Consider the following 576,716-nt stretch of genomic DNA (forward strand, 5'->3'; position numbering starts at 1 on the left):
AAAGTGGAATAGCATAGAGGACAGTGGCGTAGAGCGGAGTGGTATAGAGAGGAGAGGCAGACAGTCAAATACTGTGGAGAGGCTTAAAAAAGAGTGGCGTACATCAGAGTGCTTAAAAGTGGAGTGGTGATGAGAGGAGTAGCATGGAGTGAATTGGTGTAGAGTAGGGTAGGTTAGAGTGGAGCAGCATAGAGTGGAGTGATGGAGAGTGTAGTGGCGGAAAGTGGAGTGGCATAGAGTGAAGTGGCATAAATTTGAAAGGCATAAAGTGGAGTGGCATATAATGGAGTGTTGTAGAGTGGAATAGCATAGCATGGAGTGGCGAGGAGTAGAATGGTATAGAGTGGAGGGGCTAGAGTTGATTAACATACAGTGAAGTCGTGTACAGTGGATTGTTCTACTGTGACATGACATAGAGTGTTGGGGTGTAGAGTGGAGTGGGATACAGTGGAGTGGGTAGAATGGCATAGAGGCAGTGCCATAGAATGGAGTGGCATAGAATGGAATAGCCTACAGTGTTATGGAGTGCAGTGGAGTTGCATGTAGTGAGTGGAGTAGAATAGAGTGAAGTGGCTTAGAGTGGAGTGGTGTAGAGTAAAGTGGCGTAGAACGTGAAGAGCGTACTGTGTCATCGTATAGAATGGAGCAGCATAGTCTGGATTGTTATAGAGAGGAATAGCATAGAGTGGAGTGGGGTAGAGTGTAGTGGCGTAGAGTGGAGTGACATAGGGTGTAATGTCATAAAGTGGAGTAGCGTACAGTGGATTGTTGAACAGTGGACTGGTGTAGAGATAAGTGCTAGAGCTTGGAGTGGTGTAATAGTGTAGAGTGGAGTGGCATAGAATGGTGCAGGGTCGAGTGCATTAGTGTGGAATAGGGCAGAGTGGAGTGGCGTACAGTAGAGTGCCATAGAATGGAGTGGCATTGAGTGGAGTGGCTTAGAGTGGAATAGCATAGTGTGTTGTGGCGTACAGTGGAGTGGTGTAGAGTTGAACAGCGTAGTATGGAGTGACATAAAGTGAAGTGGCATAGAGTTGAGTGGCTTAGAGAGAAATAGCATGCAATGGACTGGCATAGAGTGAAATAGCAAACAGTGTTGTGGCGTACAGTGGAGTGGTGTAGAGTGGAATAGCGATGCGTGGCATGGCATAGAGTGAAGTGTAAGAGTTGAGAGACTTAGAGTGGAATAGCATACAGTGGAGTGGCGTACAGTGGCATGGCATACAGTGGAGGGGTGTGCAGTGGAGTGGCATAGAGTGAAGTGGTGCAGAGTAGAGTGGGGTAGAGTGAAGTGACGTGGAGTTCCATAGAGAGAAGTGTCACAGAGTGAGATAGCATACAGTATTGTGACATACAGTGGAGTGACAAAGAGTGGCGAGGCCTCAGGGTAGTTACGCGCTATATAAGTTTAATTTTCATTTAATTTCATTCATACTGTGGCGTACAGTGGAATAATGTACCATGGGGTGGCATAGAGTGAAGTAGCATAGAGTGGAATAGTATGTAGTGGAGTGGTGCACAGTGTAGAGGCATACAGTGCCATGGCATGGAGTGGGGGGTGTACAGTGGAATGGCATAGAATCAAGTGGAATAAAGTAGAGTGGTGTAAAGTGGAGTGGCACTGAGTGGAATAGCATACAGTGGAGTGCCAAAGGAGTGGCATACAGTGGAATAGCGTAGCGTGGGTTTGCGTATAACTGAGTGGAGTGGAGCACTATACAGTGGAGTGGTGTAGAGTGGAGTGGAATACAGTTGAGTGGCATAGACTGGATTGGTGTACAGTGGAGTACTGTACAGTGGAGTGGCGTAGAGTGGAAAGCATACAGTGTAGTTGAGCAGAATGGGATAGAGTTCAGTGGCATAGAGTGGAGTACTGCAGAGTGCAGAGCCATACTGCAGAGTGACAGAGAGTGAAGAGGCAGAGAGTTGAGTGCCTGAGAGTGGAGTGGCGTAGAGAGGAGTGGCGTGGAGTGGACTGGCATAGAGTAAAGTGCATTAGAGTGGAGTTAAGTAAAGTACAGTACTCAATAGTAGAATTGCAGAGATTGGAGTGGCATAATGTGGAGTGGAGTTGCATAGATTGGAGTGTAGAGTGGAATAGCATACAGTAGCGATACATAATCGTGCCACCGTCATAGAAAACAAAATAAAGTGGCGATAAGAATATAACCTCTCCAAGGAGTTATCCCTAGGAATTTTCCCCAAGAGCATCATAGCAGGAGTAATGGTTACAGAGGTATTAAGAACTAAAGAAATTAGCTTTTCAATCCCGCCTATAAAATCATATAGCCTAGGGCAAGAAAAAAAAATATGAATACTATCCGCATGGTCCGCCTTACATCGAAAGCATTTACCATCAAATCGCTCACCCCACTTAGCCATGCGTTCAGGAGTATAATACAGATCAAACACCGTTTTAAAAAATTGGGCTTTTAAATTTGCAGACATTAATGCCTCTTTGGACAACAAAATAAGATCTTCCACCACTATTCCAGAATCACTTAAAGTATTAGCCCACTTTGCCCTTATTTTCTCAAGATCGTCTGTTTTACCCCCTAATAGTATCCGATACAAATACCCTATTTTACCCTGTTTGATAATTACTTCTATTACAGGATTGCTTTGCAAAGCTAACTTCTGTCTTATAAAGAAATCCCTTATTTGCAAAAAATTTAAAAAAATAAGCTCTTGGGAAAGAAAACTGTGCTCTTAACTCCTCAAAAGATTTACATGAACCATCATCGGAACAGATATCACCCAACCACCTCACCCCTTTTTTCTGCCAATTTTGTGACATTCCATCCGAAAATATCATATGTAGTATCCTCGAAGCTTTAAAAGGTGTATAATACGAATATTTCCCAATAGCCAATTTTTCATGTTTTCCTTTCTCCAATGTTGAGCTTTACTGTACTATTGAATACTCTGTCTTTGTCCGTACATACCTTTCCCACTAGATAGGCCTGCTTCCACCCTTACAGCGTTGGGTGCGGGCAGAGTGACCTTGGCGCTAAGATAGCATGTGCCCGGTCTCAGGATCGAAACGCATCCTTCTGTATCTCCTTTGTTCACCAGCTACAAACTGGAAATTTCCAGACAGGGCCGATCTTTATTGGTTTTGAGTTATACTTATTGAAACATCATGCTTGAGAAGTCAGTCCCTCTGCAGCAATCCAAGGAGGCTGGTCAGACCGGACTCCAATCAAGTGTATCCTGACTAAAGCTTACTTGGCCTGTATTCTATACTGTCTGACCAACTCTTAATTGGTATGGAAGGCTGAGAGGTGGTTGCGAGTAACCCGGGTGACTCTAATCAGGCCACTTCCTTCACAGTGGAATGTTGTACAGTGGAATGGCATAGAGTGGAGGGGCATAGAGTAAAGAGGCGTAGAGCGGAGTGGGGTAGAGCAGAGTGTGGCAGAGGAGCAGAGTGGGGTAGAGCAGAGTGGGGTAGAGCAGAGTGGAGTAGAGCAGAGTGGGGTAGAGCTGAGTCGGGTAGAGCAGAGTTGGGTAGAGCAGAGTTGGGTAGAGCAGAGTTGGGTAGAGTGGTGTGGAGTATAGTGCCATAGAGTGCAGTGGAGTGGCATACAGTGGAATAGCATACAGTGTTGTGGCGTACAGTGGAGTGGCACAGAGTGGAGTGGTGTGCAGTGGAATAGCATAGTATGAAGTCGCATAGAATGGAGTGGTATGGAGTGTAATAGTGTAAAGTAAAATAGCATACTGTGGAGTAGCATGGAGTGGAGTGGCATATAGTGGAGTTTCGTACAATGGAGTGCAGTAGAGTTAAGTGGTGCAGAATGGAATAACAGAGCGCAGTGGCATGGCATAGTGAGGAATAGTGTAGAGTGGAGTTGCGTACAACAGAGTGGCATAGAGCAGAGTGGTGTAGAGTCAAATATCATAGAGTGAGTGGCGTAAAGTAGATTGGCGTAGAGTGGAGTGTTATAGAGTGGAGTCACCTATACATCATAGAGTGAGTGGCGTAAAGAAGATTGGCGTAGAGTGGAGTGTCATACAGTGGAATACCCTAGGGTGGAATAGCGTAGAGTGGAGTGGCATTGAGTGGAGTAGTACAGAGTGGAGTCCCACAGAGCAGAGTGGCACAGAGCAGAGTGATGTAGAGTGGGGTGGCATAAAGTGGAGTGGTGTACAGAGGAATAGCATACAGTGTTGTGCAGAGTGGAGTGGCGTAGAGTGGAGTGGAGAGGATAGAGTGGAATAGTGTAGAGTAGAGTGGTGTTCAGTGGAGTGTCGTAGAGTGGACTGGCATAGAGTGGAGTGCCACAGCATGGCATAGTGTAGAGTTGAGTTCTATAGAGTGGAATAGAGTAGAACTGAGTGGTATAGAATGGCATATAGTTAAGTGGTGTAGAGTGGAATAGCGTGGAGTGGCATAAAGTGGAGTGGTGTACAGTAGAGTGGCATTAAGTACAGTTTTGTAGAGTTGAATAGTGCAGAGTTAAGTGAAGTGCAGTGAAGTTGTGTATAGTAGAGTGGAGTGGTGGAGAGTAAGTGGCATTGAGTGGAATAGCATAGAGTGGACTGGCGTGGAGTGGAGTAGGGTAGAATGGCAGAGTGGAGTAGCACAGAGTGGAGTGGCACAGAGTGGAGTGTCGTGAAGTGGAATACGATACAGTGTCATGGTGTAGAATGGAATGGGATAGAGTGGAGTGGAGTGGTATAGAGTGGAGTGGAGTGGCGTAGAGTGGAGTATCGTTGAATACTGTAGAGGGGAGTGGCATAGAGAATAAAGACATAGTGGAGTGCATAGAGTAGAGTACCCTCGAGTGGAATAGTGTTGAGTGGAGTGGCATAGAGTGGATTGGCATAGAGCAGAGTGGCATAGAATGGGGTGGCATAGAGTGGTGGCATAGAGTGGAGTGGTGTACAGAGGAGTGGCACATAATGGAGTGGCATAGAGTGGAATGGTGTAGAGGGGAGTTCAATAGATTGGAATAGCGTAGAGTGGAGTGGCATAGTGCCTTAGAGTAGGGTTGCATACTATGGAATGGCATACAGTGGAGTCGCATAGAATTGAGTGTCAGAGTGAAGTGGAGTACACTGGAATCGGGTAGCATGAAGTGGCATAGAGTGGAATAGGGTACTTTGTCATGGTGCAAAGTGTAGTGGCATAGAATGGAGTGCCATAGAGTATAATAGTGTAGTATGGACTGGCAAAGAAGGGAGTGATATGGAGTGGCTCAGAGTGGAATGGCATACAGTCCAGTGGCATACTGTGGAGTGTCATAGAGTGGAGTGGCGTCCAGTAAAATACCGTAGATGGAGCGGAGTAGAGTGGAGTGCTGTTAAGTGGTATTGAGTGGGGTGATGTAGACTGAAGTGGCATAGAGGAGAGTGGTGTACAGTGTAGAGGTGTGTGGTTTATTAGAGTGTAGTTTAAACAGACGCAGCGTAAAGATTGCTTTATTGGATGTAGATGAAATTTGGCAGGAATTTGATTGTGAGTGTTTGGCACAGTTTCATGTTTTGGGATAGACAACATACTAAGAAAGTAGGTGCGGCGTTTTGAAAGGAGTTGAGCTAACAATGATGGGTAAATAAGGTTTGGAACTGAATATGTTACTCCCTCTACTTTCCTCTGTTAGTAAATGAAACCATCCTTAATCTATGGTCATCCACAGTGGTGGCAATGCTACAGGACACTTAACTGAAGTAAGATTGGAAATTCAGAGGAAGGAAACATTTTCCATATTAATATCTACAATTCCTAACACTCATTTTGAGTTCTCAAATATTTATCAGAGACCAAAGTGGAAGTGGTCTGCTGAAAATGCAACTAACTTTGAAAAGACTTGAAAAAATTTAAACAAGGCAGTGTGAGCATTCCTTCATGAGCATAACAAGTCTTAAGTTTTTTATTTAAATATAACATATGGCAATGCTGCACAGTATCATTCTGGTGGTGTACATTTTGTAACCGTTGAATACCATATTTTCCTGTCAAACGTAAAATATTGACTTGACAAACATATATAAATATGTCTACTAAAAAAGCAAAGGCTCTTTTGTATTGTAAGCCTGGATCCCGCGTAAAGTGTTTTTCCGTAGTCAAGTCAGCTGGAGACAAGGGTGAGTGACTGTTTTTCTGATGATGGAGGGGTTACATCTGAAGATCTTTTGGAGCATGTGGAGGGTTTGGAAACAGTAAGAGCAGGGCTCGAGTCGGGGTACCACGGCGTCCCCCCACTTATTTTACCGGGAGCTCGATAACTGGAGCAAATGGAGCCACACATTCACTCTTTGGCCTCTCTGGGACGAGATCGGAGCTCATTCATAATGCTGCTCACGTGCTGGCTTCTCTGATGCAATCGCATCTAAGGGGTGAGCGAGGGGAGGCAATGAGTCTGATGGTGCAAGCCACCTTTCGTGATGTCACTTCCTATTGTGTCGTCTGCGTCCCCCACTTCTTTTCTTAGGACTTGTGCCCTGAGTAAGAGGAGAGTACATTGACCTGTCACTTCATGGTGAGATGGCTGTCAAGGATGATGCTGAGGTTGCGGGCATTGTCTGTGGGGGTCAGCGTTGATCCGAGTGCGGTGGGCCACCGTGGTTGCCCCAGGGTGAGCTGTTATTTCTGAAGATGAACGCTTCCGCCTGGGACGTTTACTGTTACCTATTAATAAGTGCATCTGTTTAGGTAAGCTAAGATTGTGTGCTGCATCGGACTGTGTATGATTCTCGCCTGTAATTAAGCATTAAACTGTCAGTGCGTAGTGGTGTCGGTTGAAATGAGGAGTATCTCTGGCGTTCTGTCAGTGTCTATGCCCCCGGGCTGTAAAGGCAGAGTAGCTCGTGCATGCTTGCTGTCAGTGACGTATGCACCTGCTGTAGTAGCGCGTGCGATCTCATGCCTGGGACAGTGCTTAATTAGAGCCGAGAGTAGGAGGTGGGGCGTTCACTTTGTGAACCAGCAGGTTTCCTCATCAGACTTTGACTGTGGGTAAGAGGAGAGAAGTGCAAAAGGGGGAAGAGAAAGACTGAAACACAGCGGCAAAGAAAGTAGAGATGAGAAGAACCTGAAAAGGGGAGAAAAGGTGAGATAAATTGTAAGGGAGAGTGTGTGGTGGGGGTAATGGAGGCACGAGGTAGAATAAAGATTGTGATGCATCAGCAACAATGGAAGGGTGATTCTTCTGAGCTGCTGTCAGTGTCTGACTCCCTGAGACCGACTGCCCCTACCCAGCACATCCTGCGCCCCCCACCCCCCCCACCCCCCTGAGTAAGTGGGACTTGCTATCATCATCCCTGCGTGCCGCCGTAACATCACCCGGTCCCCCTGTGATCTGCCGCCCTGCCCTTCAGAGATCACCCGCACAGCCTGGTATCAGGCTGGCAGAATGCGCCTCCTTCCTCGTGGTGAGGGCATGAGATGTTAGCCGGAAGGAGTGTCCTCGGTCTGAGTCCTGGCACCAGGTTGGCGAGGGCAGAGCCGCCCCTCACAGCCCGGCCCCAGGCTGAGTCTCTCTTTTCCTAAGTGTCTGTCTGTCTGTCTGTCTGTGGAGGAGCTGCTCAGCCTATGTTTGGCTCGGCTGCCATCCACGTGGCCCGGCTGGACCCCACAACACACACACTCGGCAAAGCCTCGGCTGGAGAATCCGATTAAGGCAGGAGGAGGAGGGGGGCGAGCCCAACTCTCGCTGCCGCTGATCCCCCCAGCACGGAGCTGTGAGGGCTTTCCCTGCTCCGGGAGGGAGGGAGGGTCTGCCGGGAGGACACCCACGCCCGCTGCTGCGCCTGAGCGAGTCGGGGTAGAAAGGCTCCTCCGTCCCGTTAGCGGGCTCATTCCGCCCGTGCCAGGGCTGCTGGCAGCTGGGGACGCGGATATTGGACTGGGAGGAGTGAGGCACCAGAGCAGCCCGGACACCTCGCGGGAGAGGAGCAGAGGTACGTGTCAGCCGGGGTACTTCGTAAACACCCCTCGGTGGGCTGGGGCTTCTGTGGGACATCTCTAACTACCCTGTGTGTGCCTGGGGTCTGGAAGGTGCCTCATAACTGTTCGTGTGGATGTGAAGGTAGTGGGTTCTGTGAAAACCTCATAACTACCTCTCAATGGGCAGGGTAGGTCGGTGGAGTGCCGCATAACTGTTCGGGTGGATGTGAATGCTGAGGGTTCTGTGGAAACCTCATAACTACCCTCTCAACATGCAGGGTGAGTCGGTGGAGTGCCGCATAACTGTTCGTGTAGATCTGAATGCTGAGGGTTCTGTGGAAACCTCTTAACTACCCACTCAACGGGCAAGGTGGGTCGCTGGCGTGCAGCATAACTGTTTGTGTAGATCTGAATGCTGAGGGTTCTGTGGAAACCTCTTAACTACCCCCTCAACGGGCAGGGTGAGTCGGTGGAGTGCCGCATAACTGTTCGGGTGGATGTGAAGGTAGGGGGTCCTGTGGAAACCTCATAACTACCCTCTCAATGCGCAGGGTGGGTCGGTGGAGTGCCGCATAACTGTTTGTGTACATCTGAATGCTGAGGGTTCTGTGGAAACCTCTTAACTACCCACTCAACGGGCAAGGTGGGTCGGTGGAGTGCCGCATAACTGTTCATGTAGATCTGAATGCTGAGGGTTCTGTGGGAACCTCATAACTACCCCTCAGTGGGCCGGGTGGGTCGGTGGAGTGTCGCATAACTGTTCGTGTAGATCTAAATGCTGAGGGTTCTGTGGAAACCTCTTAACTACCCCCTCAATGGGCAGGGTGGGTCTGTGGAGTGCCGCATAACTGTTCGTGTAGATGTGAATGCTGAGGGTTCTGTGGAAATCTCATAACTACCCTTCAATGGACAGGGTGTGTCGGTGGAGTGCCGCACAACTGGCCCTGTAAAGTGAGAACTGGGGCTTCTATTGAATACCTCATAATGGACTGTGCATGGGGGAGCTACTTCAGAATACCCCATAAGTTTTGTCCTTTTGCGTGAGTGCTTCAGAAGATCCTCTCCCACTGAGGCGAATGGCGTCTGGATTGCCTTAGAACTGGACCTATCTCGAGTGGAGTTTATGTTTAGTGGGTCATAAGTCATAACTATCCCTTTGGCTTCCGTGTGATACCATGTACCCGGTCTTTTAAGTCGCGCTTGTGCTGCAGCCTGCACCTCTCAAACCTATACATCTGTGTACGAGGGGCGGGTGCCCTTTGTGGGGGGTTGAGGGAACTTTCCGATTTTTTCCTATGATGTTTTCTTCTGTGTTACTCATGGAAAAGCACCCTCTCCACCGTACTGCGAGAGAGAAAGTTGGGCCAGCGCCACCTTCGATCCGAAATGAGGCTCTTTAGAACTTTCTTTCTGGTCCCTGAGGTACATAGCGGGCTGTTGCCAATTGAAATACGCAACCTCTGGACGTAAAAAAAAACGGCTTTATTCCCTGGGGGTCTGCCGTGGAACGAGAGGGGGGAACAGACCGAGGCTTCTCGTTTTGAGGGACTTCCCTGTCACTGCCTTCACCCTGCAGCGAACCCTCCACATGAACCTTTATTTAAAGGGTCGATCTGGCACCCCAATCTCGTTATTTCACAAAGAGACCTCGCGCCCGTCTAAGCCTTTCACTCAGATGAGTTCAATTAACGTGGTGAATGCGGGCAGCGATAGCGCCTCGATGCCAGCAGCCCCTCGTTAAACCGCAGGAATAATGAACGCGAGAGTCTGCTCCACACGAGCAAAGAATCGTGGGCACATAACAGCGCCACTCTGAGGGGGGATGTGCGACTTGGGTATTTTAAGAGCGGTGTTTATGAGAGAGGAAGTGAAACGGTGCAGATGCCGTAGACGGAACAGCGGAATCCCCGCTGCTGAGTAAAGGCGGGTGAACTCCTGTCTTTGTCCTTATCAGCCTAATGCTCTTTTGGACTGGCTCTCCCCTCCCCGAGGCTCACTTGAGCCCCACTAAGGGGGCCCGCCCCCCAGTTTCAAGATACCTGCTTGTAGGCTCTCACCCTCGCCTCCCCGGATCCCGCTGCCCGCTGAGAGTTTTGCCAGTGGTGTCTGGGTGAGGCGCCCCCTCCCAGCTGAGCACAATCTGCCATCTTCCTTTGCGGGGGCTTCGTGCCCTGACCTTCGCTTTGCATTCCCTGCTTCTTAGCTCTGTCCATGGAATGATGACTTCCGCTGGCACTGAACTTGGGGCACTAGTGGAAATTCCAGTTGTCCAGTCATAGATTGTTTCTGCTGATCTCATTTGAGACATATAATTTCATTAACTGCCAAACAGGGAATTTAGTTTGTTTGCAGTTGCATGTTTGAAACTTGACAATTGTATTAGTTGGATGCAGTCGGTATTTTTATTTAATCACGTAAATTTTTCTTTTATTTCTACAATTCAATATTCAGCAGTTATCTTATAGGTCACACTTGGCCGCAGGATAATCAATTTGAACTTGTTAGCAGATAAGTCAAGGCGTGCCCCTCCTGTCAAGATTCACGCATTGAGCATCAGGCTCAAAAAATAAAATGCATTCGTTTCATAGTAGTGTGTGTGGATGAGTGTGTTAATAAGTATACTTTAAAATGCGTAAACAGGCAGTTTAAATAATTATCCCTAAAATGAAATACAACTAAGCACGGTTTACATCTCAAAGTACATTGGGGCACACCAGTAGGTGTGGGGGGGAAGCACTGACACAGACACCAAAATAGTGTGATAAAGGCCGCTTTATTGGAATCAGGTGCACCTACAACAATGTCCCACCTGGCCTGTGCCAAACAAAACTAGTGCTCACTAAATAACAACTGCCTGACAGCCCCCCACCTCCACCCCTAAAGTTAACCCCAACATTGCAACTGAAAATACAACACAACCGCTCAGCAACCTACCCCCCGACTGAATGCCACCGTGACCTCCATGACCTCACCCCCGCCTACCATACAGTCCCATGCCTCCAGCAAATCCACCCTATCTCCTTAGGAAAGCGCCCCCAGTAACCGCACCTGTTCCAGCGACACCACAACCCTAAACACCCTAAATCAGTGCACCATCGACCAACAAAACCCCTCCTAAACAGGACCACCCCGCCATACAAAAACCCCAAGGAAAATTTTCAGGGTGGGAGGGACAAAAAGCCGCCTGCGGACCCCTGGCTGCTGTGTCACTGCACCACGAAACAGTGTGCAGTGACACAAAATGGCCGCCTATATAGGCCAACCAGCCCAAAACAAGCCCAAGGAGCCCAAGAAGCCCAAACCAGCCCAAGCTACGGAGAGCCCCAGGTGACAAAGCTTCCAACCCCCCCCTCCCCTGGTGCCCCAAACTTCCCCGAGGGGGAGAGCCTCCCGCTGGTCGGCCACCCCCCCAAATCCCCATTGGGGCACACCAGTAGGTGAGGGGGGGAAGCACTGACACAGACACCAAAATAGTGTGATAAAGGCCGCTTTTATTGGAATCAGGTGCACCTACAACAATGTCCCACCTGGCCTGTGCCGAACAAAACTAGTGCTCACTAAATAACAACTGCCTGACAGCCTCCCACCCCCACCCCTAAAGTTAACCCCAACATTGCAACTGAAAATACAACACAACCGCTCAGCAACCCACCCCCCGACTGAATGCCACCGTGACCTCCATGACCTCACCCCCGCCTACCATACAGTCCCAGGCCTCCAGCAAATCCACCCTATCTCCTTAGGAAAGCGCCACTCGAAAGTCGCTTACGACTTTCGACCCCCCCCTAGGACTCCTGCCTTCTGGGATACCTGATCACCCCCAGCGCCCCATCCAAAGCCTCCTTCAACTGGATGGCGTACAATTCCATGCCATACCTGGACAGGTGAACCCTATCCTCCCTGAAAAAATAAACAGCGCCATAGCGCAACTCCGGGTGCTCCATCCTCCCCACCACCTCCCTGGCACAAAATTCCCTCATCTCCCTATTAATCTTCCTCCGTGCCCTGTCTATGGCTCCCGGGCGCTCAGCTCCCCTCCAAACCCGCCTGGTGATAAACTCGGACCAGATAACATGACAGCCAGCCCATTACTTCTTAATTTCCCTCAGACCCCTCTTCATTTGCTTAAGCAACGCCAGCCCCTTGCACTGCACCAGATCGTTCTCGCCCAGATGAATCACCACCACATCTGGGCACACCCCCCTCTCACCACCATGTTCAACAATGCCAACAACTCATGCCAACGCCTACCCCCTTTTCCCCTCCAATGACAACGGTACAGCCCCGCATCCAATCCCAAATTGAGTGTCCGCAGCCTGTCCCACTCCGCCTGTTCCGCCCTCTTGACGAATGAGTGTCCCACAATATACATATTCAACACAGCCACCTCCGGCCCGCCACAGCACCTGAAAAGACACACAGATCAAAATCGGGAAACACAGTTACAACACCCCTTCCGCCTCCCTCAATCGCACATACGACCGGTAACAATCCGACTTCCACCGTCCCAGCCTCTGAATCTCCTCCTTAGCCCAACCCCTCCGTGCCGCCTCCGTTGCCGCCCCGATCCGGAAGGAATGCGTCCCGAAAGCCAGCGGGTCCTCTCCCATGAACCGCAAGGCGCGCCGCAGAACCCACAACGCCTGAGCCGCTGTCACTCCATCACCCCCCTCTCGACCAAAAACCTCCCCCACCACCTCGCCGCGGCCTGCCATCAACCCCCTCCCCCACGCCGCCGGGCACACCCCCTCCCCGCCTCCTGGGCCCAGTACCACCCAGGTCCCGACCCCCCGCTGGTCCGTCTTCGAGCAACGCAAACGCACCGCCACCTCCTGTGCTCGCAACTCCACATCCTCCCACAACACCCCCCACCGCCCCTTTGCGCCCAGCAACTCCGACACCCGAAACGCTCCAAAGAACAGCCAGGACATCAAGGTAGAAAAACCCTCATCCCTGCACACCTCCGGGAGCGCGCCACTGACTCCTGCCAGCAACCCGACCGTGATGGGACGTCGCGTCCGCACGGCCCCACCCCTCTCTCTCGCCCACCCCTCCAGCAGCCGGGTCCCCAATTCCCCCGCCGACGGAGGGTAACCCCACCACAACTTTACCATGAAAGCCACCGCTGACAACTTGCCCGCAATCGACACCCGCGACAAACCTCTGTCCATGAGAGCCAGCATGAACCTTACCACCTGTTCCTCGCGCCGCCACCGGTCCCCACTCCTCACCGCACCGGACTGCAGAAACTCCTCCCACGCTTGCTCGTATGCCGTCCACGTGGACACCGCTACCGACGTCTTCACCAACTGAAAGGCCCGGCCTCGCCCACCGACCACAGGTCCTCCGGAACCGGCGTCCTGACTTCCTCCGCCGCTGTGGCTAGCCCATGGAACCTCTCCCACTGTGAACGAGACAAAGCATGCACAATGTCATTGTCCACCCCCGGAACGTGGCGCGCCTGAAAAAGGATGTCATTCTCTAAGCCACGCAAAACAAACACCCTCATCAATTTCAGCACCTGCGGGTCCCGGGCCGACTGCCTGTTCACCACCTGCACGACGGCCATGTTGTCCACTCGAAACAGCACGCGCTTGTGCGCCAGCGCCCCGCCCACACCGTGACCGCCACCACCAACGGGAACAACTCCAAAAACGCAATGCTTCTCCCGCCTGCCTGCCAGCGCTCCGGCCACTGCTCCGCACACCACTTCCCCTCCCAATACAGGCCAAAACCGCCGACACCCGCCGCATCCGAGTACAAGGTGACGTCCCACTCCCAGTCCTCCGCCGGCGCCATGGGTACTCCATTGAACCGTTCCAAGAACGCCCGCCACATGCGGAGATCCTCCTTCATTCCCGCCGAAAGGCGCACATGGTGATGAGGCAAGGTCAAACCGGACAACGCCAAACCCAAACGCCGGCAAAACGTTCGGCCTGCCCGCACCATGCGGCACGCAAAATTCAAATGCCCCAACAGCACCTGCACCTCTCTCACCATCACCTTTCTCTTTGCCAACATCCCATCCACCAGAACCAGCATCGCCAACCTCTTGTCGTCCGGTAGGCGTGCTTCCATGGCGACTGAGTCGAGCTCGATACCGAGAAAGGACAACACCGTACTGGGACCGCACGTCTTCTCTGGCGCCAGAGGAACCCCAAATTCCCCCATCAACCCGGCCAAACCATCCAGCTGCCGCTGACAGTCCGCCGCTCCGGGCCACCCCACCAGGAAGAAATCATCCAGATAGTGCGTCACTGACTCCGAGCCTGTGCGCCTGGAAAAAACCCACTGTAGGAATGAACTGAAACGCTCAAATAGCGCACACGAAATGGAGCACCCCATCGGCAGTGCCTTGTCCACAAATATGAGTCCCTGGAACTGGATCCCCAACAACTGGTGATCCTCTGGGTTCACCGAAAGGAGACGGAAAGCCGAGTTGACATCGCATTTTGCCATCAGCGCACCCCATCCCGCCGCCGAGACGAGCCTCTGCGCCACGTCCACCGACGAGTAAGTCACCGACGCCAAGTCTTCCGAAATGTAGGCATTGACCGACGCCCCTTCTGGCCAAGACAAGTGCTGTATCAGTCGGAACTGCCCATCCTCCTTCTTGGGCACCACCCCGATGGGGGAGATGATCAAGCCCGGCAACGGCGGTTCCGTGAAAGGACCCGCCATCCGACCCTCTCTGACCTCCTTGAACAGTTTCTCTCGCACAATGCCCTTGTGCGCGTTCACGGACTTCAGATTGTCCGCCCAGCGAGCAATCCAAGGGCCCTCATAGCCCAGCCCAAACCCCTCCCGAAAACCACGACGCAGCACCGCAGCATCCTCCGCCCGCGGATATGCCGCCAGCCAGGGCTCCATCCGCTCGATCCTAACCGGCGTACGAGCCTTTGCCCAGAGCTCCGGCTCCCCCCCTCTGCCTCCCCCCCTCCCACCACCCTGTCCCCCTCTGACTGGGGCACCTCCCTGCACCGGCTGCTGCCCCGGGGGGCCCCCGAGCCCCCAACAACGCACCACTGGGTGCCGTTGTCCGCATGTCGAGCACTCGTGCCGGAATCGGCATGCCGCCCGCCCGCAGGCTCCTCTATTGAAGTCCCAACAGGCCCCGACAGCGGCCTGGCCGCCAGAGTTTCCCTGCCCCACCCCCCCACGGGTGGGGCGGGCTGCAAAGGGGGGCGGCACCAGCGGCAAACCGCTGGCCGTGTAAACAGTGCGGCCAAACTTGGCCCCGCCCATCGTCTGTTGATACAGGTCCGAATCCAGCTGCCCCCATTGCGCCTCCGGGTCCGCCGCCATGCGCGCCTGGAATTCCTCGTCGTAGTGTGACGACGCAAACCCGCCGTAAGTCACCTGTGCCCTCCGCACCCCATCCATGTATTTGAACAGCGCGACGGACCGGTCCGGAAACTTCTCGCAATACACGCTCGCGTATATGAGGAAAGCCGCTGACCAGTTGTCCAGCGCCAGGGGCACCTTTGGGCGCCTAGCCAAGTCCTGCTCTTCCCCTTCTACCCTTCCTTGGACGTCAACTCCCTGTGGAGAAGCTTCAAAATGTCAATGTACTCCCCCTTCCATATCTTTTCTTTTGTCGCCACCGACAGGTTCGCCCCCAGCGGCTTGGTCAGCCCCATGTACGGCAACATACGCACCGGCACCACGCAACTCTCCTTCCCCCCGCCCACTGGCTCTTTCTCCCCACCCGCCGCCGGTCCGCTGCCCGCGCTTGACCCGTCTCAGCCGGTCGCCGCGCCGTCCGTGCCCACTCCAACGTCCTGCACGTACGGTCCTTGCACCAACCGCCATCCATCTTCCCCTTCGCCCCCTGTCCCCACCGCAACATGCACGCAGCGCCGCTTGCCACTCCCCGCTCCGTCTCCCGCCTTACCTGGCGTCAAGGTCGGCGTCCTAGCCGGATCCCGCCGCCTAACCAGTGGAGCTGAGGGGGCCGTCACCCCGGGCACTGCTCGCCTTGCCGGCACCTGTAATACACTGCTAACAACATTACCAGACCCCCCGTCCTCCCGAATCTCCCCGTCCTCCTCCAACTCTCCATCAGCCGGCTCCACACCACCCCGGCCCCCCACTTGGGGTTCCAGCCGCCCCCTCCCCCGCACCCCCCGCGGCGCCTCCCTTCGCCCTCGCACGCGGTGCTGCCTCTGTGCACGGTCCCCCGCCCCTCACCCCTCCTCCCCCCCCCACCTCACTGAGCCGGCCGCGGCCGGGACCGCGGCGGCTCACACGCCACTACAGATGCAGCGGCGCCGTTGGCAGCGCGCCGCAGCGGCCTTACCTGGAGGTCGGGCCGCACGATGTCCATGCGGCCCGCCTCGCCCAACAGCCTTAACGACTCAGCCACCCATTGATCAGACATCGCCGTCATCCCGAAACAGCGACCACCTCAGGGCACCAAACACCGCACGACCACGCAGCCAGACAACGCCCCCCAACGACACCTCGCCTCGCCACAAGTTCGACAAAAAGACGCCTGCGGACCCCTGGCTGCTGTGCCATTGCACCACGAAACAGTGTGCAGTGACACAAAATGGCCGCCTATATAGGCAAACCAGCCCAAAACAAGCCCAAGGAGCCCAAGAAGCCCAAAGCAGCCCAAGCTACTGAGAGCCCCAGGTGACAAAGCTTCCAACCCCACCCCCTCCCCTGGTGCCCCAAACTTTCCCGGGGGGGTGAGCCTTCCGCTGGTCGGCCACCCCCCCAAATCCCCATTCTGATGGCAGCAATGTAAAATGCCCCCTCTTCACATCTACATACGGTGATTTCTGTAGATCCGATATGTTGAATTAAGGCCGTTTCGGCCTCAGGGCGCTCGCTGAGCGCCATTTGTTGGGCGTTAGTTGTGATAGAGGCAGTTGCGACAGAGTCAGACAGGCAACGTGTAATTAACAGATACAAGGCAGGGTGTAAGCCTGCTGCTTCTCTGTTTATGCATACCGGGTGCTGTCCTCGCCCTTGAGGTTTAATTTGATGACGAATGTAACATATGGGTCTCGTCCCGGGATGACGCACAGCTTTATTCACTTTTTCTTGTGAAATATTTCCCGTCAGTCATAGGTGGCGAGCGAGGTGATGAGGTAGTTGGTCAAGAGGGGAGGGGTGCGAAGTAGCTGGCAGGTCAGGCAGGCCCGGTTCTAGCGGGTGGGCCAGGCCCACCCAAACATGAGCCTGGCCCACCCAAACAGGATCTTTGGCCCTCCCAATGAGGGCTTGAAGGCAGGCGTCTTTGGGATCTAAGTGCTTCAACCCTACCCCGTCGCGTGTGTCAGCCCGGGCCGAGGGGCGGGCACACACAGACAGTTTTAGAGATGATCGCAGCCGCCCGAGTACTTTACAGGTCTTTAAAGACCATGTATATGTTAACGAGGCTTTGTTTATTTTTTCACCCATTCATCACTGCATGGCGAAAGGCGACAAATCCTTTCTTTGACAAGGGTAACCTTTGGTAACCTTTGCTTACTGTCCTGCTGCGTTGATATTTATTTTTATATGCAGCACAGGAGAAATACGTTTCCTTATTTCTATTCACCTTTCCTGACCCCTGCAGTGGCTTATCACATAAGGCTGTGACACAAAGTTTGACTAATGTGTGTGCTTCATTTAAGCAGTTTTTATCATTATCATGGCCGATGCAGGACAACAATAAGAATACAAAATGCCCAGATAACGCTGGTAATTAATAATCCTGCTGGAGAGCAATCATTTGTCTGTTAGCTTTCAAATGCAGATGAACTGTATTTCATGTGGATAGCTCCAGGGCTTTGAGTGGGATGAAAAAACTGGGGGGTCTCTCAAAGGGGCGTGGCCAATGTAATTGAGGACGTGGCTTAAAAACAGTACGTTAAAAATCTGTGTTTAGCAGTGTGCGTCCGGACTTGTATTTTGCTGTTTCTGTCATTGCATCCAGGTATTTTATACAAATAACATCATACCCACAAATCAGGACTATTGGCTTTGTCAATGGTTGTTAGTTGCACAAGATAAATAAAGCAACTATGACTTGTATATAATTGCAAAAGATTCCACTTAAAGCACTTGTGACATCAAAACAATGTTGCTGCTCCTGAGTTTCAAAAAGAGAAGGGAAATCCAGAGAGAAAATGACTCTCTTTAAAGGATTTCCCTCCCCCCCTACAAAGCTCACCTGGCATGACGTCATGCCGTAACATTCCACTTGTGAGTAGTGTGAGCAGGGTACACCGATGGGCCTGCTGTCGCGAAACGGGCCTCAATCGGGCTCTGTTTTGTGCCCTGGCACTTCTTTTCCGGACTGCACTGACAGCAGACTGCTGTCACTGTAGTTCGGAAAAAACTGACTACCTGTGACCAGCGCACAAAACAGAGCCCGATAGAGACCCGCTTCGAGGCCCCTTTAAACAAGCATTTACAATGCAATGGTTTCGCCTTTGGAAAAGTTAGAGCTATTGGCAATGTAAATGACAACATTTGTATTTATGTGTTGGTTTTGAAAACAGATAAATAAATGGCATTGTCATTTATATTGCCACTAGCTTAATCTCTGTAGTCACTCTGCAGTCCCTAGCACTCCATAGCAATCCCTAGTCACTCTGCACTCCCTAGCCCTCCCTAGTCACTCTGCACTCACTAGTCACTCTGCACCCCCTAGCACTCTGCACTCCCTAGTCACTCTGCACTCCCTAGTCATTCTACACTCCCTAGCACTCTGCACTCCCTAGCACTCTGCACTCCCTAGCACTCTGCACTCCCTAGCACTCCCTAGCACTCCCTAGCACTCTGCACTCCCTAGCACTCTGCACACCCTAGCACTCTGCACTCCCTAGCACTCTGCACTCCCTAGCACTCTGCACTCCCTAGCACTCCCTAGCACTCCCTAGCACTCTGCACTCCCTAGCACTCTGCACTCCCTGGCACTCTGCACTCCCCAGCACTCCCTAGCACTCCCTAGCACTCTGCACTCCCTAGCACTCTGCACTCCCTAGCACTCTGCACTCCCTAGCACTCCCTAGCACTCTGCACTCCCTAGCACTCTGCACTCCCTAGCACTCTGCAGTCACTCTGCACTCCCTAGCACTCTGCACTCCCTACCACTCTGCACTCCCTAGCACTCTGCACCCCCTAGCACCCTGCACACCATAGCACTCTGCACTCCATAGCACTCTGCACTCCCTAGCACTCTGCACTCCCTAGCACTCTGCACTCCCTAGAACTCCCTAGCACTCTGCACTCCCTAGCACTCCCTAGCACTCTGCACTCCCTAGCACTCTGCACTCCCTAGCACTCCCTAGCACTCCCTAGCACTCTGCACTCCCTAGCACTCTGCACTCCCTAGCACTCTGCACTCTCTAGCACTCTGCACTCCCTAGCACTCTGCACTCCCTAGCACTCTGCACTCCCTAGCACTCTGCAGTCACTCTGCACTCTGCAGTCACTCTGCACTCCCTAGCACTCTGCACTCCCTTTCTCACCCACTTTCCTTCTTGTAGCATTCGCTTGCAATATATAAATGTACTAGTGTAAAGATTGCCAGAGCACTGCATATGGATGTTGCCAATGCTTGTTTTCAAAGGGCGTAACAGATCCCCCCCCAAAAAAAAACTTTGAATCAAAGGTAAATTCCTCGCCCACCGCAAAATAGAACAGATTGAACCCCACGCAACGAGCGCCCCAATATGTCTCCCACAGAACTGAGGCATTATGGCAGTACGGTGCTATTTACACACAAGTACTATTTTTTTTCTTCTTCCTAATAATGGCATGGAGTACATGGATGGAGAGAAAGTAAAGGGTGTTGTAAACGACTTGACAGGATGCCAAATGTAGCTTGATGCAGAATACAAAAGCAGATGGACAGAAAATTGCAGGCAGAGGGTAAAGAAAAAAAAGTGTATGGAGGGCATCGATTGGATAAGATGCATGGTCGTAACCGGGTGTAGATGGTGACGGGCAGCACGAGTAAGCAGAATCAGTGTAGCTCACACTAAAGCAAGACTGGGGGTGGCGGCAAGAGACAGTAGATTGCAGCAAGACGGAACAAGGAGAAAGTTACGCGCAATAGGATTGGCGGGGGAGAGAAACGCCCTGTCGGTGCACAGTAATCGGAACTACAACAACCCGAATGAGTAGAGTACAGAAGAGACCAAGGCAGAAATGCGGGAAGCATGCTTAAACCAAAGGGGGTGGTGGGGGTGCGGGCGGCGTGCCTAAAACGGGGTGAGGATGGGGGGGGGAGAGAAAATGTGACAGGAATAAACGATACTGCAGAAAAGGGTATGTCGAGAAAGCAATTTAAGGTGCTTTTTAGAGTGAAGCAAATACTATCTCATGAGGGAAGGGGGGGCACGTAAAATGTATAAAGGCGCGATAGTAGGTTATGACAAGTATGCAATATAAGGAAAGATGCCCCCAAAAATAATACGGCAGCGTTGGGCAGAACGAAGAGAAAATCAGAACGTGAAACAGGCAAACAAAACCAGAATGGTCAGGGTACAACAAAGGTATCTGGTGAAAAAAGTGTTGGAATGTAACGGCGACAAGCGAAACATGGTGGTAGAAAAGAAACCGATTGCAGCGAAAATGAGCTACAAAAGAAAATTGCCATACCATACAATGCGTGTCTGATAAAATACAGAAGAGGAACTTGCATATTAAAAAACATGTCACAAAAGTTTGCGGGAGGGGGGCGGGCTGGCACACGGACAGCGGGAGGGTGGTCAGGAAACAGCCAGCGGGACAGGGACAAGACGAACAATAAACACAAACATCGTTGTAAAAAAAAAAAAAAAGTACACGCCCACAGTGGCCACGTCTTCATGACGTTGCGGAGAGGGAAAGAATTGTCGGAACGCCCACCAATCGCCTCGGGAAATGACGGACAGTTCTCTCTTCCAATGGCTAGCCTCCATTTATGGAGGTAGCCAATGGAAGAGGGAGGCGGAACGAAGGCCACACTGTTCTTACATTAGATTTCGCCTGCGCCGAAAAGCTGCGCGGCGCAGCTTTCGAGGAGGCAAAACCTAAAAAACTGCCGGTGCTCAGACCCAGTGAGACCCGGCCCACTTAAATCCCTGGATAGCTCAGTGGGCTACTGCCTTTGTCACAGAGGTCCTTGTGTTACTTGCAGTTCAGAAGTTACAATCCTAACATAGGACAGTAACCAATGAACTGTCATCTATGAGCTGCATACAAAACATGAATGATATAGTTAGAACTTCACTTTTTTGGTTTTGTGATATAGTTAGAACTTCCTCATTCTTTCATTATTCTAATATGTTGTTAAAATGAGTATGTTTGGGCAGATATACATTTTTATCAGTAAAGCTGACCCCCATGGAATACTCTTTAAATCCTAAGGTTGTGTTTCCCCAGACCAAACCCTCTTAAAATATCCCGCCCACCGTTATGGATGACATGTGATTCATACACCTTGTAATCCTCATTGGTTTATGTGACATTCCCTATAGACTGATTTACATACTTGTATGATTCATTGTATCTGTATAATGTGTGCATTGTGTAAAGTACTGACACACACTACACTGATATGAGTAGCGCTATGCGACAAATGAAATGCATATGAGAGAGGGGCTATGTAAAGATAAGGGGCACTGTTGGAGGGTGGCAGTGAGGGAATCTGAGGAGGAGATAGTGGGAGGGGCTATGGAGCGATGATGGGCACTGGTGGAGGGTGGCATTGAAGGAATCCGAGGAGGTCAATAGGGGGAGGGGCTATGGGGAGATGAGGGGCACTTGTGGCGTGTGGCTTTGAGGGAATCCGAGTAGGAGGTCAATAGAGGGGGCATTGGGAGATATGGGGCACTGTTGGAAGGTGGGAGTAAAGGTATTTACGGAGAACGAGGTTATTGGCGCAGCGCCAAAAAAGACTTTTGCATCAGCGCTGAAGCCGACCTTTCTGTTTTTGTTTATTTAATTAGCAGTCGGGTCATAAGGGCTACTGTGGAAAATACTTTAAAGTGTGTGCTAATTATATTATTGATATATTCAATGTTTTAAGTTTGAAGATGATTTTCCTAATGTTTTTACGGGAAAAATTAAAGTGGAGCCTGATGGTGCCTGATATGGGGCTGGGACCCAAGGTCATCAGTGAGATAAGGTGCACTGGAGAGGAGTAGTGGATAATCAAGCCTGTAAGGGAGTGCGTTGCAGAGTCCGTGGTCAGGTGGAGGTAGTAATGAAGAGGGATTCTCCCTGAAGGCTCGCACAGAGAGAGCCCAAGAAGTGTCACTTGTCTGAGACTCCCACCTCAGAAACCTCCTCTTCCCATCAAAGGGACATTACGTGGAAAAAACACTTTTTGAGAGTGATCACATTTAGAAAGAGATTTGGGAAAGAGTGCGTTTTATTGGGCCTTGTAGGACTAAGAAGAGATAAAGGAGGGCCCTGAAGCAGACCTGCCCAGACATATATGCGAAAAATCGAGCTCGCAGTGGCCCACCCAAATGCAACCTTGGCCCACCCAAATAAAAATTCCTGGAACCAGGCCTGAGGTCAGGGTGAGTCGCCTCAAACATTTCCTAACTTACGTTTCAAACCCTTTTGACACAGCCCTCCGGGACCCGATTTGCCCTTCACGGCTCAGCGCACTTCTGTTGCATTTAACACCTACCTGTGAACGTTCATAAAACGCCAACTCCAAGCTGCCCCGGGGCACTGGTACCGTGGAGGAACACCGTGAGTTCCTGCCTGCTCTCCCTCCCCGGTTATTAATTTCCCATTTCCACAGCCCCCCTTCCCACGGAGGAGCGGTGCAGGGGGGCTCACGTGGCCCCTTTCCGTGCGCGCGCATACTGCCCAGGTCCGCATCGAGTGACCCCCCCAGAGGCGGTCCGAACAGGCAGCCTCCCGGGCATCGTTTTTGTGTGTGTCCAACAATCTCGCTATTGTCAGGAATGTAACGGGGGCCTTGTTCCCAGACAGAGCCTGGAGGTTCTCAGACCAACTACTGGCCCCCTGCCTCCCCCGCCCCAGTGCGCACAGAAGCCTGCAGCTCGGACATTGAGGGGTCGGGTTACTTCAGAGGCACCTGCCTCGCACTGCACAGACGACGCCTGTGCCAGGCTTACAGGTCCCTGTGCATAGTACCAATATTGGCCACACTCACCAGCCCTCCAGTAGCAACATACATGTAGCATAAATAGGCAGACAAGACAACTTTTTGTTGGAGAAAATTGCTGCAGGTTTATTAGCATACAAATATGCCAACATGTTGAGTTATCTTACAGGCGGATCCAAAGGCAAGCCGCCCCTCGCGGCCAACCACCTGATGGGCCAACTTGCCTCGTGGCCTTAGGCAATCGGTGCTTAGAGGTTGTGGTGAGGGGATAGCCACTCCCATTTCCGGTGAACAATCGGTCCTCCCTCTTACTCATGCCCCCCCCTACGAGGGGCGGAGCATTCAAGCGACCCCTGGTTGTACAGGTTTCCAACTGCCCGTAGGACAGACGGGGCGTCGTCGCACCCCAGGGTCCACCGCACAGACTTCCTGGGGATTTTAGGCCCCAGTACCCTTTGTGCTCCGGAAGAGGGTACCCCTGAGTACCTTTCCGCCTCTGGATTGTGTCGACCATCGCAGCCAGGGCCCTCCACCAAGGCCGGCATTCCTACTTACATCCTGCTATTTCTTGGGCCTCTCCTCTATCCAGCAAGAACAGGTCCATGCTTATACTGGACAGATGTAACCCATCGTCCTCGAAAACACCCTGTGAATCTGGCGTGTAGTACCCATGTCTAATAAAGCTGAATCCCCTCTGCTCAGTGAATTTACGCATAGCGCAGATGACCCTCCAGGGCGCAGGCTCCATCGCCTCCCCCCATCGAGCTCCATGCCACGGGAGCTGGTGGGTAATTTCAGACCACAAAAGTTCACCTGTCCTCAATAGGTTGCTAATTTGCACATTATGTTCTTCATGGTCTTCTTCTGGGGCACATTACTTCACCCCATTGACCAGACAATTTTACCGTTCTTTTAGAGTGCTCCCTGGCAAACATAGTAATGGTGTCAAATCAGGTTTGAGCGAGTATGTGAATGGTGCCCGTTATTAGACACTGCACTCTTTCGTGGACTGACAACTTACTCAGCCCATCCTGCTTGCTGAACCTTCAACTGGTCACAGATGCCCAGTCCTTGCTATCCACCCATGACCCTTGATACTTACACCAGTACAGGTGTTGGACTACTTGATTCTGTGTCAAATGTTTCGCTGCAGTCCCTTTGGGGGATACACTGGGACCCATCTACATCCCTGCAAATGCCCAGTCACGAACTACAGCCCTACGATGCCCTTGCCCATCCCTCACTGACACCTGACAGCATGATGCCCCCCACAACTTTGGTGAGGGGTTTTTGGGCCCAGAGCACCCCAGTCTTTGTTTCCAACATAAATCCTCCCTAGAGGCTCCAGGTAGAGTGAGTGGCTATTACTGTCTTGGCATGGCATGTCAATGGCCTGTCCCCCCCTTGGTGACTATCCTGCCATGGGATATGAGACATTAAGCACGGGTATCCTTGTGTACCTGACGTATAAGAGGGGGAACGACATGTACGAATACCTGCCCTTTCTTGAGCAGTGTGCACGCCAAAACAATCATTCTTCAATTAATGTAGCCAAATAATGCTCTGATCCCATGTTCTCCACAGCTTATTGCACTGCAACCCAATAGTTGGATGGCAACTTCTGCAAATGCCTGACTCACTGGCTATAGGGCGGGTGTTTATGTCTCACTTCAGCAACTGGTAGCCTGCCCTAGAATAGAGGCATCTACTCTGCTGCATCGACCCAACATTTGCGCAGGCAATTCTATTGTTGAATTGTGTCGAACAAATGAATGGTGTCCCTCTGGATTGTGTGCTGTACGTCTATCTTGCATCTTCAACTGTGTGCCCTGCTATGATTTGTATGTCAAGCCACACCGCTGTCAGACTACTCTGCACCCTATCCGTGCTACTTTATCAGATCAAGAAGTGTCATAAAATTAAATATATGCCTTCATTGGATGAGGGCTTCAAAGAATGCCTGCTCTCCTGATGGAGAATGATGCACAGTTGAGCTGGTGGCCATTGTCCAGCTGTATCCACAAAATACCTATACCATTGAGCTAGTACTACTGGCCTTGATGCTTCTGGTTGCTTGCCCAAGACCACAAAGGCTCCATAGGGCATTGTTGCCTGGCATCTCAGGTGTAACTTTGTCCACTACTTTGACAGAGTATGAATTAAGTGAGGGATCCTAAAGGAATGGTCTTGGGATGTCGTGGGGAGCTCTCTCTCACCGCTCACTCTCTTGTTACATGGTTACTCATCCTGTCTTCCCGGAGCTGTGGCCAGCCAGGACTATTAGCTTTGTCGCTCTTTGGTAATTGCATAAGGTAATTAAACAACAACTGTGGCTATCGAGTAAGACTATCAATATTCCACCATCCTGAAATGATCAGACTGAGCCAAGGAAGTAGTACCTTCCTGGGATTTTTAAGTACACTACAATTATCTGTGCATCTACCCTTCGCTCAGTGGATGGAGCCTCATTCTTTCATAAATGCAATTGAAATTAGAGAGAACAAACAACACAGTCCCAACAGTACCTATTCCACACTGAATCTTGCACCGGTCCCACCTGTCCACGTGTGGGAGCGTGAGTGTACAAATTTTTGTTTTTAGTTATCAGTGGCAAGGGCAAAGTGTGTTGTGAGCTACAGGCCTCCCACCCGGATCCCCTGTGGGCAAAGAGGGGGGGGGGGTCAGCCTTCCCATGTTAAGACGTAAATGACCCGACTCTGTGCCGTACCCCTTTCCCTAGGGGGACCCATTGCCCCCCATGCATCCCTATCTCCCTTCAAGTTCCTTAATTTGGTTTGGCTTAGTTAATCTTGTGCTCGCACCACACTTCTGCATATGGGAATATCAAATCCCTCACCTACTACCCTGCTGAGAGATCCCACACAGCCAAATAATCCTTCCTTCAAGGCCTACGGCCTGTGTTTGCCCTCTGTGGTGAGAATGTACTGCAAGGACAAAGCTCACACATACGCTGTGAAACTAATATGTTCCCTATCCGTGGTCCCTCTGTTGACAGGGTTTGGGCATAAGTAACTGTTACACAATAAGATGTTGTTGACCCATGTGAAACTGAAAGTTCAACTTACTCTCCTACTATTGAACATGACACGGAGCAGTTCCGCCCGGTGGCAGGAACACCTTCTGGAGGTAGACCGCAGCATCTGTTTGGGTCCTTCCTGCCTGCATGTCAAGCACAAAACCACCAACTAAGAAGGAGCTGTCCGCCATCTAGCAGTTTCCTGCTCAGAGCTCCCCCATTGCCTTGTAGCCCCATAGACACCACTAGCCTGGGAAAATTGTTAGGGCCCCTCCACCTGCCGTGTACAAAACCAATTGATGTCACATAACTGGTCTGACGATAACTTCATGCACCTAGGAGGGGCAGAGTTGAGGTTTTAGCAAACCTCTTTGCGACCTGGCCGCGATCTAGATAGTCATCGACTCGCTACTTCCCCGACTGCTGCTCCACGTGAGGGCCACTCCGTTCAGCCCCTACAAAATGCACCAAGCCATTGGTCGCTCACTGGGAATCGAAGTAAACTGAAGATAATGCCAGACTCACTCACCCAAACATGCATCAACTGGTTTGTGCAATCTCAAGGGGTGAAATGCGGCAGAGGACAACGCTCCTCCAACCATAATTCACCCTCCTACACTGCAATGACTGCCCAAGACCTCAGCTTCATGCTGACATCCCCAAGTTTCGGGTAGAAGGGCCCTGCTGTCTGCGCGAACCCTCCGTGTGGCGATACACTGGCGCTAGCATGTCTAAAATACATCTCCTCCCCAGAGGACTTTCTGGTCGCTCCCGGGCTGAAATATGTTTGAAATATTTGACTTGCGTATGTACCCTGCTGCGGCCAGACCAGGCCCTGTTCGATGAGACATCAATCCCTGCCACCTTAGGATGGAAACTTGTTAAGGAAACTCCATCTCCTTAACAAATACTTTCCTCACCAACGTCAACTAACCTAGTCTTCAAATTCTGAGTTTACTCCTCTCTCTCAACATTAAAGGATACCAGACTGTGTTAACCACCTAATTTTCCATGCTGTATTTTTTTTTGCTCCTTGGTTTGCTTCCTTACTTCCTTACTGCCTGCCTACTATGTAATGCAATTTCTGCCTGTTCTTTTTACAGGAGTATGTAAAGTGCTCTGATACCTACGGGTCAAACTAGCGCTATATAAAACTTAAAAAAATAAATAAATAAAAATGCTTCCCTAGCGCTCCGCCGACAGAAATACATGGTAACCGCCTTTAAATAAATTACCGCCTTAACAAAACATGCATTGAGATTCCCAGGCTCAATCTAGCCATAACCCCCCCTCCTACTTCTTACTGCATTCTGCCTTCCCCCTTAGCTAAACCGAAGTGCCGCCTTCCAGGAATGGTGAAGCAGTATAGCCCCTGGCGCTGATACTACCAGCTGCTGTATATCTCGGCGGGAATGTGGAGGATATGATAGGCGACAGATACTTCAATATCCGGAGGGACGCTGGCAAAATAACTGCTATAAAACTGCCCAGTCCAGTAGCCTGTTCTACCACCTTGCACACATAACCCTGCACACGTTAATCTACAAAATTCCGCTGCTCAAATGAGTGTAATTTTTCATATTTGCAGGACACCCTCCTCTTTATTGCTTGCCCTCGCTCGCAGGAAAAGTCCTACATATACCGAATTGTCACGCACAACAGCAAAATCATGACAAGTGACTCAACGCAGTCTAACTTCAGTCTGTGGTGAAGGGAATCTACCCCGAGGCACGAACCCAGGTCCCCAGAATAAAACTCGACATCTCATCTCCGGTATGCCCCGTCAAAAAAACCCATGCATAGACCAGAGCCAAGACAACATACGCAGGTTCTACATCATCAGTACCTAGTCTGTAAGGAAGCTGTAGGCCTCGAAGGGTAGAAGCCTGTAGCACGCCTTCCATTCACTTCCATTCGTAACGTGCGGCTGCACACACTAAGCGCGATGTACCCACAGACTTTAATTCAAACTGACTACTTACCATGTAAATTTTAATGTTCCAGGGGGTTACCGGGTGAGACGCCTAATGAATATTAATAGTGTCCGACAGTGACTGGCTTCCGACCGAAGGATAATCGCCCCCCAAGACACAGTTAACCTTAATGGGGTTTATTTTTTATTTTATTTACTTATTTATTTTGTACTGCTCTTATGTTCCTTAAACAAACAAACATTCATGTCATTATTGTTGTGTCCTGCAGCGTGGTCAGAACAGTCTGGGTAATTGCCACTAGGCCTAACACGTGGCTCTAGAAATAAAGGAGTCAGACACTGGGAATAACTTGCTGGCTCTCCGTGCGCCCGTCTCAGAATAGCCTACGTGCGTGCGGAGCCTCTCTTTATTATACTAGGTCACATGACTTCAACACTGCACGCCCCTTGCGCCAGGGGCGGATCGTGGGCCCAGAACATAACATTCCTCCTAAAACAAGAAAAACTCAAACAGCTTCAACACTGCAGTCTCGATGGACAGTCTATTGCAATAATCTTCATAGACCTCGAGTCCGCTTTCCAAAACCACTACCAACGAGTAGGACACATTACTGAACATTGTACTCAATACTGATACATAAAACAGTCTTACGTGAGGTAATCGCGTAGCCGGCAGGAAGGCGTCGGGTTTCTTCTCAGCCTTTGATGCACGCCCCTCTGGCTTGAACATCCTGTTTCTGGGGCGGTGTTGGTCTCAGGCGCCTCCATGTCGGCCTCCTCCGGATCTGACACCCCTTCCTGGGCCTCCGCTCCCCTCCGTCTCCTTGATCACCGCCCTCGGAGTGCTACTCTGGGTGACCTCGAGACTAGGCGTCGGCTCCCAGCCTGGCAAGTCCTGAGCAGTTTCGGTTTCTGTCGACAGAGTTGGTGGATCAGATGCTCTAGAGCCCCCATGGAAATGTTTAAAGTGCGACACATTCCTGGTGACAGTCTCTCGTCCTCGGACCACAGTGATACGGGTTCCTTTCACGCCAATCACGCGCCACGGTCTTCTTTCATAGTTCAACCGGAACTTTCCACTGGTCACCCTGTTGCGGAGAAGTACCACATCTCCTCTGCTGAATTGTGTCACCACGGCTCTTCGCTTTTGGCTGATCTTAGCAAAGGCAGTCTTTCATTTGCGTGCAATTAGTTCTTCACTCACAGTTGCTGGGGCCCATTGGGGATGGTGAGGAATGGAATCGGGTATGATCCGTCCCATCAGGATATGCGCCGGGGCTATCCCCGTAGTTGAATGTGGGGTTTGCCGGTAGCTGCGGAGAAAAGTGAAAATGGCCATTTCCACCGACTGTCCTTTATCATGGGCAATGCGAATCACTTTATTCAGGGTCCTCATGAAGCGTTCAGCTTCCCCATTCGCTTGTGGCCAGCGGGGGGTGATGCGTCGATGCCGAATGCCCAGGGATGATAGATAGGTGGCCAACTCCTGTCCTTGAAATGGGGGCCCATTGTCCGTGCGGATCTCACACATGGCCCCATGTGTGGCAATGATCTTCTCTATTTTCGGGATGACACACTCGGCACTGGTGCTGGTTATTATTTCTACTTCCGGATACTTAGAGTGGTCATCAATCATGACCAGCGTATACTTTCTATCCGGAAGACTGCCAAAATCCATGCTGACCCTCTCCCATGGCTGTTGTGGGCGAGGTTCCACGGCAATCGGGGCTTCACGAGGAGCTTCCCCGGTCACTTGACACGCAGCGCATGTCCTCACCACCTGCTCCACCATATCGTCCATCAGGGGAAACCACACCTTTGTCCGTAAGCGTGCCTTGGTTTTGACTATACCTTGGTGACCTATATGTGCTAACTGTATTACTTGATCAGTTAGGGCTGAAGGTATCACTAGTCGATGCCCCCGCAGAAGGCATCCTGCTTCATCCTCATTGAGCTCCTCCCGGACATGATACAGGCTTTCCATTATTTTCTGAGCCTCGGAGGTGAGCACCTTCCACCCCTCCTTGGCCCGATGCCAGTTGGTCGTGTGAATGAGTTCTTTGGCCCTCTGGAGGCATGCATCCTGTGCTGTGGCATTCACAATGTCACTGATAGAGATGGGACGAGGGCAAGACCGCGCCACCACCCACTTGACATAGGCCTCCGTTTCTTCAGCCTCCTCCATCTCCTCGGGCGTGGCTGGTCTGGGATGTCGTGAAAGATAGTCTGCCGGGTTCCTTGCTCCGGGCTGATACTCAATTGTACAGTTGTACTCCTGCAGTTGGAGCAGCCACTTCTCTATGCGAGGCGGGGGTTTAGATGAGGTTCCCGCAAACAGAGACAGCAAGGGTTTATGGTCGGTCACCACTGTGAATGGTTTGCCGTAGATGTATAGGTGAAAATGTCGGCACCCCCAATGAATAGCGATTGCTTCTTTCTCAATCTGCGAGTACCGTTGTTCCGTGTCCGTGAGAGATCTGCTCGCAAAAGCAACAGGCGTCCAGTCGATGTCGTCCCTCTTCCTCTGCATGAGAACCGCTCCCAGTCCAGCAGGCCCGGCATCCACTGCAAGGAGCGTGAAGTTTCGTGGGTCAAAGAAGGCGAGAGTGGTGTTGTTGGATAGAGAGTCTTTGATATCTCGGAAAGCTTTTTCTTGCTCAGGTCCCCAGTGCCAGGGAGTGGAGTCTTTGGTGAGGTCCCGTAGGGGGAGCGTGAGATTAGCCAAGTCTCTGATGAACCGGCCACAATAGTTGACCATGCCCAGGAAGCTCCGGACTTCAGTGACGGTCTGCGGGGGTGGCGCATCTTTGATGTCTTTCACTTTGTCCGGGTCCGGATTGACACCATCGGCTGAGAAGATGTATCCAAAAAACCCTATCCGGTCCCGCAGGAATTCACACTTTTCTCGGTGGAGCGTTAGTCCTGCGTCTTTGAGTTTTCGAAATACTTGGGCCAGCCTTTGATTGTGCTCAGGGATGGTGCGGGCATGTATCATTATGTCATCACTGACATTTATCACTCCAGGTATTCCGGCAATTAGCTCCTGGATGACGTTCTGGAATACCTCCGCTGCGCTGGAAATTCCGAAACTGAGCCGAGTGTACCGTCGAAGGCCGATGTGGGTGGAGAAAGTGGTGATGTTGCGCGACTCCATGTCCAACACCAACTGGTGATATCCTGACCGTAAGTCCAGCTTCGAAAACCAGCGGGCACCTGCCATCTCTCCGATGAGGTCATCGATAGTGGGCGTAATGTGACGCTCCCGCTTTATGGCGGCATTCGGGAGGCGCATGTCCACGCAGATCCTGACCGCTCCGGGTTGCTTCGGTTTCCGGGTGACCACGATGGGCGAGACCCAGGGGGTGGGACCCGAGACCTTTTCGATTATGCCCGCCGCTTCCAGTTTGTGGAGTTCCTCTTCCACCAGCGGCCGTAGATGGAACGCAATGCGGCGGTGTCGCAGAGCCACCGGCTGCACCGTTGGATCAATGTGTAGATGAATCTCTCGACCTTTGAACTTGCCGATGCCCTCAAAAAGGTCCAGCTATTCCATGAGGAGATGTTGAACGGATTCCTCATGGACCCCGAAGGCAAATGTCACCACGCCCAGGTCTTCGGCTGCTCTGCAACTCAGCAGCATACCTTGGCCTTCTTCCGACACAAAGATGTTGGTCTTGATGGTCTTGTTCCCATGGCGGATGACCGCTTTGAATTTCCCTCGAATCTTGAGAGGGGTGTCTTGCCCATACGCAAAGACGGTGATGGGGGTGGGACGCAGCGCCGGAGGCGTGGTCATGGTCCTGTAGAGGGAGACACTCATAAGGTTTATGGATGCGCCCGTGTCCACTACTGCTATTAGATCTTGGTCCGCCACCTGTATGGCACATTGGGGCAGTGGCCTGGTGCGGCGGGCAGCGGTGCCGATCATGTGCACCTTGTGCACCGACCGTTCTTCTTCTTCATCGTCATCCATATCACTGGGACTCTGTTCCCCCTCCGTTATGGCCTGCACAGCGGGGCGTGGTTTGCGGAATTTCTTCGAACGGCACACCTTTTCAAAGTGATTTTGTCTGCCACATCCTGAACACCGCTTACCACGTGCTGGGCATTCTGCCATCTGGTGTCGCGGACCTCCACAATAGCCACATGACTGTCCCGACGCTCCACCCTGAGTGGGCGGTCTCTTGTGCCACTTGGTGGGTGTGTGTGTCTGTATCTTGTTAACCGGTTCCACTTTGACAGATGCCTGCAGGGCAGCTTCCATGTGCGCAGCCCTGGCTTTGGAGAGTTCTTTCGTGCGACCAAGAGTTAGGATGTCCGTCAGCGGCTTGCCAGACTCCTCCAGAATCCGTTCCCTCAGTTTGGCCGACGCACATCCCTGTATAATTTGCCCCCGAATCTCCTCAGTGGTGTCTTGAAAACCACACGTGAGCGCCAACCTTTTGAGTCTGGTGTGATACGTGTCCAGCGATTCCTCGGGCAGCTGGCGCGCTTGTCTGAACACAAATCGTTCATAATCTTGATTGGCCATGGGCTCAAAATGGGCATTGAGGGCATTAATCAGCCTGTGATGAGTTCTGGGGGTCGCCTCCGGGAGGGTCCGAGCAATGGAATGGATGTCCTTGCCGCCGAGATGTAACACCATGGCCCGTTTCTGTTCCTTGTGCGTTTTCGTAGCTTCGAAGAATACTAGGAGTCTATCCACCCACTCCTTCCACTTGGGAGCGAGCGCTGAGGGCGCACCCTCCACCACAAAGGGTTCAATGGGCGGAATCGTAGCCATCCTCCCGGTCGTGCCGGATCAGGCACCCAGCGCGACCACAGAAGCGTGTGCTGAAACAGGGCACCGCCCGGATCGACGGGCTGAGATGTGCAGTGCGGCGCTAGGATTGGAAGCACCTACTCGACATCCATGCGCCAGTCCGCTCCTCCAAGCGTTCCGTGTGGGGGTGGGGTACGCCGCACGGCACGAGCACCACGAGCCGAGGGACAGGCTCGCGGCCGCCACACGGGGCAGGAGGCAGATACCCACACCCAGCGAGGATTCAGCAACCACCCTCGTCGCCAATTGTTGTGTCCTGCAGCGTGGTCAGAACAGTCTGGGTAATTGCCACTAGGCCTAACACGTGGCTCTAGAAATAAAGGAGTCAGACACTGGGAATAACTTGCTGGCTCTCCGTGCGCCCGTCTCAGAATAGCGTACGTGCGTGCGGAGCCTCTCTTTATTATACTAGGTCACATGACTTCAACACTGCACGCCCCTTGCGCCAGGGGCGGATCGTGGGCCCAGAACATAACAATTATCAGTGTAGGAAAAGATTGTGATGCGGAGGCCAATACAACTCGGTACTGTTACTGTTTATGTAAAACGGTAGTCGGGCTAGTGGAGCTGCCTTCCAACTACAAAGCTATACATTTCTGCCTCTACTTCGACAAGTGCGTGCCAACTTCACAGTAACATTCCGCATGTGCTGCTGCTGCGCTTCAGTTTAACGACCAGCAGCATGGCAATGCTAAGGCACGTCCTTCCGCAGATGGAGGCATCCTACAACCATCAACGCCGCTGCGGATGAGTGCCACTCGGTTTTCATTGACCACATGGTGTAAACTATTGCTCCCCATTCATGTAGGGCTGCTCACCCGCACGAATGCATCCCTGGTTTTAGCTGGTTTACCCCTGCCACAGCCAAGCAGACTAGTTGGCCACCCGCACCCAAGTCCTGCTGCACTGGGGGCAAGATTGCCCTGGAGCTGGTTTTGATGGGGGCGTAGTGAACGATGGTGCTGAACCCCACCGGGCTCGACCACGAGGAGAGCATCCGTGGGCGATATGAGGATCCCGCAGTTCACCCACCAATTTGCATAAGCTAGGACACAGTCGAAGTCTAACCGTTAATCGCTAGTGCTAGACATAAAAGATTTACAGCTGCCACTTCTTCGTATCATTGGTTTCTGTCCCGCAGACCTTACAATTATTCCTTCGGATCTTCCTACTGTCACCACTGTGCACACGCACACTCTATAACCATTAACTACGATGAAAACTGTAATGAATTGAGAGACTTGGGCCGAATATATCCATGCGGCAGTGCCACCCGGTGGGCAACCGCAGGAGTCATGAGATAAGAGTTTGCTTTCCAAAACACACGCTATGAGTCAACACATCCATTTCAAAAGACAACTGCAACTCGGAGCTCAGTGCTTGACTTGACCTTCCAGCGATGGCACGGTTTTAGCCATGTTAAGACTAGCTTGGAAATAGTACAGTACATGCGTGAAAATATGCCAAGGCTGTTTCAAAACAGAAAACAAACAGAATTTTTGCAAAGACTGCTTGCTGTTCTACCTGTAGGTGTTGACAAATCTGAATTCTGCCATTCACACAGGAGATGCCTTATGTCTCTAGATTCACAGTAAAGGGCATGGAAAGTAGTCAAGTTCCCTAATGTCAACATTACTTTAGAGCAAGATGTACAATGTTGTCGACAGAATCCGTCCGTTTGCCACCCGGTGGCTTCAAACATTCCTCCATGTCTCCCCGAAAGAGCCGCACCACTGGCTCCAGAACTCGAGCCCTTATCGAGAGTAAAAGGCAGAGCTTCTGGGAATGATGGCAAAATTAAACTTGGGTGCTTTTGGAAAGGGGGGCACCGAATACTATGCTGTTGGTCTGTGTGTATGCAGCCGCGCTGTCGGGCGCCTCAGCACTATGGAGTGTAAACATACTCAGCCTTCCGGTCAGGCTAACCTAAACCTGTCCTCTCAGTGGCACTACAGGAATTGTCCTCGGACTTCCCGCCTACCACCAGCGCTGCCTGCCGAGCAGAGCGCTCAAGTAGGCAGAAGAAGCACGCGACACTGCGTGCTGCTAGCGGATTAAAGATATAGCTGCAGCCGTGCTTCTTCTGCCTTCTCGCCGAAAATAGATCGCAGTGCGGGGAATCCAAGCGGGCTGGGCTCATCCGTGGTCCCGCATCCAAGTGAGGGTCTGACTCGGCTCACCCTGCCCTGCCGGAGCCCTCGAGAAAGGGGAAGCCGAGACGGGAATCCTTGACCAATGCTGCAGTAAAAATGAAAAGGAGATGGGAACAGCGCGGATCCGGGGTCTCCCCCGCAACACATGAGCTCTCCATTGTGCCACACGCCGTGAGCACCCACACGAGCCCGCCTCTAAACACCCCGATACCGCAAGCCCGTCCTCCCCCCACATGTGCAGGATACTTTGCACCCAGGAGGTGCTGCACCCCCTCCTCGACCGACCGCATCCCCGGGCAGTGGCCGGGCGATCGATGCCCGACACACTGAGGCATAGCTGGGGGAGGGCTGACTTTAATTTAAAGAAGGCCCAGGATAGCCGCGGGCGAGCCTTTCTGCAGTTTCTGCTGTCACCCCGTCCCCACGCGACAGGCCCCCTTGGGCCTTGGCACCATAACCCACGTGGGCAGAGGCCCCGTAGCTGCGCCAGCTACGGGGCCTACCTAGTCCCCCTTCACCAATGAGGGTTGGAGCGTCTCTAATGCAACCACACATCTACGGGTGAACGGAAGGTAGGGGTGCCCGCTCCAACAGCTGTCTACCCCCCTCCAGACTAGCACCTGGAGCTATCCTGCCCCCAAGGTGGCCGCAGCCACAGCAGCCTTGCCCCCATAGGGGTACAGAGGAGGAATGCACTCACTGCACAGCTCAGAACAGCTCCAGGAGGTCGACGTCCAAACAGTGTCAGGGTGAGGGGACAAAGAGGCCACCAGGTGGGCGGGGGAGGAACTTATACCTCTCCCCGCCCCCCACCGCGGCTGGAAGTGACGAGCGGGACCCTAAAGGGGTCTCGGAACACTAGGCTGCCCAGTGTGCCATCCTGTGGCACTAAGGGGGCCGCCTTCTTATGAGGGTCCCCTGCTGGGACGTGTCGGTCAGCCCGCAAAGAATCTTGAACCAAATACACCCTAACGTCTTCGCTGGTTTTTGAAGTTACAAATATTTGTATGGTGTTCGTGCTGCCATGAGCTTAGCCTTCAGCGACATTCTTTTTACATAGCGCCTTCTATTAATCATGGAGCTTGCAGCTACTCCAGAGCGTTATTGCGCATCAGGAAAAGTATGAAAGAATGGTGGGGTGCGAAGTTTCAGCCAGAGAAGGGGAGGTCTGAAACTGACATTTTACATGGCAGTCCCCAGCACAAAAGTTTTGGCCTAAAATCTTTCTGAGCAGATGAAGTTTGGGAAGCGCCTCGGACTCGCAGTCAGGGCATTCCTCGACCCTTGACCCAGGACTCTTTAAGGGTTCTTCCTTCTTGGTTCAGCCGCTTGAAGGTCTTTGCGGATCTTGTGCGTCATAGCGGGGGAGTAGCTATAAATAGTTGTCCAGGTGCTGTGGCACCAAGTCTCAGGGCTGTGAGGGGGCTCACTGCACCAACTTGACAGATACCAAAGACGTGTTCCTGGGTGACCTCAATATCCACTGGAACAACCCTAAAGACTCCACTGTCCTGAATCTATCCAACCTTCTGGAAATACATAACCATAAACAACTATGCAATAAGCCAACTCACATCAATTGTGCAACACTAGATGCGATCATTACCAACAACGAACGGGTCTCTCCAAGAGCGATTTCTCCCATTGACGGGTCCGACCACCACCTCATTCTGTTCAAGGTTGACACACCTGTCAGCCACCAACCTATTTGTGACGTCAAACCTAAACTCTTGACCAGAAACATAAAAAAAGTCCCATTATCCGAACTTGAATCCATGATTCATCCACATCTTCAACTTCATCCCTCATCATGGACGGCTGATGACCTCACTACACACTTTAACTCAAAAATGACAGAGGTTTTAGACCAAGTAGCTCCACTCAAACAACAGAGGCAAAACAAATCGAAACCCTGGTTTAACGTGGAGTTAAACGATGAACGGCGCCAACTCAGACAAGCGGAAAGGGCTTGGAGACTTAACCCCTCGACCTTACACCTAACACAACTTAGATCTGCTCGGCAGGTATACAAAAAACACATTTTCAGTGAAAAGACGTCCTTTTTCCGCAGCCAACAAGATCTGGCGAAAAAAAGACCGCGAGAACTCTTCAGCATTGTCAAAAGCCGAACTACCGGCACCCCCTCTCAAGATATCAAAGCCACAAATGAGCGATGTGAAGAAATTGCCACCTTCTTCACAAATAAAGTCTCTAAAATTGATCAATCCTTCATACGAACCGCAAACACTCCTTCCCTCATAACTTGCCCCCCTTATACTTCCCTTGACCACGCAGAAAGAGCTCTGTATAAGGACAATCAGACCAGCCTCCAGCTAAAAAACAATGCGCACTGGTCCAACTTTGAGCTAATGGCGGAAATCGAGGTCTTCAACATCATTTCTAATCTAAAACCTTCCTACCACACCATGGACCCCCTCCCTTCCACAATCATAAAAGAACTCAAACACACCCTCTCCGCTTTCTGGACAAAAATCATCAACGCCTCTCTCACCTCAGGCTGTGTCCCAGACTCCCTTCAACTAGGAAAAATCATGCCCATTCTCAAGAAACCAGGGCCCGACCCGAATGATCTGAACAACCTCAGACCTATCTCAAACCTCCCGTTCCTTGCAAAAACATTGGAGTCATGTGTTCTCCACCAACTCAATAAACACATTGATGAGTTCAACCTCCTCGACACCTTTCAATCGGGATTCAGGAAAGGCTGTAGCACTGAAACAGCCATACTCAACGTCTCGGACGACATTCTTAAAGCCTTAGATGATGGTGATGCCTGCCTACTCATCCTTATTGACCTATCTGCGGCATTTAACACAGTTAATCATCCAGCTCTTCTTGGGACCTTGTTGAAGCGCTCAGACCATGAGACCTTGTTGATGCTGGAGGTTCACCTCTTTCCTCCAGCTAAGCTCGCAACAAATTAAAATCAACTCCTGTCTCTCGAAGCCAACAAAAGTGACACTTGGGGTACCACAAGGTTCGATCCTCTCCCCGTCCCTCTTCAATCTCTTCATGGAGCCCCTCACAATCATCTTGAAAAAAGCTGGCGTGAATTATCACCTTTACGCGGATGACACCAAAATCTATTTCAAAATCAAGTCCCCCGATGACATCCAACACCTCAATACCACTCTAACGGAGATCCAAACTTGGTTCAACGTCAATCACTTAAAGCTCAACCCAGATAAAAGGGAACTGAACCTACTCTCTCCGAAAAGCAACCATCGTCCTATCCAAGAGTCGCTCAAGAATCTGGTTGCACTAATCTGCCCCCTCGTTTTATCCGACTCAGTTAAGTCTCTAGGCATCACCCATGACAAGAACCTATCAATGGAGGCCCACATCAAAAACTCTGCAAAAAGTGCTCTTTTCTCTCGTAAACACCTCAAGAAATTGAAACCTTTTCTTCCCCATGATGACCTCAAGACAGTAGTTCAATCCCTGGTTCTCTCTAAAATCGACTATGGGAACGCCATCCTTACAGGGACTCCTAAAGCTCACCTAGCCCCTCTAAGGACAGTGCTGTACATGGCCATATGACTTGTATCTGGAGTAAAAAGATTTGAACACATCACTCCAGCTCTCAACTCCCTGAAATGGCTTCCCATGGAAGGGAGATGTATTTACAAGCTGGCCTGCATCACACACAAAACCCTCCACTCTCCGGCTCCCAACTACCTGAACAACAAACTTGTTAGAGCAGGTCAAGCCAGAACACTGAGAAGCTCCAACTCACTCCTTCTCATTCCGCCAAAAATGAAAAAGAAAACCACCCAATACCGATCGTTTTCTGGCAACGCTCCCAGGATGTGGAATGCTCTCCCAGGAGTCCTCAGATACAACCCCTTCTCCTGTTTCAAAAGGGACCTCAAACTCCATCTCCTTAACAAATACTTTCCTGAACAACGTCTACTAACCTAGACCTCAATACTCTGAGTTGACTCCCATTCAAGGAGCTAATCACCTTGTTTTTTTTCCTTTTTTTCTCCCCCTACGTTGCACAGTTCTTTATTGTTCATCCTGTTCATCCTGTATTCTTTATCCGTGGTTTGCTTACTTACTGTCAGCCTCCTAGGTAATGTAAGGCCCTTCTGTTTTTCACAATGTGTATGTGAAGCACTCTGATACCTACGGGTCTAGCTAGCGCTATACAAAACTTTTCAAATAAAATAAATAAACTGTGGATGTTTGTCCTACCCAAGCAATCAAGCCACATCACTACGTCATAACGGACAACAAGTTTCTGTAAGTACAGCCCCCTCTTTCCGAATGCCCTGTGTATGGTTCTGCGCTATAGATATAATTCCATTTATTGACACCCTTAAGTAAAAGGTGCTCCCAGGAGCCACTGTAATGCTGGCAAATTCAATGTTTTAGGAAAGATGAAAAGCGGAGTCAGTGCCCTGGGAATATCTAGACTCATATCAGAAGCAAGCGCTAATGCACTTTTTACGTATGTGTATGATGGTAAGCACATAGTTGTACATAAAGTGTTTCTTTCTAGTACGAATTACTATACTTAGACATAATTTAAACTTTTCTCACATTATTGTGTGCTGTCATGGGCAACACACATGCAAAGTGTGAACAATTAGGAGAAATAAAAACATCCTTGTTAGCACCTGCTTTGAGGAGGCATACATTTTTGGCACAAAGCATTATCTAACATTGTTAGTAGATAGAGCTTTGTATCAAGACCATGGTTGGTAGCCTGGGAATACCCAAGTACCACCCATGGGACATCTCATTGGTCCAAAATCTTTAGGCAAGTTTCTAGTGCTACTGAACTTCTTTGCATCACTTTTAGGCCTTTTTCCAGCGTAAACCAATTTGTCAGGAGGTAGGTTCTGAACTCTGGAAAGATGCAGAGATTTTAATGCTCATAGCCTATATGCTATGAGCAGTAACAGCTTATGCGCCCCTCAGACCGCTGCCAGGCCACATGAAGTGCCTATGAGTCATAGGCACTTCATGTGGCCTGGCAGGAGTCTGAGGGTACTTGGAAAAGAGCTAGCATGTGCAGGCATCTTCTCCAGAACTGGTTGTACCTGCCTTTAGGAAGGGACGGCTGGGTCAGAGACTCTAACCTCAAGCGTCTGTCAGCCTCCCTGGACCTAGGGTGCCTCGTAAAACAAGGGGCGAACAAACCAGGCAGGTGTAGGAATTCAAGGACTCAGGCAGCACCAGTTTCAGAGTTGAGCATATGTTCGAGAGCACCTTTTAATTAATTCATTTCAGACTACGCCCCACAGCGCTCAGCAGTTTGAAGTGAGAACATGTTGCGTAGGTGAAAGTATTGCAAAAGATCGTTTACTTTAGCCAGTGAAAGGGCGAGATTTTGATCGATACCTTATATCTATTGATCCAAACCTCGATCTGGTCGACTGAACCTTTATTGCCTGTCTTGGAAGGAAACAGTACACCTATCTGCAAATTAGTTCACCCAAGAAAGGACTCTACTCTCAAAGATCACGGACAACTTCTAGGTTTCAAAAGTTTATTGTAAAGATATAATGAGCTGCAAATACAAGCATCTCAGAATGAGATTCACGAGATACACAGGTCCAATTACATACATGTGCTCTCGAAAAGCCCTCAGACGAGCAACAGAAATCACTAACACAAGTTCTAAAAATAGCAAAGCTATCAGCATAGACGCATATCTCTCCTTCATTTAGGTTGGAGGAAAACAAACACAGGTTAGGCGTCCCTACCCTGTTCTAGATGGTATCCCTACTTAACCAAATCCCAACCTAACAAAGGTGTCAGCAATGAATGACCCCCAAGGGAAGTCACCCACTCTAAGTCTCTTGGTGAAAACCTAAAGTTCTCCAGTCATGACCCCTCACTGCCTACCCATCCGCTCTCTAAAGGGTCCTCAGGTCTCTGCTCTAACTCCACCCAGGGGTGCTGTCCCTAATACAAAACAGTCAACAACATTTGAGACGCCCCTTGCGAAACGCCTCTCACGTGGTGCAACTTCAGGCTTTTTCCATGATGCTTTGTATTGGGCCTCAGACGTTAGAGTTGACCTTGCTTCTCAGTCTCTTCTCCGGCCCGCTGATACCCCTTAAACATTCCAGAACCCTCCTCCATGTCTGGGCCGTCTACTGAACAGACCTCTATTCATTCACTTATAATTGGATCCCCCCTTCCCTGTTGCAGACAGATATCTGCCGCCAAGAACCCAACTCTCATAGACTTCTAAAAAAGGCTTGCAACATTTCTCAGCCCAGACATGTACGTGTAAATCAATGCTAAAACATTTCAGGCCTACAATATTTCACATTATGATTATAGCATTCAATTTCTTCATTTAATTAAAGCATGTTAAAACTCTTATTCTATTATTTAGAAAACATTACTCTAAATCATGGCCCATTAATGCAATGACCAAAAACGTTAAACAATCTGTGTCGTGAAAAGAAACACCTTCCCTTTTAGCTCCAGCTCTGGCCCTGAGGCCTACCACGTTCTGCGTTTTACCACAGACCATCTTATATGTTAACAGCTACACGACATAGATTCAAAATAATCACGTCTAATAAAATCATATAATGTCACACATTTCTGTATTAGTTCCACTTCTACTTAAATCTCTATATTAGCTATACATTTAGAATATAATTTCAGATACTATTAGCACTCATGGCATTTCTCTTCATGAATTATGCTCTCTATAGGTAAGTGTGATGTACTCATATATTTATATCAGTTTGCGCTCTCTCAGTTCCCCCCTTTGATGACCTCTCGGGGTCATCACTAACATTTAAACTGCAGTTATTGCTGGCATTCTCTGCGCTTCCAGAGCTCTCAGGCTCCTGTACTGATTATCTTGTATGGCAGCCAATCTCTGCAACTGTTCTCTTTGGGCCCTTTCTGACCTTCTTGCTCTGTACCATTTGAATACCCTCACCAATCCCCACAATATTATCCCACAGATCAATATTATGATGATAGGCTTTAGGATATACCAAATAAAGCTTTTGCCTAAGGTGGAAAACCACCCTCCAACTGTACTCATTCCGTGGCCCACCTTTTCCCAGACATTTTCTCTACTCAAGTCTTCGATCTCTTTGTGTATATTAGTTATGTTCTTAATAACTTTCTCAAGGGGTTTTGAAAGGTCTGGAATGTAAGTGCAACATTCCTGAACCTTCAAAGCCTTACAGACTCCGCCCTCTTTTGCTAATAAGACATCTAATGCAAGCCGATTTTGAAGAACCATAGCCCTTATCGATTGCATCTCTCCTTCTACCAGCATTAAGGACTGAGCAGTGCTGGCAGACAACCTGTCGACAACTGTTGCCAGTCGTCTAATTTTAACATCATTAAGGATTATTCCCAAAAGAGGGAACATAGCTCCAAAGACATCTCCAACCATTTCTGCATCGCCTAAATCTCTCCTTCCCCTCGATGATGTCTGGCCCTCAATGATCAATAAGTCTTGTGCATGATATATTTTGGGGAAGACAATTGCCAAGTAACATGATCCATACCAGTTGTCAGGTAGTCTCACGTAAGCATTTCTTCCACATACAAAATACACATTTGGAATCACTTGCATTCCCTTCAGGAAATCCTTCGTGTAGTACTCTAAATTAAAAGCATGTTCACAGTCAACTTCACCCACGTATACATTTTCATAATACGTTTTGGCTCGGTGAAGACATAACTTTCCTCTTTGCGCTTTATCTAAAGCTATTGGACCACTACTACCCTTTCTCTTGTGTGACTTCTCTTCCTCGGTCCAATCTAATTTCCCTTGTCCTGATTTTTTCAAAATCTTTTGTCTCCTGTAACGATCATCCACCTGCCCTATGAACTTTTTCTCGACTTCTGACACCTTGCATGTCAGATTATTTCTACGGGCATGTGAAGTATCTAAGGTAATCCAAGGAATGAAGAACTTGGCCAATCTGTCTTCACTCTTCCAGTAATCCCATTTATTCATCTGCTTATAATTCGGGACTTCTGGCAACACAGAATCATAATTGGAGAAATAGTATTCAAAACTATCTCTCTCATAAAATATACTAAGCAATAAGCTACATGTAATGCCATATGTCAGAGGGAGGTGATGATATCGAATTCCTTCATCTACAGACGCAGGCAACTGCATGCAGACGTAGCAATCCTTAACCTCCATGGCATCCACGTATTCATACAAAAGTTTAGCATAAGCATTTGACCTAAAGTCTCCTTGGGACTCGTCTACATGTAACCTGCGGGCTTCTGCAGCCAATAACGCTTTCTCTTGAGTGTTTTCCCTTTTCTCACCTGCAACAGTGGGTGTAAGTGTTACTACAGAATTCGCATCAGTTACCTTTACCTCTTCCTCATGTCCCTTTACATAAGAAATTGTTACCACTAAAGCTATTAATATTATCACTCCTACTATTAGTGTACCTATTATACATTTAGCTCTGCGGTTCGGGGTGCCGGCCTCCATTTCGTCAGACAATCTAGCTTTTCCCTTTCTCTTGCAAAAAAAGTTCTTTTCCTCTCGTTCCTTTACAGTCTCTTTCAATCCTTTTTTGTCTTTAGAATCCACACAGCTGGAGGCTGACAGCCTTTTTCGCAAAAAGTCCTTTCACAGTTCAAAAAGACAACCCTAGCCCTTCTCCATCCACTCAAGGGGTTCCCTAAAATTCTCTGCTTCCTGGGCGCTAGGTAATCTTCTTTTCTTCTGCTTGCTTTATTTACAAAGTCCTTTAACAATCGACTATTAGATTTGTGGTTGCAGCTTCAATAGCATAGTTCAATATTTCCATGCGAAGAGTATGCTCTTCATGTGCTGTTATCGTGGTACCAAAGTCGGGGAATTTCAATTCTGTAAGAAACATGTGTTTTAACTTGCTGAGGCGGGGAGGTCTGGGGAGCACGAATGTTAGTGACCCTTCTTGTTCGACACCGGGTACCAACAGTTGTATTTCCACGGTGATAATGGGCTCAGAACTGGACACCACCACCGCTCGGATCCTCCCTGTCTCCGGTTTCACAGACATTTGTCGCCAGATATGTCCACTCAGGTGTGGAGTATCTTCTGTTAGGCACACGCACTCTTCTTGACCTCCTTCGGTTCGGTGCCTCAGCGCCCTGAGCACCTTCTTCTGGGTCTGAGTCTTCTGATATCGGAGGAAGGGTTGCTTCTGGAGTTGACCTCAGGCTAGAACTTCTTCTTTGCGGCCAATTTGCTTCTCCACGTGCCCTTCTACTCCTTCTCCTTCTGGTCTGTTCTCGCTCTCTTTCAGACCTGTCAGGGTCAGACTCGTACTCCCAGCTGTCTTCTCCTTCTGTAGCGTCTTCTGTTTCGCTGTTGTACTGACCGTCCTCAGCTTGGTCAGACTCGTTCCCTGCTTCCACTGGCACCTCTACAGCTTGGCTAGCCCCCTCTATGGCTTCTTGGTCCTCAGCTGGACGTCCATCCGAGAGAGGAGCTGTTTCCAGAGGTGCTGGAACCCTTTTCGTATGCGACGCGTGTATCCAGTTGGGCAGGCCTCCCACCTTTACAGCTGTACTTGTGATCAGGATGACCTGGTAGGGCCCACGCCAACGAATATCCAAGCAGCTTCTTCTCACATGTTTCTTCACCAGGACCCAGTCCCCAGGATACAGGTCATGGCAAGGGCCCTGGCACGCTGGAACCTCTGCAGCCTGCACCTGAAGGGACACAGAACGCATGGCGTCAGACAGCCCCTTACAATAGTCCAGGATCATATCATCTGTGATATTTAACAGTGCAGTAGCTGGAATAGATGGCAGTCTCATTGCTCTCCCCATTAACACCTCATGTGGTGACAACCCTGTTCTTCTGTCTGGGGTACTACGAAGGCTCATGAGTACTAATGGCAGGGCATCAGGCCAACTCAGGGTCGTTGAGGAGCAAACTTTCGCTATTCTGGACTTGATCGTGCCATTAATTTGTTCCACAATTCCTGAGGCTTCTGGTCGGTAACTGCAATGGAGCTTTTGGTCTATATTCAGTGCAACACAAATCATCTTCACAAGCTCGCTGTTAAAATGTGTTCCCCTATCTGATTCCAAAAAGGCCGGCACCCCGAAACGAGGGATAAGTTCTCTAAGCAGTAACTTAGCCACTGTGAGGGTGTCGCACCTACGTGTAGGGTATGCCTCAACCCATCTGGAGAACACACAAACAACCACCAGGACATAGCGGAGGCGGTTGCATCTTGGCATTTCAATGAAATCTATCTGCATTCTGTTGAATGGACCTCCAGACCTTCCTATGTGACTTAGTGCAACTGGTGTTCTTTTCCCTACATTCAGCTGCTGGCAGGTCACACAACGCTGGCACACTGCTTCTGCTGCTATTCTAAACTTAGGATTGTACCAAGTCTGTCTAAACACTCTCAGCATAGCATCTCTCCCTAAGTGTACGGGACCATGTATGAGTCTAGCCATTGGACTCACCATCTCATTGGGCAACACTGCTCTGCCGTCTGCTGAGACCCAAAAATGAGTCTCACCCCTTACACATCCTGCCTTTACCCATGTTTCCTTTTCTGAATCAGGAGCATTTTCTTGCATGGTTGACAATTCATCCCAAGTATCAACAGTTTCCAGTATCATGGCTAATTCAGTTCTTACATTTATTCCACCCACATCCACCTCTGTGAAAGAGTAACCTTGTTCTGCGCAATACCGCGCAACTTCATCAGCATATCTATTGCCTTTCGAAACAAAGTCCTCATTTTTGGTATGTGCGATGCACTTTACAACTGCGATACTTGCTGGACATTGCAATGCTTCTAACAACAAGCGCACAAACTCTCCATTGCGAATGGGAGAGCCTGAAGAAGTCATGAACCCTCTTTGAGACCATAACTGCCCGTAATCATGAACTACCCCAAACCCGTATTGGCTGTCGGTGTAGATGGTGACTCGAATTTGATTGCCTGCTAAGCAAGCACGTGTTAGGGCAATAATCTCGGCTACCTGAGCGGAGTTTACTCCTTCCAGGCACCCTGCTTCCACAACTCCTTCAATTGTACAAACAGCATAAGCTGCTCTCAACTGCCCAACTTCGTCTCTTACACATGAGCCATCGACAAAGAAAACTTCGTCTGGGTCGGTCAGTGGCTCATCTACGATGTCGGGTCTGGGTTTGGTGCATAGTTCAGTCACATCGAGACAGTCATGGTCTGTATATTCATCATCATCATCAATATCATTTGGAAGTGGCATTAAGGTAGCAGGGTTCAAAACAGAGCATCTCTTGAGGGTCACGTTCTCTGCAGCAAGAATAACTTGCTCATAGCGCGTGAGCCTGCTATTGGTCAGATGCTGTGTTTTGGTCCTGGTCATCAACAGTTCAACAGAATGTGGCACGCACACCTCTAACGGGTGCCCCATGACGATATTTTCACATCTCTCAATGCTGACACCCGTTGCAGCAACGGATTTGAGACATCCGGGCAACGCTGCGGCTACTGGGTCTAAAGTAGCTGAGAAATAAGCAACTGGTCTACGGGCATTCCCATGGATTTGGACCAACACAGACAACGCACAACCTTCTCTCTCACAACAGTAAAGAAAGAATTGTTTATTGTAATCAGGCATTCCCAATGCCGGAGCACGACACAGGTCCTCTCTCAGCTGTAAGAATGCCATCAAACAGTCTTTGTCCCATGGTACCGGATCACTCACCTCCTTGTGCGTCAGTTTTTGCAAAGGTTTTGCTTTCAGTGAAAAGTTCACGATCCACTGTCGGCAATAGCCCACCATCCCTAGGAACATCCTGACCTCTCTCTGGGTCTGAGGCGCATTCATTTTCATGATCGCCTCTATCCTATCTGGTGACACTTTTCGTTTGCCTTTCTCAATTCTGTGTCCCAAGTACTGCACTTCTGTCAGGCAGTACTGCAATTTTCCCGGGGATACCTTATGCCCATTGGCAGCTAGGTGATTTAACAAAGCAATGGAGTCTTCCCTGCAAGCTTCTTCTGTGTCTGACGCCACAAGGAGGTCGTCTATGTACTGGACCAGAACTGACTTCTGGGGCAGCACTAGACTTTCAAGATTTTTCTTCAGAAGCTGGTTAAAGATCGATGGACTCTCTGTATACCCCTGAGGGATACGACACCATGTTAGGACGCGATTTTCCAGCTTAAATGCGAAAAGAAAATGGCTATCTTCGTCCAAAGGGATCGAAAAGAAAGCCTGACAAAGATCTATCACAGTGAACCACTCAGCTTGGAATGGAATCTGAAACAGTATCACTGATGGATTCGGTACCACTGGACAACATGAAACGACTATGTTATTAATCTTTCGAAGGTCCTGCACTATCCGAAATTTCCCATTTGGTTTCTGCAGACCCATAATCGGGGAGTTACATGGACTACCCACGATTTCTTTCAGTATTCCCTGTTTAATCATGGACTCGATCACGGGTTTTATGCCTGCAATCGTTTCTGGAGTCAATTTATACTGGGGTGTTCTTGGGAACTCAGCATGCGGTTTCACTACAATTTTCACTGGGTCCACCCCTTTGACCAATCCAATCTCTTCCCCAGTGAAATCCCATACCTCTGATGCCACTGTCTCTCTCAAATCCCAGGGAAGCTCGTCTACTGTCAAAGTAGGGTACAGCTCCACACATATTCTTGAGTTTGCAACTTTGAAATCTGCATCATCATCATTAGTCAATACCTCCACTCCCTGGGGTGTACAATATATAGTACAATTCAATTTGCACAACAGGTCTCTTCCTAGCAGACACACAGGGCTTGAATCGCAAACCACAAATTGGTGCTCATCGCTGTACTTCCCTATTTTCACCTGTACCGGTTCTGTCAATTGGCTGGTTATTCTCCTGTTTGCGACCCCTACCACCTGTATGGTCTCTCCAGACATGGGCAGGTCTGGAACTGCAGCTGATCTGATCGTGGATCTAGTGGCTCCTGTGTCCACCAGAAATGTCGTAGGGCACCCTGCTACTTCTGCTTCCACATAGGGTCCCCTCTGATCTACCTCTAAGGCTGCCCCAAGGGTGCAGTCTTCTCTTTCCACTCTCTGTCCGGTTAATGGGTCCACATAATAGCATTCTTCCCCTTCCATAAACAGGGGCATTTGTCTATAGGTCTTACCCATACTCCCTACTCGAGGAGGTTGCGGGAACTGGGCTCGGGGAGGAGCCCCCCCCCTTTTGAGCACCTTTCCTTGGTATGGCGTCGCCCCTCTCATAGGTGCGCTCTGGACCTCTTCCTCCTCTATCTCTTGCTCTCCGATCTCTACATTGTAAGGGCACTCGCGTTTCCAATGCCCCAACTCGTTGCACTGGTGGCACCTAGTCGTTTTCTTCAAGGTAGCTATGTCTACTCTGGGTCTAAAGGTAGTACTCTCCTCATTACCCTTGTTCTGACTGTACTGCTTCTTACCTCCTGTACCTGTCCCTTGCTGCTGTTGTTGCGGTCCCCCCTTTCCTGCTGTCTGCAATTGTACCACCATCAGCTTCTCTTTTAGTTTCTTAGCCTTGGAGTCTACCTCATCACAGCAGTACCTGGCATATCTCAGTATTTCATCTAGGGGTTTACTTTGCCAACAAATCGAGTGTTGCTGAATCATTAAACTAATATCCGGTCTCAGTCCCAGGACGAACTTGGACACGAATTGCCCTATGTCCTTTGGATCCATTACATCCAAGCCGCTATACTGTTTAAACGCCTTCAGCAATCTCTCGTAATATTCATGGACTGTCTCTTTGGGTTCCTGTCTCGTTCTGTCTATTCTGACCCAATCTATGTCTTGCATTGGCACTTTTTCTTTCAGCCAAGTCATCACTCTCTCGAATTTTGCCATCACGATCTCGGACGGCCCATTAGTCCTAGCATCTCTCTCTGGCTCCGTTGTGGGCCACTCAGCGCTAACCTTGCATGCTGTCCACAGATCTCCTGGTACTACAATGTCAAACAGCGTGTTCAGATCTATCCATAGGACTTTTGAGATCTTTACAAACCTCTCGACTTGCTTGTACCACTCCACGGGGCTCTCTCGTAACTTGGGGAAAGATGTGGTAAAAGCAGCTAAATCTCCCCTACTCCAAGGGACATGTACATAGCTCCCATTGGCAACTTCACGCAAAGGGTAAGCTTCTATTCCCTGCTGTCCTGGTGTTATACCAATCATGCTTCTTCTGCCGGTCCCTTTCTTGGACCACCTCTCTTCCCATTTATCTAGTGCCCTCCATGTCCTTATTCCAGTAATCAGTTCCCTTATGTGTGTTTTCAGCCCAATCGTTCTCCTCTCATCTAGATCTCGATCTGAGTAATGTAGCCTGTGGTTACCCTGTAATGCTTTGGTTCTTGACAAGTCCACCATATATTTGCCTGCTAGTTCGACTAACTTCTCATGGACTGCTCTCGCCTTTCGTGTGATGTCCTTTGCCATATACAGTATTTCATCCTGTTCATACATTTCCATTCTTTCTAAAGGCAGGGTACCATCTACCATGTCATCCAGATCTGACCTTAAGCTGGAGACATCAAGTCTCTTGGCTTTTATCTCAGCTCGCAATATGTCTTTTGAAGGGGGCTCACTGGTCTCCCTACCATCCCAACTTCGAGCTCTGCGTTTGGGCTCAGGAGAATTAATGGGTGGCCTCCCTTGCTCCCATCTCTCCAGGTCCCATGCTCGGCCATCCGATCTTGGAAGGTGATGGAACACGGGCCTTTTATCCCTACTCTCTCTCTGCCCACTCTCGTCTTCTTCTCTCCTCTCACCGCACATCTCTCTGTTATTTTCCCTCTGGTCTCTACACTCCCTTTGCCTCGTATCGCTCAGTATCCGATACGATCCTTCCTGGTTCCCCATATTCCCTGGGCTGCGCTCATTTCTGTCATCACAGGGACTATGGTGCGACCTCTCACAACTCCCATTCTGTTCTCTGGTGGCAGGCACACAGTGTGGACACTTAAAGCTGTTCCTGTACTCTTGCGCTCTCCTCTCCCCTTCACTGAGTATTGGGCACGCCACCCCTCCACTCCCGGGGCCCCCGTTTTCCAGGTCTGTTCTACCTCCATTCCGGGCCCAATGGGTGACTCCCCTACTCCCTCTACAGTCCCACTCCGGGCTACTCTCCCCAGCCCCGCAGTGAGTTCGTGCTCTGCTGTCCTGACTTTCCCTTTCTGCTTCTGCAGCATTGATGCACTTTTGAGCCTTCACTGCCTCATCCCACTGCTTCATGTACTCATTTAGCTCTTGAAAGGATTTTCGTCCAGATCCCCTCAGATCCATTGGCCATCTAGGGCCCCCAGGATCTCCTCCTGGGTCCCCTGCTGTGTGCATCGGGGTGCTCCACTCTCTGGGTATCGGCATCTGACTTGGGGAATTAGTGGTATCGTTCCTCCTTGCCTGCTCTGCTCTTTCTCTGTCTTTCCGTTTCCGTTCTTCCCCTTTTGCTCTCTCTTGGTCATATATCGATATTATAGGACCTATGGTAACAGGTACCTGTAGTGCATCTGGTAATGGGTAGGATGTGGCGCTTTCCGTTTCCGGCGCTCTTTGTACCACAAACCTACCGACTACCTGTTGCACCTGACTAGGCTGGAGCAACTCTTTCTTTGGCTCAGGATCCCACTCTGAACTGGGAAGCGGTCTATGCTCTCCTGCATTGCCCCCCTTTTCTCCTTCAGTATTCTCGACCTCTCCCCCTGCTCTATTATACGGGGGTGGCCTATCTGTCAGTAATCTGTTTATCAGGCTGTCCTCTGTTTCGCTCTCATCATCTTCTTCTAGGGGGCTTTTATTTACTGGCGCCTCTAACACTGGGTACAGTTTATTTATTTCCAAATTATGCACTCTCCATCTTTTAGCATCCGCATCCCACCTGGCATCCTGTACTGCCCTTACCGAGCGTTTCACCCTTTCTTGTCGTCTGTTCATATTCCTTTCATGCGCTGCCCTAAGCCATGCATCAAGGGCTTCAAACTGGGTTGGTCTAGGCAAGGGTCTCTTTGAGGTCATGACTGATTTCAATCGATGTAACACCTCTAATCTGAACGTCCCGTACTTCGGGAACGTCAGTTCCTCGTTTCCTTCAGTAATCTTACTCCACTCTGATATCCAAAGGATCGTATGCAACCCAACATTTACTGCCATATAACGAGCTGGCGTACCCTCCGGCGGGGCTTCTTCCCCTTCATACGATCCTCGCCTCTCTTTCTTAAACAGCGCTTTCAACCATTTAAAACACTTCATAATTATGCGCACAAAATTCAGCCTCGCTACTCTGTTTACTTCCTGATGACAATCCACCAATCCTGTCGCGGCTTTGCTAGCTTGGCCTATCACAGCGCGGTCTTTCTCCTGTTGGCCAATCACGTCGCGACCCTGTATGACGTGTTCGCTAGCTGGCCTATCACAGCGCGGTCTTTCTCCGGTCAGCCAATCACTGCGCGACACCACCTGACGTCTCTTTTCTCCGCTTCGCAGCAGCACCCCTCCTTTCTCAACTCGTCTCCCGGTTATGCATGCGTCCCATTCATACACTGAAAAATGACTACTTCCGACCAAGCGGTCACTTCTCTCGACTGTACGTCCACAGTCTATCTGTAATTGTCAACACAACTGACGAGATGTCTATCGTCTCTCTGATAGGTTACTTACACACACAGTAACTTCCGACCAGCGTCCGTTACTCACGCACTCACTCTTACGTTCCCCCTATCTCGGTCTCTCGGGTGATCAATGGTACCTCATGACCCCCTTCACACTAGTTGACAATTACTCTGGGTGTCCGATACACCCGAACCACTTAAGCTCTCCTTGAACTTAAGATTTCCACCGGTTGCGCGCGCTCACAACCTGTTCCACAGTCACTCTACAGACATTCAACTCCGCCAGACATTACAACATAGATACAATACAAAAACACCGCAATCTAACACGCATAACCCTTTATACTCACTCTCGACCGATACTGCTGCTTTTTCTGTCTCACGTCATCCGGATCTTCATCTGCGGGCTGTTCTTCCGATCATCGATTTCTAGGGGCCTTGGGGTAAGCTAACCTGGCCTAGGTCACCGTCCTCAAGAAGGCAACCATCCTCTATAGCTACCAACTGAAAGGGCGAGATTTTGATCGATACCTTATATCTATTGATCCAAACCTCGATCTGGTCGACTGAACCTTTATTGCCTGTCTTGGAAGGAAACAGTACACCTATCTGCAAATTAGTTCACCCAAGAAAGGACTCTACTCTCAAAGATCACGGACAACTTCTAGGTTTCAAAAGTTTATTGTAAAGATATAATGAGCTGCAAATACAAGCATCTCAGAATGAGATTCACGAGATACACAGGTCCAATTACATACATGTGCTCTCGAAAAGCCCTCAGACGAGCAACAGAAATCACTAACACAAGTTCTAAAAATAGCAAAGCTATCAGCATAGACGCATATCTCTCCTTCATTTAGGTTGGAGGAAAACAAACACAGGTTAGGCGTCCCTACCCTGTTCTAGATGGTATCCCTACTTAACCAAATCCCAACCTAACAAAGGTGTCAGCAATGAATGACCCCCAAGGGAAGTCACCCACTCTAAGTCTCTTGGTGAAAACCTAAAGTTCTCCAGTCATGACCCCTCACTGCCTACCCATCCGCTCTCTAAAGGGTCCTCAGGTCTCTGCTCTAACTCCACCCAGGGGTGCTGTCCCTAATACAAAACAGTCAACAACATTTGAGACGCCCCTTGCGAAACGCCTCTCACGTGGTGCAACTTCAGGCTTTTTCCATGATGCTTTGTATTGGGCCTCAGACGTTAGAGTTGACCTTGCTTCTCAGTCTCTTCTCCGGCCCGCTGATACCCCTTAAACATTCCAGAACCCTCCTCCATGTCTGGGCCGTCTACTGAACAGACCTCTATTCATTCACTTATAATTGGATCCCCCCTTCCCTGTTGCAGACAGATATCTGCCGCCAAGAACCCAACTCTCATAGACTTCTAAAAAAGGCTTGCAACATTTCTCAGCCCAGACATGTACGTGTAAATCAATGCTAAAACATTTCAGGCCTACAATATTTCACATTATGATTATAGCATTCAATTTCTTCATTTAATTAAAGCATGTTAAAACTCTTATTCTATTATTTAGAAAACATTACTCTAAATCATGGCCCATTAATGCAATGACCAAAAACGTTAAACAATCTGTGTCGTGAAAAGAAACACCTTCCCTTTTAGCTCCAGCTCTGGCCCTGAGGCCTACCACGTTCTGCGTTTTACCACAGACCATCTTATATGTTAACAGCTACACGACATAGATTCAAAATAATCACGTCTAATAAAATCATATAATGTCACACATTTCTGTATTAGTTCCACTTCTACTTAAATCTCTATATTAGCTATACATTTAGAATATAATTTCAGATACTATTAGCACTCATGGCATTTCTCTTCATGAATTATGCTCTCTATAGGTAAGTGTGATGTACTCATATATTTATATCAGTTTGCGCTCTCTCACCAGGTTTGGCAGAAAATGCAACTGCCCTAGACATTCTCCCATGCATTCATTGGGCAACACCCCTGACGTCACTAGAGTGCTTTACATTTCCATCCATGTCTGTTTTAGGGGAACCGAGTACTTATTCTCTTCCCTAAAAGAGGCAGCAGCAAAGGACTGGAAGTTGATTTCATTTTGTTTCGATCTAGCTAATGTGTTGTTTGCTGCTGTGTGTGATGCTGTGTTGTGTCCTTTGGGTCCTGTGAGTTTTCTCTGCTTAGGTTATCTTGCGTTCCGTACCTATGTATGTGTCCATGTCTGCAGTTGCAGCTCCTCGCTCACTAAGGCGGAGTGTCGCCACACTGCTTTTAAGCAGTGCAAAGTAAAGGAAACATAAAATGATAATAACTTTGAGTTGTCATTTGGTTTCCAACAGTACTGGTTTCCCTGCTGCTCGGCAGGCAGGCTTGGCTTGGCTGCTCTGATCTCAGAGCAGGGCAGGAGAGGAGTGATTTGCCCACTCCTAAGTGCACATGACTATTTGGCCGGCCCTCTTGGGCTGCCCCAAACGGTCATGCGCACCTCCTTATTCTCCAATCAGGCTGCATTACAACCTGCGTGGAGAACATGCCCAGGCCCCCATTCCCTTCCTAAGCATCGAACCAGGACGCTCAGACCATTCACAATGCTGCTTTGCAGCATTGTGATTGGTCAGGGAGCCTGGGTGCTTACCAATCACAAAGCTGCATTACCGCATTGTGATTAGTCAGGGGAGCCTGGCTGTGCTCCCTGTCCCTCAAGTCCGACGATGAGAGAAGGAGCAGAGACGCGGGACACGGCGGCAAGGCAAGTCTTTTTACATTTTGCAACCCCCCTCTTGCTCGCCCTCCACCACGCCCACACTGCCACCCATGAGACATTCTGGTCACAACTGCGTGGCTGCTCTGGTGAATGATCACTGCTGTGTGGGCGCTGCTTTGGTCTATGTGCACTTTGGTGTGTTGTTGCGTCTGTTGCGTTTGTCAGTCGCAGTGTGGGTGTTGCATTGTTTTGTGGATACTTGTGCGCCTTTTGGTACTGTCTTTGATCTGTGACCACAGTTGTTTCCAGTGAGTACGCCTGTGTCCTGTGGTTGCTTTCTTGGGCTGTTGCCCCTGCTATGTGGACAATCTGGTTTTGGTGAGTACTACTGTGGGTACTCGTGCGCCTTTTTTGGCAGCGCCTATGAAATGTGACCACTGTTGTTTCCAGCGAGTACGCCTGTCTCGTCTGGTTGCTTTCTTGGCCTGTTGCCCCTGCTATGAGGGTGATCTGGGTTCAGTAAGTACAACTGTGGGGACTTGTGCGCCTTTTTTGGTAGCGCTTATGACCACTGTTGGTTCCAGTGAGTACGGCCGTAGCTTGTGGTTGCTTTCTGGGCTGTTGCCCTTGTTATGTGGGTGATCTGGTTACAGTGGGTACTTGTGCCGCCTTATGGCAGTGCCTATGATTGTGACCACTGTTGTTTGCAGTGAGTACGGCTGTGGCTTGTGGCTGCTTTCTGGGCTGTTGCACTTGTTATGTGGGCAATCTGGTTACTGGTCCAGAGACAGCTCTAACGCATCCAGAACGCCTCTACATGCCTGATCCTCGACATCCCTCGCCGCAGTCACATCACACCCCACATGAAAGACCTCCACTGGCTCCCGGTCAACAAGAGGATAACCTTCAAGCTACTCACCCACGCACACAAGGCACTCCAAAACACCGGACCAACGTACCTCAACAGACGACTCAGCTTCTACACCCCCAACCGCCAGCTCCGCTCCGCCGACCTTGCCCTCGCTACACTCCCCCGCTTCTGAAGAGCGACCTCAGGCTGCAGATTGTTCTCCCACCTCGCCGCCAAGAACTGGAACACCCTCCCCATCCACTTATGGCAGACCCAAGACCTGCTGACCTTTAGAAAACTCCTCAAGACCTGGCTTTTCGAGAAGTAGTAGCATTCCCCACCCCAGCGCCTTGAGAACCTCACGGGTGAGTAGTGCGCTTTACAAATGATATGATTGACTGTGGGTACTTGTGCCGCCTTATGGCAGTGCCTATGATTTTGACCACTGTTGTTTGCAGTGAGTACGCCTGTGTCCTGTGGTTGCTTTCTGGGCTGTTGCCCTTGTTAGGTGGCAGATCTGGTTACTGTGGGTACTTGTGCCGCCTTATGGCTGTGCCTATGATTGTGACCACTGCTGTTTCCAGTGAGTAATGTCTCCTGTGGTCGCTTTCTATGGCTGTTGCCCCTGCTTTGTGTGTGATCTGGGTTTGGTAAGTACTACTGTGGGTTTGGTCGCTGCAGTGTTTTCTTGGATGCTGTTGATTTCTGTGGGTGCTGCTGTGGTCTCTGGGTGCTTCTGTGGTCCTTGGGGTTGTTATATTGGGAGACGCTGCTGTAGGTGATGATGTCGCTGTGGTCAGTGGATTGTGTTCTTTTATGGTCTGTTACTTCTGAAACACATATAGTTGAGACAAACAAAGGGAGATTTGGGGACTGCACATGCACCGGTCTCTTCGATCCAAGAAGCTCACCTCCATGCTCTTCTTCAGAGACCCCTCAGTAGCAGTAGTATCACTGCTATGCATATGGTGAAGTATAGTAAAGCCGCATTCAATATGTGCTGGAGTATGTACAGCACGCAGGATAGCACTGGCAGACGACAGAACTTGCTGGCAGACATATGTCCTGGATCAGCGTAGACATTGAATATATTGTCAAGCAGGTCTGTCCAATTATATTCATGTTTAAGGGTGAACTTTTGTGTTAAACTGAAAATGTGATGTACCGACCTTTCTGCTGTGTCCTTTAGTTTTACAGAAGGCGATAACTTTGGCGTCAATGGCGTCCTTGCCATGCAAATAAAGCCAACTTGAATGAAACTATTACAGTATTTGTAGTTCTGTTTTTTTATGCTTACAAACTCCATAACTCACTGAAATGGCATCACTGCAGTGAACCGTGGCCCATCATTCATATGAACTATGGAAGAGTTGGGATTGGTGAGTTTGAAATGAGATACACACGGTTTGGCATCAGGAGTAGTTCTGCTAGCGGTAGTACCAGGAGGTTTACTACTCCTAGCAAGAAGAGTAACTGGATTAAAGCACTTATTATCATGGTACTAGCTGCATAAGGGCTCGTAGTATTGGTAGGCGTATTAGCAAAGCTGGTGGAAGTACTTGGAGTAGAACCACTAGCCATGTTTTTACAAGTAGTTGTACTTGTAGTACTTCTAGGAGCTGCAGTAGTTCTACTATTTTATTAGTAGTAGACGTAGCATTACTGTCAGTAATATCTCTAATAATAGTTACAGCACCAGCAATACTTTCATTACAAGAAGCAGTCCTGTAGGTGGCAATGGCACTACGAGTAGTACTTTTACTGTCACTAGTACAAGAAGAAATAGTAAATACAGCTTGAGGAGTTGTAGAAATGCAAGTGCAGAAGTAGCATCATTACTAGCAGCTGTAATAACACGAATGCGCAATTAGTAGTAGAATTACTAACGCGGGTGGTAATATTACTAGTAGTAAGGGACTTTATACCATCCATTAAAGTGTTTTAATATTCAGGGTAAGCAGTATCACTAAAATCGAAGTCACAGAGATCAGAGTGCCACCAGTACAACCACTAGTAGCAGACACTGCTAGTACCACCATTACTCACAGCAGTACTAGCAGTAAAAATAACTGCACTGGAGTTGTAGTTTATTTAGTGAACACCTCTCTGCTCTACATGTTCAAACAAGTGGCGCTAAGAACTGTTACTGAAACTCAGACAACCAAAGAAAAAAAAACACAGCAGAACAGACACACCCACGTTTTAATTACAAGCTAAAACTATCAAAGAGTGAGCATGAATAACATACTTTGAACATATGCCATGTTTCTGGTGGCTGCTGCACGTGAGATGAGCCAAGTCTAAATCATGATTGATTCTGCAGCGCGAGGACACCCGCAAGGAGAGCAGGGTTAAGAATACAGGGGCATATTACCAAGGGCCTTATCGCCGCTTTAGCGGGAATTGATCCCGCTAAAGCTGCGATAATTTTATCGCCCTATTACCTAGCTGCTGCTAACACCAGTTAGCGACAGCTAGTAGGAGATAGTGATCATCTTGGGGCCCACTTTGCATGGCAGCAATATTTATCGCTAATGACATGCAAAGTGGGCGTGCCAAGATGTTAGCGACTGGAAACAGTCGCTAACATCGCTATCTCCTATTACCTACTTTTGAAAAAAATAGCACTATTATCTCCAAAAGCTAATGCCTGCCCAGAGCAGTTCTTAGCCATGTTATCCAATGGTAGGTGGATAACATGGCTAAGAGCATTTGCTCGGGGTGCACAGACATAATATCGACTCCAAAATATCGTTTGGACATAATATCGACTCCAAAATATCGTTTGGAGAAAATATCGACAGGACAGAATATAGACAGCCAAAATATCGTTTTTAAGGTAAGTGAAGTAATATCGTTTTTAAGGTAAGTGAAGTAATATCGTTTTTATTTTTAGGGTTCAGGGTCAGTTTTGGGTTTTTGGGTAAAGGGGTATTTTTAGGGTTCAGGGTCAGTTTTGGGTTTTTGGGTAAAGGGGTATTTTTAGGGTTCAGGGTCAGTTTTCAGTTTTTGGGCAAAGGGGTATTTTTAGGGTTCAGGGTCAGTTTTCAGTTTTTGGGAAAAGGGGTATTTTTAGGGTTCAGGGTCAGTTTTCAGTTTTTGGGTAAAGGGATATTTTTAGGGTTCAGGGTCAGTTTTCAGTTTTTGGGTAAAGGGGTATTTTTAGGGTTCAGGGTCAGTTTTCAGTTTTTGGGTAAAGGGGTATTTTTAGGGTTCAGGGTCAGTTTTCAGTTTTTGGGTAAAGGGGTATTTTTAGGGTTCAGGGTCAGTTTTCAGTTTTTGGGTATTATTTTATTATATTTTATTACTATATATATATGTTTAATAAATATGAAATAAAAAAATATTTATTTAACTTTCATTAATTATTTAATTATTATAAGTTAATTTAAGTAATTTTAAGTATATTTTAGTAATTAATTATTAATATTAATTTACTTTAACACTGTTTTTAGTAAATACGATATTTTTTACAACTATATTTTTGTAAACGATATTTTTAACTCGATATTTTTGTACTTACCTGTTTGTAGATAGAAACTCGATATTTTGACTGTCGATATTTTCTCAACGATATTTTTGATGGTCGATATTCTGTCCGTCGATATTCTTTCAGTGATCCTTTGCTCGGTAATGCATGAATATCGACGACTTTACAGCGATATTCATGCATTTCGGCCGATTTTTATCGCTTAGGAGATAAACCTTGATAATTGCAAGGTTTCTAAGCGATAAAAATAGGCGAAGCACGGCGATAAAATTATTGCCTCTAACCAAGCTTAGCGATAATTATCGCTTATTCTTGGTAATATGCCCCACAGTTCCTCACGCACTGCACAATACCAGTTACTCACACGCTGCACAATACCAGTTACTCGCACACTGCACAATAGTCTGCATTTGCTGATTAGGGTCAGTTTTGATTTCATTTTATTATATACAACTAACACTAGAAATGTAAACATAGTCACCTCCTGAATAGCTCTGCCCTCTAATGTGTGATTGACAGTTCCTACGAGCTGTGATTAAAAGAGCGGTGTGAGCAGATCTTTGAGAGCGGTACATGCACACTCTCCCAAGTTGTGACAGCAGTATGTGTCACAACACCCTTATGTGCTGGGATTGGTGGCAGTGGCGTCACTAGGGTTGGTGTCACTTTTACTGTCACTAGTACAAGAAGAAATAGTAAATACAGCTTGAGGAGTTGTAGAAATGCAAGTGCAGAAGTAGCATCATTACTAGCAGCTGTAATAACACGAATGCGCAATTAGTAGTAGAATTACTAACGCGGGTGGTAATATTACTAGTAGTAATATTACTACTCATGGTGTCACCCCCCCACGACTTACCGCATGGACCTCCTCTGCTGTAATAACTGTCATAAAAAAGCTGGAAGCAAACTGAAAGGTACAGATTAGGGCGCTATATTCCCCCCACCCCCAGTCTTTCATTATTATAATGTTGCAAAAAGGGGTCATTTTGATAAAAAAACAAACAGTTATTAAAGAGAACCCCCCAACCACGGAATAAGATGTTGAATTCTGAGTTTGTTGCTTCTCCAGACCAAGTACTCCTAAACTGTACTGTCTATCAGTATGGATGACCTGTCACTCACTACACCTTGTAGTTCTCTGTCTTAAGTAACATTCCTATACACTGAATTACACATTTTGAATGAGTGTATGTGTGTGATGTAAAGTGCTCTAACACATGGTATGAGTGGCGCTATAAACCTAGTTAAATGCATCCGAGCTAATGTGGTTATGGAGAATTGAGGGGACTGTTAAAGGGGTGGTAGTAAGGGAATCCGCAGCAAAGGTGGTCATTGGGGGTCCAGCAAACAAACAAGCCGGCCCTGGATATAATAATATATGTACAGCTGACAAGGTGAGTGTTCTTCTGCAATGGCCAAAGACATACAACTGAATTGAATTACCACCTGTCTTAGTGACTCCACTGTTGATTGAGCGTTCGTCCAGTATTAACAGGCATGAGAGCAGCACTGAGCCTGGCTGACTGTAACTTATGTGTGCCTCAGTCTCACTCTCCTGAGGCTTGCCTGAGGCGGAGAGTCTTTGACCGCTGACCGAACAGGTTACAAGGGCACTAGGTTGTGCCCTTCAATTTCTTGTGCTTTGCAGATATATTTTAACAAGGTTTTAGGAATTTTGTCGTTGCTCAAATGGGTGTCATTTCTAATAATTGTATGTTTCCCTCGTCTTCATTGCTTGATTTTGCTTGTGAGAAAGTGTCACTCATAGTTGTTTAAATGTCACTCACAATTACACTGAATGAAATTATGAAAATGTAAATGTAAAATGTATATGTAGGTGTACTTGTAAAGCGCACTGCGACTCCATGGAGTATCCTGGCGCTGAAGACCGCTGGGGAACCCGTCCTGGTTTTTCCCTGTGAGATGGTCCCTTTCTGGGTATCGATTTTGGAAAAGGGGGGTGGTGATGGACAGAGTTTCTGAATGATGCAGAATACTCTTACCAAGTCAAGAGATCATGGTTTTAATCCATCACCGTTTTTTAGCTCAATGCACCATCCCAGCTCAGAACCTGGCTATATGCAAATTAGTCTGTTCCTGTCCCAGTGCATGCTGGGAACAGGGCAAACCAAACTACCAAGCCAATTCTTATACTGGGAAGGAAACAAGCTTCCGGGGACCGGTTTCTGGCATCACAGCCTTCTTCGGCCCGGCTTGCTTGAATCCTGATGGTGCAATGAGCAAGGGACTCATGTCTGAGCTTAATGCCCAGATTTGCCGAGTGTGTTACCTGGTTAGAGTAGGCAGTAGGCACCGAGGCGAGAATTATCGAGTCCGGTTTGACCCTGGTCCACGACCCTGCCGCGTCGGGAATTGAACCCTGGTCCCGGGCCGTTCTCTGCTTACGGGTCTGCCGCCTCTAACCAGTGAGCCACACCACTCCACAAAATGTTACACATAGCAATCTGAAACCTTGGCAGCTATGCACATTTCTAACTTAGTTCATACTGTTCATTTATATTTATGATATTTAATTTATAAATACATTATATTTTTCTCTCTCCGGACCCAAGAAGTCAGTCCCAAATTTGAAGGGGTCGGGGAGACGACGACGCTCGCGATATCAAAGAAGATGGTGGTGTCATAATTCTTTTATTCTAGCACGCACTCCCCAGCGCTGCCGTCTCGTCTCCTCCCTGGCGCATGACCGCCGGCCGCTGCGATGCATCAGTGGAGAGGAGCACAGCGTGCGGGGGCTGTCCAAGGGCCGTTATTTGTAGCGCTAAAGATTGACGACCCTGGGATCCACAAACTGGCTGGGCATGGTTACGCCGCGCATCCGCATCGCACCAGCACCAGCACCAGCATCATCACATCGGTGCGTGCGTGCATGCGTGGCGACATGCTGCAGTGCTGTGCACACTCACTGCACTGACTGCAGTAGCAGTATTTTAATTTGTAAGCAGGTGCGCAACTGCGCACCGTGGTGGCGTGCGCTTGCGGCTTGCACGCACTATAAATAAATAAAGCAGAGCAGAGGTGAGGGCGAGGCTGAGGTGAGGGCTGCACTCCACTGTGCAGTGCGGTCCGCACCCCCCCTAGTGACGCTACTGATTGGTGGCTCTGTAGTCTCGAGCATCCAAGGTTGAGGCCAGTGCACCTGCACACACCGCCACGCTGTGATTGCCGCCAGTACTGTACACTCTCCTGACGCCTGCATATTTCTTAAAGTTGTGATTGACAGACTAAGCATCCCATCCCCATTGCTGTAATTGATACCATTGTACTCATCCGTATGTCATACATGTATGCTGTCATTGTCAGTACTGCGCTTCACATGCCCATGTGCTGCGCATGTCAGTAAAAAGCCTGTGCATACATGTATGCTGTGATTGCCAGTGCAATGATTCCCATCTCTATGTGCTGCATGTGTCAGCAGCATGCCTGTACATACATGTATGCTTTGATTGTCAGTGCCATGATTCCCATCCCTATGTGGGACAAGGGGGGGTAATGGGTCGGTAGTGGGTGTTGACATAAAGGGAAAAGAAGCACATGATGATGTATATGCATGTGTTTTTATGTATCTTTTATGGTACTAACGTACCAAAATAAAGATTATGATTGATTGATTGAATATGGAGTGTGCATACAGAAGAGCCGCGTGTGCTTAACTTACTCCCACTTTACCTCCAAGCGAGGGTGTGAACGAGTATTCAAGTTTCGGTCGATGGCATGCAATGCAAATGTTGGGAGGCGTCCTCAAGGGAGAAACGCCAAAGCAGATTCCATGACATAAGGCAGTGACATTGCATTTGCTCCTGTTTTTCCTGCTGGGTCTCCCATGTCAGCGTGAATGATTTACTCGTATTCATGACGAAGTTAATTAGCATTTTGTAATGAGTGGGTGCAGAAATAATAACACGTCTTTAAACGATCCACAGTGGTAACAGCAAATAGTATTGTGCTCTTTTCACTTTCCACTTGACCAAAACCCAAACCATGTTTTCTGCACATACACAAGTGACCATTTTACAACGATGGGCGATTAAGGGGTATCATTCCCTTTAATGGAAATCTAATAAAATAATCCATATTAGCTTCTATATCTTTCTTTATACATGTTCCCTGCTGTATGGCGTGCTTCTACACAGCTTCTGACTTGTGTTAATCACATATATTTGAGTGAGCACTTCACACCATCCACAATTTATTCACATGATGCAAGGGAGGAGAGACATATTTACAATGAACATTTAAAATACAATATATTTTGCCTTGCTCAATCCCCTCTCTAAAGGCCATGCTTAGGCCAAGAAATCTATCCTCGTGTACATGTTACGTGAGTTCAGTTGCATGATAGTTCTTTTCTCTGAGCTTAAACTTCAATGTATTAAAACCTATGTAAAAATGGGTTATTAGTTGATAAGGGTAAGTTCTCACCTCAAGTAATAATCACCGTCTTTGTCAGGGTGTACAACTAAAGTATCTAATTGAATATGTACTCAACACCCTCGTAGCTATGACACAGAGCAGACAGGCTTAAAGATGTCACTATTGTCGCGCTCTAAAGGGTATCCGTGCCAGTTTTGGTATAGAGGCTACTATCGACTGAAAGCAGATCGCACTTTCTCCTGTTGGTACATAGGCACTTAGCAGCGTTGCACTGGTGTGACTGCTTGCACAACAAAATAAGACATGGAGTATTAACACAATAAAACTTCACAAAGTTCTAGAGGAAGCTTTGCAAAATTGAGAAAGTTGCAAAGTCTTACACTTTCCAGATTTGAGAGGAAAATCACGAATGTTGTGACAATTTATGCAGTAAAAGGTAATCCTCAGAATCTTCACACATTTGCCAATGTGCATAACCAACTCTGCAAAACTGCAGTGAAAAGGCTTGCATGTGTTTTCCATCATGGCTGTTTGATTTGAGTGAAAATTGTGTTGCAGCATGATCAAAATGGTCTTGCAATGCACAGAAAAGCTGTATATGGTGTGGAAGCAAACAACCGGGAGACTGCAGTATTATATTACATTGACATTTGTGACACCCTACAGTCATGCCACGCCCTTCCATAGAGCACAGTGATCAATTTAATAAAAAATTAAAAAAAATCAGTGCAGGGGATCAAAGGTTCTCCATGGAGCCCATACCTAGTTCTCATGAATGCTGTGGTTGGGAAACACCAAGAATGGCTATCTTGATTCCAACTCATGCCTCTTCCTTCCGCTACCCTACACTTCCTGACTCCTTACCCCACTCTTTTGCAATTACATTTCCCCTCTTTCCTTTCTTTGTTACTGTTTTCCTGTCCTCTCATTCCTTCTGTCTGCTTTTTCTACCGTTCTCAAACTTGTTCTCTCTGAGGATGAAAAATAAGTTCTGGTCCCCAAAAATGAGAACTGATGACCACCACTGGCAACTACTGGCACAAATTCTGCACTTCTTGTATAGCAAAACAACAAAAATTAATAACAAGCATTGGAAATGCAATAGGGCTCGCATTAGGAAAGTTTGAGCTATTGGTCTTATAAATGATTTTTTTTTTTATTTATGTGTTATTTTTTAAAATAGTTAAATTAATAGCTTTGTCATTTACAATGCCAATAGTTATAACTTTCGCAAATGTGACACCTATAGCATTTGTAATGCAACATGCTTTGTATTTACGTGACTTAGATGTATTGATATTACAAATAACAATGGCTTTTAATTTTTTTAAATAATTAATACTTAAATATTTTATTTAATTTGAAATGGCAATAGCTTAAACTTTTGTAAGTAACTTTTGCGAAGATTATGTTCAGTGTTTTTTATTGTGACGAAAATCCAAGAACAGAAGTGAAATATTAACATCTTTTTGTGATTTGTAATAAAGCGTGAAAGCTTGACAACAGCTTGAAACATTGAAAGAACATATTTGAACCAGTGATGCTATGGTTGCGCTGAGTGATGCTGTGGTTGCGCTGAGTGATGCTGTGTTGGTGCTGAGTGATGCTGTGGTTGCGCTGAGTGATGCTGTGGTTGCGCTGAGTGGTGTGTGCATTGGTGGAGCTTAGTTGGAGCATCGGTGGAGCTGTGTGGTGGGTGCATACGGTGGAGCTGTGTGGTGGATGCATCGGCGGAGCTGTGTGGTGGGTGCATCGGCGGAGCTGTGTGGTGGGTGCATTGGCAGAGCTGTGTGGTGGGTGCTTCGGTGGAGCTGTGTGGTGGGTGCATCTGTGGAGCAGTGTAATGGGTGCATCTGTGGAGCTGTGTGGTGGGTGCATCTGTGGAGCTGTGTGGTGGGTGCCTCGGTGGAGCTGTGTGGTGGGTGCATCGGTGGAATTGTGTGGTGGGTGCCTTGGTGGAGCTGTGTGGTGGGTGCATCGGTGGAGCTGTGTGGTGGGTGCATCGGTTGAGCTGTGTCGGTGGAGCTGTGTGGTGGGTGCATCGGTGGAGCTTGGTGGTGGGTGCATCGGTGGAGCTGTGTCGGTGGAGCTGTGTGGTGGCTGCATCGGTGGAGCTATGTATTGGGTGCATTGGTGGAGCTGTGTGGTGGGTATATTGTTGGAGCTTAGTTGGAGCATCGGTGGAGCTGTGTGGTGGGTGCATCGGTGGAATTGCGTGGTGGGTGCCTCGGCGGAGCTGTGTGGTGGGTGCATCGACGGAGCTGTGTGGTGGGTGCATCGGCGGAGCTGTGTGGTGGGTGCATCGGTGGAGCTGTGTGGTGGGTGCTTCGGTGGAGCTGTGTGGTGGGTGCATCTGTGGAGCTGTGTAATGGGTGCATCTGTGGAGCTGTGTGGTGGGTGCATCTGTGGAGCTCTGTGGTGGGTGCCTCGGTGGAGCTGTGTGGTGGGTGCATCGGTGGAGCTGTGTGGTGGGTGCCTTGGTGGAGCTGTATGGTGGGTGCCTCAGTGGAGCTGTGTGGTGGGTGCATCGGTGGAGCTGTGTGGTGGGTGCATTGGTTGAGCTGTGTCGGTGGAGCTGTGTGGTGGGTGCATCGGTGGAGCTGGGTGGTGGGTGCATCGGTGGAGCTGTGTCTGTGGAGCTGTGTGGTGGCTGCATCGGTGGAGCTGTGTATTGGGTGCATCGCTGGAGCTGTGTGGTGGGTGCATTGGTGGAGCTGTGTGGTGGGTGCCTCGGTGGAGCTGTGTGGTGAGTGCATCAGTGGAGCTGTGTGGTGGGTGCATCGGTGGAGCTGTGTTGGTGGAGCTGTGTGGTGGGTGCATCAGTGGAGCTGTGTGGTGGGTGCATCGGTGGAGCTGTGTGATGGGTGCCTCGGTGGAGCTCTGTGGTGGGTGCATCGGTGAAGCTGTGTGGAGGGTGCATCGGTGGAGCTTAGTGGGTGCATTGGTGGAGCTGTGTGGTGGGTGCATTGGTGGAGCTTAGTTGGAGCATCGGTGGAGCTGTGTGGTGGGTGCATCGGTGGAGCTGTGTGGTGGGTGCATCGGTGGAGCTGTGTGGTGGGTGCCTCGGTGGAGCTCTGTGGTGGGTGCATCGGTGAAGCTGTGTGGTGGGTGCATCAGTGGAGATTAGTGGGTGCATTGGTGGAGCTGTGTGGTGGGTGCATTGGTGGAGCTTAGTTGGAGCATCGGTGGAGCTGTGTGGTGTGTGCATCGGTGGAGCTGTGTGGTGGGTGCATCAGTGGAGCTATGTGGTGGGTGCATTGGTGGAGCTGTGTCGGTGGAGCTGTGTGGTGGGTGCATCGGTGGATCTGGGTGCATCGGTGGAGCTGTGTAGGTGGAGCTGTGTGGTGGGTGCATCGATGGAGCTGGGTGGTGGGTGCATCAGTGGAGCTGTGTGGGTGGAGCTGTGTGGTGGGTGCATCGGTGGAGCTGGGTAGTGGGTGCATCAGTGGAGCTGTGTGGGAGGAGCTGTGTGGTGGGTGCCTCGGCGGAGCTGTGTGGTGGGTGCATCGGCGGAGCAGTGTGGTAGGTGCCTCGGTGGAGCTGTGTGGTGGGTGCTTCTGTGGTGCTGTGTAATGGGTGCATCTGTGGAGCTGTGTGGTGGGTGCATCTGTGGAGCTGTGTCGTGGGTGCCTCAGTGGAGCTGTGTGGTGGGTGCATCGGTGGAGCTGTGTGGTGGGTGCCTTGGTGGAGCTGTATAGGGGTGCCTCAGTGGAGCTTTGTGGTGGGTGCATCGGTGGAGCTGTGTGGTGGGTGCATCAGTGGAGATTAGTGGGTGCATTGGTGGAGCTGTGTGGTGGGTGCATTGGTGGAGCTTAGTTGGAGCATCGGTGGAGCTGTGTGGTGTGTGCATCGGTGGAGCTGTGTGGTGGGTGCATCAGTGGAGCTATGTGGTGGGTGCATTGGTGGAGCTGTGTCGGTGGAGCTGTGTGGTGGGTGCATCGGTGGATCTGGGTGCATCGGTGGAGCTGTGTAGGTGGAGCTGTGTGGTGGGTGCATCGGTGGAGCTGGGTGGTGGGTGCATCAGTGGAGCTGTGTGGGTGGAGCTGTGTGGTGGTTGCATCGGTTAGCTGGGTGGTGGGTGCATCAGTGGAGCTGTGTGGGAGGAGCTGTGTGGTGGGTGCCTCGGCGGAGCTGTGTGGTGGGTGCATCGGCGGAGCAGTGTGGTAGGTGCCTCGGTGGAGCTGTGTGGTGGGTGCTTCGGTGGAGCTGTGTGGTGGGTGCATCTGTGGAGCTGTGCAATGGGTGCATCTGTGGAGCTGTGTCGTGGGTGCATCTGTGGAGCTGTGTGGTGGGTGCCTCAGTGGAGCTGTGTGGTGGGTGCATTGGTGGAGCTGTGTGGTGGGTGCCTTGATGGAGCTGTATAGGGGTGCCTCAGTGGAGCTTTGTGGTGGGTGCATCGGTGGAGCTGTGTGGTGGGTGCATCGGTGGAGCTGTGTCGGTGGAGCTGTGTGGTGGGTGCATTGGTGGAGCTGTGTCGGTGGAGCTGTGTGGTGGCTGCATCGGTGGAGCTGTGCGGTGGGTGCATTGGTGGAGCTGTGTGGTGGGTGCATCGGTGGTGCTGTGTGGTGGGTGCCTCGGTGGAGCTGTGTGGTGGGTGCATCAGTGGAGCTGTGTAGGTGGAGCTGTGTGGTGGGTGCATCGGTGGAGCTGTGTGGTGGGTGCATTGGTGGAGCTGTGTGGTGGGTGCATCGGTGGAGCTGTGTGGTGGGTGCCTCAGTGGAGCTCTGTGGTGGGTGCAGCGGTGAAGCTGTGTGGTGGGTGCATCGGTGGAGCTTAGTGGGTGCATTGGTGGAGCTGTGTGGTGGGTGCATTGGTGGAGCTTAGTTGGAGCATCAGTAGAGCTGTGTGGTGGGTGCATCGGTGGAGCTGTGTGGTGGGTGCATCAGTGGAGCTGTGTGGTGGATGCATCGGTGGAGCTGTGTCGGTGGAGCTGTGTAGTGGGTGCATCGGTGGAGCTGGGTGGTGGGTTCATCGGTGGAGCTGTGTAGGTGGAGCTGTGTGGTGGGTGCATCGGTGGAGCTGGGTGGTGCGTGCATCAGTGGAGCTGTGTGGTGGGTGCATCGGTGGAGCTGTGTGGTGGGTGCATTGGTGGAGCTGTGTGGTGGGTGCATCGGTGGAGCTGTGTGGTGGGTGCCTCAGTGGAGCTCTGTGGTGGGTGCAGCGGTGAAGCTGTGTGGTGGGTGCATCGGTGGAGCTTAGTGGGTGCATTGGTGGAGCTGTGTGGTGGGTGCATTGGTGGAGCTTAGTTGGAGCATCAGTAGAGCTGTGTGGTGGGTGCATCAGTGGAGCTGTGTGGTGAGTGCATCAGTGGAGCTGTGTGGTGGATGCATCGGTGGAGCTGTGTCGGTGGAGCTGTGTAGTGGGTGCATCGGTGGAGCTGGGTGGTGGGTTCATCGGTGGAGCTGTATAGGTGGAGCTGTGTGGTGGGTGCATCGGTGGAGCTGGGTGGTGCGTGCATCAGTGGAGCTGTGTGGGTGGAGCTGTGTGGTGGGTGCATCGGTGGAGCTGGGTGGTGGGTGCATCAGTGGAGCTGTGTGGTGGGTGCATTGGTGGAGCTGTGTGGTGGGTGCATCGGTGGAGCTTAGTTGGTGCATCGGTGGAGCTGTGTGGTGGGTGCATCAGTGGAGCTGTGTGGTGGGTGCATCAGTGGAGCTGTGTGGTGGGCACATCGGTGGAGCTGGGTGGTGGGTGCATCCGTGGAGCTGTGTAGGTGGAGCTGTGTGGTGGGTGCATCGGTGGAGCTGGGTGGTGGGTGCATCAGTGGAGCTGTGTGGGTGGAGCTGTGTGGTGGGTGCATCGGTGGAGCTGGGTGGTTGGTGCATCAGTGGAGCTGTGTGGGTGGAGCTGTGTGGTGGGTGCCTCGGCGGAGCTGTGTGGTGGGTGCATCGGAGGAGCTGTGTGGTGGGTGCATCGGTGGAGCTGTGTGGTGGGTGCATCGGTGGAGCTGGGTGGTGGGAGCATCTGTGGAGCTGTGCAATGGGTGCATCTGTGAAGCTGTGTGGTGGGTGCATCTGTGGAGCTGTGTGGTGGGTGCCTCGGTGGAGCTGTGTGGTGGGTGCATCGGTGAAGCTGTGTGGTGGGTGCCTTGGTGGAGCTGGATGGTGGGTGCCTCGGTGGAGCTGTGTTGGGGGTGCATCGGTGGAGCTGTGTGGTGGGTGCATCGGTGGAGCTGTGTCAGTGGAGCTGTGTGGTGGGTGCATCGGTGGAGCTGTATCGGTGGAGCTGTGTGGTGGCTGAATCGGTGGAGCTGTGTGGTGGGTGCATCGGTGGAGCTGTGTGGTGGGTGCATCGGTGGATCTGTGTGGTGGGTGCCTCGGTGGAGCTGTGTGGTGGGTGCATCAGTGGAGCTGTGTGGTGGGTACATCAGTGGAGCTGTGTGGTGGGTGCATCGGTGGAGCTGTGTAGGTGGAGCTGTGTGGTGGGTGCATCGGTGGAGCTGTGTGGTGGGTGCATTGGTGAAGCTGTGTGGTGGATGCATCTGTGGAGCTGTGTGGTGGGTGCATCGGTGGAGCTGTGTGGTGGGTGCCTTGCTGGAGCTGTATGGTGGGTGCCTCGGTGGAGCTGTGTTGTGGGTTTATCGGTGGAGCTGTGTGGTGGGTGCATCGGTGGAGCTGTGTCGGTGGAGCTGTGTTGTGGGTGCATCGGTGGAGCTGGGTGGTGGGTGCATCGGTGGAGCTGTGTAGGTGGAGCTGTGTGGTGGGTGCATCGGTGGAGCTGGGTGTGAGTGCATCAGTGGAGCTGTGTGGGTGGAGCTGTGTGGTGGGTGCATCGGTGGAGCTGGGTGGTGGGTGCATCAGTGGAGGTGTGTGGTGGGTGCATTGGTGGAGCTGTGTGGTGGGTGCATCGGTGGAGCTTAGTTGGTGCATCAGTGGAGCTGTGTGGTGGGTGCATCAGTGGAGCTGTGTGGTGGGTGCATCGGTGGAGCTGTGTCGGTGGAGCTGTGTGGTGGGTGCATCGGTGGAGCTGGGTGGTGGGTGCATCCGTGGAGCTGTGTAGGTGGAGCTGTGTGGTGGGTGCATTGGTGGAGCTGGGTGGTGGGTGCATCAGTGGAGCTGTGTGGGTGGAGCTGTGTGGTGGGTGCATCGGTGGAGCTGGGTGGTGGGTGCATCAGTGGAGCTGTGTAGGTGGAGCTGTGTGGTGGGTGCCTCGGCGGAGCTGTGTGGGGGTGCATCGGAGGAGCTGTGTGGTGGGTGCATCAGTGGAGCTGTGTGGTGGGTGCATCGGTGGAGCTGGGTGGTGGGTGCATCTGTGGAGCTGTGCAATGGGTGCATCTGTGAAGCTGTGTGGTGGGTGCATCTGTGGAGCTGTGTGGTGGGTGCCTCGGTGGAGCTGTGTGGTGGGTGCATCAGTGGAGCTGTGTGGTGGGTGCCTTGGTGGAGCTGTATGGTGGGTGCCTCGGTGGAGCTGTGTTGTGGGTGCATCGGTGGAGCTGTGTGGTGGGTGCATCGGTGGAGCTGTGTGGTGGGTGCATCAGTGGAGCTGTGTCGGTGGATCTGTGTGGTGGCTGAATCGGTGGAGCTGTGTGGTGGGTGCATCGGTGGAGCTGTGTGGTGGGTGCCTCGGTGGAGCTGTGTGGTGGGTGCATCAGTGGAGCTGTGTGGTGGGTGCATCAGTGGAGCTGTGTGGTGGGTGCATCGGTGGAGCTGTGTAGGTGGAGCTGTGTGGTGGGTGCATTGGTGGAGCTGTGTGGTGGGTGCATTGGTGGAGCTGTGTGGTGGGTGCATCGGTGAAGCTATGTGGTGGGTGCCTCGGTGGAGCTCTGTGGTGGGTGCATCGGTGAAGCTGTGTGGTGGGTGCATCAGTGGAGCTTAGTGGGTGCATTGGTGGAGCTGTGTCGTGGGTGCATTGGTGGAGCTTAGTTAGAGCATTGGTGGAGCTGTGTGGTGGGTGCATTGGTGGAGCTGTGAGGTGGGTGCATCAGTGGAACTGTGTGGTGGGTGCATCGGTGGAGCTGTGTCGGTGGAGCTGTGTGGTGGGTGCATCGGTGGAGCTGGGTGGTGGGTGCATCGGTGGAGCTGTGTAGGTGGAGCTGTGTGGTGGGTGCATCGGTGGAGCTGGGTGGTGGGTGCATCAGTGGAGCTGTGTGGGTGGAGCTGTGTAGTGGGTGCATCGGTGGAGCTGTGTGGTGGGTGCATCGGTGAAGCTTAGTGGGTGCATTGGTGGAGCTGTGTGGTGGGTGCATCGGTGGAGCTTAGTTGGTGCATCGGTGGAGCTGGGTGGTGGGTGCATCGGTTGAGCTGTGTGGTGTGTGCCTCGGCAGAGCTGTGTGGTGGGTGCATCGGTGGAGCTGTGCGGATAACATGCATTGGTTGAAACTTCTTTTTTTTTAATTGAGAGCGCAGTAAATACAAAGGTAGTTTACTGTTTTGTGATGGGGGAAGTGCAGTAGATTAATATAAGCCTGCAAGCTTTATTTTCAGATACAATGAACTTAAATATTTTCCTATTTGGTTTCAAACACAATTCAAGCAAATAACATTTGTGTAACAATCTCGCACTTTTTATAAATCGTTAGTAAAAAAGATCAATGAAATTCAACTAAAACCCATATATAGCAGAAGAGGATAAAGCTCTAGTAACGGGATTCAGGATGAATGTATTCCTTTGAAGCAAATCGCCAGCATGTGAAAGGTGTAAAATAGCAATCAGCATAAAACTAAAATGCCAGGAAAAGACTTTATAAAATTCTGTGTGGCCCTGACAAAATAATTACAGCGTTTAATTATATCATGACCAACAACGGTTATTGTTTCAAGAGCAGCGTGCGAGAAGGTTAGGCTGCAATATAAAAAAAAAAAATCCTCTGCATTGCTGTGGTGGGGAGGGGGGGCGGGGAGAGGCAAGAAGGGAAGAATAGGGGAGAGTAAGGGTGAGGAGACGCACGAGGAGAAGCAGCCTTTGATGTGCCGGCCGGCCGTGAGCAGTGAATAATTAGGAGAGGAGAAATTCCAGAGCACACGCTGGGGAAAGCTTGTGGGAGGGAGGCTGGTGGCTTTGATGCTGTGCACGCGCTTTTTCACGGGCACAGCATCAAATCGCCACTTTAGTTAAGCTCTGGATAAGCCCCAATATGTCTCGACCTCTCCAGAGGTCGAGCCCTAAAAATGATTACTGGTTGAAGACGAGCACGCTTTGCAATAGAGGAGGTGTGTTTATGTGTCCCTTGGATAGGGTGTTTTGAGAGGGAGCTAGGAATGCGGTACTGAGATCTGTGCCTGTTTATCACACATTGTCACTGTCCTGTATCTATCTCCTAGCTATACCTGAGCCAGTACCTGCTCCAGTGCTCAAGAGCTTTGATACCTTCTGAGTTTTAGTGCTTTATAGACATCTATCGGTAAGGACCAAGACTCTGTAAGTCTCGGGATCAGTTTTCCAGTTGTTTTTTGAGATCCCAACAGCCCATTAAACACATCTCTGCAGCCAAGAAGGCTGTGTTAGCCTCTCAATTCTACATAAATTAAAGGTTTTAAGTGTACATTGCATTAGACAATGGCATAATCCAGAGGGGGATTGGACACCAAAAGCAGCCCTGGGAAAAAACGTTTCAACCAAGGCCCACATTGCACAATATCAGTGAGTGTAGCAAGCAAAGTCAACCCTCACCAAGGAGTTATGGGGTGCCTTTTTCTGCACCCAAATATTTAAAACACAGGAACAAATGGTGCACTCCCCCCATTGGCCCAAACTCAGCCCAGGGATGGGGGTGATGCAGCTCCCTCACCCATCAAGTCATGACCGGACCTCAGGGAATTGGGTCCCTAGGGCCGTTCTGTCCCTGATGTCTATTTCACAGAAATGTAACCTCCACAGAAGGTACTTAAAAATATAAACATAGCAGGTGCCCCTATTGAAGTTCCACTTCTTTGACAGACAAATGATCCTAACTCCTGGGCGTGTCAAAGGCAAAGAAAGTGTGTTTTCTCAGCAATTCCATATCGAAAAATTATCTGAAATCCTTCTTGGAGGGGATTGTATCGTTGGTCTATTGAAGCGCAATCAGTATGTGACCTTGAAGGGTGGGTTCTTTTTTGTCCTCTCCTGGGAGAGCAGAGTCCATGGTGCTCCCTTTAAATTGCTAGGAGTATCCAAATGTGCACATCACTTGGATGCTTCCCCCATTTGGCCCAGCCCACCTTAGCAGTATCGAAAGTCTTCCCATCTTTTGCCAGATTGATGGACAGCTTAACAAGTGCCCCCACAGCACATTTTCCTGCTGATTTTGGTGAGTTCTTTTTTTTTTTTTTTGTCCTCATCTGCCATTACCCCCGTGTGAGGAAAAACCACCGACCACCATTGTGTGTCTATGTATCCGTGGCCAAAGATCGACAGGTTGGCACTCAGACCGAGACACAGATGTCTTTCTGGCGGAAGAGGGAAAAACCAGCACAAGATGGGCGTCCTACTATACTCCATCAAGGTATATTGCAACCAATAGGACATCAATTTCGCCAGGGAGAACCATTGCTTTAGGTCCTTGGAGCAGAAAGTAGGCATAATCATAGGACCCGGGGGGGGGAAAAAAAAAAAACGGAAATCCTAGCTCCATTTTACCAATAAGTCCCAAAAGGCACGCTTTTTGTTACTGCCGGATCTAGCCAGGTCAGTCCTTGAAACTTCGTATAGGGACGTCAACCACCCAGAGTACGTACGGGGTGTAGTGTCTGCCCAGAACCTGCATATCTGTCTTCTTGCCAAGAGGATTGCAAAAAAGAGGAAAGATCTGTCTTGCCCAGAGATTTTTTCGTTAATCCCAAAAATAATTAAAGGGAGTGTAATACGCAGTGGGGTCTTAAGTATGGAAACAGGGCATCTTTCACTTCTTCCCAAAACTGACTGATAGCAGGGCAGTCCTTAAACATGTGCACATCTGATGCCTCTAACAGGTCACATTTGTTACATTTTTTCCCAGGAAGAAACTTTGCCAGTTTTTGTGGGGATAAATATGCCCGATGAAAAGTGAAAAGATGGTTTCGCCTCAGCCATGCTGGCTTCACAATCTGGTATAAAAGGCTGAAGGAATCCAACCACATCTGTTCACAATTAACACTAACCTCTTCTCCCCACAATTCCTCGGCAAGTTTAAAATCTCCGTCTATCTCTTCCAGGATCGCCCAGTACCAGCAGGAAACCTCCTTGCCTCCCCCTGGTCTTGTCATCAATTGAACTTCCAGATTACTAGAAGTTCCCAAGCTGCCCTTCCTAACCTTTGCCTGAGCCCAACTAGTCAGTTGCATATGTTTGAATCTTGAAAGCGCCGGCCCGACTCTCTCCCGCAATTCTTCCCATGACACCATAGAGCCGCTAGTCAGCAAATCCCCCCAATGCAAATTTTCAGCCTCCTTTATTGGGCTAGCCAGACTATCTTTAAGACAAGGTGGGGTACCTGGCGAGTCCCACATGGGTGCTAGGTTTGAGAAATAGCTGAGCCCTGTGCATTTTCTCAATTTAGCCCAGCTTCTAGCCAAACTTAAAGAGGAAGCCGTCCGGTGGAAGATCGGCACCTTGTAGCATGGCTCTAAACATCTCTCCTCTGGAAGAAGTTGATGGTGATTTGAAGAGCATTCTAGAAAAAGATAGCTGGAACGCCCATGCGTAGTACTGCAGGTCTGGTAGTGTTAACCCTCCTTTTTCCCTCCTCCTCCTCAGCTTCTTCCAAGCCAGTCTGGTCGCTCCATATTTCCAGACAAAGGAATTTAGCTCACGTTGGCATTTGTCTATTTGAATGGAGTCAAAAGCCAGGGGGATGGAATTAAACAGAAAAGTGTATTTAGGCAGGATAGACATCTTAATTAGGTTTGTCCTCCCGTATTGTGATCGATTGTAACCTAGGTCCGTAGCTGCTTCATGACCGAGCTTCGCCGGCCATACGGACCTAGGTTAAGAGGTATCTTCCACGTGCGATCGAGATCACAATACGATTACGCAGGTCCCATTCAAGCTGCCTGGGAAGACCTCCAACAGCGACTGAGGGGCGTACATCGATACAGGAACTCCTCCTGTTCCAGATCCTGACCCCCAAGGTTGTATTTACTTAACCCTGTAGCCCACTATGGTCTCCTTTCTAAGTTTATGAGCACTTTTTTGGTCCTGATGAATTGCCGTGATGGCATGAAACATGTCGACCAGATCACTTATGAGGGTTGAACAGGCTTCCCACACATAGTTTGGTTGAAACCCCATACCCCTCTGAATTTTAACAAAGTAGGTAGCTACAGGAATAAAATACCCAGAGTAGACTACACTAACTTTTTTTAGAATCACCACACGTCACGCTCACTACTTCACTATTAGGGCCCCTCACACCCACCCAAACATCGGCTTTGGAATAAAAGATCTCCAACAAAGTGTAGCACTATGTGCTACCCGTCAGGCATTTCAGCGCCGGCTTGACGCAGGAGCAGGAAGCCGATGATGACACGAAGCAATCGATTGGTAGTGTGACAGTAGCCGCAGAACCAACCTGTTGTGTGAGGTTTCCTTAATTCCGACAAGGGACACCCGCCCCTATTTTTCACATCCAACCACTTTTTCAGATAGAGGAAGATAGTCCACTCTACATAACGTGTATGTTACCCCCAGGGGAACTTTGTGCAATTGGTTGAAATATGATTGATTTGATTGACTTATATGGTTCCGAGCTTGGTCGGCTTTGGTTTTCCAGGCAAGAATCTTTTCTGCCGCCTCACCAAGCTCAAAGTGAGAGTTCTTACTCGCTTCCTACCTTCTCGCGACCCTAGCCTGTAAAAGGCTATCCAGTTCAGATTTAAATACAACAAGTCTGTTTTGCTCCTCCCCTGAGCCAATACGGGCGCCTAAGTTGTTCTCGATGTCTTTCATTTCTGCCTCAAGCTTCTCAATGCTTTCTCTATATGTTTTACTTCTATAAGAGGATTGACTAGTAATACAGCCCCTCCATACCGCTTTTAGAGCGTCCCAAACGATCGGAGCATCGGCTGAACCTAGATTTACCTCCAGAAAGTGCTTGGTCTCTAATCGAAGAAAGGTAATTTCTTCTTCTTCAAGTAAAATAGTACGGTCAAAGGACCAAGAGGCATGGGTGTGAAGCTGGCCTGTTTTTAAAGTGAATAAGATGGCCGAATGGTCAGAAAGATGTGACGGGAGGTAACTGATGTCTATTACTAGGTCTTTAAGGCTATAACTAAATAACACATAATCGATCCTAGATAAGTGTTTGTACTTAAAGTTACGGAAAGAGACACCCAACTTATCTCCCGCCCTTTCCCTCCAAACATCTGCCAGGCCTATTTGTGACATTATTGTTGAAAGTACCTGCCTAGATTTGGAAAGAACACAGGCTCTAGAGCCTGCAGACTTGTCCAATTTTGGGTTTAAGACAATGTTAAAATCGCCAGCCCAAATTATGGGGTCATGGAAGGCAAGCAGGTGGCCACAGATAGTGTTCATGTAGGATGGGTCGTCCTGGTTTGGGCCTTAATACCCGACCAAGGTATATGGAGAGCCATCCAGCACGACCCTTACCAAAAGCCACATGCCGCTCTTATCCTCCCTATACTCTACTGTATGAGCTTTGGTCTGCTTTTTAAAAATGACCATAACAATGGCCCCCTTTAAAACTGCGCTAATTATGGTACTTGATCCTGGCGTAATACTACATGAACTACAATTGGCCTTTCTTCTTTTTTATTAATCCTACGTATGCTCTGATTTGTATGTTATTGTAAATGGTTTGTATGTTATCGTAAATAGTTTGTATATATTTTAAAGTGTATGAAATGTTTTTATCTCTTTGTATGATTTTTAACTAAATCGAATAAAGATATTTTGACTGACTGACTGACTGACTAGTACTCCCCTACTATTCGCCGATTGATCTGTGCCCAGAAAGATGTCTATCCACTTTTCTTTTCTTAAAAACTCTATTGTTTCTACTTTGAGAAGATGTGACTCCTGAATGACAATGACCTGCGCCGGGGAATCTCTTAGATATTGAAAGATCTTCGTTCTTCTACCCCTCGTGCGCAGGCCATTGACATTCCAGGATAAAAAACGTAGCTGTGTCATCCCATCACATCCCACCTCACTAGCCCATCTAAACACCCTAAAATTCTATTATCCTGATTTCCATTGACAAAAAATACACTGGTCTTATTAGTACTCTTTAAAATAAAACAAGGATTTTAGCCTACGAGGAATTTTTTCAATGTTAACCCTATCACCCTGCGTGATACCCCCCCCCCCCCCCCCACCCCCTGGAAAACCCAGCCCTACTTACACTGGCCTGATGAATTGCCAGTTTTCTGCACCCTCAACCAGCCCTACCTCCTCATCCCCCACCCCCCGCTGCCGAGCTGTGTCATAAGTAGTGCATGACGTTTTCACTCTCCCTGTATTATAGTATAAAACACCATCAGTGTCCTTAAGCCCTATTACCTTTTATTTCTGCCTACTCTAATTCTAGACTCTGTTTTTTTTTATTTTTTTTATTTATAAGTGCTTGTTTGTGCCTTTTTAGCTCCTTAGTTTTTTACTTTCAGAGGAGAGTATATTAATGCTTCGTTTTCAAAATGATTTTGTTTTTATTTATATATTTTTTATTATTATTTTTTTTTTTATTATCTTCCCCCTTTTTTTTTAGCTCTAAATTCTCATCTGGTGAGGAAAAGGACAACTAATTCAGCTTACAACCCCGTCGAATATCCTGCCCCTCGTGTGAGGTCCCTCATCTGCCTCAGAGGTGATCTAAGATTATGCATCTTGTTGTTGATCATGACTCTAAGGAAAGCGGGAAACCTCATTTGTACCGTCGCACCCAAGGCTCTGAATTTTTCCATCCTTTGCCCCAGCTCCCACTGCCGATCTAACGTGGTCTTTGATAGGTCTGAGCGGATGTCAAACCGGAAGTCCGGGCCTTTTAGCGATTTAGCCTTTAGGGCAAGATTTAGGATTTTTTCCTTAAGTGTGTATGTAATGAAGTTTACCAAAATTTTTCGGGGCTTGATCCTGCCAGGTTTTAGGCGGAAAGGGTCCCTATATATCCTTTGGATGTCCTTATCCAGTATGTCCGCCGTCTCCTCCAGATTTAATGCGTCTTTTAGAAGGCTCACCACATAGGTTTTAATATCACTCCCCTCTTTCCCTTCTGGAACCTTCAAGAGCCGGAGGTTGTTTCTCCTTGAGTGGTTCTCCAAGGACTCAACCCTCTCGCGGAACTCATCTCCCTCTTTTCGAAGAGATTGTATTTTTAATTCTGATGATCCCAAATTCGCCTTAAGTTCCTCGACGGATCCTTCCAATGACTCAGTCCTTTCATTTAGCCGATCCACCTTTTTTTCCAAGACGTCACAGGCAGCCCTAATCTTATTTTGGTTTTCAGCCGAGACCGAAAATCCCTTCCTTATGTCTGCTCTCAAGGAGACTAGTAAGGACTCTATTGAGGAGCAGGCTGCACCGGTGTCACCCCTGCTCCTAGAGCCACCAGCTTCTGGTACAGAATTAGCTAATGTATGAGCCATAGATACATTGGGTATCTCGTCTATCTCAGTTCGATCAAGAGCGAGAACATTTGTGGAAGCCTCGACTAGAGCTGGGGATGTTATAACATCAGGCGCACGATTCTCCTGTGGCTGCTGAAGGCAGGTTAATTCAGCTGCCTCTGCCATTTGGGCAGCGATACCAAATCTATCTGCAGGCGAACCTACTCAGAACAAAGATGGCACCACCGTATTGGAGGTCTTCTTAGTAGGTGACTGACAGCTCGAATCTAGAAGCCCAGAGGGAGCTATGTCAGAGGGGGGCTCTTGATAGTTTGATTGAATGTTTAAAACCTGAGGCAGTACTATGAAAAATGAGCGCAGGGAGGGAGTAATGTGCAGTGGCCTTATTTCTCTGTGAGTTTTTTTAGAGCCTGCTCCCTGCCTTAAACTCCCCTTTTCAACTGCCTCAACTGACTCAGCCCTGCTATCTGCACCCCTTGCAGGAACCCCCTTATGGGTCTCACTGTCACCTTCTATTGATGGAACTTAGGAAGAGTAGCTGATCTTACCTCCTCTGCCCCTGGTTGTATGACGATCCATCGCCCACACTGATATCGCGGGAGTTTACATTGCGGCACTAACATCGCAACGGACATCACAGAGGCAATTTTTTGATCGCACGATGTCGCGACGCAAATGCGGCCATGTCCTTGGGTAGCGTGTCACATCTGTGACTTTACATCGCGCGACATGGCAACGCGATGTTTGAGCCCTACCACACGTTAAATATTTATCATCAGCAGCTGCTTGCAATCCAGCAAAAATCATGCAACTCCTGATTTCCGTGGGCAACAGGTGTTATTGTTTCTTAAAGAAATGCACGTCTTCCGTCTTTCTTCTTTTGCTGGCGGCAGTAGGAGGAGCGAGGTCATACTAATATACTAGCATATACACGTTACATCTGTAACTGTGCATGTGTGAGTTTTTTAAATAACCGCTCTTGCTTATTTTATATGACTAGGCGCTAGTTGTTTGTCACTAGGTCTCGTGATGTCTTCAACACCGATTTACACAGGGCTTCATACGCCCGACAGGGTCCCGAAGCACTTATGGCAATGTGTCCTCTGACCTTTCTGCCACAGAGTGACTCACATGTCTGGGCCTCTGAGCAGCCAGAGAGGTATCTGAAAAGAGCAGTAAAAATTCAAACAAGATAATGCGGATTTTAAGAGGTAGGAGTGTAAACATCCCTGGTTTGTTTGTGCGCGCGTTCCTAATTCCCCAACATCTGCGGGAGGCCCGCGGTCCCTGCAGGGGACCCCATAGGAGGGCAAACCCCGTAGTAGTGCCCAGGAAACCGCAGGCCCGCCAAGGGGGGAGGGACGGGGGGGGGCGGGGTTAGACTAAGGGAGGCCACCCCCTTTTCTCCCCAGGCTGATAAGGGGAGCACTTCCGTTCGGGCGCCCTCTTTGCTGCTGCCCCCTTCGCCGACGGTCGCCCCAGGCTGCCCTCGCCAGCCTTAACACAGGCCCATAGCCCCCTCCTTTCCCTCTCACTTCCCCCCACGACGACGGACGCGAGGCCCGCACTTTCTCTTTCAGCGGAGGTAAGGGATCATTTAAGCGCTCCCCCCCGAGCCCCGTCCTCGGTAGTATCCGAGTTGACAGGGCTCCGTGGGAGTCCTGTGATCCAAAGTTGTTATCGAAGGGTCTCGAGGCGTTTGTTCGTGTGATAGGGAAAGGCGGCGAGGAATGGCGCAATTGGGAGTGGAGGGTTGTGTTTCTGGCGCGACCAGTGGAAAGGCGAGTGCAGTGGCGGGGATCGTCGTGTGGGTCCGCCGCCACTGTCTACGGTAACACATATATGAACAGACAGGGTATTACGTTTTTGGGCGGAACGTAAGCGATAAAATGGCCGGGGTCGGCGGGCAGCACTCATACGAGTGTTTAATTAGTTAGGCGATGTTTCATTGGCGGGGATCGTCTTGTGGGTCCGCCGCCAGTGGAAAGGCGAGTGCAGTAGCGGGGATCGTCGTGTGGGTCCACCGCCCTGTCTACGGAAACACAGATATGAACAGACAGGGTGTTGCTTCTTTGAGGCGGAACGTAAGCGATAAAATGGCCGGGATCGGCGGGCAGCACTCATACGAGTGTTTAATTAGTCAGGCGATGTTCCAATGGCGGGGATCGTCTTGTGGGTCCGCCGCCAGTGGAAAGGCGAGTGCAGTGGCGGGGATCGTCTTGTGGGTCCGCCGCCACTGTCTACGGTAACACATATATGAATAGACAGGGTATTACGTTTTTGGGCGGAACGTAAGCGATAAAATGGCTGGGATCGGCGGGCAGCACTCATACGAGTGTTTAATTAGCAGGCGATGTTTCAATGGCGGGGATCGTCATGTGGGTCCGCCGCCATGGGCCTTTAAATTTATGTTGTTCAATGGCGGGGATCGTCGTGTGGGTCCGCCGCCTTTGGCCTTTACATTTAGGATGTTTCAATGGAATGGTTCGACGTGCTGATCAACGGGGGGTCTGCCGCAAAGGGTTTCAAATTTAGTCCGCCGACACTGTCTACGGTAAAATAGAGGTAACATCAGGGGTTGCGCGTATGGCGGCACTCGTACACGTGGGTAAGTTGTTAGGATCGCGTGTGGGACGCCGTTGGCTTTTACAATCACTGATGCTGATCACTGCCTTAAATATATATTATGCTGGCAATGGAGGCGCCAGCTGGCGGGCCAGGAGTATGCATCAAGAATGTAGTGCAACGCTATCGAAATTTAATATTCGGGGGCAGTATCGTTAACGTGTTTCTCAAATGACAGTGGGATGTCTTGCGCAACACCGCCCCCCAGTGTCCTGAGGTAAGCCGTGTGGTCGGGGCTCACAGTAACGCTATAATGCGTTTTAGAAGTAAAGTAGAAGCGAAAGGAAGCATGGTGCTAGCACGTCTTGTCTTCAGGCCAGCTTGCTCGACTATCGGTTGAGGGAACAGGCTTTTACCGGTTAGCGGTATAACAGACGCAGCCCTCAGTAGGAGGAGGATTATCACCCGGCGAGGAGGGGAAAACAATTACGCTAGGCATTATAATGGTTTTGCCTCGGGATAAGCAGCACCCAGGGCAGGCTGGGTGTAAAGGCATCGGTTGGCGGGATGCAGGGCGGGGTGTGTGAGCCACCATGTATTATGTGCCCCCCCCCTTGTGAACTTACATCTTGCACGTACATTAGCAAGGAACATTGTGCACGGGAACAAGCCAATGCCACTACATATGATGCGCTCAAGAGGATTGGGATGCATTGAACAAGGGGTTGTATTCCTGTTTCATGTCATAATTGCGTGTTCCCCAATTTTAGGCACCTAAGGATTGCGACATACCCTGAAGGGAGGACAGGCACCCCCGCCCCCATCAAGTGGAAGGTAAGAGCTATAGGTGGGGGTTGGCCATTGAAGGGGTAGGGGTTATACCTCCAATAGGGCCGGTGTTCATGGTCCGGTCCTTTTGGTTAGGGGTGACGGGGGTCTCTGCCGGGGACCAGTTTTAGGCTGTTCCCACAGGCGCCAGCTACTGGGAAAAGGGGTAGGGCTAATGAGATGGTGTTTATATCAACATATACAGGGCCGTGGTACCCGCAGGCATCGCGGCGACGTATTCAAAGGACAGCATGGAAACGTCTGTGTTTTAAACAGTTCAAAATTTAAAGTCAAGTAAGTATTGAGAGGATGACGAGAATGCAACTTAGAGTGAGGTGGAGGATACATAGGTGGAATAGGTCCAGTAGTCACGACGTTTTTTCTTGCAGGAAGCGACACTAACGATGTCAGAAATAAGAGCAGATGGGGCAGGAGCAGGCATGGCCGTGACAGAAGCTCAAGCGGCGCACGCGGCGATCTTACTGCAATTGGTCGAGACGAACGGTGTAGCTTGGGCTACCAATTTACTGAAGGGCAGCACGGCGAACCCATGCGTGAACAATGACATTATTGCAGTCGAAAACGATGACACTAGTGGTACGGGACACGTTAGAGCGTCCAAACGAGCTGAGGTGCCCACGAACAAAGAATTTCCGCCACCTCCTAGAAAGAAGGTCACTGTTAATACCGCTGTCGCAGTGGTGCATGACCTCCCACTCACTTCGGACCTGTCTCCCAGGGTCCAGGAGTTTTCTGGCCCATCAATAGCACCTGCTAACAGGACCCCGGCAGTGGAATACGCTACCAGAACTGATCTGGGTAAGATGATGTCCACATTGGAAATATTCATGAAAGAGATGAGGGAAAGTGTGATGCCTGGGCCCAGCGATGGGGTACGGCCATCCAATGTGTGGGGAGCTGGAGCCGTTGACCATGGCACATCGGGAGATACTGGGGGAGGACAAGAGGGCACCGACATATCCAGCATACCACACGCACTTTCGGGGACCGGTTCAGCATCTCCTGGGTACCCCCCGGGAGCGCACATTACGCCAGCGACCCCTGCAGTCCACGCGCCCCCGGCACCGCAGCCTCCAAGCCCGATAGCCCCAGCCGCGCCAGCGCCGATAGCCCCAGCCCCAGATGCGCCAGCGCCCTCGTCCAGCATAGCGAAGCCTGCTCCCACGCTACCTGTACCTCCCACAACGACGCCAGGCGAGGAAGATATGCAATTCGATGCCCCCTTACTTTCAGGCCGCTCTTGCTTATCTTGGGAGGTCCCGCAGGCAGCAAAAGAATTAATTTGGAGGCGAGAATTTATAGATATTTTCTCTTTACTGATGCTGGGTCAGCAAGGGGCAGATGCACGCAAGGCGGGTTTGAAGGAAGACGAAAAGAAAGTGAGATTCCAGCCATGGCCAGAGAAGAGCATCGATAATTGGTTGCATGCCTTTGCTATACTGTCCTCGGTCATTATGGAGAAGTTTAGCGACCAAGGACCAGGGCTGGTACTGTATGGGAGGCTCATCCATAACGAAGCAAAAAAGTGGGGAGGTGTAGGCTGGTTAGAATACGATAGAGAGTTCAGGAAGAAAATGTCCAGATCTCCCAAGATGCGTTGGGACCATAAAGAGGTGCCGCTATGGATGGACCATATGGGGTCCAGGGCACTCCAAGGGGTTACGTCAACCAGCAAGGTGCAGGATTCCTTAACAGCGCATAGTGACAAAGGCAGCTCCACGGCACAGCCGGAACAGAGGTCGCCGCCCTTTAGAGGGGGCTACAAGGGGAGAGGTCAAAAGAGGAGAAGAGGGAAGCCTTCGCAAGGGTCATCTCCAGGGTCATGCAGGTTATTCAACGGGGGACACTGCCACTGGGGGAGTTCCTGCAGATTCACGCATATGTGCAGCAACTGCGGAGGGCAGCACCAGGTGGGAGCATGTAGGTCTAACAAGGCACAAAGGCAAGGTAGCTATCACGGGGGTAGGGGTGGGTCTTGGCAGAACAAGTAACTCACCTGCATTCCTATCGCACTCAAGTAATCCCCCCCTGACCCCCCCCTTCCCCTACCATCCTGCGCCTTAACAAAGCGTTCCCCGCTTGTACCCCCCCTGTGTTGCTGCCACATCTGCCAGAGCTAGGCGCAGCGAAAGGTCCCTCGCCGATTAAACTCGAGCGATTGGTGCCATTGTTGAACAAATACCCAAACAAAATTGATGGGAGACTGCTCCTAGGGGGCTTTTCTGAAGGTTTCGTTATCCCATACATAGGAGCTCCGGCAGCCAGAGATGCAGACAATTTGAAATCGGCTAGGGACAAGGCTGAGGTAGTAAGAGCCAAAGTGGGTAAGGAACTCGAACTGGGGAGGGTTGCAGGCCCATTCCCGAACCCCCCATTAGACAATTTTGTGGTATCACCACTGGGGATAGTACCTAAGAAAGAGCCTGGATCATTCAGGCTGATCCACCACTTGTCATACCCGGAGGGAGAGTCGATTAATCACAATCTGGAAGATGGGGTATGCTCTGTCTCGTATTGTTCATTTGATGTGGCCATTGATCTCGTGCGTAGAGCCGGAAAAGGGGCCTGGTTAGCAAAAGCGGATATTGAGTCTGCCTTCCGACTCCTGCCAGTGCACCCCAGCAGCCAGAACTTACTGGGCTTCAGGCTGGACAATGAGTACTATTACGACAGATGCATGCCCATGGGTTCCTCCATTTCCTGCGCCTTCTTTGAAGCCTTCAGCACATTTCTACAATGGGTACTACAAGGCGTGGAAGGTGTCCTAGGCGTCACCCATTACCTGGATGACTTCCTGTTTGTAGGCAAGGCAGAGTCAGCTGAGTGTGCTGAGGCATTGTCAAAATTTCAAAGTATGACTGAGTATCTGGGAGTGCCACTGGCTCCTGGGAAGACCGTGGGTCCAGCGCAGGCTTTAGTTTTCTTAGGGATAGAAATTGACACGTTAACAGGTGAGGCAAGGCTCCCAGCAGATAAGGTCAGTGAACTAGCGGCCCAGATCAAACAGGTGCTAGGGCAGGACAAGGTATCATTAGACGACATACAAAGCCTACATGGGAGGTTAAGCTTCGCCACAAAAGTTATTCCAGCGGGCAGGGCCTTCGCGCGCAGGTTGGCCAGGACAGCAGCGAAGATCAGGCGCAAACACCACAAAGTGAGGTTGAGTTTTGGGGTTAAAGAAGACCTTAAGGTGTGGGGGGACTTCCTAGAGCACTTCAATGGATCAGTGATATGGAGGGAACCCTGGACTAGCAGCCAGGAACTGACGTTGTTTACTGACGCGTCAGGTAGGGATGGCTTTGGGGCAATTCTAGACAAAGAGTGGTGCGCGGCAGGGTGGGCCAATGCTTGGAGGAAGAAGAAGATCACCGCCAACATAACAGTTTTAGAACTATTCCCGATTGTGGTGGCTTTCCACCTTTGGCCTGCTTTACTGTCTGCGAAAAGAGTGGTCCTATGGTCGGACAACATGGCGGTAGTTCAGACCATTAATACCCAGTCGGCCTCTTGTGCACTTGTGTTATGTTTACTAAGGGAATTGGTTAAAGTGTGTTTATACAACAATGTGGAATGCAAAGCTAAGCATATCCCAGGAGCTCTAAACACGGCTGCTGACGCACTTTCACGTTTCCATTGGCAGCGGTTCCGAGAGGCGTGGCCGAGGGCAAGGGAAGAGATGACGCCTTTCCCGGCGCGGCTATGGCACCTGCTGCAGTGGCGTTGCGCATCAGAGAACTAGGCGAGATGTCAGTGGCACCTAGAACGATGAGGAGATACCAAACTTGTGTGAAGACATTCTGCGAGGTCATGGGCCCTTGGGAGCGGGAGGATTCAAGACAGGCCGAAAAAGTGCAGGCATTCATGGTCTGGGCAAGGGATGAAGGGAAGAGCCACTCTTGGATGGCGGGGCATCTGTCCGCCATCGGTCACCATGCGCGTCTGGCAGGTCAGAATGACCCCACGACAGCATTCACAACTAGGGCGGCTCTCAAAGGATGGGCGAGAGTGATGCCCAGAGTGGCAGATCAGAGGGCCCCCATTGATTATGACACCCTGAAGAACATGATAGACGCCTTGCCCACAGTCACACACTCCGCCTATGAGTCAGCCCTCTTTGCGTCAACGTTTAGCTTAGCATTCTTTGGAGCCTTTAGGATTGGAGAGCTAGTGGCACGGTCCAAAAAAGAGTCCAACACTAGGGCCATCACGGTTAGGGACGTCCGCGCAACTGCGGAGTCAGTTGAGATCTTCCTTCATTCATCTAAGACAGACCAGTCAGGCAAGGGTAGGAACATCACATTACAGCGTTTGGGGAATGACAGTTACTCTCCGGTGTCTTTGTTGGCCACCTTCCTGCATCGCCGCCCTCAGACAGACGGCCTGCTACATATCCACTCTGATTGCTCCCCGGTCACCAAGTACCAAGTGGAGCATGTGATGCAGGGGTGCTTATTCTTGGCAGGATACACCATAGAAGGGGCCAAGTTTAGCACACACTCATTTAGGATAGGCGCAGCCACAACGGCTTTTAGGGCAGGCCTCCCTGCAGAAACAATAAAGAAAGTGGGTCGTTGGGAATCCAACTGCTACAGGAGGTACGTCAGACCTTTGGGCGTTATACTCCCGGTGAGCACTCAAGGGACAAATACGAGTAAATAATGTATATAACTAACAGTCATGACATGAGTAAACATGTGGTTCACGTTCAGTAACCACGCGGTGTGTGTTGTTTGCAGTGCTTTTAAGTGTGACAATAAAATACATTTGCCAACATACTGTGTTTTATTGCAGGGACAGAGGTATGGGTGATGGGGCACTCCTATGTCACGAGACTGGCGAGATGGGTGAATGCCAACTCATGGAAGCACGGGTTTTACAACACCAAGATATCATGGTTCGGCTTCCCTGGGATGCACTGGGCTGCACTGATAGGGACACTGCGCAGATTACTGAAGGAACACAGGCAGAAGCCACGCATCCTGGTGGTGCACCTGGGGGGGAACGACCTGGTGGCATTAGGCAAAAGGCGTCTGTTAGATACAATGAGGAAAGATCTAAGCATCCTGAGCAGCGAACTGGGACATTGCAACATATACTGGTCAGAAATTTCGCCTAGACCAGTTTGGCACGGCGCAATATCACAGGAGGCGTTAGAAGTCACCCGCAGGCGCGTCAATGCAGCAATGCGCAAATTCAGCGAACAGAGAGGCATAGGTTTCATCAGGCATGGTTTGCTGCACGCCAAATCTATTGGATGCTGGGAAACCGATGGGGTGCACCTGTCCAAAGTGGGGATGGCAATTTTCCTATTGGACTTAGGGGAGGCCCTAGAAACAGCCGGATGTAGATAGGAAGAGGACTAGAGGCTAGGTAGTGGGGGCTCTGGGCGCAGCGGGTGCCACGCCCAGGGCTGTGGAAAAAAGTATAAGGCGACCCCCATGCAGGACAGGCGCAGGAACAGGACCTGAAGCCACAGTGCGAGAGGCACAATACTGAGTCATACATAAGCCGAGGGGCCCTTCTTGGGGACTTGGTTCAACGGCACCCCGTTAGTCCTTGGGCGGTTGTAAGCCTGAGCCACTGGGGGTTTGCTAATAATGCCCCTCCTGGCTGGGCAAGGTGTGAGTTGACTCTCCCTGGTTCAGAGAGTGGGGGGGGCAGGTGGACGATAGGTCCATCGGTGGGAGGCTTGCCTCCCAGGTTCGACACGTGGCCAGGGCCACTAGTGTCTGCTACATTGGCTCTACTTCAGGCGCCCTGCAACAAGGGGTTGCGGGGTGTGAGGGGTCGCCTGTCAGTTAACCCGCTCTGTTATTTGTATGACAAATAAACCTGCAACTTTTTATTCCCAACATACTTGTCTGTGTATCATTTGGGCGGTGAGGGATGTGGGACAAGGGTACCGATGCAACTACTATGCGGGAGGCCCGCGGTCCCTGCAGGGGACCCCATAGGAGGGCAAACCCCGTAGTAGTGCCCAGGAAACCGCAGGCCCGCCAAGGGGGGAGGGACGGGGGGGCGGGGTTAGACTAAGGGAGGCCACCCCCTTTTCTCCCCGGGCTGATAAGGGGAGCACTTCCGTTCGGGCGCCCTCTTTGCTGCTGCCCCCTTCGCCGACGGTCGCCCCAGGCTGCCCTCGCCAGCCTTAACACAGGCCCATAGCCCCCTCCTTTCCCTCTCACTTCCCCCCACGACGAAGGACGCGAGGCCCGCACTTTCTCTTCCCTCCCCACCGCTCACCCGCGAAAGGGGGGAAGTGTGGAGGGGGGTATATTAATGATGTTGTTGTCTTCCAGGTTGCAGGAGGAGTTACAAGGCGACCCCCATGCAGGACAGGCGCAGGAACAGGACCTGAAGCCACAGTGCGAGAGGCACAATACTGAGTCATACATAAGCCGAGGGGCCCTTCTTGGGGACTTGGTTCAACGGCACCCCGTTAGTCCTTGGGCGGTTGTAAGCCTGAGCAACCGGGGGTTTGCTAATAACGCCCCTCCTGGCTGGGCAAGGTGTGAGTTGACTCTCCCTGGTTCAGAGAGTGGGGGGGGCAGGTGGACGATAGGTCCATCGGTGGGAGGCTTGCCTCCCAGGTTCGACACGTTGCCAGGGCCACTAGTGTCTGCTACATTGGCTCTACTTCAGGCGCCCTGCAACAAGGGGTTGCGGGGTGTGAGGGGTCGCCTGTCAGTTAACCCACTCTGTTATTTGTATCACAAATAAACCTGCAACTTTTTATTCCCAACATACTTGTCTGTGTATCATTTGGGCGGTGAGGGTTGTGGGACAAGGGTACCGATGCAACTACTATGCCAAAGAACCATACAAATGTATTGTTTTTTTAAATGCAGCTTCTCCTCAGGCCTGGTAAATGGCCTGGCAAATGTATTGCTTTATTGGGGTCTCTGGTATCTTTAGCGTGCACGTGCTATTCGTAAGGACCTGTCCCCCATTGTGCACCCGAGGAGCCGCCATTATTAATTGGCCCATACAGATTAATCAAAGGCAGCTAAAGTTCATGAACTGTTAGTGTCACAGGAAACAACCACCTATTAAACGTGATTTACATCCATCATTCATGCCTCCATCCATCCACCATCCATCCACCAATCCATCCCTACATCATTCATCATGCATCCACCATCCATACATCATTCATGCATCCAGCCATCATTCATTGCTGCATGCATCCACCATTCAGTCCTCATTAACATCTGCGAGCCTGAGCGATGTTTATCTGCACATGAAATCACACGTTGTTTCCATGTTTATTAAATATTATTGTTTATTAATCCATTCAGCAATGTTTTTGAAATCACGTTGGCATTGTTTATTAATCCATTCAGCAATGTTTTTTAAATCACGTTGGCATCGCATGGAGGCTCGAACATTGGTTGCCTGCACCAAAGTCGGCAGAGCTAGTGAAGGACTGGACTTTTAACAGTACCAGCGGTGCCAGGGAACAACACCTATAACCTTCATGGGAAACCTGTTTCGGCGCACAAACTACAGAGACACGGGACACTTCCTTCGGCGTCAAAGATCAGCATTTATTACTGCAGGGAAACAAGAGTCATAAGAAGTACATAGGCATGTAGGTTCTGCGAGTCTGCTTCAAATTGCATATGTAGGTCGCTCTCTTTTATACAAAAATGTTGCCATTGCACAACATGTGGACAAAAGGTTACAATTCAGTTCCCACAGTAAAACTTCAAAAAGGGTCGCTTTCATGTGTTCAGAATCCCGCAACATAATTACAGTAGCAATGCCGGTTCCCAACTGTAAAAGTACATCTTCCCACCATTAGGCACACCCATTAGAGTTGTAAATGACCAGGAGAAAAGACAAGAGCAGCTGCAAGGAAGACAGACATGTGTAGAGAAAAGAGTGTGGGGGTAATATCGGAAGCATGATCGTAGGATCAAAGAGCTGGATCCATCGCCTGCACGGCTGTCACAATAGGCCGGCACGACCAGATTACCCTCAAGCTGGGCCATCTGCCTTTGCTGTGTCATTCCTCCGGCCATAAAGACGCATGAAAGGAATATGCGTCTTCCGCAAGGCTTGGGAACTAGAGGGTCAAGGAGCGAACAGTTACCTGCTCGCTGACTACGTGAGGGCAAGAAACAAAATGGATGCCGTATCTAAAATGGAACCCGAGGGTTCAGATGAAGAACACGTAATTTTAGACGAACCCTGGCAGGTAGCGTAGCGAAAATATACACACTTGCCGAACTCGTCATTTACGGTTCGTAGATACCAAACTCGTCCATATTCGGTAATACCCAGAACGTCGTAATAATTTTTACGGAACCTCAGACGGTCCTTTTGCCCTCATGTAGGCAAGCACTAGTCGGAATCATAATCAATTTCGATACTCATCAGATCATTCAGATGTTGCTGATGCATTATTCTATCCTTCAATGCCTCTTTGGTGACAACGGGCTGTCTTATACACGTCGTAGCACAAAGGCCACATAAGGCAGGACCACATTGCACACAAAGACAACATGAGAACAGAAATGTCACAACAACCCCTATGATCATCAGAATCTTCCAACCCCAAGTCGATATCAGACCCCAAAACCATCCCAGAAGCGTCCAATTTCCTTCGTCCACGTGTATGGACTCCGAAATTTTGTGCAACTTAGAGATGGCTTGATAAACCGTTGGAGCGTTATCAGGTATGAATACGCAGCAGCTCGAATGGATGACTTTACAAACCCCACCTCTATCTGCTAGAACGATATCTAGAACCATACGGTTCTGCAACGTCATTAGTCTATCCGCCTGGAGTTCGGCTGTCAAATTACCAAGGGCATTTGCAGTTATGTTGGCAGTTGATTCTACTACACGAGTTAACTGCCTCAGGTTCCTGCTATTAACCATCGGTCCCCAGAACGGTAGGAAACCCTTAAAGAAGTCTCCCGCTTCTTGTCCGGAAGTATCTTCTTTGCTAACCACACCTCTCACAATTCTAGTTCTGTGGTAATCAGAGGCCACAGTGAAAGTCGGAGGCAAAAGATTTGCAATATAGCAGGTACCCGAGAAGTCATGAGGTAACCACGTATAGGCTCGATCATAACATACAAAGTAGGTACCCTTGGCAGGCAGGAAGACAGGGGAGGAGAGCGTCGGTAATACATACGTCTCGGTACAAGCACTCTCCCCAAACTGAGCTCTCGGATTTCGACCAAGACCTTTCAAGCAGAAATTACCAAGGTGAGGTACAATCCATATCGGTGACGAGCTTTTAAGCTGCCTCTCACCCACTGATAAGCTGTATTCAGCCTCACTTAGTTGCTTATATGTTCGCACCTCTTCCTCTGGGATGCGCGATGCGTCAAAAATATCTCTATCTAAGTCTGCAATAGCTCTCGCCAGAGTCTTGTGGTACGGGCCAGGACCAAAGTTTGCTGAGCGTGGTTCTCGATGGGGGTAGGAATCTAGTGCGCTACGGAACATAGGGGCATATTACCAACAACTAGCGATAATTTTTGTCTCTAAATTGTTTAGAGACAAAAATTATCGCCGCACATCGGCGATTTTTATCGCAGATAAACCTTGCTATTAGCAAGGTTTATCGCAAATGCGATAAAAAACGGCCGCAATGCATGAATATCGCTGAAAAGTCAGCGATATTCATGCATTATCGAGCAAATGCTCTTAGCCATGTTATCCACCTCCCATTGGATAACATGGTGAAGAACTGCTCAGGGCAGGTGTTAGCTTTTGGAGATATTCGCGCTTAGCGCGAATATCTCCAAAAGTTGGTAATAGGAGATAGCGATGTTAGCGACTGTTTCCAGTCGCTAACATCTTGGCACGCCCACTTTGCATGTCATTAGTGATAAATATCACTGACATGCAAAGCGGGGCCCAAGATGGTCGCTATCTCCTATTAGCTGTCACTAACTGGTGTTAGCGACAGCTTGGTAATAGGGAGATCATTTTATCTCCGCTTTCTTGGCTTTTAAAGCCAAAAAAGCGGAGATAAACCCCCTTGATAATATACCCCATAGTTTGTAATGCTCGAGCTGACCCTTGCGCACTATAAGGCAGAACTAAGTACGGAATACCTTTATCCATGGTATGTGGCATTAACCCACACACCCAACAATTGGTAGTGTTTACCACTAACTGATGCTGATGCAAGAGTTGAATAAAAGAGTTGTTTCTGAATTCCGCACGTCTGATTTGTTCGTGTTGAGGCAGAAGATAAAAGGAATGCGGAGAGACAGTAGAAACGAAATATAGATCATAGGATGGAAGAGTAGGTGTAGCAGAAGACAATAAGAACTGGGACCCATAATATACTCCCCCTACCAGTAACATAGATATGGTGAGGAACAGTATGATCACCTGTGAGAAAAACCATTTCGTATGAAACATTTTATGCAATGCAGATCTTTGTGCCAACATTTCCTCTCTTTTCGACAGCTCAGACAATGATGATTCCATCCCCTAACGACCGTCCGCGACGTTCTTGACGCACTTCGTTCTGAGTAGCGATTATCAATTCCCAGGAGTTCCCAGAAATCGATAAAAGAAACCGACCTTGTGTCGATAGCTGCTAAACAGAAGGAAGTACCCGCACGGCCTTACGGTCAACCTGGATGGTAGGTTCTAGCTAAATAATGTTCTTGGCTGTACGAAAAAAGGAAAAAGATACACAATATATAATGTCCACTGTTTTCAGAGCAAATGTAGAACCTAGAAACAAAAAAATCTTTTTATTTGTGGCTCGTTCGTGAACGAAGAAAGTATCGGCTGCTTCCAGGGCGAGTCTGATCTTCGAACAGTGGATTGGATGGCAAATGAGTGTTCAATTGTTCAGGCAATTTTTCAGAGTTCTCCAATGGTGATGGCAAAGAAATTGTTCGAGGGGTGTCAGCTATGGACTGAGCTTCGCTGAACGGAACAAAGTGTTGTGGAGTGTCTGTTTCACAAGAAGAAAAACCTCTTTTCATCCAGGTGTCCGACGGCAAAGGAAGCGGGACTCTTTTGGTGTGGGTAGCGTGTACCCAGTTTTTCCAGCCTTCCAGCCGAACTGCCGTTCTCGTTGCTAGCTGTACCTGGAACGGTCCCACGAATCTCGGCTCAAGATTCCGCTTTCGTCCGAAGTTTCGGACAAGAATCCAATCTCCTGGTTGGAGCCGATGACCAGGACCTTCTGTTTGTGACGGCAGAGCCTCAAAGACCTGTTGGTGAATCAAACTCAATTTAGCAGTCAGATCATAGAGATAATCGATCAACATAGGGTATTCGACTCTATCAAATTCTTTAGGTCTTGGGACTCCCCATACATTAGCAGGGCGGCCGAACACAATCTCGTATGGGCTGAGCCCTACTCGAGAGTGTACAGTTGCCCTGGTTGACAGGAGAGCTAGAGGCAAAGCGTCGGGCCATGATAAACTAGTCGTTGCCTGAATTTTAGCCAATTTCAGTTTTAGGGTGCCATTATATCCTTCCACCAAGCCTGCTGATTGTGGATGGTTTGCACTATGAAATTTTTGCACGATCCCTAAGCCGCGACACACACTCTTCATCACACTCCCAACAAACTCACTTCCATTGTCCGACCATACGACCCGAGGCATTCCGTAACGAGGAAAATATTCTTTGAGCAAAATTTTTGCCGTGGATAAAGCCGTATTATCCTTAAGGGGGTAGGCCTCAATCCACCTAGAGAATGCACAAACCACAACCAAAACGTACTTCAAGTTGTTACATCGGTCCATGTGGATAAAGTCCAACTGGATGACTTCGAAAGGGTATGTAGGAGGGGCAAAATGGCCAGGAGGAGTGGGGGTGCCCTTGCCAGGATTGTGCATCAAACACACCATACAATTCTTAACCACTCTCGCGGCACACTTAGTAATCCCATCATTCTTCCATACATGAGACAACAACTTGCATATGCCTTTCGTGTTGATGTGCGCCATACCATGAGCCATTGTAACAACAGCGAGCACATACGCATCCGGTAACATCCATCTCTGCTTCTCTGATAAATCAACCCAGCATCCATTCTCATCCAATCTTCCCGTGCTCTCTTTCCATTTAGTCCTTTCCGTCTCAGTGGCTTCATTCTGTATTCCTTTCACACTTTCAAATGTGTCTTCACACATACCAGTCTCTGTTGGCCATCTCACTGAGTTCGTAACATACATTCTGTTCGTCAAATCTTTAGCCGTCTCTTTAGCCGTTTCATCCGCAAACGCATTACCACGACCCACATCATCCGTTACTTTCTGATGTGCGCTACATTTGACTATGGCCACCTGTTTAGGCAATGTGAGTGCATCTAAAAGATCATTTACAAGCTGACCATGTTGAATCTTCGTGCCATGCGACGTAAGGAATCCTCTCTCTCTCCACAGTCGTCCAAAACTATGTGCCACACCAAACGCATACTGACTATCTGTAAACACATTCACCCGTTTATCTTTAGACAACACACACGCTCTCGTCAATGCGATCAGTTCAGCAGCCTGAGCCGAATTCTGACTTAATCTTGCGCTTTCCACAATCGTTCTCAATGTTACTACAGCATACGCAGTCGTCACATCACCATTTGGCAACTTGAAACAGGAACCATCTACATACAAAGTACCATCGGGATCTGTCAATGGAGTATCTTTTAGGTCAATACGACCCTTGGTCTCCTCCTCAGTTCTGAGATAGCAGTCATGTACTGTTTCACCACTTGACTCTGTGTCGATCGGCAGCAATGTTGCTGGATTCAACACATTACATCGTTTTATCCGTATATGACTGGCCAGCAACGTCAACTCATATCCAGACAACCTTGCGCTCGTCAGATGTTGAGTTTTCGTTCGATTCAATAGAGTGTCAACTGCATGCGGAACCATCACCGTAAGCATATTATCCATGACTAGACCTGCGGACTGTCGAATGGACGCCGCAGCTGCCGCTGTTGCCCTTAAACAACTCGGCAAGGCTCTGGCTACTGGGTCTAAAGTCGAAGAAAAATAGGCGCATGGGCGTTGCTTGCCGCCAAAAGGTTGTGGCAGAACACTCAACGCGCAACCATCCCTCTCGTGAACGTATAGTGTAAACGGCTTACTGTAGTCAGGAGTGCCCAACACAGGAGCCGAACACAACGTATCACGTAATTCAGAAAAACTTTTCTGACACTCTTCAGACCAAGGCAATGGGGATGGAACATCCTTGCACGTAAGAGCTATCAATGGTTTCGCCAACAATGAAAAATTTGGAATCCATTGTCTACAATAGGACGTAATACCTAAAAAGGCACGAACATCTCTCTGGGTTTGTGGCACAGTCATTCGGGAAATCGCTGCAATTCTCTCTGGGGTCAACCTTCTCCCTTCTCTTGACAATAAGTGACCTAGATAGGTGACTTCTTGACAACAATACTGTAGCTTTGAAGGCGATACCTTGTGATGTAAGTCATGTAGATAGTGCAATAATGATACCGTAGCCGTTTTGCAAATAGCTTCTGTATCAGCTGCCACTAAAAGATCATCAACGTATTGAATCAAAGCCGCACCCGTTGGTAAAACAAAGGCATCAAGTTGACCTTTAAGTGCTTGGCTGTAGATTGACGGACTCTCACAGTAGCCCTGTGGAGCGCGTTTTAGCCTAAAACTGCGACCACCTAATGAGAATCCGAATAGGTCTCTGCTTTCCTCTGCAATCGGGATGCTAAAGAAAGCATTCTTTAGATCGATCACTGTGAACCAGGAGGCAGATGCCGGAATCATTGTTAGTAAGGCCGTAATGTCGGGAACCACAGGAAATTGTGGAACCACTATTTTGTTCACCTCTCTTAAATCTATTACGAAACGATACACAGGAGGTTTAGTTGGGTCAGTTCGTTTCAGAATTGGCAATACAGGGCTATTACACACGTTTCCACGAGTTTCTTCAACAACACCTTTTCCAATGAGATCATGAACGATTGCTAACAGCGCTCGTTCGCCCTCAAAAGAAATACGATATTGAGGTAAACGTGGTAACCGCGCATTTGGTTTCAATTGAATCACATAGGGTGGAATGTCTAACAGGCCCACATCATTGGGACCTGTGGCCCATAAGGACGCAGGGAGGGAATTCAATTCCGGTGGGAATTTATCGACCGACAGATACATGGGAGAGATCACTCTCCGTCCCAATGTAAGCTCCACTCCTTCGGGGGAACAATACAAATTTGCATATAATCGTTTTAATAAATCCAGGCCCAAAAGATTCTCACCACAACCTGTAGATAGAATCAGTGGAGCCGTTAGCTCACGAGGTCCAATCATAAGAGGCAAAGGACTAGAGACTGGGTTGCTAACAGGGGCGCCAGAGAATCCAACGGAAACGTTCGTTAAGCCAGACAAAGGTGCGCCAGGGAGTTTCGAATGCATGATGGAACTTTTCGTCGCACCAGTGTCTAACAGAAAAGGCTCAACTACGCCCGATGTAGCCACTGCAACGTAAGGCCCACTCTGATCGACCGGAACTGACACTACTCTCTCTCTTTGTCGTTGGCTGTCCTAGTAATGGTCATTTGCAACTGTCTCATGCTCTACGTAATAATCATCCACATTATACTGTGTAGATCGAACTGACCCCGCGTTTCGCTGGTCAAAACAATTATTCGCATCTGATTGATTTTGATGACGATCAATCTGATTGTGGGATGAACCACGACCTCTACCTCGTGATGCCTGTTGAGGACCACTACCACGGTTTCCTCGTGTCGACACACCATTCAGACGGTCCCGTAAGGCAAGACAATCATATTTTAGGTGTCCCTCTTTCCTACAATATGCGCACTGATTATACCCAAGTGAGGATCTATAATCAAAGTTGTCAGAGCGCGGCTGCATTCTATCGGGCTGTGCTCGTGGTCGATACTGCTGTTGTGAATCATTTTGGTTTGATCGTGGAGGATATGCTTGCTGCAACAAAACCTTCGTTTTGAGCTCCTTCGTTTTCTTTTCTACACGATCACTTTCTTCCTTTTCCCTATTCTCATAGTATTGAGCCGTTGCTAGTATTTGCGCAGGGGTTGAAACCGCCCATGCACTCTCTGAATTCTTCAATTTGTTGCTTAGCTCAGGCAACAAATTCGACACGAACTTGTCAACAAATAACCGCTGGCCTCCCTCAGCGCCCATGTCCTGGCCGCTGTGGTCGACAAACGCGTCCTCAAACCTCGTGAAGAAATCCGAGACACGCTCGTCTTTCTTTTGCTTACAGGCAGATAACTTATCCCAGTTCACCTTCATCGCTGGCATGAGAGTTTTCATGAGCGTAATTATTTTCTGAGGCAAATCCAAGATCAGCTGGTCAGGCTTAGCCCCACCAACTTGTAATCCATCAGCCGTTATCAATGCAGCCCAATCACCCCCTAGTTCAACTGCGTGGTCGGCTTGACGAATTTTAGCCCAAACTGGTTGCGGTACAACATTACCGAACAACATGTCGATGTCGGCAAGGTTCATAATAGAAGCTTCCACCAGTTGTGATAACTCCTTATAATAACCAGCCGGATTTTTACGCGGATCGGGCAAGGATTGCTTCACTTGCAAAACTTCCGATCGTTTCCATGGAAGGTGTATTCATACCCTCCGAAAATGCGGTAGAACCACAGGGTTAGCTTGCGGATCTCCAGGCACCCAAAGTGGCGGAACCTCTCTCATAGGATACTGACCAGGAACCGCTTTCCAATTCTCAGTGGTATCATCTAATGACACCCGAGAATGTGCTGTGGATCTGAACGCTAATAAGCGTTCCACGGCACGTCGTACATCTTCACCTATAATCATACCGTTCGAAAAGTGATTCTGAAGTTCAATTATGTCGGACGGTACATTATCTACATCATCATTATACCATTCTTCCCTCAAAAAGTTACACATCTCTTCAAACACGAATCTCTGCGTAGGCTCATTAAACTGAAAAAACGTGTCGAAGACCACACGTGGAGTGTAATTAGCAGGATGTCTTATCCACCTATGTGCCATGGTTACTAACGTCTCTTTCTCCCTACCACTAGGGATCTGACTCCGTCTCTGAGGAGTTTTAGATAAATCAGACGAAAATAACGGACCAGAAAGAGGTGAATAAAGGGTAGCAACAGAGTTAGGAACACGCTTACGAACAGAAGGGGAAAGAAAAACAGGAGCAACAACACTGGAGGTGAAGGAAGGCATAGTAGGAACGGACAAGATAGTCGGAGTAGCAGAAGCAACAGTCTGCGATGGTACAGGTACAGGAGCAGTAGGAACAAGGACAGGTGGTAGAACATACGTAGGGTTAACAGCGGGCTGACCCGCAGCCGCTGGAGCAACAGGAGGAGCTACAGGAGCAGTAGCACCCTGTACATAAGGAGGTGGCGATTTCATCAAATACGATAACAAGGAATCCTCCTTCGAATCTTCTTCTTTCTTCTCTATACTATTCGGTAAAACCGGGTAACATTTATCTATTTTCATGTGATGCAATCTAGTAGAGATTTCCATTTCCTTTTCTTCTTTTTCCTGTTTACATTCTCGTATAGTTTGCATTATCGGAACGAACCCTTGCTTTTGATCCTTTTTAAGTTGTTTGATTTCTTTCTGCTTGGCCTCTTTACGCCATATCCGAAAGGAATCAAACATAGCTGGCCTAGCTTTCTTTAAAAATAATTTAGCCTCAAGATTATCTAAAATTGAAAGTTCAAAAGTTCCATGTGGTGGCCATCTAAGGTCACCGTCTTTCTTTGTATAGCGGATCCAGTAATCATTATATATTATAGGACCCACCCCATGTCGACTATAAAGATCATGTATCGGAGTTCCAACTGGAGGTATCGGACACGAGTCCTCCAACCGGGAATCCATTGCGCAACATTTGAAAATACGAAACAAACCACTATGGCTAGGCATCGTGCACACTAACCTAGTATCAAACTTCAAGGATTACCGAAGCAATTAAACCTCGTGTAAGTCAAAACCCTCGGTTTTTGGCAATTGCAACTGTCAAATAATACTAAGAACCAATACTAAGAACCACAAATGCAATGGAACCATGCAATACAACAAAGCCTTAAGGCTACCACAAAGCTCGGAGAGCTAACCACAAAGCCTGAGGAGGCTATTACAAAGCTCGGTGAGCTATTACAACAAAGCCTTAAAGGCTACAACAAAGCTTTCAAAAAGCTAGAACAACCACTAAGGACTGGGAGCGACCCACAAATACTTAACTCAGAACTTCAATGGCATCACCAGGAAGGCCCGTCTATCGTCTCGCTTGTACGTAAGGTCTGCACCGGGCGTCGAAGTCAGGTCGACAGTCAGGGCATCGGTCCGTCGCAGCCGTCAGGAGGCGGGAATCTTCGCAGGGAAAATCGTCGGGCCACTTATTTCGACAACAGGATCGATGAAGCGGGGTGCACCTTCCCTCGGAGATTTCACACGAAGTTCCTCACGATCATCAGGCTTTGGACCGGTACCGCTGAAGTCGCCCCACGTTGGGCGCCAACTGAAGGACTGGACTTTTAACAGTACCAGCGGTGCCAGGGAACAACACCTATAACCTTCATGGGATACCTGTTTCGGCGCACAAACTACAGAGACACGGGACACTTCCTTCGGCGTCAAAGATCAGCATTTATTACTGCAGGGAAACAAGAGTCATAAGAAGTACATAGGCATGTAGGTTCTGCGAGTCTGCTTCAAATTGCATATGTAGGTCGCTCTCTTTTATACAAAAATGTTGCCATTGCACAACATGTGGACAAAAGGTTACAATTCAGTTCCCACAGTAAAACTTCAAAAAGGGTCGCTTTCATGTGTTCAGAATCCTGCAACATAATTACAGTAGCAATGCCGGTTCCCAACTGTAAAAGTACATCTTCCCACCATTAGGCACACCCATTAGAGTTGTAAATGACCAGGAGAAAAGACAAGAGCAGCTGCAAGGAAGACAGACATGTGTAGAGAAAAGAGTGTGGGGGTAATATCGGAAGCATGATCGTAGGATGAAAGAGCTGGATCCATCGCCTGCACGGCTGTCACAATAGGCCGGCACGACCAGATTACCCTCAAGCTGGGCCATCTGCCTTTGCTGTGTCATTCCTCCGGCCATAAAGACGCATGAAAGGAATATGCGTCTTCCGCAAGGCTTGGGAACTAGAGGGTCAAGGAGCGAACAGTTACCTGCTCGCTGACTACGTGAGGGCAAGAAACAAAATGGATGCCGTATCTAAAATGGAACCCGAGGGTTCAGATGAAGAACACGTAATTTTAGACGAACCCTGGCAGGTAGCGTAGCGAAAATATACACACTTGTCGAACTCTTCATTTACGGTTCGTAGATACCAAACTCGTCCATATTCGGTAATACCCAGAACGTCGTAATAATTTTTACGGAACCTCACTAGCCGTAAGACCGCATCCTCTCCCTTTACCTTGTGTGGCGATTTCACATACAAAAACACGTTCCTTTGACACCCGTTTGTCCTGCTCTCTACTCTGCTATTCCCTGCCAGACTTAAAGTGATGTCAACAATAGGATGTACTTCTTTACAGAGCCAGGTTATGCCTGGGAATGGGTGGAGCAGCGTTGCTATGAGGTTTCTGCCACCACAGCGCAACCACGATGCCATCCACCAACAGGTTCCTTGAAATACCATAACAGTAGGGCCTGTGGCTCCAGAACCTCAAACCTTACAGGGTCCCTACCCCAGAACAGGCCAGGGAAGAATGGGCTCAGGCCTTGTCTGTGGCAGTTGCCCTGTGGGTGGATCATAGTTACATGCAAATAAGAGTAGCAGGAATATTCTAAATATTTTTTTTAATGTTTTATTTAATGCGATTTTATATAGCGCGAACTTTACCCGAAGGTGTCAGAGCGCTTTACATAAGAACCAGTTGCAAAACATAAGGACTTAGGATTAGATGCGTTACAGAAGAGATACACACACACACACATAAACATACACGCACGCACACCTCCCCTATATATTCACATGTGTACACACATATTTACATCGTGCTTGTGTTAACACCTCGTGCTTGTGTTATGTTCAGATCCACCCATCCAGCCATCCATCCACCATTCATCCATCCATCATGCATCCATTCATCCATCCCCCATCCATCCACCACCCACACATCATGCCTCCATCCATCCCCCAATCATCCACCACCCACACATCATGCATCCATCCATCCACCCACCCATCCATCATTCATCCATCCATCCATCCATCATGCATCCATCCATCCATCCATCCCCCATACATCCACCACCCACACATCATGCATCCATCCATCCACCCACCCACCCATCATTCATCCATCCATCCATCATGCATCCATCCATCCCCCCATACATCCACCACCCACACATCATGCATCCATGTATCCAATCAGAAGTTCCTCAAGGGACGCTTGGGCCACGGTGGCATTTTTCTGATTTAATGCTCCAGAGAATCTCGGATGCTCTAACCCAAATGGGAGCAGTGGCTGAGCGATCTGGAGGACACTGGTTGGCCCGAGGCCTGCATGGCCCCTTGCTGAGGGGCCTAGCTACAATGGTTGCTTAAAGGGACTTTGCATGCAAGTGGAAATGTCAACGTCCTCCGGCGCTCTCAGAATGGAGGGCTGGGATGGACTGGTGTAATATATATGGCAAATGGGGGAATACTACGGTCTGTCGATTATGTCTGAGAGGCCAAGCTCCTACTTGGTGACTCAGTTCAACCTGTTTGAGCATCTGGATATGAGCGATGTAGTGTGAAGTTTTTGAACCTTATCCATCCATCCCCCCATACATCCACCACCCACACATCATGCATCCATATATCCCATCATGCATCCATATATCCCATCATGCATCCATCCATCCATTATGCATCCATCCATCCATCCATCATTCATCCATCCACCCATCATGCATCCATGCACCCATACATCCACCACAAACCTCTTGACACACAATAATTTGACGCAGAACCCATGTTATTTCAGCTTTTTCTTTAATTGTGTTTTCAATAATTAATTTGGCACCTCTCGTGCTTGTGTGACACCGCATTTTAAAGCCTCCGGCTTAGGTTTACAAAAATAAATAATCGTGCTTAATTTGACGCAGAATCCATGTTATTTCAGCTTTTTCTTTAATTCACTTATTTTACCTTGTGTTTTCAATAATTAATTTGACACCGCTCGTGCTTGTGTGACACCGCATGCTTAGGTTTACAAAAATAAATTATCGTGCTTAATTTGACGCAGAATCCATGTTATTTCAGCTTTATCCGCTCGTGCTTGTGTGACACCGCATTTTAAAGCCTCATGCTTAGGTTTACAAAAATAAATAATCGTGCTTGCTCGTGCGTGTGACACCGCATTTTAAAGCCTCATGCTTAAAAATAAATAATCGTGCTTGTGTGACACCGTGTAGCCTCGTGCTTGTGTTTTCAATAATTAATTTGACACCGCTCGTGCTTGTGTGACACAGCATTTTAGTTTGGTTCGTTGTAATCGCATGCGATGTTAATGGCATCGCGCCTTTGTCGCATGCGTAGTGAATGCATGCGATGTAAATGAGCCGGCGATGTATAAGTGGCGGTGCGATGGATCCGCGATGTGTGGACATCGATGTAATGGGTGTTTCCCTCTGCCCCTACCTCGTTTGTGCTTGCCCTTAGCTTGTTTAGCTTGTTTCTTCCAGCTTGGCAGTTTTGGGCTTTTGCTTTTCTCTTCTCCTGCCACAGCCACTGAGCCGGACCAGCGTCTGTCCCCCTTGTTACTGCTTGCGGGCTCTGCAGTACCTCCGTCACTTTCCTCTTCTATGGCTCCAACACCGGCAGCTACACACCCCCCGTCAGCCGGGAGCTCAGCTGCAGCGAAAACGACTTCAGGAATGGCCGCAGAAGTGAAGAAGACACCTATACCCGGCACACCAACCGCCGCCTTGCCTTGAATCGGGCCGCTCCCGCTTGTGCTGACTCTGCCGGCGCTTCCTCGCAGGAGACCGCGGGCAGCCGCACTGCGGCCCCGCCTCAGCTCCACGGCTGCGAACTCCCAGGGCTGCGGCCGTGAGAGACCAGGAGGTAGAGCCGGAGCTGGAGCCTGCACCACGACTATATGGCACATCCAGGGACCATCAAGCACTCTACAGTGCCAGGGAAGGTAAGCGTAGATTCTCCCCACGTTCCGGCACCGAATCCCCGCGCTAATAATCAAAGAGGCAGCATTGCGGGGGCGAAGGATGGCGATTACTGGAGAGGGTGCGCGCTACCGCTCAACACGCGGGCGCCATGTTCTCCTTGGTGAGGAGCAGGGTTGGATTGGGAATGAAAATCGGCCCGGGCACACAAAAAAAATCGGCCCACATTTGCATAAGCACTCCTCATATCACTGCGTTGGTGTAATCTTATAAAAAAAATGCACTTGTTAGTTTACACTGCTGAAACAAGTGAGGCCACTTCTACTCAGGCCCCCTGCCCCCGCTCAGTATGTGCACACATTAACGGGCCGGCCCGAGAGACAAAAGGAGTGACACCTCTGCCTGGTGCTAAACGGAGGTAATGAGCGCCCATCCGCCTCTAGAGAGGCCTCTCAGACTCCCACTGAGCCGCTGACTGTATCAGAAGAACAGAGACAGCGCCCAATTAACCCCCCAGACTGCTCCCAAAAACAGCCGACAGCAGCCCTCGGACACCGGCCCCTCGGGCATTGCCCGAATGCCCGCGTTACCAATCCGACGCTGGTGAGGAGTTCTTGATGCAGAGGAATCTGAAGACATCTCCACGCTGTCTTTTCTATGGTATTATTCAGGTTATCACATATTTCTGGATAAACATGCACCAGGACAATCACATTGCCAAAATGCCCCAAGGTCCCTGGTGAATTTCCTCACTCGTGTTCCATTATGCAGCTGTTGTGTAGAATACATACATTTATCCAAGGAGGTAGCACTTAGTCATTGCCCAGTAGAAAGAACTCCACTTTTGCAGTTTTTTTGTGCAAAACTGTGGACTCTTGTTGGATAAAGGGGCAAGTGTGGTTCCTTTGTGGCCGAGTCACTCACACAGTTGCTGACACACCCACACAGACACTTAGACATCCACTCACACACGCACTGGCAGACCAACTCAGGCATTCACACACCAACTGTGACACATACAGCCACTCACAGACCTACCCAGATACTCATGCACTGACTCTCAGACCCACTCAGACAAATACAGCCAATCACAGACCTACTCAGACACACACACCCACCCACTCACAGACCCATTCAGACACTCATGTACTCATTCACAGACTAACTCTCACACTCATGGAAGCATTCACAAACCCACTCAGACAAATACAGCCCCTCACAGACCCACTGAGATACTCACTCATTCACCCACTCACAGACCCACCCAGACACTCAAACATCCTCTCACACACCCATTGAGACACTCCTGCACTTCATCACACACCCACTGAGACACGCAGGCACTCACTCACTCTCAAACGTTACAGGTTACTGATAAGGAATAAAATGTAAAACAAGTAGAATTTCACAGAAAAAAACAAAGGTTACAGGGATGTTATAATTAGGCAATAGAATAAAAAAACATTAAAATTCACTGGAAAAAAACAAAGCTTACAGGAACATTATAGTTAGGCGCAGATTTCACTCATACAGAACCAGTGAAATTTACCAGTTATAGTTAACTTAGTGAATTAAACGTTCTACCCCTGCTATGCACTGCTTATGACCTCCCATATTACATCACTCATGACATGGTCAGTGATATCACTGATGGCATCTGAAATGACATCACTTATGACATCTAAAATGACTTCACTGATGACATCATCCACAGTACGGCTCACAACCCCATACAACCTCTTCTATGCCCATTCACACACCCCCTCACCTACCCATTCACAGACCCATACCAGTAGTCACACACCCACTCACTCCTCCATAGAGTCACACACACACTCACTCACTCAGCTACTCACACAAACATTTGCTCATCCATACAGCTACTAACGCAAACACTCACTCAGCCACACAGCTACTCACACAACCACTTATTCTCCTACACAGTCACTCATACACCCACTCACCCATATAGGCTTTCAACACAACCACTCACTCACCCACACCAGTACTCACTCACACACCCACACAATCACTTACATACCCTTTCATACATCCATACAAGCACTCACTCACCCATACAGCCATTTACAGACACTCACTGTCCAATACAGCTACTCAAACACAAGCTCACTTAACCAAACACACACTCAACCATCCAAAATGTTATACACCCATGGGATTTATACTCACTACTCAAGGGTAACTAATAGCATAATGCAGTACTTCAGGGTCTGACGTTACCCAGGAGCAATACTTTCCAAAGCATAAAGTCATATATGTGCTCAAGCAGAAATGATGTACAAAACAACTATTTGCACGAGAAAGATATTTTGTACAACAGAGATCAGTGCATGATACAGCGTGCCCCACAGAATAAATACTGATACAAAATATTATGCCAAGGAAGTAACACTGGTTTAATAAAATGTTGTTTAGAATGAATTAAAAAAGACTCTGACCGAAGTGTTTAGGAATGCAGGCAAGGTGGAAATGTTCTGGGTACTTTCAAAATGTTTACATGTAACAAACGACAAGCCAAGGAGTAGCCAGAAAATTTCACCACCCTCCACTTACCATAATGGCACCCTGCAAGTGAAGCCCAACCCTCCCTTGAAGTGTTCCTTTCACCGTTCCATTCTCCATCCATCTATTTACCTATCCTTTCACCCTCCATTCATTCACCCATCAACCCCTCTATTCACCCACCCAATCATGTTTCCAACCATCCTTTCACCCATCATTCCTTTCATCTTATTGATGCGTTCACCTGTCCATCAATTTTGCCATCAATTGATTCATCCACCCATTTTTTACCCCACCACCATTTCATCTTTCCATTAGTGCCTTTCACTTGTCCTCCTTTTATCCTTTCCATCAAACAATCAATCAATCAAGACATTTATATAGCGCACTACTCACCCGTAGGGTCTCAAGGCGCTAGGTGGGGGGGTGCCGTTACTGCTCGAACAGCCAGGTCTTGAGCTTCTTCCTGAAGGCGAGGTGGTCTTGGGTCAGGTGCAGGTCGGTCGGGAGGGAGTTCCAGGTCTTGGCGGCCAGGTAGGAGAAGGACCTTCCTCCTGTTGTCGCTCTTCGGATGCGTGGGACATCGGCGAGGGCGTGGCTGGTTGATCTGAGGTGGCACTTGGGAGCGTAGAAGTTGATTCGGTTGTTGAGGTAGCTCGGGCCTTGGTCGTGTAGGGCTTTGTGTGCGTGGGTGAGGAGACGGAAGGTGATTCTTTTCCTGACGGGGAGCCAGTGCAGGTCTCTCAGGTGTCCGGAGATGTGGCTGTTTCGTGGGAGGTCGAGGATGAGTCTGGCTGAGGCGTTCTGTATCCGCTGGAGTCTCTTCTGGAGCTTGGCGGTGGTTCCGGCGTAGAGGGCGTTGCCGTAGTCCAGGCGGCTGGTGACGAGGGCCTGGGTGACCGTCTTCCTGGTCTCGGTGGGGATCCACCAGAAGATCTTCCGTAGCATGCGTAGGATGTTGAAGCATGATGAGGAGACGGCGTTGACTTGTCTGGTCATGGAGAGGGAGGAGTCCAGGATGAAGCCCAGGTTGCGTGCGTGGTCCGTTGGTTTGGGTGCGGTGCCCAGGGCGGGGGGCCACCAGGAGTCGTCCCAGGCGGAGGGCCATCCATCCATCAATCCTTCCATCCAGCCTTCTTCTCTTAAATCCAACCATCCTTTAATCCATCCAAACTTTAAGCCATCCGTTGTTTAATCTACCCATTCATTGATCCGTCCACCCCACTAAGGATGATGGTTCATCCTTCCATCATCCATACTCCCATCAACCTCGTTACATATTGTCATCCTTTCACTTTTCGGCCCATCTTTTCACGCTTTATTCAATCCTTTTATCTTTTGTTCCATCATCCATCTATTCAATCACCCATCCCCTTATTCTTCCTTCGAACTTTCCTTGCATCCATTCTTTCACCACTCCATTGCTCCAAGCAGCCCTTTCACCCATTCATCCATTACCTCCTCGTAAGTCTTCCTCGCCACATGAATAACGAAGTGAGCTTCAGCTCAACACCAGAACCCTCCAAAGCAAAAAATGTTATGCCTCCCATCCCTTACCAATATGGCCAACCCAGGTCACCCTTGACCTCTATAAGAGGCGGGCCGGTCCAACCCTTCAGCCTGTTTTGTTGGTTCTGCGCTGCAGATTCTCCAGAGCGTGTTTCAAGTAAGTGGTTCCTGCTATAGCTGGGACTGGGGTCCCTGGTTGGTTGCCTTGCTCTAGCAGGCCCTAGGACCCTGGGACTATCCTCCTTTCCCCCGGTGTCTGGCCCGGGCCGGTTAGGTTCCATCTCTTCACAATTCATCTTTCATCCTTCCACTCATACGCAATTGCATCTCTCCCTCCATCATTCATGCATCCAGCCTTTCATCAATCCATCCACCCTTTCATCCATGTATTTTCCCTTCCATCATTCTCAGTCTCCCCCTCCAAGCTGTCAGTAAACCTTCTATCCATCCTCCACCCATCTGCTCTTCGACTCATCTTTCATTTCACCCTCCCATCCATGGATGGTTTCACCATTCATCCTGCTAGAGGGGAGGGTTGACAACCTCACCGGCAACTAATACAGACTCGCTACTGAGGGTGCATTATAATTAAACATCGCTATATCAAGGGCAGCAAGAATACTTTGACTGGATCACTTTGTGAAACTCATATTTAGGACCACCTATCAAAGCGTGTGTAAAAGCATGGATGCAGATGACACAGCTGCTCTGGATATTTATATGTTCCCATTTACCATAACTCGACAGCATTTTACTTTTTCATTTTTTCACACTTTTCCATTTTTTTGACCGTTGGGCGTTTATTTGCCCTTTTCAGTTCTCTTTCTCTGCTCCCCTTCCTCCTAGGTTATATTTTCCTTTCCTTTTACCATTCCCGGTCCTTGCTGTCCATGTCTGCCCTTTCCTCTTTCAATTTTCCAATGACCTTTCCCAATTCCTTTCATGTGCATTTTAATTTTTCTTCCGACTTTATTTTCCATTTGCCTTTACCTTTTCCCGTTTGCTCTCCTTTTGCCTTTCTTTTAATTTGCATTTGCAGTTTCCTTCCCTTTCTCTCTCAATTTAATTCTCACTTTGCTATGATCTATTCTCGTCCGTTCTATATTTCAAGTTATCTTTTACCCTCCCTCCTTTTTAGGTCTCGACCTCTGCCAATGACTATGGCATTGCAGATGTTGAGAGTATCGAGTTGAAACCAGGAAAGCTAAACCAGGCGGATTGCGCCGAGGCATGTGCCCGTGCACGCGCTTTCCATTTGGTCTCCGAGCCGCCTGCCTCCCATCATTGCATCAGACCCGCCAGAGCAATGCTAGCAATGCCGAGAGCTTCACTTCAAAGGGATCCGCTCCCCCGCCCCCTGCTTCACACTTCAAAGGAATGCGCCCCCCGCCCCGCAATGCCGAGAGCATTTCCCGGCCGCATTTAATTTCATTTCACTGCCTTTTCCACGCATATCTGTGATAAAGGCATATGCGTGGTAAAGGCAAGCAACTTACTGAACTTTATTATCAGAGTAAACTGAATAACTCCCTTGATGTTGGCGCCAGTGCAGTAACCTCTTTCATTGTAGGTGGTGGCCAGCCATTGAAAATAACCGAATAAAACCCCATTGCAGACCCAATTTAATCAAAACAGTTTGAATTCAAGAGGTCGTTGCCAGTAGGTACTTGAGGTAGCTTGGGACTCTTGCCGTGTCTTTCCTGCTCCGAGCAAAGCAAGCTTGCAAAAACATCGTGGGGTGCTTTGTGTGTCATTGTAATAATTCTGAAACTAAAGTCAACGTCCAAAATTCAAAAGAAGTGTCATATGCATGGATACGTATTTTCTGCTAAGACGGGTTCCCAAACGATAGAATTATTAGGATGCCGTTACCGGAGCAAACAACACTCGTCACACTTACGATTTTAGTTTTGTGGTTGTTTCACCCCCGCAACTAGGTTGGCGGAAACCACATGGCTATCATGGTGTAGCATCGATCCGGCAGCTTAGCTATCTGTCATGTACATATTAGGCAGTGTTTGGCTTGTGTCCAGCTGGCAAGCTTGTTGCTGCTCCTCCAACCCCCCTGGCACTGAATGTCGTGCCCACGTGCTGTTCGGTGGGTAGTCCGTTCGTCTCCTACGTGAGTGCTGCTGCCCGTGGTAGACAGTAGTGTCTGACTGATACAAAGCCATAGCAAGCCTCTGACTTGCTCACAAGCACGCGCTGATGCGCCACCCTTATGTAATCTTCTAATATGGAATCCATGGCCTGTGCTTTCATTAAAATAATACAAGACAGCTTGTTGGCTAGGAACTGCTGTACAAATTGCTATGCTCTTCTCGATTGTCTACACTTGACATTGTGGCATAAATCAATTGGTCAAGTTTGCAGAAGTGGGGCATTGCACTTTTACTGCAGTAAAAGTATTAAACAGATGATTTAGAACTCAGAGGTTATAAACTGGGGACCTTACTCCATGTAGTTAAGTGACTGCACAGTGTACTCACTTTTTAGACTTTAAGGTGTAATTACAAAGGGAAGATGGAGAAGAGTGAATGTGGCTATACCGATGCACCAACTAACGAGAAGGTAAGGTTTGCCATGCACACAAAGGACAAAACTCACCACCACAGCATCACTCAGCACCACCACATTATCACTCAGCACCACCACAGCATCACTCAGCACCACCACAGCATTACTCAGCACTACCACAGCATCCCTCAGTGCCACCCCTGCATCAATCAATCAATCAATCAGGCATTTATATAGCGCACTACTCACCCGGAGGGTCTCAAGGCGCTTGGGGAGGGGGGGTCCGCTACTGCTCGAACAGCCAGGTCTTGAGCTGCTTCCTGAAGGCGAGGTGGTCCTGGGTCAGGCGGAGGTGGGTCGGGAGTGAGTTCCAAGTCTTGGCTGCCAGGTAGGAGAAGGACCTTCCTCCTGTGGTGGTTCTTCGGATGCGGGGGACGGCGGCGAGGGCGTGACCGGTCGATCGAAGCTGGCGTGTGGGAGCGTAGAAGTTGAGGCGGCTGTTGAGGTATCTTGGGCCTTGGTTGTGTAAGGCTTTGTGTGCGTGGGTGAGGAGACGGAAGGTGATTCTCTTGTTGACCGGAAGCCAATGTAGGTCTCTCAGGTGGCCGGAGATGTGGCTGTGTCGAGGGATGTCGAGGATGAGTCTTGCTGAGGCGTTCTGGATCCGCTGGAGTCTCTTCTGGAGTTTGGCGGTGGTTCCGGCGTAGAGGGAGTTGCCGTAGTCCAGTCGGCTGGTGACGAGGGCTTGGGTGACGGTCTTCCTGGTCTCGGTGGGGATCCACCGGAAGATCTTGCGAAGCATGTGCAGGATGTTGAAGCACGACGAGGAGACGGCGTTGACTTGTCTGGTCATGGAGAGAGAGGAGTCCAGGATGAAGCCCAGGTTGCGTGCGTGGTCTGTTGGTTTGGGTGCGCTGCCCAGGGCGGGGGGCCACCAGGTGTCGTCCCAGGCGGAGGGTGAGGATCCCAGGATGAGGACTTCCGTCTTGTCTGAGTTCAGTTTCAGGCGGCTGTTCATCATCCACTTGGCTACGTCTGTCATCCCTTCGTGTAGGTTGGCTCTGGCGGTGGCGGGGTCGTTAGTGAGGGAGAGGATCAGCTGGGTGTCGTCGGCGTAGGAGATGATGTTGAGGTTGTGTTGGCGTGCGATGGCTGCGAGGGGGCTCATGTAGACGTTGAAGAGGGTTGGGCTGAGCGAGGAGCCCTGAGGGGCGCCGCAGATGACTTCGGTGGCTTCTGATCTGAACGGGGGGAGTCGGACTCTCTGTGTCCTTCCGGTGAGGAAGGAGATGATCCACTCCGGTGCCATCTCCTGGATTCCGATGTTGCTGAGGCGCTGTACTAGGGTGCGGTGGCAGACAGTGTCGAATGCCGCGGAGAGGTCCAGGAGGATGAGGGCCGCTGTTTCTCCGTTGTCGAGCAGGGCTCGGATGTCATCGGTGGCAGCGATGAGGGCGGTCTCGGTGCTGTGGTTGGACCGGAAGCCAGACTGCGAGAGGTCGAGGGATCCGTTCATCTCGAGGAAGGCGGCCAGCTGCTTGTTGACGGTCTTTTCGATGACTTTGGCCGGAAACGGGAGGAGCGAGATGGGGCGGTAGTTTTTGAGTTCGGTGGGGTCCGCTGATGGTTTCTTCAATAGAGCGCTGAGTTCGGCATGCTTCCAGCTCTCCGGGAAGGTAGCGGTGTCGAAGGAGGTGTTGATGATGTCCTTGCTGTTGTGTGCGTTGTTGTCCAGTCGTTCCTTGAATGCAGTTTTCTTGGTGGCGTGGATCAGTTGGAGGTGTTTTCGGGTGGCGAGCTTGAGGGTGGTCATGTTGTCCGGTGTTGGGTGTCTGCGCCAGGCTTTCTCGAGGGCTCGGCAGTTCTTCTTGGAGCTCTTGAGTTCGTCGGTGAACCACGGGGCTTTCTTGCTGCCGGGTCTGCTAGGCGGGGTCCTCAGAGGGGCGAGGTCGTCTGCGCAGTTGCTGATCCACTTCGTGAGGTTGTTGGCGGCCTGGCTGGGGTTCGTTGTGCTGGTGGAAGGGTCCAGGCTCAGGGAAGCGGCGAGCTGGTCGGCTGTGATCTTGTTCCAGCTTCTGCGTGCAAGCTGTTGCTGGTGGTGGTGGGCCGTTGTTCTTCTGAAGCTGAAGTGGACACAGCTGTGGTCCGTCCAGTGGAGTCCGGTGCCGTGGCTGAAGGAGATGTCTTTGCTGGAGGAGAAGACGGGGTCGAGTGTGTGTCCGGCGTAGTGGGTGGGGGAGGTCACCAGCTGCTTGAGGCCGAGGGTGGCGAGGTTGTCCAGCAGGGTGGTGGTGTTGCGGTCGTTGTTGTTCTCCAGGTGGAAGTTGAGGTCCCCGAGGAGGATGTAGTCAGCGGAGGGGAGAGCGTGCGGGCTGATGAAGTCGGCGATGTCTTCGCTGAATTGTGTGCGTGGTCCCGGGGCTCTGTAGATGAAGGTGCCTCTGAGGGTGGTCTTGGGGTCGGTGTGTATCTGGAAGTGCAGGTGTTCGGCGGTTGGGAGGGCGTCGTCGGTGTTGGTCGTGATGCGGATGGTGTTCCTGTGGACGATGGCGATGCGTCCTCCTGTCTGGTTGACGCGGTCCCTCTGGGTGATCTTGTAACCGTCCGGGATGGCGATGGCGATGTCGGGTGCTGAGGAGGCGTTCATCTAGGTTTCCGTGAGGAATGCGACGTCTGGTGATGTAGTGTCGAGCAGGTTCCAGAGTTCGACGGCGTGTCTGTGGATGGAACGGGTGTTGAGCAGGATGCACTTCAGGTGGTTGCTGCTGGTGCTCGGCTTGGTGGGTGCTGGTGTAGTGCAGGTCCGGATGCAGGTGAACTTGCAGGAGTGGCAGCAGAAGGGTCCGTGGGTGCGTCTTGGGGTGGCTCGGTAGCAATCCGGGAGTCGGCCGGCGTTGAGTGCGTTGAGGTCGGTGGAGCTGTAGGTCCGGCGGGTGGGCTGGTGTCTGCGGGGGCCAGGGGTCCTGGCACTGGGCGCGGTCCAGGCACGGACGGGCGCAGACGGCCTTACCTTTGGCGCGCCTTCGGCGCACAATCGGCGCGCCCGCTGCGCGTCAACGCTGCACGTACGCTCGGTCGCCATTTATGGCGAAGTGGGAGGGAGGGAGGAGCAGCTGGGAGGCGGGAGCGGGGAGGGCACACAAGAAAAGGGGGCGTGGCCGCACGCAGGCGGGGAGCGGGGCACAGGGGCAGGGAAAATGGCACAGAACAACAAAAAGGAATACAATATGGGAAGCAGGCAATGAAAAACTGACAATAAGGGGGAGCGAGCAGAAAGAGACACAAATCGAAAAGCACAATATTAAGCACACGCTAGATACTACGGCGGGGGGCGGGGTCGTCGGGGCGGGCTCAGCGAGGCTGAGAACAGCAGCGGGGGGACACACACGCTACAGCTGGTGGCCGTGCGGCGCGGGGGTGTCCTGAGGGCATCACTTAGCACCACCACATTATCACTCAACACCACCACATTATCACTCAGCACCACCACAGTATCACTCAGCACCACCACAGTATCACTCAGCGCCACCCCAGCATCACTCAGCACCACCACATAATCACTCAGCACCACCACAGCATCACTCAGCACCACCACAGCATCACTCAGCACCACCCCAGCATCACTCAGCACCACCACATTATCACTCAGCACCACCACATTATCACTCAGCACCACCACAGCACCACTCAGCACCACCCTAGCATCACTCAGCACCACCACAGCACCACTCAGCACCAGCACAGCACCACTCAGCACCACCACAACATCACCACAGCATCACTCAGCAGCAGTTTGGGGTTCTCGCCTCTCATTTGCTTGAGCCACCGTAAGGAACGATGATCGGTTTGGACTCGGAAGTGGGTTCCGAATAGGTAGGGCCGTAGCTTCTTTAGAGCCCAGACTACGGCGAACACCTCGCGTTCGATGGTGCTCCACCGTTGTTCTCGGGGCAGTAACCTCCTGCTAATGAAGGCTACGGGCTGATCTAGGCCTTTTCTCGTTGAGCTGTGAGAGGACGGCCCCAATGCCATGCTCGGAGGCATCCGTTTGTACTATGAACTCCTTGGAGTAGTCGGGGGCTTGGAGCACAGGGCTGTGCACATGGTTGTTTTCAGGGCGTTAAACGCCTCTTGGCAGGAGGGGGTCCTCAGCACTCGTTTCGGCTGTTTCTTCGAAGGGAGTTCTGTGAGGGGACCCACTAGGCTGCCATAACTCTTTATGAATCGGCGGTAATAACCCGTGAGCCCCAAGAAGGCCCGGACCTTTGTTTGGGTCGTGGGGGGTTCCCAGGCCAAGATGGCATCGATCTTTGGTTGTAGAGGGGCGACCTACCCACTTCCGACCTGGTGACCCAGGTAAACCACTGAGCCTTGCCCGATCTGGCATTTGCTGGCTTTGACTGTTAGGCCGGCCTGGCGCAGGGCCATCAGTACCCTCCGGAGATGCTGGAGGTGCTCTGTCCACTGGGAGCTGAACACCGCAATATCATCCAGATATTCGGCGCTGAACTCCTCTAGTCCGGCCAAGACCCGGTTAACTAGTCTCTGGAAGATAGCAGGGGCATTTTTCATTCCGAAGGGCATCACCCGGAAGCGATAGTGCCCATCCGGGGTGGAGAAAGCGGACCGCTCCTTGGCTCCCTCCGTGAGCGCAATTTGCCAGTATCCGCAGGTCAAATCGAAGGTGCTGATGTAGTGAGCAGACCCGAGACGGTCAATGAGCTCATCGGCGCGGGGGATAGGGTAAGCGTCGGCTCGGGTGACCGCATTAAGCCCCCGGTAGTCCACGCAGAACCTGAGCTCGGGGCGACACCGGGGGCAGCTGCTTTTGGGACCAGTACCACCGGGCTGGCCCAGGGACTGTCAAAGGATTCGACCACCCCCAGGGTTAGCATCTTGGCAACTTCGACCTGTATGCAGGACCGATCTCTGTCAGGGACGCAGTAGGCTCTGTGCCGTACTGGCAGACTGTCTCCCGTGTCGACGTCGTGGACGCACCAGTCGGTGACCTTGGGGACGAGGGAGAAGAAGTCGGCGAACTGCCCCAACAGTTGGCAGCAGTCTTCGCGTCGCTGTGGAGTGAGGGAGGGGTAGAGGCTGACTCCCTCTACGGAGCCATCTTTTTCTTTAGCACACAGGAGGTCAGGGAGAGGCTCGGTTTCCTCTTCCGCCCCGTCGTCTGTGGCTAGTAGCAAACTCAACTCTGTCCGCACGAAGTGAGGTTTGAGGCGGTTCACGTGGAGGACCCAGAGGGGGCTCCGAGGGGACTGGATGTCCACTAAATACGTGACTTGACTTTTCCGCTCCACTACTTTGAAGGGCCCTGTCCAATTTTCTTGAAGGGTGCAGGGTTTCACTGGGGCCATCACCCAGACCTGCTGGCCTGGTTGCAGCTCGACCAGAGTGGCTTTCTGGTCATACCAGCGTTTCATTTCCTCCTGGCTTGCCTCGAGGTTGGCCTCGTCCAGCTCCCGGAACTTCCGAGTTTGGTTGCGGAGGGCTAGGATGTATCGAAACACATCCTGGGGTGGTTCTCGGGGTGCCGTTTCACACCCTTCTTTGACCAGGCTAAGGGGTCCCCGGACGGGGTGTCCATAGAGCAACTCAAATGGACTGAACCCCAAGGATTTTTGGGAGACTTCTCGGTAGGCGAACAGGAAGCAGGGGAGGAGGACGTCCCACTTTCGTCGGAGGGGCTCTTCTAGACCCATGATCATCCCCTTGAGAGTCCGGTTTAACCGCTCCATTAGGCCATTTCCTTGGGGATGGTACGGGATGGTGAATTTGTACGACACTCCACATTGTTCCCACAAGGCCATCATGTATTTGGAGATAAAGTTCGTGCCACGGTCGCTCACGACCTCTCGGGGAAAACCTACACGGGAAAAGATCCCCATCACTGCCCGGCCCACCACGGGGTCGTTACTGTGCGGAGGGGAATGGCCTCAGGGTAACTGGTGGCATGGTCCGCCAGGACTAAGATAAACCGGTGACCTTGAGAGGTTCTGGGGTACAGGGCCCCCACAATATCGATCCCTACCCGCTCAAAGGGGGTACTGACGACGGGGAAGGGTTGGAGGGGAGCCTTGCGCTTTCCTCCACTTTTTCCACTAGCCTGGCACGTGGGGCAGGACTTGCAGTGGGCCTCTACATTGGCGCGCATCTTTGTCCAATAAAAGTGAGTAACCAGGCGATGGTAGGTCTTGTCCTGGCCCAGGTGTCCCGCCAGGGGTACGACATGTGCCAGGCCCAGGAGGAAGTCTCGGAAGCGTAGGGGTACCACCAGCACTCGGGCTGACCCTAGTTCGTCAGACTTCTGCTCACTGTATAAGAGGTCATTCTCCCAATAAACCAAATGGGTTCCGGACTGATCGCCCACAGCTTGGGCTACGGCCTGTTGCCGGGGTCCGACTAGGGAAGGGCAGGTAGCTAGTTCTCGGCAGAACTCCTCTCGGGAGGGGCCCCCTTCGTGGCGCCATTGTGCCAACTCGGGTAGGTCACCTAACTCGGTGACTTGTGCGGACTCAGGACATAAGGGCCCATCATCTGAGATGGGTTCTCCTCCCATGGGGAGATCGTCGGGCTCGGGCAGCCTGCTCCTGTCTTCGTCGGCCAGGGTTTGGTTTGGGGCTTCGGGCTCGACTCCCCCAAGGGGGGGCAGTCGGGCGGACATCGATCGGGTAGTGGCGCAAACCCATTCGGGTAGGCCCATCATGCTGAGATGGGCCTTCCGTTCTACTTGTCCCCACAGGGAACTCTCGAGGTCGTTGCCCAGGAGACAGTCTACTGGTTGGGAGGTTCGGACGGCCACTCGCAACTTGCCGGTCACTCCTCCCCACTCGAAAGGTACTAAGGCCATTCGGCATAAGCTCTCCGAATTGTCTGAGGAAATTACTGGGCAAAAGACATTGGGGAGAATCTGGTTCTCTGTGACTAGCTGACTACGGACAGCTGTGACGCTTGCCCCGTTGTCGCGAAGGGTCTCCACTCGGTGCCCATTAACCGTCACTAGCTGCCGGTATTTTTAGGTGTTAGCGGGTAGGGGGGGCTCCGGGGATCATTTCTCGGTCTCCTAGGGAGACTAGGGACATGGCAGCAGGTTCCCACTCTTCGGTGTCCTCAACCTCTTCCCCTAGGGCTACTGTGGCCATTTGTCAGGCTGGGGGAGCTGTGGTTGTGGATCATTGGGACATGGGACACTGGGGGTCACTGGCGTAGTGACCGGGCTGCTGGCAGCGGAAGCAGGTGATACTAACTCTGGGCCCTTGCCTACCTGAGGGACCTGTATTGGCTGGAGGGGGTGCTGGAAAGGGCGGGGTTGATTTCTGTGGGGACTACGCTAGGGACCTGACTGGAATTCCCTCTGTCTTCCCTGGTTTCCCCCCCTCTCTGGCGGGGAGGTCCCTGACTGTTTCGATGGTAGTCCCCTACGGGGCCCCGGGGGACTCTGGTGTTCACCCAGCGATCTGCTTCGACAGCCAGCTTCCTCGGATCTGCGAGCTTGCTGTCGAGCAGATGCTGGCGTAGCTCCATAAAACAATTCGTGGACAAGTGTTCCCAAGCAATAAGTTCGAAGAGTTCTTCAAAGGTGGTAACCTTGCTGCCCTTAATCCACCCCTCTAAGGCCCTACTGTAGAAGTTCACGTATTCCACCCATGTGGAGCCAGGGATCTTTTCGCAGTCTCGGAACCGCTGGCGATACATCTCTGGGGTGTGCCCGTATCTAGTTAAGAAGGCCTCCTTCATGTGGCTGTAGGAAGTTTGCACGGTGGAGGGCAGGTCGAGCAGGGTGTCTCTCCCCTCGCTCAGGAACCGACCCCACAACCCAGCCCCCCAATCCTTCTGTGGGACTCGGTGGGAGGTCATGGCTACTTCGTAGGCCTTGAACCATTGCTGGATGTCGTCGTGCTTGTAGTACTCCTTCACCACATCCTTGGGGATGTGGACTTTCGGTTCTACCGGGGAAACGGTCTCTCGGGACCCCGGGGGCCGGGTTTCTTCGCTCCTCGCCTTGAGCTCGAGTTCCTTTAAGCTGCGCTCATGCTCCAGCTGAAGTTTCTTCCCTTCGTGTTCTCGTTGGAGTTTGTTTTCTTTCAACTCCCCTTGTACTCCCAATTGTTCCACAGCTAGCTTCTTCTCTGCCAATTTCAGCTCGCCCTCGATCTTTAGTTTGGCCAGTTCTAGTTCGTGGCTGTGGCTTCTCTCTCGATCTGCTAGTTCTTCCGGGGATAGGCCCCCATCTGGTGCGTTGCTTCGTACCTGGGTGCTGCTTCTGCCTGGGACGCTTCTGGGTTCGGCCGGCTGCTCTGTCACTCCTTCGGTTTGGGGAAGGGGGGCTCCGGACTCCACCCAGGCCTTTAGGGATTTCTGCAGATCCTCTTTGGTGTTTAGGCCAGTGGTAGCGATTTGAAGTTCTTTGCAAAATTGTTTCAGTTCTTTATGGGTGTACTCTTCCAGCCAGTCCTCTTGGAACGTAGGACTCGCATTGGTTCCAGTGGGACTCATGGTGGTTCCTTCTTCCGTCCTTGTTCGGTAGTACGTCGGCCGCTTACTGTACGATCTCTAGATGGTGGGCTCGGATCCCGTCGCTTGCCACCAATGTTAGAAGGGGCGATCTCAGGGGAGGTCAGAATGTGTACCTGTCCACCCGGGGACCCACCTCTCCTAGGGATACTGCCAGGAACTGGCAGGAGACCCTTCAGGGGAAGAGTCTCGCATCTAGGATCACACGCGGTGAGCTACCACCACTGACAAAGGGACACCACACCGTAGGTTTCAGAAGAACGTATTCTTTATCTTAGCAAGGAACTGGATCTTTATGATCCGCAGGATTCGTATTTACAAGCAGAGCAAGGGCTCACAGAGTCTCAGTAGGGATAGGGGTAGCGGGACAGTCTTAAGATTCAGGGTCAAATGGAGGTGCGTATCCGGCGCACAGCTCTCAATCCTTGAGCGCTACAATCTTGGGTCCAGCAGGACCAGAATAGTCTCCGAGCCGCGACCAAGTCAGCAGGGCTCGAGCAGGAAGGCACAGGAGTTCTTACGATCTTTGGGGAGCCGCAATCCAATCAGCAGGGCTCAGGTGTTCTCCAAGTTGCAAGGGAGCCGCGACCACGTCTGCAGGGCTCAGATGTTTTAGGCAGAAGTCCTTCTCTGCCAAGCCTGAGCCGCGACGATGTCAGCAGGGCTCACCAAGGTTCCAGGGTTCAAGTAGTTCGTCTTCGATGTTCTGTCGAGCCACGACTACGTCAGCAGGGCTCTCTTTGTTCCAGGATTCAACTGCCGATCTTTTCCAGAGCACCCCTTGTTATAGGTCGCTTCTCCTTTGAAGTCAGGAGTCCTCGCAGGCCGGGGTCTTAGCGCCTGAGGCCACTTGTCTGGGTTTTCTGCCACTTGGCCCTTTGATCCTTTTAAGTTGGGTCTGGAGGGATCCCAGACATCCAGCCTGCGTGGAGCCAGCCCCCAGGGGAGCCGAAGGGCGATCAAAACCCATCTCTCGAGAGGAGGTCGGAGGTGTGAGCGAAACTACTCCTCCCCATCCTGCTCCCGGGAACTCTCTACCCCCCAGCCGGGCATGGCACGTCTAAGGCCGAGATCGCGCTGGGAGCCGGGGTGCCATGGTTGGCCATTTTAGGTGCAGGGGACTGGGCACCGGAGGCCTTTGGGGCCGATGGTGTTTGGGGGGGGGGCGTCCGGTACTGGGAAGATGGGGGTGATGCCGGGGAAGTCTTGTGTTATCTGTGTGCTCATGGAGGGAGGGAGTCGGGTAGGCCGGGGTAAACAGGGGCCAGGTGTGGTGTACGGGTCAGGTTTGGGTCACTACGGGTCAGGGAGGCCCACGCCACGAGGCCGGGTCTAACACTCACCTAGTTCCAACTCTACCTCTAGGATTAAGGAGCCCCTGAACATGGGGTTTGTAGTCATGCCAGTAGGGTCCCTGCTTTAATTATCGTGATCCGTGTCCGCCCATATCATGTATTCACAATGGTAAAAGCAGTGGAGCTTCTCAGCCTGGACTTTCAGCAGTTCATTAGCATCCAAGAGCTGTTATTATAGATCTGGGTTCCCAGTTCTGGCTAATTCCAGGTCTTTTAATGTACTCTCTGGGGCTTTGACTTCCCCCTCAAGTGTGCGCCATACTCCCACTAGCTCAGCTATACACTACCTCCTAATTACTGCTTTAAAAGCATCCCATTTGATATGGGGCAAAGTGGTTGTAACCTAATTGTCTACAAAGTAGTCCTGTATAGCTTCTCCTATAGTATGTAGAAGCACCAGGTCCTGGCTCTTATGTGCCAGTCCAGCAGTCATTGATGCTCTCTGTGCCAATTTAGGGAGAGTAACACTGGTTTGTGGTCTGACACCATCTCACATAGATATTCTATATGCAGTAAAGCTCCGCAAACCTCCAGGGAGCACAGGAAAGCATCAAGACGTGCATGTAGTTCATGCATTCCCGAGTAGAAAGAGTAACCACTGACCCCGGGGTGCAGGTGCCTCCAGTAGTCCACCCATCCCTGCTGCCAGTTCAAGATAACCTGTGACAGCTGATGGACTCAGGAATCACCTAACAGCAGGCGGGCTCTGTCAAGAACTGGATCTGCAATACTATTATAATTTCCACCCAGTAAGATACTTTGGGTCATGTATGGGGCCAGGATTTTAGACAATTCAGCAAAGAACCCACCCTGGTCTATGTTAGGGTATAGATCCCAACAATGGTTAAAAGTCACAGTCCAGAAGGAGACCCGTCACTATCACGTACCTCCCGTCAGGGTTGACCAATTCACTTATTTTTGGAATGGCACTCCTGGGCAGATCCACAGCAGAACCCCTCTGGCAAAGACAGTGTGTGAAGCTGCATATAACTGTCCCTGCCACCTCTTGCTTATTGATTCCCTCTCGGTGGCATTAAGATGGGTCTCCAGTAGGAGGGCTATATGTCCCTCCCCTTATCTTTAGTTATGAACATACCTTGTTCCGTTTGGCCGTGTTGTAAAGACTCCTTACATTCCAGCTGATAAAATTATAGATCAAGGTGAACACCATAATGGAACAGGAGAGTGGCACTTCAATTACCCAGGCAGGAGACCCAGTTTCTCCCATTATGCAGGGGCGTGTAACCCCCTTGGCAGGGATCCGTGGGGAAGGCAGAGCAATCCACCATAAAAACCAGAGAACCCATAACTCAATGACCCAATCCCCTAAACCCAGGACAAGAAGAAAGCAACTCTCCATCCAAACCATTAAACAACCATTCAACACGTGCAATAATCACATGCACAACTTCAGTACAGGGATGGAGTGTGCCAGCCATGGCGCCACCCAGCATCACATCCAGGCTGGACTGGCCCTGACAAAGAGCTCAGCCGGCCCCTGGGGGCTTGAGGGGGTTTCTTGTGGAAATCTTTGTGCCGCTTTTGTTGCAGGGGGCCGATATTGAAGCTATGCTGCAACACCGGGCCTTGTTAACAAAAACGGGCCACAAGTGGTCCAAAGCCGGCCCCACCCTGGAGGCCCACCAGGGAAACGCCGATGCCTACTACATGCCAGCCCCGCCCCGTTCACATCAGACCATCCAAAAGGCAAGCAAGGTAACCAAGGTTACAATTGACCCCAGTGGCAAAATAACAATAGAGCAGGTGCAGTTTATAGTTACAGACATCACTCACACATGGCTCTGTTGCATTTCACCCACATTAGCGCATTTAAATGATTTCGGCAGAAGTGCCGGGGCTAACCGAGGCAAGAAGTTATGTGTCGAGACCGAGGCACGGTCAGTGTCCTTCAGGCCATCCCCTTCAATCACTGAGGGGGGGAGGGGTGTTAAGGTTAGAGTCGGCTCCACTAATAGGCATGCAGTTTTCCATATATAGCAAAATACCAATGCAGTGTATCATTACAAGTTCAAAAATGGCCTACTTTGCAAATGTGGGCCACTTTGTTAGCTAGCTCGATTACTATGGGGGCCACTTTCATTTTAGTGACTAGACCTATGTTTTCTGTCCCAGTCCGACCATGCGAAGACCTGTTGAATGGATCTGTCACTCTTCCTCGTCAAATACACACTGAAGCTGAAATTTGTTTCCTATTGCCGCGAGCGCCTGAGCTTTTCATAAGCTGAGATTCAGTCACTCCTCGGAAATTGTAATTTTCCGGAAATATAAGCAGTCACACGAGGGAACAATCGATCCAGTTCGCCTGCTTCCCATGCCAAAGATTCACTTGCGGGACGTGGCTTGGATGGCAAGGCAGGCGGTTGCCTAAGTTCGAGAGCTCCGTACCCCCGGGTAAAAAAACGGCGAGCAACATAGCGAAAAGAGCCCCAATCCTCACGTGAAGCAGAGCGGAGGGTGTGGGAACATAAGGGGCAGAAGGCAGGAAGATCTTGCGCCATCATAGCAACAGGAAAGAAGGAAGAAAACGTAAAGACCTCTGAGACAGCGATCAAGAAAGGAGGCGGACCAAGATGGCGGAGCACTGAGAGGGGCTGAAGGAGAGAGGGCGGCTACCGCGGCACTGACACTGGCACCAGAAGCGCCCGGAATCCTCAGAACACTGAAAACAAGAGCAGAGGTAAGGGCAAAGGCGGCAGAGATCGCGGAAAGCAACATCCCCCGCAGGCAAGCACTGGGAGCTCCGATACAGGAGAAAGCGAAATCGAATCTGATCAGCCTAGGGCGGCCATCTTAACAGCTGAACTACAACAAAGGAAGCGGCGTCAGAAAGCGAGGCAAACAAAGCGCGCAGGCCCGCAGGGCCAAGCCCCCGCGTGGGCACATCGGCAATCAGCAATTGGCAAGCATCAGACCCAGACCCCAAAAGAACTCAAAGAACTCAAACAGCTTAAAGACTAACAGCCACATACCGTAGTTCAAAAAGCAAAAGGCGGCGGCCATCTTAAGGAGGGCGTACGGCTGCTCGTACCGACAAGGGGTCAGAAGGACAGAAAGAAAAGAAAGGAAAGCAAGCAAACAGGGGGTAGTTCTTGCGGTTTTGCCGAACTAAGAGCTCAGTGGCTAACACCAGCCAAAGGACGCACAAAACCCCGACACCCAATATCAACCGGACAAGTACGGTGGCCATCTTAAGTGGGACAAACAACGCTGAGGCTAAAAGGGCGGTGGCCATCTCAACTGGTGCATAAGGCAGGCGAAGGAACGAGGGCAACACGTAGTTCGCCGGCAAGCTAAAAGTCACAAGCGAGCACCAGGCAAGGAGCCCGGCGGTGGCTACACAGGGGCAATAGGAGCGGCGCAATAACGTACAGGCGGAAGTAAACGAGCACAAAGCACTAAGAGACAAGCAACAGGAAACGAGTCACTAACGAGCGCGGTGCAAGGCACCGACAACACCTGGCAGCGGCGTATACACAGCCGATCCCAATACGCACAAGCAGGTCGCCAGACAGATCAGCCACACTGCCACCAAACACAGCCGCAGAAGCCCTGGCGTCCGGAAAAACAAGAACAAGGACAGTGAGGTGGCCCAGCAGGTTCACCTTTGGGGGCACCACAAAAGACAAAGATATAAGCACTACAAAAAACAGCCCACAACAAGGGGTCCAGCAAGTAGACCAGCAAAAGAAGGACATGCTGTCCATCTACCTGGAAAAAAGAGGTTTTGATAGGATGTCCGGCAGAGAAGACAAAGTGGTCAGCGACAACAAAAAAATAAGGAAAGACCTGGTTGACTCGCCAATCAAAATGAAAAACAACCACAACACTGATGCAGCAATGGACATGCTCGTCAAAAAGATAACGGAAGCCAATGACTTGGCCAAGGCCACCAAGACCTCTATGGACAACGTCCAGCTAGAGCTCACTGCAATACGTGCAGACCAGAACAGGATCGCCAGCAGAGTAGGAGAGGTGGAGAGAAGAATAAGCGACATAGAAGACAAAACAGTTACCACAGACAGAGACGTACGCTATATATCCAAGATATCGAGTGACATGCAGAAACTGCTCGCGCAACAGGAAGACAGAAACAGAAAGGGGAACATCAGGATCCTGGGAGTGCCAGAAGGTGAGGAAGAGGCGGCAGGGTCATGCGCAGCATTACTTGAAACCCTAATCCCCAAACTGACAGGCCTCCATTTCGAAAGAGCCTTCGAGGTAGATAAAGCATATAGGGTACCGGCCATGAAGCAACAGCACATGAAGGGACCAAGAACAATCATCTGCAAGCCCCTAAGAGCAAATCACACCGACGCCATTTTCGCTTTTGCGCGGAGAGGCCAAACACTCAAATGGAATGGCAAAAAAATAATTATCACCCAAGACTTCTCGAAAAGTACGGTAGAAACCAGGAAAGGCTTCCTGGCGCTGAGAGACACACTGAAGAAGGCCAGGATCACGTGTAGCTTTGCAGGGCCAGCGAAAATGAAGATAACTGACAGAAGAGGCACGCGCACTTTCGATGACCCGGCCAAGCTTCGCAGATGTCTCCTGGAACAGGAGCAGGAGGAGATGGAACAAAACAGCCCAGGAACTGCAAAAAGAAGGGCATCATCGGATGGCCCAGAAACTGGGGAAATTGCGGAAGCAGGTGGTCGATGAGAGACTCAGACACTAGCCCGAATACCCGAACAACGGCTACCTCAATACGGCTACCTCAGCATGTCAAGCACAGAGATGCTACAGTCATCCATGAAGCTGACACTTACCTCATGGCCTGCAGAATTAACAACCCATCTACCTCAACGAACGATGTACTCTGTACCACCATATTATCCTTTTTGTCTCTGTACTAAAGACTACTACACACAGTATTATGCAACTCTCAGGAAGTGATCTCTGACGGGCAGGCCCTAGTGATCTGCAAAGAATATCCTTTTGGCGATTGCACAGCACGGAAAGGGGCAGGGGGCACTTGATACACCCGGGGGGGCGGAGGGCGGAGAACCGTTGCTGTCCCACGTTTTCAGTACGTTGACAGGGGGGAGGAGGTGGGGGGGAGGGTGGGATAGAGGGCCGGGGGGAGGCCATGAAGCACAGACATTCACATCCTGGTGGAGTTACTTATTCTCTTTCTCCTTCTTTTTTCTGTCCCGGCACACATCCCCAGTCCTAATCACACCCGGGGGGGGGGGGCGGCTCATTTACTCGTGGTGGGAGGCAGTACCTGTGGTACCACAGCTGTAACAAGGCACCAACCCAGGCACCAGCTCAGGACGCAGCGATATAACCACTGGACCATGACCATACCCGACACTCAAGGCCTAGCACGGATAGCCGCAGACATCAAGATCGTATCCCTGAATGTCAAAGGCCTCAACCACCCCGTCAAGCGACGGAAGACATTAGAATACTTAAATAAGTTAAAAGCAGACATATACGTCCTCCAAGAGACCAGAGTCTCCATAGAGGACGCAAACAGGCTCAAGGCAAACTGGATAAGCGAGGTAGTTTAATCACCAGCCGTGAATAAGAAGGGAGGAGTGATCACTATCATTAGCAAGAAAGCAAAGTTCAGGGTCCATGACCACCAAGCTGACACAAACGGCAGAAGACTACTCACATGCATCAAAAGGGGGGAGGAGACCATGCACATAGCAAAGATATATGGACCGAACGCAACAGACAAATAATTCTGGGAAGAGGTAGAAAGCGAGCTCAGCAACATCCCATTGGGGGAACTGCTAATCACAGCTGGAGATATGAACCAAGCAATGGACAACGCCACAGACAGACACCCACACAGACCTAGCCATGCCACGCAAGAACAGAACACACTCAGAAACCTATGCACCAAACTGGCACTATCAGACCCGTGGAGACTACAACACCCCAGCGCCAGAGAATACACATTCTACTCGAACCCACACAACTCATACAGCAGAATGGATTATATACTCATGTCTGACACACACACACACCTGACGGACACAACTGAAATAGGCCCCATAACAATTTCAGATCATGCTCATATCTCCCTCTCCATAAGCGGGAAACACAATGATACACCAAGCGGGAGATGGCGCCTCAACAGCGACATACTAGAAAACCCCACAAACGTCACTGAAATAGAAGAGGCAATCAGAGAATACCTTACATTTAATGACACAGAAGACACCGAAGTCATGACATTGTGGGAAGCACTCAAAGCCACAATAAGAGGGAAACTCCTGAGCATCATGGCAAGGATGAACAGAGGCAGGAACAAGATAATCAGAAAACTGGAGGGGCAGATAAAAGAACTAGAAAGGAACCACACTGATAATCTGTCAGACAGGAACACACTAACGACACTCACAAAGAAGAAGTACGAACTGAACAGGATACTAAGTGAGAGGGCCTCCACATGGATCAACAAATACAAATCCATAAACTTATGCTCAGCAAACAAAGCAGGAAGGGCGCTAGCAGGGTACCTAAAAGCCAAACAAAGGCAGCACTCAGTTGCAGAAATTACTGACAAAAACAACAAAATGCACACGGTAAACAAGCAAATTCTCGAAACATTCAGAGATTTCTACAAGGAACTGTACACAGTCGATACATCGCTAGGTGCGGACGGGGGGGCAAGCTTGCTAGATAAACTAGACCTGCCCAAACTCAGCAACAAACAGAGAGAGACGCTAGAGCAAGACATATCCAGAACAGAAGTAGGTATGGCAATAGACGTGCTGAAAGCAAACAAAACCCCAGGGCCAGACGGTTTCACGGCAACATTCTATAAACAGTTCCAACCACTGCTAAAAGATACAATGGTCAGAGTCTTCCAGACATGCGCGGAGAGGGGCAGCATGACCAACTCAATAGCGGAGGCAAACATCATTGTCATCCCCAAAGAGGGGAAAGACCCTCAGTTCCCGCAAAACTACCGGCCAATCTCAATAATAAACGTTGACTGTAAAATCTACGCCAAAGTAATGGTCGCAAGGCTAAACACATATCTTCCCCTTCTCATACACAAAACGCAAGTGGGCTACCTAAAAAACAGACTCTCACAAGACAACACCAGACTACTCTGTCACTTAATAAACTGCACCGCAAATAGCATGGAGAAGGCTGTTATGATCGCGCTTGACGCAGAAAAGGCCTTCGACAGAGTCTTGTGGCCATTCCTAGACCAATGTATGCGCAAGTTTGGGCTAGGTGAGAAATATAGAGGCATGATCATGTCTCTATACAAAAACCCCCGTGCACGAGTGGTGGTCAACGCATCCACGTCAGAAACATTCACCCTAGGCAGAGGGACAAGGCAGGGATGTCCACTGTCACCGGGACTATACCTACTAGCACTAGAGCCGCACATGATTAGGATTAACCCGCGTATAACTGGAGTGCAAGTAGAGGGACAAGCCTTCAAACTGGCGGCGTACGCGGACGACATCCTGATCACCACCAGTAACCCAGAAGAGTCAATAGAAGCCCTGGTACAAACAATCGAGGAGTACGCACATGTCTCAGGATATAAACTAAACAGGGACAAATCCGAATGCAAACCGATGAACTGCCACACCACTAGGACAGTCCTAGGGACGTCCGGACTGGTGGGGCAAACAAAACCCCTGAAATATCTAGGCCTCCTTGTCGCAGAGTTTCTGTTCTCACACAGAACTGTGCACAGAGGATTGGAACCTCGGCGAATTAGGGTGACCCAAAACTCACCTTAGTACCCAACTTACCCCTTACCGAGCTAGCTACAGTGTCTCATTGGTCTTATCAACCTCCCAATGTTTAGACAAACCAGAACATGAACTTACAGTACCTCAGGATACGTGGAACTCATGAACACTCTTTCGTTATATTATCATTACAAACCAGAACATGGAGTAAAGAAGACACATGTGCATTTGAAATGTTTATTTACTAATGCCGTCTTCTCAGGCGCAGTATCTTAGATAATACAAGTATACTTATTATCAGTAGCAAAATTACCAGCATAGTTACTAATACATAAAAAGCGAATGGTGACAGCATGTTAACATGCTGTAATGAATAAGAGTTAACAACACTTATATCTCACCTTCCCTAACACATATATTATATTATTAGCTAAGAAGGTCTCTTTGGGTTGGTTTAGGGCGGGCCCATACCTTAGTGTCCTAGTATGACGGAATCACATCAGCATACACCAGCTCTCTCTGCATGTGCACCGCATCAAGTGTGTGTTATGTGCCTTATGCAAAGCAATATCAATCCCGCCTGAAGCCAGAGTTGGCAAAGGCTGCACTTGTGTTATGACTATGAAGGCGTGGAGATCAGACCTCATAACAATTCCATATCGTGTTGTTCCTGAAACTTCAGCACTCTTCGTGCAGACATAGTTTATTAAGCAAAGCTGATATCAGAGCAATAACATATTATTCTCACATAAACCACGGCAAACTACTAGGTTGAAAGCTAAGTCAACAATTAAGTGTCGTGTGCAGAAGTTGCAAGAATGGAAAATGGCGTTTAAACCTCAAATGTACCTATGCTAACTTAACACGATGTAAGGATATTCAGGAGCTACATGACACCCCCCCTTGATCCGAGAACGGACTAAATATGATAAATATGAGTGCCATCTCATGAGAGCAGAACTCAACAGTAAACGAGCATGATCCGAAGCTAAACATTAAAAAATAAAGAAAAATTTAATGCTAAAAAATAGCCCAAAAATATATAGTGGCTCAAGCCAATAGGCAAGGAAATAACAAAAATTTTTGACAAATAAGTCAATAAAATCAATGAAATGCTATCGCTCAGCATGTCAATCCGAGGCAGTGTCTATGACAAAACTGTATATGCAAAGTAAGTAGCAACAGCCTCCAATAGGAAATCACTGTCCTCATCCGAAAACAGTTCAGCCATCCAATTTAAAAGATGAAAAGAACATACGTGTTCTTCCAGCACCGGATCCTCTATAACCATCAGAGGACAGCTCGGTGGGTTTTCAAGAAAACTCAGTTCCAAGAAATTCTGTGCTGCCGACAATATATCCCAGGGACCAATTAGTCCATGCGCCACTGCTAAGGCCATAATCCTCTCGTCAGAACAAACCAACTCGTGAGCAATGATAGGACTCATCAGCTGATTAAAATCGACGTCAGGAGAAACCGGTCCGCAGAGACACAAATCAATGGCCCAATGGAAATCACAGGTCAGGCAGTGAAATACAGGCTGGACACAGGTGAAATAGGAGAATCGAAAAGATAATCCATATGCCGTGCTCAATGTCGCCAACGGCAGTGTGCCATAATATTCAAGCATGCGGTTGCGAAACAGCGTCAGAAGCTGTTGCGCGGGGTCTTGCACAGGAAGGACATCCATATTTAAAAAAACAGAAAACCACTAGAGCACCAGCCGCTAATGCAAGTAAAAACGGGAATCCTCCAAACAACGATGAAAAAATAGAATGGAAGAAAGCAGGGATGACTCCAAAATTTTTTTCAAAGGAAGTCACGAGACCACTGCTAACAATTTTAAAAAAATGTGCTAGGCCTTTCGTGGAGGATGCGTTAAAGATAGTACGAACCATCGCTCCGAAATGCAAAGGCAAATCAGTATTTAAAAGAGCCTGAACCTCTGTACGGGTGTTTGCAATGTGAAGCACGAAAGTTTCACGGGCCGAGCTCAAGGCCACCTCTTTCTGGGACAAAAGAGCCCTTATTCTTGCCATGCCGCTGAATTCTGCTCCCAAGGTTGGTATCTGTGGCCAGATGGAAGACTCCCTATGTTCATGTGTGGGAGGATACAGCACATTTCTGCAGCAAATAACCCGCTCACTTACTGTTACGATGAAAGCTATACCTTTAATTAACCCACAACAGTCTTCATTATTGAGCATTAAATAACTACCATTCTCTAATAATTTAAACTTGGGGATAATAGCAGGAACTGGCGTGCCTTGTAAAACGCAAGCCATATTCGGTCGTCTTTGTTGCATGAACCGTGTAACTGTATGTGTCTACACATTAACGAATGATCTGGCGTCTCAGTACACTCCTCCCCATTCAGATAAACTTCTTGGTCATCCTTGAAACATCTGTATGTGTATGGAAGCGACCAGACTTCATGAAGGAAACCGCTACCTAACGGTTCATAACGACCAATGGGAACATATTTCATACAATTTGAAAACTTATATAAAGCAAAAGGCAGTGTTAATAAACCGTGGATAAGCCATGTTGCAGCAGTGGCTTCCGCCACGGAAAAAGGTAAAGATTCTAACCTTTCAATATGTAACATAGAAAAGGAAGCATCGCGCATTGAAAGCAAGCGTTGTTTGTCAGTCAAATTAAACGGTGCAAATAAAGAAGAAATGTTCATGTACCCCCAGGGAACATTACCATTCTTCAGAGTCTGAAGGGTCCAAGCAAACTGCATGATTGATCGTAATTGATTTTGACCATGGTATAATACTGACACTTCATCATGCACAATATCGACAACTGACGACACAATATTATCCAATGTGTAAATTCTAGATGAAAGCACGTTAATACTATTGTCAACAACTGCAAGCACTTTCTCAAGGTTCACCTGATCAATAGCCCTAAGGCGTGTAGCAGCCTCAATCTGTGTTAATTTCCAAATTTCATTGTAAACCCCATATATTCACCTTTTCGACCTGCCACTAGCCGGGCCTTTAATGAAATCATTCAAATCCACGTCTGCATTCAGTTTAGAAAGGTGACTCTTCACCGCAGGTAACGTTGAATGTTTCAGCCAATTTTGACACAATTTGCCTACAGAATAAGAGGTGACAGTGTGAACCAAGTCAAACCGGGGATCAGATCTAACAGTTTTAAAACCGTCAGGTAAACCCAAAAATCTATTTTGGCAAGAATCAGCACTACGGTGCCAAAGCAGCCAACCCTTAGGATTCATACTGGAAATGTTAAAGGAGGAATTAAGGAGTAGAGCCTGTAATTCTCTAATGGACAACTGAGTAAAATTACTCCAACCATCATATTCTTCCAACTCCGGGAAAGTAGGGGTGTTTAACTTTTTAGAAGTAGCCAATCCAAAGCATGTAGTCTGGGAAATTGTTTCATTTAAAAACAACATATGATTCGGGATGAGACATGCACGGTGCAAAGCCTCAGTGCCTTGTACCTGCCAGGCCCTTGAACCCCAAACTGATTTAAGGTCTATTGTTTCCTTCCATAGCTCATAGCCTCCAGTAACTAATTGATCAAGGAAGGCCTTCGAATACAACAATTTAGTATCGGTAAGTCTAACCTTGGACATTGGCCTGTTATGAAATTTAAAATAAAAGGACTCGGGATTGGACTGGTTAAAGTCAGTGAAATAAGTATACTTTTTCAGAAATGTTTCTGAACTCCCTTGTTTAGGTGCTGGGCAATGTTCCCACTGAGTAAAATTAACAGTATCCCTTCGGGATGATGTTTTGTGTAAGAAGTGATTGCCATAATGTTGGTAGCAGAATAATTCACCATAATTAGCAGATTCTAAATATAAATCCTCAGCATCAAAGGCAGCATAGTATTGTAAATCAGAAAACAAACTTTCTACAGCATTAACATCCCAGTCGTCAGAACGAATGTTCGGTTTCACCACATCCCCCATATTCACTCTAAGTACATTAGGAACTTTAACGACTTCCGTCGGGCCATGAATCTGAAACCGAACAGCATCCCACACGATTCCATCAAGGACAGGCCATGCTGTGATGTTAACCAAAGTCAAGTCTCTTTTAAATCTGTGTGTAGAATGTGACGAGGAAAGCGGGGCCAAAGTTCCATTTAAATGAGTAATGCATGTTCTTTCCTCGACATAGTGTCCATTGATGATTCGAAAAAAATAAAACACAAAACCAATTGACATAAAAAGGTAAACTGAAAAAAGGATCAGCCAAATGTATGTCCAAGGGGGAATCAAAAAATGTTTTTTAAACAGGCTAGCATAAACTGCAATTCGAGAGGGTTTCTTCGAGGCAAGGGAAGCAGAGTCAAATGAAAACCTGGATTCCGTGGCTAAACGTGCTTGCAGGTCAGGCATGGACAAATCAGTGGGGTAGGCATAGTCCATCTCATCAATGTTAGTTCCGGGTAAATTATTTAATAAAGGACAGGAAAGAGCAGGTAATTCGATGGCCACCTCAGGTTCAATATTAGAAGCAGTGGGCATAACTGAATTTCTCACAATGGAAGGACAGGAAACAGCCGGTGTCATGCTAAGAAGAATCGGCCACTCTGTGTATCTTGACATTGTCAATTGAAATAAACCTGTTTTCCTTACGACCAGGAAGTGGTGGTAAAATGACTGTTCTTGTGCCCTTCACTCCAAGGACTGGAACCGGAGCTCGATAGGAAGGACCAAATTCTTTCTTGTTATCGATCTTCTCTCGAACCAGTTCACCAACTTGGGGTAGCCAGCCAACTACCGGGATCTGCAACGCATCATCCGACGTGGAGGGCAAATGTTCCTTTGCAAGACTGTCTCTGGTCTTTTGTAGATTCTGTAAAACATTGCAATGTTCATCTGCGTCAAAGGAAGTGGCGCGAACCACACAGTCTAGACCGTCAAGGTCAGGGACGTACATCTTGATGCCAAAGAGCATTTCGTATGGGGTCCGCCCACCCAGAGACCTTCTAGGGAGATTATTAAGAGCACGCTGCACGCCATATAGGTGAGCCAGCCAGTTTCTGCCAGTGCCTATAACTCGGGCTGTCAAAGATTGCTTTAAATCACGGTTCATTCGCTCAACTACACTGTTACCCTCAGGTCTGTAGGGAGACGAAAACTTGACTTGGACCCCCAACGAAGTCATGGCATCCTTATACGCCTTAGAGGCGAAAGCCGGACCCTGATCCGAATGGAAGGTCCCACAGGCAAAAATCCCTATAAAGACACGCAAATCTCTAATGACAGTCCGTGAATCAGCGCTGCGATGTGGCCATACCCACACAAAGCGTGTGCATGAGTCAACTGCTACTAAGATGTACTTATACGCAGTATCAGATGAAAAAGGACCGCAGTGATCTAAATAAACACAACCTAGCGGTTTATTAGAAATGTACAACTGAGTCTGTGGCGGACGCGTAGCAGTCGAAGGTTTAATCTGCTGGCAAATGTCACAAAGAAGGACATAATCACGCGTCTGTTTGTACAGTCCCCGCCACCAGAAACGTTGTTGTAATTGAGTTACAGTGGCCGAGACGCCCGCATGCGCAGACGCTACACCTTCATGTGCCGCTGTAATCAAGTCTGCTCTGTGATCCGAGTTGGGAATCAGCCGTTCCCCAACTTCAGGAATTGTCACAAAAGGAATCTTTTCGGGACTTAAGTGGTATTTGTACTTCGAAGGGAATCCCGCAGGATGTTTACTTCCCTTCTCAGAGGCAGCAACTGCCGCCAAGATGTCGCTATCAATCTTGGTTTTGGATCTAGTAACCGCTGCAACTAAGTATGTAGATACTGCTGATTTCGCCGCTTCATCAGCAAGCGAATTGCCAACAGCGTGAACTCCCACGCGCTGATGGCCAAGAGTATGAATCACATAAACGAGTGGCAACATAGCCTTAAGCTCTGCCACTCGAACCCAGATCATTTTATGTTTTATTGTGCTACCCTTGGAATCATGAAAATCATTTTGAATCCAAAAGAACAAGTTCTCATTGTAAGACTGGACACAGTAGTAAGAATCACTTACAATTAGAGTAGTAACACTTGGATCTGCGTACTCCAACGCTAGTAAAAGAGCACGAAGCTCAGCCAATTGTGCAGTGCAATCGCCCAGGGGCAACGTGTGTACCTCCCTGGAAATGAACTCATCGTTCAACATAGCACCAACCACAATAGCGCATGCGGAAACGTAGGCATGTTTAGAGCCATGCGCAACCTGCGCCGACCCATCAGTGTAAATGATGCAATGGAAGTCCTCAAAAGGTCGCATAGCCAGAGGAGCAGGATGAACGAACTCATACTGCAAGTACTCTTGCGACCGTAATGAGGCGTCAAAAATAAACGTGACATCCGTGGACGTCAATGACGCTGCCCATTGAATCCACCGTGGGTGCAAAGCTTTAGAATTCGGTACACTGGCTTTCGTGACAGCCTCCAAATGAGGACAGGGTGTTACCACTAACATGCGCTTCCCCTGTGACAGAGCTCGTTCTTTAAGAATCGCCATCTGTACAGCAGTTAAAACTTTCTCCACAGTGGGAAACCGCAATTCAGCCGAAGTGTACAAGTGTGACTTGTAAGCAATAGGTACTGTGTCACCTTCATTAAAAGTCAGGTACGTGAAACCCACCGCCCCTGGAATTATTCTTATCACCAGGTTGGTGTGGTTATCACGAGTCAGTAAGTATTTAGAAGCGAGCAGATCAGCCTGCAATGATTGCAAAATGGCCGAATGCTCAGGCAGCCAGCATGATTTTGAGAAAGTTGGTTGTATCAAAGCATACAAAGGCTTGATACGCTGGGCATATTCCGGAACATAAGTTCTGCCGAAATTCAAGAAGCCCAGCAAAGACTGTAATTTTTTCAGTGTTGTAGGAGCGCGCAACTGTGCGCATTTCTCCAGGAAGTGAGGAGCCAATCCTCGACCTTCATTGTTCAGCTCATAGCCGAGGAACAACACTGTGTTCTGCAATGTGCGATTTTGCAAAATTAAATTTGTAACCCATATCTGCAAAGTTACAAATTATTGAATTTACACGACACAGATGCATCCAAATCTCGTCGTCTGTGAGATAAATGTCATCCACATAAGAACATGCATCCGGATCGATACTCTCTAATAGAGTGACTATTCGGGAGGTGAAAACTCCAGGACTATTCTTGTAGCCCATTGGGAGTCGCCGGAATTGTTTTTGCACACCAGCGGACGTAAAACTTGTCCATTGGGAGCTAAAGCTATCCAATCTGTGGGCATAAAAACCGTTGGAAATGTCAAGCGTTGTCTTGAAACGCTTACGCACTAGACTATCCACTAGGGCAGAGCCGTGAGTATTCTGTACTGCACAGTTACGGCAATGCGAGTTCAAATGCCGGTAATCCAATACCAAACGATATGATCCGTCAGGCTTGGTCACAGTAAAAAGGGGATTATTCATCGGTGACACACACGTTTCAATAACTCCCTGATATTCCAATTGTTCAAGGATTTCTGCGACGGCAGCTTTTGCTTCACGCCGTATGGGATATTGAGGCTGAGGCTGCGGCTGAGACCGCAACGGAATTTCGTGGCAAGGAGACAATTTATCCCAACCACATTGGTTGCGGTAGAGAGCCGGCGCAAGAGCCCGAGCCCACTCTTCTGCAAAATGCTGCGCATGCTCCGTAGAGACTGTTTTCGCGAAACTGGGAAGGATTACCTCCTCCCCTCGCGGCGCCGCGAGCACAAAAGGTGGGGGCCAGTCAGTCTCCGAAAGCAAAATGTCATAAGTAGAAGAAAGATTCTCCCAAAATACCCCTCTGACAGTACGCTGTATGTCACCTTCAATTAACAGGACAATTTCATAAAGTCTTTCAGGGGGAGCTAGTCTCGTATCGGCTGTTTCAATTACAACGAACACTTCAGTCGCTGTCACCCTCAGTAGTGGACGGAGCGTCTCTCTGACTATGGTAATCTCCGCCGCGCTGTCCAGCAAGGTCAGAGCCCACGTCCGATTCCGAAGCCGCGTTCTCACTATCTGTGGCATATCTATGCGCTGTTAAGGCTGCGACCTTCTTTTTCGCAAACTGCGGACGCTTAGGCGTAGAATCCTCCTGCTTCACTGCGCCGTCCGACTGGCGGGGCTGGCCACGTCCCTGTTGGCCACCACGTCCATGTCCACCTCCTCCTCCACCGGTCTTCGGGGCCGATGTGTCCTGAAAGGAACGAGGAGAGCGTTGATCAGAACCCTGAAATCGATCAGGTGATTTAATCATCGCGCGATCGCGCAAATCATAAACTTTTTCTGTCGGCGCAGGAGCTTGTATTGCAGGAAAAGAATCCTGAGTCTGTTTATTTTGCTTCCCCTGTGTCTGTTTTTTAGGCCAATTTTGTTTTTTGGACTTGGGCTGGACATCTGTCACTGCAGATTGTCCCTGAGGTTGTTTTTTTCTCCTTTACAGAAAAATATTTCAGACCTCTACTTGTGCGGCCAATTGTCTTATAGGCGGCCACAACTATCTTTGCTAACTGTCGGGGTTTTTCGGCATCGGGCAGAGCAGCCAAAGCATTCGACACCTGAAAGTTCACCGCATCTCCTTTAACATTGGAGAGTATGAGATCACTTACAATCTCAAAAGAACCACACAGGCGCATACCCAATTCAACCGCTGCCTCAGGTCCGTGATCATTCTGAACACACTTAATGATCTCAGGCAGTGCATTCATAGACGGGGTGCCAAAGCACCTCGTATAAACGGCCGCAAATGTTTTCCCCCAGCTTTCACAGTCAACAAGCTCAGGAGTTAAATCCTTTGGTAAAGTGATCGTCAACATTCTATGCTTATCAGCAGGAGTAGAATTCGGAAAAACCGCCTCCAGTTGATCAAACTTCTCTGCTAGCCAGAATGGGAAGTCATCGTTGTCAACTGGACGTGCACCAAAAACCGAATTTACCATCACCGGATTGAGACGTATACCGCCTCGATCCATGGGAACGGCCGCACCCCCCTGGGGACCACCAGGAAGATGGCGACCGATGTATTGCACTAATGCTCGAATCACGGAAATGGAAACAACATGTAGCCTACGAACTTCTGCAAGGGTACAAGCGCCGTGATTCGGATGCGGGGTAAAACCACCCAACGCAGGCCAGTTTGCACCTGGAATAGAGAGTGGACCTAACCTCGCAGCGGACAAAGAGTGGGGGAGGGCGCCATCAAACCAAACTCGATGCTGCCAATGATCAATAGGTATTTCCAGTGCCCTGTACGGTGTATATTCAGCCGGGACAGCGGAGGCGGTGTAGGAGTGGAACAAACCAGAAGTTGCGTCCACAGCCGGAAACGTAACCCAAGAGTAAAACAACTCAAAAGGGAACGCCGGATCTGCACCCACCACTAAAATTACAGCCATACCGTCCACCGGGACTTGGTACGCCTGCAGATGTGTGCGCACCGCTACGCGACTATGTTGCGCAATGGCCACCGCCATGTTAACACTGGAAACAAGAAAATACAAAGTATACTTTGCAGCACAACTGGGTAGTAATTCAAAGAAACCGTTTAAGAAAGAATCAAGCTTGAAAAAGACCTATTTCAAAAAAATAGGTAGGTTTCACCGACACCCCGTTTTCCGGAAACGGAGGTGAAGGGGTTAAGGTTTGAACGATATACTACTCGAGTGTCATGATATAAGACCACCGAAACCGTTGGGCGCCATGTCGCAGGGTTTCTGTTCTCACACAGAACTGTGCACAGAGGATTGGAACCTCGGCGAATTAGGGTGACCCAAAACTCACCTTAGTACCCAACTTACCCCTTACCGAGCTAGCTACAGTGTCTCATTGGTCTTATCAACCTCCCAATGTTTAGACAAACCAGAACATGAACTTACAGTACCTCAGGATACGTGGAACTCATGAACACTCTTTCGTTATATTATCATTACAAACCAGAACATGGAGTAAAGAAGACACATGTGCATTTGAAATGTTTATTTACTAATGCCGTCTTCTCAGGCGCAGTATCTTAGATAATACAAGCATACTTATTATCAGTAGCAAAATTACCAGCATAGTTACTAATACATAAAAAGCGAATGGTGACAGCATGTTAACATGCTGTAATGAATAAGAGTTAACAACACTTATATCTCACCTTCCCTAACACATATATTATATTATTAGCTAAGAAGGTCTCTTTGGGTTGGTTTAGGGCGGGCCCATACCTTAGTGTCCTAGTATGACGGAATCACATCAGCATACACCAGCTCTCTCTGCATGTGCACCGCATCAAGTGTGTGTTATGTGCCTTATGCAAAGCAATATCAATCCCGCCTGAAGCCAGAGTTGGCAAAGGCTGCACTTGTGTTATGACTATGAAGGCGTGGAGATCAGACCTCATAACAATTTCATATCGTGTTGTTCCTGAAACTTCAGCACTCTTCGTGCAGACATAGTTTATTAAGCAAAGCTGATATCAGAGCAATAACATATTATTCTCACATAAACCACGGCAAACTACTAGGTTGAAAGCTAAGTCAACAATTAAGTGTCGTGTGCAGAAGTTGCAAGAATGGAAAATGGCGTTTAAACCTCAAATGTACCTATGCTAACTTAACACGATGTAAGGATATTCAGGAGCTACATGACATCCTCTTCGGGAGGGACCTTAGGTCCACCTTAGAACACAACCAGGAGGCAATGCTGAAAAAGATCAAAACCAAGCTAGAGATATGGGGCCCCAAATTCATTAGCTGGTGGGGCAGAATCGAGACAATCAAGATGATGGTCACACCAATGCTAAACTACTTGCTGAGCATGCTGCCACTCACCCTAACCACAGATTTCCACAAACATATAGATAAAGCAATCAACACGTTCCTATGGGGGGAAAAAAGCCAAGAATCAGCCTAGCAAAGCTCAGACTAAACAAGCATTTGCAATGCAATAGGTCTCGCATTAGGAAAGTTTGAGCTATTGGTCTTGTAAATGACAAATATTTTATTTATGTGTCGGTTTTGAAAATAGCGAAATTAATAGCTTTGTCATTTACAATGCCAATACTTTTAATTTTTGCAAATGTGACACCTATAGCATTTGTAATGCAACATGTGTTGTATTTACGTGACTTAGATGTATTGATATTACAAATAACAATGGCTTTTAATTTTTTTAAATAATTAATACTTAAATAAAAGTTTTTGTAATTTATAATGGCAATAGCTTAAACTTTAGTAAATAACTTTTGTGAAGATTATGTTCAGTTTATTTTATTGTGACGAATTTCCAAGAACAGAAGTGAAATATTAACATCTTTTTGTGACATTTGTAATAAAGCTTGAAACATTGAGAGAACATATTTGAACCAGTTGTTGTTGAATAGTTGCACAGATTGATGCTGTGGTGGCCCTGAGTGATGTTGTGGTGGCGACGAGTGATGCTGTGGTGGCGACAAGTGATGCTGTGGCGTACATTAATGCTGTAGTAGCGCATAGTGATGTTGTGGTGCCCCTGAGTGATGCTGTGGTGCCCCTGAGTGATGCTGTGGTGGTGCGATAGATAGATATACCGAGGGTGATAGATAGATAGAGGGAGGGCGAAATAGATAGAGTGAGGGCGATAGATAGATAGATAGATAAATAGAGTGAGGGTGATAGATAGATAGAATGATGGTGATAGATAGAGTGAGGGCGATAGACAGAGAGAGTGAGGGCGATAGATAGACAGATAGAGTGAGGGCGATAGAGTGAGGGAGATAAACAGATAGAGTGAGGGCGATAGAGTGAAGGCGATAGAGTGAAGGCGATAGATAGAGTGAGGGCGATAGATAGATAGATAGATAGATAGATAGATAGATAGATAGATAGATAGATAGATAGATAGATAGATAGATAGATAGATAGATAGATAGATAGATAGATAGATAGATAGATAGATAGATAGATCGATAGATAGATAGAGGGAGGGGTTAGATAGAGGGATCCCAATAGAGGGAGGGCGATAGATAGAGTGAGGGAGGGCCATAGATAGAGTGAGGGAGGGCGATAGATAGATAGAGTGAGTGAGGGCGATAGAGTGAGTGAGGGCGGTAGAGTGGTAGAGTGAGGCCGGTAGAGTGAGGCCAGTAGAGTGAGGGTGGTAGAGTGAGGGCGGTAGAGTGAGGGCAGTAGAGTGAGTGCATGAGGGTGTGTGGGGTCTGAGGGTGCGTGAGGGGGTGAGGGTGAGGCGGAGGGGGTGTGAGGGTGAGGGGGTGTGTGAGGGTGAGGGGGTGTGAGGGTGAGGGTGTGTGTGAAGGTTAGGGTGTGTGTGAGAGTGAGGGGATGTGAGAGTGAGGGGATGTGAGGGTGTGGGGGTGTGAGGGGGTAAGGGTGGGTGTGAGGGTGAGGGGGTGTGAGGGTGATGGTGTGTGTGAGGGTGAGGGGGTGTGTGAGGGTGAGGGTGGATGTGAGGGTGAGGGGGTGTGAGGGGGTGAGGGTGAGTGAGGGTGAGAGGGTTGTGAGGGTGAGAGGGTTGTGAGGGTGAAGGGGTGGAGGTCTGAGGGGGAAGGTGAGAGGGTTGTGAGGGTGAGGGCGATAGATAGAGTGTGGGCGATAGATAGATAGATAGAAAGATAGATAGATAGATAGATAGATAGATAGATAGATAGATAGATAGATAGATAGATAGATAGATAGATAGATAGATAGATAGATAGATAGATAGATAGATAGATAGATAGATAGATAGATAGATAGATAGAGGGAGGGGGTTAGATAGAGGGACCCCAATAGAGGGAGGGCGATAGATAGAGTGAGGGAGGGCGATAGATAGAGTGAGGGAGGGCGATAGAGTGAGTGAGGGTGGTAGAGTGGTAGAGTGAGGCCGGTAGAGTGAGGCCAGTAGAGTGAGGGTGGTAGAGTGAGGGCGGTAGAGTGAGGGCGGTAGAGTGAGTGCATGAGGGTGTGTGGGGTCTGAGGGTGCGTGAGGGGGTGAGGGTGAGGGGGTGTGAGGGTGAGGGGGTGTGAGGGTGTGTGTGAAGGTTAGGGTGTGTGTGAGTGTGAGGGGGTGTGAGAGTGAGGGGATGTGAGGGTGTGGGGGTGTGAGGGGGTAAGGGTGGGTGTGAGGGTGAGGGGGTGTGAGGGTGAGGGGGTGTGTGAGGGTGTGTGAGGGTGAGGGGGTGTTTGAGGGTGAGGGGGTGTGAGGGTGTGGGGCTGTGAGGGTGTGGGGGTGTGAGGGGGTGAGGATGAGTGAGGGTGAGAGGGTTGTGAGGGGGGTGAGGGTGTGAGTGTGAGGGTGAGGGTGTGTGGAGGGTGGGTGTGAGGGTGAGGGGGTGAGGGTGAGTGAGGGTGAGAGGGTTGTGAGGGGGTGAGGGTGAGAGTGTTGTGAGGTTGAGGGTGTGAGTGTGAGGGTGTGGGGGTGTGAGGGTGAGGGGGTGTTAAGGTGAGTGGTTGTGTGAGGGTGTGGGGTGTGAGGAGGTGTGTGAGGGTGAGGGGGTGTGAGGGTCAGGCGGTGTGAGGGTAGGGTTGGGGGTGTGAGGGTAGGGTTGAGGGGGTGTGAGAGTGAGGGGGTGTGTGGGGGTCTGAGGGGGTGTGGGGGGTGAGGGTGAGGGGGTGTAAGGGTGAGGGTGTGTGAAAGAGAGGGTGTGTGTGAGGGTGAGAGGGGTGTGAGGGTGAGGGGTGTGAGTGTGAGGGAGTGTGAGGGTGTGGGGTTGTGAGGGGGAGTGAGGGTGAGAGGGTTGTGAGGATGAGGTGTGAGGGTATGAGGGTGGGGGTGTGTGAGGGTGTGGGGTGTGTGAGGGTGATGGTGTGTGTGAGGGTGAGGGGGGTCTGTGAGGGTGAGGGTGGATGTGAGGGTGAGGGGGTGTGAGGGGGTGAGGGTGAGTGAGGGTGAGAGGGTTGTGAGGGTGAGAGGGTTGTGAGGGTGAAGGGGTGGGGGTCTGATGGGGAAGGTGAGAGGGTTGTGAGGGTGAGGGGGGCGAGGGTGTGAGTGTGAGGGGGTGTGTGAGGGTGAGCTGTGTGAGGGTGTGGGGGTGTGAGGGGGTGAAGGTGAGAGGTTTGTGAGGGTGAGGGTGCGGGGGGTGAGTGTGAGGGGGTGTGTGAGGGTGAGCGGTGTGAGGGTTTGGGGTGTGAGGGGGTGAAGGTGAGAGGTTTGTGAGGGTGAGGGGGCGAGGGTGTGAGTGTGCATTAAGTGAATGTAAAGTTTGTAAATGTCTGGTCTGGTTTAAGTCGTAAGAAAAACGTGTTCTCCTTGTCTCCTGCATGTGGGGAAAGCCTTCAAGGCAGCGCTGGGAGGGGGGCTGGGCAACCATGCCAGCATTCCGATTCAGATGGTCCTGTTTATGACCTGCCGAGCGCGTGAAGTGGCTGCTGGCAAATGGCTTTGATGTTCTTATCTTGCTTTGTGGGAGGGGTAGGGGAGCGAATTTCTGTGCTAGCGCCTGGCTCTCACATGAACTGTATGAGTTTTGACAAAGACTTTCCAATGCCCAACACCAAATGAAATAGAAGAGCACATGTCTGCAAACTTAAGTTGGTTTAAGCAAAACGCAATTCAAATAGTAGAAAAAAGTTCTAAAATAGGTCAAAGAATCACCAAAAACAAAACAAAAAAATACCCAATAACTGATGGACAAACGGCATCCTGCAGTTGCAAAGAGCTTGAATAACATCAGCAGAACTAGCCCTTCCTTCGAGAACTAACAATAAATCCCCCATAGCAAAGGAGCTGTACAGGGGCTATCTAAAGGAGCTCTGGCCTCAAGCTCGATAAATTGCGTGACTGCACAGAATAGAAAGTTAAAAGCCCACCTTGTCCATTTTTCAAAAAAGGAGCCACACCATGAAGAAACACTTCATATAGAGGGGCAGTTAAGAATTCAATTTTTGTGAAGTTAACTTTTAAACCGCAATACAGACACTACCCAGTGTGAAAGTATTTAAGAAAAGACACTCATTCAAAAAAAATGCACCTTGCATGTCGCAGCTACCTACACAGGCTGATGCCAGACGCTGTACTGTTAGCACATGACCACTAACAAATAGATCAGTTAGCAGATCAAAGGTTATTCACTTTTTGCAAACATCGAAAGGAAAGTGTGAAAATTGCAAAAATTGAGTGATAGGCCTTCAGCACTACTAGAAAGCAAGGGCCATGCATCAGCAACATGTGGCAACTGCGGAAAAGAAATGTGTAGAGCGCTCTTATTACACTACGGCAGACCTCTAACTCCGACCCCCGAGGCAAAGCTCAACGTATACAATGAAGTGATAGGAAACTACAGTGTGAGCGCTCCCGCCAGTACAAATAATTCGGCACGTGGCACCTTGAAGAGTGCATCTCAAGTTCAGCACCTCCATTCTGATGGGAGCAGTCCTTGATATGTAAATATAAAAATGTAGGCACCAAGCATTCCAGAGTACATGCCTGTAAATCAGAAGAGCATGTACTCTAGTTATAGGTTTTTAAACCCAACTACGAGGTACAAGTACTCTTCCCCTCCAATTTAATGAGGTGCGTGTACTGAGTACCTGACCATTTAAACCACTGGGTGGGAAATAATTCAACAGCGACGGCGCAATACTCGATACCGCTTGTTCAGAGCCGGATACAAGATGTCAGTGCCAAGAAGTTTACAGAATATCTTCTAGTTGGCGGACGAAAGTTCGACTTCAAGCTGTACAGTGTGTGTACAGTTTAAGCAGGACAAAACAATCACGGGAATTCACTGCAGATGAAGGGGTGGGCTTTTGAAGACGAGCCAATATAGTAACAAACGTTGGCGTGCTCAGCAAAAGACTGAGTCTTTCGCGCTCAATTATTACAGTAAACGGCATAGGTTTTAAATGTGTAAACCAAATTGTTAAAATGCTCCCATGGATACATGATACAAACCCCTTAAATGTCCGAGAGTTACAGCTAAATTGTATCAATTAAAGGCGCAACACGTGTACGATTATAGCAGCAAATACACACAAACCTAGTGGGTACAGTTTGGGTTGTATGCATGATCTACAGATATAAGCAACCCGAACTGTGAAATTAGGGTAAACCATAGTGGCTTTCGTCAGCCCTGCTAACATGTGAGCACTCCAGTATATGCTAGCTAGAAGACTAAATTTGTTTTAACTAGAGATTCAAATGCTGGGCAGATAGGTGGAGAGAGCACAGTCGACCTGAGTTACAGATGAATGGGTGACAGCTTCCTGTTAACAAGTCAATGTGCTTGGAATGACTGGTATGTATCTGAAAATAGCACGAGTACTGTCAAATGTAAAATGTTTTGTAGCAGTCTTTGTACAATTTACTGCCCCCTACGGTACTTTTACAGAATCAAACGTATCAGAAAAGTCTCTGCATGAGAATAACGTCATACAACATAGAATAATATTGAGAACGAGTACAATCGATTCGTAAAGTTGGAGGAGCAACAGTGAAAAACGTATGAGTTTGCAAAGCATGGGTCATCAAATTAGCGACATAGAAATTAGACATAGAATGTAAACAAGTCACGGCCGCAGTGAAGCAGTGGGCGGGGAATCTGATGCCTTTGAAGCTCTTGCTGCCTTTGATGATGAAATGCGAGTCACGGAAGGCAGGCGCTGGAGAGGGAGGGGGTGGGCTGCCTGCAACTCGAGCGACCATATGGAGAGGAAGGGGGGTGGACGGCCTGCTGGGAGAAGCTTGTGTGAGGGAGACTGGGCTGCCTTTGATGATCGAATGCAAGCTCGCGCACGAGGAGCTTGTGGTCACGTGATTCACGTGAACTGTTGGAAATCCTCATCGTAAAAAAGTCAGTTTTGTGGATGGGTGGCAATAGGTCTCTCTGCGAGACCTAAAAAAGAACAAGGAGGACTGAACCTCACGAACTACAAGGCCTTCCAAATGGCATGCCTTGCTAAACAGGGAATACACTGGATTGCCCCTACACCAGAGTACTGAGGTTCCGTGAATTCTGGACCCGTTTCATAAACATTATCGTATCATGACGATTTTGGTATCAGCAGACCCAGAATGGCGAGTATAGTATATACGAGTGTTTTCGTCATGTTCGAGTGACGAGATCACAATGAACTCAGAGATTCCGTTCTGAACCCTCGGGTTCCATTTTGTGCACGGCAGCCATTTTGTGGTTGCCCTCACATAGGCCGATGACTAAGGCCGAACGAGTCCTTGGGACACGTAGACCTTTAGCTGACTCTTGTGTGACCTGGGCAAGCTGACTCCGTTGCCCGAAACCAAACCTGTTAGGCCAGTTCCTTTCCCAGCAGCTGATCGAGATTAGGGATCAAGGCACAGCCTACCATAAACCCTTTATTGCACACAACTATGTCTAATCTTACTCACACCTATCTCTGCTCCATTTTTATGGCCTGTTTTACGATGAGGAGGTTGCCGTTTTTATTAGGGGTCCGACCATCTATCTGATGAAGAGTGTTGGGTCTTGCCGAGTAATTGATGGTGGGCTGGACAATGAAATGTGGGTTCGTCATGCAATGCTTTTGTCGTGGACACATGGGATTGGTTTTCTGTAAATAAGGAATGTTTGCCTGAAGCACAATATTTGGTATAAAAGGGATGACTTGCTTTGTAAGTTGGAGCAGTCTCCTACGAATATACAGCCACTGTACTTCGTGGACCTCTGTTACTGGTTGCAGCCAATAAATTTGATCTTTGACGTCACCAAGAAGTTGCTGCGTTTCTGTAACTCTGAGACAGGTGAATCCGGAGATTTCAGGTGTGTCCCCTGGCACCGCTGGGTCCAAAATAACCCAGTTCTCCATTTGGTGCCCAACATGGGGCGATTTCAGCGGTACCCGTCCAAAGCCTGAAGATGGTGAGGAGCTTCGTGTGAAAATTCTGGAGGAAGGCCAGCCACTTCATCGACCCCTGTATGTCGTCGTGGTCCGAAAGTCTTTGCTGCGAGGTTCCCCGCTTTCCGACGGCTACGAAGGACTGCTGCCCTGACTATTGCCCTGTCTTGGAGCCTTAGACGATTTGTAGAGCGAGACGATAGACGGGTCTTCTGGTGGCGTCATCGATACCTCAGTTAAGTATGAGTGGAGCGTCTCCCAGTCCTTAGTTTGGTTCTTAGTTTTGGGTATCCCTTGGGATCTTTGATTTGGAACTTGCAAGTACCAAAGCCGAGGGACTCGTGTATTCACGAGACTATCGTATTCGATAATCCTTTGAAGTTTGAAGCTAGACTAGTGAGCGAGGATGCCTGGTCTTAGCAGACTTGGAAACTTGTTTTGTTGTGGTCGGAATAGGGATTCCCGATTGAAGGACTCGTGTCCGGTTCCTCCAATTGGAACTCCAACCTATGAGCTCTATGTGAAGCACGGAGTGGGCCCTATCATGTATAATGAAGTATGTGTTAGGTACACTAGGAAAGATGGTGTCCTAAAGTGGCCCCAATATGGTAGTTTTGACACCAAAGTTCTAGATAATTTAGAGGTTAAACTCTTTAAGAAGAAAGCCCGGCCGGCAATGTTTGACTCTTTCCGCCTATGGCGAAAGGAAGCCAAACAGAAGGAAATTAAATTAGCGAAGAGAAATAAAAGAGAAAGGGGTATCTCAATAATGCAAGCTGCTATGCAGTTTAAAGATAACGAAAAAGAACAGATGAGTGAGCAGTTGCACAGGCAACGTAAAATGGTGATTGATAAATGCTACCCAGCCCTGCCGCTTCTTCAGCAAGATGCAGCGAAGGAACTTGAGAAAGACCCTTTAATGTCACATTTGTTGAGTTCGCCACCCCCTTATGCGCAGAGTGCTACAGCACCTCCGCAACCTTTAGTCGTGCAACCTCCAGTTGTGCAGCTTCCAGTTGTTCAACAGCCACCAGCACCCTTTCAGTTGGCCCCTGCTCCTCTGGTCCAGCCTTCTCAAGGGCCACTGACTTTGCTACCTGCTCCGCCTTTAATTTCTGCGCCTTTTTCACCTGTTCTTGCTACCTCCCCTACTACTGCTCCTACGTTGACCTTTTCTCAGTCTGTTTTATCTCCCGTCCTGTCGACCTCTCCTTCTGTTCGACAGAGAATGACTAACACTGTTACGAGTCTTTTGTCTCCTTTCTTTGGGTCGCATAGTACGACCCCTGTTTCAGAGCGTAAACAGTCACGTAGTCAACTGCCTGATTCTAGAGTGCGGGAAGTGTTGGATCATTTGGCGCATAAATGGGTTACTCGTCCTTCGAGTTACGAAATAGGTTCTGTTGTGGATGTCTTCCATCAATGGGAAGCACCGAAGCAGAGATATGTTTTTGGTAAAATGTGTACTTTCCTTCGTGAAGAATGGGAAGATGGTGAGTTGGAACAGGCTCCGCCTGAGTTGATCCACCTACAGTCTGAGTTTGCGAAGGGAACTATAATGGGTTCCGATGTTGAGAAAGCAGTTGCGGCGTTGTTGTCGTTTAGAAATGAGCCTCCTTCCCAGTCGCTGTTTGAGCCTGACGCTTCTGTTAGGAGAAAGGTGCAACAATATCCAATGAGAGAGGTTCCTCCGGTAGCAACTCAGGCTGATGCGGGTCATAATATTGATGCTGTTCCAGCTCATTTTCAGCGTGTTTGGGTACATGTTCCATGGAAGCGAGCTGAAGTTTTGGCTCTTAAGCAGACTTTACCTCACCCTCGTAAAAATCCTGCAGGGATTTATAAGGAATTATCAGAGACTGCAGACTCATGTATTATGAATCTAGCCGATATAGACATGTTGTTTGGAAATGTTGTTCCACAGCCTTTATGGGGATTGATTCGTCATACGGATCATGCGCAAGAGTTAGGTGATTCATGGGTTAATATTGCTGCTGCAAATGATAGACAAGTAGGTGGTGCTAAACCTGAGCCTTTGGTAGCAGACCTCCCTGGTAAGATCGTTACTTACATGAAGACTTTAATGCCTGCGATGCGTGTAAATTGGGATAAATTGTCTGCGTGTAAGCAAAAGAAAGATGAAAGCGTATCTGATTTCTTCACTAGGTTTGAAGAGACGTTTATCGACCACAGTGGTCAAGATATGAGTACAGAAGGTGGTCAACGGTTGTTCGTTGACAAATTTGTGCATAATCTGCTTCCCGAGTTGTGTAAGAAGTTGAAAGATTCAGAGAGTTCTTGGGCCGTTTCCTCTTCAGCGCAAATACTGGCTACTGCGCAGTATTACGAAAATAGAGATAAGGACGAGAAGGACAGAGCAGACAAGAAGACTAAAGAGTTGAAGACGAAGGTGCTTTTGCAGCAAGCGTATCCGCCCCGTAATAACCAGCGTGATTATCAGCAGCCTCAGCAGTTTCAGAGAAACTCGCACACGTTCGAGTCTCCTCAACAGCGTTTTCTCGTAGGCCCCAATCAGTGTTCATATTGTAAGGAAGAGGGTCATTTTAAGTATAGTTGCCCTATTTTGTTACAGCGTATGAATGGTGTTTCTGGCGCTAGAGGTCGAGGTGTTCCGCAAGCTCCTAGAGGTAGGGGACGTGGGGGTTTGCCCCAGAACGCGCGTTCCTTTCCCCCTCAAAATTAGATGAATAGTTTTGATCAGCAGAATGGTGCATCTGGTAGGACGACTCAGTACTATGCTGACGACTACTATGTCGAAGGTGAAAATGTAGACGATAATGATTGCTAGGACAGCCATGGCGAGTATAGTATATACGAGTGTTTTCGTCATGTTCGAGTGACGAGATCACAATGCACTCAGAGATTCCGTTCTGAACCCTCGGGTTCCATTTTGTGCACGGCAGCCATTTTGTGGTTGCCCTCACATAGGCCGATGACTAAGGCCGAACGAGTCCTTGGGACACGTAGACCTTTAGCTGACTCTTGTGTGACCTGGGCAAGCTGACTCCGTTGCCCGAAACCAAACCTGTTAGGCCAGTTCCTTTCCCAGCAGCTGATCGAGATTAGGGATCAAGGCACAGCCTACCATAAACCCTTTATTGCACACAACTATGTCTAATCTTACTCACACCTGTCTCTGCTCCATTTTTATGGCCTGTTTTACGATGAGGAGGTTCCCGTTTTTATTAGGGGTCCGACCATCTATCTGTGGAAAAGTAAATTTTGCCATGTTCTGTGTCCCTACGCCTCATCCATCATGTGTTATGTGTGCATGACCAATATGCATATGTTATTCCCTATGCCCGATTAAAGACGCAATTACAGTTGTATCCACCTCTAGTATGTTAGTTTCCAGTCCTCGTGAATACTACGAATATCAGGCCTATGTAAGTAATGTTGCCACGTTTCTCAGTGTGCACGTTATTCAATTATAAAGTCCCTGTTTCCAGGCCTCAAAAGGGCCCGGACCACAGATTCAACTCCTGTCTCCTGAAAGCCTCGCTGAGGAGCGATACAGCCCCCACCTGTATCCTCGACCCTTCACTCACTTCCTGCCTTGCAGTGCCCGGTGCAGCCCGGCTCTGCCTCTGAGTCTACCAAAAGTATGTTATAGTTCCTGCTATCAGTTCAGTCCTCCTCCTCTGCATTCCTAAGCTACTGAACTGCATCAATAGTTTCCGTCATTGTCTAGCCTTCTCGTCTCCACGTTAGAGAAATACTGTATTTAATAGTCATTTAATATTCTTCACGCACTACATGTAGAATAATGCATGGTCCAGTCTTAGAATCAGGTTAGCTTTTCCCCTCATGACTTCTAGTTTATATCAACATGTTCCCTAAACATTAGATACCAGATAGGGTTTAGGTACATGTCGCTCCGACCCTCTAGACTCTAGTCTCTGCTCCTAGAACAGAGTTCATAGCCCCCAGCTTCTCCTAGTAACACGTCATTGCCAATTTTCGCGCACCATTAGGTTAGAGGTCCCGGCTCCTTAGGTAGCCCCCTCCAATGTTTCCGCCCATTCATGACATATTCTGTTACGTTTGCATCACATGTCTAAGTAAACTCCCAGTTACACCTCTTTTTACTGTTATCTCTCGAGACTGTTACATGTCACGCCTTCTGCTCCACCCACTGCTACGCCTATTGCAATGTAATGCTATGTGTTTGCGCTATGTATATAAGTCAATGTTTTGTTATTAAATGTTAGCGCGCTCATCCCAGACCAAGCCCCAGCAGCTGCTGGGCCTCTTTTCCCCTGCTGGGCCTCTTTTCCCCTGCTGGGCCCTGTCATTCTGTTCCTATGCAGGTTGTCCTGATCCTGTCCTTATGCTGTAATAAACCTGCAGAAACTCCTACTACCTCGAATCTTGACTCTTATTTATTGAGCTATCTGTTATGCTATAAGTCTAGTCAAAAATAGGGTATTATTTATTTATTTACCACATAATGGCGCCCGAATAGGGACTTGCCCTTTCCCCACGCGTCGGTGAAGCCACGCCGACCCCCTGACCCTCTGCAGTCGTGACGGAACCATACTGGCCAAGTGCAGATATTTCTGCTTCAAGTATCCCTCAGGCCCACGGAGGAGACGGAGGAGGCGGTCCAGCATCCGAACGAGACGGTGGAGGAACGCGGCGAGTCCCGACCAGAGCCCAAGCCGAGAGTCCAAGGTCCGAGGTATCCGGAGGTCCACCCGTAATTGAAGTCCGAAGTCCGAAGTTCGTCGTCGTAGTCCAGTCCCGTCCGAGGCTTTCCGTTCCGTGCTGCCCGGTGAGTACCATTGCTGGGGTAGTGTCTAGACAGGGTCAGTCTAAATTGACTCCTGGTCCGTGGGTTGGTGGTACCCAAGCCCACAAACGAAGTGTTCACCTAGGTGGATACGGGTCTTGATGTGTTCCTTTATGGGACCGGTATGTTCCGTACTGTTACAGCAGTGCATCCAGTAACTCTAGTCTGTTCCGTTCTCGAGAATTCTGTTCTGTTTCTGTTTTCAGTTTTTTCAGGTAGTATTCTGTTCGAACTGTTATTTATAATGTTGTTTAATGTATTTCCAATGTCGTGGTATGCCTGAATTGTTTTCCCAATTGTTATTGTTTTTCGTGTATTGTATTGTGTTCCGATTCAAGTTTAGAATGCCGCTCTTTTCCAAGTTACGTCAGTTAAAAACTAGAAAGGGTCTGCTGGAAGCAGCAGTTCCTGTTCCGCCTAGGGACAGTCCAGGTCACTTTATGTATCAGAAACATGGCATAAGCGCCATATTGTATCTAGATTTATGGGTAGAGTATACCAAACAGTTAGAAGAAAAGTATAGATGGCCCGTATCGGGTACATGGGATGCCGAATGTATCATGCGAGTAGAAGAAGCATTATGGAAAAAGAAAGCCAGACAGTCACAGAAAGATGCCATCGAGTTATGGCGTAAGGAAGCGCATAGAAGAACGGAAAAGGAAGTCAGAAAGTCAGAGTTAAGTAGAGAATCCCAAGAACGAGCCCAAGAAAGAGAATTAATCGAGATAGGTGAACAAGTCAAAGCCGAACAGTCAGACAGACAGAGGCATGCCCTTATTAAGGGTATGTATCCTCTCCTTGCCGAAGGCTTGCCAAAAGCGACCCCAGAGGCACCCAGTAATTTCCCGCCACCGTTAGTTCCGACCAAGCTACGTCACAAACCGACCGCAGCTGATATTTTTATTTCGTCCTATTTGGACGACACAGTTCCAGAATATGCAAATCCTGTTCGCGCTCCGCCAGTCCCTGTAAATCAGGCACTTCCCGTTCCTCCTGACACCGGAGTACCTGTTACGGTACCCCCGGGTCAGCCCGCCGTACAAGTTCAGCCCACGTTACAATTACCGACTCTGCAAGCACGAAGAATGTCAGTCGACGATTCTAGTCTAGGGGCCGCAGGAGGAGGTCCTCCTCAAACCCCGCCGCCACACAAGCGTTTAACAGCACTCGAATTACATGCTCAAGCATCACAGCGTACTCCTAAAAGTAATAAGTCTGTTGCAGAAATCAGACAAGCCCTTGCCGAATGTGTCTATGATCCAGTTCCAGGCGAATATACTATGGTTTTATATTCCTTACGTGTAAGGAGAGTGACCGAGTATCTAGTCACCTTACCGAATATGAAAGAAGATCTAGACAGAATATATCGTTTCATCCGTACAGGGGATGATCCAGAAAGTATTGGCGAGATTATGTCTCAAAGGAAAGCCGAGATTCAGCTCATGATATTAAAGTTCCTGATCAATTGTCTAATAAGGGAACAAGATTACCCGTCTAAAGATCCCGCCGAGATGAGAATCCTAACAAGGTGGAGTGATAATATAGCCGAGGGTAAGCACAAGACCGTCGGTGCCATGGAGAGTATGTACAAGAAAATTCGTAAAGAAATAATAAGGTTACACGAACAGCGTAAAGCAGCACAAGTAAGCGAGAAAGAAAGTATCTCTGATCCTGAAGAGGAAGACGAGAATCCCGTCAGAATAGCGTATGTAGGAAAATCCAGATTTCCAGATCGCCATTTACGTCCAGAACCTAAGTCTATTTTTCATCATCCAGCACCAGAACGAGAGCCTTGCTCTCTAGAACAAGTATTTCAAGCTATCGATCACATTCTGAAATCACGAGTCGGTTATAGCGAATTAAGTACCATGCACGAACAAGAACTAGCCCGATCAGCAGTCCGATGGATTACTGATTCTACCACTTTTCCAGACGAAATAGTGGCACGAATGTTTCTGAAACTGCCCCCAGCCGAGCAGCGACTGGTGGGTATGTATATGATCCAGCACCTCATTACTCTGTATGAGGGTCAACATTCTGATCCAGGCCCGTTACATGATATCCTGAACGAGTTACTCCAGTACAGATGGAGAGGTCTAGGTACCGATTTAATTAGTGTCATTCTAGAACAGCGCCACAAGTATAGAACGTTCTTGAACCCGCATTTTGTTCATGTCTCACCCCCAGAAAGTAAACCCTTCTACATAGACAGACAGCATCCGTTACGAGAAGTCCACCCAGTCCGAGGGGCGGGTGGCGAAATGCAACGAGTGTTTGTATACACTCCAATTTCAAAGATGGAACTTCTAGAAATGAAGAAATTAATTCCCTGTCATGACAAAGATCCAGCGGGGTTCCATAGAGAATTAAAAGACATGCTCCGTATGGGAGAATACACTTACCCAGATATCATTAAAATGTTAAAGGTTCTGCTACCCGCAGGGGTGTATGAAAAGTTAAAGGAAAAAGAATGGGAGGTGGGAGAGAAAAAGATCGATTGGGCAGCTCTAGAAGCTGAAGACAAGGCACGAGTACCAGGTACCGGTCTTGGAGATAAATGTAAAGAATTACCAGAATTATTGATTCAAGTTTTACCCAGATTATTGACAACAAGAAAAGAAGACTGGGATGCAATCTCAGCCTGTAAACAGAAACAAGATGAGGATATTAGTGATTTTTATTCTAGATTTGAGAAATGTTTTAGTATTAACAGTGGTCTCAAGACAAGTAGTGAGTCATACCCTCACCTTTTTGTTACTAAATTAGTCGAGAATTCAAGTCCACAAATTAAAAATCGAGTTTTGAAAGTCGAAAGCACCTGGCAAGCCAATACTCCGTCCCAGATGCTCCAGATGCTCCAGTATCACCAGAATAGAATCAGAGAAGAGCAAGAACACGAAAGAAAACGTATGAAAGACACGAAAATGAAAGTGCTAGTTGCACAATCTATTCCTCAAGACAGTCAGAAGAGGGGTCCGAATCAAGCCAGTCATCCTGCGGCTCCCGTTAAAGGGAACTGCAATTATTGTAAACAGCCAGGTCATTTTATAAACGAGTGTGCAGTTCTGAAACACAACATAGCTACTGGTAAGACCAAAGAAAGACCACGTCCGCCAAGACAAGAACAAGTTTCACAGACTCCTCAGTCACAGAATGCACAACAGACAGTTACAGTACCGCAGCCTATTGCTGCAACACAGCACGTTACATCACAGATGTACCAGTATGCACAGTCCGAGTATCCAGAGTACCAGTCATATTCATGAAACAGCCTAGAGAGGGAGGTAGGCTTGCCTCTCATCGAGATTCCTGTAGATCAAGAAGGTCCCTATGTTCATAGTCAAGTATTAGGGAAAGACAGAAAGTTTTTGATCGATACAGGGGCAAGTAGGACCACAATTAGTCACGCCGAAGTTCCAGGGGCTCCGCTCTCAGGCTCAAGAAATGTTTCCCTTGGATTTTCAGGAAAACCCATAGTTAATGAAATATCTAAGCCAGTTACTCTAGAAGTAGGTCCATTGTCCCGTACTACTGATCTGTTACTTACTAAGTCATGTCCAGAAAATCTATTAGGTATTAAGACACTGAAAGAATTAGGTGCAGTTATTTGCTGTTCCCCAGAGGGAATACGTCTGTTCCTACGTGACTTTAAGGGTCACTATGTATTACGAGATTTTGATTCAAGATTGTCTAATGTTCCGCAGCATTTATGGGCGCAAGGTCCAACTGATGTAGGTTACATGCAAATCACACCCTATCGTGTGACTCTCAAACCAGGTGTAGTGTTACCACGAATCAGGCAGTACAGATTGCCACCTGAGGCTGTAGCAGCCTTATCCAAAATTATTGACGAGCTCATGGCTCAAGGAGTAGTTGTAGAAACTGACTCCAATGTATGCAATTCTCCGATCATTCCAGTCATGAAACGTACTGATCCAAATGCACCCCCAGTATATCGATTAGTGATTGATTTGCGAGAGCTTAATAAATGTATTATTCCTCAGTATCCAGTTGTCCCAGATATTTCTTCCCTGTTAACAGCCATTGATTCCGAAGCCATGTTTTTCACTGTCATTGACCTCAAGAATGCATTTTTTAGTGTTCCCATTCATCCGGACAGCCAGTTTCTTTTCGGATTTTGTTTAAACGGAAGGAGCTATATGTTTACACGCGCTCCTCAAGGTTTCACAGAAAGCCCTAGTATTTACAGTCAAGCACTCAAGAGACAACTAGACAACATTCACATGCCAACTGACACTGCCCTGCTCCAGTATGTCGATGATCTACTGATCACAGCCCGTTCTGAACGTGCTTGCGAGCGAGCATCACTTACAGTTCTGTATTTTCTAGCCGAGATGGGGCACAAGGTGTCACCTTCGAAGCTTCAATTCTGTGTCCAGCAAGTGGTATACTTAGGACACTTGCTGTCCAAGAGGGGTAGGCAGTTGACACCCGACCGTATCCAGTTAATAGCGAGTCTTCCCCAGCCCAGAACCCAGAAGGAGGTACGTGCCTTTATCGGCCTTACTTCTTATTGTAGACAATGGATTCCCCAGTATGCATTCCTAGCCAAGCCACTGATACAGTTAACGACACAGGAGGCAGCCGTATCGACTGTCCTCCCTTGGACATCTGAACATACACTTAGTTTCAATGAGTTAAAGAAAGCCCTATGTCAAGCTCCAGTTCTAGCTACACCGAACTACAGTAAGCCTTTTACACTTTTCGTTACAGAACGCGAAGGTACAGCATTATCTGTTCTTACACAAGATCAAGCAGGTCAATACAAGCCCTGTGCTTATTTTTCGAGCACATTAGATCCAGTCGCCCAGGCGTTGCCTGTGTGCCTCAAGTCAGTTGCAGCCACAGCACTGGCTATCAGACAAAGTGATTCCATAGTTTTAGGACATTCCCTGACAGTACAAGTTCCACATTCAGTAGAAGTTCTTTTAAACCGAACACAAACTCAGCACTTGACCATTGCACGTTTAACAGGTTATGAATTGACACTGTTCCAACCACACATAGAAATTAGACGCTGCAACGTCCTGAATCCTGCTACACTGTTACCATCAGTTAGTTCAAATCCAGACACACATGATTGTGTGGAAGTAGTTAACATTACGACAAAGCCAAGACAAGACCTGACAGACATTCCGTTACCGGATCCTGACCTGACACTTTATGTGGATGGTTCATGTATGAGAACTAGTACAGGAGAACTAGTCGCCGCGTATGCAGTGACTACTGACACTGAAGTTATTGAAACACACCGTATTGATACTCTGTCCGCTCAAGCAGCAGAGCTAGTCGCTCTGACACAAGCCTGCATACACGCCAAGAACCTGAAAGTTAATGTTTACACAGATTCACGTTACGCATTCGGAGTTGTACACGACTTCGGAGTGCTCTGGCAGGAGAGAGGTTTCATGACTTCTCATGGAACCAAGATTCAGCATGGTCTCCTTATTCAAGCTCTGTTAGATGCCATACATTTACCGACATCCATTGCTATCATGAAGTGCAAAGCACATACGAAAGTTACTGACATTATTTCCCAAGGTAATGATTTAGCAGACCGCACAGCCAAGCTTACAGCACAGACTCCAGACATTCCAGTTAATCAGACACATATTCCAGATCCGACTACATGTATGACAGTTAAGGACCCTACTCAAGATGTCATAGATATTCAGTCACATGCTACTCCCGATGAAATCAAGAAATGGTCTGTACAAGGAGGGGTCCAGACAGATCAAGGATGGTTAACGAAGGGTAGAGCCACATGGTTTCTCCCCGATTCTATGGTTCAAGTCATCATCAATACCGCACATAGTCCAGCACATTTAGGAGAAAAAGCTATGTTAGACAGTATCCAGAACATTTGGTTCAATAAGCATTTACGAGCTGCAGCCAAGCAGAAAGTCCGTACCTGTATGATATGTTGTCAGTTTAATCCAGGTAAAAGTGTCCCGGTGGAACAAGGTGGTTTCCAGCCCCCTGACCACCCTTTTGAGGTCCTCCAGATGGATTATATTCAAATGGAGCGATGTCGAGGTTTCAAGTATGTCCTTGTAGTTGTATGCGCCTTGTCCAGATGGACAGAAGCATATCCAGTCCCAGATTACACAGCCGCGACCACTGCCAAGCAGTTGGTTCGTGAATTCTTCCCTAGATATGGACTCCCTAGAGTCGTATATTCTGATAACGGTCAGCCATTCTCCTCAGAGTTAATGAAACACGTTTCCCTGTTGTTAGGGTACCAGTGGAGGTTCCATTGTGTACGCCATCCAGAAGCAGCTGGACTAGTCGAAAGGCATAATCAGACTCTGAAAATCCGTATAGCAAAAGTATGTAAAGACAAGGGTGTGGATTGGTTAGTAGCTTTGCCAGTCGCTCTGTTTTACATGCGTATGGTCGCACATTCCAGATCAGGTCTGTCCCCGTATGAGGTCGTTTTCGGCCGCCCCCCCAATATGTGGGGTACTCCTAGACCCCGAAGTATTACCGATGTTTCATGTAATATGCTGACAGATTACCTAGCTTCCTTGATGTCTGCCCTCAACTCATGTCGTTCACAGGTTGCCGCCGCATTTCCAGACAATACCGAGGTGGCACCGCACGAGATCGTTCCAGGATCCTTGGTGATGATCAGAAATTTTGACAGATCAAGTCCGCTGGAACCACGTTGGAAGGAGCCACGTCAGGTCCTCTTGACCACCCGAACTGCCGTCAAGTTGGAAGGCAGGAAGGGGTGGGTTCATCTTTCTCATGTAAAACTTTTCAAAGGACCGAAATCAGTCTTCAAAAACACTTCCAAGAACATTTCCCAGGATTCGAAGGATTGCCAGAATATTGTTTTAAAGGACTGTCCCGCACCGGACATTATTACAACCCCTCCCTTGTTAGAGAAAACTCCGCAACAGGAGTATAAGTTAAAGCTCAGGTCTAATAAGTCAGCCAGTTTGATTGTATAAGTCCTCCCCTAGGTGAAACGGTTAGACTGTTTCTGACATGTATAAAATAGACCCCCATAGTGAGAGAGTCAGTCAAAGTTCACTTAAATGCATCGTTTTTCTAAGTTTCACATTGTGTCTTAGCATAATGATTTCCTGCACCAGTTATGCTTTCTATCTGTGTTTTCCAGTTCCTCATGTAAATATGTCTGCTCATGCTACAGTAGAGCACACGTTTAGTGATCTGCCTCCTCACGAATATTCATACCGCCTCGCCATGCGTAATAACACATTCATCCGTATGTTACATTATTCACACCAGACCAGCAATGCCACTAATTGTTGGGTGTGTGGTCGACTCCCCCCTTTTCAGACACCGAAGGGAGTTCTGCCACTCTTTCCTTATCCATTCTCACACAATGGTTCGTGTGGAGCATGGTCCACGTTAACGTCATCTTCAACAGATATGTCTTTTCTTAACAGTACATGTTTTCCAGACAAGCAAGGTTTCCCCCACAGAACAGGTTTAGATTTAGAAAATGAAGTATATAATTTAGGAAATTATTCGTCGAATTTCATGGTTCTGAATGTTCAGTCTGATACTACTCCAGACTCATCCGCTATTTCAGTACTACCAGTCAAAGGCGAATTATGTGTCCGTAGTTATGGTTCTGTACATATAGGTCATAGTGAATGTACTACTGTTATCCAGTATAGTGACAGTGGGAAATCTATTTTTAAAGCTTCACGTCATTCTTATTTTGTTTGTGGTCAAACTGCATATGTTCGTCTGCCCCTCGATTGGGAGGGAACCTGTTACATTGCTTTCCTACTGCCACCTGTTTTTCTAGCCCCACCTGACTATCATAGGAATTCTTTCTTAGTACACACTAGACACAAGAGAAATCTCCCGATTGTCGATTATACTGAAACCGCCGCAGAGCAATTCATTGATATAGATAAAGGAGTTTTCCCTTATTTAGGTACAGTTGTAAATAGTAAGCTAATCCGTAGGTTAACAAGAACCCTTGAAGCAGTAGTAGATGAGACTGCCTCCGCTCTAGGTAACTTAACTGAAGAGCAGTCCTTTATGAGAATTGTCGTTTTACAGAATCGTCTCGTCCTTGACGTCATACTGGCCGATAGGGGCGGGGCCTGTAGAATTCTCGGATCCAGTTGTTGCATTTTCATTCCAAATAACGCGCCGTCTGTTTATTCAGCTATAACCAGACTCCAAAAAATTGCCCATCTGTTACACCAAGATCCAGGCACCTGGACATGGTCCGGTTGGTTCTGGAATATAATTTCCGCATGGGGATGGAAAGTCCTGTCCTTTCTAGGTATTGCAGTAGCGATCATATTTAGCTGCTGCCTCTGTATACAATGTGGCCCTGCGATTTGCAGCATGTGTGCTACCTCTTGTATTCCTAGTCCCAAGCCCCGTTCTAAATCTCGTTCCAAGACAATTCGAGACGAGCAAATGGTACTGTATGAAATGATAGACGGTATCATGAATATTGATGTTTCCTGATGGAAACGTAGTGACAAGGAGGGAATGTGGAAAAGTAAATTTTGCCATGTTCTGTGTCCCTACGCCTCATCCATCATGTGTTATGTGTGCATGACCAATATGCATATGTTATTCCCTATGCCCGATTAAAGACGCAATTACAGTTGTATCCACCTCTAGTATGTTAGTTTCCAGTCCTCGTGAATACTACGAATATCAGGCCTATGTAAGTAATGTTGCCACGTTTCTCAGTGTGCACGTTATTCAATTATAAAGTCCCTGTTTCCAGGCCTCAAAAGGGCCCGGACCACAGATTCAACTCCTGTCTCCTGAAAGCCTCGCTGAGGAGCGATACAGCCCCCACCTGTATCCTCGACCCTTCACTCACTTCCTGCCTTGCAGTGCCCGGTGCAGCCCGGCTCTGCCTCTGAGTCTACCAAAAGTATGTTATAGTTCCTGCTATCAGTTCAGTCCTCCTCCTCTGCATTCCTAAGCTACTGAACTGCATCAATAGTTTCCGTCATTGTCTAGCCTTCTCGTCTCCACGTTAGAGAAATACTGTATTTAATAGTCATTTAATATTCTTCACGCACTACATGTAGAATAATGCATGGTCCAGTCTTAGAATCAGGTTAGCTTTTCCCCTCATGACTTCTAGTTTATATCAACATGTTCCCTAAACATTAGATACCAGATAGGGTTTAGGTACATGTCGCTCCGACCCTCTAGACTCTAGTCTCTGCTCCTAGAACAGAGTTCATAGCCCCCAGCTTCTCCTAGTAACACGTCATTGCCAATTTTCGCGCACCATTAGGTTAGAGGTCCCGGCTCCTTAGGTAGCCCCCTCCAATGTTTCCGCCCATTCATGACATATTCTGTTACGTTTGCATCACATGTCTAAGTAAACTCCCAGTTACACCTCTTTTTACTGTTATCTCTCGAGACTGTTACATGTCACGCCTTCTGCTCCACCCACTGCTACGCCTATTGCAATGTAATGCTATGTGTTTGCGCTATGTATATAAGTCAATGTTTTGTTATTAAATGTTAGCGCGCTCATCCCAGACCAAGCCCCAGCAGCTGCTGGGCCTCTTTTCCCCTGCTGGGCCTCTTTTCCCCTGCTGGGCCCTGTCATTCTGTTCCTATGCAGGTTGTCCTGATCCTGTCCTTATGCTGTAATAAACCTGCAGAAACTCCTACTACCTCGAATCTTGACTCTTATTTATTGAGCTATCTGTTATGCTATAAGTCTAGTCAAAAATAGGGTATTATTTATTTATTTACCACATATCTGATGAAGAGTGTTGGGTCTTGCCGAGTAATTGATGGTGGGCTGGACAATGAAATGTGGGTTCGTCATGCAATGCTTTTGTCGTGGACACATGGGATTGGTTTTCTGTAAATAAGGAATGTTTGCCTGAAGCACAATATTTGGTATAAAAGGGATGACTTGCTTTGTAAGTTGGAGCAGTCTCCTACGAATATACAGCCACTGTACTTCGTGGACCTCTGTTACTGGTTGCAGCCAATAAATTTGATCTTTGACGTCACCAAGAAGTTGCTGCGTTTCTGTAACTCTGAGACAGGTGAATCCGGAGATTTCAGGTGTGTCCCCTGGCACCGCTGGGTCCAAAATAACCCGGTTCTCCAGTACGTGCCGGTCTGGCTAGACCTGGAAACGGGCCTCCTGGGGGGTCTGACCCGATCATGGCACTAACGGCCAACAGGCACCCAGAAGTTAAAAATGCGATACTCCGGAAAAAAAAAAACGGCGTTACTGAGACTAGACAGAGAACTAGAAATCAGCATCAGAGGTTCCAAATGGGAGTCAATATGGCATAACCCCAAAGTAACATACAAAGGGGAAACTCTAGACTACAAAGAGTGGTACAGCAGAGGCATCACGGTGCCGGCACAACTAGAAGCAGGAAGCAACTCACTCACTTACAAAGCACTGCAGCAGATGCACAAACTACCAAACAAGGTATTCTATGAATTCCTAAGAATCAAAGCAGCCATCACCAAAGCAAACCTCTCGAAACACAAACCCACCATCATACAGTACTCACAGAACTTAAACAAGACAGGCCACCAAACAGCGCAGATCTACAAACTAATCACACCACGCACCACCTCTCTAAACAACAAGACAATAGCTTTCTGTGAAGAGAAAATACAGAGACCACTAAACGAAGATGAGAGGGCTAGACTATAGACATCGGCGTCCAAAAACAAAGTAACCCCACAACTAGCACAAACAAAATACTGGATATTACACAGGCTACACTGGACACCAGCGAAGCTAGAAACAGTGGGGGTGAGCGAAAACGGCACCTGCTGGAATTGCCATAAAGCAAGGGGAGACCTGGCTCACATGCTGTACGACTGCACCATAATCAAAACATTCTTGAACAAAGTCTACAACCTCATAGACACGATCACAGGCTGCCAGATACAACGTGGCCTAGAGGGTATAGCCACGGCCTTCCTAGCACCCCAGCTTGAATCCAAAGAAAAACGCGAACTAGTCGATGTTCTGCTCAAGGCAGCCGTTAAAACAATCCTGGGGATCTGGAAAAACACGAGCAAAGCCACCTTCAAACGCTGGTTCAACTGGGTAACATTCCTACTGGGGCAGACAACATCACCGCTAAACACCAGGCGGTGAACCATACTGCCAGGGAAGACATGTGGGAAGGCCTTGACGCCCACCTGAGGCAGTAAGCACACCCCCCCCCTCTTCCTCTCTCTTCTTTTCTTCTCTCTTCTCTCTCGGGCTCCACTAAGACAACAGTACACATTTGTCGGAACTGCCAAGAAATAAGACAAACTGTTTCGTGTCTGTATATGCAAAATTTATTTTCAATAAAATATTTTGAAATCCAAGATTCACTTGCGTGCACGGCAGATGTCTGTGTCAGGCGTCGCGGTTACCTGAGGTGAAACCTGCCTCTCGCATTACAAAATGGATTGGACCCATGGGACCGTGATAACGGGGGCGGGTGCCAATGTGCTTAGTGCACAATGACGTTTATTGTGGCGCTATTTACAGGAACACGGATTCCTAACTCACCTGTGTAAACACCACCAGAGCGCAATTTACAGATCTGTGAAAGGTGCTCGCCGCAGTCCCAATCTTACTACATTTACCATCACAGCCGGGTGACTCCGAGTGTCACGCATTTCAGCCACGCCCATTCCCAAGTGAAAAGTAGTTCTGATCAGGCAGAGTCGCTGATGGTTGATTTCCAAATGCAGCCCTGTGAGTTCAAACGCGGCACCATGTTTACACCCGCCTACGGCTATTTATAACCCCAAAGTCTTGGAACGATGAAGGGACTACAGACGCCACTGTCCCTGCAATACATTATTCACCTGCTTTTCTGCTGAGCAAACATCCGCCCTGTCCTTCAACAAAAGACGGATCGTGTGTTTTTTCCTTGCAGTTATAACGCTTCGTTCATCACATGGTTATGTTTCTCTTACTCAGAAATGTGCGCTGCGGATTTTCGGTCAGATAATGCATGGACCTCAATAACATCGGTTAACTCCGTCCGGGATATGCTAAAATGTTGTCTTTCAATCGCTGTTAGAACTTGTGCAGCAGAATTACCGCGGTTTTTACCACGTGTATTTTAGGACGCAAAACATGGCGAAATCCCCGTGATAAGAGTCCACAATATTACAAGTTTTTAGTTCTAGAATTGGGGGAAAAACGTAATTTACAATCATGTTTTAATACCACTTTTGGACACAATTAAGTCTCGTGGTTTTGGTAGTTCCCAATGTGGTATTACCACATAATTTTACTCGGTGTTTACATTGTAGTCCGTAACAATATCTACAGTGCTTTGAAATGAGATAATCGGCCTCTGCACTTTAAGGCTAAGCAGAATGGTCTATTTTTTCATACCGTTTGATACTGGTCGTCAGTCGGTTTCTAAATGCTCCAATTTTTGGAAAATGAGGAAATCAGGACCCTGAGATGCGGGCTATCAAGGAGTGCTCACAGGATTCCAACGTGTTGTGATTAAGTGGGTGAAAGCAATGACAACTCGGGCCCCTTAAGACTTTAACTTGAGCACTAGGCATTGAGTGTGTTACATGAGAATGCCCTCAGGTTTGTCATTTGTTTTGGCAAAGCCAAGAAAAAAAGGTACACCCAGTGCCCACTTGCTGACACCTGGTACACACGCCCTGATTCAAAATATTTGTAAACGTCGCCTTAGTTTTGTGTATTGCATCTCGCATCATGTGTTGGTATTTCTAGATGCCTCATCATTAATAATAACGAATATGACAGACTTGTTTTTTGTAACTCTTTGAACAGAGTATAAAGGAGGGACACGGGCCCCTCTGCCCCCGTTTGTGATGGCCCTGAAACTGGTGGCTGGCGCAAGGGGATTGTCCCTGTGCCCACCCAACACCATGAGGCGCTGTTTCAGAGACCTGGTGCTGCATATGGGCACTGTGGTACATAGGTATTGCTGCAATGTGATTCCAGTTGAGATAAATAGAAGCTTTATTGAAGAATGAAGACTGAACGTCCACCTCGCCAGCTGACCAGACTTCAACTGTAAAGTCTGGAATGCAACTTGGCTGAGGTCAGACATTGGAATTAAGAATACATTTTAGAGGAGATTGACTATAACAACATAAAGAAAGAGCTACATAAGATGCCATGTTAATGGAAGATAATATTTACAACACGCACCTGTGCTAGTGTGTGCCTACATAGCTGTGTGCCACCAGCACGCTAACCAGGCTGCGCACCTTCACTGTGCTGCGCAGCTTTGCAGTGCTGCGCGCCCTCACTGTGCTGCGCGCCCATACTGAGCTGCGAGCCCTCACTGTGCTGCGCAGACTCGCAGTGCTGCGCGCCCTCGCCCGGCTGCAGCCTCGTCTCCGGTGTCTTTGCTTGCAGACGAGTAGGCTTCTGGGCTTTGAGCACCGACGCTCATCAGGAACCTCAGAGTTACGGTACAAGGGCTCCGAAGACCACATGGTCCCATCCAAGCTGCCCAACTAGGTACCAATGCATCCCTGGCTTGCTTATCATAGAAGCCATACAGTGAGCAGCCCACGAGGGCAACCCAAAATCATCCGTACACCCCACTCAAAAGGGGAGGCTGCGAACTGCAGACCGAATAGTTTGCTTTCATTTTGCATCTCGTACGGGAGTTGTGTGAACTTTGGAGGGGTTCTGTGAGTGGAATCCCCCGTCCCAAGGATGGGTATGCCCGGAGTTGTATTATTATTAGTATTTCCACTTATAGAGCGCGCGGCTTTCCAGCGTGTTTCCTGGTGCTCAATTGTTCGAGGATAATCTTACATAAGTCAGGCAACATCATACTTTCAATGTGTCGGGGGTGACAGCACCAGCAGGTGCAGAATTACCCGAGGCCCTCAGAGACTTTTGATGCCAGTGTGGGGCAGCAATGCAAACAGTGCTGACTATGCGCCCTATATATAATATGAGTCCTCAGCTTCTCCCTGTCTGTGTGAGTCCCATGCAGACGCCATTTCCATGGCTCGCCGTCTTGGGCCCAGAGTCCCCGTGGTCATTAGTCAAGAGCACAGCCAGTACTGCGAGCATCAACTAAACATCCAGACTTACTTTACCATGGAGACATGAGTAAGTGAAATGTGTTTACCAGACCTAAGGTGAACCCTGACTGTAGGAGAGTAGGGTCTGCTATCCTATGGTCACCCCAAATTTTTGCTTTTTGCTTCACTGGTTTTCGACTATTGAGGCTGTGGGCCTGCTAATCAGACCCCCGGCCTGCTGTTCTTTCTCTAAATTATTAATACATGTGCTATAGGTACATACCACAATTGGAAATGTACTCCTTGTCAGCCCCTGTACCATGCACTATAGGTGCTCAGGGCATAGGTGCCACCAAGGCCTACCAGGGGCTGCAGCATATCTTTTGCCACCCCTGGCTGGTTCTTAAATTGACACAACTGGCTGATCACTCAGCTGGGGTAAGGTGCTGTAATCACCCCTTGCTTAGATATAGTATACCTATATCTAAACCTATATCTGGACACATATAAACCTGTGAGCCACTCCTATGGAAGGCTTTATCAATCCTGGAGGCAGAGTGCGTGGTTTAATGTGAGATGGAGCTCTAGTATGAGCTGAGCCTGTGTGCAGCCGTCGGGAACAAATCCCTAAACTGTTTCAGGATAATGCCATACCATATACTCTTAAGTGCATTATAATCCTCGCGGTTATATAGCAACTTTGGTTTGGCTTTATCAAAACATGTCGTGTAAGGTGTCATACGATTTGGAATACTATCCCCTCGCCAGTTCTGGCGACGGGGATAGCATTCCACCCCTCTAGAGGGGCAAGACATGTTACTTTACTTAAATGCGGTTAATTTCTAAAAGGACCTTGGATCCACAAAATGGATGCCTCTGCCACAGACACGAGTCTGACCCCCTGAAGCTGACCGAAACTCAGCCAAAGGGGCCTGGACAAAGGGTTTCCTGTCGCAGGAAGGTGTTACACCCCCCCCAGACAGGAGATAGTGGATTGTAGCAGGGAGGTTTGAAAGAAACCAGACACTGCATGGGGAGCACAAGGCTGCCCCTTGCATAATCCGGCCAAACCGGTTCTGGGGCACTCCAGCCCTCGTGCTAGGGCGGCCTGGATCAAAGGAAGGGGGTGTATCCACCCACTTCCTGGGTCCCACCCATAGGAGGGGACCTAGCAGGTAATCCAGCCCCCTAAATTAGTATAAGACTGGGAGCAGTGCCAAAGCACTTCAGATTATCCTGATGAAACATAAGAAACGAAACTCTGGACCCTTCGACATCCTACTCAACGTAGAAGACTGAAGAATCTCCCTTGTGGTCAAGGAGTGACCACCCCGTGCAAACAGGCACCATCCAGCCCTCGACGTCTGCTTTGTTGCAGTTCCCGCTGGAACTCGAGCGACAGAGATCAATGAGATTAAGCTTGCCTGCCTTCTAACAGCCCGATCCACAGTCCCTGCAGAGCTGAGACCCGTGGAGGAGACCGGAAGCGTGGGGCACGCCATCTTGAAAAGACCACGAGTCGCTGACCGTGCAGCCCACGAGTGACCCTCGAAGCTGTACAGCGGGGTTTGAGAAGCCCCAACCCTGAGCCACTCTTGCACCAAAGTTCAGCCCTCCCCACTCGACGAGTGCTGCGTGGGGCCCTTCTGCTTCTTTTGGCTCAACGCGTTGGCCCGGTCCCTTGCCAGCCGGCTTGTGGCCCCTGTGCCGACGAAACTTGAAATACGACTTGTGATTCTGGTTGCTCCAGATTTGCACCAGCTCCCCTGAAAAGGAGCCCCCACTCTGACCCTCCTGGGCCGAGTGAGAAGCAATCTTCCGGTTCCGCGTGGATTGCTTTTGCCAAGTGTTGTTTGCTCCAATCTTGAAGCCGACAGCGCCGACGGCGAGAGCCTGCGTGGGACAGATCGTGACCTGCTCCTAGACTTCGTAGATGCCCCAGAGCCCACGTGACAGCGGAGAGAAGCTCCTTGACAACCACCTGATTGCGCCCGACATTGCCTGGTTCCGTCCTGGTTCCACCCTGGTCACTGCTGAGTGACCCAGACTCTGTCCCCTTTGCTTTCAGGTACTTTTCGACTTCGATCCACCCTTGGATCACACCGGACACTTCTCCTTCACAGCGCCTGCAGCCTCTTCAGCTTCAAGCACCAAGAATCAGCGTGACGAAACCCGACACTACTTCGACCCTGTGCACCCGCTTCCTGTGGGTGAGGTAACATTGCAACGCCGGTGTTCCCACACTGGTACACACCTCTAGGGTCTGTGTCTTAAGTTTTGTCCCTCTAGGTTCAGCGGAAGTGTCCTTAACTTCTATTTGTGTAACTTTTACGCACCATTGATTAACATTGGTGCATGCGTGCGCTTTCAGCGCTGCACCCGAATCCCGCGGGCTTTTCCCGACTTCAGCATTGCTTGTCCCGACTGCTCCCGCGATTCCCTAGGCCCTAGGTCTAACCACTGTTCGATTGGTATCTCTTATACCACTTGTTTAGTATATGGTCTGAGTGGCCCCTCGCCCTCATCCATAATTGTGCTACTTTGTATGTTATTCGGTGCTTTTTATTTAACGCTTGTGCCCCTTTATTCATAAAGAGTACTGGGGATTATTGTGAGTAATAAATACATATATTTTTATAATATATACTTGTGTGGTGTCCTTTCATTTGATATTACAGGATTGTGATTGGTAAAACAGCTCGCTTAACACGACCTCTTGAGTTAAGCCTTTAAGGCTGCTTAGTCTATGCTACCCTTAAGATAGCTTGTCTATAAGGCTGACTTACAACCTGACACCATAAGGGGATATTTGGACTGATACAAGGTGGTTCCAGAATTGGAAACTTCATGTACCAGGCCAACTTCTCACATTGGTGAGCAGCGGTGCGGATTCGAGCTTGCTGTTTGTTTTACCATTGCAATCTTTTATCAAATTGAAAGATCACATCAAGTACCTTAGGTACATATAAATCAAAAGCTTAGCATATTAAGTTCTACTGAACTTAGTAGTTGTAGATTAAAGGGATTAGCACACCCTGACTACAACTCACTAGCAAGGTACAGTAGGAAAACACTTAGTGTAGGTAAGTGCACCACTTACACCTCACTAGCAGTCATGTCTGGCACAGGTGAAGCCTCAGGCTCTCTGCCTGTGACAGTTGACCTTACCAAGGCAACTTCCAGCTATGACAAACTTAGCCACAAAGACTTGTGTGCCGTGTGCATATCAAGAGGGCTAAAAAGGGGCAGAAGTCCCACCATTCCAGCTCTGATAGCCATTCTAGAACAGGATGACTTAGCTAAGGCAAGTGCAGTTCCCTTAGAATCAGGAGATGGAGTGAACCCCCCTGTCACTGACACCCCTCCAGAGGAAGAAGAAGAGGAGGAAGAGGAGGAGGAGGAGGACTCAGAAGTAGAGGACCCAGAAAATCAGGATCAGAGGGGTAGCCAGGTCATAGTTGCCTGGCTTAACCAGGCCAACTTAGACCTACTGGGAAATGGAGAGGGCTAGCACCTCCCCAGATCCCATCATATCATTCTCCCAGGCAACAGAAGAGTGAGATCTCCCTCAGGGGACTCTCATATTTCTAGTGCCTCAAGAGAATCTCAGAGAGGTATGACTGCCTCTCAGAAGATAGAGCATAGGGCCAGAATGAGGGCTGTCAAACTTCAAATAGAGAGGGAGGAGGTAGCCTTGGCTCAAGCTAGACTTGCCTTGGCAAGAGAGCAAACGTTGTGTGGCTTAGATGCCACTGGTGGCAGCAATATTCCTAGAGAAACAGACAGGAGCTATGATAATAGAAACCTGACAAAAATTGTGCCCCCCTACAAGGAAGGGGATGATATCCACAAATGGATGACTGCACTTGAGAGAGCCTGCATGGTACAGCAGGTCCCTCAGGATCAGTGGGCTGCAATTTTATGGTACTCCTTTTCAGAGAAAGGGAGGGATAGGCTCCTCACAGTTAGACCTGAGGATGCCAAAAACTACTCTGTCCTGAAGAGTGCTCTTAATGAAGGGTTTGGCCTAACCACTGAGCAATACAGGTTGTTGTTCAGAGACACCCAAAAAGCACAGACTCAGGACTGGACTGATTTCGTTGATTGTGCCACTAAGGCTCTGGAGGGTTGGTTGCAGGGAAGTAAAGTTTCAGACTATACAGGATTGTACAATCTTCTAATGAGAGAACAGATCCTTAATAACTATACAAACCAGCTGTTGCATCAATACCTTATTGACTCTGATCTGACCTCTCCCCAAGAATTGGGAAAGAAGGCAGACAAATGGGTCAGAACAAGGATTAAGCAGAAACCCCAGACCCAAGGTGGTGACCAGAAGAAAACAGACCAGAAGGGTGGGAATCAGAAAGATAAAGAAAAGGACCAGAAGTCTTCAGGCCCCCAAACTAATAATAAGGAGGGTGGTTCCCAAAATGGTAACAAGAAAAAGAAGAATGATGGCCCAAAGAAACCTTGGTGTAATACCTGCAAATCAGTTTCACACTGGGGCAGTGAATGCACCAAGAAAAATCCAGTCCCCACCACTGTAGCTCCTAAAGCACCTGCACCCCCTAGTACAGTTAACAGTGGTGGAACACAGCCAAAGGGTGTAGTAGGGTTAACCCTGGGTACTGAGGTAGGATCTGGCCTAGTCAGAATCCCTACCCAGGCAGTTCTCCTATATGATGTGGACCTAGCTTTGTCCACTACAGTGAGTCCCAGTAACTTGGGCAAATATAGGCAGACGCCTTTGATAAATGAGAAACTGGCTCAGGCCTACAGGGACACACGTGCCAGTGTCACAATGGTGACACCTGACTTTGTGGACCCTGGACAGATTGTGCTAGGTGAAAGTTACCTAGTGACCAATGCAAGCAACTCCACTACTTCCCATAGTGTGGCAGTTGTGGACTTCTCCTGGGGAGGGGTAGATGGCCTAAAGAAAGTTGTTGTGAGTGCAGACCTTCCAGTAGACTGTCTGTTAGGCAATGATCTTGAAAGCTCAGTTTGGTCAGAAGTGGAGTACAGGACTCATGCAGAAATGCTAGGGATTTCAGCTCATGTCCTTGCAGTGACAAGGTCTCAGGCTAAGAAGTGCCTTCCTGAACCAGTGGTGGATCTTGGAACAATAGACCAACCACAACCCAGGAGAAGGAGCAAAAGGGTAAAGGCTTTGTCTTCCCCCTTGCCCCAGGTTGAGGATCAGATTTCAGAGGAAACTGATTCTGCAGTCCAAGAGGAGACTGTCTCTGAGGAACTTGAGCCTGATCAGGTTGAGTTTCTGGGGACAGGGGGACCCTCAAGGGCAGACCTGAGGCAGGCTCAATTAGATTGCCCTTCACTTGAACCCCTCAGACAGCAAGCTGCTGATGAGGCTGCAGGGAATGCCCAAGGTACCCATAGTGTGTATTGGGATGATGGACTCCTTTATTCAGAGGCTAGAGATCCCAAGCCTGGTACAACCAGGAGGTTGGTCATACCTTTGAAGTTTAGGGGTTTCCTTCTTAACTTGGCCCATGATATTCCCCTTGCAGGACACTTAGGCATGAACAAGACGTGGGACAGGCTTGTTTCACACTTTCACTGGCCTCATATGTCAGAAAATGTCAAGGAGTTTTGTCGCTCCTGTGTCACTTGCCAAGCCAGTGGTAAGTCAGGTGGCACAACAAAGGCCCCCCTCATACCACTACCTGTGGTGGGGGTACCCTTTGAAAGAGTTGGAATAGATATTGTGGGTCCCATGGATCCTCAAACAGCATCTGGGAACAGATTTATACTGGTGGTAGTGGATCATGCCACCAGGTATCCAGAAGCTATTCCCCTGAGGACCACCACAGCACCTGTGGTGGCAAAAGCCCTCATTGCAGTTTTCTCAAGAGTGGGCTTTCCAAAGGAGGTATTGTCAGACAGAGGTACTAACTTCATGTCTAGCTATTTAAAAGCAATGTGGAAGGAATGTGGAGTAAACTACAAGTTTACCACACCCTATCACCCACAGTGCAATGGGCTTGTGGAGAGATTCAACAAGACCCTCAAGGGAATGATAAAAGGTTTACCAGAGAAGCTTAGGCGGAGATGGGACATCCTTTTACCCTGCTTGCTCTTTGCTTACAGAGAGGTCCCACAGAAGGGGGTTGGCTACAGCCCTTTTGAACTTTTGTTTGGCCACCCTGTGAGGGGTCCACTATGTTTGGTGAAGGAAGGATGGGAGTTACCTCTCAAAAAGCCTAAGCTAGATGTAGTGGACTATGTACTTGGTCTCCGCTCCCGGATGGCTGAGTATATGAAAAGAGCATCCAAAAACCTGGAGGCAAGCCAAGAATTACAGAAAGCTTGGCATGACCAAAAGGCTGTTCTGGTTGAGTTCCAGCCAGGGCAGAAAGTGTGGGTGTTGGAGCCAGTGGCCTCAGCAGCACTCCAGCACAAATGGACTGGACCCTACCCTATCATTGAGAAAAAAAGAAAGGTCACCTACTTGGTTGACTTTGGAACCCCTAGGAGCCCCCACAGGGTGCTCCATGTAAATTGTTTGAAAGCATTTGTGGACAGGGAGGACATGAGCTTGCTCATGGCCACAGATGGGGAACAGGAGGAAGAGAGTGACCCTCTCCCAGACCTGCTTTCTCAGAACCCTGATGATGGTTCAGTTGATGGAGTAGCCTTGGCAGGCAGCCTCACTGACCAGCAGCAGATGGACTGCAGACAAGTTTTGCAAGCCCACAGACATTTGTTTTCACTCACACCCAGTCAAACTAACTGGTGCACCCATGGGGTGGACACTGGTGACAGTCTGCCTGTCAAGAATAAAATCTACAGGCAACCTGACCATGTCAGGGATTGTATAAAGGCTGAGGTGCAAAAGATGTTGGAGCTTGGAGTAATTGAGCCATCAGAGAGCCCATGGGCCAGCACAGTAGTCCTTGTGCCAAAACCTCATACCCAAGATGGAAAGAGAGAACTGAGATTTTGTGTGGACTACAGAGGTCTCAATGCTGTCACTAGGACAGATGCACATCCCATTCCAAGAGCAGATGAGCTCATTGACAAATTGGCTTCTGCCAAGTTTCTGAGCACATTTGATTTGACAGCTGGCTATTGGCAAATCAGACTAGCTGAAGAGTCAAAAGCCAAAACAGCATTCTCTACCCCTAGTGGACATTATCAGTTTGTGGTAATGCCCTTTGGTTTGAAGAATGCGCCTGCCACTTTCCAAAGGTTGGTGAACCAAGTCCTTGCTGGGTTGGATGACTTTTGTGCAGCATATCTGGATGATATTGCTGTCTTTAGCTCCACCTGGGAGGATCACCTGATCCACCTGAAGAAGGTTCTTGAGGCCCTGCAAAAAGCAGGCCTGACTATCAAGGCTACCAAGTGCCAGATAGGGCAGAGTAAGGTTGTATACCTGGGCCACCTAGTAGGTGGGGGTCAGGTTCAGCCACTGGAGAGCAAGATCCAGACCATACAGGACTGGGCTCCTCCAACTACCCAGACACAAGTCAGAGCCTTCTTGGGCCTGACTGGGTATTACAGAAAGTTTGTGAAAAGCTATGGGTCCATTGTGACACCATTAAATGACTTGACATCCAAGAAGATGCCAAAAAAGGTTCAGTGGACAGTTAGCTGTCAAAAGGCATTTGATGACCTGAAGAAGGCCATGTGCTCTGCACCTATCCAGAAGAGTCCTGACTACTCCAAACAGTTCATTGTACAGACAGATGCTTCTGAGTTGGGGGTGGGAGCTGTGCTCTCACAACTTAATCAAGATGGTCAAGACCAGCCCATTGCTTTCATTAGCAGAAGGCTGACCCCCAGGGAGAAACGTTGGTCAGCCATTGAGAGGGAGGCCTTTGCTGTGGTTTGGGCCTTGAAGAAGCTGAGGCCATACTTGTTTGGTACTCACTTCCTAGTTCAGACAGACCATAAGCCCCTCTTGTGGCTAAATCAGATGAAGGGTGAAAATCCCAAACTGCTCAGGTGGTCCATTTCCCTACAGGGGATGGACTTTACAGTGGAGCACCGCCCAGGGACTGACCATGGTAATGCAGATGGTCTCTCCAGGTACTTCCACTTAGAACATGAAGACTTATCTGGTCAAGGTTAGTTTAATGTCCCTGCGTTTTGGGGGGGGGGAGGGTTGTGTAGGAGAGTAGGGTCTGCTCTCCTATGGTCACCCCAAATTTTTGCTTTTTGCTTCACTGGTTTTCGACTATTGAGGCTGTGGGCCTGCTAATCAGACCCCCAGCCTGCTGTTCTCTCTCTAAATTATTAATACATGTGCTATAGGTACATACCACAATTGGAAATGGACTCCTTGTCAGCCCCTGTACCATGCACTATAGGTGCTCAGGGCATAGGTGCCACCAAGGCCTACCAGGGGCTGCAGCATATCTTTTGCCACCCCTGGCTGGTTCTTAAATTGACACAACTGGCTGATCACTCAGCTGGGGTAAGGTGGTGTAATCACCCCTTGCTTAGATATAGTATACCTATATCTAAACCTATATCTGTACACAAATAAACCTGTGAGCCACTCCTATGGAAGGCCTTATCAATCCTGGAGGCAGAGTGCGTGGTTTAATGTGAGATGGAGCTCTAGCATGAGCTGAGCCTGTCTGCAGCCGTCGGGAACAAATCCCTAAGCTGTTTCAGGATAATGCCATACCATATACTCTTAAGTGCATTATAATCCTCGCGGTTATATAGCAACTTTGGTTTGGCTTTATCAAAACATGTCGTGTAAGGTGTCATACGATTTGGAATACTATCCCCTCGCCAGTTCTGGCGACGGGGATAGCATTCCACCCCTCTAGAGGGGCAAGACATGTTACTTTACTTAAATGCGGTTAATTTCTAAAAGGACCTTGGATCCACAAAATGGATGCCTCTGCCACAGACACGAGTCTGACCCCTGAAGCTGACCGAAACTCAGCCAAAGGGGCCTGGACAAAGGGTTTCCTGTCGCAGGAAGGTGTTACACCCCCCCCAGACAGGAGAGAGTGGATTGTAGCAGGGAGGTTTGAAAGAAACCAGACACTGCATGGGGAGCACAAGGCTGCCCCTTGCATAATCCGGCCAAACCGGTTCTGGGGCACTCCAGCCCTCGTGCCAGGGTGGCCTGGATCAAAGGAAGGGGGTGTATCCACCCACTTCCTGGGTCCCACCCATAGGAGGGGACCTAGCAGGTAATCCAGCCCCCTAAATTAGTATAAGACTGGGAGCAGTGCCAAAGCACTTCAGATTATCCTGATGAAACATAAGAAACGAAACTCTGGACCCTTCGACATCCTACTCAACGTAGAAGACTGGAGAATCTCCCTTGTGGTCAAGGAGTGACCACCCTGTGCAAACAGGCACCATCCAGCCCTCGACGTCTGCTTTGTTGCAGTTCCCGCCGGAACTCGAGCGACAGAGATCGACGAGATTAAGCTTGCCTGCCTTCTAACAGCCCGATCCACAGTCCCTGCAGAGCTGAGACCCGTGGAGGAGACCGGAAGCGTGGGGCACGCCATCTTGAAAAGACCACGAGTGACCCTCGAAGCTGTACAGCGGGGTTTGAGAAGCCCCAACCCTGAGCCACTCTTGCACCGAAGTTCAGCCCTCCCCACTCGATGAGTGCTGTGTGGGGCCCTTCTGCTTCTTTTGGCTCAACGCGTTGGCCGGTCCCTTGCCAGCCGGCTTGTGGCCCCTGTGCCGACGAAACTTGAAATACGACTTGTGATTCTGGTTGCTCCAGATTTGCACCAGCTCCCCTGAAAAGGAGCCCCCGCTCTGACCCTCCTGGGCCGAGTGAGAAGCAATCTTCCGGTTCCGCGTGGATTGCTTTTGCCAAGTGTTGTTTGCTCCAATCTTGAAGCCGACAGCGCCGACGGTGAGAGCCTGCGTGGGACAGATCGTGACCTGCTCCTGGACTTCGTAGATGCCCCAGAGCCCACTTGACAGCGGAGAGAAGCTCCTCGACAACCACCTGATTGCGCCCGACATTGCCTGGTTCCGTCCTGGTTCCACCCTGGTCACTGCTGAGTGACCCAGACTCTGTCCCCTCTGCTTTCAGGTACTTTTCGACTTCGATCCACCCTTGGATCACACCGGACACTTCTCCTTCACAGCGCCTGCAGCCTCTCCAGCTTCAAGCACCAAGAATCAGCGTGACGAAACCCGACACTACTTCGACCCTGTGCACCCGCTTCCTGTGGGTGAGGTAACATTGCAACGCCGGTGTTCCCACACTGGTACACACCTCTAGGGTCTGTGTCTTAAGTTTTGTCCCTCTAGGTTCAGCGGAAGTGTCCTTAACTTCTATTTGTGTAACTTTTACGCACCATTGATTAACATTGGTGCATGCGTGCGCTTTCAGCGCTGCACCCGAATCCCGCGGGCTTTTCCCGACTTCAGCATTGCTTGTCCCGACTGCTCCCAGCGATTCCCTAGGCCCTAGGCCTAACCACTGTTCGATTGGTATCTCTTATACCACTTGTTTAGTATATGGTCTGAGTGGCCCATCGCCCTCATCCATAATTGTGCTACTTTGCATTTTATACGGTGCTTTTGATTTAACGCTTGTGCCCCTTTATTCATAAAGAGTACTGGGGATTATTGTGAGTAATAAATACATATATTTTTATAATATATACTTGTGTGGTGTCCTTTCATTTGATATTACAGGATCGTGATTGGTAAAACAGCTCGCTTAACACGACCTCTTGAGTTAAGCCTTTAAGGCTGCTTAGTCTATGCTACCCTTAAGATAGCTTGTCTATAAGGTTGACTTACAACCTGACACCATAAGGGGATATTTGGACTGATACAAGGTGGTTCCAGAATTGGAAACTTCATGTACCAGGCCAACTTCTCACACTGACACTGTCATTACAAGGCAGGCCCAGGGGCCCTGGAAGAATCCGACAAAGCGCACTGTCCTGTTACAAACTTGGGCTCAGCGCGGTGCTGTACAGTGAGCTCAGACCTCCCAGCCTGAGCTGGGCGCCTCCCACAGACACCCACCATAAGTGATGCTCTTTGGGTCCAAGGCCCGAGGTAAGTGCAAGTGTAGGCTGCCACAGTTTTAGACACTCTGGCAGGACATGTCTTGTGCAGGAAGGCTGTAATTCAGGCGCCCGTCTGGTTGCCTCGGTTCAGTTGCAAAAATATAATAGCGGCTGGACATCAAGCACAGCCGGTAGATGAAATGATTCCCTGTGAACGCCACGTCTTGGCATGTTTTGATTAGAGCCTGGGAGTTTCACTTGTCTATATATACACGGCCACTACAAAGGCTCAGGTGTCAGGCGTGTGCAACCAAACAATGTGTAATGTTTCCAGGGCTTTAAGTGGGGGGGATATGGGGGGCTGAGCCCCCCAGTTTTTTTGGAGGCCTCTAAAGGGGGCTCTAGGTCGCTCTATTTTCGGGCCTCAAAGGTCGAAGGTAGGGTGAGCAAACGCCCCGGTTTTTGTTTGGTGTTACTAGTGTGGGTAGCATGTCTTGATAGTGAAATACTGCCCATTTCGTTTTTCACTATTGAAAGGCTATCTTACCCTTAGGATAACATGGGGAATATTGTGTGACATGTTTCCCTGCATATCTTCCCATAACGGCAAGATAGACATATGGAATCTAGTATCCCTGAACTCAGAATTTAATAACACATCCTTTAGTGAAGATTGTTTTTAAATTCTAAGTTTGGAAATAGCACTTTTAGAAAGGGGCTATTTTCCTGTTCAACCTTTCTGTGTGCCTCTGCCTGGTTGTGTATTGACTGTCTGGTTTCTGAGTGACAGGGGCTGGGGGCGGCTCCAGGAGGCTGGCTGAGTCAGCACAAGGCTGAATAGACCCATCTGCATGTAGAGTGGTGGGAGAAGTAGCACCTGGGTCTCAATAAGGCTGTGCCTGCCTGCCACAATGCTGGCTCCCCCTTCTGCGGTGCGTCTGATGGCCCTGGCCCACACTCACAAAGGAAGAAGAGGTGGACTGGCAGAGTGCACCCAGAACTGGTTTAGATTGGGTTCAGGACCCCTCACACAAGAAGAACAAAGACTTTTGGGGTATAAAAGTAGGACTGGAGCCCCAGTAAAAATAGATTAGGAAACTTTGTGATCAAGAAGGAATCCGTGCTGAGTGTCTGGGAGCTGACCCACAGTTGCTGTGATTGCTGAGGAAGGGACTGTCTGCTGTGTGCTGTGTCCCCCTAACTTGAAGAGGAGCTGTGCTGTGTGCTTTTCCCCTCTGAAGCCTGCCTGTCTACAAGGGCCTAAGAAGAGCTGGGAACTCAGGGATACAAAAGTTCTCCAGCACCCACCCTTCCAGCTGCTGTGTGGGTCTCTGCACTGTGCCTTCGTGAAGCTGCCCCCCTGTGAAATCTGTCTCTGTGTGCTCATCGGCACACAGCTGGGGCATAAGGTCGTGAGGCCTGCTCTGCCTCAAATGTGATCTGCCCCTGGATCGAGTCCTTCACGCTCTGTGTGTGCGGATCAACGGACCGCTGAGGAACTTTGGAGCGCCTGCTTTGCCCCCAAATGCTGTGTGCTCATTGACTACACCGCCGCCCCTCGAGCTGTGCTGTGTGCCCGAGGCCGGGTTCACCGCTCTGAGAAGGAGCCTTGACACCCTGCCAGTATTCACAACCACCGGCCCGGGATCGTCATTTCCGATCCGTGCTCAGATTGGTCACAGCAATGAGGATTTCCCCCAGCAACGCAGAGGTTGGTCAGGCGGAGCTACGTTGCGTCTGGAAAAGCGCGAGGCGTCCCCTAGCAACCGGGGTTCCCTTGCGCTCATCATCGAGGAAAGGAGCTGCCTGAACCTGAGGCCGAGGCGCATCCCACCGGCGAAAGCGGCTTCACGGGAGATCAGCGCGGAACTTCACACCCTAAGGTAACCGGTAACTGGAGTTTGCACATGGGGGGAGATTATGATCACACACATTACCGGCGGGCCTGCCTTCTCTTTACAGGTCGCCCTGTTGCTACTTACGTGTCAGTGACATAACAAAACGTAAGGGGCCCCCCCTGCAAAGTACCTTGAGGGGGCCCCCTCTGACCACACTCAGGAGCTTGGGGAGCCCCGCATCATTGGGGCTGTGGGGGGCCTTTGTTACACCACTGGGGGAGATCCATATTCAAGACTTCTTCTGGACATTAGCCCAATAGCTGCCCTCACTTTCCAGTTTATAATTCAGTTCACATCTGGTTGGAAGCCCTTGCAGTTGCTCATTGTCGCCCTCTCTATTTCTTGGGTCACCATTAGCACCTCTCCTGCCATTCCCCTTTGTAGTGCTGCTTCTTGCCTACTTTGTTTGGTGGGTTATACAAGTGTGTTTGCAGCAGTGCGCCGGGTCCTTCAGTCAGACTCCTGGCACGCCCCCGGGTCACTGTTGTATCACTCACTGCTGAAGCCAGAACGGCTTGTTTCATGAGGAATCTATTCCTTGTTATATGCCCAGTATTATCTGTACAGCACATGCCCTCAATCCTACAGCCAGTCAGCTTTCCTCCCCTTGTAACACCAAGACAGGGGATGCTGTCTCTTGAAACAGAGCTGCGCAAAGGAGGTGGGCTCCAGTTCGCCATTGCTCTTCTGCTCCCATTCCCTGGTTCTCAATTGACAAGGGCAAATTCAAGAATGTTCATCTTTTCCATGGGAGAAGTAACTCTGTTGCCCTTAATCCAATTCAGTTTTACCAAAGTCTGTCTGTAAATATCAATATACTATGTGCCCCGGATTCTGAGAAAGAACTTATAGCCAGCTTCAGTGTGCTAGATGTAGGCAAGTTGCCTTCTGGTGATGAATGCATTCTTTATGGTGAAACAGATATCCAGAAACTGTGTTCAGAGTTTCAGGTGCCAGCAAGAGATACTATCCAAGCTTTTTGACTTTTCAAAGATTTCGGGGGAAAGAAAACCCCTGAAGCATTAAAAAAGTTAGTAGTTTGCATGGAAACCCTGCCAGCAAGTAATGCGGATTGCGAGAGAGGTTTCAGCGCAATGAACTTAATTGCTAGTCCAACAAGGGCCTCTCTTCTTATAGAGACCAATTCTTCATGCTTATGGGTAAAACTCAATAGTTCTCCATTTGAAACATTTGACGCAAAGCTGTATGTAAAGAGTTGGCTGGCAAAAGGTAGAAGGTCTGCTGAAGAAAATTGTTGTGAGAAACCCCATCAAAATAGACACAGTGAATATCTTCAACGGTTTTGTGAAATCCTGCAATAGATTTCTAAGTAATGTAAATAATTTTTGCATGTTTTTTTAAAGTGTTTGGTAATTTATGGCCTATACTTAATAAATATACTTTTTTGCCTATTTTATTATCCTTTGCTGGATGCGACTTCATGATTTTCTAAAGCACACAATGCTAGTTATCTTCATTTAGACCACGCCCCTATTCGGATAGGCAACACCCCTTTAAGACATTTGCCACTCCCCTTTTAGAGCATCTCCAGTTTTTTTTCCCACTTAAATCCCTGAATGTTTCCTCTCCTTCCCAGTTTTGCTCAAGTCTGCCAGCATGCGTTTTCTGGCAGGAGCTGCTCTGAAGTTCTTTCCTGAGTTTGATTGTGATTTTAAGCAGCACAGTGATAGACGGCTTACTTCAGAGCAGTTGCCTTCTTTGAATATCTTCTGCACTTATTGAAATTCTAGTTTTACACATCTGTTTTGATACATCCTATTGCTGATGTATAGGTTTACTCTCCTTTGTGCTGCCTGGAAGCAATGAAGGGCCTCCACTTCCATTTGTTTTGGGAAAGTTTTTGTACAATACCCCTTCTGTGTTTCAGGGCTTTCATTTCTGTTCCACAGTTTGCATCAGGTGTTCTTTGGCATTCGCTTGACTTCTGGGGTCCACTTAGAGCTGTTCTTGTGAAGTTGTTGTCTTCTCTTCTGATGGTGTGTCCTATCCACCTCCTGGTGTCCATGCATTCTTCCTTGGATCTGGTGAGCAGTTGCTGGTTGGAGATAATGAACAGCCACAAAATGCTTCCATGGTTACTGGCGTGACAGTTTATTGATGTTGCTTTTTGTCATCTACCAGAATTTTGATCCATACAAGAGTGTGGACACAATGTTTCTCTAGTAAGGCCTCAGATTGGTGTTGGTGCTGTACTGAGATTACCTGCACACATTCTTTAGTATCCTGAAGGCATTCCTGGCCTTGTTCAGTCTGCTCTTTATGTCACTGCCTGCCACTCCATCATGTCCGATAATACTGACTAGATAGGGGAACTCTTTAGTCATGGCTAGGTCCTCTCAATTCAGCTTGATTGCTGAAGGGTTTTGTTGAGTGGCAAGACTGCTGAATTCTGTATTTTGGAGTATGTGTTGTTGGTTAGCTATTGAACATGTCAGCGGATCCCAGTTTCATCATGCGTGCATTGCAATATGCATTATGTCGTGCCATTCGCACTGATTTTCAGCACAGGCTGTTTGTCCCAGGCTGGAAAATCAGCGCTGATGGCTCCATGCACAGAGGAAGAGGGTGCTGTTTCTTTCTGCTGTTAAAGCATATGTTCTAATCGAGCGGCAGCTTCCTCAACTCAAATGGAAGGTTTCTCAATGCAAGCGGTAGTGGCCATCCGCGACTGCCCGCGTTGAGAAATCTCATTGGGATTCAGGAGTTGGTCAGCAGTAAGGTTTTCCTCTCTCGCACTTGCCAACTTAATGCTGGCGAGTGAGGTAAAAAGCGGAGCAGAGTTTTTCAGAACTCCACACAGTACGCGGAACACAGAGTAGGAAAAACTCTGCAAACTCAGCGAGCGGAGAGGAATTTCATGCCCAGGCCTAAATTCAATGAGAAGAAAGCATCTTGCCTTCAAAGCCTTAATTCCACTCCCCAGGATCATCAAATGAGTAATTGGTAAAATATTGGTTCAGTGAAAAATGGCAACTGTCCATGTTCAATACACATTTGTTTTTCAAAACAACCACTAAAATATATGTGTTCCAGGGCTCTTTCTGTGGTTATTGCTTGTAACCATGCTGCTGGCATTAAATAAATTCTACACTAGGTGCTGTGCGGCGGAGAGCTGTGGACACCCTGACCGATCAGAATTGTTACCGCCAGGTAGGTAAAAGAACTGCAAGCAAAGAAAGGGAGAAGTAAACAGTCTACTACCATGCATGGAGATAACAGGAAGGGAAGCGCTCTGTAACCCCCCCCCCCCAGTAACATGGAGATAACAGGAAGGGAAGCGCTCTGTAACCCCCCCCCCCAGTAACCCCCACCATATCCCCTGAATTATTTCACATGACAATTATATTTTAAGGCGATATGGAGGTAAAAACTATGATGATATACTTACCATAGCTATGCAGTGGTAGGCGATGTACTGGATGTGATGTTATTGGAGGTCAATATTATCAATCTCATGACTGTGGCCTTCCCCTGATATACTATTTCCTGTCAGAAGTGTTGTGCACAAGGTAGAAATGGCTCCACTCAGTGGAGTGATGCGATGTAGTTTCTTCCCTATGGAGCAGTATGCTGCACTTCTGCCTCTCAAAGGTACCAGTGGTTTCTCTCCTCCACTCCCACCTGGGTCTCATAGAGACTAATCAGTTTTTCCAACACACACTGCCTATAGGCAGGTAAATATTGATCTACATTTCATTGGCGTGCGTACTCTAGTAACTTGCTCCGTAATACTGGATATTCTGCCATTACTTGGTACTCCTCCCCCCTTTATGTCAGATTATAAAGGTGGGTGTAAATGTGTGAATGGGGCAGAGCTTCCTCTGCCTGTCTGGCAGAAACTAACATTGCAAGTGAGGAAACTTGTTGCTGGATAACCCTGCCAGGTACAGGTGGATTTTCATATTGGGGAGAGTGTACCCTTCTTTTATCTAATGCTGGGTGGTACGCACCATTAATTTGTGTAAAAAGAGATATGATTTCTTATCCAAGCTTTGCCTCTAATATTTTCCCTGTGTGCACAGCTTCTAGTTGTATTCCACCTCAATATTGACTACAAAATATTGTGGGGCCCAAAATATCTAGACCTATATATCGAGGAACATAATATTGCGAAAGTAAATGTATATAGGTAAGTATACATTTGCTATACTTAACCTCACCTATATATACCATGACTATATAATATATCTTTAAAGTATGTAGATGCGGAGTTATGAATAGTAACTTACTATCACAATATTATGGACCTCGATGAGTAGATCTCACTATTTTTGTCCTTGCTATTCTGACACACAACCACATTTAGTATTTTTAATAGTAATGCAATCCAAATGTCTGACTATACCCTCTTTTTTGTACACAGATGTCAAGATTAGCACTGGTGTTCAAGCAAAACCAAGAAACATCGTCTAGAGGAGCCATACACTGATCTCATCAAATTCTCCTGCTAAAAATGATCATCAACGAAAGAAAGTGACCTTCCCTTTCCATCCTTTGCCTGCAAACCTTACACAGTGAAGTTATTTACGCCACCACAATCACCTTTTAACATCTGAGGAAAGTACTTTTAACGGGTTATATGGATTGTTCTTTTAAAATCCTAGTAGGAGACTTTCGCTGCAATACTAATGATTTTGGGAGTGAGCCAATATATGTTTTTTAATGAACTACAAATCGATCTACAACATTCCTAAGATTTCGTTCTGCAAGACTAGTACTTTTTTCAGAGTACTTGTGAATTAGTATTCCTCGCTTGAATATCAGAGCATACCTGGAAGGTTTACATCTGTGCCCTACTTGCTACTCTCATTTGTTTTTTTTTTTAAACCGAGAAACCAAAGAAAACATCAATAGGTATGAAAACAGGACTTCTTAAAGTGTGTAGCCTGGGACTAGCTTTTTTTGTTGTCATAATAACTAGCTTCTTGTTCTCTTATACACACAACTATTTTATCGACAACCTGCAATCCGATTCGTATTTTTTGAAGTGGTCGATACATCTCAAAAGATTGGTTAATCTTCCTGCAAGACCATGCAGCTGCTCTTCGTGTGTTGCTGAACATAGTCATTCGCCTTGGTTTGAAAAGAGATTTAATGAATCTATTCCACACTTGCTGACCAAACAGAACAGCAAGATTCCCGATGACGTGTTCAGATGGTGGCGGGTAAGTGACAGCTGTTTTAGCAGAAGCATATCATGTCACAGCAATGTATAAATATGTGATGCATTCACTTGGCGCACAATGGTTAGAAGCCGCAAATTTCCAGTTGTTTTAGAGGCAGTTGTCCTCAACATGGATGTCTACAGGGAGACAACCTACAGCTGGGTTGTGTGCACCACACAGCAGTGTCTGCCTTTGGATATGATAAGGTGATGTGGAGTAGATGTTTGCCTGGCAGAATGGAAAGAGTGTTGGAGGTGAAGTCTTTTTTATCACGGCTATGAGTATGGGTGAAGCTGAGAATCTTAAAGATTACATGTGCATTCAACGGGAATCATTGGAATATCCATGAGTTTAGTCTGAAAGAGACTGAAGAGATGTTTTTATCACCTCAGACTGACTCCAGCATTGAGGACTACTCCAAGGCAGGAAATCTGGTACTTGCATTGGCCAAGCAAGGAAAGTCATTAATGTTCTGACTAGTACAGCTTTTTAAATAGTTAGGGAAGCGAATCAGGCAAGGGGAGTAGTGGGAGAGCATGGTCTGCGCTTTAATTTATATATGACGTGTGATTGCTGAGTTCGGAATGAACCTTTCAAACTAGAAGTTTTGAGTGATGGCTTGTTGTGGGATGAGAGATGGAATGACCGCTTTGATGGATCTTGATTTGCTCAACATAACCTACTTTGAAAATATTTGCAAAGACTGAATATTGTATAATATTTACTTGTGTTTGTAATCTAGCACAAATCCAAAGGACTTGTATTCCTTGTGTTATTTGATTAGTTATGTTTTTCAAGTTTTTTTAAATGGAGATGTCTTAATGGAAATTTCCTAAATACATGACTACACACTTCAGAAGCAGCATTTCCCTCTGTGAATTTCATTGCTTTACAAGGTAATAGTTGTTCTCAATGTATGCACCCAGGATCAGGAGTATCCCCCAGGACTGCCCTACCATGCTCTAATTTAGGAAAGAGCTGAAGACACTCCTCTTCAAACAAATCCCCTAGGATATTGTGGCATATTAGCAAATTTAGCAGCAGAAAACTAGGAATTTAGCGGCACAAAATTTTGTGCCATTTTACTGCAAACTTGTAATAAAGCAGGATCGGTACACACTGGATGATGTAGACAGAAAGGTTATTTATTCAAGGTTGAACAACTACAAGAAGAAACGTCCTACCCATGCAGCGCCAGCAGCAATTGAATCATGGGTTTTGTAGAGCAACTCAAACTAGATGGAAACTCTAGAAAGAGGAATTCTTAGACTCGCAATGAAGTACATGGAAGAACATGAACGCAGGTCATTACACACCTTTTCACTTTACATAAAACAAAGGAAAGAAAATACAGTGATACAAGCGTGTAAAAGTACATTAATGCAAAACAAAATCACATAATCTTGCTGTAAACCTTCCTGTGCGAGAACTCCTAAGCAGTGTTGGCACGCTTTCAGAAGGTTAATTTTTTACTACTAACTCGGTTTGAAGATTAGTGTGCATGGGAGCAAACCTACTTAAGTTCCACATACGACCATCATTTAACTTCACAGCATTTTGAAAGAGCTTTTTTTACAGTAAAAGGTGAGGAGAACTTTGAAACCCCACCAGACCTCTGGGGAAGGCGTACTCTCACTCTGTCACCCACTTGTACACTTGTGTGGGAGACAGCGTGCCTGGCATCAAAATACTCCTTCCTTTTGGCTATCTTCAAGTTCTGACTTTCTTGCCAGGACACCCCACCAGAGTCTGCTTTAGAGGGCATCACACTGGAATCTGCACTTAAACCCACACTCATACCTTTTTCCCTCATCCATGCTTGGAGCATGTGGGTATTTAGACTCCGTCCTCGAAACAGTTCAAAGGGAACTTACTCGTCATAGAGTGGGGCGTGAGACGGTAATAATCCCTTCCTTCTTCAACTTTTGTAGCTCATTGCGCATGGATTGCCTTAGCACTAAGGGCACGCTACGCACCTTGCAAGTGACAGGGGTGGCACCAGGCCTCAGGGTGATTCGATGTGTATAGTCAGACAAGCAACCTCATTTCTCACTGAAGACCTGTTCGAACTCAGTGCGCAAATCATTCACCTGATCAACATTGGCGGTCTCAGGCCTAGCAGTGCTGTTAGGGAGTGATGATGAGAGGTCAACCTTTAGGACAATAGATGGATCCCCACCAGGAATTAGCATCCCTCCGTGATCAGCCTGATGGATCCAGCTTACAATACTGTCACCTCTGGAAGAGATGTAAATCTTTCCAGCGGTGAGGCTACCTTTGTATTCTATGTCACCCTCAAAATAGCCAAATAACTTTATGGGATGGCCACCGTAAGCAAAGGGTCTGATATCTGGTTTAAAACCTTGACTTTGCCCAGTAAAGAGGAGTCTTAAAACATTTTGGGATCAAAGGGATTTTCACTCCAAAATCAAAAAGCATTTTAACAGAGCGGCCATTTATTTTAACACTGTCAATAGGACTCTTACATTTACCCTGACAGACCTGAGCTAATAACTGACGACAATGCAACTCATTGGGATCAGAATCAGACTCATTTTGTATCCAAACTTTTTTCACCCGCTTGTTCAATGCTCTACACGCTTTCACCACATGACCAACTTTCCCACAATTAAGACATTTTGAATTCAAAGTAGGATGTGACTTATCGTTGGCCAGGTGACCAAGCATGTTACAGCAGAAACATTTTCCTGAAAAGGTATTTTAAGTCTTTGAAGAATGAGGTTCAACTTGTTTGAATACATTAGTCTTGGTTACAGTTTGTACTTTATCACTAGCAGTGCCATTATCCTTTTTCATGACCTCAACACAAGCAAGCGAGTGCTCGATGCGCTTGGCAATCGAGATGACCGCAGCTAATTTGGGTTCATCCTGCTGCCATGGTTCATCCTTGACCTTCTCTATGTAAACTGGTCACTCCATATAATTTAACTTCACTCCTCCTATTTTTCTTAATTCGTTTTTGTTGACCTTGTGACTCTGAGCACGTTAGCATTACTAACTACTGCTAAAGTCCTCAGCACCCCCCCCCATCGGCCCAAAAAAAGAAGATAATAAGCCCTTGTTTATTATTGTTTAATTTTTGTTCTCAGAGCCGAGGCTTGTGGGTGGGGCCAGTGTGATGAAAGGCACTAGGGGCAGTGTTTTGCACTGTTATCATTGCACATGCCTGTTGGGCTGGCTTTCTCAGGAAGGCCAAACCGTCATGCGCATTGAAGCTCTCTCCAACCTGAGCTACGTTGCCGGGTTAAAGAGAGCAGGCACCGGCTCCCAGTCTAACTGGGAGTGCAAATCGAGGGCGCTCAGGCCAATCCTCATGCTTCTCTCATGCTGCCAGCAGCATGAAAGCAGCCTCATAATGGCCGCAATGGACTCTGGGAGCTTCTGCGTGCAGTGGAGAGGAGCACGAAGTGGCAATGTGGCAGGTAAGTGTTTTTTTGTTTATCTTTATTTGTCAAGTCATCCGTCCGTCCTCCTCCTCACCCCCGCCGCCACTCTATCGAGACACTGCCTCTACTGCCTAAAGTGCTTGTGCTCGTTCCCTAAAGCATGGTAAAAGGGGATTACAGCTAATTGGCATATTACATTTACTTGTAAATTCCGAGTAAAGCACTGTACCATATACATAGTGCTGGGAAATGAAATGCTACTAGTGGTCCTGCGAAAACAACAGTTGATGGACAAAATGCAGAACAATGTCATACATTCACCCCAGTACAGAGATCTGGGCCTAAATCCATCGTTTTCTTGCTCACCACCCCACCCCAATTCAGACATGGCCATATGCAAATCAGCCTTGACCCTATGCCTCATGGGAACAGTCCAGCCCGAACTGCCAAGCCATGTCTTCCTTGGACCGGAATCAAGCATCCTAGGACTGGTTTCTGGCTATTAGCCGTCTTCAGCCAGGATAGCTTGACTCCAGTGGTGTGGAGAGCACGGGACTCACGTCTGAGCATACCCGTCCCACTCGGGGTGACAAATGCAAAAACAACAGTTGATGGACAAAATGCAGAACAATGTCATACATTCACCCCAGTACAGAGATCTGGGCCTAAATCCATCGTTTTTTTGCTCACCACACCACCCCCATTGTACCACTAGTGGTCCTACAGCACCCACATAAGTAGCTGTAGTATCTTCATGTCATGTTTATAGTGTTCCCCTTTACCTTGTAACTAGCTGCTCAGCCAGTGTGAGTGTTCAGTGCGGAATGTTGACATGAGTGGAATGCTTGGGTGCCTCGTATGAGTGAGAAAATGGGCTGAGCAGCTACCAGGCTGCTCCTGGTGGGGCTGTTACAATGGATGTTAAGAACGTAATACATATCATAAAGACATATCACGTCTACGTCTGCTGGGTCACCTCTACGCGTGGAACCAGCTTATTACATTTGGCGATGATTTGCAGACTTTGCCTGGCGGGAGTAGAGATTTGCCCAGTGTGTGAGAGGTGGTCCGATTCCAAAGATGGAGGAACTGGGTGAGGGCCCAATCAGAGAGGCAGTGAGTTAATGCCTGTCTCAGGGCCGCACAGTTACCAGCGAGGAGGCAGAGAGTTTTGGTGAGGTATGTGTAATTCCCTTGTTCCTCAGGATTGGGGCAGCGCTAAATGCTTCACCCGCTTCTTAGCCCACAATAGAAAACAGTTAGGTAGGTTGTCGTAATCAGCTTTATTAAGCAAGAGGTAGCTAATCACGCGTAACAGCTCTCAAACTATCAAGGTGAAACGTCCGCCCTGGGAAGGTCTATTTCCAACCGTCCTCTGCACGAATGCCGGTCCCGACATTCACCAACAGAGGACCCCGTGCTAAGCAGTGGCCGACAATGCCACTCGAGTATAAACTGGAGATGTAATTCCACAGTTCGTCCTCCGCATGAGTGTCGGTCCCGACACTCACCAACGGAGGGCAAGCACGCGTTGGAGGAGGGCTCCTTGATGTTGTGGCTTACCGCGTCCTCACACTCGAAACCCTCGAGCGGGGACAGGGGTAATAGGACAGGCTGCCTTAGTGTCTCTCGCGCTCGATAACCCTCGAGCGGGGACAGCGTCAAAGTACTGGCAGCCTTAGCGTCGCTCACGCTCGATAAACCCTCGAGCAGGGACAGCGTCAAAGTACTGGCAGCCTTAGCGTCTCTCACGCTCGATAAACCCTCGAGCGGGGACAGCGTCAAAGTACTGGCAGCCTTAGCGTCTCTCACGCTCGATAAACCCTCGAGCGGGGACTGAGGCTCTCACGCTCGAATACCCTCGAGCGGGGACTGCAACAGAAGTCTCAGAAGCCCTTGGCTTCCCTTCCGCTCGATAACCCTCGAGCGGGGACTGTGACAAGGAAACAGGAAGGTCGGGCTTTCCTCTCTCCGTAACCCTCGAGCGGGGGTTTAGCAACAATGAAGGCAAGCGTTCCGTTGCTCAAGCACCCTCGAGCGGGGACTGGAAGGTCTTTGGACAGAGGCGGAAACCCCACGGCTTACCCAAAACGGAGGCTCAATGTCGGTAATCCTTGAATTGGCGTTGGGTCTCTCCCTCTGCACGTCCCGGGGAAGTGTTCGGCAACTGGAACACGAAATATCCGAAGCTGCGTCCCGCCACCGCTGTTTGTATTAAGGCGGCGCCAGCGTCCGTCCCGCGCGGGGCCCTCCTGGGTATCGTAGTTCTTGAGGAGGGTGTTTCGGGAATTGTAGTTCCGAGATCGGACCGCTCCGGTTGCTGGACTGGTCCGCTGTGTGTCCTAACAGCACATCCCCCTTCCGTCAGGGCACCACCGCCGGACCGGGCTTGTCCGGATGTCTCTTGTGAAAGGCGGATACCAAGCGAGGTGCACGGATCCCGGAGACAGGCTCCCAAGACTGTTCTTCCGGCCCATATCCTTTCCACGCAACAAGGTACCAGAGCCGGCCTCTGCTCCACTTGGAATCCCTGATGCCCTCAACCTCGTAGTCGTGGTCAGCGTCTACAGACACCGGCGAAGGGCTGGCACCCCTGGCCGCGAAGGAGGGTTTGAGGAGGGATATGTGGAACACCGAGTGGATCCGCATGCAGCCCGGTAGGTCCAGACGCATGTTCACTGGGCTAAGGCACTCCTTGATGCGATACGGCCCGATGAACCGCGGGCGGAACATGCTATGTTTCCGAAACCTCAAGTTCTTCGAGGACACCCAGACGTAATCCCCCACCTTGTACAGAGGGCCTGGCCTCCGACGTCAGCCCGCCGATGCCTTGTAGGCCTTCTTGGCGTTCTCTAAACACCTCTTAGCGCACGCGATCGTTTCCTTGATGTGGGCGACCCGTCTGTTGGTTTCAGGAATGCCCACCGTAGTGGCAGGGTGCACCAGAGGAAGGAATCTGGGATGGTGTCCGTAGTTGTTGTAAAACGGTGACACCTTTGTTGAGCTGTGCGTGGCATTGTTGTATGCGATTTCTGCTAGCCACAGTTTATCAACCCATTCCTCCGTGCCCATATCGACGAAACAGCGGAGATATTGCTTCAGCGTCTGGTTATGGAGTCCAGGACTCCCGTTCTGCGATCTAAAGGCTTGCAAATCGTAGCCGGCAGCGGCTGCGGGGGCACAAAGAGTCGCTCCATTCGAACATGTGGGATCATCTTGTCTCCGTGTATCCAAGTGTGCAGGTGCGACGCTTGGGCTATTCTGTAATAAAGTTCGAGGTCAGGGGCCGAGAGGCCTCCCATGCTGTAGGGTAGGGTAAGGGTCGACCACTTGACCCTGGGCTGCTTTCCCGCCTATGCTAGGCTAATCATGAGGCTCGTCAGCCTCTGAAAAAAGGCTCTAGATAGCAATAGTGGTAGGGCATTAAAAAGAAAAAGGAACCGCGGCAAAACCACCATTTTCAGAATGGTAATGCGGCCCATCAAAGTGAGAGGCAGTTTGGTCCAGAGCGCTATATCATCTTCCAGCCTATTGATCGCTCTCCCGTAGTTTTGGCTGATGAGCAGGTCCGGGTCTGTGTGGAGCTGTATTCCAAGATACCTAATCGGGTCCTCAGACCATTGGAGGGGGTATTCCATTTCTACCTGCCCAGTCACTGGTGTGAGAGGGAAAACAATGGATTTTGCCCAGTTGACTTTAAGGCCGGAGAGCGCACCAAAGTGGACCACCTCTCTCAGCAGCGGGGAAAGATTCATCGCAGGGTCATGCACATAGAGCAGCGTGTCATCAGCGTACATGGACACTACTATTTTGTAGGTCGGGAATCGTATGCCCTCGTGGCCGTGGTATTCTCTCAGAGCGCAGGCCAAAGGTTCTCCTGCTAGTGCATAGAGCAATGGGAATAGGGGGCACCCCTGGCGAGTTCCCCTGCCAATGTAATGGGGTTGCGAGACCGCATTACCAACTCGCACTCTAGCCGAGGGTTCTTTGTAAAGGGTGTCAATCATTTGCAGGAAGGGCTCCCCGAGTCCCATACGTCGCAAGACCTGGAGTAGAAACGGCCATTCCACCGAGTCAAATGCCTTCTCCATATCAAGGAATATGGCCACTGCCTGCTCATCCTGCCGAACATGTTGGATAGTGCCGAGTACCGTTCTTATATTGTATGTTAAATTTCTGCTGGGTATAAACCCTGTCTGTTCTGGGGCCACTAAGTCAGGGGCCAGCAGTGCTAATCTAGTCGCTAGTACTTTTGCATATAACTTAGTGTCTACATTCAGTAATGACAACGGTCGGTATGAGCCGCACTCGTCATGTGCCTTACCCGGTTTAAGAATAGTGACTATCATTGCCTCTCTCATAGAGCCGGCATGCTACCCTGAATGCAGATGTCGCTCATCAGAGTGGAAATGTGCGGCAGCAGTTGTTCCTGGAATGTTTTGTAAAAATCTACAGTTAGTCCATCGATACCAGGAGCGCTACCCGAGCGCATTGAGGCCAGGGCATCCCTGATTTCATCTCGTTGTATAGGATACATGAGGAATTCCCTTTGGGAGTTAGTGAGGGACAGGAGTTTTATGTGCTCCAGGTAATCTAGGATTTCAGCTGATAGCTCTCCGCTCTTCGAGGAGTATAATCCCGAGTAGAAATCTCTAAATATAGTGGCTATTTCCGACTCATCCGTGGTGCTATGTCCAGCAGCATTCTTCATTTCCGAGACTAGTGGTTTCCCTCTCCTACCTTTAAGGATATTGGCTAGTACTGATCCCGGCCTTTACCCCTCTCCATAGGTGCGGGCAGTGGCATATTTGCCCAGATGTTTTACCTCCCTGTCCGCTTCCTCGTGGTACTCTAATAGGAGGTGTTTAATTCTCTCCTCCGTGGCCTTTTATTCTGCTGCTGTACCTCAAGGGTTTGCAGCTGGTTTTCCAGCTCCGTCAAGCGACGTCGTATCGCCTTCAGGACACTGGAATGCTTTGACATCACGATGCCCCCGTAAACAGTCTACCCATATCTGCAACCTGACTACTACAAACAGGACAATCAGGGTCGTTTCACCAACCGAGGTAGGGGAGGTTATAGAGGAAGACGGAACTTTACAACTTTTTCCGACTCTTCTTACAGTTCAGGGAGTGACGTGGAAGCTGGACCTAGTATCCCCTTTTTGTACCCACCGCAAGAGACAGGATACCAACAGTACCCCCCACAATTCCAGCCCCTTTTTTTAGATCAGGGCAGGGGCCAATGGCGACCCCCACGAGGACGTGGCCGGGGACAACAACAGAACCCCAGAACGTGGGACAGCAACCGGGGCAAGCAGGACAAACGGGTAACCTTTCGTCCCGAGGTCCACGGAGAAATATCAACCAGAAGGAACACATACAGGTGGTAAACACGGTTCCTCCTTGGTTTCCAACACACTGAGTGCTCATAAGATTACCCTCAACCCTGTGATTAATATTTCCAGATATAACTTACAGGATGAAGAACTTAAGGTTCTAAGCAGAGGCCTGTCTTATGTTCCCACGGCTCCAGTGAACAAATTCTTGTTAAAAACAGAACTTTACAGTTTTTTCAGGAAGATCAGATTAAGATATTTCTTCGGAAACCAAACTACTAGACAACATAGTTCTACCACTGGACTCAGATTACCGTCCACATTTTTTCCACCTACCTATGCTATGAACCCTAGAATCCTGGCTTTTGAAGAAATTGTGACTGCTTCGGTAGACCGGATAACAGACCAGCATAAATTTACCCGATTTAATCTGAGTAAAAATGAGAAAAAGGCTCTCACTGATTTGTGTACTAACAAAAATGTCGTCATCAAGCCCGCCGATAAGGGCGGGGCGATTGTCGTGCAGGATCTTAACAACTATAAAGATGAAATTTACAGACAGCTGACAGATGGGGTCAGCTACCGACAATTACCCAGTGATCCTTCACGTGATTTGGCCTCTTCAATTTTGAAAACCACACAGAAAGGTGTAGATGCGGGTTTCTTAAGTGAGCATGAATTTAAATGTCTTAATCCCAAATTTCCAAGATTGGCCACTATTTACACCCTACCGAAGGTGCACAAGAACCTGAATAGTCCTCCAGGACGCCCGATTGTGTCCGGGTGCGGATCCATTCTAGAGCCTATATGTAAATATGTTGACTTTTTTCTTAAGCCCATTGCACTTAATACGAGGGCCTATCTGCGAGATACTACTCAGACTATCAATTTGATAGATGAAAGACCATTTAATCATGATAACTCTCTCTTAGTCACTTGCGATATTGTATCGCTATACACCAGCATCCCCCAAGAGGAGGCTCTGGAAGTGATGCGAGAGGCTTTGGATAAGCGCCCGGCCCCTGTACCTGTTCCAACTGACTTCATAATAGAGCTACTTAAGATCGCTATGATGCAGAATTTTTTCATCTTTCAGGAGGTTTTTTATCTGCAGACGAAGGGAGTCGCGATGGGAGCGACCTTTGCTCCCAATTTGGCCATAATCTATATGGACCATTTCGAACAAGAACACATTTTCTCATCTGACAACCCTTTCCAGACCCAGTTGACCTTATGGGTCAGATACATCGATGATGTGCTATGCATTTGGGAGGGTAATAAAGATCAACTTAATGTATTTCATGATTGGCTTAACTCTAGAAACTCCAACATTCAATTCACAATGGAATCCAGTAATGACACCATACCATTCTTGGATATATCAATCTATAGAGATGGAGATCGTCTACGAACCACTTTATTCAGGAAACCAACCGAACGCAATTCACTGCTACAGTATGGGAGTCATCATCCCAGAGGTCTCAAAGATAACCTACCTGTAGGCCAATTCCTTAGAATTAAGAGAAATTGCTCAACCAGAGCTAATTATTTTTTGGAATCTGAAATCCTTAGCGAGCGCCTCGTTTCACGAGGTTACCCTGCTCGGATGGTGAAACGAGCTAGGAAACGTGCGTGGTATAACCCACGAGACTCTTTGCTCAACCCAGAGGCAACTACTCAATCTGCCACAGATCGCATTATCTGTGTGACGACCTTCTCTACCCGTAGCAATGAAATTAAGAAAATCATCAACCAAAATTGGCCCTTGGTGGCCGAGGTGGTTAAGCAAACACAACTTCCCCTTCACTCCTTTAAGAGAGCCAAAAACATACGGGACATGGTGGTCCATTCATATTTGGAATCAGAGAGTCAACCCACTCTGACATCTTTATGGAATTTGCCCCCATTAATTGGACACCATAAATGTGGGACATGCACAGCATGTGAAACCACTATCCAAACTAAAGCATTCGAGTATAGGGATCGTAAATACACTCTGAAACACTACACAAATTGTAACTCTACTGGCGTGATTTATATTATTCAGTGTCCCTGCAGTTTAGTCTATGTGGGACAGACCCAACAAAAAATCAAATCTCGGATTTCCTCCCATTGCAGTAGACTGCGATGTAAAGTGGCGGGCTCGCCGCTGGTAGAACACTGGCAGACAGCAGGCCATACTGTATCAGACCTGAGATGGTTTGTAATTGAAAAGGTGGTCCTTGGTAGGAGAGGAGGTAACCTGCCTCTGGTACTAAACACACGTGAATCCAAATGGATGTCCAGTCTTGATTCAATCAATAATGGGTTGAATGAGCAGGACAGCAGTTTAGCACAATTGGCATCATTGGGGTAATACCACTTATCTGAAACTGCCTTCAACTTTATGTATATTGAAAATCTTGTAGTAGTACACTTTGATTGTTGCAGATTGTGAGATCAAGGTTAAATATGTGTAAATATTTCGCTTACAACCTCATGTATAGAGAGTTGCGCGTTATCACTGACTGATACTGTAGTTTCATCCAAGTATTGTTTCGCTCCCATTGATAGAATTTTGCATTGTGGCATGTATATATTTTTTAAGATGATCGCACCCGTTTTCAACCTCCTGCGTGGGAGTTGCACGGTGGCAAGAACAAATATAATTTCAAATATACTGTAATGTTTTTTTTAAAAAAAGGTTTATTCCTCCCCTCTGACTGCAAAGAGAGCACGTTCATTATTTGTAAGTGAGTCTGCTCTCTTATCCATGAAATGGTTTGTATACCAGAGAAGTCTTTCTTCCGTTTCTATTGGTAACCTTGTTTAACCCACAAACTCCGCCTCCAACTTCGCGTGGTGGTTTGGCTGGTTTTCGCGCGAGTATCTCACCAGGCAGCTTTCCTCCGAATACATGTAAGTAGCGTTGGTTTCTGCCGAGTACCCATTTAGATCTTAGAGAGAGCACGCGCTCACCGGTCTTTTCCTCTTAACCCGCAGGATTGATTCTGTTAAGGCGTTTGGACAGATTGCCGCCCAACCTTGTTTTTTCCACACATCGCGCCATTGGTGCCGTAGCTTTTAGACAGCCCGTCTAACACTCAGAGGTAGGCAACAGTTCTGTGACCGTTTTAGAAGCAAAGGATGATGTAATTAAATCACTAAGCCCGTCCATTTATTTACTCGTTTTTAGAGTGTTAACTTCGATTTTCACCCACGAGTGATTTCATCCATGAGCCAATGGTCCGTCAATATTGACAATAGCCACGTTTAAAGCACCTCGCTGTTTCTTCCATTTCGAAGAGGTATGTTATAGACACTGGTCCTACGAGGTGTATTTTATAATTGTTTACCAACTCAGTTTTAAAGATTTTTCTTTTGTATATTACAGTAATACCTGCCACATTTGAAAATCCTTTATACTTCCACAAGACACATGTGTGGTTGAACGTTTAAGCAACGGTATGTAAGCTTAGATCTGCTTTTTTAAGGTCATTGTTTTGAATCCTCCCTTTCTTACGTAGTTTAATGATGTCTATTTACAGCTGGTGCCTTTGCGGGCCGGGTAGGCTCATAAATCAAAAATTGACTCATTCACGTCCATCACGGCAATATCTTTTGAGTCATGCGTAAGTCCTTTATTGTAATTCAAGTTAACTGATGTTAGATCATATTGATGATCTGAGTTCTGTACTCACCTTCGTGATTTACTGTCCCCCTCTGTAGTTGCGAATTCTTATCGATGAGATTGATCACGACATATCGCGTGGCATCATCTTCGTTCCCATGTTCAGAGCCATTGTGGGCCTTTACTCCATGGTAATTTACCACTTCATTGTATGTTAGAACACCTTACGGATGGTTGGATTAAGTCCCCCCTCGCCATATTAAGTGCAAATTTTGTTTTTAATCTTTCAGAGACCATCGCCCCAATCTTCCCTCCCCATTTCCCGGTTCTATGTCCTGATGAAGACCCCGTAAAAGGACTCAAGATAGCCTATAGACAGGGGTCGAAACGTCGACTGTTTTTCCTTGGACTTCCGGCACATGCCCCAGACTGTTTTCAAAATTTGTATGTGACCGTTGATTGTCATTTGTTTATTTAGTCTCACTGTCCGCCCTGATTTAGGGCTTATGTATTTTATGTATTGTGATTGATCGATAAAGTTGCAATTGATTTTGTCTTTGAACTGTGTTCACTTTTTCCTCACTCGCTTCACGAGCACTTACCTTCCTCTCCCTCTGTCCCTTTGCCTTCCTATGGGGCCATCAATTGATTGTGAATTTTGATTGCTATTTGGCAATTACGTGGTGTTGACAAATAAATGCCAATACTTTACACATATTTTTTACAGTATCTTTTTGTATTGTGTTTAGTCTTCAGTGTATGTAGTGTACAATACGCTGTCCTTGCGGGGACCCTTCTGTTTATGTACCGTATGTAAACTTTGAACGCCTCCCACACCGTCCGAAAATCGTCCACCGATCCGACATTTTTTTCAAAAAATAGTTTGATCGCCTCTGCCAGTTCTCAGCGAAAAACTGGGTCCAGGAGCGAGTATGGGGGAAAGTGCCATGTGAAAGGGGGGATTTTCCCAACCGGGGCCTCCAGTGTCAGCAGTATGGGGGAATGGTCTGACAGTGTGCGCGGTAGCACCTTACATTGTCTAGTACTACGGTATGCCCCCGAGGTGGCAAACCAATAATCTATTCTAGTGTGCACTCCGTGGTAGGCCGAGTAGTGTGTGTACCCTCCCAAGCCCGCATTTCTGCTCCTCCATACATCTACCATATCCAACACAAGAAGCTTAGCTGAGAGCATCTGTACCGCTGCCGAAGGCTTGCGAGGTGGGCCAGTAGATCTGTCCAAGTCTGGGTTAAGTGTCAGATTAAAATCCCCACCCCAGATTATCTGGGGCGTGTCATATGTGTGGATCTTAGCAGCTAGCGATTCGTAAAATTCTGGGGCGTCATAATTGGGACTGCAAGCATTTACTACCAGCAAGTCCAACCACATGCCCTTACAGGACGCTATGACATATCTGCCCTCCGGATCTGTACTTAGTGTCTGTAACAAGAGTTTCGATCCCGGGTTGACCCACGTGATGAACCCCCTGGCATGTGTCGTAAACCCAGCTACCGCTATGTTCCCCTCGAGGCCTCTGCTATGTAACATCCTGCTAGTGAGTGGCAAGTGGGTTTCCTGTAGCAGCGCTATGTCTATGTTATGTCTCTTTAAATAGCCCAAAACTTTCCTCAACTTTCTGAAATCATTCAGACCCCTGACATTCCACGTGAGAGCGCGTGCGATGGCTGGCTGTGTATTATCCTGCTCCCTCGATCTGTCAGACATCAGGATGTGGCTCGCACAGCGTGAAAGGCGCAAAGCCCCCAGAAGAGGACCAGACTATCGTGCCAATCTTTAGAGCCGTGTGTGTAGCGAATGTGGGTCATCATGTGGTGAGCCAATTGTGGACGTGGATACAAGAAGCTCAGTGCATACATTCTAAAACAACAAGTCATCCCCCTTCCCATAGATTCACCCCCCCCCCCTCCGGCAGCAGACCAACCCCAACTTGGCCTAGCATGAAAATTCTTTCCCTCCCGAAACTTCCCAAGAAACCCTTGCTGGTCCCCGCAGAAACCATTGGTACATAAAGCGCCAGGGCAGAGGTCGCCAGAATTAGAACAGGCAACAGTTGCAGGTTGAAATGAATCTAAGTTTCGCCCCTGGCGCCATCACCCCAATCGTGGCATTTAACGTGAGCCAGGATCTATGAGCCATCGCGTTTCTCTTGGCAACCCCCAACAATAGAGCCTCCTGCACCCCCCATTTTGCAGCCTGGCACATCCCATGTCGGCATTGTATAAAAGGAAGCGAAAATCCACACAGTGCCTACTAAGTACAGTCACTGGAGCGAATATAGAAAAAGATAACTTGGAAAGATCTCACCAGGTCCTGGGACCTCCGGGCTCCCGCCGGCACCTTATTCCGCTCCACTTTCTATGGTCAGGCAGGCAGAGAACCCAATTATCCAGAGCCCAGCACTCGGTCCCAGCTCCGGCCTCGACACAGCAACTCTGTGCCGAGGCGGCAATACCGGGACAGCAATCCTAGTCCTGCTCATCCAGGCGACTGGCGTTGTCCTGTTCCCCCATTTGGCTTCTGGGATTATTCCTTTGCTCCTTAGTCCACGCCTTTAGGGCCTTTTGCAGCTCTTTCGGATTGGTGAAGAAGTGAGAGTGACCTTGTCTGTTAATTCGTAGCTTCGCCGGGCACAGCATAGCGTAGTCCAGCCCCAAGTCTCGGAGTTGTTGTTTATGTGGAGCAAAGTGCCGGCGTTCCTCCTGCACCTTCGCTGTAAAGTCTGGGTATAAGGAGATGGCCGCACCCTCGAACTGAAGCTGTCCCTTCTCTCTGGCCACTCGCAACGCAGTGTCTCTGTCTCTGTAGTTGAGGAGTTTTGCAAAGATTGGCCTCGGGGGAGCCCCCGGGCGCGGGCGCGGTCCCAGCGTACGATGTGCCCTCTCAACTATGAACATAGGCGAAAAGTCATCATCTCCAAGGAGAGTGGTCAGCAGCTTCTCTACAAATAGCTCCATTTTCCCGGTGTGCGTCGTCTCCGAAACTCCTGTGATACGTATATTAGATCGCCGAGAGTGGGCCTCCAAATCTTCCGACTTCTCTTGTATCACCTGGAGTAGCTTGCCAATTTGTTTACGATCTTTGTCCAGTTCCATTTGCGCCTCCTCGACTTCAGACAGTCGTCTCTCCGACATGTCCAGACGCTCCGCGTACTTGTCCACACTTTCTGACATCCGGTCCAGGCGATAAGTGAGAGCGTCAATCTTTGTCCCTATCGACGCCATACTGTCCTGCAAGCCCTTCTCCATAGTGACCAGCAACTTCTTGATATCTGAGTATATTGAGCCCTCCGGGCTCCTGTGCCGCTGTGCAGTTTCCAGTTCCTGTGGGTCTGCGGCCTTCGCTCGGCGCTGTTCGAAAGGGAGCTTGGTTTGCGTCTTGTCTCCTTTCTCCATGATGCCGGGGTAGGCCGCAAGGTCACCGTTCCACTCACTGCACCGCAGGGATCTGGGCTCGGTGTAATGCTCCCGCCACTAGCTTACCACCTGGTCGCTCCACCAGGTCTATCAGGGCCCCCCCCAATCCAGAAACAGGGTCACACAGGCCAGACAGGGGTGCGAAGTAATGAGGCGTGTCTGGGTGTCGTGCAGGGTTCCCACTCCAGTAGTGGTGAACTATCTCCTCTATACGCTGACCAATCAGAGGGGGGGAGGGGGGTGTTAGGGCAGACAGTAGCGGTCTCTCCAGCCAGTCCTCAAATCGCCCGGGTTTTTGATCAGGGGGGCCGCGTCAAGCGGCCAAGGACGTCAGGTTCGCCTCCTCCGTACAGTGCTCCGCAGAACTCTTCACCGTATGCACAAAGCGATTTAGCGCCAGGACCTCTTCGATGCCTCTTCCCGGCACTCCAGGCCCAGTGGGCACAGTGCCGCAGCTTCGTTATTGTAGAGCCAGGAGGGGGAGGAGGGGGGGGGGTAGGTGATCGTTAGTGGCTGACCTCCGCAGGCTCCCCCGGGTGGTCTTAATCGCTGGCGTTACTGGCTGCAGGTGTGTATGTCCCGGCGGCCGCCGTACACATCAGTCGCCCGCAAGTGGAGGGCTGCTCCCGGCCGATCCTGAATGTCAGGTGAAGGACGTGTGGGCCCAGGCCCAAGCGGGGATCCACTGCAGATTGCAGGCAGCACAGTGTGCCTCCAGGGCCCAGTTACTCCCTCGGTGGCATCATCAATGGGCAAGTGACCTCGAGTCGGACAGCGCAGGCCCAGCCGTGCATCTGGTAACTCACCCCAGGCAGCGCGCAGGTCAAGTCCAAGGCTCTGAGGCCTAGCACGCCGATGTGGCCGGTAGCGCTCCACCCAGTCCCGGGCAGGAAGGACCTCACTGCTGCCTCCTACGCCGATGTCAGCAGCTTCCAGGGGTCCTACACCCCCACCGCAGTCTCTTGAGCGCCGCAGTGTCAGGAACTTGGGGCATGCCCTTTGTTCCGGTGCCTCCGGGCCAAAGGGTCCGACCTCCTCCACACGCCGGATGACGCACGCCGGGCAGCGTGCAAATTGAGCCCTGGGCGTTGCGGCCTAGTCAGCCAGGTCGTCGGCCTGCCCGCTACACGGTCCCAGGCAGGCGGGGGTGAGCCGCGACCACCTACGTTGTTGTCGACAGTCTTCGGGAATCGTTCTCCGTCCACAAAAGTGCTTTGGCTTCGTTATGACAGGATTTAATGCAGGATTATGTGGGTGATGACGGGTAGCACTGCTCTCAAGCGTCCACCATCGGCGCTGGCAAGCTCTGCCCCCCCCTTCCACCGTGTTTCTCTGTACTTTGTTTCACATGTATGGTCATGTGATGTTTTCTCACTTTTTGTCAGTGAGCTAAATGTTCTTTGCTCTTTTTTATTTTTGTGGTTTTTTTTTAATTAAAGGAGGATGGTGATAGTTTGTGTATATCCTTTCACTCTTCTTTCTTCCTTTGTTTAGTCTGTGTTCACTCTTGTAGTGTGGTTTTTACCATTTACCCCTGGGTTCTAGACTATTGATTTAATTTGTATATTTTATGTATAGCTGTAATTAATTTTCATTTTTAAAGGAAGAAGATAATGTAGTATCTTCATGTTATGTTTATAGTGTTCCCCTTTACCTTGTAACTAGCTGCTTAGCCAGTGGAGTGTTCTGTGTGGAATGTTGACATGCGTGCAATGCTTGGGTGCCTGGTATGAGTAAGACAGTTGGAAGATAGGCTGAGCAGGTAGCAGGCTGCTCCTGGTGGAGCTGTTACAATGGATGTTAAGAACTCAATAAATATCATAAAGAGATATCTCAGCTACGTCTGCTGTGTCACGTCTACGCATGGAACCAGCTTATTATAGTAGCCCTTAAAACATGTCCAAGCCCTGCCATTGCAGCTGGTTGTAGTTTGGAACTACCAATTCGAAGGAGCAAAATAACTCCATGCAAAGACCTAAACTCCCTTTTAATTACATATTTAAGTCAGCCATAGGGAAACCCTAGACAGGCCATAGGACAGCGTTCATTGTAATTAAAAATGTTTAACATGTACTTACGTTTTACATTCCCTGGTAGTGAAAAACGTACAAATTTGTTTTTCACTACTCTGGGGCCTACCTCTCCCATAGAATAGTATAGGGTTATCTTATTGCATTTAATTAGTGGTAAAGTTTGATTGGAAACAGGTATGAAAGTCATGTTTGTTATTCGAGGAACAATTCTAAAATGCCACTTTTAGAAAGTTGACATTTTCTTTCCTAACCATTTGTTGCCTGCAGCCTGTTTTTGGGTCACAAGACTAGGTGTAGACAATCACACAATAGAGGGACCAGGTGTGCCTGGGTGGGCCATCTCAGGCAGGATGGGGGAGTGAAGTTGTAAATAGCTCTGCTTGCACTTCAAAAGAATGTGCCCCTGCTCCAACAAAACGGCCTTTACACTAGTCTATCGTGCCTGAAGACAAACTGTGACCGAGGCAGGGAGGTAGTAAAGTCCAGACACTTCTGTGGGGGGAAGCCTCCAGAAGTTTCTCCCACTTCCAAGGGGGCAACAGGTATAAAAATAGGACCCTCAGACACACTCTTCAATTCACTTTCTGGACCTTCAGAAGGACTCTCAGAAAGACACCTGCTGCTGTGGCCTGCTGTGTACTTCAGAAGACTGCTTTGCTGCACCTGGAGGGACTGCTTTGCTGCCTGAACTGAGCCCCTAGAGGTCTGCCCAGTTGCTTGACTCCTGCTCTTCTACTTGAACCATGACTTCCGGAGTTACTCCTAGGGCTAGAATAGACAGGTGTGGGAATTGAACCAGCACCTGCACCTGGGAATCCTTGCCCAATAAGTGCTCTGAGAACCGAGAGGAGACTGGGACCTACATTCTTGTCAATCCGTCCAAGGTGCATCGCCGGTTAGCCCGACTTTGTTACTACATTCTTCTCTGCAACTGCAAATCCTATTCAGCGGCTCCTGGCAGAAAGGTTATCCGGCCTTGTGGAGTCCTCATCGGCTACAGCCTGCAGTTGCCTCCTGCTGGAGATTTTCAACTTTGAAAGAGACTAAGGGGTATATTTACAAGGGTATAGTGCCACCAGAAAGTCACTTTTAGAGATGTTCTGGTGGTGCTATGCCCTTCTCTATGTTTACGAAGCAGAGTTGTCACTTTTTGTGGCTTAACGCTGCCTTGTAAATACAGCCCCTTTACACACATCGCAGAGTGTGAAGGGGCGTCCAATGGATGTTGCTGTGGGGATTTCACTGCAACACCCATTGCTTTTTCACGCTGCCCCAGATTTACAAGAAGGTGTAAATCTGAGGCAGTGCCAAAAATAACACCATGCAACAGCAGGCGCTAGAATGGCAAAACGAGGAGAAATACTTTTATTTCTCCTCGTTTTTGCTTATTTAATGGGTGCTGCATTCTGCAGTACACATAGAAAAACCAAAACGCCATTAATGATTGTTTATATTCAGGAAGATGTCAGTTCCTGCACATAAACAATCATTAAATAATGCCGATTTGCTACTTCTATGTGTGCTGCAGAATGGAGCACACATGAAAGTAACACATCACCATTATGGATTGGTTATGTGGAGGAAGGGACACCATCCTGCTAATAAACTATCATTTGCTGCAACACAGGCACCCTTCCACTATAGTGCAAGGGTGAATGGGTTGGTGCTAGAAAGCTAATTGTAGCGCCATCGCTAGGGAAAACACAGGGGTGTGCTGCCTTGTGGGAAATGTCTGAGCACAACTTTGGCGCAGATCCGCATTCTGACATTTCCTTGTAAAAATGCCCCTAAGTCTGGACACAGGAATGTTCACTACGACTTCTTTCAGCAGCTCCCCGTAGATGACTCCTCCTCCTTGACGTTACCACACAGGTAGGGACCATGCAGGCAACTAACACGCAGGCCAATATTGGTGCTTGAACTAATGGTACTTTATCACTTGCATAAGGTAAAGGTAAGGGAGGTTAGAGTTAAAGGAAGGCTAGAGGTTTTTAGGCAATATGAGTGGATAGTGGTAAAGCGAGATAAGGGATTTCTAGGCTCCCAGGAAGGTTGGAGGTAAAGAGAAAAGTTTTTTTAGGGTTCCGGGACAAGTAGTGATAAAGAAAAGGTTAATTTAGGGTTCAGGGGCAGGTAGCGGCAAAGGAAGATAAGGGGTTTTTGCGGTTCTGGGGCAAATAGAGGCAAAGGGAGGTAAGGGTTTTTAGAGTTCTGGGTGGGTTGAGAAAAAGGTTGGTAGAGGTTTTCAGAGTACAAGGGGAAGAGGTAAATCAAGATATGGGATTTTTAGGGTTCATGTGGGAGATAAAGAGAGGTTAGAGTTCTATAGGGTTCAGAGATGTGAATGTTGTAATGTGGTGGGCCCGTGGCTGGTGGTGTGAATGGTCTAGTGTTCCGGAGTGGGCAGAGGCAAAGGGAGGTAAGGGCTATTAAGGATTCAGGGTCAAGTATGAGCAGTTTAAGGTAAAACAAAAACCCCCCCCCCCCCCAAAAACAAAACATGAAAATAACGAACGGGGGTGTATATATACGGACGGACCACCCGAAACGCGTTCGCCCACAACGCGTCATGGCAGACTGGCAATAAACTAAAAAAATATTGCATGATATATATTGGGTCTACGCTTGTTTTTTCCTGCAAGACGTTGGAGATGTGAGCGAATTGAGGAATATATATATATATATACATACAAACATACATCCATGCATGCATGCATGCCCCAAAGGAGTGAACAGGAAAATGTCTGACAGAGGGCACACCAGGTTTTTCTTTTCATGAACTCTTATTCCTCCTTTAAATCTGATTGCGTGCAGGCCCAATGTCGTGGTCTGTCCTAAACCACGTGGATAAACAAATCTGTTGAGATGGGGCGACATATCACCCCAATTTTGGACGCACAGCATTAAACAAGCATAACTTTGATGCCAAAAATTTAATCCAATTTCTTCATTTTTATTCCAGTTTAATCCATATTTCATTTTTTCATCCATTATCCTCTTGTCACATGAGGGATATCTTATGTATTTTACTATATCCTTAAAAGCTGCAGACATGCCAATCCTGGCCTTATACTGTAGCGCGGAGTTCTACATAAGCAATCCTCATTCATTAGTCCTGATAACCCAATGCATTTCGGGCCTGTTCCTGGCCCTTCGTCAGGGGTACTCTACAATTTAAAAACATTATGGTGAAACAGTGTGGTTAAGTCCATGCAACATTACTATATCTGCGCTAAATTATGCCATGCTTGCCTTGTATGCATTAGCTAAAATCAACGTTTTCACGCTAAATGTAACCAACAAGCTACCACTAAGTTGATGCCCAGAATCACTTCTCTCATCCTCCAACATTTCTCTCCTGTGACAAACCATCGTTGCAAACCTTTAAACCTTCATTCCGATAAACCTGCATAAAACCCCTTTATGCACCAATTATTACCCAACGACAGAGTCTTCCCGGGCCTTTACCTTCAGAATCTGCTTTCATGAACACTTCCCAGCTGAATTACAAGCAGCCACGTACTACGCACTCTCCTAGACCTGCGCTTTAAACACCTGTGCTCTATCTTCTCCCTCCTACTTTCTGTAACCACCTCTATTAACCCTATGCTTACCTAATACATCCTGCATGACGCAGTCCCTTTACTTTCTTTTTTCTATGGCTATAGTTAGTTGTGCATTTAAAGTGCCGACCTCATTTCTCATCGGTAACCTCCCCTCCATTCATTAACCAGATCACAATCAATAGTACGTGGCTGCTTGTAATTCAGCTGGTAATTCTGATGAACCCTATAGCATAATTTAGCGCAGATATAGTAATGTTGCATGGACTTAACCACACTGTTTCACCATAATGTTTTTAAATTGTAGAGTACCCCTGATGAAGGGCCAGGAACAGGCCCGAAATGCATTGGGTTATCAGGACTAATGAATGAGGATTGCTTATGTAAAACTCCGCGCTACAGTATAAGGCCAGGATTGGCATGTCTGCAGCTTTTAAGGATATAGTAAAATACATAAGATGTCCCTCATGTGACAAGAGGATAACGGATGAAAAAATGAAATATGGATTAAACTGGAATAAAAATGAAGAAATTGGATTAAACTTTTGGCATCAAAGTTATGGTTGTTTAATGCTGTGCGTCCAAAATTGGGGTGATGTGTCGCCCCATCTCAACCGAAAAGGAGTGAAGCCATAGGAAGATAAGTAGCTTGCGTCTTTTATTAACAACTTGCAAGAAGGGACCATCAGGTACAAGCATCGATAATTGTCCTTTCGCCAGACACGTTCAGGAGTTTCTTTATCCCTTCTTCAGTGGCGTTCCTTGGAAGAATGAAAGCATGATTTCATGCGCACTATTTGAATTTCAATCGCCTGCCACAGAGGGCGTGGCCCTTCTCGTGGCCTTCTGGGAATTGTAGTGTGCTTAAGGTATTCTCTGTGTGGGTCTGCTTGTCATTTCTTCAAAAATAAGACATAATGTTTTTGCCCCAGTGGGTAGATGCATCGTCCTGAAAGCGGAAGAATACACCGCTTTCCAGTTGCCAATGCGAGCATCAAGCCAGCACCACCCTACAATGGCGGCAACTTGCCTTCCTCCCGTCGATACCAGCACTGCCTTGGAGCCAGCACGGACTCGCAAACAAGCGGTGGGCCTCACTTTGCGGCTGGGCAAACAGCTGTTTTATATCCATCCATACATGTAAGCCCCAAAGGAGTGAAGCCACAGGAAGAGGAGTAGCTCACGTCTTTTATCAACAACTTGCAAGCAGGCAACCATCCAGGTACAAGCATCGATAATTGTCCTTTCACCAAACGCGTTTCAGGAGTTTCTTTATCCCTTCTTCAATGGCGTTGTTAGGAAGAATGAAAGCACGATTTCTTCCAGCCAATTTGAATTTCAATTGCCTGCGACAGTGGGTGTGGCTGTTCTTGTGGCCTTCTGTGCATTGTAGTACGCTTAAGGTATTGCCTGTGCGGGTCTACTTGTCATTTCTTCAAAAATAAAACAAACCATTTTTGCCCCAGTGGGTAGATGCACCGTCCTGGCGGAAGCCTACCCATGTGTGTGTGTGTGTGTGTGTGCGTGTGTGCGTGCGTGTGTGTGTGTGTGTGTGTGTGTGTGTATATATATATACACTGAATAAAACAAATGTTAAAGTGAAGTTATATATATATATATTTTTTTTTTATTGAGCAATAAGTAATCATACAATAAGCATGGACCATTGCACATATTATCACTGTTCATCGCTCTTTAACATATAGCCATGAGAAAAACATAAGAAACAAAAAAAACATTGCCAAAGGTCAGATTTCACAGTATCACGAGAATATCAATATAATCTATGCTACCTAAATATATCAGTGTGTCCCGCGGGGCACTCCCTCCTTTGATGCACCCCGGTACAGCCGCTCCTGTCGTATATATAAATGCGTCTTATATCAAAGGTTAGTTGGTATAGGCAGAGTCAGTCAGTATCTATCTCTGTTTGGGCCATTAAGTATTCCCGCAGAGGGGCCCATATGTCTCTTGGCCGTGAGGCACTTGGCAGTTCTTCAGCATAGGTCTCCAGTTGATCACGGCAGTACACCATATCTTTAAGCCAATCTTCTGCCTTTGGATACAGTTTGCTATCCCATGTGAACAAGGTGCGTCTTTTCGCCAGAAGTAGGGCCAGTTGTACAAATCTCCTCAGTATCCTCTTCAGGTGTGGGCCATGGCCCAGCAGGCACAGTTCTGGTGTATTACGTAAAGTCAACCCCGTCATAACAGTAAGTAAACCCAACACTTTCTCCCAGTATTGAAAGACTCGTTGGCATTGCCATGACATATATATAAAGCCCGCCTCCCCCACCACGCACCTCCTGCAGGCAGCCGTCGCCCGCAGTCCAATTTTCCACAGCTTGTGAGGAGTGTGATAAGTGTGATGTAGGAATTTGAGGTGTATGATGCGAAGGTTACTGTTGGACGACAACCGTCCCGTTGTTGAGCAGATTTTCGTCCACTCCTCCTCTGTTATGTGAGGGTCAATGTCCCCATTCCACCGCATCAGGCAGGGGGCAGAGCTATGTGGTGTGTCTTTCTGTACGGCCTTGTATAGTTTGGTGACCAGCTTACGTTTTGTGGGTGCGGTGTTGGTCAATTGTAGGGCGGACAGAGTCTCTGGTTCGTTTGGGAAACATGTAGTGCTCCTTCATTGCGCGCCTTAATCTATAGCACGTAAATTGAAATAGCAGCGTTGGGTTTTTAATGTACTCCAGGTTGTCCCCCGTAATGTATGTACCCTCCGGGAATAGGTCGCTCATGAGTGTGATGCCTACTTCCGTTAGTGCTTTAACCGTCCCACGGTCACTAGCAACCGAGAGCGCCGCCTATCCCCCTATAGGTAGAGCAGGAGCGTACAGGGAGAGCTTATGCATTCTACGGCCAATCGCCTGCCATGCTGCCACTGTGGTGTCAAGTGTGTTGATCTCTACCCTGGGGGTACGTCGGTGAGTGTGCGTTAAGAAGCCGTGCAGGGGGACAGGGTGGGCATCCCCCTCTTCAACCGCGACATGTGGAATGAACCCGTGTGCCTTATACCAGTAAAAAGCGTAGTGGGCCTGACAGCACAAGTAATAGATATAGAAATCCGGTGCGTTGAATCCTCCTCTGTCGTAAGATAAAGACAAGGTTTTCCAGCGTATCCTCGGCGGCTTGGCGCCCCATACAAGCCTTAACAGCTGAGTCTGCAGCGTTTAAAAAAATGCAAAGTAAGCGGGATCGGGACATTACAGAAGAGATACAGAAATTTAGGCAGTACCACCATTTTTATGATGGAAATACGGTCTGCCAGAGACAGCGGGAGATTCTGCCATCTGTCAATCTGCGCGACCAAGGCCGTGTATGCAGCCCCTTAATTCTCAGCTATCACTGTCTGGGGGTCTCTGTGTATCCACACCCCTAAGTTTTTGACAGGGTCTGCAGACCATACTAATGGGTATTCAACTACCGGGGGGGTAGTTATTTCCATCAGGGGGATGATTACGGATTTATCCCAGTTGATGTGTAAGCCTGAGAACTGGCCGAATTTAACGTAGTCCCGCAGACCAGAGGACAAGTGTGTGCGCGGTTCTCGAACATATAGGACCATATCGTCCGCATACATCGAAATTCCCACTGGGTGATTATTAAAATTCAGAGCTGCCGCTCTATGTATCTGCCGTATTTTACAAGCCAGCGGCTCCAGCACAATAGCGAATAGTAGCGGGGAGAGAGGGCACCCCTGCCGAGTGCCCCTACTCACCGCAGTGCCAGGACCACTGGGTTATGATCAGACAGCGTTCTGGGGAGGTTATGGACATCTGTGACCCAATTGTGTGCCCACTCACTCAGCAGCCAGTAATCCAGACGGGACCACCCTTTGGTTGCAGGTGTTACATGAGTCCCCGATAGCACCCCTGTATTTCTATGCCTCCATACATCTATCAACCCGAATTCAAGCATGCCATCTCTTACACATTGTGCGACCCGGACCATCTTTGTGCTCTGTGGGTTAGATTTGTCAGTAGTGGGGTCTAGATACGTGTTAAGGTCTCCGCCTAAAATAATTTCCGTTTTGGGCCAGTCGCGCAGCATTCTGAACATGTTCAGGTAAGTCGCCGTGTCGTCCACTACAGGATCATATATGTTCACAAGTGTCAATAGTACATTTCCCAATTTTCCCAGCACCATCACCCAGCGACCCTCCTGATCTGTGTGTGTGCGAATAGCCGTGAACGCCACGCCTTTTTTCACCAGTATATTAACCCCTCTGGTATATGAGGAATAGGAGGAGGCCAAACAAAATGCCGCCCAGCGTTTAGCAACCCTGTCTTCTGACGCTTTTGTTAGGTGTGTTTCCTGCAATCGCGCAATGTGCACGTGGTGTCTGTCCAATTGTGCCAACACCTGCCTAATTTTCTGCGGTGTGTTAAGTCCCCTAACATTCCAGGTAATGCAAGTATATGTGGACCCAGTCATGTGCCTTACACCATAAATTAACATCAGCAGTTGGTCTACCATCCTCGGAGTGCTCCCAGTAGACACAATAACATAGCATGATGATCTTTGCAACAAATGACTTTGGCATAGAGTAAATAAATGCAAACCCCCCTCCCACCTCCCACTTCAGCATTCCCAGCTTGCTAAAGACATGACCCTCATATAACTCCCTCAAAAACCCCAACAGTAGTGAACACAGGTCCCATCGGGGGTTACCCATTGGGGGCGCGCTGGCCATACCCACTCCCCGGTGTAGTAGGGAATGGTGCCACCAATGACATATTGTTTCCCCCCAGTCCGAAAATCGGTGTGATAAGTGCGTAATACAGTTAGAATAGTGCGGGAAACTGCACAAATCAATAGGTATTGCGTGTAGATCATCTCGGTCTATATACTTCCCCCTATCTGGAGCACAGCGGGCCCTTCTGTAGGTCGCGCTATACCCCTCTTACTTCTCATTCATCAACATCCGATGTCTGGGAAGTAGGTGATCGCTGTCTTTGGCGCCGGAGAGTCCGTGCGTGGTCCATCGCAGTCTTGGGATTGGTGAAGATCTTGCTGCTTTCCATGGTGCCAACTCGCAGACGCGCTGGGTACAGCATCGCATATGGAATCTGTTCTTTCTGTAGGAGTTTCTTAACCGCCTGGAATTCCTTGCGAGCTGCTTGGTCGCTTGCCGTAAAATCAGGGTAAAAGGATAATGCATTTCCTTGGTAGGTGATTGAGCCTTTCAATCTGGTTGTGCGGAGTACTGTGTCTCGATCTCGAAAGTTAAGGAGCCGCGCGATTATGGGCCTCAGGGCGTTCCTGGCGGCGGACGCGCCGCTAGCGATCTGTGCACTCGCTCAATTGCAAATAGGGGAGATAATTTGTCTTTCCCGCAGATTTCGCGGAGCCTCTCCTCCACATAGTCCCCCAGGCGTCCTACATTGATGGATTCTGGCAGGCCCAAAATACGAATGTTATTCCGGCGCGATCTCGCTTCGATGTCCTCGTTCTTGGCCTGGATAACTTGTAGCAGCTTGGTTATGTCGGAGGTCTTTTCTGCAACTTGTTGGAGCCCTTCCTCCGCGTCAGAGATGCGCTGTTCAGCCTCCCCGATCCGCGTCGCCTGTTTATCCAGCTTAGGCGAAAATTGATCCATTCTACCGTTCAACGCCTCTATTTTACCATCTATGGCCAGTAAACTCGCTTGCATGGCCCCCAGAGATTTCTCAAGTGCCGTAGGGGGGTTCGCTGGCACATCCAGTTCAGAGTCTGATGTCACGGTCTGACCCGGCTTGGGCCCTTTACGCAGGTGGAACATCAGCCTGGGCTGATTCCTATCAGGCTTACCCATGGCCCCAGCAAAGTGTCGTTGACTCTGGTCAATAGCACCTGCAGCCTCCTTTATTGACTGTGTTAGTTAGGGCTATAAACCAATCGCAAAGTCAATCCAATATAGAGGTAGACATTGCCCTGGGGGACCTCAGCGCCAGCCCGGTGTCACCCCGGTCCCCAGTCACGCGTGATGTAGCGGTCGCCAATTCGCAGCGCTGCCGCGATATAAAATGGCGCCCCAGCCGTCAGTAAGCAATACAGTTCCAATGGAGTGGAAGAGACCCCCGTGTGTCGCTGGGCTGTGATTCGGACTGGCTGTATTGGTGCATGCGGCATTGGTGGTATCTCGAGCACAGCAATAAGCCCCTTATAACACTGCGTGTATTCAACGTTGTTTTAGGAAACGTAAGGGCTGCCTGATGTTAGCCACTTGTGAGCACCCAATAAATCAAAATGGTGGTCAGAGCATCAGCAGTCAATGCAGCGCCGGTGGGGCGCTGTACTATGCGTTGTGTTACAGCTTGCACACGTGTCTGACTGTGCTGGTCCTCTCTGTTCCTGTGAGAGGCTGGAGCGCGATCTCGTTTTGCCTTCCAAAGGGGGGGGGATCGGGCAGCCCTGTCACAATCGCGGGCGGCCCACGTCTTATCTATGTACCCCCCGCCGGGTCTTCCCTCTTCGCTCCGCGGTTCTTGGTTACAGCGGCCGCCGCTTCAGTCTCGCGGACCGACGGTGGCAGCGCGGCTGGTGTGGAGGTGGCGGAAGGTAGGTCTTAGTAGCTGGGGGGCAGTATGGTGCTAAGCGGCCTGCTTCTCACCTCGGCGCCGGGCACTAGCGTGGTGATGCGTGCCCAGCGAGTCTTCAACGCTGTTGCTCGCGCAAGAAATCACTGTCCACACCTCTTTAGGAGCAAGAAAGGCCACTTTATTTTAAGACAGGTGCATCATAAATTTCGTGAACACATTCATTATTTATTTATTTATCATAAATCAACTATACAGTGATCCTACAAAACCTAAATCCCAAAACCCCGAACTAACTCTTGCCTACTACCCCTAGTACTACCCAACGAGCTACCCTAAGGATGGCCAACCCGCTCCAGGCTGCCCACCCCACTAGCCAAAACCCGCCTCCAAAAAGAACAAAGACACCTGTCCTAACAGTGGCAAACCTACAGAACAAAGCAGCACCTAGAGTACCACAAAATAAAACCCAAAAAATAAAATAAAAAAGAGGGAGGGTGGGTGGGGCAAAACAAACCTCCCTTCTAGCTTCCCGCCCACGCAGTTCCCAACCGCCAGCCTGCCTCCCTTATATCACCTCCCCTAATCAGCCCCCACCTGGTGCCCTGATTCTCGCGCGAACCTACCCAGGAAGAGACTGGCTCGCGCCTAGCTCTCCCTGGGTCCCCCCTCGCGCAAGAAATCACTGTCCACACCTCTTTAGGAGCAAGAAAGGCCACTTTATTTTAAGACAGGTGCATCATAAATTTCGTGAACACATTCATTATTTATTTATTTATCATAAATCAACTATACAGTGATCCTACAAAACCTAAATCCCAAAACCCCGAACTAACTCTTGCCTACTACCCCTAGTACTACCCAACGAGCTACCCTAAGGATGGCCAACCCGCTCCAGGCTGCCCACCCCACTAGCCAAAACCCGCCACCCAGGAAAACCTTTAGCGTTTTCCTGCCCCACCTAAAAATGGAAAGGAAGGAGCACACCACAACTGCACCTGAAGAACTTTGCTAATCAAATCCCTGAGTTCCAGAAGGTAAAAAGAAATGCCCAAAGAAGACAGATGTACACCATCCTCACAGAATAAATGATGTTCAGAGACTTTTAAATGGTAATGATCCAAACTGTAGATACCCAAATGGTGACAAAAAAGTCGCATTGTTCTATTAACTTTCCGGCGAGCCTTTTCCAGGGCGGAATGGTTCCTCGCCCCACGCCATTGCAAACGAGGTACAAACTCAGTCCATATCAACATGGTGCTCACCCATGTGGTCTTGATGATTTCCAGGTCTTGCTTCATTAATTTTAGCAAAGTCAAACCAGAGAGTGAAACTAAGTCTTTTTCTCCCAAATGCAGGACCAGGAGATCCGGAGGACCCCCCAAACACTTTGAAACCAAATCAGCTAAGGCGGGAAAAAGCCCACCCCAGCGCATACCCCCTGTTCCATGCCAGGAGACTTCGTGCGTCATGCTGTTTAAACCAAGTGATCTCCCACAAAGCTGGCTGGCAGCGGCTAAAGCTGCCCGTTTAACAAAAGAGTGCCCCAGTATCCACACCCTCCTTTTGGATCCGGCGACAGAGGGCCAAGGACCTAGGAGAAAAAGAAACGTTAGACAAGCAAAATGGACTATTTTCTTACATATTTTTCACAGCACTTGGAGCGCCAACGACCGATGCGACGGATTTGGGACCAGTCCCACCCCAACCTAGCGGCCTCCGTCGCCGCACCAATTCTGAACGAATGGGTACCAAATTGAACAGGATCCCTCCCCAGGCGCAACAAAACCTTGCGTAATACAGCCAACAATTGAGATGCAACTATGGGACTACCATCAGCATGACAAAAAATGGGCCCCTGTAGAAAATGTGGAGAGGACACAAACACTTCCCATTCACCAACCGGGCAACAAGCAGAGACACCACTCCTGCCAAGGAACACCCACTTACCCCTCCCCATCTGGTCGGTTTTGGACGCCCGCAGCCACAACCTCACTCTGTCACTTTCCAACACCACTTCACTGCTGGTCATACCTACCCTACCCCGCAACCCCAGCAACTCTGATGCCCGAAATGCCCCAAAGAACAACCAGACAAAACACAAACAAAATTTGGCACACTCAAAAACATCATGGCAACACTCCTCCAATTCCGGCAACAGCAACTGGAGCAACTCAAAAGTCACCGGCTGCCGGAGCTGCTGACCACCAGCCCGAAGCCTAGCCAAACCTTTCAACACTTTACGAACCAAAACCCCCCCAACAGGATCCCGCCCCCACCAAAGCTGCCCATAAAAAGAAACCCCAGCCAACTTGCCAGAAATGGTAGTGGGCGATAGGCCCTTGTCCGCTAAATGTAAAACAAACTGTAAGATGCATTGCTCATCTGACAACCCGGCCCTGATCGGCCCCGTCAAATCCTTACCAAACTGCAGAAACTCATGCCAGGCCTTCACATAACCCCGCCTTGTGGAGTCAGCTACTGAATTTTCGACCAATTGGTGTACCCTCAATCCCCCAGGTCCCATACGTACTGTGGGATCGCCGTTGGTTCCAGGTCCGCCCCAGGAGCCAACTTGCGGAATTCGGACCACTGAAAGCGAGACAAAGAGTCAGCGATGCAGTTAGAAGTACCAGGAACATGCCGTGCTTTAAAGACAATATTCAATTGCAGACACCGCAGCATGAATGCGCGCAGGAGCCGCAAAACACGCAAGTCACGAGCCTTTTGGTGATTGACAAGGTGTACTACTGCCAAATTGTCCACATGGAACAAGACGGAACGATTCTGAAACTCCTCCCCCCAGAGATACAAAGCAACCAGCAGCGGGAAGAGCTCCAGAAACGCTATGCTGCGACCCTGTTCCTTCCAGTGCACCGGCCAGCCGGCCGCGCACCATCGACCCTCCCAAAATACACCGAATCCGTGAGCTCCCGATGCATCCGTGAACAACTGGACTTGCCACACCATGTCCTCATCCGCAAAAAACAAGGACACGCCATTGAACTCTTGCAGGAAACGAAGCCAGACCGTCAAATCGGCACGCACAGCGGTGGTAATGCGCACCCGATGGTGGGGAAGGCTGGCGCCTGACATTGAAAGACCCAGACGTCTACAGAACGTCCTGCCCGCCCGAACAACCCGGCAAGCAAAATTGAGGTACCCCAAAAGTTTCTGTACAGTCCTCAAAACAACTTTTCGCTCCCCCAACACCAGATGTATGAAGGCAGACATTTCCCTCACTTTAGCCTCAGGCAATCTCGCCACCATAGACAAGGTATCAATTTCAATCCCTAAGAACGTCAGGGACGTACAGGGACCTTCTGTCTTATCCGGCGCCAAGGGAACGCCCAATTCCTCCGCCAGAGCCTGGAAGATGGTCAAAGCCGACTGACACTGCCCAGAGTGACCTTCACCAATGAAAAGAAAATCATCAAGGTAATGACAGACCAGGACGTGGCCACTGACAAAAGTGAAGCGCCACTGCAGAAATGTACTAAATGTCTCAAAAAGAGAGCATGACACTGAACAGCCCATGGGCAGCACCCTGTCAACGTAGAAACTACCATCAAAATGCATTCCCAGAAGACTGAAGTCCCAAGGATGGATGGGCAATAGCCGGAAAGCCGACTGAATGTCGCTCTTTGCCAGTAAAGCCCCCACACCAGCCGTGCGCACGAGCCGTAAGGCATCGTCCACTGAAGCATAATTGACAGTTGAATCAGCTGGATCAATAAAATCGTTAATGGATGCACCCTCGGGCCATGACAGGTGATGGATAAGGCGAAACTCACCCTTCGCCTTCTTGGGTACCACACCCAGAGGCGATACTATCAAGTCAGGAAGAGGACAATTCAAGAAAGGACCAGCAATCCGACCCGCGGCAAGCTCGGCATCCAGCTTTTTCCGCACAACATGGGGACTCTCTTTCGCAGACTTCAAATTGTCAGACCACCTACCCACCCTGGGTCCCTGATACCCAATTCGAAACCCAAGTCTGAAACCCCAAGACAAAATCTTAGCTGCCTCAAAATCAGGATAATCCACCAACCAGAGATCCAGAACATCTTGCTTAATAGGAGTAGGAGCCCTTGTAAACAGCGTGCTGAGGCTGTCCCCTGCCCCCTGAACCCCGTCCTTGATCACCAAAGCGCTGGCCGGGAAAACACTGGGTGAGCGCATGCTTCCCCCCACACTGCGAACACTCATGCTTATACCTGCAAGCTGGTCGGTTACAGGAACCCCTGTTAAAGTGCCAGCATGTGCCAGAGGAGGATGATTGACCTCTGCCCCAAACCCCCGCCCCAGACTGAGCGGGGCGAGCTGGAAAGGGCCGATAATACACTGGCTGCCCACTAGCCGTGTGGGTCGTAGCAGGCGGGTGAGCCGATGCCATCCACTGGAGCCATAATTCGGAATCAACCTCACCCCACGAACGCTCAGGAAAAACGCTCATGCGCGCCCTGAATTCGTCATCATAGGACAACCATGCAAAGCCTCCAAAATAACTGTGAGCTTTGCGAATGACATCGGCATATTTAAACATGTCTATCGCCTTGTCCGGATGACGCTGGCAATAAACGCTAGCATAGATAAGAAAGGCCGAAGTCCAATTCTCTATCGACTTCGGAACACGAGGCCTCCGAGCCAATTCTAATTCCTCCTCCTTCGACCCTTCTTTAGCTTGGACATCTCTATGTAGAAGCCGAAAAACATCCACAAATGCACCAGACCATATGAGATTCTTTGTTTTTTCAGACAAATGGGACCCCAACGGCATCCCCACCCCAGAATAAGGCAGTTTCTTAGGTAGGATACTATCCTCCGTAACCCGTGTGGCAGCCACCCCCCCAGACTCTGCGGCAGAAACATCCCGTGCAACTGGCACATTAGAAACATTCGAAATCACCGGCCACTCAAGCCTCGGTGCCAGAGCGACTCGCTCAACAACAACCCCATCACCCGTACCAATAGATCTTGTACTCTTAACAGGGAGACTCCCTAGGTTGCCACACAGACCACCACCCATCCTTACCTCTTGGCAACTGCTCCGACTGCGGTCGAACAGCCACTCGAACCCCTTGAGTAGGTCCAGACCTCACTGCCCCTCGTGCTGCTGCATGGTCCGCACGAGACGCCTGCAAAACACGAGAAACAGTGGGTTGCCCCAACCCACCCCCCTGGGCCCGTGCTGCCAAAAGCCCAACAGTTGTGTCTCGCAATTCCCCTTCTTCCCAATCATCATCATGAAAATTCCCACAGAAAGCTTCATCAGAAAATGCGACTTGCGCACTGCCACTGGGCATAGCCCCATCACCAATACCCCCATCATAAAACTGCCAGTCAATGTTCTGAAAGCTGTGTGCACTGAAAGCTGTAGAAGAGATATCCGCTCCAGATAACTCCCCTGTAAGCCCACTACTGGAAACAGCCGTGTGGTCAGTTCCCGGGCCCGTAGCAACAGCCAACAGCCGCCCAGCCGAAGGCTCAGCTTGAGAAATGTGGCCGCTCCAGCCAGACAAGGAAGAGTTCGCAAAAGCATCCACCCTAAAAGCGGAATCACAATCACCCCCCGATGGACGACCCACCGACGCCAGACCATTGGCACCACCCGACCCATGCGAAGGACCACCCTGAAGGCCACCCGGCCGACCCCTAGGGACCGGGAACAGAGCTTGCCCAGGAACCGGGGGCGCCCCCTTGCGTACCAAACCCGACCCACCAGGAGCCAAGGACGAGGGGGGGGCAGAGTGGGGGCCCGGCGCACCGCGGGCCGCAGACTTGGTGGCCGGAGGGGGCAGCATGCGGGGCGCAGCACCGTCTGGCTTGGAAACAGAAGCCTGCGTAGGAGTCTCAGAAGAGGAATATGCAGGCAGTGCAACATAATGTGGCCCAGCATCTGCACCGGCCAGTAGAGGGGGGCCAAAAGTGTGGGTGGGGGCAGGGCCAGGCACCGGCGTGGCAGGGGAGAGCAGGAAACATTGCCCATTCAGCCAGAGGTACGGGGAAACCCCCTCCGGCAAGGGGGGCAGTGGAGCCAGAGAGCCGTCATGTTCAGCATCCGGGAGAGGGGGCTGCGCGCGCCCGGGCAGATCCAGGCTCCGCCCCCGCTTCGGCTGCGGACCCGCCTGCGGCTTCCCAGACTTCCCCGGGGCCATGCCGCCTGAGCGTGGAGCCTGACGGCCCGCAGAACGCCCCCGCCTCCCCCCGGGCGCCCCTCGGGGACCAGCACTGAAAAACGGCAAATCACATACCTGCTGGAGGGCGCCCGGGGCACCCGGCGGGGGTTCCACCTCTGCGGCGTGCAAAACAGGCATCGGCCCGTCCGCCGGCATTGCCGCCTCGCCGTCTTCCTCCTCCGGCGGGCCTGGGGATAAACACGCCGTCACTGCCCTGGACACACCCTCCGAAGCCTTGCGCGGGGGGCGGGCCATTCCGACCCACGCCTCCGCCGGAACACCCGGCCGCAGTAGGTCCTCACGCCCGGCCTCACACAGGATCTGCACAGCCCTCCGGACCTCCGCTGCTTCCTCCATGAAGCCAGAAAACGAGGTAAACACACGCGCGCCGCAAAACAAACCTCCCTTCTAGCTTCCCGCCCACGCAGTTCCCAACCACCAGCCTGCCTCCCTTATATCACCTCCCCTAATCAGCCCCCACCTGGTGCCCTGATTCTCGCGCGAACCTACCCAGGAAGAGACTGGCTCGCGCCTAGCTCTCCCTGGGTCCCCCCTACCTCCGCCTCCGGGTCCTCGCAGCCACTGCCCCTCCATCTGTGTCTCCGCAATGCGTCTTCCTGCCCGCTCCGTGTGGCGGCGGCAGAATCGCCTGGTCTGCGCTTCGTTTCAGGGTGGCACAGTGTCTCAGCCTCCACAGCCGTTAGATGCGAGCCGCCATTATCCGAGCTTGCATAGCAGCCACGCGGTCTCCAGCAGCTCGGTTTACAGCTCTGTTGCAGGTCTGGAGTACAGTCCCAATTAGAAATCACCGACTATTCCGAACTGGGGAAAGGATATCTGCAGGATAGCTTAAGGTGGCTGGCAGAGCTACAATAAAGTGCAGCCATTACGCCGAGCCTCAAGCCACACCCCCCTAAAGTGAAGTTATAGTTAGGTCAAAAATTCACTGAATGATGTTATCAAGGATGTCGTAAAACACATGAGTGATGTACTGTGGGAAGTCTTAAGCAGTAGATGGCGACGAGGGCTTGTGAGTTATGTTTCTTTCTTTAACTATAACTGGTGAATTGCACTGTTTTTTAAAACTTTATTTCATTGCTTTTTAAGTGAAATACCTATTACATCACTGTAACCTTTTGTCAGTGAATTTCTGAGGTTTTCGTTTTAGGCTTTCAGGCAATTTCACGGAGCAATGCTCTATCCGGTACCTGCAAAGTGGCAATTTCTGTCCGGTAGCTGTTGAACTATGCCTATAGATCTAACTAACAAAAATGTGCGACCTATTGCATTTCTAATGCTTGTTTTTCATTATTTGGGTGCCCTTGTCCAACCGGTGCAATCGTAGCCTATCATTATTTATATGGCATCACGTGGTAGCCACTCTGACACTGTTGTACAGTGTAATTTCTTTTATGCTGATGTTCCCTGGTCCCATCCTGGGCACCAAAACCATTTCACCACTGAAGGCCGGGGAAGATTCAAGGTCCTTGCAGCCCTGACAGCTTCACAGTAAGCACCCATCCAGGGTGTCAGTGGGTGATGTCTTCATTTTCACAGGCAGGGGTGTTGTTTATTGCTCCCGGCCAGTGGAAGACTTTGTGCTACTGATTGAAGCAACAGCAATATTAATTGTGGGTCCAGTGGGATGGGATACCCAGGATCAATATGTGGCTTGAGGAGGGGAGCCACAGAGAAGACCCCCTTTTCTATTGAACTAATACAAAATAAATACAATATATGTTTCAATGCCCTGGAAATGGGTCCTTGGGCCAATAATTAACCTGAGGACGGAGACGTGCACACATATCCGCTTCCCATATATTTACAAAGACAAGCACTGGCGTTGCCAATAGGTTTCGCATTTGGAAAGTTGGAGCTATTGGTTTTGTAAATGACATTTTATATTTATATATCGTTATTGGCATTGTCAATAACAATATATAAATATAAAATGTCATTTACAAAACCAATAGCTCCAACTTTCCAAATGCGAAACCTATTGGCAACGCCAGTGCTTGTTCTTTTGTGTGAAGAACTCCATTAGAGTTCTTCACATTTGCTGATATTTTATTGTGTGTCCACTGCCAGTCGTTTGCTACAATATTCCCAGCAGAGCTGATAAGATAGCACAGCGAGTTGAGGTGCTTGCTCCAGAGACCTCTGCACAACTTTCAAGTAACAGGACTGACTCCTGGCACGGGAAGTCCTCCATGAAAGATTGGCTGTTTTTTTCCTGCGAGGAGCTGGAGAAACGTTATCAGGGAAAGACACCGGTTGGCTGGTGCGTGGTGCTTCCGGTAACGGAAGAACAAATCACTACAGATGGAAAAACAGAAGTGATGTCCGACCTGCAAGAGCGACTCGAGAGCTGACAAGCCTCTGGGGCAGGAGCCTGGCACACATCCTGTGCCACAATCAAATATAACACAAAATTGTGGATGTATGTAGTGCTTACTGGCCCAGTGGAGGCATTGAAGCGCTTCACGCACCTATATATAGCACGTTAGTCCGTGTAGCCCCGAGTTGGACTGTAGTGCTAACCACAAGCATTGGAACTAATTAAATCTTATGCCTCATTATTAGAGTTGTTATACTCATTTGTTGCACGTAGTTTTTAGTCTAGCAGTAAGTTAATTGTTAATTGTAAGTAGATAAAAAATGTACATGAACTACATAGCTCATAAATAATTTTAGATTATCGAAGTAGATAACAAGCAGGTAATTGAAGTCGTCTTGGGGTGCAAAGCGGTTACATCTCCAAACCCTTGTGGTCCCTATTTGATGATATGCCATCAGTCCCTGTGCCAAAGAATGAATGGGCAACACATTTCCATGCTGGTTCTGGCGGGAGGGGCAGGGTGGTGTGCAAAAACGTGTTACCTCGGATGCCCTCCTTACAAGTGCAAAATAAATCCTGGTTCAGGATTCACAGGCCAACCTCTGATTACAGCAAATGTGGGGATTCCGCACCAATCCAACTGGGATCTATAACTAAACGGAAAAAAACCCACCTCTGTCAGTTTGTAGGCGCACGCATTGTGGACGCACGCATGTGTGGTGTACATGCTTATTTATTTATTTATTTATTTATTAATGTCATTTGTAGAGCGCGTACAAATACCCTTGGGCGTCTCGGCGCTAAAATGCAGTAGTGTCTCACCATGATCAGGAAGTACAGAGATGTGATTTATTGATTGAATAGCCATGTTTTTAGTTTTTTTCTGAACTGAAAAAGTGTGGGGCTTGTTTTTATATGGTTAGGTAAGGTGTTCCAAAGTCTAGGGGCAGCAATTGAGAAGCGGCGATCACCCCAAGAGACAGTTCGGCTTACACCATGATGCAGGTAGCCGAATCAAAAGCCTTGGTTTTTTGTTTTTTAACTTTAGCCGCACTGTACAGCATTGCGGATACTGTTCAGTGTGGCTAAAAAACATTGGCAAAGCCAGAAGGCCACAAAGGTGAGACTACTGGCCTTTCCAATGCGTTTTTTTTTTCTCTTGTAAAAGCATTGGATGGACAATGCCTGGTGGAGTTCTGAGTTTCTGATCTACACCAGTCGGGTTTCTAGACTGCTTGACTTTGCTAACCTGCCGGCCAAGTGCTAAAGAAGGGTACTTGGTGATTAGTTTTGGGCTCAACAGTAAGGTAAAGAAAGCCCCAGGAGACCATTGATAAAAGGCTCTCACTGATGCAGTCTGAGTCTAGTAACCCCTGACTGCCCTGGGACACCTGAAAAAGTTCCCATACATGCCAATTTGTATGCCACTTCGCTGATATTTAATTGTGTGGCCACTGCCAGTCGTTTGCTACAATATTCCCAGCAGAGCTGATAAGATAGCACAGCGAGTTGAGGTGCTTGCTCCAGAGATCTCTGCACAACTTTCAAGTAACAGGACTGACTCCTGTAACGGGAAGTCCTCCTTGAAAGATTGGCTGTTTTTTTCCTGCGAAAAAGGAGCTGGAGAAACGTTATCAGGGAAAGTCACCGTCTTCACATGGAGCTGCCAGATTCACATTGGACTGAAAATGAAATGATGCAACATTCGAGAAAGGAAATACAAGGCAAGACCAGCAAGTGTTTGTTTTCCGCAGGCAAAGACAAAATACTTGTGCTAGCTAGCTCAGTGGGATAAGCACCCGCTCAGGAGGTCAGAGCGTGGTGGTTTTAAACTTTACTCGAAGGTCCAATGCTAATTAGTCACTCAATTAAGGTTGCTCATATTACTGTAACGAGCAGGTCACACATAGATCAGTGAAGCTTGTGGCTTGATTTATTGAGCTGTTTTAAGTGAATTAAGTACGACACAGAACACTCTGCCACTGCACTTAAATTAATTTCTTTTGTCGACAGTAAAAACCACTTGCCGGGTAAGATGGGCAGTAATAAAGAGAGATGGCCCGGTGTACGCAGAATTAAATCACGGTTTGAGGGATGCGGAGATCTATAAGTGATTTCGTATTCTCCCAAATATAGCCCGGACCTCCATGGAATGATGGCTTCCAGTGCTCACCTCTGAATGCACTCCCCCCCCACCCTCCGTGACTTTTTACCCCTCACTGACAAACCGTGTTGCTTGCATCGGTATTCACAGCCCGAGCCTCAGAGCAATGAAAGGGGAAAGCCGAGGACCCCCCGCCTTTAATCAGCACATGTTACACCCCGTATGTGCTCTGCCCATGTGTGTGGTGAGAGTCAAAGGGGTGCGAGCAGAGCGGACGTCGGGATAGAGGAGGAAATATTGGGTCAGAGGGTGCTGGCGGAATGCAGGAGAGAAGGATATCGAAAGCAGCAGATGGGAGACCAGAAAGAGACTGTAAATTAGGGAACATGTGAAACTGCTGCAGGGGTAGGCAAGCACAGCCCTGCAGCAGTAGGCAGGGTCGTCCACCGCAATAGTGAGCTCAGGCGGGGCAGGCGTCTCTAAATGACATACACTACCCTACTGCAGCGAGGATCAGAGGCTAGACTCAAGGGACAAGAAGGGAAACCGTAGCGCTGCAAGTGAGCGGCATAGTACTACAGAAGTGAAAGTTAGAGAGAACGGAAAAAGAGGAGCGCCTCGGCAACTCCTGCGGGTAAAAGGAAAACCAATATCAGCTCAATTGGTTAACATCATCAGGTCATGTGATAACGTGGGAAACAGGAGAGCAAGACTGCACAATTCCGTCTGCACATCCTTGTCTGTGCCTCCCCGACCTCAGGGGGAAGCTCAGAAATACCACTGCAGGCCTCAAGAAGAATGTATGGCGTGCTCCTGCTTCTTGCGCTCGGCGATCAGGTCATCTGCTCTGAGGCTCTGTAAATTGAGCCTTAAAATGCAGTCAGTGGAGGCCGTGAGCGGAGTCTTTGAACCGGCTCTCCTTCGTATTTATTGTTAATTAATAAAATACAGTGAATCAAAGTAAACGATCACAAACACTTACCACCATGGCGCTCATAGTAAACAAGAGAGCTTGGCGGCCGTGAAGAATGATGCAACGGGGCATAAACATTGCGCGTGAAGTAAACAAAACAGGAACACATCACTACAATCCACTGGGCTACAAGAGGAAAATGAAAGTGACAAAAACAGAGGGGGAGAAGGGAGGGGGAGTGCAGAGGAGAGGAGCATGATTCACAGCCATTGAAAACAAACAAAACTGGCCGGAGGGAAGCCGGATGGGGGCGGGAGAGCCTGGTGGGGGGCGGGATTGCGAGCGAGGAGAGAGAAGTGTGGCCGGCGGATTAGGGAGATGCGCGTGCTTGTGTGGTCAAGTGACCCGCTATTGTGGTCACGTGACTCACATGCACTGGGAAGAAACCGCAGTGGTTTGACGAGTCGGATCAAGCCCTTGAATTTTCGCCTATTACATTCGCAAGCGAATGATAATAGGCGAAACCTAAAAAAGGGCTTCAGTGACGCCCCGCCCCTCTTTCCCCAAGCCCTGGCCCACCTCAGGAGGATTTTTATTAAAAAAAGGATGGAAGCTTGGCCTTTTAAAAAAATGCTACCTTTGTACTGCAGTGCTACGTCAGTGCTGCTATTCAGTTTAATAAAATTAATTTTTGGCCTCGAGGCATCCCACTCTGACACTCCCACATGGCTTAAGGGGTCAGAGTATCCCTCGCCTGCATCCATAAGATTTTCTTATTTTTGTTTCAGGACATGGGGACTGAGTCCAGCGGTACTCCTGCATCTCTAGATACCTATACATTTTGAACCTCAATTTATCAAAAAACAGTGGACAGATTTAAACTAAATCACAAAAAGCACACTTTCTGGGTAATGATGCAGCTTTCTGCAAAATTTGATCTAATTCTGTTCAGCCATCTTTTTCAGCCCATCCTGCACCTTGCACTCAAGCAATCATTCTCTTTTCACAGTCCGTAGTATTAAACGCACCTGGAGAGGTGGCCGTGCTTTCTCTTTTTTGGGGCCCAGGCAAATGAACTCCCTCACTGAGTCTTTGAGATGCTGTGCTTCTATATCAGCCTTCCATAAAGAACTCAAGACCTGGCTGTTTTAGCTCTCCCCACCAACCTGTTCTATCTGTCCTCCAGGCGCTGCAAAACCCCATGGGATAGCTATGCACTATACATGAATTCAATAATAATACTAAAAATAATTATAGAACTCAGGAATTAGGGGCCAGATGTAGGTAATTCATATTTACCACTTCTTAAATACCGAATTTTACCGATTCGGTATTTAAGAAGTGGTAAATATGAAGGGGGGAGATGTAGGTATTTCCAGATGTGGAAATACTGAATCGTTAAGATTCGGTATTTACCGAATCTGGAAATACCGAATCAGAATCAGAATATTTTATTGTTGAATTAATAAAAATCCTTACAATTAGAAAAAGTACAATTAGCGGATGTCCGCAATACAATTTGCATTAAAAATCAAAGCAACGGTTGATATCAAAGTTAAAAACAATTAAAACTTAAACTGTACGTTTTATTAATTCAACAATAAAATATTCTGATTCTGAAAAAAAAAAAAGAAATACCTTATTAATTCAACAATAAAATCTTCTGATTCTGAAAAAAACAAAAACAAAATACCCAATCAGTATTTCCTATTGATTCCTATGGGCTGTGAAGCCCATAGGAATCAATGGGTAATACCGATTCTGTAATTACAGAATCGGTAAATACCGATTTTAGCAAGGGTGCAGGGGGTGTCACTTTGACACCCTCTGGCACCCCTGTTTTAGGTTTGTGTGCCATGTGGCACACATACATGCCCTAAGGGCATGTATGTGTGCCAGTGCCACATGGCACAGGTGTACATGCACAGATGTGCATATACACCTGCATCGGTATTTTACCATGCAATTGTATTGCATGGTAAAATACCGATTTTCAAAGCCCTGTGTCAATGTGCAACTTGGCACCTACATACCGAAAATGCATTTTCGGTAATTTTACCGACCGGTATAATTACCGATTCGGTAAAATTACCGAAAATGCCTGCTTTTTGCCCCCTACATCTCAAAATCCAATTACCGGCCGGTAACGGCCGACCGGTAATTGGCCACCTACATCTGGCCCTTGGTCCCTTGTCATAAACTTAGGAAAACAAGTGATATAAGGGGTCAGAGTAGGGATACCTCTCCCCCTAGGCCCCAGATAGGGACACAGAGGGCCTCTTCCCGGTGCAAACATTGAAAAAAATTGTAATTTTCACCACAATCTCATGTGACTCCCGCGGGGATAAAAAGAAAAAAGGGTGACCCAAGGCTGCGTTGTTTAATTAAGGGGAGGGGACGTGTGATTCTCTTCCATGAGCCATTAGGGAGCCCACCCCCAGGAAGCATTCCATAAGGGGAGGAAGTTGTCCACCCACCTTATCGTAGTACCTGTTCTCACGTTCGTTGGCTGGTAAGTACGGCAACAACGTTTTAAGTTTTGCTCTTGGAAGGACACTTACATAGAATCCTGCGGCAGTGATATGAAGGACTAATGGCTCACTGGTCAGTAGGCGAGACATGGCCTCTTAAGTAAACAATGTTGATCGTCCAGAAAGCTGGGACACAATGGGTCAGCAGTGAAAGGTGGCCTGCAATGTGAACAAAATGTGACAAAGATTGTATTCTATTGGCTACATATCAGAGATGACTTTCAAGAAAAACAGTAAGAAAAGACCATATTGAAAAGTGCACATACAATTGACCAAGTTTGCGTTGCAAGTAAAACCATAGGAATTATTTTGAGTAGAAAGCTTAAATATCACTGGTTTCCAGTCAGTTTCGACTAGCAAGAAAAACATGTTATTTTTAGTACTGGAATGTTTGAATATCATCAGATAGAGGCCAGTTATGGATTGCAGACCATCCAGGAGGCCCTAGAAGATTACTGGTGGCCATTAAGTATGAGCGCAAAATCTGTTCCGCTCGCGGACTTTGCGACTTTTCGGTAAATTCGCGATCCGCAAACTCCCGCGAATTTACCGAGAATTCGCAAATCCGCGAGCGGCGGATTCCGGGGGCAAAAGTTGAAGCCTGGCTGGCCTGTTGTAACTATTTTACGATGGCGCCGGCAAGCTGCCAGCGCCATCCTAAAATAGTTACTAAGTTAGCTTCAACAGGAAGCTCTAATAGATAAAATAAAGCAGGTGCTCGAGCACCTGCTTTATTTTATCTATTAGAGCTTCCTGTTGAAGCTAATTTAGTAACTATTTAAGGATGGCGCTGGCAGCTTGCCGGCGCCATCGTAAAATATTTACAACATGCCCTTCCTGTGACTTCAGTGACTCATTCATCAGCCCAAAAACAATCGTGAGCGCCGTCGAGGCTGGGCAGGTGTGCCTTCTTCCAAAATCTACCGTCAAAAATCAGCTGTGATGCTGGATAGAGGCCTTTGCATCCTTGACTTTCACGAGCGCAATCCTCGTGCTGTTCCTGTGGCCAGGAGCTGAAGAGACCCCTGCACCCTTTGGGGCTATTGCATAGTAACACACACATGGTCGCTGAAACTAGTTGAAGCTCAAATTCAGTGACTCATTCATCAGCCCAAAAACAATCGTGAGCGCTGTCGAGGCTGGGCAGGTGTGCCTTCTTCCCAAATCTACCGTCGAAAATCAGCTGTGATGCTGGATAGAGGCCTTTGCATCCTTGACTTTCACGAGAGCAATCCTCGTGCTGTTCCTGTGGCCAGGAGCTGAAGGGACCCCTGCACCCTTCGGGGCTATTGCATAGTAACACACACATGGTCGCTGAAACTAGTTGAAGCTCAAATTCAGTGACTCATTCATCAGCCCAAAAACAATCGTGCGCGTCATCGAGGCTGGGCAGGTGTGGTAAATAAATAATTAATTACCGGTACTATTTTTCTATGCATTAACTGAAAAGGATAGCTCAATAAATAAGAGGCAGAATCCGTGGTATCTGAGTTATAAGGGCTTTAATCAGATGGCTCGAGCCAATGGACCATCGGGTTCCATCACCTGCAAAGGTTCAGGAAGGGACAGACACAAGGGGGAAGAAAAAAAGCCTAATGTCATATTAACATCATACAGTATATATAGTAAAACAGTACAATTGCATTGCATACAGTAGGCGTAACAAGTGACAAACGGAAGATAAGAACATATGGGCGTACAAAGAAGGCGTGCACAGGGCGTGCACGGAGACATGTGATGTAAACGTCACAGAAGTGTCATGAATGGGTGGATACATGGAGGGGGCTACCTGGGCAGCTGGAACCTTTAACCTACTGGTGCGCGCAAACGAGCCATGACGTGTAACTGGGGAGAGCTGGGGGCTCTGACTTCTAGCACTAGAAGAGGAGACTAAAGTCTGGGATGTCAGGACGACATGTACCTATAGCATATCTGATATCTCGTGTTTGGAGTACATGTTGCTTGAATCTAAATGTCATCAGGGCAAAGGCTACTTGACACTAAGGCTGGTGCATGCATATATTCTACATGTATTGCGTGTGCTATGAATCTTCTATGGATACTAATTCAGTAATTCTCTTGCATGGAGACAGAAAGACTAGACTATAGATGAAGATGTTTATGCGGTTCGTTAGCTAGGAATGTGAAACCGGGGAGCTAAACTGATAACTATAGGCATAGCATATTCTTGGCAGACAGGCAGGCAGGCCAGGCCGGGCACCGCGCTGCTTGGCAGAAAGTAAGTGAAGGGTCAGGGATGCGGGAGGGGCTGCATCGCTCCCCGGAGTGGTTTCAGGAGACTTGAGCTTGAATCTGGTGTCCGGGCCCTGTGAGGCCTAGAAACGGGGACAACTCGATGATTTAACGTGCACAATGTAAAGACGTTGGCAACATAGGCCTAATACTTGTTGCTTTCAGGGGGACTGGATAACTGGCATATTAACGTTGGACACAACTATAATTGCGTCTTTATTCGGGCAAGGGGGTAAATATGCATATCGACCATGCACATATAACATATAATGGGGAACACGTAGGGACACATGACAAGGCAAAATTCGATTTTCCTCATTCCCTCCTTGTTCCCTACGTTTCCATCAGGAAACATCAATATTCATGATACCATCTATCTGTTCATATAGCATCATTTGCTCGTCTCTTATCTTTCTGGAATGGGACTTAGGACTTGGAATACAAGAGGTAGCGCACAAGCCGCAAATCGCAGGGCCACATTGTAAACAGAGACAGCAACTGAATATGATCATTACTACTATTCCTAGGAATGACAATACTTTCCATCCCCAGGCAGATATTATACTCCAGAGCCAACCGGACCATGTCCAGGTGCCTGGATTCTGGTGTAGCTGATGGGCTATCTTATGAAGTCTTGTTATAGCTGAATAAACAGACGGTGCGTTATTAGGAATGAAAATGCAACAACTAGATCCGATGACTCTACAAGCTCCGCCCCTATCGGCCAGTATGACGTCAAGAACAAGGCGGTTCTGAAGAACGACAAATCTCATAGCAGATTGTTCTTCTGTTAAGTTACCTAGAGCAGAAGTAGTCTCATTCACTACTGCTTCAAGGGTTCTGGTTAACCTACGTATTAGCTTACTGTTCTGGACAGGTCCTATGAAGAAAAAGAAACCTTTATTGAAGTCTGTATACTGTTCTAGTGCAGTTTCAGTTTGATCGACAATTGGGGACTCGATCTCCCTTCTATGTCTGACGTGTACTAGATGTGTGTTTCTGTGATAATCGGATGGGGCTAGGAAAACTGGTGGCAGTAGGAAGGCAATGTAACATGTTCCATCCCAATCTAGGGGCAAACGTACATATGTGGTCTGATCACACACAAAATACGAATGACGTGAGGCTTTGAAATGAGATTTCCCACTGTCACTATACTCGACCACAGTAGTACACTCACTGTGTCCTAGATGTACTGAACCATTCTTTCTGACACATAATTCGCCTTTCACTGGTAGAACTGTAATAGCAGGCAAATCTGGAGTAGTCTCGGACTGAACATTCAAGACCATGAAATTCGAGGAGAAATTACCTAGATCATATACTTCATTTTCTAGATCTAACCCTGTCCTATGGCAAAGACCTTCCTTGTCTGGGAAACATGTTCTGTTCAAAAGGGACTTATCATCTGAGGATGACGTTAACGTAAACCATGCTCCACACGAACCATTGTGTGAAAACGGATAGGGAAAAAGTGGCAGAACTCCCTTCGGTGTCTGGAAAGGGGGGAGTCGACCACACACCCAACAATTAGTGGCATTGCTAGTCTGGTGTGAATAGTGTAACATTCGTATAAAAGTATTGTTGCGCATGGCAAGTCGATAGGATAACTCGTGAGGGGGTAGTTCACTAAAAGTGTGCTCTACTGTATCATTAGAGGAAAAATGTACATGCGAATCAAGAGGAGGAAAAAATACATGTAAAACATAACTTATACATGTGATCGTAAGACTCAGAAATAACATAAACAATAACGTAATCACACATCTGCTGCGCAGATTCTTACAATAACGTATTTTCTTGGAGTTTCGTCTAACTCTCTCACTATGGGGGTCTATCTCATACATGTCAGGAACCTGTCTAACCGCTTCACCCGAGAGGGACTTAAACAATTAAACTGTCTGACTTCTAGACCTCAGTTTGAGTTTATACTCCTGCTGCGGAGTTTTCTCTAACAGGGGAAGTTTAGAGTCAATATTGGGGCAGTCCTTGAGAAAAGTCTTTGGACGGAGTCCATGAAAACGCTTGATGTGGCTGGAGTGTAGCCACCCCTTCCGGCCCTCCAGTTTCCCAGCGGTCCTTGTGGTCATCAGAACAAGTTTCGGCTCTTTCCAGCGAGGTTCCAGCGGGCTTGAACGATCAAAGTTCCTAACAAGTACGAGGTCGCCTGGAATGACCTCGTGCGGTTTCACTTGGGTGTTGTCTGGAAAAGCAGCCGCAACCTGTGAACGACAAGAGAGTAGTGCAGACATCAAGGAAGCTAGGTAATCTGTCAGCATATTACTGTCAACATCGGTAATTTTACGTGGCTTAGGTGTACCCCACATGTTTGGGGGACGACCGAATACAACCTCGAAAGGTGACAGACCTGAACGGGAGTGAGCAACCATTCTCATGTAAAAAAGGGCGACTGGCAGAGCTACCATCCAATCTACGCCTTTCTCGGCACAAACCTTTGCAATGCGGATTTTCAGAGTCTGATTGTGTCTCTCTACGAGGCCAGCTGCCTCGGGGTGTCGTACACAGTGGAACTTCCACTGGTACCCTAACAGAAGCGATACTTGTTTCATGAGTTCGGATGAGAATGGCTGGCCGTTGTCTGAATACACGACCCTGGGCAAACCATAGCGGGGGGAAAAACTCACGAACCAACTGCCTGGCAGTGGTCGCGGCAGTGTAATCTGGGACTGGATATGCTTCTGTCCATCTGGACAAAGCGCATACAACTACGAGGACATACTTGAAACTTCGACATCGATCCATCTGAATATAATCCATCTGGAGGACTTCAAAAGGGTGGTCAGGAGGATGGAATCCACCTTGTTCCACCGGAACACCTTTACCTGGATTGAACTGACAACAGATCATGCAGGTACGTAATTTCTGTTTCGCTGCTGCTCGTAAATGCTTGTTAAACCAGAGGTTCTGGATACTGTCTAACATGGCTTTCTCTCCTAAATGTGCTGGACTATGTGCTGTATTGATAATGACTTGAACCATAGAGTCGGGGAGAAACCATGTGGCTTTTCCCTTCGTTAACCATCCTTGATCTGTCTGGACCCCTCCTTGTTCAGACCATTTCTTGATTTTGTCTGGGGTAGCATGTGTCTGTATTTCTAGTACGTCTTGTGTAGGGTCTTTAACTGTCATACAAGTCGTCTGATCTGGAACATCTGTCTTTGTCATGTTAACTGGAATGTCTGGAGTCTGAGCTGTAAGCTTGGCTGTTCGATCTGCTAGATCGTTACCTTGGGAAATGGTGTCAGTGGCTTTCGCATGTGCTTTGCACTTCATAATGGCAATGGCTTTCGGTAAATGTATTGCTTCTAACAGAGCTTGAATGAGGGGACCATGCTGAATCTTGGCTCCATGAGAGGTCATGAAACCTCTTTCTTGCCAAAGTACTCCAAAGTCGTGTACGACTCCGAATGCATAACGTGAATCTGTATATATGTTTACTTTCAGGTTCTTAGCTCGTATGCAGGCTTGAGTCAGAGCGATGAGCTCTGCTGCTTGAGCAGACAGGGTGTCAATACGATGTGTTTCAATAACTTCAGTTTCAGTAGTCACTGCATACGCGGCTACTAACTCTCCTGTACTTGTTCTCATACATGAACCATCCACGTAAAGTGTCAGGTCTGGATCAGGTAATGCAATGTCCGTCAAGTCTTGTCTTGGCTTTGTCATGGTGTTAATAACTTCCACACAGTCATGTGTGGCCGGGTTTGATGTAATCGAGGGTAACAGTGTAGCAGGATTTAAAATGTTGCAGCGTCTGATTTCTATGTGTGGCTGGAACAGTGTCAGTTCATATCCTGTTAAACGTGCAATTGTCAAGTGCTGAGTCTGTGTTCGGTTCAAAAGAACTTCCACGGAGTGTGGAACTTGTACTGTCAGGGAGTGTCCTAACACTATGGAATCACTTTGTCTGATAGCTAGAGCTGTGGCTGCAACTGATTTGAGGCACGCAGGCAGAGCCTGGGCTACTGGATCTAATGTGCTAGAAAAATAAGCACAAGGCTTGTGTTGTCCTGCTTGATCTTGTGTGAGAACAGATAATGCTGTACCATCACGTTCAGTGACAAAAAGCGTAAAAGACTTACTGTAGTTCGGTGTCGCTAATACAGGTGCATTACATAAAGCTTTCTTTAACTCATTGAAAACAAGTGTATGTTCCTGGGTCCAAGGGAGGACAGTCGATGTGGCTGCCTCCTGTGTCGTTAACTGTATCAGTGGTTTGGCTAGATATGCATACTGAGGAATCCATTGTCTGCAGTAAGAAGTGAGGCCGATAAAAGCTCGTACCTCCTTCTGTGTCTTGGGCTGTGGAAGATGTGCTATTAACTGGATACGGTCAGGTGTCAACTGTCTACCCCACTTGGACAGCAAGTGTCCAAGGTATACCACTTGCTGGACACAGAATTGCAGTTTGGAAGGGGACACCTTGTGCCCCATTTCTGCCAGAAAATACAGGACTGTCAGTGACGCACGTTCGCAGTCACGTTCTGTACGGGCTGTGATCAATAGATCATCGACATACTGGAGCAGGGCAGTGTCAGTTGGCATGTGAATACTGTCTAGTTGTCTTTTAAGTGCTTGACTATAAATACTAGGACTTTCTGTGAAACCTTGAGGAGCTCGTGTGAATTTATAGCTTCTTCCATTTAAACAGAATCCGAAAAGGAACTGGCTGTCTGGATGAATGGGAACACTAAAGAATGCGTTCTTGAGATCAATAAATGTAAAGAACGTAGCTTCAAAATCAATGGCAGTCAATAGGGAAGAGATATCTGGAACCACTGGGTACTGGGGTATGATACATTTATTAAGTTCTCGGAGGTCAATCACTAATCGATAAACTGGAGGTGCATTTGGATCAGTACGTTTAAGAATCGGAATGATAGGAGAATTACATACATTGGAGTCAGTTTCTACAACTACTCCTTGAGCAATGAGCTCGTCAATAATTTTCGCTAAGGCTGCTACAGCCTCGGGTGGCAATTTGTACTGTCGGATTCGTGGTAATACAACACCTTGTTTCAGAGTGACACGATATTGTGTAATGTGCATACAACCTACATCAGTTGGACCTTGCGCCCAAAAATGCTGTGGTACATTCAATAATCTTGGATCAAAATCACGTAACACATAATGACCTTTAAAATCACGTAAAAACAATCTCACTCCTTCCGGAGAGCAGCATATTACAGCACCTAACTCTTTCAATGTTTTAATACCAAGTAAATTTTCAGGACATGATTTCGTAAGTAACAGGTCTGTAGTTCGGGACAATGGACCAACTTCTAGGGAAACTGGTTTCGATATTTCATTAACAATAGGCTTTCCTGAAAATCCCAGGGAAACATTTCTTGAGCCTGAGAGTGGAGCCCCTGGAACCTCGTCATGACTGATGGTAGTCCTACTTGCCCCTGTATCAATCAGAAACTTTCTGTCTTTCCCTAATACTTGACTGTGTACATAGGGACCCTCTTGATCTACAGGAACCTCGATGAGAGGCAAGCCAACCTCCCTCTCTAGGCTGTTTCATGAATACTGTTGATATTCTGGATAATCTGACTGTGCGTACTGGTACATCTGTTGTGTAACGTGTTGTGTGGCAGCTATAGGCTGCGGTACTGTGACTGTCTGTTGTGCGTTCTGCGGTGGCTGCGAATTCTGTTGAACGTGTTCTTGTCTAGGAGGACGCGGTCTCTCTTTCGTCTTACCTGTAGCTATGTTGTGTTTCAGAACTGCACATTCGTTTATATAATGACCTGGCTGTGTACAGTAATTGCATGTCCCTTTAACGGGAGCTGTGGAATGACGAGTCTGATTCGTACCCCTCTTCTGACTATCAGGTGGAACAGACTGTGCAACTAGTACTTTCATTTTCGTGTCTTTCATACGTCTCCTTTCGTGTTCTTGCTCTTCCCTGATTCGGTTCTGGTGATACTGTAACATCTGGAGCATTTGTGACGGGGTATTAGCTTGCCAAGTACTCTCGACCTTTAATACTCTATTTTGAACTTGCAGTAAAGAATTCTCAACTAGTTTGGTAACAAAAAGATGTGGATACGACTCACTACTTGTTTTCAGACCGCTATTAATAATGAAACATTTCTCAAATCTGGAATAAAAATCACTGGTGTCTTCATCTTGTTTCTGTTTACAGGCTGAGATGGCATCCCAATCTTCCTTTTTCGTGGCTAGTAATCTTGGCAAGACTTGTATTAACAGTTCGGGCAAATCTTTGGCTTTATCCCCAAGACCAGTACCTGGGACTCGTGTGTTATCTTCGTTCTCCAAAGCGGTCCAGTCAATCTTTTTCTCTCCCACCTCCCATTCTTTTTCTTTGAGTTTTTCATATATGCCCGCAGGCAACAGGACCTTTAACATTTTGATGATATCAGGATACGTGTATTCTCCCATCCGGAGCATGTCTTTTAATTCACGGTGGAACCCTGCTGGATCTTTATCGTGACAGGGCACTAACTTTTTCATTTCTAGTAGTTCTATTTTCGTGATAGGGGTGTAAACAAATACTCGTTCGAGAATACCCCCCGTTCCCTTAACTGGATGCACTTCTCGCAACGGATTCTGTCTGTCTATGTAGAATGGGGGTGAAACAGGAACAAAATGCGGAGTCAGGAACGTTCTGTATTTGTGGCGCTGTTCTAAAATGACACTAATTAAATCGGTACCTAGACCTTTCCATCTGTTTAGGAGTAACTCGTTCAATACATTATATAACGGACCTGGATCAGAATGCTGATCCTCGTACAGTGTGATGAGGTGCTGGATCATATACATACCCACCAGTCGCTGCTCGGCTGGGGGCAGTTTCAGAAACATTTGAGCCACTACTTCGTCTGGGAACGTGGTAGAATCACTAGTCCATCGGACTGCTGATCGGGCTAGTTCTTGTTCATGCATGGTACTAAGCTCACTGTAACCTATTCGTAGTTTCAGAACTTTATCGGTAGCCTGGAATACTTGTTCAAGAGAACACTGTTCTGGTACGGGAGGAGGAAAAGCTTTCTTGTAATCTAGGCGTGTGTGTCTATCAGAAGGTCTCGTTCTACCTACATACGCTATTCTGGTGGGATTCTCGTTGTCTATATCTTCGTCTGAAGAGTCATTCTCTTTCTCCGCTACTGTCAGTGCTTCCTCCTTTTGGTGTATACTTATAATTTCTTTACGAATCTTTCTGTACATGGTTTCTATACAATTTTGTGTCCTGTGTTTTCCTTCTGCTATATTGTCACTCCATCTTGTCAGGACTTTCATATCTTCTTTGTTTTTATCAGGATAATCCTGTTCTCTTATTAAACAATTTATTAAAAATTGCAAAATCATGCCTTGAATCTCGACTTTCCTGTGTACCATAGCTTCATGAATACTTTCTGGTTTCTCCCCTGTTCGGATAAAGTGATATATTCTGTATAGATGTTGTTCCATATTTGATATGGTAACCAAGAAGCTTGCAACTCGTCGTAAACGTATGGAATATATTATCATGCTATCTTCGCCTGGCACTGGGTCATATCTACAATCAGTTCCACACTCATTAAGATACTTTTTGAGGGCTTCGTACGTAGTCACTTTTGGCGTACGCTGTAACGCTGCGTCTCTCAGCGTTAGTCGCTTTGTTTGAGGCGGGGTGATAGGAGTACCTCCCCCTGCTCCTCCTGAACTGGAATCGTCAGTTAATACTGAATGTGCGGCTGCTGGTAACATGACTGGCAAAGTAGGAGTACGTAATGTGGGTTGATCCTGGGGTACTGGCACAGGGACAGGACCAACGACTGGAGGCACAGTAATTACATTATTAACAGGGTGCTGGACTTGAACTGGCGGAATAACTGGCGGAATAGGATTCGTATTAGCGTATTCTGGGACAGTGTCGTCTAAATAGGAAGAAAGGAAAATTTCAGCTGCAGTCGGTTTATGACGTAGCTTAATCGGGACTAATGGTGGCGGTAAATTACAGGGTGTTTCCGGGGTCGCCTTCGGCAAACCCTCGGCGAGAAGATGACACATACCTTTAATGAGGGCATTTCTTTGTCTGTCTGACTGTTCTGCTCTAACTCGTTCACCTTCTTCTAGTAATTCCCTTTCTTGGGCTTTTTCTGAAGATTCCCTACTTAATTTGGCTTTTCTGAATTCTTTCTCTGTTCTTTTATGGGATTCTGTACGCCATTATTCTATGGCATCTTTCTGGGATTGTCTGGCTTTCTTTTTCCATAATGCTTCGTCTACTCTCATGATGCACTCGGCATCCCATGTTCCTGAAACAGGCCATCTATATTTCTCTTCAAGATCTTTTGTGTAGTCAACCCATAAATCTAGATACAGTATGGCATCTAAGCCATGCTTATGATACATGAAATGTCCAGGACTGTCCCTAGGAGGGACAGGAACTGATTCTTCGAGTAACCCTTTTCTGGTTTTTATCTGACGTAACTTCGAAAACAGAGGCATATTTGAACCGTACTTGGACTAGAACACAATACACAATGAACACAGTAATGAACAGCAAACAAATCACTCATACCACGATATCAAGAACACATTAATAACAGTTCGAACAGAATACTACCTGATACATTGAAAACACAATACTTGAACTTCTCGAGGAACAGACTTACTAGAATTACTGGATGCACTGCTAAAACAGTACAGAACATACCGGTCTCCTAAAGAGACACGTCATACCGTATCCACCTAGGTGAACACGTCGGACCGGATCTGTGTACCCCAAACCCGTCGGACCGGGCACAAACTAATGAACCCGTCTAGATACGTCCCAGCAACGGTACTCACCGGGAAGCAAAACTGAAGGCCTCGGACTGGACTGGACTGCTACGACGTCTGGTTACTGCTACGCACTACGCATGCGCCTCGGGCTTCGGGCTTCGGAAACAGGTGGGCCTCCGGATACCTCGGACCTTGCTCTCTTGGCTTGGGCTCTGGTCGGAACGATCCGCCTTCCTCACCGCCTCGTCTGGATGCCGGACCGCAGTCTCCGTCTCCTCCGTGGGCCCGAGGGAGACTTGAAGCAGAAATATCTGCACGTGCACAGTAGGGTTCCGTCACGGCTGTAGAAGGGTCAGGGGGCCTGCGTTACATCGCCGGCGCATGGGGAAGGGGCTCGTCCCTATTCGGGCGCCATTTATGTGGTAAATAAATAATTAATTACCGGTACTATTTTTCTATGCATTAACTGAAAAGGATAGCTCAATAAATAAGAGGCAGAATCCGTGGTATCTGAGTTATAAGGGCTTTAATCAGATGGCTCGAGCCAATGGACCATCGGGTTCCATCACCTGCAAAGGTTCAGGAAGAGACAGACACAAGGGGGAAGAAAAAAAGCCTAATGTCATATTAACATCATACAGTATATATAGTAAAACAGTACAATTGCATTGCATACAGTAGGCGTAACAAGTGACAAACGGAAGATAAGAACATATGGGCGTACAAAGAAGGCGTGCACAGGGCGTGCACGGAGACATGTGATGTAAACGTCACAGAAGTGTCATGAATGGGTGGATGCATGGAGGGGGCTACCTGGGCAGCTGGAACCTTTAACCTACTGGTGCGCGCAAACGAGCCATGACGTGTAACTGGGGAGAGCTGGGGGCTCTGACTTCTAGCACTAGAAGAGGAGACTAAAGTCTGGGATGTCAGGACGACATGTACCTATAGCATATCTGATATCTCGTGTTTGGAGTACATGTTGCTTGAATCTAAAAGTCATCAGGGCAAAGGCTACTTGACAATAAGGCTGGTGCATGCATATATTCTACATGTATTGCGTGTGCTATGAATCTTCTATGGATACTAATTCAGTAATTCTCTTGCATGGAGACAGAAAGACTAGACTATAGATGAAGATGTTTATGCGGTTCGTTAGCTAGGAATGTGAAACCGGGGAGCTGAACTGATAACTATAGGCATAACATATTCTTGGCAGACAGGCAGGCAGGCCAGGCCGGGCACCGCGCTGCTTGGCAGAAAGTAAGTGAAGGGTCAGGGATGCGGGAGGGGCTGCATCGCTCCCCGGAGTGGTTTCAGGAGACTTGAGGCTTGAATCTGGTGTCCGGGCCCTGTGAGGCCTAGAAACGGGGACAACTCGGTGATTTAACGTGCACAATGTAAAGACGTTGGCAACATAGGCCTAATACTTGTTGCTTTCAGGGGGACTGGATAACTGGCATATTAACGTTGGACACAACTATAATTGCGTCTTTATTCGGGCAAGGGGGTAAATATGCATATCGATCATGCACATATAACATATAATGGGGAACACGTAGGGACACATGACAAGGCAAAATTCGATTTTCCTCAGTGCCTTCTTCCCAAATCTACAGTCGAAAATCAGATTTGCATCCTTGACTTTCACGAGCGCAATCCCTTTGCTCTTCCCGTGACCAGGCGGGTCTGTCTCTTCATATACTGCTCTGATCGGTCTCAGACCTTTTATACACACAAGAGGCATGTGCACTCGCATGGAAGCCCCGCCCACACACTCGCGGTGTGCACCGTCTTCCCGCCATTGACCCACTTTGATGGACAGCTCACCCAAGGGACCCCTGCGCCCCTCGCTGGATCCGCAGATACGCAAATCCGCGGATTTTGCGGATCCATGATCCGCAAATCCGCAAATCCGCGGATCGTGGATCCACAAAATCCGCTCATGCTTTGGCCATCCCATCCATGGCAGAGGATAACTAAAAGCAGAGCATGTGCTGAGCTAGCAAATTGTTGACCAAAAACATCATTGAAAAATAACTGAAAAAGCAATATCAGCTGGATACAATAGGAAATATAACACACCACTTTAGCTAACATACTCTACATAATATAACAAGCCTATGCTAACTCAAATGGATACACAAACTCAAAAACTAAGCATGTAATTCAAGTATAAAATGAAAGTCGTACATGTTAATTTCATGTAAAACAAAATCAACAAATCTTGCCGGAAGTCCTCAAAATTTGTGGGTCGAGGGCAGAGTGGAAGACTAAGCCTCACTCAGGCATTGTTTATCCTTGGTAGGGTCCCTCTAGAAGCTAGATCTTGGTAAAAGCGACCCTTGACCCTGTCACCAAGTAGGTCGCCCCCCTAGCCACCGCGTGGTCTCCCCGTGCTGTGTGCTGTGCTGTTGCTTCCTGCTGTATTTCCTGTTTTAACTTGTGCCTGTGATTTCGCCTTCTGTGCCCTCCCCGCTCCCTTCCTCTGACCGCTGTTTTCCTTTCTGTATTTCCTGTTTTAACTTGTGCCTGTGATTTCGCCTTCTGTGCCCTCCCCGCTCCCTGCCTCTGACCGCTGTTTTCCTTTCTGTATTTCCCATTTTAACTTGTGCCTGTGATTTCGCCGTTCCCCGTTCGCCTTCTGTGCCCTCCCCGCTCCCCGCCTCTGACCGCTGTTTTCCTTTCTGTATTTCCCGTTTTAACTTGTGCCTGTGATTTCGCCGTTCCCCGTTCGCCTTCTGTGCCCTCCCCGCTCCCCTCCTCTGACCGCTGTTTTCCTTTCTGTATTTCCTGTTTTAACTTGTGCCTGTGATTTCGCCTTCTGTGCCCTCCCCGCTCCCCGCCTCTGACCGCTGTTTTCCTTTACGTATTTCCTGTTCTGACTTGTGCCTGTGATCTCGTCGCTCCCCACTTGTGCCTTCTGTTACCTGTTTTTAGTCTCCTTCTTTCCCCTTACCTCCGGTGCCCACCCGCTTCCCGCCTCGCCCTCGGCTTCCCGCCGCTGCTCCCTGCGGCCCTGCCCCCGTGGTTCCCATTCGCCACCCCGCTCCCGCCTCCCAGCTGCTCCTCCCTCCCTCAGCCCCTCATATGGAGGCCACACGGTGGTAAAGGGAGCGACCCTTGACCCTGTCACCAGGTAGGTCGCCCCCCCTAGCCACCGCATGGTCCTCCCCGTGCTGTTGCTTCCTGCTGTATTTCCTGTTTTAACTTGTGCCTGCAATTTCGCCTTCTGTGCCCTCCCCGCTGCTCTCCTCTGACCGCTGTTTTCCTTTCTGTATTTCCTGTTTAACTTGTGCCTGTGATTTCGCCTTCTGTGCCCTCCCCGCTCCCCGCCTCTGACCGCTGTTTTCCTTTCTGTATTTCCCGTGTCAACATGTGCCTGTGATTTCGCCGTTCCCCGTTCGCCTTCTGTGCCCTCCCCGCTCCCCGCCTCTGACCGCTGTTTTCCTTTCCGTATTTCCTGTTCTGACTTGTGCCTGTGATCTCGTCGCTCCCCACTTGTGCCTTCTGTTACCTGTTTTTAGTCTCCTTCGTTCCCACTTGCCTCCAGTGCCCTCCCGCTTCCCGCCTCGCCCTCGGCTTCCTGCCGCTGCTCCTTGCGGCCCCGCCCCCCCGCCGTTCCCATGCACCACCCCACTCCCGCCTCCCAGCTGCTCCTCCCTCCCTCAGCCCCTCATATGGAGGCCGCACGGCGAATGCGCAGCGGACGCGCGCAGCGGGTGCACCGATTGTGCGCCGAAGGCACGCCAAAGGCAAGCCCATCTGCGCCCGTCCGCGCCTGGACCGCGCCCAGCGCCAGGACCTCTGGCCCCCGACAACGCCAGCCCACACGACGGACTTACGACGCCGCCACCCTCATCGCACTCAACACCAGACGGAACCCCGCCTGCTACCGAGCCACCCCGAAACGCACCCACGGACCCTTGACCTGCCAAGCCTGCAAGTTCACCTGCCTCCGGACCTGCACCGCACCCGCCAAGCCGAGCACCAGCAACGACCACCTCAATTGCATCCTGCTCAACACCCGCTCCGTCCACAGACACGCCGTCGAACTCTGGAACCTGCTCGATACAACTTCACCAGTTGTCGCCTTCCTCACAGAAACCTGGATGAACGCCTCCTCAGCACCCGACGTCGCCATAGCCATCCCGGACGGATACAGGATCACCCGGAGGGACCGCATCCACCAGACTGGAGGAGTCATCGCCATCTTACACAAGAACACTATCCGCATCTCCACCAACTCCAACGACACCTTCACCGCCGCCGAACACCTCCACTTCCAGATACGCACCGACCCGAAGACGACCCACAGAGGCACCCTCATCTACAGACCCCCGGGACCACGCACACAATTCAGCGAAGACATCGCAGACTTCATCGGCCCAAACGCCCTCCCCTCCGCTGACTACATCCTCTTAGGGGACCTCAACTTCCACCTGGAGAACAACAACGACAGCAACACCACCACCCTGCTGGACAACCTTGCCAACCTCGGACTCAAGCAACTGGTGAACACCTCCACCCACTACGCCGGCCACACGCTTGACCCCGTCTTCTCCTCCAGCAAGCACATCTCCTTTAGCCATTCCACCGGACTCCATTGGACAGACCACAGCTGCGTCCACTTCAGCTTCAGAAGAACCACAACCCACCACCACCCGGAACAGGCTCCTCGCCGGAGTTGGAGCAAGATCACCGCCGACCAGCTCACCACCTCCCTCAGCCAGAACCCTCCCGCCAGCACAACGGACCCCAACGAAGCAGCCATCAACCTCACACAGTGGCTGACCGCCTGCGCCGACGACCTCGCACCACTAAAGAACCCTCCCAACAGGCCCGGCAGCAAGAAAGCCCCATGGTTCACCGACTATCTCAAGGACTCCAAGAAGAACTGCTGCACCCTCGAGAAAACCTGGCGCTACGACAATACCACAGACAACATGACCGCCCTCAAGCACGCCACCCGCAAGCACCACCAGCTGATCCGCACCACCAAGAAGACAGCATTCAAAGAACGACTGGACAACAACGCCCACAACAGCAAGGAACTCTTCAGCATCGTCAAAGAGCTCTCCAACCCCAGCGCCGGAAACATCGACATCACTCCTTCGCAAGACCTCTGCGAGTCACTCGCCTCGTTATTCCACCGCAAGATCGCTGACATACACAACAGCTTCGGCGCACCTACCACGCACCCAACCACCGAACCAATGCCCCCCACCACCAGCCTCTGCAACTGGACACCGGTCAGCACCGAAGACACCTCCCGCACGATGAACACCATCAACTCCGGATCACCAACCGACCCCTGCACCCACCACGTCTTCAACAAGGTCGACTCCATCATTGCACCCCATCTCCAGGACATCATCAACACCTCCTTTCACACCGCCACCTTCCCGGAAAGCTGGAAGCAAGCCGAGCTCAGCGCCCTCCTGAAGAAACCAACAGCTGACCCCACCGACCTCAGGAACTTCCGCCCCATCTCGCTCCTCCCTTTTCCCGCCAAAGTCATCGAGAAGACCGTCAACAGACAGCTCGCCGCTTTCCTCGAGACGAATGGATCCCTCGACCCCTCGCAGTCCGGTTTCAGCGCAAACCACTTTTTTTTTATATATAATAACAATTGGTTCATTTGGGAAACACAAAATTACTTTTCTTATCTCATAAGATATGTAGATGTTTTAACCACATCAAGCAGAAAAACATGTCACGAGCTCTGCTTGAGATGTGTATTGTGTTTGTAACAATAGGCAAGGAATCAAAACTTAAACTATCTAATAGTGTGTCGACAGTGCCTTCTTTAAGAAAGCTGCAGAGAAAAGCACCTGTGTGACTTCCGTCAGCTAGTGCAACTCTCTGGAAAGTAATACGGTTAAATGAAGGCTGTTTGCTGTCCCCCACAGTCCTGATGAAGACCCGTTTTTGACTTCACATGTTTGCTAGTTAAGGGTCGAAACGTCGACGATTAAGTGGATTATGTGCATATATATCGTGTACCAATACTGAGTAATATGGTGTACATTGTGATATAATTGTTGTAATACGCATAGACCACAAGTGTTTATGATTGACTAAAGTGATAAAATAGTGCATAAATACTTAGATGGTCTCTGGATTCTGCTTGATGTGGTTAAAACATCTACATATCTTATGAGATAAGAAAAGTAATTTTGTGTTTCCCAAATGAACCAATTGTTATTATATATAAATTAATTGCCCAGGTACATAGGGATACTGGGTCTACCCCATTTTGTTGTTTAATTAATCAGAGCCAACCACAGCACCGAGACCGCCCTGATCGTAGCTACCGATGACATCAGATCCCTGTTCGACAACAGGGAAACAGCGGCCCTCATCCTCCTGGACCTCTCCGCAGCGTTCGATACGGTCTGCCACCGCACCCTAGTACAGCGCCTCAGCAACATCGGAATCCAAGAAAAGGCACTGGAGTGGATCACCTCGTTCGTCGCCGGAAGAACCCAGAGAGTCCGCCTCCCCCCGTTTAGATCCGAGGCCACCGAAGTCATCTGCGGCATACCACAAGGATCATCACTCAGCCCAACCCTCTTCAACGTCTACATGAGCCCCCTCGCAGCCATTGCACGCCAACACAACCTCAACATCATCTCCTACGCCGACGACACTCAGCTGATCCTCTCCATCACCAACGACCCTGCCACCGCCAGAACCAGCCTACACAAAGGCATGAAAGACGTCGCCGAGTGGATGAAGAACAGCCGCCTGAAACTGAACTCAGACAAGATAGAAGTCCTCATCCTGGGATCATCGCCCTCTGCCTGGGACGACTCCTGGTAATCCCCCTACCCTGGGCACCACTCCCAAGCCAACGGACCACGCACGCAACCTGGGCTTCATCCTGGACTCCTCCCTCTCGATGACCAGACAAGTCAACGCCGTCTCCTCATCATGCTTCAACACCCTGCGCAGGCTCCGTAAGATCCTCGGATGGATCCCCACCGAGACCAGGAAGACCGTCACCCAGGCACTCATCACCAGCCGACTGGACTACGGGAACACCCTCTACGCCGGAACCACAGCCAAACTGAAGAAAAGACTCCAACGCATCCAGAACGCCTCCGCACGACTTGTCCTGGACATCCCCCGACACAGCCACATCTCCGGCCACCTGAGAGACCTGCACTGGCTCCCCATCAGCAAGAGGATCACGTTCAGGCTCCTCACCCACGCACACAAGGCTCTCCACGACCTGGGCCCCAAGTACCTCAACGACCGCCTGACCTTCTACACACCCACCCGCCAGCTACGATCGACCAGCCTTGCCTTCGCCGCCGTACCACGCATCCGCAGAGCCACTGCCGGAGGAAGATCCTTCTCCTACCTGGCAGTCAAGATTTGGAACTCCCTCCCCATCCACCTTCGGCTGACCCAGGACCATCTCTCCTTCAGGAAGCAACTCAAGACCTGGCTGTTCGAGCAGTAACGGCCCCCTCTCCCCCCAGTGCCTTGAGACCCTTCCGGGTGAGTAGCGCGCTATACAAATGCTATGATTGAAGATCTATAGGGTCCAAACCACATCTCATGAAGTTTAATTGAGGAAGTCCTGACTGGATTGCATCCCTCAAGCATCATTAGTGAGCACACCTTCGATGATCACCATTAGCAAAATATGAAAATGATCACTGATAGTGTAAAGGACGTATCATGATGGATTTTAATGGTGAAGCACAGAAGCGTGTGCCTTTTTTAGACACCTGCAGGGTGCAACGTGAAATCATTCAACCAGATATTTCTCTGAGTTAGAGCGTCATTTTCAGATAGTACAGCTCGGAAACTGTGAGCCAAGTGTGCCTTCTTTAGCCTCTTTCCTGCCAGCATTTAAATAAATACTGAGCCTGCTCCCCAAATGACTTTTAAACATGGCTGAAAGCAGCTACACATATTTTCATGCGGACACTGCTGTTCTGCGCCTCCTGCCACTCTAGGTCATTGGTGTGCCTCTGTTAACCAAGCGTAGTTTGTTGCTTCAGATAATTGCCAAGCATCTGCTGAACTGTTTTTCAAAGTTGCAGAGATGGAGCGAAGCATTAACTGAAGTCCACCCTCTTAAAGCACTGAATGCCAAATATCTCCTCAATACAGAATTTCAAGAGAGAATAGCCCTTACTAACAGAAAATGGAAAGAAAAAGTGACAATTTGCCAGCATTCCCGATTATTAAGCACAAACGTTGCAATACATTCAATGGAACAGTGTGTAACATACAGTGATGCTGCAGAAATGGAAAACTCTTCAGACAAACATTATCTCCTGTGTGTCACTCAGTGCCTGGCAGGGATGCTGGTAGGAATAAAGTTAGGGTGCTGGCTATGCTAGTGCTTAATTTGTAAACTATTGAGTGGCATTGCCAGGGCTCTGACCGGGAGGTCACTGCAGCTTGCACCACCCATCTCCCTTGTCATCGCTGCTAAAACAGCTACTAACCATCTCTCTCACATGTAAATGCTGTAGTGTAGTTCCTATAGTCCCAATAGGCTCTGCGCATTGGAATAATATCTTCAGTAGTGTAGACGTACGACTGAGGTTAACTAGGTCTCTACTGACTATATTAGACTTACGTTTTTACCAGCTAGCTCAGAGTTCACTAGAAACTTTCTCGAATAAGCGAGGAGGAGTTTAACCTCCCTGGATAGACAAGAAGGGATTTAGGGCCAGATGTAGGTAATTCTATTTTACCGACTCATAAATACCGAATTTTACCGATTCGGTATTTATGAATCGGTAAAATAGAAGTACTGAGATGTAGGTAAATACAGATGTGCATTTACCGAATCGGTAATATACGGTATTTACCGATTCGGTAAATACCGAATATCACAAGGGTGCAGGGGGTGTCACATTTTCACACCCTCTAGCACCCCCCAAAACAGATTCGGGTGCCATGTGGCAGGCATACATGCCCTAGGGGCAGGTCTGCCTGCCACATGGCATAGGTGTGCATGCACACATGTGCATGCACACCGGAATCGGTATTTTACCATCAAATTGAATTTGATGGTAAAATACCGATTCTGTAAGGCTTGTGGGACTCAGAAGAGTCCCACCTACATATCATATTTACCGAATCGGTAAAAATACCGATCGGTAAATATACAGAATCAGTAAATTTACCGAACGGTAAATTTACCGATTCTGTCAACATATGCCCCCTACATCTGAAAATCCTTTTACCGGTCGGTAACGGCCGAATTCGGCCGTTACCGACCGGTAAAACCCTACCTACATCTGGCCCTTAGTTTCTGACAACCATAAAACATGACAACTTTGCTCTCCCTGAATAAGAGTGTATCTCTAGAGTCGTGTGAAAACAAAAGACAGCTATTTCACTCAGTCAATAAGTGCGTACTTAGTTTCACCAGATTGCAGAGAAAAGAGAGACGGGCGTTTTCAATAAAAGGTATTATTTATTGAGCAGTCTCCTTCCTCATACAAGAGAAATGAATTGCTACAATTGCAATACTTATAGTAAAGTAAAGTGCATATAGTAAAAGCAGGATTATAAAATAATACTGTAAAAGCATTGATATGGTTTCTTAGCCATATGATACTTTAAAATGGATAAAATAGATACATACATATATACATTGACTAATCGTACTCAACTGGTGCTTCTAACTACGCCTACCCCGGTGTACCTGACCTAAGCCTAATACGTGGGAAGGAGTAAGTAAGTAGCAGTTTAAGTTAAGTTTGTTTTGCCAAGAATCTGACTCAAGAATTCTCTGTAAGGGTTTAGTCAGTTCAGTACCTGGGTATTAGAAGGCAGGAGGGCTGGTATCTCTCTCTCAGGACTCGATATCCCAGTCACCCGCAAGGGTGGGCTGAAAACGCCGGAGGCTGGATTTCTCGGCAGGAGAAAAGACAGCGTCTTTCTCAGCGCGTCAAAAGGGAGGGGCAGCGTCCGTGGGCTCTCGCATCAGCTGGGCTCTCGGGCAAGTAGTAGCTGCTCCAGATTCATCACGACCGTGTGTTTGCTTAAGGCAACGTTGGTGTATTTTTACCTGAAAGGTGCCAGGTTTGACGTAAGGCTGGACATAAGACGTCAATAAAGATGTCACTAAGAACTTGTCGTTCTTACAGTGCTTTACATGAGTTCTTGGACGAAATCAAAACAAAGGCAGCGGGGATTCCCCAGGTTGCTGGAGGCTGGGATTTGTTTAAGAAATCGGTGTGCTTTCTAGGGGGCTGGAGGAGTAGGCTTGCTTAATGTGACAGCATGCGCTACGACTGAATTATGAATAGGGTTTCTATGCCGTTGTAGGGATATTATTGATTTATAACCGGACAAGGGCAAAGAATAGAAATATCGATTCAGGTACCTAGATAAACACACTACACCCACTCCACGAATTCATGTCCATAATTACTAAAACTAAGCAATAGTAAACATATCTAACGGTGCATGTGTATACCGATCAACCCCAAAAGACATTTTTTTATTTTTTTTTGCATTTGAAATGGCGTTTGCGAAATACATGAAAAATTAGTATAGGTACGTTTTTCAAGCAGAGTAATCATTCATAAAATAGGATGCATATATATCAGCGGAATGATTTTGCGAAAATTACACATGAAATGGCTCTTAATACAGAAAAGAAAAGTGCGAGACCATTTCATCACATATAAATACAGTTATTCGTAAATATGCTAGAGGCTGAGGTAATATATTGTCTCTAGAGTTCCTAAAAATAGAAGCTCTGTTCTCTAAGAATAGTTCTACTTTAAGCAGAGGATGAGTGCCAAAAAAAAAGTAAATATTTTGGAATCGGGGAAAAAAATAATTTCGTTTTTCAGGGGAAGAAGAAAAAACTTCCAAATATTTCCAGAAGCTTTTGTTTGTCAAAGCTGAAGGCCGAATTCAGAGTTCAGGGAACGCTGTGTGCTCGTTTGCTTTAAAGTTATTCTTTCTGTTCAGGGGAGAACATCATTTCAGACAGACTTTCAAAAAAGCAGTTTACCGCTTCAGGTGAAAGTTCGACCAAGTTGGAAAATGTAGCTACCATGCAGTCTTGAGCATTATCGCTTTCATCGATGTATTGATCAGTATTGCTTACAGAAGGTCGTACCTGGTTGATGCTGCTCTCATCTTGTACTTCACTACCCTTTAATCGCAGTGGTGAAGTTTCCACGAATGCCGTCATCAGGATAGGTAACCGCTGGGGACAACACGATGCATGAGCCGTTACAGGACCTAGCAAAGTATCTGTATCAAATGGTACTTCTGATAGTAGTGTGAGACAGATGTCCAACACGCATTCTTCTCCGCACAGCATACATCTTAACACAGGTAAGATACAATTCTGCCAGATGGGTCTGAATGAAAGAAACCAGGTCATATTCAGATCTCTTAGCCGGGCTAATCCAAGGACTTTAGTTATGCGGTCCCGATAGCGTATAGCTAGGATCGTTTCTTCCATTGTTGCTGGAGTCTTGTCTGTGATATTGCTTGCCATAACGAAGCAGGAGTATCAAAAATAAAATGCCTGCTACGAGTCCCAACAGGAGTGGAAGGCCGCCAAAGATCGAATGGACAAAATTAGGAAAGATGCCCAGGACTGCTTTGAAGGGTGTCAACAGTCCCGAAAAAATTGTCTTAAATACATGTGGGATACCATTCGTATCTGACATGTTCAAGATTTGGCTTAGCATTTCCGAGAAATGTAAGGGGCAATTTGTTGATAATAATGCATGTATCTCTGCCGTTGTCCTTGCAACTTGGAGATCATACGTTTCTTTCGATGACGTCAAGGGCACAGGAGTCTGTAGAAGAACAGACTTTATTCTGCTTAAAGTATCAATTCGAATAGAAGAGATATTCACAATGGGCCAAATTTTTCCCTTCCTGTCTGGAGTGTCGTTTGGATACAATACTTGCATACAGCAAGTGACCATGGACGAAACGCTTACGAGATAAGCTTTTCCTGGTACCAAGCCACAACATCTGTGGTCCACTATTAGAATGTAGCTCCCGTTAGAAAGCCGCCTAAAGAATGGCTCTATTCGAGCTGCAGGTGTGCCAAGCTGGTGGCATGAAAGGTTATTTGATGTCCCCTCACAGGCCCCATGTAGATTTATACCCTGACACAGAAGTATACTGCTTAGTGATCTTTTACAATTATTACCACTAAGAAATACACTCTGTCCTTTTTCACTATAACATGTGTGTGTGTAAGGTAATTTCCATGATGACTTAATGTATCCTTTACCCAATCTTTCATACTGGCCTGCCTGTATATACTTTTGGCAGTATTGAAATTGGAAAGTTGTTATCGGAATAGTTATGATTCCGTGTATTATCCATTCAATGACAGGTCGTTCTGACATTGTCAATGGTAATCTCTCAGGTTTTTCAATGCTCAGAATTGTATATTCCGCTCCTTTTTGTGCCAAGCTGATGATGATTTGTGTATCAGTAAGGTTAAAGATAGAGAATAATGACGTTGTGTTGATTAAACGCCAAGGCACGTAGCCTGAACGCAGATTTTGTAACGTCCAGCCAAGCTGTACAATAGAACGTAATTGGGACTGACGGTGTTGTAACATTAGTAAGTCCTGTTCTATTATATCAATTGCAGATGATACAATACTGTCCAGTGAATATATTCTGGAAGACAGAGTCATTAACCTATTGTCCACAACAGAAAGTGATTTTATAGAGGCCACTATTAAACGTTTTTGACGCTGTTTGCGTGGTCCCTGTATGAAATCACGCAAGTCAGCACCTTCTTTGAGTAAAGTCAAGTGTTACTTAATTTCTGCCAGTGTGGATGTCTGTAGCCATTCGAGGCAGAGTTTTCCTACACTGTATGTTGTTACTATCCCTGGATGTTGTCTCTGGGAGTATCTAGTGTCTGGCCTGGTCAATTTGAACCCCTGTATTTTGTTCAGGAATCTATCTAGACAGTTATTTGTGTCTGTGGGCCAGATCAACCATTTTTTCCAATCAGGATGTGTTCTGTTTTGGTTAAAAATATGGGATACGTCTATCTCAACATCTGTAGTGCTATTACTGTCAGGTGTTGGCTTTGGAATAGACGGTTTGTTTAAGTCTTTAATTTTGGCTAGGCCAAGACAGGTTGTCTGTTGAATTGTGTCATTCAAGAATATAATTTGTTCTGGGATCATGCAGGCTCTAAATAATGATTCTATACCTTGGACCTGCCAATCTCTGGTACCCCAGATGGTTTTCGTTTCAATATTACTTTTCCAAAAATCAAAACCAAATGTATTCATTTTTTCGAAAAATGTTTCTGAATAGATTAATTTTGTATTTGTCAGCATGGTTTTCATTCCTGTCTTATTTAACAGTTTGACATAAAATGTTTCTGCATCACTTGAGTTAAACCCTGAGAAGTATGGGAATTTATCATAAAATGTTTTCGAACTGTCTTTTGGTGGGGTTGCACAATGTTCCCATTGATTATAATTAAAAACATTTCTAGGTTGAGCAGATTTATGCAAATAATGGTTAGCATAGTGATTGTAGCAGTACATCTGTTCATAATTTGATGAACCCTGTAAATAATCATGTTCTGTAAATTTTGCTGACATAACTAAGTCTGACATCATATCATTAATACTTTCAAAGTCCCAATCATCAGAGAATGTGCTCGGTTTTACAAAGTCACTCAATGAAACCTTGAATTGATGTAGATACTTCAAGAGCTCGACCGGGCCATATATTTCGTAATCTGTTTTGTCCCAAGCTACCCCACCGGGTATTGGATTGGCTGTGAAATTTACTGATGATAGTTCTCTTTTCTCGATGTGTGAAGACTTGTGTGGCTTTAGGACCAAGTTGATGTTCTGAATTGCTGTGTCCATTGCACTATATTTTCCCTCAATGAAGTGTCCCAAGCATAGTACCATGATGAGCCAAAGCAGGAGGAAAAGTACACCTAGCACCACCCAAAATTCAATCCATGGAGAAATCAGATAGGTTTCTTGGAGCTGATGAAAGAGTTCTTTTGCTTTGTCTTTAAAAGTCTTTGTTGTTGTTGGCTGTTCCGCAGGTTCGCTTGGATCCTCAGAAAAGTCATCGAAATTGATGAAGTAGCCTGATGCAGTTCTGTCAATTGTTGGAATTGCTTCCGGATTTTCATTTGCTTTTGGAATTTTCTTTGTTTCATTAGCATAGTCTGTGGCTACATCGTTGTAGACAGGTGTTTCTTGATGAACTGTTGCAATTTGGGTTTTAAGAGGCATAAGTTCCATGGCTTTGTTGCATAGTCCTTGATGATTCACTGTAGGTTTATCAAATGTGATTAGTCTCTCAGTTTGAACCTCTTGTATTGTAGCAAACTTTGGTGTTCTGCTATTTCTTGGGAGTCACTTGGCCTACTACTTATTATTGGCCACATGATTGTGGTTTAACCAGGTCGATGGATACAACTCGGTTCTCCTTTTTACCAGCAAGGGGCGGTAGTACAACTGATCTTGTTCAGTTGACAGCTAAGACAGGTACTGCTTTTCTGTAAGAAGGCCCAAATTCCTTCTTCACCGCGATTTTCTCTCTGACCAGATCCCCAATCTTTGGAATCCAGAGAGGCCTTGCTGGGACAGGTGGTTTCTCTTCAGTGGCTGTTGGCTGCTGTTTTAACTTTATGTTGCTCAGGTCTTTTCTTCTTTCATTTAAGTCCTGTAAAATAGCCAAACAATCTTTGATATCAAAGCATTTTCCTTCTACCACTGAAGTCTGACTATCGAGGTCCTGGATATGCATTCTAGTCCCGAACAATAGTTCGTACGGACTGAAACCTTTTAGAGAATTTCTTGGCAGATTGTTAAGACTACGTTGGACACTTGTTAAATGTTGACACACCCATCCCCCGAACCTAATACCTTTGCCGTTATAGATTGCTATATGTCTCGGTTTTTTCTTTCCACCATCCCGTTTCCCTCAGGAAGGAAGTGATAAGATTACCGCAATGCAATGCCCATGCTGGTCATGGCCTCCTTTATAAGCTTGAGAGCTAAAATTATGACCCTGGTCAGAATGTAGCATGCCAATTGCGTATATGCCGATATAGACTCGCAAATCTTTTATAACAGTTCTGGCGTCAGCCGAGAGCTGGGGTCTACATTTTAAGTGAAACTAGTCTCTATATGTTAATATGACGCATTATTCCTACTGGGTTTTGCATATAGATAGCCTTATCCTATCTAAGCGAAGGGCCATGGCAATACACCGGCCGGTTCGCCACTGCGATCTCTGTTGCAGTCTGGGCAGTTTATTGCAAATTTGTGATGTTGCAGGCTCATTCCTGGCCACCAGTATATTGATTGCAATTCTTTCAGAGATTCTTTAATCTTAAGGTGTCTTAGACCCTCACCCATGCGTCTGCTATTAACAAGATTCTCCTGTTCGTGTTTGGAATTACCCTATCCCCCACTCCAGGGATTTGAGCAAAAGGAACGGAGTTTGCATCGATTATGTATGTATAATTGAGTGGATAGTTGACGGGTAGCGCTGCACAGTCGCCTTTTGATGACGTTTTTACCGCCAGCATCGTTTCCCCGTCTATGTATTTTTCTGAACGCTTTTTTGTAGCTACGGAAGCCGGTTTAGTTGCTTCCGCTGTGGCTGTCTCAGCCAATGAATTCCCTGCAACGTGAATGCCATCACGTCGATGGCTCAGTGAATGTATCACGTGAGTCTTTTGTAGTTCTTTCTGTAAGAGAACTACTTGTTCCCAAAGCGATTTTTGCTTGATTGTGGCACCTGTGTCATCTTTGTAACCGTTTTGAACCCATTTCTGCAAGTCGTTATTGTATGATTTGACACAGTAATGCGAATCGCACACTATTAGTGTCGGGAATTTGCGATCGGCATTATCTAGCGCCATTTTCAAAGCTATTATTTCAGTTTGTTGATCTGAATTGTCTTTTACAGATTGTGACATTGTTACCAGAGGTCTCAATTTACCTCCGCGCCACACGTATTTAACAATCTCGCACGTGGCGTTATAGGCTTGTTTTCCCCAAAATGAGGGTTGTGCATATCCGTCTGTATATATTACACAGGCGTACTGTTTTATGGGCAGAATGTCGATTGGCAGAGGATATTCTCTTTCATATTCTAGATTTTTTAATTTTTTCATATTCGGATCAAAATAGTATTTCACTTTGTCTGTAGCAAGAGAATTTTCCCATTGTATCCATTTTGGATTTAATGCCACGGTAGTTAAATTACATGGGCTTGTTAATGCCTCAAAGGCTGATTCTGCTATTAAAACAGTAATCCGTCTGCCTTGGGCTTGGGCTCTTTTTTTTGCTACAGCTGTTTGAACCGCATGTACAATGTCCGCATGTACAATGTTTTCCGCAATACTGAATGTTTCTTCAGCTTCCGTGTACAAATGTGATTTGTATGCTATTGGTACCGTTTCTCCCTCATTAGAGGTTAGGTATGTGAATCCGCATCATCCTGGGATGACCCGGATCACAAGATTGCGTGTGTTATCGCGTGTTTGCTATTTTGTTTTTGCTAACATGTCTGTTTGCAATGATCTCAAAATTTCTGTGTGTTTTTGAGTCCAATTGATTGTTTTAAAATCTGGTTTGATTAGTTCGTAGAGAGGTTTAACAATCTCTGCATAATTTAGAATGTAAGTTCTTCCGAAATTCAGGAAACCTAGAATTGATTGTAAGTTTTTTAGAGTTCTTGGTGCTTGGATTACAGCACATTTCTCTAAGAAATTGTCTGCCAGGCTTTTGCCTTCACTTGATAATTCATATCCTAAAAACAGGACAGTTAGATGGGCAATTCGTGACTTTTTAAAGTTGAATTTGTAACCCTCTGCTGCGAACCCAAGTATTATGGTGTTCACTCTTTTCAAGTGAGTATCCAAGTCATCATCTGTTAGATAGATGTCATCGACATAAGATAATGCCTCATCATCATACATTTGTAGTAACTCTGTTACTCTTGCTGAGAATAATCCTGGGCTGTTCTTGAACCCCTGTGGGAGTCGACAGAATTTTTTCTGCAAGCCCATTATTGAGAAAGCGGTCAAATATCTGCTTTCAGGTGCTATGTTTTGACAAAAGAATCCATTAGAGATGTCTAATGTTGTTTTGTATTTTTTGCGCACGATGTTATTCATTAGTGCTGCACTGTGTGAGTTTTGTACTGCAAAAGTTTTGCCACATGAGTTTAGGTGTCTGTAGTCCAAAACTAGACGGTATGAATCGTCTGGCTTGGAGACAGGAAACAAAGGATTGTTCCTTTGTGAGGTGCAAGTTGCAATCACCCCCTGGTATTCAAGTTGATCTAAGATCTCCCTGACCTGTTTTTTCGCTTCTTGCTTAATTGGGTACTGCCTCTGTGCAGTTGGTTGACATTTTATCTGGATTTTGTGAGGAGGAGAGTCCTCATCCCATCCAACATGGTTTTTATATAATGCAGGAGCTTGGGCTACTGCCCATTTTCTTGCATATAAAGCTTTTTTATGAATTGAAATATGATTTGAGAAGGCAGGCATAATCATTTCTTCGCCATGAGGACACTCCCTGACAAACTCTGGTGGCCAGTCTTTTTCAGCTAAAAGGATGTCATAGCCTTTGGAGAGGTTATCCCAAAATAGACCCCTTATTTTCCTAGTCTTATCTCTCTCTATGCGTAATGTTATTTCGTATATTTTATGAGGTTTGCTAACTCTGGTATCTGCAGTTTCCACCTGAATGTATTCATTCGTGTCCACTGTCTCCAGATTATTCATCAGGATCTTGCGAGCTATGCTCACTTCTGCTGCGCTGTCTAGCATTGTCTGAGCCCACTCTCCGTTTTTCAGCTGTGTCCTCAGGATCCTTGGCATGTTTGATTACTTTAATACTGGCTACCTTCTTTTTTGGAAATTGTAATTTTTTACTTTGATGAGCAGGTTCCTTGTCTTTGGACTTGACGTGCTCTTCCCTGTGTTCTGACCGTCCTCTTCTTTCCGATTTCTGCGAGGAAGTCTGAAAAGATCGAGAGGGACGTGTATCAAATCTTGATATCTATCAGGTTTCTTCAAATTATCCCTATTTCTAAGGTTGTATCTTTTCTCAGAGGGCTCCCTCTGGGGAGACTTGTGTCCTTGGTCCGGAGATCTTTCTCTCCGCCGAGGAGACCTTCCTCTGGACTGGAATCTTTTTTCTTTGGGAGTGGATTGTTTATTTCCATCCCAGTTCTTTTTTGGATTGTTTAGATTATTTTTAATAAATATCTTTTCAGGATTTTCAGTTAGTTGGGGTTTTACCGGTTTCCCACCCAAACTATCTCTTCCTAGTTCTTCATAGGATTTTTCTATGATTCTGGCAAGTTCAAATGGTTGTTCTGCTATATCTGTTTCTTTCAGTTTCTGGAGGAAAGTTATATCCTCTGTTGCCAATTGATCTAACTCTCTATATGCCTGTGTTAATTCTTTTATTTTAACTAAGAGTTCTTCGCCTGACATTTTATTAATGTCAGGATGTGGTGTGTAGCTGGCTAGAACCGGCCACGTTGCTCCTGGTCTACCTAGTGGACCGAGCCTGGTGATGTGATTATTATGTTTTAGGGCGCCTTTCAACCAGAGCAGGTGCTCTTGGTATTTTAATGGGATTTCCACTTCCTCGAAAGGTGTGTACTCTTCCGGAGGTTCCTCTATTTTGCTGCTGGAAAGTTTATCCATGAATAGAATACCTCTGTCTGCTGATATTCATGTGCCTCAATTACGAATATGACTGTACCACCTCTTGGTGTTAGTCCATTTTCTATAAGTTTAAGAGTTATAGTTTTTCTTATGTTGACCGGAATGAGTATTGCATTCGGGTCGGTCTGCAGGAGACTATTGTCATCCTCTAGGAGTTGAGTTGCTATTCTAGCTGTCTCCCTTTCGTCATCACTTTCTGTCATTTTTACTGACAGAAGGGTTTTTGTTGCAGATCAAGTTTCAAGGAAACAAAGATTAGGTGCACAATATTTTGGAACACTGTATCCTTCAACGTTGAATAAACCAAAAACTATACATAGAAATCTCTTCCTACTAAGTTCCGGTGGATTTTAACCTTTGACCCACTCCAGACGTCTTTGACGTCTTTGGAGTATTTACGGGAGAAAGGGTCTGTGTGAAAAAGCACGACTGAGTTACTCTAACGTCTTGCGTTAGATTTATCACCTTACCAAATGTTGGGCGCCATGTAGTGTAGTTCCTATAGACCCAATAGGCTCTGCGCATTGGAATAATATCTTCAGTAGTGTAGACGTAGGACTGAGGTTAACTAGGTCTCTACTGACTATATTAGACTTAAGTTTTTCGCCAGCTAGCTCAGAGTTCACTAGAAACTTTCTCGAATAAGCGAGGAGGAGTTTAACCTCCCTGGATAGACAAGAAGGGATTTAGTTTCTGACAACCATAAAACATGACAACTTTGCTCTCCCTGAATAAGAGTGTGAAAAGTTACCAATAATCACACAGGAAGGATTTATCCTTAGGTCAGGTTTATTGGTTAGCAACTTAACCATCAGCTATCAGGAGGCAACTGCCAGAAATAGAATTAGCCCACAAGGCCATGGAATGTACAAGTAATGAACATGAAGATAATACTACATATCCCCTTTCTTATAAATAAGACAGAATTCAAATTGAACAATATTAATAAACAACAAAATAAAGGTAGTGCATAAAAATGAAGTACAGCATATAACGCAATGACTTTCACCCAAATCAAGTACATAAAGTCCTTAGCTTGTATAATCTTTAAGATAAGCAGGAGCCCACTTAACTCCTGAGCTACACCTTTGTTGGGTTAACTTTGCTTCATCACAATTAACCGGATCCTGCACATTGGATTCTTCGGAGACTGTGTGGTCTTTTACTAAGGCCACTCTATTCAAATTCCATATCTTACCATTTTCCAATTTAACAGAATTTTTGAAACATTTTATAACATGCAAAGGAGCAGAGTATTTTGACCAAGCCAAAGCTCCTACCGGAGCCCTGACTCTAACTAAATCACGAACTTTAAATGTACCTTCTTTTACTCTCTTCCTTTCATCATAACACTCTTTGTTCCTCAACTGAACCTCCTCCTCCCTTGCCCTCCAATCACCAATCCCATTGTTTATTATACCTTTCCCCCAACTCATCCAAGCAGGGCTCAAAGACGTATTTGGAATTCTCCCTTTAAATAACTCAAAAGGAGTTCTCTTCGTTGTCACGAATTAACTCTTAAAAGTTGTACATTCTCCTTAATTACTCGGTTGAACCTTTCCACAGTTCCATTAGTTTCTGGATGGTAAACCGATGATCTTTTATGTTTCACACCACAAGAGATTAAAAATTCAGACATCAAACTTGAACAAAACTGTGGACCATTATCCGATAAAAGAGATTTCGGAAGACCTTCCCTTCTAAAAATTTCTTTTAGAAAAGATATAACACAAGAAGAAGTCACCTCAGAAACAGAAGACACTTCCACCCACCTGGAATAAAGATCAATCAAGACTATCAGATATGGGGTACGATGCTCTCCTGAAAGAGGACCCACAATATCTATGGCAATATCTTCCCAAGTTCCAGACGGAAGATTACGACAAACCATGGAAGACGTGCGTGATGTCAAGATTTTATCACTCACCCTACATTGTAAACACTCCCTAACCTCTCTTTCAATTTCTTGATCCATTCCCGGCCACCAAAATGAACATCTAATTCTTTCCTTTGTCTTAACAATCCCTAAGTGATCCTGATGCGCTTCCTCAACCAATCTTTTCCTTAAAGAACTAGGAGGAATTAACTTAGCTCCCCTCAAAAGGATACCATTCTCCACTGAAAGTTCATTCTCAACCAAACGCCATACTTTACCAAGTGAGTTGTCCCAGTTAACATTCCTTTCAACCTTGGCAATCACACCTACAATTTCAGAATCCTTACCAATTTCCTCCAACCACTCCTCTTCAAGTATGGCTCCCGAGGTGATCTCACACACATTTACCTCGTTTTCAAAAATTTCATCATCAAAATCAACAACCTGAACCTCATCCACCAGACGTGACAAACAATCCGCAAAGACATTTTCAACTCCAGGTATATACACAACAACAAAATTAAACTCCTGAAGACCAATCACCCATTTACGAATCCTAGAAGAAACACTATCCAAGCCCTTCATCATAAATATCTCTCTCAAAGGCTTATGATCGGTGCAGACCATGAATTTCATTCCCCAAAGAAAATTCTTGAACTTTCTCAAAGCCCAATAAATGGCTAAAGCCTCTTTTTCTATGACAGAGTAATTTAACTCTGCAACTCTCAGACTCCTAGAAGCACAAGCAATAAGTTTCTCCTCACCATTCCTCTTTTGTTTCAATACAGTACCCACTCCTTTAGAACTAGCATCCGTCACCACAAAAGGGGAAACATCCTTAACAACGCGGGCATTACCCCGCGCTGCTATTACGACGCTGCCTTTACAACACAAGTCGTTACGACGACTTGCGCTGGAGGGCGCTATTGGATAGGGAATAGTTAATTTTCTATTCCAACACCTTCCCTACTGTAACGTGGGCTGGAGTTGGAATAGAAAATTAAACTATTCCACTATCCAGCCCTTACAGCGCAAGTCGTTGTAACGACTTGCGTTGTTAAAACAGCGTTGTAACGGCACACGGTGTAAATGCCCGCGTTGTAATGCCGTACATCCCCACAAAAGTCTCTTCAAAGGGTATAAAAGATTGTAAATCCGGAGCAGGCAACAAATCCTTCTTTATGTCACAAAATTCCCTTTCACATTCATCACTCCACTTGAAATCCTTATTCTTTCCCAACAAATTCCTCAAATTTCCACTTTTTCCCGCCAAATTGTTTATAAACTTCCCATAGTATTCAACCATACCAATAAACGAAACTACCTCTTCCTTACTTTTCGGAGATGACAACTTCTCGATAGTGTCAACCAAATCTCTTTTAGGAGTAATGCCATCAGATGAGATGTGATGTCCTAAATAATTCACTTCATTTACTGAGAACCTACATTTTTCATATTTCAAGGTTAAACCAGCATCTTCCAACCTTTTCAGAACAATCCTTAGAGTCTTGTCATGTTCAAGTTGATTCACACCATATATCAACAAATCATCCTGATAACATTTCACAGATTTTATCCCCTTAAGAATGAAATGCATTACTCGTTGAAAGACTGACGCAGCCGAAACAAGACCAAACGGCATACGTTTATATTTAAAAGCTCCCATTGGAGTTATAAAAGCTGTAAGATCTTGTGATTCTTGAGTTAATTCTATTTGATGATATGCCTGCGTTAAATTAAGAGTACTGAAAACTTTTGAATCCCCTAAAGATGCCAATAATTCATCAATATTGGGTAGAGGAAATTTGTCCACTACTACTTCCTTGTTTAATGATCTTAAATCACAGCAGAATCTTATCTCACTATTGAGTTTGTTGGCGACAACTACAGGCGCCAACCATTCAGTCGCCTCCACAGTAGTTGTAATTTTTTAAGTTCTTGTTCCACTTTTTCTTGAACTGCAACAGGAATTCCCCTAACCTTAGCAATCACAGGTAAAGCCTCTTTTCTCAATTCAATAGAATGTTTATAACCTTTTAAACATCCTAATTCCGAACGGAAAAGTTTAGGAAATTCTTCCATAAAGGCATTTGCTTTTGATTCCACCTCTTGAACCTGCACCTGAGGATCAGAGTTTGGATTCAAAACCACCCCCAAAGCACGCTGATGAGGCCATCCTGTCAAGGAATCCCCAACTTTAGAAACATAGATTTTTCCCACAGTTATTCTCTTCCCAAATTCAATGGAAGCATCAAAATATCCCATCATGGTAATGGGAGCACCCCCATAACCACCTGGACACACATCCATTCTCCTCAACTTATTCCTGTCTTTAAAATATTTCTCATAAATTTCCCTTGAAATAATAGTAATGCGTGCACAAGAGTCAAACTTCACTTCTATCTCTATGTCATCTATCTTGATCACACCCAGGGGATGATCACGCTCTTCTCTGACCTTAATCAGACAGATAACCTCCTTAATCTCCTTGCTAACTACCTTCTTATCCTTTGTTTTACAAAATGTAACAAAATTTCCTTTTTTACCACAGCCATGACAAACAAAATTCGTAGCTGGACAAAACTTAAAATTAGCCTTATGACCTGACTTCCCACATCTATAACAGGTAAAACCAGTAGCATTAGTTTCCTCTTTACCCATCTCCTTCACCACAGGTTTCACCTTTTTTTTCTTTTTCATTTTCACCTCTTTAACTTGTGTTACATCAACCTTCACCTCTTCAACCTTTTCCTCAACCTTTCCTTTATCGTTTTTTAATTCGTTCACACATTTCAACATATGTTCCACCCTTTTTGCTATCCCAATTACCTCTTCTAAAGGTGGTTCATACTTGAGCCATAACTCTTCCCTGATCTTATCTTCCCTACACTTCAAACAAATTTATCCCTAATACGTTCCTCATTCACTGCGCCATACTTGCATGTAGAAGACAATTTTCTTAGAGCAGTAATATACTCTTCTACAGATTCATCTTTACCTTGCTCACGTTTCCCAAAATGATATCTCTCCATAATGGTACTCATGCGCGGTAGATAATGTTTATCTAATTGTAGTAAACACACCTCGTATTCATCCAAACCCCTTTGTTCTTGATGTGTCAACTCTGGTAAATTTTCAAGTACTTCCTGCCCCTCCCCACCCAGACAATGCATGAGTAAGGAATGCTTCCTTTCCGCGCTTAAATTAGTACCACATACTTTTGCATAATGCGCAAATATCTTTTTCCATTTACTCCATTTCACCTTTGGTTCACCTGGATCACTCCAAAAAAATGGAGGTGTGGTCACATTCTGCATTATTTAGCCTTTTGTTATAACCACACAAAATGCAAAATTCTATAAAGAATTAACTTTTCAAACAATATTATACAATTTGAAAAAAATATAATACAGTATAATACCTTTGTAGTAAAGTACCTTTAGATCTTCTAAACAATATATGTTTTCTTAAGTTTCAAATATAGACTCACAAAAAAATAATATATCAATTCAAATTGGTCTATAACCTACATAGATTCTACACCCTACACACAAAACCACACCTCTTCCGATTTTCTTTAACCTACATTACATTCCCTTCAACTTAAAAAATAAACGTGTTGGTTTCAAAAATAGTGTCAAAACGCCGCTTTTCTTTCACGCGATGTTGTTCATGCAAGGAAAACCTCCCTCGGCAAACCTCGCTGTTGCGCAGCTATACAACGTTCTATTCAACGTGAGAGCAGACCGTCATGTCACACGCTCAAGACGTTGCCAGGGAAACCTTCACCAAATCCCTTTAGCAGATTCCACCAAGTCACCATACAACGAAGGGGCTTGAAATGGAAGGATCACGCCGTCAACGAGAAACGGTAACTGTCAAAACTTTTCTCACCCGTTTTCATGCGTCTCGCCTCTGCTTCACTTGGACATGAGACAGAAAGTTCGAGATTTTTTTTTTTACATAAAGCAGAATTCTCCTTGAAGCGAGAGCACTTTAAAAAAAAATAATAATAATTATAACGTTTGGAACAGCTTCCCTTGGTTTAACTAATTAACACAGCCGCTGGGGAATACTCAAACTCCCTTTGCGAACGCGCTGCCGCTGGGGAAGTGCCAAACAAAATACGGGAACAGACTTCAAGCAGAAATAATAATGTAACGCGATCACAGGAACACATTAGGAACTCCTTCCCTCAATAAACATATTCCACAGCCGCTGGGGAATACACAAACTCCCTTTCAAACACACTGCCGCTGGGGAGGTTTCAAACAAGTTATATAAATTCCTGGTTCCACGCAAGAATGGAGGTTCATTACTCCTCTTCCAACACAAAGTTAATTACACGAAAGGATGCCCATTCAAATCACACTGAGCACTTAGCTTGACATTAAGGTGCTTCCTTCAACTTCTTTTCCATCCCGTCCTCGTCGCCAATGAAAAGTTACCAATAATCACACAGGAAGGATTTATCCTTAGGTCAGGTTTATTGGTTAGCACCTTAACCATCAGCTATCAGGAGGCAACTGCCAGAAATAGAATTAGTCCACAAGAACATTCCAAGGCCATGGAATGTACAAGTAATGAACATGAAGATAATACTACAGAGTGTATCTCTAGAGTCGTGTGAAAACAAAAGACAGCTATTTCACTCAGTCAATAAGTGCGTACTTAGTTTCACCAGATTGCAGAGAAAAGAGAGACGGGCGTTTTCAATAAAAGGTATTATTTATTGAGCAGTCTCCTTCCTCATACAAGAGAAATCAATTGCTACAATTGCAATACTTATAGTAAAGTAAAGTGCATATAGTAAAAGCAGGAGTATAAAATAATACTGTAAAAGCATTGATATGGTTTCTTAGCCATATGATACTTTAAAATGGATAAAATAGATACATACATATATACATTGACTAATCGTACTCAACTGGTGCTTCTAACTACGCCTACCCCGGTGTACCTGACCTAAGCCTAATACGTGGGAAGGAGTAAGTAAGTAGCAGTTTAAGTTAAGTTTGTTTTGCCAAGAATCTGACTCAAGAATTCTCTGTAAGGGTTTAGTCATTTCAGTACCTGGGTATTAGAAGGCAGGAGGGCTGGTATCTCTCTCTCAGGACTTGATATCCCAGTCACCCGCAAGGGTGGGCTGGAAACGCCGGAGGCTGGATTGCTCGGCAGGAGAAAAGACAGCGTCTTTCTCAGCGCGTCAAAAGGGAGGGGCAGCGTCCGTGGGCTCTCCCATCAGCTGGGCTCTCGGGCAAGTAGTAGCTGCTACAGATTCATCACCACCGTGTGTTTGCTTAAGGCAACGTTGGTATATTTATACCTGAAAGGTGCCGGGTTTGACGTAAGGCTGGACATAAGACGTCAATAAAGATGTCACTAAGAACTGGTCGTTCTTACAGTGCTTTACATGAGTTCTTGGACGAAATCAAAACAAAGGCAGCGGGGATTTCCCAGGTTGCTGGAGGCTTGGATTTGTTTAAGAACTCGGTGTGCTTTCTAGGGGGCTGGAGGAGTAGGCTTGCTTAATGTGACAGCATGCGCTACGACTGAATTATGAATAGGGTTTCTATGCCGTTGTAGGGATATTATTGATTTATAACCGGACAAGGGCAAAGAATAGAAATATCGATTCAGGTACCTAGATAAACACACTACAATGCGACAGTTCAGATTATTCCAGTTCCCCAAAGCTTAAGGGATGGTTGGGGAGGCAGGTATTATCAATTTTAATGTATACTGTATTCCTAAACAACCGTTGTTTTGTTCATCTCTAAATTAGATAACCAGCGCCACCATGTGGTAGACTGTTCTAAGTATGGTTTTGGCAATTAGGTGACGGTGCCGAGCACCTGAAAACAATTAAGTGCCAGTGCTGAGCACTGGAAAGCACCGGCTCAAATTAAGCACTGCGGCTAACGACAGTGAGTAGTACAAAAAGGACAAAGTAGACCATTGCACTTGCAGGCGTGAGTGTCCCTGCGCACCACACGACCATCCCGGAATATGTGTTGTACAGGTTGTACAAATATCACGGTGTCTTACATACACAGGCAGTTCTGGAAAGGCTAGATAGTTGTTCAGCAGCCTTTTATTTGTTTTGTGAGAGTCCTCAACCCTCTCTGCATATTCGCTTCACTGGATGCAAAATCACAGATCGCTCATGCTTTCCATTTGTTTAACCAGCCACATAAACTTCCTCTTCTTAGAGTTGGTCAAACATAGTTCTCGTTTGTTGGTTACAGGTACATAACTGTGTCACTCAGTGTTATAAGTGGAGAAGCATGTGCAGGCGGCAGTAGAATGCTGTGGGAGCTTGTCAACATGTCAGGATGTGTTGTGGCTTGCAGCTCTGCAGGATGCTTTGCAGCATTTAGGATTTAACAAGGGGCTTCTCACAGTTTAAACCTCACCATAGAAGTCAGGAGGCTTCAGCCATCTCATAGGAAGATAACATTTCCTAACTTTACCCTCCATTACCTAAGGAAAACCTTAGCATGCTCTGTCCCACTTATGCTGAGGACTTGCACCCATGGATTATTCCATCCACTGTGGGTGGGAAGCAGCGATCAGGTAAGGCTGGGGACAGGGCCAGGCATGAGGATTATATGAGCGTTGGGGTGTATTGGAGCCTTCAGGCTTGGGCAGGCCACTGGTGGTAAGGGGTACAAGCATTTGCATAGCCAAATGCTCTCACCTTATGGACCTTATAAGTTGTTAAATATGCATCATATTATCCAGAACACAATACCTTTATTTTTTATGTGTGTTGGTGGTGTCTAAGCTAAAAATACCATATTGATCAAGAAAACATCTACAAGTGATGGACACTGGTAAACACAGCAAGACATGAGACACGAAATATTGACAATGAGTGGTGTCAGTGGTGTCACACATCCATGTAAGTAGAAAGGAAAGGCATAGATATATAAACAAGCAAAGTGCTGTGAAGCCTGCTTGTTACACAATGGCAGCAGAGCAAAGAAGGCTCTAACCTTTTGTGACAGTAAGGTGTAAGTGGGTGGGTAGCATAAAAGTTGCAAAAAAGCAAAAGGCCCAGAATGTACTCTGAAAAGTAGGTGCAATATCTGAATGATGCACGTTGTAAGCTTTTGTCCTCAGAAACATAAGGAATATTTTGTTGTCATGAAAAGATACAAAGGTAACCGCCCAACACCGCTTCTCTAATTTTACATTCACTTTTATAAAGTAACGCCGAGGAAAGTGAACAGAGAGAGCAAGTTTACAAACACCAAATGCCGAAGTTTTGGTACTATACAGGGGACCAGTTGCAATCTAGTTAAATACAGTTTATTAGGTCAAACCTGGGCAGCACATGTGCTGCTATGCGAGGCATGTTGTATTCGAGTATAGACTTAAAGCTCTGCCCATATTTTTCATTTCTTGTGCCATTGTCCTTTGTAAATGCTGGCTTCTGATTCATTAATAGGCTTGTTAGCCACTCCTTAGTAGCACCATGTCTTCATTTGTAACCTCCCATGAGGACTGACTCTTTTACTTCTGTTGTTACATGGTATGTCTTATTTAGTCTGTATTTTTAGGGATAATGTTGGTTTTGTCAGGATAGGGATTGCTTTCTCACTTATTGAATACAGTCTGTCGAGATAGGAATTGCTTTCTCAGTAATTGAATGCAGAACTAAATAAGTGTCTGGATTAATGGGGTGACCCAGTGCCCCATAGAACCTGGGTATGAATTTGTAGAGATAATGTTGGTCCTGTCGGGATAGGAATTACTTTCTCAGTAAATGGATACAGTACAATTAATACAAAAAAAACCAACTTATTCAAATAATTGTAGCAATCACAATTGGTAGAGAAAAGCGCTTTTTGCACCTTTTTTCCACAGCACCTGCGCTGCTTTGTCATTTTTGTGTATGGGACAGCCAAAAAGTGTTTTTCTCTTGCAATCTATCCCAGGATTGATTCATGATTTGTTTGTTCCTTGTTTCTTTTCTCTACCAATCATGATTGCTACAATTATTGGAATAAGTTGTATTTTTTTGTATTACTTGTTCTGTATTCAATTACCGAGAAAGCAATTCCTATCCCGACAGAACCAACATTATCTCTAAAAATTCATAGTCAGTTTCTGAGGAGCACTGGGTCACCCCATTATACCAGACACTTATTTGGTCTGGAAGCACTATTTTCTTTAACCCTTTGGGCGCAGCTGGAATTCCCCAGTGGGGCGGGCGAATTCTACGCGTGTGCAAATCGGACGGCTTCTGGCTGTCCGACGCACACGCCCGCCATCCGGCGCATGCAAGGGGTTAATGAGTTTCTGCCACTGCAGGCACAGCATGCTTTCCTGCAACATTCAGCGCACCATGCATGCTTTCACTTTCCAAGCAGCAAGGGACAATGGTGGCTGCTTCTTTGAAGTGAAATAGGTTTCACAATTTCAAGAGTTTGTGCTATTGGCATTGTAAATGGCAATGCCTTTTATTAATTGTTAATTATCAAAACAGATACAAAGGCATTGTCCTTTCAATGACAATAGCTTAAACTCCTGCAAATACAAGACCGATTGTAATGCAAATGCATATTTTTGCTTAAGCGCCAGGGACACAACAGTTGCAGCAAATGTAGCTTGATATGTACATCAAATAAACTGGGAGGTTGCCAACTCGGTTCCAGTCTCTATTTGAAGTTCTAGAGCCAGTTATTCAGAGCAATTCATGCCATGTTTACACAACAACAAAACACACATTTGCAATTGTTACAGATCTTTACAGCTAGTCATAGGTATCGAAACAGATGTGAGCGCATGGTAATTGGTTTCCAGGGCAAAGAGTCTTAAGGCATAAAAAAAGAACACATTTGTTCTTTAGAGCCATCTGATGTAAGTTTTTCTACCATGAACAACAGTAAATTAGCGACAAGTAGTCTGGCGGGGAAGGAGAGAGTTAGATAGTTTGTAGGATATCCTAAAAAGAGAATTTATTTAAAAGAAAAGGCCACAACACTATTTAACGCACAATACAAACTGTGTCTTTTTGTAAAGTTTATGTGAAAAATGTATGTGTATCGCTCCTCATATATATATAAGGTACCGTTTTGTAACCATTCGGGTTGATGCATTTTTTTTTTCCAAAAGATTCTATGACAATCTTTATATTTTTTGCATTACTTGATCATTTTTTCTTTGCCTTTTTGAGTGCACGGCATTAGCATCTGTTCATAAATCCACGTCGTCTGCAAACTTGTTCCCACTGCAGATACAACTTTGTCCTTCATCTGAAACAGCTAAATTGGTATGAAGCAATTAGACCCGTACTGACCGGAAGCAGACTCAGCATTTGACTCGCAGACCTCAGAATGTGAGGTCACATTGAAACTTGGCTGCACTCAGATCTGAATAATCAAAAGAGAAAACTTTGAAAGAGGCACAAAGAAGTTGCAGACATTGATTGCGGCAATAATAGAAAAGTAAATACAAGCATTTTTTTGAAAAGCGTAACTTTCAAATTTGAAAGCCAAAAGGCATAAAACCTGCAAAGGAAGAAAGTAAATTAATTTGTTATATAAATAAAATAAAAGTACAAGGGACTTGAGGAAAGCATTGTACATACTGCCACCCAGTAGCTTGCAAATTCAAAGTGTTTCTAGCACTAGCAAAGTTCCCCTAAAATATGTTTTTAAAAAAATGTAGTAAAACCAGATCAAGCGTTGCAATCATGAAGCATCCCGAAAAGTAACTATAAGCAATATTTAAAAGCGTAACTCTGAAATGTAAAAGGCATAAAACCCGCAAAAGAAGAAAGTAAATTAATTTGTTACAAGAAAAATACATGTTCAGGGGGATTGAGGAAAGCTTTATACATACTGCCACCTACTGGCTTGCAAAAACAAAGTATTTCTAGTAATAGCAAAGTACACAATAATATGTTTGAGATGAAAAGTATGCGTACTAAAACCAGATAAAGTGCAGCGATCGTGAGCACCACGTTGAGGATGAAAACATGTGAAGTGCTCGTGCCAATTTAAAATAATCCAGCGCATGAAGTAAATATGAACACTTCTCACTACACGAGCATCGGCAGGTCAACAAAAAAAGAGTGCTCCAAAAGCATGAAGAGTAAGAGCATAAGTAACAGACAGCCCTGCCAAGTATCACACATTAAGTGTGAGACTAACGCATTTTCGTATGGTGATCCGCATCACCGCACAAAAATGCAAAGTCATGCATTCATAGAGCCTCCTGATTTTGCTGACAACAGCTTACCTGGAGATGGGAGCGCTGCTATTCGCACTCATCTGGCAGCTCTGTGTGTATGTGAGACAGTCAAGTCAGAAGTGCACTGCTCCGCAGCGGCAGTCACGTGTTGGCGTCACTTGAGTGCAACATTGTATCCATAAATTGCCATGGTGCGATAGCGGCCGCAGTTATGCTTAAGATTTGTTTGGCACAGGCAGCTCACCGTTCCTTCCACTGTTGCCTGTGCTTTCATCATGATGCAAATGCCTCTCTGCAACTGATTGGCTGCTGGAGACTCGTCGTCTCATTGCTCTCTGTCACTGATACTGAGGTCAGACTGTAATATCGGACTTTAAAAAGATTTAATTTTTGAGCTCAGCATCATGATAAGATGGTAACGACTTACCGCCGGCTGGTGGTGAGCATCGACCAAACGGAGCAGGCTGAGAATATAGCTTTCCTCTAAGTTGTTTTATCTCATCAAGGGCACAAGCCGCCGAGGCTCCATGGCATTGCAGGCTTCAGATATCAGCGGTGGGAGGGGCACTGGGGTCACAAGACTAAGGGTCTTTTTTAAGGAGCGCGAGACAAGAAAGAACTCCTCTGACGCTCTCGGAGTTGCGCTTGAGTTTAGGTGCACTGAAAGGACAAGCACGTAATAAAAGTGCAGCAGAAGCAACTTAAACTATCATCATGATTATTGACTTTTGTACAGTCAGTCCTCTATGCAGCTCTCTGATCTGCTGACAGTAAGACGGGCTGCTGGAGACTCGCCGCGGCTGTGGCACATTTACTTAGTGCTCATTCTCAATATATTTCATTTAAAGCTGAGCTTGTGTCAGCATGAGCCTGTGTAGCTCACTGCTTGTGTCCTACGCTATGCTGAAATGGTGCCACTGCAGGCTTGGCAGCGAGGTCAGCTACAGTGGCTCTAGATAACTGATTTATATTATAGCAGCTGAGATCTTTTACTGCGTAGTACAATTACTTTTGGTAACAAAACTAAAGTACTGCTTAGGATAACTGCTAAAATAGGGTAGCACCCTTCTATTTTTGCTGTTTTACAACACCTTATAGAGCTTCTTAGAATTTCTTGTTGCTCAAATGGGTCTAATTAGTGATATTTATATATTTACCTCGTCTTCATTGCCTCATTTTGCAGGCGAGAATGTGTCACTCCTAGCTGTTGAAATGTCACTCATAATTACACTGAAATTATGAAAATGTCACGCTTAGCAATCGGAAACCTTGGCAGCTATGAACAGAGGCAGTCCGTATGGAAGGTTATAAAGGTGCAAAAGGAGGGACTAGTAAGCCATTTCAACAATAAAAAGCTAGAATTTATGAAGGACAGTAAGAGGAGCCAATAGAAACAAGCATTTGCAATGCAATAGGTCTCGCATTAGCGAGAGTTTAAGCTATTGACATTGTAAATGACAATGCCTTTTATTTATGTTTTAAAAATCAAAACATAAATAAAGGCATTGTTATTTACAATGTCAATAGCTCAAGCTCGCGCAAATGCGAGACCTACTGCATTGCAGATGCTTGTTTAATATTACTGCTGCTAACAGGGGAGCTGGGGTTAGCTGCTGGGATTGCTGCTGGAGGAAGTAAGGATACCAGGTTGGGGTTTGCGTGAAATATTAAGAAGTCACAGCCACTCAAGCTTGGGGACTTGACACTTTTCCCATGTGCCTATGCTTCGGACTGAAGAAGTCGTCATCGCCTCACTAACAACTGTAATTGACATTGTAATGGTATTTATCTATATGTTTTGAAAATGATAAACGCAATGGCTGCTATGAGGCGATAACAGATAACATAGCGGTCTCCTCAATGGTTCCCAGGACACACACCCTCGTAAACAGTGAAGAAATTATCAGTGTTATGTATTCATAATGTGAAATTGTGGCATTTAGATAATCTTTTGTTATTTATTTTCTTTTTATTGAGCAGGATATACAATGAAAAAACCTCATAATGTAGACACTAAATAAGACCTTGCAAGAGAAAGAAGATAAAACAGGAATGAAAGTTTGAAAACAATACATCTAACGCAGCAAATAGTACAGACAATTCCCAAGTTCCTCTATTAAAGTTTAAACGACTCTGGGTTTCTCAATTTGATTTCATTATGTAACACAGATATAGCTCCCAATAACAGTATTGCATTATCAGAAATATCATAATAAATCTCATACCTACAGTGCATCAATACCAGTAATGCACAATCAAGCCATTTGTGTTATAAATGATCGACGGCGGACGCCATTGTCCCGGGCTGCTTAGAAAGTGAAAGCGTGCATGGCACACTGAATGTTGCAGGAAAGCATGTCATGCCTGCAGTAGGACAAACTATTTAAAGAAAATAGCACTTACAGACTAAAAAAGACTCACCGTGTAACAACCGAACTAAAAGGGGCCAGTCCTCATGGGAGGTTCAAAATGAAGACAAGGTGATCCTAAGGAGGGGCTAACAAGCCTCTTCACTATTCCGAAGCCAGCATTTACGAAGGACAATGACACAAGCCAATGACAAATATGGGCGGAGAGTGGGCAGGGTTCTATTCTATTCTACAATACAGCATGGCTCGCAGAGCAGCCCAGACTGGGCATGCACTGCCCAGACTCGACCTAAAAATGTGAGGTCATTAAAGCACATATTCAGATACAGTATGCCTAGTAGCAGGGCTCAAGTCGGGGGTAAGCACAGGTACACGGCATCCCCCCACTCTTTTCATAGGGTGGACTCCTTCCCCCCTGGCAAGAAGTTGGGACCCACAGAAATATGCTGAACTTGTCCCAGTTTAATTTTCGGACACCAGAACACGTACAGCAGCGCCAGCACATTGTCTGCTTTCCATTCCCAGCAGCAACGTGCAGGTAGGGAGGGGGCTTTTTTTCACCTCCAGCTGGGCCGAAGTCAAGGGGACTTCCGGCCTCCTTCTGTTTGTATCTGGGGGACGCCTGGAACCTTACATTTAAATGTAAATGCCACTGAGGGAAACAAAGACACACAGCTTGCTTTCTCTTCACAGGCACTTAAGGAAGGCCTGCTTTTGCTTTTGTTCTGTCCCTGTATATAAATGCAGACACTGTAAGATGGTCAGATGGGTTAGTCCATCCCAGTATTTACACAAATAATTTAAATTGCCCGCCGTCCCCGTTCCGCCGTGGCTTGTGCCGTTTGTAGCGTAGGGACTATTCTGGGCTCTCAGCTTCTACCAGTTCCGGTGTTCCGGCTGGTGAGCTTGGTCCGTGGTTTAGTTGCGCGTTCTCCCGCACCTATTTGAACACGGCTGGGGTGCGGAAGCGCAGCGGGCCATTAATCATTCGGTAGAATTAGGGGCCAGACTTGTTGTTTCACTGCAGTGTGTTTTTATTCCTTTGCACATAGTACGTTTCACTCGATATGTGCAAAACTGTTTTAACTTGTTTTGAGGGAGCACTGTTTTTGCGCTGCGAGTCATCTTTATTCTAATCAAACGTGCCTCGTCTGCCCGCCGTCCCCGTTCTGCCGCGGCTTGTGCAGTTTGTAGTGGAGGGACTATTCTGGGTTCTCAGCTTGTACCACTTCCGGTGTTTCGGCTGGTGATCTTGGTCGGTGGTCTAGTTTCGCGTCCTCCCGCACCTATTTGAACATGGCTGGGGTGTGGACTCGCCGGCGGTCCGCCGAAGGTGCACCAAAGGCGGGCCCGTCTGCGCCAGACTATCACCAGCCGCCAGAACCCCTGCCTGTTGGGGGTCTTATTTTTATAGACATTGTAATTATGGCTAAAATCTGTTATACCAGGGGTGAGCTTGTGGCATTAAGCAACCTTTCCAGCATGGTTGTACATACTGACTGTCTGATAGGCGAGGAGATCACCCTGAACCAGGATCACATCCCTCTCGGACCATCCACTTTATACACAACTAAGGCCAGAGCTACATTAGAAGTCCCTCCACCCCTGAAGTCTATGTATTTCAACGCACGGTCAATTCCCAAACATGCGCTAGAAATTTGGACTCTCTTGGATCAAGAAAAACCGGAAGTTTGCTTTATTACTGAAACCTGGCTCCAAGAACAGTCTTCTCCAGATATAGCCATTGCCTTCCCTTTGTATTATAAGCTAGCTAGGCTGGACAGAGCAGTCGGGAGAGGTGGGGGATTAGCTATTGCGATGACATGTTCTTTAGAAACCATTATAATAGATTCTCTGCATCTAGAAAAAGCAGAAATACTACTTTTTAAACTAACGTCGCAATCTGTTAAGAATTGGACAGGAGCCTTAGTCTATAGGCCGCCCGGTCAAAAAGCCAATTTTGTAAACCAACTAGTTGAATGCATTGCTCCTTGTGTTATGGGTGCCAATAATTTCATTTTGATCGGCAACTTTAATTATCATGCCGAGCTGGCTCATGACCCCGACACCGACCAATTGATTACATCTCTCCAGACTTTGGTCCTGGAACAATTGGTAGTGGGTCCTATCCACCTGGCTGGTCATACTCTTGACCTTCTGTTCACGAACTCCACCAGGATCATCGTGGATCAACCCGTACAGCTCTTGTGGACAGACTATTATTTAATACAGTTCAGTTTTCCTGCCAAGGAGCCGGTAATAAGACTTGTCAATGAAAGCGTCAAGATTAGACCTTGGCGCAAAGTTACATCTGTCTCCTTTGCTAACAATTTCAACTCTGTAGCCGTTCTGAACACCAATGATATTGAGGTAGCTGTCACTGATTTTGAACAGGCAATGACAATGACATTGAATAAAATAGTGTCTTTTTCTAGAGTTAAGAGGAAGCATAAACCGTCGCCCTGGTTTACTGCAGAAGTCAAAACTCAGAAATTGAAAGTCACTGTGCATATTTAAACAACATTAAAGAGGCTAAAACGATGTATTTAGCTGGGAGGATTAACAACGCAGCCAATTTAAGTAAAGAACTCTATAAAATTATGAAAGAGTTCACCACCCCTGAAGTCATTCGATCCTCTGTGGCTCCTTCTCAGGAGTGGGTCAACAAACTATCTTCCTTTTTTGACGAGAAAATAAAGGCTATATATCGGTCCTTACTGCAGGAGGAAGGGATCGATCTGCAGACAACCACCAGAAGCGATCCACAAATCTCCCTGTTGACTGAATTCCAACCAGTAACCAGGAAGCAGGTTTTAGAGGCTAATATCAAAATCAAATCTGGTTCTCCTACAGACCCTTTACCCCCACGAATGATTAAGAACTTTGCTCCCTCTCTGATACCAAGGTTTACTGAGATCCTCAATCTTTCTCTGAACCAAGCTATCGTTCCGGTCAGATGGAAAAAAGCCCTTGTCAGGCCCATATTGAAGAAGCCTATATCAGATGCTAGTGAACTAGTCAACTATCGGCCCATCTCGCTGTTGCCCTATTTTGGGAAAGTCCTTGAAGCCTTAGTAAATAGCCAGCTAACCTACTATCTAGAAGGGCAGATCTGCTCGATCCTTCTCAATCGGGGTTCCGTGCTGCGCACAGCACCAATACGGCGGTAGTCGAAATAATCGACAACATCAGGCTTGCCCTAGACAAGAAGGAATCAGCTATTTTGGTACTGTTGGATCTATCAGCTGCTTTTGACACCATCTCCCATGACATTTTGTTACAACGGCTCTGGGAGATGGGGGTCCAGGGGAAGGCATTGGACTTGTTTAATAATTACCTAAAAGATCGATCTACCTTGGTGCATCTCGGTCCTATGGCAGCATGCAGTAGATCAGTATGTTTTGGAGTACCGCAGGGATCCATTTTGAGTCCCATGCTCTTCAATTTGTATGTTACTCCCTTGGCCAAGATAATTAGATCTTACGGCTTTGAAACGGTTTCATACGCTGATGATACCCAACTGCTGATAACCTTCGGCCCTGAGCCTTCGGACACTATCATCCGGTTCAAGAACTGTATGACCCACATTGATAGCTGGATGGGTCAAAATAAACTGCAACTGAACAAGAGTAAAATGGAGATAATTCTATTTGACAGGGCTGAAGATCATTGGTCTAGCGACTGGCGGCCCCAGTCACTGGGCCTGTGTCAATCTCCTAAATCAACCATATGCAATTTGGGGATCACTATCGACAATAAATTGTCGATGAAAGCTCATCTAAACCATGTAGTGGGTACCTGTTATGGCATCTTACACAAATTGCGTAAGATCTTCAAGTGGCTACCAATCGAATCTCGTAAACCATTGATTCAGGGCCTAATTATGACTCCAGTGGACTATGGCAACACCCTACTGGCTTCTATTAACAACGATCTCTATGCCAAATTTCAAACCCTCCCAAACACTGCAGCTAGACTTATTCTGGATCTACCCAGGAGATCATCTGCCTATGCCAATTTGAAATCTCTCCACTGGCTACCTATTAGGCTGAGAGGCAAATTTAAGACTCTTTGCCTCATACATAAGAGACTTTATCATACTGGCCCAGGGTACCTAGGCAAAAAGCTGAGTAAATACCAGCCTACCAGAACTTTGAGATCCAGCTTTACATTTCTTTTAACTCCTCTAAGAGTCCACCCCGCGAGACAGGGTGGCCGGTCTTTTCCATATCTCGCCCCCCCACCACTGGAACAAGCTTCCCCCCCATATCTCGTTCATCTCAGATCATATGTCCTTTCACAAGGAATTAAACACCTGGCTGTTCCCCGACTAATAGCGACCCAGCGAGCCTCACTGTGTCTGCAAGCGCCCTGAGACCTAACGGTGACATGTTGCGCTATAGAAGACTCTCTGACTTTGACTGTAAAATAAGTATTTCTTACTTTTTGACGGTTGTGTTTGCCAGGTAACTCATAATATTTATTTATAGAAGTTTAAAAAACATTATTTATTCAAAATAAACAGGGTTCACCTAATCTCGCTTTCTGTGATATCATCATGGGTTAGAGGCCTTGTGAAATCTCTTTCCTCCTTTGATGATTCTAATGAAATTATCCCTGTGGTCAGCATGCTGTATATGTGCATGTAAACATTTGAGGAGATGACGCAATAGTTAGTATTTGCAAAACGTCATTCAGTTTGTATGGCTTCTCATTTTACTTTTTCTTGCAGAAGTTGCAGATGGACCCCAAACCTAGACCTTTTAATGAAACAATAAGCCAGTTATTCGAGACCATTTCTGGAGATTATGTCTTTCCGGAGATCAGTCCATACAAGTGTAGAAGATGTGCCGTGGTAGGAAATGCTGGGAATCTGAGGGATTCGGGCTATGGAAGATGGATTGACAGCCATGAGCTTGTTTTGCGGTGAGTAAATAAGCTTTGTTTATATTGTTGCTTGCTGGCTTCTAAGAATTGATGATGTGAGAACACGTACATGGCACCAATCATTAGGGGTGGGTTTGTCAACAAATCACACCTCGGATAAGAGAGAGACTGGAAAATGAGGAAGCATGAAAGGATGTACAGCACAAAGAACGTCAGTGGGAGGCTCTGTATACTAAAAAGATGGAAGATCTTTTAAAGGAACACACATAGTGTAAAAACACACGAAAAAACACGAAATACTGCACAAAGCAATGAGTGAAAGAAACTGGCTGAATAGCGAATTTAAGTGAGTGAGATAGCATTGGGGTATGAGAAAAATAACATGGGGCATATGTAGGTAATTTCCATTTTGCGATTCTCAAATAGCGATTTTTAAGGAATCGCTATTTGAGAATTGCAAAATGGAATGTAGATAAAAAATAGCAATATTTTAGCGAATTGCTAAAATTCATTAATTGCGATTCGCAAATTGCGAATCGCAATTCAGGAATGAGTGTTCCATTCATTCCTATGGGCCAAGAGGCCCATAGGAATGAATGGGGATACATTCTCAAATTGCGATTTTCTATGAGAAAATCGCAATTTGAGAATCGCAATTTCAAGAGTGCTAGGGTGTCCAAAGGACACCTGTTGCACCCCTTGAATGTGCCTGTAGTACATGTGGCGCACAGACATGCCCTAAGGGCATGTCTGTGCGCCACATGACACTTTGAATTTTTAAAAAAAATGCATTTTGACAGGAAATCGCAAAATACCATCTACTTGGAGTAGGTGGTATTTTGCGATTCCTTAAGCCAAAATCGCATTTTAAAAGTCACCCCTACATAGCATTTAAGGAATCACAAAATTGCGATTCCTTAAATGCTTGAGCAAAATAAGGAATCACAATTTTTGCGATTCCTTATTTTGCTATGTGGCACCTACATACCAAATGCCCGTTTGCGATTCGCTAACGCCTTCCTACATATGACCCATAGTGCCTGCAAAACTTTTTTCCTATTTTAAATGAATTGCACGTTTAGTGCCTAAAAGTAGAACTTTCACTGAACACACACGACGTCGTTCTTAAAAAATTACATTGTTTCTCTATTATCACATTTTTTTTTTTTGCGACAAGTTACGATAGAGAATTGGTAACCTGAATAACAAATGGCTATAGCTTAGCTGTAAGCCATTGTTCATACAAAACCTTCAGACAACTGCGTGGAGATTCTCTTTTGCACTATGTCCCACAGTCCCATCTGCAGAGGAAACAGGCTTCTCTTATAATGGTCTTGAGAAGTGTAAGGTAATGTCTAGCAAGATTTTTCCCTTAGATGATGGGATAAATGCATTGGAAAGAGATAGAGGTGGGATAGAGCTAATTCACTATTTAATAATTTTATTTTAGATAGAGATGGACTAGAGCTAACGCACTATTTAACAATTTTATTTTGCATGTTTATGTTTTGTTCTGGCTCGTTGTTTGTGAATCAAAATTATATATGAAGAAAAAGTGTGAACAACCTCTTTCTCGATTCAAATATTTGGCTAGATTTTCAGAAGAATATTACTTTCTTTCTTTTCCATGTCCATAAATGTAGAATGTGCATAGTTTCAAGCAACAGTTTTAGTTTTCCTCAAATGTCCTTCACATCTTTACATAAACAGTGGATTGAACAATGCATCACCAAGGCTGGGATACATTGCTTTAGATTTCTTTATTTTGACGTCACAAATATACTATGACCACAAAAGTGAAGAAGCTACAATTAACAGATATTACCACTAACTAATACATCAAGTAATTTGTGTCAGAGGAAACACATATTCCAATTTTTTTCAGGCCCTGATATTGTCTAATATTGCATGGAAAATGCAGTGCTGGTTGGTTTCCATACAGCTGTACTGAAACCTTTTGAGTCAGTCTTTAATATAGCATCTTGACTGCTCGCCAGGGCCAAAATGTTAATGATATTTCCCTTCTGCTTGCCTCTCTGTCTCCCACTCAAGCCTATGTCGTGCTTAGATGGGTTTCGGATATTTTGTAATGGATCAGCCCAGTTTCCAAGCAGATCACCAAAAGACAAAGGGGGTAATTTAGAGTTTTGCAAAGAGAGAGCACCCTTGCTCCATTGAAAGGTAGGGAAATCACTGTATTTCTGTTTGCAGAGCCACAGGCGGCTTTGCTGTTAAAAACCCTTGACCTGGTGGACCGTCTGCCATTGGTTCACAGTGACCGTCACCTTGCTCTATTTGGAGCGGGGCATTCATTACTACATTTTCACTGCCCAGGATCTCCATACAAAGGCAGACCAACGATTCAATGGGTTTGACCAAAGTACAGACCAAAATCCAAAAGACTATCCTTAGGTATACTCAATGAAAAGCATGCTCCTCACGTATCTCCAGCCTCATGAAGCAAACTAGACTTCTGTTTGACAGATAGTAAGAATTCAGAACTGTAAGAAGCTTGAACTGGACCTTACACTGCACTTGGAAGGACCTCAAAGCATCACCAATTTGAATGGAGATGCAGGACAACCCTTACCATCAGCATTTAATGCTAAAACAACAATTGCTAGTACAAAAAATAGAAGACAAAGGAATTTAGGGCATGGCTCTGAATTAGATAAAATGATACCTCATTGACAGAGTGCAAGTTGTCACTTTCGCACCCTTCTACTCATTCACCACCTCTCAATGCTCAACAGTCGCACCCCTCCTCTTTAGTGCATAGCTGACCTCACTTCCAGACCTTGTCAGTTCAATTTTAAAGTAATACATCTTGGTCAAAATATCAACCTGCAAAGCTGATGCATACACTACATCAGCTACCACAATATCAGTAAGGTAAGTAGATGTGAATCTACATTTACCTATAATCATTCATTCACAACACAGAAGTAGTCGATGTAGTGACTGTGATATATTAGAAGGCTAGTACTTCAACCACAATGTTGTAGTATATGAACATCAGATCCTTGAAGATTACCTGCTATATCTAGGTTGATGTTACCAACTTCATCCTAAACCTCAAAACCCATGAGGACTTGCCTGTCCGAAATACCACACTGGATGCTAAGAAACCATCTTAAACTTAACTCAAATACTCAATGTGGTATCATCCTATATTCACTTGCCCCTCTGAGCTAGGACAGCACTAGATACTTCTAAGAATGGAGGAACCTCAGCATGATCATAGGCTTAAACTTCTCACTCCAAAACATCATATCATAGTAACCAGGGATGTTTTCATTGCTTTGAAAACTCTAAGGTGTCTTCCCTTATGTAGGCCTTTCTCACTGCATCCCATCATCAATAGCTTAGTGTTGTCATGTCTTGATGATGTAAATGCCCTCTGCATCAGTCTTTCAGATAATCTGAGTGTCTAGCTACAACAAATTAAGAATGCACAGTCAGACAAGCCCTAAATAGGGAGAACTACATGATCTAGGCCCTCCAGAACCTAGGCTGGTCATAAATACCAACTCAAATCTCTTTCACCTGTGAGCCAGATCACACATTTGAAAGTGGTGAGCCTACGGGTAGATGGTAAACAATTTTGACTGATTAGATTGCCTATGAGAGTTCCAGCAATAGCCAGACTGCCAATGAGTACAATTGCCAAGATTTCTACTGTGTCTGCATGTAACTAAACACATACCTCTGCAACGAAAAACATTCCTGTGCTGATATTCATCAGGTGTTTCATTGGAGCCCAATTCAGTAAAATGCAACATGGGTAGACGTCTTACATGAAGGATTTACAGGGGGCTGCGCATTTAATCTGTGCAGCGTGCATTTAGCAAACATATTACAGTCATGGCGTGTTGTGGAATTCTTCCCCGTTCCACTGAGCCCTCGTCGGCAGCTAGCGACCTGCGTGTGTATGCTGAGCAGCAGTAGCAGATGGGAGTCACTAGATGGGTCAGCTGTAGAAAGTATGGTCAGCCATCCTCAGCGAGGCTAATAGTACTGGGAAGGCCTTGACCTGAATGGATACAGCTTTCAACTGAAATACCCTCATACAGATAAATGGAGAGCAAAATGAAGCACCCGCTTTCTCTGATACTGAACCTTCTGTTTTGAGTGTTATTAGTCCAGTTTGCTTGTTTTTTACCTAGGAAACATTATGACTTAAACAGACAGGTTTCACTGACTCACCTCACTTAAGACATCTTGGTGTCATCCTGGTAAAGTCCTCCAGCTAGGCTCCTGTGAACCAGGCCTGAAAACCTTCATACATAATTGGTAGTTTATTTTGCTCTCTGCACTGTAGTGGACAGCCTTTTAGCTGAGGGAACTGCACATTAGCAGACTCAGCGTGGAAGTTTACCTGAGCAAGCTTGGAGCGTAGTAAGAAAAAGGTGAGGATTTGAAGTAGAGAGGGAAAAGGTATCCTCTTTCTTGCAGTCCCTTCCTTCAGTTTCAGCTCCAGAGTTCATCACAGCTTAAACGCTGTACCCAGATGAAATTAAGGATGTAGTGGCAGCGGCAAATGTGATCTTTAATTTTTGTAACTAACGGATTGCCCCTCTTTTCTCTAAGCATCCTACTTCCATTCATTCAAAGCCGTGATCATTGTAATTTTTTACATTTTGTAGGAACCATAACTGCTGTGCATTTTGCAAGTTGCAATAATCTATTATCTTGGTTCTTATGACTCAATGCAATCTTTGTGTAACATGCTACAAGCCAAACTACACCATACATATGTGTTTCCTTGCTTGTTGTCATGGAGGCTTCTGTATATCTTTTTAGGTTGCTTCTTTCTTTTTTTTCACTGGTATTTGTATGAATTGGGGTTCAGGTGTGAGATTCTATTTGAGTGGAAGGTGTATTCTGCTTTGCTTTTTCCTTCTTTTTATTGTTCTTTTATGTAACTCATATATGGAAAATTCCATTACTTTGCCTGTGTATGGTGCTCTGTATGAAACAAGGCTATCCTAAAAGACTAGTTAAAGTAGCTCTGAAAAGAGCTTTTGTACACCCCAAGAGAAACATTGTTGGTACCCAAAGAAAAGGATAAAATCAATACCCCACTCACATGTGTGTTAACCTTTAACCCTCGGGCCAATAAGGTTAAGAAAGTAATTCAAAGAAATTGGAAATTGTTGGACGATCTGGCAATACCTAAACCATTGTTTGCGTTTTAGAAAGGTCAGAATATTCGCAGCCAGTTAGTAAGAGCTAAGACTACCAGTTATAAGGTAATCCCAAGAGACACAAGAGACCTCCACGGATTGCCTCCGGTTATGGGTCATTTTAAATGCCATAATTGCATGGCATGTGACCTTACGAGGGACTCTAAAGAAATTGAGATCAATGGCAGAACACATATACAAAGAACATTTTCCAACTGTAATTCTAAAAATCTCATTTACTGCATTAAGTGTCCATGTGAGAAATGTTATATTGGACAAACCATTCAGCCAGTCAAAACCTGTATGCTGCAGCATAAATCAAGAATTAAATGTCAAACTGCAGGGGCGCCTTTGGTCAGCCACTTTCTCACGCACAATCACTCAATAAAAGATATCCATTGATCAGTATTGTGTTGTGTGACTAACCTGAATAAAGGAGAAACAGAGATCAAACTCAACTATCTTAAAGCCAGATTGATTGAGAAATATCAAACATCAAAATCAGGGCTTAATGATAGAGATGAGATCTGGTCATTACTTAGTTGAATGTGAACTTGTTTGTACCTGGATAAAGAGATACTGTGCACTTGAAACTAATTTCTCTATTTGTATATATATTGGAAATGTATATGAAATTGCTCTAGTTTGTACGAGGTTGAGGCCACACACTGGGATATAAGGTGCCAATAATATTTACACCCCTTATTATGGCAGATGTAACTTAGCTGGATATAGATGTAGATGGACACACTGTTTTTGATTAGGGCTTTTATTATTATTTTTATTTTTGGTTAAATGGTTTTGGTTGCTTGACTGGTGTTGGCTGGATACAAGCGGTCAGTGTGTGAGCACGTTTTTCGGGCTCCGATTTGTTTCTATAATCATTTCGGCACGATATTTGGCCTCCATGATGGATCAGTACATAATGGTAACCTGATCACCTAGTCCGTTGTTTATTTCCCTTTTAGCACAGTGGATGGTCGACTAGTCCTTCTTTAGTGTTTACTCCTTAAAATGGCGCAGTAGAGGAAGCTTCACAAGCGAGCAAGAACGAGTATCCTGAATAATAAGGATCCTTGCACTTCAGAGCTGGAATTGGCCACAGCGGTTTCCTAGGTTCGCCCAGTAATCACCGCAAGCTGTTCGAGTGTATTGATTTTTGCCGTGACGATTGGGAGCCACGCAGCTTTAAAGTAAGAGATTATGAAGTTAAGGGACTCGCCCGTAGTTAGTTTCATTAGGTGGTTTAAACATGTGATTTAAGTTGTAATGCCCCGATTTATTTTTTATATATTTTTTCTAGAATATTGGATTGAGGACTGTGCCCAGGTATTTGAGTTCAGATTTTACGTTGGCACTGGTTGGGGTGCACTTGAGGCGTTAAGGTTTAATCACGTTCCTTGGTTAGGTCTTTCATTGGTCTCCCTGTTTTGACCTATATCGCGAATCGCTCTGCACATTAGGTGGTGTCACTGATTCAAATAATGTTGCCAATATACCTCTAGGTATCTGTCATCTCTATAGTTCTATGGGCACTCATCCTTGGGTGTTGGTAATCGTGACCTGACAAGTAGTATGTATGTATATATGTAAATATTATTATTTATTTTGTAGGTAGATGTGTAATTGTTCCTGAAGAGGCCTGAATAGGTGATAGGCTGAAACGCGTCGACTGTCATTACAATCTGACACCCTATAACGTGGAACCAGTCTTTGAAATATTTGATGAGAGCCTTGAAAAAAAGAAACATAAGTCATTTCAGCTTCCGAGGCTCTACTATTATATGGGGTGATTGAGATGAAGGAATTAAGGTCTTATAATACAATACCATGAATTTCCTTGTTTAAAGTATTGGGCATTATTTGAACCATTGGAAAAGGGTACTGGACAAAGTTTTGTTGCTTTGGTTATGTTTATGTTTGTCTGCACATTGTAAATATTGTGTAAAGATATAGGGGAAATGTATATAAATGTGTATAAAAAGAAAAAAGTTGAATAATTGAAAAATGTTCTGTGAAAAGAATTGGTTTACTAAAATAAGTTATATAAACCAACTTTCCTTCTTCGTGTTAATTTGTAAATTTTTTTTAGATAGCCACGAGATGAATAAAAATGAAGTGAGAATGAAGATTTATTCCACAAGTAATTAAAAAACAAAGGATAGATAATTTTCAGTATCGGTCTTCAAATAGGCAGTTTCTAATAATAATACCATAGGCATCATTGTATTTAGTCTGTATGACTACAAGCAAGGCTCCAGCTAAGTCTTAGAATTTTGCACATTTTATAAATGTTGAGGGCTCGAGTACAGCTAAATGTATTTCTCATCCACCTTTATTTTCAAAATATGCTTTTTTCTGATTACTTGTATAGACAGATTCAAAGCAGCATAAAGCGGAGGTTCTTCGACCAGCAAATATATTTTTCTCCCTTGTGTGATTCAGAATGAACAAAGCAGTCACGGTGGGATATGAAGTTGATGTTGGAAGCAAAACCACTCACCAGTTCATCTACCCTGAGAGTGCTTTCAATCTCCACGAGAATGCCACTATAATACTCATCCCTTACAAAATCCTAGACTTGGAGTGGATTATCAGTGCTCTCACTACAGGAAAGATCAACCAGTAAGTATGGCAGAACTCTATCTTCTATGTAATATTAACAGCAACCACATAGATTTGTTTTTGATTAGATATCGCTTTTATAAAAACGTGGCCGTTACCTAAGAAGGGCGTCTTGGCGCTATGAATAAGCAGCAGAATGGCGAGCAGTACTTCAAGTGAAACATTCATGTTTTCAGGCTTGTTTTTAGGTCGCGACTACCAGGCAAACTCAGGAAAAGCATTCTCAGTAAAATAGGTATTTTATCATCTGGGTCTCTCCCTGTACAAAGATGAGGTCATGTTCAGGCCTCTTTTCTGTGACCTGATATCACCACTATGTTACCTCACCTCATGGGCCACTCACAGAGGACTGGTTGTATTGAAAGGCAATACAAAGAAGCTGCCTGATATGTTCCGTATTTTTAGTAGGAGCATCTCTTATGGCCTCATTGCTAAGAAAAGGTGTAGAATGGAAATTGTATCTTTGCTCAGGTGAAAAAAATCCTTCCACCAACCCTCCACTTACAACATCCTTCTAGTCTTCTCAATGTTTTTAAAAAGAATCAATGTAACTAATGTAACTATTTATTTACTCCACATCTATGTAAAGCACTCTGATACCTCCAGGTCTAGTTAGCGCAATATAGAACTCTACAAATAAATAGATATTTATAAATAGATATATGGATAGATAGATATATTCATTGAAGAAACATGGACATTAACCCCTTCCATGCTCATGACAGAACCACGCCGTCTTGAGCCACGGGCTGCGTATGCTCATGACGGCGTGGTTCCGTCATGCTGCGGCCGCGCCGCCCACGAGGCACTGATTCCCCGCCAAGGCGGGCAAATTAGTGAGTGGGCGGAGTTGTGACGGAACAACGCCGTCATGAGCACAGCTCGCCCGTGGCTCATGACGGCGTGGTTCCATCACGAGCATGGCAGCGCCGCGCTCCCCCTCTCCCCACCAGCGTCACGATGGAATTACCACCGCTGCCAAGGGGTTCAGCTTGTAATATATTATTACTGCTAATTGGCCACTACAATTCCTTGACAAAGAGTACACAATTTGGATTGTGTGTATACAAAATATATTATTGATCATCACATGCAATGATGTGCCATTAATAAATATTACAAAAGACTAACTTGGGTGCAGCCTATGTCATTACCAGAGATGAGATTAATTAATGCATTCCAATGATCGGTTCATCAGGTGGCAGGGCGGTCAAAAAAACAATGAAAGGAGATGCTGCCATGTGTAATTTTCCGCGGCCCAGATTAATACAACCATTCCACTCATTACTTTTTAATTTACCTATTGTGACGTCCAATGTGTAATAAATAACACCTGTGATGATTAGGTGAGAGGTTCTACTGAGAAAACCATGTCTGTTTTCATAATATGTGACGCTGTCCGACAGGTCTACATGAAAAGTAAAAAGAAAAAAAGTACATCAACATTGTACTCTTTAGGGCAAGTTTAATGCAGATCCAAAACCAAGGCCAATAAAATGAGGGATCCCAAAACAGACATCTGCCATTTTAACTCTGATAGGATGCTTCACTCGATGATATAGAAACAACAAATGAACAGAATTGCACTAAGCTTGGCATGTAAGTTAAACTTTACTCAAGGAAGTGTCTTTGTTTGAGTTGGTGTAAATCTGTTCAATGGTTTTCAATAATTGGCATTCAAAAAGTGGCTTGGGGTGGGCATGTTTAGCCCATTCTAAGTATTTTAAAATTTTGTGTTCATTCATTAAAGGGGTCACAGTGAAAAGCGTGTTCAAAACAGTGTTCCTTTACTAATAACTGTAATATTCTGGAGCTTGTTTTTAAACACAAAAAGGTGGAGGCCGAATACCCCAAACCTGCCGAACCTTTAAGGGAACTGCTGTGATGGTTGCTCCTCTGAAGACACAAAGTTCACTACTGAGCTGGTGGTGACCTCTCAATATAGAGAGTGGAGTGTGGCCTGGGTGGCAACGGAGTGTCCTTCACCACCCTGATTGATCGCAGGCCACCCACGGAGTGTCAGTCCCTAAAGTGGCACACGTGCACACACTTGCTTCGGCCCATTTACCTATAAGCACACACACATACTCATACCCACCCAGACACATTCACGCTCAGTCTCACCCACTGATTCTCAAGTGTACACATACACCCACCATTCACAAGCACATACGCGTGCACACATACATTCACAACATGCATGTACAGATACACATACATTAATACATACACATATGCATAGAACATTCAAGAAGCACTTACCAGTTAGCAGCGGTGACATCAGGTGGCGGGAGGGAGCAGCAGGAAGGCATTGGTGGTTGCTGAAGGCTCTGGGATAAGAAGACTGATGTAATATCGCACTGACTCATCTCATTGGCTGACCTTGCCAAGGGTCAGCCATTGAGAGGATGACCTTCCCTAACTCGTCACATAGTGGGATGGTTTCAATGAGAATTGCTGATCCCACATCACTCTGTGATGAGGACTCATTGACAGACATTTTGCCTCGGGCCCTTCAGAGCTTAACATTGAAGCACCCAGGTCTGATTCTATTGGTCAATCACCCCCTCTTGTCATGAGGAGGAGGACCTCAGAGGGCATTGCTGGGCTGATAAGGGCATGCTCTCTGGGCTGTGAAACCTTCAGCTTGGCAAAGCTTGGTTCAGGCAATAGCACATTTAAAGTATCTGGCTGTCTGACCCGATTTTATTGTCTGGCTGACCCTTGCTCCTCCTGGCAGACACTCATTATACTTGCAAAAAGGAGGGTGGCAGACCCCTCAGCCCTTAACGTTGGGCTATGCCTCCACCCACCAAAGTCAAAGTCAGCCTGTTTGTTTTAAAACACATGCAACATAATTGAGACAGACAGCAACTATCATAAACCACTATAAATGTGCTAACATAAATACACTGACTATCTCACTATCACACAAAGCACAATCACAGCATGAAACACCGAAGAAAATATACTAAAAAATTGCAGTAAAAAGTAAAACATTCAGTAAGATACTTAAACACACCTTCCACGACTTAGAAACATTCCCATGTAATATAAACATCTCATAAGTATCGTATGGCCACATGCCCACTGTTAGTTACAAACACAAAGAAAAATGTAAACACTGTATTACTACGACAAGTATGAACTGATATACCATAGAATGCGCTATCACTAATTAACATACAATAAAATGTACTTCACCACACAACCACAGAAATAGTTACCACGCCACCTCCTCTGGAAGTAATTACATGTAGAGCAATATATGCCTACATAGCCTGAATACAAACCATAAACATTCTTACAGAACACGATAATAATATAAAATAACATAGATGAATGATCTTTTATTGGCATAATACAGGGAAGGAATGTGTTTGACATCAAATTCCAGGAAGAAAGGGAAGTTCCATTAGATATTGCAGAGGCTGGAGTCCTTCATGGATCAGAAAAAATAACATATTTAATAGACCTGCAAAAGACCTTTTTTCACATGCCCCTCAGAAAGGGGTAGAAGGCTTAAAGATTATCCTTTCTTTATACATTTCTAGAATCTCATTTGGTTTAAATGCTCATATATCTATTAACAGGTAAGTCCCATAAGTGTTCATTCAAAATGCATATCTCTTAGATGGCGCTCCATAAAAATTTCATTAAAACAATAATACCACCCAGGGCGGTGTTTTGAGACGCTGGTCATAAATAGTACTAATAGTGACAGACACATCTTGGTAGCAAATTTTGCCTAGCAGTATTTTCAGATATCCATAGTGTTAGGCATCATATTCCTTTCACTATGTGTGTTGATATCCCAAAGTAGAACAGATGGCTTGCAATTTATTTTCCTATATTTTGAATGCATTCATGTTATGTTATGGGAACATAACACACCTTTGCGGATCATTTCACTCTCATTTTTCATCTCTGAGAATTCCTTATTGATTTTGAAGATGACTCTCAGACTAATATCCTGAGACTAGACATATCATTTCCTATGCTTTTTGTGACCCATTATCTATTAACTTTCCCAACACTATTTAATGCTTTTCCAATATCTAATTTAAACGTGTAAATTAGTTAGCCATTTAAAGGAAAGCACTTATCTTTAGGCAAGATGTAAGCTCAATATTGAAATATCTATCTCTCTCAAATTAAAAATCCCCTAGTTTCAAGAAATCTGCACCTCACTAGCTCTTGATAGTTTGACAACAAAATGCAGGTATTGTGCAAAATGATGGTGAAACTGTGGTAAATAAATAATTAATTACCGGTACTATTTTTGAATACATTAATAATAACAGATAGCTCAATAAATAAGAGGCAGGATCCGGGGAATCTGAGTCTAACAGGCTTTAATCAGGCACAAGGGAAGGGACAGGATCGGAACAGCCTGAAATAGAATGGCATAGAAGGCAGCTGCAACGTCTCATTAACAGTACAAGGTATATATAGTAAAACATCACAATTACATTACATACAGTAGGCGTAACAAGTGACAAGCGTAAGATAAGAACACATGGGCGTAAAAAGAAGGCGTGCACAGGGCGTGCACGTAGACATGTGATGAGAACGTCACAGAAGTGTCATAAATGGGTGGATACATGGAGGGGGCTACCTGGGCAGCTGGAACCTTTAACCTAGTGGTGCGCGCAAACGGGCCATGACGTGTTACCGGGGAGAACTGGGGGCTATGACTTCTGCACTAGAAGAGGAGACTAAAGTCTGCGGTGTCAGGACGACATGTACCTATAGCATATCTGGTATCTGGTGTTTGGAGTACATGTTGATAGAATCTAAAAGTTATCAGGGCAAAGGCTACTTGATACTAAGACTGGTGCATGCATATATTCTACATGTATTGCGTGTGCTATGAATCTTCTATGAATATTAATACAGTAATTCACTTGCAAGGAGACAGGAAGACTAGACTATAGCTGAAACTGTTTATGCGGTTCGTTAGCTTAGGAATGTGAAGACGGAGAGCTGAACTGATAACTAGAGGCATAACATATTCTTGGCAGACAGGCAGGCAGAGCCAGGCCGGGCACCGCGCTGCGCGGCAGGAAGTAAGTGAAGGGTCAGGGATGCAGGTGGGGGCTGCTTCGCTCCTCGGAGTGGGTTCAGGAGACTGGAGCTTGAATCTGGTGTTCAGGCCCTTTGAGGCCTAGAAACGGGGACAATGAATTAACGTGCACAATGTAAAACGTTTGGCAACATAGGCCTAATACTCGTTGCTTTCACGAGAACTGGAAACTGGCATACTAGAGTTGGACACAACTATAATTGCGTCTTTAATCGATCATAGGGGGATATATGCATATCGATCATGCACATATAACATAGGATGGGGAACACGTAGGCACATATGACAAGGCCAAATTCAATTTTCCTCATTCCCTCCTTGTGCCCTACGTTTCCATCAGGAAACATCAATATTCATGATACCATCTATCTGTTCATATAGCATCATTTGCTCGTCTCGAATTGTCTTGGAACGGGACTTAGGACTAGGAATACAAGAGGTAGCACACAAGCCGCAAATCGCAGGGCCACATTGTAAACATAGGCAGCAACTGAATGTAATCATTACTGCTATACCCAGGAATGACAATACTTTCCATCCCCAGGCAGATATTATACTCCAGAGCCAACCGGACCATGTCCAGGTGCCTGGATTCTGGTGTAACTGATGGGCAATTTTATGAAGTCTGGTTATAGCTGAATAAACAGACGGTGCGTTATTAGGAATGAAAATGCAGCAACTAGATCCGATGACTTTACAAGCTCCTCCCCTATCGGCCAGTATGACGTCAAGGACGAGACGATTTTGGAGCACAATAAATCTCATAGCAGATTGTTCTTCAGTTAAGTTACCTAAAGCGGAAGTAGTCTCATTCACTACTGCTTCAAGGGTTCTGGTTAGCCTACGTATTAACTTACTATTCTGGACAGGACCTATGAAGAAAAAGAAACCTTTATTAAAATCTTGATATTGTTCTAAGGCAGTTTCAGTTTGATCGACAATTGGGGACTCAGTCTCCCTTCTATGTCTAACGTGTACTAGATGTGTGTTTCTGTGATAATCGGATGGGGCTAGGAAAACTGGTGGCAGTAGGAAGGCAATGTAACATGTTCCATCCCAATCGAGGGGCAGACGAACATATGCGGTCTGACCACATACAAAATACGAATGACGTGAGGCTTTGAAAATAGATTTCCCACTGTCACTATACTCGAACACAGTAGTACAATCACTATGACCTACATGTGCGGAACCATTCTTTCTGACACATAATTCGCCTTTCACGGGTAGAACTGAAATAGCAGGCAAATCTGGAGTAGTCTCGGACTGAACATTCAAAACCATGAAATTCGAGGAATAATTACCTAGATCATATACTTCATTTTCGAGATCTAACCCTGTTCTATGGGAAAGACCTTCCTTGTCTGGGAAACATGTTTTATTCAGAAGGGACATATCACTTGAGGATGACGTTAACATGGACCATGCTCCACACGAACCACTGTGTGAAAATGGATAGGGAAAGAGTGGCAGAACTCCCTTCGGTGTCTGGAAAGGGGGGAGTCGACCACACACCCAACAATTAGTGGCATTGCTGGTCTGATGTGAATAGTGTAACATTCGAATAAACGTATTATTGCGCATGGCAAGACGATAGGATAACTCGTGAGGAGGCAGGTCACTAAAGGTGTGCTCTACTGTAACATTAGAAGAAAAAGGTACATGTGAATTAATAGGAAAACATAAATGTAAGGCATAACTTATGCAGGTAAGCATAAGACTCAAAAATATCATAAATAATAGAGTAATAATGCATCGACTTCGAAGATTCTTACAATAACGTATTCTCTTAGAGTTTTGACTAACTCTCTCACTGTGTGGGTCTATCTCACACATGTCAGGAACCTGTCTAACCGTTTCACCCGAGAGGGACTTAGACAATTAAACTGGCTGACTTACTAGACCTCAGTTTTTCTTTATACTCCTGCTGCAGAGTTTTCTCTAACAAGGGAAGCTTAGAGTCAGTATCTGGGCAGTCCTTGAGAACGGGGCAGTCTTTGAAAAAAGTTTTTGGCTGAAGTCCATGGATTCGCTTCACATGACTGGAGTGCAACCACCCCTTGCGCCCCTCGACCTTGATGGCCGTCCTTGTTGTTAGCAGAACGAGTCTTGGTTCTTTCCAGCGGGGCTCCAGCGGACTTGAACGATCAAAATTCCTCACGAGGACTAGGTCGCCTGGTATGACCTCGTGCGGTTTCACTTGAGTGTTGTCTGGAAAAGCAGCGGCAACCTGTGAACGACAAGAGAGTAGTGCAGACATCAAGGAAGCCAGGTAATCTGTCAGCATATTACTGTCAACATCGGTAATTGTACGTGGTCTAGGTGTACCCCACATGTTTGGGGGACGACCGAACACTACCTCGTAAGGAGACAGACCTGAACGGGAGTGAGCGACCATTCTCATGTAGAAAAGGGCGACTGGCAGTGCTACCATCCAATCTACGCCTTTCTCTGTGCATACCTTGGCAATGCGGATTTTCAGAGTCTGATTATGTCTCTCTACGAGACCGGCTGCTTCAGGATGTCGTACACAGTGGAACTTCCACTGGTACCCTAACAGAAGGGATACTTGTTTCATGAGCTCGGATGAGAATGGCTGGCCGTTATCAGAATACACGACCCTAGGTAAACCATAGCGGGGGAAAAACTCACGAACCAACTGCCTGGCAGTGGTCGCGGCGGTGTAATCTGAGACTGGATAGGCTTCTGTCCATCTGGACAAAGCGCATACAACTACGAGGACATACTTGAAACCTCGACATCGATCCATCTGAATATAATCCATCTGGAGGACTTCAAAAGGGTGGTCAGGAGGATGGAATCCACCTTGTTCCACCGGGACACCTTTACCTGGATTGAACTGACAACAAATCATGCAGGTACGCACTTTCTGCTTGGCTGCTGCTCGTAAATGCTTGTTAAACCAGAGGTTCTGAATACTGTCTAACATGGCTTTTTCTCCTAAGTGTGCTGGACTATGTGCAGTGTTAATAATGACTTGAACCATAGAGTCGGGGAGAAACCATGTGGCTTTTCCCTTCGTCAACCATCCTTGATCTGTCTGGACCCCTCCTTGTTCGGACCATTTCTTGATTTCATCGGGAGTAGCGTGTGTCTGTATGTCTAGTACGTCTTGTGTAGGGTCCTTAACTGTCATACAAGTCGTCTGATCTGGAATGTCTGTCTGTGTCGTGTTAACTGGAATGTCTGAAGTCTGAGCTGTAAGCTTGGCTGTTCGATCTGCTAGATCGTTACCCTGGGAAATGATGTCAGTAACTTTCGTATGTGCCTTGCACTTCATGATAGCGATAGCTGTCGGTAAATGTATTGCATGTAACAGAGCTTGAATGAGGGGGCCATGCTGAATCTTGGTTCCATGAGAAGTCATAAAACCTCTTTCTTGCCAGAGCACTCCAAAGACGTGTACGACTCCGAATGCATAACGTGAATCTGTGTATATGTTTACTTTCAGGTTCTTCGCACGTATGCAGGCTTGAGTCAGAGCGACGAGCTCTGCTGCTTGAGCAGACAGGGTGTCAATACGATGTGTTTCTATAACTTCAGTTTCAGTAGTCACTGCATACGCGGCTACTAGTTCTCCTGCACTTGTTCTCATACATGAACCATCCACATAAAGTGTCAGGTCGGGATCAGGTAATGCAATGTCTGTCAAGTCTTGTCTTGGCTTTGTCATGGTGTTAACAACTTCCACACAGTCATGTGTGGCAGGATTTGAGGTAACTGACGGTAACAGTGTAGCAGGATTTAAAATGTTGCAGCGTCTGATTTCTATGTGTGGCTGAAACAGTGTCAGTTCATAACCGGTTAAACGTGCAATTGTCAAGTGCTGAGTCTGTGTTCGGTTTAAAAGAACTTCCACGGAGTGTGGAACTTGTCCTGTCAAGGAGTGTCCTAACACTATGGAATCGCTTTGTCTGATAGCTAGAGCTGTGGCTGCAACTGACTTGAGGCACGCAGGCATAGCCTGGGCCACTGGATCTAATGTGCTAGAAAAATAAGCACAGGGCTTGTATTGTCCTGCTTGATCTTGTGTGAGAACAGATAATGCAGTACCATCACGTTCAGTGACAAAAAGTGTAAAAGGCTTACTGTAGTTCGGTGTTGCTAGAACAGGTGCTTTACATAAAGCTTTCTTTAACTCATTGAAAACGAGTGTATGTTCCTGGGTCCAAGGGAGGACAGTCGATGCGGCTGCCTCCTGTGTCGTTAACTGTATCAGTGGCTTGGCTAGAAATGCGTACTGAGGAATCCATTGTCTACAGTAAGAAGTGAGGCCGATAAAAGCTCGTACCTCCTTCTGTGTCTTGGGCTGTGGAAGATGTGCTATTAACTGGATACGGTCAGGTGTCAACTGCCTACCCCTCTTGGACAGTAAGTGTCCAAGGTAGACCACTTGCTGGACACAGAATTGTAATTTGGAAGGGGACACCTTGTGCCCCATCTCGGCCAGGAAATACAAGACTGTAAGTGACGCACGTTCGCAGTCACGTTCAGAACGGGCTGTGATCAATAGATCATCGACATACTGGAGCAGGGCAGTGTCAGTTGGCATGCGAATATTGTCTAGTTGTCTTTTAAGTGCTTGACTGTAAATGCTAGGACTTTCTGTGAAACCTTGAGGAGCTCGTGTGAATTTATAGCTTCTTCCATTTAAACAGAATCCGAAAAGAAACTGGCTGTCTGGATGAATGGGGACACTGAAGAATGCGTTCTTGAGATCAATAACAGTAAAGAACGTAGCTTTAGAATCAATGGCTGTCAATAGGGAAGAAATATCTGGAACCACTGGGTACTGGGGTATGATACATTTATTAATTTCTTGAAGGTCAATCACTAATCGATAAACTGGAGGTGCATTTGGATTATTACGTTTCAGAATCGGAATGATAGGAGAATTACATACATTGGAGTCAGTTTCTACAACTACTCCTTGAGCCATGAGCTCGTCAATAATTTTGGATAAGGCTGCTACAGCCTCAGGTGGCAATTTGTACTGTCGGATTCGTGGTAATACAACACCTTTCTTCAGAGTGACACGATGGGGTGTAATGTGCATACAACCTACATCAGTTGGACCTTGCGCCCATAAATGCTGTGGTACATTCAATAATCTTGGATCAAAATCATGTAATACATAATGACCTTTAAAATCTCGCAAAAACAATCTCACCCCTTCTGGGGAACAGCATATAACTGCTCCTAATTCTTTCAGGGTCTTAATGCCTAGTAAATTTTCTGGACATGATTTCGTAAGTAACAAGTCTGTAGTTCGGGATAATGGACCAACTTCTAGAGTAACTGGTTTCGATATTTCATTAACAATAGGTTTTCCTGAAAATCCAAGGGAAACATTTCTAGAGCCTGAGAGTGGAGCCCCTGGAACCTCGTCATGACTGATGGTAGTCCTACTTGCCCCTGTATCAATCAGAAACTTTCTGTCTTTTCCTAATACTTGACTGTGTACATAGGGACCCTCTTGATCTACAGGAATCTCGATGAGAGGCAAGCCAACCTCGCTCTCTAGGCTGTTTCATGAATACGGCTGATAATCTGGATATTCTGACTGTGCGTACTGGTACATCTGCTGTGTAACGTGTTGTGTGGCAGCGATAGGCTGCGGTACTGTAACTGTCTGTTGTGCGTTCTGCGGTGGTTGAGAATTCTGTGAAACTTGTTCTTGTCTAGGCGGACGTGGTCTTTCTTTCGTTTTACCAGTAGCTATGTTGTGTTTCAGAAGTGCACATTCGTTTATATAATGACCTGGCTGTTTACAGTAATTGCAGGTCCCTTTAACGGGAGCTGTAGGATGACTAGCTTGACTCGGACCCCTCTTCTGACTGTCTTGTGGAACAGACTGTGCAACTAGTACTTTCATTTTCGTGTCTTTCATACGTCTCCTTTCGTGTTCCTGCTCTTCCCTGATTCTGTTCTGGTGGTACTGTAGCATCTGGAGCATCTGTGACGGAGTATTAGCTTGCCAGGTACTTTCGACTTTCAGTACTCGATTTTTAACTTGTGGTAAAGAATTCTCAACTAGTTTGGTAACAAAAAGATGTGGATACGATTCACTACTTGTTTTCAGACCACTATTAATAATGAAACATTTCTCAAATCTAGAATAAAAATCACTAGTGTCTTCGTCTTGTTTCTGTTTACAGGCTGAGATGGCATCCCAATCTTCCTTTTTCGTGGCTAGTAATCTTGGCAAAACTTGGATTAATAACTCGGGCAATGCTTTAGCTTTATCCCCTAGACCGGTACCTGGAACTCGTGTGTTATCTTCAGTATCTAATGCGGTCCAATCTATCTTATTCTCTCCCACCTCCCATTCCTTTTCTTTGAGTTTTTCATATATGCCCGCAGGCAACAGGACTTTTAACATTTTAATGATATCAGGATACGTGTATTCTCCCATACGGAGCATGTCCTTTAATTCACGGTGGAACCCTGCTGGATCTTTATCGTGACAGGGTATTAACTTTTTCATTTCTAGAAGTTCTATTTTCGTGATAGGGGTGTAAACAAATACTCGTTCTAGATCACCCCCCTCTCCCTTAACTGGATGTACTTCTCGCAACGGATTCTGTCTGTCTATGTAGAATGATTTTCTTTCTGGGGGTGGAACAGGAACAAAATGTGGATTCAGGAATGTTCTGTATTTGTGGCGCTGTTCTAATATGACACTAATTAAATCGGTACCTAGACCTTTCCATCTGTTTAGGAGTAACTCGTTCAGTACATCATGTAAAGGACCTGGATCAGAATGCTGATCCTCATACAGTGTAATGAGGTGTTGGATCCTATACGTACCCACCAGACGCTGCTCGGCTGGGGGCAGTTTCAGAAACGTTTGGGCCACTATTTCATCTGGAAACGTGGTAGAATCACTAGTCCATCGGACTGCTGATCGGGCTAATTCTTGTTCATGCATTGTACTAAGCTCGCTATAACCTATTCGTGATTTCAGAATTCGATCGGTGGCCTGGAATACTTGTTCAAGAGAACACTGTTCTGGTACTGGAAGAGGAAAAACTTTCTTGTAATCTGGGCGTGAATGTCGGTCGGAAAATCTAGTTCTACCTACATACGCTATTCTGGAGGGATTCTCGCTGTCTACCTCTTCACTAGAAGAGTCATTCTCTTTCTCGGTTGCTCTTTTTGCTTCCTCTTTCTGGTGTATTCTTATAATTTCCTTACGAATTTTCTTGTACATACTTTCTACACTACCTTGTGTCTTGTGTTTTCCCTCGGCTATATTGTCACTCCAACTGGTCAGGCCTTTCATCTCGTCTTTGTCTTTATCAGGATAATCTTGCTCTCTTATTAAACAGTTAATCAAGAACTGTAAAATCATATTTTGAATCTCGGCTTTTCTGTGTGCCATAGCTTCGTGAATACTTCCTGGATTCTCTCCTGTACGGACAAAATTATATATTCTGTCTAGATGTTCCTTCATGTCGGGCAGGGTGGCCAAAAAGTTGACAACCCGTCTTAAACGTACTGAATATAATGCCATGTGATCTTCGCCTGGAACTGGATCATATATACAGTCAGTAAGAAGTCGCTTGAGGTCTGTGTATGTAGCCACTTTTGGCGTACGCTGTAACGCTGCTTCTCGCGGCGTCAGTCGTCTTACTTGAGGCGGGGTGATAGGAGCACCCCCCCCGCTGCTCCTGAACTAGAATCGTCAGTTAATACTGTACGTGCTGGTAAAGTGACTGGCAAAACGGGTACATTTAATGTGGGCTGGTCCGGGGGTACTGGCACATTAACTTGGTCCCCGGGACCAGTGGCTGGAGGAACAGGAATTACATTATTTACTGGATGCTGAGGGTGAGCGGGCGGAATACGATTTGCATATGCTGGGACTGTGTCGTCCAAGTAGGACGAAAGAACAATTTCAGCTGCGGTCGGTTTATGACGTAGCTTAATCGGGACCAATGGTGGCGGTAAATCACAGGGTGCTTCCGGGGTTGCCTTTGGCAAGCCCTCGGCAAGAAGAGGATGCATACCTTTAATAAGGGCATTTCTCTGTCTGTCTGACTGTTCTGCTCTAACTCGTTCACCTTCTTCGATTAATTCCCTTTCTTGGGCTTTTTCTGAGGATTCCCTACTTAATTCTGTTTTTCTGAATTTTTTTCGGTTCTTCTATGAGATTCTTTGCGCCATAACTCGATCTTTCTGGGATTGTCTGGCTTTCTTTTTCCATAATGCTTCTTCTACTCGCATGATGCACTCGGCATCCCATGTACCTGATACAGGCCATCTATATTTCTCTTCAAGATCCTTCGTGTAATCCACCCATAAGTCTAGATATAATATGGCATCTAAGCCATGCTTGTGATACATGAAATGTCCAGAACTGTCCCTAGGAGGGACAGGAACTGCTTCTTCGAGTAACCCTTTTCTGGTCTTTATCTGACGTAACTTCGAAAACAGAGGCATGTCTGAGTTGTACTTGCGAACACAATACACAATAATCACAGTAATGAAATGGCAAACAAATCACTCATACCACGACATAGAAATACATTAATAACAGTTCGAACAGAATACTACCTGATACACTAAAAACAGAGCACATGAATTTCTTACTAGAATTACTGGATGCACTGCTAAAACAGTACAGAACATACCGGTCTCATAAAGAGACACGTCATACCGTATCCACCTAGGTGAATACTTCGGACTGGATCTGTGTACCCAAACCCATCGGACCAGGGACAAACTAATGAACCTGTCTAGATACTCCCCCCACAACGGTACTCACCGGGAAGCAGAAACTGAAGGCCTCGGACTGGACTGGACTGTTACGACATCTGGTTACGAACTTCGGACTTCAGAAACAGGTGGGCCTCCGGATACCTCGGACCTTGCTCTCTTGGCTTGGGCTCTGGTCGGGACGAACCGCATTCCTCACCGCCTCGTCTGGATGCCGGACCGCAGTCTCCGTCTCCTCCGTGGGCCTGAGGGAGACTTGATGAAGCAGAAATATCTGCACGTGCACGGTAGAGTTCCGTCACGGCTGTAGAAGGGTCAGGGGGCCTGCCTTACATCGCCGGCGCGTGGGGAAGGGGCTCGTCCCTATTCGGGCGCCATTATGTGGTAAATAAATAATTAATTACCGGTACTATTTTTGAATACATTAATAATAACAGATAGCTCAATAAATAAGAGGCAGGATCCGGGGAATCTGAGTCTAACAGGCTTTAATCAGGCACAAGGGAAGGGACAGGATCGGAACAGCCTGAAATAGAATGGCATAGAAGGCAGCTGCAACGTCTCATTAACAGTACAAGGTATATATAGTAAAACATCACAATTACATTACATACAGTAGGCGTAACAAGTGACAAGCGTAAGATAAGAACACATGGGCGTAAAAAGAAGGCGTGCACAGGGCGTGCACGTAGACATGTGATGAGAACGTCACAGAAGTGTCATAAATGGGTGGATACATGGAGGGGGGTACCTGGGCAGCTGGAACCTTTAACCTAGTGGTGCGCGCAAACGGGCCATGACGTGTTACCGGGGAGAACTGGGGGCTATGACTTCTGCACTAGAAGAGGAGACTAAAGTCTGCGGTGTCAGGACGACATGTACCTATAGCATATCTGGTATCTGGTGTTTGGAGTACATGTTGATAGAATCTAAAAGTTATCAGGGCAAAGGCTACTTGACACTAAGACTGGTGCATGCATATATTCTACATGTATTGCGTGTGCTATGAATCTTCTATGAATATTAATACAGTAATTCACTTGCATGGAGACAGGAAGACTAGACTATAGCTGAAACTGTTTATGCGGTTCGTTAGCTTAGGAATGTGAAGACGGAGAGCTGAACTGATAACTAGAGGCATTACATATTCTTGGCAGACAGGCAGGCAGAGCCAGGCCGGGCACCGCGCTGCGCGGCAGGAAGTAAGTGAAGGGTCAGGGATGCAGGTGGGGGCTGCTTCGCTCCTCGGAGTGGGTTCAGGAGACTGGAGCTTGAATCTGGTGTTCAGGCCCTTTGAGGCCTAGAAACGGGGACAATTCAATGAATTAACGTGCACAATGTAAAACGTTTGGCAACATAGGCCTAATACTCGTTGCTTTCACGAGAACTGGAAACTAGCATACTAGAGTTGGACACAACTATAATTGCCTCTTTAATCGATCATAGGGGGATATATGCATATCGATCATGCACATATAACATAGGATGGGGAACACGTAGGCACATATGACAAGGCAAAATTCAATTTTCCTCAAAACTCAACTTTGCTTACACATATAGCTTTATTCTGATGGTCTTGGATATCCTGGGTCAAACATGAACGTGCATTCAGGTTGATATGTCATGATTTGCTGACATTACCCAACCCTGCAGGTATTTGCCTGCAAGGTTTCATCATGTAATATCAGAAAGAATTTACGTATGGAAAACTTGTACCATTCTGGGTGTTGGCACCTCAGAAAAGAGAAAAAAGAAACACTTCATTATCAAATTAGCCCTCACAATGTGCAGAACTTGGAATAGTATAGTAATTTCACAGCCAGTAAATACTGCACCACGGGAAACAACCTTTACAATGCAACATCCATTACATTGCATGCCATTACAATGCAACAATTACAACGCAAGACACTACAACGCATACCAGTACAACGCATCTCATTACAGTGCATACCATTACAACGCATAACATTACAACGCATAGTACCCTTACACTATCCAACACTTACCCTACTGTTGCACCCCCTGGAGTTAGAAGAGTAATTTTTACCCCTACACTATCCAACACTTACCCTACTGTTGCACCCCCTGGAGTTAGAATAGTAATTTTTACCCCTACACTATCCAACACTTACCCTACTGTTGCACCCCCTGGAGTTAGAATAGTAATTTTTACCCCTACACTATCCAATACTTACCATACATGCAATGTAATGTAATGCGTTGTAATGGTATGCTTTGTAAAGGTAGTATGCGCTGTAATGGAATGCGTTGTAAAGGTAGTTTTTAATGCGTTGTAATGGAATGCGTTGTAATGGATGTTACGTTGTAACAAATGCGTTGTAAAGGTATGCGTTGTAAAAGTATGTGTTGTAACGTCATACATCCCTGCACCACACATTCTCTGTATTTACAGTAGGGTCACATTTCTTCCTGGGATAATGGGATTCCCCAGTCATTTGGAAGGGACTTAAGCGTTTTAGAAACATATCTAATTCAACCCAATTGTTTGTTGAATGCAGTAAGAGTGTCTGCATTCTGTCTTTCAATACTGTCGGGTATGTGCAACATATGACTCAAAACAGTAGTGGAGAAAAAAATGTTGAAGATCAAACAGTCTTTCACAATACTGTCTCAGGTGGGAATGAGGAAAATCAATGTTTAGTCTCTGGAACGTTGCCTATGTGTGAATGATTGGAAAGAAGCTTATTGTTTCTCTAAGTTTGTCATCACACATGGTTACAAAATCTATCCATCTATCTATCTATCGGACCTTTGTGTGTTTCCATTTCGGTTTAACTAAGTCTTGCGCAACACGGAAGTTAAATTAAGTAAGCTTGTGATGTTTTTCTTTCTCACACCTTTCCTTAATTGCTCAAACATGACGTGTGCATCCATCTACAAATATTGTGAAATCAAGTCACAGAAAACGCTCTTTAAAAATGTTGAATCAACCTCTCGGGAGATTAAATAGCTCATGGGAAGGAGCAGGGGGTAGCAAACTTTTGCAACAGCTTCCCCAAGTGTTTTTCAACATTCATACCTGGATCAAAGGAAGTCATACACGACCAGCCCATTGAGAGTGAACACTGAAAATGTGTTTATCAGCTAACTGACGACATTTCATGATGAAGAACATCCATTCTGCTGTGGGGAAAAATACACGTTTTAGACTCAAGTTTATAATAATGCATGTAACCAAACAACAGTTCAGGACTTTTGAACATTTAATACTGAAATACATAACATGCAGATCTGTTCTGGAATAGGGACGTATACATTATATGACCCACTTTCATAGAACAAATGACAAATTATTATCTAATTTGATTGATCTTCAGATGCAGTCTTAGGCCCCGAAACCAATACATGCAAAGGCCCACCTTGTATCGGTGAAAGGGATGTGAGACTCCAGAGCACTGAAAGGGCGTCGCTCGCATACAGAAATTGCGATGTTCATCGCGACAGAGTTGAAGGTGGTGGTGTCCTCTACTCACTGTGAACATTCTTTGGCCAATGCCGTGCTAGGATTGAGTTTATACCCCACTGGACTAGGGTCTACCATCTTTCACAACTTCTGTGTTGAAGGAAGAGAGTTTGGTTGAGTGTCTTCTAGATGCCTTCATGAAGAAGTACACTATATTTAAGTAGTGTTTGGCCATACACATCAAAGGCACAAAGGTTCTAAACATCCAGGTCCCTCTAAGAAAGAGGCCAGGCAATTATGGGGTTGCTAAGTGTTAGAACATGCTTGGAAAGCATTGACTCGCCACTGTCAATGCTGGAAATTATCCATACAGCTCCACAGCCCACGTGTTGCTTGCCTGTGGTCTTTCTCGTGCTTACAGGCCAGCTGCGTGGCAGAAATGCTGTGGTTACAGGGCAATTGTGGCACCTAATGCATGCCCTACGTTACTTACTTACTTCTTTGAAGTCCACCTGGGTTTGAATGAAAGCCAACTGCTAAAAATAATCTACTGCATTTCACCAGTTACCACCCCCGAGCCCTACGCGAAAATCTTCCGTATGGGCAATATTTGAGTATACGGCGAAATTGCAGTAACTTGTCCACCTACAAACAACAAGCAAGCGCGTTGACTGTCAAATTGGAAAACAGAGGTTACCCGAAGGGGATAATAAATAAAAGTCAAAAGAGGGCCAGAAACCAACAAAGGGATGTTCTGTTGGAAGATAACCCCCCAACAGAAAATGGTGAAATCCCTCTAACATGTGTGACAACGTTCAACTCATTGTCAAATGCAGTGAGCAAGTGCATATCCAAAAATTGGAGAATCATTACCAGCAATAAAACACACTGCCAGAAGCCTCTTTTTTCATATAAAAGGGCTACGAGTCTCAAGGACTCCCTAGTCCATACGCGACCGAGGGAAGAAAGGAACAAAAACCAAACACCAAGTGTTCTTAACGCATGGGGACTACCACCGGTTACAGGACACCACCCATGTGGGAATTGTAATATCTGCCACCTTACCTCACATACCAAGTTCCTTGATCTGACAGATGGCACACGCTGGGAACAACGCGATCACACCAATTGTAATACCTCGAACGTAGTGTATTTGATTACTTGTAGATGTAGATTACAATATGTGGGGATGACAACCAGACGCATAAAAATCAGAATATGCGAACATCGTAGCAACATACGGTGCAAAAAAGCAACAACAAAATTGACATCCCACTTTCTACAAACCAATCATACACCAAACGATTTAGAATGGGCAATCCTTGAACACCTGGAAAATAGTTCTGAATCTTCAATATTCGAGAAGGAACAACGCTGGGTGTATCGCCTAGGCACCAACAAAACGGGCCTCAATGATGAAATACCATGGGGCAGTGTGTTAAAGTGAGAAGTTTAAACTCTACAGCACTCCCACCACCCCATCTTCTGGTTCTCTACGCCTGCGATTATTACTTCTGAATACCAATCTGGGATCATTTAGTAACCAACCTACCACCCATAGAGATAGAGTCAGCATCGGTAAGGTTGACATATGTTCTTATATGACAATACCCATCTGGATGTTATACTTTCTCTCAGAGGTGACGAATATTTCCAGTTTATGGGACTATTACCCTCCTTTAACAGCAGTTTTGTCTTTCCAAACTTTACTGCATGCCCTACGTTACTTACTTACTTCTTTGAAGTCCACCTGGGTTTGAATGAAATCAATCACAACCATTTTTGGACAACTCTCCCTCTGGAAATACCAACAATCAGGGCGGGTCTAACTACTAATTTCCACTTTGTTTTGGGTCTGAGACGTCTGAGCGCGTCACACAGGGTTCGTAATTAGTTACTCGACTTTCACCCATGCAACAGCATAAAGCCCTCTGGAAATACCAACAATAAGGGCGGGTCCAGATACTATTTCCCATTCTTTTGGAACTTTGTTTCGGGTCTGAGACCTCTGAGCGCGTCACCTAGGGTTCGATACTAGTCACACTACCCTCACCCATGCAGCAGAGCAGCATAAAGCCCAGCTTTTTAGAATTAATCTGGGCAAACTAACCTATATTACATCGATGCCCGAACCGGGGTTCGTACCGGCATTCATAATCCTCTTGCCGGGTCCCCGTACTTGCTAGGCACCTGGGCGTGTCACGTCATTCACCCACGAGGGCCCGCCCAGCCAATCACAGGCTGTCTCGGGCGATGAAGAGTCTGAAGACGTTTTGAGCGTCACAGGGCTCGTTACTAGCCTTTTCTTTCTTATCTGTTTAGCAATAAAAATCTGACTAATTGTATCATTATTAAGGGCGATTCAACCCGTGATACATCTGGATCAGAAGCGGGATTCGATCCAGTATCCACAATCAATTTCCGGGTGCTTGCACCTTTAAGGTATTTGGGTGCATCTCTTTGCCGGTAACGTCAACCAATCAGCAATCTTGCTTTTTAAACCAACTCCTCCTCAGCTCCGGGACTCCCGGAAGACAGCAGCCGAGAGAGCAGGTATACTGAGGGGAGCCGCGGTTGTCCAAGTAAGTCCTCTCCGCCGCTCCCCCCGTGATCCTTCGAACCTCAGAATACTTAACCCGTATTGACCCCCAGCGGGCCCCCCTCTTTTCTTTCATTAGATGTACCCCGCGTGAAGATGTCCCACGCTGTCTTTTCCGAAGGGGCGCGATTATGCCTCGTATGAAGTGAGTTTCCGAGATCTTGCATGAGAACGTTGTTTGTTCTGTATCCCTCCCGTCATTAGAGGGGATCTCCCTGCTAACTCCATGTTTGGTGATTCTATCCTGCGTAAAAGACTAATACATAACGTCTTTGAAGCACTGCACTCTCTATCTAACGTTTCCCGACTGAGAAACGATTAGCACATGTTTATCATGACTTCATAGCCAAGTAATTACTTGACACCGGTCCCATTATATGAACGGTCATTCTAGTCAGCCGGGGTGCACCCATAACTAGTGTCTGGGGCAGCACCTCACAGTTGGTGTGATATAAATTTAGTATTACTCCTGTATCTGCACATACATAAAACTGCATCTCTTTGAAGAGATTAACCATGCAATATCTCCTCATGTATGTTTTTTGTCTGTCTTCTCTCTCCCTACAGGATTTTTCATATCCCCACTATATTTGTAGCGGGTTATTGACGGAAATTATCCGATCATTCCACACTGTATATATTGTTTATATTTTTCACATTTAGAGCCTCCCGGGAGGGTACGCCTTAGCGCGCGCACACCACCGGAGGACTTTTGCTTAGGTCCTGAAGAATGCTGAGCTAAATACAATTTAACAGCAGAAACATGTTCACCAGTGTTTGATTCCAGTTAGGACTCCGGTTCCTTAACTTAGAACCTGGGGAGTCCGCCCACTTTGTTTTTATCTAATGCAAGTTGGCCATTATTAAAGATTTTTGTAAAGGCACAACTATTGCATTTTTTAATACACTCACACATTCACATTTAGTCACCTCCGAATTTGGGCACTGTTGCACTCACCACATCCTGCTCCGCTGTAACCAGGCGTTGTAGCACGCTGGGGAGACATTCGGTCACCCCAGCGGGGACCCAATGATGAAGCATGTCACCAACTAGTGGTGAGTGAGGGTCCTTCTAATAAATAAGGCTATTTCCCTCTTTTTCACACCGGGTGACCTACAAGCCCACCAGGCCTCTTCCCTTGAGGAGGACCTAACAGGGCATACACAGGGAGAGTGTTCGCTGTGTGCACGCACGTGTGTGAGCATTGATCGCATTTGCGGCACACAGCGGACTATCACTACACTTCACTAGTCCCTTTTTTGTTATCTCAGTCACTCCTTTGTTGTTAATATAGATTTGTTGGGGTATAGGAGTGCCTATCTACGCCCTACCTCTCTCGTTGATGTTGACCTAATGCAGCCCCTTCAGTCATGTGGGACTTGCATTGATGTGCCAGTGGTCAAGGCATCTAATATCTATGCAGGACAATACAAATCCTCTTCTTCCACAGGTCACAACAACAAGAGTCTAGAAAATAGTTCCTTCACCCAAGCCTTACTTTTATGTTATTATTTGTAAAGCACATAGACAGCAAGAAGGCTTCGTGGTGCCAAAGTGACGACGACAAAAGCAAGACAGAAATGCTTTTAACAGAAGAGATAAACTATATAAGTAAAAGTTTACCTAAGTTTAAATTGGGAAAAAAGTAATTCAACAGAGAGTCTATCTCTGACCTACATCTGTTCGGGGCAGTTGTAGAGAGTCCCCTCGATGTTCGGTTGATGTTCGGTTGATGTACGACTAACAGCCAATATTTACCCAACATTTGACGCAATAGCAGAAAGCTTGAGCCCTCTAACTTTCATATTTACTCAAAATAAAAGGTCATCTCTTAACTAGGGGAAGTGCCTATTTCTTCGTAGGCCTTTATTGTCTTCTTAAAGTGCAGCTCCAATGCAAACATCTGTAGGCGCAGTGGTTGCAATTACTAGTGGTGCCATAAAGTTGCCACCTTCCAGTCTAGCTGTCTGAAACTTAACAAGGGAAAAAAGGAGCTGGAAAATACTGGGACAAGTAGATTTTGGTGAGGAAAGCCCCATTATTTAGTAAACAGTGCTATAAGGTGCACCTGGTGGATTCGACCTCAGAGTATTGGATTCTACGTGATGCAATAAATAGCAGTCGTAGCCTAAAAGTTATATTTATCACAGGCATCCCACAAAGAGTTGAACGCCATGCCAGCTCAGACTGGAAAAGGTGTTGGAATGCATGTTGATTGGTCAGGCAGTGACAAGAGAAGGTCCCCATTGCTAGGCCACAGGCAGCGGTTCAGGGAGAGTAGGAAGGCAGGTGTTCCTGAATCACTGAATAGCTACACTGAGAAAAGGGAAGGGCATTTCAATCTTTCCCCTCCCAAAAAGTAAGAATGCTTTTGGGGAGGTGCTGATATTTTAAAGTACTTGTATTTATCATCAGGCACTGGAGATGCTAATTACAGTGCCTGGAATGAAGAATTACTAAGGCTAATTCTAGTTCATTGTTTGATTGAACTGCAGTGATTTGTTTTTTAGTACAAAACTTTTTCTAGATTCACTATCTAGTGGTCAGGTCCGGTATTCTCCTTTCTATATTTAGTAGTCCTTCTTCAGCGTCAATTGTCCCACCATTTTGTGCCTAATCCAGCCTCTCCCCATGTCAAACGCCCTCCCCAGAAACTCCCACGCATGGTCGCCATCTTCAGATTCTTAGAGCAATCAGGAATGCAAATCTACCATAGATGGAGAACAATGGCACATACAAAAACAGCCAATGATATGTGGCAACTGCTCCTGTTCATTGTGAAGTTTACTTAAAGATGTTTGCCAGTTTCAAATACAAACACCAATGTAGTCACGTGTTACATAACGGTGCACTGTCCCTGTTTGCACCACTGTGCACCTTTAAACAGGTGTGCCAGTTGCAAACAAGGACAGTGTTCCCTATTTGAAGTAATATGCTGCCCCATGGGAAGCCGCAAACTCATGCTGCCCCCAAGGACAGTGCATTAGTGAAATGCAGAGCAGCTGTTTGAATCTACTCCACCTTGCTGGGTGTGGGCAGCACCTGCTTGCACTTTGAAGTGGTGACAGGGATCTCCCTGCAGGCAGGTGAAGTCACCCACAGTCCTGCATGCAGAGTTTAGTCTTGGTGTTCAATGGGACCCCCTTTTCCCTCTTGCAGGTGCCACACTGAGGGATCGCACCGACGGTAAGCCACCTATTTGTTCTGCACAGTACTTGCACCTCCTGGCAGCTTCTAGGCATTTTCACCTACCTTCATAAGAGGGTGCTTGCACAGAGGCAAAGAGTTTTGCCCCCAAGCTCATGAGGAAACACCCCCTGAACGGAACACCTGCAATTATGTGCACCAGTACTATCTGTATCACAGAAGAAGGGGCATAAGCAAATAGCAGTCCATGTGGTAAACAAGAGGGATCTTTCCCTTCAAGGGTGATACAGCAGGTAATTTATTTCTTATCTCTGTCAGTATGGTCAAACTTGGGTGTTTTGGGGTTTTAATGCCTCTTGGAGAACCTCGGCTATTATTTTTCATTGGGACGGATATAAATCCCTCATGCAAAAAATATCTTAGTTGGTGATTAAATAGTAAGTCTTAAGCATGGGGGGGCGTGGCTTGGCGCGCGGCAAGATGGCAGCACTGTGAGGCTGCTCCGCCGGCCACCACGCGATATCCTACAACATCCTACACTGACAGAGCCTGAACCTACGTTGCTGTAGTGGCAAACATTGCGGACACTGCTGGCAGCCGATGAGGTGTCTGTTGCGTCTGGGAGGCATTGCGGCGTGGTGACTCTGCCGCTGGCCGGTGCCCTGGCGCTGGACGAGGTGAGGTGAGCGGAGGAGACTCGACTGCGGCTGACACCACTTGCACCTCGGCCTGGCGGCGGAGCTCGTTGCAGAGCCTGGACTCGGCAGACGGCGACAGCTTCTGAGGCGAGAGGGCCCGCCGGTCCGACCCTCGAGTTCTACGGTGCTGGAGTGAGTGAGCCGCGGCTGGGAGGTACGAAGCGCCTGCGGCTGACGCTCGTTCTAGGCCACCGTGATACTTGCGCGCCTCCCCCTGCCATCTGCCCCTGTCGTGGTGCCTTGGCTGCCTAGCACTCATCGGTGGGGGACAGAGTTTGGTCGCTGTGCGGGCTGGCTCTCCCCCCTCACGGATCGCAGCGGGAGAACACTGCAGTGGACCAGCGAGCGCCTCTCAAGTTTCGCGCTCCCCGGCAGGGCTGCAGGACATTGGGCATCCCCTCAGGACAGTGCCTGGATCCTGGGGGTATACTAGGCCGCGACTAGGCCGCGACACTTGTCTTTGTGATTTGGCTGTTGGAGAGGTGCTAGGGGCGCAGTACCCACCGGGACAAGCCGGGCCCCCTCGTTCTTCCAGAACTGGGCGGCTGGGCTCCCGTGGCAGGGGGACCGTTAGGATATTGGTGTGCAGAGTGCGCCGAGACACCTTTTGCGGCCTGTGGTCCCCCGCTGGGCCCCTGTGTGACGTCTGGGGGAGTCCTCGTAAGTGGTGGCGGGACCGAGTGACTGGCAGAGCAGCGCCGCTGGTGCACCGGTGCTAGCTGCTGTCTGGAAAGTCGCTGAGGAGACATACAATTGCTAGAGGACAAGGGTGCCATCTTATATCCGACTGCGGGGGTGAAGACCTGCGTGTGGTAGGCCGGAGACCACCCCCCTCCTATTACTGGTGAGAGTATATCTAAGTGCGCTGAATAGCGCGGCGGCTGGAGGGAAGTGCTGGTTGTGTGGCTTTCCTGGAGTCTAGACATGCGCAAGCCTGACAGGGCCCAGCCGAAATTGACATTTGAACTCTGCATGGTCCGGTTTTCGGCCTAGCTCAACAAACAGGCTACGCGCATTGGTGAGGCGGAACAGAGAATTTCCGATGCCGAAGACGGCCTCCAACAGGTGGCGGAGAAGATGTCGGACCTCTCCAAGCTGCTTGCGGTCATCCAAGCAAAGAATGAGGACATTGGAGCGCGCTCGCGGCGCAACAATATTCGCGTCCTCGGGCTGGCACAGTCGACAAACTTGCGTCGGCTGGAGGACTACATAGAGACCATGTTACGGGAGGTGTGCGGTCCGGATGAGCTGTCCCCTATGTTTGCGGTGGAGAGGGCTCACCGATCGGTGGTGGCACGGCCTCCCCCGGGTACCCCGCCGAGGCCTATTGTTGTTCGCCTGCTCAACTACTGCGACAGGGACACTGTTTTGCACATCACTAGACAAAAAGGCAAGGTGGTCTACCAGAATACGCCACTGTCATTCTACTCAGACTTCACGGCTCAAGTACAGGCAGCGTGGAAAGAATTCCAGAATATTAAAAAGTTACTCCTGCAAGAAAATATCCCGTATGCCATGTTGTATCCTGCAAGGTTACGGATCGGAGAGTATGAAGGAGCGAAATCACATATGATGTTGAAGACTGAGTATAACACTGCTTGAGTTCTAAGTTGTTGTATGTTGCTTGACAGGAGGAGGTGCCTGTCTTTCTTCATCATGTTGATACACTTATGACGCTCCTGCGTGGGAAAGGCACTTGCATGAATGGTGGCTCCTCCAATTAGAGAAACAGTCAATGTAATGTTATAATGTGCTGCCTTTGCGGGGAATGCGGGGGTTGAGAGGCCTGTCGGGGGGAGCGGGCTCCATGGGAGGCAAGGGATGGTGATCGCTTCTGTGATATAGTTCGTGTGGTAATGTTCACGATATACAAGGTGTAGGTACTTTGATACATATGCGGTGGCCCATTTCCGCCTAGTGCCGGAAGTGTATGTTGCCGCCATGATCCCTCTAATGGGAATGCCCCACGCACTAATGTGGTTTTTGTTATGTATGTTGGATTGTGGGGGGAGGGTAGTGTCTGTCTTTGGCGGGTTGGGGTTACCAAAGTGGGTGGTGGGGGGGGGTCCTGAGTCCTCTAACTCTTTACTAAATATAAAGTGGTTTATTGCATGTACTGCGATAAGCGATCTTTCATGGTGGCAGGATGCTGGCTCGGGACCGCGTATGAGGGGGCTCCCTGATGGGTGAGAAATATGGCTGTATCACTTGGAATGTACGCGGCCTGAACACGCCTAAGAAAACCAGGCAGGTGTTTCCGTATTTAGATAGGCAGGGTGTCCACATTGCCCTATTACAGGAAACTCATCTGACTAAGCACACAGAGGGAGCTATTGCATGACGCTGGGCCACATTTAGATTGGCCTCCTCATATTCTAGTTATGCTCGGGGAGTCTTAATTCTTGTGAAGAAGGGCACCCCGTTTTAGCCTTTGGACACCAGGATAGATGGTGAGGGCAGGTGGGCTGTGGTGCGGGAGAAGCTTGGAAGAGTATTGGTGACTATCGCAAACATATACGCCCCAGTGGTTGATGAGCCAGCATCCTTCTTAACCTTATTTCAGGCTTTGCATAGGTGGCCGGACTCAGCTTTGATACTCGGGGGTGATTTGAATACTTGTTTGGATCCAACTGTAGATAAGTCTCCCCTGGCCAGTCACCGTATGCTTAAAGTTGCTCAATGTGTGCGTGACTTCATGGAAGAGTGGGGCTTATCTGATGTCTGGCGTCTACGACATGAGGGGGTCAGGGAGGGTACGCACATCACACCAGCTTACAACACGTGGTCCAGGCTGGACTACTGGCTGACAGGTGGGGAGGCACATGACTGGGTCACTGAGGTTAGCGCCCAACCTAGGACACTTTCGGATCACAATCTGGTTAAATTAATTCTCCAAGTTCCACACAATGCCCACCGACCATTTACTTGCCGTTTTAGAGCGGACTCCCTTTTAGATCCGTGTATGCAGATACTATCAGGGGAGCCATATCGCAATACTTCGATCTGAATGTAGGCTCTGTGGACAGCGCGGCCACCCTCTGGGAGGCGTTCAAGGTTACGATAAGGGGAGTGTGTATATGTACAACAGCTGGCATACTTTGGGATATAAGGGGGCAATTGAGGCGTGCTGAAAGTAAATTGCGGGAATTAGAGGCTTCCTATGACACTCTGCCCTCACCTGAGACACTCGCTCTTATTCGGGAATACATTGAAGAATACAACACATTGGCGGCCTCTGAGGTGAAATATATGTCCAAACATTTTGTGGCGCGAGCATATGGGGAGGGGGGACGACCTGGTCGGGCCCTGGCTCATCTTTTGCGCGACCGAGCGGATACCTCTCTGATTGACCACATTGTAGACGATTTAGGGGACGAGTATTACACCCCTGACGACATTCTGGGCCAATTTAGGGAGTTCTATGAGGCGCTGTATACGTCTCGGGCGACCTGGCGGAATCAGAGCTGACGGATTACCTATCGGATACAGCGTGCACTTGGCTATCTGACGTGCATAGGAAATTCCTCAGCTTATCCATAGATGAATGAGACGTCAGAGACGCTATTCTCTCGCTTCCTAACAAGAAAGCTCCAGGGCCTGATGGGCTGGTGCCCCATCTCCTTGCGGTGTATGCAGAGGCGCACGAGGTTGGCTCTCTTCCCCCATCGCTTCGGCAGGCGCTTAATATCACCCTGCTAAAGAAGGACAAAGATCCATCTCGGTGCGAATCGTACTGCCCCTTATCTTTAATTAACATCGACGCTAAGGTCCTCGCCAAAATACTAGCTACTAAATTGCATCCTCTAATGCCCCTATTGGTTTTACCGGACCAGTCTGGCTTCATACCGGACCGGTCCACGTCTTGGAATCTTAGGACGATATTTGCCATGTTCCATGTCTTGGATCCCGAGTTACCCGGTGTGGCGGTGCTATTGGACGCGGCCAAAGCGTTCGATTCTATTGAGTGGCAGTACATGCTTTCCATTTTGTATAGAATTGGATTCCCTCCTGTATTTGTCCGCTGGGTTCAAATTTTATATACGGATACCTCGGCAAGGGTGAGAGTGGGTGGCCTAACATCTGATCCATTCACTATCCAGCGGGGCACCCGGCTGGGATGTCCACTGTCCCCTTTTCTCTTTGCCATAGTGCTGGAACCCCTTATCTGTCACATCCGTCAAACACACAAAGCGTCGGCCCTGGCTTTCAATAACAGGCCAGTGGGCATCTCTGCGTACGCAGATGACATGGTTTTATATATCAGGGTACCTCAAGTATACCTCGCTCAGGTACTCCGAGAATATGTTCGCTATGGGCTATACTCTGGCCTCACCATCAATTGGGACAAATCTGTAATTATTCCTCTCACAACTGCCATTACGGCTCCATCGCTCGAATACCCTTTACAGTGGTCAGAGGATCCGGTGAAGTATCTGGGTGTGTGGATTCATCGTGATCCAGCGACGGTAATTCGTGAAAATTATGGAAGAGCGTACACGGATATGGTCGACCACATTGATAGATGGGAGAGGTTACCTTTGTTGTTAGTGGACCGCATAGCCATCATAAAGATGGTGATATTGCCTACATTTTTTTACTTGTTTAGCACTATTCCGGTTCGCTTAAACAAGCAATTTTTTAAAATGGTGGTGACACAATTGCTTCGCTGGTCCACACTTACGTTACCTTTTGATAAGGGGGGGTTTTGTGCTCCGGACTTCTTCGTATACTATCTATGCAGATTGACCCAATACGCACACTAATGGTATAAGCCACACGACTTCATTCCACATGTGGCGGTCAAAGAGGGGGATGCTGGGGAGACCCCTTTGCATGGTATTGTTACACATGTTCATAGGGCGACACCCAAATCAGAAATAAATACTATTGATGCCTCGATATCGGCCTGGCACAGTATAGGCAGTAGGACTCGGAAGCTTCCGCTGTACGCTCCCAACATGCCGATCGAGGGACACAGCGCCCTCTCTGTGGCGCGAGAACGCAGAGCGCTTCTTACCCTTAAAGAGGCGGGAATATCCATGTTAGGTCATCTCTACAGAGATGGGACATAGATTACTAGTGAAGACTTGAGCTTTATTTCCAATCCCACACCGCTATTTACCTATGCCTGTTACCGGTTGCGCAGAGCAATCAGAGATCATTACACTACATTCCCGGACGAACCATTGATATCAAAATCGCTACAGTTGGTGGTGACAGCGCCCTCTAGGAAGCATCTCCTCACTAACAAATATCGGGGGGTGCAGGAAGAATCGGTGTTTCCAGAAGACAAAAGCCTATTGATGTGGAATAGGGTCTTAGATGCACAGCTCACAGAGGAGATGTGGGGACAGATCTGCAGCCTGACGGGGAAACTCTCAGCTAATGGCAAACTCTCAGCTAATGGCAATTTACGTATCATACACCTGAAATTCCTACATCAGACATATCACACCCCCACGAGGTTACACAAATTCGGGCTTAGAGAAACTGACTGTTGTAGACGCTGTGGGCAGGAGGGAGCGGACTTTTTCCATTTAACCTGGCAATGCCAGGGTGTGCACACATACTGGACAGATATACTGGGCATACTCTATGAGATGACTGGACATAGGCTGGAATGCACCCCATTGCTCTGTTTATTGGAATACGTGCCTGAGGTGCGGGGGGTGATGGGTCGCTTTGTGCGGGTGGCCTTACTGCTGGCTAGGAGGTTGCTGTTTACATGGGATGGGAGGCGTGTCCCGACGGCTGCTAAATGGTTAACTGATATGACGTATTGCAATGAAAAATTGTCCCTGTATGAAGAGGAACTTCCACAGAGCTAGCGGCCAAAGGACATATGGGCCCCGTTAAGAGAATACTTACTGGCCCGGAGTGAGCAGCCTGAGGATGCTATCCATACTCAGGCAGAATGAAGAGTCAAATGTCTTTACTACTGTCCACAGTCACTTGGTTACATGCTCCTACTGTGTGCTGCGAAATAGTCCAGCCATGCGCTTTCACCATGGAGAAGTGTTGAACTGTATTACTGTGTGATTCAAGGAGGACTTAGGCTCGGGAGGGAGGGTGGGAAGGGGGGTTCCTTGGATTTGGGGTCTTGCATTGCTCATGGTAGTTTATGCTGAATGTCATATGGTGGAGTGTACTTGTCGTGCCTCTTTATGTTCAGAATTAAAATCAATAAATAAATGAAAAAATAAAATAAAAAAAAGTCTTAAGCATGGGGGAAAGTTTTGAACAATAAATACAAGCATTTTGTGATTCCCTTGCCACTGCCTAGAACTGGATAAGTATAAGTGTTATAAGGCCATGAAAATTATTCATTTTATGAAACCATCTCTAATCAAATATAGAAAAATTCTAAAAACGTAGTTATGTACACACTAAAGCAGGGGTCTCCAAACTTTTCTGTAGTGAGAGCTACTTCTGATCATTGAAAATCGTTGTGAGCTACTGAAGGACAAGTAACTTGCGCTCTGTTACTAGACACCCTCCCGCCCTACTTGATTGACTTTAAACCTAATGCCCATGGAGCCCAATACTATGGTTTGAAACAAAATTCTGGGACTAGGGGTACTATGATAGGGCTGCTATGTGCATCAGTGAGTGCATGGCTTGTGGGAATGTATGTGTGTGAATGGATGGGATATATGTGTTTGGGTGACTGAGGGCCTGTGTCATATGCACTTGTGGCACATGATATACCTTTCACCATATGTGGCATCCTTACATGTACAACACAATTTTTTTAAAGGGGATGACTGTAAAGTACAGAAAACATTTCTGGAAAAATGTTCGTAATTGGTAACATTTTTTGCATTTGATGGAACATTTTTCTGCACTTAATTTTTTTTTTTTTAATTGTTGTATTTTCAGTTATGAATATGGCAGCTGGTCACTGGGAACAGTGCAAGGTGCCCGCTTTGTGTAAATGTGACACTTTGATATGGTAGATAATGTAACTGAAGAGTTAACTTTTTGTTTATATGCATTGCGCAAAACTCATCATTTTATTTTTCTCCCATTTCAATGTGTATTTACAAACAGCAGAAATATTACTCCTAGTGGCCTGTAGACATGGTGCCATATTTATAACAGGAAAATACAGTCAGTTGTTTAAATGTGAGGAATTTAAAGTTAAGAAACATGCTTCATAAAACATTAGGACTTAATTGGTCTAATATATATTCGAGGAAAACAAGACAATGCTTCATAGAAAAATTTTTCTTTAACCCCTTTGCAGCAGGGGGGGAAATTCCCCCTCCATGCTGGGGGGCAGAGGGGGGCGCGCACAGCAACCCAGTTCTCATGACGAGCTCAGCTCGTCATGAGGCACAGTGCTCGTGTGCTCATGACGAGCTGAACTCGTCACGGCCACACCCGTTTCTGCAGAACGCTCAGCACAGCAGGGGAATTATCCCCGCGTGTGAGCGTTCCACGGCTCATGACGAGCTGAGCTCGTCATGAGCACGGAAGGAGCTAAATATCTCCCATTGAAAAGAAAAAGACTGTATTTTCCAATTATAAATATGGCTCTGTGTCTTCCAGGCACTGGGAGCAAGATGTCTGTGACACTTTGAAAAGGGAGAACATTAAAATAAAGAGCTATCTTAATCAATAAGTTAACTCTTCATTTTAATTTTCTCTCATTTTAAAAGCATTTGGAAATCAAATGTTGTTCTTCTGCTCCAATACTGAGTTGAGAACAACTTGTATTCGAAAGTTAAATACCTCAGTACTTCAGTTCTGAACCTATGTGACCCACAAGGGTCATAACTCTGAGTGGAGCACTGCTCATTATCAGGCTGTGCTCTCTACAGCCTGATAATAGTGTAAAATAAGCATAGCCTTTTCTTAACTTTAAAATGAAAACACAATAGTTATTTATTGCAGTTCTTAATTAAAATTGAATTCAAGGCTGGGCGCTACTCTGAAGGTTTCTGCGAGCTAAGGTTTGATCGCGATCGACTGGTTGGAGACACAGACATCTAAAGCGTTTCCTGATTCCCTATCACTTGATATTCTCTAATCACTAAGAGATTCAATTGGATTGAAAGCTATGCTCAAAAACACCTATAATGTGGAATACACTGCCCACAGAAACCAGACTTAATCTGTCCTTCGTCTCGTTCCAAAAAAGAAGCGAAATCTATTCTCTTATCTAAATTCACTTGAACCCTGTATTTAACTTGTATTTCTATTGTGTGCTCTCATTGAACTGTTTGTTTCCTATATACACCTGTAAAGCGCTCTGATACCTGCAAGGGTCTTGTTCGCGCTATATAAAACCTTCAAAATGAAATGAAATGAAATAAAAGAACAAACAAATGAATGAATAATAGATAAATAAAAATCCATTGTAGATGAACACTGTGAAAGAATCATCTTCATATAACTAGCCGATTGAGTTATATGGTATGGGTCTAGCAAAACAGTTTTTTTGCTGGCTGATGACAATCTTGAAATGCCTTGAGCCAGCAACCTTGTGCCTGCTCTATGAAGTACTTTGTCTTGGCTTTGGGCAGTCTTATAACTGTGGTAAGATTGACCTTCCTTAATACGGCCTTAAAACTATAATTTCTAGTTTACTGTAGTTTTTTGGGTCATCTTAAATCAGGGGAAACGTTAAGCCAGACCATGATTCCTTTGTTAAGACACTCTTAAGTCTTCGAAAAACGTCCGTATGAGCATACGCGCATCACCACACAATCCCCAGAGCTGAAAAATAAAACGGTAATACATTTTTATTACTGTTTTATTTTTCAGTAACCCAATCCAAACTAAGAGGCCTATTAGGATTGCGGACGGACCCGCGTCCGTCCGCCACCCCCGAGGTGGAGGGAACGTCCGCAGGGGCTGCGGCGTTACCTCCATGCAGATTAGGATGTGACCGCCACCCTGGCGGTCACATACCCTATGTTTAACATTGCGGCGGGTGCTGCTTGAAGCAGCGCCCGCCGCAAGGTTAAAAGTGCATACTTTGCATATGCAAGCACAAAGCGGCAGGCACCGCGCGGCGCCTGCCGCTTTGTGCATGCATATGCAGGGGGGTGTCATAGGTACCCCCCATGTGCACCCCCACCCCCTAACACCCTGGGGGCTCGCAACAAGATGCCAAAAAAAAAAGACCACATGCTTTTCCACAGCGGAAAAGCCGCAGCGGAAAAGCATGTCTTCTGCCCCATCCTAATATGGCTGGCGGAGACACCGCCACCATATCAGAGCTTTTCCGCCGCGGTCGGAATGCGATCGTGGCGGAAAAGCGGCGGACGGTCTTCCTGACCCACCAGCCATCCTAATCTGGCGGTGGGTCTTTGGAGCCTCCGCAGCGGTGAATCCGCATCCTCTGGGCCGGTGGTGGCTTCCGCCGGCCCGGAGGATGCGGATTCACCGCAATCCTAATCGGCCCGTAAGTGTCAGGGCAGGGCCTGGCCAGTGCTGCAGAGTGGCAGCAGTAGGGAACTGTGCGCTTTAAAACGCTCATGGCACTTTGGCCAGCCAGTCAGACATGGGCATTTTAAAGTTCTCTAACCTAGATGCAATAATTCAATATCCAGATCAGGGAGTGTCTTCTATCTGTGTCCATTTCTAAGCACAGCTAAAAATGCATGCCCTGCAAACTAAAAATATCCTTTTCATTCTTTAAAAATAGAATTTACTCTTCTATTAAGAAATACAGTGCCAAGGTTCAAAATTATCCTATATTTTGTGTCCATGATTAGTGATCCAGCTGTGTGTGCAGAGGTCTAAGAAGTACATCAGCATATGTGATCCATTAGGTCCCACAAAGAACATGGCAGAAACAGTAATCCTAATAATGAAGTCCCAAGGTGACAAGATCTTCCCCCAGTGGTTCCTATATGCAGAGTTAAAGCTCCTTACTTGGCATCAAAGAAGGCAGGATGCACACAAGAATGATGTGCTGATTTGTTTTAATGCAATGAGTAATAAAGATGAGAGACTGCCTAGTGACACAGAGAGAGCAACCTTTCAGAAATGTGCTAAAACAAGCATTGGTAAAGACAGTAGGTCGGGCATTAGCTGTCAGCCTTTTTTGCCTTTGTCAACGTTTTGTCATTTTTTTTTTTTGCATAACTTTATTGTTGGAGGAGCTGCTGGGCCTCACCAAAAATAGAGAATTTGCTAAAAGCTAAAATATTTTTGTGTTCTCATAAAGTACACATAGTAGTACCTGGCATGGAAAGGAAGGATTAGTTACTTACCTGTAATCCTAGTTCTCTTCCAGGGGTATCCTCATCAAAGTCATAAGCATTAGAATATTCCCGCCCATGCGCGGGACCCCGGAAACAATATATCATATATGCCCCACATATGGGGAACAACCTTTACAACGAAACTTTTACAACGAACTACCATTACAACGCAACTTTTACAACGCAAACTATTACAACGCATTGCTCTGGGGGGCGCTCTAGGATAGGGAATAGGTTAATTTACTATCCAATAACCTTCCCTACTATCCACGGGGACTGGAGTTGGAATAGTAAATTAAACTATTCACTATCCAGCGCCTAAAAGCATTATGCGTTGTAATGGTATGCGTTGTAAAACATGCGAGGTAAAGGTAGGCGTTGTAAAAGTATACGTTGTAACGTCATACATCCCCCACATATACATACTCATATATATATACATATATATATATAAAAACAAGCAATTGCAGCCAAATAAACAGTATAGCTGAATTATGCTGTAAAGAATTTCCACCATACATGAACATTTGCATTAGAAACATGAGAAACAACACCAAAGATTGTTTAGAAACTGTTTTAATGCTTAGAAAGCAGTAGAAATTCTTATAACTCAATGAAAGCATAGAAAGCTCCCAGGCTGCATTGCAAACACACAGTCTAAGAAGACTGAAAAGCTAACCTGTAGCTGCATGCAACAAAAAACTGACACCGTTCCTTTAAGGCACTCATGACCCCCAGTATCCCATCATGCCTCAGGGGTGACAGTTGGGTCAGTTGTTCTTTTCGGAGACTGAAAAACCAAGTAACAAATAGGTTAACAATATCTCCTCATTAACAAATGTCCTTTGCCCGGGGAGGCGGGAGGGTTGCTTATGACTTTAATGAGGATACCCCTGGAAGAGAACTAGGATTACAGGTAAGTAACTAATCCTTCTCTTCCAGGGGATCCTCATCAATAGTCATAAGCATTAGAATAGAATAGCGAGCCTCACCTCATCCCTGCGATCAAAGGAATAACAAGACAGTAATCTCATCAATAAGCCTGAGCAGGCCATAGGCTACCCAAACAGATTCCATAAGAGGCTTGTCCTACTTGAGTATTGGCCCTGGAATCAGATTCTAGGCAGTAATGCCTCGTAAAAGTATGAACTGATTTCCAGGTTGCAGCCTTGCATATATGTGACATGGGAACGTCATGTAAGAAAGCTACTGTGGCTGCTTTCCCTCTAGTAGAATGTGCTTTGGGTAACAGCAATAAAGGCCTGCCTGAACGCTGATAGGCCAATTTAATGCAAGAGACAATCCATCTGGAGATGGATCTCTTGGCCGCTGGAAAGCCTGTTCTCATTGAACCATAGTTCACAAACAGCTGATCCGTCTTCCTGATACCTTTGCTCTTTTCCAAATAAAACTTGAGCACTCTCTTAAGATCCAAGGAGTGCAGTGAGCGCTCGGCTGGGGTCGTAGGATTTGGAAAAAACGAAGGGAGGGAAATGGACTGATTTATATGAAAATCAGAAACCACCTTAGGCAAGAAGGATGGATGAGCCCTCAGGACTACTCTATTGCGGTGGAAAATAGTATATGGTTCCTTTGTACAGAGCGCTTGTATCTCACTTACTCTGCGCGCTGACGTAATCGCCACTAAAAATGCTGCTTTCCAAGAGAGATGTTGCAGAGAGGCCTTGTGGATGGGTTCGAAAGGAGGTGACATTAACCTGGATAAAACCAGGTTCAATTCCCAAGGTGGAGAAGGATTTCGCACAGTGGGATAGACTTTTTTCAACCCCTGGAGGAAGTCCTTGACCACCGGAACCTGAAAGAAAGAGATCTGGTTAGGTGATTTTCTGTACGCTACTATGGCTGACAGATGCATTCTAATGGAAGCATATTTCAACCCAGAAGTAGCTAAGGAAAGGAGATAGGGAAGCATGACTTCTTCCTACCTTTTAATAGGATCTAGGTGACGATCCCTACACCATATGAAAAAACGCTTCCACTTGAACACATATGACGCTCTGGTGGAAGGCCTCTTAGCCTCTTTTAAAATGTGCATACATTCAGGAGGCAGATTCAGATGCCCATATTGCAGGACTTAAGGAGCCAAGCGGTCAGATTCAGTGATGGAAGGTTGGGATGTAGTATCCTCCCGTTCATCTTGCTCAACAGGTCCGGTCTGCAAGAAAGTCGTCTGTGTGGACACACAGACAGATGCAGAAGGTCCGGGTACCACCACTGCTGTGGCCAATCCGGAGCTATCAAGATCATCTCCATGTCTGACCTGAGGAGCTTGGACACCACCTTCGGAATCAGAGCCAGGGGAGGAAATGCGTAAGCAAGTGCTCCTGACCAATCCATCAGGAGAGCATTCCCCTGCGTCCCTGGCCGATGGAATCTGGACGCGAAGGCGTGGCATTTTGCGTTTTTGTCGTCTGCAAACAAGTCTATGGTTTGATGACACCAACAACGAAAAAGTTCTTCTACCACTTCGTCATTTAGCACCCAGTCTGGCTGATCTTCGAAGTGCCTGCTGAGTGCGTCTGCCTTGGTGTTCAATTCGCCTGGAAGGTGTACTGCCACTACTGATAGGCCCCGATCCAGAAGCCAGTGCCAGATCGCCTGAGCCTCCAGGGAGAGAGGGCTCGATCGTGTGCTTCCTTGTTTGTTCAGATAGAACATGGTGGTGGTATTGTCCGTCTGAACTAGGACTGAGTCGGTGTTTATAGCTGGAAGAAAAGCTTTGAGAGCTAGATGAACTGCCCGAAGCTCCAGCATGTTGATGTGGTAGGTTTGTTGCTGAGTCGACCACCGACCTTGAATTTGAAGGCACCCCATGTGTGCCCCCCAGCCCTCTAGAGAAGCGTCCGTGACCACGGACAGTGTTTGAAGAGGTTGGTGAAACGGTAATCCCAGCAACACATTCTGCGGGCGAGTCCACCATAGGATGGAAGTCTTCGCCGTCTGGGACAAGTTGATTCGATCCTCCCAATTCCCTGTCACTTGGTCCCACTGGTCCTCTAGAGCCTGCTGCAGAGGCCGCATTCTCAGTCTGGCGTTTGGAATTAGAAAAATACAGGATGCCATGGAGCCCAGCAGGGAAGCTACCTGTCTGACTGTTGGATGTCGAGACTGGAGGAGAGTCCTGCACCTCTGTTTCATAGATGATAGTCTCTCCTCCGAAGGAAACGCTTTTCCCAAACTTGTGTCCAGAACTGCGCCCAGGTAGTGGATGATCTGGGTCGGTCGTTGGACAGACTTTTCCATGTTCACATGGAGGCCTAGCTTGTGCAACTGTCGTAGGCACAGTTGAAAGTCGCTGAGCACCTGTCGGGGAGATGGGCCTTTCAGGAGCCAGTCGTCCAGGTAGGAATAGGCGAAGAGCCCCTTCTTGTGTAGATAAGCCGCAACCACTGCAATGCATTTGGTGAAGACTCGCGGCGCTGACTTGAGCCCGAAGGGCAGCACTTTGTACTGGTAGTGCTTGCTTCCTACAACAAATCTCAGGTATTTCCGATAGTGAAAGGCGATAGGAATATGAAAGTATGCATCTTGCAAATCCACCGAACACATCCAATCCCCGACTTGGAGATGTGGACATATTTGGGGAAGAGCCAACATGCGGAACTTTTCTTTGACCACCACCTTGTTTAGAAGGCGAAGGTCCAAGATGGGTCTGAACTTGTCCTCCTGATCTTTTTTGAGGACAAGAAAATATCTGGAGTAGACTCCTTTTCCGCTTAGAGAGGGAGGCACTTTCTCGATGGCTCTTTTCTGAAGAAGAGTCTTGACCTCTCTTCGGAGAAGATTTAGTTGGTACAGACGAGACTTTTTTGGAGGTATGGGCTTTGGGATCGCACGGAAACGTAGTGCATATCCATTGCGCAGTATATTCAGCACCCAACGATCTTTTGTGATGCTGACCAACTCTGCCAGATGTTGCGAAGCACTTCCTCTCACTGGAGTGGGCAACGGCGCCAGAGGAAGCCACTGCTCAGGCTTTTCCTCCTCTCGGTGTAGAAGAGGACTGCTGATGACCTCCTCTACCCCTGTTGGATTTGACTCCTCGAAATTGGGTTTTTCCCTGATTTTTGTTCTGGGACCACTGAGGGGTTTGAACCCTCTGTTGAGCCCCTCTGCCCCTGTTGGATTTGAAGCGTCGTTTGAATTTCTTCTTCTTCTCCAAACCGAAGTTTTTTACTGTGTCCAGTTCGGTCTTTCTCCGGGTCATTTCCTCATCCGCGTGTTCCCCGAAGAGAGAGGACCCAGAGAAAGGAAGATTCAAGATGCGCTGTTGAGAATCAGGTTTCAGGTCTGTCTAGCGTAACCATGAAGACCTTCTGGCACATACTCCATGGGAATAAGAGTGTGCCGCCAACACTGCACTGTCCGCCGCAGTGCTTATCATTTGATTATCCACCAGACAGCCTTCCGTTAGTGTCTCTTCAAAGTCCTTTTGGTCCTCCTTCGGGGGCTTCACTTTGAAGCACTCCATCGAGTCCCATAAGGTTCTGTCATATCTTCCCAGCAGCGCAGAAGCACTGGAAACCTTCAGAAAAGAGGCGGCAGCATTACAAACTCTGCGACCCCATGAGTCCTGTGTCTTACTGTCCTTATCTGGCAGGACAGAAGATGAAGGAGCAACTGCATGTGTCTTCCGAGCTGCTGCCACAATCACAGATTCTGCTGGTGGATCAGATTTGACAAAGATTGGGTCTGAGTACGCAGGCTTGTATTTCTTTTGTATATGAGCCGGCACTCCTCTGATGGTTGCAGGGGTGAGGAAAATGTTCTTGACTGGTTCCATGAGTCCTGGGACTAAAGGAAGCAGCGGACGGGAAGAAGATTTTTGGTGTAATGTCTCAAAAATTACTGTAGAAGTCACTTGTGGGACAGCCATCTCAATATTTAATTTCTGTGCCCCTCTCTGCAGAACATTTAGATACGTATTGATGTCGTTCACTGGGGAGACTCTGGAGATAGGGCTGTCTGTGAGAGTAGGAGAGTAATTCCTTCTGGAAGATCGGGTAGAGGAGGTAGGAGAGGTGGAAGGAGTTCTTCTCCTGCGATGGGAACTGCGTCGCCTCTCGCGCGTTCTTCTGGAACGCTCTTCCTTTCTTGGAGAACGAGACCTTCTGGGACGTTCCTCTCTTCTTGGAGAACGAGATCTTCTGGGACGTTCCTCCCTTCTTGGAGAACGAGATCTATCTGGTCTCCTTTCAGGTGAACGTGCTGCCTGTCGCCTGGGAGGACTGACTCTGTCTACTTCAGCCACCAGTCTTTGCAGCGGAGATCTGTGTTCCGGGCTGATGTACTGCCAAAGGCGTTCCGTAGCCCCTGATTCCTGTCAATTCTGCAGTGGTGCATACCATCTAGGGGACAGCCTCACTCCAGGTGCAGAAACAACTGACCGACGTGGAGGAGATTTATGGACAGGACTTCTGGTGCCTGAAGATGATCTGGAGGAACCTGAAGATGATCTGGAGGAACCTGAAGATGAGTGACGCGAAGCCGATTCCGTCACAAGAATCGCAGAGTGCCTCGACGTCGATCTATCCCTCATCGTCGATGAGTGATGTGAAGAACGACGGTCTTTCGACGTCAAACGGCGCTGACTTGCCGACGACGGAGCCTGGTCTCTCGACGTCGAACGGCGCTGACTTGCCGACGACGGAGCCTTCTCTCTCGACATCGAGTGTCTACGTGTCGACGGCGGAGGAACTCTGGACATCCTCAACACCGAACGTCGACGAGACCTCGACGGAGATCGCCTCTTCGACGCCGATCGACGCCTGGCTGTCGACGGCGGAGGGGTCTTGGTCCTCGACGCCGGACGTCGCCCTGTTGACGTCGGCGGAGGAGTCACACTTCTCGACACTGATCGTCATCGAGATGACGACGGCGGAGGTGTGACGCCCCTCGACGCCGATCGTCGCCGGGTTGACGACAGCGGAGGGGTCTTGGTCCTCGACGTCGATCGTCGCCGAGTTGACAACGGCGGAGGGGTCTTGGTCCTCGACGCCGATCGTCGCCGAGTTGACGACGGCGGAGGGGTCTTGGTACTTGATGCCAATCATCGCCTGGTTGACGACGGCGGAGGGGTCTTGATCCTCGATGCCGATCGCCGCCCGGTTGACGACAGCGGAGGAGTCACTGGTCTCGACGCCGATCGCCGCCCTGTTGACGATGGCAGAGGCGTGACCTCCCTCGACGCTGATCGTCGCCTGGTTGACGACGGCGGAGGGGATTTCGCCGACGGAGCTGGCATCCTCGAAAGATGTTTCTTCAGCGCCGAGACCGACATTTAAGTTGCAGGGTGTGAAGACTTGCCTTTAGAAGAACTTCTGGCCCTCTTGGTGCCCTTCTTCACTGGAGATCTTCCTCTGGAGGACCTTTGGGCCAGTCCATAAATGAGGTTTCTTTCTCTGTCCTTGAGGGTTCTCTCAGACAGGCGTTCGCAATGTGGACAGTCCTTAGGATCATGATGATCAGGTAAGCAAAGTATACAGACATCATGACTGTCTGATTTTGCCTTCTTGTTGCCACAAGAAGGACAGTTGTCAAAAAGAGAAGGCATTCTAAAATAAAATGCCACACAAAAAATATCTAAAAAGACAGAAACCGTACTTGACCAGGTGTCAAAAGTCAAAGTAAGTCCAAAAGATTGAAAATAGAAGCAAATTTCTGTCAGAAAAGCCAGAAATGAGTGGAGCTGTGTTACCAGGGTCCTTCCTGAAGGAGCCGGAAAGAACAACTGACCCAACTGTCACCCCTGAGGCATGATGGGATACTGGGGGTCATGAGTGCCTTAACCCCTTCAGTGCTGCGAACGTCCAACGGTCGTCACGAGCACTACCTCCCCAGTGCTGCGTGCGACCGCTGGACGTCCAATTCAGCACTGGATAATGGACAGCGCAGCACTGGGGAGGTTTGTTTACGAAGCTCCTAAGGTGTTAAAGGCACGGTGTGAGTTTTTTGTTGCATGCAGCGACAGGTTAGCTTTTCAGTCTTCTTAGACTGTGTGTTTGCAAAGCAGCCTGGGAGCTCTCTATGCATTCAGTGAGTTATTAGAATTTCTACTGCTTTCTAAGCATTAAAACAGTTTCTAAACAATCTTTGGTGTTGTTTCCCATGTTTCTAATGCAAATGTTCATGTATGGTGGAAATTCTTTACAGCATAATTCAGCTATACTGTTTATTTGGCTGCAATTGCTTGTTTTTATATATATATATAGATGTACATATATATGAGTATATATATGTGGGGCTGGAATATTCTAATGCTTACGACTATTGATGAGGATACCCTGGAAGAGAACAACTTGTTCTGTGGAAATGTTCTCAAGAAACCAGTGGCTGAAGTGGGCTGGCCTATTGCCCCATGCTGTGTACTGAAGTGGGCAGATGAAACTGTGAATGCCACAACAAGTGAAAAATGGATGTAGAGGGCTGGCTAAAAGCTTCTTTAAGTATGTTTATTCTATATAGTATAATTTTAGTAAAATCAAATGGTCTTGGCTATCGCCAGGCTTATAACTAGGATAAAACTAAATTCACAAAAATACAGTCTTAAGTGCAGCTGACACAGGCAGCAATTATAAACATGCAGTTAAATATATCCAATATGGCTGCATTGGTAATGCCATTACTGGCTTCCAATGCCACTGTTATTAGAAGGTAGACTGATGTTTTGGCAAATGTCCAGGGTAAACAGTGTTTCCGCTAGTCTAAACAGCACACCAAGTGCTGTAACAAAATACCCCTGGATATAGCTCTGATATTACGACGAGCTGTGTGCAGTATTATGAGGTAATCTCCTAACATTGCCAATACACTCCCAGTAAGGAAAATATGTTTCTGTATGGTGTAGAGTGAGCAACTAGTCCAATAACTGCATGAACAACCTTTATTTCACTCTGCATCTTTCTGGTGTGTTCATAACCAGTGGTGTCCGGCATGGCTCTCGGGTGGCAGTGTGAAGGCGGGTACGGGGGGGCATCATGGGCAAAGGGGTTGCGTGGGGGGCTGTGCAGGGGGTACGCAATATAATTTTTTTTAAAACAACTTTCTTTGCCGCCGGGTCCCACGTCTCTGCTCTTGCTCTCCTCCTCAAAATCCAGGAACATGAAGCAATGCTGTAATACAGCATTGTGTGATTGGTAAGCATCCAGGATCCTCTGACCAATCACAACGCTGCAATGCAGTGTTGTGATTGCTTTGAGTGTCCTGGTTCGACACTTAGCAAGGGAATGGGGGCCTGGGTATGTTCTCCATGCAGGCTGTAATGCAGCCTGCATGAGAACAGGGAAAGTGCACATGACTGTTTCGGGCGGCCCGAGAGGGCCGGCTAAACAGTCATGTGCACTTAGTAGAGGGCAAACCACTACTCCCTGCCCTGCTTCGAGAGCAGAGCAGCCCCGCCGGCAAAACAGCACAAGCATAAAATAATAACTTAAAAATTATTATCATTTAATGTTTCTACATTGTACTGCTTAAAAGCAGTGGGGCGATGCTCCTCCGCCATAGCGGATGAGCCGCCACTGTTCATAACGAGGAGGAATGCCCTATTCAACTTTTCTTTCTATGAGAGTTATGTACAGGGTCGAAGTGGCCTAGAACGCAATCTGACAGTGCCAGAAGGGCTGGTCTCACAGATCAGGGTGCAGGATGGATCATTGGCTGTTTGTGGGCCTGTTTTAAGGTCTGATAGGTCGGTTTTCACTGTTGATTTCATTGGTACTAGTACAAACAGTGAGTGCAGCAAGCACACATGCATGCCATCTCCCTTACCTTGCAAACCCCTGTACAGTGTGTCCTTACAAGTTTAAAACTGCCCTGATTTGCAATTGTGGGTCATTGTTTTACCTATCTGATTTGCTATTTGGGGCCACTTTTATTTTAGTTCCCAGTCCTATTTTCTGCCCCAGTCCTAACCTGGTCATGTAACATTTTTCTTTTGTTTTGTTTAGAGATAGGATTGATATGAATGGATTGTGAAAAGAGGAAGCCACATAAAAAAGTGGTTCTTGAGAAACACGTGAAATATATAGGTGTTAATTTACTCATCCATGAAAAGCAATGACTGTAAAAGGATACGATTTATGGCAATATGGGATGAGAAACAGAAACCGTTGCGCGTCTTGTTTCTGTGGCATCAGCTCATTTCACTTTTGCTGCCTATAGCGTGCACCATTCTGCACAACAATATGCGGACTTTTGGAGAGACACAATAAGTATATTTATTAATCGGTCTATTATAATTTTAATTCAACATAGCTTTTCTGCAGGTTGATCATACTTTAGTGGAAGCAAGCACTTCTCCAATGGACTGATGGGCCCCACACTGGAAAGATAGTCAACACATTGAATATTCTGTTGTAATTATGATGAAGCAGTAAGAATACGTGTTATGATGGAGAGGCTACTGTGATGTGTCAGTGCAATCACTTCTCTGATCAACTGTTTTATGTTTAGTGCTTCTTAAGGACATCACCAGAGCTGACAGCAGTGCATATATGTTTATAATACATCGAATGCAGGAGGTGGTTGGATGCATGGGCATCTTTCTAGCTAGAATCCGTGTGACAAGAACAATCTTCTTACTGAGGAGTGCGCTCGTGTAACTTGAAACTGTCATGAATAGACGCAGATAAACACTACAGAGTAGGAACATTGCATGGTATGAATGTATAGGAAAACTACATCTCCCAGAATCATTGAGTAAGCAGACAGGCCACCTGATATCTCTACATAAGTCCCTCCTCACTTTCTTCTAGCTGCTTGTCACTCGAGTTTTCATGTTGGAGTCATCGAGAGAGAACGCTGTATCTATAGGCCCCCTGGGTCCTCTGGTCTGGAGCAGCTTGCTGTGGAAGTATTGTAAAGCCTTACAGAGATCACTGCGAGGAGCAGATTCATTGAAAGGAAGCCTAGTGTCGTTATGGTTTCCATCTGAATTGGGCGTTATTCAACTACCTAAACAGGTTGTGATATGGAGAGGAACCTGTGGTAGTGAGAGACCGAAAGCATTTCTCTTCCTGTCAAGAGTATTTATGGTTGGCATCTGCGCTATGGAAGAGCTAACTTGTTTCATATTTTGTGTGCAATTAAATCCACGTCAAGGAAATTGGCAGTTTGGATAATTCAGCAGTTACAGCATAAAAGAGGACGCTAGAGGGCGCTCTACGCCTGTGTATTGCATCCTAGGGTTGTACCTGCTTCAAACCAAATCGGATGTGTGAAAATCTGTGAAAACTGTTCTAAAGCATTGAGAGACTTCTCAGATGTACAGAACATTTCCCGAGGGTTATCTGCAGTAAGATAAGTACTTCATCAGTATATTTACGAGTGCAAACCATTTCTGAAACTCTTTTTGTTCGTTTTTTCTTTATTTTTCCTATTTTTGAGACTATTTACGTTGAGTGAAATGCAGTTGTCTGATATGTAAGTAACACCACACATAGGGGACAAAGGGGAGATGAATGGTGAGAAACTGTTACTTATGTGTGTTTTGTATTTCACTTACAGGGGCAGCGGGGTGTATGGTAGGAGCGTGAGGTACATCATCTCTGAGGACATCCCTTATTTGAACCTAGCGGCTGCAACTTTATTGTTTCTTTATCACTTTTTTCCCTTTCCCCGGTCGTGGTAATGCCCGTGCAGTGTTAGATACATACTCATGGGTGGTACCAGGTAGGGGAAGGGATTAATAAGTGTCCAGGGACACTGTGATCGGCCACCAGTCTTCTGACAGGAGGCTGTGCACAGAGGGCTGCTCTCCCTGCACCTTTGTCGGCCCCCTCTCACGCGGCCCGGATTTCCAAGTGTGCTGTCAATTTTCCCCGGCTGGGGTGCATCGCCATTGTCCCCCTTTTGTGCAAAATGGCGGGGGCCATAAAAGGATCAACAATCAAGCAATAAATCATACCACCGCCCCTAACTTGAGGATGCATTCCAACGAGTTCAAGGGGTATTAAAAGGAGATAAGGCTCTTCCTCCCTCCAAGCTGCAACCAGGAAGCAGAGACACAGAAACAGGACTATCTCGCCCTCAGCAGAATGGGAAAGGGACAAAGGACTAACAATACTGCCTTATAGTCTATTCTGGCAGACATCTTGAACAGCAGCAGGAAAAAGTGTTCAAGGGGCACCAAAAAGAAGTTAAGTCTCGCTCCTCCCCCCAAGCAGCAACCAGGAAGTAGCAACACTGAAATAAGACTAACTCGCCCTCAGCAGAAAGGGAAAATGGTCATCCCGAACATTGACAATAACTGACAAAGGACTAACACTGCTGTCTGACTACATACTATTGCGGCAACCATCCTGAACAACTTGCTGAGCTGCAGTAATTGCCCAAAAAAAAAGGTATTTACATCACCACACACTCGAGTACATTGTTTACCATTCACATATCTATGTACCTACACCTCCGTGTGATAGAGTCCATACCTTTACTGCAGTATTACACTCCCACGTGTACCTGGATATATCCACCTACACTTAATTCACGCTGCACCTATTGCACCTATCTCACCCTGCTCACTAGCGTCACCTGACGCTTTAAATTGCAGTGGACATATGTTTTTGCCACAATATTTCAGCAGTATTATACGCATAGCTGATTGTTTATATATATAGTTATATACCTATGTATGCTGCTCCCTTCGCCTTTTATGCCTATAATGCACCTAGTTGCTAATACATATTGAGCTCACTCACTAGTGCCTCTTCTGTCCCTGTAACACATGGTCTGCAGCTATCTCATGTGACCCATGTAACATATTGTCCCACTAGTGCCCTTTCTGACACCTGTAACATATGGTCTGCAGTCGCCTCTTTTGACCTATGTAACATACCGTATACAGGCATTGGTATTTTGTTTGCATCCATCTGCGATCCTGCACATCTCCCCTGCTTAATCTCCCACACCCACCCTGCACCTTCCTAACATGGATCACTGCGGCAATCACACATTTAAAATAATCTACCCACCCGCACTCACAAAAAAAGCCGCTAAACGCTTTAAACACAACCTCCTGAGGTCCCACCCTGAAAGACCCTTTGCCGACACCTACTTCTCTCCGGCTAAGGGATCCCTGAACACCGATATCATCTTCCACACCGCACGTAGAGCTCAATGGAGAAAAACCTTCCAGGCCTTGCTCAACGTCTCCACCATCAGGAAATCCGCTCATGGACTATCACTCTCCATCGCTCCATCCAATCGCTTCCCTGGCAGTACAGCCATTACTATTTACAATAACGGGATTGTTGTAATTCAAGCCACAGACAGGAACCTGGAACTACTAGACGACCTGTTCCCCACTTTCAAAGAGCACCTCTCAAATCGGCGGCCCTCCACTCATACCCCAATACAACTGAACCAGAGCTCCTCACGTCCAACTAACGTCTCAGAACGACCCACCGCCTCTGACCCTCACAACGCGACTCTATGTACTCCCAATTACCCCTCCAATCTCCCCACCCCCGCCACCCCCCACACCCGCGCCGCACCTAGCTCCCCCACCCGTGTCCTCTCTCCCCCCACGCCCTGCGCCCCCCCTCCTGGCCCCCACTCCTCCCTCATCACCCCCCACCATACTCTTTGCACTCAAACAACTCATGTCAGACACACCTCCTTCAACATCTCCCCACTCACTCCCTGCACTCCCGCCACCCCTAGCCCGCACTCCTCACTCAACGGCGCCCCTTCCAGTCTCTGCACTCAACGCACTCCAGACCTACACCCCTCCCTCAACATCTCCCCCCCACCCCCACCCAAAGAAATACTGACATACACCCCTCCCTCGACATCTCCCCCCTCACTCCCTGCACTCCCGACACTCCGAGCCTCCACTCCTCACTCAACGGCGCCCCTTCCAGTCTCTGCACGCAACGCACTCCAGACCTACACCCCTCCCTCAACATCTCCCCCTCCACCCCCACCCAAAGAAATACTGACATACACCCCTCCCTCGACATCGCCCCCCTCATTCCATGCACTCCCGACACTCCGAGCCTCCACTCCCCCTCATCAGCGCCCCCCGTATGCCCGACACTCAACCCAGGCCAGACATACACCCCACCCTTACATATCCCCTCCCGCCACTCCAAGTCTCCACCCTTCCCTCAACAGTCCACTCCCTCCCACCCTTAGCCCTCCCTCCACTCCTGGTACCCACTCCCCCCTCAACATCTGTCCCCCCACTCTCACCCCCCAGCACTACACTTGCCCCCCCACAACGACCAGTCTCCACTCGTCCCGCATCTGCCTCACCCCGCCTGTCGCTGATTACCCTGCCAATAACTCTAACCCCACTCCCAACGTCACGCTGGATATAATTATGACCGCCCTCCTCCAAGTGAAAGAAGAGCTTCACTCGCTCAAAGAATTACTCCTCCCGCACCCCTCCCGCACGACCACATGTCAACGAATGAACAACACCCCCCACATCTTAGGCACCCCTTACATGGGATTTCTATCCCCTCTCGCAATACCTCCAACAGGCCTAAGCGCACTATCAAGACACTTCCGAACCACCCCTCACATTGGACCTCTATCCCCTCTCGCAATACCGCCAACCGCCCCCAGCGCGCTATCAAGACTCTCTCGGACCGCGACATACAAACCCTACTCAGCACCTATGTCCCGGCAACCCAAAAGAGCTTAGCCACCACGCACATGTCCATTTCTACGATTCTCTCCAACCCCAGTAGGCACCCCACGTATAGCAACAGAGGCTCTGTTCCCAACAACCTCACCAAAGTCCCTCTCACTACGGAACCCTCCACCTCCCCCTGCACCCCCAGTCTCAAATGCACACTTCTCAACTGTAGGTCGGCCCAAAAACACTCAATGGAGGTCGCTGACCTCATCCGGTCTAGGAACCTTGCCCTGGCCATACTAACTGAAACATGGTTAACTGAATCCTCCAATCCTATCATGGACATCCTAGTCCCCCCCAACTACTACATCACTAGACTTGACAAGCCCAACAAGACAGGTGGCGGAATCGCCTGCATTTACAAGAGCAACCTCTCTATTAATAAAGTCACCGCCCCTTCTCTTACCTCCTGTGAATACTTCTGCCTTGATGTCACCAGTGAGAATAAACCTGTATGCTCGTTACACATCATGTACCACCCCCCGGGGGACAACCTCGTCTTCTCCCAACAACTCATGGACACAATATTAATCAACGCAGGACGGCTACACACACAAATTTACCTTGGTGACTACAATCTCCATTGGAATGATGGCAGTGACGCAGTAGTTAACAGCCTCAAAAGTTTCCTTACCGCATCTGACCTCACTCAAATTTGCAACACTCCGACACACGACAAAGGCTCGACCCTCGACCTGGTCATTTCCAAAGAAGGCACCACTCAACTCGACTCAATACAACCTTGTGACTGGTCAGACCACCATATTATAACATTCATCATCAAGGAAAAGGTCAAACTCATCCCGGTGCAATACGCCATGCCCAAAGTCTGGAAAAGAGACATGAGGAAACTCAATCCAAACTCTCTACCCCCCAACAGCTGCAATCTCCTACTCCCCCCTACCGACACCTCTGATGTGCTGGTCCTAACTGACCACTATCTCAACTCCATGGCCACAATAATCAATGAGGCCGCTCCAATGCAATTGAAAAGAGTATCCACGAAGAAATCCAACCCCTGGTACAACGGGAGTCTCAATGAAGAGAGACGGGCTATGCGATCGGCAGAGCGTACCTGGAGATCAATTCCCTCGACATTGCATCTCAAAACTCTTAGGAAAAAGAGAAATGCATACTTCAGGAAAATAAAACGCTCAAAGTCAGAGTTCTTCAGAATCCAGCTAGACCAAGCTAAAAACCGTCCAAGTAAATTGTTCGAACTAATTCGATCTCAATCTAAGGAACAACCCCCAGCTGTCGACATTATCAGCACTACCCCTTCTTGTGAAGATTTCGCAGCTTTCTTCAACAATAAAACTGACAATATAAAGAGAGACCTCCGCAATGACGCAAGCCTGTACTCAATACCCAACTGCATAACACCCATTGAACTAAAAAACAATGCGACATGGTCATCCTTTGACACCTACTCTGAAGGAGAAATTGGCAGAATACTCAGCACTCTAAAACCATCCAATCACCTCACTGACCCTCTTCCTGCTAACGCCGTAAAAGACTTCATCCCTCTGCTACTCCCACTCTGGACTAAAATTATCAATAGTTCGCTACAACAAGGAACCATCCCGGACTCCCTCAAAGTTGGTCAAGTTACACCTTTACTGAAGAAACCAACAGCCGACCCCACCGATCTAAACAACTACCGTCCGATTACCAACATTCCCACTCTCGCCAAGCTGCTAGAAAAATGCGTCCAACTGCAAATGACAAAACACATAGAACAGTTTGATCTCCTCAACCCACACCAATCAGGCTTCAGAGCAGGGCACAGTACTGAAACCGCTATGACTCACATTATCGACGACGCCATCCAAATGTTAGATCAAAACAATACCTGCCTCCTCATCCTTCTTGATCTCTCTTCGGCATTCGACACAGTGAAACATGAGAGCTTACTCGAACTCCTAAAATCAAGAATGGGCCTATCTGGGACTGTGCTTCGCTGGTTCACTTCCTTTCTTCACAACAGGTCTCAAAAATTCAAGAGCAAAAACCTAATGTCTTCCCCAGTACCGGTATCGTTAGGCGTCCCTCAAGGATCCTGCTTATCCCCTACTTTGTTCAACCTAGTTATGGAACCTCTCACCACTCTGTTACAAGCATCCAATGTACACTTTCACATGTACGCCGATGACACTCAAATATATCTCAAGTTACAATCCCCCAAAGACATCCTGAGTCTGAATTCAACGATCAGAAGCACCCAATCTTGGTTGGCTGACAACCACCTCAAACTCAATGCTATGAAGACGGAGTTCCTCCTAATCTCACCTCCCACGAAAATATCTTCCGCTCAAACATGGCTTAAGCACCTAACAGCACTCAATGTCCAACCGACCATCGTGGACTCAGCTAAATCCCTAGGCATAACACTAGACACAAACCTCAGCATGCAGCAGCATATCAGCAAGGCTACTAAGGGGGCGAACTTCCAAATAAACACCTTGAGAAAACTGAAACCCTTCCTCCCAGCAAAAGACTTCCAAACAGCAGTACAAGCTCTAGTCATCCCTCGCATAGACTATGGCAGCGTGGCCCTCTGCGGCCTCCCCCTAACGACAACTGCACCCCTAAGAGCGTCACTAAATGCGGCAGCAAGACTCATCACTGGATCAAAAAAGCATTCGCATATCTCTCCTGACTTCAAAGCCTTGAACTGGCTGCCTCTGGAAGCCAGAATTCAGCTGAAAATTGCCTGCATGACGCACAAGGCTATACACTTGAAATCACCCAGCTACCTCACTCATAAGTTGACAATCTCAGGTGGGTCCAGAACCACCAGGAGCACGAACAATCTTCTGCTGAAACCGCGAAGATTCCGGAAGGAAAAAACCTACAAACGCTCCTTCTCTGGTATGGCGCCCAGGATCTGGAACGCACTTCCTCCTGAAACAAGACTCATCTCTTCCTCCCTTCTTTTTAAGAAAGAAGTTAAAAGTATCCTTATGGCTAAATACACTTGAACAATTTCGCGTGTTTTACATTAAGAACAGTATTACCAGTCTGGCGCTATGATATTGCCTATATATTCCTATGCACGTGTTTATTTACAGCGAGTGGATGGCCGACGCTCCAATTTTGCCTGCTACCTCGTACCTGTACTATACGTTATATGAGTACTATGTTATATACTATATTGGTGCTATGTACATGAACCTGTTGATGACTTACGCTCCAACTATGCCTGCTACCTCATACCTGTACTATACGTTATATGGGTACTATGTTATATACTATACTGGTGCTATGTACATGAACCTGGTGATGACTTACGCTCCAACTATGCCTGCTACCTCATACATGTACTATACGTTATATTGGTACTATGTTATATACTATATTGGTGCTATGTACATGATCATGTTGAGCTACCTCCCCACTATGCCCCCTTGTTCCCCTGCCCTCCACCTGCCTTTGTAAAGCGCTCTGTTATCTGCAAAGATCTTGTTCGCGCTATATAAAACTCTCAAAATAAATAAATAAATAAATAAATAAGCATCTCATCGTTCCCGCTGTATCTGGCTATAAGGTTAGTGATATCATTCTCTGTATCTGACAGAAACACTGTGATTTCTTCACATCAATAATGGTTTAAATAACAATTTGATCTGGTTCATTTTTCATGGTAAGTATATCTTTATTTTCAAGATGATCCTTCCATGCTTTACATCATAAATCATTCATGTACATCTTCATGATTTTTAATTGTTGAATTGCAATACCCAATGCATTTCGGGTCTGTTGAAGGGACCCTTCCTCAGGGGTCTGAAAAAGGAAATAATACAGGACCAGTGCAGTCACTATAACGGCAATAATAATGATAGATTGTGGTATATACTGCGCAAAAAAGTAGGTTAATGATGTGATGAAAAACTGTCATACAGTGTGACTGCAGCGTGAGATAAAATGTGTAAGGCGGACCGAGGCGTGTAAAAACGGAAGAGAAGTGTAACCAAGCGCTTCGCATAGTGAGCGTTTAACGAGATGGAGTAGTGAGTCGGGTGATTCAATGCACCTTAACAAGTGCGATTCTCGGTGCGGGCATTCAATTTAAAACGTGAAATGAGACTGAAAAGAAAAGAAAACCAAAGCGTGATAACAACACTTACTTGCGCAATCAACCGAAACAAACAGGAGTCTCTGCGTCTCAAACAACTCCTTCCGTATTCCAAAAAAGTGGGGATATGGATGATAGATAGGCAGCCAATGCGCTGCTGTTATCTAGCGAGACCCGAGTCACGTGACATGAGTGTGACGGCTTCATGATGGAGCGTACTGCTTCCGTTATGTTCAGGAAAGCTTTCCTGAATAAAGCACGCGATGTAGAAAACGTTACAAAATGGAAAAAATACGAGAAAATAACCGGTGTTATTGGCGAACAATAAAAAATTGGACTATTGACTAGAACTAATGTTCAAGAACCTGAAATGGGAATTTGCAAACTGTGGTGTAACTCAAAATAATTGCGGGAAAAAAATTGGTGAACATGTGGATGTAACAGGACACCAAAATGTATACAATCAAAATGAGATGCGAGAAAATGACTGGTATTATTGACTGGGAGTGCAACAATTTAGACAGTATGGCGGAAAACAGAAACATTATCTAACACATGTATTTAAGGAATTGGGATGAGGTGTTTCAAACTGAATTGTACAACAAATATGTGCAAAAAGTGATTGTGGACATGTGTGTATAAAGAACCCAAGTATATACAATCTTGTAGTTCAATAAATGAGCAAGAAACTCATCTAGGGTATCTGAATAGTGAATCAGCCAATGTCTTAGGTGTACACCATATTCACAAGAAACAGGAAAATTCCACCCTGTCATTCATCCCTGAGGGATGTAGAGAATTGAGTTTTTTTAGCCAGTAAAATTCCGACATCAGTCGCAGTTTAACAGGATCCATGTCGCAGCGTTGTTGTACTACCTCCAATATTGTACATTTCAGTTGGGATATTTGGTGTTTGGCCTCCTTCCAATGGGTTGCTACAGTAGATTTTGCGTCAGGCATAGCGCCAACACAATATCTTTGTTGAAATTTCAGTTTTAACTTTGAATAAAAGAGTGCACAGGGATAACAAACTACATCTTTCTAGTTACACACATATTCAAAGTTATTGGAGCTTTTCCAACTTAACACCTTTCACCTCCTCCATCGCAGAAGACTGATAAATAGAAACGTCTGGTGAAAATGGTCATGGAACACCCCCTTCGGGTCAAAAGTGGAATTCACTCTCAACTGATGCCTCTTCAGGATTTCAGAAGATATTGAGGCTTGCAGGTTTGGCCACTGGAATTAATGCAGCAGAGGTTGACCAAATTGTGCAGCAGGGTTGACTAAAGTTAGTGGCAAGAAAAGGCAAATTATACAGCTTAATGCGGCATATTTTCTGGAAATATTACAGCCTGTCCTTTTTACACGTTTTCACTGCGCAGCACAGAGCCTGCCACTCTGCAGCAATGTGTGTGAATATTTTATAGTAACTTTTTATTTCTTGTAGCTAGAAACATTACTGTAGTGAAAATCTGCGATGTATGTAGATGATGATGAATGATGTGTCAAGTGCGGCAAATCTATAATCATGAAGAAATCCGTGCTGCCACAGAATCACATAATGCAACTAGTCTTGTTTACAGGACAGACAACCCAATTCTCTCTCCCTCCAAGTCAAGCAACCACGAACAGGAAGAAATTGTTTAAGAATCCAATAAAAGCTCAAATGGTGGCCCTAAAACATGCAGTATCGGAGCTAAAGAAGCCCTAGGACTCAAGACTTTCCTCAGAAACCCCCCTGGGGCATTGGTCACACCATCTGCTGCAGGATTAACCCAATCAGATCCATATCTTCACATCTCATGTGCTGCAAACGCTGGTTTATGCAGTGGCGAAGCTAGACCTTTCACTGCCCGTGGTGGCCCCTGCGTTTGCCGTCCCACGACGGCCACTGGTAAGAGGGGGAAGCATAGCTTCTTTCTATCCTTTTAAGTGGATGACACCCTTGGCAGACATCAGGTAACTGCTTTCTTTGCTTTATCCTTTAGCATTCCATGGGAGTGCATGTATTGTCTTGCACTCTCTCCCATATGCCGCTTCATCCTTCACATGCCCGTCTCCCGCACTAGCCGTGTTGCTTCTCCACCACTCATCCCACAGCCACTTTGTTGCACCCACTCCTGTCCCCGCTGCCTCTTGCTCCCCACTGTTCATGATTTTGAGCTGCACCTGCCCCTGTTCACCCAACACCCCTCCTTACCCTATTTTCCTTTCTTCTCTTAAATGCATACTTCTTTGTTTAGAATGGCCCAGAATCTGCATTTTGCTGCTGAGCTGCTCCTTCCGATCCAATGCACTTTTGCACACTTTTAATATTTTTTTCCATTTGCTGCTCCAAGACGGGTGTCCTCCATCTTGGAACCATTCATTAAAAAATCAAAACAAATGGCTACAGGGACGTCATGATGTATATGTGTGCATGCGAGATGACACATGCACACATGTACATCATCATATTGGGTGACTGCCACTTTAGCTTTTGTAGTAGCCATTTTTTTTATCAATGCTGTTCAGCATCAGCAACACGCCAGCCAAACCCAAACGGATGGCTAACACCTGTCAAACGCGAGACGGATTGTCTTTGCCAATGCTTGCTACTAAAACCACACTGACGATACCAGAAAGGAAATCAGCTGCATCACAAGATTGCAGACCAAGTTAAGCTATGCTAAGTCGCACAGGAATTTAAAGTAGGAAACAGTGCACCGCTGCAACTTGGATAAAACTAATCAAAGTGTGCCTTATTCGATCACACATCCAGCTGTGGTGGCCTGATTGTCATAGGCTAATTTTTTAATTCTAGATCTGTGTGCTCCGATTTTACATACAGGGGTCACTTGTTCAGTGCACATTACTTTAACAAATATACTTTATGCATTTTTATCGGGTTTACAAACAAAGAATACAATAGCTTTCTTTCATTCCGAACTGCAGAAAAAGGCAAATAGAATTTGTACAGAGATGGGCAGAGTTTTTCTAGTCACAGATAACCTGCACAGATACTTAATTACTGCATGGTTATGCCATCATATCTAACTAAATAAACTGTGATTGATCGGCATCGGGAACCCAGCAGAGCGAGCGCAGCTCTCTTCATTTCCTCCTGCACCAAGTTCACATTTAACAGTTCACTAGCCCCACCCAGTGGCCCTTTCCATGTAACACTAGATTTGGTGAAGAAATAAACCAGGTTATCAACACAGCCTTTATTAATAAACCTCACGGGGTGAGGTTCTCTGCAAAAAACACGCCTCCACTGTGCCGAGGCACCACAAAATACACACACATTCACTGTGACGAGGCACCACAAAACACACGCAACTTCAAATTGTGCTGCTCCACAAAACACGCCTACACTACGGCAAGGCAACACAAAACACACGCATCTTCAATTTGAGATGCTCCACAAAACACGCCTCCACTGTGGCGAGGCAACACAAAACACACGCATCTTCAATTTGAGATGCTCCACAAAACACGCCTCCACTGTGGCACGGCAACACAAAAGATCCGGGTCGGCGTATGAGGGGTAGGTGCCGAGCAGCGCCTCTTCTTCCACAAAACCACCGTGAATCTATGGTGATACCTACGCCACCACCCATGGTGCAATGCTCCAACGCCGCCACCCATGGTGCAATGATCCATCAGTCTTTAGGTCTCAATGGAGAATAGACTAATAGTCTAGTCACTGCGGAAGCTCGAGTAGGAGCACTGAACTGCATGCACCTCCAGCATGGCAAGGGGGCCAGTGACCCCCTAGACACACACTTGCACTCTCTACATTACACAATTATTATTATTTATCTCTGCACTGGTCCTGATGAAGCACACGGGATCTACCTGACCACGCTAGTGCGAAACATGTCGACCTGACCACACTCTATGTTACCCTGGGTACATTATTACCCATATTGTAAGACACAACCTTTTGTTTTTTTAATATGACAGGGAAACCCATCTATCACTAATAAAATGACTGCCATTCGGTACCCCCTAGCCATTGTTATCCACTACACCACCAGCACCTTCACTGAGAGAAAGACCATCTCTACATACCCGCACTCATGATACAGCTGTTCTCTGAAAAGATCTCAGATAAAGCGACCCTTCGGGGGACCCATAGGGCATTGCAGCGCCGGCCCAATGAGTAGCTCTGCCCGATGATGAAGCCTGACATCCTCTGGGGTGTGTGAGGGCAGGAAAGAGACAATAAGTGTCTCCCCCCCTTTTTTTACTTGACTATGGGAAGGTCCAAGACCTAGCTTTTTCTTCCTTCTTTAGGATCTCTCACTTTACCCTTTACCTTATCTGAGTGTAATGATCACCACTGGGTATGGGCTCCCAAGCAGTAAGGCCAAACCCTGCCTTAAATTGTGTCACAAAAAATTTATTTATTTATTTTTTGACATTTGTAAAAGCGCGAACGAATACCCGTAGGCGTCTCGGCGCTAGACTACATTGATGTCCCTCCTCAGGGGAAAAGTCGCTGACAAGGTGCTGTATTATACTGCTAATTTTGAGTTCTAGGGTATTATTTCATTCTTTACATACGAATAAAACACTATGTAAGAGGAATTCTAATCATAGAATCAATCTTTTCAATTTTGCATTTTATTTGCACTTTTCTTATTTCATTTATTTTTAAACATTTCAATATTTCAACAAGATATTTCGAAACACATCACAAAAACAAACATAATATTAATTCTCTCTTCATACCTCATTCATACTCATTCATACTAGAGAACTTTTCCATACATACTCAAGGCATTCATCCAACTAGCAATCTAAAACAACAAGCAGCTATATTTTTTATACAATTTATATACAATTTTTTTTACAAGAAACAATAGAATCTCATTTAACGTCCGCGGAGCGGGACCACCTACATGACAAATACACACACGCTATTTAAATGATCTAACTACAAGCGTTCAATGTCAGGCACGCTCGGAGGCATACTTACTTAAAGATGTTGCCTTTTCATTTCTTTCTGTGAAAGACAAGGATGGAAATGTGTGAGGGGGTTGATCTCTATTTTGTAGCTAGCCACGCAGTCCAATGCAGGACGTTGGTGAATCTAGGAAGCACATCCCACCTGACATTTAGAGAGGTAAGAAGCAGAGAACCGGGTGTTGAGCCCAAATCAGCTTCTGTGACATAAATAACGCATTCTAACAGAGGTTCCCCTGTTTTCCATTTACAGTCTATGGTCCTGATGAGAACTCTACACTTAAAGAGTTCGAAACGCGTAGACCTTCCCATGTAACGTCGTCACATTGAAACCATAAGAAAACTGAACAACATTTTGATTACAGTGATTTATACCTTTAAATGAGATTCTATGGTTTCTTGTTCAAAAAATTGTATATAAATTGTGCTATCTTTGTTGAAAGGGATAATAGGCTGAGTTGGCCCTGCCGTGATTCTGAGCTGTGATTAACACGTTATTCCGGGATTTCAACAACAGGAGTATATTTCACAGCAGCATCTATACGTATGGAGAGAGGAGAGAGGCGAGGGGGCCTCTCAAGGGATAGTGGGGAGATACCAAAGTGAAAGCACTCACACTGCACCTGTCTTTGTCTCACATCTGGTGCCTGAGCCCCACGGGAGGCGGACTCGGTGAGGCGCAAACACAACTCAACACATGGAAAAGGTGTCTCTGTTAAATGGCAGGCTTAGGGGCCTTCAGCAACGGAAACCTACAATTAAACCACATTTTGTGCTCAGTTAAATCTGTGGATTTTGCACAAACCACTGCATGCATTAGTGATTTCCAGCAAGTTCAGTCTAAGGAGCAACGGCACGGGCTCCACTCACACACAGATGTGAATCATGAGTGGCACCGCTGGCAGCAGGACAAGCGTCATTCATTCACACGGTGTACTGGTGTGACAGTCTCCAGCAGTGGAAGCTTGTTGCACAGACCCACACCAGATACAGCAGCACTGCTTTCCTTATACTGGAAACTGTGACAGACTTTCTTCACACACAGGGACAGGAGCAGTGTAAACGTGCTCACAAGTACAGAGCAAGAACAGAAAGGGAGCCGTGCACTATAGCCTCACGAACAGAGAAAAGGCAAAGTACATGCATCAGCACTGCAAGCTTCCCCCACACAAACAGAGAAGGAGTTCCTTAGTGTTGCGACAACAGTACATTTATTCCTCTTGCATGCAGCACAGATATGATACAGCCTGGGGCAGGAGAAACTTCCTTCACACTCATAGAACAGTACAAACTCTCCTCAAATACATATACATCATGGAACATAGGGGCAGCAGTGCAAGCTTCCCCCATATGAACGGAGCTGGGATTACAGGGGTGTGGCAACAGCAGAACTAGTATCCTTCATGCATGCAGCCCAGATATGAAACAGACTGCAGCAGATCAAGCTTCCTTCACATTCAGAGAACATTACAAGCTCTCCCCAAATATATGTACATGTTGGAGCATTGGTTAGCAGTGCAAGCTTCCCCCACACGAACGGGCAAGGTGATATAGCGAGATGAGGTGCATTGTTGGTGAGTGGTAGAGAGGGATTTCATGGAGAAGGAGGAAACTCATTGTTTTGGACATTATTTGCGAGATATGGCACAGGATATGCGGGTGGCGGTCGATTATGGCTCAACCTTCAAAAGTTTGAAGACCTCTGTCATAGGGGGTGCCAAAGCAACAATGCATTATGTCACAGTTAACGGGGTAACAAGCTACAAACCCGGGTAAAGCTCCAGAAAAATAGGTCCTATCTTGAGCACACCAACATGTATGCGAGAAGAAACTTGTAGATATCGGTTCCTTTTGCAGCTGCTTGTCTTCGAGCACTTACAAAATAGGCCTGAATTTAGAGCAATCTATCAAATTCAATTACACAAAATATTCCTACCGAGTTATGCCATCAAGCACTGTACAAATTATGTACTTTCACATTTAGTAGCGGTAACAAAAATTGACATAGCTCAATTATACACAAGCCTTGCCACAAAGGAACTGCTATAGCATATTGTTACCAAACAAGTACGCAGATGCAAAACGTACCACAGGCCACATTACATAGGTGCATATATTTCCATTCATTGCAGCAAGTCAGTTCTCCCTGCAACAACAAAAATGTAACCAGTAACATAATTCCGTGTCTCCATGTCAGTATCTTTGGCACAAGAGTCAGTGCTTAATTTGTGAAAAGACTATGAGCCAAGGCCATTCTCGGAAGTACACTGCACCCTCCACCAACCATACCCTGCCAGCGCTGCTAGTGGCAGTACTAGCATAACACCTAACCATCGCAATCCTGTGACAATTCAGACTATTTCAGGCAACATAAAGCTATAATAACTTCATGAGAGGCTAGCATTATTAGTCATTTTCAATTTATGTTGACTTAATAAACACAGTTGTTGTGCTCATCTCAACATGAAAGAGACAGCGCCACCATGTGGTGGACTGTCATTAGACCCAGTGCTGACAATTAATGGCCAGTGCCGAGCACCAGAAACCACAGACACAAATTAAGCAATAACAGGAGAGTAAGGGTATGCAATGGCAATTCACTCTTTATAGCGCACCAACCATGCAGCAGCTGCAGTTCAGGACTTAAGCATCACAGTTACAATGTACATGTTGCAGGTGCACAATAATAGCATAACACATGGAATTCTGCAATCCTTGTATAAAAACATGTCTTACATTTTTTTATTATCGACAAATTGTGAGGCCTTGAATCACTTATTATTCAGAAAAGATATCAGAATTCAATTGTAATACCTGTTGATTTCTGACATCACAATGCTACTGCCACAGCCAGCAACCAGAGGAAAGGTCGGTCAGGGCACAGAGCACAATTAATGCAGCAGTTTAAAGAAAAAAAAACCTTTGCTTTTCTTTCTTCTACTTTGTTTTTTTAGCATACAGTGACAAACATGTCTAGTGTTTGCTCTCCTTAGGTAAATATAGATATGTTAAAATTCTTCTGCATGTTTCTGAACATTCTGAGATTCTGCGCTTTTTTATAAAAAAATCTAACAAGGGAATAATTTGTCAGTTACTAAACAGAATATCATTCCCGAGCAAAGGACAAATTGACATTCACAGTTAGAACATATCAAGCTATCAGTCCAATAAAGTTTCAATTTCAAAATATTCTCAAAAGTTGTCTACTTTACTTTCTTGTCTCCTTTATTCTTATCATATTTGTAGATGTATTAAACATAACTTCTTGGTGTTAAATTGGTATAGATGACATCACCAAATGTAGCCAATAGCCGACACGTGTTTCGTCTCGGGGCAAATCACCCGACAACTTCCTCAGGGCTAGCACAAGTCTCAGTAGATAAGTTCACCACATTTCAGGTAAGACCTGTGTGTGGTACCAAATACAATGGGTCTAAAATAGTATATTTAATATACGATACATATCCTTCAGCGTTCTGACATATCACGTGAATAGAATCTCAATCGGACAGTAAGTCTGGTCCAGATAAGTGTAGATAGAATTAGTTTCATGAGGAGGAGAGTACTCCTGCCGTCATCCTCGGTCCATAAATCGGTGAACCCTGGAGCAACCCTGAAGATACTTGGTTTTGTTATTACTTGAATATTGGTGATGCACAGAGTGTAACCTCGCCATGCTTCTACGTTGATCATTTGTCAGTTAGTTTTCATAATCCTGAATATAAATCCCCTGTCCAAATATTGACAGATAGAATTAAACCATTGATGTAAACATACATCAAATTATCAATTAAAAGAAAACAGGTGTGCACAATATTTAAATTAAGAAAACATATCTATATTCCATACATGTAAGGAAGGGATGCACAATAAAAAGAATCCAAAACACACCATAACCTTGTCCACATGAATCAAATTGAAAATCATTATTAAACACACATAGGTCAAAGTATGTAGAGTCCACCCTCTTTTAAATTTCAGACTGTCCTGACTGAATGATTTAAGGGTGAACATTCAGTGATTCAATAGCAAGAAGTGGAGTTGGCACCGAGATTTTCTGTAGTACGTGAGACCATTCTCCGGAACTAGACAATTAAATGGCAACGGCTGGTTTAGAATCAGAGTGTAAACAAAAGCTTTTTATTTGTCAATGCCAAATCCACTTCTTGCCATTGAATCACTGGATCTTCACCCATAAATCATTCAGTCTTCATGGCGGACAATCTCTCATTTAAAAGAGAGTGAACTCCACATACAATGACCTAAGTGTTTTTATTATTGATTTTCAATTTGATTTATATGGGCATGGTTGATGTGTTTTTTGGATTCATGTTCTTGTGCACCCTTTCATTACATGCATGGAATACAGAGATTTTTTCGATGTTTGCGATCTACCCTTCCTTGGGTCCAGTTGTGTTACAGGTAAGTAATATTTTCGTTAGTTGTCAATGAAGTTATAAACTCATACAACTTTGCTTGGCTTATTCATGGTACGAGTGATTGTTGGATTTGGCCCTCTCTACAGGATCACCCCCATACCTTTTGCCAACACCCCTCCTGCTCTCTGAAATTCGTTGTTGTTGGCATGAGGACTATGCAAACTTTACCACTGCTGACTGGTGCTGAAGGACTTGTGCTCTCCTCTTCAAACTTAGTAAAATTAGCTTACACTCAATTGCCACATCTAATTACTTATAAGTCCCTACTATATGGTACTACTTGTATGATAGACCTGTAAATTAAATACTGCTAACAAGCCTGCAGCACTTATTGCGCCATCCACTAAAGAAGCCCTTTAAAACATGTCTGAAGCCTGCCATTGCAGCCTGTAGTGCATTTTTAAAACTGTCACTTCGACCTGCCAATATAAGCCTCTTTCCAGCCCTAAACCTCCCTTCTTAATATTCATAATCCCCCCCCCCCCCCCCCGGTACGCTCTAAACAGCCTATTGGGTAGTGTGCATTACATTCAAAAGTTGGGATGTGTTTTTAAGTTTTACATGTCCTGGTATTGAAATACTCCTAAATTAGTTTTCACTACTGTGAGGCCTACCTCTCCCTTATGATTATGTTGAGTTACCTTATCTCATCGGGAACAGATACAACTGTCATGTTTGATGTCAAGGTATTTGTAATTTAAAATCCTCCAGAGTGGTGAAGTCATATTTTAAGTCACAAATCTGAAAATGCAACTTTGAGAAAGTTGCCATTTTCTTGTCCTGACCATTTGGTGCCTGTAGCCTGTGTCCTGGATCACATGATTGAATAACATGTGAGTCGGCCTTTCTGTATTCCTGTTAGCACAAAGAGAGAAATGGAAGGTCACTCATGTTATTGCCTCCTACAGACTCATTAACACACAGAATGCTGCAAGGGATTGCTATTAAAGGGCTACCATTACCCTAACCTAACCCTTCATCTTTAGGTGATTAACCACTATAGACCCCCTCCCACCCCCCAAGTGTTGCCCATTGCGCCCTGAACTCTTTGTTTTGGTATTGGAGGTGCTGCTCCTGATTAACCCTAAAAGTTGGGACTTTGAAACACTAAAAAGTGGCCTGGGAACTGTTGGACCTAGTTTTGCCAAGTCACGTAGGGTAGCCTGGCCTAGGGTAAGACAGTCAATTTCCAGAAGCACAAGTGTAAAGGTTGCGCACCACCATGCAGTAACTTAATGCACTTCCACACAAAAATGACACTACACCCATCTTTTTGTGGAAAAATATGGACTGGTTTATAAAAATAATATACTCTGCTTTGGCTTTAGATCTTTAGTTCAAACGGATAAATTTCACATCAAATATCGGATCAACACCCTACTCAAAGTTAGATACAATCAATTAGTTTTCGGTCAATATAAATAAGGACAAGTGCAAGGGCTCTCAAGGAATAGAGTTAGTCCGCTATAAGAGTTCAAGCATTCTCTGGATTCCTAGAGAAGGTTTAAAGATAACGTTCCGGCTGCACAAAGGATCAACAGTTATTGATCAGAGCGACTCTCTCGAAGTCTTCCTCCTCCACCCCTAGCATGAAAGGTTTAAGCACCAACTCAGTCGTTCAAAACCTTCATGTACTTAGGGTATCAAGGCACTTGCAAGAGTCTCAAAGGTTTGCCGAATTAATTATACACTCCTCCAGTCAGGAAATAGGAAAGGGACTACCCTTTTGGGACCCCAGCTCAGTAGATCCCCGCTCTTAGAAACCCCCAGCTCACTCCTTACTTCAGGTGTTGGGCCACTGGGGCCAAAGTCTCGAACCGCTGTGGAGTACCAACGGTACCTGTAGGTTCCTGTCAGTCCTCAGCCAAACCTCGCCCACAGAACCAGCCACTCGGGCACCGGGCCGGCGCTGTGGGAAGGCTTCACGGACTGAGGAGATTCGGCGTTCGCGCCACACTCGCTTCCTCACCGGGCGTTGCCTCCGCCTCACTGAGGGAAGCGGCACTTCAAGGCAAGCGCCAGGGATCAGTGGCACCAGGCGCCGAAGACTAGTGGCTCCAGGACTGAGCCTGTTCAGTTCCGGCAGATCTCCTGTCGTCGCTCCGCCCCTCTTCTGGGATGAGCGTTCGCTCCGCCGAGCCTGCGCAGCTTGGGACACACTTCTACCTCACAGTGTCTCTACACTTCTTTCACCGGCCCAGGCAGCTTGATGGCCACTCCCCACCTCACGGCCACACTACCCGCTGGTACCGCCCCAGCCTCCACTCCCGGGTGAACCGCTACTCTCAGCTTGGCAGTCTCTACCGCAGGTACGGAAAAGGTGGGGGGGGTTAGTAGTATGCCGGTGGCACAAGTAGGGCCTTGGTTTGAAGCAGTGTACCCAAGGAAAGGGTAAAGAACTAGGCTTCTCAGCTTCGGTCCTTTCTTCTTTCCAAATAATTACTCTCAAAGTCTCTATCAAGACTCCCTCACTGGACAACGGACAGATCTATCTTCCGGATCAGTCTCCCTCGACCACTCCTATCCTTATGCTAGGTTTTGGTTGGGTCAGATGTCCAGGGTCATCAGGATCCCACCGAGGCAGGGCCAGGTCAGAAGCTACAAGGGAAGAAGGGTGGTGAAGCAGTAAGGAAGCAACCCTTAAATAGGAAGTCAACCCTCCGGATATCCTACCCCCGCCTTATGCTACCGCCTGTACTCCAGCTGACTCTCTCTGAATGACAAAATGGTCACCCTACAGGTGTCCTATTTATACCCTTAGCTCCTAAGGTCCAGAACCAGCCAGAAGGTTCTGGAAGCTGCCTATTCTATCCTATGGGCCCAGTTCCAGAGTTGAAAGTTGTGGCAGTTAATATCCACCATTTTGTTGATCTGGGTGAATCCCAGTCAGAAAAGGCACCTAAGCCTGAGGTGAAAAACTATGAGGGCCAAAGAGCATCTATCCCCCAGGCCAACTCCATAAAAATAGTCCAGTGGACACAAAAAGATAGAAAGGGAATGAGGGGCAAAAAGGGGACAAAATAAATAATTAATAGGAGGGACTACCCAAAGGCAGACAGGTCTAACACGCGTCCCCCCCAGCTGAAAGTGGGGAGAGCTACCCAACCCCTTGGGAGTCCTCATCACTAAGGCGGAAATACCTGGAGAGACCGTCTGCATTGGCGTGGTCCACTCCAGGCCGATGTTCCACCCGGAAGTCCATTCCCTGTAGGGAGATGGACCATCTCAACAGCTTGGGATTTTCCCCCTTCATCTGCATCAGCCAACGAAGGGGGCGGTGGTCAGTCTGAACCAGGAAGTGCGAGCCAAACAGGTATGGCCGCAGCTTCTTCAGAGCCCACACCACCGCAAAAGCCTCACGCTCAATTGCACTCCACTTCTGTTCCTGGGGAAGTAGTCTCCTGGATAGGAAAACTACAGTCTGATCCAGACCCTCTTCATTAAGTTGCGATAACACTGCCCCAATGCCATGTTCTGATGCGTCTGTCTGGACAATGAACTCCTTGGAGAAGTCTGGGGCCCTCAGGACCGGTGCTGCACACATTGCCTGCTTCAACTTTTCAAAGGCTTGCTGACAAGCCTCTGTCCAAATTACCCGTCGAGGTTGTTTCTTTGAGGTAAGCTCTGTGAGGGGCGCTACAATAGTGCCATACCCCTTCACAAAGCGACGGTAGTAACCTGTGAGGCCCAGGAAAGCTCGGACCTCAGTCTGGGTCTTGGGGGGTTCCCAGGCCATGATTGCCTCAATCTTTGCCTGGAGGGGCTGCACTGTTCCCCTACCCACCAAGTGTCCAAGGTACACAACCGACCCCTGTCCAATCTGACATTTGCTGGCTTTGATTGTCAAGCCAGCTTGTTTCAGGGCCTGGAGAACTGCTTGCAAATGTTGCAAATGGTCCTCCCAACTGCTGCTGAAGACAGCAATGTCATCCAGGTAGGCAGCGGAGAAATCCTCCATTCCGGAGAGGACCTGGTTCACCAGCCGCTGAAATGTGGCAGGGGCGTTCTTGAGCCCAAAGGGCCTCACACAAAATTGGAAGTGTCCCTCAGGCGTGGAGAAGGCTGACCTTTCCTTCGCTCCATCTGTCAGGGAGATCTGCCAGTACCCCGAAGTGAGGTCAAAGGTACTTAGATATTGGGCAGCTCCCAGCCGGTCAATTAATTCATCCGCCCTAGGGATCGGATGAGCATCAGTTTTGGTAACTGAGTTCAGTCCCCGGTAATCCACACAGAACCTCAGTTCTGGAGTGGTGCCTGGTGGAGCTGCTTTTGGCACTAGAACCACCGGACTGGACCAGGGGCTGCTGGAAGGTTCTATAACTCCTAGCTCTAGCATCTTGGTAACCTCTCCATGGATGCTAGCCTTCACCTTGTCGGACAGCCGGTAGGTCTTTGACTTCACTGGTGGGCTGTCTCCTGTGTCCACATCATGGGTACACAGGTGGGTCCTTCCCGGGACAAGGGAGAACAGTGTAGAGTAATGCTCCAGTATCTGGCGGCAGTCCTCCCGCTGTTCAGGAGTTAGGGATGGGGAGAGAATCACTCCCTCCACTGACCCATCCTTTTCCTGAGACGAAAACAAGTCTGGGAGAGGTTCGCTTTCCACTTCCTCTCCTCCATCAGTCACCATCATTAAGATGACCTCGGGCCTCTCATGGTGGGGTTTGAGTCGGTTAGCATGTAGCACCCGTAGGGGCTGTCGAGGGGTCTTAAGGTCCACCAGGTAGGTGGCCTTACCCTTCTTTTCTAACACCTCAAAGGGGCCTGTCCAGGGATCCTGGAGGGCACTTAGCTCTCCAGGCTCCATCACCCACACTTTCTGGCCAGGCTCCAACTCCACCGGGTGAGCGTTGTGGTCATACCACTCCTTCATTACTGCCTGGCTGGCCTCCAAGTTGTCAGAACCTTGCTTCCACAACTTCGCCATTTGGCTCCTGAAGGCCAGCATGTAGCTCACCACATCCTGGGGGGGTTTCCTGGGAGACTTTTCCCATCCATCCTTCACCAGGCTGAGAGGACCGCGTACAGGGTGCCCATACAGAAGTTCAAAGGGGCTGAAGCCCACTCCCTTCTGTGGTACTTCCCTGTAGGAAAATAGCAAACAGGGTAGGAGGACGTCCCATTTCCTCCGCAGGCTTTCAGGCAGACTTCTGATCATGCCCTTCAAGGTCTTGTTGAACCTTTCTACCAGTCCATTTGACTGGGAGTGATAGGGAGTGGTGAACCGGTAGGTCACCCCACACTCCTTCCACATTGCCCGCATGTACGCTGACATAAAGTTGGTCCCCCTGTCGGACACAACTTCCTTGGGGAAACCCACTCGGGTAAAGATCCCCATCAGGGCCCTAGCCACCACAGGTGCAGTGACAGTCCTCAGAGGAATTGCCTCTGGGTACCGTGTGGCATGATCCACCAGAACCAGGATAAACCTGTGACCAGCTGTTGTTGGTGGATCCAATGGCCCTACAATGTCGATGCCCACCCTTTCAAAGGGGGTGCTAATGACAGGAAGTGGTTCCAGGGGAGCTTTCAGCTTCACTCCTGTTTTCCCACTGGCTTGGCAGGATACACATGTCCGACAGTAGGTGTTAGACGCCACTTTCATCTGAGGCCAGTAAAAGTGGGGGACAAGCCGAGCAAAGGTCTTGTCCTGACCTAAGTGTCCTGCCAAAGGTATTTCGTGAGCCAATTCCAGCAGAAAGGCTCGGTATCGTTGCTGTACTACCAAGGCCCTTGATGAACCAGGTAAGGGTACCTTGGGTTCACTGTAGAGGAGTCCATCCTCCCAGTAAATGTGGTAGTGTCCCGCAATGTCCCCTGCTGCCTGGGCTTCAGCCTGTCGCCTCAGTCCCTCAAGGGTAGGGCACTCCTTCTGGCCCTTACAGAATTCTTCTCTGGTAGTCCCTCCCTCCACATGCCACTCAGCAGGGATGGGCAGGTCATCCATAGAAACTACTCCCCCCTCCACTGACTCCTGGTCCACCACCGCAGGTGGCCGATCCGTCACATGGGGTGTGGAAGCCGAAGCAGGCTTCTCCTGTCTTCAGGTCTGTCCCTTTTTGGCAGCGGGTTGGGCCATTGTTCCAGGCTCCAACCCAGGCGAACTCCCTCTCCGGGCAGTCGCAGACCTTGTGCTTACACAGGCCCAGTCAGGTGTACCCAGCATCTCTGTATGCGTCCGATATTCCACCTCTCTCCAGGCATTGTGCTCCATGTCATTCCCCAGCAGACAATCAACTGGCACGGCAGGGCTTACGGCAACTCGAAGTGAACCTGCAACCCCTTCCCACTCAAAGGGAACCTCGGCCACGGGGTAGTGGCCCATTCTGCCGTCAGCCATCACGGCGGGGTGGAGTACATTGGGAATCACCTGCTCTGGAGACACCAGTTGACTTCTTACCATAGTCATACTGGCTCCTGTATCTCTCAGAGCCTCCCCTCTTTGGCCATTGATGGTGATCCATTGCCCATACTTAGTAGTATTTGGAGGCACCTGGATCTTAGGAACCATCTCCCGTTCTCCCAGGGACACTAAGGTGACACCCGCCCACTCACCCCCCTTATCTAAGGGCAACTCCTCCCCGAGCGCTACACTAGCTACTCCCGGGGCTTTGCCTCCAGTGGGAGGGGGTGGTCTCTTTGGGCATCTGACATCTCCCTTATAATGTCCAACACCACCACACTCGAAGCAGTGGACAACCCTTGGCTGCTGGCTTTGGCCAGGATGAGGGTTTCTGGGCGGGTTAGCCTTAGGGGTGAAACCTGTTCCCTTTCCCTGGAAATTGTTTTGGGGACCTTTAGAGAACTCCCGCTTTTTATCTCCCCCCTCCTTCTTCTGGGGGGCGCCCTGTCCGGCCTTTTGGGAATCCCCTCCAGTCCCCTTTGAGGACACCCGGGTACTTGCCCAGATGTCCGCCTCCTCTGCAAGCTTCCGGGGGTTGGTCAGCTTGCTGTCCACCAGGTGTTGGCGCAGCTCGGGAAAACATTTCTTGAGTAGATGCTCTTTGAGAAAAAGATCATACAACCCCTCATAATCCTTCACCTCACTGCCCTGTACCCAGCCCTCCAATGCCTTCCTTGCATAATCCAGGAAATCCACCCAGTTCTGGGTGCTTAACTTGTGGCTCCGCCTGAACTTTTGGCGATACTTCTCCGGGGTTAGCCCAAACTTTCTGATCAATGCTAACTTCATGGTGGGGTAGTTTGTCTGCTCCTCCGGTTCTAAGGCTAACAAGGTGTCCCTACCAGTAGGAAGCATGTACTTGTACAACCCACCCCCCCAGTGTTTCTCCTGGATCCCATGGGCTCTTAAGGAGACCTCATAGGCAGCCAGCCACTTGGCTATGTCATCCCCCTAACTATAGCTGGCAATTATATCCTTAGGCAGGTAGGGTCTGGACTCCCTGGTTGGTTCTCTGGTTTCGCTGCCACCATTTGGAGAGTTGGCGAGTCCTAACTGTAGAGCCTTGAGTTCTAGCTCTTTTAATCTAAGCTCATGAGTCATCCTCTGTTCCTCCTTCTCCTGTTCTAACCTGGCTAACTCCCACTTCAGCTTCCTTTTTTCCCTCCTGTCTGTGAGCTCCGCTTCGGTCAAGCTTCCCCCGGAGACACTACTGCCCCTCCTAGAGGAGGTCATTGGTTCGGGGAGTAGGTTTCCCACCTCTGGATGGAACAATCCCTCTACCCCTATGACCGTGTCCCGGTCTGTCCCCTCATCCTCCTCCTCCTTCCCTTCTCCATGTGCTTCCACCCAAGCCCTCAAACTGGTCTGGAGTTCCCCCTTCTTGGCACCACGCTTAAAGAACACTCCCATTTGTTGACAGAAGTCTTTTAACTGGGCCACAGAATAAGTGTCCAGTTCTTCCAGTGCAAATTCCATTTTGCTAAAGGCAATTCAAGGTCAAGCACACAAAAAGAATAGAGTTGCAGGGGCAACCTGAAGCTAACTCCACCCCACCACCAGGAATAAATTTGGAAAAAGCTAAAGTAAAAAAATTAGGAAGTCCGCCAGGAGAAAACTCCAGGTGTAGGTTAGTGGATTACACTTAGTTACTCCAGATTAGTCGCAACCACAGTTTTCATCCCACCGCTAGACACCAATATGTTGGACCTAGTTTTGCCAAGTCACGTAAGGTAGCCTGGCCTAGGGTAAGACAGTCAATTTCCAGAAGCACAAGTGTAAAGGTTGCGCACCACCATGCAGTAACTTAATGCACTTCCACACAAAAATGACACTACACCAATCTTTTTGTGGAAAAATATTGACTGGTTTATAAAAATAATATACTCTGCTTTGGCTTTAGATCTTTAGTTCAAACGGATACATTTCACATCAAATATCGGATCAACACCCTACTCAAAGTTAGATACAATCAATTACTTTTCGGTCAATATAAATAAGGACAAGTGCAAGGGCTCTCAAGGAATAGAGTTAGTCCGCTATAAGAGTTCAAGCATTCTCTGGATTCCTAGAGAAGGGTTTAAAGATAACGTTCCGGCTGCACAAAGGATCAACAGTTATTGATCAGAGCGACTCTCTCGAAGTCTTCCTCCTCCACCACTAGAATGAAAGGTTTAAGCATCAACTCAGTCGTTCAAAACCTTCATGTACTTAGGGTATCAAGGCACTTGCAAGAGTCTCAAAGGTTTCCCGAATTAATTATACACTCCTCCAGTCAGGAAATAGGAAAGGGACTACCCTTTTGGGACCCCAGCTCGGTAGATCCCCGCTCTTAGAAACCCCCAGCTCACTCCTTACTTCAGGTGTTGGGCCACTGGGGCCAAAGTTTCGAACCGCTGTGGAGTACCAACGGTACCTGTAGGTTCCTGTCAGTCCTCAGCCAAACCTCGCCCACAGAACCAGCCACTCGGGAACCGGGCCGGCGCTGTGGGAAGGCTTCACGGACTGAGGAGATTCGGCGTTCGCGCCACACTCGCATCCTCACCGCGCGCTGCCTCCGCCTCACTGAGGGAAGCGGCACTTCAGGGCAAGCGCCAGGGATCAGTGGCACCAGGCGCCGAAGACTAGTGGCTCTAGGACTGAGCCTGTTCAGTTCCGGCAGATCTCCTGTCGTCGCTCTGCCCCTCTTCTGGGACGAGCGTTCGCTCCGCCGAGCCAGCGCAGCTTGGGACACACTTCTACCTCACAGTGTCTCTACACTTCTTTCACCGGCCCAGGCAGCTTGATGGCCACTCCCCACCTCACGGCCACACTACCCGCTGGTACCGCCCCAGCCTACACTCCCGGGTGTACCGCTACTCTCAGCTTGGCAGTCTCTACAGCAGGTACGGAAAAGGGGGGAGGGGTTAGTAGTATGCCGGTGACACAAGTAGGGCCTTGGTTTGAAGCAGTGTACCCAAGGAAAGGGTAAAGAACTAGGCTTCTCAGCTTCGGTCCTTTCTTCTTTCCAAATAATTACTCTCAAAGTCTCTATCAAGACTCCCTCACTGGACAACGGACAGATCTATCTTCCGGATCAGTCTCCCTCGACCACTCCTATCCTTATGCTAGGTTTTGGTTGGGTCAGATGTCCAGGGTCATCAGGAGCCCACCGAGGCAGGGCCAGGTCAGAAGCTACAAGGGAAGAAGGGTGGTGAAGCAGTAAGGAAGCAACCCTTAAATAGGAAGTCAACCCTCCGGATATCCTACCCCCGCCTTATGCTACCGCCTGTACTCCAGCTGACTCTCTCTGAATGACAAAATGGTCACCCTACAGGTGTCCTATTTATACCCTTAGCTCCTAAGGTCCAGAACCAGCCAGAAGGTTCTGGAAGCTGCCTATTCTATCCTATGGGCCCAGTTCCAGAGTTGACAGTTGTAGCAGTTAATATCCACCATTTTGTTGATCTGGGTGAATCCCAGTCAGAAAAGGCACCTAGGCCTGAGGTGAAAAACTATGAGGGCCAAAGAGCATCTATCCCCCAGGCCAACTCCATAAAAATAGTCCAGTGGACACAAAAAGATAGAAAGGGAATGAGGGGCAAAAAGGGGACAAAATAAATAATTAATAGGAGGGACTACCCAAAGGCAGACAGGTCTAACAGGAACTAACAGAAAACCAGGACCTACCTGCCTGCCAATCCCTCCAAGGTGCATCTCCCCTGCAGCAAATCCTGATCAGATGGACCTCTGAGCAACGATATCCAACCTTGTTGAGCCCTTTTCCCAAAAAGTTGTCTTAAGTCCAAAGGTAAAAAATTTCACTAGGCTCTACAACTACAGTCTCCCCATTGATTATGATGCACTCCTCAGCCTCAGAACCCAGCATCTCGTTGGGTGCTATTTTTCCCCAAGCATTGTCTAGCACTCCCTGGCAACTACAACACCTCCTCAGACACCACTTGCTGCCTTGTCTTGGTGAACTCTACGTTCCTCTAGAATTTTTCACAGAATTTCTTCTAAGTCCGAAGGTAAGTCGAGACCAGGCCAAACCACCTTGTGTATCCATACCACAATCCATCCTGGTCAGTCTTTTGACTCTGCCCCGGCTTGTACCATTAGATACCGGAGGTTGACACTTTGATCTTTTAGGCACTAGTTTTCATTAAAAACTTTAAACATTTATAACTCTGGTTCTATTGATTGGATTTAATTCATTTTGGTATCTTGTTATTTACTACATTTTGCAAAATTGGTGTGGCATTTTTCTGGTGTTGTGTTTTCCCATTATTACTTTTTAAGTGCAAAATAAATACTTAACAGTAGTTAACAAGTTGGAACTGACTGCTTTTGTGCCAAGCTACCAGAGATTTACACACATGGTAACTTAGTGAATTTTGTCGTTCACTTTGACAAGGATTGTGGTTGTTGCATGAGTAGGGTTTCACATCCATGAACCAATAACCCAATTTCTAACAGTGGTTCTAGACATTTTAGGAGCAACAATTTCTTACTTTTAAGGCCAACTGAAGTCAACACTTCTCTACTGTAAGCAGCGGAGATGTTTTATCAACAGCATGAGTCTAAATGAAACTTGGTGGTGACAGAAACAGACAAATAATTTGCAGTTTGAATTTGTAGTCTGTATATAATATGGGTGATGTTGATGTTTTTATATTGGGGTAGAGTTGTTAGATGTTTGTACTGTATATAAGAAATGTAATAAGCCCTCTTTATGTTTTTTACAGAACGTATGCTAGAGTTCCACGTAAAATCAACGTTCGCAAAGACAAGGTATTTCTACATGAATGTATATTGGGGCGTGATGACCATTTCTTATTACTTTTATTAAACCAATTTCTCAAACAAATGGCATCATGCCATTTTGCTTTTCTATTGGATTATTTGATTATCCTTATTAAGTATCAATTAGAACATGATTTTATTTATAGAGACCAAACGTTTCTCAGGATACTAGAGATGCTCATATTGTTTTTTTGTTCAGCAAACCTTGGGCCTCGTCGTAAATGGATTTAACCAATATGTCAGTCCTTGGGCTTGTCAAGATATTTAGTGACCCATAGAATTTGAAAAAGGGACCCAACACCGGCTATTAGTTTTGCTGTCAGCAAATGTTTGCAAACTTTTTGGCATAGGCGTAGTAAAATTCTAAAGGAGATAACATGTTGAAACACACTGTATACACATTTTTTACAATCACACTCACTGGATTATATATTTGCATATTTAGAATGTTTTTAAAAAAAATTGCAGAGGTTTTCAATCCCTTGACAATCACATTATTTGTATTCAGTTCTTAAATTAATTCTGTATCAATTGATCATTTGGAGGAATTAAATGTGTGCTCATTGAGATTTTATTGATTAGAAATATGAATCCTGTGTCACAAGATACATTCCATCCATGCACTCCTTTTTAACTTTTCCTTAATGTTTCAAAAATTCTTTTTTCATGCTTTTACATTCCATTTATTGGTAACGAAGATTTTCATAGTATCATTCTTTTTATGAATATTTCACTTCATATTCAATGATTATGATAAATTGATATGTATACAACAAGGAATGATATTGATGTATATTTTTTTGTGTTATATGATGGTACCAATAATGACATATGAAACTGTTTTCAGATATAAAAGAAGGCCCCTGATGAAGGGCTATATGCTTGAAATGCATTGGGCAAAATAAAATCATGGAATATGAAGTGAAATATTCATAAAAAGAATGATACTATGAAAATCTTCGTTACCAATAAATGGAATGTAAAAGCATGAAAAAAGACTTTTTGAATCATTAAGGAAAAGTTAAAAAGGAGTGCATGGATGGAATGTATCTTGTGACACAGGATTCATATTTCTAATCAATATTATACCAATCCTAATAGCTCAGTAGGATTACCATTTTATGCACCAACGAATCATATGAAATACTGTTTAAAAATCATTTACTAGACTCACAAACAGAGTGCGGAACCCAAGTCAATTGAAGTGCATCATTGAGATTTTATACCTTACATGGATAGGGAAAAATTTTTAAACTGACTTGAGCATGAGCAATCCTATTTATAAACTTATTTATTTTTTAAGCATATTTTATTGTATTATTGTATGTACACTTTGATGGTTCATGGCAACTGAAAAAACAGTATTCTACTACTATTACTAGATGCAGCCTTCCTACATGTTTCTTTTTAATGTCTTCTTTAACTGAAGCCCGTTTATTATACATCACATATACAAATACACTTTTTACTAATTCAAATTCACATTTTGTTTGTTCTTGATACATGCACTTTTAAACACAGTTTTGCAAATCTCTGAATTTTCTATACAAATGACATTAGATAGAAGCAAGAACATTCCATATAACAGAGATCGGTCGAAGCAGAACAAATAACAAGTGCAATTTACAAATGTTCAGTGTGTATACACTAGAATTCTTGTTATGTGTGAAATACACTGCATAACAATAGAGGACAAATACCGCATTCAGCCTACGGTACATGGCACATAGGTTTATGAAAGAAGCTTTCAAAACTGACCTCAATCTCATCTTCTTCGGTCTGAAGGCCAACCTTGTGACCACCGCGCCTGCGGCTAAGCCCCCAGAAGCCTCTTCTAACATGTAAACATTTAAGAGTTACACGTTCTCATCTCTTCAACTCTAATCCTACCTCATTATCTATCCATATGATTGCTCTATACAATGTTTATGTTAAAAATTATGTGGTATCAAAAACACCTACAAGTAATCATTTTGTCTTACTGCTGATTACGAAAGGATTGCCATGAGAAACCAAAGACCCCTAAAAAAACGACTGCAAAAATAAAGACTCGAAAATGTGCCTTAAAAACTAAAAACCAATAGAAATGACAAAACCAAGCAAACTCATTTACTAACGAATTTGCTTTGTTAAATTACTAATTTGACTTCAGAACTAGCATATTTGAGTACAAATGCTGGTGGCGGGATAAGGGGCCACCAGTGTGTGTGTGTGTTGCTAAATAATTTTGCATTTGAACCTACTTCTCTTTAGTATTTAATTTCATATAGTACTGCGAAACTGTTTTTTGTATACTTTTTGAATTTTCGAACAGTCCAAAGTATTTTGTTCTCTTCTGCTACAGTGGAATTGTATTCATTTTTATATAACGATACTCATTACCTGCAACACCTCAGCAGGGCTGTTTATTTCTCTGTTCAATCCTGTTAACTTACAAAAAATACTTTGCACTGCCTATGCACTGACCCTCCAGTGTTTCAGCAGTAGACAGCGAATGAAATTACTTTACAAGATCATGGGAGCCGGCAGTGGCACCATAGATAATAGCATATCCAAATAAAAATGATTTATCAATGTAATTTGTATCCTTCTCCTGGGCTAAAAATAATAAATTCCTCTCAAGACTGAAGGTCGCAGGAGGTTATTAAATATGTTGTGCTACAAAAAGTTCAACCTGATTCTTAGCTTAGTTCATTATTCTCCACAACCTCAGAAATCACACAGTTTGGTACCACAAAACAGTTCTGCCTCCACAGTCATCATTTTAGCTATATAGACCATATCACATACAATGTCTGTGTGTGTTTCTTTTAAGGTAACCTGACTTAAAATGTAATATATATTTATATATCATTATAGATTTATGGCTCTTTTTTTTGCAGATAGCAATCTTTAATCCCACATTCATGAATTATGTTCACTTCAACTGGATGGAAAACCATGGCGTGTATCCCTCCACTGGAATTATGTGCATAATATTTGCACTCCATGTTTGTGATCAGGTACAATTTTGTGAATTATTCTGGTGAATTACATTACATTAAATGTGCGGAAACAGTATGTGTAAGCAGTGATTAAAACAAAGCCTAGTTTGCAGTATGACTTTGTAATAAATTCACATAGTGCGCACAACAAGGAAAGCAGTGTTTAGATGGGGTTTGAAAATAGTAAGGGAGCCCCCAGAGAACACACCTTCAGAAATGATTGCAAATTAAGGGTCATATGTGCAATGAAATGGCGTAGTGGGGAGCTGCGTCAAATTTGGCAGCGCTTTACTTCGACATTTCCAAAATACAGGGATGCACCATATTTACAACGACACCCCCGTGTTTTCCCTAGCACTGGTGCTAAAATTAGCTCCCTAGTGCCAACACAGGCACCCTTGCAGTATAGTGCAAGAGTGCCTGCATTGCACTGATTGTTTATGTCCAGGAAGAGCACATAAACAATCAATAATGGTGATTTGTTACTTCTATGTGTGCTGCATTCTGCAGCACACATAGAAGTAGCAAATCGTCAATATTTAGTGATAATTTATGTGTAGAAAGGGACACCTTCCTGCACTTAACCTGTCATTCATGGTGTTTTGCTCATTCTGTGTGCAGGAGACATAAAAAAGCAAAAACCAGGATATCTAAAAGTATTTCTCCTCATTTTGCCATTCTAAAGCCTGCTCTTGTATGGCGTTAGTTTTTGGTATGCCTCAGATTTACAGACCCTTGTAAATCTGGTGTTGTGGTGGAATGCCCACAGAAACACCCATTGCTCTCCCCTTTTATGCAGATACCTGTGTGAAAGGGTACCATATTAAAAGCGGCATTAAGCCACAAAAAGTGGCTTAACGCCACTTTGTAGGTATAGAGTAGGGCATTACGCCACTGGAACTTCAGTAAATGTGACGTTTCTGTGGTCAATGTCTTTGTAAAATGCAGCTAGCTGTGGGAACCATTCATAGATCTGACCTACTTGTTACTTCTCCAAAATATTGATAAGCAGTCCAATCATGCCATTTATTGAGAAAGCGACCAAGAAACTGACACAGTGGCTGGGTGTTTGCGTGTGCAGGCGGCTCCTACAGTGCACTAATCTGAGAAAACTGGACTTAAGTTCTTAACCCCTTCGACGCTCATGACGAGCTCAGCTCGTCATGGAGTTTCCATTGATTTCAATGGAAATTACATGGAAGATTATCATGGACCTTAGCATCCAAGTGGTTAAGCAGCACGGTGATAATAAAAAGCCTTCATGCCTGAAAGATGTGGGTTCCTAAGCTTTTGGTCCAGATCTGAAAAGCATCAATCTTTGTGAACATAGAGGGCTTTCAAGGATGCTGACAAGCTATGATCATCAGCAGACAGAGCTCTACTTGGGAGATCTCTGTGGAATCTCTGGCACTGATAGGCTGTCACTTTCTTGAGATCCATCATAAAGATTTTTGATAGCTAGAACCATGATTATTACATGAGGTTCTAGACCACATTAGATTCTTCTTTCCATAGGCAAAAGTATTGAAGACATTTTCGTCAATTGAAAAGCTGGAGTTATGTTTATTAGAAATTAGACTGGAAATACCGTGGTCACCAGATCAAAATTATAGTTTGAAAAATTGACTGATAATATTGTAGAGATAATACTCTTTTCAGCCTAATGTAGATAGTTTGCTGCTAGGTTGTGGGTCCCTGTAGGTGTTTTTCTCACGCAGTTATTGTAAGACTGAATCTGATCCTTCCCTTGTAGTGGAGAGTTTGCTATATGCATTTTCCTTACTTGGTGAAGTGCAAGTTTGGTGAAATAGGGAGGGCTGTTTATTTTTTATGGTGGCACTCAACGAAGACCAAACCGTTGGCTTTGCAAAAATCAAACGTGCATGATCATGAGGCCATGTCTTTACAGTGGTCTTTTCCAGTAGATAGAATAGGCTTCCTCCATCAATGAACTATCTGGAAAATAACTTGTCATTTGGAAACTCCTGAAAACGTATTCTTTCTCTGGCTCATAGTGTCCTTACTTTTCTCCTTTCTTTGTGTTCTTTAGTGCCTGGATGCCCTATCCTTTGGAAGACATCACTGTATAGATCTGATGTTCATTCATGCTGTTACAGCTAACATTTAGAGCAATTTACTGCATGGTCAAGCCGGTGATATGCAATTTCTGTGCTGGTTTTCCAAATGTATCAAGACTTATTTTATGATCTCTGATGCATAGTTTTAATGCTCATTTTTCCTAGGAATAATCCTGCCAACAGTACAAAAATCATGCTCCATATAAAATTCTAATGTCTATGCATAAGGACTGTGAAAATGTAAGAACCTTCAATAGAAGACTCTTTCAGTAGTACATTAAGCTCACAGCTTTTGGTTTCAAATCCTTTCTCTCTGTGGAATTCCATGTATTTATGGTTGTAAATCTCACTCACATATATTGTACTTATGTAGCTGTTCACATTCTTTACTAAAAATATAAAATGGCTAGACCACCAACATAAAAGGTCTTAAGGTTGGCGGTAACAGTATCGCGGAAGCTAGCAGCAGCACAAGTCAGATACATAATGTATGTAACACAAATAACGATGAAACAAGAGTGCAAAATGTGGGTTTTGACAAAAAACTTAAATGTAATAAATAAAGTTTGGAAAAAAAATCTATTAAAAATAGTAGAGGTTGGCGGTAACAGGACATCTGCCATCAAACAGCAGATGATCCATTCGCTAGCCTCTTGGATCCTCAGTCTCATTTCATGGTGCAGTAGGTGCTGTGATTTCGCCTGCAGAACCACAGCTTGTTCCTCTGTATGAATAACCCTATATACTGCAATACACCCTGCTAACAAGGTGCACGAAGAGCCTCCTTATTTAAGGTGACATATCCTTTCCCTTTCCCAAGATCACAACATGGAGCTATCGGGCAGACGAAAATTAGCAATGTCTCCATGCACCACTAAAAAAACTCCCTGCTCATCAGGGAGACTGATCATTAATCCTTTCACACCAAAAAAACTGAAAAATGCAACCCAAAACATCATTCAAACACGGCATGATGGAAAGTCCAGTACTGGAACTTTTTCTCAAAGATACTCCAATCATGTCAGTGGGAACACATTTGGCAAAAATAAGCCACCTGCTCGGTGGCCAAGTAAATATTTGATGGGCAGGCTGGGGTGGTGAAGGCACTGCCCACATCCCAAGTAAAATGATTGCCTTTATATGAGGACCTGTATTTAAATGAAATCATTTTTTGATTAGAGCTAGGCACTAATCTTCAGCTGTATGTAGAGGCTTTAACCCCTTCGCAGCTAGGCCTTTTCCCCTCCTGTGCTAAGCCTTTTTTTGGCTATTTGGGGTAGTGTGCCCTTAGACCCCTGTAACCTTTTGACCACATAAGGTATCCACGCCAATTTTGTGTCCTTTTCTTCCAACATCATGGGAATTCTAAAGGTACCCAGGGTTTGTGGAGTCCCTTGGAGGGGTCCCAGAAATTAGCCAAAATACAGTAACTATTTTGTTTATGTCAGAAAAATGAGAAAAACGGGCTACAAATGAAAGCCTCTAGGGTTTTCCCTACAAATGTTATCAAAAAAGGGTTTGTGGGGCTGAAATCAAAATTTTCCCAGCTTTTAGGGAATGACAGTCTTTTGTCAGAGAACCAACATTTTTTTACACAGGTTTAGCATTTTTCTGGGACATAGCCTATTTTTGCTATTTTTAGTGCTTTCAACCTCCTTCCAGTTTATGGTAAAAATGAGCATGAAAGCAATAATGGATCCTGGAAAGCTATACATTTTAGAAAAGTAGACAACATTCTGAATTCAGAAAGGGGTCATTTGTGTAGATCCATCAATGTTTCTTTATAGAAACTAACAGTTTAATATTGGAAACATTTAAAATAAGTTGAAAAAAACAGCCTTTTGTGTCAATGTATTCACCTGTAACTTCTTATAATTATGACGCTCTTTGAAAGCAATATACCGTTAAATCCGCTGGACCTTCCTAGTTGTGGGGATATATAGGACTTGTAGGTTCACCAAGAAGCAGACAAACCCAGAGTCAAAAACTGAGTAGCAATTTGCAATGGCTTTTTAGGTCTCGACTATTATATCCCGCAGGGATAGATAGGTGAGATTATAGTAGGCAGTTCATAAACTCTATCAAACTTGCGGATCGCGTACAGTTCATGTGAGCTATGCGCGTGCATGCCATCGCCACCCACTTCACACAACCATTTGTCTGTGCCTCGCATCAGACTTCAAAGGCTGCCGCTCCCCGGCCCCCCCCCCGCGTGCACATCGAGCACCTCCATTTGTCTGTGCCTCGGCATCAGACTTCAAAGGCTGCCGCTCCCCATCCACCCCGCCGCGACAGCAATGCCGAGAGCTTGTTTTCCGCTGTCCCTTTGTCCCCCACATCTCACGTTCTTCTCTTCCTTGTTCTTTCTTACAACCATCTAGCTCCCCCTCTTTCTTCATCCTTCTTTAATTTCCGTATTTCTTGCCTTTTCTTAGCTTCTTTTTGTCAAATATTCTTTCTTAATTCAGTGCAGCGCATTTCCCATGTTCTCCTCTCCAAAGTCCCCTCCCCATCGCTCTTATGATTGCCTAATCTCTTCAAGTCTTCTCACTCATTCCCCTTCTTTCTTCTCTCCTCAATTTTGCTTGCAGTTCCCATTATCACTCCATTTTCTCATTCCTAATTTCTTTCTCAAATTGGGTCATGTGATACCACTCATGCTGCAAAAAGCATGTTTTTGATAGTAAGATGTGACCAGAAATTTCCACGCATGCAAATCAGTAAACAGTTTTTAGAACTGCTTTCCCTCCATGAAAGTTCCAAAAGGGAGCTTCCATTTCCAATGATTTTATGTAATTCATTCATTTCATTGCGATTCAATTCAGTTCAGTTCAGTTCAGCTAAATACACTATTTACCGGCATGATGTAAGCGTTTCCGGGTCACCGATGGTGTCACCAGCAGGTAAGTATTTAAAATACATTTCTGTCACATCTGGAACTTAATCAAACAGGATGTGCATCTGGTGCTTATTTTCTAGCATTATCAAGGCAATTATCCTGCGTGGAAAACACGTATACAGTAATTCCTTCAGGCCAAATATTCATAAAAGTTTATTTGAATTTCTACTAGGCACAGGTGATATTGTTTGTAATCAGATTTAGCACAAGGTTCTGTAGCTAATACACACGGTACGGGGACAATAATAGTGGGTACTTCTTTCTCTCCTCAACCACAATTCGTGCACACCCTACAGACCCCCCCCCAACAATTTTGGGCTATACAACGAAGGGGCAAGGCACAGATTACTACTTAAGGCAGGTCATCTCAAAGCACATTTAAGCGATCTCATAAAAACGCCCTTCACTGTCAGAAGCAAAAAGCCAGCTTCAAGTTAGCAATTAGCAGCTGACCGCCAGCTTGAATTCAACCGTAAAAACGCTGACATTTCTCCATCATAAATAAAATTTAAACAGACGGTAAGCTCGTCAAGGTTGCAAAACCCACACTCCCATAAATTCCCTTCCGACTTTGCCTGCTCAACCAGTGGAATTCACGGAACATCTTCCGAAGGCATAAACCTGATTTACAGCCAGACTGAGTCAAGCAGTCTGAGACGCGAGTCCTGTTGATTAAACTGTATGCGCTCAAGTGGAGCAGCGGGTAACCCGCCGGCCCGTTTAGTTTTTGAAGTTACTGATTTGCATCTGACAGATGCTGCAGACGAAAAGATTAGGATCTTTACAATAAGCCTTATCCCCACTCAATTAGCTGGTCCTGGTTTCATTTCGCAGCTGTAGGGAACATGGAAATGTTTCACATTACAGCAGGTTCCTTTTTTCTCCAAAACAAATGCGAATACAGTAGGATTTATTTACACAGCTACACTAGACTGCATAAAAACAACATTTTTTTAAACCAAAGTTCAAATTGTATTGCAACAAATACGCTTTTATTTACATTCACAATACAAATTTTGTTTTGGGATAGCTGCAAACAAAATAGGATAAACTAAAATAGTCTCGCCCTATTTCTTCGCAACCTGCACAATAGGACCAGGGGATAATGTTAGGCTCCTGCTACTCACACGCAATTACATTTTAATCCAAGTTACTGCATTAAACTTTACCAATTAGTCATTTAAACAGTTGGGCTTGGTTTTTAGAAAAGGAAACCCCTTAGGTTGTGACACTTGTGCAGTCAGCAGTCTCCTCAATTTCATACCAGAATTCTGGAACGCAATCCCCTAACGCCCTCACTCTATCTATTGCCCTCACTCTATCGATCTATCTATCGCCCTCACTCTATCTACCGCCCTGACTCTATCGCCCTCACTCTATCGATCTATCTATCACCCTCACTCTATCTATCGCCCTCCCTCTATCGTTCTATCTATTGCCCTCACTCTATCGCCCTCACTCTATGTACCTCTCTGTCGCCCTCACTCACTCTATCTATCTATCTATCTATCTATCTATCTATCTATCTATCTATCTATCTATCTATCTATCTATCTATCTATCTATCTATCTATCTATGTATCACCCTCTATCTATCTATCGCCCTCTATATATCTATCTATCGCCCTCTATCTATCTATCTGTCTATCTTATCTATCTACCTCATTCTATCTATCTATCTATCTATCTATCTATCTATCTATCTATCTATCTATCTATCTATCTATCTATCTATCTATCTATCTATCTATCTATCTATCTATCTGTCTATCTATCTATCTATCTCCCTCACTCTATCTATCTATCGCCCTCACTTTATCGATCAATCTAACTATCGCCCTCACTCTATCTATCGATCTATCTATCGCCCTCACTCTATCTATCGATTTATCTATCGCCCTCACTCTATCGATCTATCTATTGCCCTCACTCTAGCTATCGCCCTCACTCTATCGATCTATCTATTATCCTCACTCTATTTATCTCTCTGTTGCCCTCACTTTATCTATCTATCTATCTATCTATCTATCTATCTATCTATCTATCTATCTATCTATCTATCTATCTATCTATCTATCTATCTATCGCCCTCTATCTATCGCCCTCTATCTATCTATGTATCGCACTCTATCTATCTATCTATCTATCTATCTATCTATCTATCTATCTATCTATCTATCTATCTATCGCCCTCTATCTACCTATCTATCTATCTATCTATCTATCTATCTATCTATCTATCTATCTATCTATCTCCCTCACTCTATCTGTCTATCTGTACAACACACATTCCCCACATTTCTGTGGTGGAAAGTTCTGGAATCTGCGTGGATCCACGAATTTCCACCCACCCCGCATTCCCCAAAGACTTCTGAGAAAAATGGTACCTGACCTGTGTTGACTGGCCTAGTACCTGCGACAGGAAACGTCGCAAAACACAACGTGGTCGCACCTCAATTTCGCAGTGAAAAAGGACCCTTTTTTTGCAAAGTGCCTAGCTGTAGTTTTTTAACCCTAGCTCTGTCGGCACCTAGGGAAACATAGCAAACCTATACATTTTTTTAAATTAGACACCCAGGGAAATCCAGGATGGGGTGACTTGACTGCCTCCCACCAGGTTCCGTTACCCAGAAAACCTGGCACACCTTAAAAATTGTAAAGAAAACCCACATTTTCTCCACATTTCTGTGGTGGAAAGTTCTGGAATCTGCGTGTATCCACAAATTTACTTCCACCTTGCATACCCCAAAATCGTCCGAGAAATATGGTACCCCATTTGTGTGGTTCGGCCTAGTGCCTGCGACAGGAAACGGCGCAAAAAGCAACGTGGTTGCACCTCAATTTCACAGTGACCCTTTTCTGGCAAAGTGCCTAGCTGTAGTTTGTGAACCCTAGCTCTGCCGGCACCTAGGGAAACCTACCAAACCCACACATTTCTGGAAAGTAGACACCCGGGGGCATCCAGGAGGTATGGCTTTCGTGGATCCCCCAACGTTTCCTTACCCAGAATCCCTTGCAAACCTCAATTGTAGCTGAAAAAATCTATCTTTTCACATATTTTCATGTGGGAAAGTGTGGCATCAATGGGCTCACACAAATTTCCTACCACCCAGCATTCCCCCAGGTCTCCCGATAAAAATGGTGCCTCACTTGTGTGGGAGGCGTAAGTACCCGCGACAGGCAAGGGCCCAAAACATAGTAAGGCGACATCAAAATTGCCTATCTCAAAACCACCTGCTTTTACAAGGGGGGTGACCTGGGTTTTTGGCCCCGTGCTCACTGGCCATCTAAGGAAACCTACCAAGCCCACACATTTCTGAAAAGTAGACACCCGGGGGCTTCCAGTAGTGAGGCAACATTAACATTGCCTATCAAGAAATGTTTTGGTGTCAGACCTCCCAACAATGCTACTGGACACACACATGTTGTGTGTGCTCTGAGAACTAAGATCTGCCGGTCCCAAGTCAAAAATTCAACACGGAGTCCTTGCTGGAGATTGCGGACTTAAGATGGCCGCCGATGCGCGAGACGAGTTGGCAGTCTAGTTGTTGATTTTCTCCACAGCTGTCAGTCCTTAGGTGAGGCACGCTGTAAAACGAATGCGCACTTCACCTGAGGAAATGGGAGAGACAGCAGTGTTTCGCAGCAGCTCCCGACCTTGCCCCTTCTCCTTTCTCCCCCTTTGCGTCATGTTTTCCCTTTTAGTCCGAATTAGAAGTCGGACCTTTCCTTCCACTTCACCCAGGTTTTTTAACTCAATCCCAATTTCCAGTAAAAGTTTGTACCACAGTATTTCATTGAAGCGAACGTCCAGAGAACTAAGGTACCTCGCATCCACTGAAAAGTTTAGAAGTTGGTGTTCGTTTGGCGTCTACAGAGCTGGAGAGAGAGAAGAGAAAGAAAAATACAGATAAGTCATTCCTGCGCTTTTGAGAAGTCGAGTGCATGAAATATTAAGACTGTGTCAGACTATGTTTTAAATACCTAAGGAACTTGCAGATACATCTAGAAGGAGTACATAATACTTACCAGTCAGTCTCCATAGAACCTCATTTGGAGAAAACGAAAAGTCCTGAAAGAAAAAGAAGAAGTTAGGATAACAATGAAGTGCAACTAGTAGAACCTACGTAAACAGGAGATTTAGAAAGAAGAATTCTTATAGGAGAGAGGCCAATTTCTAGAGAAGGTAAGCGCAAAAGAAGAAAAAGATAGAAAGAGAGAATAACAGAAAACAGGAGAAGATAGAACCTACCCTATGTGTAATTGCAGGTATAAAATCTCGGGAAGTAAGGTCTGTTAAAAACTACGAAGATATACCAAGAGAAGATTAGGACTAGTCTCAGGAGAAATTAGGTAAGAATAAACAGAATCTATAAGTAAGAATAGAGCTTAGCGAGCGTAGGAGCAGAAGTAACTATTTATTTCTTTTGGTGCATTAGGATTTCAAGGCTTCAACCTTTCAACAGAGAAAGACAAGAGAAGCAGTATAATAGATCCTGAGCAGTCTCTTCTAGTTTATTATTTTATCCAATTCCCCCCTTCCCCTTCTTAGAGTCCTTGAGGGTTAAGTATCTACAGTTGACCCCAAGTATTCTTAAGGTGGAGTCGTGAAAAAAGCAACATCCAGCTCCCGTGCAAGTCATGGTAAGAGTTCACTTTTAGTCTCTAACAGAGTGAAGTGCCCACATATATAAACAGCACCTGAGCGAGAAGGCGGAAGGAATTAACCTACAAACCTTGGGTTCCATTTTAGAGGTCATACAAAAAGAGCTGATAACCTAAAACAGGAAGTAGTAAAATCCCGTAAAGAAACAGCTGAACTGGCTCAAAGAGTGGGACAACCATTTAGTGCGGGAAGAGTAAATTTAGGAGCTTCTGCTGACGGTTTAAATAGATTAACAACACAAGTTATACATTCTCTATCCCCAGTTATTACTTTGGCCCTCCCGAGCGATTTAGTGGAGATCCCCAAAAGGCTCAAATATTCCTCACACAATGTTTCCTTCACTTTATGTGTCGCCCTTCTATTTTCCCTGATGCGCAATCTAAAGTGGTGTTTGCACTGTCATATTTAAGTGGTGACGCAGCATCGTGGTCGATGCCCTTGGTGTCCAGAGACGATCCAATCCTGCAAAACTATGATGCGTTTAAGAAAGAATTCCTTCGAATATTCGACAGGAGAAGGATATTGCAAGCAGTGGACAACGAATTACTAGGACTACGACACGGCAACCGAGACTTAGTCGCCTATTTAGCACAATTTAATAAGTTGGTGGTAGAGACCAATTGGCCCGAAAGTAAACGAGCAGCAGTCTTTTATCGTGGACTATGAGACAAATTGAAAGATGTGCTAGCCCAGATACCTAACCGACCAACAGAGATCTCTGAACTAGTAGATTTAGTGCTAGAAATGTATTTCCGTCAAGGAGAGAGAAAAGGTGAAAAAAGAAAATAATTCAAGCCAACCGTGCTTAGGTTCGATAGAGTTCGAACTGAGTGTAACGGAACAACGGCGGGGCAACCAAGTTCTGAACCGATGCAAATTGGAACCATTAGAGGTCCATTAACTAAAGAAGAAAAGGAAAACAGAAGGTCTGGAAATCTGAGTATGAATTGCGGTTCGAATGGCCATTTTGTGAGGAATTGCCCAAAGAATTCGAAGACCTTGTTCAAGCGGAAGGAAAACTTGCAGCACCACCAGTAGGAGCAGTTGGACCGGTGGATGCTAATCAAGAATCAACTCCAAGAGACTACCAGCTTGCAAATACTCTCCAGTCCTCTTCGCCCCATTTGATTCTGTCTATGGTGATTAAGTTTCGAGAAGTAATCCAAAATAATGTGTCTGTAACGGTGGATTCTGGTGCTACTGGAAACTTTTGTGATCTCAAGTTCGCAGCGAAGGTTGGATTAAGAGCTATCACAAAAACTAAAAGTGAACCTGTGAGAGCAGTGGACGGCACAAATCTCTCGTCTGGGCCTATTGTGAGCCACACCGAACCTTTACAGATGATTTACAACGACGGACATGAATTCATCCAATTTAATTTGATAGATGCACCCTAATTTCAACTCATCTTAGGGCTACCGTGGTTAACAGAATTCAACCACCCAATTTTTTATTTATTTTTATTTAGAGAGTTTTATATAGCGCGAACGTGACCCTTGGGTATCAGAGCGCTTCACAGACAACTATACATTCTGTCGATATGTGATTAACATAACATAACATTATCATATCATATCATAGTGAGGTAGATCAGTGTCGAGTGGCTTAATTCACATAACATAGTATTACAATATTATAGTGAGTGGTAGATAAGTGTCGAGTTATATAGTAAATGTTTCCCATTGTCATGAGCTAGGTTAGGTGTTCGTCGAGGTATAGCAAAGGAAAAACCTAGAATACATAGTGCTGTTCTGTGGTAATGTACTTACATAACATAGACATTGCCTCATAATATATTGAGTGAGGTAGAAGTGTCGAGGCTTAATTCACTTAACATAACATTACAACTTAATATATTGAGTGAGGTAGATAAGTGTAGAGCTATATAATAAGTCTTTCCCGCTGGGATTCGGAGGTATAGACCGAATAAATATCCTGGCATATATATACTACGATTTGTAAGGGATAGTCTGTATTCCTGTCCAGAATGTTCTGCATTGTTCTTAAACAGTGTATTCTTCATCCCGGTTCCGGGACTCAATCACCTCCAGTTCTCGTGGTGTCTTCATTATGTCCGGAACTTACTCATTAGGAAGATCATAGTTTCTCGTTTGAAAGTTGTTGTGTTTGTAATTTTTCTGATATTTGGCGGGAGCGAGTTCCATATTCTGGGGGCTGCCCCTGTGAAAGCTCTGTTGTACGTTTTCTTTTTCCTGAACATGGGTGGTTTCAGCATTAGCAGATTGGCGTTCCTTACCAGCCTTCCTCCTCCAGACAGCTCGATCTTCTGGGCCAAGTATCTAGGTGTTCTGTAATGAAGGGCTTTGTGGGTGTGGTTTATTTTTTGTAGACATTTGGCAGGGAGTGGGTCATTATAGTGGTTATTCGGTTTGATTTCCGTTAGTGTTTCGGCTATGATGGTCTGGTTATATAGCTCGAAGGTATCCCAGTGTGCTTTGTTTTTTGCTTCATTGTGGTTGAGTGTCGGTGTGGTAATGGTCAGACTGAGTGGTTGTTTGTGCAGATTGTCTGCTGCCGTTTTGAGCTCTATTTCCAGCTTGTTGGACTTCTCAGTGAAGAACTCTGAGAATTCTTCACAGCTTAGCTGGGTTTTGGTGGTTTCTTGGGCCGATTTTGCTAGTTTGTTGGATTGCTGTTTTAAAATTTCAAATAGTTTCCGTGGTCTGTTTTTGGCGTTGTCCAATTCTGATCTAATATATTCTTTTTTGGATCTAAGGATCTTTTTGTTGTATTCGTTTCTGATTTTTCTCAGTGATTTAAGTTCTGGTGTTGCCGGGTGTTCTCTCCATTTTCTTTCGGCCATTCTTAGTTTCCTTCTATCCTCGTTCAATGACTCGTTAAACCATGGGTTCTTGTCCTTTTCAGAGACTCTTTTCATTTTTAGTGGCATGGTGGTGTTAACTATTTTTGCTACTGTTGTAGTGTAGTGCTCTGTTAGCTCATTCACATTCCTCAGGCTGTTAGGTGGCTTCAGGTCTTTCTCACATTCCTCCACTAATCGCTCCACATTTGCTCCTTCGTATCCCGTGACCACTTTTTACGTTTAACAGACTGTGCTGTCTTTCTCCTTTCCAGTGTTGGAATTAGGAAGATGATGATATGGTGATCCGACCAGTCGCATGGCATAACGGACTGGACCAATATGTTCTTGTTCCTTGATAATATCCAGTCTAGCGTTGCTCCTTTTGTATGTGTTGGTTGTGTGCAAGCTTGGGAAACATTTAGCTCAGTTAGGAAGTCTTTTAGAGTGATGATCTGTTTGTCTTTCTTGTCTTCCCAGTGCAAGTTGAAGTCGCCCAAGAATATGTCGTTAGAGTGCGTGTTATTGTTATCCGTTATAATCTCCATTAGCTGGTCTGTGAAGGTTTCATTCTTTCATGGGGGGGTGATACAAGGCGTGTAGAGTACATCTTTCATTGTCTATTGATTTTATATTAAGCCCTAGATATTCGCAAGATTCTGGCGGATCAGATTGAATTTGTTTGATTTCTATGTCTGATCGGTGGATGCAGGCTATTCCACCACCTATCTTCTTTGGTCTATCTAGTCTCACTATGTTGTAGTGTCGGGGCACTAGCAGATCCATGCAGGGAGACGATGATTCCGACGGCCATGTTTCTGTTAGGATTGCTAGGTCAATTTCCATGTTAATGATCAATACAGCGATGTTAGACGAGTGTTTTACTGCGGATCGGCAGTTGAGCAGTAGGCATTTCAGATGTTTATTTGTATTGCTCTGGTCCCTTTCACTCACGTTGGTGGATAGCTGGACTTGTTGTAGGTTGTTAAGGTTTGGTTTCGTTATCTTATGCTTCGCTGTTCTATTCGTGTCAATTGGTACTATTTGGATTTTCTCTCCCCCATCGCATTCTGTCGGCTCGTATGTTTTTAGCAATGCAAGTGTTTCTTCTTCTGATATGTACTTAAGGTTTCTGTCTGGTCTATTTTGCCGATCTATTAGTGGCCCGGTCCTTTCCTTCTTATTTCCTGGTGTTTTCAGCATTAATTCTTGGATGCGTTCAACTTTAGATTGTGTGCCTGCTGTGATTTCTAGTATCTTTGCTATTGTCTTCAACGTGTTTTGGATGTCACGTGCCATATTGTCAATTTGTGTCTGTATTCCTCTGGTGTCTGTCCTGGTTTGATCTGCAGTATTAACAGTGTACACTCTCTCGTTTTTATCTTCATATTTTGGGTGGTCGAGAGGCGCGTTTGGTGAGTTCCTGGCTAGTTTTTTTGTAGTATATACAGAGAGTGCTGGCGGGTTGGTATCTTCCATATCATTTGGTGTTGTACTTCTCTTTAATGCCCTGTTGTTAGGTGGGGGCATCTCTGGTGGGAACCTCGTTGGTTCTTCCCCGCTTGCTTGTAGTGTCGTAGAGTTCCTCGATTCTTCCCTACTTGCTTGTAGTGTCCTAGTATTCTCTGGTATTATTGAGGAATCTCTTCTCTCTATATTCTCTTCAATCATTTTATCTTCACCCTTCGATAGATTTGCTGGTGTCATTGTTTGTCGTGGCCACACTTTTTCTTCGATCTGTGCCTGTGCCGGCACGGTGATTGCAAGTAGACCCAGTGTTTCTGTGCTATCTGAACCCTCACTATCCCGGCTTTCTCCTGTCTCAGTTGCGTCACATAGTGGCGTTAGGTGTTGAGATTGCTGTGGTTCTCTGGATAGTGTGATGTCTGTTTCCTCTTGTGATGTTCGGGGGTGTGGTTCTTGTGTATGCATAGGCCATGGGATGCATGTGCTGTTAGTGTGGGTGGCTTCTAGTCTATCTTCTTTTGCGGTCAGAGTATGTTGTTGTTGTCGTTGGTCTCTTGGGTTGTCTACCCATTTTTTAAGCGAAGGGAATATATTGTCACATTTCTCTAAATCGTCATTGGATGCTTGTATAAGCACTATTCCGTTCTTGCATAACGTGATACAGAGGTTTGCTCTTAGTCTAGGTGATGGAGTGCTCAATAGTTTTGTGCCATGTGGAATATTTTTAATATTTTTTATGTTGAGTTTCTCTATCAAGGCAGTGCGCCATTTAGCTGTTTTTCTGGTGAAAAATATCAGATCATTGACTATTATGCCTTTGTTTATGTTAAACGAGGGATCTGAAATCAAAGTGTCAGGGTTTTTCCTCAACAGGTTGTGCTTAAATTTCTTCTTGGCTGCAGTTTTGGATAGATACGATGGGTATTTTTATGCTACGTGCATTTTTGCCTGCGGCTTCTAAGTTTTTATCATCCATCTTTCCCTCGTTGATGACCGGTGGTATGTATTTATCAAGGGTCTTGCTATTCTCAGCCAGCTGTGCTTGTTAAGCGTACTTGTGTCCCTCGGCGATGTCAGCCGCCGCCACCATTTTGTGTCAGGCTGGGCATGTCTACTTACTGTCTTGTTTGTGTGGCTGGCTATAGTACGACCATCCTTTGTAGGTTAGATTCAGTCTTCAGTAGGGGGTAGAAACCTTCTTTCTGCCCTATCGACTTCTTAGATGTAGCTACGGTATCCAGATCCCTTAAAAGATATTAGCCCATGTTGTCGGTTCGAGCTTCTTGTCCTCGATGTACGCCATTTTGAGGTCAGGCGGGGGGGATCTTGTCTACTCGATGTTTCGAGTATCTCTATATTGCCCTTATATTCTCTCCGCCGGCAGGTAGTAGGGGGCAGGGCTAGCGCTGGAAGGATAAGGATGTTTCACCCTGAATCTACGTGTCCCTGTTGTGAAAGCTCCCTAATTGTCCACGATGGCCGCCATTTTAGGTTCAGACGGGGTAGCAAATAGTCGAATATCAATGTCCTGTTTTCCTGCCCATTTAATTTCTATGCTCTTCTTTCATGCACATCAGCGGATCAAGAGGGTGAGGGTGTTTGCGCCCTAATCCCTCGTGTCACTTGTTCTCCCGCGAACTACATGTCCGCGCTGGCCGCCATTTTAAGATCAGGCGGGGCGGACTGACGACTTTCTTACTCTTCGCTTATTTGTTTACAATGCCCCGAGTCTTCTCCTCTGCGGTAGTCGGGGTGGGGGCGGGGGCGGGCGGGGGGGGTGGCCGCGGGGTGGCCACGGCGTAGAGTGAGAGTGACCATACCTTGATTCGCCCGGCACTTCCTCAATCGCGGCGTTCGGTCCCAGTCCGCAGTCCCGGTGATGCAGCCGAAGCAGCCTTAGCCTTCTCCCGGACCGGACCCGACTCGCGCCGCTCAGGGAGACATCAACTCTCCGCCTGCGCTGCCGATGGCTCCCACGTGTCGCCCAGTGCAGTCCTTGCCTGGGGTCCTCCGATTCCGCCACAGATCCCAGCCCTGGAGTCAGATGACGAGAGACAGTCCAGTTTCCCGTAACGGTATGGCGCTTTCTTGTCTTCTTTTCTTCTAAGTTCTGTTTCCAAAACTTTTCGTAGGTCCTGGGTCGCAGTGGGGTTTTCCGGGATTTATTCCGTGCTTTGGCGATCCCTAATCCCGGAGCTCTTACCTAGAGCTCCTCTTCAGCGGCCATTTTTACTTTGTAATCAATTGGAGTACCAGAACAATTGTAATGAATCCAGATTATTGCAAGGAAAATTGTGTGGGAAGAAAAGAAAAGAAAAGAACCATGAGAGTAATCCATCTCATTTGTTGTGCTTGATGGGGTGTTCAGTGTGTGTCAGCAATCCGCAGGAAATACCTCCAGAATATCAAAACTTCGAGGACGTTTTCAGCGAGAAAGAGGCCGAACAACTACCTCCTCAACGAGGCTATGACTATACAATCAAGCTGGAGCCCGGTGCCAACCTACCCTGCAGTCGAGTCTATGCGTTAACCGAAAAGGAACATGAGCACCTAAAGGAATACTTAGATAAGTATCTGGGGGACGGCTTCATCCGGCCTTCCAAATCCCCGGTGTCTTTGCACCTATTTTTCGTGCCAAAGAAGGAGGGTGATCTAAGAACGTGTATAGACTACAGCGCAATAAACAAGATTACAAAAAATAAATCGTTACCCACTCCCTCTTATTTCTGCTTTATTGGACCAAGTCAAAAACGCACAAATATACACTAAAATAAACTTGAGGGGAGCCTACCATCTGATCAGAATGAAAGAGGGTGATGAATGGAAGACCGCTTTCCGGACGAGATTCAGATTATTTGAATACCAGGTCATGCCCTATGGTCTGTGTAATGCCCCCGCAGCTTTTCAGCATTTCATTAATGATATTCGGAGAGAATATATTTATCAGTCCGCCATTGTCTACATCGATGATATTTTGATTTACTCCGACAATACCCACAAACACCAAGAACAGGTGAGAGGAGTCTTGCAAAATCTTAAAGAGAATCGACTATTTGTCAAACTGGAAAAATGTGCTTTTAACATTTCCAAAGTGGAGTTTCTGGGATATATCCTTTCTCCAACCGGAGTGAATATGGATGAAAGCAAGGTTCAGGCAGTGGTTGATTGGAAGTCTCCCACCAGTATAAAAGAGGTACAAAGCTTCATTGGTTTTGCAAATTTTTATAGGAGGTTCATTGAAGAATTCTCCAAGAAGATCCTGCCACTCACCAAGTTGTTAAGGAAAGGTGTTGAATGGACAAAAGCAGCTGAACATGCCTTGAAGTCATTGAAAGAAAGTTTCACTTCAGCTCCAGTAATTTTACACTCGGATCCATCGGTACCATTCTACGAGGAGACGGATGCTTCCGACTAGGCAATCGGTGGTGTGTTATCGCAAAGACACAAAGAGACTGGTCAACTACACCCGGTAGCTTACAGATCGCGAAAGTTAACACCTGCTGAATAGAACTACACGATTAATGAGAAGGAATTGCTAGCAATTAAGGACGCCTTTAAGGAGTGGCGCCACTATCTTATGGGGGTCGACACCAAGTAACAGTCTTTACCGATCATCGAAATAAAAAATTCTTAAAATCTGCTAATACCTTAACGCCAAGACAACTGCGTTGGTCCTTGTATTTTGCTGAATACTATTTCGTGATCACATACAGACCTGGTACACAAAATGGAAAGGCGGATGCCTTATCAAGGATTGAAACTGATGTCCAAAGATCAGTAGAAGAAAATCAAAACATTATACCCAATTCAAGAATAGTCAGTGCTACTACACGATCACCTTTGGTGAACAAATTACTCAAGCTATGAGTCTGGATGAAATGCAAGAATGGGTAAAAGAAGAAGAAGGCAGAGAAAATAGGCTTCAATTACCTTACCACAAAGGAGCATTGTATATTCCAACCAAAGAATTGCAAAACCATGTGCTTTTTGAGTGCCATGATAATCTACTCGGTACAAAAGGGGTGGTGATGGACCAAATGAGTGGGCTAAAGAATGGTGATGGATTAAACCCAGATCAGTTGACTGGGGGTGAGTGTTTGATTTGCTCAAACGCTCTGTCCATCATCCCCTTTTGTATCGCTATGATAATCTACTGGCTGGTCATAAAGGAGAAGCTAAATCCAAGGAATTAGTGAAAAGACATTACTGGTGGCCCTGCATGACCACAGATACAAAAATATATGTGAAATCGTGTGAAATCTGTGCTCAGGGAAAGTCAGAACGGCAAGCCCCAAAAGGACTGTTGCCACTTATCCCCACTCCTCCTGGTTCACGGCATACAATCACAATGGACTTAATTATTGATTTACCTCCCAGTCGAGGCTATGATACAATATGGGTGGTGGTAGATGCATTCACGAAAATGGCACACTTTTTGGCCTTAAAAGGGGTACCAACTTCTAAACAATTGGCAAATCACTTCAGTGCACATATAGTCAAGGCACACGGAATTCCCAAGGTCATAATCTCAGACCGGGGTTCCCAGTTTCTGTCCCGTTTTTGGAAGACGTTTTTGGGTGTGTTGGGAATGGAGGCTAGGTACTCCACCAGTTTCCACCCAGAAACTGACGGACAAACTGAGAGAGTTAATCAAGAATTAGGGCAGTATTTAAGGTTGTTCCTAATAAGAGAGGGCGGAGATTGGTCAGATTATTTGTGGGCTGCAGAGTTTGCACACAATAATTCTAGGAATGTCTCAACAGGTTACTCTCTGTTTTATCTGAATTATGGCAGACACCCAAACGCTACTGTAAAACACACAGATATTTCCGTTCCAGCAGTCCAAGATTTAGTTATCCATTTGAAAAAGATCCAGGAAGAGGCGTCCCAGAAATTAGGACTAGCAAAAGAAAGATATCAAATTGCTAAAAAGAGAAGAGAAAGTCCCTGTTTAACAGAAGGAGAAGAAGTATGGCTAAGTACAAAAGATGTAAGATTAAAAGGAAATAGAACGTTCTTACCAAGATATATCATTCCTTATCCAATTGAAAAGCAGATAAATCCAGTAACCTATCGTTTGAAATTGTCTGTCAAAATGAAAATCCACCCAGTTTTTCATGTTTCTTTGTTAAAAAAGACATCATCAGAGTTGCGAAAGAATTCACCACCAAAATCCATCCAATTAGAGTCTGAAGTAGAGTTTGAAGTAAAGGGAATTTAAGAATGGGAAACTGTATTACTTGGTGGACTGGAAGGGCTATTGTCCAGAAGAACAATCATGGGAGGTGGCTTCAGATGTGCATGCCCCTCGGCTGGTGAAATCTTTTCATAAAAAGTTCCCAACAAAACCAAAGTTGAAAGGACCTCCTTTGTTGAGGGTACTGTCAGACCTCCCAACAATGCTACTGGACACACAAAAGTTGTGTGTGCTCTGAGAACTAAGATCTGCCGGTCCCAAGTAAAAAATTCAACACCAAATCCTTGCTGGAGATTCCGGACTCATCAACGGAATCTCAAGATGGCCGCAGACTCGCGAGACGAGTCGGCTGTCTAGTTGTTGATTTTCTCCACAGCTGTCAATCCTTAGGTGAGGCGCGCACTGCAAACCGAATGCGCACTTCACCTAAGGAAATAGGAGAGACAGCAGTGTTTTGCAGCAGCTCCCGACCTTGTCCCTTATCCTTTCTCCCCCTTTGCCTCGCATTTTCCCTTTTAGTCCGAATTAGAAGTCGGACCTTTCCTTCCCCTTCGCTCAGGTTTTTTTCCTCAATCCTAATTTCCAGTAAAAGTTCGCACCACAGTATTTCATTTAAGCGAGCGTCCAGAGAACTAAGGTACCTCGCATCCACGGAAGAGTTTAGAAGTTGGAGTTCGTTTGGCAGTGCTGGAGAGAGAGAGTAGACAGAAAACTACAGATAAGTCATTCCTGTGCCTTTGAGATGTAGAGTGCATGAAATATTAAGACTGTGTCAGAGACTATGTTCTAAATAACTAAGGAACTTGCAGATACATGTAGTAAGGAGTAATGAATACTTACCAGTCAGTCTCCATAGAACCTCAGTTGGAGAAAACGAAAAGTCCTGAAAGATAAAGAAGAAGTTAGGATAACAATAAAGTGCAACTAGTAGAACCTACGTAAACAGGAAATTTAGAAAGAAGAATTCTTATACGAGAGAGACCAAGTTCTAGAGAAGGTAAGAGCAAAAGAAGAATAAGATAGAAAGAGAGAATAGTAGAAAACAGGAGAAGATAGAACCTAACCTATGTGTAATTGTAGGTATAATATCTCTGGAGGTAAGGTCTTTTAAAAACTATGAAGATATACCAAAAGAAGAGTAGGGGACTAGTCTCAGGAGAAAGTTGGTAAGAATAGACAGCATCTATAAGTAAGAATAGAGCTTAGCGAGCGTAGGAGCAGAAGTAACTATTTATTTCTTTTGGTGCATTAGGATTTCAAGGCTTTAACCTTTCAACAGAGAAAGACAAGAGAAGCAGAAGAATAGATCCTGAGCAGTCTCTTCTAGTTTATTATTTTATCCAATTTCCCCCTTACCCCTCTTAGAGTCCCTGAGGGTTAAGTATCTACAGTTGACGCCATGTATTCTTGAGGTGGAGTCAGGAAAAAAGCAACATCCAGCTCCCGTGCAAGTTGTGGTAAGAGTTCACTTTTAGTCTCTGACATTCCCTAAATGGCTGTCGAGTACAGGGCAAAAAACCCAGGTGACCCCCCTTACAAACCAGGTTGTATGGTGATAGGCAGTTTTGATGTTGCCTCAATACGTTTTGGGCCCCTGCCTGTTGTGGGTACTTGGGCCTCCCACACAAGTGAGGCACAGTTTTTATCTGAAGGCTTCGAGGAACGTGGGGTGAGTGGAATTTTGTGGATCCACGTAGATTCCAGAACTTTCCACCACAGAAATGTGAGGAAAATATGTGTTTTTTGGACAAATGTTTAGGTTTGCAAGGGATTCTGGGTAACAGAACCTTGTGAGAGCCAGCCAAGTTAACCCATCCTGGATTCCCCTGGGTGTCGTGTTCGGAAAAATGAACAGGTTTGCTAGGTTTCCCTATGTGTGACTGTGCTAGGGCCCAAAATTGACAGGTAGGCATATTGCTAAAATAAATCAGTCCCTAGTCTGCTTTCTGCAGCCCTGGGGGCATATCAGGGAATGGGGTTGCCCTGATATGCCCCCAAGGGAGTCAGAAACACTGTGGCTATTTGTTTGGGGGGTGGGGGCATTGGTATGCCCATTCTGGGCAGCCCCCACCCCCACACATAAAAAAGACAGCGTAATCATTGACGTCCAGTGGGCTTTTTGCCCCCCGAGGGGGAAGATTGGGAGCAACTGCCCCCATCTTCCCCCCCAGGGGGGGTATAAAGGCTGTAATTGTTGCAAGTGGGGGTGGGGGCGTTGGCATGCCCGTTTTGGGCAGCCCCTACCCTAATTAAAATTTGCTCCCAAAAATTCCTGGCGTCTAGTGGGCCTTGATCCCCCACGGGGAGGCAGATTGGGGGCTACTGCCCCATATGCCCCGCAGGGGGAGTAGGAAGGCTGTAATTGTAGTGGGGGAGGGGTTGGGGGAATGGGCATGCACGTTTTGGGCGGCCCCACTCTATTTAAAATTTGCCCCCAAAAAAACCTTGCCGTCTAGTGAGCTCCCTCCCCCCCCCCCGGCGGGGCACATTGGAACTAATGCCCCCATATGCCTCCCAGGGGGGGCTGGAAGTCCACTTGACGCAAGGGAGTTTTTGGGAAAAATTTTAATTAGGGTGGGGGTGCCCAAAAAGGGCATGCCAATGCCCCCACCCTAATAAAAATTTGCCCAAAAAAATCCCAGGCGTTCAGTGGGATATTTGCCCCCCCGGGTGGGCAGATTGGGGGCTACTGACCCAACTGCCCCCCAGGGGGGCAGGAAGGCTGTTATTTTTGTGGGGGAGGGGGTGGGGCATGGGCATGCCCATTTTGGGAGCCCCCACCCTAATTCAAATTTGCCCCCAAAAATCCCTGGCGTCTAGTGGGCTTTTTGCCCCCTGTGGGTGCAGATTGGGGGCTAATGCCCCATCTGCCCCACAGGGGGTCAGGAAGGCTTTTATTTTTGCAGGGGAGGGGGTGGGGGCATGGGCATGCCCGTTTTGGGAGCCACACCCTAATTCAAATTTTCCTGCAAAAAATCATTGGCATCTGGTGTGCTTTTTGTCTCTGCCCCCCGGCGGGGCAGATTGGGGGCTAATGCCGAAAGTCCACAAGATGCCAGAGAGGTTTTTGGGCTAATTTTAATTAGGGTGGGGGCTGTCCAAAACGGGCATGCCAATGCCCACACCCTAATTAAAATGTACCCAAAAAAATATCTGGCCACCAGGGGGCCAGACTGGGGGCTACTGCCCCATCTACCATCCAGGGGGGGCAGGAAAGCTGTTATTTTTGCGGGGGTGGGGGCCTGGGCATGCCCGTTTTTGGAGCCCCACACCCTAATTCAAATTTGCCCCAAAAAAATCCCTGGCGTTTAGTGGGCTTTTTGCCTCCCCTGGCGGGGCAGATTGGGGGCTAATGTCCCCATCTGCCGCCCGGGAGGGAGGGGGGGGGGTAGAAAGTCCGCTAGATGCCAGGGAGTTTTTTAGGCAACTTTTAATTAGGGTGGGGGCAGCCCAAAATGGGCATAACAATTCCCCACCCTCATTAAAATTTGCCCAAAAAAACCCTGGCGTCTAGTGGCCTCTCCCCCCCATGGGGCAGATTGGGGGCTACTGCCCCATCTGCCCTCTAGGGGGGCTGGAAGGGAAGGCAGTTATTTTTGCGGGAGTGGGGTGGGGGCATGGGCATGCCCGTTTTGGGAGCCCCCACCCTAAATAAAGTTTGCCCACAAAATCCCTGGTGTCTACTGGGCTTTTTGCCCCCTCGGGGGGCAGATTTGGGACTAATGCCCCCATCTGCATCCCAGGGGGGGGGCAGAAAGGCTGTCATTTTTGTGGGAGGTGCATGGGGGCATGGGCATGCCCATTTTGGGCAGCCCCCACCACAAATTATAATTAAAAAACAATCCCTGGCATATAGTGGTCTTTTTGCCCCCCGGGGGGGCAGATTGGGGCCTACTTTATGGGCAGCCCCCACCCTAATAAAATATGCGGTGATAACTAAATATCCCTGGGGTCTAGTGGGCTTTTTGCCCCCCCAGAGGGGGCAGATTGGGGGCTACTGCCCCCCAGGGGGGGGGGGGGGAAAGACTAAATTACACCCAAACAATTTGGGGGGAGCAAAAGCCCTTGTCCAAGGGGCTGCTCCACCCTTTCTTGTGTCTGGTAGGTGTATCCCTGCTTGGGGATCGTCCTCCTTGGGCGATCCCCAAGCAGGGATCCACTGGGAGGGGTTCCATTGGAAAGGGGAGATTCTCCCCTTTTCAATGATACCTCTCCCGTCTTTCTACGTGCCCGGGGGGATGGGACAGCCCCTTGAGCACATAGAAAGTGAAACTGAAATGAGCATAAAGGCTCATTTCATTTTCGGTTTCTGTGCAATGACGACAGCGCGACGTGCGCGCTGATCGTCATGGCACAGAAACCAGGGAGGGGGCCTCGGGAGCTGGGGAAGCTCCCGAGGTCACAGGGGAGAGAAGGAAATCCCTCTACTGTCTGCAGCAGAGGGATTTCCTGCCCATGTCCTCATGACGGAATGATTCCGTTATGAGCACAGGGGCACCGATGCTCATGACGGAACCATTTCGTCATGAGCATCGAAGGGGTTAAAAAGGTACTATTGGGTCAGCATAAAAGAATGATAAGCAAAAGGTTTGAGATGGTAACAGACACTGGATTCTACCGATGTTTAAGAGATACAATTGTCAAGTCATTTTTGTTGTCTTCATTGTAGGTTTATAAGCCTTGTTTTTAGGGCTCTGGCCCAGATATACTCGCATTTGATGTGGTGCAACGCAACAGGATAATTTGCTATGCTGCATCAAATGGTCGAGAGGAGGAACATGTCGTAAGTAATAATATGTATGGTACATTCCTGCTCTCTTTCTCCCATGGTGCAGTATGGATGCCTAGCTCCAGCACAGACACCCTTGCCCAATGGTGCAAGGATGTTTACTTTACAGTCAGGATTCAGTGGCGGCTGATACATGTAAACAGTGGTGGGTGGGTGGAGGTGGTGCGGCGGCAGCAAGGGGGGGGCAGGGGTGAGCACGGGAGGGAGCGTGGAGGGGGGAGCACACGTTAAAAAAAAAATTACCTGATGCTGTTTCTGCCACCTTGCTCCTCAGTTCTCCGATGCTTCCTGGGTCCCAGCAGCCCCTGGGCCAGCATCAGAGACTCCCTGTGCAACCTGTGTGCTGCTCTCAAGCATGAGAGCAGTGTGGGGATTGGCCTGAGCGGGCTACCCTGATGCTCCGGTCAGGACAGAGAGTCTCTGCTGTTTCACCATACCGGCTGTTCAATACAACCGGGTTGGAGGAAGCAAAGTCTGGCGAAACCTAAGTGGAGAAACCTAAGTGTGCATGTCTGTTTGGCCATCCTGAGACGGCCGGCCAAACACACATGCGCACATATAGTGCCAGAACCAGTAATTCTCCCTCCTTCAATGGCCCCGCACTTCCCTGCACATTCGGGCAGAGACAGCAGGTGAAAAATAAAATGATAGTAAAATATCATTTTATTTCTCACTTGCTCTAAGCCAGTGGAGCAACACTCCTCTGCCATTGCGGAGGAGCTGCTGCTGCCAGGATTGTTTATGTGCAGGAATGGACACCTTTCTGTGTGTGCTGCAGAATGCAGCACAAGTAGAAGGTGGAAATAATGAGGAGAAAAATATATTTCTCCTTGGAAAAAGTACAATTATGACGGATTCCTAGGTTTACTAGTCTTAGTAAATTTGGGAATGCAGCAAAACCTTGGGGGTAGGAACATCCACAATCCATCCATGGAACGCATTCTGCCTGCATAGTAACTCAAGGCAGTGCCATGCGTTGCCTAAGGGCATGCATTGCCTTCCATCGCCTTGCATGGGGGGAGTTGTTGAAAAGTTTCATCACTTCGTCCACACCTTGTTGTGTTTGCTATGTTTGTCTCAAGTGGCCAAGGGTATGCCCAAGAGTGGTGATACCCCGAAGCCAGTCCTAGCATGCTTGTTTCCGGTCCATGTAGGACCTGATTTAGCAGTTCGGGCTGGACTGTTCCCATGAGGAGCAAGGCCAAAACTGATTTGCATATGGCTTGTTCCAAACTGGGGTGGCGTAGTGTGCAAATAATGGATTAAACCCAGATCTCTTGACTGAAGTTGAATGGTTAAATGGTTTCAGCACTCCACCCATCATCTTATTGTGCTTGCTAGGTACAATGGTTACAGCCATCTAGAGTAAAAGGCGGTCTTCTCAGGTAAGAGAGGAGCGTCCTATGGCATACACTGGCTTCAGCAGATTGCTTGAGCCCTGAATTGGCTCCATTAGCAATCGACAGACAAGCAACTCTAAGGCATGCAGTGGATACAGGATTACATAATACACTATCTCTAAAAAGTTGTTTTAGGAGCAGTGATGATTAACACCCAGATTGAATTCTGAGTCTACCCAGGAGAGAAAGATGGGTAAACCACAGGCATGTACTGAGTAGAGGCAGTCGGGCCTGCTCAGTCAAAAGGTTGCTTTAAGTCTGAAATTCTCACTAACAATCAAGACAATGCAAGACTAACACATGCAGAAATTCACAAGTCAAGGAGGATCTAGTGTCTTTTGAGTTTGCAATGACGGATCACTTTTGGCTCCTGATGGACTCCTTAGAGCTGTGACATAGGTGTTAGAGAAGAATGCAATGAAAGCTGATTTAGAATGTTGATTTTGCAGTTACACACAGAACAATAAATAAATAAAAATAAAGACGAGTAATAAGCTCAGTGTGTGGCGTAGTCATCTAAGGGTACCCTGGCTGGGGAAGACACTACAGAGGCTGTGCCCTAATGCACAGCTACTATACCTAACTTTCACCTTTTTGTTATCGAGAGTTGGTACCGTAAGAGAAACTTCATTCTGTGCTTGATTGAGTTGACCCAGGATCAAACCAAGAAGTAGCCCATAACGTGCACACGTAGCAAACGTATTAGCATAGAGATTCTGCTCACTGTGGGCACTGGTTATAATCAGAATACATACCCTGTTCCAGGTCTTAGTATCGATCCCACAGATAAGGAATCCCTGCATTTGAAGCAGGAACATCTGTCCTCTTAAAGCAGACATAGAACTCATTGAACTTAATTTTTAATTGCAGCAACATCACTTGATCTTCAGGAATGATTCCTGATGTGGCACACCCGGCGAAATTGACTCCTGTGTTTTTTTAATTTTATTTCATGTTATACATATTGAAATGGTGAAAATTCTGCCAGAGGTAGGCTTTGCATCACTTGATAGTTCTGTACCTTCCTGGTGGGTTTTGAGGATTTGATCACAGCCTGAAACTGTGAATTGCACCGAGTAGTTCACATTAGGAAATCTGCGGCTGATGGCTGGGTGTGTTCTAAACTGGTTGTGTGTAGCCAGAGGTCCGATGAGTTACTTAAACGCATCAACGCGGTACAGATTTCCGCGGTGCGCTGAAGTTTTGAAAAACCCGCGGTTCATGACGAGCTCAGCTCGTCATGAGCGTACGAGAGGTGTACCTCAGGACGAGCTGAGCTCGTCATGAGCGTCAAAGGGGTTAAATGTTAACTGAGTTATTTGATTACGCATTGCTGACGATATTGTAAGTGAGTCAATTCATAGAAAAAGGAGTGTGTGATGCTGTGGTGCATTGATAGCTATATGCTGCTTAATCCGGACTGTGTTGTGTGGATGTTATGCATTTTGTTTGCTGTGTAGCTTTAGAAACTTTGCCGTCTACTAATAGACTCTGCGCGAGTCACACTTGTTTGTTTCCTTAGTATAAAAGCATGCTCTGCGCTTTTGGTGAGGAGGTGATCTGTCACCCTGGGCGTAGGACTACGCTACGCTTGCGGAGCATGCGTAGTTTACGGTATGACGCACTACGCAAATTGCATGTATCACAGTGCAATGATGCGTAGCGGGCATTTTTGCTTGCTCGCGGTCCGCAACGTCAAGATGGCGACCGCGAGCAAGCAAAATCAACCTCCCGGCGAGACTTTTTCCTCGTACGCGATCAGCAACATCAAGTTGCCGATCGCAAGCGTGGAAAAGAAACCTCCCGGCGAGATTCTCAACATGGGGAGGTTAGGTTTCTCATTGCGAGTGGTCGCGTATGCTCGCGATGAGAAACTACCAGTCCACGTTAAGAAAGCTGCCGCTCTAGTACAGAACTACTCGAGCAGCTGAAAACGACTGCTTGCACTGTGGAAGATGCCGATTGCACAGTGAGGACAAGCATCCGGCACTGTGCAATCAGTGCGAACAGCATTTCCCTACCGCACTACACAGTTCGCGTAGAATGTGTAGTGCGAAGTGCACTTCGCGTAGCTATGCGTAGCGCTACTACGCAAACTACAGTCAGGACGGGGCATGATTGGGGAGAAAGAAATAATTCTATTTTATTAAATTTTATTGAGAGCGTTTAGATTGGGTACAATGCTCTGATGTTGGTGAGTTACACCTGGAACAGCAATCTGTACTTAAAACTGGCAGACCAGAATGTTGCTTACACAAGGCTCTCTTTTGATGCAATGTATTTTAATATTTACTTTCGTCTTGTTTTAACCCCAGGTGGACGTTTATGGCTTTGGAGCACACAATAACGGAATCTATGAGCACTACTATGAAAAAAAAGGTACTGGAATAAGAATTTTCCAAGAAGAAATTGGGCATGATTGGGACTTTCAGACAAACGTGACAGAAAGTCTAAGAGCGAACAACAAAATACAGTTCTTCTCGGGCGCATGACACCTGTGATACAGGAGGACAATGTGGATTAAACTGTTTTTGTCTTGATAGAAAATTGACAGCTGGGATATCACAACCACCTCTGAACGAAAACGATAGTGATAAAATGAAGACTTTCAGAAGGGAAAAGTGCAGTCGGAGAATTATTTTATTCAACTCTGTTTCAGGAAATGATCTCAAAATGTGTGAAAAAACTTTGTGTTGAATGTTGGCTGATTAATTGAAATTAGCCACAATGTTACAAACACGACTCTTTGAATACCTTTCAAAAGCAATAAGACAAAACAGCAGCGGTGTTACACATAGTGTTGTGTTTTTATGTTTCCTGCCTTACATGGATGCTGCTACATTGTCAAAAGCAGGCAAGGAGTTCATAGAATTTGAGATGGATCCGCACAGGATTAAATTGTAAGAAGACCTGGAGTATTACAGATGATCTGTGCACAGAATATTTCCAAACACGCCTTGGTCTTCAAAAATAGGGGTCCCTGGAGGAATGGCAAGATTTATGTGCTGTACAAAACATGCTTACTGCTAGCAAAGCCAAATAAATGTAGCAGACTGTGGTTGCAGCTTTAACCATGGCAGATATTTGATGGATTACCTCGGAATAATTACATTAGATTTCTACGTTTTGTGTGAAGGTAACCATCGGATAGCCCTTGTCATGTTATCTCTTGATCCGTAGCTTGCAATGGTAGTCTATTGTTGTCCATGGAGCTGAGGGCTGTACTATATATGTGCAGCGCTCAAGGTGGAGGGTCTATAGTCCATAGTGATTGGAACGTGGAAATGAGTGCTTGCAAAAATGCATGAAAAATGGAGTGTGTGTGGCAGCCATGGGTCCAGATAGGACTAGACTTCAAATGTGAAATGCTACTCTATAAACTACCACGGCAGGTGTAGCTAGCATATGCCAGTTCTAAAACCTGAAATTAGCTTATCCAGTAAGGCTGTATTCACACGCGTCACAGAATTTTTGATTGACTGGACATAGTATCTTAAATTTTGAATTCGCCTTTTGGGTTGCTTACCATATTTGTGCCTACTGTGGAACTAGAGCACAGGCTGGCTCACAATTCTTGTGAAGACTACTTGTGCTGCTCCCAATATTTATTATGAAGTGTCATTAGCCTACAGCGCCTTTTTCAAATTGATTTACTCCAGATTAGAACGTGGCGAAGTGACGGCTAGGATAAACAGAAGCTTATCACTCGCCTCTGATGGTGAACAAGTAAAGTTCTTTGTTGTCTTGGTTCTTTTAAGGTTGTTCAGCACATTACCATTGACTGTCCACGAACGTTTTAATTTCTCATGTGTGAATCAGATGACTTTGTCATTCCATTCTTTACCAAATCTTAGTTGTCTAATCACAATGTGAACGTGTGTGAGGCCTCCAATCTATACATACATTACACATTCTGTAAATAGTTTTTTGCGCATTGGATACATTGTTGTTAAAATGGGCCCTTCTGTGCCAATTAATTTGCAATATGCAGTTGAATTGTGTGTCGCATTACATTGTCTCTTTTAAGTGTTAGGTTATGAATTGTTTCTGAGGTCAGAGTGCCATTTCGATAACACTACAATAATTTGAACTAGATTTGTCAAGCACAGTTTGTTCCACCTGCTTCGTCCTACTTATAAAACCCAAAGAAGTGGGCATTATTTAAGCCTTAAAAACGTCCCATTTGCAAGGCGCCTTGGTTCTTGTCAATCGATTAAAAATATAGTTACGAAGATTACAGAATTGTTCCCTTACAATAGAGCAATTATTCAGAGTAAACAACTTCCCTGCTTGATTCACAAACAAAAGCTGACATTTGCCATGATAGAATATCTCCTACGATTAGGCCAAATTTCCAACTTTTATGGCATTCGCACAGGCTCATTGAAGTGTACAATATTCATAGTAATATTAATATAATATTATGAATATTATATTAACCCCTTCAATGCTTATGACAAGCTCAGCTCGTCATGAGGCACAGAGGAGCTGTGCTCATGACGAGCTGAGCTCGTCATAACTGTCGCGGAACGCCCAAGCGGGGCTAATTCCCCTCCTGTGCAGTCTTTCCATGGGAGTGGGCGGAGTTGTGACAAGCTCAGCTAGTCATGAGCAAAGCTCCACTGTGCAGCTTGGCGAGCTAAGCTCGTAACGAGCACCGCGTACATTTGAGATACTAGGATGCTGTGGATCTTACTAAACAATGCATTTTTGTGTTTTCATTGTGGAAATAAAACAAGCTGTGTTACAAATTTTCATAAACATAGTCAGGTATGGATATGACGCCTAACCCATGGAGCACTATGCCTAAAGCCCACTTTAAAAGTGGTCACCAGTGCCCAAATCAGGATTTGATGCTTTTGTTAGTTATTACAGATAAGAAACTTTCTCCATCTCAGCCTGGCCTTTAAGTAATGTAGAGCAAGCCCCCTACATCTAAGCAGATTCTCACATTTCTCCAAACAGACTGGGTAGAATTTTGCTGCTGATCTGCGTTAAGGTATTGTACAGCCTCCATTCGGTGTTATCAAGTTAAGATTGAAACCATAGTGGCCTTTCCAGTCAATACGTTTCTTTGAGAGCAAGGATTTAGGCATTTTATTTTTTATTTAAAATGCTGTTTCTTTTGGTGCATTTCCATGTGTTTTCAAAGACTATTTTGTTCAGTTGTTTACACGTGCCTTTCTATGTATTTGTGAAAAAAATGTATACATTTTATAACCAGAAAAACTTTTATCTATTTGCTAAAAGACAAAACAATAGAAATCAATTTGCAGCATTACGTTATGTGCACACCCACTATTTTATTAAAGAACTACTTATATTGAATTGAGAATTCAACGCATGCAATGAGGATTGTTTTGGCTTCTAAATTTGTAGTGGAATTTTGGTGGCCCACACTAGTGAAGTGAAGTTATAACCTTGGGCTAAGTTTGACAGGTTATGAGATTTAGGTTTTGGGATTACCCCTGTTTTCTTGCGGTTCCTATACTCATTTTAATTTTGTCAGTCTCCAGTTCCCTCAAATCATTGTCCAGATATTTATTACGGTTATCTTGATCATTAGATGCTACATACCAAGGTACCCAGTATCTTACATAGTTACACAACTATAGGGATCATTTGCACTTGATTTAAGTGAGCGATTATCTTTTTCTCTTTCTGGAATAGTGTTTGGCTCAATTTAATACAGAGGATTTATTAGCATACCAATCGAAATTTGCTGAATTTGTTATTCTTTCGTGATGGAGTTAAAAATCATCAACCAGATTTACCAAAGGTTTTTGTCTGGTTTTCTATAGTCTTAACAAGGAAATACAGCCGTAAGCCTGTCTTAAGACCAGAAGACCCCTAAAAACCATAACTATATTTCATAGCTAGGGAAAGTCTTGCACACTGTTCGGCCCAATATTCGGAGTTAAATTTCTTGTTTGAAGCTTTTGCCCCAGTGATCTCTGCAGCTGACCTCAGCTGGCACCGAGGCAAGGCAGAGGAATGAACATGAGTTATTAAAGGCCATAAAGGGAAGGAAAGGAGAAGAAACATAAACAGGCGATCAGATAAACCCACATGAAGGAGATTTTAAGCGGCAGCCTTAGGGAGCCTACAGGAGAGGGTGACACATTGCAGCGATAGGCCTCAAATCTGGAATTAGTGCTGCAAAAAGGGAGAGAAAAAAGGAGAAAGCCTCCAATAATGTTTATGCCAGAGCGGCATTCCAGGACTGAAAATACTTGGAATGAAGTTCTGAAAATTGATTACAGTGAGGCGAAACATTGTATTTCACGATTTCCTTATTTTCACTTTTTCCACCTGTTGTGACCCCTGTTTCCCGTTTTCTTCAAGGGGAAGTAGTAAATTCAAAATATTAATTTTCATACCCAAATATTTTCCTGAAAAAAGAAATCTATATATATAAAAACAAAAGTATGTCTGTTTTTCCTTTATGCATTACTACACCATTCATCCGATCGCCATGAAACCTTGGGAAGTTGCTGAGTACACTCCCGCAAAAGTTTCTGGCAAAAAAATTTTTTTTTTAAATATCGGCCCCCCGGGCCCCCGGGGCCCTCATAATCTTTCCAATACTGAACGTTTACAGTTTACGGTGCGACTCGCTTTTGCAATGACCATCAACAAAGCACAAGGACAATCGCTGCAAGTGTATGGACTAGTTTTGGAGAATCCGTGCTTCTCACATGGACAACTGTATGTGGCCAGCTCACGCGTCGGAAAACCTTCTGATTTATTTGTGTACGCACCAGACGGAAAAACAAAAAATACCGTGTATCCACAAGCACTCGAATAAATAAACAGAATTAAAACAACACTTTACAATGTTTTCAATATTAAAATGAATGAGTTTCAATAAAATGACAATGTAAATTGAATGTTATCATAACAAGTTTCCTTAAATTTCCTTTCTTCTGAAATCGCAGCAATGCGGGATGGGTAAGCTAGTTGTGTTATAAATGCCAACCAAGCTATTGCTGTAAGCAGTTTTGATCAAGGTGCTGAGGGACAAAATATGAAATCAACAATCACTCGTTATTGTAATGTATGTAGTAAGCTTATTTCTTCATTTTTCTTTGTGTTAAACTTACATTGCAGAATCAAAGGGTGTATGTTCGCAAGGTTTTCACTGTTGCACTGTACTATGTATGTCACAGTTTTAATTACAGAGGATTTATAACTTTGGAAGGAGATTTCTATTTTATTTTGTATTTATGGTGATCGACATCTGTGGTAACAAAGAGATTATTTCCTTAAAAAAATAAATTTATCTATTAAAAAGTTATATGTGTTGGTGTTTGATTTATGTTTTTTCTGACATGCAAGACAGTTTTCTCTCAAGATGTGGCTCTGTAACTAGGAATTGCTAGATTCAAAGTATGCAAAGATTTTGTTACTTCAGTGTATTCTTAATCAGCTCCCAACTATTGGTCTACCAAAAGGTCCGATTCAAACAAAAGTAGTAGATTTTCACCTGCGAGCACATGCAGATTTACAATTTCTTGGCATTTACAAACATTCCCACATGTTTTCTTGAAAAATGTCAAGGCACAGGTGTACTTCTGGGAGTATTATTCACTAATCAGCTAATCAACTGGAGCCTGCCAGCACTTGGATAACGTCATGGGTGACAAGTAGCGTTCTACAAATCTTCTGGTTGATTGATTGACTATTTCCAAGGGTTTCTATTTCCCATGTACAAAGCTTTTCCTAGTGGAGATGTCTGCCCATAGGGAATGCAGCCCTGTGTGCAAATGCATACATATTTCTTTTTTTTCGCAAAGCAAAGATTTTTCCCTGTAGAGAAAGGTCATCCCCAACATATGTGGTGGTGATCCTCTCCCAAAAGGGCCCTTGAGGTGGGGAAAAAGGAAAGACGTCTGGAGGCTGAAATAGTGGCACTCCTTCAACGAAAGAAGTTTGACAAGGAGCTGAAGGAATTCAGAATGCCGGCGAAACCCTCCACTAACGCAAAGGAAGAGGAGGATACCTTTGAAGCTCCGGCAACTCCGAAACCTCACGAAGAGGAGGTTGAAGAAGAACACGATGCTCTAGAAGAGGAGGAAGCCTCAGGGACTTTTGAGTAAGAATGGAACAACCTTGTCACAGACAAGCCTAGAAGAAGAGGCTACCCCTTAAAGGCTTCGCCACCAAACCACATAGTCTTCTACAGCAGCCTCATCAAGAGTGAAGCTGATACCTTCAGGTCAATCAATCAATCAATCAATCAATCAATCTATTTGTAGAGCGCGCTATTTACCTGTGAGGGTCTCAAGGCCCGAGAGAGGGGTGGGCACGGGGGGGGGGGAAGAGACAGGTCTTGAGGAGGTCTTCTGAAGGCGAGTAGGTCTTCGGTCTGCCGTAGGTGGGTAGGACGGGTGTTCCAGGCCTTGGCGGCGAGGGTAGGAGAAGGATCTGCCACCTGAGGTTGTTCGTTGGATGCGGGGGACGGCGGCGAGGGCGAGGCTGGCTGAGCGGAGCTGGCGCCGAGGGGTGTGGAAGCTGAGTCTGCTGTTCAGGTAGGCTGGTCCGGCATTGTGGAGTGCTTTGTATGCGTGGGTGAGGAGTTTGAAGGTGATCCTCTTGTCATAGGGGAGCCAATGTAGGTTTCTCAGGTGGGGGGTGATGTGGCTCTGCGGTGGGGGACGTTGATTATCAGTCAGGCGGAGGCATTTTGGATGCGCTGTAGTCGTCGTAGGTGTTTGGCTGGGATTCCGGCGTAGAGTGCGTTGCCATATTCCAGCCTGCTGCTGACGAGGGCCTGTGTCACCGTTCTTCTTGTTAATGTTAATGTTAATGTTAGTATGTATTTGTAAGCGCTCGTACGCCCGAGGGCTTCATGGCGCTATAGGAAGGAACGAACGCATAGGTCACAGTAGAGGGGGAGCAGCTCAGCAATGCGCCTGAGTGAAAAGCCAAGTTTTCAGGGAGTGTCTAAAACTGAGGATGTTATCATTCAGTTTCAGGTGGAGGGGAAGAGAGTTCCAGAAGCCAGCTGCAAGATGGTCAAAACAGCTGCCTCCAAGACGTTTCCTCTTGTAGGGTGGGACAGTCAGAAGGGATTTGTGGATAGACCGGAGGTTGCGGGGAGGGATGTATCTCTTAAACATGTCTCTAATGAAAAGGGGGCCAGAGTCATGCAGAGATTTGAATAAAATGCACCCTGTTTTAAAAGCCACACGCTGCTCCACGGGCAGCCAGTGTAGCTGTTTCAGGCCGAGTCTAACAGACTGCCTCTTAGAGAGGTTCAGGAGAAGTCTGGCTGCCTGATTCTGAACCAGCTGAAGGCGTTTTAGCTCTCCAATTTGAATGCCGAAATAAAGACTGTTGGAAAAATCTAATCTGGACAGAACCAGGGAGATGACAATCTGAGTGAGGGCAGCTGATTTTCTTCAGCTGGAAAAAGCTAGCTGAGACAACTGCTCCTACTTGTTTTTTGAGAGAAAGGTCCTCGCTAATGTGTATTCCCAGGCTCTTAACCGAGGAGGACTTGGATGGAGGGGCTCCCATACTGGAAGGCCAAAAGCTGGGGTTCCAACTGAGAGCACTCTGTCCCGGCAAGACCAATTCGGTCTTGCCAGGGTTAAGTTTCAGATGATTGCAGTTCATCCAATTCAAAATGTGGGACATAGTATTTTGAAATTCAACCACAGAGTCCTTGGTGTTCAAAGGAAAAATGAGCTGCAAATCATCTGCGTAGTTGAAGATTGTCACTTTGGCCCTCCTAAGGGAGTACAGAAGGGGACGTAAATATAAATTAAAAAGCAGAGGTGATAACGAAGAGCCCTGAGGGACTCCACAGGTGGAAGGTATGGTGGGTGCAGTGAAAGGTCCCAGTCTGACAGCCTGAGTGCGCCCAGTGATAAATGAGCGAATCCAGATCAGCGCCGGGCCCCTGAGACCTGCCTGCTCGACACGGTCGACCAAGATGTTATAGTCGACCGTGTCGAATGCAGCTGAGAGGTCCAGTAGCACCAGAGCCTGATGGATTCCTTCGTCCGCATTCCGTCTCAGAGTATTCTGCACCGAAAGAATAACCGCCTCAGTAGAGTGGCATGGGCGGAAACCAGCCTGGTTAGGTGCAAGGTACTCTGATTCTTCCAAGAATTTGGAGATGCTGTTGCAGACATGAGCCTCCAGAAGTTTGGCACAGTAAAGCAGCAGGGATATGGGCCTATAATTTTGCAGGTCCTGCGGGTTGGCTCCTACTTTTTTTATCAGGGGAATGAGAAGGGCTTTTTTAAATTTGTCGGGGACTTTACCCTGAGTGAGCGTTCCATTCAATAAAGAAAGTATACCCTCAGGAATACTGGTTCCCACTTCTTTCAGGATGTAAGGGGGGCATATGTCATCAGGGGAACCTGATTTAACTTTGGCGAGAAGTTTGAGTAACATAATACTGTCAACAGGGGGGAACAAACTCAGGGTCGCAGTATTGTGGAAAGTATCAGCCAGTAAGAGCGGAGACTGAGTGATGGGAATGCTTTGTTTGATAATGCTAATTTTATCAGAAAAAAATGAATATAGAGAGTTACAAAGCTCCTGAGTAGGAACCACCGGGAGAGACGTTCTATCGCTGGCACTCAAATTCTCCACGATGTTAAACAGTTCTTTGGATTTATTGTGGGCATTAAGGATTTTTTTAGAGAAGTAATCAGTTTTATGTTCCTGAATAGGTTTTTGGTAATCCTTTCGGGCCTTACAATAGTTAACTCTATCGACTTCTGAGTAGGCTATTCGCCACTTACGCTCCATTTGACGGACTTCAAGTTTAAGATTTTTCAAGAGAGGTGTAAACCACCTATGAGCGTCATTGGGGCGAGAGCGGGGAAAGTTGGTGCAAGGGGCATAAGCATCAGCTGCCTGAAGTAGCCACCTAGAGAATGCTGCTTCCATTTCTTCAATATCCTGATCTAAAGGAGGAAAGGAAGATGTTAAGGTGCCTATGAAAGCAGGAATATCAACATTCTTCCAGATTCTAGTTTTGCCTCCTATCTGGGGCGGAGGCTTCCTACTATTTTCAATGGTCATGGTGAATTTGATCATGAAGTGATCTGACCAGATGCAGGGCATGATGGAATTGATAGCCAAAGGGATGTTCTGAGACCAGATGTGATCAAGGCTATGCCCTTTTACATGAGTAGGGAGGTGAATCTGTTGAGTGAGGTTCATATCTAGTAGAGCATCTTTCAGTGCAGCTGCCTGAGTATCTAACTCGGCCGAATCCAGCCAAAGATTAAGATCGCCTAGCAGCACAATTTTTTTATGCGAGATTATTAAGGGGGCAAGCTGTTCTGCTAAGGCTGCCGCAAAAGTGGGCATATTTTGAGGGGGGCGATATATGAGGATCATGAGTAGAGTGCCGCTATTATTATCCATTTTGATAATCAGATTGTCTGAGCGTATGAGGTCCAGGGGTGGTAAAAGGGAGACTTTATGTGAGTTGCGAATAATCACAGCGACCCCCCCGCCCCTTTTATCAGCGGGTCTATCCACATGCAAAATATAGTAGTCGGAAGGAACCGCTGCCAAAATGTCGGGTAGGGAGTCTGCATTAAGCCAAGTCTCCGTGAGAAATAAAATGTCTGGTTGCTCAATTTGAAGAAAAAGAAAAATGTCCAGGTGGTGCTTAACCATGGACCTAGTGTTAAGATATGAACATTTAAGAATGGTATTTAAGTTAGGAGAGGGTGGAAGAGAAACTAGAGGGCTTGGCCTTGAGGTTTTAACATTAGTGAACTCTGGCCTCAAAATACCATAGGTGGCAGCACGTTTTAAAACATAAGCAGGAAGGGCGAGTCCCGCACTATTAGAGGGTCTGAGTAACAGTAACTCAGAAGAGGAGTATTTATGTTTTTGACCAGGGGTTGTGGCCCCGAGCCCCGGTCTGCCGCGGACGGGCGCAGACGGGCTTCACTTATGCACGACTTCGGCGCGCATTCGTCGCGCCCGCTGCGCTCGTCCGCTGCGCTCCTGTATGCACATTGGTTTTAAAGCCTGCCTCCCGGGAGGACTAGACCGCTAGATCCGGTCCAGCCCCACCTAAGATGGCGGCTCGCCTCACCCTCCACGCAAACGGCACAAGCTGCGATGGAACAGGGCGGGTAGCAAAGATGCTATCAAAACAGTCGGTAGGTGAAGTAAAATATTTCTACAATTTTAAAATGAACATAAAAAGATTCTAGAGCGCTAGCGCCTTGATCGCGACAGAGCTGCAACAATGTCTACCAGTGACAGCGTTATTACCACGAGTAATTACAGAGTTCCCAGAGGGCTAGGTTGCTGCCACCAACCAAGCGTTCTCGGCAGGCTCTGAATCAGGAAACGTTTTAAAGCCTGCCTCCCGGGAGGACTAGACCGCTAGATCCGGTCCAGCCCCACCTAAGATGGCGGCTCGCCTCACCCTCCACGCAAACGGCACAAGCCGCGATGGAACAGGGCGGGTAGCAAAGATGCTATCAAAACAGTCGGTAGGTGAAGTAAAATATTTCTACAATTTTAAAATGAACATAAAAAGATTCTAGAGCGCTAGCGCCTTGATCGCGCCAGAGCTGCAACAATGTCTACCAGTGACAGCGTTATTACCACGAGTAATTACAGAGTTCCCAGAGGGCTAGGTTGCTGCCACCAACCAAGTGTTTCGGTCGGGATCCACTTGTAGATCCTGCGGAGCATGCGGAGGGTGTTGTAGCAGGAGGAGGAGACAGCGTTGACCTGTTTGGACATGGAGAGGGAGGAGTCGAGGATGAATCCAAGATTGCGTGCCTGGTCGGTGGGTGTCGGTGCTGTCCCCAGAGTGGTTGGCTAGCAGGAATCGTCCCAGGCTGAGGGGTTGGGTCCGAGGATGAGGACCTCCGTCTTGTCAGTGTTCAGTTTCAGATGGCTGCTCCTCCTCCAGTCGGCGATGGCCTTCATTCTGTCGTGGATGTTGGTTTTGGTGGTGCGTGGGTCCTTGGTGAGGGAGAGGATGAGCTGAGTGTCATCAGCGTAGGAGATGATGTTGAGGTTGTCCCCTTAGAAGAGGAGAAAGGAGACTCCTGCATCCTCCTAGAGACATTAGCACCATCCGCCAAGGGGACACAATACCTTCAAACGCTGCCAAGCATTCTGGACAGAGGCAAGGATGCTTTCAAGAAGCCTGCCTCAGGGTAACCCCAAGGGTTAAGAAAAAATACAAACCCTCCACAAAGGACCCTAAATACACCCAAGGGACACAGTGGCTGACTCCATCATTGTCACCACAGCAAGAAGGAGGAGCAACACTCACTCCTCCACTGGCCCGCCTCCAAAGAGAGAAAGTAAAATAATTGATATGGTGGGGATAAAGATAGAAAAACAGGCAGCAACGCAATGGCGCATTGCAAACTCTAATGGCCTCCTCAATAGTTATGGTCACTAACAATAGGACGACATCGAAGAACTGATGAACCAACTCCCTGAAGAAGATAAGAACAGAGCAAAAAACTGAGGAAAGAAACATAGCGAACACCTGCCAGAAATCAGCTTTAGACAAAGTTGATACAGCCACCAGGCAAATGTGCATAGGTAAAACATTGAGAAGACACACCTGACTCAGAATTTCAGGCTTTCAGCAAGAAGTCCAAACCTCCATAATTAACAAACCCTTCACAGGAGACGCCTTGTTCAGTAGTGAGGTAGATGAATACCTAGAACAAATGAATGAGGACAGTGAGACTGCTAGGTACGTGGGAGCCCTGCAACAGAAGGGCACCTTCAAAAGAGAAGGTTCTAACCTCAGAAGACCCATGGGAAGGGGGGTCTTCTGAACCGGCCAACAACTACTTCAAACACAGGGCAGCAGACAGCAATCAAACCAGCATTCCAAATACCAAGCCGGGCAGAAGCAACCAAGGCAGTCCTTTCGTGGCAGAGGAAGAGCCAGAGGACAACCCTCAAGAGGGGAGGAGCAAACTCAAAGTGGCTTGCCCACAAGAGAAAACCCCCACACAACACCAGTGGGAGGCAGAATAGCACATCACCTACTTCAATGGGAAAACATCACAACAGACAGTTGGATTTTAAATGTGGTACGCCACTGCTATTGTATAGAACTAACAACCAAACCCCCACCAAACCCACCAAGGAAAAAGAGTTTCTGAAGAACAGAATTCTTACAATTAAGACAGGAAATAAAGGAACTCCTACAAAAACATGCATTAGAGAGGGTACCAAAGAACACAGCAAAGACATCTACTCACTTTACTTCTTGGTGCCAAAACCAGATCTCACGCTAAGACCTATCTTAGATTCATAAACAAATTCATTTGCACACAGCATTTCAAGATACTACAGGAAGTAATAGCACAGCTACAAAAAGGTAATTTCATGGCAACAATAAATCTAAAGGACACCTACCTGCACATCCTCATGAACCAAGCACACAACAGATACCTCAGGTTCACCCATGAGAACACAAAGAGTCTTCACAGAGTGCTTAGAAGCAGTTGCAGATTCCTTAAGAAGGAGAGGTATCCACATGTATTGATACCTACACGACTGGCTGGTGAAGGCAAATTCAAAGCAAAGATATTACACACACATTCATCAGGTGATCACAACACTGCAAGAATAGGGTGTTTCAATAAACCACAAAAAGTCATCAACAAAACTGGAGCAAAAAAATCCTTCCTGGGAGCAAGATTATACTCCAGGGTTGCACTAGCATACTGACCCAAAGGATAATACAAGATATCAAACAGCAAACTCGCCTCTACCAGAAGGGTCAGTCTCCGATGGCCAGGACAGTCATGAAACTAATGGGCATGACAGCATCATACATTCCCCTCATCACCCATGCATGTCTCCACATGCACCCTTTATAGGAGTGGCAATGCAACAGTTGGCTGAATGGCAACAACAAGACATCTTTAAAGATTTTATAAAATTCCAAGGGTATGGAATCTTCCCCCACCGCCTTGCCTGATGGTAAAGCACTAATCACCAATTCTATCTCCTCCCTTGACATGTCCTCATCAAGAGTATTGGATGTCTCTCCCCCCATACTTATCAGGAAGCTATTCTGGCTATAATTAAGAATGTCTTCCTGATTTGGTTGGATCGGTGGGGTGTACAACGCTTGATAATATAGAGCAAATTGTTCCAATATCTGTTGTGCGTGTTTATGCAATATATCAGTAGGCCCTTTAAAAGGTTTTATATGAGTCTTAGCCCTATCATCTGCTACCTTCAAAGTGAGGATCTTGCCTATTTTCTCCCAGTATTCATATTGTGACAAACGATATTTACTAAATCCTGCCATAATTTTCTCCCTAAATGTCTTCTTCAAGGCTGATCTAAGATCAATTAAAGCAAGCCCCAGCTGCTCTATATCATCAGTGCCCCTCAAAGCTGCCTCTACATGTTGATCTTCTACTACATGTATCGTTAGAGTTGTATTTTTAATTGCATTTCTTTGATGTTTGATTTTCCGCCAAATATATTGTTGGGGAAAGCCTCTAATGAAAGCCTTGCATGTGTCCCGGGCAAAAACAACAGGTGAAGGACAGAATGCAGAACATTGTCATACATTCACCCAGTACAGAGATCTGGGCCTAAATCCATCGTTTTCTTGCACTCCACACCACCCCAGGTCAGACAAGGCCATATGGAAATCAGCCTTGAACCTGTGCCTCATGGGAACAGTCCAGCCCGAACTGCCAAGCCATGTCTTTCCTGGACCGGAATCAAGCATCCAAGGACCGGTTTCTGGCTATCAGCCGTCATCAGCCTGGATAGCTTGACTCCAGTGTTGTGGAGAGCATGGGACTCACGTCTGAGCATACCCCTCACACTCGGGGCGACAAAGGCAAAAACAACAGGTGATGAACAGAATGCAGAACATTGTCATACATTCACCCCAGTACAGAGATCTGGGCCTAAATCCATCATTTTTTTGCACTCCACACCACCCCAGGTCAGACATGGCCATATGCAAATCAGCCTCGACCCTGTGCCTCATGGGAACAGTCCAGCCCGAATTGCCAAGCCATGTCTTTCCGGGACCGGAATCAAGCATCCAAGGACCGGTTTCTGGCTATCAGCCGTCATCAGCCTGGATAGCTTGACTCTAGTGGTGTGGAGAGCATGGGACTCACGTCTGAGCATACCCATCCCACTCGGGGCGACAAAGGCAAAAAAAACAGGTGATGGACAGAATGCAGAACATTGTCATACATTCACCCCAGTACAGAGATCTGGGCCTAAAGCCATCGTTTTTTTGCACTCCACACCACCGCAGGTCAGACATGGCCATATGCAAATCTGCCTTGACCCTGTGCCTCATGGGAACAGTCCAGCCCGAACTGCCAAGCCATGTCTTTCCTGGACCGGAATCAAGCATCCAAGGACCGGTTTCTGTCTATCAGCCGTCATCAGCCTGGATAGCTTGACTCCAGTGGTGTGGAGAGCATGGGACTCACGTCTGAGCATACCCATCCCATTCGGGGCGAAAAAGGCAAAAACAACAAGTGATGGACAGAATGCAGAACATTGTCATACATTCACCCCAGTACAGAGATCTGGGCCTAAATCCATCGTTTTTTTGCACTCCACACCACCCCAGGTCAGACATGGCCATATGCAAATCAGCCTTGACCCTGTGCCTCATGGGAACAGTTCAGCCCGAACTGCCAAGCCATGTCTTTCCTGGACCGGAATCAAGCATCCAAGGACCAGTTTCTGGATATCAGCCATCATCAGCCTGGATAGCTTGACTCCAGTGGTGTGGAGAACATGGGACTCACGTCTGAGCATACCCATCCCACTCGGGGCGACAAAGGCAAAAACAAAAGGTGATGGACAGAATGCAGAACATTGTCATAAATTCACCCCAGTACAGAGATCTGGGCCTAAATCCATCTTTTTTTTTGCACTCCACACCACCCCAGGTCAGACATGGCCATAGGCAAATCAGCCTTGACCCTGTGCCTCATGGGAACAGTCCAGCCCGAACTGCCAAGCCATGTCTTTCCTGGACCGGAATCAAGCATCCAAGGACTGGTTTCTGGCTATCAGCCGTCACCAGCCTGGATAGCTTGACTCCAGTGGTGTGGAGAGCATGGGACTCACGTAGGAGCATACCCATCCCACTCGGGGCGACAAAGGTAAAAACAACAGGTGATGGACAGAATGCAGAACATTGTCATACATTCACTATAGTACAGATATCTGGGCCTAAATCCATCGTTTTTTTGAACTCCACACCACCCCAGGTCAGACATGGCCATATGCAAATCGGCGTTGACCTTGTGCCTCATGGGAACAGTCCAGCCCGAACTGCCAAGCCATGTCATACCTGGACCGGAATCAAGCAACCAAGGACCGGTTTCTGGCTATCAGCCGTCATCAGCCTGGATAGCTTGACTCCAGTGGTGTGGAGAGCATGGGACTCACGTCTGAGCATACCCATCCCACTCGGGGCGACAAAGACAAATACAACAGGTGATGGACAGAATGTAGAACACTGTCATTCATTCACGCCAGTACAGAGATCTGGGCCTAAATCCATCATTTTTTTGCACTCCACACCACCCCAGGTCAGACATGGCCATATGCAAATCAGCCTTGACCCTGTGCCTCTTGGGAACAGTGCAGCCCGAACTGCCAAGCCATGTCTTTCCTAGACCGGAATCAAGCATCCAAGGACCGGTTTCTGGCTATCAGCCATCATCAGCCTGGATAGCTTGACTCCAGTGGTGTGGACAGCATGGGACTCACGTCTGAGCATACCAATCCCTCTCGGGGCGACAAAGGCAAAAATAACAGGTGATGGACAGAATGTAGAACACTGTCATTCATTCACGCCAGTACAGAGATCTGGGCCTAAATCCATAATTTTTTTGCACTCCACACCACCCCAGGTCAGACATGGCCATATGCAAATCAGCCTCGACCCTGTGCCTCATAGGAACAGTCCAGCCGGAATTGCCAAGCCATGTCTTTCCGGGACCGGAATCAAGCATCCAAGGACCGGTTTCTGGCTATCAGCCGTCATCAGCCTGGATAGCTTATCTCTAGTGGTGTGGAAAGCATGGGACTCACGTCTGAGCATACCCATCCCACTCGGGGCGACAAAGGCAAAAAAAACAGGTGATGGACAGAATGCAGAACATTGTCATACATTCACCCCAGTACAGAGATCTGGGCCTAAAGCCATCGTTTTTTTGCACTCCACACCACCGCCGGTCAGACATGGCCATATGCAAATCTGCCTTGACCCTGTGCCTCATGGGAACAGTCCAGCCCGAACTGCCAAGCCATGTCTTTCCTGGACCGGAATCAAGCATCCAAGGACCGGTTTCTGTCTATCAGCCGTCATCAGCCTGGATAGCTTGACTCCAGTGGTGTGGAGAGCATGGGACTCACGTCTGAGCATACCCATCCCACTCGGGGCGAAAAAGGCAAAAACAACAAGTGATGGACAGAATGCAGAACATTGTCATACATTCACCCCAGTACAGAGATCTGGGCCTAAATCCATCGTTTTTTTGCACTCCACACCACCCCAGGTCAGACATGGCCATATGCAAATCAGCCTTGACCCTGTGCCTCATGGGAACAGTTCAGCCCGAACTGCCAAGCCATGTCTTTGCTGGACCGGAATCAAGCATCCAAGGACCAGTTTCTGGATATCAGCCATCATCAGCCTGGATAGCTTGACTCCAGTGGTGTGGAGAGCATGGGACTCACGTCTGAGCATACCCATCCCACTCGGGGCGACAAAGGCAAAAACAAAAGGTGATGGACAGAATGCAGAACATTGTCATAAATTCACCCCAGTACAGAGATCTGGGCCTAAATCCATCTTTTTTTTGCACTCCACACCACCCCAGGTCAGACATGGCCATAGGCAAATCAGCCTTGACCCTGTGCCTCATGGGAACAGTCCAGCCCGAACTGCCAAGCATTGTCTTTCCTGGACCGGAATCAAGCATCCAAGGACCGGTTTCTGGCTATCAGCCGTCACCAGCCTGGATAGCTTGACTCCAGTGGTGTGGAGAGCATGGGACTCACGTAGGAGCATACCCATCCCACTCGGGGCGACAAAGGTAAAAACAACAGGTGATGGACAGAATGCAGAACATTGTCATACATTCACTATAGTACAGATATCTGGACCTAAATCCATCGTTTTTTTGAACTCCACACCACCCCAGGTCAGACATGGCCATATGCAAATCGGCGTTGACCTTGTGCCTCATGGGAACAGTCCAGCCCGAACTGCCAAGCCATGTCATACCTGGACCGGAATCAAGCAACCAAGGACTGGTTTACGGCTATCAGCCGTCATCAGCCTGGATAGCTTGACTCCAGTGGTGTGGAGAGCATGGGACTCACGTCTGAGCATACCCATCCCACTCGGGGCGACAAAGACAAATACAACAGGTGATGGACAGAATGCAGAACATTGTCATACATTCACCCCAGTACAAAGATCTGGGCCTAAATACATCGTTTTTTTGGCACTCCACACCACACCAGGTCAGACATGGCCATATGCAAATCAGCCTTGACCCTGTGCCTCTTGGGAACAGTGCAGCCCGAACTGCCAAGCCATGTCTTTCCTAGACCGGAATCAAGCATCCAAGGACCGGTTTCTGGCTATCAGCCATCATCAGCCTGGATAGCTTGACTCCAGTGGTGTGGAGAGCATGGGACTCACGTCTGAGCATACCGATCCCTCTCGGGGCGACAAAGGCAAAAATAACAGGTGATGGACAGAATGTAGAACACTGTCATTCATTCACGCCAGTACAGAGATCTGGGCCTAAATCCTTCGTTTTTTTGCACTCCTCACCACCCCAGGTCAGATATGGCCATATGCAAATCAGCCTTGACCCTGTGCCTCATGGGAACAGTCCAGCATGGACTGCCAAGCCATGTCTTTCTTGGACCAGAATCAAGCATCCAAGGACCGGTTTCTGGCTAGCAGCCGTCATCAGCCTGGATAGCTTGACTCCAGTGGTGTGGAGAGCATGGGACTCACGTCTGAGCATACCCATCCCACTCGGGGCGACAAAGGCAAAAACAACAGGTGATGGACAGAATGCAGAACATTGTCATAAATGCACCCCAGTACAGAGCTCTGGGACTAAATCTATAGTTTTTTTGCACTTTTGCACTCCACACCACCCCAGGTCAGACATGGCCCTATGCAAATCAGCCTTGACCCTGTGCCTCATGGGAACAGTCCAGCCCGAACTGCCAAGCCATATCTTTCCTGGACCGGAATCAAGCATCCAAGGACCGGTTTCTGGCTAGAAGCCGTCATCAACATGGATAGCTTAACTCCATTGGTGTGGAGAGCATGAGACTCACGTCTGAGCATACCTATACCACTCGGGGCGACAAAGGCAAAAACAACAGGTGATGGACAGAATGCACAACATTGTCATACATTCACCCCAGTACAGAGATCTGGGCCTAAATCCATCGTTTTTTTGCACTCCACACCAGCCCAGGTCAGACATGGCCATATGCAAATCAGCCTTGACCCTGTGCCTCATGGGAACAGTCCAGCCCGAACTGCCAAGCCATGTCTTTCCTGGACCGGAATCAGGCATCAAGGACCGGTTTCTGGTTATCAGCCGTAATCAGCCTGGATAGCTTGACTCCAGTGGTGTGGAGAGCATGGGACTCACGTCTGAGCATACCCATCACACTCGGGGCGACAAAGGCAAAAACAACAGTTGATGGACAGAATGCAGAACATTGTCATACATTCACCCCAGTACATATATCTGGGCCTAAATCCATTGTTTTTTTTGCACTCCACACCACCCCAGGTCAGACATGGCCATATGCAAATCAGCCTTGACCCTGTGCCTCATGGGAAGAGTCCAGCCCAAACTGCCAAGCCATGTCTTTCCTGGACCGGAATCAGGCATCCAAGGACCGGTTTCTGGCTATCAGCCTGGATAGCTTGACTCCAGTGGAGTGGAGAGCATGGGACTCACATCTGAGCATAGCCATCAAACTCGGGGCGACAAAGGCAAAAACAACAGGTGATGGACAGAATGCAGAACATTGTCATACATTCACCCCAGTACAAAGATCTGGGCCTAAATCCATCGTTTTTTTGCACTCCACACCACCCCAGGTCAGACATTGCCATATGCAAATCAGCCTTGAACCTGTGCCTCATGGGAACAGTCCAGCCCGAACTGCCAAGCCATGTCTTTCCTCAACCGGAATCAAGCGTCCAAGGACCAGTTTCTGGGTATCAGCCGTCATCAGCCTGGATAGCTTGACTCCAGTGGTGTGGAGAGCATGGGACTCAAGTCTGAGCATACCTATACCACTCAGAGCGACAAAGGCAAAAACAACAGGTGATGGACAGAATGCACAACATTGTCATACACTCACCCCAGTACTGAGATCTGGGCCTAAATCCATCGTTTTTTTGCACTCCACACCACCCCAGGTCAGACATGGCCATATGCAAATCAGCCTTGTCCCTGTGCCTCATGGGAACAGTCCAGCCCGAACTGCCAAGCCATGTCTTTCCTGGACCGGAATCAAGCATCCAAGGACCGGTTTCTGGCTATCAGCTGTCATCAGCCTGGATAGCTTGACTCCAGTGGTGTGGGGAGCATGGGACTCGCGTCTGAGCATACCCATCCCACTCGGGGCGACAAAGGCAAAAACAACAGGTGATGGACAGAATGCAGAACTTTGTCATACATTCACCCCAGTACAGAGATCTGGGCCTAAATCCATCGTTTTTTTGCACTCCACACCACCCCAGGTCACACATGGCCATATGCAAATCAGCCTTGACCCTGTGCCTCATGGGAACAGTCCAGCCCGAACTGCCAAGCCATGTCTTTCCTGGACCGGAATCAGGCATCCAAGGACCGGTTTCTGGCTATCAGCCGTCATCAGCCTGGATAGCCTGACTCCAGTGGTGTGGAGAGCATGGGACTCACGTCTGAGCATACCCATCCCACTCGGGGCGACAAAGGCAAAAACAACAGGTGATGAAAAGAATGCAGAACATTGTCATACATTCACCCCAGTACAGAGATCTGGGCCTAAATCCATCGATGGATTTAGGCCCAGATCTCTGAACTGGGGTGAATGTATGACATTGTTCTGCATTCTGTCCATCAACTGTTGTTTTGCATGTGTCACCCCGAGTGGGATGGGTATGCTCAGACGTGAGTCCCATGCTCTCCACACCATTGGAGTCAAGCTATCCTGGCTGAAGACGGCTGCTAGCCAGAAACCGGTCCTAGGATGCTTGATTCCGGTCCAGGAAAGACATGGCTTGGCAGTTCTGGCTGGACTGTTCCCATGAGGCACAGGGTCAAGGCTGATTTGCATATGGCCATGTCTGAACTGGGGTGGTGTGGAGTGCAAAAAAACGATGGATTTAGGCCCAGATCTCTGTACTGGGGTGAATGTATGACATTGTTCTGCATTCTGTCCATCAACTGTTGTTTTGCATTTGTCACCCCGAGTGGGAAGGGTATGCTCAGACGTGAGTCCCATGCTCTCCACACCACTGGAGTCAAGATATCCTGGCTTAAGACGGCTGATAGCCAGAAACCGGTCCTAGGATGCTTGATTCCGGTCCAGGAAAGACATGGCTTGGCAGTTCGGGCTGGACTGTTCCCATGAGGCACAGGGTCAAGGCTGATTTGCTTATGGCCATGTCTGAACTGGGGTGGTGTGGAGTGCCAAAAAATTATGGATTTAGGCCCAGATCTCTGTAATGGGGTGAATGTATGACATTGTTCTGCATTCTGTCCATCAACTGTTGTTTTGCATTTGCATGTGTCCCAGAGCCCTATAGGAGAAGCTGACCCTATATTTTCCTTAAAAATACTTTAAGTTGATCCCTAATCATGTCCATATACTCCTTATCTGATAATAGATACCTAGGAAACGAGAAGGATCTAGGCACCGTATTATCGTCATAGGATTGTGGTCAGAGATAACTTTCGGACAGATTTGCATATCAGCCGAACGTAGGATTTTTTTCTGATGTCCAGGCCTATTCAGGAGTATGATTTGCGTGGGGCAGAATAGTACGTATGGCCCGGTGTATTTGGGTATAACGTTCTCCGCACATCCATAATAGCCTGTAGCCGACCCAATTCCCTGATTGCAACCCGTGTCCTTCGCATCCTGTGAAATGCGCCTTGTCTTGCTGTGTCCATCCCATTATCTATAACTATAATACATTTAAAATCACCCATCAACACCCGTTCCACTTCCCAATTCAGCATTTCAGTGTTTATTACGTCAATAATAGTAGGGTCGTCTATGTTAGGACCATACTGTGAGCAAAAGACATATTTCTTCCCTTTATTATCATCTGTGCTATAGCCCATCTCCCACTTTTATCAGACATTGTCTTACAGATTGCCCCCATAAACCGTTTATGCTTCAATATAGCGACCCCCTGTATAGAGACACCTTGTACTGAACACACTACTACTTCAAATACTAATTGTTTTAAAAATTCCCGATCCTTATAAGAGAGCTGCTTCTCCGTTAGCATGATCATCTGAGGATTATACATGTCTAACTCTTCTGCAACTAATTGTCTCTTAATTCTGCCAATCAGACCAGCCACATTCTATGCTAAACATTTAATCCAATCCATCTCAATAATAATACCCAGCCACCTTTAATTTCTAACTTCATTATCTTAATACAACTTTCATCAATCTTATTATCACTTCTGTTCCTTGATACCCTCATGTTGACCTTTTCCTTTTTTTGCCCCCACCCATTACTAGCCACGTCCCCTGTCTCCCAGGAAACATACCACCCCCCTGCATCTAGAAGGAGGAAGCATCCCCTTTCCCACTGCTGCCGCTGAATTGATAGCTAGCTGGAACCCAAACTCCACGGCAGCTCCAGAGGCATACCCACCTCTCATCTATTTTCGAAAATAGAGAGAGGAAAGAAACAGTAAAAAAAAAGTATTTTGACATACCTACAAAACAAAGCTAACATACACCAAAATAAGACCAATGAAGAGGGAAAACCACCGACCAGCTTTCCCTTTTCCGCTTTTTCCCCTCAACATAAGATCAGGCCCAGAGCGTCAAGCTTAATGCCGTCCCCCCTTTCTGCCATCTATGGAGTGCTTCCTTCGCTTCTAATTCAGAGAAGAAAAAATATGATTGCTCCCCCCCGCACAGCCTGCACGCATGCCGGTTCTTGCAAAAATGCTTGCGCTCTAGTAGATTTTGATGGATCAATCAACTATCTGAGCTGCCATCGCCTATCCGTTGTTGCTTTACAGAAGTTTGCGCGAAAAAAAATTTGAAAAACGTTCAACAGCAACTGGTGATCTAGGACCAACCTTCAAAGAAACCGCTTGTTGCAGCAGAACATTTCCGAAATAAATCAGGAAGGGCAGAGGGTAGCGATTATCTTGTCTGCGTTGCACCAATGGCAGTCTATGGGCCCTTTGTATCTGGCAGTCCAAGTCCCCAAGATCCAGGAAAACCTTCTGTAATATATGTACTAAGAAGGCTCTGGGGTCTGACCCTTCTTGCCCTAACAGAATTCCAAACATTTTTAAGTTATGTGTCCTCTGGCAATTCTCTAAGTCTTCAATTTTAAGTTGCATTGCCACTAACAGGTTGTCTTGCTGCTGAACTGTGCTAGTTACTTTAGAAGTAGCTTCATGAGACGCGTTTGCAGAGTGGTGTAAAATGAGGGCATGGCTTCATACCACCTCCCAGCAATCCCACTGTGTGGTGCTTATTGGAGGTGTCTGGTGGCGTAGTTGGCCCCCAGGGACCCTCACTAGCAACGGGGAATTAATTCTCAAATGCAGAGTGCACCAGGAGACGCGTTTGAAGAGTCATACAGGAAGGGGACGGGGCCTCCGGCGAGTTCCCATTTTTTTATTCTATTTTCTATTTTTTAATTTATGGGAGGGGTGCCTCATGGTCCATTTCCCATGGCCACTTCTGGCCCAAGGGACCTCATACCCAGGGCCTGGCCAGCCTTGTGGTTAAAAAAATATATATATTGGGAGGGGGACCCAGGGCCATCGAGGGCTCCAGGAGGAGGCCCCCCTCCCAACCTGTAAATAGCCCCAGGAAGGTGGTAGTCCTCGAGGCTTGGGGGTACGGGGGGCGCGTGACTCCTGCACATAAATAAATAAGCCCCGGGGAGGTGGCGGTCCCCGGGACTGTGGGGCCCCGTGGGCCTCCGTTAAATAGATCAGGATTGCTTACGGGACCTGACCCACCCAGGGCTTTAAAAAATGAAGCGGGAGCCCGAGCTTAATTTTTTTTTAATTCAGCCGGGATCATGCCGGGTGCGCTAATCCAGCTGAAAAGTTTTTTTTAATTCGTTTTTTTTACCCTGGGGGTCTCTGTGCGATCCCCTAACCAGGCCTAGGGGGTCAGGTTGTTTATACCCTGCCCCCTTGTCTTCTTTTTAAGAGCAGGTCAAAACAACATCAGAATAATTGGGCTCCTGGAGCATATTGAGGGCACTGCTGTGAAAATAATTGATTTCCAGGAGACCTTGATTAAAGAAGAGGTGGCCCCGGAGGGTCTCTCTTCTTACTACATGCTGGAACGAGTTCATTGTGTCCCTTCGTGGCCTCTACTCTCTGTAGCAGTTCCCAGACCAATAGTGGTGAAACATTTGCAATACAGGTACCGTGATCAAATCCTGACCCAAGCCATTCTCTGTGGAGACATCATGGTTTAGAATCATAACAATAGCATAACCATCTGGATATGTAAATGTCTTAATATGAAACCAAGAGAACTGTATATAAATAAAATGACAATAACATCTGCTTTAAAAAAATCATGGTTTAGCATCTCAAAATCATGTCCTTTCCTGACTTCACAAGAGAAGTCCAGAAGCAAAGAGCCTCTTTTACAGATGCCAATAAAACACCTACGCCAACTAGGCCTCATGTACGCTATGTTGTTCCCTGCCAGACTTAGGGTGACCATGGGTGCGGAGGTGCATTTCTTCATGTCGCCTCAGTCCCTATGGGAATGGATGGTCTACCTCAACGAGAAGAAGACTTTGCACTGGATAATAGATAGTATAACCAGCGACCACCAAGGAAAAGAGTCAAACGTAATCAGGGGGCTCCTCCAACTAATTCGCAAGCGCGCCATGAACTCCGGTGGATCTTGGTGGTAGCAGCTGCCATGAGTGGAAGGGGCTCTGCTTTGCTATCTTTCAACGTTGAAAGTGAACTACTTGACATGGGCTCTGATTGAGCATCTGTCTCATCACAGGGATATGCTGACTTTTTCCCAAGGTTACTTCAGGCACATCAGTTGAGATAATCTGAAAAAACTGCTTTGGTTTGGCTATGCATGCTAACTGGTGGAATGTTGACGACAATACTGATTGAGCTGCTTATTAATTTTTCCCATTTCCTACAATGTCAGGTTATTTTTCATGCAGGGCTCAATCTAGAGGTGATTATCCTGCTTGCTACCTTCAAATGGCATGGTGTGATGCTGGGAAGCGCAGATGCCCCAGCATTGTTGTTGTGCTTGTAATGCATGCACATGTGTTGGATGGTTCCTTACTGGTGTGGATGAAGAGTCTTTGCTTCTGATCCTGGGGATAGGGAGTTGGGTTGGTTGTATTTGTTTGTGGGATTTTTGTTGAGTTACCTCTGTCTGCTGGTCTCAGATTGCATCGTTAGAAAGATGGGTCCCTGTCATGCAGGCTGGAATGGAACCCCCCTTCCTGGACCATTGCTGTGTTACTCTAGCTCCCTCGCATGGCGGCCCCCATGACTAACAACATCATCTCCTGGAATATCCAGGGTCTTAATAATATGTCCAGAATGTACAAAGTAAACTCTTACCTAAGGAGACAAGGAACACACATAGCCCTACTGCCGGTTATCCATCATACTCGGTCGGAAGGGTTGGCTTTGGAGATGATGGGGCAAGGTGCATGCCACGTCCTATTCGGCCTTTGCCAAAGGAGTTTTGCTGTGGGTAAGACTGGAGGTACCCTTCCAGAAAACAAATGAACTCATGTACCCAGAGAGTAGATATGTTGTGATTGCAGTGAGGTTGGCAGGATGCAAACTAATAATACCCAGCATCTATGCCCCCAATACTGACCAAGGAGGGTTCTACGCTGAGATGTCTATGGTCTTGCCACCATACCTAGCACATATCATATTAATGGGAGGGAATTCAATAGTATCACTGATCCCGCCCTTAATCGTTCAATCCTCCCCTTGGGGATTCCCGTGACCCAGTCATCATGCATTTTCTTAGCTTGTCAGTGACAGTGGGGACTGTTGGAATCTTGAAGACTACTCCACCCTGTGGCACAAGACTATTCATTCTACTCAGGCATGCACAAACTTCATGTTCGTGTTCATCTTTCCATCTTCCTAAGCACCCTGACTGTCTATAGGTGCAGAATATCTGTGCCGAACGATGTGCAAGCGCGTGACTGATGATTTCAGGTGGGGTCATTGGATGAGCTAGTCTTCCAACATAGCATCAGAGATGCCATAAGTGGTCATTTTGCTGACCATGCAGGCATTGATACAGCCCCTTTGACTTAGTGGGATGCATTTAAGGCACTGAACCGGGTTCTCTGTATTACGGAAGTATGGGGTGTAACGTACATTAGTTGGTGAGGAAGAAAATCATGAAAAGGGCACTATGGGACCTTGAACGGAAAATCCAGCCCTTAAGCACCCACTGCTGGAGGCAAAGGAATCACTGGCAGCCAAAGTTGAGAGACTCCACTGCTTTCACTACATGTATTTCCTTACTCATGCCCATGGAGAGTGGGATCATACAGGTACCCTATTAGCATGGCTCACTAACCGAAATATCAGGGATTCCTTCATTTTAGTGGTGAAATCAGACACCGGTGAGCCTCTATATAGCCAAACTTCCATCAATACTAGATTCCGGGACTATTATACATCATTCCATGCCGCATCACCAGAGATAACACCTCAGGCCCTTGAGGACTTTCTGGGCACGCGGGTCCTACAGGTACTTTCCCAGGAAGATTTGGACAAATTAGGGGGAAATATTACAATTCAAGAAGTAGGAGCTGCCATTAAAAATATAGCATGAAGTAAAGTGCCAGGAGCTGACAGCTTATCTGGGGAGTTCTTTGTCATATATAGAGACACCTTGGCTCCCAAACTAATCGACCTTTACAGTGCAGCTCGAGAATTGTGCCATCTGCTGCTTTCTACATATGAAGCCATGCGTATCCCACTCCTCAAACCAGGTCTCCCTTCAAGGGATGTCAGGGCTTACCACCCTTTGTCCATGCTCAACTTGGACTATAAAGTTCTATAGTCCACTATATAAGTTCTAAATAGAAATCTAGTGACCTGACTCCTACCCCATATACCAACTTTGATTCAAACAGGATTTATCCCTAGGTGAAACACTACTCAATATCCGTAGACTCTTCTCACTCTTCAATGATGATGCTTTGCATAAACGGACCGCAGCACTTATGGCAAAAGATACAGAGAAGACTTCCTGTATAGAGTTATGGCACAACTGAGGTTGGTCCAAACTTCTTTACACAGGTCCCATGGCTTGGGGGAACACTGGCAGAACTATATCTGACTCATTTAACGTGGGGCGTGGGACCAGGTAGAGGTGTCTACTCGCCCCTTACTTTTCACTATTGCAGTGGAGCAGCTAGCCTGTAGCGCTCGCACAGGAGGTTTTACAATTGATTGGAGGTTCAAAGGCAATCCCTTTATGCCTCATTATATTCCGATGATATGCTACCCAGAGCAATAGACTTATTGAATGTGCTTTGGGGCAGTATCGGGCCTGCACATTAATTGGCAGAAATCCCACCTGTTTCCACTCTGGAAGGACACAGACCCACCCCAGAACACGTGCAGACTCGCCTGGGACCATACCTGCGTGAAATACTTAGGAATTATGATAGTCACCAAAGCCTATTAGATGGTTATATTGGGGCAGCTGTTGGAGCACTCCGACCTAGTGTAAACTTTTGGATATCATTGCCATTATCTGTGGCTGTAAGGCTTATTTTTTTCCACGCTGCCACCGTTTGGTGCCTTTTTGGCTGTAAATCCCCACTATTGAGACTGATTTGGGGGACTGGCAGACATAGGTTGGCACTATCTAAATTGCAGCACGCTTTAGAGCAGGGTGGGCTGTCTGCACCAGACCTACAGACTTATTATTTGGTGTCACAGCCGCAATAGTTCAACCAGTGGATTTATTGTAGGCTGAAACCTTAAGAGGGTGCCATAGGCCCACCCCCTGACTAGCAGAACTTATCACAGGTTCTATTGGCTTCCTGGCAGCGACTGCCTGCTACCTCCAATGAGCACTTGGTGGTACAACAGAGCTGGTGACATTGCCTACAGTGAACCTGCACCCCTGTGCCTTACTTACTGGACCTACTGCTGAAGTGGTTGAAGATAGTGGCACACAAAGGAACTTTGGGGTGGATAGCCAGGTTGACCGCCTATGGGATAAACCGTAAAGGAGAACTTTACTGGGGTGGAGAATTGCTCCTATTTGAAGACCTAGCGATGCAATTTAGAATTCCCGATTGCCAAATTCTTAATGCACCGGGCACTGTTTGCCTCGATTAGGAACCATTTTGGAGATGGAAACTGTCCTGTGCAGTGATGCGTCGAGCTAAAGCGGTCATGGGCCTATATCAAGCTATGCATGCTACCACTCTTACTACCCTCACAGGCTTGAAAGAGAAATGGGGGATGGATTTAGAACTTCAGCGTACTGATACAGACTGGGAGAATAGCCGAGCGCATATGCCCACCATCTCTCACAATGCGAGGTTTAAATTAATAAATTTTTATTTTCTGCATAGAACTTACCTTACACCAGGTAATCAATAGATTTTATGTGACAGCTGATGCAGCATGTGCTAGATGTGGGGACCTTGGGGCAGAAATGTTCATATGGTATGGACCTGCTCCTCCTTAGCGGGGTTCTGGGATCCCTTGCACACCCCTGGCCTGCCTCTTTGAGGGATACCCATCACCCAAGATTTGCAAAACCACTACTAGATGTAGTGACTTCAGATTGATACTAGCAAAACAGAAAATTGGCAATGTATTGGAAAGCTGCTGGGGGGGGTCCACAACTGACTAAATGGCGAAAACTAGTTAAATGGGCAGGACTCGAGAGTGCTGTATCATTCTGGAAATTGAAGGAGGGACTATCGACAGGACTAGAGCATGAGAACATCTGGTAGATAGTCTGGATGCTGACACAGAAACACCAAACACCTCCCTTCTTTCAGCGTAGGATTCAGAGGGTGGAAACAACTGACCACCCCATGACCTTGCACAGGGCACCCTTGGAGGAATTTGGAACTGCAGGGAAGATCTCAAGATCTTACTGGCCTATATGGAACTTTACATAAGACAGCCTGGCAAGGAGTGACCAAAGATGTGGGAGTTGGGTGAAGGGGTTTGTTAGTTGATAGCTGAAGAGGAGACAAATGGCATGTTACAATACATTATGCACGCAGGATGTACATGTTAGAATTACGCCATTAATCTGTTTACTCTACTAGCTTAGTGCATTGTCAATTGTCTTCTTCTAATGTACTATGTCCTGGCAGCTATTGTTTTATGTTATTTTAAAACTATAACTTAAAAAATAAAAATAATAACAACTGCCACTGCTCGTATGAACCGAGAATTGAGGAGCAAACATCTACATAACAAAAAATCATTAAAGACTTTAAATTCAGTCAATAAAAGAGAGTTTTAAAAAAAATATTTTTATTGACATTTTACAACAGTTTTTTCCCCCCCACCCCGCGCCAGACAACAATTCGTCATTTCTCATTTCTCATTTACAGATGGTACATATTGCAATAATAACATTTCTTTCAAAATATGATATAAAATAACAGAATCGACAAAGAAATCCTGATTTAAGACTACCAACTACAACATTAAGTATTTAAAGTAGAAGGGAAAGAAGAGAGGACTTAACATTCACTTCTTCAAGACCTGCTACCTTGCATTGCCCCCTTATACATTTAACATCCTATCTTTCCAATCGGCAATCGGCTTTCACAATTGTAACCCAAGTACTTTCCCTTTTTTCCCCTTTCTAGCGTAGATAGCCCTCTCAAGGTTGTGCATGTACAATAGCTTAGCCAGCCACTGCTGAAAAGAGGGAGCCAATTTATCCTTCCATACAGACGCAATGCAAAGACGTAGTACGGCCATTGCCACGAATATGAAACCACCTGCAGTATGTTGCTGTATATTAGGATCCTCAAGGCCTAGTATTATTACATCAGGTGTCAATTTCACTTTAAAGGCCAATGATTTATCGCAGAACATTTCAATACTATTTATGAGTGGTGAGAGGATTGGGCACCCTGCGAACATATGAATTATGTCCGCCTCAGAACTGTGACATCGCGGGCACCTCACCCCCTGTGTTCCTCCCCACTGTGCGATCCTAGCTGGGGTATAGTAAAGTCTAAACAGAGTTTTGTAATGTTGTGCTTGTAATGATGCCAAACATAATAACTCATGCCCCAAGGTTAGTGATTTTGTAAATATCCCTTCAGAAATTCCTAGTGCCTCCATCCATTTAGTCTCGTACTTCCCTAGGTCGTCCCCTCTATGTTCCATCAATGCCGCGTACAGCCGTTTAATTGTACATGGCCGCTCTGCTTCGATCATCTGTAATATTGGGTTCTCCTTGAATCCCGCCTGACCGCCACGTTTATTACCTAAAAAACTTCTTATCTGTAAGTACTTGAAAAAAGTCCTATTACTAACCCCGAATTCCTGCTGAAGCTCTGTAAATTGCCGTACCCCTGATTCCCCCATTAAGTCTCCCATGTTGCTAATACCTTGTCTGACCCATTCTTTAAAGATTACGTCCGAGAAAATATCCGAGGGTAATGTTGAGTCCCCTACTAATCTTGTATACCCATGAAGTCTACCCAAACCAAAACTCTTCTTAAATGCCTTCCAGATCTTATTGGCGGCTTCCAATGTCTTAAACCTAGTTCGCTTGAAGTAACTTGGCTCCGTATATCTCAGGAAAGCATTATTGGTTTCATCTCCCACAATTAAGCCATACACTTCTAAAGACCCTGTATGTAATTCCTCCTCTCCTTCAATCCCTCCCTTCAATCAAAAAAAAAAAAAAAACAATAAAAGAGAGTTAGTGTGAGGCAAAGGGTATTATTTTGAAATCTTTTAACCTTTCATCTATTTATTCATTAGGCCTTAATCCTTAGATTTGAGCATTAAAAGTTAATATAATTCATCAGTCGGTATTTGACTGTAAAGTAGAACAAAATATTAATTAGAATCACAGTAAAAATGGTAATAACACAAGAAGTTTGTTCCATAAACGAAATTATTCCCTAATCTAAATTAATTTGGGATAAAGAGAGAAAAAGGTGTCAGTTAAGCTACCAAATAATGATGAGAGAATCAATGTGCAAGCATAAAGCCTTTGCATATCAGACTGAAAATTATTCACAGTCATAAATCAGCTGACATAACAAAATAAGCTAAATAACCCTTTATGTAGAGAAATCTAAGACATGCAGAGATTGAGGGTCACGTGTACAAACCTTTTTGCGAATCGCAAGCCGGCTGATTCACAGAATCGTCCCGTTTGCAAATGCAAAACCACTTTTTTGCATGTACAAAGCCCAAAAAGTTATTTGGAATCTTGTTACCGAATCGCAATTTGAGTTTTGCATTTCGGTATGATGGATGGGCGTGTTAGTGCGTACCTGCCTAATAGCGACTTGCAGTGCCATGTATAAATGTTTTGCGACCAAAATGCGGTTGCAAAACATTTGTGTTTTACTGCCAACTTCAGTAAAAGTTATTTTACTGCCAACTGCCAACTGTAGGTGGTAACCCAGTCACAAATAGATAGGGATCCCCAGGGACCCCTTCCCCTTTGTGAATGGTTGCGAAAATGTTTTTTAAAAGCAGGCAGTGCTCCCAGAAACAACTACCTATTCTTAAAAAATTAAACTGAAACGTTTCATTTTTGTTTTAGAAAAGCATCCTGTTTTCCTTCAAAGAAAAAGGGCTGCATTAAAAAAAATTTGCTTTATGTAATAGCAAACACAGACATGGTGGACTGCTGTGCCCAGCATGCCACTATCCCTGTGTTTTTTTAATTCCCAATGGGTGGCAAATTGCGACCTACCTCATGAATATTAATGAGGCAGGTCAACTGCAACCCCATTGGGAATCGCTAAATGTGTAAGGACACATTCATGCATAGGTGTATGCGGTTTCCTAAGAGCGAATTGCAAAAATTCACTATTATGATGAACTCACAAAATAAAACCTAACGTACATGTGTCCCCAAGTCTCAGGCCAAAATGTGGGGGAAGGAATCCTACCGTACTCTAGGAACAAGCACCAATATAAACTCAGAAATCTTTGCTGCAGCATTATTTTCTTTCTTCTTCTTCTTCATTCTCCTACCAGAATTTTTGAAAACTCCTGGGAATAGGCAAACTCCCCATTTTCTCAGAGGAAAATAATAGCGTTTCAGACATTGAACTTGAAAAGTTACAGTGTTGATGTTTTACGGTCCAGACAGTTCTTCCCATGACTCATTCTCGGGGTCATCTCCCCTTCTCACGGTGAGAATGCACTATCGGTTGTCTAATACATAACAAACGCCTATTCACTAGTTAACAGAAGGCTCAAATGCAATATTTAAAATAATAGGAAAAAACTGTGTGCAAGGAGCTATTCAATGTGGAAAAACAGGCCTTTTTGTGTTAAATGCATTCTTCTTCCGTGTAATGGTGTCTACAGTTAGACTAACTTAAATCAGCACTTTTATTAATTTGCATAACAGCACTACAAATGTAGCATTTAATATATGTCTTATTTAAACATAAACTTTTACACATTATTAATAGAAGCGATTGACAGCGAATACATTTGCGGCAACAATATAGTACAGCTACTTATGTAACTAACTTAAAACCATAAATCAAATCTAAAGCTCTAACTGTTACAGAGATTTTCTACCTTTTATTTAGAGCATATAGTTTGATTTAAAAGCATTTATTGTAATATTGTATTGTATCTATGAGTATTGGTATGAAGTTATTAAATAAATGAAATATGAGACTGGCAACATTGCTCTTTACTGCAAAGCCTCTATAAGATTGGGAATGTATATCTATGAAGCCTCAAATGTTACATTATGAAAGTACTGGATACTACTCCATAACAGTGGTAGATATCTTTCCGGCCTTTCCACAAGAGTGATGCATGCTTTGGTAGCAAAAAAGGACAGTACTAGTGGTGTGGTACATTTCAGGAGAGGGTTCTAAAAAGTACCAAACTCCTTACCTGGCCCGGTGTTATAAACATCAAGCAAGGTCAAAATGTGCTGGAGATAAGGTGATAGAGCTCCCTGTATCTCAGTACTAGAATAACAAGAGCGCTGGGGTGAGGTGCGCTTGAAGATTTATGTGAGGATTGCAGTACTGCATTACCCCCTAGGTCCCTCCTTTCCTGGTCCCATTCATTACTAAGTGAGCTATAACTATATAAGAAAAAGAACAAAAGGAATACTGGAGCCCATACCTTACCACCTTCCACCAGAAGCACTTAAGCCATGCTTACCCAACCCAACATTCTTTCTGTTCCTTTTTCTGTCAGTCAACAGGATGTTGACGGAGAGGAATAGGGGTGTTCCTGCGGGGCATGGGCACCCTGTTGGCTGCGGTAATACAGCTCTGGGTTTAGGTGAATGAGCAATATTAATCCTATTGAATGCTGCTGGGTAAGAGTGAGGTGTAACAAGAGAGCTGTGTTTGGATTTCAGTACTAAACTAACAAGGATGCTGCAAGTCATAGCAGCAAGAAGTGCTCTGGGCCAGGATGGATGAGCCTTGGCAGATGAGCCTGGGCAATCCATTGCTTTTGAATACCTGAGGGGTATGGCGAATGCTGAGCGAATTTGCCCAGTTTTCTCCCAGTTGTAACCAGGCATAGGTCTTATTGATGTGCATGAGGCCCATTTGGAAGTCTTACCAAGCACTCATACAGCTGAGCACTTTACAACAGCCAGTAAAAGCTTTTCAGATACAACACAAGTGTGTGCTGTGCAGCTCTCAGCAGTATTACTGTCAGCTCTATGTACCTACCCACTCGCTCAGCAGCGACAATGGCCAGGAGTTGGATGTGCTCATTCACTGAGTGATATGCAGTGTCACCACTTAGGCGCTTTACAAATCACAGTTAACTTAACATAACATAACGTAATATGACAAGAGTGAAAACATTGGTGCATGTCTGTTTGAGAAACCCAGCAGAGGTGCACAGTAGGCAGATGCTCATCAGCTGCACCCCCTACTGACCCACCTATAGCAGGCAAGACCTCAACGTGCAATCTGATGGGCCAGACAGTTGGTGCCAGTTACCGTAGCCTGATTGGTAGAAGAGCACTCTGGATATGCACCAATTAAGAGCTCCATTCACTTCAGCAAAACCAATGTATTCAGACAAGCATGCTTTGCAGAAAGATCTGTAGGAATCTGACCTAAAATCCACAGACAATAACACTGGCTAAAACTCTTGAGACTGACCGTGTTGTAACATCAGTAAGTCTTGCTCTATTATATCGATTGCTGAAGACACAATACTGTCCAGTGAATATATTCTGGAAGACCGAGTCATTAACCCATTGTCCACAACAGAAAGTGATTTTTCCAAATTAACACGGCCAATTTCCCGTATTTTTTCTGCTGTCTCAATTTGAGTTTCTTTCCAAGCTTCGTTGTAAGCTGCATATATAGAGGCCGCTATGAAACGTTTTTGACGCTGTTTGCGTGGTCCCATAATGAAATCACGCAAGTCAGCACCTTCAGTAAGTAAAGTTAGGTGTTGCTTAATTTCTGCCAGTGTGGATGTATGTAGCCATTGAAGGCAGAGTTTCCCCACACTGTAAGTAGTTACAATCCCTGGATGTTGTCTTTGGGAGTATCTAGGGTCTGGCCTGGTCAATGTGAACCCCTGTATTTTGTTCAGGAATCTGTCTTGACAGTTATTTGTGTCTGTGGGCCAGATCAACCATTGTTTCCATTCAGGATGTGTTCTGTTTTGGTTTAAAATATGTGTTACGTCTATCTCAACATCCGTAGTGCTATTACTGTCCGTTGTTGGCTTTGGAATAGACGGTTTGTTTAAGTCTTTGATTTTGGCTAGGCCAAGACAGGTAGTCTGTTGAATAGTGTCATTCAAAAATATAATTTGTTCTGGGATCATGCAGGCTCTAAATAATGATTCTACACCTTGCACTTGCCAATCTTTCGTGCCCCAGATCGTTTTCGTATCAATGTTATTGTTCCAGAAATCAAAACCAAATGTATTCATTTTTTCAAAAAATTAGTCCGAATATATCAATTTTGTGTTTGTAAGCATGGTTTTCACTCTTGTCTTATTTAACAATTTGAAATAGAATGTTTCTGCATTACTTGTGTTAAACCCTGAAAAGTATGAATATTTATCATAAAATGTTTTTGAACTGCCTTTTGGTGGAGTTGCACAATGTTCCCATTGGTTATAATTTAAAACATTTCTAGGTTGAGAAGATTTATGCAGATAATGGTTACCATAGTGGTTATAACAAAACATCTGATCATAATTAGACGAACCTTGCAAATAATCATGTTCTGTAAATTTAGCTGACATCACTAGATCAGACATCATATCATTAATACTTTCAAAGTCCCAATCATCAGCAAATGTGCTTGGTTTTAAAAAGTCACTCAATGAAATCTTAAATTGGTGTGGATACTTCAGGATCTCAACCGGGCCAAATATTTCGTAATCAGTATTGTCCCATGCCACCCCACCGGGTATAGGATTGGCTGTGAAGTTCACTGAAGAAAGTTCTCTTTTCTCCATGTGTGAAGACTTGTGTGGTTTCAGGACTAAGTTGATTTTCTGACTTGCTGTGTCCATTTTAACATACTTTCCCTCAATGAAATGTCCCAAGCATAGTACCATGATGAGCCAAAGTATGAGGACAAATGCACCTAGTGCCACCCAAATTTCAATCCATGGAGAAATCAGATAGGTTTCTTTTAGTTGATGATAGAGTTCCTTTGCTTTATCTTTAAAAGTGTTTGTTGTCTGCTGTACTTCTGGTTTCACTTGGATCCTCAGAAAAATCATCAAAGTTGATGAAGTAGCCGGATGCTGTTCTGTCAATTGTTCCAATTGCTTCTGTGTTTCTTTTTGCTGTAGGAATTTGCTTTGTTTCATCAGCATAGTCATTTGTTACTTCATTGTAGGTTGGTGTTTCTTGATGTAAAGCTTTGATTTGGGTTTTAAGAGGTTTAAGTTCCACTGCTTTGTTGCATAGTCCTTGTTGATTCACTGTAGATTTTTCAAATGTGATTAGTCTTTCAGTTTGAACCTTTGTATTTGTAGCAAATCTTTGTGTTCTGCTACTTCTTGGGAGTCCACTTGGCCTACTATTTATTATCGGCCACATGATTGTGGTTTAACCAGGTCGATGGATACAACTCGGTTCTCCTTTTTACCAGCAAGGGGCGGTAGTACTACTGATCTTGTCCCGTTGACAGACAAGACAGGAACTGCTTTTCTGTAAGAAGGCCCAAATTCCTTCTTTACCGCGATCTTCTCTCTGACCAGATCCCCGATTTTTGGAATCCAGACAGGCCTTGCTGGGACAGGTGGTTTCTCTTCAGTGGTTGTTGGCTGTTGTTTCAACTTTATGTTGCTCAGGTCTTTTCTTGTTTCATTTAAGTCCTGTAAAATAGCCAAACGATCTTTGATATCAAAGCATTTTTCTTTAACCACTGAAGTCTGACTATCAAGGTCCTGGACTAACATTCTAGTCCCAAACAATAGTTCGTACGGACTGAGACCTTTCAGAGAATTTCTTGGCAGATTATTTAGACTACGTGCCCAACCCTTTTTAACGTTTATATGTCCCCCCTCGAGAAGGTCGTCGCCCCATATGGCATCAAACTCCTGACATATGCCGACGACACTCAACTTGTGGTCTCTCTGAACCAGCAAGATCTTTCCATTCCCAATCTGCACACCTGCTTGACCGAAATAACAAAATGGATGAGCAGCTCCCACCTTAAGCTGAATAACGAAAAAACAGAGATTATGTTTTTAGGTAACAAATCTCTATACAGCTCCATCTCCATATGGCCGTCATCCATGGGCCCTCCCCCTGCATCCAAACCAGAAATTAAGAGCCTGGGCATCTGGTTAGATGAAGAACTTAACTTCTCAGCCCAAGCACGGAAAACTGCTGGAACCTGCCATGGTCTATTAAGATCAGCAAGGAAAATTCTCCCCTTGCTCCCTACTCAATCCCGCAAACTCCTTATCCACGGCCTTGTACTCTCCCGTTTGGACTATGGCAATGCCCTATACCTAGGGGCCCCCAAAAAAGTTCTAGCTAAACTCCAAACAGCCCAGAATGCGGCAGCCCGCATTCTCACAGGTACCCATCGCCGCTGCTCTGCCAAACCATCTTTGCGGTCCCTCCATTGGCTCCCCATCCAAGAGAGAATCCAATTCAAGGCTCTCTGTACAACCCACAAGATTATGCACGGAATGGCCCCTCCCATACTTCAAAATCTCATTTCACCCCATACCACCTCTAGAACTCTCCGCTCCTCCAACTGTAATCTAGCCTCAATCCCCAGGATCAGAAAGGCCCGCTCAGGCGGCCGACTGTTCTCCCTCAACGCTGCCAAACTTTGGAACTCGCTCCCCCCTAACCTCAGAGCCCAACCCAACCTCCTCATATTTCGTAGAGCACTCAAAACATGGCTGTTCCCATAAAAAACATCTCTCACTTGGTTCTTTTCTGTTAGCGCTGGGACGCCTATGGGCAGCCATGCGCTCTACAAATCTGTAAAATAAAATAAATAAAAATACGTTGGACACTTATTAAATGTTTGACCCACCCAGCTCCCGAGCCTAATACCTTTGCCGTTATAGATTAGCTTTATGCCTTGGTTTTTTCTTTACACCATCCCGTTTCCCTCAGGAAGGAAGTGAGAAGAGTCCCGCTATGCAATGCTCATTTGGCAATGCATCCCCTATAAGCTCGAAAGCTAAAGGAAAGACATTGGTCAGAACATAGCACGCTCCTAGCGTATATGCCATTATAGACTCGCAAATCTTTGTATAACAGTTCTGACGTCAGCCGAGAGTTGGGGTCTACATTATAAGTGAAAATAGTCTTTACATGTTAATGTGACGCCTTATTCATACTGGGTTTTATTTTTTATTGTTTTGACCCAACCTGGAGCGATGCGCCATGGTAGCACGCCGTCTCGGTCGCCACTGCGATCTCTATTGCAGTCTGGGCAGTTTTTTGCAAAAATGTGATGATGCAGGCTCATACCTGGCCACCAGTATACTGATTGTAATTCTTCCAGACAATCTTTAAGCTTAAGGTGTCTAACACCCTCACCCATATGTGCGTCTGCTATTAACAAGCCTCTCCTGTCCATGTTTGGAATTACTCTATCCCCCACTCCAGGGATTCGAGCAAAAGGAACGGAGTTTGCATCAATTATGTATGTATAATTGAGTGGATAGTTGATCGGTAGCGCTGAACAGTCGCCTTTTGATGACGTTTTCACCGCCAGCACTGTTTCACCGTCAATGTATTTTACTGAACGCTTTTTTTTCTAGCTACGGAAGCCGATTTAGTTGCTACCGCTGTGGCTGTTTCAGCCAATGAATTCCCTGCAATGTGAACGCCATCACGCTGATGACTCAGTGAATGTATCAAGTGTGTTTTTGGTAGTTCTTTCTTTAAAAGAACTATTTGTTCCCAAAGCACTTTTTGCTTTATTGTGGCACCTGTGTCGTCTTTGTAACCGTTTTGAGTCCATTTCTGTAAATCGTTGTTGTATGATTTGACTCAGTAATACGAATCGCACACTATTAGTGTCGGGAATTCGCGATCGGCATTATCTAGCGCCATTTTTAACGCTATTATTTCAGTTTGTTTTTCTGAATTATTTTCCACTGAGTGTGTTTTTGTCAAAAGAGGTCTCAGTTTACCTCCGCGCCACACGTCTTTTACAATCTCGCATGTGGCGTTGTATGCTTGCTCTCCCCAAACTGAGGGTTGAGCATGTCCGTCTGTATATATTACACAGGCGTACTGTCGTAAGGGCAGAATGTCGATTGGCAGAGGATATTCTCTTTCATATTCTAGATATTTTAATTTTTTCATTTCTGGATCAAAATAGTATTTTACTTTGTCTGTAGCAATAGAATTTACCCATTGTATCCATTCTGGATTTAATGCCATAGTAGGTAAATTACATGGGCTTGTTAATGCCTCGAAAGCTAATTCTGCTGTTCTGACTGTAATACGTTTACCGTCAGCTTGGTATTTTTCTCTTGCTACAGCTGTTTGAACCGCATGAACAATATTTTCCTTAATGCTGAAAATTTTTTCAGCTTCTGTGTACAAGTGTGATTTGTATGCTATTGGTACCGTTTCTCACTCATTAGAGGTCCGGTATGTGAATCCGCATCTTCCTGGGATGACTCGAATCACAAGGTTGCGTGTGTTGTCGCGTGTTTGTAGTTTTGTTTTAACTAACATGTCTGTTTGTAAAGATCTCAAAATTTCTGTGTGTTTTTGAGTCCAGTTTATTCTTTTAAAATCTGGTTTTATTAGATCATAGAGGGGTTTGACCCTCTCTGCATAATTTATAATGTACGTTCTTCCGAAATTTAGGAAACCTAGAATTGATTGTAAGTTTTTTAGTGTTCTAGGTGCTTGGATTACAGCACATTTCTCTAGGAAATTGTTAGCCAGGCTTTTGCCTTCACTTGATAGTTCATATCCTAAAAACAGGACAGTTAGATGGGCAATTCTTGACTTTTTAAAGTTGAATTTGTAACCCTCTGCTGCGAACCCAAGTATTATGGTGTTCACTCTTTTCAAGTGAGTTTGCAAGTCATCATCTGTTATATAGATGTCATCGACATAAGATAATGCCTCGTCATCATATATTTGTAGTAACTCTGTTACTCTCGCTGAGAATAATCCTGGGCTGTTCTTGAACCCCTGGGGCAAACAACAGAAATTTTTTTGTGAGCCGTTTATTGAGAACGCGGTCAAATATCTGCTTTCTGGTGCTATATTTTGACAAAAGAATCCATTAGAGATGTCTAACGTTGGTTTGTATTTTTTGCGCACTATGTTATTCATTAGTGCTGCACTGTGTGAGTTTTGTACTGCAAAAGTTTTGCAACATGAGTTCAAGTGTCTGTAGTCCAAAACAAGACGATATGAATCATCTGGTTTGGAGACAGGAAACAAAGGATTGTTCATTTGTGAGGTGCAAGTTTCAATCACCCCCTGGTATTCAAGTTGATCTAGGATCTCTTTTACCTGTTTTTTTGCTTCTTGCTTAATTGGGTACTGCCTCTGTGCAGTAGGTTGTGATTTTAACTGGATTTTGTGAGGAGAGGAGTCCTCATCCCATCCCACGTGGTTTTTATATAATGCAGGAGCTTGGGCTACTGCCCACTTTCTTGCAAGTGTATATTTTTTATGAAATGGAATATGATTTGAGAAGGCAGGCATAATTATTTCTTCGCCATGAGGGCACTCCCTGACAAACTCTGGTGGCCAGTCTTTTTCAGCTAGAAGGATGTCATAGCCCTTGGAGAGATTATCCCAAAATAGACCCCTTATTTTCCTAGTCTTATCCCCCTCTATACGCAATGTTATTTCATATATTTTATGAGGTTTGCTAACTCTGGTATCTACAGTTTCCACCTGAATGTATTCATTCGTGTCCACTGTCTCCAGATGATTCATCAGGATCTTGCGAGCTATGCTCACTTCTGCTGCGCTGTCTAGCATTGTCTGAGCCCATTCTCAGTTTTTCAGCTGTGTCCTCAGTATCCTCGGCATGGTTCATTACTTTAATACTGGCTACCTTCTTCTTTCGAAATTGTAATTTTTTATTTTGATGAGCAGGTTCCTTGTCTTTGGACTTGACGTGCTCTTCCCTGTGTTCTGATCGTCCTCTTCTTTCCGATTTCTGCGAGGAAGTCTGAAAAGATTGAGAGGGACGTGTATCAATATCTTGATATCTATCAGGTTTCTTTATATTATCCCTATTTCTAAGGTTGTATTTTTTCCCAGAGGGCTCCCTTTGGGGAGACTTGCGTCCTTGGTCCGGAGATCTTTCTCTCCGCCGAGGAGACCTTCCTCTGGTCTGGAATCTTTTATCTTTGGGAGTGGATTGTTTATTTCCATCCCAGCTATTTTTTTGAGTGTTTAGATTATTTTTAATAAATACCTTTTCAGGATTTTCAATTAGTTGGGGTTTCACCGGTATTCCACCCAAACTATCTCTTCCTAGTTCTTCATAGGATTTTTCTATTATTCTGGCAATTTCAAATGGTTGGTCTGCTATATCTGTTTCTTTCAACCTCTGGGGGATCGCCACATTTGCTGCTTCTCCTTTTATATTGGCTAGTAATATTGCCGAGACCTGCTTGAAGTCTTTCAGTAATTTCATACCCAGAGTTAGGGCCGGTTCTGGACCGAATTCATCTTGAATCTGTTTTAGCACATCTGGTATTACTGACATGGATGGAACACCATGTGTTTTTGTGTAAACGGAAGCAAAGACTGTACCCCAAGTGTCACAGTCCTCCACATGTGGTGCGATTCCCATTGGAAGACAGATAGTCAGAATTCTGTGTTTCTCAACAGGGGTGGTATCTGGAAATACCGCCTCTATTTGAGTGATTTTTTGTGCTAACCAGAATGGAATTTGTTCCCGTTTAGCTGGTACTTTACCTAGACAGGACTGTATGTTCTGTGGTGTAATTTTATTTGTGTTCCCCTGATGAGGGGTCAGCTGTGGAATTTTAATAGCTGGTTGGACTGTTGAAGTCCGCATTACATATTGGACTAATTGTCTGTGTATTTTAATTAGTTGTTTTAGCTGTGCTAAAAGATCTGGTGCAGACATTTCTTCTATGTCGGGATGTGGTGTGTATCCGGCTAGGACCGGCCACGTTGCTCCTGGTCTACCTAGTGGACCGAGCCTGGTGATGTGATTATTATGTTTTAGGGCGCCATTAAACCAGAGCAGGTGCTCTTGGTATTTGAGTGGTATTTCCACCTCCTCGAAAGGAGTGTACTCATTCGGAGGTTCCTCTATTTTGTAATAGTGGAAGTCCTTTGTTACAGCGTTTGCTGCTGGAAAGTTTATCCATGAATAGAATACCTCTGTCTGCCGATATTCGTGTGCCTCAATTATGAATATGACTGTACCACCTCTCGGTGTCAGTCCATTTTCTATAAGTTTTAAAGTTATAGTTTTTCTTATGTTGACCGGGATGAGTATTGCGTCCGGTTCATTCTGTAGCAGAGTTGTATCATCTGCTAGGAGTTGAGCTGCTATTCTAGCTGTCTCCCTTCCTTCTTCACTGTCTGACATTTTACTGACAGGAAGGTTATTCTGTTTGTTTGCAGATCAGGTTTCTACGGAAACAAAGATTAGATGCACAATATTTTGGAACAGTGTATCCTTCAACGTTGAATAAACCAAGAACCATACATAGGAGTCTCCTCCTACTAAGTTTGGCGGATTTAACCTTTCACCCACTCCAGACGTCTTTGGAGTATAATGGGAAAAAAGGGTCTGTGTGAAAAAGCACGACTGAGTTACTCTAATGCCTTGCGTTAGATTTATCGCCTATCCCCACGTTGGGCGCCATGTAGTGTAGTTCCTATTATCCCAATAGGCTCTGCGCATTGGAATAATATCTTCAATAGTATAGACGTAGGACTATGGGTAACTAGGTCTTCTACTGACGATATTAGACTTAAAGTTATGTGTGCCAGCTAGCTCAGAGTTCACTAGAAACTTTCTCGTATAGGCAAGGAGGAGTTTAACCTCCCTGGATAGACAAGAAGGGATTTAGTTTCTGACAACCATAGAACATGACAGCTTTGCTCCCCCTAATCAAGAGTATATCTCTAGAGTTGTGTGAAAACAAAAGACAACTTATTTTACTCAGTCAGTACGTGCATTCTTAGTTTCACCAGATTGTAGAGAAAAGGAAGAGACGGGCGTGTTCAATAAAAAGGTGTTATTTATTGATCAGTCTCTTTTCTCATACAAGAGAAATGAATCGCTATTATTGCAATACTTAAGGTTAAGTAAAGTGCATACAGTAAAAACAGAATTATAAAATAATACTGTAAAAGCATTGATATGGTTTCTTAGCTATATGATACTTAAAAATGGATAAAATAGATACATACATATATACATTGACTAATCGTACTCAACTGGTGCTTCTAACTGCGCCTACCCCAGTGTACCTGACCTAAGCCTAATACGTGGGCGGGAGTAGATAAGTAGCAGTTTAAGTTAAGTTTGCTTTGCCAAGGATCTGACCCAAGAATTCTCTGTAAGGGGTTATTCAGTTCAGTACCTGGGATTTAGAAGGCTGGAGGGCTGGTATCTCTATCTCAGGACTTGATATCCCAGCTGCCTGCGAAGGCAGATGGAAACGCCGGAGCTGGATTTCTCGGCAAGAGAAAAGGCAGCGTCTCTCTCAGCGCGTCAAAAGGGAGGGGTAGCGTCCGTGGGCTTTTCTGCATCAGCTGGGCTCCTCGGCAAGTCACGCTGCTCCAATCTCGTCACCACCGTGTGTTTGCTTAGGGCAATGTCGGTATTATTTATACCTGAAAGGTGCCGAGATTGACGTAAGGATGGACATAAATACGTCAATAAGGATGTCATAAGAACTGGTCGTTCGTACATTCTTTACTGAAGTTCTCGGCTGAATCAAAACCATAGCTGCGGGGGATTTCCCAGGTTGCTGGAGGTTTGATTTGTTTTGAGAACTCGGTATGCTTGCTAGGGGGTCTGGAGGAATAGTGCTTGCCTAATGTGATAGCTGCGCTATGACCTAATCAGAAAACTGGTTTCTGTGCCGTTGTATGGCTACTAGTGATTATTAACCGGACAAGGGTCAGAAATAGGAGTATCAATACAGTTCCCATAGTAAATACATCACAGGGGGTGGTGATGGACGGAGCATCTGAAACAATCAAACATTCACACCCAGTCAAAAGATCTGGGTTTAATCCATCACCGTTCTTTAGCCCACTCTGCCACCCCAGTTCAGACATGGCTATATGCAAATCAGTCTGACCCTGTGCCTCATGGGAACAGTCCAGCCCGAACTGCCAAGCCATGTCATCCCTGGAACGGAAACAAGCTTCCGGGGACCGGTTTCTGGCATTCCAGCCGTCTTCAGCCCGGCTTGCTTGAATCCAGTGGCAAAGTGAGCAAGGGACTCACATCTGAGCATACCCTGACACACTTATGGCGGCCAAAAGCGGTACAAAAGGGGGTGGTGATGGACGGAGCATCTGAATCAATCAAACAGTCACACCTAGTCAAAACATCTGGGTTTAATCCATCACCGTTCTTTAGCCCACTCTGCCACCCCAGTTCAGACATGACTATATGCAAATCAGTCTGACCCTGTGCCTCATGGGAACAGTCCAGCCCGAACTGCCAAGCCATGTCTTTCCTGGACCGGAAACAAGATTCCGAGGACCGGTTTCTGGCATTCCAGCCGTCTTCAGCCGGCTTGCTTGAATCCAGTGGCAAAGTGAGCAAGGGACTCACATCTGAGCATACCCTGCCACACTTACGGCGGCCAAAAGCGGTACAAAAGGGGGTGGTGATGGACGGAGCATCTGAATCAATCAAACACTCACACCCAGTCAAAAGATCTGGGTTTAATCCATCACCGTTCTTTAGCCCACTCTGCCACCCCAGTTCAGACATGGCTATATGCAAATCAGTCTGACCATGTGCCTCATGGGAACAGTCCAGCCCGAACTGCCAATCCATGTCTTCCCTGGACCGGAAACAAGCTTCCGGGGACCGGTTTCTGGCATTCCAGCCGTCTTTAGCCTAAAGGCCCATAGGAATGAATGGGGAGTCATTCCTTATTTGCGATTTGCAATTAGCGAATCGCAAATAAGGAAGCGATTTCAAGGGTGCCAGGGTGTCCGAAGGACACCCTGTAGCATCCCTGAAATGCTCATGTACACTGGTGTTTCGCACACACATGTCCAAAAGACATATGTGTGTGTAACATACAACTTAGAAAAATGCACTAAAGTGCCTTTTTCTAAGTTTTCGCTATTTAACACGAAGTCAGACTTCGCGGTAAATAGCGGCCCCAGATTGTGATTTCGCAATTTATAAATGGTTCATGAATTGCATTTAAGGAATCTGAAATTGAGATCCCTTAAATGCAATTAATCGCAATCTAGCGATTTCTACAAATGCGATTTTTGCATTTGGGATGATGAATCCCAAATGCAAAAATAGCGCTCGCAAAGGGACAGATTCTCAGAATCTGGCCCTTTGCAAGCCGATTTCGGCTTCATGAATCTGGCTGAAAGTGCCTATTGCTATGTCAAAGCAATCTTTCCCAATCTTTCTTGCTGTTCAATCCTACAAAAGGTATTGAATTTGGACATGTAGAACTGTTCTCGCTTTTTTATTTTTAGGTTATAATCGCCTCCTCTAAAACTCATGGTCACAGTCGCTATTACACACCAGGTTAGGTCTTCAAATGTGTGGGGGAGCGGGAGAGGGAGGGGGAGAGTGAGTTACAATCCCCAGAATCAATTCCAACCACGTCCATAAAATACAATGAGTCAGAAAAAATGGGATTAGATCGAAAGCTCCAATTATCAATCTCTCTAGGCCAGTCCTTACTCCAGTAGACAGCATGGTTTTAGAAAAGGGTCTAGGATATGCCATTGCCGCCCCACTAGATAAATATGGACTAGAAAGGGACCTCCAGAGTTTTTTTTAGAAAAGTGAGACTAATTGCCTATTTTGAGGGTAAGACCAGAGCTCCGAATGAGAATAAATCATGTTTAAGATTGAATTCCAAATGGACTCCACAATCAAATTTGGTCAAAAAAGACATTGAGGTATTTGAACATAGTGTTGAAAAAAGCATTGAGGACCTCTTAGACAAAAAATGCTGGATTAAGCATATTTTTACTATCCAAGAAAAATAAGTTTTAAATACATTAGAGGAGGATAACAGTCTGACGATTAAGCCAGCAGACAAAGGGGGCAGTATAGTGGTGATGGATACAGATGACTATAATAGACGTATGCTTTCCCTTCTTAATAATAGATCACATTACTGTGCTTCCAGTAGGGAGGAATTGACCGTACTATCCACCACTATTAAAAATACGTTATGATCAACGGTTTCTATGGGTGTCACGAAATGCATCAGAATCTTCGGGGGATGAGTATGGCTTCCACTAGGCTGGGTTTGGGTATATCCGTCCTCAGTTGGAATGTGAATGGTTTGGGAGATAAGATCAAGCGTGCTATGGTGGGGCAACTAATCAGACGTCGGTCACCAGATATTGTTCTGCTACAAGAGACCCACCTTCTGGGTAAGCGATGTATGGCTCTGCACCGGGGAGGATACAAACTAGTGGCCCATGCCGGTTTCACCTCAGGTTCTAGAGGGGTTGGAATTTTAGTTAAAAACTCCTTTCCATTCACTATACAAGCGACTTGGTCTGATAATCGAGGCAGATATGTTGGCATCTCGGGGCTCTGGGAGGGTAGGCTGGTTACGTTCCTTTCTATATATGTTCCCCCCCGTTGCAGTCAGACACCTTTCACGACCTGCGCAGGGTGTTTTTGTCGTTGCCCACTGGTATTATCGTGTTCGGGGGAGACTTTAATGCTGTGATGGACGGTGAGCTTGACGGGTACCCCTCTCGAGTGTTGTTGCCCTCTCGTAGATGGCTGTCGGACTTTCTCTCTGCGAATGGCATGGTTGATGGGTGGAGACTTCGACACCCGGTGCTTCGGAGTATACACATGTGTCTGCGGCACATCCCTCTTTCTCTAGGATTGACTATGTGTTGGTGCCTGCGTCACAGGCGTTGTTGGTTCAGGAAGTGAGTCATCTGGAGTCAAGAGGAGTATCTGATCACTCGCCGATTTGGCTTCAACTAACAATTGGACAGGGCAATGCGGCTAGGATAGCTCCAATTAGTGCCTGGAGATTGAGAGACCCTACTACTAAACAGGAGTTAGTATGTGTAATGGATAGGTACTTCCGAGAGAACTAGGGGACAGTCGATTCTAGCTGCTCCCTCTTGGAGGCCTACAAAACTGTTGTCAGGGGGTAGGCGCTCTCTCTTATCTCTGGGCAGAAGAAGAAGAGTAGGGTGGAAATTGATAGGATTGAGGCGGAGCTTGCGGTCTTGGAGCGGGAGGTCGCCGCTAACACAAATTTGGGGGCAGTCCACCACCTCGGTCTCCTTAAAGATGAGTAGAAACACTTGGCGCGTGATATGGCGAAGGAGCAACATGCCAACACACAAAGTAGAATTTATGAACATGGCGATAAGGCGGGGAAATTGATTGCTTGGCTGGAGAAGGGAGACTGGGGATCGTGTCTGGTGCAGGAGCTGCAAACAGCGGGCTCGGGTGTCACGACGGACCCACAGGCTATAGTGGATGACCTTGCTCGATATTACGAGGAGGTCTATACTTCAACGGGCCTTTACACTGTGGAGGAGAACGCGGAGGTTATCCGAGATATTCCGAGGCCTGCTTTGTCAGTTGAACACAGGGAGTTTCTGGATTCTGCTATTACCAATGACGAGGTCTCGATGGCTATCCGGGGGGTTCACTCCGGGAAAGCCTCGGGCCCGAATGGTATACCAATAGAAATGTACAAACTGCACGCAGACCGTCTGGCCCCGTTCTTAAAAGATATGTATCTTGCGAGTAGAGAGAGTGGCGTACTACCTTATGACCAACGCATCGCCAATATTATTGTGATTTATACAGATGGCAAACCTAGGTTGGAGTGCTCCTCCTACCGACCGATTTCTCTCCTCAATGCGGAGCCTAAGATCTTGGCCAAGTTGCTTGCCAACCGATTGGTAAAAGTTGTCTCAGAATTGGTGCACCCGGATCAGTCCGGCTTCATGCCGCGCCGTAATACTGCTCTTAACCTTCGTAGACTCCATGGAGTGGTGGTGTCTGCTTCTCTCATTCACGAGCCGGCGGTGCTACTGTCACTAGACGCCACTATGGCGTTCGACAGGGTGGAATGGTTTTATCTGATGCAGTGTTGGAGAAGTTGGGGTTTGGACCAGAATTCATACGCTGGATCCGCCTTTTATACTCAGCTCCGTTGGCCCGAGTGGTGGTGAATAACCATAAGTCCCGCGAATTTCAGCTGGGGAGGGGCACCAGTCAGGGATGTCCCCTTTCGCCACTTTTGTTTGCTCTGGCCCTGGAGCCGCTCGCAGCTTGGGTACGCTGGGACCGATCAATTAAAAGTCTGCGATGGACTCTGGAGTGGGAGGATAAAATTTCGCTTTATGCGGATGATATACTTCTGTATCTGACTTCCCCCCGGCAGTCCCTTATAGTTTTTATGGATATTTTGGCAATTTATGGAAGGTATTCGGGTTTTGCTATCAATTGGACAAAATCGGTTCTTTTCGTGTTGAGCGGTGACCCCCCTAGAGTCCCAGTTAATTGTCCGGTAAAAATCGAACTGGTTAGTTTTCGTTACCTTGGTATTCACATCTCTAAAGATCCTAAGGTGCGTTTTGACGCCAAACTGGGTCCCCCCTTGTCTAGACTCCGTCGTGATATTGCAACATGGAGGGAGTTGCCAATTTCCTTGCTGGGTCGGGCGGTTTTGTTCAAAATGATGGCGCTTCCCCGGTTCTTAAATGCCTTGCAAAACTCTTTCGACCCCATACCTCACTCTTATTTTAATGAGATAGAGTCATTGCAACGTCAGCTTCTTTGGGCCGGGAAACCGCGGATCGCACTATCCAAGTTGATGTTACCCTGGTATGATGGTGGGATTGGACTACCTAATATCAAGAAATATTATTGGGCCTCCCAATTAGCCCCTATTAATCATGCGGTCTATGGCTCGCCGGTTGACCCCGGGTATGCCCTGGATCGTGGACAGCTGCCGGGGGGTGACTACTTAAGGGTCCTGTATGCTAGACGTGGCAGGTACCCTCTGCTGGGTCCGACGTCGGTCTCGACGCGGGTGTGGCATGAGGCTAACCGAGCTCTCAAATGGGATGGTAAGATATTAATGGCCACGCCATTGTGGAATTCGGATGCTTTGGGTAGCTTATGGAATTCGAAGGGCTTCGATCGCTGGGATTTGATTGGCATCTCGCAGGTCCGAGACATGTGGGGTAAGGAGGGGATTTTGACCTTTGCGGAATTGCAAGCCAGACACCAACTGAATGACAGTGAGCGGTATCGCTATCTACAGATTAAGCACGCTCTGGCGGCGGCTATCCCATGTGATGTGAAGCCGCCAGTGGCCTCTGCGCTGGAGGATCGAATTTTGGATGGGTTCCGCCCCACGAAGGCGATTTCTCTGGTTTACAAGAAACTGGTTAACCACACTGAGGATCCCCTAGTCAGGATCCGTGAACAATGGATTGCTGATGGTTTGGTTTTGGATGATGAAGATTGGGGGGAGGCTGTCTCTTCCCCTCGGGAAGTGGCGATCTCCATGAGACTCCGTCTTGTGCAGCTTAGGATCCTTCCCCGGTCCTATACCACGGGACCCGGGCTATGTCGTATGGGGCTTGAATTACAAGTATACCCAATGCACTCAGGAGTAAAACAATGTTCAGTGACAAACAGACAAATAAATGATGTACAAAGCGACAGAGAAATGTAGGAATCTCCAGTGGGAGAGTAGTCCGGTGGAGGCCTTTATTAAGTAAAACAGCCAGCCGACACGTGTTTCATCGCTATTGCGAATCCTCAGGGCTGAAAAACACAAATAGATGGCAATGGAGCATCTAATATGTGAACAGTAAACATACAGATGCTATTATATTTATTACAAATGATTCTCTCAGCTTCCACTTTGTGAAACATAAGTATATTAACAATGTTGTGGTCATGTGCAGCCCAACACGTACCCGACTCGGACCTGCACAACAGCAGCGTGTAACTACGAGAGGTAAGAATGCCTCAAGATCTTAATATAAATATTGTTACCGACTAAATCTACGGATTTGAACACGGATGTCTAAATAGTTTTTAACCCTTGACCCTACAGATATTGATACTATTTACGCCCGAATACATTTTCATATAAGTGCTGATTGAAGTTTTTACACGGAATGTAGATCAAGGATTATCCACGCATACAGGGGTGAGATCCGGTGACTATTCTCAGATGATAAAATTTTGCTCAAAATTAAATTTTGCTCATAATAAATTTTCAATTTTTTGCTGTTGGTAATGTGAAGTCACAACAACTTGTTTCTTCTCTCAGAGTACATTTTTGTTAGAGTTGCATATAGATGTTTAGCACTGGCTTCTAACATGGGACGCCAAACTTAGTGATCTTACAGTAATGCATTTAAAATCTGTAGATTGCCCATAGCTTACCTTTGCTAGTAGCAGCTCTAAAGATTATGAGGTATCTAGAGCGTTAGGTGTTTTATGTAATATTGGTAGAGCCCATCTCTGAAACATACACTTTGGGCTTGCGTCTATTATGGATACTGTCTTCTACTTAGATTACAACTTGCCTACGTATGACCCTTTTCAGGTCGACAGCCTCTTCACTGATTTTACCTTATCCATGGTCACAGGCCCGGCTGGGTCGGAAGTATCACCAGCTAAGCGGTGAGCTTCACAATATTATTTGGTTGATGTGACTATTTTTTCCTTATTGCCATTGATTTTCACATATGACATTATATTGATAGGTTTTTCCTCTCATTCTGTCATTTATTGATAGACCTTCCGGTGTAACACAGCCATATATAGGTATGTGCAATCCTTCTCAAATGGTCACGTAAAATGGCGTCGACACAACCTGCACGCAGTATGAGTGTGTCGGACACATTTAATGAGCACCCGCAACATGGGAGACTATAGGATTTGTCATACACAGTGGCAGAATAGATACTGTCACTATAAAGAGGGTAATACAGACCCTCTCGTAGACTCACTTGATCACTGGATCACCAGCACTCTCTAAAGATGACGTTATAGGAGCACTATCGACACGAATGTGTTGGGCTGCACATGACCACAACATTGTTAATATACTTATGTTTCACAAAGTGGAAGCTGAGAGAATCATTTGTAATAAATATAATAGCATCTGTATGTTTACTGTTCACATATTAGATGCTCCATTGCCATCTATTTGTGTTTTTCAGCCCTGAGGATTCGCAATAGCGATGAAACACGTGTCGGCTGGCTGTTTTACTTAATAAAGGACTCCACCGGACTACTCTCCCACTGGAGATTCCTACATTTCTCTGTCGCTTCGTACATCATTTATTTGTCTGTTTGTCACTGAACATTGTTTTACTCCTGAGTGCATTGGGTATATTTGTAATTCATGTTTTTTGGTAGTTTTCTATCAAATATTGAGTGGTTCTAGGGCTCTCCACTCACCCAGTTGCACCACCTCACTTGCCAAGTCATTATCAGTGTGTTCACTTTAGGTTGTGCACCCAGTGTCCTTTTTTCTGACTAAAAGCCTTCCTGTTTTTCCATGTTCTAGTCAGACCCGGGTAGCCACCACACTCTGAAGTACCCCTTTTGTACTAGATTACTCCTAGACACTAGATACTACAATTGTGTTCTGTCATGGATCGTGACAAAGTGGCAGAGGAACTTTTTGAGAATTTAGCCAAGGGTGTGTCAACCCAATCAGCCTCCACCAGCACCAACCCTCCATGGCAAGAGGGTTTAAAAGAAAAGTTTCTCAAACTTGAGAGACTAAAAAAACAAGAGAATGCGAAGTAGTGGGACGGAACAACACTCAAACAGTACCTACGACTGAAACGCATTCCCAGAGGTCTGAGAGGTCAAATCTTCCCCACCTATGATGACCTTGACTCAGACCTGATGATCAAGTGGGAGGAATCACTTACCAATAATTCAATGACTCTTATGACTCTGTTGATAGAGAGTGCAGATCGCAAGGTTGCTAAATTACAGGCTGAAATTTCGGCTATTGAACAAGAAATCAAGGACTTAAATTTGCCTGAGGCAACCGTCAAAGATTATACTATCCTTGATGAGATTTTACTGAAACACCAATCAGAAATAAAGAATAGGAAGGCAAGACAGTTGAGAAGAGACGAGTTAGACTGCACAGGGAAGGATCTTTACTTATGATAAAAAATACGATCCCCTGATACCTAATACTTCTAGATCGGACAACAGGAACAAGGCGAACTCTGAACCTGCCTCTATCTCCTCCAGCAACACCTCATTAAATTCTGTTAGTACCAACGGAGGTGAAAGTGATAACACGGATAGAACAGATCAGAGTAACTCTGCTTTTTTACGCGAGGTTTTACGGATCAGGAAAGGCAACAGATTCATTCCTACAAGAAACCAATCAGATCCAAAACCCGGAGGGGCAGGGGCAGCAAGCTCAGAAGAATACAGGAGAAAATTAAGATCAGGGACCAACAAGAACTAGTCGGGACAGATACAATGGAAGTTCAAGTCCTTAACCTCTCTTCCACACAACTTACTCTTGATATGATCTCACTCCTTAGTAAAGGTCTTAACTTTAACCCCTATACAACAGGTGATATATGCAAATTGAAAATTGATCTCTTTAAGTTTGTGAGAAACCTTAAACTAAAGAAACATTTTTTTGGGATAGAGATGAGCAACAGAGGATATACAAACCACACATCTTCTCTTGTCTTTAACTGATATGGAGGACACTCCTTTTGATATGGACAGATTATTATTAGAACTAGACATTGAATCAGACTATAGTATTGCCAGCGCTCTCAAATCCAAATCACGTTGGATCCCTATGTTACCTGGCGGCAGTGCTATAGACAATTTCCACAAACGTGTAATTGAAGATTTGGACAGATTGAATCGCCTGCAAAGGGACAGGATGTTTAAATACAAAGACAATCTTTCACATGGAGAGAGACTAGCCCTATCCACACTATTGAATAATGATACAATTACAATCAGGGAAGCAGACAAAGGGGGAACGTGGTGGTGATGGACCGCGTTGAGTACCAACAAGAGATTTTAGATCAACTTGCAGATGTCTCTTGCTATGAACGCCTCACCCACAACCCTATGGGTCCACTCACACTTGAGATTAATTCCAAACTCATGAATTGGAAACAAGCAGGATTACTAAACGATGACGAATATCTTTATCTTAAAGTTTGCAGACCATCCTATCCCTGGCTTTACACCCTACCGAAAATACATAAGAGTCTTCCATTTCCACCAGGGAGACCGATTGTATCAGGCATGGGTGGTCCAACAGAAAGATTAGCGGAATATGTGGATCTTTTCCTTGGTCCTTTGGTAAAAAATCTTCCCTCCTATATACAGGACACGAAGCACATCTTGACCACCTTGGTGGACATCCAATGGCAACCAGATTCAATACTAGTGACAATGGATGTGGTGTCTCTTTACACCAGTATAAACATGGACCTGGGTTTACTAGCGGTGAATAAAATCCTACACAACAGACCTGCAACTCTATAGCTACATACAGACATGCTATTCACCATGATGGAAACAATACTGAAAAATAACTTTTTCATGTATGATAAAACTTGGTACCGGCAAAAGAGAGGTGTAGCCATGGGCTCTAAATTTTCACCTTCTTTTGCGAACCTCTTAATGGGCACACTCGAATCGGATTTGATTTGGGGTAGCAAAGGCACGCAATATATCGACTCCATAATTTTTGGGGGTCAGTATATTGACCATTGCATCTTAATTTGGTCTGGTTCAGAGGAACTTTTGGAAGATTTCTTCAAACACTTGAATAATAATACCTGGGAAATAAAATTCACCATGAATTGGAGTAGGACTAACATTGAGTTCCTAGACGTGGAATTCTATGCTTCCTCCAACTGTCGACACAGCAGGCTTTTCAGAAAGTCCACTGCATGTAACGCCATCCTACAAGCGTCCAGCTCACATCCACCACACCAAACCAATGCAATACCATTTGGTGAATTTCTAAGGGCAAGGAGGAATTGCAGTGAGGATTTGGAATTTGAGAGGTGTCTAGACGGTATGAAGGATAGATTTGCAGCGAGGGGTTACCCTCCCAAAGTTGTATGTAAAGCTAAAAAAAGAGTTGGGAAAGTAAAAAGAGCCAATATATTGCTCACTAACACGCACCCAACAAAGAATACTGATACTGTAAGGCTAAATTACTGAATTCAATTCTCTTCATGACGCATTACGTAAGAGCCTGACAAAACATTGGGGGCTGTTAAAAAATCAGAAAAAGCACTAAAAAACTGCATCACAGACCGACCACAGATCACTTTCAGGAAAGGCAACACACTCAGGACCATATTAAGTCCTACTGTTCCCCGCAGCACCACCGCCACAACATGGATGACACAACATAGTGTGGGATTTTACAAATGCCGTTTCTGTACGATGTGCAGATGGGCAAAACATGGTACATACCAATTTTGTGGGTCCAGATGGTGTGACTTATACCATCAAGACTAATATCAACTGTACAACTAGATTTGTTGTGTACATAATTGAATGCCAGTGTGGTAAATGTTACGTAGGGAGCACCATCAGACCCTTGAAAGACAGAATTACAGAACACATCAGGACTATACACAAACGTGATCCCAAATATCCTGTGGCACTACATATTGCTGCTTGTCAGAATAGCAACAGTGATATCAATGTACGATTTTTTGGTATTGACATGGTGTCACAAGGAGTCAGAGGGGGGAACAGAGAACTCAAACTACGACGAACAGAAGCCATGTGGATCATGCGCTTGCGTTCGGTCCAACATGGACTCAATTATGATCAGGAGATGCAGTATTTTTTGGGCGACTAGAACTACAGGTGTGTACTTTAGCATATTTGGTTGGGCACATAATTTTGAAATGTATAATCAGTTTATTCCTTCTAAATAATGTTTGCCTCCACCTGTGAGCATCCTTCGTACTTCGTTGGATATGATCTTGATTCAAAGTCCTTACTGTATGTCATATCATCTAGTTACCAAGATACCCACAATATAAGAATGATCAAAGAAGTAGTGACAAGTCTCTAACACTAGAGTGTTGTTTTCTAAGCATCGTAGGTTATGGAACACACACCTTTATAAATAGGTGATAACTATAGAGTTAGAATAGTATGTGAGCAACAGTGCTGTTGCCCAGATCATCATACTGTAACGATTTAATGATTCATGAGTCACTTTCTCTCTACACACATGTCAAGGCGAGATCATTTGATTTCCATGTAATCCTTTCTTATAATGCTAACTGTACCAACATACCTTTTCAATGTATTTTAGCCATTCATGATTTTGACAATTGTGTAAGATGTAATGGAACTTTACATGGATTGCCTTTTTATTGTTACATGAACCTGTCCACTTTATTTTTCTTCCACCTTCTATATGCATGTCAACATTTAGAAGGCATAAAGAACGAGGTTTTAATTATGTATCTAAGTCACGTACGAGTGGGACCTTCACTGCGTCACTTACACTCGCGTGTAGTTTCTTGGAACTACTTTGCACTGCGACGGGCATGAATATCCATTGTAGTTATTTTTACGATCTATTTGCAAATATCGATTACAAGATGAAACTTATTAACTTTCCAGGTATGTGGGACATATCGACTATTAAGGCCGGAAGGTATTCGTGGTGGTAGTTATTAGTTCTTTTCCACGTCGCGAGCATGGTGTCCCTTATACCACTATCTTGTAGTTTCTATTAATTAAATGATGCGTGATCACCATTTGGGGAGGTCGGGTGGTGTCCTACATTTGATTGCCATAGAATGATTCATTCATTTTGTCCACTCTCGATCTCTTTGGTTTTTATTAATAGCGCGGTCACCATACAGCCGTCTTTACGAATGTCGACTCTGTAGTTTTCTGATTCATTGACGCGAATGAAACGCGTCCATTTAAACCTGTACTTCCGGGTCACGTGCAGACCAGGAGCACAACCGAGAGAAGTACGCGGCAACGCTGGTACACATACCGGGTAAGTGACGCTTCTCCTAAAACCCTGCAGTACCGGTCCTTTGTCAACTAGGGACATTGGTCTTAATAATAGTGTAAGACTTACGTACTCTTATTCTAATTACTCCTAGTATCGGGCGGGTTTACACAGAAGTGAGTCGTACCCGACTCGGACCTGCACAACAGCAGTGTGTAACTACGAGAGGTAAGAATGCCTCAAGATCTTAATATAAATATTGTTACCAACTAAATCTACGGATTTGAACACAGATGTCTAAATAGTTTTTAACTCTTGACCGTACAGATATTGATACTATTTACGCCCGAATACATTTTCATATAAGTGCGGATTGAAGTTTATACACGGAATATAGATTAAGGATTATCCACGCATACAGGGATGAGATCCTGTGACTATTCTGAGATGATAAAATTTTGCTCAAAATAAAATTTTGCTCATAATAAATTTTCAATTTTTTGCTGTTGGTAATGTGATGTCACAACAACTTGTTTCCTCATCTTAGAGTACATTTTTGTTAGAGTTGCATATAGATGTTTAGCACTGGCTTCTAAAACGGGATGCCAAACTTAGTGATATTACAGTAATGCATTTAAAATCTGTACATTGCCCATAGCTTACCTTTGCTAGTAGCAGCTCTAAAGATTATGAGGTATCTAGAGCGTTAGGTCTGTTATCTAATATTGGTAGAGCCCATCTCTGAAACATACATTTTGGGCTTGCGTCTATTATGGATACTGTCTTCTACTTAGATTACAACTTGCCTATGTATGACCCTTTTCAGGTCGACAGCCTCTTCACTGATTTTTCCTTATCCATGGTCACGGGCCCGGCTGGGTCGGAAGTATCACCAGCTAAGCGGTGAGCTTCACAATATTATTTGGTTGATGTGACTATTTTTTCCTTATTGCCGTTGATTTTCACATATGACATTATATTGATAGGTTTTTCCTCTCATTCTGTCATTTATTGATAGACCGTCTGGTGTAACAGAGCCACATATAGGTATGTGCAATCCTTCTCAAACGGTCACGTAAAATGGCGTCGTCACAACCTGCACGCAGTATGAGTGAGTCGGACACATTTAATGAGCACCCGCAACATGGGAGACTATAGGATTTGTTATACACAGTGGCAGAATAGATACTGTCACTATAAAGAGGGTAATACAGACCCTCTCGTAGACTCACTTGATCACTGGATCACCAGCACTCTCTAAAGATGACGTTATGGGATAACCCTGGGCGTAGTGGGCGTAGTGGGGCTCCGCGGAGTGGGTGAGAAGCTACGCCCACTCCCGCACTCCACGTAGCCCCACTACGCACCTCCCTCCCGCTCTCCCCTACATACATTATTTAAGCAACTACCCTTAATAAAACAATTTTAAAGCACTTACCGTGTCCGGGGCTCGTCCGGGGCTCCCTCTTGGAATAGCGTCCCTTCCTGGATACCAATGCGCATGCGCGGGCGGCCGCTCATGCGCATTTCTCCCGAGAAATGCGCATGCGCGGGCGGCCGCGCATGCACATTGGTATCCAGGAAGGGACACTATTCCAAGAGGGAGCCCCCGGACGAGCCCCGGACACGGTAAGTGCTTTAAAAATGTTTTATTAAGGTTAGTTGCTTAAATAATGTATGTAGGGGAGGGCAGGAGGGAGGCGGGTGGCGGCCGACTCGGCTACGCACACGGAGTGGGCGTAGTGTTGCCGGCTACGCTGTCTACGCAAAATACGTAGAAGGCAACACTACGCCTACTCCGTGGGCGTAGCCGATTCGGACGCCCAGGGTTATTATAGGAGCACTATCGACACAAATGTGTTGGGCTGCACATGACCACAACATTGTTAATATACTTATGTTTCACAAAGTGGAAGCTGAGAGAATCATTTGTAATAAATATAATAGCATCTGTATGTTTACTGTTCACATAGTAGATGCTCCATTGCCATCTATTTGTGTTTTTCAGCCCTGAGGATTCGCAATAGCGATGAAACACGTGTCGGCTGGCTGTTTTACTTAATAAAGGACTCCACCGGACTACTCTCCCACTGGAGATTCCTACATTTCTTTGTCGCTTTGTACATCATTTATTTGTCTGTTTGTCACTGAACATTGTTTTACTCCTGAGTGCATTGGGTATACTTGTAATTCATGGTTTTTGGTAGTTTTCTACCAAATATTGAGTGGTTCTAGGGCTCTCCACTCACCCAGTTGCACCACCTCACTTGCCAAGTCATTATCAGTGTGTTCACTTTAGGTTGTGCACCCAGTGTCCTTTTTTCTGACTAAAAGCCTTCCTGTTTTTCCTATGTCGTATGGGGCTCGCTTCAAACGCAGAATGTCGTAGGGGATGTGGCTTGACTGGAACATTTTTGCATATTTTGTGGGAGTGCCCGGTGATCCATAACTATTGGCAGAAGATACATGAGAAAATGAGTGAGGTGTGGAGAGTATCGATTGCACTTGAGGCACGCCGTTGCCTGCTCAATGTATGGGAACCTACCGACCTCTCAACTCATGGTAGGATTTGGGTCACCCTCGCATGTATGGTTGCCAAAAGAAACATCGCTCAGTTGTGGGGCGCTGGTCGAGCTCCTCAGCTAAGGAATTGGATGGAGGACCTTGACTGGTGCATGTTTCGGGAGAAATCAGTGTATGTAGCTAGGGGGAGACCCCACAAATGGGGGAAGATATGGGAGGCTTGGAATGCATATCGTGGGGATATCTGCACGCCACCAGATATAGATCCAGTTCGGGAGGAATTGGATGTGACCTGAACCCTTTTATGTACTCCTTCATAATTCTGTAATGTTGGAATCTACGTTCTCCGATTATGTTCTGCTGATACCTTTGGCACGATGCTCATGTTTATTTGTTTGTTGTTTATCATAAATAAAAAGATTTTAAAAAATATGTTGAGAATAGCTCATGATGAGGGCATTATCTGTCAGGATGAGATCAACTTTCTTAATAATGAGAATCCCACAATAGCGGCCTTCTATGGGTTACCCAAGATTCATAAAAACACTCTAGACCACGGGTACTCATAGTACGTCCCGCGGGCCAGGGGCGGCCCGGCAAGCCTTCCTTGGAGGCCCGCGGACCGTGGAGACATCGTACCCGTGTTTGTTTGTTTTTTAAAGAATCTCAGCAAACACCCCTGCTGCACGCGATGCAGAGACTCTCTGTGAGGGCCGGGCGATTTCCGTCGGAGTGAGGCTGCAGGGGCCTAAGAGGTGAATAAAGCCTCATTAGCATGCAAATGGTCTTTTAAAGACCTGTGAAGTGCTCGGGTGCGGCTGGCTGGCTTGCTGAGTGTGTGTGTGCCCAGAAGCTGTCTCAGCCGGGGCACACACAGGCAGGGTGAGATGAAGAGGGAGAGGGAGGTAAAGGGAAGGCGACAGAGACAGACAGACAGAGGGAGAGCGAGGGAGACAGAGGGAGAGCGAGGGAGGGAGACAGAGGCAGGGAGAGGGAGAGAGACAGGCAGTCAGAGGGAGAGCGAGGGAGACAGAGGGAGAGTGAGGGAGGCAGAGCGAGGGAGACAGAGACAGACAGAGGGAGAGCGAGGGAGGGAGACAAAGGCAGACAGAGGGAGAGCGAGGGAGGGAGGCAGACAGAGGGAGAGCAAGAGAGAGAGAGGGAGACAGAGGCAGACAGAGTGAGAGCGAGGGAGAGCGAGGGAGGGAGACAGGCAGACAGAGGAAGAGTGAAGGAGTGAGACAGGCAGACAGAGGGAGAGCGAGGGAGGGAGACAGAGGCAGACAGAGGGAGAGCGAGGGAGGCAGCGCGAGGGAGAGCGAGGGAGACTGAGGCAGACAGGGAGAGTGATGGAGAGTGAGGGAGGGAGAGAGGCAGACAGAGGGAGAGCAAGGGAGGCAGAGCGAGGGAGAGCGAGGGAGACAGGGAGAGCGAGGGAGAGCGAGGGAGGGAGACAGGCAGACAGAGGGAAGCGAGGGAGGGAGACAGGCAGACAGAGAGACAGCGAGGGAGGGTGACAGAGGCAGACGGAAGGAGAGTGAGGGAGACAGAGCGAGGGAGAGTGAGGGAGACAGAGTGAGGGAGACAGAGGCAGACAGAGGGAGAGGGAGGGAGACAGAGGGAGGGAGACCTCCGAGTGAGGGAGACCTCAGAGTGAGTGAGGGAGACCTCAGAGGGAGTGAGGGAGACCTCAGAGTGAGTGAGGGAGACCTCAGAGTGAGGTAGACCTCGGAGTGAGGGAGGGGGAAGGAGAGAGAGGGAGACAGAGGGAAGGAGGGAGAGGGAAGAAGAGGGAAGGAGGGCAAGGGTAGGATAAGGAAGGAGGGAGAGAGAAGGAGAGAGAGGGAGACAGAGGGAAGGAGAGAGAAGGAAGGAGAAAGGGAGAGAGAAATAGAGGAAGGTAGAGGGAAACAGAGCGAGGGAGAGGGAAACAGAGAGACAGAGGGAGACAAGATAGAGTGATACAGTCAGAGTGAGTGAGACCGAGGGAGAGAGGGAGTGAGACAGTCAGAGTGAGTGAGGCAGAGGGAGACAGAGAGAGAGAGAGAGAGAACATTCCCCAAGATAACACCATAGCAATGGTAGAGGAATTATTAAGGATTGATGAGAACGACCATTCAGCGCATGCACCTTTTATAGTGGAGTGTGTGATATTGGTCTTCAAAAACAGTATTTTCCTATTTGAGAAATACTTCTTTAGGCAAGTAAAGGGTGCCAGCATGGGAGCTACATGTGCTCCGAGTCTAGCTTGTCTTTATGTGGCTAGCTTTGAAGAGAAACATATTTTCAATCCTTTGGAGCCTTTTTATGAGAATATTAAACATTGGTCACGTTATATAGATGACGTGTTTTTTATCTGGACAGGAGAGGAGACTCATCTAATTGAGTTTATACAATGGCTTAATCTCTAATCTCGGCAACCAGAATTTACATTTCACTTCCACTATAAATAGAAATCACTGTGAATTCCTAGATATAATGATTAAACACGTGGAGGGTTTTTTGAAGGTGGAATTGTTTACCAAGCCCACTGACAGAAACACGATGCTTCACTACAACAGCTACCATCCTGCCTACCAAAAAGATTAATCAGCTAGATTCATCAAAGACCCGTTTTGCGAGTCTTTAATAGTGATTCATAAGGAATCGCTATTAAGGACTTGCAAAACGGGATTCATGTAGGAATTGCAAAAAATATTGTGATTCCTACATCTTCCTTTTTTGCGATTAGCAAATTGCTAATTGCAAATAAGGAATTATTTGCGATTAGCAATTTGCTAATCGCAAATAAGGATGCGATTTCAAGGGTGCCAGGGTGACCAAAGGACACCCTGTAGCACCCCTGAAAAGCAAATGTAGCCAGATGTTGCCCACACACATGTCCAAAGGACATGTGTGTGTGTAACATACCACTCAGAAAAATGCACTAAAGTGCATTTTTCTGAGTTTTCGCTATTTACCACGAAGTTACAATTCGTGGTAAATAGCAGCCAGAAATAGCGAATTCGCTAATAGAAAATGGTTCATGAATTGCATTTAAGGAATCTGAAATAGAGATTCCTTAAATGCAATTCCTCGCAAATATGCGATTTCGCAATTAGCGATTTTTGGATTTGGGATGATGAATCCCAAATGCAAAAATTGCACTCGCAAAGGGCCAGATTCTCAGAATCTGGCCCTTTGCGAGCCGATTTTTCTTTCATGAATCTACCTGTAAATTCCCTATGGACAATTTCTAAGATTAAGAAGAAATTGTACCAACAACATAGACTATGATAAACATGCCAAGCTCCTGACACAGAAATTCCCTGATAGGGGATACCCCAAAAGACTAGTTAGACATGCGTATAAGAGAGCCAAGTATTTCAATAGAGAAGCTTTTTTTGAAGACCAACCTAAGAATGTTCCAAATAACCTCCCCATAACCTTTGTTACCAACCATAGTAATATAAGCAATAAGATTAAAAACATAGTGAACAGGAATTGGCATTTAGTAACTAATCAGAATATCATTGTGTTACCAAAACCTATATTTTCCTTTAGGCGGAATAGGACGATACAAAACTGCCTGGTAAAGACATATAGAGAACAGAAGACACAACAACAAGTGGGTATCATGAATACACCCCTTCCGAAGGGCACTTTTGCATGCTGCGGCTGTAGTGTTTGCAAATATATAATCAAAAACCCTGACATTACTGTAAATAGCCACGTCCTTAAATGTAAAGATTTTTCTAATTGCCGGACTAAAAATCTCATATATCTGATTAGATGCCCCTACCAACTGGGTTACATAGGGGAGACTTCGAGAGAGGTCAGAGTAAGAATAAATTAACATAGATCATGCATTAGACTGTCACAAAAAACCTTACCATTGGCAGAACATTGGGAAAAGGAAAAACACACAGTTGAATACCTAACCTAGTGTGTAATAGAGACTGTGACCATGAGTTTTAGAGGATGGGATTATAACCTAAAAAGAAAAAAGCGAGAACAGTTCTACATGTCCAAATTCAATACCTTTCGTAAGGGATTGACCAGCAAGGAAGATTCTGAAAGATTGCTTTGACATAGTAATAGGCACTTTGACCTTTAGCTTATACCCTGTTACAATAAGGCACATATAGTTGCCTCCTAGCTGACAACATGATCACTTTTTGATAAATTGTCCCACTAGAACTTCCATATCTCTCTAGTGAATAGTACAGAAAGATTTAATAGAATGATTCTTTAATGATACGTGATAATACATAGTAGTGAATAAATAGCCTCAAGATGGCGCTTAACATGAATAAAACTTAATAACCTTTATGCCAACGCCGTATTTTAAATATACAAAGCAACTACATTACTGAGAGACAAGACCACATAATGGCGATCCCTTACTTCTTAGGGTAATCAGTACACATATTGTGTTTTTTTCATTTATAGTAATGTTCGGTATACTTTCTATGTATACACAAGCTTATATTTTATTTTTCATTGCACCTTAAGATCTATATTATCTAGTTATACGCGACAATATACTGGCCCTTTATTAAGAAAGAGAGTGGTACAATACATGTACAGCCTAAAGTGAACGATCTAGTTTCTACATGTTATGATAAATAGAACCCGTTCAGAACACCCGTTCCAAGATGGCCGACACATTTGCCTACGGAGTCGGAACATAATATAATAGTCATATTCCTAATTGAAATAATAATGGACTGCCAAATTAAATCAAGCTAGAAGTGCCAATCCTTTATTTTAAACACTGTGCGATAGATTTCGGTAACACAAAAGAGAGGTAACATTTATGTACAGCCCAATCCGAACAATAAAGTTTGAATTGGTTATGTCCTCAATACCCGCTCTAAGATGGCCGACAAATTTGACTACATAGCCGAACTACCCAAAAATACTAAATAAAATAAATAAACCCCTTATTGATATATATAAAAATGGATTGCAAAAAATGTATAAAGCTAGCAGCGCTAACTTTTTATCAAAATACTGTGCGTTGGATTTCAGTAAAACGAGCAAGGAATCATGTGACTAATGACCTAACTTACTCTCCCGTTATAAATAGCGCGGATCTGATTACGTATCCAGATCCTGACCCAGAAGCTGTACGTTGGAGGAGGCAGGGAGGCCGGCATTCTGTATGAAGGTAGGCAAAGATATGGAGGTCTTTGTTTTTGCCGCTCCGCTATTATGTAACGAACCCAGCGCAGATGGTAGCATTTTTTTTACAAAAGCCTTTGCGCATTTTAGAGGGTAGGATTAATGACGAGAATCTATGCGCATTTAATTGCTGTGACTAATAAACCTTCGGCCTCAAGGGACATCATTAAATACGCCGTGCCCTGTTGCTCCGTCATCATGTAACTAACCGTAATTAGACGGGAGCATACACGTGGAGAATTTATGCATTGCCACACACGTGTAATTATAATTATATTAATATACCATCGATGCTCGATGATAATGATCAAATAACGGTTGTATGTAGAGCAGTAGTTGCATTGAAGATCATCTGCAATACCGGATCTAAAGGTAAAGGGTTGCAACTCTCATATAAAAAATATTTACCATAGAGTTGCACCTCGATATCAGTAGTGTTGAGCGTCTTATCTAGACGTTTAATACCAGCGCATAGATCTCCGATTGGATTAATGCCTCAAATATATGGTTTGGTAAAATTGCGGTTTCTACATAAAATAATTTGAATAAAGAGTGTTGCACCCGACATCTGTTTCTGTATACTGGCATATAAAATAGGCCTTACAGAGATATAAACATAGATGTGAAACTTAATAGGGATGTAGCGTTAGAATAGGTTTATTGAAACTTTGCTATATAAATTACTATTGCAGACCCTTAAATGAAGAAAAGAAATGGGCCGACACAGAGTGGTCCCTGAAAATTACCAAATTTGTGCTATCCTAAGCATACAGCAGAAGATCTAAAGACAAATACGACTGGATTTTAAGCATCGTATTAGAAGTAAGAAAGATATAAGAAATCTCATTTTTTGATTTTGACTAAAGTACATTAAGATTCATTGGTCAGTTCGCCATTGCAGGGAGGTATATTAAAAAAATCGTTTGTTTCTTTTTATTTAGTTAATATGGAAGCAACCAGAATCACTTATTGATGGTGGCTAACCCACGTACAGCACATACATTGTTCTTGATTGCTATCTAGCAGGTATGTGATACTATGTATTACAGATAAGGTGTACTTACTAAATGTGAATAGTACATCTATCTGTGTATACCGACACAAGAGTTTTTTTGTGGTTTTCAATAGGTTGTTTTTATTCAGTTCCATCGGGAACCAGCAACATTGAAAATTGCAAAGCTGACTCGTTGCATTGTTTTAATTTAAAAGCTGACTTCTAGTCTACATATAAAGACTATAGGTATGTGTTCTATCTTTATGTCCTATTGAGGTCAAAAATGTTTAGTAATAGACTTACAGCATGTCAATAGGAATGATTAACAAAAAAAGTATTCTTGATCATTCATAAAGAATGAACTAATGTTATAGATATTTATGCTTGTTGTATAGTTTCTGTTATGCAATGTCATTTAGGAAACATCTTAATCTGGTCTTAATAAACAGTGGGTAATTGTATCATACGAATATATAACTTGTTGTACGTCAGTAAATTGTAGAGCTTGCAAATATTTTGTATAATTTCTTTTGCATAGAAAACCGTCCTGAAGAAGGTGTCATATGGAAATAACACTGAAACGCTGCATCGACTGTTTGTTTTTTCTGCATATGTATTGTATATTCTGACTTTTTTTAATAAATCTGTGAGGGCGAATCCCTCTTTTTTATATAATAAAAAGTGTATGATTTTTAAGTATCTTTATTAATCTGTTTGATTTTTTGTGAGCTCTACTGACGTACTCATAATAATTTTACAATAGTATTATAGTTTAGAAACATGTTAGGTTTCTCTTTGGTTTTTAACAAAATAGATGTGATTTTGCGATATTTTATATTGCTAGGAGGGACTGCTTGGATATTTTGTAAACCATCACCCTCTCCCCATTGGATTCAAGGGTACCTCCCTTTGTTTTGTGATGGGTCCTTTATACTGAAATAGCCCAATATGGGTTGAAAAGGTAGCAATATAATGAGATTGCTTATCAAATTCAAGCTGGTGGTATCCTTTGCATAAATCAAGTTTTGCGAACACTGTAGTCTCAACTTCTACGCTCCCAAAAGCAAGCTTCGATCGACCAGCCACGCCCTCGCCGCCGTCCCCCGCATCCGAAGAGCCACCACAGGAGGAAGGTGCTTCTCCTACCTGGCCGCCAAGACTTGGAACTCCCTTCCGACCCACCTCCGCCTCACCCAGGACCACCTCGCCTTCAGGAAGCAGCTCAAGACCTGGCTGTTCGAGCAGTAGCGGACCCCCTCCCCCCAGCGCCTTGAGACCCTCCGGGTGAGTAGTGCGCTATACAAATGCTCTGATTGATTGATAGTATCTCCATTTAAACAACTAATCATATCTCCGAGATATGGACTAGGATGTCTTTCGCATTCTATCACTAAGATTAGGTTGGCGCATATCAACACAGATGCAAATTCCATCTGTACTTTTCTTGAGCACTACTACAATTGGAGCAACCCGTGGAGTTATTCCTACCACTGGCTCAATAATTCCTGCTTTAGCAAACTTTGAATTTCTTCCTCTAATTCAATGTGCAAATGTATATGTATTCTGCAGTGATTCTGAGCAACTGAGCATATTTCCTCATTTACATATAGAGTAACTTTTGTATTTCACATTTGCCAAGGCCTGAAATAACTCTGGAAATTCCCTATCTTTCTGGTGCTCAGTTGATATACTATATGTCATGGCCACTAGTCCCATCATTAGTGCTGTTACATTGCTTAACAAGCATGGAGTAATATCTCCTCTTAACACATGTATGTCCTCTAACAATATCTCCTCTTAACACATGCATTCCTCTAACAATGACACATTCTCATATGTAATTGTGTGTCTGAATGTTCCTAAATTTTCCACTGGTTTTCTTGCCCCCCATTGAAACATATTTACATTTGGTGTTGTCAGTTCTGATTTGTTTGTAATTTTTTCATATTCAGATAAGCATATTATGTTGCATGTTGCACCAGTGTCTACTACAAACAAGATGTGTCCTACTTTTAACTCTACTTAAACTGTCTTTTTTATTTGTTTGTGATGTAAATAATGCACTTGTTCACAGCAACCTGCATTACAATCACTTTTGTCTTTTATTAAGTAAGGCTACTCCATTACGCTTCTGGTAGGAAACATATCCCTTTGATCCTCTTCATTGCTGCTTTCCATTTACCACATATTGTGGCATATTTACAAGCCCCTATGGCCACAATAACATCACTTTTATTGATGTTCTGGTGGCGATACAGGCTTGGCCTTATTTACAAAGCAGTGTTACGCCATTTAACGAGGCTTAGCGCTGCCTTGTAAGTAAGGCATCCTTTCACACTATACTTAGCTTGAAAGGGGAGGGCAATGGGGGTTGTGGTGGGTGTTCCACCACAAAACCCATTGATTTTGGTGCTGCCTCATATTCTCAAGTCGCATAAATATGGGACGCGCCAAAATTAAGACCAAAATAAACCTGGTCTTACCCTGGCGAAATGGGGAGAAATGCTTTATTTCTCCTCTTTTTTTATGTTTCTATGCGTGCTGCATTGTGCAGCATACATGGAAACAGCAAAACACCATTGATTGTTTATGTGCATGAAAGTGTCCCTTCATCCACATAAACCATCTTTAAACAAAAATGACGTGTTGCAACTTCTATGTGTGCTGCATCCTGCAGCACACATAGAAGTTACAAAATGGCATTGGTGATTGTTTATGTGGACACCTTCCTACACATAAACAACCTTAACTGCAATGCAGGCACCCTTGCACAACGGTGCAAGAGTGCCTGTGTTGGCGCTAGGCAGCTACAATTAGCGCCAGTGCAGGAAGAAACACACGATTGCACCATATTCTCAATCAATCAATCAATCAATCAATGCATTTATAGAGCGCGCTACTCACCCGTGAGGGTCTCAAGGCGCTGAAGGGAGGGGGTGCTGTTACTGCTCGAAAAGCCAGGTCTTGAGGCGCTTCCTGAAGGGGAGGTTGTCCTGGGTCAGTCGTAGGTGTGAGGGAAGGGAGTTCCATGTCTTGGTGGCCAGGTAGGAGAACGATCTTCCTCCGGCTGTGGTTCTGCGGATTCATGGGACGATGGCGAGGGCGAGGCTGACGGAGCGGAGCTGGCCAGTGGGAGTGTAGAACGAGGGGCGGTTGTTGAGGTTTTCGGGGCCCATGTTGTGGAGCGCTTTGAGTAAATATGTTGCAGCTCTGCATTTCTGAAGTGGCGGAGTGCGGCGTTAAGCCAAAAAGTCTAACACCGCACTCCGTCACTTCATTGTGAATATTCCGCATGCCTTAATAAGCCTTAATAATTTTTCCGATCTCTCATGTTTCATTTTAATTTCTGGCTTAAACATTTGGTTGTTGTCCTTGCAAACATTTGCAAAATGATTTATTTTTGCCACATTTCTGGCATGATTGGCCAGGTTTACGAGAGTGGAAATGTTATTCCACATCTATAACACAATTTTCCATTTTTGTTCATCATTACGTTTGCTTTAGCTTTTGAATTTTCTCTTGTGGTCGTGTGTTTGACTTGATCTATTATTTTCGCTCGTCCAATTTCCATGTTATTTGCATGAGCTTCTGCTCTTGCTTCTGAGCGAGCCATTTGTAAAATTGTTAGTAAATTAAATGGTTTGTGCAACAATTTTGTCCTAAATGTGACAGAGTGGCATCCTCCAATGACACGTAAATGTATTGCATCTTTGTTACTGAAATTGTGAAAATCACAATGTTTTACTAATTTTCTTAATCTTATTACAAATTCATCCATGGATTCATCAGCTTTTTGGCTTGTCATATAAAATGTATATTTCTCAAAGTCAATATTTCTTTGTTGGTCAAATCGTTCATTTGAGTACTTTATTATACCTTCATATGTCTCAATTTGTTCAGGTAAGTATGTTGTTAATTGTTTTTCTGCATCATCCCCTATCAAATTAATTAATAGATCTCTTGCTTGCTCATCTGTGAGTCTCGTACATGTCACTTTTAAATAATGCTCAAATCTCCATTGTCATTTTCTCCACCTTTTTGTGACTCAGTCATATCAAACGATTCAGGTCGTTTAAATATTTTACTAGAAACTGTACGGCCACCAGATCTAATTTGAGTAATGTTGAATATTGTTTCATTTGCTGTAGTTAATGATATATTATTCATGTAATAATATATTCTAAAATAATACGAATGTAGTTTTCAAACTTGTTTTATGCTTTCTTTGTTTTCTTTAGTTTGTTCTGCTGAAGAGTGGCGATTGCTATAACAATGAATCGAATCATACAGTCAGTGTACATAACACAAGTATCGCTAGATGGCAGTATGTCCCAAACTAAAGCGTGATGCCGACGTGACCTGTAAACCTTTCAGTAAATTTCGAACGATCAGTCGGTGGCCAAAGCCAGGTAAACATGTTTTTCGGTTTTATAAACTGAATTTGACAAGGTTTTATACTCCTTAAATGTATTGTAAATGCAGCCTCGTGCTGAGCTGAGCGTGATTGGTTGGTTGGGGTCCTTCTGCATGGCTGCCACATTTTAGGGTGACCAGAATTTTAAAGCCCAAAACAGGGACATTTCACAAACATAGAAGAAGGACTGCAATTTTACTTCAAGCGATGAGAGCGCTCCTCAGCAGAGAATTACAGAACAGGCAGTAAGAACATACATAAAACGCAATTTTTAAGCCTAGTAGCCTGCTTGTTAATGAAATTGCTTTCTTGAAACAACTGCTAACTATCCCTGCTTTGTAAAACATAAAAAACACCACCCACCGTTTTCAGTCGATCCTCTCCAAAAACGGGGACATGCGCTAAATTTCTGGAAATTTGCTGGGACAGCTGCTTAAAAACAGGGACCGTCATGGCAAAACGGGGACGCCTGGTCACCCTACCACATTTGCAGTTTATGCATTATGCGTGACATCTTTGTTTGCAGGTTGCTTATTATGATGAGTGACATTTCTGCTCTTTGCGTGACACTTGGAGTGACATTTTATCATGAATGGATCAAGGCAGTTGGGATTAATTTCAGAAACGATCCCTTTGGCGTCACTAGGGTTGGTGTCACCCGGTGCGGGTAACTCATGGTGTCACCCCCTCACGACTTACCGCATGGACCTCCTCCGCTCCGAGTCTGTGTGGATTTTATCTTTGCAAGGTAAATCTACATATAGTTTTAGGTAAACAAACTATTTCTCTGTCACATACTCAATACTTTAGTGACCTACAATGAAAATGGAAGCAGTATAAATTCTCACCACCTCTCAAGTTCAGCGATGTGTCATGTGGTCATCAAACGTCTCCGTTGACTTTTAAGAAATTTTTTCTTGAACACGTTTTAAATAATATAACATAACATGTTGCAGCTGACTGGCTCCCACTCCTCACTGGCTACATATGGTGAAATAATACTTAACAAATTCGTGTTTAGGAGGAACAAAGAAATACTTTGTAGCCCCAGCTGCAAGTTTAGTCTGGAAAGTGGACATGTGTGTGTATTAAAAACCCCACCTCCCAACCCCAAACATTTGTTTGACATTTTCGGACTTTACCTCGTAGCGTTCCTGAGCGTGGGGACAAGGAAAAGAGACACGCGGGTATCTGAATGTGGAACTGCCTCTCCTCCCTATGCACTTTCCTAGAGTTTGTGGGTGTTAGTCTTTAAGTGAAGCCTCATTCTACGATGCATTTACCATGTCTGCAGATAAAGGAGGTATCGTTTGTGGAAACGATAATGGTTAGTCATGTTCATGTATCTTAGAACAAAAGTGTATATGAACTGCACATATTCCATTTATAGTAAAAATTCCCGGCTTCCGCAATAACAACGCCACTGTAGTATGCGGGGTCTCTGTCCCCCTGTAAGACCTCTCGCTTCAAATAAGGTCTATGTACCCGGATGCCAACAGTCTGGGCCGTCCCACCTCTGGCACACCTCTCAGTCGTGATCCCGGACACATGCATTAACTCATGGCCTCCCTCTGCAGCTGGGTAGCCCTAACGGCGCAGATGTGTTTGCTGCATTCAGTTACATTGTTACAAGTGTCGCCAATTAGAAGAGGTGTAATACTGCAATATATGGTAGACAGTCAAGCACAAGAACAAACGTTCCTTAGGCAGTGGTGGCACTTGTGCAAGTATCAAAAAGCAAACAAAATGCCATTACCGCAGTCCACAGGCTTATCGTGACTGCACAAGTTTTCGTTTGTGCTACTACTGAATCTGATTCATGTGTGTGCCACTGCACTGCCATATTTTTAACTTAGTTCATGATTCATATTAATTTATAAATATAAATGATATTATTTCTCTCTCACCGACGACTGTCTCCGAGTCCGGATCCAGCAAGAAGAAGTCAGCGAGTCCCACATTTGAAGGGGACACCACGACAGCGCTCCGCTCGCGATATCAAAGAACAGAAGATGGTGGTGTGATGTCGTCGGTAATATTTAATTCTTTATTCTAGTGTAGCACGACGATGCACGCACTCCCCTGCGCTGCCGGCTGCCGTCGGACTCGTCTCCACCTTGGCGGGCGCATGACCGCCGTGACGCGTCAGAGGCTGAGCAGGAGCGCAGAGAGCGCGGGGGCTGTCCCAGGGCCGTCATTGGTAGCACTAAAGATTGACGGCCCTGGGACCCACAAACTTCTGCTGGGTACGCTGCAAATCCGCATCGCACCAGTAGTGGTGACCAGCATCATCACACGCATCTGGTGCGTGCGTGGCGACGTGCTCTGACTGCAGTAGTACACAATAGAAAAACGCCAATGCTGCCTTTATCAATTCACCGTATGCTTAACATCTCACAGTTGAATGAAACATAAAGTGAGGGGATCTGAATTTCTTGAATAAATCCTGAGTTTTATTTAATTTAACTCCATTTAGATTTTTTGATCATTTTTCATCAAATTTTTACATTTCAACAAACTTATAACATATAATATATACAAAGTATTCTCTACAGTAAAACATTCCCCTTCCAACAATCACACATACAGTCACTTGTGAATCACAGTCAGACACTCTCATACACTCTTACAGTTGCTATGTACAATTATTCATAATTTTTACAAAAAAACACTTTTTCTTATATAATGCCATAGATTATAGATGACAACTAATTTTGTGTTTGCATCAAGAAATGTTTCATTTGTTAATTGATGTTCTTATGGCATTGGCAAACAAAAGTAGTAGCAGTATTTACATTTTTTGTATTGTAAGCAGGTGCGGGTGCGCAAATGCGCCGCACAGCGCACCATGGTGGCGTGCGCTTGCACTAAAGCAGCACTAGTCTAGTGGCCAGTAACTAACTAGATTGGTGTCACCCCAGATGGGGTGACACCCGGTGCGGTCCGCACCCCCCGCACCCCCCTAGTGACGCCAGGCTCTGCCTAAAGAAGCCTTAAAAGAGGGTATTATAGGTAACACGGTAATAGTACTCAGATGGAGCACATATCCCTTTTTGGCAGCTCACTTGTAGTATTCTTAGCTTGTGACAGTTAGACACATCCAATCAGTCCAATGGTATACCAGATCTACAGGGTGCAACAATTGGGAGTTTATGGGCACAGGCAGGACCAATATGCATGAGGATAACATGAGATCCTTTCCTGCTGGACCTAGTCTGTCAAGAGTCATACACAGAAAGAGATATTGGTGTGACAAGAAGCCATGGGTATTCATGCAAACAAGGACAATAGGTTCCCTTGGGCGGTAACATAGCACAATAATTACAGTTCCTCAACCCCCCGCATCTGTTGCGCAGACGCGGCCCCAGGTATGAGTGGTGTGACCCGCTGTGGAGGGGGCGGTTGGGGGGGATTTCGAACGAACGATGATGAGGGAAAATTAATTATTTATATAATTCTCCTTTGTCATAGTCTGTCGAAATCGAAATCCCAAGCCTCCCCCCCCCCCCGCCCCCCCGCCAACGGGTCCACCGCTCTTACCTGCACGGGCCGCAGCTGCTGTTACGCCATAGACAGTTACACCCATGAGAAAGCACTAAAGCGTCTCTGGACACTAGTCCACCAACAGTATTTCCTCTGTCAAACTAATGTTTGTGTAAAGGATACTCCAGTCGTGGACTACAGACTACTCTTCATATTGGAAATAAATGATAAGTTAAGTTCCTAAAGTGCTGGGCCATATGTGAAATAAAATGATCTGTATGATACATTATCTATCCTTCCCTTCTTGTTACAGGTGAGAATATTCTTGACACTGCCTCTTCTCTCTTCATATGTTGCTTTTATCAGTCAGCCCCTCCCTCTGTTGTCTCCTTTCTCGACTCTTTAATTTCTCATCCTCCTCTTTTCACTTTTCTCGGTTCCCATCCGCCTCCCTCCCCTTTTTCAAAATATACAAAATATATCATTCTTATAACACCTAAGATGAAGAAAAAGTTATAAAGATATTTGGGCCACAGTCTATTTGATTACTGCGTGTATACTCCATCAAAGTACTTTAAATGTAAAACTTACATATGGTTCAAAAACACAAAAATACTTACAGATCTTGTGTTAAGTCAGGTCGTCACATCCAACTCCAGAAAATTCAAACATAGGCGGCACATATAGTTCATAGAACAGTAGTACGATTAATTTTGCTAAAATTGCAGCAAAATATACAGATAGAAAGGGTTAGAGAGATAAAAAGTAGCACAGTATTCAATTGATTATTAGTATTAAATGATTTCAAAGCAAACAAGCATTTCCAATGCAATAGGTCTCGCATTTGCAAGAGTTTGAGCTAGTGGCATTGTAAATGACAATGCCTTTTATTTATGTGTTTTGTAAACCTGCAAGCAGTACGTAAACAAGCTCACACTTTGTACATCTACCGCTATATGTATCAAGCTATTTAGCATTCGCAAAGGCCGAAATTCTGCGAATTTCGGCCTTTGCGAATGCTAAATAGACAAATGGAATGTATCAAACAAGTTTGATGCAAAATAAGGATTAGCAAAATTTGCTAATCCTTATTTTGCGATTGCACTTAAGGAATTGCAAATTTTGCGATTCCTTAAATGCAATGTATCAAACAAATAAAATGCAAAAAATGCCATTAAGGAGTAGCAAATTACCACCAACTTCTAGTTGGTGGTAATTTGCGAATTCTTATCAAAAATCTTTTTTGATAAAAACCAAAGGTGCCATATGACGCCCATACATGCCCTTAGGGCATGTATGTGCGCCATATGCCCCCAAATGTCTTTTTCAGGGGTGCAGCAGGGTGTTCTTGAGACACCCCTGCACCCTTGGAAACATCCCTAATTTGCGATCAGCAAAGTGCTAATTGCAAATTGCACTTTCATTCCTATGGGCCTCCTGGCCCATGGAAATGAAGGGGTAATTTGCGATTGACAATTTGCTAATCTCAAATTAAGGAATGCTAAGGAATCGCTATTGGAAAGCGATTTTGTACATACATACCGTTTTGCATTTCCTAAATAGCGATTCCTTAAAATTCGCTATTTAGGAAATGCAAAATGGTTTGTTGATACATATAGCGGCTAGTCCTTGCAAGGCTGGCAATAAAAAGGCACAGGCACTGCCAGCCTTGCTTGTCGTAAGCAACGACTATAAGTACAAAGTGCGTATTTACGCACCTTGTAAAACACATAATGGGAGACCTACTGAATTGCAAATACTTGTCTAACATGATAGTTACTGAAAGGTATTTCAAAATGATTAACAATGAGCTAGGCATTTGAAAACTGGGCTTTTTTGGCAATATGGGTTAGAAGAACATTAGTAAAGGAATGACTCAAGTTTATTTGTCAGAACTTGGAAGACAACAGTCTGTTTTGCCTTCAGAGTGAATAAACTTTTTTTATTTCTGCACAAATTCTGTGCTGCGTAAATTATCCTGCACTGGGTGATTAATGTTGACCTTTGTTTATTATCCCGTAGGAGACAGGATGTTTTTATTGTAGCACACTTTCACTTATTTAGAATGAGTGCATTACTACATAATTTAGAGATCTTATGATTATGCTGCTATTCTTATAAGTTTTGTTTATTAAGATATGAAGGGTTATTTGTAAAACCAAAAAAATGCAAAACAGGCATTAGTAAAAATTCAAGTGAACCCAACAAATGCCAATTAATCAGACAGTGAATAATGCCTTGCAATTAACGTATCATTGGCAAATTGAATGCAATCTAAAAGTTCGTTTTTTGTTGAAATACACACCTGAATACTCCCTGCTATTTATTTATTTTGTTTTACTTGTTGATAAGACGTCCCCTTTGTGTTGCGACCACAGGGAACTTTTCGTCATTTTCAGCCTGATTCATGTAGGTAAATTGCACTCGCAAAGGGCCAGATTCTGAGAATCTGGCCCTTTGCGAGTGCGATTTTTGCATTTGGTATTCATGATACCAAATGCAAAAATCGCTATGTAAGAATTCGCATATTTGCGTGGAATGGCATTTAAGGAATCTCTAATAGAGATTCCTCAAATGCTATTCATGACACAAAACAAAATAGCGATTTTGGACTTTTGGGGCCGCTATTTACCGACAGGTCAGACCTGTCGGTAAATAGCAAAAACTCAGAAAAATGCTTTTAAAAGCATTTTTCAAAGTTGCATGTAGCACACACACATGTCCTTTGGACATGTGTGTGCGCAACACCTGTCCGAAAGTGCATTTTAGGGGTGCTACAGGGCGTCCTTTGGACACCCCTGGCACCCTTAAAATCGCTATCTTAGTTGCGAGTAGCAAATTGCTACTCGCAAATCCCCATTCATTCCTATGGGCCTCTTGGCCCATAGGAATGAATGGGGAGTATTTGCGAGTAGCAAATTGCTACTCGCAAATAAAGAACATGTAGGAATCGCTATTTAAGTAGCAATTCCTACATGAATGCCGTTTTGCGTGTCCTCAATAGCGAATCGCTATGATTCGCTATTAGGGACACGCAAAACGGCATGTACATGAATCGGGCTGTTTGTTCTGGTAACTGCAGCACTTATTTGCTAACATAAAATAATGCGAATAACGCTCCTTTAAACAATGATTTGTAAAAAGGAAGCTTTGGGCAGGGAAAGGGCTGTCCTTATGAAGGAGACTAGTCTGGTCACTTTAAAAAGGTAGATAGAATCGAAATCTAGGGCGTGCTGAAGCTGTCGCATAACATTGGGCCACTTGCCAGTCACGTCAAATGTTACAATTGATATGTTATTGATGAATCTGACAGCATAGGGGGGGGATTCAAGTGGCGAAACAGTAGTGCGACTTAAAAAATACATACAATTTTTGTCTGCTAAAGCCCTTATGAGAACAAAGCCCACCATTAGTGCAAATCAACAAAAGCAAATGGGCTACATTTCCAATTTCACTGATTGTAGAAATTAGATCTTCCCAAAGCTCCACCGATGGAATCTAAATTCTCAAGTTGACATGCTCACTGTGTACACTTCAACATACATAATGACCAATGTCTATGGTACTCACCCTCTCTGACCCCCTGTACTCTTATCTCAACGTATAAAACAGTTGTTGCACCGGAAGTGAAAGCAGGAAGGCCGTAGACACTCTTGGTGAAAGGAGAGAGATGCAAAGGAAGAGATCTGCAGGGGTTTGTCTAAATATGTAGACAGAGACAAAGGACATAAAAATAATCACCACGGCATGGTTCAAGCAGTGAAGGGACAGAGGGTTGGTGGGACTTTCAAGCCAAACCTGAAAATCAAATAAAGGCGCAGGGAAAAAGAGGAGAATGGGAAACGATAAAAGTGCATTGGAAATAAATTTTAAAAACGTATTTAAATATTTGTATTATATTCCTGCTGTTAAATTTTTACAGCTCGTTGACCGAGAAGTGAGTGCAGCGCGCAGCTGCAGGTATCTCATAGGAGCAAGAAAACAAGAGGATGAACTCTTCAGCCATTGCTCTATGTTATCTGACGCGCCCCTTTGCAATGTCCGACCTTTCCACGCCCCCTCTGCAACATCACCATGCAACTAGCCCGTGAGGGAACTGTGGTGCTGCGGGTTGCTGCCTTGCTTCCTACGGGACATGCTTGGCTTTCGATGTCCCTTCAGGATCCCAACACCACCTCCTTTCGCTGTGCACACAATCACCAGAGTCAAGGTAGCACAAGCAAGAGGGCAGGCTCAGGCTTGACATTAAACGCGGTGACCCTAAAGCTGGCACCACGCTCAATCTTAAAGTTATAAAAAAATAATAATAATAAAGGAGCGCGCTGTCCCAGAAGCGGGCACCACGCTTATTGACATGCGCTCAAATTAAACTTACGGCGCGGCTAACTTTGTCCTCTGCCTTGTGGGAAGACGCAGCGCTGCAGAGATGCTGTGCATGTGCACATCTCCTGTCCGGCATGTGTCTGCCTTATGTGAAGCAGCAGAGATGCCCTGCCTGTGCACATCTCCTGGGCATGTGTCTGCTTTACGCCATGTGTGTGCACATCTCCTGTCCGACATGTGTCTGCCTTGTGTGAAGTCGCAGTACCACAGTGAAAGTGAAAGCTGAGATCAAGCACGCAAAAGTAAGAGCGCAGTGGGAGCACGTGAAAGCTAAGATCGCCAGAACGGAGACGCCATGTGCGTGCACATAGGATGTCCAGGCAAGTTCACATGTCCTGTCCCCCTTCAGCAACCAAGTCGACAACGATAGATCTTGCCAAGGTGAGCATGACATGCGCTGCGTTGCTAGGCAAAACCTAAAAAGGCTAAGTGTAATGCAATACTTACAAGGCCAAATTGTCAAACAGTGGAAAATAGAGCATTAAATTATATTTAACAAATCAAAATCGAGTAACAAGCATCGTATACTTGGAGAAGAGGGTTTTTTACAATAGCAAAAATGAATAAAGCTCCAAAGTGTAGCCTGGATTTCACGATGCTACAAAAGTCAACCAGCACTAACCATATCGTTCGGTCCACAACAAAAACTTTAAAAAACGAAATCCCGTGCAATATAATGTAACATACTGGCAGTAAGACAAGCTTCTTACAAACTAATCGTCATTATACTACTCAATTAAGTTTAATATATGCAATAACTTTTTTTGTCACTCCGGCGGTGCAAGCTTCTCAATCATATATATGAGGCCATTCAAAGCCACTCAGGGTGACTTTGCATGGCCTCATAGATATTTTCATGCTTTATTTATTGATTTTCACACATATTCAAACACACCCATACATCTCACCGATATGAATAGTCCTTCAAATCAACGAATCTTAGTACTACTTCATAATTAATGTATCTTACTAGTTATAGCCTACAGTGACACCGTTCTGAAAGAGCTGATGCTGGCTTTTTTTAAAAATCTTTTTATTAAATTCAAATAACAAGAAACATAGAAAGAAAACAAAAGCAAGGCAATACAATACAAATGTGTCACTACGGTGCTGGGGGGGTACATATGCAAATCAAATGTCAGAAGTATACGATGAGATTGGGGGGGGGGGAGGAGACCAGAAGCAAACAAAATATCTAAATTCCTGCGGAGGAAACATCAGGTTGGGAGGATGACAGGTCAGTATTCAGTTCCGGATGAGGGGGAGTACATATATCACCACGGTATGTGTTCCACTGAGTCCAAATTTTCCCCCATTTACGGGGCGTGCCACGGGAAACATATACAGTCTTTTCTCTAAACATGCACCAGTCCATGTTTTGTTGCCACATCAGAACTGTCGGTGGCCTCTGGGCACCCCATAACTGGGCAATGTCTCTCTTGGCAATCATATTACCCAAGGTCACCCATCGAAGCTGCGCCTGATCATAATCATTCGGCTCCCAAACATTCAACAGGCATCTCCTCGCCTCAGGCATAGATTGCACACCCGTGACCTCACTCATAACTTCATGCACGCGACTCCAATAGCGTTGCACAGCAGGACATTCCCAAATAATATGGAGAAACGTGCCCACCAAACCACAGCCACGCCTGCACAATCCATCCGTCGAGAATCCCATGCGTACCAGACGAGGACCAGTCACGTATACCCTATGAAGAATTTTGAGCTGGGCAAACCGGAGGCGAGCCGGGATAGCTACCTCCTTCGGGGAAGAGATCGCAGCCTGCCAGTCCTCGTCATCGAGTTCCAGACCATCACTAGTCCATACCTCTCGAAGGTTATCCAGTAGGTCAATTCTGGTATTAATTAACTTTTTATATATGAGCGAGATCGTGCTATCAGGGACGTGCCCATCCAGTATCCGATCTTCAAGCGGGGACGCCTCCGGAATATCCAAGCCCAGGGGAAAAACGGACAAAACCGCATGTCGGATTTGCGCATACCGAAAGGATTCTCTATCATTCAGGTCGTACTCAACTTTCAGCTCCTCAAACGTCTTGACTCTACCCTTGATCCATACATCATTAACCCTGCTGATACCGATCACGTCCCAATTATCAAACCCCTTCGACTTCCAGAGAGAGCCAAGTTTTTCCGATGCATAAAGCGGAGTAGCACGGGTCGGCTTGTCAGCCCATCCCATAGCCGCAGTAGCACGATACCACACCGGCACTGCTGTCTTAGTGGGGCCCGTGAGAGATCTGCCGATTAAAAAAGGGGGTGGTGATGGACAGAGTATCTGAGTTAATCAGAACACTCCTACCCAGTCAACTGATCAGGGCTTGATCCATCACCGTTTTTTAGCTCACTGCACCATCCCAGTTCAGAACCCGGCTATATTGAATCCTGATGGTGCAGTGAGCAAGGGACTCACATCTGAGCATACCCTTCCACGCTTGTGGTGGCCAAAACGATTAACAAGCATTTGCAATGCAATAGGTCTCGCATTACTTAAAGTTTGAGCTAATTACGTTGCATTAATTAGAACGCCAATAGCTCAAAGTTTTAGTAATGCGACACTTATTGAATTGCAAATGCTTGTTTATCTCTGCTGACCTGCCGAGGGTTATTCCCTTATTTACAAATGTCACGGCCTGGTTAATGTATTTTCAATAAGGGCTGAGGCACACATTGAGGATATCAATTATGCATGAGTATGGGGAAGGCCGCTCTTGTTAAAAGTGAATGCGCACTGCAAATAAAAACAAGCACTGGAAAAACAAACAGGCACTGTTTGTTTAATGCTAAACTCCAGCAAGAACATGGAAGGTTTGGAGGGCGCGACCGGGTGGTATGGAGAAGCCCGCTATTGTTCAAAGTGAAAGCGTGCTGCAACGAAAAACAAGATTGTGGCGGAACAGGGTGGAGGGGAGCAGTTGTGGGATCAGACATCCGTCCTGTGCAGCCTTCAGAAACTAGCATGGTAAAGAGAAGTCCAAGCTTTTAGCAGGCTTCAATAGCTAGTAAGAGGTGCATTTATTAAAAAATAAAGGACATCACACAAATCCGCTATTGATATCATTTCACTCACCAGTTGACGAAGGGCGAGCGGAGGAGAGCTGGGGTGCCGTGCGAAGTGCTCGGGCCTCGCAGAGGATTCTTAAAGGCGCACTACAGTAGAGTTTTTACAGTACTACTATTAAACAAGCTATGCACAAATGTAAGTTGTATTATTTCATGTTGCACTTTATAGAAGGAACACACATTGGCAACTGTTAACAAGGTATTACCCGTGAAAGGAAACCCGGGGACCTACCTGTGGGCTTTATGTCTGCAGTCCGGATTAGAACGGAAGCCAGGCAACTTGTTTTGGGACGGGGGCGGGGCCGCAAACAGGAAGCGGACGGGAGCCCCGCGCTTCTGTAGTCAGCCGGAAGATTTGCCTGTGAACTAGCGGAGCTCCCGTGGTCGTGGAGAGCCCCGCCTGTTGTCAAGACTGACCCGCAGGCTGCCGAGGGAGACAGGGACACACGAAAAGACCCCGGTAAGTGTGGGGGGAGGGGGTGCGCGCACGTATGTGTGTGTGCGTGTGTGTGTCTGTCTGCGTGTGTCTGTCTGTCTATGTGCGCGCGCCCCTGTATGTGTGTGCATGCAGAGGGGTGGGGGCTGGCTGTGTCTGTGCCATTAATGCATGAGAGCAGAGCGACGCGAAAGTAGGGGCTGGGAGTTCATCTGCGCAGGCGCGGCTCAGACGCGCGCTCCCGCGGTCAAAACTGAGACTGCAAAAGCGCGCGTCTGAGTCGTGTCCACTCTCCTGAATACGGGCCACATTAGGTCTGTAGCAGACTCTCAATGCTCATGCATTGAGAGTAGTCTGCTCGACCTAAAAAAGGGGGTGGTGATGGACAGAGTATCTGAGTTAATCAGAACACTCCTACCCAGTCAACAGATCAGGGCTTGATCCATCACCGTTTTTTAGCTCACTGCACCATCCCAGTTCAGAACCCGGCTATATTTTGAATCCTGATGGTGCAGTGAGCAAGGGAGAGATCTGCCGGCAGATTTCGCGTACAGAGCCCTGTTGTAATCTCCGCCGGGCAGTAGCCATTTATCCATCTCAAAAGCCGGGTTCGGCAAAGGAGCGTAAGTGCCGTGATTGATGGCCCCCAGCTGAGAGGCCCAATAGTAGCGACGGATGTCCGGGAGCGCGATGCCCCCATCGTACCAAGGGAGCGTCAGCTTCGAAAGGGCAATACGAGAGCGGCCCCCCCATATCAATTGTCTCTGTAGACTTTCAATCTCCCGAAAGTAACTGGCTGGTACAATGTCAAGTGTGTTTTGAAGCGCATAAAGAAACCAGGGGAGCGACTTCATCTTAAACAGCGCCGCTCGTCCCAGGGGAGAGAGAGGGAGCCTACCCCACGCAGTAGCATCAGCACGTAGGCGCTGGAGAGGGGGCAGCAAATTGCGTTCATAACGAAGCACAGGGTCCAAGGTGATAAAGATCCCCAGGTACTTGAATCCCTCCAGCACCACCGAGATAGGACAGCCACGAGGCAGGAGAGGAGCCTCGCCAGAGAGGACATAGACGCAAGACTTCGACCAGTTGATAACAAGACCGGAGTTTTTACGGAAAGAAGTCAAAACGTCGAAAAGGACGATCAACGACTTCCGAGGCGACGTAAGGTACAAGAGTATATCATCTGCGTATAGGGATATACGATCTTCAAACTCCGGATTCCATCTAATGCCTTTCAAAGATAGCTCCCATCTCAGCCAGGCCGCAAGCGGCTCCAAAGCAAGGGCAAACAAGAGAGGGGACAAAGGGCAGCCCTGGCGCGTTCCCCTGCCGAGAGCAAAGGAGGTCGAGACACGCCCGTTCACCACCACTTGGGCCAAGGGGTCAGTGTAAAGCAATTTCACCCAGTTAATAAAAGTGGGGCCGAAACCGAATTTAGAGAGAACCGCCCAAAGTTATGGCCACTCCAGCGTATCAAACGCCATGGTGGCGTCCAAAGACGCAAAGATGGCCGGTTCACGTAGGGTCTCCGCACGCGCAAGGACTCCATGCAGGCGCCGGAGGTTCAGTGCCGTGTTTCGGTGTGGTATAAATCCGGATTGATCCCGGTGAACCAGATCGCCTAGGACTGAAACCAAACGATTGGCAAGCAATTTGGCCAGAATCTTCGGTTCAGCGTTAATCAGAGATATGGGCCTGAAGGAGTCGCAGCGATCACGTGGCTTACCATCCTTATGAATAACCACTATGGAAGCCAATCTTGGTCAGGAGGAAGGGAGCCCATTTCCAGTGATTCTAAAAACATCGACCTTAGATACGGTGCTATCACATCCGGACGGAGCTTGTAAAGCTCAATGGGGAGCCCATTAGGGCCCGAGGCCTTCCCTGAGCGAATCGAGCGGATGGCAGTCGCGACCTCCTCAACCGTAGGCGGAGCCTCCAGGAGATCCCTTTCAGGCTCGGACAAGCATGGCAGCGAAATGTCGCGCATAAGCAAGTGGGAATCATGCTCAGGTCTATCGGACACAGGGGAGTACACTTCCCGAAAATAATCAGCGAAACATTCAACAATATCTGCAGGGTCAGTGATACTCACGTCATTCACATCAACAATCACAGGGACAACCCGACTAGCACATTCCCTCCTATCCAGCCAAGCAAGCAATTTCCCTGCCTTATCTCCCACATCATACAGACATCCCTGTTGTTCCCTGCTCATTTCTTTCGCCGCGTCAGTCACCAGCGCCCTATATTCAAGTTGTTTCAGACCCAAGAGGTGCAGCCTCTCCGGAGTGACCTCGGACTCCAACTCCCCCTCAAGAACGGTGATTTCATTTTAAAGACGAACAACCTCCTCCCGTCTACATCTCTTAACATTGCCAATCAAGGAGAGGGCCTGGCCCCGAATAACAGTTTTGTATGCTTCCCACAATGAGACAGAACCCACATTTTCGGCAAAGTATTGGTCAATCGTTTTAATTAGTTCCGTTCTGACCTTGGGATCGCGGAGATACCATGGGTTTATCGGGGCCACTCTACCCTCCGACCCCAATTGCGCGTCCACAACCAACCATAGTGGGGAATGATCCGAGATACCCCTAGCAAGATGTTTCACCTCCCTTATGGAGGAGGCCTGGGAGGAGGGCATCAACACATAATCCAGTCTCGAAAGACTGCCGTGGGCCCCAGAGTGGAAGGTATATTGCAGTTGCCCAGGGTGAAGCAGGCGCCAGCAGTCGGTAAGCCCCAGAGCCTCCAGGAAGTCCCCCAACCAGGATTGAGACTTCGCAATTTCCCGGGGAGGGTAACGATCACTCATCCCAGACACTACAGAGTTGAAATCCCCACCCACTACAAGCAAGCCCTCGGGGACTCCCAAGATCACTCTTCCCAGGTCGGCATAAGTAGTAGTCTGGAGACCCGGCGGTACGTAGACGGAGAGCAGGGTGATAACCCTCCCCTCCCAGCGCCCCACAATGGCGGCGTATCGTCCCCTATTATCCAGAATGATATCGTCAACAGCAAGAGGGAGGGAGTTTCGAACCAGAATGCCCACCCCCCTGGAGCCAGAAGTGAAACCCGAGTGCGCAATGAGACGATAGCCACGCCTATTCATTGCATGGCACGTATTGCCAAGCAAGTGCGTCTCCTGAAGCAAAACCACATCAGGGGACAAACGTCGCAGCAGCTGCAAAACTACACCCCGCTTAATCCTATCTCCCAACCCATTATCGTTCCAACACAGTAACCTAAGTCCTCTACCCCCCATCCCAGAGGTCACCCCCGTCCCCCCCCCACACCAGACGCGACACTGTACAGCAGAAGACCATCGATACTATGGCTTGGTAAAAACAAAGAAACGTGAACTGCAACCCCCCAAACCCCCAAGAAACCTTATACATCACACCCCCCACCCCGCACCCCTGCGTAAGACTCAAAAGCCACCCCAACTTGCAGTGTGCATGTCGCCCTAACATACAACTATTCTACGAAAAGAACCCCAGAGGAGGAAGACTCACTCAACCCCCACCCACACCCCAATCAGACGACATGTTAGCAAGCAATAGTGGCATAGCATCAAACCACAGCCGAAAGTCAATACGTTGGTCCGGGAGCCGATTTCGCCTCCTATGGAGTGTCCAGAATGATCAGATTGATCTCGTCCCAGAGGCAGCGTGTCTAGCCAGTCACTTGCCGCCCCAGGATGATCAAAGAAAAATGTTCGGTCATTGTAGACCACACGTAGAAAAGCATAGCATATTTCATGTCTCTGTTCCTCAGTCTCTTTTTCACCCCCTGGAATCCAAGTCGCTGTTTCTGAACCTGTTGGGTGAAGTCCGGGTAGAAACTGACTGCGGTGTTCTCATAAGCCGTAGGACCAGATAGGCGTGAAGCTTGCAGGATCGCATCCCTGTCCCGAAAGTTAAAGATCCGAGCAATGATGGGACGCGGAGTAGCTCCCAGCTTAGGCGGGCCACCCGGGATCCTGTGTGCACGTTCTACTGCAAAAAACTTGCTGAGTACCTTGGGCGCTAGATGATTAAAGACTAAGTCCTCCACCAGCAGGTCCACCGATGATGCTTCCATCGTCTCCGGGACACCAACCAGACGGACGTTGTTCCGTCGTGCACGGCCCTCAAAATCGTCCAGGCGTCGAGAGAGATAGTCATGGGCGGATCGCAGGTTACCGACCTCTGCCTGTAAATCGGAGGCGTCAGTAACAAGACTAGATGTCTTCAGATCGAGGGATTTGACCTTCTCATTAGTCTTCGCAAGATCAGCCCTGATCAGGGTAACATCGATTGCGACCGTATCCAACTTGTGGGCCAGGGTTTCGTACTGTTGACCCAGTGTGGCCTTCATCCCGGCAATGGCGCCCATGACGTCTCTCACCGACGGATCTTCACCCATCAGGGATTCTTCTCCAACATTGGCCGGGGGTTTAGTCGATCCGCCCGGAGAGCCTTTAGCGAGGGTATATCTGTCCATAACATTAGACTGCACGGAGCCCCCTCGAATTGCCGGTTTAGTCTTGCGTTTTTCTCCCTCAGGCTTGGCGGCCATTTTAGGTCGTGCGCCCCGGAGGGTATTCTGAGACCTAGTGAAAATGGCTACACTCGATGCGCCCGCAGCAAATTTGGAGAATAAGATGAGGATCTACCACCAGGCAATGAGTAGTGAAAGGTTGGATCGCCAGTTGGTGATTCGTGGCTAGATAGAAAGCAATAAACCAGGGCGATCGAGGCAAAGTCAAAGAGGTCTAAGCACGAGAAACGAAACTGAAAGTAGCAAGGGAGACTCGCATGATCCGTTGTTGTTCAATTACTGTCCGTCTGGCAGAGAAATCAAGCCCGGGGCAGTACAATGGAGCAGGCCGGAAACGTTAAAAAGTCAATATCTTCGGCTCCCGGGGTCCAAATCGAAGTCTGAAAGCGGATAAACGATCAGCAGGGCCGCACCAATAAGAACCCGTCCTCTAAGTCAGGATAGGGTACAGGATAATCGGTGGAGGTGGCGAAGGTCCGGGAGCTCTAAGCTCACGCGACCATCTTGGGTGCGCGCTAAGCTCCTCCGGCCTCATAGATATTGAGTAAGGCAACGAAGAGGCATTCCATGAGCATTGCGGTGGATGTTCCCACTCAGCACCCATGGGTTTTTATGCTGCAACAGATGTACAAAATCACATAAACCTGAGCAGCACCAAAACCCTACACCTCCCCAAAGCAGGCGTAATGAGGAGAAATGTTTTCATTTCTCCCGGTTTTTATATTTTTCCATGTTTTATCTCTTTCATCTCTTTCCATGTGTGCTGCAATCTGCAGCACACACAGAATGGGGAAAATTCCTCTTGTGATTGTTTCTGTGCTGGAGGGTGCCACTTCCTGCATAAAACAATCATGCCAACAACACAGACATGCTTACAGCAAGGTGCAAAGGTGCCTGCTTTGGCCCAAGGCAACCAAAATGGCGCCAGTGCAGTGAGAAAGGACAGGAATGCACCGTGTATCATTTATAAAGTGCATAACTGCCATTTCCTTTTGACGTCGGGCAGCACAGCAAAGTGACTTGCTGTGCTGCGCTGCCCTGCACCAAAACCTCGTGAATGAGGCACTCTGATTTTAAACTTAAATAAACTATTGTCAAAGACTCTTGTTTTGTGTTCTTACTTTAGGGATGCATGTCATGTCTGACTTGATGACTCTCAGTCGCTGTGCGATCATTACTGGTCCCGTCATTTTTCCCATCACCCGTGACTTCTTGCTGTTTAGGGCTTCTAAATGAAAAATACACTTGAACGCACACAGCACGTTCAATCCATGGCAGCGGTGGGTGTAACCACAGCCAATGAAGCAATAATTTAGCCAATGGTAAAATAAATAAACAGAACCATCCAATGAGCGGGAGCACTGATCACCTCAGCAAGTAAGATGCCCTCAAGTGGATCACCTCCTTCCTTACAGGCACACACAAAGCATCCGCCTGCCTTAACATATGCGGCGTACCACAAGGATCATCCCTCAGCCCCACCCTGTTCAACATCTACATGACCCCCCTTGTAGACGTCGTCAGATCCCACAAACTCAACATAATCTCCTACACAGATGACTCTCAACTGATTTGGACCCATCCAATGCCATGAGCAATGTTGCCAAATTGATCAGAGACAACTGCCTCCCACTTAACTCCGACAAAACGGAAGTACTGATCTACAAGAAGAACACTTCCACATGGGACCACAGCTGGTGGCCGGCAGCCTAGAAAGTCAACTGACCATGAAACAACATTCAACGCAGTCTCATCCTCCTGCTTCCACACACTTTGCATGCTCTGCAGAATGTTCAGATGGATCACAGCCAACACCAGAAAAACACCGAGGCCCTCGTTACAGCCGCCTCGACTACGGCAATGCACTCTATGTAGCATCTCCACCCAGCTCCTCAGAAGAGTCTAGACCATACAGAACACTGCAGTGAGATGTATCTGAGACCTCCCCAAATGAACCCACATCTCCCCCCAAACAGACATCAACTGACTCCACATCCAGAAGAGATGCCAGTTCAAGATCCTCATGCACGCCAACAAAGCCCTCCATCATCTAAGACTTATCTACATTCACCATCAACTAAATATCCGCCAACCCTCTAGACACCTGGGTTTCTTTTCCGTCACCCTCACACACCCCCTGCATCCCTCACAGCAGTGGTCCCTTATTCTCCTACATCAATGCCAAGACCTGGGTCGACCTCCCCATCGAGCTCCGTACAGCCCTCTCACTGGCAGGGTTTTTTGATTGCAGGACATAAATTAGCTAAGCAAATAAGGCCCAATTTGTTCTTATCACTGCCTGCAACCTGACAGAGGAAACTAAATCATCTTGAGCATAGCCACCGGGCACAAACACAATCAGCATATATTCTCCGATGATTACTTGACAACCTTGTATCCATGCAGTTATGCAGAGAATTCTCCCAAAATGTGTTACTTTAACGTCTGATGCGTGCCACTTGGCAAAGCTGCTGCTTGTGGTGTCTTGTAGAGGTGGGCGCTCTTCGAGCGTTAGTCAGTTTGCTGCACGTACATTTATCTCATTCTTTACACTTCAGTTCTTTTAAAAAAAAATATGTTCACACTTTAACCTGCATTTATATTATTCCACTTGCCTGTCTGCTCTCAAAGGGGCATATTACCAAGCAATAGCGATAATTATCGCTATTGCTTGGTTACAGACAAAAATTTACCGCAGAGCTGCGGCGTTTTTTATCGCAGATAAACCTTGGTATTACCAAGGTTTATCGCAAATGCGATAAAAAACGTCCGCAATGCATGAATATCGCTGAAAAGTCAGCGATATTCATGCATTACCGAGCTAATGCTCTTAGCCATGTTATCCACCTCCCATTGGATAACATGGCTAAGAACTGCTCAGGGGCAGGTGTTAGCTTTTGGAGATATTCGCGCTTAGTGCGAATATCTCCAAAAGTTGGTAATAGGAGATAGCGATGTTAGCGACTGTTTCCAGTCGCTAACATCTTGGCACGCCCACTTTGCATGTCATTAGTGATAAATATGACTGACATGCAAAGTGGGGCCCAAGATGGTCGATATCTCCTACTAGCTGTCGCTAACTGGGGTTAGCGACAGCTAGGTAATAGGGGGATAATTTTATCTCCGCTTTCTTGGCTTTTAAAGCCAAAAAAGCGGAGATAAACCCCCTTGATAATATGCCCCAAAGTGTTGTCAGCTGTGCTGAATTCTGTTTCTTCAATTATGCCAATTTTCAGTCCTCTGGTCTGAGTGCTATCTGCAGTCCGATGAGCACAAACTCCCCATGAAAACTCTCTGTGACACTACTACAGGCAGGTTGTTTCCTCAGCTCATCTCCAGTGTTGCGATGTAGGCATGAACCATTGAAATTATTTAAATATACATTTTCAGCAGCAACAGCATGCTTGTCCGCATTCCCTCTCTATACTGCCCCTACCAGTCTTTAACATTCTACTATAGAACCCCTCATTATGAAGGATGATGCATTCACAATACATTAAGGACACCAGGGAAAAATTGACAAAAAAAGGGGTGGAGCTGACACTCCCAGGCTTTGGGCCATGCCACCAGGGAAAGATTGGAAGATTGGTACCCAAATGTCCACGTAGAGGGTAGAAAGCCCAGTGGATGCCAGGGATATGTTTTTTAAAATAATAATGGAGTGGAGGCAGCCTTTCTTGAAAGGGAGCCGCACCTCCAACCCTAAAGCCCCAACAGTCTTCCTTATCCCCTGAGGACTAGAGCAACCTCATCGCAAGCAAGTGGAAATTTGGATCTTTTGGGTATATGGGGCCAGCAGAAGGGGTACATTCTAATTTCCTCTAATTTGCCATGGTGAATGGCTGCAATGTTCAGGTTCTGGGTCAGTCAGCAACCAAGGAACCCTTCAAAAACGAGTTATTCCTGAACACTGGAAACTAAGAAGAGTCCAGTGTCATGTGACTTGCATGGGTCCCACTATTTGTTTTACCCAGAATTCTGTGCAAACCTTAAACTTTGGAAAAAGTCACACATTTTCTTCAGATTTTTGTGAAAAAGAAACGCCCGTAATCTGAGGGATCTACAAAATTCATACCAAACAGCATTCCTACACTTCTTCAAACAAAACAGTACCCCACATGTATGGGTGGGCCTAGCACCTGCCCTAGGAAAAGCCCCAAATAGTAACACGAAGACTTCACATTTTCACACTTAAAATAAATGCATGTTGGCAATGTGGGTAACAGCGGCTTTTGGGCCCATGACTAGGCCACCACCGAAGAAAACCTACTAAACACAAACGTTTCTGAAAATGATAGTAAGGGGGAGTCCAGAGTGAATTCCAGTATGTATTTTTATTCAGAAGGCCCTGTAAGCCTTCAAGGATACACACAATTCATAAAAACTGTACCCTACTTGTGCAGCTTGGCCTAGCACTTGTGACAGAAATGGATCACTACAGGAACCATGTGAAGTCAACAAATCAAAGTTAATTAGAGATAAATGATCGTCACTGGGTCCAGGCCCTTTGTTACTTACAAGTTCACAGCTTCTTGAAGCAGGCCTATTCCAGTATTTACATTTGACCAATATATTAGCTACACTCAGTGACATAATGGATGTCTGAAATGTGACTATCAGCTAGATTTATGAAAGGGCCGTTTTGCGAGTCTTTAATAGCGATTCATAAGGAATCGCTATTAAGGACTTGCAAAACGGGATTCATGTAGGAATTGCTAAATAAATTGCGATTCCTACACATTCCTTATTTGCGATTAGCAAATTGCTAATTGCAAATAAGGAATAACTCCCCATTCATTCCTATGGGCCTTTAGGCCTATAGGAATGAATGGGGAGTTATTCCTTATTTGCGATTAGCAATTTGCTAATCGCAAATAAGAGTGCGATTTCAAGGGTGCAGGGGTGTCCAAAGGACACCCTGTAGCACCCCTGAAATGTGATTTTACACTGATGTTGTGCACACACATGTAACATGCAACTTAGAAAAATGCATTTAAATGCGTTTTTCTAAGTTTTAGCTATTTACCACGAGGTTTGACTTTGTGGTAAATAGCGGTCCTAATTTCAAAATGGTTCATGACTTGCATTTAAGGAATCTCAAATAGAGATTCCTTAAATGCAATTCCTCGCAAATGTGCGAATTCTTTATTAGCGAATTTTGCATTTGGGATGACGAATCCCAAATGCAAAAATTGCACTCGCAATGGGCCAGATTCTCAGAATCTGGCTTTTTGCGAGCGCAATTAAGCTTGATGAATCTAGCTGTATGTTCCGACATTTTAGAGGTGGGCTATAGAATTTTGAATTGAATTATTCTTTGGATGTGCTATTGTAGGTACAATTAGTATACGAACTGTTTGGCACTTCATTTTCTACTTGATTGCTATTATTTTTTATTGAATCATGGTCAGAAATTCTAGGTAGCTATTTTCCTGCATCATGTGAATTTCAACTGTGTGTCCTTTGAGTACTGTTGTTACATCCTTACCAACATCTGTCAAGAAGCAGTGGCAGGAGCTTACCAAAGCCTGAGAGGAGTACTCCATGCGCTTTCCATCAGAGCATTGTTAACGCCAACACTGACTCTAGCATTTCAACTTAGAATGTGCTAACTATATGTGATCATACAATTGTGCATGAGGTTCACCACACATAAATTGAAAAATATGGATGTGGCCCAATTGTCAGAGCTGCTGATATTGGATCAAGCGGACCAGGTTTAAGTTCTGGCATCCCTTGGCTCTGTGCAAATCACTTAATTTTTCTGTGCTCATAATAAAATGAATCTGACCTTATGTAATGTAATCTGGTGCCCCAATGCTCCTGGGCAGTGTTGGTGCTACATACAACTGTGCTATATTACCCACTAGCGGTCACAAGTAGGTAGTTATAGGTAGGACCATGTTTCCATAGGAAAAGCATTTTTTGACTCGCCTATATCTTTGGCGCGGTTTGACTATTCTTCACCAAAGTTTCCAAAACAACTGCTCCAGTGATTCTGGTTGTGGAGGGAACGTTTCGGGGTGATCTATCAAGCCTGGGCTGAGAACAAGGGAGGGGTCAAATTTTTTTTTATTTCCCATGTTAATTCCCATAGAGTTGTTAGACACTAAACATAAATTGCAATATTCAGCCAAATGATACGAGGTCACACTGCCTGATACGTCACAAAAGTCTACAAGAAAACTTGCTGAGAACACTGGTGCACACCTTAGTGGCCCGCTGCTCATAGACCATACATTATAGACAATACATTCATGAAAGAGAGGTAACAAACATGTGAGAGTAATAAAAAAGATGTTCCTGCATCTTCAGTGTGGAAGCCAAAACTTTTCATTAATGTATGTTTTCATACAAGCTCAGCCAACACGTTTCACTTTCAAAAAGGATTCCTCAGGGCTGCAAATATGACACATTTACATTTCTCACAATTAGAAAAGTGTAAATACTGGTAAAATACAAACTGTTAATTCGAAAACGGACTATTTTACACATTTTGCAATTTAAAAAAAAATCCTGTCCTATGCAAACAGTCCTAAATTTGCATCAAACACTATAATTTATGTGATAGAACCAACATCCACAGTTACAGTTCAGACACAAACAAAGATTGAAAAAACACATTAAAACAGTGAGAAAGCTAGATTATTCCAAACGAAATCAATTCATAATGTTCTTAAAACACAAACCAGTATGACTACATATACTTCTTTAGAAACTCCATCCAAAAATACCAGAAAGTGCAGAAACAGAAAACAAAGTGAATTAAGCCACATGATCACCGCAGTCAAATGGTTAGATGAACCATTAGATTTGTGAAAGAAAACACACAAAAAAAGAGATCCATACATTCATCCCTGCAATGTCTCTTTGTTATACCAGAGATTCATGTTTATAATGGGTCTCTTACCCAAGCAAGTCTGCCTCTATTTACACTCTATCTTTCCTTGATCTATGCCAGATTTGTGAAAAACACCTAAAATGAGGAAAAAATTATGAAGATATTTGGCCCACAGTCTATTTGATTACTGCGTGTATACTCCATCAAAGTACTTTTAATGTAAAACTTACATATTGTTCAAGAACACTTATAGACCATGTGTTAAGTCAGGTCGTCACGTCTAACTCCAAAAAGGTCCAATGGCAAAGTCTTGCCAAAAGAGCGAAGTGGTTCAATAAACAAAAACTTTCAAGTTTCCTCTCTATTTGCAGTGAGACACATGGATAAAGAGTGCTGAAAATTAGAAAATAGCACCATATTTATTAAGAAGTCAGAATCCCAAAAATTTAAAGCATAGGCGGCACATATTGTTCACAGAACCGTAGTATGATTCCTCACTAAAATTGCAGAATAATACGTAGGTAGAAAGGGTTAGAGAGATAAAGATTTGCACCGTATTCAATTGATTATTAGTAATAAATGTTTTCAAGCAAAAAAGGCTAAGTGTAATGCAATACTCCCAAAGTTACTTACCTTCGGTAACACTTTTTCTGGTAGATACAGTATCTGCCTGTGGATTCCTCACCTTGTGAATATCCCCCTTGCGTCAGCAACGTTCGGAATTTTTCTTCGTAGCACGCCGGCGTGGACGACGTCATCGGAGCACGGTATCGCGCGCGACTCCGTCTGACATCACCGACTCCTTATTAGACCCACGTCGGAGTGATGACGTCAGTTCCGCCCTTTTTTCCTTGCCTTCGAGGCGCCCGGACGGACCAACGACAGTTAATATACATATATACAGTGTACACAGTACATACAAATCAAAACTGCACACAAAGTGCGCAGCAAAAGTATCAAAAACCAGAAAATATAAATACATAAAACCAGATATAGCAGAGTGGACAACGGGGAGGCGGGTGGGCATGTGAGGAATCCACAGGCAGATACTGTATCTACCAGAAAAAGCGTTACCGAAGGTAAGTAACTTGTTCTTCTGATAGATACATCTGCCTTGTGGATTCCTCACCTTGTGAATAGAGTCCCACAGCAGTCCCCACTCCTGGAGGAGGGTGTCCACTCTGCTGTACCAGGAAATCTTGGAGGACAGAGCGCGCAAAGTGGCCGTCCCTCCTCACCTCGGTATCCAAGCAGTAGTGCTTCGCGAAAGTGTGGAGGGAGGCCCAAGTCGCGGCTCTGCAAATGTCCTCAACAGGAACACCTCTAGACAAAGCAGATGTTGCAGACTTTGCTCTAGTTGAATGTGCTCTAATACCCTCAGGAGGGTCCTTACCCGCCAGGGAGTAGCAAATCTTGATGCACAGGATTATCCACCTGGAAAGTGTGCGCTTGTGCACCGCTCTGCCCTTCTTGCAGCCAGCAAAACCCACGAAGATCTGATCGTCAATACGATAGTCTTTAGACCTATCAAGATAGAAACTAACTGCTCTCTTAGGGTCCGAGCGATGAAGCCTCTCCTCCTCCTTGGAAGGGTGTGGGGGAGGATAGAAGGTAGGAAGGGTAATGGATTGACCTAGGTGGAAGGGAGTTACCACCTTAGGAAGAAAAGCAGCCCTGGTCCTGAGAACCATTCTTTCAGCATGAATGGTCAAGAACGGTGGCTTGGAACTAAGAGCCTGAAGCTCACTTACCCTCCTTGCCGAGGTAATTGCAACCAAGAAGACCGTTTTAAAAGATAGAAGTCTTATTGGACACTTGTGCAAGGGTTCGAAGGGAGAACCCATCAAATAGGTTAACACAAGATTCAAATCCCAATGAGGAACAACAAACGGAGAAGGAGGGAACTTATTAGTGAGACCCTTCAAAAATCTTAAAACCACTGGAGACTTAAAAAGAGAGGGCTGATCCGGCAAACAAAGAAATGCGGATAAGGCTGAAAGATACCCCTTGACCGTGGCAGCAGCAAATCCCTGCTGTGCCAGAGAAAGAGCAAACTGCAAAATGTCAGAGAAATGAGCATTCAAAGGGTCAACATCCCTTTCCCTACACCAAGAGACAAATTTAGACCACCTATACGAATAGATGGACTTAGTGGAGTCATGCCTGGCAAAAAGAATGGCATCCACCACATCGTGAGGGAGAGAAAAGGAATTCAAGTTGCCCCGTTCAATCTCCAGGCATGAAGGTGTAATGTCTGGAGGTGGGGGTGTAGAACTTGCCCCTCCATCTGAGAGAGGAGGTCTGCCCTGAAAGGGAGATGGAGCGGCGGGTGAGAGGAGAGGTGGAGAAGGTCCGAGTACCACACCCTTCTTGGCCAATCCGGGGTGACCAATATGACTTGGGCCCGGTCCTGGCGAATTTTTCTCAGAACCCGAGAAATCAAGGGTATGGGAGGAAACCCGTAAAGGAGTTGATTTCCCCAACTCAACTGAAACGCGTCCACCAAGGCTCCTTGCATCGGATACTGGAGACTGCAGAATGACAGTCAGTGAGCATTCTCGCAGGTGGCAAAAAGGTCCACCCGAGGAGTCCCCCACATCTGAAAGATGTCGTGAACAACCTCCGGGTGAAGCCTCGACTCGTGGTCGGCAGAGAACTGCCGACTGAGACTGTCTGCACGAACGTTCTGAACTCCGGCCAGATGATTTGCCATCAGACAAATCTGATGATCCTGAACCCAGGACCAGAGACGCGGAGCCTCTCTGCAGAAACACTGCGACCCTACTCCTCCCTGCTTGTTGATGTACCACATCGCGGTCGTGTTGTCCGTCAGGACCTGAACCGACTGACCGCGAAGATAAGGGAGGAAGGCCTTGAGCGCCAGACGTATCGCCCGCAACTCTAGAAGGTTGATGTGAAGCAACCTTTCCTCTGGAGACCAAAGACCCTTTACCTCCAGATCCCCCAGATGAGCACCCCACCATACAGTGGATGCATCCGTTATAACTGTGGCCACCGGAGGAGGCAGCTGAAAAGGTTTCCCCTGAGACAGGTTGCCTTCCACGCCCCACCAAGACAGATCCGCCGCAGCTTCTCTGGAGATCCTCACTGACTCCCTGAGATCTCCGTTGTGTTGATACCACTGCCTGCGGAGACACCACTGGAGAGCCCTCATGTGCCAGCGTGCATGGTTGACCAACAGAATGCAAGAAGCCATCAGACCGAGCAGGCGAAGGACCTTCAGGACTGGAACAACCGCTCCATTGTAGAATAAAGGAATCATTTCCTGTATGTCGCGAATCCTTAGAGGTGGAGGGAATGCACGACATACAGTAGTGTCCAGTACCGCGCCTATGAACAGGTTGCGCTGGGAGGGCACCAGGTGAGACTTGGGTACATTTATCGAAAAACCCAACCTGTGCAACAACTGAGTTGTCTCTTGCAGATGATGGAGCACCTTCTCCGGCGACTCTGCTTTGATCAGCGGTCATCCAGATAGGGGAACACAGGAACCCCCGACCTTCTGAGATGCGCAGCCACCACTGCCATCACCTTGGTGAAAACTCGAGGCGCAGTAGTAAGTCCAAACGGAAGGACCGCAAACTGGTAGTGCTGCGATCCCACCGTAAAACGGAGATACTTTCTGTGCGACTTCAGAATGGGGATGTGAAAATACGCATCCTGCAAGTCAATCGACACCATCCAGTCTTCTTCCAACAGCGCTTGAAGAACCTGCGCAAGTGTGAGCATTATGACCTTCTCTTGCTTGAGATAGAGGTTAAAAATCCTGAGTTCCAGGATTGGACGTAACCTGCCATCCTTCATGGGGATCAGGAAATACCGGGAGTAGCACCCCTGACCCCTTTCCTGCTCTGGAACCACCTCTATCGCACCTTTTCGAAACAGCGCCAGGACTTCCTCCTGCAGGAGAAGCAGGTGGTCCTCCGAACAATAACCTTGGCAAGGAGGGTAATTGGGAGGGAACTCCTGGAAAGGAAGAGCATACCCATTTTCTACGAGATTGAGAACCCAAAGATCTAATGTAACCGATTCGCAATCCCGTAGAAAATGAGTAAGCCGACCCCCTACTGGACCCGCATGATCCAGAATGGCGGATCTGGGGCTGCTTTGCTGTTGTATGTGGGGGGTGGGTATTATTGGAGGAAGTAGAGGAGGAGGAGACTTGGCGTCCAAAAGCACGTCTCCTTTGTTTACCTCTGAATGATTTATACAAAGGGTTCTGCTGCTGTTGCTGCTGCTGGCCTTGCTTATAGGAACGAAAAGTGGGTCTACCAAATCCCCTAAACTTCCTAGTGGCAGAACCTCTAGCCTGAAGACCCAAAGACCTTGCTGTAGCCCGGCTATCTTTGAATCTCTCCAAAGCCACATCCGCTTTCTTTCCAAAGATGCCTGTTCCATGAAATGGCAAGTCCATTAAAGTGGATTGTACGTCTGCTGAAAAATCTGAAGATTTCAGCCATGCAGCCCTAATGGTGGCAACAGTAGAACCCATAATCCTGGCAACAGAGTCCGCCGTGTCCATGCCACTCTGAATGACTAAGCGGGCTGCAGCTTGAGTGTCGGAGACTGCTTCATTAAAGTTCTTTCTATCATCCTCAGGAAGCTTAGATGACAATTGCTTCACAGAGTCCATCAAAGCATGAACATATCTCCCTAGCAGGCAAGTAGCATTAGTAGATTTTAGAGCCATGCTACTTGTGGAGAAAATCTTTTTAGCAGACTGGTCCAATTTTTTTGAGTCCTTTTCTGCTGGTACTTGAGGAAATGAACCTGCCGATCTGTTGGAACAAGCGGCATGTACCACCAAACTCTCCGGAGAAGGATGTGAAGAGAGAAATTCGGGGTCACCAGGTGCCACTCTGTAACGTCTTGCCATTGGAATTGTTAGATATTCATATTGCCTGGGCGGGCAACATCCTGTTATAATTACAGATTAACGCAGGCTTGCGTCATCTGTCAGGTGCTGTTCCTTCCCAATGAACTCGGTAAATACCGCTATGCGGAAGTCACACTGCAGGAACTACACAAACAAGAGATGTGACGTCATGCTGTAGTCCTTTGCCGGGTAGCCTCGCGAGATCACGCGCGCGAGGCCGGAAGTGGGACATGGAAAGAATAATGTAGAGTCTGGTGATGAATCGAACCCTAACAAACAGCGGGGGTGATAAGTAAAGGGGACAGTTTTATACAAGTCGCCCTGGCATATCTGTACAGCCCCCCCAGCCCAGTCGGTGACCGGGTCAGCCCTTCCCCCGCAGGCAGCGATTGGGTGGCTCGCTCTTACCAGTGCAGTGAAGTAGTCAGACAGAAGGAGTGTCTGTGCCTCCCCCTGACTCAGTCACTGCTCGAGACAACGACGGACAGGTAGGAACATGGTTCTACCGGTTTTTTAAGCCTTATACCAGGCACTTTTTCATTCTGCCAGCTGGCTGTTGATTTTTGAGTAGTTTACAGCGCTACTGTTTGTTTAGCCTTTAGTTGACAGTAGAATAGACAGAGGGTGTAACTGTGAATCTTTTGATGTTTGTTAATGAGCTCCATATACAGAAGACCTTAGATTACGTAGAATGCATATTGCCAGAGTAGATTAATATCTGATCTATCGTTTTTTTGCTATTCACGGAGTCGGTTTCTGTTACTGTAGAGCGGGGTCTCACATATCCTGAGCCAGGTCCAGGAAGAGGTGAGGTCCACTCCCCGGACACTCTGGGTGAGTAAATAAGTTGATAAATTTTTTGAGAAACAATGTATTATGTTTATAACGGACCAGTGTAGCTGATTGTGGTCTACTTGTACGTTTGTCCTCCTTATACAGTATTTATCCAACCAAGTGCCGAAGAGAGGAGTTGATACAGTTGAAGGAACACTATATCCTTTACTGGTTTTCACTTGTGTGTTTTTTTGCTTAATTTTTTCACACTTTATTCACTTATAAGCAGTAGTATATTTATAGAACAGAGGCCCTGACGAAAGCCTGAGGAGTTAACCTTTAGTGGCTGAAACATGTTGGTCTCCTCGCAGCTATTTGTGTGTACTGCGATGACGATACTACACTGTTCTTGTTTTTAATAGGGAAGGGGCCAACAATTATTAAAATTTTCTGGTTGAGCTCCGTATCCTTTTTTAGATCACCACTTATCTTTATTTACACTGCACTTCCCATCACTTCAACATCATGTGGTAGTACCGAGTGATTGTGGGTCGCTGCCCCGAACTGGCTATCTGGGTATGCCGGTCTCAATGATCTAGAGACACAATACCCGATAAGGATTACCAAATGATAATATTGATTCATACAAGACCTTTGATGGGAATCCTCAACCAGGGGTGACTTACGTTACTGGTTCTTCACATTTTGTGATCTGGTTTGTTAGTTTTATTATCATTGTACCCTTGTACTATTGACAAAGCTACTATGAGTATAGGATCACTTTTGGATTTCTAACTAGACCCCTAAGTTTGTTGTTGATTAGTACGTCTTGCCACAGACCTGAAAACCGCAGGAGCAGTCAATGGTCTCTTCCAGACCTCCATTATTGGTTCAGTTAAAGCCTCATTGAATGGAAGTGTAGGCTCTATTATGGATGAGGGTGAATGCAAAACCTCTGTGAGAATGTTAGGTTTGCACTCAACAGTAGGCAGGGTCAGATTAAGTAGATCTGCAGCCTTTCTAATCACAATATGGTAAGGTGTCACGTCTTTTAATGGTGCATCAGAAACTGATGGCAAAGCCCACTCAGGAGAAAGTTCCAGGCCACTGGCACTATGTAGGTCGTCAAAACAATCCCCTTGATCTAGAAGTTCACCTTCCTCTACATCTGAATCTTCACATCTCTTTTCCTCCAAGAGGCGTTGAGCTCTGCGCCTCGACCATTCCATACGAATCGAAGTCGACGGATCCGGTAACGACTCCGACGGAGTCGGATACGGCGTCGAGCGAGGAGCCGGGGCAGCTGGAGGATGAGATTCGTGAACCGGCGTGGTACCTCGATCAGATTCACGAGGTCGATCCGGAGTCGGCGAAGCCGCATGCGGAGTCGATGACCTCGGTGGAGCCGTACTGAGCCAAGGTGTATAAGGCGTCGGCATAAACGGCATAAAGGGAGCCAGGGCGTAAGCATGAGGAATGCCCAAGTTGTAAGATAATGGACCCATGGGACCAGCTGGTGTACCAGTGGGGTACATTGCTCTAGTATAGACTCCAAACATCGCATTAAGAAAATGCGAGGGGTCCTGTCCCGGACCAGGAAAGGGAGGGTACGAACCTACTGGTTGTTCGGAAGGAGGTTGCTCTGGCATCGGTTCATCCTGGCCTTCTTGATTTACAGGGACTTCTACCGGAGTCGGAGTCCGAGGAACTTCCTCTTCTCCTTCATGATCTGAAGAATGGTGTGATTCCGGATCAGGTTCTTGTTCCGGAGTCGGGGAACCTCGAAGAGACTGTAAAGGAGAAGGAGATATGAAGTCTTTATGATGTCTTCGAGATTTCCTCTTCGGATCTGAAGAGTCTTTACCAGAGTGATGCCTTGAGCTATGTTTTCTCCTCTTGTGTTTCTTCTTCGATGAGCCAGAAGCATGACCCGAAGCCGACTTGGATCCGGACCTCGATCTTTCTCCGGACCTCGACCTCGCTCTGGACCTCGATCTCGAAGCCGACCTCGACCTCGACTTCGATCGCGACTTCTGTCTCGACTTCGAGCGTCTGGACGTCGACCTCGATGATCTACCAGTCTCTCTTCCTTTTACCTTTGCCAGAAGAAGTTTAGCCTCTCGTTCTCGTAAGGCCTTAGGGTTCATTTTGAAGCAGGATCGACAGTTTTTAACATCATGGTCCGATCCTAGACACCACAAACAATCGTTATGTGGATCGGTGATCGACATCACGCGAGCGCATGATCCACACTGTTTGAATACTGTTTTCCTCGACGGCATCTTCGACGAAGAAGAAACACTCACAGAGAAACAGTAACACGAAATAGTAAGAAGTTACTATGTGTCGCAGAAGATCCCAGAAACCGTTAGCGTGGACGACGCGGAAAAAAGGGAACTGACGGAGTCGCGCACGATGCCGTGCTCCGATGACGTCGTCCACGCCGGCGTGCTACGAAGAAAAATTCCGAACGTTGCTGACGCAAGGGGGATATTCACAAGGTGAGGAATCCACAAGGCGGATGTATCTATCAGAATGTCAAATACTGGAAAATAGAGCATTAAATTATAATTAACAAATTAACAAAATCGAGTAACAAGCAATCGTATATTTGGTGGAGAGGGTTTTTTATAATACCAAAAATGGGTAAAGCTCCAAAGTGTAGCCCAAATTTCACGGTGCTACAAAGGTCAACCAGCACTTACCATATCATTCGGTCCACAACCAAAACTTCAAAAAACAAAATCCTGTGCTATATAATGTAACATACTGCCAGTAAGACAAGCTTTTTACAAACGAATCATCATTATCCTACTCAATTAAATTTCATATATGCAATAAAGGTCCGATATGAATGTGCCAGATTTCAGTCTTCTACCAGGCACTTGTACTCACCCATTTACGGCATGAGAAGTCGTGTCTTGTCTTCCATACCGTCGGGTATTCTGACCGGACTGATTAGTTGTGTTACAAATTACACAAATCGCTGCCACCTCTTATTACTTTGCCCTGGTTCCCAGTTAATGCGTCCAGGGTCATTGCGTCAGATCGTCCCTCTCAAAGAAAATGTCAAACACCGGACGCGTATCAAAGGAAAAAGGCACGTACCACTCAGCATTGTCAGCGCAATGTTCCTGTCATGAATGAACGGAAACCAATAAAACACAACCTTAATGAACAAAAGAAACCTGCATTCACAAACAAGTCCCTCCCCGCTTGGATTTAAAAGCACATACTAGTGAAAGTATGAAAGAAACAATATTTAAAGTCAAATAAAATTATAAATAAACTGAACTAGAAAGAAGAAAAAGAGGGGACCCAAAAGGAATAATCCTAAAAAGGACAAGGACAGCATCTAAGGAGAATTGTGACTTATTAAGAAAAGTATTTTATAGAAAGAATGTAACAAAGCAACAGTATCATTACAATAAATCAAAATCCAAAAGTAAGACATATTATTATTCCAAAACTGGATGAAGTATTCTTAAAACTTTATTTTAAGTGTTTTTTCACATTCATTTGGTTGTCTAAAAAACTATATTTCAAATATTTCATATACATTATGGGGATGGATAATTCCCACTCCATGACATGGCACAGATGATGTGCTTGAATACAATAAATACAATTGCCTGCATACCATATAACAAGTCCCTGCAAGCAAAATAATACAATCTCTGGTGTAATCAATATACATTGCATATAAACACAAAGTTAATACAAAAAATATTGTTACAATGCATATCATTACAGGAAATAATGCATTTCATTGTCAGAGTTTAAACCATTTTGTACCGATCTTAGTCTGCAAATCCATTTAGCTTAACACTGTCGTAGCCATAATTTCCTATCCCCACCTCTTGGGTCTGAACCAACTAGTTTGATTCCATGGAACTTGAAATTGGCTCTAATTGCACCGGATTCACATTCATGTTAAGCTAGTACATAAGACAGGTCATTCTTAATGCATGTTCAACGGTGTTCTTGGATTCATGACCTCAATTGTCTAGTACTCCTACCTACATAGATTTTAGAACAGATACAGATAAAGACAATAACGTAAACAACAAAAGTTGACTGACAATTCATGAATTGGCGAATGTTGTACTTGTGACAGCTGTTGTAGCACAATTCTATTTTTCTTATTCAGACCTAAATGGCACACATTACATTCCCCACAAGTATAAAAAGCCCATGAGGCATTTCAGCCAGGTTCCCTTATCTTGTACTTGTGGTGCTGTATAACTTGGGCAAAGAAGTTCCCTGATCGTCTTGCTTCTTTTGTAAGTGATAGAGGGCTTATCCGTAATCAAGAACCTCACTCCTGCTACACCCTTCAGAATCTGCAAGTGTCTATGTAGGATTTTGGATACATCATGATTGATTCTAGAGTGGGTAGTGATAAATGACAGGTGATCTTTCGACTCTGGTTTAGACTGTACCTTTACTGTGTTAGCTCTTGTTGTCTTTTTTGCTCTATTTACCACTTTTTTAAGATCCTGTCATTTAATACCCCTTTTCGCTTGTCTATCCACAGTATGTTTTGCATGTTTTTTAAACTGGTAATCGTCACTGCAATTTCTCTGTATTCTAATCAATACTCCATACGGAATCGCACATTTAATTGCCAAAGGATGTGCACTATAATAGTGTAAGATATTATTTACAGCTGTGTCTTTTCTAAAGAGGGTACTCTGCAGTTTGTTGCCTGCTCTATGAAACTCCACATCAAGAAACTGAATTTGGGTTTCTGACATGTTGCGAGTAAATCTAACACTAAAGGGGTTGTCGTTCAGATAATTAAAATAGGTCCTAATTTTTTTCTATAATTATAATAACAATATCGATATAACGGCCCCAGTAGTAATTTTCCTTGGTCCATTCAGCCTCTCCCGATGCCCAAGCAAATGTATGTTCCACCCAACCCATAAAAAGATATGCATAGGAGGGGGAACATTTAGTACCCATTCCAGTTCCCTGCAGTTGTTGATACCAGTCTTCAATATACAAGAAGAAGTTGTTAGTCAAGATAAGATCAATCATTTCCAAAATCAATTTGTTATGTTCCAAATAATTGGCCCTTTTAATGGACAAAACATAGTGCATGGCCTGCGTCCAAAATCCCTTTTAATGCAAGTATACAAGGATTCTACATCCAAGGTTACTAGCCACATTGAATCATCCCATGTAAGATTTTGAAATGTGTTTAAAATATCCACTGTGTCATGGATAAATGAAGAAAGATTCAAAATAAGGAGCTTAAGGAATGAGTCAACAAATTGTGACAGATGTTCCGTTAAGGAGCCAATTCCTGATATTATGGGGCGCTCTGGTGCAAATTTGTATTTTAGGCAACAAATACAGACAAAAGAACCTTTGATGTATAACCTTCAAAAATTCGCACTCAGGCTCAAATAGTAGCCCAATCTCTCTCCAATGTATTAACTTGTCATTGATAATTGTAGTGGCACTGGTATATGGATTCTTATCTAGCTTCTTGTAACAAATGGTATTGTCCAGTTGTCTATGGACTTCTTTTTCATAGTCTAGCCAATTCATAAGAACAACATTTCCTCCTTTGTCAGCTTCACATATAACTAAAGAAGTGTTGTTTTTAAGATAAAAAGTGCAATTCTTTCCTCCCTTGTTAGATTGTCTGAAAAATGTCTACTTCTGTTCTTATTCATTTTATCCTCTACACGAAAAAGTTTCTCTGTAACCTGTTTCCAAAAAACATCTATACTATTTAGGTGCATACCTTGTGGTGTAAATTTGCTGTTTTTGGAAACCACTCTCAATAGTATAATCCTGTTGTATGTTAAGATCATTTGCCAACCCGTCCATCGTTATGATTTTGTCATAATTGATGGAAAGTAATAACAATATGTCTTTCAGCTGTGCCACAGACAAATCAGGTAATTAAGGTCTACAATCGGACTGGGGTTTATGAAATACATTAAGATGGAAATGACATTAGACACGCCTGCAGCCCAAACCACTGGATAGAATGACCCTGCAGTGCAACTAAGTTCAAGCCATCCTTGTGACTGACCACACCTGCACCCCACAAGTGAGATCAAGCCAGCCCCACAGCTACGCCTGCTCTTTACACGCATAGCACTACAAGGCATTAGAACATGTCAGCCACTACAAGAGGAGAACATATAGCAACCAATAACAAGGAAAGAAGGAGCAGTGTAATACAGATAGGCCCAGAAGAAAAGCAAGAGGGGTGTGGCCCTACATCAGTCCCAAACAAAGGAGATTTCTGGGCAGCCAGTGTTCCCCAAAAAAGAAGTCTACTCCTGCAGTAGTCCCCAATCAAAGGAGAGTTGTTGTTGTTGTTATTATTATTAGTAGTAATAACAATAATAATAAAACCATTAATAATAATAATACATGAATAATAACAATAGTAATACTAATAATAATCTTAATAATACCTATGTACGCCCATTTCTATGTATTATGGATGCTACAAGTCAGTGTGGAGCTCTGTAGCCTGTGGAAAATGATTATTTTTCGTAGTTTATGTCCCATCATACACCCTTTCAGTCACGTCCCCGAGCCCATCATGTCGGAAAACGAGCACACGAGCAAAAACCGATCACGCGCACACAAAGTTGCACACGCACTCTCCTTCCCCTAAAATTCAAAGGTACTTACTTATGGTCAGGGCGATTACGAGAACCAGCTTCCTCACTCAAACTGTACATTCCTATGCTCAAGCCAATGCCGAGAACAAGACCCCCCCCATTTGTAACCATTTCCCTATAATCAGGCCGATTCCGAGAAATAGGCCCCGTTCTGCTAAACCACGACAACCAATTCCGAGAAGAAGAACACCCGAATGCTGAAACACTACAAACAGACATCCTGTCACGGCCATCTCTCTCTTATCTAAGGAACCAGCCTAGTGTTATTTCTCCACATTTCTGCTTCTCTTGTGCTTCCTCATTTTCATCATGACGCAGCCTCATCTCCTCTGCCATGTTTCCTCTTTTCATGACGCAGCCTCTTTTCCTTAGTCATGACATCTGTTTTATTGCAACATATGACATGTGCCTGCATTAAAGGGAAGCTCCTTCATCTTTTCTGTGTATAAAGACAATGTGTTCCGATAATAAAGTTAGAGATTCTTCCGATCCTCCTCAGGTGACGGAGCTCTCCCTTAACTCGAGTTACTGAATAAAGACCCTGAATTCGAACCACCACGGACTCTGCTCTTCATACTTAACCTTATTGATATTATAGAAATTCCGATCAAGGTAAATTACTAAAATATTTACCACAGCAAATTGGCGTCCGAACAGGGACTTCCCTTTCTCCCCACACGCCGGTGATGCGGACCCAAACCGGTCTCTTCAAGACATCGACGGACTTCTACGTGCACACTGCAGGGTGTTCCTGCATGAACTCCTTCGTGTCCGACAGAGGCTGTACCGAGGTCTGAGCATCCATACGAGGCGGTGAGGACGACAGCGGAAGTCTCGACCCAGAGCCCGAAACCTGTGAAGATTGCCGAGTCCGAGGTCATCTGAAACCCGACTAGTCCCTGTCCACGAGCGCTGCGTAATCAAGTGTCCAGATCTTCAAGGTCTTCAAGTTCTCTGCACCTCGGTGAGTACTGCTGGGGCTGTATCAAGACGGGTTCTGATTTTCAGAGCACGGTCAAGACGGGTTCTGATCTCTCAGAGCACGGTCAAGACGGGTTCTAGGTTTCTAGAAAACGGTATGTTTGTACTCTGATACTCAGAGTATATCACATTTTTTCAAGTGTAAATTTTATTTGTACCTAATACAATGCCTTTGTTCTCTAAACTGTGTAAACTGGGTACCCGGAAGGGGTTACTGGAACAACATGTACCAGTCCCCCCGAAGGATACTCCTGGTTACTTCATGTATACGAAGTATGGAATCGGTGCCATCTTGTATTTGGATCTTTGGGAAGGTTACACTAAAGATTTAGACATTGGAATCAGATGGCCAAAGAGTGGCACATCGGATTTGAATTGTATCATGGCGGTTGAGAGAAAATGTTGGGAAAAGAAAGCAAGATCCTCGATGTTAGAAAGTTAGAACTATGGCGAAAAGAAGCACATCGAAAGGAACAGAAAGAACAAGGGAAAGTTGAGAAAGCACAGAGAATGTCAGAAGAAAGTAAGATAAAGATGTTACAGGATCAAAATGATGAAATTAATCTTGAGCAAAAGAGAAGGGAGGTTTCGGACTCTCGGCCTCCATAACGGGTATGTATCCTGTCCTCTCACCAAAGACAGGGTCAGAGGTTAGCTCAGACTCTAGAACCCCTACGGCACCTCCACGTCCTAAGGTTCCTTCTGTACCCGACGATTTTATTACTACTTACTTAATGGAACCTCCTCTTGCTTATACCAATCAAATAACAGCCAGACGAATAGTCACCCAGACTGAAACCATCTACACCTCAAGCGGAGTTCCACCCATGTTAGAGTGCGATTATGACCCAACCCCAGGGGAAGGTTCACAAGCAGATATCGCCCTTCGCCTACGAGAGGCTCTAGAAGGTATACGGGAGGAACCGAATGTCACAAATTGCCTAAACAAAATTTACGAGGCTCTTCGAACAGGAGAAAATTTAGAAGCCCTACAGGAAGCTATTAAAAATAGACCCATAGCACGTAGAAAATGCCTCTCACGATTCATGATCACTTGTTTTATCAGAATGATAGCTAGCGCATGAAAAAGAGTTCCTGATGATTTACTACAACTAGATCAAGCAGTGGTCGCGGGAAATTACAATAAAATAAAATAAATAGATCTCTTTATTCCACTCTTCACGAGCAAGGTTTCTGATTCCCATCGAAAAGATGCCCCTACCCAGGAAACCGAGAATGAGAGTACAAACGAAGACAGGGAAGAAGGAACTGCTTTTCACGGTGCAGTACGCTCCCGTATCCCTCGTTCTCAGAATAATGGACAATTCAAACTTAAAACTAAGAAATTGTCAGCCCCTACAGATAGGTTGTTCCAACGAACACAAGAAGCTCTAGATGATTGGATGGACGACGAGCCTCCACTCACCACACAAGAAAAAGAACTCGCTAGATCAAGCACCCATTGGGTATCTCAATACTCTATATATGGCCCTGATATAGTTGCTCAAATGTTTTTATCGATCCCTCTGGCATCTCAAAGGCTAGCTAGCATCTATATGGTTCAACACCTCATTACAATGTACGAAGATACTGGTTGCCCACCCAAATAGTTACATCCTCTCTTACGAGACTGTTTAGAAGGGAGGAGGGTGGCCAGGGGACAAGAGTTCCTTAATATCTTCCTTGACCTACGACAGCGATATATTCAATACTTTTCAGACAGTTATGACACAAATCCCCATCACTATGACCAAGGACAGTTCCCCCTCCGAGAAGTACACCCTGTTGTAGATTCTGCAGGAAAGTTGCAACAAACGTTTGTTTACACTCCCTTGACAAAACTAGAAATACTAGAGATGAAGAAAATGGTCCCTTCCCATGAAAAAGATCCTTCGGGTTTCCATGGGGAACTCAAGGATATTCTTCAAATGGGTTCCTTTACTTATAAGGACCTCAATATTCTCCTCAAGGCCCTGCTACCTCAAGAAACGCATGACAAGCTAAAGGGAAAGGATTGGGAGGTTGAAGGGAAAAAGGTAGCATGGGCAGATTTAGAGAAAGAAGACACAACTCGTGATCCTGGACAAGGCTTGGGACCTCTAGTTCAGGAACTCCCTCGCCTTCTCCCTAAAATACAATCCCAGTTGCTGACCACTAAGAAAGAAGATTGGGATGCTATCTCTGCATGCAAACAGAAACCAGATGAGGATATAGGGGACTATTATACAAGATTAGAGAAATGTTTTCTCATCAACAGCGGCCTCTCCTCAGGTGGAGACGCCTATAGTCGATTATTTGTCTCCAAATTCGTAGAAAATGCCTTGCCCACGATCAGAAATAGAGTACTGAAGGTAGAGAGTACTTGGCAAGCAAGCTCCCCTTCAAAGGCGCTTCAGATGCTCCAATACCACCAAAATAGAATTAGGGACGAACAAGAACAAGAAAAGAAAAGGACAAAAGATACTAAAATGAAGGTATTGGTAGCACAAACTAATACGATCCAACAGACCCCTAAACAACCCCAAGTGTCACAGGAAAAAGTTACTTGTATTTATAGTAAAAAGCCAGGTCATTTGGTGCGTGACTGTCCAGTATTACAACATAATATTGCCACTGGGAAGACACAACCTCGTAACTATCCCCCTCGACCTTCTGTTCCCACATCAGCTCCTCCAACTGATGCTAAACCTGCCACCCAACTCTATCAGTACCCAGTGTCATTCTATCCTGAATTCCCCACGATTTCATGAGACAGCTGGGAGGAACACGATAGTCGTCCACTGATTGACCAAGAGGGTCCCTATGTACATGCTAAACTCCTAGGTAAAGAAACAAATTTTCTGATCGACACCGGGGCTAGAAGGACGACAGTACAGCACAATGAAGTTCCCAAGGTACCCCTCTCTCGCTCAAATAGTATTTCCTTGGGTTTTACAGATACACCTGTCATCAACAAACTTTCTGAACCAATATCACTTCAAGTTGGCCCTCTTACAACTTCCACAGATTTGTGCTTACAAAGTCCTGTCCCGAAAATCTCCTTCGCATCCAGACACTAAAAGAACTAGGTGCTGTAATATGTTGTTCCCCGGAAGGGATCCGACTATTCCTCTGAGATTTTAAAGGTCACTTCACCACACGAGAATTAGATGTCAGACTAAGAGACATTACTGTTACACTATGGGCTACTGATCCAACAGATGTAGGATTCACGGATATTACACCACACCTAGTGACATTGAAGGAAGGTGTTGTCCTACCTCGTGTCCGACAATACAAGTTACCTCCAGAAGCAGAACAAGCCCTCATCCAGATTATTGATGACTTGATACAGAAAGGAGTAGTCAGAGAAGTACCTTCCAACATATGTAACTCGCCAGTTCTGCCAGTCCGAAAGAAAACTGATGATGGTGCGCCACCAGTCTACAGACTCGTGGTTGACTTACGTGAACTCAATAAATGTGTAGTACCACAATACCCCGTGGTCTCAGACATCAGTACTCTGTTAACAGCTATAGATCCTGAGGCCACACATGTTACTGTAATCAACCTGAAGAACGCTTTCTTCAGTGTACCCATTCACCAAGACAGTCAGTACCTATTCGAATTCTCCCTACAAGGTCGCAGTTTCTGTTTCACAAGAGCTCCCCAAGGGTACACAGAAAGCCCCAGTATCTACAGTCAGGCACTTAAAAGACAGTTAGACGACATTGTTCTGCCCGCCAATACGACATTGTTACAATATGTCGATGACTTGCTGATCACCGCACGCTCCGAACCAGAATGTGAGCAAGCATCACGAATTGTCCTAATGTTCCTTGCACAACATGGCCACAAGGTGTCACCCTCGAAATTACAATTGTGTTTACAGCAGGTGGCCTACCTAGGACACCTGCTGTCAAAGGAGGGTAGGGCACTCACACCTGAAAGAATTCAACTCATTTTTAATATTCCTGTCCCCAAGACACAGAAAGAAGTCCGTACCTTTATTGGCCTCACGTCCTACTGTAGACAATGGATTCCCCAGTTTGCATACTTGGCCAAACCCCTGATACAGCTAACGACCACAACGTCTTCCCCATTGCCATGGACACCTGATTATACTTTGGCTTTTGACACCCTCAAACAAGCATTATGCTCTGCACCTGTCCTAGCTACACCTGATTATGCCAAACCTTTTGTCCTCTTTGTCACAGAACGGGAAGGTACAGCTTTGTCAGTACTCACACAAACACAAGCCAACAAACATTGTCCCTGTGCTTATTTTTCTAGCACTCTTGACCCTGTTGCACAAGGTTTGCCTGCCTGTTTGAAATCTGTCGCAGCTACAGCTCTAGCAATATGACAAAGTGATTCCATAGTACTAGGACACTCTCTTGAAGTACAAGTTCCACATGCAGTGGAACTACTCTTGAATAGGACACAGACACAACACTTGACCATAGCTCACCTCACAGGTTATGAAGTCACTCTGTTCCCATCCCACATCATCATCAAAAGATGCAATATCCTCAACCCAGCTACGCTACTGCCTACTGTTCCAGTTGACAATCAGATTCATGACTGCTTAGAGGTAGTCGACCTAGTCACAAAAACCCGGTCTGATCTTACAGATGTCCCTCTAAGTACACCACAACACACACTGTTTGTAGACGGTTCCTGTACGCGCCTCCAATCAGGCGAACTTTCAGCAGCCTATGCTGTCACTACAGAAAACACAGTCCTTTTAGCAGCCAGAATATCCGTACATCTCAAGAACAGAAGAAAAGAGTTCTTCAATAACACGTTCATCTCCACACTCCACCAACATCAATTGGTGATTAACAAGACCAATTGTTGGGTCTGTGGTTTAATGCCAAACTCCGTGCACGGAGGAATGCCTTTTATTCCTCTCCCTTTTGGCTATGCTGGATCTACCTATGCCCTCTCTATGATATTTTCAGCTTCTTTTAGGAACATTCCTGAGACCCAGATTAAGAAAGAACGCTAGTACCTGGAACGAGATAAAAACAAAAACAGTACGAGCCGTCGAAAAAATGGTAACTTTTACAGCAACATGGGGACGAGCAGACAATAGTGAAAACACCAGTTATTCCCTCTTTAATGACACTACCTCCTTTAGGGAGACGTTTTCAGTCCAGAAGAGACAGACAGAACAGGAAGGATGGGCCGTGCCCCATGAGGGCCTATTCTGCGTAAGAGGAAAGGGCAAGGGTCAGAAAATGGGAGATAGTGAATGTAACAAGACATACACCCTACCTGATCCAAATTTCCCAACGATGGCCACTGCCCCCAACACCTACTTTATCTGTGGACCTCACGCAAGCACTTGGCTACCTCAAGGCTGGTCCGGAAAATGCTACATTGCATTTCTCCTTCCTCCTACCTACACCGCCCCAGCAGATTACCATCTCAGTGACCCTCCGACCGTAATTAATAGACGGCGAAGGGGGGCCATAGACGCTGAAGATACAGCGGACCAAGAGGCCGGCGATTTCTTTAAAGGAGTCATCCAATTCTGGGTGCCTATGATCAACAGCCACCACATAAGACAACTGACTCGTGTAGTCCAGGGAGCCATAAACGAAACAGCTGGTGCATTAAGTAACATCACCGCTGAGATGGCTGCCGACAGACTCATGACGTTACAGAACCGTATGGTCCTAGACATCATATTGGCTGACCGTGGTGGTGTATGTGAACCGATCGGGTCCAGCTGCTGTATATTTATCCCAGATAATGCACCCTCGGTGTATTCCGCTATTTCCCGCCTTCATATACTTTCCAGAAAACTAGATGCAGACACTGGTGCCTGGTCCCTGACGGGTTGGCTCTGGGGCCTCCTGTCCTCATGGGGATGGAAGGCGCTTACAGTTATAGGTCTTGCTCTAGCCATTCTCTTCACCTGCTGCCTCTGTATTCAGTGCGGTCCAGCACTCTGTAGTTTCTGTATCACTACCTGCATTCCCAAAACCCAGTCCAGAAAGAAAGAAAAGGAAAGAATCATGTTACATGAACAAGTAGACGGCCTAATGAGTATAGAAGTAGATTAGAAAAGAAAAAAGAATTTTAAAGGGGTATTATGGGACAAGGAGGGAATGTGGAAAATGATTATTTTTCGTAGTTTATGTCCCATCATACACCCTTTGAGTCACGTCCCCGAGCCCATCATGTCGGAAAACGAGCACACGAGCAAAAACCGATCACGCGCACACTAAGTTGCACAAGCACTCTCCTTCCCCTAAAATTCAAAGATACATCCTCATGGTCAGGGCGATTACGAGAACCAGCTTCCTCACTCAAACTGTACATTCGTAAGGTCAAGCCAATGCCGAGAACAAGACCCCCCCATTTGTAACCATTTCCCTAAAATCAGGCCAATTCCGAGAAATATGCCCCGTTCTTCTAAACCACGACAACCAATTCCGAGAAGAAGAACCCCCGAATGCTGAAACACGACAAACAGACATCCTGTCATGACCATCTCTCTCTTATCTAAGGAACCAGCCTAGTGTTACTTCTCCACATTTCTGCTTCTCTTGTGCTTCCTCATTTTAATCATGACGCAGCCTCATCTCCTCTGCCATGTTTCCTCTTTTCATGACGCAGCCTCTTTTCCTTAGTCATGACTTCTGTTTTATTGCAACATATGACACGTGCCTGCATTAAAGGGAAGCTCCTTCCTCTTTTCTGTGTATAAATACAATGTGTTCCGATAATAAAGTTAGAGATTCTTCCGATCCTCCTCAGGTGACGGAGCTCTCCCTTAACTCGAGTTACTGAATAAAGACCCTGAATTCGAACCACCATGGACTCTGCTCTTCATACTTAACCTTATTGATATTATAGAAATTCCGATCAAGGTAAATTACTAAAATATTTACCACAAGCCAGGTGAAGCCACAGATCAAGTGAGGTTGAAAGGTCATGTGATTCTAAGGTGACTCAGTATGATCATGAAGTAAACACAGAAGTAAAACACCGGATCCTATAAAAGTGAGGGAGGTATACATTAACATAATACAGAAACAGGGCGCTCTCTTCATCCGACATCAGGGCTTTAAGTGGTATAAAAAAACTGGTGGGTCTCTAAAAGGGTGTGTCCGATGTAATTAAGGGTGTGGCTTAAAAACGTGTAAGATAAAAATTGGTGCTTATCATTGTGTGCCGCCCGTCTTGTATTTAGCTGTTTCTGTTACTGCATTCAGATATATGTTACAACAAGTAACATCATACCTACAACAAGTCAGAACTATTGGCTTTGCCAATGGTTCTTAGTTGCATAAGATAAATAAGCAGCAACTATGGCTTTTATATAAAGGGGGTGTGGCTTAAAAACATGTAAGATACAAATTGGTGCTTATCATTGTGTGCCGCCCGTCTTTCATTTAGCTGTTTCTGTTACTGCATTCAGATATATGATACAACAAGTAACATCATACCTACAACAAGTCAGAACTATTGGCTTTGCCAATGGTTCTTAGTTGCATAAGATAAATAAGCAGCAACTATGGCTTTTATATAATATTGAAAAAGTTTCCACTTAAAGCCCAGGTGACACTAGGACAATGTTGCTGCTCCTAAGTTTCAAAAAGAGAATGGAAATCCAGAGAGAAAATGACTCTCTTTAAAGGATTCCCCTTCCCTTACAACACTCCCCTGGCATAATGTCATGCCATAACTTCTCCGTTACTGAGAACTAAGCAGTGTGAGCCGCGTACATCAATGTGCTTGCTGTCGCTGCAGTTGGGGGAAATAATGGACCGCCTGTGCCATGGCACAAAACAGAGCCCGATAGAGACCCGTTTCGAGGCCCCCTTTGAAAAACTGCCAGTGCTCAGCACCAGTGAGACGCGGCCCACTCAAAGCCCTGTCTGGCGGTAATGCTGGTGTGCAGCACATGGTGTTACTGGTAGATCACAAATGTTCCATAAAGTGGTGAACCTTCCGCTGCTCCATGTCTCAGAGGTAAGTAAAGGATACAGATGTCTAATCGGAAAGGAGGGCAGTGATAACGCAATGTGAGTCCAAAGACAAACAGACATGTACAGGTGATTTGTGTTATGGGGGCCAATCATGTAGGCCCATAGTGGATACTGAAGGGTGCTGATACATGCTACCAGGAAATCTTTGGCAATCAAAGTGAGATGGTTGGACTCTATTTTAGATAGTGTCTCTCCACTCAAGGGTCATTTGATGTAGTTTCTCATTCGCTTACCTTCAAGGCAGAGGTGTATGTTTAAGGTGGTGTGCCTTTAAGGTTGAAGATGGTGATGCCCAGTTCCCTTCAGGATTGAGGGAGAGAGTGATGCTCTCTGGGTGACATTCCAGGACCTGAAAACCGAAGTGTTCAATTAACAAATTAGGCGGTCAAGAGCCATAATCCTCTGATTTGATTCCACTGAGGTCTGGGGTGTCAGTTGTTACAAAGTACAACCCTGTGTAGCTACTCTAACTTACCACTGCTGCCCCAAGGACAGAACACTACAATGACCTATCTGGATACCCAGGTTACTCCCTTTGGGCCCTCAGCTCTCTCTATATTTTAACCTGAATTCATATTTCTTTTGCACAGCTAATTTAATCATTACGAAAATTATCAAAAACCAAAGTTAAAATCAGATTTTACATTACAAATTAAAAATCAAATAATTTCAACAAATCTTCAACTCTGTACAACATTGGCACTTAAGTATATTTTAAAAGTAATATATGTCAGTCACAGTGTATAATACTGATTTGGCATACGAATGTTCAAATGCTAAGAATTTGGCTGTGCATATTATAGGATTTCTAGACATCTCAATGTGTTCTTTAATCACATGCCATATCAACGCAACAGCAAGCATCAGAATCTGCTCTTAACTACTCGCAGCATTGGTTGGTTATAGCGAGGAGCAGCACATTTTCTTCCCTACAATGCTCAAAACAAACCCAAAACAATTTGCCTTTGAATTTAGAGTGGAAATGTGCTGGCTAAAGCTTGCTTGTTCATCAAAAAGAATACCTAACCTGCGTCTACAAGGCTCTCTAACTTGCTGCCTGAAAACTACCACAGTTTTAGGTCTCGCCTAGGCAGCGCTTACACTGTCTCGTTGAGATATTTTATTTATTGGATTTGTATTGCTCATGGCTGCCCCAGCGACGGGGCGTCCCAGCGCAGACCACAAACTCCCAGACGAGAGCCCGATGTAAAGAGCATTAAGCCGGAAAGAGCCAGGTCTTAATGGCCTTCCGGAACGTAAAATGATTTTGAATTGCTCTGATGGACACAGGGAGCGAGTTCCAAAGTTGCGCAGCTATGCAGCGGAAGGAACGGCCACCCGCTCTGGCTTTCCAAACACGTGGGGTGCATACCAGCGCTAAGGTGGAAGATCTTAAAGGACGTTGTGGCACATAGAACTCTAGCAGCCCCCTCAGTCCGGCCGGTGCCTGAGGTGATAAGATCTTATGTGCCAAACAAAGCGTCTTAAACTGGATACGCTTTTCTATCGGGAACCAGTGAAGTTTCTGCAGTACATGGGAGACCGAGCAAGTGTACGGGAGGACCAACAGCATGCGGGCAGCAGCATTCTGTGCCCTCTGCAGACGCTTGACACTAGCCTTATTCGCGCCTAAATATAGGCAGTTCCCATAATCCAATCTAGGCAAGATAGTCGCCTGAAGGATGATTTGGCGGACTTTCGGGGGAAAAAACCCAACAACGGTTTCAAGCCCCTCAGAATACCAAAACAAGTCCCAGCCACTGCTTTGAATTGGGCGTCGAATGTTAGGCCACTGTCAAACCAAATGCCTAGATTTTTCACTGTTTCCTTGGGCAAGGGGGCAGGTTTCAAACGGTCGGGCCAATAACTCTCAGACCACAACCCCGATCTTTCCCAAACAGCAGGATCTCGTACTTGCTAGCATTAAGCTGCAAGCAGTTCACTGCCATCCAATCCGCAATCACAGCAAGATCCTCCTTAAACCTAATCAAGTTTGTAACGCTTTTTTTGGAAAAGGCGATCACTGGCTGGGTGTTATCAGCATATGATACCAGTGCCAAGCCCCTTTCCTTCGCCAACACAGCCAGAGGCTGGACGTAAATGTTAAACAGTAGGGGACTTAACACTGAACCTTGCGGTACGCCCTGGTGCAAGGCGAACTCTTGTGACTGAAAAGGGGGAACATGGACTTGGAAGGACCTACCTTCCAAAAAAGGCCAAAGCCACTCCAAAGCCAAGTCTCTGATGCCAATTTCCTGCAGGCGTTGTAAGAGTATCGCATGGGAGACAGTGTCAAAAGTGGCACTTGGGTCCAAAAGGACCAAGGCCGCTGAGTCTCCGACATCCAGGTTCGCCCGAATGGCCTCCGTGACAACCAATAATGCAGACTTAGTGCTATGTCGGGCACGGAAGCCATGTTGGGATGAGTCAAAGATGTCATTCGGCTCCACAAACCTGGATAGTATGGAATTCACATTCGATTCTGCTACCTTCGCCAGGAATGGCAGTTGGGAAATTGGGCGATAGTTAGCTGGCTCTGTGGGATCCAGTGAGGGTTTTTTAAGCAAAGGAAAAACCTTGGCAGGTTTCTAGGCCCTAGGGACAGACGCTGAGGTCAAAGAAAGGTTGACCAGATTGAAATTCAGCTGGACAAGAAGCGAATGGAATTGGCGGAAGTGAGCAGGCGTCAGTGGATACGCTGGTGAACCAGATTTAATCTTTGGGCAGAGTGCCTCAAACTCCAGCTGAGTCAGTGGAGAAAAAGAGGACAGGGTGTTCACCCCCATAGAACCCAAAGTCCCCGATGAGGGTGGGTAACCCCTGAAAGATCTTATCGACTTTGTTCACAAAGTGCAAGGCCAACTCAGTGCACTGTTCATTCAAAGAGATCGCAGTGGTCCCCGTGACACCTCCGATCTTCATGCTCTTCAGCACAGCGAAAATAGTTTTAGCAGGGTTGGTGCTGGCCAGAATTTTATCGGCCACAAACTTAGAACGAGCTTGCTTAATAAGCTTATGGTATTGGTTAATTGCGGCACGATATTTCCTTTTTGCCGTCTAATCATAGGAGCGCCTCCATTCGCGTTCCAACTGCTTACAACCCTTTTTGTCCGTGACTAAAGAGTCGTCAAACCAAGGGTTTGACGGTCCGCGAAATTTCCCTCCCAACCTCGCCGGAATACAGCTGTCCAGACCTCAGGTTACCCACTCACTAAAGCAGGAATTAGCTGTTTCCATATCCGGCGGCAACTGGGGTCTGTGGCTAAACAGCCATATCGAGAGACGGCCCGAGTCGAGCTTGTACCAAGGAAGCTTTAAAACGGGAACAGGGCAAATTACATCCCCTTTTACCTGAAGTCGCATGGTAAAGGGAACCAAAAAATGGTCAGTCCAGGCCTGCAGAATGGGCGATAAGACCGTACAAGAACTTAGATTGGAAAAAATAGGATCCAATAGGTGACCGGCCACATGAGTACCAGTTTGCACCAATTGGGTCAGCTGATAGGCCTCTAGATCGGCCGAAAAGCTTGCAATCTCAGCCGTCTTGCAATTATCAAGATGAAGATTGAGGTCTCCGAGAATAGTAAAATTAGCCGTCTTGCATGCATAATGCGCAACTTTGTTAAGCAAGTCATTTCTAAAGGAACCAGATAAGCCTGGCGGGCGATAAATGAGGAGGCCGGTCAGGGTGAAATTATAATTCAGTGTGAATTTAAATAGGGCGCTTTCACAGCCTACGATGTTTTCTTTATTCAGGGAGCAATTGTAAACTTCCCTTGCAATAATTGCAATGCCCCCTCTCTGCCGGTCTCCCTATGAATACTATATAACCTTTATCCCGAAGGAAGGGCCAGCCAGGATTCAGCCACCGAGTCGGGCGTAAGCCATGTCTCGGTCAGGAATAAGACATCCGGGGCTTCTTCTATTAAGAGATCAAAAACCTCACCATGATGTTTGGCAAAAGATCTACAGTTCAGGCTCAGGAACTTTAAAACAATACCCTCTCCCAAACGGGAATGCGAATCCTTAGACGGGAAGTGGCAGGCACAGTATTTGCAGTGAAAAGCCTCTTCACTTGGGTACCAGCCAGGAGAGGGACACTTAACTTCCCAAGCCAAAAGCTCATCCCGCGCATAAACAATGCGATTTGCAGAGAGAAAGGCAGGGGTCCTGGCAACCGGCGACGGCGCGGACGGACGCACGCACTTGCATTAGGCGTGCCTTCGGCGTGCCCGCTTCGCGCGTCTGCTGCGCGGGCCCCTGAGTGACGTCATTTATGGTGGCCCCGGAGGCAGGCGAGTCAGCAAACACTAGTCTGCGACCTTGTCTTCCTCCCTCAAGATGGTGACCACACTCCCTCCCCTATCCCGATCAATGGGTCCCCGAGGCATCAATAGAGCAAAACAGCATTAAAATGCGGAAAAAAGGTAAAGCTAAAAACAATTGAGCCCCCACACAGTTATGTGCACAGATCAGAAATATCAGCGCGATTCTCAATGCTGCGTTAGCGTTGCTCCCGGCTCACGCCTCAGGAGTATAGTAATTACGCGGGCACCTGAGTGATGACTTTATGGAGGCCCTGGAGGCAGGTGAGTCAGCATACACTAGTCTGCGACCTCGTCTTCCTCCCTCAAGATGGCAACCACACTCCCTCCCCTATCCCGATCAATGGGTCCCCGAAGGCATCAATAGAGCAAAACAGCGTTAAAATGCGGAAAAAAGGTAAAGCTAAAAACAATTGAGCCCCCACACAGTTATGTGCACAGATCAGAAATATCAGCGCGATTCTCAATGCAGCAGCAGCGTTGCTCCTGGCTCACGCCTCAGGAGTATAGTAATTACACAGGCGCCTGGGTGACGACTTTTATGGTGGCCCGGAGGCAGGCAAGTCAGCAAACACTAGTCTGCGACCACGTCTTCCTCCCTCAAGATGGCGACCACACTCCCTCCCCTATCCCAATCAATGGGTCCCCAAAGGCATCAATAGAGCAAAACAGCGTTAAAATGCGGAAAAAAGGTAAAGCTAAAAACAATTGAGCCCCCACGCAGTTATGTGCACAGATCAGAAATATCAGCGCGATTCTCAATGCAGCGTTAGCGTTGCTCCCGGCTCACTACTCAGGAGTATAGTAATTACGCGGGCGCCTGAGTGATGACTCAGTATATTCTTTAGTGTGAAAGCTTTCTGGAAGCTCTGCCCACTCTCCGCCCATCTTTTTGATGTGCTTACATCTTAAATGTTAGGCTTGTTAGTCCCTCCTCATGATGGTCATCGTGTCATTTGTATCCTTCCCTGGCTATTGGCCCCTTTACTCTAACACTATTTTCTGCCATGTGTCCCCCGCCCCCTCCCGCAGTTCGTCACTTCTCGCCCCCCATCACAACCTCCACTCCTGTTTGTGCCTTCTTAAATGCAAGCACTCCCATTTGTAATGCAATACGTCTCCCGTAAATGCGAGTCGTATTGCATTGCAAATGCTTGTTTTAAAGTAGTGCGCAGTCATTACTGCCCCCACCTCGCAGTTTGTGCCACTGTTTGAGCAGGAGCCCACCCTGCAATGTGGTTAGGCGGGAGCCTACCCCGCACTTTGGAGCTGGAGAAAGCAGCGCAACCTGACCCGACCCGGAAGTCCGGCGCCCGTGCCTGGTTGTAGGCAGGGCCCGAAAAGGAAGCGCGAACACCGGACGTCCAGTGTTCCCAGCCCAGATGGTTGCAGATCATGCAGCGATAGAATACACATGCTGCACAACTAAATGGCTCAGTAGGTTGATAGTCTACTGCCAAGACCAGGATGCAACCTGCAGGGCACAAATTCAAATTCGGAGAACCTGGTGGCCATCTTTACGATGTCGGTAAACTGAGTACACTTCAGTTGGCTAGAAACACATATCTGTTTTGAAGAAGGCAGGGCTCCACATTGGCTTGTTTTCGTGCGGCACTGCAAATTCAATAATCATGGCACCGTTCGCAGTACTGCTGAAAGCAGCTCGCCCATACCTGGGCCGCTGCTGACTGTGCAGTAGCTCAGCTTATTTTACCCTCGTCCATGCCAAACTCCCCCCGAGCCAACTGACTCCATAAGGAGACCTGACCGGGAACTCACGGGAGTCTGATTACTATCTGTGGAAGCCTGATTTGCCGTGGCTTGTGGCTTCGCGTGAGCTCAGCCTGCTCTTGCAGACCAGAGTCGCTGGCTGTGACCACCACCCGCCTGCACTTCACACTCGACTCCGGACTGACTCTGGACCAATCTGCGGCCGGTCCCGTGGCCCAAGTAAGTACCAGCCAGAGAACCTTAAATTATAGGCAGTGAGTGAATCCCTCATCTTCATTGCTTCATTTTGCTTGCGAGAGAGTGTCACTCATACTGGTTAAGATGTCACAAATCTCAACACTGACATTATGAAAACGTCACACATGGCAATCTGGAACCTTGGCAGCTATGACTAGGAGTTCAAGGACCTCCTGCACATCTGTGGAAATTGCTTTTTACTACCAAACTTATAACCTGGCGGTATCCCATCCTTCATACCTGTGAGGTCACATTACGGACGCCAGGTGCTTCCCAGTCTGCAGTGTCTGCAGAGGGAAGACAACCACCAGTAGCCTGACAACAATAATATGAGTGATATGAATAAAAGTTGCATGAGGGAACCATCCAGGGGTTGTGTTTTTGGGTTGTCGAACCTCTTTCAGCCAATCAAAAGTAGTTTTAATGCAAGTGGGGGCATAGACCCCAGAGGATGGAGACAGGTATGCGAGGTGCTTGGGGTGGCAGGCAAGAGCGGCGCCAAGTCTATATGTACAGCGTTGTTGTAGGCATATTGGGAATGAGAGGGGGTATTTTATTTAATAATGCACCTGACCCTTTTGGGGATCTTTTTCTGTGCCCAGTGGGTACACAGCTTTGAGGTTACAAGAGGATGCTAGGGCCTTGAAGCTCAACATGTTACAGTCCTGCGCATTCTTTTTTGTCAAACTTGTTGCTGTCAGGTGGGACACTCCAATTGGTTGCGTTGAAGTTAACGAAGACTGCAGTCAGGGACGGCTTTAGCGTTGGTCCCCCCATGTGCGACAATATTTTTGGCGCCCCCACACCCGGCGACCTCCTCCTCAAATTCTCTCACTACCACAGGGCAAAAATACCACTTATCTCTGCAATCATAAGTTATTGCTAAACACAGCTTCTCTACCCTGAGGTCAGCGCCCCTTCCATAGGTCCGCGCCCAGTGTGGCGGCAGTGGTCGCACCGCCCTAAAGCCGCCCTGACTGCAGTTCCCAGAATGGGTCAGCTAGATGATAGAAAAGCCTGTGCTCGTGTTCATCCTTGTGTTCATAATGTCACAGAGAGGTTATTCGTACACATGACCCAGCCCGGTCTTCTGGTCCAGTGAAGGATAGTGAATGTCACACCGTTTATCCCTGCACCAGGACCTTTGTTAGCTGGATACCACTACCTTTGTTAGCGGAAGACTGTGTGGGTGTCTTTGTTAGTGGTGTTTTGTGTTCCGACCTCATTTTGAGAATACCTTTAGCTTTTTATTATAGCGCTTGCATATTCCTCACAGGTCCTCAGATCGTTTTATTGGTGCTTAAAAAGTTAGCGTGTTTTATAGCCTGTTGTATGTGAGAACTATTTTCTTTTTTTTTTTTATTCATCATCATCAAACATAAGACATTTCATTATTCAATTGGTTCCGCCAATTTATAGATCACAATCTTGTATAAGTAGAAAAAAGAATACATATGAGAAAATTATACAATATATCTCTACATGATAAAACAGCATACTAAGCAAATTGTCCATTTGCAATTAAGCTACAGAAAAGAAGAGAGAGAGAAGAGAGTGAGAGGGAGACAAGAGAGAAGAAGAGCGGGGGGAAATGATAGACTTCTAACCATTTTCTAGCCTTTGTTTCCAATCAGTTATAGGGGCCCATATCCTTTTCCCCAGTTGTTTTATCTTCCGACCCTTTTTATCATACATCGCTTTTTCTAATACGTATATCGCTAGCAACCGTGATAACCATTGTTGGAATGTTGGCGGATTTAGATCTTTCCACATTATTGCGACACATAACCGGCTTAGAGTCATTGCTAAGTATACAAATTCATAATGAGGTATTTCTACGTTGTCCCTGGTAACCCCTAGAACCATAACTTCATTCGTTATACTAATATTGATCCCTAATTCTCTATCAAGGAATTTCTCTATTGAGTTTTTAAATGAGTCCAAGGCTGGACATGCCGCAAACATGTGTATAGTGTCTGCCTGCGTTGCTTGCCATCTAGGGCAGACAACCCCGTTGTTCCGCCCCATTGAGCGATTCTGTGTGGTGTATAATAGAGCTCAAATAGGGTATTGTATTGCTGAGCTTGTAGATTGGTTACTCTTAACACTGAATTTAACAGCTGGAACGATTTTTCGACCTCATTACCAGATAAATTTAACTTAGTATTCCATTTTTGTACGGCCCTTCCACAGTCATCCTCCTTAAACTGACTCAATTCCCCATAAATCTGGGATATCGAACAGCCCTTCTTATCTCTTAGAAATTCCATAATTTCCTCTCTCTTGTAATTGATGTCCCCTCCCTGTTTTTTTTCCAGTGCTGATCTTATTTGTAGATACTTAAAAAAGTCTCTACGATCTAAGTTATGTAGCTGCTGTAGATGCTCAAATGTCATAAGGCCGGTCGTATCTGTGAGGTCCCCAATGATTTTTACTCCCAATGTGTCCCATCTCTTCATTACTTGGTCGTGAAATATCACCGGTAGGAGTTGATTCTTAAATAGAGGCGTATATTAATTCATTCTCCCCATTTTTATTCTCTTCGAAGTATTTTGGCGCTGTGTGAGATTTAGAGAGGTACTTAATCAGGGGAGTGGTTGACTTACAATTCCTAGTGGGTGAGAGGGATTGGGGGCACCACACTGCACTGTGAACCAAAGTACGAGCTGAGTCGTCAAAAGATGTTAAGTCATGTAACAAATCTCATGAAAACATGATAATAACTTTAAATTGGAGCAAATGTATTTATTTTCAACATTTCGTAGTGCCGTCGTTTCAAAAAAAAAAAATATATATTATATGCTAATACCCTCAAAGCCTAATGGCATTGCCGCCAGTTATCCAAAATATGTCACACTGTCATGCTTTCTGTTTAAATAGCTTATATTGTTATTAAATGCGAAGCGCAAATATTAACCGCAATATTGGGATCTTGTACAGAATTACTTCAGTCTGATTTGTTAAAGAAAATGATACGTAGTGAAGTAAAGCAATAACCTCGGATCACACAGGTTGATCAAGTGGGAAAGCTGGGATTTGTAATTAGTGATAGTATTCGGAGTGAAATACATTTATCTATAACTCCTTAAAACAAGCTTGCACTATACACATATATGCATGTGCGTGGTCATGAGATGTGAAGCTATGCGTTTGTTTTTAATGTTTACAGACACTGGATCAAAGAGAACAACATGCCTGTCTGACACCATGCTGAACTTCTCCAAGCGCCCCCCAGAAGAGCAGGCTCTGGTGGGCCTCAGAGATTTTTGCGGATTCTTTAACTGCGGTCATTGGGGCGTTAAGCCTTTCATGAAATTGTTACTTTTTCTACGTCAGCTAACATAAAACAGCATCGCCCGCCTTGCGTTACTCTGCCGGCTTGATGGGGATTTTAGGAGAGGTTCAACACACCAGTGACCACAATTAAAGAATCAATAAAACAACAAGGACATACATAGACCGCCTCCCACTCCCTCACAGCTGAGTTTCTTCCACCAATATTTCTCTCCATGTGTTCCCAAACCTGGCGTGTCATGCAGTTTGGTGCTTACGTTCACTCCATGTTAAAGGATAATAGCTGTTTCAGCACCCAGGCTAATGTGCTGCATATAAGGTCCCAAAAGCAAGGCCGATTGCATTGCAAATGCTTGTTTTATATATGTATTTCCATATAATTGCTAAAGCAAAACAAGCCTTACATTAGGGATAATTCTGCATGCTACGGCTATTTTCTCACTAAAACCATTATCTCTTTAGCATGTGAGAGGGATGTCATTAGTTGACCTCCGATTTTTCGGTTTTGTGAAGTTGCATTATTAAGCCAATTTTTAAGATCTGATACATATAAATTGAAAAAGTAGTGGAGCTATTACACACCTTTGCTTATGTTTTATTCTAGCCAAGATCTTATGGGACCCTGCATCACGTGAGCCAAGCTTTACTTTCCCCGTGTAAATGTATCATAGGACAGTGATGGAAAACCTAGCTTACTATATGTTTGAGCAACAAATGGTTCAGATTTACTTTATCGAACGCCACCTTAAGGTCAACAAAACAAGTATTAATCACATTTTTAGAGGCTATAAATATTCCTGCAATGATGAATAAAACCAAGATATAAACTAGAGTTCCCATGGTCGACTGAAAGCCTGACTGGTATGAGCTCCAGTGAGGTAACACATTTGTCTTGGTTATTTTACAGTGTTTTTACAAAACCTTTATCTACTAGTGCTATACCCTAAAACTAGATGGCACTGACCTTTCTTGAAAATTGGGTACAATACGTTGTTGTCTTCCAGGTGGCGGGTCAGTTGCATGTTGACGATTTTCTCGATGACCTTTGCCGGGAACGGGAGCAGGGACATGGGCCCGAAGTTCTTGAGTTCCTTGGGGTCTGCTATGGATTTCTTGAAGAGGGCGTTGATTTCGGCATGCTTCCAGCTTTCCGGGAATGTTGCTGTTTCAAAGGAGATGTTGATGACCTTCCGTAGTTGGGGTGCGATGGCTGCGTCTGCTTTGTTGAATACTTGGTGTGGGCACGGGTCAGATGGAGATCCTGAGTGGATGGAGTCCATGACCTTGCGTGTCTCGTCGTTGTTGACGTTGGCTTTGACGTTGGACCAGGATGTCGTGAGGATATGAAAACTGCTTTCAGATTTAGAATTGCAGTAGAACGTCCGTGTGGAAATTACAGATTCCGAACAGACCTGCAAAGAGTGCGGTCTGATTGACCATCACCGTCACTTATTAGTATTAGGATCCTTTACAAATATATATGGCATGATGAGTGTGAATTAACTTTTGACCGGGTAGAAAGGGATAATGTCTCTGCTCAAAATCATTCAATACAAGTGATATGAGAATAGTGATGACTGATATCAGCAAATTTGGATAGGACGTTTTGGATGGAAAATTATGTATTTGAAGTGAAGAGATAATAGCATTTGCATCTAGGACTTTGGTTGGTGCAGGGTTTACTCACTCACCATAGAGAAGGAGGCGTTGGCAATTTGGTGGCGTGTTTAATTCTTCAAAAAGTTTGTGTGGAGCATTGATTTCCTTTTAATTACAGATCATAAATGCGTTGTTGATTTATTCGGCACTTGTGGGGGAGGAAGAGCAATTCCTCATATTGCCAAATGGTAATAACATCTTCAGGAATCCCATGATTGACTGGAACATCTGTCAGCTGCAGAAGATTTAGCAGCTGATTGCTTTGCTAGATTGCCTTTAGCATGATGACAGTGGCATAGCAGAGGATGTGGACGATGTCAACATAGTTTGCGTGGTGAGTGAAATCAGTGCAGATTTGAGTGGAGCTTTTGGCAAAAGGGATTGGTTAGATAAAAATGAATGGTGATGAGATGTTAAACCTGTGCTTAATCCTCTGGCACGAAGAAATTAGGCTTGCAATGTGTACACTATTTATACAGCAATTGTTGGACCTGGCCCTTTTTGCTGGTTTATCCCCTGACTTTTTGCCTTTTGCATCCTATTTTTCTGACCTGTTTTCGTTGACTTTAGGACTCTGGGCACTTTACCATAATCAGTGCTAAAGTGCATATGCTCTCTGTATAAATTGAGATTCTGATTGGTTGTCCATGATTGGCATATTTGATTTACTGGAAAGCCCCTAGTAAAGTGCACTGTGTGTGCCCTAGGCACGTAAATCAAATGCTACCAGTTGGCGTGCAGCACTGGTTGTGCCACCCACATGTGTGAGCCCTGTAAACATGTCTCAGGACTGCCATGGAGGTGTCTGTGAGTCTAGTTTTAAACTGCCATGGCGACCTGCACATTGCAGCCACTTGCCAGGCCCTAACCTTCACTTTTACTACATGTAAGGTACCCCTACGTTAGGCCGAAGGTACCCTTGTGGGCAGAGTGCAGTGTATGTAAAAGGTAGGTACTGGTGTGTTTTACACGTCCTGATAGTGAACTACTGCCAATTTCGTTTTTCACTATTTCAAGGACTTGCTCTTCCATAGGCTTCCATTGTACCTGCCTTGTAACATTTTACAAGTGTAACTTTCAACTGGGAACACATATAGATTTAGAGTTTGGGCTTTCTGCGCTCAGGATTTAATAACACATCTTTTACTGAAGATGTTTTTTAAATTGTGGGTTTGAAAATGTCACTTTTAGAAAGTGGGCATTTTCTTGTTTAGCCATCCTGTGTCTCTTCCTGTCTGTGGAATCAACGTATGGTTTATACTGACAGGGACCTGTTTATGCATTCATTCTAGACAGTCTCACATAGGGAGTTGAGGCGTGCAATGCAGATCCTGATGGCCCATCACCAGGCCTTCCTGAGCTAGAGGGGTGGGAGGAGCTGTCGCCTGCACCTGAATAGGGCTGTGCCTGGCCTTTCACAATGCAGTCTCCACCCCCCTGGAATGTGTCTGGAGCCAAGACCAGAAAGAACAATAACTTGTGCACAATCCTTTGAAGAATGCCTACTTCAAAGGAAATAAAGGGTATAAGTACTGGACCTTAAACCCCAGACTGTAGAACACTTCTGGATCAAGAGGAACCTCTGCCAAGGAGAAGTGCTGAAGAGCTATGAGGAGGAACGCTGCCCCTTTGCTGTGCGTTGCTTGGCTGGGTTGGCCTGCAGTTGCTGCTTCTGCTTTGGAGAGGAAAAGGACTGGACTTGGCTTTGTATCCGGCTTGTGAAGTGTCTCTAAGGGCTTGTGTGTGCTTCCCTCTTGTTGGAAGTCTTAGGACCATCAAAGCTACCATCTGCAGCATCCCTGAACTCTACTGCTTGGAGTTCTGACCTGCCTTGTGGTGACAAATCCAGTTCTGGGCCCTTGGAGGTTGTTCCTGCTGTAAAGACCTGCTTGAAATCATCAAAATTGATGCATCACCCTTTCAGCGCCTGATTTTCCGACACAGCACCGGCATGCAGGAAAAGTTTCCGAGTATCCACCAATGTGCAGCCGAAGAAATTGACGCATTGCCTGTCAGCGACCTAAGAAACCGCCGCAGCTCGAGTTAAGCACAATGTGTCTCCTGAGTCCTAGACCCCAAACTGACTCTGATGCAAGCCGTGCTGTGTGACTGAAAGAATCAATGCATCGTGGGACCGCGGCTGAAGAAATCAAATAGTGCCAGTTTGCCGTCACCGCATCAATCTGCTGCATGTCTAGATTTACACGTATCGCACCCCATGCAACAAGTTTCCCGATGCATCACCCACAGACCAGAACCATCTGGGATTTTGATGCATCGCTTCACTCTACAGTCCAGATTTAATGCAACACTTCTCCTGCGAACAGCAGAACTAACGCATTGCCTCCACAGGATTTAGGAACGGACGCATCACTGGGTTTTATGACACTTCCCTCCTCTGCAGCTGTTGCCTTGAGGATTTTGATGCATCTGAGGTACTTATTGTAAAATCACTCCATCCATAGAGTTCTATGGATAGAATTGCTTGAACCCTTTTAAAAGTCATATTTTGAGGTTGTGTATGTTGGAGTTTTGTCGATTTGGTCTTGTTTGGTTTAGATAAAGTTACTTTATTTTTCTAAACTTGTGTGGTGTCCCTTTGTAGTGTTTACACTGTGTTACTGTGGTTCGGTACAATATTTTACACATTGCCTCTTAGATAAGCCAGACTGCTTGTGCCAAACTACCAAGGGGGTGAGCAGGGGTTATCTGGATGTGTAACTCCCTTATCCTTGCTACAAGGAAGGGTTCCTAATTGGACAAGGTGCAAGCCACAAGCCAACTAGAGACCCCCATTTCTAACAGCACTCACACAGTGATAAAGTGAAAATACCACACAAGAATAATCCTAAACCAATTTAGAATAATAGAGAATATTTTATCAGTAGAACCAGAGTTATGAGGTTTTAAAGTTTTAGGGAAAAATTGCACCAAGAAGTGCTATGCGTCAATCACGAGGATCTGAATACACTATACGGAATCAAAGTTAAATATTCAGGTGACTGCAATGGAGCCGCCGGTCAGATGAAGGGACCGGGTTCATGCTGGTGGAAAGTTTACCTTCTGAATTCTGCTTCAGTGTGGGGGTCCAAGGTCACTCTCAGAGCAGCAGATTGGATCAGAAGAGAGGCTTGGGGATGACAAAGAGTCACTACATGAGGTCTCAGAGACACTTAAAGGCTGCTCAGCTGGTTTCAGTGTCAAAGTTAGGGAAGCCGGCGATTGGGTTCTGATTGGTGTCAGAGCTAGTGAAGCTGTCAATTGGGTGCCGCTCAGTGTCAGAGTCAGTGAAGCTGGCAATGGGGGCTACTTAGTGTTTCTTGATGTCGTTCGGGGTCGAGTATGGGGAAGGCTTCACTTACGCCAGACAAAGTGCACTCTTACACCAGTCAAGGGTTCAAGACCTTGAGGACAGCACTTGATGGTCTGGACTCACTCTCACAGAAGCCAGCAAAGGTGACTATGTTAGGCCTAGTTGGGTCTGCTCAGTTGGAAAACAGGAAAGGCCCCTTGAAGCCTATTGTGTCCCTGTAGCTCAAATAGGAGGCCAGCCAAATAATTCTTGGAGCCACATCTGGGGTCATGGGTTCTTGACAAGCAGGACCAGTTTCCCTTCTTCAGACAGCAGGGCAGTCCGTCTTCTGAATCCACCCAGGCCCATGAGCGCTCTGATTTCATGTTTTGGATATGCCACATTTATACCTAGTGTCAGCCTGTGGGTGGGGACTCCCCTTAGTCGAATCCTAAAAGTAGTTTTGGCCAGTTGTTCCCTTTTCTCTAGGGTTGTTCCATTCTGTCTAGTGAAACAAAGGGCAGGCAGGCCCAGATGTGAGCTGAATTTGCAAGTGGCCGAAAATGAATCTTCTGAGGCCTGGAAGGGGCTCGGTACAGCGCTTATTCTACTCTTTGAAGCTCAGAAAGGGACTGGGTACACCTCCATGCTATCTTGCTCAGGAAAAGAACACCCTTCCCCACAAACAGGGCCATTTTGTCCACTGTCTGATCCCAATACATATCACACCACAGTAGAAACATTAACAGTCATTGCTGGACACTGGCAGACAAGCACATTTGGTTTAGGCAGGAAAATGCAACTTTCTAAAATTGCATTTTCAAAATAGTAAATTAAAGTCTGACTTTACCGTTAGATTTGATTTCAAATTACTATTTATTTTGGAGAACCGGGCCTTATGGGCCCAGCGGCGCAGGGCACGCCTAAAATCCCCGGGTTAACCTGCCTTGTCAGACAGAGACACGAGACACTCTGTTAGGCGTAGAAAATCAAGTTTATTAGCTGCAGCTAAGCACAGTTGTCCTAGAAGTACACCGATAGAAAATTCTCAGGAGACTGCCACTTAACTCCGTGGCTCACAGTCTCTTATAGTACACATATTTACAATGGCTACTCCTAAAATATACAAAACTGACAAATAGGAAGAGTTCGAAAACAAGCTATCAAGTATCTTAAACACACCCTTCTTTCAGACCCCGTGTGCTCTCCTCCCCTCAAGTTAATCATCACTAGTGCCCGTAATTCAATTTGCAGGTGGTAGAACATGTTTGCGTGTTTCAAAGGATAGTTTGTGTAATAAGAGAATACATGAAGAGAATAGCGAAGGCCAGTCAAATAAGATAAAGTAAGAAAGAATGGTGGGACCCAAACAGTGGAGTAAGACAAGGATTAATCAGTCTAGACAAGGATTAACGAACTCGGCCAGACCCTGACATCGGTTTCGTAAACAAGGACAAGGGTTTACTTTTTAACTAGGGAGACGCAAAGCAGCTGAAAAAGCAAAAATACTCCGTGCGCCGTGCTGTCTGAGTAAAAGGCAACACAAAATGGCGCCGGATACAAAATGGCGGCTAGATACGAAGCGAAGTCGAAAATCACAGGACCTCAGACCCTCCTTTTGCCATTACTCAGGCAAAACACAAAGGACTCAAGTTAATCTGAGTCGATGTCAATGGTCATGAGGTCATTGAGTTGTTGCTGCAACATCATTTTAATGTTCTCCGTTTGCTGCGACACTGGCTTTGGGACACACATGGTGGCACAAAGTCCATAGATAGCGGGCCCACACTGTAAACAGAGACAACAAGAAAAGATGATCGCTAGAATTTCTCCAAGGAAGGTTAACACTTTCCATCCCCATGTGGACAGTAGTCCCCAAAACCATCCCATCACTGACCAATCTCCGGTGTCCTGATGAATAGACTCGGAAATCACATGTAACTTAGAGATGGCTTGGTATACTGTAGGGGCGTTATCAGGGACATAAACGCAGCAACTAGACCCAATCAATTTACAGACTCCTCCTCTGACTGCAAGGACAATGTCTAAAACCATTCGTTTTTGCAAAGTCCTAAGGTGATCCGCCTCAAGTTCAGCTGTCCGATTACTCAAGGCTCCAGAAGTCACATTTATCGTAGCGTCGACCATACAAACTAATTGTCTAATGTTTCTGCTATTGACCATTGGACCCCAAAAGGAAGAAACCCTTTCAGAAAGTCTCCTCCCTCTTGTCCAGCTGTGTCTCCAGAGTCAATAACCCCTCTACCATATCTCTTTCTGTGATGATCTGAAGGAGCAGTGTATGTCGGGGGAAGAAGGAAAGCCACATAACATGTTCCTGAAATATAGGTGGGAAGCCATGTGTAGGCTTTATCGTGGCAGATAAAATATGTACCTTGAGATGGTACCAACGGTGAAGAAATCAGGGGTGTATAGATGTATGTATGGGAGAAAACACTCTTTTCCTGTTTATTCGTAGTGTTCTGACCATTTATTTGCAGACATAGGTTACCTTTATGAGGTAGGGTCCAAATTGGTGAAGCTCTTCTTTGTCTAGCCTTATCAGTGAGACTGGTAACGTAACGAGTCACATCATATGCTCGTTTCTCATCGATGGGAATCTTACTAATGTTGGCAATTTTAGCCATTGTCACTATTCCCTTTATTAACAGACTATGACTAAAGTCCGCTCCACCATTATATGGACCATCAGGAGGATATCGAAGTTGGTTCTGGTATGCATTAGAAAACATAGCCAGATAAACCCAAGCAGAACCTTCATATGAAAACGGAAGGACGAAATACGAGATCCCTCTTTCTGTGTTATGGGGCATGAGCCCACAAACCCAACAGTCGGTAGTGTTGACTATCAGTTGATGCTGATGTAACAACTGGATGAACGAATTGTTGATATTCTGTTCTGCTGATTTGCTCATGGTCTGGGAGTGCATAGAATACATGCGGAGAAACAGTAGTAGGAGAAAGCAAAGAAACAGAAGTAGGAACAGGTGCTTGCTGCATAGTATGGACAATCCATCCTACACAAGCTAATAAACTACATAAACATACTAGAATACATAATGCTACGCCACATCGACTAAACAATAATTTTTTATACATATTTCTTTTTACAATTGTAATATTATCCCCTTCCACTTGGTTGCCCATTCTCTAAAGGCGTTGCTCACGATAATCTTCCTGGATCACTTAGGTGTGATTATTAGCCGTCCTATGACACTGCAAGTCCTGTTGACCTAGTCACTATTCAGGTTACAGCCTAAGACTCATACCGTGACCCTGCAACTTGATGGATAGTGGAAAAAGGAAATGTCTTTCAAAAAGAATAATCAAAGAAAAGAAAACAAAATTCAATTGTCTTTCAGCAACCTCGGTCTTAGGTTGTACCGTGTCTTGCCAGGTATCGTTTGGTCTCGAAACAAAGTCTCTGGGTTCGTCGTGTTTAGTCGCAAAGGTGGTGGTACAGCTTCTTGCAACACGTCGTCGTCTTCTTTCTCAGAACTTGTCCAGTCCAGGCATGCACTACTAAAAGGTACAAATCTGGGTACTTTCTCACTTTCGTTGTCACCTACGCCTTCTTGGACCCACTGGTCATAGGGTAAAGGCAAGGGTACCCTCTTACAGTGCACGCCGTGAACCCAGTTTTTCATCCCAACAACTTTCACAGCTGTACGTGTTGCAAAAGCACTTGTCGCGGTGGCCCCAACGAGGTTCCAGATTATTTTTCCTCTGGAAGTTCTTGACGCAAACGTAGTCGCAAGGTTGGATGGAATGACCTGGGTCTGAGGAAGCCTCCGGCAAAGCGTTTTGAACCTGTTGATGAATAACACGCAATTTAGTGGTGAGGTCATGCAAGTAATCAACCAACAATGGGTATGGGATATCGGAATACTTTTTAGGTCGAGGGACTCCCCAAACATTGGCTGGGCGTCCAAAAACGACCTCATAAGGACTAAGTCCTAAACGAGAATGGACAGTTGTTCTTGTTGAGAGAAGTGCCAAACGCAAAGCATCAGGCCAAGAAAGGCCTGTGCTGTCCTGAATCTTTGCTAATTTGAGCATGAGAGTGCCGTTATAACACTCTACCAAACCCGCTGACTGAGGATGGTTTGCCGCATGGAATTTCTGACTAATACCAAGACCCGCACACACCTTCTGCATAATTTGGCCTACAAATTCCCTTCCATTGTCACTCCAGAAAATGCGCGGCAAACCAAACCTCGGGAATAATTCCTTCAAGAGGACTTTGGCCATGGACAAGGCAGTATTGTCCTTTGGGGGTAGGCCTCTATCCATCTGGAAAAAGCACACACCACCACCAGGACATACTTAAGGTTATTAGAACGTTCCATATGAATGAAATCAATTTGTAATACCTCAAAAGGATACGTAGGGGGAGCAAAATGACCTGCCGGAGTTGGGTTTCCCTTTCCTGGATTATGCATCAAACAAACAATGCAATGCTTTACCACATTTTCCGCACATTTAGGGATACCTTCATTCTGCCACACAGGAGCCAGAAGCTTGCATATTCCTTTTGCACTGATGTGAGCTGGACCATGCGCCATAGTAACTACAGGCAGTACATAGGCATCCGGTAACAACCAACGTTGGTGTTCTGACAATTCCGTCCAACATCCTGTCGCATCCAACATTCCCGTACTCTCTCTCCACTTACTCAATTCCTTCTCTGTTGCTTCTTCTTGAATCATTTTCACACTTTCTACTGTGTCCTCACACATACCTGCTTCTCTGACCCATCTTGCAGGACCTGCAACATACATATGACTCTTGACATCTTTCGCTGTTTCTTTCGCTACCTCATCCGCAAAAGCATTCCCGCGACCCACATCATCAGTAATCCTTTTGTGTGCACTACACTTCACAATCGCTATCTGAGTAGGGAAAACAAAGTGATTCGAGAAGGTCAGTCACCAACTGACCATGCTGTATTTTAGTCCCATGGGAAGTAAAGAATCCTCTTTCCTGCCACAAGCAACCGAAACTATGAGCCACGCCAAAGGCGTATTGGCTATCAGTGTAAACAGTCACTCTCTTTCCCTTAGCCAACACACACGCTCTCGTCAGTGCAATCAACTCAGCTGCTTGTGCTGAATTCTGTGTAATGCGTGCAGTTTCTACTACTGTATACAAAGTAGTAACAGCATAAGCTGCAGTTGTTTCGCCATTAGGAAGCTTGAAACAAGACCCATCTACCCATAGGATCCCATCCGGGTCCACGAGTGGTGTATCTTTTAAATCTATTCTGCCTTTAGTGTCCTCTTCTGTACGAAGAAAACAATCATGCTGTTCATGTGTATTTTTCTCTTCTGGAATGGGTAACAAAGTTGCTGGATTTAAAACATTACATCGCTTGATATGTATGTGACTAGCCAAAAGCGTCAACTCATACCCAGACAAACGAGCACTAGTGAGATGCTGCATTTTCGTTCTGTTCAAGAGAGTATCCACTGCATGTGGTACCATGACAACAAGAGTATCATCCAACACCAATCCAGCAGATTGACGAATGGAGATCGCTGCTGCTGCTGCTGCTGCTGCTCTGAGACAACTAGGCAATGCCTTGGCTACTGGATCCAATGTAGCCCAAAAATAGGCACATGGCCTTTGTTTGTCTCCAAAAAGTTGTGTCAAAACTGACAACGCGCAACCTTCTCTTTCATGTACATAGAGTGTGAAAGGTTTACTATAATCTGGAGTACCCAACACAGGAGCAGAACACAAAGCAGTACGTAAATCTGAAAAACTCTTCTGACATTCATCTGTCCATTGGAGAGGTTGGGGTGGGTCTTTCAGAGTAAGTGCCAACAAAGGTTTAGCCAACTGGGAAACATTCGGAATCCACTGTCTACAATAAGAGGTAATGCCCAAAAAGGCACGCACCTCCCTTTGTGTGGATGGTACAGACATTCGTGCCATTGCATGGATACCTTCCGGGGTCAATCGCCTTCCCTCCTTCGACAAGAGATGACCTAAATAGGTAACCTCTTGGCGACAATATTGTAATTTAGAAGGTGACACCTTATGATGTAAATCAGACAAATGACACAAAAGCGAAACAGTTGTATTTTTACAAACATCCTCCGAATCAGCAGCCACTAACAGATCGTCCACATACTGAATAAGAGTAGCACCAGGAGGCACAGAAAAAGCATCAAGCTGAGAGTTCAAAGCCTGACTACAAATGGAGGGACTCTCACAATAGCCTTGAGGTGCACGCTTAAATCGAAAACTTCGGCCTCCGAGAGAGAAACCAAAGAGATCCCTACTCTCCTCAGCAATAGGAATGCTAAAGAAAGCATTTTTGAGATCGATAACCGAGAACCAACTAGCTGAAGCAGGGATCAACGTGAGTAAGGCAGTAATATCCGGAACAACAGGAAACTGAGAGACAACAATTTTGTTGACCTCTCAAAGATCAATCACAAAACGATATACAGGAGGCTTAGAAGGATCAGTACGTTTAAGAACAGGCAAAACAGGGCTATTGCAAACATTTCCTCTTGTTTCTTCAATCACATCCTTTTGAACTAAATCATGAACAATAGCCAACAGAGCTCTTTCGCCATCGTTAGAAATCTTATATTGAGGAATGCAAGGCAACTTAACATCAGGCTTCACAGTAATCACATAAGGTGGAATTTTGAGCAAACCAACATCATTCGGACCCGCAGCCCAGCGTAGCAGGAAGTGAACGCAACTCAAGTGGCAGCTGATCTTTAGACAAATACATAGGAGAAACCAACTTGTCACCCAAAGTGAGATGTACAGTGTTGCATGTAGACGTTTCAATAAATCCAAACCCAACAAATTCTCACCACAACCAGTTGTTAAAATGAGCGGGGCTTCCAAGTCATAAGGACCAATGGAAAGAGGCAAAGGAGAAGAAACCGGGTTGCGAACTGGGGCGCCAGAGAATCCTACAGAAACATTCGTTAAGCCAGACAAAGGTTCCCCAGGGAGTTTGGAGTGAATAATAGAACTCCTCATCGCACCAGTATCCAAACGAAATGGCTCTGAAACACCCAATGCAACAGCGTTAACATAAGGCCCTTTCTGATCAACTGGAACTGATACCACTCCCTTGCTTTGTCCATGGCTGTCCTAGCTAGTATGAAAATCCTGATTTTCACCTTCAGTACAATAATCGTCATTGTAATATTGTGCAGACTGTGAATGCTGTTTATCAAAATAATTCATAGTATTCTGAGGGGGAAAAGAACGCTGTTCCTGAGACAACGCACCTCGTCCTCTACCCCTAGGTGCTGGCTGAAAACCACCGGATGTATGACGTTACAACGCCTACCTTTACATCGCAAGTTTTACAACGCATACCATTACAACGCATAATGCTTTTAGGCGCTGGATAGTGAATAGTTTAATTTACTATTCCAACTCCAGTCCCCGTGGATAGTAGGGAAGGGTATTGGATAGTAAATTACCTATTCCCTATCCTAGAGAGCCCCCCAGAGCAATGCGTTGTAATAGTTTGCATTGTAAAAGTTGCGTTGTAATGGTAGTTCGTTGTAAAAGTTTCGTTGTAAAGGTTGTTCCCCAAAACCACCACCGCCTCGTGGCCCTGGCAGTCCACCATTACGCTGCAATAAAACCGGACAACTACTTTTAAAATGACCTTCCTCTTTACAATAGGCACATTGATTAGGACCCAACAAAGGTCGCGGAACAAAAGGTGTAGGTTTCTGTAACAATCTTTGGAACTGCGAAGGCTGTTGCATTTGACGCTGAGCAGAACAACGGGGATAAGCTTGTTGTAAAAGAACCTTCCTTTTCAATTCTTTAGTCTTTATCTCCGCTCTATCCTTTTCTTCCTTATCCCTATTCTCATAGTACTTAGCAGTGGCTAATATCTGGGCGGACGAAGAAACAGCCCACGCACTTTCAGAATCTTTTCATTTATGCGATAATTCTGGAAGTAAATTAAATACAAATTTATCCACAAATAATCGCTGTCCACCTTCAGTACTCATATCCTGACCACTATGGTCGATGAACGTCTGTTCGAAATGTGTAAAGAAATCGGAGACACTCTCGTCTTTCTTCTGTTTTCACGCGGCCAACTTATCCCAGTTAACACGCAAGGCAGGCATCAACGTTTTCATTAAAGTAATGATCCTACCAGGCAATTCTGTAATCAAAGCATCAGGTTTAACACCACCTACGTGTGCTGCATCTGCGGCAACGATAGCAGCCCAATTACCACCTAAAGCTTGATCGTGGTCTTCCCTACGAATCCGAGCATACAACGCTTGAGGGACCACATTTCCCATCAGCAAATCAATATCTGCTAAATTCATGATACTTGCATCAACAGTCTGGGACGGCTCTTTATAATACCCAGCAGGATTCTTACGAGGGTCCGGTAAAGACTGTTTAAGCGCTAAAACTTCCGATCGTTTCCAGGGGACATGTACCCATATACACTGAAAATAAGCTGGGATAGGCGGATTAGCACCTGCTTGTGGAACCTCATCTCTCCATACCGGAGGAACTTCTCGCATAGGATAGTGCTTCATTTTACGCCGGACCGCAGGATCATGTTCAAAAGAGGCTTGAGAGAAAAAGTAAGACCTAAAATTAACAAGTGTCTGAACAGCATCCTCAACATCGGAACCCACAATAAGTCCTTTATCAAATTTATCCTGTACGTCAAACAAACCCTGGGGAGGTAAATCCAAATCCATATCCCCCATTCTTTAACAAGAACATGGCACATAGCATTAAAAACATATCTCTGCATGGGCGCATTCCACTGAAGAAAAGTATCCAAAATATCGCGCACACTATATTGTGGACCACGCATGATTCAATTGTGAGCAAGAGAGTCTAACCTAACTCGCTCATCAGAATCCGGAATTTGACTACGAGATTGCCTTCAAATGGGACCAGGAGTAAAATTAAGAGACCCAAAGAGAGGTGAGAGAAAACCAGAAACAGTATCGACTAGTCGTTTACGAGCTGTAGAAGAATTTGTCAATAAAACAGGAGACAATATATTAGGGTCGGCAGGAGAAGGGCTAGTAGATATAAGAGGAACAGACGGTAAGGGAGACTGAGGTACAGAAGTCGGTGGCAAAGGAGGTGGAGGTGGAATCACTGGCAGAGGCAATTGTGGAAGAATCGGAACAACTGGTTGAGCAACTGGCGGCTGAACAATAGGTAGTAATGGGGGTGCATTAGCACCCAATACATAAGGCGGAGGTAATCTCAACAAATGCGACATTAAAGGATCTTCGTCAAGATCTTTAACATGTGGGGAAGTAGGCAATACGGGATAACATTTATCTAACTATTGCCATACGATGCTGTCTGTCTGAGACTTCAATCATCTGATCTGTCTCATTATTCTTAAACTGTTGAGCAGACTGTAGAATCGTCATATCTTGATTTTTCTTATCTCTTTTAGCCTGTTTAATTTCTTTCTGTTTGGCTTCCTTACGCCACAGGCGGAAAGAGTCAAACATTGCCGGCCGGGCTTTTCTCTTAAACAAAATTGTTTCTAAGTTATCTAATATATCAGGCTCAAAGCTACCATTTTGTGGCCACTGCAAAACACCATCTTTATTTGTATATCGGATCCATGTTTCATTAAAAATATCGAGACTTCCCGGCCGACACACTGACCAGAGACGCTGAGGTTCCTGCATGCAGAGGTCTGAAAACATCCCTTGCGGGCTGTCCAACTCAAGACCAGGACTGGGTCCCACAGTCTCACTTAAGGTGATGCAGTTGACTAGATATTAGAGGAATTCTTGGCTTAAACACCTACACCCATGCTAGGTACATTTAGGTGCATCTATGTAGGGAGGCATCATAGGAGTACACACCTTTTATTATCATGTGTTTTATATACTTGAAGGTATTCATGATTTTAGTAAGATGGCAGAACTATACCCTCCTTTTACTTTCATCGTACTGTTAATCATTTACATCCTATACTGTCTAATGGATGTTGCAGCACATCTATTCTACACCAGAATAACAACTGTTCAATAAATAAATATTAAAAATGCCCAGCTTGTTTTATCCGGCGTATGTCTCTGAGAGAAACTAAGTGAGCACGTGTGACTGAGCGAAAGGTAGTACATTGTTTCCATGGTCCTGAGGGATCAGGGTTGTCATGTTCTGAGGTTGCCAGAAACTATTCTCTCCTTGGTAATGGGAGATTATAGTGGCACTTTGAGCTAGCTGATACAGAAAGGCTAACATACCCAGTGGTAGTGATCAGAGTTCGTTTGACACCAATCCTACAGTGTATGTTGTCTAAAAGTGCAGATCCTGTATATTTTCTATAGGAACTTCATGACGCTGTATTCTAGAAGGCTAAATTTGAACACTAATAAACATTCAAAAGCATAGAGTTGATGTTCAGGATGAAAAGTTGGTGCCATGGAGTAAGTATACTCATCTATCGTGGTATTGTTTTCTCTTCACTTATGTGATGTGGACTGAGCCACATACATTTTGGCAACAAAAATCCAAGCTAGACCTTGCACAGTTGTGGCACCTCAGACTCTCATAGACCATGTCTACTTAGGGGCCTATTTGTTAACAACATTTTATAGTGATTTAGTGGTACTAAAATAGTACTATTAAAGTACTACAAAATGCTAGTCACAAACCTATAAGTGTAAATATCCATCTCTCCTATTTGTTTATGGGGAAATCTTCACACATGTATGTTTTCTACTAAGAAGTGAATGTGTGGCAACCAGGATATATTTACTACTACATTGGAGAGGCATAGGGAAGAATAAGAGGAGTTAAGGGAGGGACATGCACCCCCACACAAAAGAGTAAGCCAATTCCTATTTACAAACTTCGCTTCTAAAGTTACTACAAGCAAAAAGGGACAGACGACTATGGTAAATTACTTGAGCTCAGAGCTAGAATAATTCCAGCACCATACAAAGCAAACCACTGCTACTGCAACACCCTCCCATACAATGTAATGGCAGTAGGTACTTAAAATAAAGTCCTATTGGAAATAATGTTAAGTTAAATTACAGTAGTTAAATAGCAAAAAATATAAATATATTTAAATAAAGAAAAAAATAATTTAATGTAAAAAAATAGAAAATTAAATTGTAAATTAACATATTGTTTTATTGAACTATAATTGAATGACTTTTAATTAATTATATAAATCGCTTTTGATAATTAATAATGCATAATAAAAAAACATATTTTTACATTAAGTGGGATTTTTTTTACTTTAACTTCAGAAAAATATTTTTCTTAACATTCAAATATATTTATTTATATTTTTAACTATTTAAATAGTTTAATTTCTATTAGCATTATTTCTTATGGGGTTTTATTTTAAGTTCGTATCTCTCCATTATTTTCTACGGAAGGGTGTTGCAGTATCACTTGTTGGCCATGTTTGAGGCTGGACTTAGTACTGTTTTGTTTTGCCAGTAGAAACTTATACTCAGAAATTTGGCTATACCCCTTTTTTCAGCAGCGGAGCCGAGTAAGTTTACTCTTTAGAGCAACTTTTTCTGAATTAGCTAAAAGTGGTAAAGTTACTCCAAAATGTAAGAGTAAATTACACATTTAACTTACTCGCAAGAGTAAGCTAACGTTGTGAATAGCCTCAGCAGACTTTATTGCTGCCCAGAAAAATCTGGAGAAGCCACAGTCTTCCATTAAGAAAATAACATGCTATTATTAAGCGTAAAATACCGATCCTACAATGGTGGCTTGTGAAAAATCTAACTGAAGTTTACAGAATACCAGAAAGAGTCGGTCTTGATGAAAGTAACTTAATTGATAGCTGGTTGTATTTTCGCATGAACTGTTTACATGGTTTTGCATGAGAAGTCGTTAGATGTCCTGCTTCTGTATCAGTGTATCTGAAAAAGACACGTTAGTGATAGATTCCTTACCTAAGAATATCCCCACCCATCAGACTGGATCTGGAAAGTTATTGTTAGCAGTACCTCTGCGCATCACTAGGTGGTGTTGTGCGCTCCGCGTCCGTCGCTGGCGTCGTATGCCCCGAAATGACGTCACTGAGACTACTTAGGCGCCACCCATGCGTGCTGACGTCAGTTATTTCTTTTTCTGTGCCAGTAACCGCAGATCGGGTTAGAGCACGTACCTTAGTCACTTTTTGACTAACTTTTTGAGACTTTTTGTCTCCTGTAAGTTTTGGTTCACTCTGGTGCACGTAGGGATACCTGGGTTTAAGTCTTGTGGGGCCTGCCATCACAATATGTCGGTGGCGTACCCCCACGATGTCAGTCTCTACTGCCTGGAGATCAACCATAACTCCCTGTCCTATCTGGACTGTCGGGCCATGGCTCCGAAGGCCTTGAGGGAGCGGCACTGGAAGCTGCTGGAGGTCCGGCACTCATCCCAGTGCCGTTCCTGGTTCGGGGGCCGTTCCAGAGAATGCTCGGGGTGCCAAAGTCATCGCTCCTCGGGCTCCAAGTCTTCACCCTCGGATTCGGGTAAGAGATTACATAAAAAGAAGTCGAAGAAGCATTGTCACTCTCCAACATCCCCCCGTCGGTCCCCAGATGCGGACGAGGGGGGCAGGGGTTTTGCCTCTGCGGCTCCTTTGGAGCCAGGGAGTCCCCAGGCATACCCACCTTATCCGGGTCCATTGGTGACTCCCGCACAGGTGCAAGAATTTCTTGCTACCATGGACCGCCTGTTTAGGCCTCAGACTCCCCCGGCACGCCCTCGGGCCCCGCGGTCCCATGTCATGATCTTGTCGGGCCGTCAGCACCACCGGCGGATCCAGCATTGGTGCAGCGGGATCCTATGCCGTTGGCTCCAGCCACGGTGCCACAAGGGTCAACGCTGCCGGCTCCGGCCCCAGTGCCACCCTCGGCTCTGCCTCCGGCGCCACAGTGGGTGCCATTCGTCCCGCCGTTGCCCCGGTTTCAGGATTCCTATCTGGGATCCGCATTGTGACACGGCGCCGGTTCTGCCCCGACCGGCGCAGTTCTTGGCACCGTTCCTGACTCCATTTGTTCCTTCCCCAGTATCTGCCCTGCCACTGCGGTCTGTACCACATGCGGTGGAGTTGGAGGACAACTGGGAGGGGTCCGAGGACCCTCTTGCTCATCAGTGTGACTCTGAGCAGGACTGGGCAGATGGTTTGGAGGATGTCGGTGACCTCGACATCTCCTCTGACCCGGGGTTTGCCTCCCCCGCCGACCATGGAGGAGGGCGCCTCTTACACAATGGTGATCCGTCGGGCAGCTGAGGTCCTCAACCTTGATCTCCCTACGGTGACCCTCAAAACTAATCTCCTCACTGAGGTGCTCCAGATGGCGTCCACTTCGTCGGAGCCCCTGCTGCCGTTTAATGACGCCCTCACTAATGTCTTGTTGGGCAATTGGTCACGGCCGGCCACAGGGGCTCCGGAGGATAAGAACGTCGCCAGGCGTCATCGCCCGGCGCCTGGTGACCCTGCTTTTTTGACCACTCACCCTATGCCCGAGAGTCTGGTCATCCAAGCTTCGACGTCGCAGAGTACCTTTCACACGGCTCCGCCGGATAAGGACTCTAAGAAGCTGAAGCAGTTTGGCAAGCGATTGTTCTCTTCGGCCAGCTTGGGGCTGCGGTCGGTGAACACTGCATGCCTCTTGGGCCGCTATTCCCACGCGGTGTGGGATATGGCTGCACCGGTATTGCCTCAGTGTCCTAAAGGGCTCCAAGCTGTGCTGTCCCAGGCGGTTGCCGAGGGTAAGGATGCCGCTAAGTTTGCCATTCAGTGTGGGCTGGACACTTCTGACTCTTCAGGGAGAGCAATCTCCATGACAGTGGCCCTGCATCGCCATGCCTGGCTCTGGTCCACTGGGTTATCGGGGGACGTCCAGAGTTCCCTCATGGACATGCCTTTTGATGGTACTCGCCTGTTTGGCAATCAGGCAGACAGTGCGCTGGAGCGTTTCAAAGACTCTCGGGCTACAGCCAAGTCCTTGGGTTTCTCCGCCACATGTCTGTCCAAGTCTACTTTTCGTTCCTTTCGTGGTAACGGAAGGGGCACCCCTTCACGTTCCTTCAGACCGAAGCCTGCTCAGACTTAACCCCAGCACGGCCATGGGTGTGGTGGCCGCCATGGCAGCACAGGGGGCCAGCGTTTAGGTCAGTCATCCTCCGCTCCCCCAGCATCCGCCTCAAAGCCTTCCTCATCCAAGATTTGGGGTGCACCCCATGCCAGTGGGCGGCAGGATTCAACATCACCTCCCCCACTGGCGTTATGTCACTTCGGACAGATGGGTGACTCAGATTGTCTGAATCTGCAGCACCCTCCCCTTCGAGTCTATCCCCCCAGCCATGCCACCTCAGTTCCACCGCATGTTGGGGGATCATCTTGCGCTTCTCCAGCGGGAAGTCACAGCCCTCCTGGCCAAGGGAGCCATTGAGCACGTTCCTGGGCCACAAGTAGGACATGGTTGTTATTCCCACTACTTTCTGGTTCCCAAGAAGGACAAAGGGGGTGTGCATCCCATCTTGACCCTCCGGAACGTCAATCGCTTCCTCCGGAAGGAGAAGTTCAAGATGCTGACTCTGGCTCAGGTCTTGGCTGCCCTCAACCCGGGAGACTGGATGGTAGCGTTGCAGGACACATATTTTGACATCCCCGTCCTGCTGACCCACATGAGTTACCTGCGGTTCACGGTAGGCCAGGAGCATTTTCAGTTTGCCTTGCTCCCCTTCGGCCTTACCAGTGCCCCTCGGTTATTCACGAAAGTGATGGCGGTGGTTGCAGCTCATCTGCGCATGTCAGGCATGTCAGTCTTCCCCTACCTCGATGACTGGTTGTTGAAGGCGGGCTCGCCCCAAGCAGACGTCTCCTACCTTCAGACTACGGCCGATCTCCTGCATTTGCTGGGGTTCTTCATCAACGTGCCTGAGTCCCTCTCAGAAGCTCCCCTTCATCAGAGCGGTTCTGGATTCAACGCGGTTTCAGGTATATCCTCCCGAGATATTCAGGCTATGATTCCCATCTTTCAGCCCTTATCCCGGGTTTCAGTCAGGATGACCCTCCGGCTACTGGGCCTGGTGGCCTCCTGCATCCTGATAGTTCAACATGCCAGATGGCATATGCGTGCTCTGCAGTGGGACCTGAAGTTCCAGTGGGCGCAGCATCATGGTAACCTGTCCGATCATGTCCAGATCTCGGAGGGCACTGTACGACAACTGCAGTGGTGGCTCGCGAATTGCAATTGGGTCAATGGCAGATCCCTCTCCCTTCCCTAACCGGCACACACAGTGGTGACAGATGCGTCCCTCCTGGGATGGGGAGGCCACTTGGGAGAGGCGGAGATCAGAGGCCTCGGGTCTCCGTGGAGTCCCGGCTCCATATCAACCTGATGGTGCTTCGGGCGATCCGACTTGCACTGAAGGCATTCCTTCCCTCTGTCCGGGGAAGTGTAGTGCAGGTGCTCACGGACAACACCACTGCCATGTGATATTGCAACAAACAGGGCGGGGTGGGGTCGTGGACCCTATGTCAGGAGGCTCTGCGCCTTTGGACAGGGATGGAACATCAAGGCATTATCTTGGTGGTTCAACACCTGGCAGGTTCTATGAACACCAAGGCGGACGAACTGAGCTGCAGGTGCTTGATGGATCACGAATGGAGTCTGAACTCGGACATGGCTCAAGGTCTCTTTCATCAGTGGGGAGAGCCTTGGTTAGATCTATTCGCCACCGAAGAGAACATGCAATGTCATCAGTTTTGCGCGTTGGAATTTCCATTGGTGCACTAGCTCTGCAACTCTTTTCATCGCGAGTGGAGTTGCGGTCTGTTGTACGGCATTTCTACCTATACCACTTCTGCCCAGAGTGCTGAAGAAGATTCGGCGCGACCGGACAAAAGTCATCCTTGTGGCTCCGGATTGGGTAGGAAGATACTGGTATCCCGAGCTACTTAGCATGGCGATCGATCCCCCGATCCGACTGCCTCTGTTGCAGCAGCAGGGGACGATCCTCCACCCGAACCTGTCCAGCCTCCACCTCCATGCATGTAGATTGAGCGACGGCAGTTGACAGCTTTCGATCTTCCACCGAAGTCTGTGATGTCATTCTGGCAGCCTGGCATCCCTCCACTAAAAAGTTATATGCCTGCAGGTGGAACAAATTTGTGGCATGGTGCACAGCGAAGGCTGTGGATCCCCTTTCTGCCCCTCTTTCAGAAGTTCTTCTGTTCCTCCTTTCTCTGGCCCAGCAGGCCTCTGCACTGGGCACTATCAAGGACTATGTCTGGGCCATTTTTGCCTTTTTACGGCTTCCAGATCATCCTTCTCTTTTCAAGTCCCCTGTTGTTAGTCGTTTCTTGAAGGGCATTACACACACGTTCCCTCTGGTCCCCTTTATAATGACTCAGTGGGACTTGAATCTTGTGTTGACTTATTTGATGTGTGCTCCATTTGAGCCACTTCACAACTGTCCTTTACGTCTTCTCACCTTAAAGACTGCTTTCCTGGTTGCTATCACCTCTGTCAGAAGAGTGAGTGAGCTCCAGGCTCTTTCTTCTAAACCTCCTTTCCTTTCTGTTCATCCAGGCAAGGTGGTGTAAAGGACCCATCCTTCTTTTCTGCCCAAGGTTGTCACACCCTTCCACATCGGGCAGACCACCACTTTGCGCACCTTCTTTCCGCCTCCTCATCCTTCGAAGGAGGAAGAACAGCTCCACCATCTGGACCCAAAACGTGCGCTCCCCTGGGGAGACATAGCAATGACACACATTTCCTAATTCATGATTCCTCGTAAATCTGGAAATGTGTCTCGTTCCATGTGTGTTGTGTGGGAACACCCATAACAACACCCATTGAACGCCCCTTCCACGCAAAGTGCTGCGTGTGAAGGGGCCATATTTACAAGGAGAGGAAAAGTCACACAGGGTGGTTTTCCACTCCTTGTAAATGTGGAGAAGTGAATTGCGTCTCCAGTACATCACAAAAGGGACGTACTGGTGGTGCAGCAGGCTTGTAAATCTGCCCCCAAAAGTTTAAACCACACAGCTTCCTGAATGAACATCTGTTGGCTCCAAAATACAAAAAACTAAAACATCCATGAGAAGGATCTTTAGAACTGTACAAACCGTTTTTGTCTTGTTAAAAAAGAATGCCACTTGTACACCTGTTTGCCCTTTCAGGTGAACAATTCACTGCCCCAGGCCCTAGCCATTCATATATGCTAAACAGGTGTTTTTTCTGAGCTCAAGTTACACTATTCATCAAAGTACATTCTGTACGAACAGTCATAAAGGTGACGTCAGAAGTTCACTGAAGCCTAGAGTGAAGCAATGTGTTTTATGCATACAACATGAGCACCAGTTACATTATTCAAGTTCACATTAGTTTGTAGGTTGAGCCTAGGCAGCGGGTATGCAGGTGTTTCAACATGTTGTAATTAGTCTGTGGGCTTTATGCCCACCCAAAGACCTCTGATTAGCTTACTCCTTTGTCACTCTTCTAAACCTTGTTTCTATTTGTTTCTGGAATGCATTTGTCAAGCCTCCTTTCATTTTTATCCATCCCTGAGAGCAGTGACCAAGTACAATCTCCTTGCACTGGTTATCTTTATTATGTGTTTGTGGACCTCTTTTTGGGTTTGCTGTCACACTGCAGCAACCACATGATGTTCACTTTTTACCTGACGATGTAAACATTGTATTGGCAACATTGTACAATCAATGACACTTTCCGACCTCTGCACGGGTAATTGGGTATATTTTACGGGACACACACTTTGGTTTACTGGCATGCACGGTACTCTGAAGTCTAATTTGATATCCTTAATTAAATCTCAGCATATCGGATGGTTTGGTAATATTTAATTTACAATTCTTTTCATGTATGTTTTCATTAGTACTCTTACACATGGAAGGAGTGGGGACACGATCTCCAGCATGAACGTTGTTTCTGATTGTGGCATTATCATGTTAAGGTCTCGCCTAGCGTTGCAGCGCGCATGCGCTGAAACGCGTAGCTAGACATATTGGTATAGTGAGATTTTAGTAAAGGACTTTTGCTCACGCTCTTGCTTTGTAATTGGGCAATGTGAAGATTTATTTAAAACTCTGGCTTTTTATTGCTTTTCAGGGTTTTATGTTACTGCCCTGGGGCTTTTTTTGACACGCCCATGAGACAGTGAGTCTACGAGTGTTTTGCTCACGCTGCCTGCACGGGCCAGTTGGCTCTCTGATTGGTTGTCAACTGCCAAATAAGCTTTATGATTGTTGGACCTTGTCAACCAATCAGAGAGCCAACTGGCACTTGCAGGGAGCGTGAGAAAGACACGCTGTAGACTCCCTGTCTCATGGGCAGCAACGGCACCTATTCCTTGCATTGCGTGTTCATGTTTCTCCAAACCCCCCTGATGCTGTTAGGTTTTGCGGGCGGCTTGTTAATTATTGATGCGAACTCAAAGAGAGTTCATTCAAATCACTTTATTGGTCATTGAAACATTAACATTTTATCTAAAAAGTGAGCTAAATTAATTAAACATTTGCCGATATTTTTAAGATGGACCCTTTAAACAGTGTCGGGAGACTGAAGATGAGAGGGGCATGTCTGACAGTGGAAGCCTAGTGGCTGTGCTTCCACAATCTCACAGAGAGTCAGTACACATGCTTCTTTCAGTGGAACAGATGGAGCCTCATTTTGTTAACAAAGGAGGCTGCGTGTGAGACAGAGGTAGGAGCAGCAGCGCTAACAGCACATTGGAGCACAAAACAAAAGTGCGCAGACGCCTGGACGCCCCACTGCTGCAAATATTCATTCTCAGATAAGGGAGGGCTGCGTAGCGCACGGCCTTCGTGTTGCTTGGCTTGTTTTTAATTAGGTATTGTACCACTGCCAGCTCTTTATTGTGCTTTTAAAGGCCTACTTCATCAGTCAAGGACACGTTTGTTTTTAAAGGAACATGTTGCTTTAGGGATTTGCCCATGAACACAGGATGTTGTGCAGACGCTGAAAGTCAAACCCGGTTTGCTTTAGTGATTTGCCCATGATCACAGGATGTTGTGCAGACGCCGAAACTCAAACCCGGTTTGCTTTTGTGATTTACCCAAAATCGCAGGATGGGCAGCAGACGCTGAAACTCGAACCCGGTTTGCTTTACTGATTTGTCCAAGATCACAGGATGTTCTGCAGACGCCGAAACGCGAACATGGTTTCCAGCCCCATCTTAGCTGGCAGCTCTGGCCTTAACGCCAGGAAGAAGGTAAATGTAAATGTAAATGTACAGGAATTTATATAGCGCAAATCACCGAGCGGTTTCTAAGCGCTTGCTTAGGGAACCCGTCCTGGTATTCCCCTGTGAGTTAACCCCGGCAGGGTATCCGCAAGGTGAAAGCCAGGCATACTTCAACTAGCGAATATTGCCTTTTTAATGACAGTTCACATTATATCTCATTACCTAAGATAGGAACCTTTTAAAGTTCAAAAATCAAATTGCTTATTTTAGATCAAAGAAAACAGTTTATGTTTCACATTGAATTATTATTGTGATTTATTTAATTGCGTTTTTTTCAGAAAATAGGCTTTTCACTAAGCCTACCTACCGGTATCATAAGGTTGTTCTTAATGGTGAACAGCTTTTCTATTGAGAGAGAAAGAATGAATACAGAGCAGTTTACCACGCTGTATTCAAAACAATGTTGTTTGTGCACATTATCACTTTTAACCGAAATCGTTACCTGCGAGCCTATGCGTGACGCGTTGGTCTCGCTTCTGTAGCTATTCCGGCATTTAAATAAATCACAATAATAATTCAATGTGAAACATAAACTGTTTTCTTTGATCTAAAATACTTATCAAAAGGTTAGTGACATAAACAGAGTTAAATAAGCAATTTGATTTTTGAACTTTAAAAGGTTCCTATCTCAGGTAATGAGATATAATGTGAACTGTCATTAAAAAGGCAATATTCACTAGTTGAAGTAACTGAGAAACTTGTAAGCACCAAGAGTAATAAGTTTTCTTTCTTTTTACTTTTCTCCTTTCTCTTCGTCTTTTCTTCTCTTTGACAGACCCCTGACGAAGGGGCCGCGAGGTCCCGAAATGCATTGGGTTGATGTATTTAATGTCATGAATGGTTGATGTATTTAATGTCATGAATTTGTTTTGATTTATGTCTACAAATTTCATTAATTTACTAATTTGATTGACAATTTACGTTTGATTATGATGAATATGCCAATGGAATGTATATAAAAAGCAATGGTTAAAATATAAACTGAAATGTTGGAAATGAATTAAGAGTTCGCTCATTAAGTTGTGCGCCTTAGAGTACTGACAGCCATTCAGGTGTCAGGCTGCATACATATGTTTCACGTGGTGATAGCAGGCACCAATCAAAGGTAGCACACGTATCGAACAAACGCCTTTAAAATTTGTATTACAGTGTGCAGCACCCACACACATTCATTTTTTCATAAACAACTCCAGCCACATTACTTATTTCACTGAACCTGCCTTAATGGGGCTGTGTGCAAAAAAACATGTTAGGCACAGAACTGGTTCGGGCAGGGATTGGCACGCGGTCGCTACCAGTAGCTTTTTTTGGGCTTCTCACCATGCTTCAAAACTGTTTATTACTTTCAAAATAGCTGCATATGTGTTTTGTGACCCGGGTTTTCGCTATTCATTATATGTTTTGGTTAAATTGTAAGCTTGTTTAAAATATTATAATAATCATGGGAGTGAGCAGCTTTTTGATCTACTTGATCAAAAACTCTAATTCAAACTTAAATAAACTACGTCGCATGCTCACAGGGGTTACACTTTTTATAAGAGGGTAGGCTCAAACTACAGGGATAATTTTTCAGGAATGTTCTAAGTGAAAGACAAAATGTATATAGAAATGTATTTTTAGACTTTAAATTACATTGTCATTTTTGTACTCAGTGCTGTTTTCTTGCTCCGATTACGTAGGCACTGCAGGGCTCCCAAGAATCGATCAGGGTTGTCATATGGTAGTGTTTGTCCACTGAGCGTGTGCAAAAAGAAATGAGGGAGCTCTCTCCCTGGATGTGAACTATGAGATGTTAACCTGTGGGCATGCATAGTTATTCTCGAGCTGGTTCGGGGTCAGATTACTCACAATAGGCATGGGGTGGACAACCTACCTGCTGACGCCGCAAACGCTGCCATAGCGAGGAGCATTTCCTTGGGGTCGCGGGGACACCTGCTGAGAAGCCGCCACCGCCGAGAGTCATTTGCATACAAACCACACGCCCCGCCGCTCCGGGACTTCAATTCCCGGCAGCCTACGCGGCGGCGCGCTTTCCACCGACGCGAGGGCGCCAGGAGGCGCACAAAAGCGCCGGAGACACCGGCGGAGCGGGGGAAAATCGGACAACCTACCTGCTGACGCCGCAAACGCTGCCATAGTGAGGAGCATTTCCTTGGGGTCGCGGGGACACCTGCTGAGAAGCCGCCACCGCCGAGAGTCATTTGCATACAAACCACACGCGCCGCCGCTCCGGGACTTCAATTCCCGGCAGCCTACGCGGCGGCGCGCTTTCCACCGACGCGAGGGTGCCAGGAGGCGCACAAAAGCGCCGGAGACACCGGCGGAGCGGGGAAAATCGGACAACCTACCTGCTGACGCCGCAAACGCTGCCATAGCGAGGAGCATTTCCTTGGGGTCGCGGGGACACCTGCTGAGAAGCCGCCACCGCCGAGAGTCATTTGCATACAAACCACACGCGCCGCCGCTCCGGGACTTCAATTCCCGGCAGCCTACGCGGCGGCGCGCTTTCCACCGACGCGAGGGCGCCAGGAGGCGCACAAAAGCGCCGGAGACACCGGCGGAGCGGGGGGAAATCGGACAACCTACCTGCTGACGCCGCAAACGCTGCCATAGCGAGGAGCATTTCCTTGGGGTCGCGGGGACACCTGCTGAGAAGCCGCCACCGCCGAGAGTCATTTGCATACAAACCACACGCGCCGCCGCTCCGGGACTTCAATTCCCGGCAGCCAACGCGGCGGCGCGCTTTCCACCGACGCGAGGGCGCCAGGAGGCGCACAAAAGCGCCGGAGACACCCGCTTCGCGGGACGCGAGCGGGACGCCCGGACGAAGCCCGGACAAAGGGCGGGCCGTCTGAGGCCGTCCGAGGTTGGCCACGGTTGGGTTGGGCCAGGGACTTTGCCTCTAGTTTCTACTCGTCTTCATCGCATAAGGCAGACTAGGATCACCAAGCTCCAGGTAATCATCAACCCCATTACTTGTGTCTACATATTTTTCTCTCAAGTGTATTTCTGTTGCCAAATGCCTGCAAAAAAGCAACCCACTGTCTCTAATACAATGGAGAACTATCTTGTACAAGTTGTGACAAAAATTAATACCGACAGAAGGACCTCACTGGGATTAGAATCACCTTTACAATCACCATTGATAGATATTGAGAATGAGGATTCATTCGCCTTGCTAAATAATAGCCTCCTGGGTGGGGCTCATGCCTCCCTCCAGGATTCAAATTGCATTCAGCCTAGTGGCATTGTAGCTAATATTGAAGAAAATAGTGACACTGACGCACCGACTGTGCTTTCCGTAAACAGCGAGTCTACTATTTCTACCGCTCCCCCCATCCCCGCACCTAGGGTTTCTGGGGGCAAAAGGAAAGCCATACAAAAGAGAGGAGGCCTAAGGTCATCTAAAAACAAAGCTGCGTCGCCACCAAGGAAATCTACCGATGATGAGGAGGAGGATTTGACTGGGGAAACTTACGTGACTCTTTCCGACGATTTATTACAAAAACGTTGCTGTCTGATGGATACAAAAATCAAAGGGATGGTAAAACCCCTGATTAGTAAAATCGATAAATTAACTGCTGAGGTAATCAAACTGGAAGGTCTATTGGGAAAAACTCTGGGGGAGGTGAGAAAACTACCAGAAGTCATTACAACATGTGTCCAGCCTTTGATGAGTGAAATTCAATCTAACCACTCCAATGGACCGACTCCTGTTGTTGCACCAAATCCCCCGTCGCCTTTAATGGCAAATCTATCTGATAGGCCCCCCGGAGATGTACCATCTGCCTTACCTCATGGGGAACCAAATACCATGAAAGGATCATCAGACCTCGTCGTTGAAGCCTCACCATTAGTTCTTGTTCTCGCTAATGTACCTAAATTAGCCCCCGGCGATGCTGAGTCAACTGCGTCATTATTAAATAAATCGTTATCATGGCTAACCAATAACATGGCCATAACACCCTGGGGCAAGGAGCAACTAGCGGAAGAACTGGTGAATGCAAGAAGGGTCGAGTGGATTGGGAACAGGGCAAAAAAATTCAAGGGGGATTGTGTTGTACTTAACTTCTCTGACCCCGAGGTCCTGCCAAATATTTTGCCCAATCTCCACCCGCCTCAGAAAAGATTTACCCCTATTGTCCCTTTGACTTTAGATTTCTTTTATCCCAGGAAAGGTAGAGGTCCTAATTGCAGCACTCTTAGAACAAAATGGAACGTTGTAACCAAGAGGGGCAGCAAGAACTCTGATCTTGCTGAGTGGGGTCTAGGAGTGGAAAATAGATTTGCTGCACTTTCCAACCTAGACGCTTGTGATTGACTACCATCCACTTCTACCACCTTGTTGCAAGTTCCTACGGCTGCAAGCCCTACAGTGGTTTCGAGTTGTCCTATACTTTTACAAGATGTGACAGATACTATTGTACCTAGAGCTGGTGTAGCTATTGTAAATACTAATGAAACTGGTAATGTTGATCTACTGTTAACAGGGTCGGCTCATTGCACTTGTTCTACAATAGCAAACAACACTGGGAATTTATTGTCTTGGACCATTGCGGGGCTTTGTTCCAAAATGGATTGCGGTGTATGGTCTGGTTTTGTCAGCCAATACGATGTCTGCATTTTCCAAGAAACTTGGGCTGTAGACCCTGTATTCGCGCTTGGTTACCTGAATTTTTACCTCCCGGCCACCAAGGGTCCAAAAGGGCGACCGATGGGGGGACTTACTATATGGGTGCGCCAGGCTCTCATGGTTGATGTGAGAAATATTGAGCTTTACCAAAAAGATATTCAGCTCATTCGATTAAAGGGTAACTCATCTACCTCCATGGACATCTATAATATATATGCCAGAGGGGGAAATGTAAGAAAATCTGAGGTCCTTTTGTCTTTGTACAATTTATTAGAAACTCACTCATCAGGGAATAATATATTAATAGCTGGCGACCTAAATCGCACTTTTGAACCTCTAGACATTGGTGATGTACAACTGGGTATGGAAGAAGACACGCTATGGGATATTCCCGCTCTCACTACAGTTCCAATAACACGCTGGACTGAGGATATTCTTGGCCTTAACGCTATGTGTCTTGAACATGGGTTAAGGGCCTTGAACGGTCGGACAAAGTCTGACAGAGTACCAGCTATGACTTTTAACAATGGAAGAAATAAGAGCCGTATTGACTACGTTATATGTAGTATGTCCTTATGGCCAAAGGTCATTGACATGGTTGTGTTGGAAAGGTTAGAGAGCGATCACAACCCTCTATGTGTCCTTCATAATTGGTGGATGTCTGATGCCGTTTTAAGTATCTGTGCTGAACCTCTTCCGCCATTGACTATACCCACAAATGATATGCGCAGGCTGAGGTGGACCAGTGTTAAAACGGACCCGCTGGCTTTGGAAAAAATAAATTTGGCAACTGACAAGGCCATAGTGGCCCTTGAGGGTGTGGTCGGGCTACCCCCTACCCAAAACATGGTTACTCAGGTGCACAATGACCTTTTCAAAGAAATAAAATGCCATTTCTTAAAACCGATTAATAATAAAAAGCCAGGGAATCACAGGCCAGCCAAATGGTATAACCAAGATTGTAAGGGGGCCAGGGCCCGCTTATGGGCCGCGATTAAGAATAAAAACAAGGAGGCTATCAGGACAGCTAGGATACAATATAAATCTTCCATAGTTAAGGCAAAAAAAGATTGGGACGAAGCCCATTGGAATTTGTTACAGAGTGCCAGTGATCAAAGCCATTCCAGGTTATTTTGGCACATAGTCAAATGGGGTCATGACAGGATTGAAGACGCCACCACAAATAACGTCCCCCAGGATGCCTGGGTTAAATTTTTTTGTGAACAATATGCTTCGAGTGACCTGTCTACGGATAGCGTATGTCAACCCTTTTTTATAACAGAAGCTGACACCTTTACGCAGCACGAAATAATGATGGCACTTAAAACTGTCCATCATGGTCGTGCCCCTGGCATTGACGGTGTACCCGCAGACGTTTTTTTAAACGATACTGCAAGGTGGTCTAAATATATTCATCTGTTAATCAATCACATTGCCAGAGGTGCAGATATTCCTGTAACATGGAGGGGTGCTGTTATCATCCCGATATACAAGAAAGGCGATCGTGCTCTGCCTAGTAATTACCGCCCAATTAGTTTGATCGACACTGTTCAAAAAATAGTGGGGCGAGTAATTGTTAATAGGCTGCTTGATTGGGTTGAGGATAATAACATCTTATCCCCCTTTCAGGCTGGCTTCCGCAGGGCAACCAGCACTGTGGACCAAGTCTTCCGTCTTCAGCTGATTCAGTGGAGGACCGTGGTGCTAGGTGGAGGCAGCCTGTATGCAGCATTTGTTGACCTGCGGGCTGCCTTCGACCTGGTTCCAAGGTCAAAACTGTGGGAAGTTCTTGTGACACTTGGGGTCCCCGGGGAATTGTTGTCCTTAATCATGCGGTTGCATGAGGGCAATTATGCCAAAATTCGCTGGGGCGGGTATGGTAATGACACCGCTGAATTCCCAGTTGAGCGTGGGGTTAGGCAGGGTTGTTCAATGGCGCCTACTTTGTTCACCCTTTTTATTAATGGTGTGGTTTCTTCTATGCAGTCTCAGGCAGTGGATGCTCCCTTTCTTGCAGGTGAAAAGGTTCCAATTTTAATGTTCGCCGATGATACCTTAATTTTATCAAAAACACCAGCTGGGTTGCAAAAAGCATTGGCAATATTTGATGATTTCTGTGTAGCCCATGGATTGGAGGTAAATGGGTCTAAGACAAAACTCATGGCCTTCAATCCTCACAGAAATTTTAAATCTAACATCTCGTTGAGTGGTCGCACCCTGGAGGTAGTAAAATCCTTTACCTACCTAGGGATCCACATTTCCAACGATAATAGGTGGCGGTCACACCTTAACATTGCTACACTAAGGCACAAGCAAATAGCTGGCACAATCATCAAAGAGCAAAGGAAATCGCTCACTAAGCCCATCAAACCACCTTTGATAATCTACGAGGCAAAAGCAATAGGGTCTGCCTTGTATGGTGCGGAATTATGGGGGTACGAAAACCTTCAGGAGCTCCAAACCTCTGAAAACAAATTCTATAGGAATTTGATAGGCGTCCCTCAGAGCAGTCCGCAATTGCCCCTACGATATGAATTAGGTAGGAGAGCAATCTCTGATAAGGCCAAACTACGCCCGATTTTATACTGGCGTAGGCTTTGGACCACGCCAGAGCTCTCTCACTATGCGAATGGGTTTAAAGATGTTGTCACAAGTGACTGCTACAACAAAATTAAATGGTTTAAATCATTGAAGATTGCCTTGTTCGACATAGGACTTAATGCTCTATGGGCTGACCCAGCTGGGGCCTCATTCCCTTCCAAGTCCACCATAAAAAGCATTTACTGGGAACATGTTGTTAACAAGAGTATGCTTAGTTTAAACAGTGGGTCTATGACCACTAGCTACTTAGAGACCAAGTTGTACCCAATTTATGAAATATATTGGGATTACATATTAAAGCCCATGGACAGGAAACTGCTTTTCCAATTGAGGGTAGGCTCTCTTCCTCTATCTAACCTAACATCTAAATGGAAAGCAGGAGGTGTGTCAATTTGTCCTGTCTGTGGGGTAGGTAATGAGACTCTTGGTCATTTTCTGTTCTCCTGTTCAAGGTACTCCACTCCTAGGCGAGTTTGGTTGGCTCCAATGTGCAGGAACCTAGGTACAAAAAATAGCATGGTAGCATTGCGGATTTTAAGAACTACATCTGCTAATTGGATTATAATTGCTACTGCAAAGTACCTGGGGTGGGCTTGGATTTTAAGACAGAGAACGATTAGAGGATAATAATTTATTGTGTCGTTCATAGGAACTGTTAGATACATGTCTATTCTCTGTAATAATTCATGATAAATTCAGAGACTGCTAGGCTACAGTCTATTCTCTGAAAAAATTGATTATTTGGACAGTGACTGCTAGACCTGTATCTATTTTTTATTCCATTGTAATATATTTAATTTTAACGTATCATCGGTCTGAAACTCTATGATATATTTTTACAAATTGTTTATTTGTGATTCTATTCTGGCACTTTTTTATATCAAAACCTGCTTTTGAAAGTTTTTTTTCATGTACTGTGTTTTTAAATATTATCTGCGTGCTTAAGTCTAATATGACGTTGTAAATTTAATTGTTTTTTTAATATATGTATGTTTGTCTGCTTTTATGAGTAATACTCGAAATAAAGCACTTTTGAATTGAATTGAATTGAATTACTTATTTCACTGAACCTGCCTAATGGGGCTGCGTGCAAAAAAACATGTTAGGCACAGAACTGGTTCGGGCAGGGATTGGCACGCGGTCGCTACCAGTAGCTTTTTTTGGGCTTCTCACCATGCTTCAAAACTGTTTATTACTTTCAAAATAGCTGCATATGTGTTTTGTGACCCGGGTTTTCGCTATTCATTATATGTTTTGGTTAAATTGTAAGCTTGTTTAAAATATTATAATAATCATGGGAGTGAGCAGCTTTTTGATCTACTTGATCAAAAACTCTAATTCAAACTTAAATAAACTACGTCGCATGCTCACAGGGGTTACACTTTTTATAAGAGGGTAGGCTCAAACTACAGGGATAATTTTTCAGGAATGTTCTAAGTGAAAGACAAAATGTATATAGAAATGTATTTTTAGACTTTAAATTACATTGTCATTTTTGTACTCAGTGCTGTTTTCTTGCTCCGATTACGTAGGCACTGCAGGGCTCCCAAGAATCGATCAGGGTTGTCATATGGTAGTGTTTGTCCACTGAGCGTGTGCAAAAAGAAATGAGGGAGCTCTCTCCCTGGATGTGAACTATGAGATGTTAACCTGTGGGCATGCATAGTTATTCTCGAGCTGGTTCGGGGTCAGATTACTCACAATAGGCATGGGGTGGATGACCTTGGTGCTGTTTAACTTTCGGAGGTCTGTTTATTGCAGCCTCTCGCGCTTCTCTGACACTTTCCTTCTTGTGTGTTAACTTGTTTCTAGGGAACAAACTGTGGTGTCTGTCTGGGCCTGAGCTTTACCGTTTCTTTGGACCTCCCACAAGAAATGGGCAGAGTGTCTGGTTAGTTTCCCTCGTCTCTGTCCAGATCCTGTTTAAGGCACGAACACTACAGACAGAAACTACAGTGGAAATTAGAAATCAACCAGCAGTATTCTGATAATGTAAGTAGTATTATTACCTCCTCATCTATATTCCCATACCATTCCTTAACAGTGAGCAGCTTGTTTGTTCCACAGAAACCCTATACATAGCAGAACTTTAACACTTCCCCCAGTATGGCACCACCTAGTTGGTGTGCCTAGAGGGGAAGTGCATCATGAGAACATCCTTTTTTTTTCTTTCTGACTTTGTCAGTTTCAGTGTGCCTAGCGGAGCGGGTGGTCGGGTAAGTGTTTTTTTAAATGTTCCTTTTGTTTTCCTAGTGGCCTGCTCTAGCAGCCATTTGTAGGTCACACCTGGCGAAAGCAGAGCATGCGCTGTCTCGGCATTGCGAGTAGCTTTTGGAATAAATTGTGGCGAGGGCTTTCATGCATGTGTCTGCATAGACAAAGATGGCTGCTCAAGCCATTTGTCCAAATCAAACAGCATGCGCGTGTCTGTGGGACTGTGGACAGTCCGACGCCATCTTGCGAAGATTTCGTTGTCATAGCAATAAAAATGCAGCTTCGCAATTGCTTTTAATTAGCGTGGCCTTTGCGCAATCACTTTGGCGATCGCTTTCACTTTAACGGCCACTTGTTTTTTAGGTCTCGCGACCTATCGATGCGCGCATGCGCATCGAGCGGAGCGAGAATTCAAGTGGCCAAAATCCTCTTCAAACCAAGGGCTTTCAGCCCTGCGGTTTTCTTGCAGTTCAAGTGAATCACGTGAGCAAACATGCACGCGCATTCACGGCCAGGGCTTCTCCTCCCCTAATTCGGCCGTACTTTCAGTTTCCCGCTTCTCCTCCCCTAATCATTCATTCCCGGCCGCTCACAGCACATCAAAGGGCTTCGCCCAGCGTGCGCTCTGCATTCTCTCTTCTATCAACAATATTCCCTCCCGTGCTTCCCCACGTACAGCTATTAACTGCATCCGTTTCCTTAGCAGCATTCGTGACCTTCCATCCTGCCTGCTGCAGTCACTGTTCTTTCCCTTCATTTGTTCATTCTGGTACTGCTCTCATGTACTCGCCTGTCAGAGTATTTCTAACTCTCCCTTCTTTTCTTCCTACATCTAAAGCCGATTTCTTTTCTGTCCCTTCTCATCCAGTCCAGCTGGGTCTGCCCTCTACCACTTTCTATTTTCTCGGTGATTCTGCGCTTCTCTCGCTCATTCACTTTCTGTTTCTCCATCGCCTCCCACGACCTCTCTCTGGTTGTCCTCGCTATCTCTCGCACTCCCACGTTTTTTCTTGAGTTTATCCCTCTCTTTCTCGCGCCTCATCTCTTTCTTTTCCCACTCTTTCTTCATTTCCCTCCCTCTCTTGCCTGCTGACTTTCCTTCTCCATGCTCTTTCCTTCGCAACCCTACTCTTGTTACTTTTCCCTTCTCTAGCTGTCTCCTTTCTTGCCTCGCATTCTCTTTCTCTATATTTTCTTTTTCTCCTGCTCCCTTCTCTCACCCTGCATATCCTCAATGTATATATGTCATCCATCAATGTATATATGTCGTCCACTCTCTCCTACACCCCACTCCCTCCTACACCCCACTCCCTACAAGACGTACGCATTTAGTATATAAAAGTATGCAGATGCATTTGCATAAATATTCCCGATTGTGCGCGTTTGCAATATGTGCGAGATGAGCAAGACATTGGAAACAGAAACATCAAGGCATTGTATTTCCAGTGATTGCTTGCAATACGCCATTTTATTTTCTATAGAATAAAGAGGATCATGGTAATTTTTACAAATTGCACCACATTTCCAATTTACATGTGTATGCGGATTGCTCCAACCCCCCTGTCCCCTCACTTCCTGGCCGCAGCAGCGCGCAGTGCCGCACTGCAGTAAAGTTGTAAATACCTTCCGCAGCTGTCTGCCAGCCTGCAGTGAAATACTGTCTTTGTTCGACATTGCTCTTCTCAGGCCGATCGTAAAACTTTCCAGCCCCAACGCCTCACTTTAAAACACACCCCGTTTAACAAAACAAAGCTGCAACCAGGCCTTTTGGCTGAAACGATTTCTACTACCACAGTTATTGTACTAAAACTATTTCCAGTTTAGGTCACTTAAAGATTCTGGCCCCCGTGCTTTTTTTTGTTTTGAACTGGCAAACTCGTATTTTCTTTGCCTCCAAGAATAAACAATATAAACTTTGAAGTGGCATTTTGTTTCAAGTGTTTTTGGAATATTACACTGCAGCAGCGGCGTCTGGGTGGAATCGAGGCAGTATCTGCGCCTAGAAAAGGTCATGCCCAGTGCTTGGCGCTGATTTACGCTGCTAACTGCTTTCGTTACAAAAGCAGCCCTGATACTTTGCAATGGAGCCGGCCTGCTTGTTCAGAAAGCGCCCGGTGACTTTGAAAATGGAGGCAGCCGCAGTGCGGCAAAGAGGCTCTGGTTAACAAGCACTGGCGTTGCCAATAGGTCTCATCAATCACCCTCCCACAGGCTTCCCCAGCGCTGCCCCGCCCCCTGCTTCACAGCCAGGCCATCTGTTCCCTGCCAGATATCTCACACCTCCGTCACAGCATGCCTGTGTACTACAGAGGCTCATCACTTCACACGGCCGGCCGCAGGCCGTGCAACCAGAGCACTTCAGTTGGTGCGCAGCCCCCCTCCCAGCACTGCCTTGTTACTCTCGGCAGCCGTGAGTCCCTAAACACTTTTTATATTTAATTAGCAGCAGCAGCATTTCTCCTGCGCCAGGCCACATCAACGGCTCTGTGCCACTTTCACCCACACAGCAACACTTACAGACACGCAACGCCACTCACACCCACGCAAGCCCACTATCATCCACGCAACACCACACTCACCCACGCAACGCCACTCACCCAAGCAACACCACTCACACACGCAACGCAACTCATCCACGCAACCCCACTCATCCACGCAACCCCACTCATCCACGCAACCCCACTCATCCACGCAACGCCACTCATCCACGCAACGCCACTCACACAAGCAACGCCACTCACCCACGCAACACCACTCACCCACGCAACACCACTCACCCACGCAACACCACTCACACATGCAACGCCACTCACCCACGCAACGCCACTCACTCACGCAAAGCCACTCACACCCACGCAGTGCCACTTTCACCCACACAGCACCACTTTCAGACACGCAACGCCACTCACACCCACGCAAGCCCACTATCACCCACGCAATGCCACACTCACCCAAGCAATGCCACTCACCCAAGGAACACCACTCACACACGCAACACAACTCACCCACGCAACGCCACTCATCCACGCAACGCCACTCACACACGCAACGCCACTCACACACGCAACGCCACTCACACACGCAATGCCACTCACACACACAACGCCACTCACACATGCAACGCCACTCACACATGCAACGCCACTCACACATGCAACGCCACTCACACATGCAACGCCACTCACACACGCAACGCCACTCACACACGCAACGCCACTCACACACGCAACGCCACTCACACACGCAACGCCACTCACACATGCAACGCCACTCACACACGCAACGCCACTCACACACGCAACGCCACTCACACATGCAATGCCACTCACCCACGCAACGCAACTCACTCAAAGCCACTCACACACACGCAGTGCCACTTTCACCCACACTGTGCAGTGCACAATAGGTCTCGCAGTAGGAAAGTTGGAGCTATTGGTTTTGTAAATGACAAAGCCCTTTATGTTTTTAAAATGAAAACAAAAATAAAAGGCATTGTTATTTGCAATTGTAATAGCTCCAACTTTCCTACTGCGAGACCTATTGGCAACGCCAGTGCTTGTTTTGTATTCTCTCAGATCTCATTCCTAGGATCTCTTTGTTTTATGACTGCAGAGAGTACCTTTGCGCGATCGCTTTCGCGATCACTTTCACTTTCACGGCTGCTTGTTTTTTTTGTATTCTCTCAGATCTCATTCCTGGGATCTCTTCGTTTTATGACTGCAGAGCCAGTGTACAACTCTTCGAAAATAACTAATAGTCTATTCTATTTCAATTTAATTGCTGTTAACTTTGTAAGAACACAAAAAGAACACAGAAAGAAATAAAGCCGCTTGTATTTAAAAGCATCACAGACTGCAGACTCCGCAAACATGGTAACCGCAGTCCCGCCCACCGTTCTCTCGTCACAACCCCGCGACAAGTAAAGGTTTTCACTCTGATACTTTCCATCGGGCAAATGAAACAGCGAGGCACGCTTGACTACACATATTCTCTGCTGTGTGAACCAGCTGTTTGGGCAATGCTGGGGACGGCAACTAAGCCAAACTTTGTGGCCTGCCTCTGGCTTGCGCTGGCCGTGGCTTTCCTGCTAGCTCAGCTGCTGCATCGCAGCGTCTGCACTACTTACTTCCCTCGCACCCTGCTCTGTCTCTTCGAAGATGTCATCCGCCACGGAAAGACCAAGAGTGGTTGGGAGGGGCAGTGCTTCGCCTGGATGAGCAGCTGTGATGTACCAAAGAGGTGAGTACACCCGAAGAAAAGGTTCAGGCGGAAGTGAGCTACCCGTAGACAGTGTGAGGTTCAAGTCAGAGTGATGCTTACAGTAATGAATGTCAGGATGTCCAGAGAGGGTTGGGTGGGAACTGAAGAGAGTACTATTCAGGGTCCACAAAGGCGTAGGAAGCAGTTTTCACGTGGACGTGAAGGTGTGAGTACAGGGGGCAAGAAAAACAAATTAACCGGGAGAGAAAGCCAAGGGTCTGGCTGGTCTCTGCCCTTACCCGATCCGAATCCTGAAAAGTCCTGGCATCTGCATTATGCAACAAAGATCATGTGAAATTGCAAGGACCGTACCGGCCACACAGGAGGAGGAATCGCTATCGTCCATAAAAAATCAATCCGCATCTCAACCAGCTCTGACGCCAACCTCGCCAACTCCAAACACCTTCACTTCCAGATCCACATCGACCCCAAGACCACACTCAGAGGCACCCTCCTCTACAGACCACCAGGACCCCGCGCTAAATTCAGTGAAAACATCACAGACTTCATCACTCCACACGCGCTCCCCTCCAAAGACTACATCCTTCTGGGAGACCTCAACTTTCACCTTGAAAAGAACAACGACCGCAACACCACCACCCTCTTGGACAACCTCGCCAACCTCGGACTTAAACAACTGGTCACTTCCCCCACCCACATCGCAGGTCACACACTCGACCCCATCTTCACCTCCAGCAATCATGTCTCCTTCAGCCACACTACAGATCTCCTCTGGACTGACCACAGCTGCGTTCACTTCTCCTACAACAAGCCAAAACCCACCAACCACCTCCAACCAACTCTGCAAAGAAACTGGAACAAAATCACCATCGACCAGATCTCCTCATCGCTCCTTCTAAACACCCCAGCCCACTCTTCTAACCCAAACCAAGCCGCCGCCAACTTCACCCTATGGTTATCCAACACCGCCGACAACTTAGCACCACTGAAAAAACGTCAAAGCAAACCTGGCAGCAAGAAGGCCTCATGGTTCAACGATGATCTTAAGAAGTCCAAGAAACTCTGCCGCTCCCTTGAAAAGGCCTGGAAAAAAGACCCAACCATTAGCACCAAGGACGCCCTCAAAAACGCCACCCGCACACACCACCAACTAATCCGAAAGGCCAAGAAAACAGCATTCAAGGATCGACTTGACAACAACGCCCACAACAGCAAGGAACTTTTCAACATCGTCAAGGAATTTACCAATCCCTCGGCCAACTCCAACGACATCACCCCCTCTCAAGCCCTCTGCGACTCCCTAGCCTCATTCTTCCACAACAAAATTGCAGACATCCACAACAGCTTCGACAACCAACCCGGAGACCAACCCACCCAACCATTTGCTGAACATTCGCCCCCCTTGAACACCCTTAACGACTGGAACCCAATCTCCACTGAGGACACCATCCGCCTGATGAACTCCATCCACTCAGGATCCCCCACAGACCCATGTCCTCACCACATCTTCAACAAAGCAGACTCCGTCATAGCACCGCACCTCCGAGACGTCATCAACTGCTCCTTCAACTCCGCCACCTTCCCGGAAAGCTGGAAACACGCTGAACTCACCGCCCTTCTGAAAAAACCCACAGCGGACCCCACCGAACTCAAAAATTACCGCCCCATTTCGCTCCTTCCATTCCCGGCCAAAGTAATCGAGAAAGCTGTCAACAACCAGCTCGCCGCTTTCCTCGAAGCCAACAAATCCCTCGACTCCTCACAATCTGGCTTCCGAGCAAAACACAGCACTGAGACCGCCCTCATCGCAGCAACAGACGACATTCGAACTCTACTGGACAATGGAGACACAGTCGCCCTCATCCTCCTCGACCTCTCTGCAGCCTTCGACACAGTCTGCCACAGCACCCTTTTACAACGCCTCAGAAACATCGGAATACAAGGAAAAGCACTTGAATGGATCACCTCGTTCCTCACCGGAAGAACCCAGAGAGTCCGCCTTCCACCATTCAAGTCCGAGGCCACTGAAGTCATCTGTGGCGTACCACAAGGATCCTCACTCAGTCCCACCCTCTTCAACGTATACATGAGCCCCCTCGCGACCATCGCCCGCCAACACAACCTCAACATCATCTCTTACGCGGATGACACTCAACTGATCCTCTCTCTCACCAATGACCCCAGCACCGCCAAAACTAACCTACACGAAGGAATGAAAGAAGTCGCCGAATGGATGAAACACAGCCGTCTGAAACTGAACTCAGATAAAACAGAAGTCCTCATCTTAGGTACTTCCCCCTCTGCATGGGACGACTCTTGGTGGCCGGAAGCCCTTGGAAAAGCACCCATCCCGACAGACCACGCACGGAACCTAGGCGTTATCCTGGATTCTTCACTCTCAATGAACAGACAAGTCAGCGCCGTATCCTCATCCTGTTTCAACATTCTTCGCATGCTCAAAAAAACATTTCGCTGGATCCCCACCGAAACCAGAAAAACAGTCACCCATGCTCTGGTCACGAGCCGACTGGACTACGGAAACACCCTCTACGCAGGCACTACCGCTAAACTCCAGAAGAAACTCCAACGAATCCAAAACGCCTCAGCCAGGATCATATTAGACATCCCGCGCAACGAACACATCTCTGGTCACCTGAAAGACCTCCACTGGCTACCCGTAAATAAGAGGATCACTTTCCGACTGCTAACCCACGCACACAAATCACTCTACGACATCGGACCAGAATGCCTCAACTCACGACTATCCTTCTACACCCCCTCCCGCCAACTACGTTCTTCCAGCCAAGCCCTCGCCACTGTACCTCGCATCAACAAGACCACCATGGGAGGCAGATCCTTCTCATACCTGGCTGCTAAAACCTGGAACTCACTCCCCACTTACCTTCGCCTTACCCAGAACCACCTAGCATTCAGAAAGCAACTTAAAATGTGGATATTTGACAAGTAATCCTCCTCCCCTCCCTAAGCGCCTTGAGACCCTCTGGGTAGGTAGTGCGCTATATAAATTCTTTGACTTGACTTGACTTGAAATTGTCTCACTCTTTAAAATTAAAAAACATATTTTTTTAATATGCTGAAGCGCTACGCCATAACACATCAGAAACTTTTTGCAGCGTGTACGTGCTGAACTCATGTATTGAAAAGCGCTGTCATATGTGATAGCCCAGAAAAAGGAGGCTCTAAAAAATAAAACATTTGTCTAGGATTTGATTGGGTGGGGAAGCTACAATTGGTCCCACGTATTCTGGTTTGGCATTGTTCAATTCACCCCTTAAACGACTACATCTTTCTCTACTTTTTTGACACCAAAGTTTTCTGCTTTGTTTTTAGTTCTTAGCGCATAATGGTAGAGCCTGGGTGTCAGACAGAAACCTCATTAAAGCTCAGCTTGTTTTGGGTTTGAGAATCTAAGAAGACCTCGAGCTAAGACAGGGCTTTAAGTGGGTCGGGTCCTGACGGTGCTGTCCATCGGCAGTTCTAAAAAGCAGGTGTTGAGACTGGTCCCTATTGGGCTCTGCATTTTTGCCCTTACCCTTGAGCAGGGTTGGATTCGGATAAAAAATCGTCCCGAGCACACCAAAAACAAGCATTGGCATAGCCAATAGGTGTCGCCTTTGGGGCCTTATAAATATTTAGTTATGCAGCACAATATCCTTCGTGCAACAACATCAACTGTTGCATGGCTAAACACTTATAAGGTCCCAAAGGCGAGACCTATTGGCTATGCCAATGCTTGTTCTGCCTTCTTTCCCTTCGCTCGCTGCTCTGGGCGTGTAGTTGGGGATGATTTTTCAGTATTTGGTGAAGGCAGTGTAATTGTTGTGTTTCAGTGGCCTGCTCTAGCGGTCACTTTCCAGTCTTGTTCACCTTTGGACTACGCTTTGTCAGGTTGAGGGTTTGTAATCCTCCAATGCTGTCATTTACACATGCGGCTTTGGAATGATTCGCTGTCGCCCGACTTCAGCCGGTGTGTGCTGTATGACTTACTTTGCTGTGCAGTGGCGGCCTGTTCTAGCGGCTGCTTCTCGCCGATGGTGCCTTCACGCCCTCCTTCAGCGGCTGCGGGCCCTCAGGCTTCCGGTTCTGCTTGCTTGCATGCCTTCTTATGGGTGTTCCCCGTCCAGCTGGCTCCTATTTAGGACGGCCAGGCAATTCCGGCTTGCGAAAGAGGTTGGGAGCAACGGGACTTTGTTTCCATTTAAGAGGGTCCATTGCTGTTGGTACCCGTCCTCTGCATTTGGCTGCCATGGAGCAAGGGTCTTCTTGCTCTTCTGCCCCTACTATGGATGCCCTGCACCTCCTTGTCAATGAGGCTGTTGCTCCTCCTTTCCGGGCTCAGGAGGCGGATGGCCCTCCTGCTAAAGTGCCTCCCCCTGTTCCCTTGCCTGATGATGTGGGGCCGAGGAGGAGGATTGTGTACAGGTTCATTTTGTCCAGGGGGCAAAGCTTGATTTGTTTGGCCATGTCAGGGGCAATCTGGGTTTCACACCTCCGGCGCTGGATGACCTGGAAGATGACTTTTTTACGCAGTATCATCAGCCTGATCCTGACTCTTTGCCCCTACACGGCGCTGTGCGCAAGGTACTTACCCCTGAGTGGCGGGATAGTGACAAATCCGTTTTCCCTCGCTTTTTGAGTAAGCGTTATCCGTTGTAGGGATTTTGAGCTGAATTCCCTCAGTCAGTCAATGATGATAATTTGATGGCTAGCCTTCCCACGAAGGGCTTGGTTCTGTCAGATGAAGCCCTTCATTCTGATGCTGTTGATAAGCGGGGGGAAGGGGCTGTGAAGCTCTCCTATGCTGCTTCCAACTTTGCTGTCCGGGCTATGACCTACTCCTACTATATGGTGCAGTCCCTGTTAAAGGATTTCCTTTGCAGGAGGGGGAGGGTGCCTCTTCCCTCTTGGCTCTCAAGGAACTGCAGGTGCACTATCTCTCTGACATTTTCTTTGATAATTTGTGCTTCTGGGGCTTCCATTGCTGCTCATCGTCATATCTGGATGAGGTCTGGGAAGGCGGAGTCCTCTCAGAAGTCGGTTCTGCTTAAGTTGCTGTTTGTAGGTTTCAAGGTGTTTGAGCCCCACCTGGAAGACTTGGTCAAGCAGTCGGCTGAAAATCGTAAGCTTGTGGTTCCTGTTCGCCCTCCTTCTCAGGGCGTGGGTTTGGTTATTGCCATGCTTTTGGCTTTCCTTCTGCCTGGGGTGCTTCGCAGCCCTTTCGTGGCAGGGGTCGTGGCCTGGGGGGCCCTGATGCTGCCAAGTCCTGGGCCCAATCCGGTGGTCTGCCTCTACTCCTTCTCCAAAGTAATGGAAGAGGTATGGTGCAGCGGCCAGGGTGCCTGACTCTGGACCACAGGGTTCACGGTTTGATCCCTGGCTCTGGCGGCAGGTTAGCCCAGCACCATGTGACTCTAGGCAATAGCTTGCTTAATCTACCCGACGGCCCCCAGTGCCAGGACACCACCGTCGGAGGTACCTGTGCGCTTTACATATGCTGGCATTTATTTATCTGCCTTTTCCAGTTGGAGGCCGCCTTCTCTTCTTTTGTCATCGCTGGCTGAGCCTTCCAGATGCATGGGCGGTCCAGATGGTGTCCTCAGGTTACCGGATCGAATTTTCCTCTCCTCCCCCTCCGGTCTTCTAGGAGACTCCTCTACCACGTCATCCCCTGAGGTACGTGGCCTTGCTGAAGGGCATTCAGCTTCTCTTGGAGAAGGCTGCTATTGTGGAGGTCCTATTCTGGAGCGGGGGCAGGGTTGTTATTCCATCCTCTTTCTGGTCTCCAAAAAGGATACAATTGACTTGCGCCTTGTGTTGGATCTGAAGAGGGTCAATCTCTACATTCATCGTTGTCATTTCAAAATGGTGACTTTGCTGTCTATCCTGCAACTGGTGATGCTGGGGTGCTTTCTGGCCTCCTTGGACCTGATGGACTCCTATCTGCATGTGCCCATCAATCCTGCAGATCAGCGTTTTCTTCACTTTGCTGTCAACTCTCTGCACTTTCAGTTCCTGGTGCTTCCTTGGAAAACAGCGTCTACAATGCTGTCTCCACAATGCGGTACTGTTGCAATGCAGTCCTTACAATGACCGCATTGCTACCACGCGTACTATTACATCGCAAGTCATTCCAACAACTTGCTGTAGGGGTGGGGGGGTGCTGGTGTTGGATGTACAATCCAACACCTTCCCCAATGTTGCACAAACTGGAGAAGGAATAGTAAATAATACTATTCCTAGATCCAGCGTGCCCCCTACAGCAAGTCGTTGTAACTACTTGCATTGTAATGGTACGCGTGGTAACAACATGGTCATGGTAATGGCAGCGTTGTATAGGCATGCGATGTATTTGCATGCATTGTATACAGCCATATTCGCTTCCTTTTGGCCTTTCATCTGTGCCAAGAGTTTTTACGAAACTCTTGGCCCCTCTGGTGGGTAATCTCCATTCTGATGATTGGTTGATAGTTTCTCCTTCTTTCTCTCAGGCACAGAAGGATGTGGACAAGGTCTGTCATCTTCTGGAGTACTATGGGTTCCTCATTAATCACAGGAAGTCCTTCCGGCAGCCCACCCATGCTCTGAAGTTCCTGAGTGCTCTCTTCCAGATGGATCTGGGAATGGTAATTCTGTGCCAGGAGAGACCATTGACTTTGTTCAGGCATCTTTCGTAGGCTCTGTCTCTGTCCCAGGTGTCTGCCCAGCTTTGGTTTTGGAGTGAAGGGGAGATGGATTCCACTCTGCATCTCCTTCCATGGACCCGTCTACATTTTTATCCCCTTCTGCATCACATTCCGGCAACTGGGATCCAGCCTCTCAGGACTACAACGCCCTTATTCCTGTTTCTCCAGGGATTCGGGCTGCTTTTCAATGGTGGTTGTCCCCGCGGTCTCTCTCACGTGGACTTGATCTTCTTCCTCCTCCAGCTGTGGTTGTGTTCTCATTAAAAAATGGGGTATCACCCAAAATAGTCAAAGGACCTGGGTATCAAATGATAAGCATGAAAAGTGGTCCTGGACCTATATTTAGTATTAAGGACAAATCAATTCTTTGAAGAAATGCTAACATGCAGTTCATAGGAATTAATCCTAAACGGGGAAAGAAAAATGTTCTTGTCTATACATATGCATTGCATACGTATATGTATAGACAAGAACATTTTTCTTTCCCCGTTTAGGATTAATTCCTATGAACTGCCTGTTAGCATTTCTTCAAAGAATTGATTTGTCCTAAATACTAAATATAGGTCCAGGACCACTTTTTGTGGTTGTGTTCTCGGCTGATGCCAGTTCAGTGGGTGTGGGAGAGGTTCTGGGGTTTCCAAGGCTCAGGGTCGGTGGTCCCGGTTCGAGCCTCTTCAGTCGTCAAACTCAAAGGAGTTGAGGGTGGTTTGGTTGGCAATTCTGTGGTTTGCTCCCCTCCTTGTAGGCTGTGCTGTCTCTCTTACGACCGACAACCAGGTTGTTCACGCTTATGTGAATCGGCAAGGGGGTATTTGCCGGTCTTTGTTTCTCCTTTCCAGGAGGATCGGTCTGTGGGCCAAGCGGAATCTCCTTTCTCTGACAGCTGTCTATCTTCCAGGGAGGTAGAATGGGCCTGCGAACTCCCTGAGCCGGGTGTTTCCTTCCTCGGTGGCCATGTGTCAGTCCCCTCTTCTGTTTGATCAGATTATTTCCCAGTTCGGCCTTCCTTGGCTAGATCTCTTCACCTTGGAAGACTCTGCCCTTCTTCCTCATTTTTGCAGCCTTGTTCCTTCTCAGCTGGCCTGGGGGATCGATGCTTTCTCCGTTCCGTGGTCCCTGTGGCTCCTGTTTGTCTTCCAGCCCTTTGCCTTGATCCCCAGAGTCCTCCAGAAGATTCGGGTGGATCAGCCAGAGGTTCTCTTGGTTGTACCGGAATAGTCCCAGCGCCCATGGTTTCCCCTTCTTCTAGCCTTATCGGTCTGCCCCCATTGGTAGTTTGCCCTGTGTCCCTCTCCGCTGTGTGCTCCTCTTTTCAGCATGACCTCTCTGCGTCGCTGTCAGCTGGGGGTTTGGCACTTGAGAGGTTAGGTTTGTTGGACCAGGGTTGTTCTCTCGAGGTGGCCCGGAGCATCCAATTATCTTGTAGGCCTTCCACCCTGAAGTCTTATGGCCGTCATTGGAAGCACTTTTCCTCCTGGTGCCTGGGGAAAGGTCTCCCCTCCTCCTCCTCCTGTGCTGCTGTGCGGGCACTAGATGTTTTGCGTGATGGATTTGTCATGGGTCTGGCTGTATCCACTCTCCGTGCTCAGTGGGCGGCCATTCTTGCCTTTTGGGGTTCCTCTGTGGCTTCTGTCTCCCCATTGGTGGCTCGTCTTTTGCAGAGCTTTTTGATACAGCGACCTGTTTCACGCTCTCCTGTCCCAGCCTGGGATCTTCCCCTGGTCCTGCAGGCCTTGACTGGCCCCCCTTTTGAGCCTTTGCTCTCAGTTGACCTTAAGTTCCTTTCGGCTTTTTTTGGTGGCCGTTTCTTTAGGGCGGCGGGTTGGTGAGCTTGGTGCTTTAATGGCTTTTCCCCTTTTTTGTCCTTTTGCTCTGACAAGGTGATTCTGCATCCTTGTCAGTTTTTTCTGCCCAAGGTTTTGTCTTATTTCCACTGTCAGGAGGATATTGTCCTTCCTGTTTTTTCCCCGAGGTTCTGCATTCCATGGATGTGTTGAGGGCTCTCCACATCTATCTGGATTGGACCAGTGCTTTTCAGAAGGTTGATTCCTTGTTTCTTGCGTACAGGCTCTCTGGGAAGGGCCTTCGTCCCTCCTTGTCCACTTTGACTCGTTGGGTGAAGTGTGCTGTTATTTTGGCCTATGAGTCCTCTCATTGTCCTCTCCCTTCTTCTGTCCAGGGTAGCTCCACCCAGGGGCGTAACACAAGCCCCCGCAGCCCCCGCAGTGCGGGGGGGCCCCGGCCGGGCCCCTCACTCTGGGGGGCCCCGGCCTGGCCCCTCACTTAAGAAGATCTGCCGCACAGTGAAGACTGCACACTAGGCTGTGAAAAAATGGCGGGCCCCGGCGAGTTTGAAATGGTGCGCACTGCGGCGCCCCGGCCGGGCCCCGCGCTCCGGGGGGCCCCACCGGGCCCCTCACGTAAGATCTGCCGCACAGTGCAGACTGCACACTAGGCTGTGACAAAATGGCGGGCCCCGGCCCCTGCGAGTTTGAAATGGTGCACACTGCGGCGCACCGGCCGGGGCCCCCTGGGAGTCGTCACGTCAGTCTCAGTCGATTCCGAAAATAAATGGTAATGGTGCGGGCCTAGTCGAGTCTTCTAAATGGTGCGGCTTGGGCGGGGCCCCCGAGAGTCAAGTCCGACTCCGAGATGGTGGGGTGGGGGGGCCCCGACGGGGCATGCTGCTGTGTGTGACCCGGTCCCTTGTGAGACTGAGGCACTCATGTTTTGTCTGCTGCATATGGTTTGTGATTTGTACTGCTTTCCTTGTTATTAAATGGACCTGTCATGATGCATTACCTGGTCTTTTTTCTTGCAATGACCATGCGTTTGGGTATGGGCTCACTGTTAAGGAATGGGACGGGAAGACAGACGAGGATGTAATGCCCGCTTACTCACTGGTAATCTTCATTACTCCGAGTCCTGATCTTCCCGTTCCTTTCCTGAGCAGTTCCCTCCCTCCCTGTATTTGTTTTCAGGTGATTGTTTTGTGTTTGGTTTCTTCTCTGTGTTTCTTTGGTATTCTCAGGATGTTCTCATGATGTACTTTCCCTTTATGTACCCAACAAGGTGGCGCCATATTGGGGGAAGTGTTAAAGCTCTGCTAGGTATAGGTTTTCTGTGGAGCAGACAAGCTGCTCACTGTTAAGGAATGGCATTAATAATCACTGTTTTCTCAATGAGAATGGTTAGTTTACACATAAAGGATAATTTTGAGTAGTAATGTTTAAAACAGAAGCCGCTATCAGATTTGTACATAGTAAATGCCTTGTCGAGCACAGTTTTGCAGAAGAGGCAGCTTTATCTTTGGCATCCAGTGCCTGGGTGTGATAAAGACTGCATGGCCTATAGCTTTTAGCTATTTACTTGCTACTAGTCTGGGTTTTGCCTTGGTAAATGCTCTGTCTGTCCTGTTTTGTATCCCCCAATAGTGTCAGAAGGTCGATTCATCGTTCAATAAATGCCCGATGTTTGTGAAAACCTGTTTTTTGAGGTTGCTACTTAAACTCAAACTGTAACCTCAAGTAGTATCAAAAGTTCTTTTGTATAGAAAAAATGCAGCTCCTTTCTCTGTATTTTCCTTTTCACATTAGGGGGCTTATTTACAAGCCCTTTGTGCCACTGGTGTGGCACTTTTAATATGGGAAAAAATGACGCACGGGTGGCGCAAGGGTCTTGTAAATAACCCCCTAAATGTCTAAAACAGACTGATTGTTCCCTCTTTCTGGTCTCATAATTTCATAAAATGTGCATTGAAAATGTTAAACCTCATACAGCAATTGGAGTTTGGGCTAAACACATAGGCAAAAAACATTGCCATTTACAACGCCAATGGCTCATGCTTTCACCACTATCTATTTACCATACCCAGGGCCACTAAAATTATGGAATTGTGAGGCTGTGGCAATTTTCACATAATTGTAGTGTGCCACATTTTCTACATCATCCATCATCTGCCACATAATCTGCAGATTTTTGCAATTTTTTTTATTTCAATCTCAAACGCTTCAAACGTTAATAAAAATGCAGCAACATGTATTACTGCAAAGTGAAAGGCCCTTTGCAAAGGTCGATTGGTTACCTTTCTGTAAATTATTGCTATATTTGGGTGTTAAACTAGTAATAATGAGGTAAAACTAATGCCCAGGCAGTGTTATCAAGCTTAAAAAGATCACAATAATGAAGTAATACTATCACAAGAAGTGTTGCATAACTTGCATTTTCTTGCCACTTCTATTACTCAAACAGGTCACAAAATATGACCCTCCCTGGCGGCAAAATTACAGTGGTCCTTACGATACAACATAATTCTACTGCACAGTACTCTCCACACCACACAGTTCTACCCCACACAATTCCACAACTAACAATTCCAAAACAACCCACATAATTCCACTTCACAACACATACATCCACTATACTCAAGCCAAAACACATAGGTAAACAGAATTGTCAATTACAGCACCAATAGCTGTAACTATTGCAAATGTGAGACATTTTGCATTGCAAATGCTTGTATTTTTAGGCACACCAGGTACGTTTACAGACATTGTATTTGGAGTCTAATACCTTCAGAGCACCACTGGGACTGTGGCAGCTGCCCACCTTTGTGGTCTGTGCCCTTTTATGAGACTAGAGGCAAAAATTGATTTAAGTTAGTCTGGAAATCTGGCCAAGGCTGGCCAGGTGAACCCCCCTTTTGCTCTAAGTAAACATCCCTTATTCTCTCTTTGTCACACCTTCACTGGCTCAGTGTTTGTCTGCGCCTTCTCTGTAGGCAGTTGCCATAAAGTGCTCATATATACCACATTGCCGTAATGTTTGTCTTAACTTCTGGAAGGTGAGTGCTCAGAGCTCATGTTGCTGCATTTCCAGTGAGAACAGCTCACTTCACCATCTCCCATTGCTTACCATACCTCTCTGTTGCTGGTAGTTAAACCAATAATGAAATCTGGACCATAAGTAGGACGGTAGCTAGAAATATATTATTGTTGTTTTTCTTACCTTACCCAGAACACATTGTAGATGTTAGTCCTTCCATCAACTATTAAAACACATGGGCAGACAACTCTTCAGACCTAGACATTTTTGCTGCTCTCCCTGCAAGATATACAATTGTCAGGCTAGACAGATTAGGAAAACAGGGAGGGGGAAGAGAGGGAGCTGACTCTAATTTATATGCATGAGATTGATATTTAGGGCCTGATTACAAGTTTGGCAGTGCAACGCGGGTCCACCCTCCGCCGCACCGCCAAACCTGTGGAAGGGCCGCCCTCCAGATTACGAGTATTTCTCTTGTCTGGTGGGCTATGTTTTTACGTTCCCATGCCGGTGCCCTGAAAATGGAAACCGCAATCGGAACGCTAAAAACAGTTCTTGCACGACATGGCCTGTAAAGTCCATGGCATGCAGGAACTGAGGTGCATGCACTCAGGTGGGCACATTTTGTGCCACTCTTCATGCACCCCAGGCGCTGAAGAACCTTTGTTTCTTCTCCACCACAGTTTTCATGGAGGAGGAACTGTCCTGAAAATCGTGGCAGAGAGGAAACTTGTAATATACTTGGGAAGACCGTGGCAGTCCCACCCAGCATATTCTGGCCTCCTGACTGCCGTAACACCACCAGGAAAAGGTGGTTCGCTGGCAGCTGCAGTTGGGCAATGGCGAACCAACCACCCTAATTGTAATAGGGCGGTCGGAAGACCATCACCACTGCGCCTCCATGAGTCTGGCGGTCTTTGAACCACCAGACTAGTAATTAGGCCCTAAGTGTGAACCTTTAGTAATCACAGAAACTAAAGCTCTCTCCTTTAACTGAAATTAGACCATAATTCTAGATTTTATGGAATAATGATACTGATATATCTACCGCCTGGCCCCAGAATAAACCTTTTGGAAGCCAGCAGTGAATTGCTGGAAAATAGCATATATATTATTAATTTCACAATTTTGGGACATTTTAATTTTAATTTAGAGGATGTGAGTAACAAGGAGCCAGGATTGTTAATTGACAATATGGCTAATGTTGATCTCAATTGATTAGTAAAAGCCCCTTCTCATTCTGCAGGACATACTTTGGATGCCATTTTTTTCTAATATTCCTGACCTGGTGACCAAGAGTATTCTTCTGGTCACATGGACTGATTACATGTGGATTAAGTACATTATTCGTGTCTCTTCTCCCAAATGAAATGGTAGGGGATTGGTAGGAGGGCAGACAAACTGGTTTGAGACTGGAATAAGATAGATAAGAAAGAGCTTGCATCCATTTTAGAATCATCTCCTCCAGCCATGACTGAGATGATAAATGCAATAGTGGGAACTTCCAATCCTGGATTAAGGAGGGTGCTAATAAATTGGCTCCCTTAAAAATGGCCAAAAGCCATAAATTCCACCCCACGGCTGGGTGATATTTTTCTACACTCAAGAAGCTAAAAAGAGTTTGTAGGAGACAGGAAAATATCTGAAGGGGTGGTTACTCACAGGTGGAGAAAGTAAACTATAAGAGGCACTTATTGGATCATACAGCAGAAATAAAAGCCAAAAAAATGGAAAAATCAGAACAACACGTTGTTCCTCCAAGGAATTATTTAAACCAGTTCAGATGCTTTCTCACCCTTAGAACCCTAACTCTTTAGTACCTACGCAAGATTTTTGTGACAAGTCAGCTAATTCTTTTGGAAACAAGGTAGAAGAGGTATACATGGTTTTCAAGGAAGGCAAGGGGGTGACCTTTCAGAATTTTAAGGTACTGTTACTAATGGTACCACCTCCACTTCGAACATCTTTCCATCTCTTACAATTGAGGAGGTTATCCAGCTGATCTTACAAACTAAATCTGGGGCTCCTATTGACCACTGTCCGGTGCACATTTTTCATATACTGGTAAGTAACTTAGCTCCTAATCTTACAGCCCTCCTTAATAAGGTGTTAGAGAAAGGCATCTTCCCTTACATTTGAAGTGCATCAATTCTTCCTTGTTAAAAAAAATCTATATTAGACCCGGCGGAAGAGAAGACTCACAGTTACAGCAAAAATGTGGAAAAACATATGAATGTTGCACTTTCTAATTTCCTGGGGCAGAATAAGATTCTTGATGGAGCTCAATTTGTCTTCGGGAAATTATAAAGCATGGCAACTGCACTAGTGATGGTAACAGAAGACATTTGTGGAATCTTGGATAGCGGGGTAAGGCTGCAGTTGTCCTTTTGGACCAATCCGCAGCCTTTGACACCGTGAGTCATAGCGTCTTGATTCATTGTTTGGGGGAGTTTGGGATCAGAGGAACTGACCTTAAAATGTTAGGGGCTTATTTACAAGCCCATTGCGCCACAGATGCATCACTCTTTTTGACACACCAGTGGCGCAATGGATTTCCCCATATTTACAAGGACACGCAAAGTCACACTGCATGACTTTTCATTGCATTGTAATTATGGGCCCATTTCACTTATTACTCCATTCCATGGGTGTTGCTGTGGGTGTTCCCACCCAAAATCCATGGAACTTGATGCATTCACATATTTACAATATTTTGTAAACCTGGGAATGCGTCAGAATCCTAGTTTTTCCTTTTTCTATGCGTGCAGCATTGTGCAGCATGCATAGAAAGAGGAAACTGAAATTTATGACGTTTTTGGTGCAGGAAGTTGTCCCTTCCTTCACAAAAACAAACATCCTTGCAGGAGGGCACCTTTGCAAAATTACGCAAGGGTGCCTGTGCTGCCACATGGCAGTAAATTGTGCACCAACACAGAGGAAAGCACAGGGATCAGTTGTATTGTTGGTAATATGACGCATCCCTGTGCTTTGAAAATGACGCAGCACAGTGCACCTAAAATGGCTTGCGGCCCACCACTGCCTCATTTTCTTGTAGATGAGACCCCCAGTATCTTTTCTTAGTAACATAACTCAGGTAGTTTCTTTTGGAAATTTCACTTCTAGTCCTTTCTCTTTGCTGTGTGGGGTACCCACACGGGTCTTCTTTAAACCCCAAACTGTTCAATATCTATGTGGCTACATTGGCTCCACTGATGAAATCCTTTGGTTTAAACACAATATCTTACATGGATGACACACAAATTGTGATGTCTATCCATTCAAAAGCAGCTTTAAGAGTTGTATGTCTGCTATTGTCAACTGGATGGAAACTCACTGCTCAAAATTAAACTCCGATAAGATGGAGGTTCTTCTTTTTGGAATTCTTCTTGGTGGTCTTCTATGTTAGGCCTGCTAAAGGACTCCAATTACCAAAGTTAAGAATCTTGGAGTGATTTTCGATTCCAAACTGTCATTTAAAGATCACATAAATCTGTTGATCTCTTCCTGTTTTTATCTCGTGAAGATATTACATTTGTTTTGTTCCTCTGATCTTCAGATAACAGTGGTGGCCTCCCTAGGGCTTTCTCAAATAGATTACTTTAATGCTATCTACTTGGACATATAACAAGGGCTGCTAAAAAAAACTCCAGAGACTGCAGTTTGCTGCAGTCCGGCTTTTGAAAATCTCAGGAAATATGAATCTGCCAGCAAAAGGCTTAAGAACCTTCATTGGCTACTGATTAAGAGCCGAGTGGCTTTTAAAGCACTCTCTCCTGCACATAAAGCCCTGCATGGAATTGGACCAGCATGCTTAAAGGATAAAATGTTTTAGAATACCCCCAGAAAATGTTCTTGCCAAAAGCATACCTAAGACCTGTAAATCGTCCTAGGGTAGACGCTTTGCACATGCCATCGCATTGCGGTGAAATGAATTGCCTCTGCACCTTCGGTCTCAGATTAACTTGATGAGATTTAGAAAACAGTTAAAAATTTAGATTTTTCACAGCCTGCTGGGCAGAAAATCTGGATTTTATTAAGGACACGGAGGCTAAGATTATGCAAATCTCCTTTATTGCGTAGCTCACAGCAGCAACAATGAGAGATCTAGAACTTGAATGAACATTCCAACAGAGAGGATATAGTCCATGAACACACAGTAGACTTCCTTCTTTGTTGCTGCTGCTCACAAGATAAGTACCTTATATTTGCTCTCCGCACTTTACCTGTCTGTGCGCTCTGTATGTATTAGATTGGGTCGAGGGAGACTGTATTGAGTGTGTTTCTTCCCACCCTACTCCCCTCTTCCCTTTACCCAGCAGCATATTTTATATACTTTACATATTTCACATACTTTGTATACTTTATGCACTCTATTTGCTTGTACATCTTGCCTGTTACCTATCTTCTTCCTTAGCCTGGGCAACCTTGTGCCCCCCTGCGCGTGGTTTTCTCTGCCCCCTCTTGCCTCTCGAGCGGCGCTCGGTGTTTCTTCCCACCCGCCCGCTCCTTCTCTTTCCCCCTCGGCTCCTTAAGGCCGAGCGGGGCTCCTCTCCCCCCTACGGGCCTGAGTCCCTGATTCCTTCGTTTTTCCCCCAGCGCTCCTTGTTAGCCCTTCACGCGGGACCGGCGTCTCTTGAAACGCCGGCCCGCGCCCTTCGTTGCTGCACGCTGGGACTCGCACGGGGACCGGCGTCTTTTGAACACCGGTCCCGTGCTCTGGCCTCACACGCGTCTCCATGGTGACAACACGGCGCCCTCACTTCAACGCGAGGTCGCGCCGCGTTACCATGGAGACCGGATTCAAGACGGACGAGTGAGCCTCGCTCCACACGCGAGAGACTCCAAGAGCTTTAAGACCCTTACCTGCCTCCGTTTCCTCCCGGATCCTCGGCGCTATCGACCCCATGCCCTCCGCCATCCTAAACAAATAAAAACATATTAAAAAAAAAAAAAAAAAAGGGGGATGATCACAAACATAAAAGAAGGACTAAAGGTCTAAAGGGCATAATTTACACGAAATCAACAAGGGACTTACAACCCTTACTCGAATTGTTAGAGGAAAGACCCTTTCCACTACCCCTGTTGCCATAACTACCTACATCCATTTTGTCTTCAACATTCTTTCTTTTTCAGTTGATTTTCACTCCTTCTGATCTCAGCCTGTTAACATGTCCTCTGACCCTTCCTCCTCCTCTATGGAGGACAAATTGGAAAGCCTTATTAACAAAACCCTTGACAAGGTAATGGGATCCCTTGAGGACACCATTAACAAGAAATTGGAAACCCTGGCCAAATCGGCTTGGCCACCTATGAGGACCCAAGGGGACCCTACCGAGGCCTCAACAAGCCAAAGAAAAAGGCAGTCCACTTCCAATCCACCCCAAATGGCTAAAAAACCAAGAAGCACAAAGCCTTTGCTCTCTGATTCACGCTCTGGCGGTGACTATGCTGGTGCCTCGGGCACGCTGGATGGGCAACTCAGAGGCCCTAGCCTTCCTATCCCCATTGACAGCGACGATGGAGGTGAAGATGAAATTGACCTGTCTTGCTCCTCAGAGTTTGACTCCGACCAAGAGGAAGGCGAAATCAGAAACTTATCTGGTGAGGCATCAGGGGCCTCGGGCTCAAAAATGGGGATACTTGACCCCTTTGGGGAACATATGTTTGACCCGCTCCTCATCAAGCATCCACTCTCCCCAGAGTGGACACCATCCCAACACATTGCCGAATACCTGTCCTTTTGGCTCCGCAAAGAGATACCAAAGGAGGTCAGGGCCCGCCTCAGGTCCGAATGTCCTCGCCCCTCCCTCCCCGACAAAATAGCCATGACCCCCGAACTAGACACCAAAGTAGTGGCATTCATTGCCAAAACGGGGAAGGACCCCAGGAGGGGACTTGACAGAGGACTCAAATCCTGCCAGGACAGATTACTGGATATTACAGGCCCCCTGACCAAAATGTTTGAGATGGCCGAAGGAGCTTATGTCTCTGATTCCCCCATTGACCCAAAGGAACTGCGACAGTGGGCGCAAAGGGCTATATGCCTCCTGGGCAATGCAAACACTGCCCTCTCTAATGAAAGACGGAAGAGCGTGCTTCTCAAAATTGACCCTAAACTAGCTGAGCTATCCAACAAGGAAGGTGGCGCTTCCTCCCAAGGTCTTCTCTTTGGAGAAGAATTCATTAGGGATATGGCCAAATATGTGGGAGTTTTTAACTCCATCCAAAAATCCCAGAAAGACATTAAAAGGGTTTTCAATACCAGAGGAGTTTTTTCCCGGGCCGGGAGGATGCGGGGTCGATTCCCCGGCCGTGGAAATGGCTCGACAAGACCCTTTGGAGGACGAGGAGGAAGGTCCTTTCAGTCCGGTTATGGCTTCCAGTCATCATCCTTCTTTCCCCAAAGACAACGATCCAGAGGAAGAGGATTCAGAGGCGAAAACTTTGTTTTTTTCCTCTCCTTGTTAAAGCCTTGATTTGCTTTTGCTCATACAGGTCGTTACAGTAAAGTCATCAGCGCCAAGATGCCTTTGGGAAAATGTTGTGCTTTATTAATTTAATCTAAAAAACAATCAAAGCTGCAATTCTGTGCCAGCAGGGTTATTCTATTTGCAGTACTCCACTTCATGTGCTTTTTAGGGTGTCCAGAGCACTGTTTCCAGTACCATGATTTATTTGGTGAAGTCGGCGTATCTTTACTGTGATAGTCCAGTTGAAGCAATTCTAGAGTGGAACTCCCAGAATTTTTGCAATGAAAGCACCCGATTGAAACGTGATCTCCCGCCAGTCTCTTTTTCCTCAGCAGAAGATCGATCAGAGAATGTGGATACATTATGGAACTTTTCCTGTATCTTTGGGCAGTTTCTTGGCGAACTGATTTACACCTCAAAAAAGAGAAATGTGTTGGGAAACTGGTCTCCTGCGCATCGAATTGCAGGAGATGTTGATAGTCTGTATTAATTAGTTGGTCAAATACTGCATTTTAAAATAACTTAGGGGGTTAAGACATCAGCTTCAGAAAGTTGTTTGTAACCATCATATTTCAGGGTCTAATGAAGGTTAGGCAAATCAGGTGGTTAATGCACTTGCTGGAGATATGTGTGTTTGTAATCCTTCCACTTGTTTAGACCATTAATTAGCTGCAGAACTCTCGGATTTCCCGGTTCCATGCCTAACTCATCTAATCACATTTTTTCTTTCATCTGGGATTTGTAGTCCTGTTTTTAACCCATTTTCATATCAGAACTACTAGTACCAGATACAAAGGTAACAGCATAGGGTGGACGAGAACGGTCCTGGAAAACTTGGGAGCTTTGTCGCTGGCAGTGCTAAGAGGCATTCTGTAGAGAATGGCACATCATTGTGTCTGTTTACCAAACTTGTTTTCTTTGAGAGAAGGAGATGTGTAAATACACATTGAGGAAGACAATGTGAATTGTAGTACCGGTGGCTGTTTTACACTTACAGTAGGCATCAGATATAAATCAGGGCGTTGGCACACTAATCACCCCTGGCTCTTCTTTGGGTGGTATGTGCCCGTGAACCCGGAAGTCTGCCTAGAACAGCCTCTCAGTGGAGCTCTACCTGTCCGACAAAAAAGGACTGCTTCTTCCAGTAAAAGCACGGCCCTATCAGCCTGAAGAGCAGCCTTTGTTTCAAGACCCAACAGGGAGGCGGGGCTGTGGTAAAAGTTCACCGTTGTTGGCAGCTGTGCACAGTGAACTCCTATTTCACTACCTGAGCTTAAGAGAGGGGACACGGGAGGAAAACAGAAGGTGCTTGTAATACTATTGAATAAGTGGAATAGTGTTTGGTGAAAAAGAGGCTCCTGCCTTTCCTCGTTCTAGCTTGCTATATGTTCTTCTCTCGTCGTGGCTGAGATGTTCTAAATGCCTTGTAGGGCTATGCGTGTGAAGAGCAGGCATGGATGTGGGGCTGGCTTGATTACTCTTGTGGTGTGCAGGCGAGGTCACAAGGCTGGCTCGAACTTAGTTGCACTGCATGGTCACTAAAGAGTCTTTCTTCATGGGTGATACTGTGCTCATCAGGGATTAAGGGAGACCATGTAGAAGGGCTGGAGATGCATGAACATGCTCCCAGTGACATGCTCCACAGAGCTCTCAAAGTAGTCCGCTCACGGTCAGATCGAAGGGGCCCTCAATTTGTTTGCCCTCTTTGCGCAGGATTCCGAGGACGTAAAAGCCTGACTGACCTTGTATTCAATTTCCCCTCTTTTCTTGTTTGTTTCTAAGGCTGGACTGCATTTGGCCACCATGTTCCTTGTTGGGGAACATGTTTGTGAGGGCAGTCTGGCAGGGTCAGCATCCTCTGGTGCATGTTGGGCCTCCAACTTCTCCTGGTGGGATTGCCCTGCAGGGTGAGTTGTGTAAGGGTCATCGGTCAGGCACTTCATTCTCCTCTTCTATTTAGCACTAAATGACGGCCTTGAAGGGACTGCTGCACTGTTTGGTGCAAGTTCTGGAGTAGAACCAGTGTGGAGGCTGGAGGGCAACCTGCAGCATCCATTCACCCGCTTTGTCTTTTTTCTTCCAATATCCTTCAGGAGCAGCCTCTAGGTGCAAGCGGTGGCATGCTGTAGTTTGGATCAGAGGCAAGGAGCCGGGAGCCGGGTTCGTGGGTGGGCATTCCTATCTGACATGATTGAAGCCCTCCTCTTCCAGGCTTCACTTTGCATTGTCTCCCCTCAGTCTGTTTGGCAGTCATGCAGGGAGAGGTGGTGGCGAGCAATGTGGCCATCTTCTTCCATTCCACTCTTTGACAGGCAACGAGGGTCATGTTGCCTTGGCGATTCAGCATTAGATGTCTCACAATGCTCCTGTCATCAGCATTGAAGTGGGTGGACTTGGTGCCAAGAGGCTCAGTGCTGCTGTTTAGTAATCACTTCTGACTGCTTCCACACTGACCATGCTTTCATTGCTGGGTGTCATTGCAGGGTGAGGGCTGTCAGCTGGGACGTGCTTGGTCCTTTCCTAGGCTGGTCATTGTCAGGCCTTCATTGCTGACAGCATTGGAGTTTGGGAGTGGCAACAGCAGTCCAAATCGGGTATCTCTTTGAATTTCGAACAACTGAGTACAGCGCCTGACCCCCTCAAGTCTGTTAGCCAGTCTGGTAAGCGCTTGACTGTGCCATGTCAGAAAAATGTGGGATTCCAGACATCCTGTGAGGCACGTTGATGCCAGGCCTCATTTGAGGACTGTCTTTCAGCAAGGATGAGAGAGCTGGTCTCTCAGGTGTACCAGGTTCCTTTGTGTGGCCTCCCAGATGTATGAGTTGCACCGTAGTTTGTGTTGGCAGACACTTTTATGCTGAAATGCCATGTGAGGGTTCTTCCACCTCAGAGCCAATGCGATGCTGGTGTGTGAGGAATGATGGAATTGCAATATTAAGGCATCGCAGGACACTTTAATGAGACTCTGCCCTTTACTGGGAGCCGGTACAAAAGGGGGTGGTGATGGACGGAGCATCTGAATCAATCAAACACTCACACTCAGTCAAAAGATCTGGGTTTAATCCATCACCGTTCTTTAGCCCACTCTGCCACCCCAGTTCAGACATGGCTATATGCAAATCAGTCTGACCCTGTGCCTCATGGGAACAGTCCAGCCCGAACTGCCAAGCCATGCCTTCCCTGGTCTGGAAACAAGCTTCCGAGGACCGGTTTCTGGCATTCCAGCCGTCTTCAGCCCGGCTTGCTTGAATCCAGTGGCAAAGTGAGCAAAGGACTCACGTCTGAGCATACCCTGCCACACTTATGGCGGCCAAAAGCGGTACAAAAGGGGGTGGTGATGGATGGAGCATCTGAATCAATCAAACACTCACACCCAGTCAAAAGATCTGGGTTTAATCCATCACCGTTCTTTAGCCCCCTCTGCCACCCCAGTTCAGACATGGCTATATGCAAATCAGTCTGACCCTGTGCCTCATGGGGTGGCTGAGTGGGCTAAAGAATGGTGATGGATTAAACTCAGATCAGTTGACTGGGGGTGAGTGTTTCATTTGCTCAAACGCTCCGTCCATCGTCCCCTTTTGTATCACTTTCTTCGCCCTAAGTGTGGCAGGGTATGCTCAGACGTGAGTCCCTTGCTCACTTGGCCACTGGATTCAAGATAGCCTGGCTGATGAGGATTATGAATCCGAAACCGGTCTCAGGATGCTTGTTTCCGGTCCAGGGAAGACAAGGCTTGGCAGTTCGAGCTGGACTGTTCCCATGAGGCAAAGGGTCAGACTGATTTGCATATGGCCATGTCTGAACTGGGGTGGCTGAGTGGGCTAAAGAATGGTGATGGATTAAACCCAGATCAGTTGACTGGGGGTGAGTGTTTGATTTGCTCAAACGCTCCGTCCATCATCCCCTTTTGTATCGCTTTGTTCGCCCTAAGTGTGGCAGGGTATGCTCAGACGTGAGTCTCTTGCTCACTTGGCCGCTGGATTCAAGATAGCCTGGCTGATGAGGATTATGAATCCGAAACCGGTCCCAGGATGCTTGTTTCCGGTCCAGGGAAGACATTGCTTGGCAGTTCGGGCTGGACTGTTCCCATGAGGCACAGGGTCAGACTGATTTGCATATGGCCATGTCTGAACTGGGGTGGCTGACTGGGCTAAAGAATGGTGATGGATTAAACCCAGATCAGTTGACTGGGGGTGAGTGTTTGATTTGCTCAAACGCTCCGTCCATCATCCCCTTTTGTATCGCTTTGTTCGCCCTAAGTGTGGCAGGGTATGCTCAGACGTGAGTCCCTTGCTCACTTGGCCACTGGATTCAAGATAGCCTGGCTGATGAGGATTATGAATCCGAAACCGGTCCCAGGATGCTTGTTTCCGGTCCAAGGAAGACATGGCTTGGCAGTTCGGGCTGGACTGTTCCCATGAGGCACAGGGTCAGACTGATTTGCATATGGCCATGTCTGAACTGGGGTGGTTGAGTGGGCTAAAGAATGGTGATGGATTAAACCCAGATCAGTTGACTGGGGGTGAGTGTTTGATTTGCTCAAACGCTCCGTCCATCATCCCCTTTTGTATCGCTTTGTTCGCCCTAAGTGTGGCAGGATATGCTCAGACGTGAGTCCCTTGCTCACTTGGCCACTGGATTCAAGATAGCCTGGCTGATGAGGATTATGAATCCGAAACCGGTCCCAGGATGCTTGTTTCCAGTCCAGGGAAGACATGGCTTGGCAGTTCGGGCTGGACTGTTCCCATGAGGCACAGGGTCAGACTGATTTGCATATGGCCATGTCTGAACTGGGGTGGCTGAGTGGGCTAAAGAATGGCGATGGATTAAACCCAGATCATTTGACTGGGGGTGAGTGTTTGATTTGCTCAAACGCTCCGTCCATCATCCCCTTTTGTATCGCTTTGTTCGCCCTAAGTGTGGCAGGGTATGCTCAGACGTGAGTCCCTTGCTCACTTGGCCACTGGATTCAAGATAGCCTGGCTGATGAGGATTATGAATCCAAAACCGGTCCCAGGATGCTTGTTTCCGGTCCAGGGAAGACATGGCTTGGCAGTTCGGGCTGGACTGTTCCCTTGAGTCACAGGGTCAGACTGATTTGCATATGGCCATGTCTGAACTGGGGTGGCTGAGTGGGCTAAAGAATGGTGATGGATTAAACCCAGATCAGTTGACTGGGGGTGAGTGTTTGATTTGCTCAAACGCTCCGTCCATCATCCCCTTTTGTATCGCTTTGCTCGCCCTAAGTGTGGCAGGGTATGCTCAGACGTAAGTCCCTTGCTCACTTGGCCACTGGATTCAAGATAGCCTGGCTGATGAGGATTATGAATCCGAAACTGGTCCCAGGATGCTTGTTTCCGGTCCAAGGAAGACATGGCTTGGCAGTTCGGGCTGGACTGTTCCCATGAGGCACAGGGTCAGACTGATTTGCAGTCTGAACTGGGGTGGCTGAGTGGGCTAAAGAATGGTGATGGATTAAACCCAGATCAGTTGACTGGGGGTGAGTGTTTGATTTGCTCAAACGCTCCGTCCAACATCCCCTTTTGTATCGCTTTACTGGTAGCCAGCGTGTGTTGACACAGCCCCTTACCTCCTCTCACTCTTATTACAGCAGGGTCTCTATGGACCTCTACCCTACTCTAGCGACTCCTGAGAGCCCAGTATGCTGTCTCCAGACTTCCTATGCAAGTTGGAAGCAAATGACACATCTTTCCAACCTTGGGCACAGTCCACGGGCTCTAAAAGAAGGGATCCCTCATTATCTAAGGAGCCAATCTCTGACCTGCACTAAATTCAAATCGCACAATCAAATACTTTTCAGTCTGCTAACTCCCCCAGCCTTTTCTGTTTTTCTAATACCAAGCTGATATCCAGAGGTGGCAAAGCAATCTATATCCCTGGAGCCATACTGTGTAATAAACTTCAGGGCATATAATATGTGAACTCTCTTTCCTCCAAATTAGGATCGGCTTAAAGAATTATTGTAGAACAGTCCGGAAGCCCATTGTTCCAGGTTTACGTTGCATCCTTCTATCTTCTGGTACCGTGCTGGCATGCACTTTGTAAAACAATCCATGGCATGCAGTGTATTTCATTAAAATCAATAACTAGATGTCTCAGTTTCTAAATAGGAAGATTTATAATATTAGTCCACTAAAGTACATTTTATGTAAGCGTTCAAAGCCCATGGATTTATGTGGTTACAATCTTCACAAGAGTTGACAAAAGTTCATATAATTTGATTTACAAATGCAACCAACGACATGATTAAGTACTAAAATTGTCATGAGCTCATTGACTTTAGAATATCTTATAAAACATTTGACTCTTTTTACCAAACCTGTTTGGTAATCGCTGTAAAAAGATTCCTTTGGCCGCACTTTGACAAACATTTTTTGGACAAGCCTCCCTCACAACACCATCCTAAGGACCTGATTAAAAATGTTTACAATTTTCTGTAAGTTTAGGGTTGTTTGCTATTCATAAAGGTATTTTACTTGTAGTATCTTTACGACTGCCATGCATAAAAAGATAGGAATGTCCTATCAAAGATATTTTAATAGCAGTATCATTACAACTATGGAGTTTCTCCGCACGTAGGAAGATAGCGCTGTCCTATTTTGGAGAATCCACATTCGTAAAGGTACTACTAGTAAAATACCTTCATGAATAGCAAAGAATTGTACATTTACACAAAGTGTATGTTTAACTTTGTGAATCAGGCCCTAGATATCCAGTGAAGTAGCTCACTGGACTAATACAAAGTCATGAAATAAATTCTGGCACTCTCATTGAGCCTTTCATCCTTCTCTGCTGAACAAAATAAGTAATATTTAATTGGATAATAATTAACACCTATGATCAGCACCTAGAGGCCAGCCAAATGGTTGAGTTTGCGTTATGAGTGTAGTAATTATTAGTATTAGTTTCATTTAGTTCTTTTGCTCACTCGTACGGGACCGCTACTACACTCCTTTTCCAGACCTTTAATCAAGTACTTTATTTTTTAAAGTGCATCTTAAATTTTATTTATCGCAGTAAGGGTCTGGGTCTGATATTACAAGTTTAAACCACTCAGCTTTCGAAATGTAAATAGTCATGCAATGGCTGTACACATCTGTTGGCTCCAAAAAAACAAAAACACATGAGAAATGTCCTTAGTACTGTACATACCGTTTTTGTCTTGTTCCAAAACAATGTCACTTGTAAACCTGCTTGCCTGTCAAACGAAAGAAAATTCACTGCCGTAGGCCCCAACCATGTGTATTTGTTAAACAGGTGTGCTTTCTGAGCTCAAGTTACACTAATCAGCAAAGGACATTCTGTACAAAGAGTATTAAAGGTGACGTCAGAGGTTCGCTGAACCCTAGAGTGAATAAAGTGTTTTATGCATAAACCACTGCATGTCATACCTATATATATATATATATGACACACCGTTGGCCATAATGGGGTAAGTACTATTCTAACTCCATATATGCAACGATGCTAGGGTAGCTTATAAAGCTGATTGAATCGAATATAACTGCATTTTTCGTTTTTAGATACACAAACCTAAACTAGAGGTTTCCAACAGGTTGATTGGGAGCTATCAGTAGCTCTCAGGCTGCCTCTGAGTAGCTCACACAGATAATTAACTGTCAACTGGTTTGACAATATGCAGCCAGCTTTCCAAATGCTAAGGCAGCATTTTAAAACACAGATCACCACTTTCTGGGAGGCTTTTTAGGCACGCCAGCCCCATTTACAGACACTGTGGCTTATTAACAAACCCCTTATGCCTCAAGTGTTTCAATTTTAAAATGGAAAAAAGTGACGTGCCCATGAGCGTACGAAGTGTGGGGGATGAAGGGGATATATCTCCCCAGATTATGGAACGAGGTGGACATGGGGAACAAGGTGGATAAATAAATCTCCAGAGCACTTTGATCAGGGCCCTTTCCTTGGTTCCTCTCCTCTCATATCACAAAGGGCACAGAAAATAATTGTTTTACTATCGCTTATACAGTCTCCTGCTTGGCTGCAGAATCTCAGGGAAGCAGCAAAGCAGGATGTAAAAGAAAGGCAAATCAGCATCTGAAAAGACCAGGGGGTATATTCACAAGAACGTGTGCTAAACATCACCAAAAAATGCTAACACACCTTTACACATTGCAGCCAATCGCGGGAAAATAAACCAGTGTCAACGTGGAATTCACAACAAGGCGGTAGCATGCGATAGTCTGCTGAAACCACAGCCAATGTCCACGATACAACCACCTCAATGGAGATAAAAACACAAACCACAACACAAATAAACGTGCAAAGAACCCATTCGCGATGATGAAAGCAGGGGCAAGCACCGCCAGACCTGCGACACACACGTCAGGCAAGAATAAGCACAACACAAGCCTGAATCCAAACAGAAAACAATAGCCAAGCACAATGAAGGCAACCCGAGACAGGATACAACCCCACAATCCCCATTGGCAACAAAACATGGTACATGGCAGGCCATCTTGGACAAGGTGAATGCAGCCTGAGAGCGGAGGAGGACAATGGAAGAAAACCAGAACATCCGGAATAATGTGAAACACACAAACAAATAGAAACACGTTGACAACAAGAAGGCAGCAGTGCACACCGGAGGTGAGAGACCAGCGCCACACCAGGAGTTGGATATCATGGTGGAAATGGTGTCCACCACATCAGTTTGGAGACGGTGGCAGGACTCGGGGACCGGAAACTGCCCAAAACAACAAACACAACAGCAACATGGAGAGGAACCGGTAGGGACCAGGGGATGGGGGAGATGGGCACAATGGCAAACATGCACAATTAAGCACAGCACAACTGCAGACAAACCATGCCCAAGAGTAACAACACCAACCAAAAGCACATGTCACACAACCTGGCAACATCACACCACTGAACAAGCACAGAAGTGAAAACCACACTGCCTGAAAGGGAAAAAGGTGAACCAATTCAGAGTTGAAGGGACATCTCACACACAATGCAGCACACACACATAAGAAGCAGAGCACCCCAACATCGAACACAATGTGGCACAAACACCAACATTTGCACACCCGAACACAGGACACAAGTGCACCTGCCTGGTGCCGGTAAACAGTCATACGCATCTGGCTAAGCACGAAACAGGGACATGACAATGCACAAGTACATACCCACAGTCCTGATGGGGTAGCAATGCACGTATTGGAGGGAGCCAGAGAGTCCTTGACACACACATTGGCATACAAATAAATCCACAACACAGTTGGAGACAAGTGAAAGAGCGGAAACTTTATCAACAAGTGCATGTCAATACGGCCAAGAGAAGTGCCACAATATGCAAACCAATGAAGCAACATGTCTGAAAGAGGAACTTAGGAAAGCATTTCCACCTCGGGGGAGTCCATCACCAACACAAGTCAGTGCAAACCCGCGTCGGTTGTCTGCGGATGGATCATGACACCAGGCCAATGCAGCCATGTCCACTGTCGTTTTGGGACATGTGACCAGATACACAACATGCAACCAGGTGTCGGGACACATGCAACGGGTCACATCCAGTTGTGGCTGCAGGTACCTTGTCGCTCGTCCATGAACGCGAGTGCAGCAGCGTAGGCCAACATCTCCAATGAGCGATCGTCGTCCACCACATCTGATATGTCATTGACGTAATCCATCCGCTGACTCGGACAGATGTGCTGACTCCAACCACTGGCCCCAATGTGCACCAAAGCCCAATCGGGTAGTGATTCAATGTGCTCACTGCACACGAGGACTCGTGCAATCTCCCAGGTCCAGTTTTCTACCTGCATGCCAAACATCAATGCATGCCATAAGCAGGCATCACGGTGATACGCCAGGTCGTGGGCCAACAGGGGGCGCGCACACATGTCGTAATGAAAATAGTCAGGTAATAGCTGTACACATCTGTTGGCTCCAAAAAAAGTAAATCAATGCGAAAGGTCCTTAGTAACGTACATACCGTTTTTGTCTTGTTCTAAATCAATGCCACTTGTACACCTGTTTGCCCATTCTGGTGAAAGAAAATGTACTGCCCTAGGCTGCAACCACTCATATTAGTTAAACAGGTATGCTTTCTGAGCTCAAGCTACACTAATCAGCAAAGAACATTCTGTACAAACCGTCAATAAGGTGACATCAGAAGTTCGCTGAACCCTAGAGCAATAAATGAGTTTTATGCATAAACCACTGCATGTCATGCATATATATATATGATGAGTCGTTGACCATAATGGGGGTGAGTACTATTCTAACTCAATATATGCCTTAATACAAGGGTAGCTTTTAAAGATGATTAAATAGAATATAAGTGCACTTTTTGTTTTTAGGTACACATACCTAAACTAGCTTTTTGCAACAGGTTGATTGTGAGCTATCAGTAGCTCTCAGGCTGCCTCTGAGTCGGTCACACATGATAATTAACGGTCAACTGGCTTGACAATATGCAGCTTTCCTAATGCTAAGGCAGCATTTTAAAACACAGGGCAACAGTTTCTTTGAGACTTGGGCTGCTGATAAAGCAGTACCATGCAGCCTACCCTCTTCTGATTTTGAGGGCCGAGCCAGCAAGAGCATGCGCTAGCGTATGCGCCTTGCTTGCGAGACACTATTGTTTACAAAAAGAGCTTAGAGCCCGCCCATTGCTTAATATTTGTCTGCTTCAGAGTCACTCGTCTTTGCAGGTGTCTTAATTGGGCTGTGCACTTCTGATGCTTACTGTGAAGCAGGGCCAAGCACAGATTGATTTCTTTAATTAAATGTCTGTCCGCTGCACTTGCTGTGATTGAGGTACTATTTTTGCTTTTTTCAACATTTTAATATAGCACGAACTGCAAATGACTCAGAGTCATTGAAATGCTTAACAAGAGCACCAGTTACATTACACAATTTCACATTCATTTTTAGGTCGAGCTGAGGCAGCGCGCATGCACCATCTCTCGACATGCTGTAATTAGTCTGTGGGCTTAATGTCCAACAATAGGCTTGTGATTGGCTTGTTCCTATGTCACTCTTCTAATCCTTGCTCCTTTTCGTTCCTGGCATGCATTTGTCATGCCTCCATTTGTTTTAAGCCCTCCCCGAGTGTAGTGGCCAAGTACAATCTCCTTCCACTGGTTATCTTAATAATGTGTTTGTGGAACTTTTTTTGTGTGTTTGCAGTTGCACTGCAGCGACCACATGATGTTCACTTTTTCCCTGACGACGTTCAAATTGTTGAGGCAACTTTGTACACTCAATGGTACTGTCCGACTGAAGTCTAATTTGATAGCCTCATAATTGCATACTAGGCTGCTTGTGCTCACTGTGGTTATTGGTGGGCATCGTAATTATCTCACAGCATACTGGGTGGTTTGGTAATACGTAATTTACGATTCTTTTCTGGTATGTTTTCATTAGTACACTTACACATGGAAGGAGTGTGGACTTGAGCCCCAGCATAAAAAGTGTTTCTGATTGCGGCATTATCGCTTTTTGATGATATTTTTATCACCAGAGTTTAGTTATACATTGTTCTGCTTTTTGCAGCGTGCGGAGCATAAGTACGTTACTCCTGGTTTCCATTGTGCCATGAGGCATTGCAACCCCTACCCCTCCTCCTTGTGCCTGATGTTCGTGTCCGATCCCTCACCCCTCCCACCATCTTACTTGCTAGGTGCAAACCCTCCAATCTGTATTAAGGAGTGTGCAGTCGCTCATACACCTAGAGTAAACATAAAACAGAAATGTTTGTTCACTTTGATGTCCTTCTTCGAGCCCGGGAGAACCCGAAATTCTGCCCGATAGGATGTGGCCATAAACAACTCCCACCACATTACTTGTTTCACTGAGCGTGTGCAGAAGCATGTCAAGCACAGCACTGGTCCTTGGGCTGGGATGGGTATGCGGTCTCTACCTGTAGTTTTTTGGGGCTTCTCACCATGCTTCAAAACTGTTTATTACTTTCAAAATAGCTGCATATGTGTTTTGTGACCCAGTTTTTCAATATTCATTAGGCTGTATTTTATTTGCATCGGTCATCTGTACTGCGCTGCACATTAGGATCATCTCGTATTATGTTTTTTGGTTAAGTTGTAAGCTTGTTTAAAATGCTTATAAGAAGCCATGGGAGAGAGCAACTTTTTGCACCAGCACAACGAACCCCAGCCAAGCAGCCACCAACCTCACGAAATGGATCAGCGACTGCGCAGACGACCTCGCCCCGCCGAAAACCCCGCCGAGCAGACCCTGCAGCAAGAAAGCCCCATGGTTTAACGACGAACTCAAGAGCTCCAAGAAGAACTGCAGAGCACTCGAGAAAACCTGGCGCAGAGACCCAACACCGGACAACATGACTGCCCTCAAGCTCGCCACCCGAAAACACCACCAGCTGATCCGTGCCACCAAGAAAACCGCATTCAAGGAACGACTGGACAACAACGCACACAACAGCAAGGAACTCTTCAACATCGTGAAAGAGCTCTCCAACCCCAACGCCGGAAACAACGACATCACACCTTCGCAAGACCTCTGCAACTCCCTCGCCTCCTACTTCCACAACAAGATCGCGGACATACACAACAGCTTCAGCACTCAACCAACGCACGCCACGACCGAACCACCGCCCCCCACCACCACCCTCCGCGCCTGGACCCCGATCAGCACCGAAGACACCATCCGCACGATGAACTCCATCCACTCCGGATCTCCGACAGACCCCTGCCCTCACCACGTCTTCAACAAGGCCGACGCTGTCATCGCACCCCACCTGCGGGACATCATCAACACCTCCTTCAACACCGCCACCTTCCCGGAGAGCTGGAAGCACGCCGAACTCAGCGCTCTACTCAAGAAACCATCAGCAGACCCCACCGACCTCAAGAACTACAGCCCCATCTCGCTGCTCCCGTTTCCGGCCAAAGTCATCGAGAAGACCGTCAACAAGCAACTGGCTGCCTTCCTTGAGATGAACGGCTCCCTCGACCTCTCGCAGTCTGGCTTCCGGGCCAACCACAGCACCGAGACCGCCCTGATCGCAGCTACAGATGACATCCGAGCCCTGCTCGACAACGGAGAAACAGCGGCCCTCATCCTCCTGGACCTCTCCGCGGCCTTCGACACTGTCTGCCACCGTACCCTAGTACAGCGCCTCAGCAACGTCGGAATCCAGGAGAAGGCACTGGAGTGGATCACCTCCTTCCTCGCCGGAAGGACACAGAGAGTCCGCCTCCCCCCGTTCAGATCGGAGGCCACCGAAGTCATCTGCGGCGTTCCTCAAGGCTCCTCGCTCAGCCCAACTCTCTTCAACGTCTACATGAGCCCCCTCGCAGACGTCGCACGCCAGCACAACCTGAACATCATCTCCTACGCCGACGACACCCAGCTGATCCTCTCCCTCACCAACGACCCCGCCACCGCCAGAGCCAACCTGCACGAAGGGATGACAGACATAGCCAAATGGATGTCGAACAGCCGCCTGAAACTGAACTCGGACAAGACGGAAGTCCTCATCCTGGGATCCTCACCCTCCGCCTGGGACGACTCCTGGTGGCCCCCCGCCCTGGGCAGCGCACCCAAACCAACTGACCACGCACGCAACCTGGGCTTCATCCTGGACTCCACCCTCTCTATGACCAGACAAGTCAACGCCGTCTCCTCGTCGTGCTTCAACATCCTGCGAATGCTACGCAAGATCTTCCGATGGATCCCCACCGAGACCAGGAAGACGGTCACCCAGGCCCTCGTCACCAGCCGTCTGGACTACGGTAACTCCCTCTACGCCGGAACCACCGCCAAACTCCAGAAGAGACTCCAGCGGATCCAGAACACCTCAGCACGACTCATCCTGGACATCCCCCGCCGCAGCCACATCTCCGGACACCTGAGAGACCTGCACTGGCTCCCGGTCAACAAGAGAATCACCTTCCGGCTCCTCACCCACGCACACAAAGCCCTACACAACCAAGGACCAGGATACCTCAACAGCCGCCTCAACTTCTACGCTCCCACGCGCCAGCTTCGATCGACCAGCCACGCCCTCGCCGCCGTCCCCCGCATCCGAAGAGCCACCACAGGAGGAAGGTCCTTCTCCTACCTGGCTGCCAAGACTTGGAACTCCCTTCCGACCCACCTCCGCCTGACCCAGGACCACCTCGCCTTCAGGAAGCAGCTCAAGACCTGGCTGTTCGAGCAGTAGCGGACCCCCCCCCAGCGCCTTGAGACCCTCCGGGTGAGTAGTGCGCTATACAAATGCTCTGATTGATTGATTGATTGATTGATTGATTGATTGATTGATTTGATCTACTTGATCAACAACTCTAATTCAGACTTTAATATACTACGTCGCATGCTCTCACAGGGGTTACACTTTTTAGAGAAGGGTAGGCTCAAACTACTGGGCTATTTTTTCAGGAATGTTCAAAGTGAAAGACAACATGTATATAGAAATGTATTTGTAGATTTTAAATTGCATTGTCCTTTTTGTATTCAGTGCAATTTTTGTGATCCAAGGTACCTAGGCACCCCTAGGCACCGCAGGGCTCCCAAGAATCGATCAAGGTTGTCATATGGTAGTGTTTGTCCACTGAGCGTGCGCACAAAGAAATCAGGGAGCTCTCTCACTGGATGTGAACTATGAGATGTTAACCTGTGGGCATGCTCAGTTATTCTCGAGCTAGATCGGGTTCCGATTATTCACAATAGGCCAGGGGTGGATGCACTTGGTGCTGTTTAACTTTCGGAGTTCTGTTTATTGCAGCCTCTCGCACTTCTCTGCGACTTTCCTCCTTGTGTGCTTGTTTCTTGGGAACAAACTTTTATGTGTCTGGGCCTGGTCTTTGCCCTTTCTTTAGACCGCCTACTGGAAATGGGCTGGGTGTCTGGTTAGTTTCCCTCGTCTCTGTCGCGTTCCTGTTTAAAGGCACGAACACTACAGACAGAAACTACAGTAGAAATTAGAAATCACCCAGCAGTATTCTGATAAGGTAAGTTGTATTAATAATCACTGTTTTCTCAATGAAAACGGTCACTGTACACATAATTGATCATTTTGAGCAGTAATGTTTTAAACAGAAGCTGTTATCACATTTATACATAGTAAATACCTTATCTAACACGGATTTATTTATTTATTTTATAGTTTTATAGAGCACAAACCAGATCTGTGAGCCTATCAGAGTGCTTTACAGGATTACGGGTGGTATACAAAAGAATTAGGAGGGGAAGGAACCAATTGGGTAAAATAGGTAGCTATAGTACACACAAAAAAGCAAGCAGTTTAAAGTCCGGGATACAGTTGGGATAAGAAAAACAGGTAGATACATTATAAAAGAAGGCATGCAGTCTCAACTCTTGGGTGGGATGCCCAGGAGTGCAGGGTAAGTATCATCTGTAGGAAGGTGGATATCTGACTATGGTTACCCCCAACTTTTTGCCTGGTGTTTTGCTGGTTTTTGACTTAGTTGGCCTGGGATCCTGCTATTCAGGACCCCAGGCCCTCTGCTCTCTCTGTTAAAATGGACTCCATGTACCCTAGGTACATATCTAATTGGATACTGAGTCACCTTATCAGTCCCTGTACAGTATACCTTAGGTATCCAGAGCATAGGTGTACCCAGGGCCTACCAGGGGCTGAAGTATGTATTATGCCACCCCTGGCTGGCCATCCAAAACTGACACAACTGGCTGCACGACAGCTGTGGCAAGGTGGTGTAATCACCCTTTGCTATAGATATAGTATACCTATATCTAACCCTAAAATGGACACATATATTCCTATCAGTCACTC

General features: G+C 46.4%; 1 protein-coding gene across 3 annotated transcripts; it reads left to right on the top strand.

Moving 5' to 3' along the window:
- Positions 1-6,932: 6,932 nt before the first annotated feature.
- Positions 6,933-388,442, top strand: LOC144828504 (CMP-N-acetylneuraminate-beta-galactosamide-alpha-2,3-sialyltransferase 1-like). Of its 3 annotated transcripts, none has more exons than XM_078686730.1 (7): positions 6,933-7,058; positions 180,957-181,758; positions 272,647-272,840; positions 280,433-280,612; positions 352,787-352,832; positions 355,727-355,846; positions 383,461-388,442. In XM_078686730.1, exons 2-7 carry the CDS (start codon positions 181,450-181,452, stop codon positions 383,635-383,637), a joined length of 1,026 nt encoding a protein of 341 aa, XP_078542856.1. In that variant the 5' UTR covers positions 6,933-7,058; positions 180,957-181,449; the 3' UTR covers positions 383,638-388,442. The 3 variants fall into 3 exon arrangements, with proteins under 3 accessions (XP_078542856.1, XP_078542857.1, XP_078542855.1); XM_078686729.1 differs by lacking the exon at positions 6,933-7,058 and adding an exon at positions 7,591-7,908; XM_078686731.1 differs by lacking the exons at positions 6,933-7,058; positions 280,433-280,612 and adding an exon at positions 7,581-7,908.
- The last annotated feature ends 188,274 nt before the right edge of the window (positions 388,443-576,716 follow it).

The sequence above is a fragment of the Lissotriton helveticus genome, chromosome 4_1, assembly GCF_964261635.1.
Source record: "Lissotriton helveticus chromosome 4_1, aLisHel1.1, whole genome shotgun sequence".
Lineage (NCBI taxonomy): Eukaryota > Metazoa > Chordata > Amphibia > Caudata > Salamandridae > Lissotriton > Lissotriton helveticus.

Bases quoted from the DNA above. Each gene is read 5' to 3' on its own strand.
- LOC144828504 (XM_078686730.1), top strand. From the start codon at position 181,450: ATGAAAACAGGACTTCTTAAAGTGTGTAGCCTGGGACTAGCTTTTTTT. The intron at 280,613-352,786 runs GTAAGTATGGCA...TGTTTTTTACAG, and splicing joins ACTACAGGAAAGATCAACCA to AACGTATGCTAGAGTTCCAC. The intron at 352,833-355,726 runs GTATTTCTACAT...TTTTTTTTGCAG, and splicing joins TCAACGTTCGCAAAGACAAG to ATAGCAATCTTTAATCCCAC.